The 496,718-nt window shown below is 43.8% G+C and overlaps 2 protein-coding genes and 1 long non-coding RNA gene across 5 annotated transcripts; 1 reads left to right on the top strand and 2 right to left on the bottom strand.

Moving 5' to 3' along the window:
* Positions 1-29,239: 29,239 nt before the first annotated feature.
* Positions 29,240-30,866, bottom strand: LOC135182245 (uncharacterized). The gene is made up of 2 exons (XR_010305122.1): positions 30,751-30,866; positions 29,240-30,078 (listed from the first exon to the last, which is right to left on the bottom strand). It is a non-coding gene; the product is annotated as an uncharacterized LOC135182245 (long non-coding RNA).
* Positions 30,867-102,814: 71,948 nt separating this feature from the next.
* TAFA1 (TAFA chemokine like family member 1) lies at positions 102,815-401,792 on the bottom strand. Of its 3 annotated transcripts, none has more exons than XM_064157050.1 (5): positions 401,404-401,792; positions 399,262-399,382; positions 188,678-188,818; positions 110,235-110,359; positions 102,815-103,822 (listed from the first exon to the last, which is right to left on the bottom strand). In XM_064157050.1, the coding sequence occupies exons 2-5, from the start codon at positions 399,377-399,379 to the stop codon at positions 103,805-103,807; spliced, it is 402 nt and encodes a 133-aa protein (XP_064013120.1). In that variant the 5' UTR covers positions 399,380-399,382; positions 401,404-401,792; the 3' UTR covers positions 102,815-103,804. The 3 variants fall into 3 exon arrangements, with proteins under 3 accessions (XP_064013120.1, XP_064013123.1, XP_064013124.1); XM_064157053.1 differs by lacking the exon at positions 401,404-401,792 and adding an exon at positions 341,446-341,572 and having other exon boundaries at positions 399,262-399,340; XM_064157054.1 differs by lacking the exons at positions 399,262-399,382; positions 401,404-401,792 and adding exons at positions 341,446-341,572; positions 354,429-354,504.
* Positions 142,158-142,457, top strand: LOC135182449 (MICOS complex subunit MIC10-like). Its single transcript, XM_064156573.1, has one exon. It carries the CDS (start codon positions 142,158-142,160, stop codon positions 142,455-142,457), a length of 300 nt encoding a protein of 99 aa, XP_064012643.1.
* Positions 401,793-496,718: the final 94,926 nt, after the last annotated feature.

The following is a 496,718-nucleotide window of genomic DNA, read 5'->3' as shown; positions in this document are numbered from 1 at the left end:
GGGTCTACCAAATTTATAAGAGTCTCTGGGAACCTGCATTTGAACCCAAGACAATTTATTTGGCGTCTCAACGTGGGGCTAGGTAGAAAGAATTCTTTCAGAGAAGATTTGGAAGTTAAAAAATGGATATTCTGAAAGTCTTAATCATTAACGCATTTGCATGGCTGTTGTGGGGCTGGCTGTTAAAGTTTATAAGTTACCATGTCTTCTGGATTGTCATTGATATGCTCTGGGAATATTCTAAGCATTTGCCTGCCCGAGTCTATGCCTATTTCCTGAATTCTGTTAGTAATATCACGGTGTTTAGAAATGTTTCTGGAACATGGAATCAATCTGAGTATATGCATTGGAGCACAGAAGCTCCAGATATTTTGGGGGAGAAATGGTACTGGATAGCTGTTATTTCACTGTGTGTAAATTTGGGTTTGGGGATTAATAAGATAGCGGTGAACTGGGACACGTGGAAATATCGAGTGGGCGCCGCCATTAGGGTGCTTAGGGGGAGGGGTGGTCCTCACTGCCCCAGCTGCAGCTGCGGGGGTTGGGCGACAGGTCAGACCGCCCCTAGCGCGGCTCCGCCCCGAACTCCGCCTCCGGTCCCGCCCAGGGCAGCCCCCCGGACCCTGCCCCCTCAGCCCAGCCCCATCCATCTTGCCCCCATCACCACGCGGCCAGCCAGATCAAATCAAAACCCTCCCGCAGATACCGATCCAGGGCAAGGGACCTCTTCGGGAACCAGCACCCCCCAGCAACAGCAACCAGCTGGAAATGGACCTGATAATGGAGTGATCCTTATCAGCTCCACGCCCAGAAAGGAAATCAGGCACATAAGGCAGGAGTATGCAAGGGCAAACGGACAGTCCCTTTTAGCCTGGCTTTTGAAATGCTGGGATGCAGGAGCAGAAACCGTGGACCTAGATCACAGGGAGGCAAAGCAGCTGGGATCCTTGTCGAGGGATGGAGGTGTGGATAAGGAGCTGGGAAGGCTCGATGGTACCCACTCACTTTGGGCCAGGCTTCTGATAGCTGTGAGGTACAGGTACCCGACTAAGGATGACATGATTTTCCATCCCCTTAGATGGACAGATATGGAACAGGGGATCTCATACCTGAGGCAAATGGCGGTTCAAGAGATAATTTATGGAGCCGACCAGAGGCCCTCGGACCCTGATGATGTCCGCATGAAGCCAGCCCTCTTAAAGAAACTGACTCAGAGTGCCCCTTCTACATATGCCCCCACATTGGGAGCACTGCTGCTGGGCAGAGACCCCAACAACCTTCCCACAATCAGGGAGTTTGTGAATGACCTGAGACAGTTTGAAGACAGTTTGTCGAGGAAAACCTTAATTGCCACTGTAGAGACCCTCACCCAAGAAATGAATGAGCTAAAAGCCTCTTTCTCTGAAATGCAGAAGGCAGAGGATGACTGCTCTTCACCTTCAGAATGGGTGCAAGTCTCAGCTGTAAGGAACACACGCCGCCGTGCTCCTCCTCCTCCCCGCAGGAGACCAGCCCAGAGCAGACAGGGTACACACAGGGGGTCACTCTGGAGAACACTGTGTGACCATGGGGAAAACATGGACAGATGGCATGGCCAGCCCACCTCAGCTCTATCGGCCAGGGTAAGGGAACTGCAGGGAACAAACACGGGGAATAACTCCTCCAGAAGAGGGGTTGCCCCAGTGTCCCGCAGGCAGCCCTCTCGCTCAAGGGGTGGTGAAGCCAGTAACTCAGGTCCATGTGCCTCATGCAGTCACACTGCTCAGAATTAGAGGTGCCCTGTCTCCAGCCAGGCGGAGGCCAGGGATAACAGAGTATATTGGGACGTGTTTGTGAAATGGCCTGGCACTTCTGAAGCCGAGAAGTACAGAGCGTTGGTAGACACCGGTGCCCAATGCACTCTGATCCCCTCCAGCCACAGGGGGACAGAAACTGTTACAATTGCAGGAGTCACAGGGGGGTCTCAGGAGTTGACTGTGCTGCAGGCTGAGATAAGCCTCACCGGGAATGTGTGGGAGAAGCACTCCATAGTAACTGGCCCTGATGCACCTTGCATCCTGGGGATCGACTTTCTCCGGGAAGGGTACTTTAAAGATCCGAAGGGGAACAAGTGGGCTTTTGGCATAGCAGCTGTAGAGACTGCAGACAAAGAGCAGCTGTCTATCATGCCTGGCTTGTCAGATGACCCTTCCGTGGTTGGTACCCACAAGGTGGAAGATGTCAAGTTACCCATTGCTTCTCGTGTAGTTCATCGCAGGCAATACCGCACCAACAGAGACTCCCTGCTACCCATACAGCAGCTGATTCGCCGCCTGGAGCAGCAGCTTGTCATCAGCAAGAGCCACTCGCCCTTCAACAGCCCGATATGGCCAGTGCGAAAGGAGACGGGGGAGTGGAGACTCACGGTGGATTTCCGAGGCCTGAATGAAGTGACTCCTCCAATCAGCGCAGCCGTGCCTGATATGTTGGAGCTGCAGTATGAACTGGAAACGAAGAAGGCCAAATGGTATGCCACAATTGACATTGCTAATGCTTTCTTCTCCATCCCCATTGCAGAAGAATGTAGGCCGCAGTTTGCCTTCACCTGGAGAGGAGTCCAGTACCACTGGAACAGACTGCCTCAAGGGTGGAAGCACAGCCCTACAATCTGCCATAGCATCATCCAGACTGCACTGGAGAAGGGTGGAGCTCCTGAACATCTGCAGTACATCGATGACATCATTGTATGGGGTGAGACAGCAGAGGAGGTCTTCGAGAAGGGTGAGAAGATCATTAATATCCTGTTGGATGCTGGTTTTGCCATTAAGAGAAGCAAAGTGAAAGGGCCTGCCAGAGAGATCCAGTTCCTGGGAGTTCGCTGGCAGGATGGCCGACGCCACATCCCTATGGATGTGGTGAATAAAGTGGCCACTATGGTGGAACCCACTAACCGGAAGGAGACACAATCCTTCCTGGGGTTTGTGGGCTTTTGGAAGATGCACATTCCCGGGTACAGTCAAATTGTGAAACCCCTCTTTGACGTTACAAGAAAGAGGAATAACTTTGAGTGGGGACCTGAGCAGCAGGTGGCATTTGACCAGATCAAACGAGAGGTGGTCCATGCCATGGCCTTGGGACCAGTTCGAACCGGCCCAGAGATTAAGAACATTCTCTATACAGCAGCCGGTGAGAATGGTCCTAGCTGGAGCCTATGGCAGAAAGCTCCTGATGAGACAAGAGGCCGCCCACTCGGGTTCTGGAGCAAGGCGTACAAAGGCTCAGAGACCAAGTATACCCCCACAGAGAAAGAAATCCTAGCTGCCTATGAGGGAGTTAGAGCTGCCTCTGAGGTGATTGGGACGGAGTCACCACTCCTTTTAGCTCCAAGGCTTCCAGTCCTGACTTGGATGTTTAAAGGGAAGGGTTCGACTCCGCACCATGCCACAGATGCCACTTGGAGTAAGTGGATGGCTCTGATAACTCAGAGGGCTAGGATGGGGACTCTCGAACGTCCAGGCATTGTGGAGGTCATCACCAACTGGCCAGAGGGCACTGACTTTGGAAAACCAGCAGAAGAGAAGGCAGTGACCCGTGCCGAGGAAGCCCCTCCATACAGTGACCTCCCTGAGGAGGAAAAGGCATATGCTCTCTTCACAGATGGATCCTGCCGCCTGGTAGGCAGCAAGCGGAGATGGAAGGCTGCCGTCTGGAACCCTACACGCAGGGTTGCAGAGGCAAGAGATGGAGAAGGCGAATCCAGCCAGTATGCTGAGGTGAAAGCCATCCAGCTGGCCCTGGACATTGCAGAACGAGAGCAGTGGCCAATGCTATACATCTACACCGACTCATGGATGGTAGCAAATGCCTTATGGGGGTGGCTGAAGGAGTGGAAGAGAAATGATTGGCAGAGAAAAGGGAAGCCTATTTGGGCTGCTGATCTCTGGCAAGACATTTCTGCACGCCTGGACAACCGACCAGTTAAAATCCGACACATCAGTGCTCACATCCCAAAGAGCAGAGCCACTGAAGAGCAGCAGCATAACCACCAAGCTGACCAGGCTGCCCACATCTGCCAGATTGACCTGGACTGGAAGCACAAAGGTGAACTGTTCTTAGCTCAGTGGGCACATGACTCTTCTGGTCATCAAGGAAGAGATGCCACATACCAATGGGCCCGAGACAGATCCGTGGACATATCCATGGAGGCCATAACTCAGGTTATCCATGAATGTGACATCTGTGCCACCATAAAGCAAGCTAAGCGCATGAAGCCTTTGTGGTACGGGGGACGGTGGTCAAAGTACAAGTATGGGGAGGCCTGGCAGATTGATTACATCACTCTGCCTCGGTCTTGTAGTGGCAAGCAGTATGTGTTAACCATGGTGGAGGGAAGCACGGGGTGGCTGGAAACCTACCCAGTACCTCATGCTACTGCCCGTAACACCATTCTGGGTCTGCAGAGCCACATCCTGTGGAGACACGGTACCCCAGAGAGGATTGAGTCAGACAATGGGACCCATTTCAAGAACCACCTTGTAAGCAACTGGGCAAAAGAGCATGGGATAGAATGGGTTTATCACATCCCATACTACCCACAAGCTGCAGGAAAGATTGAGCGACACAATGGTCTGCTGAAAACCACCCTGAAGGCTATGGGAGGTGGAACTCTCAGAAACTGGGAGAAGCACCTTGCAGAAGCCACTTGGCTGGTGAACAGCAGGGGATCAGTTAACAGAGCTGGTCCTGCTCAGTCTGCCCTACTGCCCACAGTTGAGGGAGATGGAGTTCCTGTGGTCTGTGAAAGGAATCTACTGGGAAAGACTGTGTGGGTTGCTCCTGCCTCTGGTGGGGGAAAACCCATCAAAGGGGTGGTATCTGCAGAGGGTCCTGGTCATACCTACTGGGTGATGATGGAAACTGGTGTTATCGAGTGTGTCCCTCAGAGAAACCTCTCTTTAGCTGAAAAGGTTTTGAAATCTCAGAGTTGATTCCATGTGTTCCAGATACTTTCAGGTTATCTTGTATTATAGTTGTATAATAGTTGTATCATAGTTGTGCAATACTTGTACCATAGTTGTGCAATACTTGTATTATAGTTCATAAGGGGTTACAAGTTGTTTTTGTAGTTATACTCTCACCACTACATGGCGTCCAACAGAACCTACATGACAGCAGCAGCTATCCAGAGTCCTACAGCATCGCATCACACCACGGCGTCCAACCAGAACCCTGCATCTGATTCGTCACTGATGCCCTGCAGTGAGAGACTGTTCCTGATTTCCCTCCAGAGGATGTCTACAGCCATCTCATCTACACCTGTTCCCCTGATGCCAGACATGAAGAGACTGTTCCTGATGTTTTCTTCGCAGAGGGAAAAGACTCTTTTCCTGAGTACCAACAAGAACTGTTCCTGATTCACTGACTTTTCTTCCGTTCCTGCCCTGCTCACATCTCAGCAACCTGCACCGGACCAGAGGAACACATCACCTTGGGATACAGCCGGGGACCAAGAAGGACTTCACGAACTCTTAACCCATGGACACTTTTCCCATCTTTGGAGAAGAAGACTGTTCTTAGGAAGGTGGAAGTGGTCTAACCAAGGGGTGGAATGTATAGGGTTAACACTCCTGGGGGAGTGACCCTGAACCTGACCCTAGGGGTCTTGGCCCCTCCTCAGGGGTGGGCCACACTCCAGGTGATGGTTAGCCCACTCCCCCCACTTCCTGTGGTATAAAAGACAGGAGTTCTCCTGTCTCTTCTTCTTTTCGCCCTCTTTCTCCCTACCTGCGTTCACGAACACACACACACACTGATACTGCATACCAGCCACGAGGCAGAGACACCATCACACTACTCGGGTTGTATCCATCCCTGTTTTGTATTTTGCTGTTTTCCCTTCCTTATCCTTTGTAAACTCCCCTACCTCCAATCCCTTTTTCTAAGTTATTGTTAAACTTTTCCTTTTTAACTTCCAAATCGAGTGAGATTGATTTATTGGGGTGTCCCTACCTTTTATCTCTCTCCCTGTCTTTTGGGGAAAGGAGGGGGAGGAGGGGAGGGCACTCTATAAACTCTATAAATTCTATAAATTGTCATTGGGTCTACCAAATTTATAAGAGTCTCTGGGAACCTGCATTTGAACCCAAGACAAAGACGACAAGAACCATCTGTGAACAAAGCATAGTTCTTTTCCTGATCAGAGAGATCACCATAGGGAGGAGCTTCCTCAGCACGGGTTATTTTCTCCTCCGGAGGTTTGGAACAGTTTGTGCCTTCCGGCCAGTTGGTGATCACCTCCACCAGACCAGGTCGATCAAGATTACCCATTCGTGCTCATTGGGTTATCAAAGCCATCCATTTAGACCAGGTTGCATCTGTGGCATGATGCGGTGATGAACCTTTGCCCTTGAACATCCAGTTAAGAACTGGCAGTCTAGGAGCTAAAAGCAATTGTGACTCAGTTCCAATCACTTCAGAAGCTGCTTTCACTCCCTCATAGGCTGCTAGAATCTCTTTCTCAGTTGCAGTGTAATTTGTCTCTGAACCTCTGTAGCTACGTCCCCAGAAACCAAGTGGACGACCACGTGTCTCATTTGGAGCTCTCTGCCAAAGACTCCAAGATGGACCATTGTCACTGGCAGCCGTGTACAGAATGTTTTTAATGTCCGGACCAGATCTCACAGGACCCAAGCCCACTGCATGGACTACTTCTCGCTTGATCTGATCAAAGGCTGCTTGTTGTTCAGGTCCCCACTCGAAATTGTTTCTCTTACGAGTCACATCATGCAGAGGTTTGACAATCTGACTGAAACCAGGAATGTGTAGTCTCCAAAATCCCACCACACCAAGAAAAGAAAGTGTGTCCTTCTTACTGGTGGGAACTGCCATGGTAGAGACTTTGTTAATCACATCCTGAGGAATGTAACGGCGACCATCCTGCCACCGCACTCCCAGAAACTGAATTTCTTTGGCAGGTCCTTTGACCTTGTCTCTCTTAATGGCAAAACCTGCTTGCAACAGAATGTCAATGATTTTGTTACCTTTCTCAAAGACTTCCTCAGCAGTTTGGCCCCACACAATGATGTCGTCGATGTACAGGATGTGCTCTGGAGCTTTACCTTTCTCCAGTGCATTGTGGATGACTGAGTGACAGATGGTTGAGCTGTGTTTCCACCCCTGAGGCAAACGATTGAACTGGTACTGGATTCCTCTCCAGGTGAATGCAAACTGAGGCCTGCACTCCTTTGCTATGGGAATAGAGAAGAAAGCATTAGCAATGTCTATTGTTGCATACCATTTAGCCTCCTTCGATTCCAGCTCGTACTGGAGTTCCAGCATGTCTGGCACAGCTGCACTCATGGGTGGCGTCACCTCGTTGAGGGCACGAAAGTCAACTGTCAGTCTCCAGTCGCCCGTAGGTTTGCGCACAGGCCAGATGGGACTGTTGAAAGGTGAATGAGCTTTCTCGATGACAGCCTGACTCTCCAATTGACGAATCAGCTGATGAATGGGCAACAAAAAGTCACGGTTAGTTCTGTACTGCCTATGATGAACAGTTTGAGTTGCAATTGGCACTTCCAGGTCCTCTATGTCATGATGTCCCACAACTGCAGATTCATCAGAAAGTTCAGGTCTAATGGACAATTTCAATTTATCATCCTCGATCTCTACAGATGCTATTCCAAAAGCCCATTTATGACCCTTAGGATCTTTGAAACAGCCTTGTCTCAAAAAATCAATTCCCAGAATGCAAGGCGCATCAGGACCAGTTACAATAGTATGTGTCTTCCACTCTTTACCAGTTAAACTGATCTCAGCCTGTACCTTAGTTAACTCTTGAGATCCACCAGTGATTCCAAAGATAGAAATGGACTCTGTCCCTTTACAATTTGATGGCAATAAAGTACACTGAGCACCTGTGTCAACTAAAGCCCTGTATTTCCGAACTCTTGAACTGCCAGGCCACCTAATGAATACATTCCAATAGATTCGGTTCTCTCCACTATCCCTTTCCTCCTCCTGGCTGGAGGCAGGGCACCCCTAATGCTGAACATGGCATGTGGGGTGTACACAGTGATTGGTGGTGTTGTGAGAGGAATTGCAACTGTTGGAACAATTGCAATTGCTCTCGGGAGCTGAAGAAGTGACAGCTACTTTCCTGGCATTATTGCCTCTGTTTCTGCCACTCTGCAGATTCCTGACCCTCTTTGAAAGAGCTGAAGTAGGTTTACCATCCCATTTGTTCATGTTCTCCCCGTATGTGTCACGCAGAAGTATCCACAGTGACGCACGTGATTGCTGCTGTCTAGGTGGAATTTGTCTCCTCCTGGGCTGGAATTGCCTTGCAGGAGGTGGGCATCTGTTCCTGATGGCAGAAACATGCACCCATTCAGATGATGCAGGAACGGTATCCTTTACCAGATTGGTAATGTTTTTGAGATCCTCCTTCAGTTCTTTCATGGTATCTTTAATTTCTGTGGTCATAGTTTGTATGGCAGAGACTAGGCCAGAGTGTGACAAGCTGTCCTCTATCTGCCTGAGCTGATCAGTGAACTCACCAACAGTGAAAGATCTTCCATTATCACTCCTTGCTAGGAATTTACTGGCCAAGATGTTAGCATAGGATGAAGGAGCAAGCTTAATCAGCTTCTTCATGAGACCTGTTCCCAAAGGAATATCGTCAGGCTCATGAGTGCCATGATCTCCATAAAGCACTTCCTTCACAGCAAACTCCTTCAGAAGCTTAATTTCCTGCTCAACGGTGTTCCACTTCTTGGCAGCCCATGGCAAATCATCTCGGGAAGGATATCTCATAGCCACAGCCAACAGAAGGCGTGTCCACAAGCTAACCCTACCAAGAGGACTTGCCAGGTGTTTGTCTACTCCACTCTCCTTAGTGAGTGGTCCCAGCTGCTTGGCAGACTTGTCTCCTACCTGCAGAGCATTAGCACCAATGCCACGGCATCTCACTAGCCAGCTTAAGATTGGCTCACCTGATTCCCTTGTGTATTCCTTCCTAACTTCCCTGACCTCTCTGAGTGGATCCTTGGAGCCTTGGATGTCATCTTCCTCCTCCTCCTCCTGTTGTTCTGGTGGTGCCTGGCCTAACACAATCTTCCTCATAGCATTCCTAAACTCAGTGGAACCATCCTCTCTCTTGGCAGCTAACCTCACAGCACTCCTCTCACTTGAGTATTGTTGTCTCAGCACATCTACAAGGTCTCGCAGACTAACTGCCTCCTCTTCCTCCTCTTGCTGCTGATCACCAGAGGTCCCATCTCTTACATCCTCCTGCGAACCACTCTTTGTCTTAGCTTTTGCCTTAGCAGGTGCCAGAAGGGCCTGAGCAGCAACAGACTTGGATGTGTCTGCTGGAGGATTTGAATCCTTAGGAGTCTGACTTGGAGGGTTTGAATCCTTAGGGATCTGACCTGGAGCTTGTGAGTTCAAATCTGCCTTGCTTCTAACAGGAGGATTTTGGTTCTGGTCTGCTGGCTGGGGGTTCGAATTGGCTGAGCTGGTGTCATTAGGATTTGGACTGACTGGGCTAGCATTACCAGCATTAGCAGTGTTATTATTTGCCTGTCCTCCTGGGATGCCTGCCAAACTCTGTGGATTGTTGTCATTTTTGCTAGGAACATTCTGATTTTGGGTACCTGCCTGTCCTCCTAGGGCTCCTGCTAAACTCTGCCCGTTATTGTTTTTGTTTTTGTTATCATTGTTTATGTTAGTGGCAGGAACATTGGCTGTGTTCCCAGCACTTGGAGAAGGAGGGGCAGAGGCTGGCAAGGGGGAAGCCGATAACTGTGTTCCCTTGTTTTGCTGTGAAAGAGACTGCTTCTGAGACACAGAATTTTTCCTAGTTCTTACAGAAACTGGTTTTGAATTTTTCACCAATAATGCCAAAATTAATATGAATATTAAAATCATGAGGCAAATATTAAAAACTGTGAGAAGAAAAACAGTTTTACACGAGCATGTGCCTATACAAACAGTTGGAATTCCTGTCTTAGGCTGAATAACTCTCATTAGAGCCATATTTAAAGCAGAATTTCCATTGAGTGTCACATTATTGACCAGAGCTCCTGTAATATCCTTGGTAATATTCTCAGAGATATTAAAACCAGCATAACCAAGAATCAAATCACCCCAGCTCCAGAACATATCTGAAACCTTAGCTTTAGCCTTATTATAAGCCAGATCAATGAAATAAGCAACAATTTGACCTTTTAACCAACTAAATGCCAAGAAAACAAAACCAGACCAGAGCAATGCACCAACCAAATACAATAGCTGCTTGATTAGCTTCATCTTAATTCCCAGAGCTAATTTCCAGTCTCTCAAAAATATCTAGCCCCACGTTGGGAAAGCCAATAAAAATGTGATGGTTTGGGGGTTACCCCGCCCCCCCACACTTTTGAATTTGTCCCAGCTAACTCAGACGGCCTCTGGGTATATAGATGAAGCAATTTATTTACAGCTAGCAGAATTTACAAGCAGCTATTTACAATATATACAGTTATATACAGAAATATACAAAGGGTAAACAATACAAAAGCACAACTCCCCTCCCAGAAACCTGAGTCCCCAGGAGGGGCTCTCAAACCACCCCAACACCTCCCCCCGGCCCTCTCAACCTTACCCCAGTTCTCAGGAAGAAAAGAGGTGCAGCCAAGAGGTTAGGGAGCAAGGTTAGTAGGAGCAGGGTTAATGAGATGTGACCAGGTCTAAGGCAAAAGCAAGAGTGAGAGACAAAATGGAGAAAAAGGTCTTTCTTCTTCCCAGAATTCTCAGCGTGACTGTGAGAGAAGTAGACACAATTGTTTTTCATTTCACTGCCCGTTATCTAGTTCTTCTACCAAAACATTCCAGCTTGCTTCAAACTAGCACAAATGGATATATCGATATTTTAACTTTCATTTTAAAAGGGTCTATCAGTAAATGTTTTTGCAGAAAACTCCTCAAAATGTGGGTTGGGTATAGCTGTGAATGACACTGCTGTGTCTCTCCTCCTTTGTACCCTTGCATTTTCCTCTATTGACTCACAAACCAGGTTTTATTCCTCACCACAGGAGACTGTCTTCTGTGAAGGTCATGAAGACCTTCACAAAGTTCTTCATCCTGCCTTCCTTTCCTGAGAAGAAGTGCTGCAGAATGTAGACCTGTGAATCAGGAGACAAGTGACTGACTGCTGAGGCACAAGTCACCTGAATACAATGGCTGTGGACTCCAGTGCAGCAAGTTGAATTCAGCCAGTTGACTGCTCGTGGGTCTACTCACTCCTCCTTTCCCATGGTTTTGATTCCCAAGCTTCGCCTCTCCACTCCTTCCACTGAGAACTTCATATGTCAGCAAAGACAGAAGAGAGAGGAGCAGAAGTATTTGGAAGAAAAATGGTAAAAGAGGAATCTGCAGAAAGTGAAATCAGAAAGCTATAGATGTTTTTTCCTTCTGGCTGAGGAAAAAGGCTTGACAATGTCAAAGCCAGCTGCCCACCAAATCAAAGCAAGGCTCTGATGCTGAGCAACACTGTGCCAAGTTCAACCCCTTTTGGACATCTTCACTTTGGGAAAAGGTCCCAATGATCACAAACTAGGAAGGCTGTCTGGGCTGTGTGTGGAGGGTCTGCTTTGTTGTATTGCTATGATTTCATGAATGAAATCTTGGTTTATTCATTGAAGCATCTCTCTGGAGTTCTGGAGTCACAGTGTGTACCAGGAGAATGGTTTTCAACATGCTCTAAAGGCCTCATAAGCACCTTTGAAGATATTTCAGTTAATGATTCTGATGAGGATATTTCAGTCTGTCAGATAGCATGAGACTTTGCACCTCCTTTAGAGAGGTGTACATTTGTAGACCTATGGTTTAGTGGGCTGATGGCAATTGTAGAGATGCTACAATCTGCTGAATTGCTGCAGGTGCAATGATGGGTTAGACCCTATAGGCCTATTCCAAGCCATTAGTGTTCACCATGCCAAGAATGTTTCACCTGAGTTGTGTCCCCGGGTCATTGATCTGGTGTTCTATAGGTGTGGAGAATTATGTTCTGTCAGAAAAAACACTGGAACAAGAAGGAACATCTTCTGTACACTCGAACAATACTTTTTCTTTAACTTCAAGAGAGACTCAGTTCAAGGATTACTTTGGAGATTCCAGAGCTTGTTTTTTAAACAGGAATGGTGTTACTGACCCTGTCATAAATATTCTTCCTATTCAGTAAGTACCTATACAAATGGATAAGTAACCCCTGAAATTGTGAACAGAATTCTTTCCTTTCATAGCATTTTCTATCTGTACAGTACTGCCTGGCGTAGGATTTGTTATATCCTCAAATCTAGGAAAAATCAATATGTGATGAATAATTTTCTCTGTCAAGTCCATGAATGTCCTGATGTGCAGGGTGTATCACCTCTGGAAGGAGGGGAAGGCTTCTCCTGACGTGTTTAAGGAGGTAGCCAGATTATGCAGGAGAAAAATTAGAGAGGCTAAGGCCCAGCTAGAACTTAGGCTGCCACCTCTGTGAAAGATAACAAAAAGCACTTTTATAAATGTATCAATGCTAAAAGGAAGGGCAAGAAGAGCCTCCACTGCTTACTGGACCAGGAGGGGAACACTATAACTGATGATGTAGAAAAGGCTGAGGTCCTGAATGCCTTCTTCACCTCAGTTTTCAACAGTAAGAAAGGAGGAGGAGAAGAATGGCCTCTTGAACTGGGGGATGGGGTCAGGGAGCAGTGTGTTCCCCTGGAAATTCATGAAGAATTAGTTCAGGACCTGCTGAGCCATCTGGACATCCACAAGTCCATGGGACCAGATGGGATCCATCCCAGGGTGCTGAGAGAGCTGGCAGCTGAGCTGGCCAAGCTGCTCTCCATCATTTTCCAGCAGTTCTGGCTCACCAGAGAGGTCCCAGGAGACTGGAAACTGCCAACGTGGTCCCCATCCACAAGAAGGTTGGGATGGAGGAACCTGGGAACTACAGACCTGTCAGCCTGACCTCAGTGCCAGGGAAACTGATGGAGCAGGTTATCTTGGGGGTGATAAGAGCGCACCTGAGGGATGGCAAAGGGCTCAGGTCCAGCCAGCATGGGTTTAGGAAGGGCAGATCCTGCCTCTCCAACCTGATCTCCTTCTATGATCAGGTGACCCACTTGGTGGGTGTGGGGAGGCCTGTGGATGTGCTCTATCTGGACTTCAGCAAGGCCTTTGACACTGTCCCCCACAGCAAACTGCTGGCTAAGCTGTCAGCCCATGGCTTGGATGGCAACACTCTGTGCTGGGTTAGGAACTGGCTGGAGGGCCGGACCCAGAGAGTGGTGGTGAATGGTGCCACATCCAGCTGGCAGCTGTCACTAGTGGTGTCCCTCAGGGATCAGTGCTGGGCCCCATCCTCTTTAACATCTTCATAGATGATCTGGGTGAGGGCCTGGAGTCAGTCATCAGCAAGTTTGCAGATGACACCAAGCTGGGGGCAGATGTGACTGGGTTGGAAGGCAGAAGGGCTCTGCAGCGGGACCTTGACCACCTGGACAGATGGGCAGAGTCCAAGGGGATGGCATTCAATAGCTCCAAGTGCAGGGTGCTGCACTTTGGCTACAACAACCCCATGCAGAGATACAGGCTGGGGTCGGAGTGGCTGGAGAGCAGCCAGACAGAGAGGGATCTGGGGGTGCTGATTGATACCCACCTGAACATGAGCCAGCAGTGTGCCCAGGTGGCCAAGAGAGCCAGTGGCATCCTGGCCTGCATCAGGAATGGTGTGGCCAGCAGGAGCAGGGAGGTCATTCTGCCCCTGTACTCTGCACTGGTTAGACCACACCTTGAGTATTGTGTTCAGTTCTGGGCTCCCCAGTTTAAAAGGGACGTTGAGATGCTTGAGCGTGTCCAGAGAAGGGCGACGAGGCTGGTGAGAGGCCTTGAGCACAGCCCTACGAGGAGAGGCTGAGGGAGCTGGGATTGGTTAGCCTGGAGAAGAGGAGGCTCAGGGGTGACCTTATTGCTGTCTACAACTACCTGAAGGGTGGTTGTGGCCAGGAGGAGGTTGTCTCTTCTCTCAGGTGGCCAGCACCAGAACAAGAGGACACAGCCTCAGGCTGCGCCAGGGGAGATTTAGGCTGGAGGTGAGGAGAAAGTTCTTCCCTGAGAGAGTCATTGGACACTGGAATGGGCTGCCCGGGGAGGTGGTGGAGTCGCCGTCCCTGGGGCACTTCAAGGCAAGGTTGGACGTGGCACTTGGTGCCATGGTCTAGCCTTGAGCTCTGTGGTAAAGGGTTGGACTTGATGATCTGTGAGGTCTCTTCCAACCCTAATGATACTGTGATACTGTGTGATACTGTGATGGGGATCAGCTTTCTGTTGATTTCAGGGAATGGCCAAGCAGAGGACTAAAAGGGAGAGTCACCTGCTTGAGAGAAATGCTGGATTTGGTTTCACTTCAGGTTGTGATTTAATGGCCACGGTGGTGTTAGATCAATTGTTGGACTTGATGATCTTAGGGGTCTTTTTCAACTCTGTGATTCTATGGTTCTGCTGTTAAACAAAGTCTTGCAATGGAGGTTGCAGTTGAGACCCAGGTGCAGGCTATTACATACAAAGGATGTCAAGATGGTCTTTTAAATGCAGTGGATGTCACAGTGTGCCTCAATAGAAATTCTGCATCAATGTTGGAGCCCAAAGGTTGTCAGTCAATGTCTGAAGGCAGTTGCACCCCCCTGCTCTATGGCTTATGAAAGCAAGGGCTAAGACACTGATCCTGTTCCCACCCTGCCCATGAGGTGCAGGTTCAAGGGAGGAGGCAGACCTTAATGTTAGCCCAGTGTGGATTCCTGCAGCCTGCCAGACTACAGCTCTCAGTCTGTTGTGCATTAAGTAGACACTATAGGGTGTGAGAAGCTTTACCAACTTGTTTGTCAAATCCTGACTGTGTGCACCTACCGTGAGGTATTATGGGATACACAGTGGCTGTATGGTGAAAGCTACATCTATACTCATGCAATCCATGATGTAGATCTGAAATTTCCTCACTTCTGTTTCACTTTCCCTTCACTCTCTTGTGTCCAAGCTGTGTATAAACAGTTATTAAAAAGGCAGTGGAGAGATTAAAGCTGCCTGCACTGCTGTTGCATGGACAGAATGAAATGAGAGCCCTTTTTAGCCTTTTAAAATTGCACATTTTGTTCTTCAAGATCATTTACAGTATTGTGCACAAGGGGAAGAGCATCATAACAGCATTTGGTTCTTCTAGACAGGTGCTGCAGCATGGTCTCCTGTAAAAGATGAGCTTAAGGGTTGCCAACTGCTCCACAGCTGCAACCAGATGCCATGAACAGCCGAGCCCTCCTGATAGCGCACAGGAAGCTGTTAGCTCATGGATGTGGCTCTCAGTTATTGGCCACCGCAGAGATCACATCCAGTTACTGTGGAAATGCATAAACTAATTTCCTTTCATGAAGATGGAAATGTTTTTATGTCCTAATGCTGCAGCATGCTTGGCACAGCATAACTTGCATTCTCACTTTTGCCCTGTTTATAGCTCCCTGCTGGGACTGGTATGGATGAGTGGTAAATACATGCTGAAGGCAGGCAGACTGGTGTAGAATCGTGAGCCCAGTATCAGAAGGAAGACAGAGGTGGAGATTTCTCATTGGCAAAGTGATCAGCTGCTGGCTTCTGTCAGTTTCCATCAGTGGTTTAGCCAGTTGGACACTGCAAATGAACAAGAATTATCCCATATTCACCAGTCCTTCAGATATTTCCATGGCAGGGAAGTACTGACTGCACAACATTGTGCTACCATCTGGTTGCAGTAAGGGGGAGACAGGCAATGCCAGATGAGCAGCAGTAAATCTAAATAATCCTCCTTCATGTTTCTAAATTAATTTAATATTCAGTGCTAGATGGAACTTATGTAAACTGAAGGCAAAGTGTAACTTTTAAACACTTTTATTACATATTATGAACAACAATCCTTTTACTTTCCTTCCTTTACTATATATGTTAAATTTGCAAAGCTGTTCTTTTAAGACTTCTTACTGAAATTAATATATTTAGCTTCACAGGCCAACATGAGCTTTTCTTTTGCTGTTTGGTTCCTTCAGCCCAAAGAGAGTGTTGTCTGTGGTCCTGCAGATGTCTCTGCAAATCTTAATAAATCCTCAAACTTCAGTTAATGTCTTATGTATATTAGTCACTCATGAATTTAATCACAATTATGAGAGCCTACCATGGGTCATAGTTGCAAAAAACATTTCCCTTAAAAATAATTACCCTCAGCTGCAGTATAACGTGTTAATAGAATTGCTTTAAGGCGGGAGAACAGCCCTATTAACACTTGTCACTGCTCTGTGTATTTTCAGAATGTCTCTCTCTTCTATGGTGTACCATTAGAATGGAAATGTCTCGAATGCAGCAAACAGTCTGATGCACCCTGGTTGCTTTGGACAGTGAACTGATGAGTGATTTATTCAAAAAGAGACATCTAACTCCCCAAAGATGGTCGTTTCCTAGACATAGTTGGACTGATGCAAGATCCAGCTCTGCAGCCCTGAGGTTGAGAATACCCAGGTGAAGTGGCCTATTTCACTGCTCTTTACTGGCTGCTGCTTGGTGTTTGCAAGAGCTGCTGAAGCAGGCTGTGTAACTGCACATGACAACAATGGTCTGCTGTGAGCTTTTCTTGGTTAAAATAATCTCAAAACCAGAAAATGGAACAGAACTGTGAGCAGGGCACTTCTCAAAAGTGTAGGAGAGTGTGCAGGTGCTCTGTCTGCACCAGTAGTCCTGAACCTGCCTACCCAATATGGAGCTGCCTCAGCTGGTTACAGTGAAAGTGTCCATCCCATACCTGACCAGATGGCGAAGGCTTATGCTGGTGAGCTTTCAGTTCAGCTCCTTCAGATGAAGAAGGTTACTGACCCCTGTATTCCATGTGCTATGAAAGATGTAAGCAATGAGCAGTACAAAGGAGAGAACTGGCAAATTATTTGGCTGGGTGATGGTTACACTCAGAAACAGCATTTATTTTCCATGGCATCTGCAATCCTCCTTCAGAAAGCACTCTGTTCATTGCATTAAATCTGAAGCCATTGTAGAAAATACTTGATTATAGCTCAGTATATATTTGCATTGCTCTGCTTTTGCAATTAACTTGTTGGCATAAATGTCATTATCTGATGACATTTGGGACCAAAAAACCAAACGTTGTCTGGGGCAAAGGAATTCTGCCCATCTTTGAAACAGCCATTAAGACAAACACTTATCTAGTCTTGTGCAAACAGCTGATCACTTTTTTGCCAATTTAAATCAGCTGGCATCAGTGCAATGCTTCAGCCTCCATCCCAGCTCCAAAGGTTGATAAGTAATAAAAGTTCAGGTCAAACCTGACCTGATGCAGGCCTCCCAGAGCCCAGAAAAAGCTCACAATGTTTCAGCCACAGCAGGTGCATTCTGTAATCCTTTATTAAAAACTCCTGCCACACACACTCCCCATGTGTGATGGGGTCTTATGTAGATTAAACCTGACACACTATAAAGTTACTGCAACCTTTTCCTTACTCTTAATTAAAGGAAAGAAAAAAAAAAAAAGAAAAAAACCAACAATGAAGTACTTCTAAAGAGAAATGCAAGGCAGGTAGACAGAAATTATTGTGTCATGTTTTGGCAATCACTAGGCCTGAAGTTCATAAGATGGTGAAGGTGCTTGACCTACTCTTCTTCCTTTGTGTGTGCTTAAATTAAATTGTAGGCTTTCTGTGAAAAAGTAACCCACGTTGTTTAATTAAAAGCCTCTCTTCTGTTCTACCTGGACTTCTAATTTCAGTGCTATGTGTAGGCACAAGGTGCTTCATCTTCTCAGGGTATAATTAGACGTAGTAATGCAGCTGTCCTGTTTACAGTGTAAATCTCCCTAATGATAAATGGAGTAGACTTCTGGAGAAAACCTGCTGGTACTTCAGACAGGGACAGTGGACGATCTTTGCAAATAGCTGGTGGGTAGAAAGTAAATCATTTTCTGCTAATGAGCGTCTGATTGCTGGGTGCTTTATACTGTGGGAGATTAGAGAACTGGACTCTGCTTTGTATTAGTCCTGCCTGCAGAACTGGAGCACAACCAGGGAGTAACTGGTTTGTTTATGGGCAAAACATCCTGAGAGTCTCTTTGAGACTTCTTGCTCTGCTGGGAGTTTTTAGTGACAGAAAGGCTTTAGGAAGGGCTAGACAGGAGTAATGTGGAGAGCAGGTTCAGCTCTCTGTGTTACAAAAGCATGCAGTGACTTCAATCAGATGCAAGGCACTGCTCAAGTGCTCTACGGCCAAACACCAGCAGACCTTTGTGTCTCAAGAAGCCCACAGCATCAGGACATGGAGTAGATCAAGGCTGGGAATGAGGACACACTTTTACCCTCATTCACAGGAGTGGGTCTGGTTCCTGAGGAGAGCAGAGCATATCAAATGCAGTCACTTCTGCTGAGACAGAACAAGGGCTCAAGGAGGAGGAGATCATTTTAGCTGTCAGATTTCAGAGACCAGAGGCTGCTCAGTGGGGAAGAGATGAGAAACATATGGTGTGGTGGGAGGGGGTGACAATGGCACTGAAGAGTGAAAAAAATAATGAGGAGCAACCTCTTGATAGAGTGCTGACTTTAGGAAGTGTGGTGGCGGGCAGGAACTGGTGAGCATGCCTGTGTGTGCAAAGCGGAAGCAAAGCATTTAAGCATGGTGAGTCTTGGGAGACAAATTTGTGCCATCATATTAGCTTATGTCATGCATGTGCTTCTCATGGCATATGTCAGCCTGGAAGTTGCAACACAAACTAGAGGAGCAGTTTGAAAAGTGGACAGGCTCTGACCATATATTGCTCTCCAGAGGAATAAAACTGGGGCCTCTGCTGATTACTCTCTGGCTCTAATTTTGATTCAGAAGAGAACAGGAGCCATTTGTCTGCCAATGTACTGTAAATGTACAGTCTTGGAAGGAGGGACAGGCCACAGGAGGAGATGTGCCACCAGCCCTATGGCTTGAGAGGCTGACCTGGGCCACAGAAGTGGCTCCACGAGAAGTGAACAACGAGGAAACAACTGGTGAGGAGCAACTTCAGTGGGACTGATTCCCTTTTCCCCATGCTCCTTCAGCTCCATTGGATCTGCTGGTTTGTGTTACCCTTGTTTTGCTGCTACAGCATGTTGTCATCATCACTGCTGCAGCCATCCTGCAAAATAATTTTATCTGCAATTTGCTGCTGATCTTAGGTGTGTCTAGCTCACCAAGGAGACAGCTTGTGGGACACTGGCACGTTCCTTGGCCACAGTCAGGAACCTCGAGGTACCCAAGAATCTGCTAAAGAAATTGCGCCAAGTGGTTTACAGTTTCTTGTAGAGTTGCAGTGCCAGATACAGCTTAAGGGGATTTTCTTTCTAATCTATGAGAAATTCAAGATATGAAAATTATTGTTGTGTCAAATTGAAGCAGAAACACAAAATCTGAACAATTTTCATTTATCAGATGGTGGAATTTTAGAGGAGGGAACTGGTTCTGTTTTGGGCTCCTCACTACAAGAAGGGCATTGAGGTGTTGGAGCATGGGCAACAGAACTGATGAAGGGCCTGGAGGATAGGGCTGGTGAGAAGCAGCTGAGCCAACCAGGGCTGTTTAGGCTGGAGGAAATGCAGTTCAGGGGAGACCTTATTGTTCCCTACAGCTTTCTGAAAGGAGGTTGTAATGAGGTGGGCATTAGTCTCTTCTCCCTAGTATCAAGTGATAGAACAAATGGAAATAGCCTCAAATTGTGCCAGAGGAGATGTTAGGAAAAATCTCTTTACTGCAGGAGTGATCAGTTATTGGAAGCGATTGTCCAGAGAGGTGTTGAATTCACCACCCCTGAAGGTGCATGTAGACATGGCACTCTGGGATATGTCTTAACAGCCATGGCCATGTTGGGTCAGTGGCTGGACTTGGTGATCTTAGAGGTCTTTTTTCAACCAAAACAATTCTATGATTCTGGGGGGGGGGAGGGGGGGAGACATTTTTGTAAATGGCAATTACTGCAGTTTTAATTCAGGCCTTTTTTAATTTTAAAGAAGTATTTGCTGATAATTATAACTTCAAAGGAAGAAAATGGTTTTATATGAAAAGCAGTCTGTGTCAAGTAAAAAAGCATATTAAAAGGTCGTTTAGATGAGATTTCTTTTTCCTAAGTAGCAAGATTTTAACCATTCTTTAACTACAAAATGTTTTGATTTAGGCAAAAAAACATTTTCAGACATGTTTCCTCCAAAAATTCCCATCCTGTTGTCCTCATAATCGAACAGCACTTGTCAGTGGCTTTTAGCCAAGGTGTTCTTTTATATGTGATTCTGCTAGAATTATGTTTAAATGAGAAAGCATTTTTTGTAATGAGAATAATCTCAAGAGGGATAAAAATGGTTATAGAACTGTAAATTAAGTGCTTTGCAAAAAAAAGAAAGTTGCTCTGCAAGTAAACCTGTGCTCCACACTTCCAGGTCTGAGATGGTAATAAATTGAACACAGAGTATTACACAGACGGTGTCAGATATGAAATATATTAATCATGTCAGAGAGTGTACTAACTCTCTCAGATTTATTATCAGGTGCACTTAAGTGATGTCCTTCTCATTAATCTTGATTTACAAACAGTAGCCCTCAGAACAAGGGGTCAGAAAGAGAAGAGAATCATAGATGTGTCCCTTGGATAACTCATCTCCCCCAGCTGCCTTCTACCTCTCAATGACATCCTTCCATCTTAAATTACTGAAAAGTCTTTAATCTTGTCTGTGTTTTTAACAACAGATGCAATGGACATAAGTGGGAACAGCAAGATAAGTGCATCTACTGCTAGCAGGACTTGGTGCTGGAAAAGTTCAGTGAGAGATATTCTGGGAAGGGGAAGAAAACAGATTGAGGCTAGTGAAATCAGTGAAAAAATGCAATTCCTGAAGAAACTGCATTGGGAAGTCAGCTTAATACACAGATCATGTCCAGCTGCAAAAGACTGTTTGTAATTCCTAAAACTATGGATATCTGGGAAACCAAACATTTTTCCATCACAGAGTGACAGAATCCCAGTATAAGTAGGGGTTGGAAAGGACCTCTGAAGGCTGTCTAGTCAAACCACCCAGCTATTGCAGGTATGTCTACGTGGGGCTGCACAAGGAGTGGGTGCAAGGGAGTTTTAAAGGAGAATGAAGGTCCATAACCCCTCTGGGCAGTCTGTTCCAGTTCTCCCTCTGTAATAAGAATGCACAAAATAGTTCACACGAGGAAGGTGCAAAACCTTGAGTCGTGAGAGAGCAGGTGTATACCAAATTGAAATGCTTCTTAACTTCCTGCCTGGTACAGTGAGTCGGCAGAAGAAAACCTGCTGGGGGTGAATTGAGTCACGGACTAAATCTCATTCCTTCTTCCTGCTCCCACTCAACTATGTTTTTTTTTAACTGTTGGAGCATCTGGAAATTGTAGGCAAGGGCAGTGGCAGTGTTAAGTGTCTAATGGATTTTGCAGAGTCTTTTCCAGTTCTTTACAGAGGGAACAGAAACTTACCAATTGATATAACAAGAAAGTTGGAAAGGGTTTTGGAACAGAACAGTGTCTGAGTTGTGCATTCAAGTTAAGCAAATCCACCTTACAAAAAATAGTGCCTGAAGTGTACTGGAACCTTAACTTGCCTCCACTAGAAAAATATTCCAAAGCTATGGATAAAAGGGACATGTTTTCTTCACAACTCTCCTGGATGCTTTGTTCTGAGCTTTAAGACCTCTCAGAGGAGCACAGTTGCCATGGGGGTTCCTGGTTGAAAATTCAGACTTTGATGTGTTGGGTCTTGAGACACTAATTGCTTTGAAAAATAGGACTGGGGCCTTAAGCTGGCATCAGATGCTGGCTGGGAGCTATGGAAAATATTTGAGCACAAACCAGATATGCCCTTGGCATATCTGCCATAGAAAAGCAGTTGTTCCCCATTCCCAAGCAGCTGGAGTTGTGGTGCATTTCCCACACTGAGCTTCACAACATGTTGAGTTATTATAATCCAGCCCAGAGGTGACAAATGCATGGAATACTGATGCCGCCTAACCAGCCAGAGTTTGCAAGGTGTCAGACCCAAGGCACAGCTTTGACAAATGTGGGCAACATGCTTTTCCACAGAGGGAAGATTATGTTTCCAAGAGCTGTTTAAATTCTTCTTGTCCTGCATTTTGGCTGTGCTGGGATTCACTTGCTTCAGCCTTTCTTGGATTCAGTTCAAGCCATCTGCTCCTCTCCAACAGCTCTTCTCCTGGAGGTGTTCTGGCCTGTCATTAGTGTCAATGGTTGTATCTGCAGGGAACAAGGACACTGATTGTCATCTGCAGACTGTTGGTAACCAAGCCTGCAGCACCTCTCCATCTTTCCCAATCATCTTGCATAATTACTGGAGAGAAGGAAGAATTATGTAGATGCCTGTGGGCTGCTCAAAGAAGGAAGAACAGAACCTAGCTCCACTCTTTGTAGCAAAGTCTGCAGGCTGGTTCAGGAAAGTAAGGATGGTGGTGACCACAAGAACATCTTTGGGTGTCAGCAGAGCTGTCTGTGTAGTTTGATGGCTGTACCCCTCTGTGTGATTTACAGGGTTTTGACAAAGGTGGTGCTGCTGGCAGGTAGCAGCAAGGTGGTGAAGAGAAAAACATTTGTAAGAATGTTCAAGGGCAAGAATTAGCTTTTGAAAAGTTGAAGAAACTATTTACTGTTGAAGGAAGCACTGTAATGACAATATTTATTTTTAATTTTACTTTTTTTTTAAAGCTGTTGTTATTTCTATTTATTGTAGAGCATTATTATTGCTCACTGATTTTCATCAAGCAAGGAAAGTCATCAATCTCTTTCACATATAATGACTCTAATTTTTATTTTAGTTTTTGCTGAACTTGTAATGATCTGGCATATGTGATGGGCTGAACTTATCTGGAGCAGAGAAACAAAAACATCAGTTTACTCATAGGTGAAAGCTTCTTTTCCAGAAAGAGCCATATGCACATAATTAATAAGCTGACACTTCTCCACGACTGGAAAAGTTTTGTTTTGCTGGCTTCCAGAATCATAGAGTGACCTTCTTGGTAAGTGTAAGGGAAATAGATGTCATGAGGCTACCTAAACAGTAACAGATAATGTGCAACAAATTTCAATCTGGGTGGCTTACTCACCTAGGACAAGTTGAGGCGTCTTTGTAAGGCGAACAGGTTTAATTTGTTCCCAGCCATGCTGGTGTACAGTTTAACCTCTGATCTCAGTTCACACTTTTTGGTAATTATTCCAGTGGTGTACTGCATTTGTAGTGCTTCCAGAATACAAGATTCTGCTTTTGTGTTGAAAATATGATGCAGAAAATGTCTGCCTCATGAGGAAGTTCAGATACTAACCACACAGTTTTCAAGATAGGAATGAGCTTATGCATTTTCCTGTAGCTGAATGCCTCTAAATGAAGTTTCCATGTGATGGTAGCAGTTGATCTATAATTTCTTCGAGAGAGTCAGAAGGTTTTCTATTTGGAGGAGACTATGCTGTTGATCATCTTGTTTTCCAACCTGTTGTCTGGCTTTTTTTTCTTAATATTATTTTAATTTTTAATTCTGTGTATTCAGTGAAAGAATGCTTACTGCCTCTGACACTGAAGAGCAGCCAAACTCTCCTCTCCACTTGTCTGGCACATACCAAAGTATATCCTGGAATGTGAATTAAGAGTTTCTGATGAAAAGGAACAGAGGTGAGAACACTATCTTTTCAGGACTCAAAAGGATCATTCAATCAGATCTCAGTGATGCAATCACAACTGAATACAACAACCAAACTGAAATCCTGTCTAGTCTGACTGGTTTTATTGGCATCTGATCTTGCAGTCAGTTGCCAGAGCATTAAGCTTCCCCTCCCCTTCTTTTTGTTTAATGATGTTGCAGAATGAGCAATTGGTGTCAGAAATATGTCAACATACGCCACATTTGGAAGACTTTTCTTTTTCCTGAGGATTTAGAAGGTTTAGGGCAATGGTTTTCCAGAAACTTTATTCTGATGGTTTCCAGTTCCTGAGTTAGAGGGGATGTCTTTATTCTGCTCTACCAGACTCTATACAAGGAGATTTGCATTTGCTCTTTAACTTGGTGTAACTGGCGTAATAAACTGCAGCATACTTTGAAGACCTGGATGTTCTTGTAAGGTGACATTTCTAAGTGTCCTAAGACCTTCCTCTGCTGTCACTGAGGCCAGAGCTGTGTTTGAGAAGGAGATGGCCATATGTGATTAGGAAAAAAAAGGGTCAGTGAAGCTCCATCTCATGCTAAACTAGCCAGTGTTGTTAGTAACAACAGCCTCGATGCTTAGATCTACCAGCACTTCTCCACACGTTGCATGAGTGACACTCACAGTGAGATCCAATAGCAGGTTTTCAAGTGACAAATGTACTGTTTTTTAAAATATGCAAAGCAGAAATTAGCACATGTAATGAAAAGCTGAATGATTTTTATCCCCACAACCCACTGCTCAGAATGTTTCTTTGTTTTGTCAAATTGGAAAAGGCATCAAATTAGTTTATTCATTATTTCTACCCACAGGATACTTCCCAACTTCATCTATGTTGCGCATTGTATAATTTAGAATCTTTTCAGACTGGGAAGTGCAGACAAATTCTCTCAGTTTGTTTTGATAGTGTTTTGTGTATTTTAAACACTGGCTTAATGATACCACCAACCCTCAAAACACTCCCCCCTGCCTCCCCTCCCCCAGTAATAATGATTATTAATTTGGTTCACTCCATGGAGCTAGAACTTATATAAAAACCTGTGTAAGGATAAAAACCTGTGTGAATAATTAAAAACCTAACCAAACCAAATATTTCTAAACACAATTGCAGCAGAATTCACTTCTGGAGATTCTCAGAACAGCTTAAACATAGAATCATAGAACCAACCACATTGGAAGACACCTCCAGGATCATCCACTCCAACCTAGAACCCAGCCCTGTCCAATCAACCAGACCATGGTGCTAAGTGCCTCAGCCAGGTTTTGCTTGAACACCTCCAGGGACAGTGACTCCACCACCTCCCTGGGCAGCCCATTCCAATGCCAATCACTCTCTTTGCCAACAACTTCCTCCTAACATCCAGCTTAGACCTCCCTCAGCACTACTTGAGACTGTGTCCCCTTGTTCTGTTGCTGGTTGCCTGGCAGAAGAACCCAACCCCACCTGGCTACAGCCTCCCTACCTCTACAGGTAGTTGTAGACAGCAATGAGCTCTGCCCTGAGCCTCCTCTTCTGCAGGCTGCACACCCCCAGCTCCCTCAGCCTCTCCTCACAGGGCTGTGCTCCATGCTTCTCATCAGCATTGGTTCCCTTCTCTGGACACTTTCCAGTATCTCAATATCTCACAACATCTTTCCTGAATAGTGTAAGCACATGTGGCACTCACTTGAGACTGGGGGAATAGATTTGTTGTGGAGGGCCTGTAGGCCTGAAAATAGGCTTATTTATGCCTTGCCCTGCATGGACATGTTTTTCTGCCAGGACCCCTGCTTGTAAACAGGTTGTGTAAGCCCCCACACACCCAGCTCATATCTGCCTGGTGTAGACCCATGTGATCCCCATATTTGGGAAAGTCCAGGCAAGTGTCTTTTGCCTATTATGGTAAGGTTTGGCTGACTGCCAACCTGATTGGTCATTCTAGTGGCCAAAGGGGTCATTAATCTCGTCCCACATTCAATAAATAGGGGTGCACAGGTAAACAATGTGCTGAGACGCTCAGATCCTCATGCTCTGACCCACTTACAGCGCGGACTCCCCTGCCTGTGTACCTTAGTTGCAGAGCTCACTTAAGCCTGCCTATATATATATGTGGAGCCTATAGTCTCCTAGCCAGCTGTGCACATCTGCATGCCACTGTGTTATCAGGACCAGATCCTGTATTGCCTTTACCTATGGAGCTCAGTGTGGTGGAGGGTTGCACAGGCCCCAAATGACCGTGTTTACAAATCTATTCATGCCCGGACATGTTGTCCCCCCGAAAGGTGTTGCCCTGCCCAAACTTGGGGAAAACAAACCAAGGGGGACAAAGGAGCACAATAACACTGGTGCCTTCAAGTCTGGCCTGGCCTGCATGAAGGTTGAAGTAAACACGTTGTGTAAGCTCATGCGCCTACGGTGGGGATCCACCTGACCCCTCTCCATATTTGGGGGTACCGGACCCCTGGATTTCACCTTATTTGGTATGTTTTGGCCTGCTGCCAGACCCTTATTGGACAGAATTGTGGCCAAGGACCATCAATCTCGGGGTCATACCTCATAAAAGGGACAATTCAGTGTTCCTGCCACTTCTCTCTACCCTCCTCCACCCACTGCTTCCAGCTGCTTTTGGGACCACCGCCGCGGCATGATTCCAGCCCATGGCACCTCACACCAGCCCAGGGAAACTGACCAAGGTGCTCCTGGCCAGCTGGTGCTCCTGGCCAGCCTGCCCTTCTGTCAAGGTCCGGAGGAGCAGAGATTAACAGTATCTCTGTCCAGCGGAGCTAGACCAGTTCTTATGGATTCCGTGTTGTGAAATTAAGGTGCAAACGAGACCATATATCACCATGAAACTGTTTATTAAAGGATAAGGTTGGGCAAAACGGAGGGAGAGAGGGGAGAAGGGGGAGGGAGAAAGATAAAGAGATCGATGGAGAAGAAAAGAAGGAGCAGGGAAGGGGAAAAGGCTGTGATCATATTACCCTCAGCCGCCGATGAAGGGGAGAGAGAGAGACGGGTGCGTGGCCCAGGGATGATCTTCTGCGGAGTTTGTCAGAGGTTCTTCAGGCGGTGGGCAGTTCTGGTGGTCTGGTGATGGTCTGCCCTCGGTGGTCCGGTGGAGATGTCACTGGTGGTCCGATGGAGGTGCCACTCTTGGTCCGGTGGGAATGGTGGTCCGCTGGGAATGCCACTGGTGGGGATACCACCCTTGGTCTGGTGGGGATGCCACTGGTGGTGCGGTGGGAATACCACTGGTGGGGATACCACCCTTGGTCTGGTGGGGATGCCACACTTTGGCAGGCCTTTCTCCTGCCTTTTTATACAGTTTTCTGCTCAGTGTCCAGCTGCAGCCCCCCCAGGGCATCTTCCTGTGCATTCTCACACATTCGCAGGGGTCCGGCGTCGCCGGGGGGAGGGCCTCCGCCCTCTCTCGGCTACACCTGTCCACACCCTGCATACACAGCCCTTGGGGGCAGCTGAGATAAGGTGGAGGCTTCCTGGGCAGTCCAGCCAGGGTGAAGTCTAGGAGTTTCAAAGGTATTGTCTGTTGATTTGCATCTCTGAGCTTTTGGGCCAAGCACCGAGTCTGAGTCTGAGTCCCAGAAGTAACAAGATTAAGGAGGGACAATGCAATCTTTATCTTTGTTGATTAACAAGAGAGAGGATCAGACTCTCACACCTTCCCAGCTTGACCGTGCCCGTGGAAGCCCTCAGACAGCGTGCCCCAATAATCCCTGAGCTGACCTATTCAGACCCATGAGGGTTAACAACGTGGCTTTGCCGCACATATTTGGGATCACCAAAACTGACTCCAGCCAGTAACTGAGCAAACTCGATTTAAACCAGCATAGACTTTCAGTAATTTTACCAGTGGCACTTTCATGCCAGAGACTCTCTACCTAAATCTTTCCAAACCTCTGCTAAATTCCCAATTCTGCTGTATATAAACATTCTGTAATATAATTTCACAACCGCATACAAAGTACTTGTGTGGGGTAGCTGTAAATAAGTTTGGGGAAGGGGGGAATTCCTTGTGTATATAATATTAAATTATTTAAATCCTTTTAAATTCGGCCTCATATTTCATTCCCCCAAGACCTAGACAAACCCCTTCACAACACTCAGACTCCCAGCAGCCATGCACACTTTGCATGCCCGCTGCCTATCATTGCCTGGTAAGCACCGATGCTGCTGAGTTAACCAGGAAGCAGACTCTGAATTGTCTGCATGTGATCGGCCTGTCTGGCCAGCATTACACTGTGCTGAGACAGCACAACATTCTACTCCTGCACCTGAGATCCTGCTTGCTAAGAATCCCTGGACAGAGCATCCAGAAGAAGCCAGCAGCATAAAGGCAGAGATTGCATCCTCGCCAGGAGAATCAGGTCAGAGACCATCATTTCCCCAGAAACTGGGAAGATTCATCCTTTCCCCAGAAGCTGGGAGGATTCCAGATTCCAGCCTCAAAGTCCATGGGCAAAGTTCCCCTGAAGTCTGGACACTAGGTATAGGCTGTGACATGGCCCAGAGGGTGATTGTTAATAATTAATCAGAACTGTAATTGTTTTGATGCCTCTGTAGCAATCCATGTTCTCTGCCATAGAGCAGAAAAGTGTTTCCAGCTCACTCTGCTGGGCAAATAGTGTATAGACCCCAAACGATATTTGCCATGAGGAAAAAAATCCTCTCTCTGTTTATAGTTTGAATGTTTGCTAGTTATTAATAAGTTACTGTAGATATTTTATCCTAGAATGTTTTCATAACTGTGTAAGAATAATTTTAATCTTAATATACAGTGGTTGGGGGTGGTGAGAGTTCAGAATATTGAGTTTAATAAATATATATATTTTTATGTAATATCATCTCGCCCCAATTAATTTCTCCCCTCTGCCAAAATCGGCGTAGGCGGCAGAATACCCCTCTGTGACAAGGTTTGGTCATGTTTTCCAGTCCCCTGTGGATCTGTTTTCTATAATTCTCTAATTCATTGTCTTAAATTTATTTCCAAATAAGGAAGGGTTAATTTTATAAGAAAAACATAGTAACACTACAGCTTACTTGGTCAGAGAAGCATGATGACCATGTAAAGAGAATTCTGCTAGTGCCAGAGGTTTTCCATGGGTTTCGACTAGAGCTGAGAGAGGCTCAGTATGGACAAGGCTGAATGTGACACCAAAATGGAACTGGAGTTATGGGTGTAGTTATCTGACTGTAGCTTTTGCCTCTCAAGGTCATGCCACATGAAGTGCATATATACAGTGATGTTAGAGAAGAATAAGCTATAAAACCAAAGAAAGTACAGTGGACTGAGGAGATGTCAGGTGCATTATTACTCTGACAGGGTCATGAGACCGAAACACAGATACAGCCTAACAGCAGCAGATAAAATAATTGCTGCTTGTTAATGAGAGCTCCCAAACTGCAGAACTGCTAATACTCCAAGGAGACCACCCCTTGCTGTTCCTTCTTGCTACCTTCCAAGGCTAAGAATAGGTTAAGATACTCCTAAGTGGTGGCTAACCCAACAACTGCCTATGCTCTGTATCCTTGTGAAGCAGCATGATTTTCACTGCCTAACCCCCCGCTATAAGTGAGCACACTTTATGAAATGTTGGAAAGGCTGAGGATAGCAGCCCATAGGATGGCTGACTTGGTGAGCTGTAGCCACTAGTACTGGGAAATCCTCTGCTCCTTTGGACAGAAAATGGTCTGAGGAGAGGAAAATGTGAGGTATCTCTTTAGTTTTCTCTTGTTATCAGTAGGGAAAAGGAGTGAGAATTTTGAATGCTCACCAGCATCCTTTGGACCTGAAGGTGGGTGGGAAGAAGCCAAGTGAGTGTGTGCCAAATGAAGATGGTGGATGATGAGCAGTTTCCTGCACATTTTGCTCCTCCTGTCATTGGAAGAAGTGGCTGTGTTTGCCAGATGAAAAATGTTACACTGAGAGATGGCTTTATTTTTTTCAGTAGAAACGACTACTCAGGCATAGGTTTTACCTGCAGTGAAAGCAGTGTACCTGACTGACTGATTTGATGGAGTGAACTTTACAAAAGCATATTAAACTATTTTCTATTCACTTAAAGAAAGGATAATTAGCTGAGTCTCAAATACTACTTTAGCAGATACTGCTGTAGATCCTGTTGCCTGAGGGCTGCAGTCACAAGCCAGGATGTTCTCTCTGCAGTAGATAGGGCTTTGGGCACAGTGTGCTCAGAACTGCAGTTTTCCTTGATTCCTTCTTCAGAAGTTGTTTCTAGTGCAGAAATTCCCAGGGTACTCTGGACTTGGAGAAAAGGTGCCATGTCCAAAAGGAGCTCACAGAGGAAAGGACAGCTTTCCTGAAATCCAGGAACACAAGATTTGCCTTCACCGAGTTTGAAGCAAAAAGTAAGCTTTCCTTTGTGTCTCATGGCAGAACCCAATCTTTTGTTTGTAGAGGGCTGTCTCTGCTCTACATATGGAATTCCTCTTTATTGCAACAGGCCGTGTGGCTAGCAAATGGCTAACAGAAAATGTAACTGGCATAGCAAACACAGTCCTCTACCACAGATGTGAATGGTGGGCTACAGCTGAAATTCCTGGTGGACCTTTGAATCAGAAAAATGTACTGACTGGTCTTGTTTGTTTTGATCCATGCTCTAATGGAAAACTTCCATTTCTGTCCCTTGCCTTACTCCTACTCTCTTTGAGGGATTATCTGCATTTTGTCATGGGACTGATCTCCAAAGGCTGTTGCTGAAGTGTTATGAAAGGGCTAGTTGAAATCTGATTCAAAAGTTATTAAATAATTTATTAATAGATACAAAGATAATTCCCCCCAACTTATTTCCAGCTACCCACACAAGTTCTTGGATGCAGTTAGCAGCACTATTTTACAGGATGGCTCTGTGCAATGGAGTTTTGAAAGGGTTTAGAAACGTCTTTGATAGAGAGTCTGGCGGCTGCATTCACCGCTTGTGAGGTTAACCAAATTCCATCAGCAACTTGAATAAAGAGTTCAGAATACTCACTAGACCTCAGTCTTAATGTCTGTGGCCCAAAACGTACACAGGAAAATATTCAGTAGAAGTCCTGTGGTGAATTCCACACAGACTGCAAGGTGGAATCGGCTGCTGGCTGAGGTGGCAGGCGAACGGCAGGTGAGCGAGGAACGAACGAGCAGGCAAGCTCCTTATCCACCTGTTCACCCCCTTTTATAGGGTAATGGCCAAGGCTAATGGTCTCATTGGCCACACAATCACCCAATCACCTCTGGCAATCACTCAAATAGACCCCCAAAAGGCAGAACCCACAGGCTGTTCTCCTCCAAAAATGGGAGGCGCATTCGCCTTGCACGCGACAGGGGCATGGGCCTTACGAAACCTCTCTTATGCGACTGGACTAAACCAGGCTGGGTTGTCTGGGTTTCTTTTGTCCTGTTTTCCTGCCTCTGGCTGATGTCCAGACAGGCAGGTAAACGTGTCTGACAAGACAGGACATGCTCCAGCCCATTTTGTGACCTTTGGGACTTTCCACCACATGAAGTAAGTTTTGTATTTGTGCCTGGGGTCTGAATGATGCCCCCCTTTTCTTATGAGATGTGAAGGCTTCACAAAATGTTAACTTAGTTTGAAACAGGGAATACTTTCTGTCCAAAAACCTGGAATCTACTTTTATAGTAGTTAAATCCAGGCATTTATGTCTTAATGAGATGAAAACTGTCCCCTCTAGGTATAGGTGTGATAGAGTTTCTCATGGAACTTGTAATTTTACATCATTGATGGAAAACAAAGAAATAAATTGCATTGAAACCATGCTGATGAAAGTAGGTTTTGCTGCAGAAATTGGGCTACAGCTGATGGAAATGAGAGAGATGTGGGTTGGAGCAATCAGTATGAGCTATATAGCAGTTACAGGGTTTTTTTCTTGATTATTTGTACCCTTGAGCTTCCAGAAGGAGTAAGGAGGCAGCTGCTATTTAGTGCTATCTCCCATGTGTGAACCCCAGCCCTCATTGTCCCAGCTCTTCGGTGACTAAAAGACAAAAAATCTACAGATCTCTTCTGTAGAAGCACCCACACCCTCCTGTGCTACACCTCGCCTGCCTATTTTCAAGACTGCACTTTTTTGGGTGGACAGACCCCTGAAGAAGAATGAGAACCATGGCTGGAGGTAGACTGTAGCATTTTCCATTCTTTTTCTCTCATTGCAGTGACAAGGATTGTATTAGAACCTGAGCAGCTCATAAATTCTGAGTTATAGCTGTAGGCAGTTTATGAAGGGGAAATTGGGACTGAGTAGGGTTTTGAATTTGCATATACACCACACCCACTGCTGTTTAATTTGCATTTGATTTGCATACATCATGCTTAAACCATACCCATGCAGTACTGTTAAGCAGTGAGGATTGTATCAGTTTGCCTATGATTTGTATCATTTTTGCTTTAAGTGTAATTTTATGGGATAGTTTGGAAAGGATGCAGTGTGAACTTAAATTTAATTTGGTGAAAATGATCAAATAACGTTTATCAGCCATAAATATCCCCTTCTCTTTGAAAATAAGTGTTGTTCTCATAGGGATGCTAGATTACAGCACTGGAGGCTGAAGTCAGCTGTTTATCTGTTGAAAAATCATGAGACAATACAATTGCAAACATCCTCACTTGTGACAATTGTAATGGCATGAGCCCTGAACCCAGTGGGAATTCAGGACACCTATGGTATGTGACACCTCCTCCCTTAGGGACTGTAATTTTGAACAGTGGTTTAAAGTAGGTTTCTTCCTTGCTTGCTTTACAGTAATGGTCTTTCCAGGGTGAATGTAGGAGCAGAATGATGGTGTCTGTCCATCCCAGAATGGTAAATTATTGTAATGTAATTATTAGTTCACTGTGGTTAATGTCCCATGTAGGAAGAGAGACATCAAAATTATTTCAACATGCTTTTCACATTGGTTTTGCATTATTTTGAGTATTTGTTGTTGCTGTTCATTTTCTTTTTCTATTTTTCTTTAAATGTCAAGTTGTCATGAATTCCAGTGTAGGAAGCAGAGCAACCTGCTACTGTTTGTTTTGTGTCTGTCCCAACACCTCACCCTCTTTCACATTCTATTTTCATCTTTGCACCATCCTGTTTAATTTTTTTAAATCCCTTTTACTTTTGTAACTGTTCTTCAGCTCAAAGACCAGTTCTGCATAGGCATCTCCAGCTTTGAGATGCAGAGAGCACCAAAGTAGAGAGGCGCTTTGCTCCTGTTGCATTTCCCTTGGTTGGGAAGACTTGGAAATCACACTCAGGAAAAGCTTTCTTCCTCAGGGATCTGGGCCCATGTGCTTCTCTCCATTTCTAGCCACTTAAACATCTTTTGGCTCTAAGTACATCTTTGGCTGTACATTAGAACACTTGGGGTACCATGCAATGCTACCTCCTCCCGCTCTGCATGCACTCAGAAATCTCACCCTCTCCCCACCCTCTCTCTAATGAAAGAGAGAAAAGGCATTTCTTCCCTGACAGCTGAGTAATAAATCTGCTCTGAGATAGAGAATATTTCTATATAGCAAACCAGACATCTTTATGTGTCCCTTCGATGACACTGCCCTGCAACTGTGCAGTGCTCTCAGCTCCTGCTGGCAGAAAACACCAGCCCCTGCCCATCACTGCATGCTGTGCTGCCTGCAGGCTGCCCGCAAGGTTGAAGTGTGCCTGGAATGATCTCTCAGCTAGCAAATAACAACATGTCACACTGGAAATCTGAGCTTAAATTTGTTTGAGTGAGTAAGAAATGCTCTTGGTTTCTCTCTAAGCTCCCTATACCAACAATAACTCAGTTCTGAATGTGCAGCCTGTTATTACCCTAAGCCTTTGGCACAAGGATGTGAAACCTTCTCTTAACCTGGCTGAGCCTTTGCCAGCATGATGGACATCAAGGTCTGCAGCAGTGTACTTGGGAGCATACCTGTAATTGGTCACTTTCTTCGATGTCTAAGTGCTTCAACAGGACTTAAGGATGAGAATGGGGGATGTCTCACTTGACCTCTCATTTAGTCTCGAATACCAGACATTTGTCCAGATGTTACCTGGAGAGGGGACTGGAGATGTGCTGTTACACAGGTTGCAGACATTGTAATTAGAAAAATGGGCCAGGTGTGGGTTTGTGTACTTGAAATCCAGGTGTATTTCTTGGAACTTCATATACTTTATGTTGCTTTACAACAATCACAAGGAATTTCTTCCTAAGTCCTGAGTGTTACTTTTCCCTGCTGCCCTCTGATTCTTCTGAGAGTCTTCCAGTTCTACTGCTTTATTACTGTGCTCTTGTGTGGCATCAAAACCAGTGTACTTGATACTTCTCAGTTGGCCTCCAGCTCCTCTTTGCATATTACAGAAGGGTGTGAGTCTTCTCTCAACTTACCTTTCATTGATGGAGAAATAGGTGTGTTTGTGTAAGCTCAAAAAACCCCAACCTTTTAAATCTATGTTCTAATGATCTGAGTTTGCAATTGAACAGCTTTTCACAGTATCACAGTATCACCAAGGTTGGAAGAGACCTCACAGATCATCAAGTCCAACCCTTTACCACAGTGCCCAAGGCTAGACCATGGCACCAAGTGCCACATCCAACCTTGCCTTGAACTGCCCCAGGGATGACGACTCCACCACCACCCCAGGCAGCCCATTCCAGTGCCCAATGACTCTCTCAGTGAAGAATTTTCTCCTCACCTCCAGCCGAAATTTCCCCTGGCGCAGCCTGAGGCTGTGTCCTCTTGTTCTGGTGCTGGCCACCTGAGAGAAGAGAGCAACCTCCTCCTGGCCACAACCACCCCTCAGGTAGTTGTAGACAGTAATAAGGTCACCCCTGAGCCTCCTCTTCTCCAGGCTAAACAACCCCAGCTCCCTCAGCCTCACCTCGTAGGGCTTGTGCTCGAGGCCTCTCACCAGCCTCGTCGCCCTTCTCTGGACACGCTCAAGCATCTCAATGTCCTTCCTAAACTGGGGGGCCCAGAACTGAACGCAGTACTCGAGGTGTGGTCTGACCAGTGCAGAGTACAGGGGCAGAATGACCTCCCTGCTCCTGCTGACCACACCATTCCTGATGCAGGCCAGGATGCCACTGGCTCTCTTGGCCACCTGGGCACACTGCTGGCTCATGTTCAGGCAGGTATCAATCAGTACCCCCAGATCCCTCTCTGTCTGGCTGCTCTCCAGCCACTCCGACCCCAGCCTGTATCTCTGCATGGGGAACATGAATCATCACATGTTCAGAGAAATAGAAGTGTGGGTTTGCCTGACAGACACCTAAGTAGGATATCTGCATAAAACCTTAGTGACTTAAGAGCCCTAGAGAACCTTTGAAGATCTGAGTCCTTGGAAACAGTTCTGTAACACACTAACAACAGTAGCACAGCACTGAATGCATTGCTCTGTGTTTCTCTACCCTATGGCTAATGATGGCACAGTTTTGCTATGAGAGGACTGAAACAAGAGGATGGGCTATTTCTTCCTCTCTCATAGCCCTGGTCTGTCAGTCCTTGTCATTTGCTGGCTATGGCATTTTCAAACTTGCTCAGGTGTTGCTACATCCTTAAAATGCCCTTCTATACTGGTAAATGTCCTTGGTGTCATCAGCTGTTATCTAGTGCCCTGGTGTGCTCATGAGCCCAGAGTGATGGAGTTCAGATCCTTTCTGCCTCAATCTGTCTTTTCACATGGCTGAGGCTGCAGCTGCATATGCATGGGAGCATGCGGGAGGCTCGGAGAGCAATCTGAAAGCAAGCCAGTCACTTGATGTTTGCAAAGCAACACGAATATGCCATAAACATATACCCTGCCAAAGTTTGAATAAGATGGAGCAAGACACCAGGTCAAGCTGGAGATGTGCATAGCAGAAGAGAAAGTGGGAAAGAAATCTATAAATATTCAATGAAGGAAGTGGGAAAACACATTCTGATTACAACTCTGCCTCTAATGTATGCAAATGTAATAGTTTCCTCCCCTACTAAGGAGTCATGTATTACATACATTACATGATGTACTACTGTGTAGCAACATAGTTTATGACTCCTAGGAGGAGAAAATCATAACTCTCAGCCATTAACAAAAATAATAGTGCTTTTACCCAGGGGAGCTTTCCTTAGAAAGCCTGCACAGATTCTAGCTAACCTAATTTAAGCAATGTCATGAGTTGGAACAGATTGCTATCATGTCTGTCATGCTTGTCATAACATGGCACTTGAGTAGAAGATATCCCTCCCCAGGAGGAATTTCTGTGAAGGAACTGTGTTATTTAAAGGAGTTTAAGATTCCTTTTAAGTTTCGGAGCTTGCTTACTTGAAAATTGTTCTGGTAAAACAACCGTTAGCCAGGTTTCACTTACAGAGAAACGAGATTCCATGTAGGTGATTATAGACTGCTGTTCCTCAGAGTTATAATTAACCAGGGGCTGCAAAGAAGCAGCTGCTGCAGAGGAGCAGAACACACATCATGTGCTTTGCATCTGCACCTGTTTTCTTGGGGACAATTTTATCTGCAGCCTATGGACGGATACCTACATTTACACAAAGAGATGTTCTGCCATGACAACCACCTGACACTGCCACACCTTCTATTTTCTGCAAGCAGATAATTAACTTCCAGCTTTCAGTGCATCAACAAGGCAGAAAGCCTGAAGAAGGAAAGGAGAGACTGTTCTCACTCCCAAAAAGTACATGGCGTCAAACGGCATCTTAATGAGTGTGTTTGTTTAAATCCTTGGATGGTGAGAGGCTCAGGCCAGTGGCTGCAGCCGTGGTGACTCTCAGGAGCTGCAGAAGTCCTCCTCAGCCACCACCGCAGGAACACGGGAGCTGCTCCCATCGCCAGGAGTTCCTCTATGCCATTTGTTCCTTTGTTCCCGGAGCGCCTGGCGCGGTGACAGGGAGGGCGGGCGGCAGGGAGGCCTGTCATAAATAACAGGCACAAACTGGCGTTCATGCAAGTTAAGGCTTTAATAAAGTTGCAGGAATCAAGCAATGTACAGGCCTGGGTGCGAGGAGAGACTCTTATCTACCCCAACGCACACCCTTTGCCTTCAGCTTTCTCTTTTTATACTCTATTCTATTACATATTTACTAAGTTCTAAGAAAAGGTTGGGTTTTCTTTATCAGTTCTTAGGAATGTGAGATGTCTCTTCCACACAGGCCTCCTTTTATCCGGTGGTCCCTCTGGTAATGTTTGATGAAGTAAGGGGTCTTGCTTAAGTGTCTTCCTCATGAACTTCAAAGTCCTGGTTCTTCTATTTGCTCATACAGGAAAGGTGGCAGCCGGAGGAATGCATTTCCATTTAAATATGCAAAAGACTATCTCTTCCACATGCCTCCCTCCTTTGTCAATCTAATTACTCTTATCTTTAAGCTTATTGAGATGGTGGTGCAAGCAGGAATGCAGTTACATTCAACCCCCCCTTCCTCCTTGTCTGTGACCTCTTGCCACGAATTGATCGGATCAAACATATGATTCTATATATTTATCACAATCCCCCATTTGCTTTTTTGATCAGATTGATTCGTGTTTTAGCTTCAAATCGGGCAATTATTTGCTCTAGAGAGTTTAACTCTCCATCTTTCCTCCTTTCTTTTATCACCTGAACAATCATTATAGGTTGGGGTTTGGTTCTCTCTTCTGGGTTATGGGGTACAAGAGTCACTTGCATTCCTTGCACAACCTTCGTGATCAGTCTTACAAACCATGGAATGAGACAAGGTACAATTAATATCACAATCAGCACTCCCCCTCCCACTAAAGCCAATTTAGTCTAATTATTCTATTAAGCATATACATTGGGGTTCCATATCCCCAAGATCCATCTTCTGCCCACGTTGCAGGGTCATAATAGGCAATGATCTTTTCAGGAGGCCACTCGTTGTCTTTCCAATTTCCTATTTGGAGATCCCTCCTGGCCCTTCTTGGCTCGTCAGTCTCAGTGTACAGCTGTTTGTCTAATCTTACTCCCTTGAAGACAGGCAACAGGAAGAAGCTGGGTCTCATTGTTCCCAATCCGATAATATCCAACCAGGGCTGGCCACCCATTTATGATTTTGCTACCATTTTACCATGTAACCCCCTTCACATTCCAAATTCCCTATAAAATGACCATTACCCAGTCTCTGCCAGCAACTTCTTCCAATTATATTGGTTTGTAGGACCCACTGGTGCTTTCTGTTACCTCTCTCCACTTTCCAGGATGTTTGCTTCCATTGATTTCCAGGGCCATTGATCTCCTTGATTGGTACCTCCACGGACATAACAATTGGTTACATTCAAGGATTTTGCAATATTCTCAGATAAATTAACAAACAATATTTTTAGCAACTGTTGGAATTTCATACTTAACTCCTGATTCTATTTCATGATAAAATGAATGAAATACCAAATGTTGTGATTTTCTCTACGATACTGGCAGCACTGGCCAGGATCCTCTGGGCAAATGTATTTTTCTTGCACACTATAATAACATCTCCACCCCATATTCCCACAATTTGAAGCTCCGTTGTTGTCAATAGCCTGGCAAGCAGCAAAAGTGACCCAAAGGGGTTGGCTGCGGTCAGTAGCCATTTGGCTTCTTTTTAACAACTTTACTTTCTCATCATTTGCACTTACTTCTACCCACCAAGGATAGGAGCTCCTTCCTTTGGATCATAACAAGTGATTTTTAACGTCTCATTACCCCTGGTTTTTATAACAGGGATCTAACTTTCATCCTTCGTACTCATAAATTGTATGGTACACCAGTGTTTGAGACACAATTTTGCCCCTCCGAGTCGCAGCGATGCAGTCACTGCAATTCTGGGCTTGTTCCAGGGCAGGAGGCTTAACCCAAATATGCACAGCAGAGGTCCGGTCAGGGCCATGTCACTCGGCGGTCACAGCCCAGAGGGGTTGCAGCCCTCGGCAGACCTTCTTCAGCCGCAGCACTGGTTCCCACTCCGGTCTTGCCCTCTTTTTGTTTCCTTGGGTGCCTCTCACTGCCCTTTTTGCTTTCCTTGAAATATGTGTCACAAGTTAAATTAAAACACACAAACAAAACAAAAAACTAACTAACAGGCAAAACAACAACAACAACAAAAAAAAAAAACTCTTCCCCACTACACAGTCCCTCCTGTTTGTAACAATTTCAACACCTTCCGTCAGTTTGAGTATTGGTTATGAAGTCTCAATTAGTGCCCCCCCCCCCCCCCCCCCCCCAGGAGTGATAAGTGTTTAGAAATTCCAGCAGTGCTTAGCCTTAGTGTCACTTTGTTTCTCCTGGGTCCGAAGTCACTTGTCCCTCCTGCACAGGTGCTTTTACTCGTGAGGCTGTGTCCGTCTTTTCTCTGCTGTTCTGAGCGCCGTTCCTGTGGTGAGCAGCACAAGAAAAGGACCTTCCCACAGAGTTAACCAAGTTTGTTCTTTCCAAGTCTTTATCAGTAAAGTATCCGTGCAGGACACCCCCCATCCAACGAGAGACTCCCTGAGTTTCCCTAGGTGAAGCTCTTAATAGAGTTGACTTAATTACTTTGAATGGGCCTGTAAGTGCCTTTGATCGTTTCAGCTTAAGTCAAGCTAAGTACAAACCCGAATCCACCTCCCAAACCCGGTACAATTTCACTATTGACTGGTGAGCTCACAGATCTCTATGCTTTACCCCCCCACACTCACCACAGAGGGGTGAAGCCTCAGTTCCTATGAGGCACACCTGTCCTCTTATCGAGGGTGGGCTCAGGCCAGCGCTTCACAACCATTTCTAACTGCCTTGTGAATAACCCGGCAATCACTTCTTTTGGGATCCCTTTCTTTTGGCCTGCCCATCACCAATACTGTCTAGTATTCAGATGCTCCCTTCCCCCAGTCGAGTGTCGCCTGGGGATTCGAAGCATCTGGCTCCAGGGGTCTGGACTCGAAGGTGGGCGATTAATTTTCACCTGCCTCAAGCCTCTAGGCTCAGGCTTATGAACTTCCTCAGGCACCCCATACTGCCTGGCATAATCTAATAGCTCTCTGGCCACCTCCTCCCACGTCCCTTGTCTGCAATCAGGCTGCCTCCTCCCGGGTGTTAAGTTCTCCCTCAGAGCAGCTTGTACTCGGGAGGTAAGTGGGGTGTCAGCTATCTCCTTTTGAAGCTGGATGCCCTTCATCTTAAGGGAGTCAGGAAGCCCCTGACCAAAGGAGTCATTCGCTTTGGGTCCACCAAGAGAGAAAGTGGTGATTCAAAATGATGTTCCAGTTCTCGATCATAGACCATTTGCAAACAAGCTGCCTTCTGCACATTTTCCATTGTCTGATTCATGCCTCCCCTCAGAACTAGAGGCTCTCCTCTCTCTTTTGAATCAAAGCCCCCAGCCCAGAAAGTTGCTCGCTGAGTAAGGCTCCAGGGACCACTCCTATTGCCCGCAGTTAGGAACACATTAGCACCCCAATAGCCTGTGGCTTCAGCCTCTGTCAACCTAATTTGATCACCTCCAGTTTTAGAAACACGCCATACATATCCCACCTCAGACTCCCCAGCAGAACGTGTAAACTCTTTACGCTGTTTGGCCAGCTCAGTGGAAGAAAAGGGTATCTCTTTGGTTGTGATGGCAGGGGTGCCATCCTCATCCTCATACAGCACCTCGGTTTTAATGAGAGGACGCATGTGAGCCGCAGCTTCCTCTGCTGCTGCCAGCTCTGCCTGAGGGTATATGGAGGCAGGCTCTGCCTGCCGTTCTTCCTTCTTCAAAAACCAATTTTGCCACTTCTGCTCTGTTTTTAATCTATCCTTAAGATCTGCCACTTCGTCCTTTAAAGTTACAATATGCCCTTGCAGGGAATCTACCAGATCCTGCAAGGAGGAAATGATTTTATTCTCTCGTTCGTTTTGGCTTTGCTTTTCATCTCTCGAAGCGGCGAAACACGCACCCAAAACTGCACAGATGAAAGCTTTGCCCTTTCCCGACTTGGCCGTGCCTCCTTCTGCAGGGCCACAATCTGCTCCTCACACTCTGACAGTTACTCAGTTCTCACGGGCCCAGCCCAGCCCTTCCACAGACGGGCGAGCTCCGTGAGCTTCCAACAGACACAAAAACCTCTCCACCGTGGCCATTGCCTTTAACGTAAAAGCTTCACGGGGAGGTCACAACAACACAAAAGACCTTATACCTCAAAATCTTCCCTACAAAAACCGCTCAAGGAAAGCTCCCCCACAAACACTGTTCTCTAGGAAACACGCAATAAATTCCTCCAGGGAGATCCCACCAAGATCTAGCTTCTTGAAGAGGACAGTAATACTTTTCCCCATGAGGACACATTTTACAACAAAGAAACTTCTCAGTTTTGGTTTTCCTAATTAATTTTGAGATAAAATGTGTCCCTTGATCTGAATCAGTATGTTCCACTTCCCCATATCTTGGTATTGTATTTTCCAATAATACCTTTACCACAATATGTGCAGTTGCTCTGCTCACTGGGCAAGCTTCCACCCATTAGGTTAGGTGACCTACTATAACTAATAAGTATTTTACCCTTTTGCAATATCCTTCTACCCATTGTCTACAATATCCAAGGAGTCCCAATAACTGCCTGACTTCTTCTTATTTTCTGGAGTCTTAAACCCCAAGATCCCAGATGTTCTTTCAGGGTCTTGTTTCTTTCCCCTTTGCTCAACCAATACACTAAATACTTTACTTCTTATTCCACGAATTGTAACTTCTGTTTTTGACACCTTAAGTCCTTTTGCTCAAAAAAAATAAAAATAAAAAATAGAGTCTGTACGGTGGCTTCCCGGACTGCTTCTTCAGTTTTTTTCTGCTATACTGTAACAATTTTATCTCTTCTGGAAACACCAGCTGTTCTAATACCTTCTCCAATGTTTGACCAAATAAGTTGGGGAATTCTGTAAATCCCTGGGGTAATGCCGTCCACCTTAACTGTTTTCTCCTCCCTATCTATGGATCTTCTCATTCAAATGCAAAGGGATCCTTTGATCCCTTCTTTAGTGAACAAACCCAGAAGGTTAATCCCTGTCCCACTGAAATTCTGGAGGGAGATAGTTCCTTTGTAGGTTATGCTCTGCCTCCAGTAATAATAACAAATCATTTAGACAAATTTTATCTTCTGCTTCCATTTCTACTTCCTTTAAAACAGATACTTTAAATGGTTCTCCTTTAGCTCCTATGTCCACTAAAAAACTCCTCTTCCTCCTTATGGAACCTATTAATAATTTTATCAAGGGCTCAGTAGATGATGGGGTCCCCAAAAGATACAGCCCCTGACTCCCCTAGTCTTCCTTGAATAAGTTCTCATCCTGTGTCCTTTTGCAGCGATATTGCTGGATATGTCCCTTCTTATTGCAACAATGACACACAGGAGGTTCTTTCTCTTGAATTCTGATTTTCCAGAGGCCCCTTGGGCCCCATCCTTTTTAATTCTTTAGTTGTAGTTTGTACTGTCCAACCCTCCCTCACTGCTGTTACAAGGATCTTTAGCTCTTGCTCTCTGTTTTTCTGCGCCCCTGTGGACAGATACTTTCTGGGCTTCTCTAAGGAATTCCTCTGATCCCTCTCCGGCCGTTTTGCCACTGGATTCAGATCTATTAAACTCTTTTTCAGCCTTTCCATCTAGTCTCTCAGCCACCCCTCAGGGATCATCCAGTAACGTTCTGCCCCCTGAACCCTTAGTGGGTACAGGCCAGCCCCAACATTCTCCCTTGTTGTGGCCGTTTGAGCTGATCCTCTAGCTCAGACATAGGGGAGAGATGAACATTCCAGGGATAGGCCACATAAATGGCAACAATAGATAAAATAATATAATTTCATTGGAGCATCAAGAACTTAATGTCTAGAAGCACAGTTTGTTCTCCCCCTTCACCCGCTGGCTTCTGCTGCTGCAGCTTCGCCTATCTTCCCCGGCTGCTGTTTTGGCTACTGCTGCTTCTGCTGCTTCGCCGCCGTTTGACCCCTCCCCATCTCCCTTAAGGTTATTGTATTGTTTTCTTTTTTTTCCCTTCCTTCCTTCTCTAGTTATTATTTCTCTTTACATTGTTATACTTATATTATAAGAAAATACAATTTCATCTTTCCCTGACTTTCAAGAAGTAGGGGGGTTTGTGTTGTGAATTTCTTCCCGGGGGAGGGATCAGCCCAAACCCGGGACACTTGTAACATTAGACGGCACTGGGACTGGAGCCGCCGGAAAAAAAGGAACTCGACGACAGAGAGAGACAAGCGGCAGCGGCGGGGCCGGGGTGGGGCTGGAGCGGCGGCAGCAGCAGCAAGGGAGAGGCTGGAACGGGCAGTGAGTTCCAGCCGAAGGGCTCCCGTTCCTCCCTCGTCTTCCGAGCCTACAGCTCTGTAACTTTTCTTTCTGCTTATAGTTCCCAGAGCTCAGCATATTTACCCTCCTCCGGGCTAAACGTTTTCCTGTTTCTCACACATTCTACCAGGGCTTGACAAACCCAGTCCTCTAAAAACTCTAACATAGGCCACTGAACATGTGGCCGTGTTGGCTCCTTTGGCCATATTCTCATACAATAATGGACTAATTTCATTTTTGGTTTTGCTTTTCTGGGGCCCCTATCATTCCAATATTTAATCATTAATCTGGTAATTTTGTTTTGCTCCCTCTGGTAGGGTCTTGGGTCCTCAACTTGACCCATCTTTCATGACTGCCTAAAGAGTGTCTTGCAGGGGGCTAAACGACCCTCCTTTAACCCACCCAGGAACTATAGGAAGCGCTTTGAATCCTTTACTGGCCAAATCCCTCGCGGGAGTTTGGAACCGCGGCTTATCGGACCTCCGCACTCGCTTCGGAGTCAGACTCCGTCTCAAACACACTCTTTCACACCAGGCAGTCGAATCCCACCCAACCGAACGGTTTCCGCAATACTCACGACTCTGTCGTCTTCGCTCGGGTCTGTGCGCACAGAATTAAGGGTCTATAAAAGCGGCTGCAGCCTCATCAGGGAGCTCAAAAAAATGTATTGGTTGATTCCGGCAGAGTTCAGGATATCACCAGCCCCGTATGGGTCTCCCCAGGGAGCCACCAAAAAAAGGTGGAGCGCCCCTCCCTAGGTGAACCCCCAGAGTCTGGTGATATCCCGGACGAGCCCCCAATTTGTCATAATTAACAGGCACAAACTGGCGTTCATGCAAGTTAAGGCTTTAATAAAGTTGCAGGAATCAAGCAATGTACAGGCCTGGGTGCGAGGAGAGACTCTTATCTACCCCAACGCACACCCTTTGCCTTCAGCTTTCTCTTTTTATACTCTATTCTATTACATATTTACTAAGTTCTAAGAAAAGGTTGGGTTTTCTTTATCAGTTCTTAGGAATGTGAGATGTCTCTTCCACACAGGCCTCCTTTTATCCGGTGGTCCCTCTGGTAATGTTTGATGAAGTAAGGGGTCTTGCTTAAGTGTCTTCCTCATGAACTTCAAAGTCCTGGTTCTTCTATTTGCTCATACAGGAAAGGTGGCAGCCGGAGGAATGCATTTCCATTTAAATATGCAAAAGACTATCTCTTCCACATGCCTCCCTCCTTTGTCAATCTAATTACTCTTATCTTTAAGCTTATTGAGATGGTGGTGCAAGCAGGAATGCAGTTACATTCAACCCCCCCTTCCTCCTTGTCTGTGACCTCTTGCCACGAATTGATCGGATCAAACATATGATTCTATATATTTATCACAGGCCGATGGCGGAGCCTAGTTAGGAGCACGTTGTGGGCTGTCCTGCTCGTTGTGGCTGCTCGGGAACTGCCTGTTTGCGGGAGCTCTGGCGGCTTGTCACAGCACGTCAGGACCTGCTCGTCTCCGGATAGCAGAGTTTATGCACAACGCAATGAACAGCGGTGGGGAGGATCTTGAAGCTTACATTGAGCTGATTCCAGACTCTGTGAAGTTACACTGATGCCTTGCTGTCAGCCGCTCAGAACAGTTAATCATCTTCTTAGGTTAACTTTTCTTACTCCCCTTGTTTTTAGTTGTTTCTTTGTACAAGAGCTTTTGGATTTACATCTCAGTTCAAAATGAGTTTTGGTGGATTTTTTTGGTGTCCCCGCCCCCAGATCCTTTAGGAGATGTTAGGGAATTCTTGGGGGAAAAATACAATGGGAGGAACAATGAGAAAGGTGTTTGAGGGAGTGGAAGTACAGGGAGTACAAAATGTCTTCCTTTCTTCTCTCTCGTGCTCCTGCCTGTTGGCAGACTTGTGTGACCAGACCAGGCAGCGTCCTTCGGAAACTTTGGTGTCGAACTCTGAAAACGTGTTCAAAGCAAAGTCTGCCCTGTCCGGTGGCTATACATAAGGATGCTCGATCCTCACTGCAGTCGATGGGGAGGATTTTAGGATAGGCAGTAGGCTTTGGCTCAGCTGCTAAAAGCATTATCATCACTCTCTGGCTGATCCTCTTGATACCAGTTCTCTCATCAAACCCTCTGACAGAAAAAGAGAGAAAATCCAGTCCCTGCTGCTTAAAACAGCAGCTAACCACAGAGTTTTGACAGATCTAAACCACTGCTACAGAAAAACGAGAGTCACGTAAACACCACTGCTCAAAACTTTCCCCCTCTTCAGAGCATCCTGTGCACTCCAAATTTCCCAACATGCATTTTTTTCGTGACCAAAAGCAGTTGTAAAAGCAGAAGGGAGTCATCTGGCATCTTGCCTGGCCCGTGACAGGGTGCTGGGAAGCAGTGCAGTGAGCGTGGGGCTCTTCCTTAGAAACTTTGGGAGGTCTGGTGAGGGACACTGAAAAATGAGGCATGGGAGGCAGGTACTGGGTTTATCAGCTGGAGTCTATGATGGGAGAAAGGAAGACAGAGGTGATGAGCCATAGCTAGAGGAGGATCAGGTAAGTTGAGTTCATAGTCTGAAAGGAAGAGATATTTAATGAATATTTAAGACAGAAAAAATGCCATGAATAATCAGAGTTGGTCTTATTTCTAGTCCTGGCATTTCAGTACTAAGGGAAACTGTAGGAGAGAGAACACAAATCTTGACATTTGTTCCTATTTTCACTGCAGAGTCTCAGTTCACAGGTTCCATCGCTAGCAATGAAGAGCCAACAGTCAGGAGGTAAGTGCAGGGGCTCAAACCCCAGCTACAAATTTTAAATAGCTTCTAACTTAAACAAGAAGATAGAACTAAACAAATCCCTCTTGATTCAATCAAATACCTCCTTCCAGCCAGCAAGAGTAACAGGCTTTGGATGTTAGATGGTTGGCCTGAGGGGATTAATAACTTGCTTTATATTATCATCTGAGTTATAAAACCTGTCTGATCTCTGTGAACATGACACAAGTGTGTCCAGCAAATGTGGAGGCTGGATTTTCACACTGCAACGGGGCAGTGAACAGGGCTGAAGAGGCAGGATGGGAGGGAAGCTATGAGAGCTCTCTGCTGGGTAAGGAGACAGGGAAAGAGTTGCAAAGGTGATTCCTGCTGCAGACCTGAGCTGCAGAGGCATAGCTGCAGAAGCCAAACATATAATATTGTTGCGAAGGGGAAATTAATTAATGCGAGGTTATATTTTTTCCAAAATTAATATTGTTTATTGATTTTGATATTCAGAACTCTGCCTGGCCCCGACCACTGATTTTAATAATATTCAGGTTCTTGCATGGTCATGAAAACATTTTACAGATAATAACCAGATCAAGTAATAATCAGCAAAATATATAAACATTAATTGAACTGGAAAAGTCAAATGGCGCTTGCAGTCAATACACTGCTTGCCCACTGGATGGACTCAAGGAGCTCTTTCTGCTTATGGAAGAAGGCAATGGAGAATTACAAAGAGGCTTTTAAGTATTTACTCACAAAATTACTATTACCCAACTTGCGGGACTACCCACAAACCCAGACAGTGCCCAAATGCTTTCTGGGCTGCAAGTGCACACTGCTGGCTCCTGTTGAGATTCTCGTCCAGCAGCACCCCCAAGTCCCTCTCCTCAGGGCTGCTCTCCAGCCACTCACTGCCCAGCCTGGATTTGTGCTTAGGATTGCCTTGACCCAGATTCAGGACCTTGCACTTGGTCTTGTTGAACCTCATGAGGTTGGCTTGTGCCCACCTCTGCAGCCTGGCCAGGTCCCTCTGGATGGATCCCTGCCCTCCAGCCTGGCTGCTGCACCACACAGCTTGGTGTCATCAGAAAACTTACTGAGGGTGCACTCAATGCCTCCATCCAAGGCACCCACAAAGCTGTTGAACAAGAACTGGTCCCAGGACTGATCCCTGAGGGACTCCTCTTGTCACTGGCCTCCACTTGGCCAGGGACCCATTAACAGCCACTCTCTGGGTGAGGCCATCAAGCCAGTTTTTTAACCATCCAGTGGTGCACCCATCAAACCCATGTGGCACCAGCTTGGAGGCCAGGATGTGGCGCGGGACAGTGCCAAAGGCCTTGCTCAGGTCCGGGTCAGTGCCATCAGCTGCTCGCTCCTCATCTATTCATGTTGTGACCTGTTCAAAGAAGGCCACCAGGTTTGTCAGGCAGGATTTGCCCTTGGTGTAGCCATGCTGATTGTAGCCAATCACCTCTTCACTGTTCTTCTGTCTCAGTAGTGCCTCCAGGAGGATCTGCTCCATGATCTTACTGGGCACAGGGGTGAGACTGACTGGCCTGGAGCTCCCTGGCTCTTTTGAAAATGGGAGTTCTGTTTCCCTTTTTCCAGTCAGTGAGGACCGCACCAGACTGCCAGGACTTTTGGAACAGAATAGAGAGAGGTTTAGCAACCTCATCTGCCAGTTTCCTCAGCACCTGTGGGTGTATCCCATCAGGTCCCATGGACTTGAACACTTTCAGGTTCTTCAGGTGATCATGAACCTGATCTTCACTTATGAGGGGCAGTTCTCCTTCTAGCCCCTGCCATTATCTTCCATGGCTCCAGGAGTGTGGCTGGAGGCCTTTGCAGTGAAGACTGAGGTAAAGAAGTTGTGGAGAACCTCAGCCTTTTCCATGGCACTTGTGACCAGCTCACCTGTTTCCTTTCTGAGGAGGCCCACACCTTCCCTAGGCTTCTTTTTACCATTTTATCTTCTTTTCCATGGTTGCTTCTCACATGGAGCAGAAAAACATGCCTGGGCAAGCCAGGATGTGTATTAAGCCTATTTTGGGCCTATCAGGCCTACCATGACAGTTATACCTTTAGGACAAATTGCCTTGTGGCCACTGGGAAATGCTTTATTGTAGCCCAAATTAAGCCTTGGTAGATCCAAGGTAAATTTACCATGGGTAGGAGTCAATCACTCACAGTTGTCCCTTCACATGTCACCAGATTGCCGTATCCTGATGAGTTAACAGATTTCATATGCTTATAGCCCTGCTTGATGAAGCACAGGGGACAGTTCTCCACTCAGCTGGTTTGGTTTGAGACTCCAGAATGGGCAGTAGTACAGCAAGGTAGAATAGGAAGCTGGGGAAAGGAGAGAACTGTGGGAGAGAACTTCATCTCAGAGGGAAGAGATTGTATTCTGCCCCTCTCTCAGGCTCACACCACAAGGCTCAATTTCCATGATTCCTCCCATGAGAAATTCTGCATAGTGTTTTAATTACTGATAGAAAAAGGCATTTAAAGAAGCTTGAGGCTCCTTACTCCTTACCCATGTTTTACTCATCCACTACATGCAGATCACCCTTTTGTTCTTAGTTTATATTTGCAGTTTCTGATTTTTTTTCCCTTTTAATTTGAAACCCAGAAACGTAGAGCAAAATGGTAAATTATTGTGCTAAATAAGCTGTTGTGGAGGGGGATTCCCAGTACCTAAGCCTATTTGGTGGAGCGGAGAATTTAATTAATGCAAGAGAATATTTATTAAAAAAAAAATATATTTATTAAACTCCAATATTTTCAACTCTTGCCACCCCCAACCACTGAACTTTAATACTAAATTGTTCTTTACACAATTATGAAGACATTATGGGAATATACATATACAGAAACTTATTAATAACTAGCAAACATTTCAAACTATATACAGAGAGAGAGTTTTCCCCATGGCTTAATGCGCCTGGGGTCTTATACTATTTGCCTAACAAAGCTGAGCTGAAAAGCTGCTCTCTGCTTTATGGTAGAGGTAATAGAAATTACAGAGGCATCTACTCACAATTCAGATTAATCAATAGTCACCCTCTGGGGCTGTGTCGGCCTGTGCCTAGTGTCCAATTCTTCAGGGTCTCTGCCTGTGGACTTCTAGGCTGGAATCCTCCGGTTTCAGGGGAAATGGCAGTCTCTGGCCTTATGCTGCTGGATCCTGCTGGCTGCTCTCTCCAGGGGTATGCAGGCAGGATCTCCAGGTGCAGAGGCAGGATACTGTGTGGTCTGAGCACGGGTCCAATGCTGACTAAAGGCAGGCATAAAGCTGTGTGGAAGTACGCACGCAGGCAGGCAAGCATGTGGCGGAGCCGCAAGTAATGTGGGGAAGGGGCCTAGCACGTGAGCCTAGGCCGAGAGTTAATGGTTTCATTGGCCACTTGAACGACCAGTCAGGTTGGCAGTCAGCCAAACCTTACCATACTAGGTAAAATCCACAGGCCTGGGCTCCAAATATGGGAATCATGTGGGCCCAGCACCAGGCAGGCACGAGCTGGGCATGTGGGGACTTACACAATCAGGTGTCCTGGGCAACTGACTTTATGGCCCTGGTCTGTTGTGCCCCTTTGTGCTTGTTTACCCCTGGTGCAGGCAGAAAGACTTGTCCAGGCAGAGCAGGCATAAATAAGCCTGCTTTTGGGCCTACAGGCCCTCCACAACATAAGCGCATCTGGGTTTTCAGCTGATTTTTGCTTTAACTTTTCTCTGTATGACATTGGCACCCAGTCGTAGATGTTAAATCTCATGTGATTCCTAGGCCAAAGCCATGGTGCTGGTGTGGCTTTACATGACATTTTGGAAGGTGAGTTTGGTCATCACTGAGTGTCAACAACAGGGCTTGATATGCTAAGCCCAAACTGCACCCATACCAAAAGTTGTGCTTCTAGGTACTGACTAAACCACGGAGGTGAGCAACAACCCTTAGCATGGAAACCAGGTTTCTGGTTGATTTTTTTATCCTCCAATCTCAAATCAATGAGAGACAGAAATATATATATAAATACTTTCTCCTGCATCAAAATATGTGGATTTTTGCTTACCAAAGTGTTTTTCCCACTCACAGCAGCAAGCTGCTCTCTGCTTTGAAAGTCCTTCCCCTTCCCCTTCCCCTTTCCCTTCCCCTCCCTTCCCTTCTTGTGTTTTCTTCTGTTTTTTTCCCTTTCCTTCCTTTCCCTTCCCCTTCTTTTCATTTTTTCTCTCTTTGTCTCTTTACTTCCCCCCTCCCCCCTTCCAGCTTGAACAATATAATTTTCTCTCTGTCCAATAGAATGAGTGATTAACTTGCCAGTCTTTAAATTGGCCTCCTTGGGAATGTGCCCAGAGATGGTGATGTCCGCATTAGAGAAGAGACACAATTCTTGCCTTGTAAAAAAAAAGAAGAAAAGACAAGTGGTGGTTAATGGAATAAAAACTGTTCCAAAGACATTGTAACAAAATCCTGCAGACAGAAGGCTTTTGGACTGTGCCTTTCCTTAGGGTCCCTGCTATGAGTTGTTCAGAGACTTTCAAGCAAGATTAAACTCCTTAGGAGATTGAAATATGTATTTATATGTGTGTCTGGTGGAGGGCCCATAGGCCTGAAAATAGGCTTATGTATGCCTTGCCCTGCCTGGACACGTTTTTCTGCCTGTAAACACGTAATGAGCACAAAGGGGCACAACAGACTTGGTGCCATAAAGTCTGGCCTGCCCATGGCCCCTGATTGTGTAAGGTAGTTGTGTAAGCCCCCACACACGCAGCTCATGCTTGCCTAGTGTAAGGCCCGTGTGATTCCCCTATTTGGAAGGTCCAGGCCTGTGGCTTTTGCCTATTATGGTAAGGTTTGTCTGACTGTATCACAGTATCACAGTATCATCAGGGTTGGAAGAGACCTCACAGATCATCATGTCCAACCCTTTACCACACAGCTCAAGGCTAGACCATGGCACCAAGTGCCATGTCCAATCCTGCCTTGAACAGCCCCAGGGACGGCGACTCCACCACCTCCCCGGGCAGCCCATTCCAGTGTCCAATGACTCTCTCAGTGAAGAACTTTCTCCTCACCTCCAGCCTAAATCTCCCCTGGCACAGCCTGAGGCTGTGTCCTCTTGTTCTGGTGCTGGCCACCTGAGAGAAGAGAGCAACCTCCTCCTGGCCACAACCACCCCTCAGGTAGTTGTAGACAGTAATAAGGTCACCCCTGAGCCTCCTCTTCTCCAGGCTAACCAATCCCAGCTCCCTCAGCCTCTCCTCGTAGGGCTTCTGCTCTAGGCCTCTCCCCAGCCTTGTTGCCCTTCTCTGGACACGCTCAAGCATCTCAGTGTCCCTCCTAAACTGGGAGGCCCAGAACTGAACACAGTACTCAAGGTGTGGTCTAACCAGTGCGGAGTACAGGGGCAGAATGATCTCCCTGCCCCTGCTGGCCACACCATTCCTGATGCAGGCCAGGATGCCACTGGCTCTCTTGGCCACCTGGGCACACTGCTGGCTCATGTTCAGGCGGGTATCAATCAGCACCCCCAGATCCCTCTCTGTCTGTCTGCTCTCCAGCCACTCCGACCCCAGCCTGTATCTCTGCATGGGGTTGCTGTGGCCAAAGTGCAGCACCCTGCACTTGGAGCTATTGAATGCCATCCCCTTGGACTCTGCCCATCTGTCCAGGTGGTCAAAGTCCCGCTGCAGAGCCCTTCTGCCTTCCAACCCAGTCACATCTGCCCCCAGCTTGGTGTCATCTGCAAACTTGCTGCTGACTGACTCCATGCCCTCATCCAGATCATCTATGAAGATGTTAAAGAGGATGGGGCCCAGCACTGATCCCTGAGGGACACCACTAGTGACAGCTGCCAGCTGGATGTGGCACCATTCACCACCACTCTCTGGGCTTGTCCCTCCAGCCAGTTCCTAACCCAGCACAGAGTGTTGCCATCCAAGCCATGGGCTGACAGCTTAGCCAGCAGTTTGCTGTGGGGGACAGTGTCAAAGGCCTTGCTGAAGTCCAGATAGAGCACATCCACAGGCCTGAGGTCAGGCTGACAGGTCTGTAGTTCCCAGGTTCCTCCATCCCACCCTTCTTGTGGATGGGGACCACGTTGGCAGTTTCCAGTCTCCTGGGACCTCTCCGGTGAGCCAGGTCTGCTGGAAAATGATGGAGAGTGGCTTGGCCAGCTCAGCTGCCAGCTCTCTCAGCACCCTGGGATGGATCCCATCTGGTCCCATGGACTTGTGGGTGTCCAGGTGGCTCAGCAGGTCCTGAACTAATTCTTCATGAATTTCCAGGGGAGCACACCACTCCCCGACCCCATCCCCCCGTTCAAGAGGCCACATACTCCTCCTGCACCTGAGGTCCTGCCTACGAATCCCTGGACAGAGCATCCAGGAGAAGCCAGGAGACAAGGGCAGAGATTGCATCCTTCACCAGGAGAGCAAGGTCAGAGACCATCCTTTTCCCTAAAGCCAGGAAGATTCTCCTTTCCCTTAAAGCCAGGAAGATTCCAGCCTCAAAGTCCATGGGCAAAGAGTCCCCTGAAGATTTGGACACTTGTAATAGGCTGTGACGTAGCCCTGGAGGGTGACTGATAATTAATAAGAATTGTGAGTAAATGCTTTAGTGCCTCTGTGATTTCTATTGTCTACTGCCATAGAGCAGAAAGAGCTTCCAACCCACCTTTGCTGGGCAAGCAGCATATGGACCTCAAGCAGCATTAAGCCGTGGGGAAAGTCCTCTCTCTGTTTAATAGTTTGAATGTGCGCTAGTTATTAACAAGTTACTGTTTGATATATTCCTAGAATGTCTTTCATAATTGTGTAGATCCATAGTAATATTAAAATGCAGTGGTTGGGGGTGGTGAGAGTACAGAATATTGAAGTTGTTAAATATATATTTTTATAGAATATCATCTCACACCAATTAATTTCTCCCCTCCGCCACAGCTGGGGTGGGCAGCAGAATACCCCTCTGTGACAGTGTGCATGTAGATATATAAAACAACCTGTAAAATACCTATAAGAAACTCTCCATTGACTTAAAAGACATTTAAATCTACAGTAGAAATGCAACTGTATATCTGTAGCTGATTTGAGGATTCAGGGAATCTCTGAGCAACTTACTAAGTCTGTTTGAGATTTCAGCATGATTCCAGGTAGCTCTACTAAATTACAGTCCCTGCTCTGATTGCAGTCCCAGCCTGCCTGTGATTTTTATTTCTGTCTTGGACTGAAAGTCCCATACATAGTGATGTAGTATTAATAATGGATCATGCTGCTCCTGGAGCAAGACCTGTTTACTGCCTTTAGGAATCAGGGGTTTGTAAGTGACTGGTCACCTTGAGAAGAGGGAGTTAAAGGGTCATGTAGTGTGGCTTGTCACTTGCCCAAGCAAGCTGGAAGCAACCTAGAGTCTTGAAAACCATTTCTAAGATCAGGGAAGTGAGAAGTTATTATCGTGGTGGAGGGAAGAGGTAGCAGATTCAATAGTGATATTGTGATTTCATGGTTCAACATACGGAAGGTATCTGCATTGCTTCCTGCCAGCGTGTAGCTTTTGAAACATTCACAGATAAATTCATGTGTATAATGCTACTTAGACAAAAAGTGAGGATGGTTTCTGGAAAAAAGAATGTGCTTTCTGTTAGTTATCTGCTTACCTGGAGAGATAAGCAGGGATACTGGCTATTCTTCTCTGAAATCTCTTTGAGCCTTTGATTGTCAGATGACAGAGGAATTTCCCACAGTTATAGTTCATTGTTATAAATGCACCTGACATAAGTACTGCAAGGAAACAGCTCAGTGAACAACAGGTGCAGTTTCAGTGTTTGCAATTCAGTGAATAGAGGTATAGGGACATCTATGAATAATAGGAAATAGGACACTTAGCTCATATTGTTCAAACCTATGTGGCTTCTGTCAATGTCATCCTTGGGCAGAAGAAGCTCATTCTATTCAAGACATCCAAGAGCTGTGTCTTCTTACTATGTGTGCTATATATGTGTTTTGGTGAGAAGGATTAGATCACAGGCTGTGAAAGGGAAACAATAGTGATGTCTACTTCACTCATAGGCTTGCTGAGATGTATATTGTATATTGTGCTAAGCTGTAAGTATAAGCTTCATTCAATTTCCAGAGCCGGCTGAGTCTAGTCTGAGTGACTTCCAAAGTGTGGGGGAGCAGAGAACACCCAAACCACCACGCTATACCTTGCTGGAAATGAAATGAAGCTTATGAAGGTGAAGAATCCTATATGTGTCTGACCCTCATCAGATTAGCTGAAATACATAATGCATTTTCAAGCTGGAGAGAGGGTAATGAAGAAAAAAGATGCATTAACTCATAGTTTGAGTCTGCTCTAAAATACACAGTGCAAGGAAGAAGGAATAAAGTAGGTCAGCGGTACTTGATGGAACATGTGGGCAGATCTGTGGATGTAGTGTCTATCCCTGAGACAGGAATATTTAATATTCACTTTTTTGAGTGCAGGGTGGACATTGTTAATGGGGAGGCAAGATTATGATGATGCAATGGAAGGAGAGAGGTTAATTGTACATAGTGCCTCCTGAAGCAATTATCTCCTTAGCTGTATAATAGTGATTGTAAGAGTAGGAATAAGGCTCTTCCCAGAGAAGAAGAAAGACTCTGAGTCTCACAGACACCATCTTTGATGCAGCTGGTGTTGGCCACTGAATGCAACTTTGAGGATCAGAGCTGAAACAGGTAACAGAAACAAAGACTGACTCCAGCCAAAAACAAGTGCAAACTGTACATCTACAGTATCAGTAGCTCTAACTTCATGGTGTAACACTGGGTCAACACTTAGACATTCAAGGAACATTGATGTGTGATGGAGCAGGCAGCAGGAATTTGAGTGGAATAGTCACAGCCAGTTGAGACATTTAAAAGAAATGTTTATCTTCATTAATTTTCCCCAAGTGCCTTTAAAGCTTAGAGCTCTTTAGCTGTGTAGCAGCATGGTGGTGATAACAGGTGATTTAAAAGTGTATGAAGACCTATGGCCAGTTCTGTGCTGGCACAAGTCTGCGATAGGTAGCAGCACCTCACAGGGTCCCGTTGCTGGGCTGAGGCAGATACCCGTGTGAGAGCAGCAGCTCAGAAGTGAATCCTGATTTTGCCCATGACTGAGCCTGCATGAGACTGAAGCTGCACGTGTGTTTCTCCTGCAAACCATCATTTTTCCCACTGGTGAACACATTCATAAGAGCTCTCCAATATTAATAGTTTTGCTTGGAAGTCTATAAAGTGAGCTCCACAGGAGGAAAATCTTGTAAATCAGCACAAGGAATGACTAGACACAGGGCTGCAGTCATTGCATATGCAGTACAGTCTGAGCCATTGCTGCACTGCTATACTGCTTGGCAAGAAGAAGATTCCCTTGTCTGTCTTTCTGAGCTTACTTTTAAACAGATGTGATAAAACAGAGCAGGCTCCTGAGCCGTTTGTAATCTCCTTGTATTAGATACAAAGGTATTGCTGAATCCTGTTATGCAACTGCAGGTGAAGTAAAACAAAGCAAACTGGAACAGAACAGAAGCCAAAAGAAATTTCTTCACCTGATGTTTCTGCTTATATTGAGCAGAAGTGTGAGACTGGGCTGATTTCTGGGGGTGACTCTTATCCCTGAATGACTAATGCATGTGCTAACCATTTCCATATAACCACCCAAACCACTGCAGCAGGTCTTGTTTTCTGCAGGGAATTTTTCCATTCTACCAAACTCTTAGTTTTTTTTCCTATTAGCTGTTCTATGCTTTTCAACCTGAGTTGTATCAAAATCAGCATTTAGCACTGTATATGTGTTGGTTTGGATCTTACCCGCCCCCCCCCACTTTTAGAAATGCCCCAGCTAACTCAGACGGGCTCTGGGAATATAAATGAAGCTATTTACTTACAGCTAGCACAATATACAAGCAGCTATTTACAGTATATACAGTTATAGACAGAAATATACAAAGTAAAAGTAATACAGAAGCACAACTCCCCTCCCAGAAACCTGAGTCCCCCAGGAGGGGCTCTCAACCACCCCTGCACCTCCCCCTACCCCTCTCAACCTTACCCCAGTTCTCAGGAAGAAAAGAGGTGCAGCCAAGAGGTTAAGAAGCAAGGTTAGTGGCAGCGAGGTTAAGGAGAAGCAGCTTCGTGAAAGCCCAGCCCGAGAGTGAAAACAAAATGGCGAAAGTTATCTAATGTTTACTTCTTGTTCCCATAGCTCTCAGCGAGACTGTGAGGGAAGTAGACACAACCATTGTTTTCCTTTTCCAGCCAATTATCTAGTACTTTTCACCAAAACATTCTAGCCTGCTTCAAACTAGCACAGTATATTTACTTTGGTCTGCATGCAATTTGCAAGTTATATACTGTATTTTTATATAGTTAATTTGTTCATCTCGGTGTATAATGAATCCATGGACTTTCTGGTTTTGAGCTGAAAATATGTTCAGTGGGTTATATTTTGCAGTGAAGGAGCTGTTATATGAAAACACTTTTGTATCATCAATTATGTACTAGCTTAATACAAAATGATATTGATACATGAATCAATGAAGGAAGTTGTATAATCAGATTCTCATGAGAATGTGAAGCTGATGTTTATTGAAGTTGTCAGGTCCACGTTAAGAAAGAATACTGTATTTTATTCATTTACTTGATAAGCAGCTCAGCTGCCCTGAACAGAACAGTTTCACTGCATATTCAGAAGGAACTCTCACATGTGTTTATCATATTTTTCAGAGTTCAAAAGTTTGATAAGCAACATAGATATAAACCTTTACTACTAGTTTATGGTCCACAATATTGCTTCCTTTGAGCAAAGAGAAATATAGTGGCTTTGGATAGGACTTAGACTGCAGTCACTCCTGTGTAAGCTGGGCTGGCACAGTGCTGCAGGCTGGTCAACCTGGGTGGGATCTCACTCCACAGCCTCTCACTCTCTTGTGCTTCTGCATGGTGTGATCCAAGCAGTGCTATTTTTGGCAGGTTGCTCTTCAGCTTACGTCACTTGGATCCCAAAGTGTAAAATGTCCCATCAACTATGCATGTCCAGAGTATTTTTCAGAGCATGTTGCAGACACAAACCCTGAAACTTCTAAGGGTAAAATCCATACAAAGGCAACCTGGAGGCAAGAGTGTCCTCAAAAGTGTGTGACATGTCTGGATTGAGGAATAGAATAAGAATTTGCCTGGAAGGTCCTGCAATGATTATCTAATCCAATGGCCAAAAACCCCAGTATATGAAGCAGCACACCCATTGAGCAAGGGATGAGCCTGGCCCTGGGGAACCACCTGACTGATCATGGTGTCTCCCCTACCAGGTAAAAATTGAATGTTGGAGAGAAGTACAGGTCAAATAATTTTTAATACTGGAATAAAATAAAGCTTAATTCTGTACATTATAGTAAGAAGCTGATGCCTCTATTACACCAAGACACAGGCTTTCCTGTGAAAGGCTTGACAGGCATTAGAGTCTGAGCTTCACTAAGGATCATCAGTAGTCAACAGCTTACTCTTCCAGTGGTGCCTGCAGTTTCCATTCATTCCAGTTTTACCAGCATTATGACCCAGGATTAACTTGTCTTGAGATGAAAGGGAACCATTGTGTGCTGCTTTTGTTCTCTTTTGAGTCAAATCCAACATGTTTTTAGTACTACTTTTGGTGACTGCTTGTTGTTATTTTTAACTAATCTTTAGATGTTCTGGTGATTTACAAGCTGACACAACCGCCCTTTCCTGGGTCCTTGTCTGCAGCTGACAACCATCTCTGTCACCTTCATCACTGCAAAGTGCTACAGGCATCTGAATGCAAAAAAAACCCCAGGGATATTTTAGAAGGAAACCCTGAACTGCTGGAGGAGCTATGAAAAGCAATCCTGTAAGGAAGCAGCACGAGATGTGGCACAGAGAGCAAGAAAGCAAAGCTTTGAAAAGCACAACACTGGAAGAATTAAAAGGAGCTTCAGGTAAGCAGCATGTTGCAAAGGTTTTGTACAACAGATCTGACCAGGAAGAGTCATTTACTGAACAGCAGTGGGATAATACAAAGAAAAGTTTAGACAATACCTTGAAAAGGGTAAGAGAAAAGACTGAAGAATGTACGATGAAAGAGAGAGGGAGAGAAGTGTATCTGTATGTGAAAGAAAGAAGAATGGCAACCAACGTTAAAAACTGCACCTAGTTTGTTGAGAAAAGTAATGGTCTATACAGGAAAACATAAGCAAGGTGGTGGAAGCATGGAAGAGCTGATGAATGAGCCCGAAAGAGTCAGAAGAAATCTCTCCCCTCCTTTACTAAGCATTTGGTGAAAGGGGTCCTGTAGAGGGCTCCTGGGGTACAAGTCTACAGTTTGTTTGCTTAATATGACACAGAAGTAAAATCAAAATTCCATTAAAAGTAGAAGTCCTGCTCCTTCTAGGAACTTTAGATGCAGTTGCTGTGGAACAGTTGAAATGTAAGTCGCTCCAAAGTTGTTCTGCAGTTATGTTATATTAGACTCTTATTTCTTTATTTCAACACTGAGTTCTGTGTTACTCTTTTGTCACTTCTGTGCTGGGGGAGCAGGCAGGTTAGCCCTTGTGCTAAACTTTTACAGATACAAGGCAAGAAAGATGGTTCCAAAATGATTCCTTTCCTTTCCATGCCTTGACAACTTCCGGCTCCTCAAATGGAGGACCACCACAAGTCTGTGATGAGTATAATCACAGTATCACACACTGTATCACAGTATTATCAGGGTTGGAAGAGACCTCACAGATCATCAAGTCCAACCCTATACCACACAGCTCAAGGCTAGACCATGGCACCAAGTGCCACGTCCAATCCTGCCTTGAACAGCCCCAGGAACAGCGACTCCACCACCTCCCCGGGCAGCCCATTCCAGTGTCCAGTGACTCTCTCAGGGAAGAACTTTCTCCTCACCTCCAGCCTAAATCTCCCCTGGCGCAGCCTGAGGCTGTGTCCTCTTGTTCTGGTGCTGGCCACCTGAGAGAAGAGAGCAACCTCCTCCTGGCCACAACCACCCCTCAGGTAGTTGTAGACAGTAATAAGGTCACCCCTGAGCCTCCTCCTCTCCAGGCTAACCAATCCCAGCTCCCTCAGCCTCTCCTCGTAGGGCTGTGCTCAAGGTCTCTCACCCTTCTCTGGACACGCTCAAGCATCTCAATGTCTAACTGAACACAGTACTCAAGGTGTGGTCTAACCAGTGCAGAGTACAGGGGCAGAATGACCTCCCTGCTCCTGCTGACCACACCATTCCTGATGCAGGCCAGGATGCCACTGGCTCTCTTGGCCACCTGGGCACACTGCTGGCTCATGTTCAGGCGGGTATCAATCAGCACCCCCAGATCCCTCTCTGTCTGTCTGCTCTCCAGCCACTCTGACCCCAGCCTGTATCTCTGCATGGGGTTGTTGTAGCCAAAGTGCAGCACCCTGCACTTGGAGCTATTGAACGCCATCCCCTTGGACTCTGCCCATCTGTCCAGGCGGTCAAGGTCCCGCTGCAGAGCCCTTCTGCCCTCCAACCCAGCCACATCTTCCCCCAGCTTAGTGGTTTGTGAGAATAAGTTTTACTGCTCCCCTGGTGACCCAGAGGGTTATCTGTTGGCAGTTGTGGACTCTGGAGTATGTCCAGCACGATTGCTCAGCTGCCCAACCCCATTTCCCAGTCATGCTGAAGCTGCAGGTAGGGTCCTGGCAGTGTCACCAGAGCAAATGTTCCTGCAGACAGCATCCTTCACACAGCCCTTGAAGCAGGCAGGAGGAGTGGCCGAGTCAGTTAGAAGTCTCAGTTCTTGGTGCACATTTATGTCCAGTTTCTTGTCCCCAGCATGCCATGATGTGATGGATAGGAATCCAAACCACAGGAAAATCTGAGACAGAAGAGCACTTCTCTCATAAATGAAAATGCATTGTCACTGGGCTTGGTTCAAAGACCGTTAGAGTTTCCAAGTGATTCCAATGGGAATGAGAACAACCCTTTTCCTGAAGAAGTACAGGCATATATTACACCTTAATTGGGATCAACCTCCACAAGGATTTTTCCTCTGAGAAAAGGGAGCTTTTTGCAGATATAATTGTTTTGGAGGGGATAATTATTCCAGGGATGCTTCCTGGGGTGAATGAGGACTCTTCTCTTTTTTTGTTTTAACTGCAAGTCAAAGAGCTGTAGCAAGGACCAGTGGCACTACCTGCCAAGCAACAGCCAGGAGTCTGTTTCAATATATATACAGAGCAGTAAGAATAATTTTTGTACACTTTGGCTGAATCTTTCGCTATTATTCTGTTCCCTGCAGCACAACACAGTTTGCAGCAATTGATTGACTTAGCTGGATGGTGAGATAAAAAAAAAAATACAAATAAGACTGGTTGGAAGTTGTTCTTCTGCTGTGATTAGATGCAAAGCAGCCACAGCTAGAGCCATGTTTTGCCTGGAGTCAGATAAACAGACCACAGATTGGGTGATTTTTGCATGTTAATTTTTACTCAGTTTTGGGAGGGCTAGAAATCATCACCCTGAAAAGCCCTTCAAGTGATGAAGTGTGTCAGTGTGATCATCAGTGAGAGCTACAGAATAATCACTTTTTCCTCCTGTTCAAGAAGATGTTGCTTTGAGATGATGTGCAGGAGGGAGAGGCTCTGTAAGATAGGAAAGAAAAAGGGACATCAGTCTAGGATGGGACAGAAAGGATGAGGCAAAACATAGCAGAGAGGAAGACAGAACCCTGCAAAGAGAGCTATCATCTGCAAATTGCTCAGTGGTCAAGTCCTGCTTGACGTTTCAAGCAGTGTATGTGAAATCCAAAAGTTTCCTCCCCTTCTCTTCATGGGAAAACTGCCAGGAAGAGATTGCCTGAATAAGGAATAGGTCAAGGCTCATCATTGGAGAATAAATCTTATGAGGAGCAATTGAAGCATCTGGGGCTGTTTACTTTGAAAAAGAGGAGGATGAGGGAAGACCTCATTGCTCTCTACAGCCACCTTAAAGATGGTTGTGGAGAGGTTGGTGCTGGTCTCTGCTTACAGGTATTCAGTGATAGAACAAGAGGGAATGGCCTCAACCTGTGACTGGGTAGGCTTAGACTGGATTTTAGGAAATTTTTTTTCTCAGCAACACTGGTCAGACACTGGAATGAGCTGCCCAGGGAGGTGGTGGAGTCACCAACCCTGGATATGTGTGAGAGTCATTTGGATGTGTGTGATGGTTTGGGTGTTCCCTGCCCCCCCACACTTTAGAAATCACCCAGACTAGACTCAGCTGGCTCTGGAAATATGAATGAAGCTATTTATTTACAGCTGGCACAATATACAAGCAGATATTTACAGTATATACAGTTATATACAGAAACAGACAAGGAAAAAGGTAATACAGAAACACAACTGCTCTCCCAGAAACCTGAGTCCCCAGGAGGGACTCTCAACCACCCCTGCACCTTCCCCCTGCCCCTCTCAATCTTACCCCAGTCCTAAAGAAGAATAGAGGTTCAGCCAAAAGGTTAAGAAGCAAAGGTGAGGGTGTGTTAGAGAGATGCAGCTCAATCAGCAGCCCAAGCGAGAGAGACAATGGCAAGTTATCTGATGTTTTCATTTCTTCTTGCCAAACTCCTCAGTGAGACTTCTGAGGGAAGTAGACATCACCATTGTTTTCCTTTCACAGCCTATGATCTAGTTCTTGTCACCAAAACATTCTAGCTTGCTTCAAACTAACACAATGTGGTGCTTGGGGATATGGTTTAGGGTGAACCTTGTAGAGTAGGGATATTGGCTGGACTTGGTGATCCTGAGGGGCTTTGCCAACCTGAATGTTTCTGTGAGTTCTGTGATTTATTAGCATCATCCTGCCCTCCTGGAAGAATTATTACAAGATGTGGAGAATGTGAAAGACACTTGATGTGAGAAAGCTTAAAAACATTTTGTAACTAATTTACAGCGAAGTTTTCTGACACAAATTCCTTCTTTTCCACCCTAGTTTCCCTATTTGTCTTATCAGATTTTGGCAGAGATACTTTCATCAAAGAGGAAGGTGCTGTTGAGAAACTGTGGTTTCAGCACTGTAGTAAAGCTGTCTTACTCCAATGTATTTTAAAGGTTATTTTGGTTGCCTCAAGAAATGCTGATTTATGACTTGAATGTGTCATGAGTTGTTTTGTTGTTGGTGGTGGTCTGTTTTTGTTTGTTTGGTTTGTTTATTCCCCCAATTAACAGGATACCATCTAGATGTCATAGAACACCAATTTTCTATTTTTTCACTTCCACCCCCTGATATGTCAGTCTGAAACATTTCCTTTCATTCAACAAGTAAGTTAATACTTTTCATTAATAAAGAAATTTTTGCTTCCAGGCTACAAAAATTTTCCTTCAGGGTTGACAATATTGTCTGTTGTTGTCCCTGCCAAAGGCTAAACTCATGGGCAGGTTGGTTGGTGTGTTTGTATCATGTCTACTACCCCCTTGTGCAAATCCATAAGCTTCATCTTGAAACCTAGGGAAATTCAGTTGCATTACTTGCTAATACAGCAACTGCAAGAGTAGTGGTGTCAAAGGTTAGGTTTCTGCAGATGTGAATAGCTCTCTTTATCAGAGCATTATTAGATACAGTGTCAGACAATGAGACTGACTTGAATACCATGCAATTCATTAAGCAAAATAATTTTCATCTGAAGGTGTTCAGACCTGTCACATTTCTTCTAATGAAACCCTGAAATTTTTAGATGAAAGTGCTCAGCAAAAATAGAATTTCAATAATGAATCTGATAATGTAGTCAAGCAGATATCAATTAAAATTGTCATTGTAAGGGACAGTTATTATTGAATTTTCATAAGATGTTCAATTTTCCATCAAATAGCCCTGGGGGGCAGGGGGGAAAGTGTGATTTTTTTAAAAACTCCTGATTTTGGAAAGTTTAGACAACAGCTGCATATAGAACCCAAATCATTATTTAAAAACCCCCACAAACCTGCTTTCAAGATCTTTATAACCTTAGGGACATCACCAAAGTTACATGACATTTCTGTCTCTATTTTAATTTTCTGAAAGGGTAAAGAGTTGATTAAACTGCTAATTTAGTGTTTTGATGTCTATTTCGTCTTTAGGTACATGTGGTTTCCAGAAAAAAAAACATTCCTTGAAAGACAATCTGAAGCCCAGGTGAGTTCTTTAAGGAATAGAGAACTCCAGGTGAGGGTGAACAGTGCTCTGGGTAACCTGATCTAGTTGAGGCTGTCCCTGCTGACTGCATACAGTGTTGGACTGTATGAGACCCCTTCCAACCCAGACTATTCTGTGACTCTGTGACCAGCTTTTGTGGCCTCCAGCCTGGTGGACTTGCTGGGTGAGTTATGGGGAAATACAGTGTGAGTGTTGAAGGATGTCCCAGTATAGCCGAGATGAAAACCATCCGTGTGTGTGGTGAGAGCCGCATGCCCACCGTGCGGCATGGAGAAATGTAAGCAGCCAGACCTGCCAGCTTCTGTGGGAGACACGAACCTTCACCATCCACGAGGCACGGAGGACAGCTACTGCACCAACTTACAGGATCTTGTTCCTGAAACTTTTTCTTTAAAAAAAATAAATTAGCTTTTTAGGATGTCTTCCATCCCATTTGGAGGTGGCAAAGAGGAGAAAAAGCTTGCTATTTTCCCAAGGTCAGGAATTCTGAATTGATGTAACAGCATTTCACTGAACATCATCAAAGTTACAACATCCAACTGCTGCACTGTGGGCACGTTTAGTACAAATCCATCAGAATCATCCAGCTTCGAGCAGGTCTCTGCTCTTGTGACAGGCAAATTTGCTGTTAAAATGTTACCATTAGGGCTTGGTGCTTCACTGCTAGGTGATAACACCAAGTGAGGAGAAAGAGGTGGAGACTAAGCAGCAAAGGATGATGTTTGCCTCAGATGTGACATCTGGAAAACAGTGAGTGTGAAGGAAGATTAGCTGTGCAAACTCAGTTAGTATGCTCCATCCTACCACCAGATATATGTATGAACATTCTTCCTGGACCCTTCGAGTTATGTAATGGAAGTTGCCCATTTCCATGCTTGAAATAGACACATTATCCTTTGCTTTCCTATATGGAGTTGAAGCTGTTTGCAATAGGAATTGTTTGTAGTTATTACAATAGCAACCCACTGATCAACTAAGGTACCTTTTGGTTTACTCTTAATGCACATTGCTTCAATGAATAGCTTTGTAAGGTGAGAATAAACAAAAGTCCTAGCATTAAACAAGTAACTGCATTCAAAAGCATTTGGTTTATCAGGCTTCTGCTGCTTCTGTTACGTGCAGGTTTTGTTGTAGGCAAGTGTAGCAATGTAAACCATGGAACATGCAAGCCTTAATGATGGCTCTGGCTCAGCATTCACAGTATTTACAACAGCAAAAAGTGCCATTTCACAAGCAAAATATGGCCTCAGGAAATGTATGGTTTATGTTCCTGCCAATTCCTATTGCAGTTTCCCAGGGAGGTGTTAAACCCATTATCAGTCATCATGGACAAAATCAGCACTTCCACCTTTCAATGCCCTTTGATTGAATGTGCACAGTGAATGATAGGCTTGAAATAAAAAATGGGTACTTTGTACTTCTGTCCACAGATGCATGGAGCCCTTTGGGATGGAAGGCTTGGCCTAAACTCCACATATTCTTAATCGTGCAGGATTGCTCCATAAAGCTGTTTTTCGTTTGCGTCTTTGAAAGACTCATTTAATTGCAGCTTCTGCTCTATAGTGCATATAACGAAAGACAGATTAACATGTTGAAAATAGCTTTCTAACTTTCCCAACCATTTTGTGACAGAAATAAATCAAGGGTATGTTTTAATAATTCCAATTAAAATAGCTACATGTGGAGTGGTGTCTTTCAGTATTTACTGTTATATGGGTTTCATCATTTGGCCACTTTATAATTGCATTGGTTGGAAAATTTGGTGCAGGGTGCATCATCTTATGCTTGCTTTCATAGAAATAGGCCTCCACACAGCAGGCTGTGGTCTGTTCTCTTCTGCCAGAGAGATACCATTGCTACATTTTGCCTCTAAGTCCTCTTCAGCCTGGGGCATTGTGGTAGTTTTGCCCTGGCTAGGGGTCAAATGCCCACCAAAGCTGCTCTATCACTCCCCTCTCTTAGACAGGGGAGAGGGTAAAATACAACAAAATCCATTAATAAGATACAAGCAATTTAAGAATGATTAACAAGCAAAGCAATAGAACATGTGGAAGCAGAAGCACAAGGAGAGATGTCAATCTCCACTGCCCATCAGCAGGTGATGTTTGGTCTCAGGGAGCAGAGCTCTCTGTGCTTGGTGGTTAGTTTCAGAGAATGGAGGGCATGGATGAATCTTTCCAAATTTCCTTCTTTCACTTCATTCTTATATCTGAGCAGATGTCATATGGCATGGAATATCCCTTTGACCAGTCTGGATCAGCTGGTTTGTCTGAGTCCTCTCAGCATCTTGGGGCAGGGAGATGTTGGGGAAAATCCAGCCTGGGTGCTCAGCTTAGCAGTAGCCACAACTCTGGTGAGTTATCAACGCTCAGCTACAGCACTGCAAAGCACAGCATTAGAAAGATATTTTGAGGAGAATTAATCTCAGCTCAGCCCAGTTCAAACCTGCTACATATGCAGCATGTGTAGCTTTGAGACAGCTAAATAAGATTTGGGACAGAAGTTGGGTAGTTGCTGGCACTATGGTCTGGCAGGGACACAAGCCCATGGAGCTCAAGTGTGGGAATTGCAGCAGTCTTCAACTACAGTGAGCAATGAGTGACAATGTCAAAGTGCTTTTCTGAGAGAAATCAAAGTCCAGTGGAAGTGCTGGTTGACAACACCACTGCGTTGTTCTTTGAGGCAGGTAAGAAACATCCTGTTACCACTTGACACGTAGACACATTGCAATGCACCTACACTTGTACTAGCATCAGAGAATTAAGCCCTAAGGCGCAAAGGCCAGATCTGTACTTGAAAAGGCTCCTTTGTGTTGCTGTGCTGGCAAACCCTCCTAGAAGGAATGAGATGTGTGCAGTGCCACACAGAGGAGGGAGAGAATTTTGATCAGGGATGCCCAGCTTTTTGTGCCCGAACTTGTGTGGATGATAGAGAGGGTTCACAGAAAGGTGCTCTGGTCACTGAGGAGGCTTGCTGTACAGACAAAAAATTCTGAGTAGCTTAACACAGGCAAATGAGAAAAATGAGCTCCTACTGGCCTTGGCAAATGGGCTGAGACCTCGCTGCCATTCATGGAGATGCGCTGAAGGACCTTCTCAATAACAGCCTATGGCACAACCCTATCTGCTTTGATGAGATGCTTGTTCATTGCCATTTATATTCTCCCAGGAATGTGAATCTTCTGGGTCTGTTGCTGGATTGAAGCTTTCCCAGTTTTTATCTCCTCTTTGTTTTATCATGTCTCCATTCCAAATGGTTGTGGTTCCATACTTTCCTCTAGATGAGATTCAAACTCATTCTGCTGACTAAGAAAGAGCATCTTTTCGGACATTGGTCTGCCTAACCATGTACTCATGCCTATTTTCTCACCTTGCACAGCTGGAGTACCAGACACTCCAGTGGAGTAGAAGTTGTCTGGAAGCACAGGTTTCTGGAGGAAAAGGAGGTGACTAAGAATGTTTCCTTCTGAGTATCTCTGCAAGTTCTTTTCTGCTTTTCAGAACCAGAATTCAATGGAAACAAAGGAGGAACCAAACTGGAGGCAAACAAGTCAGACTGTATGTCTGCTCATTTTATGCTCAGCTCAGGAGCTTTTGGTTTTGTGCCTGCAGAGTCACCATATTTTTTAAAATGGCAATTTCTGGGACCAATCTAAAAGTCTAATTGTTGCTGTTACTGATCTGCTTTAAAAGCCATGATTAAACCCAGAGAGAACAGTCACAATTTCTGCCAGCTGTGAGAAGCTTTGCTGCTGCCTTGTCCCCATTGCAGGGTCTTTTATCACAAGCCCACTGTGTGGGCATAGCTGCAGTTCCTTTCTAACAACAAGTAATCATGAGAAACATGTAATGGCAGGCTTTGACCAAGCCTTTCTTTCGTTATTTTGTACAATGCTAGGAGTGAGGGTTTCTGGTACTTCTTTTTCTGAAAAGAAGCTTTAGATGGCAGGTTCCATTCATGAGTCTCAAGTGACATCACACCTGGCTTTTATAAGGAGTGCACCAGAGGCAGAGGAGAGCCCAGGAAGTGCTCTGGAAAACCCTCCAGCTCTCCACTCTCCTGAGGCTCCTCCCAGAGACTTCAGAAGGAATGAAACCACTGTGAGCAAATGTGGTTAATAACATCCAGGCTTGAGCAGATAACAGCAAAAGGAAATTCAGACTAGATCTGCTCCCTGTCCAGTACTTGTCTTAGACAGCCAATGACGCAAGAAAATGCTTTCAAACCCCAGCCAACCAATCTCCCAGAAGCCCAGGCTCTCCATTAGAAAGTTCTTCCCTAACAACACCCTTCTATGGGTAAAGGATTCTTCTAGGAACAACATGTTGCAGTGACACTGCCTAGTTCAATCATACTCTTCCTGGGATTTGATCTAAAATCCATCAAGGTCAGTCAGAACCTCCCACTGACTTTATAATGGCTTAAGCTCTGTTTGGTTGCAGCTACTAATCCAATTTCCGCAGCCAGACCTACTGTCTGTGAAGTCCCAGTGCTGATACATAAAATCCAGCTTGCTGCCAGCAGTTGCATCGTTACAATTCCTGCTGGTCCCAGATCTCTCTGAAGCAAATAGGTTCACATATCTGCAGACACGAAAACTTGGACAGAAGTCTCACAAGGTAAGCTAATCTGGGCCTTGTCTGTTGTGAGTGGAAAACCTCCAAGAATAGCCAGCGATATCTGTAAAATTGACCATAATCATTCCTCTGCTCGCTGCTGGTGCAGGGACTAAGGGCAGATTCCTCTGCATTGAGTGCTGTCGTCTCTAGGAAAACACATGAAAATAAGTCAGTAGCAGCCATTGAACACTTTTTCCAAAACAAGTCATTATAAATTTCCTCAGTTTTTTGAACAGAGAGACCTGGAAAGAAAAGGCAAGGCTGAGTTTGAATTGAATCTAGCCAGGGAGGTCAAAGGGAACAGTAAAAAATTCTACAGGTATATTAATGGTAAAAAGAAGCCTAGGGAAGGTGTGGGCCTCCTCAGAAAGGAAACAGGTGAGCTGGTCACAAGTGCCATGGAAAAGGCTGAGGTTCTCCACAACTTCTTTACCTCAGTCTTCACTGCAAAGGCCTCCAGCCACACTCCTGGAGCCATGGAAGATAATGGCAGGGGCTAGAAGGAGAACTGCCCCTCATAAGTGAAGATCAGGTTCATGATCACCTGAAGAACCTGAAAGTGTTCAAGTCCATGGGACCTGATGGGATACACCCACAGGTGCTGAGGAAACTGGCAGATGAGGTTGCTAAACCTCTCTCTATTCTGTTCCAAAAGTCCTGGCAGTCTGGTGCGGTCCTCACTGACTGGAAAAAGGGAAACAGAACTCCCATTTTCAAAAGAGCCAGGGAGCTCCAGGCCAGTCAGTCTCACCCCTGTGCCCAGTAAGATCATGGAGCAGATCCTCCTGGAGGCACTACTGAGACAGAAGAACAGTGAAGAGGTGATTGGCTACAATCAGCATGGCTACACCAAGGGCAAATCCTGCCTGACAAACCTGGTGGCCTTCTTTGAACAGGTCACAACATGAATAGATGAGGAGCGAGCAGCTGATGGCACTGACCCGGACCTGAGCAAGGCCTTTGGCACTGTCCCGCGCCACATCCTGGCCTCCAAGCTGGTGCCACATGGGTTTGATGGGTGCACCACTGGATGGTTAAAAAACTGGCTTGATGGCCTCACCCAGAGAGTGGCTGTTAATGGGTCCCTGGCCAAGTGGAGGCCAGTGACAAGAGGAGTCCCTCAGGGATCAGTCCTGGGACCAGTTCTTGTTCAACAGCTTTGTGGGTGCCTTGGATGGAGGCATTGAGTGCACCCTCAGTAAGTTTTCTGATGACACCAAGCTGTGTGGTGCAGCAGCCAGGCTGGAGGGCAGGGATCCATCCAGAGGGACCTGGCCAGGCTGCAGAGGTGGGCACAAGCCAACCTCATGAGGTTCAACAAGACCAAGTGCAAGGTCCTGCAGCTGGGTCAAGGCAATCCTAAGCACAAATCCAGGCTGGGCAGTGAGTGGCTGGAGAGCAGCCCTGAGGAGAGGGACTTGGGGGTGCTGCTGGACGAGAATCTCAACAGGAGCCAGCAGTGTGCACTTGCAGCCCAGAGGGCCAACCAGAGCTTGGGCTGCATCAGAAGTATTGTGGCCAGCAGGTTGAGAGAGGTGATTCTCCCTCTCTACTCCGCTTTGTTGAGACCCCACCTGGAGTACTGTGCCCATTTCTGGAGCCCCCATTACAAGAGGGATGTGGAGATGCTGGAGCATGTCCAGAGAAGGGCCACTTGGTTGATCAGAGGGCTGGAGCAGCTCTGCTATGAGGACAGAGTTGGGGCTGTTCAGTCTGGAGAAGAGGAGGCTCCCAGGTGACCTTATTGTGGCCTTTCCTTATCTGAAGGGGACCTACAAAAAACCTGGGGAAGGACTTTTCAGGATATCAGGGAGTGACAGGTCTGGGGGGAATGGAGTGAAGACGGAGATGGGTAGGTTCAGGCTGGACATGAGGAGGAAGTTGTTGAGCATGAGAGTGGTGAGAGGCTGGAATGGGTTGCCCAGGTAGATGGTTGAGGCCCCTTCCCTGGAGGTGTTTAAGGCCATGTTGGATGAGGCTCTGGCCATGCTGATCTAGGGTAGAGTGTCCCTGGGCATGGCAGGGGGTTGGAACTAGATGATTTCTGTGGTCCCTTCCAACCCTGACTGGTGCTATGATTCTATGAAAAGGTGTTTCAGGAGTCGATGCTGTAGCACGTAACCGCCTAGCAGGGATACTGCATCAACCACATGGGTTATGCAGCCTTTTCTCAAGGCCTTACAAGATTGTACTCACATGTGATGGAGACCAAGGCTGAATGGCATTTTGATGAGATTCTCAAATTAATTCCCACTTTTTGACATAAGTTTACTTTCTGCTCTGACTGAATGCATTTGAAATTTCCTGTCCCTTTTTCCCTCATGAACCACCCAGATGAATGCCCAACTCTATGGCTCAATAGATAGTGCTTTCAAACTTAAAATTTCCTTCCTGCAGGCATTCAGTCTGTGAGTGTGGTCCTTTCAGTGTTCATGGAGAATGAAAACAGGTGGAGTTTCAGCAGAACTGCAAGGAAATTTATTTACAGATCCAAGCTAAACCTGAGGAATTACTTGATTCAGCTACAATGTCCAGCTAGATGTGAGATGGAGTAGAGCACTTTTAATGTCTTGCTTTCCAGACCAGCTATGCAGAACCACAGTGATGGAGTTTCCTATAGGTATCACTTAGCATACTTTAAGGATCCTTGGAAATGAAAAGGTCTTTACAACAAGAAATCAATGTCAAAGAAGGGTATTGCTTCCATAGCAAAATGGCCATTGAGCTGTGCAAGGTTAAATTATTGTTGAGGTTACTTGCATTTCAAGACCTCCTAAGTTTCTTTTATTTTCCAAGAAACGAGAGCTGAAACAACTGCTCTATGTCCTGTAAATCCAGAAGTGGCAGGTGTGTCCAGCGAGTAGTTTATCAACTCCTGTTCATCTGGAAGTTCTTAAAACATGCCAGATGCAATGATCATCAGCACTGACTTCCTACCAAAGAGATCAACAGAGGTTTCGGTCTCTGATCCAGATGCCAGGTGAGTTGACCAAGAAACATCCATCAGGACGCAGACAGACCTCAGGTGCAAAAAAGAGGCAATAACCAATTACAGAGATCTTCTGGAGTAATTTAAGCCACGCTCATGTACTTGCTCAGAAATACCTGATCAAACCAGGGATGTGATTTCTCATGATGGCCTGTCCGGTTTGTGTCAGGAAGATGCTGCCTTGCCATGTCTGGTTAAATGTTTTTAACTCCACAGTGCTAACAGAGAACTATTTTAGCAAGAGTGTTTTGCCAACCTTTTTCAGGGTGGGAGCATAATACTGATCCCTGAACAGTGCCAGGCAGGATTCCATCCATGTATGGCACAGAAAGGAGATTTTTCTCTGGTGCTACTGGGCTGTGCAGAAGACAATAGGTGGTTCTCAAGAGTAGTTGTACTGTGTGCTACAGAGCCAGGAAGCACAGTGGGACAAGCTAATAACGTAGTCTGAAACCACATTTTCCTGTTCTCTATTGTGCTGTTAAAATGTGATAATTAAAATCCACACATTACTGATTTAAAAAAAGACAGTAATTAAAGCCCAGACACAAAGGGGAGTTAATTCTCCAAAACCACTTTGTGCAGAGGTATTTGAGGTTTCAGCAAAGTAACTCTTTCTGTTTCCTTATCAAAACTCCTGCTCTACAGTGAATCTTTTGAGCTCTCTGGAAAGTGATCTAATTATATGTAACAATATTATGTTCTTTGGTGCTTTGAGTAGAGGTGTGGGTAATATTATGATTAGTCCAAAGCAAATAGCTATGTAGTTCCATCTGACATTTCATGTTGATGAAAATGCAAACATTTTACTAAAAGCAATGTATAAGTGAAATTATTCATTTTCTAGGTAATACAACAAAAGAGGGAAGGCACCATTGTTCTACCAAGGAGAAACATGCTTTGCCAGATGCTGTTCTGCAAGTATATTGAATTAAAACATTGTGTTTGTTTTCTCATGTACTCCAGCAGAAAGCCAGTGAAATCTCACTTCCTATTTCCTGAAATCTTCCCATATACCTTCCAAAATAAATTAGTACCTCAACAGTAAGACATTCTGATCATTTGAAGGCTTATAACCACACCTGAAAAAGAAAGATTAAATGTGAAAGAAGGCTATAAAGTCTGAAAATGTGCATTTAAATCTTCTAGTTCAATCTCATGCAGACAGATTTTTTTTTTAAACTAAAGCCCCAACTAGAAGCCAGTGAAGCTGGAAATGTATTGACTGCTTTGTTTCTGGTATCATTAGTCATGTCTTGTTGAATGCTGACATTAGATGACACAATGCCCATCATCAACATCTCTACAGAAGTGAAAATGCAACCAAAATTTGCTAGTTTTGTTGAATCCAGTTCATTTTCATAGCAATCCTGTTGCCAGATGTTCTTAGACCAGGCAGGTTAACCCAATGCAAGTGTAACCCACATTCACATAAGCGCAACTGCACAGACAGGCTTGCTGGTACTTTGAGTTACAAACCAACATCTTTTTGTAGTTAGGATAAAAGATGTGTCAGAGAACTAGGCTAGGAGTGCCCAAAGGATTGTCAGTACAGGGGGCTCTCAGCAATGCCATTTTTGCCCCGTGGGACAGCATGGAGGGGAAAACTTATTGAGGGCATCCTCTGGAGCCCTTGCTGGTCCACAGCTCTGGAGGCGCCGCAGTCCCAAAACAGAGGCCCTGGGCTGCTCATCTTGGATGCGCTCTTCCTGAGCCTACCCTGCTACCACAGCCCTTTCTTCATCTGCAATCCTGTCCTGCAGTCCTGGCAGGCTGACTGACTCCACTTGCATCTTGGCGGTGTTTGCACAAAGCCCAGGCTGTGAAACTACATTTGGATGGAAACTACATTTGGATGGAAACAAGCCTGTCTGCTATTTGACTAGGTGACTGACACATTATATCACCCCCCAAGAAAGCAAATTTTTTTTCTGTCAAAATGTCTGTAATAAAATCCATTCTCACTCTTTCATTGGTGCAGAAGCAGAAGGTGCTATGATTTTAATCAGTGTTGGATTTTGTGCTCCCACTAGTATCGGAAATCCAAGAACATACAAAGCTGTACTCTGGAGAAAATTGAAGCTATTCTTTTTTAAGGTCACAGTAAATGTAATAATGCCAGCAGCACATAGAGCTCTTCATTAGGCTGTGTAACTTTCCAACACATCAGTCACACAGTGGAGGGCGTTCACTTACTTTCTTTAACAAGGTGATTGTGGGTTTTGTTGGTAACTTAGTCTAGATTTAACTGCTGTTGGGAATTTGGTGATGCAGAGCACAGAGGCAATGGTGGGGTAGAGCCAAACAGGTACTCAGAGAGCCATGCGTGCTCCTGTTTCTGCCTTCCATCATGACTCTGAGCTGGAGTGTTTACAATAACTGAATAGGTGGAATCTGCACTTGAAAATGTCTTCTCACCTTCATGCAGGTCATTTCCATGCTGAGCCTCAGCTGCACCCTAGGAGTCCCTGAAACTTTGGAAAGAACATTTTGGTGCGTTGTAAACTCTCCTGTGATACTGAGGTTAAGTAGGTATCTGACACCACTGTAAATCTGGAGTTGATAAAGCAGGCTGGATCCAGTTAGTGAGCCTAAATTGCTACTTACTTGGTATCTATGACAAAAAAATTTAAAAAAGATTTGCAAATGCCAGGCTGCAGCTGACACTGGTTCTGAAGCACAGAGCTGAGGCCACAGGTGTAACTCCTCACAGCTGTCTTACACTCAGTGGGTCATCTGTGGGATGGTTAAAACTTCTAGAGACAGTTAGCAGAGTGGGTCAGGCAGCCCATTAGCTGATGGTGAGGATGAGTATTGGGGATTGTTTCTTGAAGCTCTTCCTCCTTCTGAGTTGTTCCATCGTTAGTTGTCTCTTTTGGCCCCAAATAGCCTTTCTCGTGGGAGTTGTCTCAGAGCTTGTGTTCCCACCTCCTAGCCAAGAACAGAGGACACTCTCACAGCCACAATCCACCTGGGACTTTCCAGTACAGCTTTGCCCACCTTCCAGGTGCCTTTGTATGTAGCACCTTACACTAGGCATTTTATCGGTATCCAGAAATTTGGGCTCAGGGGGTTATTTTGTGTTTCTTTGACCTTATTTTCTGAGTACGAGTAGCTAGCTCCTGGGAGCTCAATGCAGACAGCTGCACTGACAGCTCTGGGCTTTGGCATGATGGTGGTGCTCGCTGAGGCTCTTATCCTTACCCCAACCTTCAATTAAGAAAAGAGTGAGCAAAGACTTGGCTCACACCCCTCATGAGACCTCACAGGCAGAGAGTTGTGCACAATCACAAGGTGAAAAAAAGAGCAGACCCCCTGCTCAAGGTTTGACTTTTTCCCCCCAGCCCTTCCTTGAGAAGTAAGGAAGATGTAAAGGTGCTCCACAAGCAGCAGGAGAGAAGACCTAGCTGCTTCCCAGTGTAGGAAATATATATTAATACATCAAGCTTCAACTGCGTCTGGTTGTGCAAAACCACACACAGGGAACAACAGAGGAGCTGGGAAAACCATCATGTGTCAACATCTCTGCGATCCTCTGGCAGCACACAGGCACATTCCTGCTTGCAGTGCAGGGCACTCAGAGAAGCAGCCATGGGGCTGGGGAGAAAGAAGAAAGGAGGCCAACACCCTGAAGCTGCATGCCACGGCAGCAAAAGCCACCACGCTGTTGCAAGCTGAGTAGCATCCCTTCCTGCTGCAATAAACACGGAGAGCAGATAGGAGCAACATAAGCGGGAATGGTTGGAGGAACGTGGTGGGAGGTGGTGCCACACTGAGGAGAGATGTGTCCCATCAGTCTGTATGGTTAACTAGCTAAAGCATTGCAACTGTGCTGGGCAGTCTCCCTGAGAAGCGGCACTAAGGCAGGGAGCTTTCTGACCTTTCTATAAACATTCACAAGCTGTTCTCACCTATTACCAAATGTGTGAAGTCTCAGTAGATGTGTTAAACTGAAGCAGCGCCCAGTGTGAATGCACTCAGGATACGGTGTGGTCTGGTCACACTGCAAGTGAGACAAGTTATTGCAGGCTGACAGCTGCTGGTTCTATGACTGTTCTCTATCAGAGGCAAAAATGCCATTTGATTTTGTTTTGCCCCCACTGGCCAGGTGAAATTTATTGGTCAGCTAAAAACACACACAAATTTTTACACTGTTAGTGCTCACTGAGCGTGCTCACACAGAGATTTTAATACATCCTCACTGGCCTATTTCTCCTCACCTTTATTGTTTTAGGAGAATTTCTGCTAGTGGATGTGGTGTGTGGCTCTCATGCATGGACCATGCCATCCCCCCCAGCCTTCTGTGAGCTGCAGCCCAGTGTACAGCCCATGCTCCAGGGATACCTTTCCCCAGCCTCTCAGCTGTGAGAGGGAGCAGCACAAGGCAGATGGGAGGTGTTTGCACAATCAGCAGAGGGAAAGAGGAGAGTGAAAAAAAAATGTTAATGTTAAGAAGAAGCCTAGTGATGTGATGGAGGAAATCTCTGGGCAAAGCTAGAAATAATCAGTACTGTTCCTAATCTGCAAGACCTCTTCTCTTTCAGAGGTGCCTTGTGGTGCTTGTGCATTTTCCAGACAAGTTTCTGTGGAAAAGCTGGCCCTGCCTGTCTGTCTGTCACTCTACACTGCTTCTTACTCTGAATCAGTGCTGGGCCTCAGCTGTGGCACAGCATCGTGAAACCTTTGAACACTCAAAACTTTTGTCTGATGTTTATTAGAGAGTAAACTAGGTGGGGAGTTCAACCTGCGTTGAAAGCATCAGAGCTGACACAGAGGGGGAGAAAGCAGGAATTGCCTGCAGAAGGAAGCTTGCCTTGATGTGAGAGCTCTGGGTAGACTTTCCTGAAGAGGACTCAGGAGTGACTGACCAACAGCTTGGCACTCTTTGATGGCACTGGCGGATTTTTAAGTTGCTGCTTCACTGTCATGGGATTTGTTTCACACACCTTGATGTCAGCGCTGCAGACTTTCAGTTCTACAGATGCTGACGAGGCTGACAGGCTTTCTTATTTAAAGAGGAAAATTAGTTCAGTGCTGTTCCACTCCCCCTTCCCCCCTTTCAATTTTATTAATAAGAAAAGTAATGAAGAAGAGGGAGCAGAAGTTGGGGCTGGGGCTGCAAGGGCCTGAGCAGCATTAGTTGATCAGAGATGTTGGCACAGAAAGGATCAGCCACTGCACTCCTACAGCTGAGTACATTCCTCCACAAACCAGTGGAAGACAAAAATGTTTCAGCAAAACTGAGCTCAAAAAGGAGGAACCAGAAACCTACAGACCGGTCAGCCTGACCTCAGTGCCAGGCAAGGTCATGGAACAGGTCATCTTGAGTGCCACCACAAAGCACCTACAGGATGGCCAAGGGATCAGGCCCAGCCAGCATGGGTTTAGGAAGGGCAGGTCCTGTCTCACCAACCTGATCTCCTTTTGTGATCAGGTTCTCTGCCTGGTGAATGTGGGGCAGGCTGTGGATGTAGTCTACCTGGACTGCAGCAAAGCCTTTGACACTGTCTGCCACAACAAGCTCCTGGCCAAGCTGGCAGCTTGTGGCTTGGACAGATTCACTCTGATATGGGTCAAGAACTGGCTGGATGGCAGAGCCCTGAGAGTGGTAGTGAATGGTGCCACATCCAGCTGGCAGCTGGCACCAGTGGTGTGCCCCAGGGATCAGTGCTGGGCCCAGTCCTGTTCAATATCTTTATTGATGATCTGGACGAGGGCATTGAGTCCAGCATCAGTAAGTTTGCAGATGACACCAAGCTGGGAGCAGGTGTTGATCTGTTGGAAGGTAGGAGAGCCCTGCAGAGGGACCTGGCCAGGCTGGGTGGGTGGGCAGAGGCCAATGGGATGAGATTGAACAAGGCCAAGTGCAGGGTTCTGCACTTTGGTCACAACAACCCCAAGCAGCACTACAGGCTGGGGCCAGAGTGGCTGAGAGCAGCCAGGAAGAAAGGGATCTGGGGGTACTGGTAGATAGTAGCCGGACATGAGTCAGCAGTGTGCCCAGGTGGCCAAGAGAGCCAATGGCATCCTGGCCTGGCTCGGGAGCAGTGTGGCCATCAGGACAATGGAGGTTCTTCTGCCCCTGTGCTCAGCATTGCTCAGGCCACACCTTGAGTGCTGTGTCCAGTTCTGGGCTCCTCCATTCAAGAGAGATTGTGAGGTGTTGGAATGTATCCAGAGAAGGGCGATGAAGCTGGTGAGGAGCCTGGAACACACACTCTATGAGGAGAGACTGAGGGAGCTGAGGTTGTTTAGCCTGCAGAGGAGGAGGCTCAGGGGTGACCTCATTGCTGTCTACAACTACCTGAAGGGAGGCTGTAGCCAGGTGGAGTTGGGCTCTTCTGCCAGACAAGCAGCAATAGAACAGTCTCAAGTTGTGCTAGGAGAGGTCTAAGCTCTCCTAAGAGAGGATGTTAGGAGGAAGTTGTTGGCAGAGAGAGTGATTGGCATTGGAATGGGCTGCCCAGGGAGGTGGTGGAGTCGCCGTCCCTGGAGGTGTTCAAGAAAAGCCTGGCTGGGGCACTTAGTGCCATGGTCTGGTTGATTGAACAGGGCTGGGTGATAGGTTGGACTGGGTGAGCTTGGAGGTCTCTTCCAACCTGGTTGATTCTATGATTCTATGATTATGATTCTACTGAGCTGAACCTGCTGGAGAACAAAGGGTAGGAAACAGTGAGGTGGGCGGATGACAAAATGGTTAGTGTGCTTCAAAGTTCATGGCCAGTGCTTCCAAATAGCACAGGAATGTGCTCAGTGCCAGTGGGCTTTTTATGCTGGCCCAGCCCACAGGGAAGCAGCTCCTGCTGCTTGAGGAGCACATCTATGGGAAAAGCTTTCTGCAGAAGTATAGGCTACAGCTCTGCCTGGGACAGCAGGAGATGCTCCTTCATGCTGAAGACTCATGTTGTGTAGATCCACTCTGCAGAGCTGTTTAACACAATATCACTTGTGGGCAGGTGGCTGGACTGGAGGACTGCTCGGGCATGGCAGCTACTGTCCTACAAGTGTGACAGGCACCCACGGGCAGATGGGCAAGGACAGGGAAGAGCACTTTTCTGAATGCCTCTGCTGAGTGGATGCAGGGCGCAGCGCAACGCAGACATCTGCTTGAAGTGAAAGTCTGCAGCTGCTAGTACATTAGTCTTGATGACCTTGGAAGCTTCAGTTCAGCTAAATTGTGTATGTGAAGCATGGCTTTGTGGTGGAAAGATTCTTTTTTTGGGAGATTATGTCTCTGGATGCTAGAAGGTACTTGTCTCTTAAGTTTGGCCGCACAGTCATCATGATCCACTCACTGCCAGAAGATATTTTTTAGCAGCAACATTCAGATCCCACTTAAACCACTTTGCTGTCCTGGTGCCCTCAATTCCAGAAGTTTAGGTTTATTTTCTCAGTATTTCTCTCTCCACATTGAGAATTTCATTTGGGACTAGCAGTTAATCAATGTTTCTTTTTTTAAAGTTCTTTTGCAACAAAGGTTCCATCAGGAAATGTGGAGATAATCAGCTTGAAAAAAACCCTGAGAAACCTGTTTGCACCTCTCCAAATAGGTGCAGCATCCCTGAAAATTGTATGGGGTGCCTCTGAGATAGCCTCCAGATTATTTATGGTGTTATAATTCAATTAAGTGGTGGCAGGGGATCAGTGAGGGTGGCTGTGAGATCCCCCTGTACCAGATATTTTTGGAACCTACGGAGGAAGAAGTGTGAGTATTTAGGTTTGAGTAATTACAAGGATTAGAATTTATTAGAGAATTTATACTGCAGTCTGTGGATATTTGTCTAGCAGAGCCCCTTCATTTGGAGGCATAGCAATGAAAGCACTCATTACACAGGTAGTTACTGTTCTGCCTATAAAGAATCAGTAAATGATCTATGGAAAAACAAAGCAGATATGTTTGGACAGTATTTTATGGTCATCCCTAAATTATGGTGATAGATGCTCTAAAGTGTGAGTTTGCCTTATAGGCAGCAGCCTTTCAGGTCAGTAAAACACAAAAAGGTTATGGGTTAAAGATTCCTTCCTGCAACAGACTGACAGTAGGTTTCCCTGGAGTTATTTAAGGGAAATGGGGGAAAGTGTATAACTGAGGGAATAACATGTGCCTTAATGTAAGGGGCTGGAATGCTAGCAGAGCTCTTTCTTAGGGAAAGAGCATTAGCCCTTGGCATCAGAACTGTCCTGCTGGAGGCACATCTGAAACACGAGTGAGCAGTGTGTTTTGTTTATTTGGTTCATCTACAAGAGCAAGGCAGTAAACCACTTCCATTATTAGTATTTTTCACATGGGCCATGTTTTAGATACCGCTTTCAGAGTCTTTCAAACTTCCACCTGAATGCTAAACCAACTTGGAGTAATACTGAGCATTCCTCATTAGATTAAACTCTGAGATGTCAATAATCACAGATTTCTAACTGGTTTGTCAGACCTCTGCCTGCAGTGTCTTATAAGCAATCAAAAAACTACAGTTCATTAAAAGGTTAGTGTGTAATCCTCACCTCTACAGATTCCAAGTGAATAGAAATCATTTCCATCTGTTAATCCACTTGGTGAGGTGAGAGGGCTAGCAAGGATGGCACTTCTGCGCTTGCTGCGATGGGATTTCTGTGTGTGGCTGCAGAGGACATTGGTACTGACCTTGCCACATACTGAACTCAACCACAACCTGTCAAACTCTCAAATCATTTGGTCAGTCCCACAAAAGAACAGTTGTGTGTTTTTATCTACATTCTGTGCAAACAGCTGAGCAGAGCCCTCCTTCCAGTGTTGCTCAGTGAGCCCTGCAGGGACTCAGCTCAGCAACCAAAGTTATGCTGCTTCTCTGACAAGTTGACTCTGCATCCTTTTGCCTTTCCTGCAGAAGATACTGACAACATCTGTTTCCTAATTAAATTCAAGGGTATTAGTCTGATAAACTGTAGAATGCAATCCTGGAGGCGGGGGGACATCCTTCCAGGATTTTGCAGCAGTGGTATCTGTTACTGTCTCTGTGAGAAACCCACATTTCTAAGCCCTGCCAGCCATAAGTAGTGAGCAGCAAATCTAATTTATCTCTTGGAAGGCTGTGAGCAGACATGCTCCAGAATGGAAAGGGGTGCTGGGCAGTGGAGTTCCTGCACTGAGACACAGTTAATTTGCATTCAGTTCCTGCCTTTATCACAAGTGTCCTACCAGGGAAGCCAGGGCAGGATTCAGAACCAGGATGCAACTCCCAAGAATGAAAGTGCAGAATGATTTAGGACACTTTGCTCCACTGCAGTGCTCATTTAGGTACTAGATAGCTGTAAAGCTCTGTTTTCTGTGTCAGGTTGCAGGAAGGGGTGTGAGAAACCACCTGCTCACTCTCCTGCTGGGACACTTGGGAATGAAGACTGTCTTGGGTTCAAATGCAGGTTCCCAGAGACTCTTATAAATTTGGTAGACCCAATGACAATTTATAGAATTTATAGAGTGCCCTCCCCTCTTCCCCCTCCTTTCCCCAAAAGACAGGGAAAGAGATAAAGGTAGGGACACCCAAATAAATCAATCTCACTCGATTTGGAAGTAAAAAAGGAAAAGTTTAACAATAACTTAGAAAAGGGTATTGGAGGTAGGGGAGTTTACAAAGGATAAGGAAGGGAAAAACAGCAAAATACAAACAGGGATGGATACAACCCGAGTGTGTGATGGTGTCTCTGCCTCGTGGCTGCCACGTGGTGTGCTGGTATGCAGTATCAATGTGTGTGATCATGAACGCAGGAAAAAAAGAGAAAGAGACAGGGAGGTCCTGTCTCTTTTATACCACAGGAAGTGGGGGGGGAGTGGGCTAACCATCACCTGGAGTGTGGCCCACCCCTGGGGAGGGGCCAAGACCCCTAGGGTCAGGTTCAGGGTCACTCCCCCAGGAGTGTTAACCCTATACAAAGACAGAAAATCTGTGGTGTCAGGAAGAAGAAATAGGCAAGGTGGAGACTGACTCTACTGCCTAGGGAGGAAGGGAACTCCATATCCCTTTCTCAGCTCTAGGGAACTTTATTTTTTTCCTGAAAATATACAGGGAAATTTCAAGCCTTCCTTTAAAGTCACCTCAGCTTACAAAGTCAGCATCTTGCATGGTTACACTTTTTCTCTTGCATACCTCACTGCATCATGGGTCATGTCCAGCAGGAAGCTGGAGGCCAACAGCAGCATCTCAGGAAACCAGCCATACACTTACCCTGTCATAGCAGGGAGCCTCAGGGCAAGCTTCTGCAAGGAGCCCTAACCATGCTGTAGCTACAGCATAAGGTAGGTCCATTCCCTGTTCCTCAGACTAAGCAGATAAGTGCCAGCAGCTGACCTCAAACCAGCGTGCTCCTGAGATGTGCAAAGTATGGGCACCTCCAAAAGATGGTGGTGCCAGCTGAGCACTCAGGTTGAACATCAGCTTCTGTTCATATGGGCTAGACACCTCTCAGAGAAGGAAGAGCCCTGAGTCTATGATTTGGACTCTGAAAATGATCCTTAATTTTACTGGAAGCCATCATATCACCCCATAGTCATTCCTGGAAACCAAACTTGATAGCCAATGTCAGAACTGAATGGCAATTTATAAAGAGGTGTTGTAAGAGAGTAAAGATCACTAAAATAGAAAGTTGTGTCATATTAGTGGTCTAATAGAGCAGCTTTATTAGAAACTTTCTGTGAACTAGCTGTTCTCTGGACAATCAAATCATCCCTCTGCCTACTCACACTGCCTTTGTCAGGCTGGAATACTTCAGCACACAAGTAAATAAATACAATGAAAAATAACCCTGACAGCCTCATTTGTCTCTCTTGTTGCCAGTGAGCTATGTTTCTGAGGATGTCCTGAGATGAATGGCTGCAAGAGGACCCTGGTCCTGTTACGGAAAGCACAGGCTATCCTTTTAACCAAGGTGATAGGTTTATCTGAAGGCCAAGTGTCCCTCAAGTATTAATTCCTATCTGTTTTTTTTTTTAAGAACAGTAAGAGTTGTTTCTGGCTGCTTCATAGCATCTCTATGATAAAGCAAATATATCCAGAGTTAGGCTTATCTAGCACCATTATAGAATCAGAGAATTGTTTTGATTGGAAAAAGCCTCTAAAATCATCAAGTCCAACATCAACCTAAGACACCATGGACATGAAGCCATGTCCTGAAGTGCCCTGTCCATGTGTTTTTTGAACACCTCCAGGGACAGCAACTCCATCACCTCCCTGGGCAGCCTGTTGCAATGTCTGACCACTCTTTCAGTAAAGAAATTTTCCCTATTATCCAATCTAAGCCTCCCTTGGCACAGTTTCAGGCCATATAGACAAGGGTGGTCTGCAGACCAGCACATTAGATCTATTGTGCTTTTGAGACCTTTGTTTACCTCTCTGCATGTTGCAACAGCTCCATATCTGCTCTAAAGTTGGGCAAAGCAAAATAAGACTCAGGTCCAGGGAGGCAGCATCTACTGTTTTTACTGCTCTGCATTAAAAAGGGAATGGGCTCAGACAAGAACTATGAAAAACCTATCTTTGTTTTGTCATAAGCAGGAACAAAACAAGACAAAACCAACAAAGCAAACCACAAACAAACAAACCCCCTACCCCAAACAAAAAAACCTCCAACAAATCAAACCCCAGCATATCTGGGGTTTTCAGTGGTGAAAGCTTCTGTATGAACAGAAGAAACTAGAAGAACACCAATATCCTGCTATAAACTGAAATATTTTAGTTGCTTAATACTTACAGTGGCAGAGATTTTATATCTCAGTTCTGTTTCAAACACAGACCAAGACACTCCTGTTCCTTATTTCCTCCCTCCAAGTATCTCTGGTCACTATTAATCATCAGGCAATTACATTCTTTCAGATAAATCACTGCAAGTTTCTCTTCTGTAAACAGACAAACAGCTTTTCTTTGTAGAGATTGATTTGGCTGCCCTGCAATTTCCTGTTTAATTAAACAGGATCAGTCTGACAAATGCAGGTTTTTAAGCACCTGGTTTCTAGCTTTATTTCCTTGTCCTAGGAATATATAAAGGATAAATTTATTTTTCTTGTCATAGAGAGGGTGGCTAGGTTAATAGCAGTCACTTTGCCCTTGGGCATTGATTAATATCAGCTGATTAATTATCAGGCAGATAATCTCATATAAGGAAACTGCTAGAGTGATCCCCACCATCCTTTGTAGCCCTCAGCTGATTCAAAATGAATGTCAGATCTTACTGAGCCAGAAGATGTTTGTCCAGATATAGGACAACTTTGCTTTCATTTCTCCTCAGCTGCACTGAGCCCTGCTCAAAGGGCTGGAAACTCCACATCACTGATCTGCATGTTGGGTAGGTAAAAGAAATAAAAGCTCCAGGGTTGTATCTTCTTCAAGAAGGTAGAGTCTTTTGTGATGGGGTAGGAGCTGAGAAATCTCTCGGCACAGAGCTGTGAATGATTTTGGGCTGGTGGCTTAAAACAAATATGGGCCCAGACAGTGCAGCAAATCTGGAGTCTGGGCTGGGAGCCCTCAGTTTGGAGAGAAGACTTGAGGGGCATATGGCCATGGGCTACCAAATAATGACAGTATGAGATGTAGCCAGTGTGGAGCTGATCATCCTGTTGTTCAAAACTGGGGCCAGAGGCAGCTGGTGGAAGAGCAGGAGACTGACTTTCGGAGGAAGTTCCTTTGCACAGAGTGCAGCAAGGTGCTGACACATGTTGCTATGCAAGCTGTGGCAATGGATTGCAATGGCAGAGCCAGAAAGGGATCAGCCAAAATGTCGAGCGCCATGTGGCTGATGGGGACAGCGGTGGGCGAAGAGCCTGGGGCAGCTGGATGGATGGTGCAGCAGAACTGCTGGGTGTTACTGGCTGGAGGAGCTGCACGCTGGGTGGTGGCTCAGGGGCACCATCTGGGCAGCTGGAAAGTGTGTGCCATGAGGGCAGTGCTGATCTTGTGGTGCCCACTGCTGTGATAAAGAGGAGGTGTGCCCTTCTGCATTGATAGTTGTCTTATCTCAGTCATCAGGATGAAGTTAAGTGGCCTGGGAAAACAGTAGCCTGACACGTATTTATTGGTTTTTAGATGAATGTTCCACAACAATGAAGCAGTCAGATTCAGTCCTGCCACTCCTTTTCCTCACCCCTCTGTTTAAATGATTTCTTGAAAGGAAAAGTCCAAAGGATGGGTTACCCTCTTTCGACCTCTTTCTTTATATCCACCTGGGAATATCACTGATCACCCAACGAACAATTGGGTGATCCTTCTCATACACTTAGTACTATTATGCATCAATAAAACAAAGGTGTCACAGTCCTGCTGCTTGTTCCTGAAATGGTAACAAGGGCAGGGATTTTCTGGAAGATGTTTTCTTAAATGTTCCCTTTGGGGATTTAAAATGATCCTACTTAGCTGCTGTGACCTGAGATAATCCTACCTTATGTTGAAAGCTGTTTGTCTTTTGTCACTAGCTCTGTTCTAGAGCTAACAGCTCAAAATGTCCTACCAGTGTGGATTAATCCTGTTTGACATTTTGGCTTTAAGGTGTATCACAGCAATTCATGACCTACATGGAACAAAGGGTGTTTTTTGCAGAAAATGGTGACAGAACTTCTTGCAGAGATGCAGGCTGCACTCTGCTAGATGCATTTTGCCCATTTATTGAGGCAAAGGCAAAGGCCAAAACATGCCTGAATGTTCTGGAAATACTTGGCCTTGTGTGCAATGGGAGTAACAGCAGCATGATGGGTAACAATGCTGACTGGCACATCTATGGCATCACTGCCTTCCAGACGCAGCTCAGCTCTGCTCTGCAGAATGCTATAGTTCTACTGGCTTAGAATCATAAAATCATAGAATCAACCGGATTGGAAGAGACGTCCCAGCTCATCCAGTCCAACCTAGCACCCAGCCCAGGCCAATCGACCAGACCTTGCCGCTAAATGCCCCAGCCAGGCTTTTCTTGAACACCTCCACAGGGACAGCAACTCCACCACCTCCCTGGGCAGCCCATTCCAATGCCAATCACTCTCTCTGCCAACAACTTCCTCCTAACATCCAGCCTAGACCTCCCCTGGTGCAACTTGAGACTGTGTCCCCATGTTCTGTCGCTGGTTGCCTGGAAGCAGAGCCCAACCCCACCTGGCTACAGCCTCCCTTCAGGTAGTTGTAGACAGCAATGAGGTCACCCCTGAGCCTCCTCCTCTGCAGGCTGCACACCCCCAGCTTCCTCAGCTCACAAGGCTGTGCTCCAGGCCCCTCATCAGCTTCGTTGCCCTTCTCTGGACATCTTCCAGCACCTCAAAATCTCTCTTGAATGGAGGAGCCCAGAACTGGACACAGCACTCAAGGTGTGATCTGAGCAATGCTGAGCACAGGGGCAGAAGAACCTCCCTTGTCCTGATGGCCACACTGCTCCCGAGCCAGGCCAGGATGCCATTGGCTCTCTTGGCCACCTGGGCACACTGCTGACTCATGTCCGGCTACTATCTACCAGTACCCCCAGATCCCTTTCTTCCTGGCTGCTCTCAGCCACTCTGGCCCCAGCCTGTAGTGCTGCTTGGGGTTGTTGTGGCCAAAGTGCAGAACCCTGCACTTGGCCTTGTTCAATCTCATCCCACTGGCCTCTGCCCACCCACCCAGCCCGGCCAGGTCCCTCTGCAGGGCTCTCCTACCTTCCAACAGATCAACACCTGCTCCTAGCTTGGTGTCATCTGCAAACTTACTGATGCTGGACTCAATGCCCTCGTCCAGATCATCAATAAAGATATTGAACAGGACTGGGCCCAGCACTGATCCCTGGGGCACACCACTGGTGCCAGCTGCCAGCTGGATGTGGCACCATTCACTACCACTCTCAGGGCTCTGCCATCCAGCCAGTTCTTGACCCATATCAGAGTGAATCTGTCCAAGCCACAAGCTGCCAGCTTGGCCAGGAGCTTGTTGTGGCAGACAGTGTCAAAGGCTTTGCTGCAGTCCAGGTAGACTACATCCACAGCCTGCCCCACATTCACCAGGCAGAGAACCTGATCATAAAAGGAGATCAGGTTGGTGAGACAGGACCTGCCCTTCCTAAACCCATGCTGGCTGGGCCTGATCCCTTGGCCATCCTGTAGGTGCTTTGTGGTGGCACTCAAGATGACCTGTTCCATGACCTTGCCTGGCACTGAGGTCAGGCTGACCGGTCTGTAGTTTTCTGGCTCCTCCTTTCAACCCTTCTTGTGGTTGGCATCACATTTGCAGCTTCCAGTCTTCAGGAACCTCTCCAGTGAGCCAGGACTGCTGGTAAATGATGGAGGGAGGCTTGGCCAGCTCAGCTGCCAGCTCTCTCAGCACCCTAGGATGGATCCCATCCGGTCCCATGGACTTGCGAGGATCCAAGTGGCTCAGAAGGTCTCTTCTTCCTCATGGATTACAGGGGGACTACACTGGTCCCTGACTCCACCTGCCACTTCAGGAGTCCAGTTGTCCTGGAGATAACCTGTCCCACTATTGAAGATTGAGGCAAAGAAGGTGTTAAGCAGTTCTGCCTTTTCCTCATCCTTTGTCACTACATTCCCCTCTCTATCTAATAAGGACTGGAGGTTGTCCTGGGCCCTTCTTTTGCCATTCATATATTTATTGAAACATTTTTTATTCTCCTTACCAGCAGTGGCAGCCTAAGCTCTAAATGGGCTTTTGCCTCTCTAATTTTTTTCCTACAAGACCTAGCAACATCCTTGAACTATTCCTGAGAATCCTCCCCTCTTTTCCAAAGGCAATAAACTCTCTTTTTTATCTTTAATTCTTTCAGAAGCTCCTTGCCCATCCAGCCTGGCTGCCTCCCTTGTCAGGTCATCTTCTGGCACATCGGCACAGCCTGTTCTTGTGCCTTCCGGAGTTCTTTCTTGAAGCAGGTCCAACCTGCCTGGACCCCTTTGTTTTTAAGGGCTGTTTCCCAAGGAACTTTCTGAGTGAGTTCCTTAAGCCAAAATCCACCCTTTGGAAGTCCTTGTAGAGCTTTCTCTTCACTTCCAACAAGGACCTCAGGTCTTCCAACATGCAAGTGCTCTCTAATCTGTGTTGGATTATGCCAGAAGAAGGCCAGCACATCAGGGAGACAGATTACTTTTGTCAGGAGGGTGGTGATAACCTCCAGGTATGGTAACTCCTTTTTCTGGCACAGGGACAGGGAGGATGTGTGACCACAGAGGAACTCTTCCCAAGGACCACACCTCTCTGCGTGAGGGTGGAGGTGCAGAGGTGTGGCAGGAGCTGTCAGGCTGCGCAGGTTTTCGGCAGGCTGTGTAGAGCTGGCCTGAGCACCACGGCAGCTTGGGCTGCAAGCGAGCCATACCCATGTCTGAGCTTTTCTGTGCTGCTTACCCTGCTGAAACAGCTTCTGTCTCAGCCTGAGTGGTTCATGGCTCTTGGGTGGTTGCTGTTACAAAAGGTTTACATTCCATGGCCTCCTGCACAACTGGCTCTTCTTACATTTTCTTAGCTAAGGTGGATCCCAGGCAGTGGTTCGGTCTCAGGCAGCTTCAGGTTGAGGTTTCAGTATTATCCCACATTTCTTTAAAGCAAAGCAAAGTTTTTTATAAAAGAGGGGGTGGAATTGGAAAAGAAATATTTTCATACAAGATATGTCAGTTCTATATGATATTTGGCAGATACAATGGGAAGGTCAAAACATGATGTCCTGAGCACCTTTGGAAAAAAAAATACAAAATAATGAGTGGCCACCAGGGTGCTTTGTGACCAAATGCATGAAAATCCACTGACTTGAAACTAAGATGCACAATATCTGACCTTGGCACAAATGGCAATGTTTTCCCAGCTCCTTTCTGGCCTGTGCCTCTTCAGATTTAATTTTCAAGGTATTTCTCTATGCAGAGGAAAAGTGTTACAACTTTATCTGTCCGTGGAGTCCCAGCAGTCTCAGCTTACCAGATGTTCCTTGCTCATTTGAGCAGTGCATTGAGCTTTGCTTAGTACAATAATTCTGAAATGCAAAGAGTATGGGGACACATACTGAAGAGTTAGAGGTTGTGGCTGTGAGGGTAAAATGTTCCAAGGAAAGATTTATTGCTGTGTGTCCAGCTGCATTACCATAACTGTGGGTATTAATTGTTGTGCAAACACTGACAAAGTCGCTCTGAGTATAAATTATGTTTTGATTTTTTTCATTAAGGCCAGAAACCTGATCAATAACCTCCTATCGTGGAGGGCATGTGGGCCCGAAAATGGGCTTGTTTGTGCCTGCTCTGCCTGGACATGTCTCTCTGCCTGCACCAGGGGTAAACAAGCACAAAGGGGCACAACAGACCAAGGCCATAAAGTCAGTTGCCCAGGACACCTGGTGGTGTAAGTCCCCACATGCCCAGCTCATGTCTCCCTGGTGTAAGCCCACGTGATCCCCATATTTGGGATAGTCCAGGCAAGTGCCTTTTGCCTAGTATGGTAAGGTTTGGCTGGCTGCCAACCTGATTGGTCATTCTAGTGGCCAATGAGACCATTAATTCTCGGCCCACATTTAATAAATAGGGGTGCACAGGCTCATGTGCAGCCTGCCCCACATTACTTGCCATGTTGCTTGCTTGCCTGCCTGTGTACTTCCTTGCAGCTTTATGCCTGCCTTTATATGATTGCCTGGTGTGCTCCATTGCCGCGGGTTGCCAGCAGCAGACCCACTTGTCTGCAGTCGATCGGCCTGAGGAGCCAGCACTAGACCCATGCTCAGACTGCACGGCATCCTGCCTCTGCACCTGGAGATCCTGCCTACGGATTCCCTGGACAGAGCATCCAGAAGGAGCCAGCAGCAAGGTCAGAGACACTTATTTCCCCTGAAACTGGAGGGTTCCAGCCTCAAAGTCCACAGGCAGAGACCCTGAAGAATTGGACACTTGCAATAGGCTGTGACACAGCCCCGAAGGGTGATTTCTTCTTAATCCAAATTGTGAGTAAATACTTGAAATGCCTCTGCAATTTCTATTACTTCTGCCATAAAGCAGGGAGCAGCTTTCAGTTCACCTTTGCTGGGCAAATATTGTAAGACCCCAAGCGACATTAAGCCACGGGGAAAATTCTCTGTTAATAGTTTGAATGTTTGTTAGTTATTAATAAGTTTCTGTAGATATATATTCCCATAATGTCTTCATAACCGTGTAAGAATGACTATTAATATTAAAGTTCAGTGGTTGGGGGTAGCGAGAGTTGGAATATTGGAAGTTAATAAATATACATATTTTTATAAACATCCTCTCGCATTAATTAATTTCTCCCCTCCACCACAATTGGCGTAGGTGTCAGAGTCCCCCTCCGCGACACCTTCACTTAAAAACAGGGCCTTGCTGCAGGCAAAGTCTTTGCTTTTGACTCAGAGCCTGGTGATTACCAGATGGTTTTGCTGCAGCAGTGATTGTAACTGGCTCTGTGGTAAGAAAGTTTGTCACCCATTGCACCAACTCACATCAGGGCTGGTGGGAGTCACTGCCCACACTGCTGCATTGCCTCTGTGCAGAGATTCTGCCAGGCTTAGAATTATTTAGGTTGAAAGAAAACATTTAAATCATTAAGTCCAACCACTGATCCAGCACTGCCACTTTTTGCCACTTTCTGCTAGGGGACAAGGTTTTCCTTGCTGTAGGAGTGAGAGGGAAGAACAGTTTTTGCAGACATGCCTTCCTGCCCCTAAAAGCAGGTAACAACTGCCCTGGTTTTCCAGGGACTGACTCCTTCGTCAGCACTCTGCATTTCACCCTGTCTTCAGCCCTTGCTTCCTGCAGCAGCCCAGCCCAGCCAGACATCAACCTTGAGACAGCTAAATGCAGCACTTTCTCCAGGAGCGAGATGCTGTGCAGTGAGGCAGAGATTTAGGGAGTTGTGCTGACTTTAGACTGAGGAGCAACCACTGTTGAGGGCTCACACATCCCTTTTCCTCAGCTTCAGAGAGGCTTAAGGAACCACAGCCCCTTTGCAGCATGACAGTGGAGGGAGAATATTCAGTTACCCTGCAGAGACCTTGCCTTAGAAGCTTCACTGTTAACTTACACTCCAAGTTCTATAAATCAAATGGAGAGTTTTATCTCTAGGGCAATAGCTTATAGTGTGATGGGATGCTCTAAGGCACGTGAGGAGGTTGAGGGACACCAGTAATGGCTGCCAAAGGCTGACTTTAACAAGCTGACTGATGCTTGCGTTACACCAAGGTGCATGCCATGCACCAAGCAGACATGACCACATCCTATCTTACTTCAGAGCAGACCATATGGGCACAGCCTAGAGTCTGGCTGTGCTAGTTTGAAGCAGAGTAGAATGTTTTGGTGAGAGAAACTAGATCAAAGGCTGTGAAAGGAAAACAACGGTGATGTCTACTCCCCTCAGAGTCTTGCTGAAGAAGAAAGGAAACATTAGATAACACTCTCACCATCTTTCTCACTCTGCTTGGGGCTTCTGACTGAGCTGCAACTCCCTAACCTCACCTTCCATTCACCTTTGCTTCTTAACCTCTTGGCTGAACCTCCATTCTTCCTTAGGACTGGGGTAAGGTTGAGAGGGGCAAGGGAAAGGTGCAGGGGTGGTTGAGAGCCCCTCCTGGGGACTCAGGTTTCTGGGAGGGGAGTTGTGTTTCTGTATTACCTTTTACCTTGTCTATTTCTGTCTATAACTGTATATACTGTAAATAGCTGCTTGTATATTGTGCTAGCTGTAAATAAATAGCTTCATTTATATTCCCAGAGCCGACTGAGACTAGTCTGGGTGAATTCTAAAGTGTGGGAGGGTGGGGAACACCCAAACCATCACAGAGGCAATAGAGGGAAAGAGGATTTCCAAAGGTAAAAACATTGACAACCTCTGGCCAGCCTTCTGAAAAAGAACAAACTTAGTGGCGGAAAAAAACCCTTACCCAGCTCATAGACAAGCAAATCACCATTTTCACATGCTGAAAGGCAAATCCAAGGTTCATATTTTCTAAGGAAGCTGAAATCTAAGAATCCACAGTTTTCTCCTCAAGGAACATTGGCTACCTTAATTGGGATTCAGGTTTCTTAAATTTTAAAACATTCACTTCCCATCCAACGGCTGGCTGAAACAGTTAAAAAAAAATGCCCAATCTTACTTGAGTTTGCAGTAAATTATTTTTGCTATATATTTACAGCAAGACCATTTTTTTTCTTCTTGATTTTTCTTTTGTATAGTTAATTTGAATGGGGTGGTTTCTGTGTCAGCTTTAATCTTACAGACACATCTTGTGTCCAAATTACAAACCCTAGAAAAAAATGGCCTGTAATGAATTCTTAACCACAACTTCATGGCAGAACAAATACACTTCTCTACTATGCAAACTGTTAAATGTTTTCTTATCATACTAAAAGTGTGAATTAAATTATAATATGATGAAAAAGTAGCAGTTTGCAGTAATTCCAAATGTGGCAAATCTTCAGTAGTGCATAAAATTATTCAGTGAACTGTGGAAAACATCAGAGCAATTCTATCCTTAAAGCTTTTCTTCCAACAACCAAAAAGTGCCAAAAACAAGCAAGCATAGCTAAGCATTTCATCTTGGAAGCAGCTTATTGAATTAATAAGACAAGTCAATTAATGTAATGCTCTGTTGCTTCAGGATAAAACATGAAAAGGAAAAATGTGGGTCTGTTTACTGTGGTGAGATCAAGCAACCATGAAGTCAGTAAAGCTAAAGTTACGCATTTCTCTAAATCCTAAGGAAATGATCAGCATAGCCATGGTACACGCTGCCTTTATATCTAAGTCTTCTGTGAGATGTGGATTTTCTGCTGTCCAAACACTGGGCTTAATATCAATTTGCTCCTGTTATGAGTCTGCTCTGCCTCTGTACTCTATACACTTGAAATTAAATAGCTGGGATCACTCACACTACTGGATGCTGAGTTCTCTTTGATAGGCTCACCTGCATCTCAGGATGTCAAGGGTCAGCTGGAACACTACACAAGTGGCAAATGCTCTCTATTGGTCCCACTCCCTTTCCAAAGGTGAAGAGAAGGGGAATAAGGGAGGGAGTCTTATGGGTTGGAATAGAAAACTAGAACTACTTTAATGAAGCTAATAACAATAAAATGGAATATATGCAAATATATATGAACTGATATTGAACCCAACCACCTGATGTAATTATGTCACCATCACCACTGATGCTGTGGGCAAGCACTGCAGAAGTCCCAGATTGGACTCAGCAGCAGATGGGAACCAGATTCGGGAACTCAACTCAGGAACCGATGGGTTGGGATTGAAGTCAGAAGAATGGATAAATTCCTCCTCAGGCACCAGCCATTGAAGAAGAGAGCTTGACCCTTGTGATCCCTCATAAGGTATGGAATGGAATACTTTGTTGGTCAGATTAAGGTCACCTCTCTTGTCTGCAAGTGTAACCTCTTAATGCACCTCAACATGATGTACAAAACTGAGCAATGAGTATGGTCTCCATAGGAGCAAGTATAAGCAAAAGCCTTTCTGCACGCCAGTCCTTGGTGGTAAGAAGACTGCCTGCAGACATATGTCCTAATTATAGAAAGTGCCATCACTGAGAAAAGGCTGAGCTGAAATGTCAAGTCTGTGAAGAAAATCAGACATGAGGCATCTTAGGGATGGCTGGTGAGGAATGCTGCCACTGAGCAGTGCACAGGTACTCTTCTACACTCAGTTTACCCTGTACCTTGTGGAGCAGAGAAGAAAATTGAGAGCCGCAGGTAGAAGCTGCACATATTTCAACAGAGCAGCCTGTGTTTAAATCATGGCAAGGTTCTGATAAATTGAAAGTTAAGGTAGGTAATCTTTGCTTTCAGGTCAGCTCTTCAATTTTCATTTACCTTAATGCTAGGCTTGCATGCGCTCAGAAATCTTGGTTCTAGGTGTCTGTGAAAAAGTGTTTGAGAAAGATGGAGTCAATTAGTGATGAAAAACTGGTTTTTCTTTGTAACAGAGCATATCATCCCAGAGATTCTCTTTATGCAAACTTTGATTTGAAAGAATGATAGTAATCCCGATCAAGAACTTTATCAGTTGTGAACTCTCATTTTTCAGTTCTTCTACCCAAAACACTGCCTTTGATTGCAAGGGACTGATGCGGAGGGGGTTCTCTGTACCTACGCCTATTTGGTGAAGGTGAGAAATTAATTTGAAGCAATAGAAATTTTATATTAAAATATTATTTATTAAATTTAATATTTTGAACTCTTGCCACCCCCAACCACTGTATATTAATATTTAGTTCAATCCAATATTATGAAAATGATTTAGGACAGAATATGTACAGGGAATCGGTTATTTAACTAGCAAACATTCAAACTATAAACAGAGAGAGGAGTTTTCCCTTTGGCTTGATTCCGCTTGGGATCTTTGTGCTATTTGCCCAGCAGGGTGGGCTGAAACTCTTTCTGCTCTACGGCAGAGATAACTTACATTACAGAGGTATTAAAGCTTTACTCACAAGTGTTTATCAGTTATTAATCACCCTCCGGGGCTGTGTCACAGCCTATGCCCAACGTCCAGACTTCAGGGGGTCTCTGCCCATGGACTTGGATGCTGGATTCTTCCCAGCTTGAAGGGAGATGGTAAATCTTCCCAGTCTCTGGGGTCTTAGGTCTTCTAACCTTTGTTTTCCTGGCGAGGGACGATCTCTGCCTTTGATGATGCTGTCTTCGTCTGGATGCTGTGTCCAGGGATATCAGCTGGCAAGACTTCAGAAGCAGGAGGATGTCCGTGCAGTCCCTGGCACGGGTTCTTCACGGGTTCAGGCCGTGTGTGTGTGGGTGAAGACAATCTCAGTGGCAATGGCTTTTACCAGGCAATAAGCAGCGGGCATGCAAAGTGTGCTCGGCTGCTGGGAGTCTGAGCTCCGTAGGTCAAGCAACGCAGGATCAGGTCCTGATAGCAATACAGCTTGCAGATGTGCATAGCTGGATGAGGAGGCTATAGGCTCCTTTTATATAAATGGGCAGGCTTAAATGAGCTCTGCATCTCAGGTATGCAGGCAGGTAAGCTGCAAATAGATCAAAGAATGAGGTCTGAGACTCAGAGAGCTGCAAGTGAGGGCCAGAGCTAGGTCTGAGCCTTGCAGGGTCTGTGCCATGCAGATGAGTCAGAGAGGGCTGAGCTGTGCTGCAGGCAGGGTCAGAAAGCTGAGCACGTGTCTAGCTGTGCGCCCCTCTTTATGGACTGTGGGCCGAGATTAATGGGCCCTTTGGCCACTAGAGTGACCAATCAAGTTGGCAGTAAGCCAAACCTTACCATAATAGGCAGAAGGCTCTTGCCTGGACTCTCCCAAATATGGGGATCACATGGATTTGGCCCAGGGAGACACGAGTTGGGTGTGTGTGGCTTACACAACCTGTTTACAACCAGGGGTCCTGGCAGAAAAACATGTCCAGGCATGTAGAGGCATAAACAAGCCTCTTTTTGGGCCTACAGGCCCTCCATGACAGGGACTAATTAGATCAGTTCAAATACGGGATGCTGTGGGTTAATGAGGGCTACAGAAAGCAACAGGCTGCTGGTAGAGACAAATGCCTTACTTATTCAAGCATAAGATGACTATCACATCTCACAGAAATTCGTGGAGAGCAATTCTCCCATAGCTATTCTGGTCAAATCCTGTTGGAAGCACAAGGACAGTGGCGTTCCCACACTGGGAAACTGAAGATTGCACAATCCTGACAAGTTCTACATTCATTTTGTGTAGTGTGGTTATCTTTAGAGGCTGCTTTTTAAGTGTCAAGGCTTCAGATGGAATAGCTACAGGAGATAGTCAAAGATGCAGTTTCTGTAGTGTCCAGTGTCCTGGAAGGCTCATAGACCTATTAGATGTCCTGGCTTGCCCCTCCCCTCTGCTGAAGGGGGAAACAAGTCTTGGAGGAAAACAATGGTTTGGGTCATCATGTCCCTTACCAAAGTGATAAACAGGTACCCACAGGTGTTTAGGTACTGTTGGTGTCTTGCCCAAATAAGGGTGAGCAAGTGCTGGTCTCACCACTATGGTCAGTTTGGCAAATGCCATTCTGGCTGGTGAATCTCTGTGGCTAAAGAGCCATTGGACTCAGGCAAACAACACCAATTGAGCCACGTCACAAGCAGTTGTGCTGCTTCTGCCTTGCTGCCTCTGCCTCACAGAGCTGCCCTGCCTCACTGCTCTTCTCCTCTGCCTTGTGCTTCAGACCAGCTTAGCTCTGATATTTTGGGCTTGAACTACCTGGAAGCTTAGGTGCCTCAAGCTTCCCAGGAGAAGGCATTTAAGTGCCTCACAACGTGGTGAGAAGTGCCATCGATGTGGTGCTCTCTGCACATCTGCGTGAGAACCTGCCTGAACCTCTGCAAACCTCCATGCCAAGAGGAACTGGGATTAGGTTAGAGAGTTTATGCCTCTTTCCCAACACCCTGGAAAGATCTAGAAGCCTCCAGCTGAGTAGTTCCAACACTGCCACAAAGGAGCGAGAGACTATCTTGAAATTCCTACTCCACCACAGTGAGTAGCACAGATTTTCCCTGGGGCTCCAGGCTGCCTATTTGTAAGTCAGGTAAAGCCATTTTGTGGCTAAACTTTTCCAATTTTTCTGATTCTCCTAAATTAATGAATTGCTTATAAGTATCCTTGTGAAGACTTTCCCAACCTAATTAGAATCCAGAGGTAACTAATTTGTATATAGTTGTGGGTGAGGCTTTCTGGAAATAAAATTAACTACATATTTTCTAATTGCTGCCTCATTAATTGCCACAATCCAGGTAGATGTGTGCAGTATTAAGGATGCACCACATGGACCAGAAATCTGTGATGACTGTGTGCTAATATTTTTTTTAATCTCAGGCTACTTTTCCTTATTTTTGCCCCCAGATCTTGAACAATACTGACTGTAAGAAGTTCTGTCATCCTTACTCTCCTTTGCAGCTTTATCATCTGATGGAGAAATGGATGTGTCGTGATCTCATCATAAGTATTTGTTGCAGGTTGCTGCTACATGAAAAGTCAAGATATTGTTGAGAAAGCCACCATGGCAAATTTGAGACCTTTTGGGGGCTGTCTAAATCCAAGGTCTTATAAATCATATGTAACAAGAAGTTCCAAAAAACACAGTACATATAGTTACTGGGGGGGAAAAAAGACATTTTGAACTCAACAGTGAGGCCACAAAGCAGCATTATGAACTGGCAAACACTGCAGGTCAAATCCATTTATGAGGGAAATCAACATCTGTTGACAGAAAGGCAGAAAACACAGGCTGACCTTTAGTATTCAGTCCTCCTGGGTGACTTCAGCAACTTCAGTGTGGAAAACCTTCCCAGGCAGGAGGTATATCTATGCATGCAGGTAACTTTCCCAGGTTGCTACTGTCCCTGTTTTTCACAGAACACCACTGGGCACTGGTGAACTTCGCCTGTACCCTCAGCTGGTCAGTGACCAGAGGATAATATATGTATGCCTGGACTATCAAGTCAGAGTTCACAGTTTCAATTTCTGCTGCCCAGGGATGGTGCTGACTGTACCAAGGTGCTGCTGGAAAGAACACTGCAAGGTAGAAGTCACAGATTGTGTGGACACAACATCTGTAGGAGAAAATGCTAATATTCGGCTTGCCATTTTGAAGTCTCCACACAATTATCTTCAAAACAGAGAATTAGAAATGGATTACAGAAACTAAACCTGTAAAGAAAGCAACATCACTTAACATTGAAAAGAAAATGAGATATATGTAAAATGGTGTTTCAGTTATGGGAGAAGGTTGGAATACTGTTTACAATGTCATGGTTAAGGAATTGGTGTGATCAGCTTTGCTAAATAAGACTGACGGAGTCTTACTATCTGTCTTGTTTGGTATGTCAAATAAAAGAATAGGCTTTTGTGTAGGCAAATATAATTTTCTCTGCCTAGGACAAAGACAGAGTGGAGACGGGCTGGAAAGAAGATAGACGATAATAATATTTAGAAATTAGGCACTGAGAGAGTAGATAAGCTCAGAGAGAGCATGATATTCTTCTTAGAATCACAGCTCGGGATAGATGGGCAGAAAAGGCCACTATAGGCTTGCAACAGTTTTAGGGCTCTGGTGCCAGAATTCCTCCCTGTCCTCCCCTTTCTGCACCTTCCCTCTCTTCTCCAGCAACTAGGGAAACTGTGATTTTCCACATTTTTTCCCATCTAGTCATCATGCTGTTTGAAGTTCTTGAAGATGGAGGTCAGAAGAAAATCAAGCCAGATGAATGAAGCATTCAGCGGAGCTGCCTCTTGAAGTTACTTATCCAGGCTGTGATAATTCAATGTCACACTAGCATTTGATACTTGGCTTACATGGTTTTGGGAACCTGGTGGCCAGCAGGATGGACAAAACCAGCTGAATTGCTTGAGAAAAACTCTGTAGTCTGAACATTCTTCTTAGCAGCTTTGAACATACATGTCACCAACCTTTAGCAAGAGAATGCAACTACAACAAGATTGTCTGTCTTTCTTGGTAGCACAGTTTTATTTGGACTGGCATACTGTGTTGCAAAGTTCGAAGTGCCATTATCACACGTACCAGCAGTCAAATTGAAACTAGATTTAGGTTAGTGTAGGTGGTATTAGTGGGTATTAGTATACCTGCTGTAAGTAGGTACAACCTGCTTATAGTGGATCTCATGTAACTGCCTTGGTAGCTAAATGCTGGTGCTAAATGCTAAACTTGCCACAGGCAGAATGAAAGAAAAGCAGGAGAATGCCTAGAGGTAGCACTGAAAGGCAGTGATGCCTTTTTGGTGGGTCTCTTTCTCTACTTACATTCAATATCAAGACTTACATAGGTCTCAAGGTGACCTATCAGTTATTCCAGAAGCAAAGATAATGGAAGGCTTGACTAAAGGCTGGAAATCAAGAGCCAAGTGCTCCTAAGATTTTTAACTGGTCTTCAGCATCAGTTGTGTGCTCAGGTTCTTCACATTGCAGAATGCTTTGATGCTTGATGTTCTCTTTCAGATATTTTCAGGGAAGATTTGGAAGCAGAGGAAGGACAGAAAGACCATTGGCTTCAGCCTGCTATGCTTCCTGGCTGTTGAACTGCTTACATAAGTGCCTGTGAAATACAAGCAGGCCTTTAGGGAATTGATGCTAGATATGTAGAAACCCCAGAGTACTTTACATGAAGTACCGCACAGACTCTGCAAGGCTAGAGAGCAGAATGGCTCAGAAAGGAATCATGAGGGAAGGAGCATGAGCTAACACAGAGCCCAGAATAAACCCCCTAACCTCTCTGTGCTTGGATCTTATATTGGTGCATTTCACAGCAACTTGGGCTGCTCTTCAGGATCTGTTTCAAGTCCATAAAAAGTCTGACCAAATCAATAGTGATAAACGTTCCTCTTATGGAGGCATAAGCTCTCAGCAGTCAGTGCGCAGAGTTCTTGGTTCTGGTCAAGGTATGCAAGACTGTAGACAAGCAACAAAGAGGACAGGTTCAGTGAGGGTGAGGAGCTGACAATCAACTCTTCTGCTGCAAATCAAGTGCCACCAGCACCTGCTTTGTACACTAGGGCACACTTGAGATGGACCCTGCAGCCCTCAGCTGGGAACTGCTGATGTGGGCAGTAAAACACAAGGACCTGCTGGCACAGCAGCTGCAGTGAGGTCAAGGTCTCACATTCCAAAATATGCAGCAAAAAGGAAAAGAAAGATCACATAAATCATTGCTGTTGAGGGGAGCAGCTCTCAGAATTGGGTCTTGACAGCACAGCTGCTTTTAGCTAGTCTGTGGGGCAGTAGTGCTGATAAAAGACTAATGGAGATAGATGAAAATAATTGAATGGTGTGAAAGAGAGGGACGAAGATGCAATGAAAATGAAATAAGAAATGAAGAGGGATGGCAGGTGGGGGGGAGAAATTGCATCTTTTTCTGAGCAATGTTTTAGGTTATAGGTAGTTTGCTTCAAATCTAGGTGGGCCTCTAGCCCCCATTTCTAACTGAGCCAAGGACAGATGTCTGACAGAGAAAGCAGACAAAGAACAACAGGAAGCAGGTCAGTACCCTGATCCTCAGACCAGTATTGTTTCTGGTCATACTAGTTTGATCATATTGCCACATGGAGGGAAAACAAAAACAATCTGACAATGAAACTTGGATGAGAAAGTGTCATACCCAGGCCTGTCATGTGGGAAAGACCTTCTGAGCTGCACTCAAGAATTGAGAGGCATTTGCCAAGCGACAGCAAAGATCTGCCGAGTGTGCCCACAGAGGAGTATTTACCAAAATACAGTGTTTTTTTTCCCCATGACTGGTTACCCTGGGAAGTAACCTGGCAGTGGTGGTCACATTTTTCACCCAAGAAGAGGATGGGCTGGTTCAGGCACTGTCAAGTGTGAGGGAATGTGTGCTTTCTCTGTTCAAAATGAGTTTTTATGTGAAAATCATTCTATCAGATGGGCATCTCTGACAAACTGCAAACCCCAAAAAGACTGTTGGCTGCACCTGTTTCTCATCTCATCTGGGTTGAGCACAACCTTTTCTGTGACTTCACATATCTGCTCTGATCTGAACGACTCAAAGCACTCTCTGCTAAGAAGTCATGAAACCAAACTAGGTCAAAGCATTGTCGCTGTGCTGCTGTGGGAGCAGAAGATGCTGGAGCAGATCTAGTGGTGTTCTCCCACGCATCAGTGCTTGAGAATCCCAGATGAAAGCAGATGAGTAAGCTCTGAACAGTTGGTACTTGCAGACGATTGACCACACCTGACTGCAGGCACCCTAATTCTTCTCTCTGTGACCCAAGTGAGAAACAAGGATCTGCTGCCAGTGAAATTTCACTGACGTGCACTACAGATGAACCACCTGCAACGACCACTTCAAATCCAGGAGTTCTCAGTTCCACTGCTGTCTCTGATGCCATTTTTAAAACCTAATTTTAGCCAAATCTCAGATTCTCTCCCGCAAAGCAGGGAGTTTAGTATCTTTCTGTTGGAGCAGCATAGTTTGTAAAGTATAAATACTTGTGAAGTGCTTTGACTGTGTGAGCATTCCAGAGAAGAAACAGCAAATATATGTCAGACCTGTGATCTGAATTCAAACCAGTGAACTAGAAGAAGTGTTGACAGCCTTAAACTATCTGCCCTGTACACACATCTCCTTCTGTCTACCTGAAATATTACTTGTGGAATGTGTTTCTGTTTTTCTCTGATACAATTCAGAATATCAAATAAAGAAGCATGACCTATTTCTTTGCCAGGCAAGCGATAAATCCTGCTTATTGGGATGTGACTGAGGTATGGGCAAAAGAGGAGGTTGCTTTAGGCCACAATATTTGTCCTGCCACTGAAGGGGAAACAAAGACTGAGACCTGCAGATTAAATGGATGTGTCTTACAAGCCAAGGTGTGCTTATCTCCTCCACAACTCTCTGATTTGTAGTTAGATTTGGACCATATGGTGAAAGAGAGACATGGCAAATAAGGGGAGTTAGGAATATACCTAATCATTTCACAGTAGGAAAGTGTGAATGCAGCACATCACTGGAAGTGTCTGCATACTTTGCTGAAAGGCATGATAAACTGTAGCACTTTCAGTAGATTCTCATGGCCCTCTCTCTGTGTGATGCCAAATTTGGTGCACATCTTGCTGCTCCTAAGGGTTGCTCACAGAACTGGACTTCCTGCATCTTTTTTCTTTAAACACAGCATGCAGCATATTCAAGGCAGTATCAAGTCGTACCACACTGAGCTCTTTATTACCAGAGAACTTTGGACAGAAGCACATAATGTAGAATTTCTGAATCAATAGGCAGATGGTAGCTAATCCCCCCACCCCCCAACCCCACCCTCAGTATTTTTTCCAACTTGTACAGTTTAGATTTACACAACTTGGTTTCACATATCTGAAGAAGAAACACTGACATAAATCTAAGTTTGTCTTTGATGCATTTACAAATACTTTTCTTTTCATTTCCCTGCCATGTGTCTGGATAGACTCCTGCCAAAAAGTTGGAGCTTTAACTTTCCCTTCTGTGTATGTAAAGACTTCTTGACATTGTGCAGAGAATGTGAATCTCACTTTCTCATGAGGACGTGGGACCCATTTACTGCACCACTGACACACTCTGGGTTTCCATTGACCAAGGTAAGCCATTCTGACATCGTCCTGCTCCACACTGTGACTCTGCACATCACTGGAACACATGAGCACTGTGACTCCAGGCTAGGGGAATGTTTTTATTATTGTTTTCAATTTGGTTCATTGAAACATTGAAGTTTAGCTGCATCTGGCTCTTACTTTGACTTTGTGTTTTATTAGTCACTATTTTTGCAAAGGCCTTAATTATCCTCTAAAAACATTTTAATTAAAACAGCAATTTCTCAGCACCACACTTTGTGAGCAGATTTTGCAGCAGCTTCAAAGAGATGCAGATATACACTGAATTCGAGGTGGTGATATTTTGAAGCTGCCTACTGGCAAAGAAAAAAATTCATAAACACCTCTAAGAAACCTTGCTGAGGCACTGACGACATTTCCTTCTTACATTTTAGTGAGTCTAATACTTCCCAATCCCAACAGGCATATTTCATAGCCACAGGCATAAGCATGTTACCTACTCACAGTCCAAGCCATGCCAGCTACACTGCTATGGGGTAAATACCTCTCAATGCTGATACCTTGGGCTTTGACAAAGGGTGCAAGAGGCTGTGGGTTGGTTTGAATCCTATGGCATCAGTAGACTGGGAACAAAGAAACAGAACTATATTTCCTGCTCAACTTTCCACAGCCCTCCAATGTGATTTTGAGTGGGGGTTTAGCTTTGTGTGCCTCACTTCCTACTGATAACAGAATGATACCATATCCTGGGTTTTAACCAGCTTATCTCTTGATGGCAGAATCTATTTCCTTTCATAACTCTCAGGTATCCTAGGTTTCCTAAGTGCTGTTTGAATAAAATTAAGAAATGTTAAGGATTTATTTTGGAGGAGTTTCTCCTCACTTGTGGCTGAGCCTGGAACTGGCCAGATGGTCTCATTTTGGGACCACACTTACCTGTGGGTAACCAGGCTGGCAGCGGTTGTCTCTCAATTGAGATAACAGGTCTATGGACACATGGCCATGGCAGAGCACATCTAAAACGTAGTCTACAGATACATTTTGTGGCTTAGACTGGTGGCTATGACCAGAGAATACATGGCCTATCCAGCTATGCCACCGGTGAGGCTGGTCTCCACAACTAGTGGTGAGACTCATGCTTCTATTTAGTCCTTCTGTGTGTAGAAGAAAACCAAATTTCTTCCTTGGACACTTTCCTCTTTAATATGTTTTTGAAGGCAAAGAATAGTAGCACTTGAAAAGAACATACTCATTTCCACTGTGAGCATCAGGCAAGGACCTGCACAGAAAGCTGGCATGGAGCATGACGTGACACATCATGTAGCTGCTTTAATATCCACTGTAATCACAGTGGCAAATTTCGCCTCTTGAAGTATCAAAGATTGAAGAGGTCACCCTGAAGGAGAAAGAAGGTTAGTGGGAGATTTTTGACCAATTCTAAGTTGGGAAAGTGCAGTATTGGATTAAAAGTGATTAGCATGGCCAAGGGGATCCTGCAAGAGACAGGTAAGCAGGCTGAAAGGAAATTGGAAATGTTAAAGAAATGAAGCTGGACTGGATGGAACAAATGTCACAGTTCCGTGTTCTTTGACTTGATAGCATTAGGCGTACTTAAGGGTAGGTTGCGCAGACTTGTGCGTGACAGCAAGATACTTTTCCACATGAATAAACCCCCTGGAGTTATTGGGACTGCTCACAAAAGTGCCTGAGAATGTGAACTAGACTTGCACGTTCCAACCCTCAGATCTGATCTTTCTTCAGCAATGCAAAAGCAAGCTGTATGGGGAACAGCAATAGCTTAACTGCAAAAGTGAATTCAAACCACTCACAGTGAGTAGGTCAATGTCTCTGTGGACACATCCTTGCTGAGGAGCATCTCAGCAAGAAAGAGAATAAATTAAACTGAAAGGAACTCATTCCTTGAAATGAGAGCAGTACTCAGACACAGTTTGCTTACCACAAACTGTTTTGCATTTGTTGTGCCATGGATTTACTTACATGTTTGCTTGTGGCAAATGTTCTCAATGAGGATTAGCCTGGCCTGCAAGAAGGGAAGCTTATTTTTTTTTCTCCTGTGAGTGGAGTGGGGTTAGAACACGCAGCCAAGGAGTCCCTTTGCATGTGTGGGTATGCCTGGGCATTCAAGGTGTCCACAGAGGCATTCAGTCAAGCCAAAATGCTTGCTCACCAACTATGAACTGACCCATAAACCCCAAATAACTCATACATGAAAGGCCTCATGCAAGTTGGTCTAGAAAGACATAGCTTTGTTGCTGTTTCAAAGAATTAGTGAGCCAACAACGCAAAGCTTTGGAGCTGGTTACTGGGAGGTTATTGCAGTCTCTACGAGCTATACAAAGTCTGAAGACATTGTATGTACAGTACATATTTAATAAGAAAGGAGTTCACAGTCTACCAAACTGCCAAATAAACTTTCAATACATACTGTACTTCACTCAGTAGCTGTCCATCTCTTCTTCATGGAATATCTATCAGCTCTAAAAATATTTTCTTGGAAGAGGATAAAATTATCATTGTTACATATCAATCAAGTATGGTTAATGAAGCAAAGCCAGCATGCTAGTATTGCACAAGGGGAAAAGCCTCCAGAACACAAAGTGGAACAACGAATGCCCTTGAAATTCTGCCGAAGGGAACAGGAAGATCCAGGTGCCACATTGGTAGGATTTGTGTAGCTCTTAGGCATCCTTGTACTGCAGCAGGTTTGCTTTGCCTCTTCACTGTCATGTATTCACTCAGAAACAGGTAGGGATCTTCCAGACCATTACCAAAAGAAAAAAAAACCCAACAAAAAAACCCAACAAAATTACAGCAGCTTCAGCAAAGTGTGGTACTAGTCAGTTCCTTGAAGAGGGAGGCTTTTATTTCAAAATATCATATATTAATATATATATATATTTCTATATATATACTTTAACTGGTATAAAGTAAATGGTAGATCCAAACTTATATTGTTGTTTGTACTTTTCAATCCTGGAAACTTTATCAAAGGAACCATTTTCTTTGTTTTTTTTATTTTCAGCTGTCAAAAATCAGGGGCATTATTTCCACCAAATACTTTCCTTCACACAGTAAAGCCACTGTTGTTCTCTGGTAAACAGTCAAAGTGCAAATAAGAAATCCATTTGGCTTGTAAATGCTGAGATGGTTTTAAACTTTCAATACTTTGTCCTCATAAATCAGCAAGGCTTTCACTGTCTCCACGCAGACATTGCTCTATTAGGTCCTCGGGTGGATCTGCAGATAGAAAGTGGGAAAGAATCTGTTAAATTAAATGTTACAAGAGAAACCCAGGATTCGTGGCGCTTTGCCCTGCTCATGATATAGCTGAGCTTAAATTCCAATATTCTGAGGGGGTTCTTTTCTCTTGGGGCTGTGGGGATTTTAGGATGTGTGAGAGGCAGACCCTGAGTGAGATCCTGCCTGTGCCTTGAGGGCATCCTGTATGTGCGTTGATCCCCTGGACAGAAGATGACAGGACAGCTTTGGTCATGGGGCCATTCTAACCCGAGCCTTCCATCTTAGTCTTCTCAGAGTAATGCTACAAACTTCTGCTAGAGAAGGAGGTGCAGAAGGATCTATCTTTCAGGTTCATTTGCACCTCCACCAACTCACTCAAATATGGGCAGGATAAGGTATATAACAGATGGGAATGGAATGTCTAAACAACTTCACCTGCTCACCCAAGGTGAGATAACATGGCCAGCAACAGACTGCAAAGCACACCACCACCACTGACCTTAGCGAGCACACTAATGGCTTGAAGAGGAAACAACAGCATCCAGAGGTTTTGCAAGGGCACCGAAATATGAATGACTGACCAGAAGCAGAAATAGCTCTCTTGGGGAGAGACTTTTGTTTCCTTCCCATACTGATACACACCAACTGGCACAAGTGGCTTAGCTCTTTGCTAGATGACTAGGTTAGCAACAAAACTCAAACTGACATGAATACAAGCAGGCCTGGGTATTAAATCAGGGCTACAATTACTAGCTAAACGTGAGGTGATATAATGAAATGCACCACTAAGTCTTGTAGCCAGATATGTTTACTATCATGTGCTCTACTGCTTTGAACTGATCTCTTAATTACAGAGACTGTTATGCAACAACAGAGAGGTTTCTTCAGTGCTCTAAAGAAAAGCTTAATCTAGAAATCATATGACATATTAAGTTAGTTGGACAGCTTGAAAAAAGAAAACAGAACTCTAGGTTCATTGACCATTTGCTTCCTTCCTTTAGTTCCCTTTTTCTGCTCTCCTTGCTTGCCACTGACAAGTAACTCTGCCAGGGTTTCACTCTTGGGGATGAGTACATTCCTTTCTCATTTGGCCACTGGCACAAGAATTTGTGTGGTTGGTGTAGGAGCAGGGAATGACAAGAGATCACAATGCTGTGGGCATCTCGGGTGCTATTTGCTGTAGCATGAAAGGAGAATTGGCTGCTAAGAATTGTGATGCTCAGGTCCTTTGGGGCACTATGAAATGGCCTGCACTTCTCTGATGGCAAAAGTCACACTAAACCCAGAATCACTCTGGAAACTCAGGAGTGTGTAGGCTGTAATGGAGGGTGCAGGCTGTGAAGCTGGAGGGAAGCTCTGAGTTGGGCTGCTCTGTCAGTCTCCAAGTGCTCAACACTTTAGTTTCCATCGTCCAGAGTACCAAAACCAAACTGTATTTAGAGGGGTAGCACATGAATGCCAGCTGTTATTAGTGCTGGTTACATAAAAAGGGTATTTTGATGTGCAGTATGCATGTGAGCTTGTGCAGAAAGCCCTGGAGAAGAGCACTCTGCTCCTCGAGGGTCCTGCCAAGTGGTGCACAGACAGTTATGTGTAGATACCAATTGAATGTCAAGAGCTTGTGAGTGACGCTCTTGCTCAGATGGGAAGTGACAGAAGATGCAATGCATGAAGAGCAATGCTTTTCTGTTTTGCAGCAGCTCTAGTTCTTACAGGCATTTATGTGCTCATCTGGATACCATCTCCCAGCATCCAGACTGAGACCCTACTCTTGCATTTCCCCTGGTGCTGGTTGCTTTGCTGAAATGTAGTGATGTGATCTCCATCCAGGTCCCACTACAGCTCTGAGAGCCCTGCATTGTAAAGAAAAGCATTGAACCTTATGTTCTAAAAAGAAATAGGTTTTTAAAATGGAATGAGCAAGGGTTAAAAAACATGTTGAAACTGCTCCAAAAAATGAATTACAAATTATTTCCTTCCAGTGTTTGTCACCTGCTCTGACCATCAATAGAAAACAAATTGATTTACAGAGATCACGAGCTTTCTATCTTTGGTTCTAACAACTTAATTAGTGAGCTATGCTAAAGCACTAAATGCAGGAATAAATCTGAGGAAAGGAAGGAATGGAGGATAAGCTGGAAAAACCTTCACTGGAACTGTTGTCCATGCTCTTCTAGCAGTAATCAGTACTCATCACAGCTGAGAACCAAGCGCTGAATTGGTACAGTAGACTGTAAGATATGTTATGTACATACATTTATCCATATAGAGATATGAACATACACACATAGAATCATAGAATCATAGAATCAACCAGGTTGGAAGAGACCTCCAAGATCAGCCAGTCCAACCTAGCACCCAGACCTGTCCAGTCAACCAGACCATGGCACTAAGTGCCTCATCCAGTCTTTTCTTGAAGACCTCCAGGGACGGTGCCTCCACCACCTCTCTGGGCAGCCCATTCCAATGCCAATCACTCTCTCTGTGAAGAACTTTCTCCTAACATCCAGCCTAGACCTCCCCTGGCACAACTTGAGACTGTGTCCCCTTGTTCACATGCTCATATGTGATTTACTCTGGGTCCCAAAGAATGTACTGATTGGTATTTTAAATCATAAATGTGAATGTTTTCCTTGTCAGGACAGCAGCTGCTCAATGTAAATCTATTTAGTCTAAGGAAAAGCCTTCATTAAAATAGCTTAGAGTCTACAACCCATAGTGACTTGCTTCAGTTTTTGGGCTAATCACCACAGATATATCTAAGATGTTGACTGATTTGTCTTGTTGCTTCTGCCTTCGTAACTTCCTTAACTACATAAATTAAACACATAGGGCTCAGTCTTGCAGCCTGGATTCGGGTCAGTACAGATTATAGTGTAATCTCTTTCTGTGATGCCATCTGAAATGACAAAACTGTCGTGGAGGGCCTGTAGGCCCGATAATAGTCTTATTTATGCCTTGCCCTTCATGGACATGTTTTTCTGCCAGGACCCCTGCTTGTAAACAGGTTGTGTAAGCCCCCACACACCCAGCTCATATTTGCCTGGTGTAGGCCAATGTGATCCCCATTTTTGGGAAAGTCCAGGCAAGTGTTTTTTGCCTATTATGGTAAGGTTTGGCTGACTGCCAACCTGATTGGTCATTCTAGTGGCCAAAGGGGTCATTAATCTTGTCCCACATTCAATAAATAGGGGTGCACAGGTAAACAACCTGCTCAGACCCCTGCTCGGATGCCATTGCTCACACTTGGAGCCTCACTTGCAGCTCAGACCCTGCATAGCTCAGATGCTCAGTCCCTCATGCTCTGACTCACTTGCAGCTCCCTGCCTATGTACCTTAGTTGCAGAGCTCACTTAAGCCTGCCTATATATATATGTGGAGCCTACAGTCTCCTAGTCAGCTGTGCACATCTGCACGCCACTGTGTTATCAGGACCAGATCCTATATTGCCTTTACCTCAGACTCCCAGCAGCCATGCACACTTTGCATGCCCACTGCCTATCATTGCCTGGTAAGCACCGTTGCTGCTGAGTTAACCAGGAAGCAGACTCTGAATTGTCTGCATGTGATCGGCCTGTCTGGCCAGCATTACACTGTGCCGAGACAGCACGACATCCTACTCCTGCACCTGAGATCCTGCTTGCTAAGGATCCCTGGACAGAGCATCCAGAAGAAGCCAGCAGCACCAAGGCAGAGACTGCATCCTCACCAGGAGAACCAAGTCAGAGACCATCATTTCCCCAGAAACAGGGAAGATTCATCCTTTCCCCAGAAGCTGGGAGGATTCCAGCCTCAAAGTCCACGGGCAAAGCTCCTCTGAAGTCTGGACACTAGGTATAGGCTGTGACATAGCCTCAGAGGGTGATTATTGATTAGTAAGAATTGTGAGCCTCTGTAATATCTGTTGTCTCTGCCATAGAGCAGAATCAGTTTCAGCTTGCTCTGCTGGGCAATTAGTGTATAGACCCCAAATGGTTTTTGCTGCGGGAGAAAACTCCTCTCTCTGTTTATAGTTTGAATGTTTGCTAGTTATTAATAAGTCACTGTACATATTTTATCCTAGAATGTTTTCATAACCATGTAAGAATCCTTTTAATATTAATATACAGTGGTTGGGGGTGACGAGAGTTCAGAATATTGAGTTTAATAAATATGTATTTTTATATAATATTATCTCACGCCAATTAATTTCTCCCCTCCGTCAAAATCAGCGTAGGTGGCAGAATACCCCTCTGTGACAGGAACAAAGAAAACAAATCCCTGTTTCAGGATCTGATTGCTTCTATTATCTCAAATTCATGTTGCTATGCTTGCCACAGCAGCTCGGATTCAAGCAAAGTTTCAGGGATTTTGAAGTACAATTTCTGCTTGGAAAATGCAAGAGGCAGTTGTTAAGCACATCATGTCATCTTGCCTTCATCAATTGGATTCTGTAATGATATTTTCAAGCAACAAAGCAAAATTCTACTGGAAGCAGCACCATAAGGTACTCCCCATACAAGCTAATTAAAATAACTCCTGTGGGTAAATGAAGAAATTATATGTTTTTGAGTTATGAGCACTCACTCTGTAAGTATTTAATTTAAATGAAATACAATAATGCATACTGAATAGATTGGACCCTATATCTGCATATTAATGAAGCTGCTAAACTTCTAGCAATCACTTCTAGATGCAGGATATAGCCTGAAACCAGTTCATACGATGAGAGGTTGGAGGAGTTAAGAGCAGGAAAATTTTGCAGGAAAAAAAAGAAGAAAAGGCTACTCCTAAATTACATAACTTGCAGACAGACTGCAGAAGAACTGCTGTAATGTAACAAGAGTCTAACATGATTCTTCATGGTGCTTATCACCCTTTTAATGTAATTTCCCTACATTTAAGTGCTCCAATTCAGTGAGAAAAGTGTTGCCTCACTGATAAGGACATGTCAGAAGTTTGATTGTTTTTTCTTTTAGATGCACTGCAAGGCACATACATTAGGGCACAATCTTCCAGTGGTGTTTCAGTATGGAGAGATCAGTTGAGAACACAGTGGTCTGCAGCAATGATTGGAGGAAGAAAGTTAGTCACTGCTCCATCCACACTTTCTCCTTTGCTCTGGGAGATGACAAAGAGATAATAAGCATCCTGTTTTCAGGGGCCATTTTCTGCCTTCTGCAAAGGAAACCTCCTGAATTAGTAGGTATCCTGGTAATTTACTATGGTGGCGAGATTAGCCATGCCAGAAGGCAGCATTCAAGGAACTAAGGTTGCAATACAGATCATCCACCCTGGGGTGTGTCATATGGAGGGCAAGAAAACGTTCAGATGCCATGGGGTTCAGCTCGAGTAATACATTCTCCTTCAACAAAAGGCCTAAAAGACATGAAAAATTGCTAGAGTTAGGATTGCAGAAAAAAAAGAAGTCAGGAAATCAAAACACTAAATTTCAGAGTTGTGTCATTACACAGGTGGGTATAAGGATGTAGAAAAACAAGGAAAACAAGACTGAATTTTTTTTTTTTTTGCATTTATCAAGTTTCAAAAGTTATTTTCCACTTCACTGAAAAAGAACCCCAAAATATATTCATTTATAAAAAACAAGTTGATTTGACAAGCACGTAATTTTCTTGGGGAAAATATTCAATTGTGGTATGAGAATAATTGAACTAAAATTTTTGAATGCAGACATAGGGGACAGTTTTAAGAAAACAGTTGTGAAGCAACCTTTGGACAAAGCAAAATAAAAGCTAGAATCTGTTTTTGAAACCCACTTTCCCCTCCTTTTTCTCCAAAGGTAACCTCATGGCAGAAGATTAGCCAGCTCATTCTCTCCCTCTGGAGTCATACCTTTGCATTTTCTTAGCAAAGTATTGTGAAAGCTGTTATGACCTCTTGGCCTGTGCCACCTGAATCTTCAGCATCTCATATGTCACTTCAGCATCTCATATGTCACTAATGGGTGCATGGGGCTAGAGTTACTGTAAAGACTTGAAATGCAGGTAGTGAGTTGTGTCCTCAGCACTGTTTCATGCTGCAAAGCATGTATACAGCTGTTAACACTAGCCTGGAATGGCCAAGGAATGGATAGAGGATCCAGCAGATCCCTTCGATTTCAGCCACAAGAAAGGCACTCACTGATGTACAGTAGCTTTTTTTTCCCTGAGGTAATAATGACTCCTCAAAGTGATCTGGTGATTCAGGAACTTCAGCCTGCTGGTTATGAAACCTGGACCCAGGTGACCAGCCTGAGTCCCTATACATTTTCACTAACTGATGGCCAGCAGTGTTTGGTGCCTGAGGAGTTACGCAGTGATCTTGACAACTTTTACAGCAGGCATGACAATCGAAGAGATGTGGAAGAGCAATCATTAGTGACTCACTCTCCTATTAAGACCTTCTGGATACAGACAAAAAGGTGACTTACTCTGGTGGTCTTGATTTTATTGCCAGTTGCACACATCCACCCAGAATTATCAGGCAATGTCTTACATTCCTCTCCTTCTAGGCAGGGCTCCATCTCACACCACCACTTTCCAATCACTATTGAAGCTAAAAGAGAAAACACAATGTTCACAACCGTGTTATAGTCAAGAATCTAATTAAATAATAGCTCAAGGGTCTAATGCTGCATTTAAGAGGCAGAATGTCCCTTCTAAACCCTTCAACTGAAATTTGGTTGCAAAGATTTCACATTTAATTACTTGGTTTGCATCTTGTATTCTCTAAGACAGTACCCTGCTTGCCAGAGCTTCCTTGTACACGAGATCCAGTCTACTGTCCTGCTGTGACTGTGGGGAATGAGGTGGCAGCAGCAGTGCTGCTTCAGACCAGAGGACTATCCACCCTAACAGCCTCTCTTCATGAGCCATCCTGATCTTTATGGACATACTTAAGAACAAGGCAACTCGTTTTCCTCAAAATATTCTCCAGCTCTTTAGGGCTTGTGGCTCAGGCTCTAGACTTCAGCATAAGCAGCATCTTCTTTGCTTTCAGTATCTAGAGTTGCTTTTTTTTCCTTCTACAAATCTGTGTATTTTAAAGAACTTTTAAACCCAGTGTAGACTTTTAGCTTTCACTGTATCCCATGGCAGGGAGCACCACAACTAGAAATGGAAGGCAAGGTGACAGGGAACAGCAGCAGAAGTTCAGCCTGTAGAAGATGATTATGAATTTTATGGAACCCCTACTATTTCTAGCAATACCTTTTAATCCCCAGATATTTAATACTGTAAATAGTGACTGTCTGGACCCTGTTGTTTGAATTTAATGGGCAAAAATGTTTACAGCCTTAACTGCACCTTAACGAAGCTTCTTGTCTGGGAATTGGTATCTGTCTATAACCTTAACTGTGTCTTAATGACATTTTTTGTCTGGGGATTTTTATAAACTTTAGCTGACCTTGCCTACTGTGACTGGCTGGTGACTGAGTGGCTCTGCCTTGTGGTTTCTTTTCCCTGGCAAGAATTAATTTCATAATTACATTCATGAAACCTAACTGCCAAAGGTTCTCACACTCTCAAATGGAGGTGCTTAACCCATTCATATGACCCTACATAGCTGTTTTGAGCCCACAAAATGCCTTTGAAGCAGCAGACTACCTTGTGTCATGCCATTCAGCTCTGGAAGATGTGCCACTGTACAGGCTTTGATTTAATGTCATTACAGTTTATAATTAAAAGTCTTGGCTTATTTTTTTCTCTAGTTGCAACCTGTTTATGCTCCCCTAATCCTGGGAAAACACCCAAAGATATATCTACAGCTGCCACTAATGTCCATTCCTTTAAATCACAGGTAGAAAGATAAAGCCATGAGTCCCTTTTCCCTAATCTCTAAAATAAGATCAACCCACAAAGAAAAATAATGCATCAAACCCACAGATTCTCCTGGACTAAAAAATGTGCACCAAAATTCCATTTCATCATGTGAGATGAAGTTTCTTGTGGCACAGAGAGCAGGAAACTGTAGAAGACAGAGACTCAGCAAGGGACAAAAGAGAGACTCTGATGTTTTCAGTAATGCTTGAATTGCATTCTGGTTGAGTTAGGAGTGTGGGAGCTAGGTGACCAAGGCTTCAAAGTTATGTATCATCAGCTTTACCTACATAGAATTATACCCATCACAGTATCTCACCCAAGCAGCTGACTTTATTGCTCCAACTCTAATTCACTAGGAATGGTTCCCCTTTTGACTAGCTCTGAAAGGCAACCCACCTTTTCACATGACTGTTGCCATTTAGCATTTTGTTTTCCACCATGCTTCACAAAAAATGAACCACTGCCAACAGTCAACCCTGTCACTTTGAATTCTTGTGGTAGACTCACATAATTGCTTCTTCTCCTTAATGCTCCCCTGACTTTCTGATCTAGCTTTCTTTGCTGCAAACTAACAAATGCCACACTCACAGATGCAAGTCCACAGGTGTGTAAAACTATGAATGAATATTGACAAATGGGAGATTTAGGCACACATGCTTGCACCCAACCCAAGCCAAATACCATGTTCTTTAGGTAAGAATGTATCAGTGAAAAACAATTTGGACGGGCAATTGAATACAAAGTGCATCATGTGTCCAGAAAGGAATCTGTTTTTCTATGTAATACTGGTAGTACTCTTGGAAACAGAAATGGTCAATATGGAGTGCAAACTCCTATAAAGAAGGTCAAGTATACATCCATTACATTTAATCTTTACTTAATTTAAAGTGCAGTTAAGTTTTCCTCCAGAAAGGTGAGGTCTTTGTCCATTACATAAGCTGGCCAAACATGCCCCTGCCACTTGTTGAAGTATATGGTTGATCTGAGCAGCACCTGGCCAAGATCTTTGGTAGGACATGCTGCAGTGCATCCAAATACAGCCCACTTCAGCACAAAATAAACCAGAATGAGGTGGCTAGTTAACTCTGTGTGATGGTTTGGGAGTTACCCAAGCCCCACTCTTATGAAATCACCCAGACTAGACTCACCTGTCTGGAAGTTAAGGAATGAAGCTTTATACTCACAGCTTAGCACAATATAGAAGCAGATATTCACATTTTATTACAACCACCCTTCCACCTTCTTTCCACCCCCCACTCTTGTCCCAAAGTCTGCCTTACATGCAAGGTGAGTTTGGAGGATCGGCAACAGGGGGTCAGAAGCAGAATTAGTTGGGTTACACAGCAGAAACCCAGGGAGAAAAACAGAGACACCAATTCCCACAGATAGACACTCTCCGGCTTATCTATGTTTGTGTTCTTGCCTTTGTACATCTCAGCAAGCCTATGAGTGAAGCAGACATCACCACTGTTTCCTTTTCACAGCCTATCGTCTATTTTTTCTCATTAAAATATTCCAATTAGCCTCAAATTAGCACACTCTGATGGAAATCTACTGCAACTCAGCAGTCCAGGTTAGTAACTCTAAACCAGGCCTTCACATGACATGGGAATATACCAATGGACTTGTTGAATAGTTGTCCTGACAGAGATATGGTTTTGACCTGCTGAGTTTATTTGAAACACAGGGAGAAAAACTTTGGCTTTGAAATCGCCTTTGGTAGGGAACAAGAGCTGAGTAAGTGGAAGCAAGTGAGGTGAAGTTAGAATAGAATAGAAATAGAATAAGAATAGAATAGAAATCAAACAGAATACAAACAGAACAGCTGGGTTTAGAAAGGCCTTGTGGTCATCATCTAGCTCTTTTCCTATTTCTTCTCACAGCTTGTATCCCATTTTTATCATGTCATGTCTAATTTCTCCATATGTACAACACACAAACCCTCCTTTATGCCCAAGATTGCAAGGCAGTTTAATGATGCTATTCACACAACATTTTCTGCTTCTAACAGTGGAGAAAGGAGATACTTCTTGCTATGCATGGGAAGGCACGTGATGACTGAATCTGCACTCTAACAACAGATTGTGTGGTGGGCAAACTGAAAACGTGTCTCCTGCTAAGTCCTGGCCTTCACAGCAACCATCGGAGCAGAGCATCCTCACCAAGTGTGACAAGAAACCTGCGAAATGGAATCAAAAGTGATGATCATAATTATTGGATCACCAGTAGCAGTGCTGTAGCATTAAATAACCCTGAAGAAGGATCCTGTGCTGCTGGGTACTAAACCCCACACCACCAAACGCCCTTGCCAGTGGAGTTTGCGATGTAAAACAGAGATGTGAGATGAGTACAGACTGAGAGGTGGCACAGAGAAGCAGTGCTATACATAGCGATTAAAATGATCTAACTGCTTATTGATGCTGTTAAATAGAGCCCAAGTATGCAGATATTGACCTTGAAAAATAATCAAATGTAAAGTCAGTGCTGCACCTGAATGTCAGCTGGTTCATGTAACAGTGTACAGGTTTTAGTGCCTATTTGTATGTTCATTAGTGATCACCCTGCAGTTACAATCATGAGGTAGACCGCCAGTAAGTACCCTCACCTCTGCCTACTCAGAAAAGGCAGGCTGGAGACCAGGTTCTTTTTATAAACAGGGAAACTATGCACAACTGCAGATGAAAAGCTGCTATTTGTCTCTAATACCCAAGTGGGCAAAATCCTCCCTAAGTCTGAAGCCCTACGAAGCTTGCTATGGTCTTGTCCTCAACATCATGCTGTGGCAGGGGTGTCCAGAACCCAAAGAAAACCATTTCCTTTGAATCCTGTGTTTTATAGGCTTTCTCTGCTGTTAAGAGCCTTTTAATCTTTAGGATCAACTGTCATTCTTGGGCGCTGCATATCCTTTGAGGTCTACTTGATTTCAGAGTTTTACACCTCTAGCCCTGTTTAAAGAAGCAGGGGAAAAAAAAACAACCTTTAAAATAAATCAGTTTGCTGTGTTTGAGACTAGGGATATCTGTATGGGGAGGGGGTGAAATAGCTTCCCCAGGCAATACAATGCAGCTTCTCTGCTTACGTTATGCCATTCTGGAATGTGCTGAAGCAGAAAGAGAATTGTTAAGGTTAAGATGCCTTTCCTCAGGATGGTTTGCACTCAAGAGCTCCCACATCCTGAGGAACCTGAGCTTCTTGGTGACCCAAACTGCTAATTTTGGATGAGAAGTACAGGATCTGATTAGTCACCAGGCATTCCAAGCTGTGAGTCCTCACATCATGCATGCAATCTTTCAGAGTGGTTTTCATTGTGTTCTTCTCACTGTCTGGAAAACACATGAAGCATGAAGATTTTCATGCAAGGTTGACTTGACTGTGACAGAGACCCTCAGCCACGGGAAAAGAAAAACATTAGGATATAAAAGAGCCTTGAGTAGTCCTGCTTTGATTGTGTTTTAGCTTGTATTGTGGAAGGCCAACATAGGCCTAATACATGTCCTGGCTTGCCCAGGCATGATCCTATGAACCCCTTCCCTCTGCTGAAAGGGGGGAGCAGGCTGAGGGGAGAAGACAAAAGGCTTTGAGACACTCAGTCTGAGGATCCAAGACTCGCCCAGATAAGGGAAAGCAAGCCCTGGCTTCACCTAACATAGGCAGTTTTGGCAAGGTGACATTCTGATTGGTGAATCTTTACGGACAAAGGAGCCATTACACTCGGACAAAGAATAAACAGTGATAAGCTGTAAACAACAGGCTCTCTCTGCTCTGCCTCATGGCTCTCTGCCCTGTCACATGGTGCTTTTGCCACACTGTGCTCTGCCTTGTGCTCCAGTCCAGCTTTGCTGTGTTACAAGCTTGGATGTGCGAGTTTTGTCCACCTGCAAACTTCGCTGTGCCTCAAGTTTATAAGGAGAAGGCATTGCGTGCCTCCATGCTGTAGGCAAGAATGGGCCACCAGCAAGACATTGTGTCTGCCTGCACAAAGTCTGGCCTGGAAGGAGTCAAGATGAGGCCAGAGACTGTGCTACGCACCTCCAGCTTCCTGCTGGAACCCAGGGGAGAACTCCCAAGCTTCCAACGGCTTTCAAACCACTGACAGCAACCCCTCCACGTGCTCTGGGTACTCTCCACTAGTGTAATGCGGCACCGGCAGTCCGGGGACACAACCTGATGAGAACATATTCTGAAAGCCTCTGTAGTTACTCTATTGCCTTAGCAGAAAGGAGCCTCTTGGGTCCCCCAGAGGGCAAGCAGCACATAGACTGCAAAATTCTCTTTCCAACTGTTTCAACGGTTTGCATTTCTATTTTTTCCTTAATTGTTCTAAATGGCCTGTTTTCCCTGTATGTCAATACTCAACTGTGTGTTGGAAACTTGTAAATACATTTTCTAGAGAGATTTAATATTAATAAACATTTTCCTAGTTATTATTATTCTTCACCTGGATATCAAAATTAATAACAGTATTAATTTATTGTTATATAAATCATAACAGTTTGGTTTGGCTTTTTTTTCTTCCTGTTGTTTCCCAGCTCCTGCTATTATAAATTAATGACTGCTTATATCCAAGTTCCTTTCAAGAAAATGCATCTTTTATATTAATATTAAATTCTAAGCATACAACTAATGGAGCTGGGGAAAAAAGCAACTTCTCCATAAAACTCTTAATTTTTTTCCAGTCCAGTTCATACTCTTTAATCTTTGCTTGCAAAACTACAGAAAAATGGTAATCAAAATATTTAACTTTTGATGTATTTAGTCTGCATGGATTAACAGACTAAAAAAGCATCTGGTCGAAATGGCATTTGCTGATCATGTGCACCAACCAAAGAAATAAACTACAGACATCTGAGGGTCAGACTGAACACAGGGAAAGAGCAAGAGAATAATTTATATTTGCTAGTGTTTACATAATTCCATTGCATTTTACAATACATTCTTTGCCCAAACATAATGTCCAAAGCCCTAGGTGGCTGCAAGGAACATCTGGCTCAGCCTGAAATCAGGCTCAGAACCTTTTCAGGTTGCATAAGGGTAGTCATCACTCTGTGGCTTGTTCCTGTGCATCATCTGGAGCACAAGAAGAGAGCTGGCTAGGGATGCTTCCCTATTGATTTCAGCAAGAAAGTAATTATGGGACAAAGTAATTATGGGACAGTAAAAAATGTGCTGAGCACCTTCAAATATCCACACCTAAACTTAGATGAAATTGACTTGGAAATGCTACCTGTTCCACCTGCCTCTGAATCTGGCATAATCCATAATCCATTTGATGAAATCTTCCTTCTTTGTCAAAACTCCCCAGCTTGTTATGCTTCATATTTCTCAGTCTCCAAGTTCTTGCATTCGACTGAATCTACTCAGTTGCTCGAAGTAGCGACTAAATGCCCTCTTATAGGTGATTAATAGGACAGGGGCAGAAGATAGTTTGGGAGGAAATGTGCAACTGCAGCCCTGAGACTGAGTTGTAGTGAGCACTTTACTGCCCTCTACAACTGGAGGTTGTAGTGAGGTGAGTTCTGGTCTCTTCTCCCTAGTATCAAGTGACAGAACGAGAAGAAATTGCCTCAGACTGTGCCAGGGGAGATTTAGAAGGGATGTTAGGAAAAGTTTCTTTACCAAAAGAGTGGTCTGGGTATTGGAACAGGCTGCCCAGGGAGGTGGTGGAATTACTGCCCCTGGAGGTGTTTGAGAGAAATGCAGACATGGCACTTTGGGGGATGGTTTAATGGCCTTGGTGTTAGATTGACAGTTGGACTTGATCTTAGAGATCTTTTCTCACCAAAACAATTCTATGATTCTATGATCATTCTCCTTTAACCTTTATAGAATTGTATCTAGGAAATTGCTTTGTCAATGTGCAAGCAATATATGACAATAAGTATGAAAGACATTTAATGATGCAATGATATGACAATACTCAGATTAATATAAAACTTTAATTCATCTTTATGGAAGACCCTGAAATATGAAAACAGAGCAAAGTATCATCATGCATTTTTCAACAGTTTCAAGAGATCTTGTTATGTATTAGAATGGTCCAGGATTGCTTCTGCATTGGCAGTCACAAAGCTACAGCAGCTATGTCTTTCTTTTTGGCATGTGATAAAATGCACATATTTTGTTTATATAGAAATAGAATACAAAGGAATAGAGATATTAGATTGTGCTTCCTCCTGATCATCAGGATTGTGCTACTCCAAGGAATAAGAAACAGAGCTCTTTCAGAACCAGTATGACACTTGTAGGAAGGGAAAGTTTTTACTGTAACCATAAAGTATTCCATTTTTATCTAGTTTTCACCAGAGAAGATTGATATAAATAAAATTTAAATAGAGAACACATTTCACAGATGCCAGCACTGAAAAAGACTTTGTCAGTTTAATGAAAAGATATCAATTTTCTCCACTTTATTCAATAAATTGTTAGTCATTTTCTAAATGGATTAGATTAAAGGAAAGTTCAAACTCCCCATGGGAGTCTCTTGCACTGATGGAGACTTTTGGAAGTGGCAACAGCACAGAGGTAGGTACAATTTCTCAGGTAATTTTGTTGTGGTGTTTGGTTTTTTTTTTAAGACCCTGATATAAACTAGAATATGGAAATCTGTAACCCTGCTGTCTCATATTGCTTACGAAAGAAAATCTCAAGATCACTGAATTTGATGTATAGCTTCTCTTAGGTTATTGGCACGTCACAGGGTGTGGAATGAATTACAGCGGTTAGAACAGACGTTCCAGGAGGATGAGAAAATGCAAGTGAAAGGCAATGTCATACAAAGGGTTCTGTATTTCATAAACTGACTGAGATATCACTTGCTCTGGGAGTTGTAAAGCAGTGGCTGGAGAAGTAAAAAAATACAAACCTGAAACAAAAGATTTCAGGATGAATGATACTGTCTGGGAGAAATACAGGATGCTTGCTACAGGGAGTCCATCAAAATATCTGCTTTAATTCAATCTTACTCAATTTTAGAAGCATCAATCTAATGCTCACACAGTGTAATACTTTGCAGGCTTTGGTAATAGATGTCTCGCAACCCTGGGAAAACTGACATTTCTCCAGTTTAAGACACAAGTGCAGTGCAATCAGTCTGGCAAGTGATGTCTCATATCTTTTAACTGCCTCAGATCCAATCTTCCTGGGTTAATTTAACATTTAAAAAAAATTAAACATTAAAAAAAATCTTCATAATATTTTTTTTCCTTTTGAGCTTCCTGATCCTTGCAACATTCTTCAGGTTTTTGAAACATTTTCTATTAATTCACTAGCAAAAACTTCAGAAAGAATTGAAGAGTTTATCTCTTTTTCTATTCAGAATTTTGGAATTTTCATTGCAATGTATTTAGCAGCCAGATGCTTTAAACAGCGTAACAAGTGTCTGAACAGCCCTGTGTGCTGCACTAAAAAGCACCAATGAAAGGGCAGATTAGACACCAGGAATTCATTAACAATTTCCATTGAAGATCTGCACAATCTAGCAAAAAGGATGCTAATTCAACAGCAATGAGGAGACTGCCCAGCGACCAACCACTTACACTGCCATTTTCTAACAGCTGGCTCACAGTTAGGTAAACCAGAAAACCCTCACACAAGCCATGTTGTAGGCTTCTCTCCTAACAGCATGATTGCCTAATGGCTTAAGAATAAGGAGTTCCCAGGGCTTGGTTAGCCCCAGCTCTGCCACAGACTTCTGTAGGACTACAGGTAAATCAATCTCTTGCTGCACTGATTGTCCATTTGTAATTTTATTCACTTAGAGGATGAGCTATTTTTGACTTACTCCTTGTATGTTGCCCTCTGTCTTCACTGACCTGTTGGGCATCAACACTCTATTCCAGCTGTTTGGAACTGACCTTTTTTTCTCTATTTGTACAACTAGAAGAATGGTGGCTTGGACTCAGCCTGGGTTACCCAAGAACTGTGATTATAAACAATAACATTATTTATATATATGGTCTAGTGGATATGGTGTTAGATCATAGGATGGACTTGATGATCTCAGAGGTCTGTTCCAGCCTCAGTAATTCTGTAATTAAAATTAAACAACGCCTGTGTGCTGGCAGAAGGATTTTAAGCATGTGCCTAACTTTCAGCTGAGCAGAAATGGTTTGTTAAAGAGCAGAATTCATACAAACCTGCTTGGATCTTGCAAAGGACTTTCTAATTCTCAATGCTGTTCAGCCTGGGAAGGTCGAATGCTGCAGCTTTTTAATTTTCCCATGCCCCTCCCCTTTGCACCTTTAGAAACAAATGTTGCTTGGGCATATGGCTGAGGGGCATTCATAACCGAAGCAGGACCATGATTTCTCATGGGTGGCACATTTATGGTGAGTGTATGTGCAACTTCACTTCCAGGAGCGCATTAATGACAGCACCCCAGTCCTCTGAGTACTTATAAAGAATGTACAGATGTCCACAGGTAAAAAACTGTTTTCTTAGCTACCTACACAGATAAAATCATCCACAGATTTTAAGGAGAACTGTATCATTTTATTAATTATCTTCCAAATCAGGTAGATCTCTGAGATGTCAGCTGCAGTAAATACAGCCCAATGAAAAGCAATCAGAGCTTTTCTTGAGCCTTACAGTTCAACTTAGGAAATCTTTTCAAAGCCTCAGATTTTAAGGTAACAAAAAAATGAAGCCACCAGAAGCTTCCAGGTTTGAAGGCCAATGGGTTGTAGCAGTCCTTCCTAAGGAGGTCAGCAGGTCCCAGTTCAGCCAAACTGTGGTCAGGTTCTAAATCCCTGTTCTCTTTCACTAACACCGCACGCAAAAGGTATCACTGGCTTCTTCAATTATCCTGCATTCCACTGAGCTCCGACATGAACAGCACTTGACGTTTCTTCTCTGACAGTTACGGATCATGGTTGATGTGACAGCTGAATCTGCACTGCATGATCTATCCGGCAACATGATTTCTACAGTGAAAGGCAGAGAAAGCCTGCACAAAACAGCCTTTTGCAAGTATCTGTAGCAGACAGAAAGGACGTGAAGTGATAAAATAAATCATGTATGGTGAAGTTGTCTCCCCAGAAGTGCAGAGTGTATTCTATGACATTGCAGAGTGCTAAGACACAGCTTTAATTTTTTTAATTGGAAATTTCTGAATTCATGCACAGCAGCAAACATTTAAAGCAAGCACCAAGCTGCCTGCCTTTATTTATAGTTTTAAGTGGGTGAGTTTATTGGAGTTTGACACAACCCTGCTGCAAATTCTGTGGGTCACTTCAGGGCAACCTGCTGATGCTAATGAGTGCTAATGAGACTAAAGAAAACATGCAATGCTTACATACGGGGAGCTGAAAATAATGCAGGTGACTGAGGTGGCTCCTCACAATTACAGGGAAAACTGATATTAGGGAGACACACTGTTGCTATTTATTACTGCAGTTTGGAACTGAATCTATCCCTTAGCATTGAACAGAGCTGAGTGCATGCTGATAAAAGATCTGTGCGGTGTAGTATCTGCATCCTGTTTGAACTGCTTCTCATGATAGCTTAATCTTCCTGTTATATACTTCATGAAATGCCAACGAACTGCAGCACAATTACACGTTTTTGGAAAGTATGCTTATAAATACTCACATATGTGCTCCAGACCGGGGTTGAGGGCTGCTGTGCCATCACAGAAGAAAAATGTCTCCATGCAATGTTAATTTTTCATTAATAATAATTCATTAATAAAGTACATGAATGAGTTGGAATGCAGAAAGAGACAGGTTATGAGGTAATGACAAGGGAGGTACACAGAGGTTTGTATGTGGTCTCAAAATGCTATTCCTTTGGTGGCTGCAGGGACCCTAAGTTGTGTATGTACATACATAACACTGCTGAGGCAGAAGAATAACAAAGAGGTGATTGGGTGCAACTAACACAACTTCACCATGGGCAAATCCTGCCTGAAAAACCTGGAGGCCTTCTATGAAAAGGTCACAACATTAGTAGACAACAGACAAGCAACTAACATTATCTACCTGGACCTGAGCAAAGCCTTCAACACTGTCCCACATAACATCCTGAGCTTAAAACTGGTAAAACATGGGTTCAATGAGTGGGCAATTCAGTGGATAAAGACCTGGCTTGAATTCTTGGTCCAAAGAGTGGCTGTCAGTGGGTCCATGTCCAAGTGGAGGCCTGAGGTAAGTGGTGTCCTTCAAGGATCAGCACTGGGACCAGTCCTGTTCAGCATCTCCATTGTTGACATGGACAGTGGCATCAAGTGCACTCTCAGCAAGTTTGCTGATGACACCAAGATCTGTGGTGTGGTTGACAGCTGGAGGGAAGGATCCATCCAGCAGAGCTAGACTCAGGCCAACGTCATGAGGCTCAACAAGACCAAGTGCAAGGTCCTGCACCTGGGTCGAGGCAATCCCAAGCACCAATATAGGTTGGGCAGTGCCGGGCTTGAAAGCAGCCCTGGGGAGACGGACATGGGAGTACTGGTGGAGGAGAAACTCAACATGAGCCACCAGTGTGCGCCTGCAGTCCAGAGAGCAACCAGAGCCTGGGCTGTAGCAAGAGAAGTGTGGCCAGCAGGGCAAAGGAGGTGATTCTCCTCCTTTACTCCACTCCTGCCTGGAGTAGTGCATCCAGTTCTGGAACCTCTGTGGCGGGAAAGATCTGGAGGCACTGAAGCGTGTCCAGAGAAGGGCCATGAGGATGATCAGAGAGACAGAGCTGCTCTGCTATGAGGACAGGCTGAGAGACTTGGGGCTATTCAGTCTGCGGAAGAGAAGGCTCTTCGGAGACCTGATAGTGGCCTTCCAGTATCTGAAAGGGACTACAAGAAAGCTGCTGAGGGACTTTTGAGGATGTCAGGTAGTGATAGGACTGTGGGGAATGGAGCAAAACTAGAAGTGGAGATGTAGGAATAAGGGAATGGCCTGTTAGCAGGGAACAGCTGCCTAAGACGAAACAAAACACAGTATAGACCTTGGGCATGTAATGTGTGGGTCAGACAGACCTCAGAAGAGTAAGATAAGTAAGATCCTGTGGTCAGGACTGCTCAGATAGTTGCATAGCAACTTATATCAAGGAGCAGAGAAGAAAGTAGAAACAGCGTCTTCGGCCTGAGCAGAGTACCAGCCAATCATATAGTAGTTACTAACTTTTACTGTAATTCTATCCAATCAGTGAGTAACATGCTAGCCCTTCTGATACAATATATACCTGCCTATTTTTCTAATAAAGTGGATTTTTGGCTTGCATCAAGCCGTTGCCCCGTCCCTTCATTGCGGCAAATGGTGACTCCCGATGTGATATCGGTGCTTATCGTCCGGGATATGAGGACGACCGGCCGCAAGCCTCTGGGAACTGAAAGCTGCTGAAAGGAAGCAGATCGCGGGCCCGCACTTCATCACCTCCTCGAGATTGGTAGGTGAGCTCAGAGGAACTTAAACATGGGGAATCAAACCTCATATGAAGAAAGGGACGTTTATAAGCTCATGAAAGATTTTGTATATGAACATAAGAAAGATGTATCTGCTTATGAGCTGGAATTACTTATGAGATGGGTCAAGGATAAATTCCCTGACACTACAGAAATTACGGTTTTTGAGTCGGAACTATGGGACAATGTAGGGGTCTGTTTATGGGATCTTTCTACAAATGGTGATTTAGAAGCACAGCGCTTGCTTGCACCGTGGCAAAAGGTGTTTGAGGCTGTTAAAGAACAGGAGGGGAAGTCGGGGAGAGCATTTAATCCCTTAGACTTAAAGAAGAAGGGAATGCAGACGAATGCTCCGATTCAACCCTCTGCCCCTCCCTTGCCTTTTGATGCTAACGACTTGCCTACTCTATCGGCGCCTAAGCCGCGAGTGCGATTTAAGCCTGCTGTGGGAACTTCGCAATCAACATCATTTAGCGAAGATCATTTTGAGTTAGATCCCTTTGATCCCGAAAAGGAACCAGACCCGTATCTACCGGATGGTCATGATCCCCGTGTGGTGTGGGCAGCAATTAAACAACGAGCTTTAGACGAAGGGGATGCCGACATGGCAGGGCGTATTACGATTCCGCCCCGACCTGCCACAGTACCAGCCCGCATCGTCGCAGCGCCGGTGATCTATCCAGGACGTGGCGGCAACCCCCAGTGGGAAGCTCTCAGCTTTTCGGTTACCAAAGAGCTGCGCCGTGTTGCCGCTGATAATGGACTGGGTTCACATTATTTCGCGGGACTGTTTGAGTCTGTTTGTGAAAGTTACGTTTTAACACCTTATGATCTGAAGACAATAGCCAAATTGCTTTTAAATTCTTCTCAATATATGCTTTGGGAGTCGGGATGGCGTCAGAGTTTAGAAACTGTTTTACAAAGGTTTGCAGCGGGGAATAATCCAGCCCTGCAAGCCTTAACTATGGATCATTTGATGGGCATGGGGCCGTTAGCCGATCCCGTTGCCCAGGCGAGAGATTGTCCGAGAGAAGCTCTGGATGCTACTAAGGAGGCTGCTAAGCGAGCGCTCCTTAAGATTCCAGATACCCGTAAACCCCAAAAGGCTTTTACGACTATCATGCAAGGACCAAAGGAGTCGTTTATGGACTTCGTAGCAAGATTGCAGGAAGCTCTTGGAAAGCAGGTTGAAAACGAGGAAGCTAGAGAGATTTTACTTCAACAATTAGCAATTGAAAATGCCAATGTGGACTGTAAGAAGTTGCTGAAATCGTTACCGAATCCAAAACCCTCCCTGGTTGAGATGATGGAAGCTTGTAATCGCTTCGGGACGTCCGATTTTAAATGCGAGACTATGGCGGCTGCTTTTGCCGCTGTGAACACAGTGGGGAGGGCGACTGTTTGTTTTGGCTGCGGGAAGCCAGGTCACATTAGGAAGAACTGTTACGCTCAAAAGGGGCAAGTGAATAAGCCTGTATCAATATGCCCCCGGTGCCAGAAAGGTCGCCATTATGCAACTCAGTGCCACTCTAGATACGATAAACAAGGGAAGCCGCTTCAGGGAAACTGGCGGAAGAGCGCGGATCGGCGCCGCGCTCCGACACAAATGATGCAGCCGGCATACCAGATCTCCGAACGCCAGTCTGCGGCTTGCAACGAGCCACAACAGGCAGTGCAGGATTGGACTTGGAAACCAAATACGCAGTGACTTTACTCGATTCTTCATTTCACTTATTAGACACGAATTTTCAGGGACCTTTGCCAAAAAATACAACAGCTTTGATTTTGGGAAGATCGTCAACTACCCTGACTGGTCTGTTTGTATTACCAGGAGTTATTGATAGTGATGCAAAGGAAGTGAAAATTATGGTTTGGACACCACTTCCTCCCTGTACGATTGCAAAAAATAGCTGTATAGCTCAGTTGCTTTTACTTCCTAGGGATCCATTTAATCCTCAAACAGTGAAGAAACGTGAAGGAGCTTTCGGTTCAACGGGACTTCCAGAGGTCTATTGGACTCAGTCGGTGTCTAATGAAAGACCTATACAAAAATGCATAATGAAAAAAGCAGAGCAGCAGGTTGTTTTAAATGGCATTATTGATACTGGTGCTGATGTTACTGTTATTTCTTTGGCCAAATGGCCCCCGGTATGGCCACTGGCAAAAATCTTACAGCCACTGGCAGGAATAGGGGGTGTGGGGAAAAGTCAGCAGAGTGTGGAATTTATACAGATTGTTGGGCCTGAGGGAAGGATTGCAACTGTTAAACCTTTTGTGTTGCCGGTACCTATGGTCCTGTGGGGGAGAGATGTCCTGTCGCAATGGGGTCTTACACTGGAAACACATTTTTAGAGAGGGCTGCTGATGGGCGCGATACCCCAAAATTATCTTGGAAAATACAAATTCCTATATGGGTAGATCAGTGGCCCCTCCCTGAGGAAAAACTTTGCGCCTTGGAACAGTTAGTACAGGAGCAGCTAGAGCAAGGGCACATAGTACCTTCTTTTAGTCCCTGGAATACTCCTGTTTTTGTGATTCAAAAAAGGTCTGGCAAATGGCGTTTGCTTCACGATTTAAGAAAAATTAATGATGCTATGGAATCCATGGGAGCATTGCAACCAGGGCTCCCCTCTCCCACAATGATTCCTAAAAATTGGGCTTTAACTGTCATAGATTTGAAAGATTGCTTTTTTAGCATTCCTCTTCACCCTGAAGATGCTCCTCGGTTTGCCTTTTCCATCCCAAGTGTTAATATGCGAGCACCTCTAAAGCGTTATCAATGGACTGTATTACCACAGGGAATGAAAAATAGCCCCACAATTTGTCAATGGTATGTGGCTAAAGCATTGTCTCCAGTACGTGAGCAATTTCCTCAGGTGTTGCTGTATCACTACATGGATGATTTGCTTATTGCTGCCAAAGATCCATTTGACATGGAACGGGCGGTACAGGAGGTTTGTACAGCCATTGAAAAAGCCTGTCTTTGTATCTCTAAAGAAAAGATACAGAGATTTGAGCCTTGGCAATACCTGGGATGGAAAATAAGAGCTCAAACAATAACACCTCAGAAGGTTCAGCTGCAAACTCAAGTGAGCAATTTGCATGACTAGGTTCTATAAATTGGCTACGGCCTCTTCTGGGTATTTCTAATTCTGATTTGGCCCCACTATTTGAACTCCTAAAAGGTGACATTAATTTGTCTGCCCCCTGTTCTTTGACTCCAGAAGCAAAGAAAGCCATTCAAAAAATTTGTGAAGCCATACAATCACGACAGGCTCATCGTTGGGACCCTGACCTGCCACTGTTTCTGATAATTTTGTGGGATGATGTTAAACCTTTGGGTCTCATCTTTCAATGGGATTTGAGCCTGAAAGATCCATTGCTACTTCTTGAGTGGGTCTTTTTACCCCATCAGCCTTCAAAAACTATTTATTCCCAGCCAGAAATGTTTGCTCATATTATCATGAAAGCTAGGAATAGGGTAGTTACCCTAACGGGCAAACAATTTTCAGTCATTTACACCCCGCTTACAGATGCTTATTTTATCTGGCTGATGCAGAATTCCTTACCATTTCAAGTGGCAGTCCAGGGGTATGTGGGTCAGTTTTCAAATCACCCACCACCCCACAAATTGTTTCATTTATCTTTTGCTCTGGCAGAGGAACCTAAGAGAAGCTTTCAACCACTGGATGCGATTACCTTTTTTACAGATGGGTCAGGAACATCACAAAAGTCAGCAATAGTTTGGTGGGATGTTAATATGCAAGGTTGGAATTCAGAAGTTTCTTTATGTCCAGGTTCCCCTCAAATAGTGGAACTAGCAGCAGTAACACGTGTGTTTCAATTACATCATGATAAGCCTTTCAATTTAGTCACTGATTCTGCCTATGTGGCAGGGATTGTTATACGTGCTGAAGCTGCTGCACTTAAAGATGTTTCCAATCCTCACCTTTTTGATTTGCTGCAGAAATTGATTTTTCTTTTAAATAACAGACAACATTCATTTTTCATTATGCATATTAGATCTCATACTGACCTCCCAGGATTTCTTGCAGAAGGGAATCGTCAAGCAGATTTACTAACTTTACCAGTTTTGACTTTACCTGATCGAATGGCTCAGGCCAAGCTCAGTCATATGTTTTTCCATCAAAATGCAAAAGGCTTAAGAAGGCAATTTGAATTGTCTGCTCAACAAGCAGCAGATATCATTGCATCCTGTCCAGATTGCCAACGTACCATTGTACCTACAGGTAGCGAAGGTGTTAACCCTCGTGGATTAAACAGCTTAGAAATCTGGCAATCAGATGTGACCCATGTTCCAGAATTTGGATTGTTTAAATATGTACATTCTTCTATTGATACCTTTTCTGGAGCATTATATGCCTCCTGTCACAAAGGAGGAAAAGCAAAGGATGCAAAAAAGCATTTTCTTAGAGCCTTTGCTATGTTAGGAGTGCCTCGAGTTATTAAAACTGATAATGGCCCTGCCTATATTTCTCAATTCTTGCAAAGCTTTTTTTCAGAATGGGGAATTCGGCATGTCACTGGGATTCCACACTCCCCTACAGGGCAATCTATCATTGAGAGAGCACATCAGACTTTGAAATCTCTTTTGCAGAAACAAAAAGGGGGAGGAGGGATTTCAGTGACACCTGAAGAAAGATTACAAAAGGCTCTCTATGTTTACAACTTTTTGAATTGCACAAGGACAGATGATATGCCACCAATAGTGCGGCATTTTGCAAATAATCACCTTTTTGAGCTTCAGGAAAAGCCACCAGTTTTAATTCGTGATTTAGAATCAGGTAAAGTCAAAGGTCCTTATCCTTTGATAACATGGGGAAAAGGATATGCTTGTGTTTCCACAGAGTCAGGTCCTAGATGGATACCAGCAAAATATGTTCGTCCTTACAAGGGATCGATTCAAGAAGATCAGACGGACAAGGACAAAGTAACAGCTTTGACTCTAGGATGAAAGTTGCAGTTATTGTGATCTTGGGAATATGGGAGGTTGGATTAGTTGTTAGTTTACTTTAGTTAAAGTCACTGAATTAGAATTGCTTTGTTTAGTTATGGTCACTTTTTAGAATTTCTTTTTGTAAAATCTTTTGTGGGATGGGGACTAATTGGATTTATTTGTAGTGTGTAAAAATGCTTTGTTATGTATTGCTTATAATATTCTTGCTACTTATATTGCTATTATGTATTTTGCTGTGTATTCAACGAATGATTGGTTGTGCTACTGTTAGGTTCTCCTTTGTATAACAAAAAGGGGGAGATGTAGGAATAAGGGAATGGCCTGTTAGCAGGGAACAGCTGCCTAAGACGAAACAAAACACAGTATAGACCTTGGGCATGTAATGTGTGGGTCAGACAGACCTCAGAAGAGTAAGATAAGTAAGATCCTGTGGTCAGGACTGCTCAGATAGTTGCATAGCAACTTATATCAAGGAGCAGAGAAGAAAGTAGAAACAGCGTCTTCGGCCTGAGCAGAGTACCAGCCAATCATATAGTAGTTACTAACTTTTACTGTAATTCTATCCAATCAGTGAGTAACATGCTAGCCCTTCTGATACAATATATACCTGCCTATTTTTCTAATAAAGTGGATTTTTGGCTTGCATCAAGCCGTTGCCCCGTCCCTTCATTGCGGCATGGAGAGACTCATATTGGATGTTAGGAAGATGTTCCTCACCATGAGAGTGGTGAGAGACTGGAACAGGTTGCCCAGAGAGGTGGTGGAGATCTCCCTGGAGGCTTTTAAGGCCAGGCTGGATGAGGCTCTGGACAATGTGATCTAGTGTGAGGTGTCCCTGCTCATGGCAGGGGATTTGGAACTAGATGATTCTTGAGATACCTTCCAGTCCTAACAATTCTATGTTTTTTATATACATATATTTTTATTTTACATATATATCCATATGTGGTGAGTGGCTGTGGTCCTGATGCTGTTGTGGACATGTCTGCTTAACAACCAGCATTGCTGGGAAACGACTGTGTTTAACCAAATCTATAATCACTATGACTCTGTCCCTCAACGATGGAAATCAGCACCCAAGAGAAACAATTATGTCATGGGTTTGCATTAGAAGTCAATGAACTGTGTCTGATCCAACAGTTACTGATGAAACAGGAGAATCCTTCTTAGTTTTTGCAGGCTTTGGACCAAATCTGGTGTCTCTAAAAGTTGCTGTTTGCTCAGATGTGAATCCTCTGTGCAGCGTGGTGCTGGGATTAGCAAGGTGGAAGGGGAAAGCTGAAAGGTGGAAGGGAAAAGCTGCAAGATGGGCTCTGAAGGGTGAAAGTTTATTGAGAGGTTTTGACTGAATGAGGTGCCAAAACCATAGCTTAGGAGCAAAGCACTCCACGAAAGAACTGAAAATGAATAAATGATATAACTGTAATGCATTTATAAGTCATAACAAAGCCTGCATAAGATACTGGATAGTTATCGGTTCTGAAATTAAATTCTGGTGTACTGCTTGGGTAGAAATTTTGTTGTATTTGTCTCTGGTTTCCAGTCCACAGAGAAGATTCCTGTAAATAAATGACTGAATAAGAAAACTCTTCACTTGAACCTACAGAAATCAATAGCACATAAAGTGATTGTGTTGGTAATCAATGAAACCCACCTTTTTAAAGCTTTGTGTGTGTGTTTTCAGGGGGAAAAAAGTTTTTTTTTACTTGTCTGTTTTTCAAAGTGCAAGCTATTTCTCTGTGAAGAGCACTACGTTCTCTGTGCTTTAAAGACCTAAGGCTGATCTCTAACCTTAGAAAATGCTGAAATACATGGCTGGGGTTGCAGGGTCTCTCTGTAATAGTGTGGTCTGTCAGGTACCTAAAGAAAGGGTGGAGGACAGGAATAGAGGCAAAAGAACCCAAAGCACAACATTCAGATTTCAGTGTGAACAGCAAATGGGTGATCTTCCTCCTAAAATCTAGATATAAAGAAATTTTTGGAAAGAGACTGCTCGGAGGTGTAGAGTACATAAAGCCATTTCCTGTTCTTCCCCTAAAAAGGGCAGAAAGAGGATAATAATCAGAGCTGCAAAGTTCCTGAATCGAAACATCCCTTAATTTTGGCCTTGTTACAAGAGTCTGAATATCACCTGCATGAGGACTAGTATGAACTCCACATGATCCAATGTGAATCCAACTGGAGACCTTTACTGTAAGTTTTGCCTCTGTTTATATAGTCTTGAGTACAGAGCACATGCTTTCACATTTGCATAACCTAGGTGAGTACAGCCCAGGCGTACATCATGGCTTGTTTTTCCTCTGGGCCAGATGTCCCACTATCTTTTCCTTCCCCATAGGAGGCACCCTGAAGCTGTGGGAATGAAGGTCAAATGCTTGTGCATTATTATTCTCTCTTACATTCCACTCCCACAATCCCACCTTTTCATTTTACAATGAAGGCAGCATTTATCATCTATTGCATGGCCCTTGCAAAAAGATAACAAACATGGCACTTTAAACATTGCTATAGAGAAGACCAACAAAACACTTGTTTCCATCTCTACCAATGAGTGCATCCATCCCTTGAGCTGACAACAAAGGTCGATGGTAGCTCTATTTTGCACCGTTGCCTGTCTCACCAAATAGCATTGCTGAAAGCTTGTGAAATAGCATCTGCTTGTTGCACTAACTTGATTCATTAAGCATGGTTAAAGATTGTGCAAAAGTAACTCCCAGCATAGTATCAGGATAATGCAGCTATCACCCCATGCATGCACACTTCCCCTTGTTCATTTATGGTCATAGCCATGCTTGATGTAAATAAGGTTAACAACATCCATATCCCAGGGTACATTTCAATTTCTTACCACAGTGTCTACATAGCCATCTGAGCAAGACTTCTGCTCACTGCCAAAAGCAGACCGGACACAATGAGACAATGAGATGGCATCCATTGAAGACCTGTAGGCAACACAAACAAGCGCATTCCTTCCCTACACTAACAGATCCATTGGCCTTTTCTAGGGTGAATCTCTTTGCACAATGTATCTGGAGAATTGCCCCTTTTTTATTTTTAAAAGTCAAGAGTGTTAAATTAGCATAAGCAGATGTTAAGTATTACCTATGCTGCAATATTGCAGGGAATGCTCTTGTAAAATGATTGTATACTGTGTGCTATGTAGGCAGGTCTGTTACCTGTTTTAATTTCTTCCTGTACTTCCCATGATTGCAAACTAATTAAACATACAACTGCATAGGCATGACAGTACCTTTTAATAACTGTAGTGGCCATCTTTTTGAAGTGTGACTTCTTTTTATGTATCTGCTATAGAAAGCTAGTACCTAATCAAGCATGCTGCAAGTGAAATCTCAGTGTGTGTGTGAAAACTGAATCTGGTAATCTTTGCTATATTAACTTTGTCAGGGTATTGTAATAACAACTGTTCCATTCTTTTAAATCTTGACATGATCCCTATCCTAAGGCACAACCATTGATATAAAGAAAAAAACCCAAACATCCTATAATATCCCTGTTCTAAACTCTTGACCTGAGCTATAGTAATGCTAGAAATCTATTAACTAAAAGATGATGTTAAAGTTAAACCATTGAATTGATACTGAGAAAAAAACCCCAAAAGCTGTTACATTACATAGAGCTCTTTGGAAATGCCATGGCATACAGAAACAAAGAAAAATCAAAGCCTTTAAGTCAGTCAACCTAAAAGAGAATTGCTAACCTATAACCTTACAAACAACTTATCCTATTAAAATTACTCCAAACTTATTCCCATTATAAGATTCCATTAGAATTATTAAACACTTATATTCTATTACAATTACTAACTACTCAACATGGTTTATTCTAATTACTTAAGTCTTACTATAATTACCCATTATTTATTACTCCCATGGTTCCTATACCACCATTAATATCACCCATTACCATTGCTACCTCCAGTACCATGCATTCCCCTTTGCATTCCCCATACTTTCCCTCATAAATCTTATACATTTCAAAACCATCTTATCCATTAACTTTTAAGCTCTAAGATCAGGATTAGCAGGAGTTTCGCTCACAAAATACTAAAACATTCTTTACCACTAGAATAAAAATTCAACACTGCCACTTTAAAAGGGAAGGCAGCTCCTGGAGAAAGTAAACTGCAAGAAAAGGGGAGGGAGGAAACCCAACCATGCCGGGCTGTGCCAGGGAGGCCAGCAGCCAGCCAGGGCAGAGTGGTGTGGGAGGGGGTGGAAACAGACAGCTACAGTCACTCAATTTTTCAAAACTTTTGAGTCTTTCACTAGGCAGGTGAGAGTGAGTTGTATATTGATCAAACATGGGTCAACATCCTTGGGTAGCTCAGGGGTAGGATATACCTCCACTGGGGCCAGAGGGGCTGAATTGTCAGAGGGGCATGATTGCTCAGTGTCATCATCTTCAGGAAGGGTATATTGAGTAGGGTCCAGGGTAAAGACTTTGTGTTGGAAATGCTTCAGTTTTGTTCTCAGCTTTATCAGAGTTCATGGCTGCAAATGTGCCTTTGGCTATGGTTTTCTCAGCTTTCATAATTTGTAAAATACTAAAAATCAATTACCAGGTGGTCGTGAGACCCTTTGTGTCCTTTTTGCCATGGCTTATTGAGTCCCGTAAGACTTTCCCTATTTGTTCCCAGGTATCAATCTCAAAAGCACTCGCTGGGTCATCAAGGAACCCATGGTCTCAGCACCATAATAGCAATCTTTGGAAGGTGTTATCCTCATACTTCACCCCTTTCTTGAAAGGATATGTGAGAGTTGTTTCAATATCATGCCTTCCTCTTTAATTATGCTCTGCCCCATCTTGCCCCTGGCTGCTCACCGCTATGGGTGTCCATTGCAATGATTCAGATTCTGTCTTCTTCCCACAGTGCTGCACACTGTGTTCCTGCCACAGTCCCACTGCACCATCTCCAGCCAGGGCTCCTTCGCCAACAGCAGTTATCCCCTTGCTGCAAGTTCTCCTTCAGGATTGCATTGCGTGTCACCACTTGTGTGAGGACTAGTACAGACCCCACACAATTCAATGTGAATCCATCTGGAGACCTTTATTTCTGGTTCTGCCTCTTTATATCATCTCGAGCACAGAGTGCATGCTTATACATTAGCATAATCTAGGTGAGTAGAGCCCAGCCTTTTGCATACATCATGTTTTTTTTTCCCCTCAGCCAGATATCCCACTATCTTTCCCCCCTCTGTGGGAGGCATCCTGAAGTTGTGGGAATGAAGGTCAAATGCTTATACATTGCTTGTTATTATTCTCTCTTACATTGCATTCCCACAATCAACTCTGGTGTAAGACTCTTGACAGGCTATGTGGCATTGGTAGATTCTGCAACACATTGAGATGCCTGATGAAATACAGAAGTGAACCATCAATTCAGTGACCCAGGTTTTCAATTTTATAGAAGTCCTGCTTGATCAGACAAGGATGGAGTTGGGTGTTGTGTTGGGTCTTAAAGAGCTGACAGAATGAAGCTCTCAAATGAATTGGAGAGAAAACAGAATTATATTTGGAAAGACAGATACAGAAATAAATTACAAAGCAGATACAAAATCCATAGCGATCCCCTTGAATTTTCCCCCAACCCAAAACTAAGTTTATGTAATGCCCAGTGCTTCAATCCTCCCCCCTCAATGCCTCTGCCATCCATAGGCCTAAACACAAGCCTCTGGAGGTCCCAAAACAGGCCTACTCCTTACCTTCAGATGCTTGTATTTATGTTTGTCCTGATAAAAGTAGTAGCTCCTGCCAGACACAGGGCTGGAGGGGGAGGAAAGGAGAGTGAGCTGGCCCTGCTGTGAGCTTACAAAGAGTTAGCAGAAAATGGAAAAATAATTTTCTAGTCCCCCAAGGATTTTTAACCCTATAGTTCCCAACCTAGGACAGGTGTGAGCAGCTGTTTGCTGGTGGTGTCATAGTGGCTCTAGAGAGACTTTCTTGTTCCCCCCCAGTCTCAGCAGCACAAAGCATCTGCTGCTGTGGTCATATTTATGTCCCAAACACCTACCATCTCATGTCTTTTTCCTCTCCAGCAGCAGTAAAGCTGCCTAACTGGTCCAAGGCTGCTGATTAACACACTTCTTGGGTGGCTGAAGTTCCTCTGTGTCTGACCTAATGTCTCATAATCCATTCTTGGTATACTCTCTTGTCCTGGAGTCCTGGATACACCAAAATTCCTCTCCCTCTGTGGTTTGAAAGGGAGAAGCGCAAAAACCTGTTCCCTTCCCCTGCCCTGCAGGCTTGAAGCAGGGGATGCAGATGGTCCTTCTGGTATGAGGGGTGACCTATGCAGATGCCCACACTGGAATCGGGCTGATGATTGGCTGTGGTCTTCGCACCTAGGCAGTGTAAATCGACTCTTCCCACCCTGGGGTTCCCGTCTGGGATTTCTCCCCTGCCTGGATAGTTCCTGCAGAAAGAGTCCCCTGGCACTGTGAAGGACAAGCTCCTGAGGGACTGGACGTAGGACAGCTCCCCACCATAAGCACCCTTCTGTGCAAGCTTAATAGGCCTAAGGAGCCTCGGATGTCCTTTGAAAGACAGAGAGCTGACACACATCTGGGCCGCCCTTTCAGCCAGCCTGGCTCAGCTGTGAGCAGTATAACTTTCTGCTCAGCCTGACTGATAACTGGGAAAGCTGTGTTTGCAGCTTAGCCTTTCCATTTCCTGACTTCTGAAATAGCATCCTTTGTAAGATGTTCTCAATTAACTGAGTCTGCTAATTAAACTAATTTCTGTACATAGTTTTAGGGGTGGGGTTTCAGGAAAATAAATTAATTTTGTTTAATACATGTATTCCTGACTTGGCCACGTTAATTCCCTGCCTCCACAACATCTCTTTCCCTCAAAATGCTCTGTCTGTTGTGTTCAGCAGGTTAATAAAAGACATGCAAATCTGTTACCCAGCAGAGACATACACAGAAGAACAGCAACCTTCAGTAGCTGGCCTGTGGCTGGTGAGCGAAGTGATGTGGGTCAAAGCCCTGATGAGTATAACCCATGAGTGCTATTTAAAGTACCATCATCAACAAACTCACATTGCAAACAAGGGTCAAGTACCCTGTGCTCTCATTGCAGTGATGATTCAATTTGAAGTGATAAGCTCAGGAAGACTTTGTTGTCCTAATGAGGGTACTATGAACTTGCATAGTGTGCCACTTTACACAGTGGTACCAAAAGGTAGGGCTTGCAAATTTCTTCAGGAAGTAGTTCAGTTAACTTGCAGTTACCTCTGCTGTGAAAAGACATATGGTCCAAAATTGTCTTCCAAGAACTAGGGATTGCTGTGGTATAAATAATGCACTTACAGAGTACTTAAATCTCCAGTCCAGCTCTGCAAATTTCTCTTGGAAGGCCACAGTCTAAGATCTGTGTAGAGGAAACTGCTTTCAAAGGGTGAGTCAAATGAACCAACTGCCACTCCACAAGGTAATTACTGATTTATTACAAGTGTTGTAGTCATTCAAATCTCTTTGTTCTGTGATGTAAGACAAGTCTAATTTTGTTGTAAAGATTAAAGGAACATTTGTAATGAAATCCCTAGCTACTATTGCAAATTACATCATGCATAATCTTGACACGATAGATTTGGAGATACTTTAGTGCAACAATGTCAGCACAATCAGAACAAGGACTGTGAGACTGAAGAAAAACTGATGAATTGAGCACCTGATACTTTGTGTCTCATTTCACAGCTTAATTACTGCTTCAATATGCATGGAGTAAGAGAAGTAACTCAATTATAAAAGCTTATCAGCAAGACTTAAATCCAGTGAAATTTGTGAGTGGATATTAAACTGACCTTAACCAACAAGCTTCTCATTAAAATTATGTTTTCCTTCAGTGCTCATAATGCTTATTTACTCTGAAACATTTTACAAACCTGAGAACTCTGTATATGGGCACTTGAAATTTCATGACCATGTTGGTATTGGCTCAGCTCATGCCTTCTGTGCCTTTTCTGAATTTAGCTCAGAGCTGTATTATTTTAAGGGATGAAAATGCATTACCATGTACTGTGTTTCCCCCTCACCCCCACTTCCTACCTTGGAAGAGTCCTTGGATTGCACTTCTAGGTCAGTTGTTGCTACAAATAGTTCATATGATCACTGTACTCAAGTTGTTCATAATAGTGAATAACCATAAATTTGTACAAGGATCATTATTTCCTAAGTAACACACAAGATGTGCTCTTGAAGCAATAAGCAGATGGAAGGAGCTGTGAGTCTTAGAGTCTGCTCCAGGAATCTTGTGCATACTCTGGTCAGGTGATTCTTACCTAGGAAGCTACAAGCTCTGTTCTTATCACTGCAAATGGGAGTTTATTTGCACAAACATCTGTCCTTGTTGTACTTGATCTCATTAATGCTCATACAAAACAAATGTAAATGGAGCTTAAGCGTATCCAGCACACATTCTTCTACAAATGTGAGCATGAATTAGTGTAAAACGCTCTGCAGAACATGTTCAGATCTGCCATTTGCAAAATACACGCAAGCAGGAGCCCTCCACAGATGAATAAGATAAACAAAGACCCTGAGAACTGCTATAGTTAGTAGCAAAGTGAACAGGAAGGTGGTTCGAGTGAAATTTTATAACACTCCTTGTTCACCGTTTTAAAGTACTCTGAAGTAGCACAATGCTGCTCTTTTCTTCCTCAAATAGTCACCTCTACAGACACTTGAAACTTGGAAGTAGATCAAACAGAAAAGATAATTGGCAGGTGAATCCTCTGATTCTAGGCAGTCACAGTCCTCAGCCTAGGAAGACTTCAGATCTTCTGCTTTAGCAGTCATCACCAATGGAAGAAAAGATGGATGAAGAAAAGAAGCAGATGAGTGGACAAGCTTTGAGAAAGCTTGGGAAAAGGTGGAGCTCATCTGTGAGGTGTGTCTATCTTTCCGAGTGCTTTAGTTTTAATAACCATCACAAGCTCACAGCAGCAGCACTTCCTGGCCTGTCTTCCATGATGACATACTGACTTTACCATGTGGTGAAGTCACATCCACATGTCCAGATCAAGTGGCTTCTAGAACACAGAACAATTAAGGAAGAAGCACATGGTGAAGGGGATCATTATTATTGGACATCTCATTTTATTTAATCAGCTTAATTTTCCATTACCCAAATTCTGAAGACGTTTTTCTTTCCTGCATTCATAATATGCAATGTCCTTGGCAACCAGGCATGACCATGTACACAGAGACTAGGACTCAAGTGATAGGAATGTCTACAAAGTGAGCCTACACCTTATCAGCCAACACTGCAAAACTAAGAATTCTGAAGTTGAAATTTTCTCTCATCTGGAAGTTCCTCCAGAGAAGTGTTTGGCCTCCTGATGCTGTCATTTTTTAGTTAATTTCAGTTTTAGCCTGTGCTCTCACACAAAAAATCCCCTTTCACTGTCCACGGTGATCCGCCATGGACTTGTGGGATTGGTATTGTTTCCAGCACCACTAAAGAGTATCTGACTTATCATTCAATCAATCAATTAATCAATCTGTGTGAGTGATTAGTTTCACTTGCTTCACGTTTCTCCTCAATAGTTCTCTCTCTTCTGCTGCTCATCAATTCAGTCCCCACAACTCTGATCACAAAGCCAAGGCTGGAAGCTGATGGCTCCTGCCATAAGACATTGACCATGGGTAATTAGATGGCGCCATACTTGAGTGTGTGTCACATTTAGCAAAACACTCAAAGATAGCAACAGTGCTAATTCACTTTAAACTTTAGCTGCTGATTTTTACTTTTTCTGCTCCCTCAATGTGATGATCTTACCCTGGACCTTGTGATGACAGCAGCAGAAATGGTTTTGTCAGACAAGTCAGTCTTTACAATTTTGTAATTTAACTTTCAGTGGAGGTAGAATCTGGTAATTTATTGAGTGCCTTCTGCATGGGCTTCCTCAAATATTTATAAATTCATTTTAATAATTAATACAGGAGTTTTAATAAACTGTTTATATTCACAAGAAGAATGTAATTTCCAGGAAGGAGTGTTCAGGGGCTAGGAAACATGGATAGACCATATGAATTGGAAATAATGGCCTGCATTTAAAGGCTGTCTTCTTGGGGTGGAAAAGTCCTTCTACTGCACACAGTAATTTAGGAGGGAAAAGAAACTGATCTTATATTAGCTTGGGGATTGTCAAGATCAAGGTTTAGCCAAAGAAACAAAATACACTATCATAAATATGTCAGTGTGAGTCTCCTCTTTCCTTTCTCCAGAAAGCAAACCCAGCTTTTCATTCATTGGAACACACTTGCATTTATCATTGTAGCAGGCGACTATTTAATAAAGCATAAGCTATCTGAACCAGCCAGTGAACGTCCTAACACGGTTAATAACAATAAAATCCTGTTAACAAAAGCCATCACTTCACAGGACTGCAGCAAGCTAGGGCTTTCCTAGGCAGCAGTACCCTCCCCACTCTGCCTTGAAAGCCAAGCTGAGCACAGATCTCTGGTAGGACACTCAAAGATGTCAGATTCAGGCTGCCACAGGTCAAAGGGCACTCTATCTCTCTCTATGTTCATCTCTATCAGATGAGGTGGGGTACTTATCTTCTGAGCTAAATGAGCACATACCTTGGCACAGCAGAGCTGAAAGGGCTGCAAGGCAAAACATCCCTGCTAGTGCTGGACAGGTTTCCTCTCACCCTTAGAAACCAGTCTGGAGCTGACACTTCTGTGCAACACCCATATAGCAGTGAAAACCTACAGTTTCTTGCCATCCTCCAGTTAATAAGCAATTGCTCTTGCCAACAAAAGGCACGTCTCTCTACATGCATGTGGGAAAGGTTGCCTTTCCCCCCCAGCATCATTTATCCTCTCCAAGGTTAATGTTAAACTTTTCATGTACAACCTAAGCACAAGCAGGTGCCTGTGTCTCTTTCCAGAACAGAAGCTACTGCAGGTCCATGAGCTCTTTCCTGAGTACTGGGTCTCCCTTATCTTGAGTACCAGTCCTTGGAGATACCAACTGCTTCCACTGCTCCAGGCAGTGTGAACTTAAAGTCACATCACATAGCCAAACATTTCATGCAAAAGTATCGGGTGGAAAGATGAGACATTTCACACACCTCTCCCCCCTTCTATTGCTTCCTGTCTATTTAAGCACCCATCCCCCTCCACCTCATTTAAAGGTGATCACAGATATTTTAAATGCCAAAAAAATCCATGTTTTTCTTATCACTTCTGCTATCTTAAAACTCAGGGGACCTATGCAAAGACTTCCTCCGTGCATAAATCACTATCAACCTCCAGCTTCAGCCCTGGAGAGAGCTTTAGTAACTGAACCAAGGTGGATAGCAGGGAAGGAGAGGAAAGTATGCAAATTTCACTGGACAGACGGTAATTACTAATTCATAGCAGTGCAGAACACAGTATTTCACGCTTATCCAATGTAATTCAGTCACAGCAGTGTTCATTTTACTATGCATTTTAATAGAATAATTACCTTTATAAAAAAGGAAGAAACTATCGTTTGAGGGTCAGATCCTCATGTGGGGAAGATATGCTGATTTATGCTACCTTGATGAATTTTGTAATCCTCCTTTCCCTTCCTTTGAAAAGGAATTCAGTAATTGACTAGTTGCAGGACTTACAGAGATAATCTATGCTAAATGAAGCAAAATAAGAAGAAATAGTGAGTCAAAGAAATGCAAACACTTCATGGTAAGTCTTACATACCTGCAGGTGAATGCTTATGTATGTGTGTGCACCTGACAGACACACGCAGGCACACACACATACCTGAGTACTAAACAGCTAGTTCCCAGGTCATTCCCAGTGATGTCTGGCAACAGAAAACAGTTCCCATAGAGACACACTGCTGAATCTGTAACGTGTCCACATTCAGCTCTGCGAAATGGCAAGGAGTTTGGGATTCCAGTAACATCTTTCTCGAGTATTAGCAGGAAGAAGGGCTTAGAATATGAGCTGTATAAATGGCCTACCAAATAAGGAACAGCCAACTAAACTATTATCTTGAGAGCCTAGGGAGATAAGCAAACCACTTACAAATTTTGCTCTTGGTCACCAGAAACTCTTGATGGAAACACTTGAACAGCTTAGGCCTTACCCCTTGCTACTTGCTGCCCTCATATGCATTCTGCCTTTTTTTCTTATTGCTTCTGCTGACTTGCAGAAAGACGCCCACAAGACACCAAGTGTTGTTAAGAAGGTATGTTTATTGACAGTACAGGCTACAGGGGAGATCACTCCACCAAATCCTGCATGCCTGCACCTCTTCAGGTAGATTCCTTACACTACAAAACCATACATGTTCAGTACACGGGTAGGGGCAGTACAATTAGTTCTAAGAATAGGTGGAGTTATTACAATTAGTTCTTGGAACTCATTTCCATAATGTCCTGCCTTTTTACACATGCTCATAGCTACCTGGTGGTCATCTTTCGGAGTCTTTTTGATGAAGGCTTAATGTCTTCTTCAACTTGTTCTTTTTACCTCTTGACCCATTTTGCTTATCTGGCACCAGCTATGAGTCACATTTTTGGCCAAAGTTACTGCTGTTCTCATCTTTGAATACAGTATTCTTGTTTCCATGAGAGTTTCTGAGCCTCTTCATGCTTAAATCACCTTGCTTTGTTTATAGCTGATTTATGATGCGTTATACAGTTAATGGTTACTTATGTTGTTGAATTCTATATTTTCTATCCCACTTTTCCCATATCACTGAGATTTTCCCTTCTTTGTCCTTTTTCTTGGTTTTCTTGCCCAGGTTCCCAGGAGCAGCTCATGCAGATCTGCCTGTTGCCTAAGACAGTATGGCAGAGAGGGAGTAAAAGGATGCCAGAATCTACCAGGCAGCTTCTACATCTGCCTCTGGTCCATCATGAGCCATAAGCACACCCGGTTCTGGAGAACAGAATCACCTTTAACCAGCTTCAACTGCTGTAATTCAGATACTTCAAGGTCCTGCATCATATTAGAATTAATTGCTTTAAGAATCACTACTGAGATTAATTGGATTTATGGCTGCATCCAGAAGTATATGCCCTCTTGTTGTGATTAAAATAATCCATTGCTTGAAACAGAAGTTAAAATACATGTCAATTTTGTCAGTCATCAGCACTGCCACTGGATCTTTTTACATCAAAATAAAGGAAAGAATTTCAAGATAATAGTTTCCTTTCTCTATGCTAAGGTTTCATATTCAACTATTTTATTTCACGGTTCTGTTCAAATTCAAACCACCACAGCACTATATGCAAAGAGAAATCAATCCCAAGGGGGGAAAAAAGAACTACCAAATATAGATTAAAAAGCTGCCTCTCCAAAGATTATGAAATATGAGAAGCCTGGCTCTGCATGTGAGATTAATGACAGCTATGTGTGTGATGAATAGTTCAGCTCCAATCAAGGGAAAGTTTTACCCAACATATCTGCCATTCCAAATGTTGAAACCCTACTATCATCCAGCCATACAGCAGGTGCACACAGCTTCGCTGTTCTCCTGGACTGCACAATGCAGTGAACCACAAAGAGAAGTAATATGCATGCTTACAACCAACCCACATCACTTTAGAACAAAACAAAAAAAGAAGGTAATTTCTCTCTCTGGATACCTTTTTTTTTTTTTTTTTCATTATTTTTATACAAGGCAATAGCTTGGCTTTGCTCACTCCTTATTGAGAAACACAGATCTGGCACTGATGACAAAGACCTGTCTCACAGAGTGGCTTATGAATGGAGCTATTCTTGTAGCTGAAAATGTAAGGGGTTTATTTGAAGAACGGACAAAACAAATATTCAGTCACTGCATTCAGGGGATCAATTCATGGCCAGAGAGTATTCAAGACTTCAGTTCTGCACTGGGAGATCATGGGGAGCCCTTTCTAGCTCTGCTTCGCAGGGAGCACCAGTCCTGGTTAAGAAAATGCAGAATGCTTTCTGCAAAGAAGTGTCTCTAGTGAATCATCAAATCATCCAGGTTGGAAGAGACCCTCAAGCTCATCTAGTCCAACCTAGCACCCAGCCCTGGCCAATCAACCAGACCATGGCACTAAGTGCCCCATCCAAGCTTTTCTTGAACACCTCCAGGGGTGGCGACTCCAACACCTCCCTGGGCAGCCCATTCCAATGCCAATCACTCTCTCTGAAGTGGCAGACAGCCAAGATGGCATCGGAGGGTGAGCTGGGCAGGAAGTGGGACCGGCGTCTGGCGGGCTCTGCCATCAAGCTGGGTGATGAATTTGGATTAGGAATTGTTTTCTTGGTCATCTTCTTCAAAAGAAAGACATGGCCTATTGCTTTTGGGTCAGGGATGGGGTTAGCAATGGCTTATTCCAATTGCCAACATGACTTCCAGTCTCCATATCTTCTCCAAGGGAAATTTGTAAAAGTGTCTGAAGTGTCTCAAGATTTTGCATTTATATGTAAATTAATTAGCCAAATGGTGTCAGCATTTGTTCATTAAAAGGCAGGCAGAAATAGTCAAACTAGGACAGCTTTTGACTCCCAAAAGCTTATGTATTATAGGAGTGGCTCATTGTTGTAGCAGGTCTGAATAGGCCAGAATAGGCCTGAACACGTCCTGGCTTGCCCAGACGTGCTCTTCTGCTCTCCCTCTCTCTGTTTTGGGGACAAACAACCACAGGAAAGAGGACAAAGAACCGGGAGCCATTGAGTCTAAAAAACCTGGCTTTCCCAGACTTATTTGGCTCCTGTTTACCTCCTGTGGTAAACAAGGTACAGACACTTGGCTTGTGCCTGCCTCGTGTAAGGCCTATGTTTGTCCCAAATTTGGGTAAAGCAAGCCTACGACTTCACCTAATAAGATCAGGCTTGGCTAACTGCCATTCTGACTGGGAGGCTTGAACTGCCATTCAGGCTGGGAGGTGATATGCTGGAGAGCAGCCCTATGGAGAGGGACCCAGGAGTCCTGGTGGACAAGTTAACAACAGGACAGCAATGTGCCCTTGTGGCCAAGAAGACCAATGGGATCTTGGGGTGTATTAGGAAGAGTGTGTCCAGCAGATCAAGGGAGGTTCTCCTCCTCCTCTACTCTGCCCTGGTGAGACCTCATCTTGAATACAGCCTTCAGTTTTGAGCTCCCCAGTTTAAGAGGAGCAGGGATCTGCTGGAGAGGGTCCAAGGGAGGGCTACGAGGATGATTAGGGGACTGGAGCACTGCCTGATGAGGAGAGGCTGAGGGACCTGGGGCTTTTTAGTCTGGAGAAGAGAAGACTGAGAGGGCATTTAATAAATGTTTATAAACATCTGAGGACTGCCAGGACAGGAGGGAGAAGGCTCTGCTCAGTCGCTCCCTGGGATAGGACAAGGAGCAATGGCTGTAAGCTGCAGCACAGGAAGTTCCACCTCAACACAAGGGGGAACTTTGTCACTGTAAGGGTACCAGAGCACTGGAACAGGCTCCCTAGAGAGGTTGTGGAGTCTCCTTCTCTGGAGACTTCCAAGGCCTGTTCCTTTGTGATCTGTGCTAGATTGTGTGGTCTTGCTCTGGCAGGGGGGTGGACTCGATGATCTCCTTGGGTCCCTTCCAATCCCTAATATCCTGTGATCCTTATCCTGTGATTGGCTAATTTATGCCCAATGGCCCATTAATGTCGGGCTGTAATGATAAAAAGAGATGAGCAGGGAACACAACGTGCTCCACTGTTGTATTCATGCTTGCTGTTGTTGCCGCCATTGCTCTCTGCTTCTGGCAGAGTTCTGCCTCACTGCCTTATGCATCCTGAACTGTCTGGAAACTGCCAGCTTTGAGTTTACCAGAACAGGCTATAAATGCTTCCACGTGCTCAGCCTGCATAGCCAGCATGATATCTGTGCTGAGACCGCACATCGCAAGAGTTCCTGCCTACACCTGAAAGTCTCCTGCCAAGACAGGAAGCTCTGGAGGTACACAGGTCATGTAGAGAAATCAGGACCAGGTCAGAGATCATTTGCCTCTTTTCCCCAGCAGCCTGTGAAGCCTGGGAAGAATCAGAAGGCTCAGTGGCTAAGAAGACACTGACAGAACTCCCTGAAAGCATTTGGGTACTGTCTGAAGCTGTAGCTAGCCCTGTGAGTTGGGAGATTAATATTTTTGCATAAATACTTAAAGCCTCTTGCAATTCACCATTGCATTCTGCCCCAATGCAGAAAGGAGCTCCTTGAGTCCATCTACTGGACAAGCAGTATAATTACCTGCAAGTGGTGTGTTAACTGCATAAACCTTCTCTTCCATTTTAACTGAGTTCAATTAATGTTACGCATCTGCTATTTATTTCTTAAACATTCTAGATCCTATGTTATTATTTGTATGATATTTCCATTACTGTTGCAGCAGAACCTGATTATATTACAAAATAGTGGTCAGGGGTGGTGAGAGTTTTGAATAACAAATTTAATAAACAATATTAATTTTGAAGATATCATCTCACAATTAATTACCTCTCCATTACACTCATGCTGCAGCAAAAGCACGATAGCAGTTTCCTGTCTTTTAGCACCTCCATGGCAAGGATCTCAAGGTATTTTCCATGTTCTGTGTTAACAAAATAAACCCTTGCCAAGGTGGAAAGGAAATAATGCTCCTGCCCCTGTATCACTATGGGTTTAAAAGCTGCTTTGAACAACGTGGGCAGAAACGGTAAAAATATCCACTATCCTTCTGTGGAAATGCTGGGTTCTATTTGTGTCCCCCTTGTGGCAGAGGCAGGCTAGTGGCAAGTTCCCTTTCACTTTCTATAGGCAATGGAATAAAAAAGCATTCATGAATTCTTTAGGAACAGCCATAACATTTTATATAGCTATAAAAAGATTGTTTTGGTGTTAGAAAAAAAAAAAACCTGACCCAAGAGAGAAGCCTCAATGTCCACGTGGATATTCATTATTACTGTCTGGAAGGAAAATCTTCAGAAGCTATCCAGTTTATGTAAATCAATGTTTTTAAAGTCATTGTATTTGCTACAACTTTCAAGTGGAATGAGTCTGAGAAAATGAATTGCACAGCTGATAGTGCTTTTTGGTTTAGACTGTAATTTTTAATTTAGAAAACCACTGAGTGTAAGCAATTTAGGTGCCCAAATTTGGAATGTGGATGACTCACTTGGAAGCCCTCAGTCTTTGAAAGTGAAGTCCTAAATACTACTTTGCACTAAAAGAAGAGGAGCAGGCTGCATTTGCAACTTCTTCATAGCAGTCCAATGTGTCCTGTGTTCTTCAGCAGTCTGCAACACCTCTCCAAATCATCATTCAGGATAACTAACAGCATCTCTCAATATATACCTGAGGAAACCATACAGATGGGAGGAAAAAAAAATAACCTAGACAACCAGATATCTGTGAAATGGATTTCATATGGACACACCTGCGTATTTCTGTGCTGTCTTTTCTCTTTTTCAGGGCACTGAAAGAAGAGGGCAGTAAGAACACAACTTAGCACCTCCTCTTCCCATGCAGAGCTGCCTGGTTATATCACAGTGAAGCCAGATCCCAGCAGCATTTCATAGATTCATGGAATGGTTTAGGCTGGAAGTGACCTTAAAGATCATATAGTTCAAACCTCACCCTCATATGGGTAGAGACACCTTCCACTAGACCTGGCTGCTCAAGTCCTCACCCAAACTGGTAGTGAGATCTTACTGAACTCTGGTGAAGGGGGAGGAGGTCACATCCTCTCCACAGAGGATGGAACTATCTATTTAATACCCTGAGTGCCTGCCCATGACCAATCTTGGTTTTGTTTTGCAAGTGCAGAGTAACAAATGGGACCATCAGAAAGGACTGCAGATGCAAGTCCAGTCATTTTTAGGAAAGCTAGATTTGTAAGAGGTCAGGCATACTGTATGCAAGAGTGAGTCTAACTGTACTGGAGTAAGATTGAAGACTTGACATTTAAATTGCAAGGCTGAAAATTGTCTGCATTTTTACATGCATGCTGTTAAGACTGTGTGGGTAGAGGAAGAACAAGAATTGAGAAGTGAGGCAAAAAGATAAATTGTGATTTATAGTGATGTTGAGAGTACCATTATAAATGCACTTGCCCATCACCCAGGACAAAGATCTGGAAATCTAATTTTGCTGAAACTGTTGGAAGATGTGTGCAGATAAGTTGTGGGGTTTCACATCTGTATTTCCAGTGGTGAAAATACTTTTCACTTGCACAGTCTACATTTTTTTCTGCAGCCATAATTTCTTAGTTCTGCCTGCCATAGAATGAATGGCCATGCTTCCCCCAGCAGCTGAAGCTTCCCTTTAGCCGATATAGGCCATCTTGTACCCGCCAGTATCAATGTTTTGAGAAACTTCACTAAGGTGTCATTCAAACATTTAGATGGAATGTCATGACAGAGTTGAAAACAGTTAATGCACAGAGTTAACACATCCAGTTTGAACAGTTACGCAAAGAGAATACCTGCAAGTCTCAGAAGTATCTTGCATAAAGCTCAAGTTTTTAGGGATTTCTTTCATTTGTTTTGGTGTTTGTTACTGTTGCATGGTGGGTGGTTTTGGTCATAACTAGAATTAATGCCTGATATATTTTCTTCTATGCTGACATACACAAAATAAGCTTGCTTTCTGATGTGCCTTATGTGACTTTCTCAGGAAACCCAGCTGCAAGCAGTGGATGGCTTTCCAGAGATGAAAATGGTGCAAACACATTTCTGGATTTAGAGATCATGAGAAAAATATCCCAGCTCCAATTCTGATCCCTCCACAAACACAGCAGAGTATAGAGAGGTCAGCAACAATTGCAATCCCAAGCCTAACAATGCCGTGAATCATCTGTTACCAGAGATGGACTCCTGCCAAGGCTTTAAGCTATGAAACATGAAGAACTGTAAGAAAACAAAAACCCACCACCCTGATTCAACCAGAAGGTGATGGCTGCAAGTATGCTTCACAACATGCATAACAAATAAGGGTAGAATTGAATATCAAATCCACCAACACTTCACAAAACAGGACTTCTTTCTAACCAGAAATGCAGTCTGTTACCTTGACGATTTTAATTGTGCCTCTTTCTATATTCTTTGTTCTAGTGGTGACTAGATCTCATTGAGAATTAGTTTGTTCCATTTAATCCTAATTCATGTGCGTGTCTCTGAGACCTTGTCTGCCTTTCCTGCTGCACATATCTATAACACAGTAATCTATAGTTCACAAGGTTCTTATGATGTTGCCAGCTAGAGAAGAAGCTTCAACTGAACAAAACTGTTATCAACCTGTCTTACCTACAGCTCACTCCAAAACATCTGAGGATCATTGCAACTGTCTATTTCATGTAGAAATTTGGACCTAGGCTTCTGCATGGTGAAGGAACTTACTTCCCTTTCAAAAGTCTCAGGAGCATCCAGGGCAGGCCCAAAAGAGGTTCGAGAGGGGATCAGACACAGCTTTAAAATACCTTAGATCATTCTTTTTGCTGCTTTTCCAGAGAATCATGTCAGATGCTTAAAACATCTCTTCCAGAGGCTTCTCACAAGGCAACTTAAAGGTGAAACTTTACTCCAATGCACAGCACATCTTTGCTTAGAGAGCAGACTATTTGTAGCTCTCTTCTTCGTTGGGGTTGAATCATTCCTGTAGAGTTTTTCTTGGTAGCAAGTGGCAGCAAAAAGCTATTGTGTGAATTAGTTTTCATTTGTACCACTTGGTTTTGAAAGAAGAAACACAGATACATGTTAGTCTAGAAACATACACAAGAGATGTCACAGACAGATTAATCTGGCACCTTGGAGACAGCATAATTCATTTGGATGAAAAGGGGACTCTCTTCAGGAGCACAGAGAAAAAAAATCTCCTTTTATCCTTTTCTTGGCAGAAGTGCGAAACACAAGAGGAAGCTCTTCTCTGGAAATGGGAAATGATATTGTAATTGTGGACACCACCACCCTGGCCAGAGATACCCGATTAGCTCTATGCCCAATTCCACTGATGAGAGGCTTCTGTGGGCACCTGGGCTTCATGATTCAGTTCCCTAAAAATAGCATAGGAACAAAGCCAACTCCTCTACCTGCTCATTGTATGAGGACTAGTGACGCTGTAGGCATTGGTGGAATCATAGAATGGTTTAGGTTGGAAGGAACCTCAAAGATCATCTAGTTCCAACCTCCCATCATAGGCAGGGACACATCTCACTAGAATAGGCTGCTCAAGGCCTTATCCAACCTGGCCTTGAACACCTCCAGAGAGGGAGCATCCACAGCTTTCCTGGGCAACCTGTGCCAGTGTCTCACCACTCTCACTGCAAAGAACTTCTTCCTAAGATCCAGTTTAAATCTCCCTTCTGCCAGTTTAAACCCATTACTTGTCCTGTCATTACAAGACCTTGTCAATAGTCCCTCCCCAGCCCTCCTGTAGCCTCCTTCAGATACTGGAAGGCCACTCCAAAGTCTCATTGAAGCCTTCTCTTCTCCAGACTGCAGAGTCCAAACTCTTGTAGCCTGTCCTTACATGAGGGCTCCAGAACTACACACAGGACTCCAGGTGGGGTCTGAGGAGAGCAGAGTCAAGGAGCAGAATCCCCTCCCTTGCCCTGCTGCCCACACTGCTCTTGCTGCAGCCCAGCACACGGTTGCTGTCTGGGCTGCACTCACACAGCAGGCTCTTGTTGAGCTTTTCATCACCCAGACCCCCAGGCCCTGTTCCTCAGAGCTGCTCTCAGCCATTCCCCATCCTGCCTGGAGTTGAGCTTGGGATTGTGCTGACCTAGGTGCAGGACCTTACACTTGGTCTTGTTGAACAACATGAGGTTGGCTTGGGCACACCTATGCAGTCTGTCCAGGTCTCTGGATGGATTCCTGCACTCTAGCAAGTTGACTGTGCCACACAGCTTGGTGCCATCTGCAATTCCTCTGTCCATGTCACTTGCAAATGACCAGCACAGGAGAACTTCAGCCTCATCTGTCAGCCTTGCACAGTTCACACTAATCTGTAGCACAGACCAAAACACCTTTCTTCCACAAGGCTCAGTGATGGTGTCTCGGTTCTAATTTAAATTCCCAGAGACTCAAATATATTTGATAGAACCAATAACAATTTATAGAGTGCCCTTCTGTCATGGAGGGTTATTCATAGGCCCAAAAAATAGCCTTATTCATGCCTTGCCCTGCCTGGACATGTTTTTCTTCCCATAACCAGAAGTAAACACATAATGAACACAAAGGGGCACAATAGGCCTGGTGCCATAAAGTCTGGCTTGCCCAGGCTATAGGTTGTGTGAGCCCCCATGCACCCAGCGCATGCTTGCCTAGTGTAAGGCCCATGTGATTCCCATATTTGGAAGGTCCAAGCTTGTGGCTTTTGCCTATTATGGCAAGGTTGGCTCATTGCCAACCTGATTGGTCATTCTGGTGGCCAATGGGCCATTAATCTCAGCCCACATCCAATAAATAGAGATACACAGGTAAAAAATGTGCTTGCTCACTTGAGTTCATTATTATGCTTAAGCCTGCCTGAATCTACGGAGCTCAGTCTCCCATGCAGCCCTGCACCCTATTGCATGTCCGCTGCTTCATCACTGCCTGGTAAGCTCCACTGCTGCTGTGTTACCAGGAAGCAGATTCCACTTGTCTGCACACGATCAGCCTGCATGGCCAGCGTTACATCGTACTCTTTCTGCCCCTGAGGTCCTGCCTAAGAATCCCTGGACAACATGTCCAGAGGAAGGCAGGAGACAAGGGCAGAGATTGCATCCTTCACCAGGAGAACAAGGTCAGAGACTGTCATTTCCCCAGAAGCTGGGAAGATTCTCCTTTCCCCTGAAGCCGGGAGGATTCCAGCCTCAAAGTCCACAGGCAAAGACTCCCCTAAAGTTTGGACACTAGTATAGGCTGTGACATAGCCCCAGAGGGTGATTGATAATTGATAAGAATTTGTAAGTAAATGCTTTAATGCCTCTGTAATTTCTATTGCCTCCTGCCTTAGAGCAGAAAGAGCTTCAGCCCAGCTGCTGGGCAAGCAGCATATAGACCCCAAGTGGTATTTGCCGTGGGGAAACTCCTTTCTCTGTTTAATTGTTTGAATGTATGTTAGTTATTAATAAGTCACTGTTTGATATACTCCTAGAATGTCTTCCGTAACTGTGTATATCCATATTAATATTAAAATACAGTGGTTGGGGGTGGTGAGAGTACAGAACATTGAAGTTAATAAATTATATATTTTTACAGAATATCACCTCACATCAATTAATTTCCCCCCCTCTGCCACAACTGGCATAGGCTGCAGAATACCCCTCTGCGACACCTTCCCTCTTCCTCCTTCTTTCCCAAAAGAAGGAATTAGATGTAGAGATAGAAAAAGTAAAGCACACACAAATAAATATTCTCACTCTGATTTGGAAGTTAAAAGAAGAAAAAGTTTAACAATAAATTAAAAAGGTATCTGAGGTAGGGAAGTTACCAAGGTATAGGGAAGGGAGAATAAGATACAAAATGTGTAAACACAACCGGATTGTTGAAGGTAATGGGTTTGTCCAGCTCGTGGTATAACAAGGAGAACCAGGAACAGGATAGTGACGCTGGTAAGCAGGGAGGCAGGGAGCGCAGAGAGCAAGAGAACAGGAAGTCCTCCCTGCTTTTATAGACCTTTAGACAGAAAGGGGGAGTGAGCTAACCATGAATCACCTGGTGGTGTTCAGACCCACCCCTGGGGAGGGGTCAAGACCACCTAGGGTCAGGTTCAAGGTCACTCCCCCTGGAGGCTTAACCTTGTACAGATGGTCACAGGATGTCACTGTACACAATGAAGCTACAGCACTTGTCAGACTGCCCCCCAGCCTTCCCTTGGAATATATATTATTGTAAGCACACTTAATTCCTTGTAGCTGTCAAGAGGCTTTACTTTTTACTTTTTCCCCGTGATGAATTCCCTGTTAAACAAAATAATGTGACAAGGCATAATTGTCAAAGAGGTAAATTCATACTCAGCTTTTTTGAGAGTTTAGAAGGTTTTGAATTTGCATGGACAGCAAGCAATGTTTTTTCAAACACACTGGACTTGAATAAAATAAAATGTGCTCATACTAAAATGCCTATTGTTCACACTTTGTCACAACCCCCAGGTCCCTTTCTGCCAGCAGATTCCCAGCCACACTGCCCCAGGCCTGCATTGTTGCTTGGGGTTGTTGTGGCCCAAGTACAGGATCTGGCACTCGGCCTTATTGAAGCTCATGCCATTAACATTGGCCAGGGATCTGATCTATACAAATCCCTCTGTAGAGCCTTCCTGTGCTCATGATGATCAACACTGACACATAACTTGGTGCCATCTGTGAACTCACTGCTGGACATCGATAAAGACGCTAAACAGAAGTGGTCCCAGCACTGAAGCCTGGGGGACACCACTTGTGACTGGCTGCCAGCTGCATTTATCTGCACTGACCATCACTCTTTGGGCCCTGAGATTTCAAATCAAGGCTCACCACGTGTTGATTCTGTTCTGGAATGAGTAACTTGCCACTCCCTGAAGATACTGGTTTTCAGAGGGAGCGTAAGTTGGTTCTCTTAGAAAATAAGAAGGTCTGTCCATTTGTTGAATCATAATGCACCACTTCACAAAACATCAAGTAGACTCTTCTCTAAGTGCTGTTCCTGCTGTGAGATGTGCAAGAGAGGCTATACTCATTGCTCATGAAGAACCTGAATCAACACTCCTGGAAAACTCCCATTAGCTTGAATGTGAGTTGCCTTATGCCAATATAAAGTTATAAATATGGAACAGCGCCACTGGCACAGAACTGACACTGTTGTAAGATATGAGGTATGATTACCTTAGCCTGCTTTATCTGTGTGCTGCTTCAGTAATGCAGCTTCCAATGCCCACCGAAGTTTACAATAGTCCCCCAATTTGCATCAGATGCCTATCTTCCGTTCAATGGCTTTTTAATGTCCCTGTGACTTCATGAGGCAGGGACACTGGGCATAGAGCTTTGGCAGGGGGCCGCCTGAAATATGGTGTGTCCTTTGCAGCATTTTATCAGCATAAGGCTAGGTAATAGAAAGAGTCTTCAAAGAGGTGCAAAAAATAATAATAGCACTGAGATATTGATTTATATGGAACCAGTTTTAGATTGCAGCAGGATAAGCAATACTTACATTTAGTAGCAGGAAAAAAGTATCTAAAATATTACTATAGAGGGAAATGTGAGACACAAGGAGTAACAAGCAGGCTGGGAAGCAGAATGAGGTGTATCAGCAGCATGGGGAGCCCTAGAAGAGAGTACAACACATCAGCCTGACAATAGACCTTGGTGAAGGCGATTGATTATGTTAGTGGTCTGCAGGCAGGGAAAATAAGAGAGATGAACAACTTGCCCAAACAAGCTTGTAGAAGAATCAAGAGCAAAAGTCAAGATCAAGGCTATGCTCTTCATTTCCACTGGCTGTAACATTGAAGCTCCTTGGAAAAGGAAATGATATTAAAAGTTACTGGCCTGAGAATATACCTCTGAAGACACTCTGTGTGTGCAAGGCTGGAGATAGGAGTACAGGCGGGAGAGATCCTGAAGGGAAGTCTGCAACACCAGCATAAGCAGAAAGAGCAAAGTGGCAGGTAAATCAAAACAGATTGTGTCACTAAATCATGTTTCTTTTTGGAAGGGATGGAGATTAATCAAGACAAAACTAAGAGTGAGTATTTGATAAAATGCTTAAGTGGCCACACTTGAACTGCAAATCATTTGCATCAACTAGAGGATGAAACAGTAGTTTTCCATTATACTGCAGGAAATAGCAGCTCACTAAATAACTTCTAACTTTCCTCTGGCACCTATTGATTACATCCAATAGAAATTAAGAGTAGAAGGCAATTATGTTCAAAATTTAATGGTGTTCTGCTCCTGTTAATTTACTGCTTGACCTGATCGATACTTTACACTGGATAACAATCTATTCCAGCAAGGTTTGGTTTCTCCAGTGTCCTTTCCACTAAAATTATAATAACGGCAAACAACTAAATTTTAAGCAAATAATACATTAAAAAAAATAGCACACAAAATAATTAAAATTGGATTATTCACTGTAGTGGTGAAAACAACAGCTTAAAATGAAATTGACTTCTACCACACAGAGCTCGAGCTTTGTCAAAATATCAGAAAAGCTACAACCTCAGCCTCACAGAACCCTCTGGAAATCAAATCTCAAGCAAGCACATACACAAAAAACCCCACCCTTACTCTAGAGGGGAAAACTAAAGAATTAAAACTAAAGACCTAATGGTAACAAAAGAAATAATATTGTGCTGTAGTCTATCTGCTTTATACACTATAGTTCAGGGTTTAGGTGAGAAAGTACAGTATGGATTGTATGTAAAAGAAACTACCAAAACTTAGGAGTTCTGAGCTGATGTGTATTAGGGTGTAGGTTTTTATGGACATCCCTCCAAAACCTTGTCAGCACACTTAAATAATAAAGCCAATTTCATAAAGAAAACAGGAACTAGGTGGTGGCATTTGTCACCTCTTTTAATTCTCAAAGGGGCACATGAGGAGGTGCACAGAGGAAGGGTGCAGGGTAGGTTAAGGCTCCACCTATCAATATACCTTTGCAGTGGCGGCTTGTTCCCACAGCACCACACAACATACTGAGTGGTCTTGGAGACCAGAGGGATGCTCCTGCAGCCCTTGAAGAGGACAATCCAGGTATAGAAGGTCACCAGCAGTTCAGTATGTGTCAAGCAATGGAGCATTTCTCCAGAGAGATATCTCCTTCTGGGAGCAGAATCAGCACGTGCCTCTCTTTCCCCATGTATGCCAAAGTGCATATGTGTGCCTATGCCACTGGCCCCATTTCATTTCTTTTTTTTTTTGGTCCAAAATTCAACATGTCAAAACAAAATATGATGAGGTTTTCTGAAAATACCCTCTTCACTGATGAGCTGCATCCCTACCAGTGTTCACTCTGCAGCCAGCATGCCATTAATCACCATGAAACATTTTCATTTATTTTGACACCAAAGAGAAATTGGATGGAAGAGCGCTTTAGGATGGGAATGGAAAGCAGGCTGTAGGAATAACTCCTTTTACCTTAGGGTTTGTCCAGACAGAGTGTAGAACGGGACCCTGTGGGTCTTCCTCCCCTCTGCCATCCATGCTATTTGTTTCTATCTCATTCTTCATAGGTATAACAGTGATCTGTGTATCTTCAATCTTTTTAGTTACTACAGAGAATTTCAGGTTTCAAGGCAAGAAACAAAATCCCAGATGTTTGAGGTTATTTACTGTATCCAGTATTTCAGCAAGACTGCTCACTCTCTGCAGTGTAACCTCTCCTCACTCCTGTCTTGCCTAAAGTTCAATTTTTCATTTTTGTTTGCTAGATAAAACTTGGGTTCCTGCCCTCACTGGATGCCTGCCTTGTTTTGCAGCATAAATTAGAAGATTGCATTTATTTGTTAGACTTTGGAGTGCAAGTACAGCCCTCTTGGTTGCTGCAAAACTCCTGGCAAGAATCTCTTGACATCCATGTTGCTGTTTTCTTAGTGAAAAAACCACAAACAGAAATAATTCTGCAGCAACTGCAGGCACCTGTCATTTTTAGCTGAAAATGTAGTAGGGAGCCGCAGCATCTCAATTCTCTGGCATACCCTAATATGCCATGCAATGAGCACATACAATGGTAAATACGACCAAAATACAGTGTACAAGCAGGACACTACACTAATGTAGCTGATACTGTACTCTACAGGAGGCTATATTTAGCAAGACCTAGCATTTCAGAAAAAGCCAGCACGATCCACAGCCTGAGCAGGGAGCTACTGCAGTAAGCCCTGCCCATAATGCTGCTCAAAACCTGTAGACTCAGCAGAGGCAAGAACGGCTCTGGCCTGTCCTTTTGCTTCTTCAGAGATCTGTTAGCACTGCTAATGTTCCTGGAATAATCCTTCAGGTCTATCTACAACTATTAGACAGTCATATTTAGGAAGAGAAGGTGAAAATAAACACAAGTAACAAAAAGCCCCAAACAAAACAAAGCAGCAACAACAACAAAACCCAAACAAGACAAGAGGAACTGGCCTCAAGTTGTGCCAGAGGAAGTTTAGACTGCATATTAGAAAAACTTTCTTTAGTGAAAGAGTGGTCAGGCATTGGAACAAGCTGCTGGAGGTGGGTGTTAAAAAAAATGTGCAGACATTGCACATTTGGACATAGTGGTTATGGCGGTGTTGGGTTGACAGTTGGACTTGATGATCTTGGAGGTCTTTTCCAACCTTAATGTGACTGCAATAAAAATGCAGCAGAATTCAGAGAAATGCAATTAGTACTTCCTAATGGCATAGGTATCTACCAAAGTACTAGATCAGGTGCTTTCAGTGGTGGAGAAGATGCAGTGTAGGAGGCCATTAAGATCCAGGTGATGGTTACAGGATTTCTAATAATGATGCACTGTTGAAACTGAAAGGGCAGGTTTATCGCTTTGCATTTTCAGTAGCAACCAGCAATAGAGCCCTATGCATTAGATTTGCTTCTACTACCTAAAGCAGAACCTAGCAAATGCTTCACAGTTAGCAGCCTATTTGGTTTAGGAATATATTTTGTGTCCATGAACAATCTGCTGTCTGTGTGTGTTGATAACACTTTGGCTATTTTAAAACTATTTGGTGAAAGAATTTAGAAAGAGGACAGTTTGCTCTCCAGCTACTCTGGCAATATTTCAGGCATGCACTGCTGAGAGTTTATTAGCTGGGTTGAAATTCTTCAGTCTAAACCACAGCTGAGTTATTCCTGTAACACTACTTCCTCACAGGTCACCATCTGTATGAATTAGACTTGAGACCTGAAGGTTGTCTAAAAATACAAATTTCCATTGCTTTAATAGTAATCCAATAATAAATTATTCTAATCCTCTTTTCTTTTCAAATGCCACAGTTATTTTCTTTACAAATGTAGACAGGAAAGGGGAAAAGCCAACCCTAATTAAAGAAGGTTAGATTAGCAGGGCAGAAGTTCCTTACAGAGGGTAATATATAAAAGCATTCACAGGCAGGTCTGTTTCTATAATATGCTGCATTTAACAGACTGCAATTTTTTTTTTGCATTTTTGGCCCAGACTTCCCTATTGCATCATATTCAAAGTCAGAGTAGTTTTTTCACACCTTCTACTGACTTTTATGGAACTGGCTTTCTTGCCTCTGCAAACTAGGGAAAAACCCCATCACACTTAGGTCAGGCTGCTCCTGGTACAACTAGGAAAGCAACCTCACAATTTATCTTCTAACTCCCCAGGAACAGCCAAAACAGCCTGAAGGTTATAAACTGCCCACAGCTGCTTCCCGCCAGAAGCCTCCAAGGACATGGTCCCATCAAACTAGAGCTGGAGTCTCTCATGCAAGGTTCATGCCTAATCAGAGCTACTGATTTTGGCAATCAGCACAGAGCAGTGGGAGGCTGCCAACACTAACTTCCTAAAGGTTAATACTTACAACTACATTTTGGCTGATATTTTCAAAGCTGCCTAGAGGGAATGGATGCCCAGTCCCCATTAATTTTAATAGGGACCACATAGGCACAGTCCTTGTGAGGTTTTGCCTATTTCAGCCTATTACTGTTGGTGCCATGAGGTTTGCTGTTGTGGGAGGCTGATTACCTGCTGGAAGCACTGAAGCTAATGCAGCTCCTAGATTTTGGCTTGAAAATTGAATATGCAAAAGGCATGAAGAGTGTGGCCATGCTTACCATAATGAGTTTAAAATGAAAGTGGCTCACATGGAAAGGTCTAACCCAAAGCTTGTTATAAATGACTATTCGTGATGGTTTCAGAAATATCTTGATTCAATACAGCACTCAAGTTTCACTAATGGCTTTTGCAGAAGAGTTGCTGCTGCATTCATGGAATGAGAGGAGTGTATGGGGTTGGAAGGCATTTCTGGAAGAAATTCTCTAGAATTCATCTTTGTCCCTGTCAAAGCAAAAGTTTCTAACCTGGTTTGTCAATTTACTCCTTTTATTAGGAAACTGTATCAGCTTTCAAAAGGTTTTCAGTGTGCAATGGAGGGGTAATTAATTGATTGGGAGATGGTATTTTCAAAATTAATATTGTTTACTAATTTTGGTATTTAGGAGTCTTGCCCCCCAACCACTAGTTTTAATAACAATCAGGTTCTTCTGCAATGGTCATGGAACATTATACAGAGGATAGCATAGGATGTAGACCATTCAGGGAATAGCTAGCTAAAATATAAACGTTAATTGAACTGGAAGAAAAGATTCTTGTGGCTGGTGAGAGGCCTCGAGCACAAGCCCTATGAGGAGAGGCTGAGGGAGCTGGGATTAGTTAGCCTGGAGAAGAGGAGGCTCAGGGGAGACCTTATTGCTGTCTACAACTACCTGAGGGGTGGTTGTGGCCAGGAGGAGGTTGCTCTCTTCTCTCAGGTGGCCAACACCAGAACGAGAGGACACAGCCTCAGGCTGCACCAGGGGAAATTCAGGCTCGAGGTGAGGAGAAAGTTCTTCCCTGAGAGAGTCATTGGACACTGGAATGGGCTGCCTGGGGAGGTGGTGGAGTCGCCGTCCCTGGGGCTGTTCAAGGCAGGACTGGACGTGGCACTTGGTGCCATGGTCTAGCCTTGAGCTCTGTGGTAAAGGGTTGGACTTGATGATCTGTGAGGTCTCTTCCAACCCTGATGATACTATGATACTGTGATAATACACTGCTTGCAGTTAATTATACTGCTTGTCCACTAGATGGACTCAAGGATCTCCTTTCTGCATTGGGGCAGAATGCAATGGTGAATTGCAAGAGGCTTTAAGTATTTATGCAAAAATATTAATCTCCCAACTCACAGGGCTAGCTACAGCTTCAGACAGTACCCAAATGCTTTCAGGGAGTTCTGTCAGTGTCTTCTTAGCCACTGAGCCTTCTGATTCTTCCCAGGCTTCACAGGCTGCTGGGGAAAAGAGGCAGATGATCTCTGACCTGGTCCTGATTTCTCTACATGACCTGTGTACCTCCAGGGCCTCCCGTCTTGGCAGGAGACTTTCAGGTGTAGGCAGGAACTCTTGCGATGTGCGGTCTCAGCACAGATATCATGCTGGCAAAATATGCCTAACGCATAGAAGCATTTAGAGCCTGTTCTGGTAAACTCACAGTTTCTGGTAAACTGGCAGTTTCCAGACAGTTCAGGATGCATAAGGCAGTGAGGCAGAACTCTGCCAGAAGCAGAGAGCAATGGTGGCAGGCAGTGGCAGCAGCAAGGAAGCATGAATACAATGGCAGAGCAGAGCATGTTTTGTTACCTGCCCATGTGGAAGCATTTCTTGCTGAGAGAGGACATAATTTGATAAACGTGAGCAACCCATGCTGAGGAGACTGTGTCCTTGGAGCTCATCTTGGAGGCAGGCACTAAGGTGATGAAACAGCCCCCATGTCCAGTTGCAAGGGGGTAGGATCTGCTGACCGCAGGAAGCTGGCCCCATAAATGTTTGCTTTAAGCCTTAACCTGTCTGTGCCTTCCACTGTACCAATCTTAATTAAGCCAGCTGAATACACCTCTTCTAAGTTTGGCATAAAAGATGCTGTATCACCTCAATAAAGGGAGGACGATTTTAACCACACTGCTACCTGTCGTTACTCTGGCCGTGGACTTTCACCGACAAATGGCACTCGAACAAGCTGGACCGTCTCAGCGATAGCCACAGTAACGATCCCAGATCTTTGTGGAACACGAAGACGGGGACGGGTGACGCGGGAGCAGAGGGCATTGCAAGGCGAGCAGCACGTAAGAGCTAGCATCTGAGATCCGGACTCAGACTTCTTCAAGGTAGGACTGGTCGCAAATGGGATTAAAAGTGGCAGTCCAGTGGCTAGCACTGTACACTTTCTACGAGAGAAATCCCTGCTAGTCAGAAAAAATTCTCTGAGGTGATTTTGCTGGATGAAGGAGCGATTTTTTGATCTTTGAAGTGTATGTGGCCTTTTGAAGTGGCCACCCAGGAGACATACACCAGAGCTCTGAAGAGACTGTAAAACTTGCCCTTCAGTGACGATTACTCTTCGACGCCCTCATGTCTATGGTGGGTGGATGCAATTGCTGACGCAATTAGCATTTACAACTTTTGCTCCCCATGGGAACAGTGAGACATCCACTACTCAAGTCTCCTTATCAACTTCGCAACTTTGAAACAAAGTATAGAAGTGTGATAAATTTATAGAATCATGTGTTTGATCCGATCAATTCGTGGCAAGAGGTCACAGACAAGGAGGAAGGGGGGGGGGGGGGGTTTGAATGTAACTGCATTCCTGCTTGCACCACCATCTCAATAAGCTTAAAGATAAGAGTAATTAGATTGACAAAGGAGGGAGGCATGTGGAAGAGATAGTATTTTGCATATTTAAATGGAAATGCATTCCTCCGGCTGCCACCTTTCCTGTATGAGCAAATAGAAGAACCAGGACTTTGAAGTTCATGAGGAAGACACTTAAGCAAGACCCCTTACTTCATCAAAGATTACCAGAGGGACCACCGGATGAAAGGAGACCTGTGTGGAAGAGACATCTCACATTCCTAAGAACTGATAAAGAAAACCCAACCTTTTCTTAGAACTTAGTAAATATGTAATAGAATAGAGTATAAAAAGAGAAAGCTGAAGGCAAAGGGTGTGCGTTGGGGTAGATCAGAGTCTCCCCTCGCACCCAGGCCTGTACATTGCTTGATTCCTGCAACTTTATTAAAGCCTTAACTTGCATGAACACCAGTTTGTGCCTGTTATTTATGACAGAAGCAGAGGAAAAGACAAAGAAGAAGCAATCAAAACCAACAATTCCTCCATAGATCCCCTTCAAGATCAGGTGACAAGGAACAGGACACCATTCCCAGCTCCAAGGGAAGCAGTCCCGGATCCACCCTTACCATCCCCCACACTTCGTAGCTTACCCCCCAGAAGACAAACCCCTCGAGTCGAGAGATGCACAGCTGATAGATCTTCCTGACAGACTCCAGAAGTTAGCAGGCTGAGTATAATGCTGGTTAGCAGCTCAGGCCGGGGGCTAGGGGACCTGTGAAATGCTCATGGGAGTCAGGGGGAAGGGCAGTGGGTTGCGCCAAGTGCATTTGCATATGTAAGCTTTCACACAGGCCTTTTTCAAGCAAAGGTGTTGCCAATTACCATGACAATGTCACACAGAACCTTGCTAAATTGCTCAGCTCCTGCTCGGCAGAATGCAGCTGAAAAACTATCCAATTTTTCCCCATCGCTGGAAGATTTAAATACAGCAGAATGGAAAGGTTCTCGCAAAAGTGAAAATGACTGATCAAGTTTCCTTACAAAGGGGCTAACATCTGCTGGATTCCTGGTGCGGATGGGTCGAGCTGTGGAACTACTGCAGCACAGGACACCACCACCCATCCACCTCCCTCTTCGTCTCGGATCGCATCGTAAAGTTGAAAAGGACTTGAGGGCTTTGAAGCGACGGGAGATCGGGGCTGGTTCTCGGTTTCGGGTTTCATAACCCCCCGCCCCCAGCGCTTGGAATAACCAGGCACTAGGATGCGTCGTGTCCCCGTCCCCGTCCCCGTCCCGTCCCGTCCCCCCCCCCCGTCCCCCCCCACCCCCGGTTTGGAGCGGCCTGGCGCTGGGAATGAGCCCCCCTCCCCCTCTTGTAGTTTATCTCCTTGTAGTCTCTGCAGTTTATCTCCCCCGGAGAAGCAGAGCTTGGTTCTTAAAGAGGACAGTCCTGCATTTTTGATAGCCTTTGACTATAATAGATTTTAGAGTTTAAGAGTTTACTGGACAAGATATTAAATAGTTATGAATTGTAGTAGCATATTATAATTGTAATAGAATATTAAGTTTTGGAATAATTTTAGCAGGATAATCATGATAAGGCTTAGGTAAATAAAATAGAATATGTTAAGTAACTGATAGCTGAACATGGAATATTATGGTAAGAAGTTGTTTTGTGGCGGTGTAGGTTAATGATTCACTCTTTTATGATGATGGACTCCAAGGTCTTTTCTTTTTTTGGATACCACGGTAAAAGCTTCTTGGATTTTTTTTTTCTCAGTAATGATTCAGATAATAGATTTTTTAGTTGATAGATAACATATTTCAGGCAAGAGTTTATAACAGGAATATCATTGGATATAGGATACTTAGGATATAGGGGTATTATCGGAAATTTCTTCATAGGTTTTTTTCTCTAAGGATAAGGATCATGTCTTGGGACACATTTGTCAGTGGCAAAAACAAAAAGGGGGAGGTAGCACTGCCATGCAGACCGTGCAACCTGCCACTGCCACAGACAAATGATAAAACAAGTTAGTGGAACAGATGCACTGCTTCTAGAATGGGTGTTTCCCTTGGTGCAACCAAAAACTAGTGTCCAACAAAGGATGGTAGCAATAGCAGAGTCAATCAGAAAAGGATGCCAAAGAATTGTAGACATCAGTGGAGAACTCATCAATAAGCTAAACATTTAACTTCTGTGGGATCCTCAGGAGTTAGAGCTATTAGGGTCTCAAGGTATAGACAATACTACTAAAAAATGGACCCAAACCTGTTTTGTTTTTGAGAACTTGAAACAGAGAGCCAGTCCACATCAAGTCCAGGATTGGTCATCATGGATCAATGTAACTGCAGGTTGATGCTCAGTGCTGAGGTCACAACATCCAACAAGACAGAGGCCTCTGAAAGCATTTGGGCACTGTTGCGACTGTGGCTAAGCCCCATGAGTCGGGTAATAATAATTTGTGATTAAATGCTTAAATGCCTCCTGTAGTTCTCCATTGCCTACTGCCACGAGCAGAAAGACTTTGAGCCCATCTACTGGGCAAGCGGCATGTTGACTGCAAGTGGCATTTGACTGCAGGAATCTTCTCTTCCAATTAATGTTTCTATATTTTGCTGGTTATTACTAGATCTAGATATTATCCATAGAATGTTTCCATGACCATGTGAGAACCAAAATATGATTAAAAATTAGTGGTCAGGGGTGGCAAGAATTATGAATATAAAAATTAATAAACAATATTAATTTTGGAAAAACATCATCTCACATAATTAATCTTCCCCTCCATGACAAGGACAAAGAATAGCCAATCAGGTAGCCAAGCCTGACCGTATTAGGTGAATCCATAGGCTTGCCTTACCCAAATCTGCAAAAACACAGGCCTTGCACGAGGCAGGCACAAGCCAAGTGTACCTTGTTTACCACAGAACGCAAACAGGAGCCAAACATGTCTGGGCAAGCCAGAGTCCTTTGTCCTCTTTCCCCCACAGTTGCTTCTCCCCAAAACAGAAGGAGGGAGAGCGAAAGAACATGTCTGGGCAAGACATGTATAAGTCTATTTTGACCTATTCAGGCCTACCACGACACAGTGACAGTAAATGCTAACAGTAAGACACAGACCTATGGTATGTAATGAAATTTTATTTTTTGGAATTTCATACCCTCCCCCATTCATTTTGTTTTCCAAACCTGAATGAACACAATATGTTTAGACCACATCCACTGCAATCACAGCTCACTCTTGATCATCGTTTCCATCCTGCCATGTGCTAATGAGCAAATTCAGATGGGAAATCTGCAAACTCAGACTGAGATGTTCTGCTATGATCCCTGTTTGTGGGCATCATGGGCCATTTGGAGAATGCAGATCAGGTACAAAGCTGTAATTTACTTGATTTGTGCTTCCACTGCTAAAAGTGATTTATCAGCATGTTGTTGCAAGTAAATGGATTTAAAAAAAAAAGATGTATCAATACTGGCCAACCAAACAACAAAAGTATTACTGTATCAAATAAAGTTAAATGACACTTTCCCCTCTATCTGATTTTATTCTCCTTTCCTTTATTAACAAATTCACAACATTGACCAAGCATTTTTGTTTTCAAAAATTGCATTTCCAAAACTATCACACAACCGTCCCAGACATCACCTTTTCAGTTGCTATGAAATGCAGCAGCCTGAGAATTGATGTGATTTGTGTTATGAGATTATACTCTTTTAGCCAGATTGAGTCAGTTCTTGCTATATTAAAGACCAAGCCTGTATGCAGTTTGTTGTGTCGCTAATACATGAATGAATTCTTATGAACTTGCTTAGTAGCACTTTTTTGGACTGGTATCAGTCTGTGGACCATCCATTGCTCACCAGTATGCTGCACTGTTATTTTATCAAACAAAACTCTTTGGTTGCCCTTTGTAGGTATGGCAAAAACCACCAGAAGTCTTCAAAACTAGGCGGCATCACTACTAGGCAGCTGTTGCCAACCCCAGGTCTGTTCTGATTTCCAGACTATATGTAATGATAGAGTGTTCAGATAAAAAACCTCTGCTGATCTGACAGCAGATTCATACTCCTTCATTCTCTGCCATGCTAATTTACAGCTCTCTCTCTTGGCTGCCCATTCTCCCAAGCAGCCAAAGCCTTTCTTTACATCTGGACCCAGAAGTTAATTCACCTTTTTTGAAGCTGAGCAGCCAGAACTGCACATCCATCCCAAGAAAGCATTTGTCACTGTAGTAGAGAGAAACACTACACATCTCCAGCTCTGCCACAGATTTCTCACCTGGATTCCCCGCCTGACATTCACATGAACCAAATTCACAGTATCCCAGTACCACCAAGGTTGGAAGAGACCTCACAGATCACCAAGTCCAGCCCTTTACCACAGAGCTCAAGGCTAGACCATGGCACCAAGTGCAACTTCCAGTCCTGCCTTGAACAGCTCCAGGGACGGCGACTCCACCACCTCCCCGGGCAGCCCATTCCAGTGTCCAATGACTCTCTCAGTGAAGAACTTTCTCCTCACCTCCAGCCTAAATCTCCCCTGGCGCTGCCTGAGGCTGTGTCCTCTCGTTCTGGTGCTGGCCACCTGAGAGAAGAGAGCAACCTCCTCCTGGCCACAACCACCCCTCAGGTAGTTGTAGACAGCAATAAGGTCTCCCCTGAGCCTCCTCTTCTCCAGGCTAACTAATCCCAGCTCCCTCAGCCTCTCCTCGTAGGGCTGTGCTCAAGGCCTCTCTCCAGCCTCGTCGCCCTTCTCTGGACACGCTCAAGCATCTCAATGTCCCCCCTAAACTGGGGGGCCCAGAACTGAACACAATACTCAAGGTGTGGTCCAACCAGTGCAGAGCACAGGGGCAGAATGACCTCCCTGCTCCTGCTGGCCACACCATTGCTGATGCAGGCCAGGATGCCACTGGCTCTCTTGGCCACCTGGGCACACTGCTGGCTCATGTTCAGGCGGGTATCAATCAGCACCCCCAGATCCCTCTCTGTCTGGCTGCTCTCAGCCACTCTGACCCCAGCCTGTATCTCTGCATGGGGTTGCTGTGGCCAAAGTGCAGCACCCTGCACTTGGAGCTATTGGAGCCATCCCCTTGGACTCTGCCCATCTGTCCAGGCAGTCAAGGTCCCGCTGCAGAGCCCTTCTGCCCTCCAACCCAGTCACATCTGCCCCCAGCTTAGTGTCATCTGCAAACTTGCTGCTGACTGACTCCATGCCCTCATCCAGATCATCTATGAAGATGTTAAAGAGGATGGGGCCCAGCACTGATCCCTGAGGGACACCACTAGTGACAGCTGCCAGCTGGATGTGGCACCATTCACCAGCACTCTCTGGGCTCGGCCCTCCAGCCAGTTCCTAACCCAGCACAGAGTGTTGCCATCCAAGCCATGGGCTGACAGCTTAGCCAGCAGTTTGCTGTGGGGGACAGTGTCAAAGGCCTTGCTGAAGTCCAGATAGACCACATCCACAGGCCTCCCCACATCCACCAAGCGGCTCACCTGATCATAGAAGGAGATCAGGTTGGAGAGGCAGGATCTGCCCTTCCTAAACCCATGCTGGCTGGACCTGAGCCCTTGGCCATCCCTCAGGTGCACTCTTATCACCCCCAAGATAACCTGTTCCATCAGTTTCCCTGGCACTGAGGTCAGGCTGACAGGTCTGTAGTTCCCAGGTTCCTCCATCCCACCCTTCTTGTGGATGGGGACCACATTGGCAGTTTCCAGTCTCCTGGGACCTCTCCGGTGAGCCAGGACTGCTGGAAAATGATGGAGAGTGGCTTGGCCAGCTCAGCTGCCGGCTCTCTCAGCACCCTGGGATGGATCCCATCTGGTCCCATGGACTTGTGGGTGTCCAGATGGCTCAGCAGGTCCTGAACTAATTCCTCATGAATTTCCAGGGCAACACACCGCTCCCTGACCCCATCCCTCAGTTCAAGAGGCCACTTGCCCTGATCTCCTCCCTCCTTACTGTTGAAAACTGAGGCGAAGAATGCATTCAGGACCTCAGCCTTTTCCTCAGCATCAGTTATAGTATTCCCCTCCTGGTCCAGTAAGCAGTGGAGGCTCTTCTTGCCCTTCTTTTTAGCATTGATACATTTATAAAAGTGCTTTTTATTATCCTTCACAGAGGTGGCAGCCTAAGTTCTAGCTGGGCCTTAGCCTCTCTCATTTTTCTCCTGCATAATCTGGCTACCTCCTTAAACATGTCAGGAGAAGCCTTCCCCTCTTTCTAGAGGTGATACACCCTCTTTTTCTCCCCCAATTCCTTCAGGAGCTGTTTGCTCATCCAGGCTGGTCGCCTTCCCCACCGGCTCATCTTTCGGCACATGGGAACTGCCAGCTCCTGTGCCTTCAAGAGCTCCTGTTTAAAGTAGGTCCAACCATCCTGGACCCCTTTGTTCTCAAGGAATGCTGCCCAGGGGACTTTGGAAATAAGTTTCTTAAGCAAATTGAAGTTTGCCCTCCGAAAGTCCAAGGTGTGGGTTCTGTTATAGTTCCTTCCTATCTCCCTGCATATTGAAAACTCCACTATCTCATGATCACTACACCCCAGGCAGCCTCCCACTGCCACATCTCCCACCAGCCCTTCTCTGTTGGAGAGCAGCAGTAGTAGGCTCACTTAACAGCTGGGTCATGAAGCTGTCCTCCATGCACTCTAGAAATCTCCTGGACTGCCTCCTCTCTGCTGAATTAAGTTCCCAGGAGATATCTGGCAGGTTAAAGTCACTCACAAGGACAAGATCTGATGATCTTGAGACAGCCTCCAGCTGTTTGTAAAATACCTCATCTGTTTCCTCATCCTGGTTGGGTGGTCTGTAACAGACTCCAACCAGGATGTCAGATTTGTTAGTCCTCCCTCTGATTTTAACCCACAAGCTCTCAACCCCTTCGTCCCTCACCTCAAGCTCAGTGGCAAGGAGTGACTCCCTAATATACAGGGCCACCCCTCCTCCTCTTCTCCCTTGCCTATCTCTCCTGAAGAGGCTGTATCCCCCCAGTATAGCACTCCAATCGTGCCTGTCATCCCACCAAGTGTCTGAAATGGCAACTATATCATAGTCACCCTGGTGGACCAGGACTTGCAGTTCCTCCTGCTTGTTACCCAAGCTGCGTGCATTGGTGTAGATGCACTTCAGCTGGGCTCTGGGTTCCCCAATTGTCCCTAGTTTCCTTCCCACTCTCTCCTTCTCAGAGAGAGTAATTGCCTCACCCACCCCCTTCAGACCTAGTTTAAAGCCTGCCTAATGAGCCCTGCCAACTCCAGTGCCAGGACTCTCCTGTCCCTCCTAGACAACTGCACCCCATCAGGATCAAGCAGGTCTGGCGCAGTAAAAGTTCCCCCGTGGTCAAAGAACCCAAAGTGCCGCCGCTGGCACCATCCCTTGAGCCAGCTGTTGATGGCATGGGTTCTGCTGTTCCTCTCTGTGAACTCCCTTGCCACAGGGGGAACTGAGCAGAACACCACCTGTGCTCCTGCCCCATCTATCAATTTCCCCAGGGCCTTAAATTCCTTTTTAATTGCCCTGGTGCCCTTCTTCTCAATCTCATCCCTGCCAGCCTGTATTACCAGCAAGGGGTAATAATCAGAGGGCTGGATTAGGTTAGGGATTCTCCTGGTGATGTCCCTAACCCGGGCACCAGGAAGGGAGCAGACCTCCCTGTGAGACAGGTTGAGATGACAAATGGGTTCCTCTGTCCCCCTCAAGACAGAGTCCCCAACAACTATGATCCTTCTCTTTTTCTTGGTTTTTGTGGAGCTGGTCACCACAGTTGGTGGGGACTGCTCCACCCTAGGCATCATCCCAGATGGCTTCTCCTCAGCCCTCTCATCCTCCCTGCCCTCTGCATGCAGGGCTTCATACCTGTTGTGCAAGGGCAGAGGAAGAGGAGGAGAGGGCCGGGGTGGATTTCCCTTACTACCCCTGACAGGGATCTGTATCCATCCCTCCCTGTTTCCAGGGGCAGTTCCCTTAGCAGGGGGGATCTGCAGTGCCTGCTCCCACAGATCCAGCTCCCTTTTGTTCTCCCTTACTGACCTGGGCCTGGATACGTCATCCTTCAGCTCAGCCACTTCATCTTTCAGTTCTGCCGCCAAGGTGAGGAGAAAGTTCACCTGCTCACACCTGGCGCAATTGTTCTCCCCTTCTCCCTCTATGGCAAGTGACAGGCTCCAGCACTCCCTGCAGCCAGTAGCCTGGACTCCTGTGTGTTGTTGAGCCAAATCTGTCTGGGTGCACATGCTTTTTCTGCCCTTCATCGTGCGAGTGACAAAACAAAACAAAACAAAACCAAAAACACAACACAACACAACACAACACAACACAACACAACACAACACAACACAACACAACACAACACAACACAACACAACACAACACAACACAACACAACACAACACAACACAACACAACACAACACAACACAACACCCCTAGCTGCGGGCAGGCTCTCAGCCGGAATGGCGTCGCGCGCACCGCCCCGGTGGCTTTTCGAACCTCCCGCAGCAGACGTCACGAGCCCGCGTCACAGCCCCGCTCAATCCCGCGAGATAACCCTGCCCACGCCCCTGCCCGCCTGGAGGTCCTCCCGACCCGCGAAATAGCAAAGACAGAGCAGAAAGAGTTTGAGCAAAGAGGTGTCCGCTGCGCTCTCGATCGGCTCTGCAGCCACAATACATGGACAAACAAGAGAAATGAAGAGCACGGATGCAGTAATGAGGCCAGATCTTTGCCACGGAGCTGGATCCCAGAGGAAACTGGGAAAACTATTTGGATTTTCTCCTTTGCTGCTTCGTTCCTGAGCTCCGTGGTTCAAAGCAGTGATCACTCTTTCCCTCTTCCCTGCTCAGAGCCATAGAAACCTATGTCCCTAGATAATGATCTCTCTAATGTGATACATGTACTCATTACAATAATGGGCTTTGGGTTGTTTTGGTTTTGGTTTTGGTTTTTAATAGGGATTACAAGTGCTCCAGTTTTAAAATGTGTTCATCCAGTTAGCAATTTTCAAGAGGAGGAAAGGAAATTTCCAAAGGAAATAGAGTTCATCTGGTATTTGCATAACTACATTATACTGCATTTGGTAGAGGGGTCTGAAGAACAACGGGAGGGCATTTTGTGATAATAAAACCAATATAGAGATATGTTTGCTGCTCTCATTTGAGCTAATGGGAGATTTGCCATTGTCTTCAGTGAGGACAGTGTCATTTGCTTCTCAGTTTTGCTCCTGAGGGATGGTTTGTGCTGATGTTTCACCTTGCTTCTTGGAGATCCTGGGTGCATTAGTGTCACGGTTTTTAAAGAGCCAACAGAATGAGACTCTTCTAAATGAAGTGTATTTGAAAGGAAAGATATAGAAAAGAATTACAGAGCAAATACAAGCTACAAAGCAACTCCCTTCAATTTTCCCCCAGCCCAAAACTAAACCACAATCCCCAGTGCTCCAATCCTACCCCCCTCCAGTGCCTCTGCCACCCATAGGTCCAAGCAAAACCTCTGGAGGCCCCAAACAGGCCCACTCCTTACAGATTTACCCTGGTAAGTGGCTCCCACCAGCAGGCAGGAGGGAGAGGAAAGGAGAGCAAGTTGGCCTCGCCATTAGCTTATAAAGAGGTAGCAGAACTATGGGATTGAATAACAATTTTGCACTTTCCTGTGTCCACCCCTGGACTCCTCTAGTCCCTCAAGGATTTTTAACCCTGTAGTTCCAAACCTAGGACAATTAGGAAGGTAAAGAAAAAAAATGCATTGATCATGCACATGCATCTTAAAAACTCTGCTGTATGCTTGCTGCCTGAGACCTGTAATCAAAAGGAAAAGACTACGCAAGAGTACATACTAAAAGCAATCCGTCTGCCTGCAGAATAGGCTTTATGCACTAATGACAGAAGACAGAATGCTCAAATTGGAGACCACAGCTCCTTTCCCCACTGCTATCTTCTGCATGGTATTTTCAAAAGGGAGAGGCAGCACTTTTTGAATATTATCGAATATTGCCATACTACATCAACACTTGTGCTTGCTTGACTTTGATCTGAATGATATAAGGAAACACTGAACTCTCAGAGAGGAATAATGCTTTCTTTAGGTTACTGGGTGAGTAAACTGCTTTCTGACACCTAGGTATAGAGACCTGTTGCAGGCTATGTACATTCTTCTCAGCACAAAGTAAGATTTGAAAGAAATCCCTCACTTGCAATGTCCTTGATTCCTAAACACAAAACAATTTTGCAACGTTAATGCATGAAAATCAGCCCAAACAGACCATGGGCTGACAGACTGCTAAGGAGTTTGGGTCCTGCAGTGACCTGACTGCACTCTGAAAGGAAGAACTGGAAACATGTCTGTGATCAATTTCACAGATAATCAATTCTCTGAAGTCAATTCAACACTTGTTGATTTGTCTGCCTCTAGTTGCCAGGTTAATTTATGTAGTTCAACACAAACAGACAATCCTGGTACTACATTAGTAGCTCTTAGTGCATCAGTGAAAGGGTTAACAATGTCTATTCTTCTTACAAAGACCTGGCCATTGTCTCTTTAACATTTCAGTGTGCAATAAGGACAGGTTCTTATCTCTAAATTTAAAGAGAACACACTATGTAGCAGCATCTTTCATTCTTGTGTAGTCATCAACTTCTTTTGTGTTCAAATCCTAATCCTACGAACCACATTCAAGCCTTCTGAACTTGCCTCATGTTTATAGATAGAAGGCAGCTTTGAAGGAAAAGAAATGAAGGCAATACTCTGATTACATATTTTCTGTACTGTATTAGAGTCACCTGGAGACAAGCAGCATTTCACAGTGCTGGTGCACCAAAAATGCACTAAGTGGAAAAGATATATGACATGAGTTCATTCAGAACTAGCCATTAGTATGGTGTTTCCCGGCAGGGATAGATTCTCACGGGAATTACTGCAAAGATTTGATGTAAGGGGAGACAGTGCTGATGCTAACCTGATCTTAATGTTTCTCTAAGCTCCTCTTGGCCACCAGCTGAAAGCTGGTCCTGTATGTTCCCTGCAGACTGTGAGCAAGGACTAATAGCCAGACACTTTTCTGTCCATTTTCTTAAACTCCACAAACCATGTCCTCATTTGGCACAAACTAGCAGGTCCCTCTGGATCTCAAGAGCCAGTTTACACTATCTGAAACATCTGTCTCCATGTGTCAAATTGCTTTCTAAATGCAATGTGAACACTGCACTTGGACTACACGTGTGTGCTTCGTCATGCAAGGCACAGGTAAAGCCCGCGTTTAAGGCGTAGTGTAAAGCCTAAAGCTTTTATTCCTGACACTCCACATATGTATTAGCTGCCAACATCACTTCACACACACGTTGTAAACAGTAGCAAAGCTCTTTCTCTTGCTGCCCTGTGACACAGGGCACACAAACAGCAGACTCTACATCTTGCAGGTGGATATGAATGCATGAAGTGTCTTACACACAGGTCCCTTCCTTGACAGGCAGATCTTACTCTTCTGGTCTTTTTCGTTGTTACCCCCCCCCAAGCAAAGCCTTTTGGCTCTGATGCACCCCTGCTTACCCCATCTTTTTCCACCTACTTCCTGATATTTGGAAATACCTCTCTCAGCATTGCTGGATGCTGGCTTCTTCTGAAAGGAGGCTCCCTTAGCATTCCTGAAGCTTTTTTTTGTCCCTACAAGAAAGTTGGGAAGAGTCTTTTTGCAAGAGCTTGTAGTTATTGGGTAAGAGGTAATGGATTTAATATTTAAGACTGGATGTTAGAAAGAAATTCTTTATGGTGAGAGTGGTGAGACACTGTAACAGGTTGCCCAGGGAGGCTGTGGATGTTCATTCCCTGGTGGTGTTCAAGGCCTGGTGTGGCAACACCTCAAGCAACCTGATCTTGTGGAAGAGGTCCCTGCCCACGGCAGGGAAGTTGGAACTAGATGATTTTTAAGGTCCCTTCCAATCCAAACCAATCTACTATTTGTAGATTTGCAGATAGGTCATGGGGAGCTGCTGTCCTTCCAAGGTACTCTGGGCTCACTAAGGTAGATCTGCATGTGCAAAAGCTGCAAAACCCCCTTCTCTTGGGTGCTATCTGTGATTGCCAGGCAGCATGCCCAATCCCTGTGTTACCTCAATTTATAGGCCTCACCTGCATGGTCCTGCCTGTGGCTGCATTCCTGCAAGGGAATTTTCTTCAGACTCTCTCTTCCGAACCAGTTTATGCTTCTTTTTACCTGTAGTGCCTGGCACATCAGCATGCCTGGCAGCCCTCTGTGCCTGGGCTCCCTGCCTCCAACACCCCTTACCGGGATCTTTTCAGTGCTGTGATTAACACTTAATGCTGCCTATAAGAGGGGAAAACTCCTACTGTTTCTCCATTTAGCCTCTAGCAGGCTTATTGCAAGTATTTTAAAGAAAGGTTACTTTCCTCCATACAGAGGTGAAGTAATTATATGTTCCTCTGTGTGTTTGCCCTGCTATGCAGCTGTGCCATTCTCTAATTTCACCATAAAGCTGCTGTTTGTGCACCTTGGTCAGCTACAAGGGCTCTGCTTCCTCTGTGTCGGCACCGAAACCTGTTAGCTGGAGCCTGGAAAAATGACCACCCCTCACAAAGATGGAGATAATGCCATGACTTATCCCTTTTCCCCCCCCTCTTAAATAGAAAATGTTTTTTTTCCTGTGAAAATTGGGACATAATTGATATTTCTGAACTTCATCAGGGTGGTTTAGTCAGCTGTCCTGTGATCTAGATATTAAAAAGGGTGGTAGCTTAGCTACTCAAGGAAGCACAATGTCAATTGGAAAATAAAGAAATATAAGACATAGGTAGGGAGATGAATTACAGCTGAGATGAAGATGTGCTCACATAAACTTACAGTGAGGCGATTTCATTAGCTGCACCATCTTCTCACCAGACAGACATGATCATCTGTCTGCCTCTCCCTAGTGCCTGGCGGTGGTTCGTGTGCAGCACAAACGACACAGCCTGCGCCCAGCAATGGAGAAGCACCTGACTTGGCAGCCATTGCTGTTGACTTTGGCCTGGCCTGGCTGGAAACCTGACCCTTGAATATCCTCCCTCTTGGTACCCTGATACTGGAAACAAACATATGTGTCTGAAAAGCACTAGGTGTTTTGATGTCCCACCCATGGCAGGTACACAGATAGAAATATACATCTGTATACACCCACACATATATCATAGAATCATAAATTGGTTGGGGTCAGAAGGGGCCTTTCAAGGTCATCTAGTCCAACTCCCCTCCATTAAGCAGGGACATCTCACAGCCCTGCCCAATCTGACATGAAATGTTTCCAGGAGTGTGGCATCTACCACCTCTCTGGGCAGCCTCAGCCACCCTCTCACCTCCCTCACTGTAAAAAAATTCTTCCTTATATTTAGTCAAAACATGTTTGTAATTCCTTCCAAGTCAATGCATTCCATGATTCTATGATTCTATATTCTCCTTCAGAGAAATGTAAGCCCTCTCTGCTCTCTCTGGGTTACTCATGGATGGTCTGGGTTCAGAAAATGACAGTGTGCTCTGACACAAAAGCTTATCTACCATCAGCAGGGTCAGGCGAATACCCCTGCTCTGCTACATTCAGCCTCTGCCCAGCAGCTTAGAAGGCAAACCGGTAATGAGAGCTCCTCAGAAAATAGACAAATTATTCTGCACTGTCACTGGCAGCTTCACTTTAGCTACCCCTGAAGTCATCACCTCTCAGGATCTGGCTGCAGTTTGAGGGTGGCTGCAAGGGCGTTTCATAAAGATGTGTTTCTGGACAAAAGCTAAGTCTTACAAGATTACAGCATAGTTATGCTTCTCTCTCTTTCGCTCCATTTTTAAACAGTGCACGTGATATGCCATGAAGTTTTTTTGAGCTTACAAAATAGGTGTCAGTGGGGAACAGATATATTTTTTCCTCCTTGCAAGTGAACTAATCTGAATTCACCAAAAAAAAAAAAAAAAAAAAAAAGTGAGTGTCCTGTTCAGTTCCAGTGGTGCTGCAGAAGGACAGAGCTATAGATTTTCCTGGGAGTGTGGAATAATTCACCAGGCTTGCTCGTTATTCATATAGACAGTGCATTAATAACATGAGACCCTGAGATCTCTTCTTATCTAGGCCGAAGCACAGCTAGAGGGATGAGAAGCTGACTCCTTAGATTTCAAAAAGCATTTTATTCACCCTTTCTCCAAGAAATAGAATTGATTGAAAGTATTTTCAGAGTGGGGAAAAAGGTGATACCACCTAGGGTACACATTAGATAAATAGAAAACTATTGGCTCTGTGACTGTGAACAGTTTTCAATTGATGTAAGTGCTGATAGATTCAGGATTATATCTAACAAAGCATTTAGTAAGGACCTGACCCAAAGTCAATAGGAGTCTTTCATTTGACTCTGCAGGGCTTGAATCTTGCACTGGCTCCAGGGACAGCCAGGAAGTTTCTGTATTTCCCCTGCCCATCTCTTGGCTGGTGTGAGCTGAGGTAGCACAGGTGCTGTGGAAGGACTTATGGGCAGAGCATCTACCCGAAGGCCCATGAGGGGATAAGTTACACCTCTCCACTGCAAGAACACAGTGCTCTTGAATTATGAATGATGACTCTGCTGTAGGTCTCTTATCAAAAATAATTTTAAAAGAAATAAGTGAGCTCATGTCAACAGCATGGCTGTTCTTACTGCATGCCCCAGAAATGGCACACCAGCTATACCTTCACATTTGCAGGTCCTGGATGAGAGAAATGAGAACAAATGCCAACTAAGAGAACATTCTGATGAATGCTGTCATCTGCTCACGGAAATATACGCATATGCAATATCAACCTTCCAGTTGTATGATTGAAGAGTTGTGAAGTGCTAGCCCAAAGAGGCACTAAAAACCACAGTGGTCCCAATGGTCACTAAGACTTTTGTTTAATTTGTTAATGTTGTCCTGACAAAGTCTGATGTAAATTCACAGGGCCACATGGTGGCTAGTGATGGATAATCCTCAAATAGAAATCTGAAGTATGTACAAGTACATTAATATTTTATATATTACAGAAAGATTTGAAACTTGACATGATCCAAAGCCTATCTGGGAGAAAGGGAAACATTGGATTAATTTAGTTTTATTGTTCTGTATCAGTGAGTTATTTCCCCTTGTCACTGATGCATGACTAGTATAAAACAGGACAACAGCAGACCATGGAGAGGTAAAACACTAGACCTGCCACGTGAAATCTATTGTTTGAGACAACATGAGATCACATCTCTTAAAGAGATCTTTCATACAGTAATAGAGGGACAAATAATGCATAGCATTTTAGTAGCATCTTCCTTTTTCCTGACTGGTTTTTGTGGGAATGCAAAGTGAAGAAGGATAATAACAGGCAGATGCTGACCTTGGTTCCCACCAGCTGCTGGCTACCTTGTCTCAGAAAAGATTGATAATGGACACCTCATTAATGAGAAAAACAAGGTGTGGTTTATGCTGATGGAGTGGGTTGTCCTTGACTAATTATGCTACTGTGTAGGTGTGTGCCTTGTGGCCCTGAGGGTATTTGTTGAGAGCCGAATGATCAGTAAAGGTCTCTGGCATAATTCACATCGGATCTTCTGGAGTCCATGTGGCATTACCTTTGATCACACTGATCTGTGAGGGCCTTGATCACATTTCCCGTGGGCAAGCAAGAAAGCATCTAATTCTGCAACAGGTTTTGACCAGTGTTAACACCATCTCATTTCCCAAAAGCACTGGCAACGTGCACAACCTGCATGAAGTTCCTTTGTGACTGATTTCCACAGCCAGTGCAGGTGTTTTTTCTGTTGTTCCGTACTCTGTGGTCCAACACATTTCACAGATAATTGTGCAATAAACATTGAAGTTGCCTCTGAGAGAGTGTAAAAAAGACTGGAAGAAGACTGAAGAAAAGGGAACAAAAAATGTAAGCATTAAACTATCTGTGTCTGAGAGCATCAATGGCTGCAGCACAGTAAAACAGTATAGATAAACAAACTATGTGTTATTCAAGGGCTTCAAAGAACACATGAACATAACCACCACTGACTTACAGAATGGGTCGACACCAATGGGAATTATAAGGCACAAACCACATTATTCACATATGAATATGTATGTATGAAAGTGACAGTATTAAAATTACAAATATCTTGTATTCCTATTACATTTTTACAGCAATTACATGGAATATTAGAACTGAGGGAACCTTACCAGAGCTTTTCTGTTACTATTTACTCAGTAACCCCATGGGCTTACTTGTCCTCTGTTCCCACCTCCTTCACACTGGCTATTTGTGACCAGTCCTGTTAACCGATATCCTAGAAGGAATAATTTGCAGCTGTTGCAAAGTGTGTATCCTTACAAGGAAAGGAAACTTCCAAGCAGGAGAATTTTCACATGCTTTCACCTAAAGTGCAGAAGAGGTGGGGACATAAGAGTCCAAGTGAACATTCATGTTGTTTATATGAAGTACTAAAATGAATTCCTGGAAAAAACAAATCCATACAACAAACTAAAACATAGAATAAGATAAATGAAGTGGTCACAAAACTGTTTTGCTGATGGAAGCAATCAAAGATAATTGCAAGTCATGTACAAAACCATAAAGAACCAGAAACCCCCAAACATAATGCAATTCAGTGCGGTCACCTGCTCTTCCTCTCTAGCTCACACAGCCAACATTATTAAAGCCTCAGAGGAAAATCTTAGCCTATTCAGAAAGGTGACATCAATTTTGCATGAAGAGTAGGTCAATGAAGAATGAGAGGTGGACATTACAGTCCTGACCCTAATATGACAGTTGATATAACCTTTACATTTGATACTGTCACAGCAAAATTATTTTGAAGTTATGGTGTCGTGATCTGGTACAACCACCTAACCTGGAGCAGTCTGCTTTTAGAGAGGCAGTGTGAATGCAAATCCCTCAATAATAGCTAAATATTTTGAGAATATGCTGAGTATGTCTCAAAAAGGTTAAATAGCAAATTTAAAGTCATTGAAAAGCCGTATTTTGTCAGCAGGGTTTCACTGTGCTCAATGCATTTTACACCGAGAAGGAAGATAGAGCATGAAAAGAAAGCTCTGATGAAGTTACAAATAAGATTAAGAATACCTCCACATTAAGTATGAATAGCAGAAGAAATCTTGGTCCCATTTAACAAAGAGATTACTGGGAGTGGTAAAAAGAAGTCTCAAAAAGATAAATACTTATTTTTTAAAAACACAAATCTAGGAGGGGTTTTCTTCTTTATTTTAGTGGATTCCTTGCAGCTTTATGTGGAATAGAAGAAAATTAAGAAAGAATAACTAAAATTTTGAAGTGACTGACTAATCTCTATTCACAGATCTACTGAAGGATGTGGGTTTGACACCTGAAAGGACAATTGTCTACTGACCCTTACCAGGAAGATGCAAGAGGCATTTCTGTAAAGAAGAGGGGGACATTACTGGGAATACCTTTCTTAGATAACAATACCAGAAGAAATATCAGTTAACAGTAAAACTTTAGTCCACAGGAGAAATTCTTCTAGCTCTGTGACAGCTATCAAGGGTACAAATGCCAGCTCTTTTGCTGGGGCTTTCAGCAAGCCGGCTCTAGTGGAAGGTGCTGCTGTCCGTGGTAGGAGTGTTGGAACTCGATAGTCTTTACTGTTCCTTCCAACCCAAACCATTCTGTGATTGTGCTGGCACCTGAGTGCTTCCCAGACCCTATTGCAGAAAGAAAATGCGTGGGCGTCTGAAATAAGAAAGACAAGCTGTTTATAAGGACAATGGAGAGGGAAGGTGGCTAAGGAACTTCTGCAGAAACAGCCTGCACATAACAAGAAAACCACCCTTCAGAAGGGGGAAAAAAAAAAGATAAAGAAAAAAAAAGACTTTTAAGTAGAGGCAGTCATGAAAATAAATGTTCCAACACAAGAGGCAAAGAAACAGAAACTAGTATCTCTATTTCATAACAAGATTTGGGGGTTGTTTTGCTCTTACTGTTGCTACTACAAAATTCATTTGGAAACTGAGGCAGGTTTTAGGGCAGTGTCTACTAAATGAGTGGCAAGGAATAATTTATAACATCTGAGGCTGCCACAGCCTATCCTGACTATACTATTTTTATGATGAGGCTCCAAAGAAAGTTTGCCAGACTTGGCAGGAAGTGATGCTTGGGAATACATGGCAACTTCCCATCCTTCCTAGTACAAACAACACATTCTCAGCCTGAATTTTGGCTCATTCAAGATCACAACTGAATATGTGAGTCCTATGTACCCCTGGTGAGATCTCGCAACAAGAAGACAAAAGCACTGTCTCTCATCTCTGAAACTTCTTACAAAGTTTAATCTGACTCCTACAGATTATCATATTCTCTCTCAAACAGTGAAAAAAAAATGCCCAACCTATGCAGCCCAGTTGTGTCCTGGAGTGGTGGCTGGCAAGAATGGAAGGCAATAAAACTTCTCCTGTGTACACAAACCCAAACTATCAAAGCATCAGCTTTCATGAAGTGCTCTCTGATGAAACTAGACTACGAAACACCAGAATCTTGTTTCTGAGCCCATAAACTCACAGTATGGCCAATGGTATGAACAGGAAAAGGCTGAAATTCATCATGTTTAACACACAACTAAACAGCCATTGCATGGAGACATCTGAAGGCAATAATCAGCCACAGATTCCCAGGAGTCAAACTGCTAACATGGTATCTGCCAGTCATTGTCACCTCTCAAAGGTGATTAGACTGCATGTTGCTGTATACTGCTCTATCTGAACACGTGTGGATATTTAATCGATGGACACAAGTAAGCTTTCACAGTATCACAGTATCACAGTATCACAGTATCACAGTATCACAGTATCAACAAGGTTGGAAGAGACCTCGTAGTTTGAAATTGTATCAAATGCTTAAATCTTAAGCTTTTCAAAATAGCTAGGAAAGAAGGCAGAAAGTTGCAGATGACCTTTTAAAAGGTCCACATGTACAAGAGAAATAGCAAATCCCAAATCTTTCTGTGAGTTGAAGTACTGATGTAAATGGAACTCCCGTGGGAAGTTTTGGGAGTTTGCCTCAGCAAGAATGGAAACACTAAATAGGTCAAAGTTTTGACTTAAAACAGGTCAGTGTGCTAGTTTGAAGCAAGCTAGAATGTTTTGGTAAAAGAACTAGATAACGGGCAGTGAAATGAAAAACAATTGTGTCTACTTCTCTCACAGTCACGCTGAGAACTCTGGGAAGAAGAAGAAAACATTCTCCATTTTGTCTCTCACTCTTGCTTTTGCCTTAGACCTGGTCACATCTCATTAACCCTGCTCCTACTAACCTTGCTCCCTAACCTCTTGGCTGCACCTCTTTTCTTCCTGAGAACTGGGGTAAGGTTGAGAGGGCCGGGGGGAGGTGTTGGGGTGGTTTAAAAGCCCCTCCTGGGGACTTAGGTTTCTGGGAGGGGAGTTGTGCTTTTGTATTGTTTATCCTTTGTATATTTCTGTATATAATTGTATATAAGTGTATATATTGTAAATAGCTGCTTGTAAATTCTGCTAGCTGTAAATAAATTGCTTCATCTATATTCCCAGGGTCCGTCTGAGTTAGCTGGGGCAAATTCAAAAGTGTGGGGGGGCGGGGTAACCCCCAAACCATCACATTTTTAATTGGCGCCCAACGTGGGGCTAGATATTTTGGAGTGAGTGGAAATTAGCTCTGGGAATTAAGATGAAGCTAATCAAGCAGCTATTCTATTTGGTTGGTGCATTGCTCTGGTCTGGTTTTGTTTTCTTGGCATTTAGTTGGTTAAAAGGTCAAATTGTTGCTTATTTCATTGATCTGGCTTATAATAAGGCTAAAGCTAAGGTTTCAGATATGTTCTGGAGCTGGGGTGATTTTATTCTTGGTTATGCTGGTTTTAATATCTCTGAGAATATTACCAAGGACATTACAGGAGCTCTGGTTAATAATGTGACAAGCAATGGAAATTCTGCTTTAAATATGGCTCTAATGAGAGTTATTCAGCCTAAGACAGGAATCCCAACTGTTTGCATAGGCACATGCTCGTGTAAAACTGTTTTTCTTCTCACAGTTTTTAATATTTGCCTCATGATTTTGATATTCATATTAATTTTGGCATTATTGGTGAAAAATTCAAAACCAGCTTCTGTAAGAGCTAGGAAAAATTCTGTGTCTCAGAAGCAGTCTCTTTCACAGCAAAACAAGGGAACACAGTTATCAGCTTCCCCCTTGCCAGCCTCTGCCCCTCCTTCTCCAAGTGCTGGGAGCACAGCCAGTGTTCCTGCCACTAACGTAAACAATGATAGCAAAACCAAAAACAACAATCCACAGAGTTCAGCAGGAGCCCTAGGAGCACAGGCAGGTACCCAAAATCAGAATGTTCCTAGCAAAAATGAAAACAAGTCAGGGTTGGCAGGCATCCCAAGAGGACAGGCAAACAACACTACTAGTGCTAGTAACACTAGCCCAGTCAGTCCAAATCCTAATAACACCAGCTCAGCCAATTCAAACCCCCAGCCAGCAGACCAGAACCAAAATCCTCCTGTTAAAAGCAAGGCAGATTTGAACTCACAAGCTCCAGGTCAGACCCCTAAGGATACAAAAGCTCCAGGTCAGACTCCTAAAGATTCAAATCCTCCAGCAGACACATCCAAGTCTGTTGCTGCTCAGGCCCTTCTGGCACCTGCTAAGGCAAAAGCTAAGACAAAGAGTGGTTCGCAGGAGGATGTAAGAGAGGGGACCTCTGGTGATCAGCAAGAAGAGGAGGCAGTTAGTCTGCGAGACCTTGTAGATGTGCTGAGACAACAATACTCAAGTGAGAGGAGCACTGGGAGGTTAGCTGCCAGGAGAGAGGATGGTTCCAATGAGTTTAGGAATGCTATGAGGAAGATTGTGTTAGGCCCAGCACCACCAGAACAACAGGAAGAAGAGGAGGAAGATGACATCCAAGGCTCCAAGGATCCACTCAGAGAGGTCAGGGAAGTTAGGAAGGAATACACAAGGGAATCAGGCGAGCCAATCCTAAGCTGGCTAGTGAGATGCCGTGGCATTGGTGCTAATGCCCTGCAGGTAGGAGACAAGTCTGCCAAGCAGCTGGGACCACTCACTAAGGAGAGTGGAGTGGACAAACACCTAGCAAGTCCTCTTGGTAGGGTTAGCTTGTGGACACGCCTTCTATTGGCTGTGGCTATGAGATATCCTTCCCGAGATGATTTGCCATGGGCTGCCAAGAAGTGGAACACCATTGAGCAGGGAATTAAGCTTCTGAAGGAGTTTGCTGTGAAGGAAGTGCTTTATGGAGATCATGGCACTCATGAGCCTGACGATATTCCTTTGGGAACAGGTCTCATGAAGAAGCTGATTAAGCTTGCTCCTTCATCCTATGCTAACATCTTGGCCAGCAAATTCCTAGCAAGGAGTGATAATGGAAGATCTTTCACTGTTGGTGAATTCACTGATCAGCTCAGGCAGATAGAGGATAGCTTGTCACATTCTGGTATAATCTGTGCCATTAAGACTATGACTACAGAGATGAAGGATAGTATTGAGAATGGTATTAGAAATGGCATGAAAGAACTGAAGGAGGATCTCAAAAACATTACCAATCTGGTAAAGGATACCATTCCTGCATCATCTGAATGGGTGCATGTTTCTGCAGTGAGGAACAGACGCCCACCTCCTGCAAGGCAATTCCAGCCCAGGAGGAGACAAATTCCACCTAGACAGCAGCAATCACGTGCGTCACTGTGGATACTTCTGCGTGACACATATGGTGAGAACATGAACAAATGGGATGGTAAACCTACTTCAGCTCTTTCAAAGAGGGTCAGGGATCTGCAGAGTGGCAGAAACAGAGGCAATAATGCCAGAAAAGTAGCTGTCACTTCTTCAGCTCCCGAGAGCAACTGCAATTGTTCCAACAGTTGCAGTTCCTCTCGCAACAACACCAATCACTGTGTACACCCTACATGCCATGTTCAGCATTAGGGGTGCCCTGCCTCCAGCCAGGAGGAGGAAAGGGATAGTGGAGAGAACCGAATCTATTGGAATGTATTCATTAGGTGGCCTGGCAGTTCAAGAGTTCGGAAATACAGGGCTTTAGTTGACACAGGTGCTCAGTGTACTTTATTGCCATCAAATTGCAAAGGGACAGAGTCCATTTCTATCTTTGGAATCACTGGTGGATCTCAAGAGTTAACTAAGATACAGGCTGAGATCAGTTTAACTGGTAAAGAGTGGAAGACACATACTATTGTAACTGGTCCTGATGCGCCTTGCATTTTGGGAATTGACTTTTTGAGACAAGGTTGTTTCAAAGATCCTAAGGGTCATAAATGGGCTTTTGGTATAGCATCTGTAGAGATTGAGGATGATAAATTGAAATTGTCCATTAGACCTGAACTTTCTGATGAATCTGCAGTTGTGGGACATCATGACATAGAGGACCTGGAAGTGCCAATTGCTACTCAAACTGTTCATCATAGGCAGTACAGAACTAACCGTGACTCTTTGTTGCCCATTCATCAGCTGATTCGTCAACTGGAGAGTCAGGCTGTCATCGAGAAAGCTCATTCACCTTTCAACAGTCCCATCTGGCCTGTGCGCAAACCTACGGGCGACTGGAGACTGACAGTTGACTTTCGTGCCCTCAACGAGGTGACGCCACCCATGAGTGCAGCTGTGCCGGACATGCTGGAACTCCAGTACGAGCTGGAATCAAAGGAGGCTAAATGGTATGCAACCATAGACATTGCTAATGCTTTCTTCTCTATTCCCATAGCAAAGGAGTGTAGGCCTCAGTTTGCATTCACCTGGAGAGGAATCCAGTATCAGTTCAATCGTTTGCCTCAGGGGTGGAAACACAGCTCAACCATCTGTCACTCAGTCATCCACAATGCACTGGAGAAAGGTAAAGCTCCAGAGCACATCCAGTACATCGACGACATCATTGTGTGGGGCCAAACTGCTGAGGAAGTCTTCGAGAAAGGTAACAAAATCATTGACATTCTGCTGCAAGCAGGTTTTGCCATTAAGAGAGACAAGGTCAAAGGACCTGCCAGAGAAATTCAGTTTCTGGGAGTGCGGTGGCAGGATGGTCGCCGTTACATTCCTCAGGATGTGATCAACAAAGTCTCTACCATGGCTGTTCCCACCAGTAAGAAGGACACACTTTCTTTTCTTGGTGTGGTGGGATTTTGGAGACTACACATTCCTGGTTTCAGTCAGATTGTCAAACCTCTGCATGATGTGACTCGTAAGAGAAACAATTTCGAGTGGGGACCTGAACAACAAGCAGCCTTTGATCAAATCAAACGAGAAGTAGTCCATGCAGTGGGTTTGGGACCTGTGAGATCTGGTCCGGACATTAAAAACATTCTGTACACGGCTGCCAGTGACAATGGTCCAACTTGGAGTCTTTGGCAGAGAGCTCCAAAGGAGACACGTGGTCGTCCACTTGGTTTCTGGGGACGTTGTTACAGAGGTTCAGAGACAAATTACACTGCAACTGAGAAAGAGATTCTAGCAGCCTATGAGGGAGTGAAAGCAGCTTCTGAAGTGATTGGAACTGAGTCACAATTGCTTTTAGCTCCTAGACTGCCAGTTCTTAACTGGATGTTCAAAGGCAAAGGTTCATCACCACATCATGCCACAGATGCAACCTGGTCTAAATGGATGGCTTTGATAACCCAACGAGCACGAATGGGTAATCTTGACCGACCTGGTCTGGTGGAGGTGATCATCAACTGGCCGGAAGGCACAGACTGTTCCAAACCTCCAGAGGAGAAAATAACTCGTGCTGAGGAAGCTCCTCCCTATGGTGATCTCTCTGATCAGGAAAAGAACTATGCTTTGTTCACAGATGGTTCCTGTCGTCTTGTTGGGAACAAGCGAAGATGGAAGTCAGCAGTTTGAAGTCCAACCAGGAGAGTTACCGAAACGAAAGATGGTGAAGGAGAATCCAGTCAGTTCGCTGAGGTAAAAGCTGTTCAACTTGCTCTTGATGTAGCTGAACGTGAGAATTGGCCTATCCTTTACCTCTACACCGACTCGTGGATGGTAGCCAATGCTCTATGGGGTTGGCTAAAGGACTGGAAGAAGAATGGTTGGCAGAGGAAAGGAAAGCCTATTTGGTGTGCTGATCTATGGCAGGACATCGATGCACGGCTGGAGAGAACTCCAGTGAAGGTGCGGCACGTAGATGCACACATGCCTAAGAGCAGAGCTACTGAGGAACATCAACATAACCAGAAGGCAGATCAAGCTGCTAAGATTGCTCAAGTTGATACCAACTCTGAACTTGACATTGACCTTGATTGGAAACACCGAGGTGAGTTGTTCTTAGCTCGGTGGGCCCATGACTCGTCTGGACATCAAGGCAGAGATGGAACATACCGATGGGCTCGTGATAGGTCAATTGACTTGTCCATGGACGCTATCACCCAAGTCATCTATGACTGTGACATTTGTGCTGCTATTAAGCAGGCTAAGCGAATCAAGCCCTTATGGTATGGTGATAGATGGTCAAAGTACAAGTATGGTGAAGCCTGGCAGATTGACTACATCACTTTACCTCGATCTCGTTCTGGCAAGCAGTATGTGCTGACAATGGTAGAAGCCAGCACTGGATGGTTGGAAACTTATCCAGTTCCACATGCTACTGCACGTAACACCATTGTTGGTTTGGAGAGACAGATCTTGTGGAGACATGGAACTCCAGAGAGAATCGAGTCAGACAATGGTACTCATTTCAAGAACAATCTTGTGAAAAACTGGGCCAAAGAGCATGGTATTGAATGGATCTATCACATACCCTACTATGCACCAGCTTCAGGGAAGATTGAGCGCTACAATGGTTTGCTGAAAACCACCCTCAAAGCCATGGGGGGTGGAACTCTGAAAAACTGGGACAAACATTTAGCAGAAGCTACCTGGTTGGTAAATAGTAGAGGTTCAGTAAACAGAGCAGGACCCGCACAATCAGATTTGGTCCAAACAGTAGACGGTGATAAAGTTCCTGTTGTACGTGAGAAGAATCTGTTAGGGAAAACTGTTTGGGTATTTTCTCCTTCGGGCGAAGGGAAACCTGTCCGAGGGGTGGTTTCTGCTGAAGGTCCTGGTCATACATACTGGGTAATGCAGGAGAATGGTGAAATCCAGTGTATTCCACAAAGAAATCTAACTTTAGCTGAGAGAGTTTAAATTCAAGCTGTTAGGAGTTTTCTGTTCTAGGTAACATCGGCGCCCAACACTGAGAAAAATCTACGATAGAATCTACAGCATGTGAGCACGAACCCAACATCACCTGGGAGTCCCTGTTCTGAGCTTTTGAATCACCTATATCTGATTGAAGTGTGAACTGAACTTGTATATATTGTTTTAGTGTAAATATTGGTTTAGATTAAATTGGATAATTCTCAGCGATACTCTGAGTGAAGTAGACAAGGGGTGGATTGTGCTAGTTTGAAGCAAGCTAGAATGTTTTGGTAAAAGAACTAGATAACGGGCAGTGAAATGAAAAACAATTGTGTCTACTTCTCTCACAGTCACGCTGAGAACTCTGGGAAGAAGAAGAAAACATTCTCCATTTTGTCTCTCACTCTTGCTTTTGCCTTAGACCTGGTCACATCTCATTAACCCTGCTCCTACTAACCTTGCTCCCTAACCTCTTGGCTGCACCTCTTTTCTTCCTGAGAACTGGGGTAAGGTTGAGAGGGCCGGGGGGAGGTGTTGGGGTGGTTTAAAAGCCCCTCCTGGGGACTTAGGTTTCTGGGAGGGGAGTTGTGCTTTTGTATTGTTTATCCTTTGTATATTTCTGTATATAATTGTATATAAGTGTATATATTGTAAATAGCTGCTTGTAAATTCTGCTAGCTGTAAATAAATTGCTTCATCTATATTCCCAGGGTCCGTCTGAGTTAGCTGGGGCAAATTCAAAAGTGTGGGGGGGCGGGGTAACCCCCAAACCATCACAGTCAGTATGCCAAAAGTCACAAAGCAAAGTCTGGGATAAAACAAAGGCCAAAGAAAATGCCCCTTCTATTAGTTTTCATGAGCAGCATATTGAGCTTCTGAACTGTTCACCAGCCATCTACAAAAGAAGCTATGGGCTGACTACCACAACCAAACTTGAAAGGGGAAGACCTTCCTTTGTAGTTCACATCTGCTGGCTTTGAAGTCCCTGTGAGTCTTACCAGTGACTTCAATGGGACTGGGCTTTGCACTTTTATATTAGTCATTGTTTTATCCTCACTCCTTTCAAAATTCCAGACAATAAAATTTCTTTTTATTGTAATCCTGACAGACCAATTAGGCTCCAGTCCACATCTGCACTTGATCTTTTTTCTTAACACAGCATTCTTTGAGCTTCTCTTCTTTGAGCACACTTATGAGATCTGAATTAATGGTGTCTTTCTGTTCTACCCTGTGCCTCTGTTTTTCATGGCCTGCTGAAGAACATGAAACTCTTCAAGGCTTGTAGAGATCATCTCTGGTTAAGACCAGCTGCAGGTTGCACCTATGGTTTTATGAGTGTGCGTAATAGAAAAATAGAAGCTTCTTTTTATCAGAGTAATTACACAATAGCAGAATGGATGTGGATCAAAGTATAGTCTTTCACAGCTGTATTCATAGTGTGGCTTTAGTCATGAGTTCAGAAGCTGAATTTCATTCCCAGTGTAACAAGCTATGAAATACTGCCTCATAATTTAAAATTGTGAAAGTTAAAACATTTTCTATCTTTACATTACAAAACAGATATGTACACACCACAAAGATCTGTTGAGAAAACATGGGGTCCTCATCCTTTCAAGGCACTTCCAGTCTCTCATCTTTTTTGCTGTTGAATGCACAAAATGAGGAAGAGTACCCAGAAGAAACTGTTTTTCCCCGTGTTTTGCTTACAGAGCTCTGCAGTCACTCACTTAGAGGACAGCTGAATGCCAGACAAATTGTCTTGGGTTCAAATGCAAGTTCCCAGAGACTCTTATAAATTTGGTAGACCCAATGACAATTTATAGAATTTATAGAGTTTATAGAGTGCCCTCCCCTCCTCCCCCTCCTTTCCCCAAAAGACAGGGAGAGAAATAAAGGTAGGGACACCCCCAATAAATCAATCTCACTCGATTTGGAAGTTAAAAAGGAAAAGTTTAACAATAACTTAGAAAAAGGGATTGGAGGTAGGGGAGTTTACAAAGGATAAGGAAGGGAAAACAGCAAAATACAAAACAGGGATGGATACAACCCGAGTGTGTGATGGTGTCTCTGCCTCGTGGCTGGTATGCAGTATCAGTGTGTGTGTGCGATCATGAACGCAGGTAAAAGGAGAAAAAAGAGCAAGAGAGTGAGGAGCAGGAAGTGCTCCTCTTTTATACCGCAGGAAGTGGGGGGAGTGGGCTAACCATCACCTGGAGTGTGGCCCACCCCTGAGGAGGGGCCAAGACCCCTAGGGTCAGGTTCAGGGTCACTCCCCCAGGAGTGTTAACCCTATACATTAGACAGACCCATGGGGAGAAACATTGAGTGCTTCCAAACCCTGCAGCTATGCCACCAGCCCTGGAAGTCCATCCATGGGAAATATAAGGAGAGCCCAGGGCAGAGCCCCACTTGTCTGTAGCAGAAATGAGCCCTGGCTCTTCTAATTGCCTTTGAGCTATGGGGTGGTATAACCAATGGCACCAGGCATTTACCAGAAAGAAGAGCAAAGAATTTTTATGAGGTACTATGTTTCACAAAGCTGCTGCACAGAGGGATTCTGCAACACAGAGCAGATTGTTTGGGAAAGGTAACTAATGGGATTAGTATCACTTACTACTCATCTTCTTATGCGATTCATGTTTTGCTAAGCACTTCCAAGCTGCAGCTCTCTCCCTGGCTGCAGCAGAGGCAGTGGAGCCCCAGAGAGGAATATACTCTGTGGAGTCAGACCTGATATGAAACCCAGACACAAATAATTTGGTGGTTTTCCTTCAGCACACAAAATCCCCCTGACAAGAAAAAGCATCAGTGATCTCCAAAGACAAAGACTTTCTCCTAGTGTTCTGTAATGTTTGTCACAGGACAAGACCACAGGATTCATGTTGTTATCATTATTTTGCCACCAACTGCCTAAATGACTAAATAAATCAAAATGAGTGGCTGCTGTCCTTTGACTCATTTATGAATCAAAACTGATGTGGCACTGAGGGGGGACTCTGTAAGATGATGCAAGAGATAATTTTACCCAGTTCACAGAATCACAGAATGTCAGGGGCTGGAAGGGACCTTGAAAGCTCATCTGGTCCAGCTCCCCTGCCAGAGCAGGATGACACAGGAATGCATCAAGGCGGGGTTTGAATATCTCCAGAGAAGGAGGCTCCACAACACCGCTGGGCAGCTTGCTCCAGTGTTGTGTCACACTCACAATGAAAGCCTCAGCTTCCACCATTGCCCCTTGTCCTGTCATTGGGCATCACCAAGCAGAGTTTGGCACTCACTCTTTATATCTTTATAAACGTGAATGAGGTCATCCCTCAGGCTCCTCCTCTCCAAGAAGCACAAGCCCCAGCTCCTCAGCCTCTCCTCCTAAGGAAGACACTCCACTCCCTTAAGATTTTTTCTGGCTCTATGCTGGACTCTCTCAAGCAGTTCCCTGAGGTCCTTCTTAAACTGAGAGGCTTATATCTGGACATAATATTCTCTCGACCTACTAACCAAAGCCCTTCTAATACAGCCCAGAATGGAATTTGCCTTCTTGGCTACAAGAGCACATGGCTGGCTCATGATCAACCTCTCATCCACTAGGACTGGGTCCCTTTCTCCTTCACTACTCTCCAAACTATACTGATCCCTGCAGCTGTTCTTTCTCAGGTGCAAGACTCTACACTTGCCCTTGTTAAATTTCACTCAATTTCTCCTTGCCCAACCCTCCAGCCTAAGCCTGGCTGAATGGCAGCACAACCCTCCGATGTGGCAGCAACTCCACTCAATTTGGTGTCACCAGCAAACCTGCTGACAGAGCATTCTGTGTCTTCATCTAGGTCATTGATGAATACATTGAATGGTACTGGTATGAGTACTGACCTCTGAAGGACACCAGTAAGTAGAGGCCTCCAACTAGACTCTGTCCCACCAACCACAACTGACTTCTTTCTTTCAACCAGTTCACAATGCACCTCACTATTTGATCATCCAGCAAGGACTGTGTGAGCTGGAAGAATGCTGTTGGCTTGATCCTGCCACAGAACCTGTTAAACTCATCTGTGTGCTTGTACTGAGTGCTACACTTTTATCTTTTTTAGTAAATTTTGACATGACCCATGTGCCCAGAACCGTGCACTGAAGTAGCAGGCAAGGTGGTGGAAATGTATGCTTATGCCTATAGATTTTTCTGGTTCGTAAAATAGAGAACACAACAAGGCTCTTATGCATAGTCTATAGACTTACAGCCATTTACTGAATGGTACACAAACAGAGACACAGATGCACTGGAGCTACTTGCCATCAACACAGGAGGGTCTGTTTCTCGTAGTCCCAGCCACTTTCCCAGGTAGACAGGAGCATTTTACTGTTTGTGATCTTTCCTCAATTCGATTCTTATTACAGCATCTGTGTGCTGCTATAACTTCACACGTTCCTCCTTCTGGCAAAAAAAAAAAAAAAAAAAAAAAAAAAAAAAAAAAAAAGAAAAGAAAAGAAAAAGAAAAAAGAAAAAAGGAGAAAGAGAGAAAAAAGAAGAAAAAAAGAGAATATTGACACTCTGATTAGGAAGAGCAGCAGTGGCTAATCAAAGCACCCAGGCGTGCTCCTGCCTGTGTGTCCACATGGCTTCTATACAGGTGGGATCACAAGGGGATTCCTCCCATTATGCATGCTCCTGACTAAGCCAGGGGCTGTGTTGTGATTCAGGACAAACTGTCCTACCACAGAGATTAAAGTCCTCCAGGGACCAGAAAGTCTTAGGGGGACAGACAGGATATTGCAAGTCATTATTCTGTCTTTCCTTTCCTGTATCTCCCTGTACCAGAGGAGTTCATAGCCAACTCTCTGCACCTGGCACATGTGCTGTTACCTCTCTGGTTTGTGGGATAGGTTGCAGCTCTGGCAAGCTAATTTCTTGCTGTGTCACTGGGCCTGTGGTGGGGAACTCAGGCCTGGCGTACGCAGCCTGGGGGGGCATTGAGGCTTGGTAGGCCTGGGTTGTGGGGGGGACGTTTTGGAAGCATTTGGCTTGCTAGGCCCAGGTGGAGAGCTGGGCCGAGGCAGACCGACTCGTGTGTGTATTTCCTTTATGCTAGTATATCTCTTTTGGTTACTGCTGTAAATAGGTTTCCATTTAGCAGCCAGTTCTGGGCAAATGTTTTCACTGGCCCCTTTGGAGTAAGCTCCTTCCTGCCCGTCCGCTCTGGGCATCTGGTGGCTCGAACCCGCCACGCTGCGGTGCTGCAGTGTTACTAGGAAATGCAGGTGCGTGTCCCTCTCCGGCAGACAGAGCTTGCAAGTCTTATAGTAGAAGCTTCTCTGACGTCAGCAGAATTTTTTGCTTAAAAATGATAGTATCAAGGCCTGGGACTGAAGAAATGAAGAAGTGCAGGTAACATGCTATGGTAAATGGGCAACTACTGCTGGCTGATTTTATGGTTGTAATATTGGAGAACTCTTTCCTCACATACAATCTTGTACCAGGAGAGGGACTAAGGGGATCCAGCCAGAACTAAGCTTTTTCTCCAAGTATTTGATTTTATGTCAGTACTTTGCCCTTAGCAGATGACGATCAGACTCTGCAAATTATAGGATGGTCGAACAGCACTGCCCTTTGCCACCCCGGTCACTAAATTGGCAGTTTTAAGGGCAGGAAATATTCCCACAGTGCACAGGCTAACCAGGCTCCATTTGTCTCCTCCCTGAACATTTGCAATAGTTTGATTAGGTGGAGAACACAAAGGAGTGACAGGTAGATGGTGGCTTAAGGTTTATGAATATGTGATGTTTGCGACGTATGCTATGAGCACAAGTGACACGTCAAGTGTATCGCTCCTATTTGCCCTAGCGGTGCACTGCAAGGAGATGAGACTCCACAGTGGGCCCAAATAATTTCTCAGTTCCTCAGTTCGGATTGTACTTAGCTCATAATCACCAAGTATTTAATAGTGCCAGTCCATTCCCCACAGATATTTGGCTACTTTATGAAATTATGGCACAGGTTTGGCAGGGTTTGTTCAAACTTACCACAAAACATTGTGAGCAGACTACTGAGGAGCAGGATTCACATGAAGCATCACTGCTTTATGCCGCCATGAAACTCTAACTGTACATTGCTTTTATTGCAGCATAAAAATGTTAGTCCTGCCTCTGGCTTTCACTCTTTTTGCAACAACTTTGAGAGCTTTTTCCACTCTACAGTAACCCTGCAGCCAGGTAGGAGGAAAACCAGCATAAAGATGCAGATCCACGCCTGGATTTTGAATGAGGTCTGGATGCCCAGGGCCATCTCCCTGCTCAGAAGTGTCCTATTACCCTACTGATTCTACAAATCTGACATTTCTGCAGTGAAGCACTGGGCTATGTGGGTAGGGAAGGTTTTTCCTTGGCTATATGTTGTTAAGATCTTGTGGTGGTCTGCCATAAGGTGTATCCACAGTATTAAGTCGTAACAAGTACCAGTGGACAGGACTCCACAAAGTGTGGAAATACTTTATCATATTAAATTTTCAAACTGCTGACCTTCCACAGTGAGTGGGTGGATGAAAGTCCATTAGAGTAAACAAGCTCAGGTTGTATGGTCATGAGGTTAACAAAGATGACCTTGCAAGCATGAGACAAGACTAACTCTGGAGTCAAAACTTATCTGGAGAGAAATGCTGCTCCATGTATTAGTTATTAGGTGCATTTGGCTTGCTGACACAAGCTTTTTGAAAGCCAATAGGTGCCACAGAAGAGAGATCCCAACAATTCAGAAAGCCATCATCTGAGAAACGGTCCTTCAAGTGTCTCTTAGGATTAACGGGAATTGTGACAATCGGCTCAGTCTCAAATGCTTATATTCCTTTATGAAGTAATTCTTGAGATAAACTCCCTGTTCCCCCATTCAAATCATATTGAAAGCAATGAAAAATTCTCATTGGTTTAATTCATCTTATGGTCATGCCCTAAGAGAAGAAAGATTCATGATTTTATTGATTACAGCCTCAACAATAAAGATAATGTATGCAGTAATAAGGATTTCTAATTTTAGACTACATAGGCTCAGTGGTAAACGTCTGCAAATATGCCAAAAGTTTAATTTTCTCTATTAATTTGCTGTTTGAATACTAATAACCACATAAGCTAACCTTACTTATTTGGCTGTCTACTCACAATAATGGGGTATGGTGGACAAGCTTTATAACACCTTTAAGTGGTATGCGGAAGCTCAAGTTGTTGCAGCAATAAAGAATTGAACTCCAAGTGTATAGTTATTTAGGAATGAAACTATAGTTCACTGTAATGGAACTATAAAAGCAATGAAAAAAAAAACCATTCACTTTTTCACCACTAGATAGTAAAGTGCATGAATTGGAATGTTTATCTGCATGGAGTACAAGTGTAATGCAAATAAAGACCCTTCCCAGTGATGACACAGAAGCAAAAACTCATCTTACATGGAGAAAGTTCTGTATGGAGCATTCCCTGTTTTCCTGGAAAATTTGTTATGTGGGATCAGATTTTTCTACTGAACCATGTTTAGCTTATGAATGACTACTGCATAGCACCACACGCAATGTGTGATTTCTGCTATACATTTTATGAACCTCTGCATATACACACTAGATTTTTTTCAAAAGCCATATAAAAAGTGGGAATCGATAGAACTACTCAGACAAATACAAATGGAAACAGAGTAGGAAAAAAGCCCTCATTGAAAACACACATTCTTGACTTTGTTATTCATAGAAATATACCACAAAGGTACTGGGGGGTTGGAGAGGTTCAGATGAAAGTTTATATCAGCTATATAAATTAGGAAACAAGCTAGAATGGGGAGAGGAACATGAATCAGTCTTCAGTTTCCACTGGAAAAATGTTGACATGATCAGAGGTATAAGTGAAAGGCCTTTTTATTCTGTGATTTGTATTTTTTATTTACAACTTTCTTGTTTTTTTAAAGGAGTTGAGGAAAGCAGAATGAGAAGAACTGCTATAATAGTAATATTTGAGGATCTCTGGATTCTGAGCCAGTGATTTTTTTTCTCAGTGGTTCTTGCAGATTACAGGAAAGCAAGACATGATGTTACAGTGCTGGGAGTCCTGAAAAACTGTGACTTACTGAATGGATAGGCTGTGACTGCAGTGCAGGTTTGAATCCTTCTCACAAAGAACACAAATGTCTTTTTTTCAAAGTTTATGGTTATTGAGCTAAGGTAGCTTCTGGATTTGTTTCCACAATAACAGCCTCATCCATCTCACTTGAGTCAATAGGGGATTTGCCATTGATCTTAAAAGGAGAAGAAAGGGCCCTGAAATCCTTTAAGCAAGCATCTCCTGAACGTTTTGTTGACAGATACGCTTCACGAAGGGGCTGCATTATCTGTCTGGCAAGAAAATACTTTATGTGTTTTACCAATTCCCTCATGCCTCAAGAATTAAAAAAAAAAAAAAAAAAAAAAAAGAAAAGGAACTTCAAAATCAGGAATAACTTTGCTCTCTCTTCAAGAAACTTCAGAGATGAATGAAAATGTGCTCATATGACTTCTACCCTCTCCATACAGCAGGCCTTGATAGCATGAACCTTTCTGAGCACTCCGTTCACAGGATGCCCTCAGTTTTGCATGATGGGAATGTGATGCCTGTCAGAGGAAACGTGACAGAACTGCCAGGAAGGATTTTGTGCTGTTGAAGGTGGCAACTATCTGTGGCATTACAACTCTGCTCATAGTTCCTAGCTTTCTGGAAGTCTTTTTTTTTCCCGCATAGGCTTAAAATACCAAACTGTAGAAATTATATGGGGACAGCCAATTGTTACCTCTGAGAATGGTTTAATTCTAACTGTAGAACACTAAACTCATGGACTTGTGTTCTTTTTTGTCACTGTTCTGACGTCGTTTTGAGTTTGTGCACTGCAGAGTAAAATATTTTATCCTAAGTACGAGACCACTGTGGGTGGCTGTGATTTAAAAAATCTAATCACCTATGGGGTCTGAGCGCACGCCTTGCAGAAACCAGAAAGCCATCTTCTAGACATCTCTGGTTTTATATCCCTAGCTGAGAGGTAATAATAAAAGCATATTTTGCACTTCAAAATTACAACTTGCCTCTGTATTCTAGCCAAGCCTGAACATATCAGTAAACAAACATAAAAAAGGCAAACAGCAGTACTGATTTGTGTCATACATTGTAGAAGTCATTAACTATGACTCAGGTAGCAAAACTTATAGGTTCTCTCTTTGACAGTGATGACAATTTAATAGTATTTGACTCTGCTGAGTTACATGGAGCATCCTGCAGCAAAGAGAGAGGCTGTTTATCAAAATGATAAACATGTTTTCATTTCCTCCTTGGCTGCATGTATGTGATCAGAAGCCTAAGGCCATCAAGAATTCACTTATCCTGGCCACCAGGCAGACATTAAGCTATTCAGGACCATCTGTGCTTGAAATGAGTTGCACTTAATGGACCTTCCTAGGGCAGGTCAGTCATAATGAATGCATGTGTGCAAGCATGCATGAGCAAAGCACTGCCTTGGTGAGACTCCTTGGGTTGTTTGGCAGAGGCACAAATAATGGATACGTAAGATATTGCCTTTCTTTTTGGGGTGACTTCAGAATTCAGATCCTTTGTTGCATTTGTTTCTATCTCATTGCCAATGCTGCACACAACCTAATCCATCTGAAGGTTGTTGGAAGAACTTCTTCATGTTGCTTGCAGAAAAAATAGTGACACTTAAACAATTTCATAGGCATTTCTAGTCAGCTTCTGCCCTCTGATAAACCATAAGTAATCCACCGTTTGAATGTGAGCAAAAGAAATCATATGGACTAACTCTTTCAACACTTCCAGACAGTTCATTAGGACTATTACTGATTTAGAGAGCTCTATTCATTTATACAGCTTTAGCTAGACAATGTATGTTCCAGTGTTAGCAACCTGTCTGGGGCCATACATGGATATGTTGCTCTGATAAACACTACAGTGTATGCAGATGATGCTAGATCAGAGAAAACTATAAACAGAGAAAGCTCTTTAGGCTCCAAGCAAATGTTTAACAGTATGAGAGTACAAATTCTTCAGACACTTGAAGACTTTCTAAAAGAATACTTACAGAAACATTTGCACCTTTGACACCTCCTGTGTTTATATCAACATCCTAGAGGAAGAGAAGGCAACCTTGTGCTAGCCAGCTTTAAATTTGCTACGAAGGATTCAGATCTGGGGGCTGGAATTTGAAGAGTTTGCAGTTTGAATAAGCTTTGGAAACTTCCCAGGTGTAATTAATACATTCATAAGCTTTAATCAAAATGTTTATGCCAGCTAATGTGCCAGAACGACAGACTGCATGGTGCTCAGGGGAAAATACTGTGCTTTACTTTTCTTTAAGAAATAATAAGTCACTACTATGTTACTTACAAAATAAGGCTTTTGCTTCTGATGGGAATATGTAACAGATGGAAAAACAAAGTCCCATGCTACTGCACGGGCCACTTCATAAGAGAACAAATAAAAAAGTCCTCACAGCCACAGTACAATTACACTCCCAGTTTTGTTTTACATATAATCCATTGACATTCCTTTTCTGCTCCAGAAAGAGAAGGATTGAGGCCACAGGATGTATTCCTACACACAGAGAGTGACAATGGCTGCAGAGCAGCCACATAGGGCTTTGGATTGTTATTCATTTTTGTAGGGTCAAGGCCAACTAAGTGTAGGAAGTCAGAATTTGACCCATGAAACTGAAGTAACACAAAGGTACCATAAAAAAAAAAATGGACCTGGGTACAGAAAGTTAGCATTAAGCCATACATAATTATTTCCCATTATGATAATTGATACATTATTCATTATACACATATATATGCACACACACCTCTGTGTGTGTATATATATATATGCACATATATATATATATATATACATAGTAGCTGTGGGAAGTTGTCTTACACCACACATGCTCTGCAAGCCTCCTAGCTTTTTTCTTCCCCTGTGTCCAGTGGATCAGAATAGACAGCAGTGGTCTGTTTCCTGAATATACACTTACATTTTCACTAATATTCAGTATTTTAATTGTTCATTATGTGACATCTGTATTATTTTCCATTTGGGAAAACTCCATGCAACAGCAGCAACATAAGTGATTTCTACTGCGGGTCATTAAACTTTGGGTTGGGATATTCTTTCCTCAGAGTGAATGCTATTTGCTCACAAAAGATCAAAACGAATAGTTCCATAAGGAATGTCACTACAGAAATTTGGTTTCCCATGGATTTGTACCTTGTGGTTCATTTCAAACTCCTATTAAGCTTCTTCAGAAATCTAGCTCACTTAAAAGAGTACTCGTGTAGGTCACAGATCAGCCAAGAGCCTACAGGACTCTTTCATGCTGGGTGGTGCAACACTCCTGTTCTGTTCAGGTCTTGAGTCCTGTATCACTAATACAATGACTATTTCATGTCAGACCAATAATGTTCTTGTCTCGGTTTGTGTTGGGCTATGGCACACATGGCCAGAATCTGGAGAGCTGCTGGACAAAGAGGATCAGCTACAGCTGGAAATTAAGTTCATACTAAATCAGATTTGAATTCACAAGCTAAGAGGGGCAATGTGCACACATGTATCTCTGGTTATTGCTGGTGTTATAAGCTAATGTTCTAAGAGCAGTTTGGACAAGAAAAGGACATTCTTATAAAATCCAACCTCATAAAATCCAACTTTTCTACAAAAATCCATAACAGAAGAATTTCTAGAGGAAAAAGGTATCTTTAAAATATTTTGTTCAGCACGATGTTAATATTTCATTTAAATGCTAAGTCTTTTTTCCCTCCATCTGTATTTTATTTCCCATGCAGTGTAGCAGGGGAAGCAGAGTTATGCAAAGCTCTAATTAGCACATGCATTTAGAGCCTTGTACAATTTTGTACTAGTGCTTCCTTCCATCAGCCACAGGAGGCTTTTTATCAGAGAGATTTACAGATTCTTACACCCAGGACAGACCCTGATCCTCAAGAACTGGTCTACTGGCAGAAATTAAAAATAAGTAATTTTGTAAGGAGAAATGGTATGGATTCTACTCTTGAATTCAAGAAGTGCCATGGTCTGGCACTTAGTGCCATGGTCTAGTTGACTGGCTAGGGCTGGGTGCTAGGTTGGACTGGATGATCTTGGAGGTCTCTTCCAACCTGGTTGATTCTATGATTCTAAGAGCATCCAGGGTACACCAGTGAATAAGACGTGGGTGGATCTAGGGCAGGCTTATGGATCTCCACATCAAACCAACATAGACACTAGAGAATAGGTCTTTCTACTAAAGAGCCTTGCAAATTGATCTCCTGAGGAATCTGGACAGGACCTTATTCTTATGCATATTTAAAAGAAAAAAAAACTCCCTAAAAGACGAATCAAAGGGAAAATGGTATCCAGAGAAACAGGGCAGTCCTCAAGCAGCTACTGCCTCTGGCACACTGTGTCTCAAATGGTGATGCAATAACCACCATCAGATGAAGATTCCAGAGGACAACAGGGCAGGAGTGGCTGCAGAGGAGTGCTGGTGAGGCATATGCATCTGCTTGTTAGAGAGGCAGAGTCATGAGCATTTTTAATTATAATTTTGCAAGCATGTTTGCACTATACACACAGATAGAAGTGACAGAGGCCACAAGCAAATCCTACATGTCATATGCTGTCCCTGACAGCAAAGCGAGAGCAATCGGGCAGAGCTGCCTGCAGAAGACCATATGCATCCCCCATGTGTTTGATTGGGTTTTGTCACAAGAAGTATTGGAAGTGAAATGTAGTAGGTACTGTTAGCATTCTTGTATTGATGAAATCCAAAAAAGCAGACATGCAACCCATGGGGCAGCCAAGAATCCAATGTTCTCTTACTGGAGATCTTTAGTCTTCTAATGAATTTTTTTTACTTCAAAGGGAGATCAACTTACAGCAACTTTGAGAAGTGAAGGTTAGAAATGAAGGTTAGAAATGAGAAGTTTTGGTGGGATTTACTGCTCTGGAATGCCATTAAGATATATACATGAAGAGGCAAGACTGAAGTTCCATATCAAGAAGATTAATAGACATAATGAGTCTAAATTTCACTGACTTTCAATGAGATATGGCACTCCTAAAGCTCTTCATGACTTGTAAATGGGATTTCTTGGTCTAAATGGTGTAGGCCTAGTAAGTCTGAGAAGAAAATCTGGAAGTATCTTTTTAAAAAATCTTGCCCTTAGTCACTTGGGTAGTTTGGAAAATTTAGTATTTAATATGTCAGGGAGGATTTAAAAAAAGCAGTTTAAGCAAAACAGTTGTAATATGCCTGCATTCCAGCAGTGCTCCTCCTGTAACTTAAACTACAGGCAGCAATACAAACCCAGAGATTAAAAAGACCTACTCTGATGTTCTGATCTTTGCTTTGCAGCTGCAGAATTCTTCCTCAGAACAAATTTCCTAGGTATCAAAGCCACGAAGAAATGAACATTGATGTTGCTGAACAAAATAGAACACTTCCAACATTGACAACTGCAGTTCCTTGCCAGAGCACACTGAAAATCCAGAGTGGAATTAGGCCTGCAAATACCCTAACAATAAAATGTGTGTGAGCCATGGAATATTGCTCTTGGGGCCTCAAAACGTTGTTCTTCTAAATGCTGCCAGCTAAAGGCATTCAAAGAATGGATTTAGGTTAAATGAGTCTCAGAAAAAACAAGATGAAAAGACAGATAGGGTAACGCTTTTCAGGGGGAATAATTAGACTGCTAAGAACCACACGAGTTAGGCACAGCTGCTGCTGAGAAATGAATATGTGAGTGTGCACGAGAAGTCACTGCAGAGAGAGGATTGAGGAATTATTCTGTCAACCCTGCAAGAACTGTTTGGCCCTGTTGGAGTCTTGCTCTTGCCCAACAGGCTTTCCTTGAGCACCTTGGGACTTCCAGGTCTCTGAAACTGCCTAATTCTTTTATTCAATGCCTTCAGTTTCGGCCTGCACTCCACTTTGGGAAACTATATGACTTTTTCCCATCATCTCCAAAGGGGATACAAAATTCCTTACTACACTCATAACATATCTTTATTGTTTCATATTAGGATTTCTGTTAAATGTTCATAAATAAATCTACTGACGAAAAAGAACATCAGCAATGACCAACTTTGAAATAGAGGCTGTGGTAAAGGGTTGGACTTGATGATCTGTGAGGTCTCTTCCAACCCTGATGATACTGTGAGTCAAGAGAAGGTGATGCAGGGATCTTAACTCTTGTGGAAAAGCAGAACAGTGCCTTTGAGATGATTGCTGCAGATAAATTCATCCCCTGATAATTTTATCCACTAAGGTGATTAGCCTATGCAGAGTTTACTGAGCAGAGTAGTTTATGGTAATACTCTTGCATGATTTGTAAATGTGTGAGGTGGTTTTTATGAAGCAGTTAGATAAAGGATGGTGAAAGTAATGTGACCCATAAAGAATGTACAGTGATGGAGAGCTGGGATTGCAGAGATACTGCAGACAGACTGATACAGAGAATTATAACCAGAGTAGAATCTGCATTAATCTCCCAAAGAATGGCAATAAATAGAATAGTGAGGAGGAGTGGGACTAAAAGAATTCGACCAGTGTGTGAACCTGATGTGTTAGAGTGGGAGTAAAGCGAAGATATTTGGAATAGAATCTCTTACATTTGAGTTGTCTTGCTATAGTGGCAGCAACACTGTTATCAGTGGGGTTCACCATGTGTTACAAAGTCCACAGAAAGGGAAACTAAGGGTAATAAGGTACAGCCTATGTAAGGAAAAGATCAATGTACAGGTGCTGTCTGCAGTGGTAAATTCTATACTCTGCTGCAGCTGGGTATAGTCAAGCAACCATTTCTCAGTCATTTTTCATTGGACAAGCATGCATGTTATCCCATCCCATATACTACTCGAGTCATTCACACCATGACCACCAGCAGCTGGTCCTGCATCTGAGTAGAAAACGATACTTTTGCCAGGAACTGACTGCAGAATAGCAGAGAAAGACAGAGGATGGAACTGAAGGAACAGAGGCAGTCAGCTGGTTTCGCTTGGAAAGTGCTTTACACTGCATACATTATCCACAGCAGATGAACCTGATAGTCTCCAGCCTAAGGAATTTAAAGCACACTCATTACTGAACCTTATTTAGCTTCAAGCACAGTCAAACACTTCAGTAAATGTTACAGACTGGATATGTGAATAGCAATATTTTAATTTTCAGGCTGCTATGCTGTGGTTATAAATTAACCAGTCAAAAAAATTCTCTCAAAGGAACCCATTTAATCCAGACTGAGGCATGATTAAGCCATTTTGCTACTGGTCAGGACCAAACTACATCTGAGGAAAAGAAAGAGAAGCAGAGGGTAAGGAATTCAGACCTTGCTGTTCTTTTTATAGCAGCCTCTTCTATGGGAAGCCTCAACAGAAGAGTGATAGTCTCCTGCTCACTAAAATTGTAAGGATGAGGGCAGTGGCAAGATTCATTTCATGACAACTTTTGGTTCCTCCTCTTACCTTTGTTTTGTTTCTGTGACATCCATCTGAAAGAAAACAAGTCTGACTGATTTTCTATTTTTCCATGCCATTTTAAACACTCCCCAAACCTCCTCTCCCTTGTGCTTCCTCACAGGCACTCTCCTGAGTTGCCTTTTCTTGCATGACTCCCCATGTTTTGGTGCCTTTCTCCTCCCTGTTTGTGTTGATGAGCAGTATTTTATTTCCTGTCACCTCGATTTGCTCTGTCTTTTCACTCCAGCTCTCAGTATACAGTTGTAACTGATTTATTCTGCTTCCTCTCTCTCTTTTTCGCCTGGGTGTTTTTTTGTTTGGTGTGGGTTTTGTTTTGTTTTGGTTTGTTTTTTTTACTGCATTGGATGTTTCTCTCTTCGCCTTTTCTTTCTCCTCTCTCTTGAAGCTCCTGGTGAACAACACAATGCAGTACTACCTCCTAATAATTGATCATCTGGCTGCTGTTCAGATTTGTAGTGCTTCTCTGAATACATGTGCAATTCAGTTCACTCTGTTCCCTTATACCGTGAATAAAAAGGGGTACATGGTACATAGTTGAGTGGAAATACACGAAGTCTAGAGGGCAAATAATTTCCTGCTTTGAAAGCAATGCATGATACATTACAGCACTGGCTTGAAAGTCATATTCATTTATTTTTTGTTAGTTAAACAGTAGCAGTGTGCAGGGAGCTCTGCAGGTAGCAGAACCAATGAGATCGGACAGGAAATGCATGAAATGCATGTATTTTTCTTTCTCCTGTTTACCTGTAGTAACAGTCAGTATTTGTCCAAATACTATCCCTGAGAACTTGGAATCAGCTTTTTTTAATTAAAACATTTTTGTTTTGTTTTGTTTTAACTAAAACATTTCTGGTGGATAATATTTACACTTCATGGGCAAACATCAATAAAGTTAAATTCAAGATAAAATCTCTGTCTTGAGGGGATTATCATTCCTGTAACTCAAGCACTTTTAGTTAATGGTTTCCAGTTTCTTTTCTATATAGTACTACAACCAAGAAACTTTAAGCTGTACTCACATCCCATCAAAAAAGGGGAAAGTACCTAGGAGGTTGAAGTGCTGATAGAGAAGGGAGTAGGAAATTATGTGAGCTTTATCTCTTGTGATCACAAAAGAGCCATTTTACATTAGAAGAAGAAAAAATAACAAATTCAACTTTCAGGCTAAAACAAACCAATTGATATATTTCAAGGCAACCATGTAAAAAGGAAAATGAGATATGCAGATGTCTTTATGCAGGTACTGCAAAGACAGTAAGGAAATGCTGCTGCTAATCTGCTATGCTGCAGATGCTGTGCTAATTGCAGAACTGCACACAAGCGGTTTTCCTTCACTTAGTTCTTTTTAGACTTGTCCTGATGCGTGTCCAGCTCTGCTCACTTTCAAGAGACTTAGAAAAACATTGTTCAATTCAATCCAAAACCTCAGGTTTAACGTCCATCCCATTGGCTTCACCTCCACCTGGTGCGTGCAGCTCCAGATGTGTCCCACCAGAGAAACCAGCCTAACACTCTAAACCCTCAGCTTAGTTACCTAAGTTTAGAATTCTGAACGTTTTGGATAATGTTGAATATAAGCTGGGGTCTCATTACAAGTTGCAAAATGAGAAATGCCTGCAAACTAGAAACAGGGCACTTGCGACAAGTCTTTCTAACAGAGTACTGGAAATTAGAAGCAGAAGAGGTCATCTTACCCAGACCTCTCCCACTATCAAAATCTTTCCCTCTGCATGCTCATGAGCATCTTGCTCAATTTACTGTCACATTATTTAAGCAACTGGACTTCTGCTGGTGCAACAGGGGATCCTTTGAAGATACCATTCTAGCATTTAATGTGATCGACCATTGGGCTGAGCAGAAAAAAAAAGAAAGTTCTGTGTTTGCTTTTTCTCAGTTTTCCTCATTAACCTTAATTGCAATGCTATGACCAATTGAACACAACTGTTCCCTAGTCTATGTTTACAGATGTCAGATACATTTCAGATGGTCATCACATCCCCTATCATCATTATCACCCCTTAGACAAGCTGTACATTTGCTGCTTCTCTTCATCTTTCTTCATAAGCCTGCCTCTGTCACCTTAATTATGTTTACAGCTCTTCTCTGTATCACTGACATCACTGCTACTGAAGTTCTTAAAATCCCACTACATAACAGTAGCTTTATTATTATTAACAGTGAGAAAAAATCTGTTCTCATATGTTGATGATATCATAATTTCCTTCTAAGAGAGGAAATCTGCCCTGTGTTCCCATCCCAGCATTTGTCTCATTTGCTGGTACTTTTAACCAGGACAATCAATTCAAGCTAATCAAGTTTCAAGAATATGTGCGCATCAGTGTACGAACTACCAGACAAACAGGCAGTTATCTACTACTGCTTAGGCACATAGGCACAATGGGTCTAGACATGGAAGGAAAATCAAGAAACAGAAGCAGAGACAGATGCTATGTAATAGAAAATCTAGCCAAGAGTCTGCGAGTGGCAGAGAAATGCCATACCTAATTGAAGTGGTGCTTTCCAGCAGTGTTCCCACCAAGGAAAGAGACTATCACCTGCTGCTATTTCAGAAAATGCCATCACTTGCCTATTTTATTTTTTTTCAGTCCCACTGTAGCAGCTAGCAATTTTCCAACATTAATCCTTGAATACTTCTTTTCCCCAGTTGTATTAGTTCACATTCTTCTAATTCTACCCACATTATTTCCTGGGCGTTTGAATTTTTCTGATCCTTTTTATTATGAGTTTTGGACTTCAGTGACATCTGTCATGGCACATATTTCAATGTCACTGGTAAATGGGCAGACACCTCATTTTCTATGAGCCACAACCTGGATAGAGCAGTCCCCACGTATTTTAAGACTTGAAAGTGTGAAGGGATATTTTGTTTTTTTTTTTTTTGCTTGGCAGAAAATGAAACTGGCACTTACAGTAACTCTGTGGTCTGAAACAGAGTAAAGAGAGCAGAGTTTAGCCTAACTAGCTAACATAAGCAGTGCTGCAAGTATGTATGTTTCCCTCTTCTTTCAACCGTGAATCTTGATGGGGTTCTAAGCAACCTGATTTAGATGGGGATGACCCTGCTTACTGCAGGGGGTGTTGGACTAGATGACCTCTAAAGGTCCCTTCCAACACAAAACATTCTATGACTCTATGGATCTTCCTCTTATGTCTATGATACTGCACAAAGAGGCAACTTAAGCCTGAAGCCAGGGAAGCTACCAGCTTTCTACTGAACCAATACAAGTGCAGTATCAGAAATACCTGTAAGGCAGCTGGGCTGACAAACAAGTGTTGTCTCTGTAAGACAGTTCTCTTATTGATCTGCACTAACATCTTGCAGAAGTGAACAATCTCATTGCCATGTCAAAGGCTAACCAGCTGTGAACAAGTAATGCAGCCAGAAAATCCATGTTGCTACAATAACAGCTTCAGGACGTGGGTCTTATTTCAATCACCACAAAAAGAAATGTACAGAAAACTTCTTTAAAATGTCCTTTTCCCCTTTGTTAAGTTAGTGTGTCTAGAAAGATACTTTTGCTTCCACAAATTTCACCTAAATAAATTACAATCACTTACTCTACCAAGAGGGTGAGTTCATTTATTCCATCTCCTCCTTTGATATCGCAGTCACCTTCTCACAGTCTCCTGAATCACAGCCCTTCTCCTATTTAGGAAGCATAATTCTCTCTGTGGGAAAAATCACTTCTCCAATATCTGAATATATATGTTAATACTTTCAGGATCATGTGCTTCTCTTCACACCAATAAACAATACTCAGCCAAAATGAGATCAGATTTTCAGACTTAAAGACCATTCTGAGGGATTGATATGCAAGCACAGGATCATTCTGAGAGGCAGGCTAGTGAATTAATGGCACTGGAACAGAAATTTAATGGCAGGACTTTCTCAGACCAGTAGATGGTCTTGTGAGAAATTTTCAAGCTCAGTGAGCTAGCACCGGGTCCTAAATAATTCTTGTGTCAGAATACACTCTGGCTGCTGGGCACAAATTTTGAGTGAGTGATTTAATAATGTGACTGCTCCCTCAAAAAACTTGAACCAGAATCTTCCTTATATTAAGGTCATGAATTATTATTGTTATTATTATCATTATTATTATCTGCCTTTGAGTGTCTACTGAGCACTGTCCAGTCTAGCTTTAATTGTCACATGTGTAGGTATATTATTTTTAAAAAATCTGAAGCTCTGGCTAGATCTGAAAGCCTTAACCTTTTATGCAATCATGGAATCATAGAATGGTTTACGTTGGAAAGGACCTTAAGATCATCTAGTTCCAACCCCTCTGCTATAGGCAGGTACACCTTCCACTAGACCAGGTTGCTAAAGGCCCTGTCTAACCTGTCTTTGAACACTTTCAGTCTTTGATCCTCTAAAACATCCACGGACAACCTGTTCCAGTGTCTCGGCACCCTCACTGTAAATAATTCCTTTCTAGTATCCAGTCTAAATCTCTCCTCTTCCTGCCTAAAGCCACTGCCCTTCATCCTATCACTACAGGCCCTTCTAAAAAGTCCCTCTCCATCTTTCTTTAGTCCCCTTCAGTTCTCCTGCTCACTTGTTTAGCTCAGGACATAGCCTCCCAAAGTAGCACCAATGTGGGGTCCTCCTGACAGTGACGTGCAAGGGGTGAAGATGAACTCATGGTTCAGGGAAGACTGGTGAGAGCATTTGAGGGCAGATGTGTCCCTGGCACAGCTGAATACTAAGATATTTGGCATAACTATCCACCACCAAAGTGCAAATTTCTATGCCTTCCAGTTTACATCTAAGTTTACATGGTGTCAGTGCAGACAGCATGGAACAGAAAGCACACTGGCTTGCAGCGCAGTGGGACACAGTTTCCTCAGACTTCTCTATCTCCTTCCCTGCTTTGTCCATGCATGTTCTCATGCAGCAATCAAAAGCCTATCATCCCCAGTCAATGCAGGGAAGGTGCCTTCCTGGACTATTCAATCTGTACATAAATATTCCACTGCTTGTTGTTTTGCAAACAGATCAAATCTCCTGGGCATTTGTGGTCTCCTCCCCACTGTCATAACTTTGTTGACTTGTTTCAGCTGAAAATTTGCACAACCTTGATTCCATTTCCTTTTAAACTAGGTTGGATAGAGAAAGTACTGTAGAGACTGATAACAGAAAAAAACTACTGCAGGGAGCGACAATAGAAAATAGAAAATACAGCAGTCAGTAATTCAGCAAACTCACGGTTCTCTCCTCTTTGGCTCTTCCAACCCAAAACCTCAAACCCAATCAATTGGCACTTTGTGATGTGCATTTGCATACTTGTTTACTTTTCAAAGTAATTAGCTTTTAAAGTATTACCAGGGAGCTAAGCAAATGTACCATACAGTTCCAAAAACAATACAAGAGAAACTGTTTGCATTTGAATGAATTTGCTTTGCTGGTACCATGCATGTCTCAGCTGAGTGAACACTTAATGTTGAACATTAATTATACAAACAAAAGAAATGGCACAAAGCTGTTGTCTGTGTTAGTTTTCTTCCAAGATTAATCCTTGTTTGTGTTAGATGTTTTGTGTCCTAAATAAATTACCAACCGTGCCTGCTTCAAAAGGGATGACTTTTAGGATGACTGAAAATATGCATTCTAACAATGAGCTCCTAGCTGCTGATGCCCCCTCCCTGACTCTCACTCAGCAAGGATTTTTTTTTTATCATGCTGTGACTTTCATCAGGTGGTCATTGGTGTGATGGGCTGATGACAGCTCTGCTCCGTTCTGGCCAGTTATCTAACACGCAGGCTTTCCAGCCAACTGCTCTCAGTTCTGCAGCTTTGTTTTGGATCCTTTGTGGGGAGAGAGAAAGCACTTGGGCATCAGAACAAAGAACAAACTGAAAGCACAAAACTGCAAAGAAAGTTCTTGAAGAAATACAAGTATTGATAAAGTGAACATTTAAATCAAACTCCTGGTTCATTTGAAAAAACCCAACAAACATCCTCCCACTCCTCCAAAATCCACCACCATCACCACCAAAAAACTCAACCAACCAACCAACAAACCCAGAGCAACATAAAAACCCACAAGAACAAAGCCCAAGAAAAGCCAAGCAAGAGCGTGAGAGAAAAGCCATTTTGGCACAATACGATGCCAGTGATCTCTGCAGAAGATGCAAGATTGTTAAGAACAAAATCTTAAAGTTTCTAACCAAAGTGACTTTCTGCAAAAGACTGGTGTTGTGAATTCTGAATAGGAGGTTTGGTTTGAAGCTTTGTGTCATTAGAGTACTCATACATCAGGGAGAAGAAAAGACTTTTCACTGTGACTTCCACTACCAAATCTAGGAGCTGTGATGGACTATGTAGTTGCAGGTTCAGACACACAATGGAGACCTTCTCACACAGGACACTTAAAGTTTGACATGAATTCACAAAATGGTTTGACAAGGAAACAGGAGAAAACTCTTTTAAGGGTGACTAAATGCAGGCTCTGAGTCACAAGCTACCAAAAAATGGGATAGTCTAGGGGGAAACTTTCCCTACTTGCCTACCATTCCTGCACTCTGCTTTAGCAAATGCTATGACTGCTACTGCATTTCTTGCCTAACCCACTATTGTTGTTTTTATATTCCCAGAGACAGTCTCAATGTCCCAGAGGTCATTCTCCTAGTCATTTGAAAACAGAAATTCACTGGAAAGTATCATCAAGTTATTTAGGACACATATTCATATAACATAAATCACATATTGGGAATTTCATATCCCTTTGCAGGGCTTGCATTTCACTATTTTTGCTCTTATCCAGAGCAAATATCCTTTATGCTTCCATATATTCTATTCTTTTTCTACTCAAACCACATCACTTTTGACATGCTCCCTAAAAACAAGACCTGTGCTCTGAAATGCCATCAGAAGTACATGCTCAAACTTCTTTGATTTCATTCATCATCTGACAGCCTGCTTTGTGGAGCCTTGTCCAGAGTCACTGTTACAGGACAGAACAAAAAACCATCTTCCAGTTCTTTGATCTCTGCTGCTAGCCAAAACTTTGTGCTTAGGCTTCAAGCTAAGGATGAATCTTCCAAGAACCTGAGAAATCCTCAGAGCATCCGGGTTCTCTGCTAAATGGCCCTTAAACATATACAAACTTAGACCATAAATCCTGCCAAACTAGATCAGAACAATTGTCCATTATCTCTTCTGTACTTGTTCTGCCAGATGAAACATAAAGGAACACTAAAGGAGTCCATAAATGGGACAATTTCAATATATTCTGGTTACAGATAGAGAGCATTTTTAATCCTGGACAAACTCATGATGTCCAAGTGATTCAGCAAAATATCCCTACTCTGTTATGTGCCTTGTACTACTGGTCCTGTTTGTAGAAGTGCTTGTACTGCTGATACTACTGTGGCACTGGCACATCACACACATTACACACTGTCTGTTCCCTACACCAGTTTTGTAAATACCTTTAATATCTTCACACATTCATTAAAAGAGCCACAAATACTCTGTGTTCCATGTCATGTCTCATCATGAATTCTTCTCTTCTGTGTGTGATCACTAATGTGTCAGTATTGGTTCTTATAAAACTATTGCCCTGTCTCTCAAACTTGTTATGTGGCTCCTCTTTTAGTTTTCACTGATGTTTTGGATTTGATGATAGAGGGGGCAGGGGGTGGGAAGTTATCAGTAGATACATCTTAAAGGCTCATAGTGACTTTTAAGAATTCAGTATTCAGTCCTGTGCTGTCCATTCCATTTTTATCCCAGTGTGCTGCAGCAAGAATCTCAGTAGTCACCAGTCCGAGCACACCTATCACGCTTTGACAGTGTTTTTCCCAATAACCAATGTTTCCATAATAAAGAACCCTCTGAAATTTCACCAGATAGGTGACACTTCCCTCAGCACTTCAAGAGCAATGGGTGGCCCCAGGTGACTCACTCCTGGGACTACTCTAGCTCTGCTTTCTAGCAGTTCTTGGCCTGTTTCTCTATTTTTTTTCCTATCCTCTTGGGCTTGAATTCCTGTTATACAACAACTATTCTGCTGTCTCCACCAGCTCCTAGAAACAGTTTGCCACACATTCCCCTGGGTGCTCTTGTCTTTCTGCAGTTTACATCCTGACAACATCACCTTCCCTAGTTCCTCACTTACATGATCCTTCCCAGATCCATTATTCATTTCCAGAGCCCAAGGCTGCTAACGAGATCACACACTGGATCACGCTAACGGCAGTGCACAGAGAGCAGATGTTACGCTCAGGAGGTGAATCAGGTCTTTGAATTGAGTAGTTGGGATTTAATTAGAGCCCAGTACTGCAAGGGACATTCGTGAGGACTAGCTTTAGCCCACAGATGATCATTTAGCTGGCACTTTATATGCTCATCTTCCTCCACTGAATGTAAAGGTAGAATAACGTCCCAAAGTCAAAACTAGCTTTTGCAATTTTCCTTCTGTGCACATACATTTCGTTTTATTTATCCTGCTTTTATCAACACTGAAAATCATTTGTCCTTACACTACCCATTGACCTAGTTTGCTTAGTCTCTGTGAAATTCTTTGTCATGTTCCTCATCACCCAAGACTGTCAGTTCTATCAGTCTAAGTCAACTCTCTCCATTGTGCTTCATAAAACTTCAGAGTTAATTATGTCATGGCTTTCCAGCCTTGCCAGATCATTGATCAAACCATTAGTAAATCTAATTCATGGCTAACATCACACTTGGTGCTAGCTAACATTAAAAAGTAGATATAATCATGATAAATATTTCTGGAAATGCTTGGAAGTCATCATCAGAAGTACTTCTGAAGATAATTCCATTATTTAGCCATGCTCCCCTACGTGTACACACACTGGTCTCTGAGCATTACTTCACTTGCTCTTGGCTGCCCAAATACAGGATCTTAATTTTAAGATTGGTCTGTGTGCAGTATGAAATAATTTTATATTACAGCAGGGACCACAAACTGCCCGCAGCTTTTAGCAGTAGTTGTGCACATCAGACTGCAAAATCTCTGACTGTGCATGCATGGGCTGGGCAATTGTGCACATCAGCATCCATCCAGGTCTGCACCCCTCAGTGCCAAGCATGCCTGAGTGTGGTCTGTGTGCAGACATAAAGAGTCTCCCATGCTATACTCACAGGGCCTATTACCGAAAATCTGTGCTCATTAGGGCTGAGTAGTACATTTCTCTACATTTTTTCAGAGCATTAATATATGTTCTGTAATGTATTTTTAGCTCAGTTAATTAAATAGATGCACAAACATGTTCACATATCTATAATTCCACTAGGCTACTCTTACAGATTTGCTAAGCAGTATCAAACACTGTGTACTGCATATTTTGTGTTTTACTATCGCTGCCATGAGCTTCACAAACTTAACTGCTAGAGTGACAGTATTTCAGGCAGTTGTGAGTTGAGGTCATTGCCCTGTATTGCAGTGGAGGGCAGATATTTGATACTGGGGGTGTCTGTGTGTGTAATTGTCAGAATGTTAGTCATGGAAAGCCGAATATGATCCTGCCTGCAAGGTATATTGTCTGTCACTAAGGGATACACCAAGGTCTTTCTGCTTGAGTCTCATTACCCATCATCACAGAGCAATTGGAGAAAAGGCAAAACAGTATCACCCTTGTATATGTTTTCCATGACTCCTTTTCCCAAACATGGAAACAGGTTAATCCCCTAACTCTTGGCCTCTTTCACAAACTAGCTCCTGCCCACTTTGTTTTTACCTTTGGTTCCGGCAGGTCACATTCACCTCAGTTTAACTGGACAGCAACACTGACAAATACCTGTAGCACTCAACTCAGCTTCAGCTGCTCAGTCTCAAGGTGTCACATATGGAATGAGGAGGTATTTCTGCATTCCTATATCTGCTGTTATCTAAGCAATTATTAGATGCCTAAACATATTTAACAGCTAAAACACAACGGAAAAGCTGCCTCTTTGATAATACAGTAGAATCGATAGCAATCATTAACTACTCAGATGGTAATGACATACAGAATAAGTGGAATGAAGAGAGGAAAATACCCTGAACTTCAGTTTCTGTAGCATGAGGAATCTGAGGAATATAGACATTTCCACCTTTAGCTTGGCTCTCATTCGCTTTGGACTTTCCCAGCCATTCCAAGAACATACAGCAAAATCCACAAAAGTACCTTTCTAAGATGCTTCTCAGGAATTAATGTAGCTAAAAAGAAAGCTACCTCATTGAGATAGCTCATAGTGGTGAAGTTGGCAGGAGATTTGGTTCCTGTATGCCACACAAAATCTCAAGGTGAAGTCCTGGTCTCACTGAAGAAACTCACAAATCTGGGCAAGACTTCACTGTATCAGCTTAATTATTTAAACTGAAAATTGCCTTATTAATGGAATGAATGCAGATTGCATTCCTCTACTTTCAATTTGTCTGTGCAGCGTTTTTCCAGCCTCCAGTGAAGAATTCCAGTTGCTAAGTGCAAGTGGAATTTGAAATTTCATTTTGTGGAATTGTTCCCTTCTCCTCTGTTATGGACTGTAAACAGGTCAGTTATAAGACATCACCAAAAAGTCTCTGAAGTTTATTTGCCACTCTCCCACAAATCAGGCCTTTCCTTACTTAATTATAACACTGAGAAGTGTCTTTCCGTATCTCTTAACCTCCAAGATGGGATGGATTTATTACTTCCTATTTTCCACCAAAGTCTAGAGTGTATCTGGTGCCTACTCGAAGTATAAGCAAGTGTTAAATGAGCAAATCAATTTTATATTGTCACTAACAGATAGCTCCTCCCACAACTTGTGGATCCCTTTTATGTGATGAATTTCTTCTCTCTATCAATAGAATGTCACAGAAGAAACACAGAAAGAGCAGCACAGCTGATTTATGAACACCAACCAATTTGATTTCAAAAGTATCACCCAATCCTACAGAAATGGTTATGGAAGTAAATACATTATCGTTTTCATTGAAGCATGACAAAACTTTTTTCTCTCTCTTTCATTATGTTGTCAGCATATTAATGTGTAGCACAGTGGTTTAGTTTTTTTTTTTTTGTTTAACATAAACCAATAAGATTTCCACATAAATCACTTTCTACACAACTTTTTATCTTAGCACATTCACCAAACTGTGACTTTAAATGTTTGCATATAGCATATTTATAGTGACTAGCCAGAACGACATCAGCTTTATGCCAGTGTATCACAAAGCAAATCTACTGAGTAACTCAGGAAGCAAATTTTGCCCTTTTTCTTCCACCTGCAGACACTTTTGGCTCTGAATACTTAACAGGTGACAAGACAAGTTGGCATCTTTTTACTGAGGTTTTCAATTAACCATGACATTAATAGCACTGAAATCCAATGAGTCATGTCCCTTACATCTGGATAAAGTGAAAATCAGGACCTAACCAGACAGCAATCAGTTTAGTCCCTGATGAGGTACATAATCCCCAAAAAGGCATTTTAGGTGTGCAGGCGACCACTTAATATATTTTGATGTTTGCTTTCCAGTTCTCCAGCTTTCCTATGTAACAAGTTAAACATTACAGGCAATTACATACAAAACACAGTCAAAGAGTGTCCTAACTGTGTCTATATAGCATCCAAACTCCTCACCACTTCCTTCAACAGCCCTTACCAAACTACTCAAAAGTATGGGTGAGAATGATATAGACTATTAATTGGACAGACAATACAGACTTGTAATATGTCCAAGTGCAGGGTCCTGCACTTTGGCCACAGCAACCCCATGCAGAGATACAGGCTGGGGTCGGAGTGGCTGGAGAGCAGCCAGACAGAGAGGGATCTGGGGGTGCTGATTGATACCCACCTGAACATGAGCCAGCAGTGTGCCCAGGTGGCCAAGAGAGCCAGTGGCATCCTGGCCTGCATCAGGAATGGTGTGGCCAGCAGGAGCAGGGAGGTCATTCTGCCCCTGGACTCTGCACTGGTCAGGACACACCTTGAGTATTGTGTTCAGTTCTGGGCCCCCCAGTTTAGGAGGGACATTGAGATGCTTGAGCGTGTCCAGAGAAGGGCGACGAGGCTGGGGAGAGGCCTTGAGCACAGCCCTACGAGGAGAGGCTGAAGGAGCTGGGATTGTTTAGCCTGGAGAAGAGGAGGCTCAGGGCAGACCTTATTGCTGTCTACAACTACCTGAGGGGTGGTTGTGGCCAGGAGGAGGTTGCTCTCTTCTCTCAGGTGGCCAGCACCAGAACAAGAGGACACAGCCTCAAGCTACGCCAGGGGAGATTTAGGCTGGAGGTGAGGAGAAAGTTCTTCACTGAGAGAGTCATTGGACACTGGAATGGGCTGCCTGGGGAGGTGGTGGAGTCGCCGTCCCTGGGGCTGTTCAAGGCAGGACTGGACGTGGCACTTGGTGCCATGGTCTAGCCTTGAGCTCTGTGGTAAAGGGTTGGACTTGATGATCTGTGAGGTCTCTTCCACCCTTGGTGATACTGTGATATAACAGAAAATTGAAATATCTCCAAGCAGAAGATGTTCTCCTAAGATGATTCATAGGAATCATGTACAAAGTGTTGAAACCACTTCATCCTGCAAGGTGTACTTGCATATTTGAACAAGACTATACTATCATAATTCCCAAAGCTTTTTGAGTACTACATCATGAACGACCAGGAAGCTTTCTCATCATCCTTAACTTCAAATTTGCATTAGAAATGATGTTGCACAATCATCCAGTTTTGGCACTGCAGAATCATACTCATCCCTACATGAAAAACTCCATCCCATATCTAATGGCTGCAGTTTATGGAAGAGAATTTTCTGGCAATACACATCCCACACTAACCCAGAGCTAGCTGCTTTATGAACAACTATATCACCTCTACCTACTGATCTACTATAGCCATCATAGTGCCAAGCAGCTCCCTGTTACATGCTTTACTTTACTGTATTTTCTTAAAGGAGCTGGCTGGAGACAGTTTTCTATCTGGCTGAGTTAATAAAGTACCAATGCCTTGATTTATTTGAGAAAGGTTATTGCCACAGCAGGAGTGACTAAAAGTTACTTGGTAGCTTCCTTTATTTTGGAAAGAAAACAAAGCTTCAGAAAGGACTTGATTCTTGGATTCTTGCACTTAGTTTGTGTGGCTGAGATTTTCCATCTTTTCCTACAAGACTTGGGCAGTAAAGAAAATTATCAAGAAGTTAATTCTTTTTTGGGTGTCTTCACTATTTTTTTTCCAGATCAAGTAAATGAATATTAGAGCTCATTTAGAATCTGTCCAAAACCAGTTTTCATTACAATAAGGTAATAATTACGTCTTAACCAAGAGAAACAAGAACCTTAAACATGGCTTCTGTAGGGCTTGCCCCACTTACTACTTCAAGTTCAGGTAAAGTAACAAGCAATAGAGCAAGAGGAAATGGCCTCAAGCTGTGCCCAGGGAGGTTTAAGTTGGATATTAGAAAAAATGTCTTCAACAGAAGGGTTTTCAAGTCTTGAGACAGGCTGTCCAGGGAAGTGATGGAGTCAGTGTCATGAAAGTATTCAAAAGATACACAGACGTTGTGCTGAGGGACAAAGTTTAGTGATAATTTGGTATTACTTGATTAATGGTTAGCCTTGATGATCTGAAAGATATCTTCCAGCCAAAATGGTTCTGTGAAAGAGCTCTGTCTCATTATAGGTAACTGACGCCCTGCATCATTTAGAAAGCTTTTGATAAACCTCAAACCTTCAATGCAAGACCTCCTCTTGTCTGGACTGTTCAGCTCTCAGTATTTCCCAGCATGGGCAAACTGCTTCACTACTGAGCAGTTCCTCAGCCCCACAGACTCCCTTATGAGCAGCTTTTGAAACAGCCTAGGAGGACAAGAAGTGTTACCTCCTCCCAAAATATAAGATGTTCAGTGGCAGCATACACACAACTAATGCAATCTCACCCCCAGGAATGGCGTAAGATTATCCTGTAATTTCACTATTTAGATACTTTAGACTCGTCAAAATGATTTGCATGGTGCCAGTCACTCTCAAGCTTATTTGCCAAATAAAGTCAGAATGAGCCCTTTTGTTTGTGAGTTATTTTTTACAGAGAGAGCACAATGTTTAGTCATCATTTTTGCCATTGCAGGTGGCAATTCCATTTTCTTAGTGACTGTGCCTCTTACTATTTATCTGTTGCTTTCTTGCTGTTCCTCTAATTCCTTTTTAATGTACCCACTATCCTGGAATTGTTCCTGAATACTGATGTCTTCTAGAGTCTTTGTCCCTTGAAATGCCAGATAATGCAGCAAGTAGTGGCTATAAATGTAAAATAAAATACTTAACTACAGAACCATTTGAGAAATACCAACTCTGCTAAAGCTGAGAAAACCCATTCCAAGTCTCCAAATAGCAATGACTATTATGACTTTCATGCACAAGTGGGGTGCATTATGTTTGTCCAAAAGACCAAGCAATAGTAGATAATAAAAGGGTCATCAAATTAATGCTAAATTATGTTATCTATTTTCACCAACAAAATCAGAGACTGAGTGTAACTTCACTCCTACAATCTCTTTAGAAAAAAAAAAAAGGATAATGAGAGAAAAGTTATGTATTGACTTTGAGCAGGGCATATTCTGCACTTAGGTGGAGATTATAATGCCATTTAGGGATGTATTTGCACATACATGTGTATAAATACATATCCATCTTTAAACATATACTTATAAAGGTTCAGGTAGCTAAGAACCTCAGATTCAATTGTATTTCCCTCAGAAGTCCCTGACTATGCTGAAAGATACATGCAGTTAGCAGATAACTCGAGGTACATTGTAACAACTGCTCTGCCTTTACCTCCTCTTATTATCAGAAAACAAGAGAAAATTGAGTGATGTCTTCTACTTTCCATCTGAAAACACCACGGGCACTATTGAGTGTTTCAAACCATCTTTGCTTGAATAGCTTTCTTAATGTCATCTGGCACAGTCTGACATTTACTAGCTATTTGCAAGTTACGTAAAAAAGTGAATTTACAGATCATTTTCTACAACAAAATATCACAATCCTGGCTCATAAAATCAGTATTAGTTTCACATACAACCAAATAGTGGAAATTATAATCGATCATGCAAATTAACTTTATCAAGATCTTGAAATGGATCCATAACTATTGGGGATCATTGCAGCTGTTACTTCCTTGATATGTCTGCTCCATATAGCATCAGTCATCGAACGTGTGGTCCATGACACCAGACCATGAACTAGATGCAGCATCTCCATCAAATGATTCCCTTTTCTAACACAATTTGATGTTTCTCTTCTTTATTAGTGTCTTTAGGTCTTTGTTTCAGGATGTCAACAAATATAAAACATTGGCAGCTTATTTGTTCGTCGTGTATTATCTAAATGACATTAGCAACATTGTCGAGCATCTGCTGCCTGGAAAGTAGCATTCTGTGCAATAGATCATGCAAAGCTGTTGCCTGCAAGGAGATCTTTGAGCTCAGGTGTCAACATTTGTATTATAACCTCTCAAATCACCATAAAATGAATCCCTCTTTCTGTGCCGTAACAAAGGGAATAGGCGTTGTGTGTGCATGTGCAATTGTTTAGCATCTAGCCTGGATTACTCTCACTTTCCTGGTTCAGACTGCTACAGAAAGGTCAGACTAAGCACACGCATTAAAGCTCTCATTCTCTGACACAGGTTGTAATCTCTTTTCCCCATCTGTTTCACTGTCCTGAGTCACATATTCCTCATTCTTGGTCTTCAATTCTCACATTTCTCTCTTTGATCAAAGCCCAAATGTGTCATCTACAAATTAGTTATAACAATTACATGCAGCAAATAATATTTTTCAAATTTATAAATTTGAATATATTATAAATAAATAAATTTATTGGAGACAGAAAGCAACAAATTTTAGTTATGCAGGGACTTTTTGCCTGCTCCAATGTTTCAATTTAATCTTGGATCTTGCTGCCCCATGTCTATACCATCATACAATTATCACTCACCTGAATTCTCATTTATTCTAGTCCTCAGCCTTTCACTCCTGCAAACACTCATTTGCTCAAGTGCCTTTTGTAGATGCAGTACAGCTTTGTACAGCTGTGGTAAGCAACCTTCCCCACCATCTCATTTTAAGTTTAGAAATGATCAATAGTAGAGAAACTGAATCCATCCCCTGCCTGCATGTCTGTGGATAATGCACAGACACAGACCACTCCTAGCCTTACAACCCTCACTATACATAATTGCAAGGCATATTCCCTTGTATTACAATAAATATAGAAAGCAATCCATATCCATGTTCTTATACCAGGCAGGATGGGTAAAATCCTGCAGCTGTACTAAGGAGATAAAGTCAGTGGGATTTCTACTCAGTAAGGATAGAAAAAAGACAACAGGAATTTGTCTGATACTGTCAGGAGATCGTTTCTGTATGTGACAGTTTGGGTGTTCCCCGCCCCCCCCCCCCCCCCCCCACTTTAGAAATTACCCAAACTAGGCTCAGCTGGCTCTGGGAATATAAACGAAGCTATTTATTTACAGCTAGCACAATAGACAAGCAGCTATTTACAGTTATAGACAGAAATAGACAAGATAAAAGTAATACAGAAACACAACTCCCCTCCCAGAAACCTGAGTCCCCAGGAGGGACTCTCAACCACCCCTGCACCTTCCCCCTGCCCCTCTCAACCTTACCCCAGTCCTAAAGAAGAATAGAGGTTCAGCCAGAGGTTAAGAAGCAAAGTGGGTTAGGCCAAATGGAAGGTGAGGTTAGGGAGTAAGATGTTGCTCAGTCAGCAGCCCAAGCGAGAGTGAGAGAAAATGGTGTGTTATCTGATGTTTTCATTTCTTGTTCAGCAAGACTGTGAGGGAAGTAGACATCACCATTGTTTTCCTTTCACAGCCTATGTTCTAGTTCTTCTCACCAACACATTCTAGCTAGCTTCAAACTAGCACACTGTACTACAAGCAAGGTGCATTGTACTACTCACCATTTTCAAACACAGAATATTTTATAGTTGGCCATGTTACACTGCATGCTGTATAGAAGTTGCTGCATGCTGTATAGAAGTTGTTATTTAGCAGCTCTTGCCCTCTCAGATGGGAACAACTGGACTCAGATGACAAGAAAATCTTTGAGATGTTAATAAGGAGACCAAGAATTTGAAGGTATCTTGGGGAAAAAATACTTTGATGCCTTCTAACCACACTGGCAAATGGTTACTTTTATTCTTTTTTCCAGAGAGAGTCCCAGAAATATGTGAACTACTTAGGAGTAAGCTGTTACTTATCATAGTCTTTGCATACATTAGAAGAGTAAAATCAGAGTGGTGCCAAAGACAGTCTGTGAACACACCTATGGACAGGTGTCCAGATGCACATACACAGAGGCATACTACTACTTAAACTCTTCACTTAGCTGGAAAATTCACCCTTCAGGTATGAATCATAGAATCAACGAGCTTGGAAGAGACCTCCAAGCTCACCCAGTCCAACCTATCACCCAGCCCTGTCCAATCAACCAGACCATGGCACTAAGTGCCTCATTCAGTCTTTTCTTGAACACATCCAGGGATGGCGACTCCACCACCTCCCTGAGTAGCTCATTCCAACGCCAATCACTCTCTCTGCCAACAACTTCCCCCTAACATCCAGCTTAGACCTCCCCTGACACAACTTGAGGCTGTGTCCCCTTGTTCTATTGCTGGTTGCCTGGGAGAAGAGCCCAACCCCACCTGGCTACAGCCTCCCTTCAGGTAGTTGTAGACAGCAATGAGGTCTGCCCTGAGCTTCCTCTGCTGCAGGCTGCACACTCCCAGCTCCCTCAGCCTCTCCTCATAGGCTTTGTCCTCCAGGCCCCTCACCAGCTTCATCACGCTTCTCTGGACACCTTCCAGCACCTCAACATCTCTGTTGAATTGAGGAGCCCAGAACTGGACACAGCACTCAAGGTGTGGCCTGACCAGTGTTGAGTACAGGGGCAGAATAACCTCCTTTTTGCTACTGGCCACACTGCTCCTGACCCAGCCCAGGATGCCATTGGCTCTCTTGGCCACCTGGGCACACTGCTGGCTCATCTTCAGCTACTATCTATCAGTACCCCCACGTCCCTCTCTGCCTGGCTGCACTCAGCCACTCTGTCCCCAGCCTATAGTGCTGCTTGGGATTGTTGTGGCCAAAGTGCAGAACCCTTCACTTGGCCTTGTTCAATCTCATCCCATTGGCCTCTGCCCACTCATCCAGCCTGGCCAGGTCCCTCTGCAGGGCTCTCCTACCTTCCAACAGCCCCACACCTGCTCCTAGCTTGGTGTCATCTGCAAACTTACTGCAAACTTATTGATGCTGGACTCAATCCCCTCGTCCAGATCATCATTAAAGATATTGAACAGGACTGGGCCCAGCACTGTTCCCTGAGGAACACCACTAGTGCCAGCTGCCAACTGGATGTGGCACCATTCACTACCACTCTCTGGGCTCAGCCTTCCAGACAGTTCTTGACCCATATTAGAGTGAATCTGTCCAAGCCACGAGCTGCCAGCTTTGCCAGGAGCTGCTCATGGCAGATGGTGTCAAAGGCTTTGCTGCAGTCCAGGTAGACTACATCCACAGCCTGCCCCACATTCACCAGGCAGAGAACCTGATCATAAAAGGAGATCAGGTTGGTGAGGCAGGACCTGCCCTTCCTAAACCCATGCTGGCTGGGCCTGATCCCTTGGCCATCCTGTAGGTGCTGTGTGATGGCACCCAAGATGACCTGTTCCATGACCTTGCCTGGCACTGAGGTCAGGCTCACAGGTCTGTAGGTTTCTCGCTCCTCCTTTTGACCCTTCTTGTGGATGGCATCACATTGGCAGCTTCCAGTCTTCAGGAACCTCTCCAGTGAGCCAGGACTGCTGGTAAATGATGGAGGGAGGCTTGGCCAGCTCAGCTGCCAGCTCTCTCAGCACCCTAGGATGGATCCCATATGGTCTCATGGACTCAACAGGTCCCTTACTTCTTCCTCATGGATTAGAGGGGGACTACATTGGTCCCTGACTCCATCTTCAGGAGTCCAGCTGTCCTGGAGACAACCTGTCCCACTTCTGAGACAAAGAAGGTGTTAACCACCTCTGCCTTTTCCTCATCCTTTGTCACTACATTCCCCTCTCTATCTAATAAGGACTGGAGGTTGTCCCTGCCCCTTCTCTTGCCATTAATATATTTAGAGAAACATTTTTATTCTCCTTACCAGCAGTGGCAGCCTAAGCTCTAAATGGGCTTTTGCCTCTCTCATTTTTTCCTACAAGACCTAGCAACATCCTTGAACTCTCCCTGGGACACCTCCCCTCTTTTCCAAAGATGATACACTCTCTTTTTTATCTTTAATTCCTTCAGCAGCTCCCTGCCCATCCAGTCTGGCTGCCTCCCTTGTCAGCTCCTCTGCCGGTGCAATGGCACAGCTGCTCCTGTGCCTTTAGGAGTTCTTTCTTGAAGCAGCTCCAACCTGCCTGGGCCCTTGTTTCTAAGGGCTCTTTCCCAAGAGAAATAAGACCAAGTCTGCCCTTCGAAGTCCAGCGTGGCGGTTCTGTTGATGCCCCTCCTGGTTTCACTCTATAATTTCATGGTCACTAGACCCCGGGCAGCCTCCAACCACCACATCCCCCACCAGTCCCTCTTTATTTGTGAGCAGCAGGTCAAGCAGGGCTGCACCCCTGGTAGGCTCATGTAACAGCTGAGATAATAAATTGTCCTCCACACACTCTAGAAACCTTCTAGACTGCCTCTTCTCTGCAGTATTGAAGTCCCTCACAGGGGGACAGGTTAAAGTCACCCACGAGAACAAGGACAGGTGATCTTGAGGCAGCCTCCAGTTGCTTAAAGAGTAATAAATCAACCTCTTCTTCCTGGTTGGGTGGTCTGTAACAGACTTCTACCAGGATGTCAGCCCTTTTGGCCTTCCCCTTAACTTGATCATCCTTAATCTTTACCTCCATGACATCCAGAGCATCCTTAATGTACAGAGCCATTCCTCCACCCCTTCTCCCCTGCCTGTCTGTCGTGAAGAGTCCGTAGCCATTGACTGGAGCACTCCAATCGTGCGAGTTGTCCCACCACGTTTCTGTGATGGCAACAACATTGTAGTTTTCCTCTTGCACCAAGGCGTCCAGCTGCTCTTGTTTGTTACCCGTACTGTGTGCATTAGTGTACACACACTTCAGCTGGGCTGCTGCTCTTACCTGTCTCTGGCCTACCACCCTCAGCCTCCTTCAGTTTGTCCCTAGTGCTGCCATCTTTAACCCCCTCTCCCTTACATTCTAGTTTAAAGCCCTCTCAACAAGCCCAGCCAGCTCATGTGCCAGGGTCCTTCTCCCTCTCTGAGTCAGTTGTACCCCATCTGTTGCTTGCAGACCTGTGGCCATATAAAGTTCCCCAAGATCAAAGAATCCAAAATGTGGTTGGTGGCACCAGCCCCTGAGTCACTTGTTAATAAAGTGTGATTTCCTATTCCTCTCAGCTTTCCAACCTGTGACTAAGGGCATAGATGAAAAGACTACCTGTGCCCCTGCTCCTTCAACTGCTTTTCCCAGTGCCTTGAAGTCCCTTTTGATAGCTTTTAGCTCTCTGCTATCAACCTCATCATTCCCTGCCTGTATAACTAACAAGGGATAGCAATCTGCAGGCTGCACTACAGTAGGCAGCCTCCTGGTAACATCCCTAGCCCGTGCTCCAGCGAGGCAGCAGAGCTCCCTGTGGAAGGGATCTGGTTGGTATATGGGGCCCTCTGTTCCCTTCAGAAGGGAATCACCAATAACAATCACCCTCCTGTTTTTCTTTTGGGTACTCATTCTGATGAGACAGGGCAACTGATTTACTTCAGTCACCCCCCCAGCCGGTGATGCTTCTGACTCCTCCAAAACCACCTCACCCTCAACCTCTAGTGCCCTATATCTGTTGTGCAAGGGCAGCTGAGGAGGTGAGGGGAGCTGGAAGGGTTTTCCCTTGCCTCTTCTGGCAGGCACCTGTGTCCACTCTCCCGTGTTTCTTGGTTCACCTCCTTCTGGTAAGGTGGTCTGCAGAGCATGGTGCCATATGTCCAACTCTCTTTCACATTACCTTTTAGTCCTAAACCTTTCCACTTTGCCCTTCAGTTCAGCCACTAGGTTAAGCAGACTATTAATCTGCTCACACCTAATGCAGCCATTGCCTCTGCCACCCTCGACTTCAAGTGCCAGGCTACAACACTCCTCACAGCCAGTTGCCTGGATGCCTGCATGCCTACGGGTGGGCTCTGTTTAGGTGCCCACAGTTTTACAAGTATTGTAAAGCTTTGCCCGAGTTTGCACCATCACCCCTGAAAGTTGGACACATCAGGTTTCAGATGAATATTTTATGTCACATCTTAAAGGCTCTCCACCACAAGAATAAAACAACTGTTATAAATTCTCGGCAGATTACAAGGTATCTCTAGAAGACAGTCAGGAGGAGAGATGTGGCCTCTGTGGTGCGCAACTTAGTGAGCACTGAAGAAGTCGATTTTGCTTTTTGAAGGATATTTGCCTCCAGCATATTACCAATAATGGAAATAATATCAGATAGTATAAAACTGAAGCTTTTATTCTCTACAGAACTAAGAAATGATGAGAGAAGTACTCTGGGAATTTTACCCTTTAGATTAAATATTTGAGTCATGAATGTCTGAGACAATCAGTTTCAGTTCTGAAATTACCTTGCTATCTCAAGCATAGGAAGAATAAAAGACACTTTCTGTATTACAATTAAGACATGGAAAATCTCATTTTTAACAAGATTTTATGCTTAACACAAGAGAAGACACAAGGAAGAGTGCTGCTTAGCCTTGGTGTCAGCTTTTCTGCCACCACCCAAACTTTATCCAGTGTGTTCAGGGAAGGCTTTGGTCTCACTCCTGTCCACTGCAGCCAATTCAATGAAGAACCACACCATTACAGAATCATACAGGAACATGCAGGTGGGGAAAGCCCCTCAGCATCACCAAGTCCAACCTACAACCCTACTCTACAAGATTCACCTTCAACCATGTCCCTAAGCATCACATCCAAACCACCCTTAAATGCATCCAGGGTTGGTGACTCCAGCACCTCCCTGGGCAGCTCATTCCTGTCCCTGACCACTCTCTCCATGAAAAACTTCTTCCTCATGTCCAATCTAAACCTCCCCAGCCTCAGCTTGAGGCCATTCCATCTTCTTCTGTTTCCAATTACCTGTGAGAAGGTAGCACAGAAGCAGCAGCCTTTCCACAGTGTCCCTTCACGTAGCTGTAGACAGCAATGAGGTCTCCCCTCAGCCTTCTCTATTTCAGACTAACCATCCCCAGCTCCCTCACTTGCTCCTCATCAGATTCATTCATGGCACTTAGTGCCATGGTGTCATGGAAGATAGTTTGGGAGGATTAGGGGAAAATACGCGAAGGCTCACTTGTAAATTTCAAGTGATTTATTGCTCAAACACGGAGATCCCCCTCCTGAACTAAATTCCCCACGTGAATTCCTTTGGTCTGAGGTTGTAGAATAACACTTCAGAAAATAGCAAATGAAAGAGAGTCTGTGATTTCTTTAGAGTTCCTTTGAGTCTTTAAAGTTACTCAGTCTTTAGGTAGAAGAGCCTTTTCTTTGATTTACTCACTGTTCCACAGTTCAATTCAGCAAAGTTCGATGTTTTGGGCAGTGTCCCTTTGTTTGTCAGCATCAGGCCTAAGCGGGTTTCGTGCCTCTGCGGCCCCTTCGTCAGGCAGGGTCGATCAGGAACGAAGCAGGAAGCAAGCAGGCATAGAGCCGAGAGCAGAGAGCGAGAGCGAGAGCGAGAGCTCCCGATCCATGCCGGCACACCATTTTTATAATGTTTTCAGAGGTGTATCCCACCAGTCCAGGCTATTTTACGTTATTCTTACAGATTGGCACAAAGTTATAATCAAGCCATACAATTGGAGAATTTCTACCAAAACAATTTCTCAGACCACCCCAAGCTCGGCCCACACCAGGTGTCGAGCGGGCATGAGAACTGCCGTTCCCCCTAACCAAAACAGTGGCCATTGTTTACCCTTTATCTCGGCTAGGGAGAGACTTTCTCATGGGACTGAAGGATTGTTTTGGTTTTGCGATGCTCCTGGCATTAATGTGAGACACTATAACTTTCACAACAGGGAGGCCTGCTAAGGGCTTCTGCTACTCTCCATGACACATGGTCTAGTTGATTGGATAGGGCGGGGTGATAGGTTGGACTGGATGATCTTGGAGGTCTCTTCCAACCTGGTTGATTCTATGATTCTATGATTCTCCAGGCCCTTCCCCACCTTCGTTGCCCTCCTCTGGGCCTGCTCCAGCATCTCCACATCTCTCTTGTATTGCAGTGCCCCATACTGAACACAACACTGGAGGTGTGGCCTCACCAAAGTGAGTCCAAGGGGACAATCACCTCCCTGCCTCTTCATTTTTCATCCAAGCCAGCATGCCACTAGTCTTCTTGGCCACCTGAGCACACTGCTGGCTCATTTTCGGCTGTCTGTCTATTACAGATCCCAGATCCCTTTCTGCCAGGCAGCTCTCCAGCCACACTGCCCCAAACCTGTAGTGTTGCTTGGGGTTGTTGTGACTCAAGTGCAGGAACTGGCATGAAATTAGTTTGGAAAGCCCTTTGAAAGAGCTGGTCCTTTGCAGCATGGCTTTGGTTCATTGTTCCTTTAAACAGACACCACATCTGCTTGCTATGGCAAACATTACCATTTCCAGGGTCAGCCACTGCAGCATCCACATAGCAGGGAGGCAGTTTCAACCCCTGGGGCCTGTCACTGAGGTGAGGTATCCCCCAGACGCAATTATAGTGGTACAATGTAATATGATGCAAAAATATGCTTGGGAAATATATAGTACCTAGTTATTCATGGACAAAATAGCTTAAAAGCCTATGAGCTTTCAAACTCTCCAAACACCTAAAATTGTACTGAATTTTTTTTCTATCAGATTTAATGCAAATTAGTTTATCAGTAGTTTTTACAGGCATAGGTCCAAGGCTTACATATTTCACCTTTTTTTTCCCCCTTAAGGTTCTCCATAACTCTCTTCTTAGCTGAGATGGGCTGGAAAAGACCCACCTGGGATCCAAAGATTTCCTTGTTCTTTTGCCCATCAAGTTGGGCACCAGTGTCCTGGGCAGCTCTGGGAGACAGTAGGCACACCTGAAGAACCACGGTGAAGCTCTAGAAGTGTTTAGCAGCTCTCAGGTCATAGCATCAGCAATAAGCAGAACAGCTTTGATAAAGGGTATTTTTTTTCCTTTGTCTTTGGAAGTTCAACATAATTAGAGAGCAAAATGTTTCTGTTTTCATATTTTTGTAGTATTTAGTAGATAGAGAAGCTCCAGATGCCCTAAACAGTTTACCAAAGAAAATGAGACAAATAAACACAGACCTCATACATCCATTCTTCATCCCAGCAATGTTACTGCTCTAAGTTATAATTTCCTCCACCTTGCAAATTTGATCTATAAAGCTTTTTTTTTTTACTTTCTGAATGGTTTCCATTATCCTAAACATGAAGAGATGATCATGGCAAAGGGATTACAAATGTTTGCAGACCTAATACTACTTATTCTCAGGGACACTTTACCAAGTAGAGAAAACAGTGCGAGATTCGTGTGTGTGTCCACATGTGTATCCAGAGGAGTGCATCGTATGCTTTTGTTTCACTATGACAAACACATTATATGCTGGTTCTAAAGAAGAGACATAATCCCTATGCATGTATTTAAAAAAATAATAAGAAATGGTATTTGGAGTAAAACTGGAATAGGACAGAGGGGATTTGCCAGATTGAGAGGGGAGAAATAAGTTCATTTCTCCAACTCATTGACTTCTGCCTCAGTAAATATGCTTATTCAACAGTTTACAAGGCTCAGCACTGAAACAGCTGGATGAAATTGTGTGGCCTACATTATAGAAGAGAATGGAATGTGTAATTCTAGTGACACTTTCTGACCTTAAAAATCTTTGATTCCATGGAATAACTGCAAAAGAGAAGTTTCCCACACCTTTGAAATGCTGAGTCTGTGAACCTTGAAAGACTTAACTCCATGTATTCCCTTTTTTACTTTATTTCCTTTTTTGCATTATTCAGATGTTGGAGATGTTCATATACATAGGAGATAAAGCCTGGGATCTCATGTAATCATATCTCCACCCAGATATTTGGGTTGATATATAATTTAAAAAAACAAAATCAAACTATCATAAATTGCTCTCACTAAAATAGGGAAGCAGAGGACATTTAGTATGAAAAAGTGAAAGGTACAGCAATTTTGGGCAGTCATTGAGAAATTTTTTTTTTCCATAGTCACTCCTGAAATGTTGGTGCCAAAGGGAGACAGTTTCATGCCTTAGCTCCAAGTACATGGAGTGAGTTTCTCTTGGCCTAAAACAGGCCCACACAGATACACCAGCAGCCTTCAGAACCACAAATGGATGAAACTGTCTTCTGAGGTGGAATGCAGAGTATACATGGAGCTACCCAAGCAGTCTTCTGTGGGCTCACAGGGGAAAACTCTGCTGAGGGAGAAGCTACAGAAAAATGAGCAAGAACATGATCTGTGTAAATCATTATTCTGCAAAAGAACCACCTGCCTCACACCACAAGCATGGATGGGTTTGGCAAGGAAAGAGGAAAGGTTACCAAATAAGAAGAGCAGAGAATTGCAGTCAAAGAAACAATAAAACACGAATCACCTGGGGATGGATGGACAATCCTGTGCTGAGGCTGAAGGTGTGGAGATTTCTCCAACGACTGCGTAAGGGGAAAGAAATTCCAGTCATATAATTAAACAAACTCCAAGAAAGAGAACCTTAACTGTAGTGGAACTTGAACAGAGACGAATACAGCTTGAAAGAAAACTTCTAGGAGTAACTAAGTGCTCATTAGAAGCATGATTAATGACCATTAGTAGGGAGGACAAAGACCTCTTTTCTACTACCAGTCAATGGGAACTATGTAAATAGAATAAACTGTAAACTTGATTTATATAAAGACCTCAAATCCTCAATAAACAAGTAAATAAACTGAACCAATGCTAGTGCAGAGAGTAGATATAAAGTAATATTTCTGACTTTAAGATTAGCTTTTTTTTTTTTTTTTAAGAGAAAGAAAGCTGCAATTCATAGTTTCAGCATGTGGTTAAATTACTCTTCAGAACTGAGGTAAGGGCTAAGTTGAATTTTGGGTAATCAGTTCTGTACTGAGGAAGTAGCTGCAAAATTTGATCAAGATCTGTGCTGCCAGAACATCCAGACATCTCTGGAGTTCTGCCAACTTGCTAATAACAACTAATTACCAAGAATGATGCTAATGGTGAGCATATAAGCAGAAGTTCAAAAAATTTGTATGAAGATCATTGTGGCTTCTAGATCAGGACAAGTACTGGCGAAGTGAGGAGAAAACAGCCCCCCAGCATTCTTCAGCTTTTTCCTCATTCCTTCTGATTTTACATTCCATATACATCTATTATTTATGGATTTACTTGCATAAATTTGAGTGAAAGCTCTTGGTACCTTACAGGACTGTCCCCTGCTATCCTATGTTTTCTTGGCTCTTATAAAGGTGATGTATGTCAGAGGCAATTGTTCAGTTGAAGACCACGTTGTTTTTCTGGATCAACTTCACCCTATTTACCCCCACTTATGTGCTAGTGCAGATGCAGCTAAAAGAAACTGGAGGCAGAAATAGCAGTGCATTTGATTTGCTTAATATCTAATTACATTTCTACACTGGATGAAAAATAGAAAATCATTATTGCTTTTTTTTTCCCCAAAAAATATTTTACTTCCCCATTTTAAGACCAGATCTTCTCAAAGGCATGCCACAGGGTAAAAAGTAACAACAATAATAATTTTTAAAGTGCCTTGCCTAAGTACAAGCTGTGCATGTAAACTAGAGATGATTAAAAGATAAAAATTTGAGCTTCATAATGTTGTTGAAAGGTTTGGATGTTCTTACCTATCCGGGCACCAAACACCAACGAGGCCTATGATAGTAGGAAGTGCTGTGTTTAGCAGGCAAATGGAGTAAAGGATATATGCATAATATATGAAGTCAGTGGAAATTCTACATCTCCTTTTGCATGTGAACAGCTCAGCTGAAATCTTCAGTACACACGTAGTAAAATCAAATAAAATCCTGAGCAATGCCTGTTAGATCTACCTCCCACCTACCAGATGAAGAGAGGCTCTGTGGCCAGACAGTGTATAAGCCAGACCCATGACAAATCTGTGTCAAGCCCAGCAACACCATCACCTCTCCACACACAGAGCTCTGTAGCTGTGATAAAGAGATCCACTTCTCTGTGAAAAGCTATCAAGTTTGGAAGCAAAGATCAAACAGTCCAAAGAGAAGCTTCATAAAAACATGTCTGGCATGTTAGCAGCTCTTGATTTATCTAAATGGGGAAAGAACTGTACAATTAAGAGACACGGCTACGTTAACACGTATCGATGTTTGAGTCTGACAGATGCATGATAGCTGTTTGGATAGCTATTTGTCTGGGTAGAGAAAATTGTAGCTCAGTGTTGAGCCAATTATTCACAAAGACACCAGGGGACTCACGTTAACAACTATTTAGCTTCCAAGTTTTCAAGTGAAAGGGAAAGATGAATTTCAACTGTTTGTCTACAAATATTCAGCAATTACACAGATACGAAGACATTCACTAACACTCAGTAGTCATGACAACCTGCTTTTGCTTTATTTGCAATGGAAATTCAGCGAGTTACTTGACTGGAACAAAGTATGTCATTTTTTATTCTTTATTGATTTAGCAACAAGATTTTAAACTTCCATCTGATGTTGTGAACATGTCATTAGCAATATTATATCCCAGCTGTACTGTTGCTTACTATTCTATTTTCAATTCTCTTCCTACTTATATAAGCCATTTACATTTTCACTCACTGCCTCAGATTTACTTCAGATTTCATGGAAATGAACTAATGAACTAGGCCTTTCCCCATGCCAGTCCTTTATTTCTCTTCGTTTTCCTCATCCCTATACAATAGATTGCATTAAACCTTCAGATGTAAAGAAGATAGCAACTCTGTGCTCTTCATTTGAAATTATGTCCTTGATTTTAGCTACAAAATAAATGCAGCTAAGTTCAAGAGCATTTATATTGCTTTTAATTTCAGTCACAGAAACAATGTGGACACAGCTTCTCAGTGCATCAGGAGATATCAGTCAAGGCAGGAGTACACGGGTATCACATCAGCCAGACGAGAAAGATGAGTAATGCATCAGCTACCATGATCTCACATGCTAGCCCACTCCAGAATCTGTTTTAACTGATGCTTCAACTCTGTGCTAGTACACAACACAGGTGTTTCATTCTAACCTTTCATGTACCCATTTTATACCCTAACATTTCCTCCTCACAGAAACATTTCAGTTGGAAAAGACTTAAGATCATTGTATCTGATCTAACTCCACCAAATCTGGTGCTAAACCATGTCCCTCAGCACCACATCTCCGGATATGTTCAGCACCTCCAGGGCTGGAGATTCAACCATTTCCCTGGGGGGGCCTATTTCAGTGTTTGAGAACACTTCGAGCAAAGATATTTCCTCTAATATGCAATTTAAACCTTCCCTGGTGCAACTTGAGGCCATTTCTTCTCATCATATCTACTTGTCACTAGGGAGAAGAGACTGACCTTCACCTTGCTACAATCTCCATTCAGGTAGCTCCTTTCCTCCAGATGAAACAACCTCAGTTCCCTCAGCTGCTCCTCACAGGACCTATTCTCCAGATCCTTCTGGAGGGCAGTTTTGTTGCCCTTCTCTGGACCTGTTCCAGCACCTCAATGTCTGTCTTGCAGTGAGGACCAAAAACTGAATGCAGTGCTCATGGTGTGGCCTCACCACTTGGGGCATAGGCGAGTACAAGGGAATTGGAACTTAAAAGGTGCCTGGGCTACCACCTCCTGCTTGTCCTCTCTCCACTATGCACTGCTAGTGTCCTGAATGTTTTGCAGTCTCAGTGGACAAAACTAAAATCATAACATTTAAGAACAGTCAGAGCAGAGGGACCCTTTGCCTTTGCTCCTCTTATGTTCCCTGAAACTACCAAGCTACAAAGGTAGGCACAGGCCAACAGTGACTTTTCTGCAGTAAGAAGAGTTGAAACAGACAGAAGTAGTTGCATAAACTTACAAGGCAATAAGCCAGATAGTTGTGCTAAGATAATTTCCAGGCAATGTTCCATTCCCAGAGGAGGTTTCTATTGACCAGCATTTATTTTTGCTTGCAATCAGCTACAGACTTCAAAGAACCCCACCACTCTCTAACAGAGCATCATTATAAAGAGTACCAGAACTAGAAAGAACCTTTTGATTACAGTATACATCCACTCATTATTTTATTTCCTCTATCTACCTTCACTTTGCTTTTCACTGTTTCCTTTTTCTATGGCTTGGAATCAGTGACAGCTCTGCCAGAGCCAGACAAGTGTTTGTGGGTATTTATAGCAGCATGATGATGCAGGAGCTGCTGCACATTAGAGAGCATCAGTCCTGCCCTATCCTGCTGAAGTCAGTGGTGCCCTGAGCAGGACAGGACATTCACCAGCAGGTACTACTGTGGATGCAGGTTTAGAGAACTGGGCTTTCAGCTGGCTGTCTGCTAACACTTTGGATGACTGTCTTCTGCCACACTTGGAGCAGCTCAAGATGCTAATGGCAAAGACAGGACAAATACACCTATGTTATGTTTGCATCCACTGGCCCCTTTCTACTGTTGTGTTCTATTTCAAGAATGACATTTTCTATATGGAACAAATGTCTGTTTGGCTTTAACCACCACTAAAAGCAGATCTTCATGAATGCAGGTTACTATAGTTACACTGGCATTGTGGGTAATTCTTTCACTAGAGTTGCTGCACGTTTGTATATGAACAGCTGAGCTGCATTTTTTTTCCACCTTAATCTAAGAAGCCACAGTAAATGCTTTGATTTAAAATTTGCTGATCAAGGCTTCAACATCAAAAATGTGAAATCAGTGTGAAATCAGCATAATTCACAACACTATTATTTTAAAACTTAAGGAAAAACGTGCTTCAGAAAGCTGAAAAAGTGTTAGAATGTTATACGAGAGCGGGTCCATAATCCATTGTGATTAAATGTGTGCTTAACCATGTACAAATTCAGAGTTTAAGGCCAGAGGATAGGCTTCTGTCAAGCAGACCATGGATAGAAAGGCTTCTTGTATGCTTATGCTTCTGTGATACACCCCAGATCTATTAAACCTGAAATCTTCCTGCTCAAATCCAACTGTTCATGGGTGGGGTTTTTTTAGTATGTGACCACTCATCTCAATAAAATGCTTTCTATTATAAAATGGTTAAAACAGTCTATAGCAAATTAATATTTTATTATTAGTTTCCAAGAGAAATGAAAGACCTAACACAGTTCATCAGCTGCTTCTTTTGATATGAGTCCTAGTTCACTATGCAGATTTACTACCAGAAGTTACTTCAGTAAGAATTTAGGGTGATCTGAGCATTTGATAAGAAGAAAATTCCCAAGTAACATTCTGTATGTTTGGTAAATGTCATAGGAGCATCTCTGCTTAATCTGACCTGCATCTTAACCACAAAGCAGTGGTGGGACAGCTTTATCTGCTTTTAGGAAACAGTGTACAGAAGAAGAGCATGACAACTTAAGAAGACAATAAAGAGCATTGTTACTCCCAGATGGTGTCTCAGGGAGACACACAGGGGAAAAGCAAGGAGACAGAGGGAAAACCACAGCCTGGAAAGAGGGTAGCTCCAAGATGAGCTGGAACAAAAGGGTGGATTTACTGAGCTTGAGTGCTACTATCTCAAGGACTCCTAACAAATCACAGTGAAAGAAAAGAAATACCAGAGTCACTTACTACAGTGATGTTTCCCTGGCCATTTTCAGCCAACAGTGAAAGGTGGTGAGCAGTTGCTTATGAAGGCAGACCAAGCCTAGTCTATCACCAGCACATCCATATCTAAGTAACATGACCCAAATTTCATAGTCTTCCCCTTCAAAAAAATAGCATAAAGTGCAATAAAGAGAATGAAAGGTGAAACCATCTTTCCCCTGGGGACAAGCTGAGTCTTTCACGAAGCAGACAGACCTGCTTAACACCCAGTCCAGCCAGCTGCATAGTCTCTGTATTAAAAGCAAGGTGAGACAAGAAGGGTTCTAATACCTTTTGTAGTATTAACTATGAATGAACATACTGACTCCCACCAAAGTGACATTCACTGAAGCGGGGTACACAGCTCCTTGTCCTTAGCTCTTCCTCTTGTGTTATTTAACAATTCAAGCATTGTGGGTTTGTGCCTGAGACTCCAGAAAAGCAGTAATTGATATTAAAGGATAGAGTTAAATGGAAAATAATTTCAACCTGAAACTTCATCCCCATGCAATCCAGAAGAGCTCCTGCCCACCTGCTCTAAGGCTCCAGCTGAAGGAGTGGCTCTGCTAATGTCAAGATCTAGAAACAGTTTAGGACACTTTTTGAACACGGTAACTGTCAGAATAGGAGAAGCTAGGCTGTGGCAGCCTGGGGGGCCCTAGGTTCCCTTGGGAAAACTGCAGAGACAAAGTCCCAGCCCAGGGGCCGGCCCTGGGCCTGCCAGGCTACGGTGGCATCGTTACTCTGCTCTGCTCGCTGGAATCACAGCTTGTGAGGCAGTGCCGGGCTGGTGCCGCTCTTCCCCTCTCCTCCCCGCGCTTCTCTCCGGGCAGTGTGTCCCTTCTCACCTCATGGTGTGTGTGGGAGATGGCTCCTGGCCGGCAGGGAATGGTGAGCTGTGGCCTGCAGCCTGCTGAGGCCTTCTAGGCCTAAGCTGGGGAGGGCAGTTCTGGCCTACCCTCAGCACTGCTAAGGGTGGAAGTGAGGGAGGATTCTAGGGTGGGTTTGGTCTGACAGCTTAGCTTGTGGATGTACTTATTCTACCTGACTGCCTCCTGTAAACAGAATCTCCCTTTGCCTTCCAGTCAGTGTGCAGCACCTTCCTCCTCACTCTTCAGAGGGAGCAAGAGTGGTTTCTGTCCTCCAGGCCCCTGTAGCTGACCCCACACTGGGACACTATGCTCTGTGTGTTCAATGCTCGTTTAAGCTCGAGTGTTCTCAGGGCTTTTATCCAAGTCAGCCACTCAAGACCTGAAGAGAAACCTGCGTCAGTTCTGACAGAGCCACCAGACTCTGCAGGCCAAGCCTGAAAAGGGCATTTTCAAAACACAAGGCATGGGACACAAAAGCAGAGAAGAATTTTGGAGGATTTCATTCTTCCAGCAATAGCTGTTCCCACTAATTCTATTTCTTGTGTCTTACATATTGTAATTCACATCTAAAAATGATTTCTTCTCATTTAGCTCTCTCACTCCCATTCTGTCTTCAGCATCTAATGTCTCTGATATTATTCATGCCAGCTAGGATTGGTTATTTAAAAGAACACATTTTTAATATATGCATTGGTGTTGTTTCAGCAACAGCATAGTCTCTGCTTGGTCAGATTAGTGTATCTCTTGTTTAATTACAACTTGAAAGGTTAGAAAGTTTTATCATGCACACACGTTCTCTGGGAGTTATCTGACTCTAAAATATAATTATTCATCCTCTGTCATGCTTTTATTATACCCACTGCTCTCTGGAGCCATTCCTTTATTTCTTCTTCATTCATATTCTTCTGACCTTCCTCTTCACTCTGTTACCACAGACCTCAGGTGAATTTTAGCCAACTGCTCAGAAATGAGTGGATATTGTTAAACCCAATTGTCAACCACATTATCAACTCACAAACATGAGATCTCTGCATCTGTTCAGCATTTTCCATATAGAGCAGTCCAACTATTAACATGGATGGCATCTGTCAATGTTGACTAAAATTAAATTTTGGAGCTACTGTAAATAATAACACAGTCATATAAAGATTATTTCTCTGGAGCATAAGCTACCAGTAAACATGATTTGCATATTGTGCTTACAGCTGTTTCAACATGAACTGTTTGCTGTGGTTCATTAAAATGATTTGATTTGTCAGATTTCAGGATAGTTGCAAGTCTACATATATCAGCCTGGATGAATGTGGTGACAATTCAGGTTTTCAGACCTATGCACATGTGTACTAGATTAGTGAGTGGAAATGAACAATAAAGCTTAAAAAGAGATCATTAATCACATGCTTCTGATGGACTCCCTCTGAGACACATTTCCTAAGAAACAAAGAGTACAAATAGCAAAGCAATGTCCCCTGTGAAAAGAAAACCTCTTTTATAGACCTACATCTCACTTCCATTCAACACATTGCAATCTTTTTTATTGACTTAGTGGAAGTTACACTGGGATTTGGGCATGAAACTTAAATATTTCCATATAATCCTCTTGATCTAGATAACAACATCCATACATCTAGGAAGTGTTTTATTCCAACTTACAGTAAATTCACACAAATTATTTTTCTTTTCTCATGACTATTTTCCTCCCCCCATAACACCACAAGCCTCTAGATTCTCCGCTCTTTTCCTCCCTATACACATCACCACAGTGGAGCAGCAAAATGCTGACAGAAATTTGATTTCAGCTACGAAGCTGTCTCATCTTAAATAGAAAAATGGTAAGATGGCATAAAGATTGAGTTAAAAAGAATCCTGTGCTGTGAAAGCAAGTGAGTGCACAGGTAAAGCTCACCAAAGAGCCACAGCACTCATCTGTATGATCAATGTATTTTAGAGTTCATTTATGCTAGAGAAGAGTATCAGAAAGAGTGTTGTTCACACTGGAGTTTTGGGTCTAATCCACCTTTAAGCCAGACCCTGTGGGTGTGAGATTGAGCCTCATGATGCTGGCTATAAAGTCAGTGCTGGACCCCATGTGCTCCCCTGCATCACATCTCCCAGTAGATTCAGTTCCAGGTTGTATGGGACATTTAAAAGGCAAAAAGTAACTAAGACAACAGCAGCTGACCTCTTTTTGGTTATCTGTCCTTTCTTTGCTATCTTTTCTTGCTCTCAGCCATCATAAGAAGAGAACCTTAGGAGGCAGCCTTGGTGTGTGCTGCTTTTTCTCCATTTGCGGTGTTGTCATGATCTGGCATTCTGAGCCAACCCTGGGCAGCAGGGGAGGTCATACTAAGATTCAAAATATTGATATGTTTGGTTTGTTAGCGAAAAGTAAAACACTCCATAATGGATGGCAGCAGAGGGAAAATGGGAAGAAAGAGGAGAGAGAAATGGAGAGAAGGAGGGAGAGGAATAGAGTTAAGATGTAAAAAGAAAAGAAAGATATCATCACCCTTGATTCCCATGGGATATCACAGGCATAGTCCCCAGCTCTTTGCAGTATTGTACATTTCAGAGGGAATTCATAGAATCATAGAATCAAGCAGGTTGGAAGAGACCTCCAAGCTCAGCCAGTCCAACCTAGCACCCAGCTGTAGCCAGTCAACCAGACCATGGCACTAAGTGCCTCAACCAGGCTTGGCTTCGACACCTCCAGGGACGGCAACTCCACCCCCTCTCTGGGCAGCCCATTCCAATGCCAATCACTCTCTCTGCCAACAACTTCCTCCTAACATCCAGCTTAGACCTCCCCTGGCACAACTTGAGATTGTGTCCTCTTGTTCTATTGCTGGTTGCCTGGGAGAAGAGCCCAACTCCACCTGGCTATAACCCCCCTTCAGGGAGGTAGTTGTAGACAGCAGTGAGATCACTCCTGAGCCTCCTCTTCTGCAGGCTAAACAACTTCAGCTCCCTCAGCCTCTCCTCACAGGGCTGTGCTCCAGCCCCCTCCCCAGCCTTGCTGCCCTTCTCTGGACACCTTCCAGCACCTCAACATCCTTCTTAAACTGAGGGGTCCAGAACTGGACACAGCACTCAAGGTGTGGCCTGACCAGTGTTGAGTACAGGGGTAGAATAACCTCCTTTTTGCTACTGGCCACACTGTTCCTGAGCCAGCCCAGGATGCCATTGACTCTCTTGGCCACCTGGGCACACTGCTGACTCATGTTCAGCTACTCTCTACCAGCACCCCCACGTCCCTCTCTGCCTGGCTGCTCTCAGCCACTCTGGCCCCAGCCTGTAGTGCCGCTTGGGGTTGTTGTGGCCAAAGTGTAGAACCCTGCACTTGGCCTTGTTCAGTCTCACCCCATTGGCCTCTGCCTTCCCATCCAGCCTGTCAAGGTCCCTCTGCAGGGCTCTCCTACCCTCCAACAGCTCCACAGCTGCTCCTAGCTTGGTGTCACCTGCAAACTTACTGATGCTGCACTCAATCCCCTGGTCCAGATCAGCAATAAAGATACAGAACAGGAATGGGCCCAGCACTGTTCCCTGAGGCACACCACTAGTGCCAGCTGCCAACTGGATGTGGCACCATTCACCACCCCTCTCTGGGCCTGGCTCTCCAGCCAGTTCTTGACCCATATCAGAGTGAATCGTGCCAGGAGCTTGTTGTGGCAGATGGTGTCCTGCCTCCAAAACTTTCTCTTCTCATTTTCAAGCCATCTGTCCAGCCAGCAGCTCTCCTCCAGAGCTACTAAGGCCACCACCCTTTCCATTCAATAGCAGGTATTGTCATACCTTGAGACAATAGACTCACTAAGGTCTATCAGCCTTGCCCTGCTACATGCATCCTTTTGAGACAACAGAGGATTGGGTGATCACAAGTGTGCAAGCTGCAGAGCATAGCAGAACACAGACACTGCCTGGTTCCCTGCTCCGCTGCAGATAAATTAATTGATGTGACACCCACTTGAACAGCTGCGTCCTGAGCAAAAGCATTCTGGTTTAAGCATCCTGTTTTTGTGTTCTCTCCCTGTGTAACTTCTTGCTCTCCACAGTTTTGAAACATTTTCCAACATTATTGAGAGAGCTAAGGAAGCCAAAGAGAGATAAGGATGTCAGAGTGCAGCACTAAACTTTTACAGTATCTGGACACTATTGGAAATGTTAATGCAGCTTTTAGAGGTGTATTTTCCAACCAGAAATCAACTTTGCTGAAAAAAAAAATGACTCTGACTGCAGGGGTTCTGCAATAACCCTGACTAGCCAGTGCTAACCTGTGAGCTTGGATGGTCAGCCATCATTCAACCCCTATGTCTGCAGTCCCAAGGCAACAGATATGTTTCCATTGCTGTGAGAACATTACAGGATTTTCAATCCCACACTTCCACAGTAGTCTAAGCTTAAAGAAAAATAATCATGAATGCAAGTCCAAAGAAAGTGCTCTACAACACAGTGTGACACAGGAAAAATACACATGCAAAATATTTCAACAGCAGAAATTGTCTTGATAGTCACTGTTGCGGAGGGTATTCTGCCGCCTGCGCCAATGATGGTGGAGGGGAGAAATTAATTGGTGTGCGATGATATTCTATAAAAATATATCATTTATTAAACTCAATATTCTGAACTCTCGCCACCCCCAGCCATTGAATTTTAACAGTAATATTTGGATCTTACACGGTTATGAAAGACATTCTAGGAAAAATATCAAACCATAACTTATTAATAACTAGCAAACATTCAAACTATAAACAGAGAGAGATATTTCCCCATGGCAAATACCACTTGGGGTCAATATGCTATTTGCCCAGTAGATGGGCCCACGCTTTCCCTCTATGGCAGGAGGCAGTAGAGAATTACAGAGGCATTAAAGCTTTCACTCACAAATTCTGATTATCAGTCACCCTCTGTTGTGGAGGGGGTTCCTCTATGCCTCCCTTATTAGGGGGAGGTGAGAAATTAATTTGAGGTGGTACTAATTTTTTATAAAATTATTTATTAAAATTAATATTTACAAATTTGTGCCATTCCCAACCACTGAATAGTTCTTTTGTGCATGGTTATGAAAACAGTTAGGATATGATATATTTACAGGGATTGGATCATTAATTATCAAATTATCAACTACAGACAGAGAGAAATTTCCCTTAGGCTTAATGCCTGCTTAGGAGCTATATTGTCTGCCCAGCAGGGGCTGAAACTGTGTCTACTCTAAGACAGAGGTGACTTATGTTACAAAAGGAATTAAAGCTTGCTTAAATGTGTTGCCCTTAAGTATTAATTATTAATCACCCTCCCGAGATTGCGTCACAGCACGCGCCCAGTGTGTCCAGGTCTTTGTGAACCTGGAATCTTCCCAGCTGGCAGGAGAATGATAAGTGTTCCCAGTCTCTGGGGTAAACAGGATTTCTCTGACCTTCTCTCCTGGTGTGAAGTGGTCTCTGCCTCGATGCTGCTGGTCTTCTGGATGCTGCGTGTCCAGGGATGGTCAGCTGGCAGGATTTCCAGGTACAGGAGGAGGATTTGTCGGTGCAGCTTCTAGCACAGTCTTCTCACAGCTAGCAGGCTGTGTTTGTGGGTTTGCAGACAATCTGGAAGGTCTGCTGACCTGATTCTTCAGGCCAGAGCAGCAGGCATGCAATATGTGCCAGGCTGCTGGGAGATTGATCTCCGTGGATAATTAGAAATAGCTCTAGGCTTAGGCAGGGGGCTCTTGGCTCCCTATATATGTATCAAGTGCAGGCATGAATGTGCTCTGCTTCTCAAAGGGTACGCAGACAGCTTAACTGCACCTTGAGATCAATGCAAGAGGGCTGAGCCTCAGTGAGTATGCAAGTGAGGGCCCGATCCTGTGTCTAGGCCTTGCAAGCAGGTCAGGGCAGCAGGCTGCTGTTATATGGATCAGAGAGTTGAGCTTAAACAGCTAAGTCTGAACCTCTGAACACGTGGTGCACCTTTGCACCCCTCTTTATAGACTCTGGGCCGAGATTTGTGGCTCTTTTGGCCATCTAAAGTGACCAATCAGGCTGGCAGTAAGGCAAACCTTACCTTATTAGGCAGGAGCTGTTTGCCTGGACCCTCTCAAATATGGGGATCACCTGGGCGGACCCCAGGGATACACGGACTGGGCATGTGTGTGTTACACAACCTGTTTACTACCATGGGTCCTGGCAGAAAAACATGTCCAGGCATGTAGAGGCATAGAGAAGCCTCTGTTTGGGGCTGCAGCCCCTCCACCACACCCTCCGGGGCTACATCACAGCCTATTACAAGTGTCCAAACTTCAGGGGAGTCTGCCCGTGGACTTTGAGACTGGAATCCTCCCAGCTTCAGGGGAAAGGAGAATCTTCCTGGCTTCTGGGGAAAGGACAGTCTCTGACCTTCTTCTCCTGGCAACAGATGCAGCCTCTGTCCTTATATCCTGGCTTCTTCTGGACGGTCTGTCCAGGGATTCTTAGGCAGGACCTCAGGTGCAGGAGTACAACGCCATGCAGTGTCAGCACAGTCTCACGCTGGCCACAGAGGCCGGTTGCATGCAGACAAGTGGAGTCTGCTCCTGGTAACTCCGCGGCAGTGGCGCGCAGCAGGCAATGATAAGTCAGTGGGCGCGCAATAGGGTGCACGGCTGCATGGGAGACTGAGCTCCATAGGTAATAGCAGGCAATACAGGATCTAGTCCTGGTAACTCACTGCAGCGGTGTGCAGGTGTGCAGAGCTGGCTGGGAGCCCATGAGAGATTCTGTCTTTGTGAAGCAGATGCACTGCAGGTGGACACGCAGGCAGGCATAAGCAAAAAGCAGTGCGGGTGAGTCCAAGTGAGCAAGCAGGGCAGCGCGTTGTTTACCTGCGTATCTCCACTTATTAAACGTGGGCCGAGACTAATGGCTCCTTGGCCACTAGAATGACCAATCAGGTTGGCAGTCAGCCAAAGCTTACCATAACAGGGAAAAGCCACAGGCCTGGACCTTCCAAATATGGGAATCACACGGGCCTTACACTAGGCAGGCATGAGCTGGGTGTGTGGTGCTTACACAACTACCTTACACAATCAGGGGCTGTGGGCAGGCCAGACTTTATGGCATCAGGTCTGTTGTGCCCCCTTTGTGCTCGTTTTATGCAGTCACCTGTGGTTTGGGCAGAAAAACATGTCCAGGCAGGACAAGGCATATGTAAGCCTATTTTGGGCCTATGGGCCCTCCACTACAGTCACAGACAGATAGATTTGCTTCTAGGAAAGCCTGTGCACCCTCGACAAGTCTGCTAAGGAACTGTAACACCTCAAACACACTGGAACAGGGAGAAAGAGAGAGAAGAAATAGGTTCTTCAGTTTCCCAGCCAGCTCTGAGATTGAGAAGGAAATTGTTTTGGGTCAAAAAGTGCATATGATTTTTCAACAACAAAACCTCTTTATTTAGTATAAGCACAATGTGAAATGCTTCATTTAACCTCAAATAAAGTATTTTACTGTGTTTTGGGTTTAACTCCTGAACAAAGGAGATGGTTTCCTTTTTTAGTATGTAGAGCTTTTTATTGTGAACTAAAAAATGCTGATCTGAAGCAAAAAAAGTTAAGCAGCTGGATCATTAAATTGCTGAAATGAAACACTTTGGCATTTCCCATGAAATAGTTTTGAATTCTCTCTTGTTCCTATATTTTTTATCAGGAGCTATTTATAAGATTTGACCTAAATTCCCTTATCCCCAGCTGCCTCCTATTTTCAACTAATTTATCAGTTGTCCAGCAAAGTAGTGCCCAATCTAAAGGTATCATCAGTTCAGTCATCTAAACACAGCAGTGAAAAAACTCTTAACACCTGAGAAGGGGCCCTCAGAACAAACAAACTGTGTCTTCAAAACGCAGTTTCTCTTTCCTGATGATGTATTCCTTACCCTGCATCAGCCTGCAGTGACAGTTTTTGTGCTGTGTGCATATGCTGAAGCCCAAGTGTTGGTTATGAAATCACGTCAGTGCTCCTGGTCTGCCGTCCCCCAGGCCCTGACACTGGCAACTGGAGCTGTGCATCCTCCTTTCCAACATACACAGTTAATTCCCATGAATTTCTGTGCATTGGGTGAGGACTTGGGTGGGAACAACCATACCTCTATGGCCAAAAATGATCAGAAAGCGACAACAACTCTGCCGTAAGGACAGGCTGATAGAGTTGGGGTTGTCCACTGCAGAGAAGCGAAAGCTGTAGAGAGATCTTACTGCAGCCTTTCAGTACTTAGGGAGGCCTGTAAGAAATGTGGAGGACAGACTTTTTAGCAGGGCCTGTTGTGACAAGACAATGATCAATGTTTTTAAAACTAAAAGAGGGGAGATTTAGATGAGATATAAGCAAGTTTCTACAATGAGACTGGTGGAACAGAGAAGTGGGAAATGCCCTATCCCTGGAAACATTCCAGGTCAGATAGGACGGAGCTCTGAGCAACCTGCTCTAGTTGTCTCTGCTGACAAACATGGTGGGTGGACTAGGTGACCTTTAATGGTCCCTTCCAATCCCAACTATGCTATGATTCTAAGATATGTTAACTGAACCAGATATTCCACATGCAATTTGGATTTTGCTCAAAAGCTGTGTTAAAGGCTGCGTTATAGTTACCAAGGTATGCTCACTCACCCTTTTTATTATTTTCTATCCCTACTATCTTTCCATACTCATGTTGTGTTTTTGAATTGAAGCAATTTATTGGAGCCAAGATGCTCCAATTCATTGGAGCTAAGCCAGATGCTGACACCAAATAGCACTCCAGAAGTCACCACAAAGACTACTTGTGGGTAAGTGTTAAACTGGCAGAAAGACGTTCTTCTATTTTAGCAAGCAGAGAAGCTTTGATCTAGTTCAAATAATAGAACCACATTTTCTTCCAGAAGGAAAAGACAGACCTCACTGAAGTCAAAATCAGAAGTCCCATTTACTTAAAAGGGCTAAAAAGTTAAAAATCTAAAACTTTTCTCATTTAAAGGAGAATCATAAGAGCCAGGTATTTTGAAAGTATCTATTTATATACTCACATTAGCAATATTCTATGAAATAACAAAATCCCCAACCAAACAGCCCAAAACACCTCCAAAACCAAAAGAGAAAAAAGAAAATGAGGAAAAGAATGAACACTTGAAAATTCATACAGACATTTACACTGTCAAGCTAATTGCAGCAAGTAGGCAGAATAAGGAGCTGAATGCTACCCTACTGCAGGACAACATGCATAGTACCTTGATAGAGCTCTAAATGCTGCAAACAGACAGCAACAAATATTAGATATCTAAAGTCTATTACAAATCAGCCTGGTAACAGCACATGAGCAGGCTTGCAACGACCTCAGCACTGTCACACACATGCTTATCTGCTAAATTGCTTTGCTGTAACCTCACCTCATGTCCTTGACCACACTTTTAAAGGCATTTGTCTCTTGCTTTCCAAAGCGCTGATGGTCCTGCTTTGGGGGTTCTGAATATCAGAAAGATTTGGGATCTTTCAAAAGAATTAGCTATTCCTTCTTTTTCCTTTGTAGATGTAGCAGTTCATTCCTCCTTACTACTGGTACACATTGCTAAACCAGCTTTGGAATATGATATTCATTTATCACATGAACAGCCACAGCTTTAATTAGCCAAGAGGTGTTTGGCAAATGAAATAATTTTACATATGGCAGTGACTGAAATGGGACAGTTTAAAGGATGTTGTAAGAACACATCATTTGGAAAAGAAAAAAACCTCCAATTTTTCAAAAAAGGAAAAACTTAAAAACCAGCAGAAAACCTCAACATAAAACAGTCTTCTGTGTGCAGGGACTTGAGCACAGCTATACAGCTGATGCTCATTTTTCAACAGCTATAGGACAGATGTTGATTTTTCTAATGCACACTGAATATTCCTGTATGAAATCAATAGGCCATCCCAGCAGGTTAACTGGGGGACCTAAGATTGCATCTTCCCTCATGGGTTTGATGTGTACCACATCATGGTGGATCCTTGAATGCTTCCTTGAATGCTCTTGTTTCAACTAGAAGGAAAATGAGCAAACAAGTAGGGCCCCACCACATGCCAGACCCAGATTAGTAAAGAAGACAGGAGAAAACCACAATGGAGTCTCCTTACATCAGGCTGGTGCTCATGGTGAGCAACTTGCTCTAGAGTCCCTGCTCTTCAGTAAATGGGGAAAATGCTCACACTGCCTATCTGAAGCTACTGAATATTACCGGTGGGAGAAATATGCTTTCCTAAATCTTCCTTAAGGAATACATTTCAAACATGCTTGGAAACCCCTGCAGAAAATCCACTATTCAATGCATAGTATGACTGTGCTCAGACTTTCTGAGCCCTTCCTCTCTTTTCTGAGTGTCTTTCACAGTCTCTCTGAAGTTTTTTTGGGATGGAAGTAATTATCTGCAGTATTTGTCTCCATTTAGGCTCCCCCCTTCCCCACCTTTCTCTTTGCATATTCAATTCCCTTCTGTTTATACAGCAAATTTTCTGAAGCAGACTTTGTCTACACTGTCTCAAACCAGGGTGTCCCATCAATGCTTGGTCTGCTGGTACAACAATAACAGACTTGATAATTACTATTGGTCCATGCTATTAGAGTTACATTAGTAACATGGATGTGCACAAACATCAAGCTGCTGGGAGGAGTATCTATAAATATCTTAGCAGATGTCACCTAAACATGTATAAATCTGTTAACAAAATGATGAAAATACTCAAAAAAAGCCAACACCAAAAACAAGAGATGGCATTTGTTGGTACAGCACAAAATGGAGGTATCATGGTGCTAGATACTTGCCACACCTGTCCTTGCTTTACATCAGGGGTCATACTCCACTACCTTCTGCTCCCAGCTCCAAGTAAAATCTGATTAGGGACTAATCTGATTCCACATAATGAGAATACTATTTAGGATGCATGCTTTAAATGTGGCTTTTAGTACACAGTTTGTTAGGTTAATGAATTTAACAACTGAAATGATTTGTACAATCCATGGATGATTTGTCATGGAAAGCATTTGTAAAAGGTGCAAAACTGGCTAAAAATGACATTTCAAGCAAAACAAGCAAACAATTATGGCTGATGTCACAACTTGCATTTGTCCTTCACTGCCACATAGGCAGTTAATATTTTTTCAGATAGTCTTAAAAGCATAGTTAGAAGCATGAATTAAGAAGAATTTCTTGGACAGATAAAACGTAAGAAGAATATTTTAACTTTCTGAGCAGATTTAGTAAAGGACTTTGGTGCTGCACTTACCTAGTGGTGCTCCCAAATGAATACAGGAGTTGCTATGCTTGGAGCAGAAAGCACCTGTGTCAGCACTCCTGTCCACTTAGCCACTAACAGATGCGAGTCAGATGCATGACTTATGTCTCACTCGCCAAATGCTCTACTCTCAGCTCATTTCTGTAGTAAGATCCACTCAGGACCCTCTCTGAACACAGGTATTCACAGCCTTTCTTTCAAAACATGGTCTCTGATGAATCTTTCAGATTTAGGATGTAGTTGATGGTGCTGGAGCTTTTTTTTTTTTTTTTTTAAACAATGCTGTAGCTAACAGAAAAGCAGAGGCACAGAGGCCCTCAGCACCCACCCCTGCTGAGCACCCTCGTCATTAAATGACAGGTAGAGCAATCTCATGCTGCTAGATAACAAAACCGCTGATAACTACCTCTGGAAAGACAGAAGCCCTGGATCCTGGAGCCTGTTCCCAGAAGTATTGGTACACTTTATCCAGTCACTTGAGGCATGCTGTTAAAATGAAACATTTGGGTATCCCCAGAAGTCGGTTGCTGGATGAGCTTTCAGAGTTACGGTTTCAGATATAGGAACCTGAATTTTACTCAAGCCTTACAGCAATGCTCAAATCCTGTATTGGATTTGTCTTCCTCATTCTTTCTCCAGGACCCAAGGGCCAATTGCTTGTCAGAATCACTGAAGCAGAGTGGTGGGAGGGCAAAGAAACTCTAATAGCACTACAAATCAATAATGACTTTTTTTACATTACCAGTTTGTTGCAGCACAAAGCTCTGCAATCAGATGCTGCACATATTGCTGTTCTTTTTTAAATCTGGAGGTATGGGGACTCTGCTGGGAGATTTCATGCCAAACCTGCTCTTCTAGGGGAAAGAATGTTGTATTTCCCAGGGCACGGACAGATTCTTCTCAAAAGCAGCAGCAACAAGCTTGTTTGAACACTGTCCTTAGAAAAGTCATCTACCATGGTTGCACTGCACCGCAGGGCTCACTCTGCTGTGTTTTCTTAGAGCTCTGCTGTAAAGATCCTCTTACTGTTGGCATGTCACACATTCCCATGATCCCCATGGTAGCTCCAGGGAATGTGAAATTCACGTTGCTTTTCCTCACTGAGTTGAAACAAAAAACCTACAGGGAAAAGTAGCAGTTCCTCTAGATGGAAAGGATGACAAGCTCAAAAAACACTTGGAAAAGGAATAGCCTCTTGGTGAAGAGATGCCAATCAGTGCCTGGAAGGAGCTGCAAAAGGCAATGAGGCACTCTTCCTCTCCAGTTCTGACACTGTACCACTCATGACAAGCTGTATGCCACCCATGGCAACCTGTCTGTTGAAATCCATTTGCCTGTATGGTAGTTTAAAAACAATTCATAATTACACAGTATGTCAGTTCAGCCATTCTGAGTTTCTGTGCTACAGCGAGTTCAAGTCAGCCCTACTCTGCAAGGTGAAGAGAAGCACCCTCCTGAGGGCTCTGTGGACTTCTTGGCCTCACATGGAAACACAGATAGGTAACTTCAAAGGGCTTTCAGTTCTATACCACAAAATCCACAGAAGCTCAAAATGCTGCTGTTCTGAACCATTGTTGTGCCATCCCATTTAAGGCAGAAGTATTAGCTCTGCCTTTGCTCTCCCGCTGAAGCAATATCTCTCTGTGAAGTACATAGGGTATATCACAGGATCGCCTTAGGGCAGAGGCTAGCAGCTACATTGTCTAACTGATGAGCACCTGAGAAAAATTGTACAAGAGAAAAAGAAGGAGCAGCAATGACTTTAGTGAAATATCAGTCATTTGATCAGTCTTATTCCAGGTTGACGTGAACATAAAAACATTAAGATCTGTACTGCAACTTACTGAGCTGCGAGTAGCAGTCACGATCTGGGGTGGATCATGCTCTTCTCACTGACAGTCCAGGATCTGAGACTTCTGAGCAACCAACTCCAACTCAAACACCTAACAATCTGATACACACTTTGTAAAAGTACATTTGTTACAGGATACATCTTAGAATCATAGAATGGTCTAGGTTGGAAGGGACCTCAATGATCATTCAGTTCTAACCCCCTGCTGTAGGCAGGGACACCTCCCACTAGAGCAGGTTGCTCAGGGCCTTATCCAACCTGGCCTTAAACACCTCCAGGGAGGGAGCAGCCACCATCTTCCTGGGCAACCTGTGCCAGTGTCTCACCTCACTGTAAAGAACTTCCTCCTAACATCTAATCTAAATCTCCCCTCTGCCAGTTTAAACGCATTACCCCTTGTCCTGTCATTACAAGACCTTGTCAATAGTCCCTCCCCAGCCCTCCTGTAGACCCCTTCAGATACTGGAAGGCCACTATAAGGTGTCCTCAAATCCTCTTCTCCAGACTGAAAAGCCCCAACTCTTGTAGCCTGTCCTCACAGCAGAAGTGCTCCAGCCCTTTGATCATCATCTTAATGGACACAAATTTATTCAGCTGATTTTTGCCAACTGAGGGTCTTGGAACAACAACAGATGGCAAGGCTAGAGGAACATAAGGAGAAAGAAACAGCTGGAATAAGTTCTGCTATTGTCTTGAAGTGCCTCAATTGAGTTTAATGGTGCTGGTCTACAACACACAGTGCAATACCAGTCACAGAATCACAGAAGCAACCAGGTTGGAAAAGACCTTTGAGATCATCAAGTCCAACCTATCACCTAACATCTTCTAATTAACTAAACCAAGGCACTAAGTGTCCTGTCCAGCCTCCTTTTAAACACTTCCAGGGATGGTGACTCCACCACCTCCCTGGGCAGCCCATTCCAATGCCAATCTCTTGCTGTGAAGAACTTCTTCCTAACGTCCAACCTGAACCTGCCCTAGCACAGCTTGAGACTGTGTCCCCTGGTTGCCTGGCAGAAGAGACCAACCCTACCTGGCTACAACCTCCTTTCAGGCAGTTGTAGACAGCAATGAACCCCCCCTCCACCCTGCCCCGAGTCTCCTCTTCTCCAGGCTGCACAGCCCCAGCTCCCTCAGCCTCTCCTCACAGGGCTGTGCTCCAACCCCCTCCCCAGCCTTGCTGCCCTTCTCTGGACACCTTCCAGCACCTCAAAATCCTTCTTAAACTGAGGGGTCCAGAACTGGACACAGCACTCAAGGTGTGGCCTAATCAGTTCTGACCACAGGAGCAGAAGGACTGCCCTGGTCCTGCTGGCCACACTGTTCCTGATGCAGGCCAGGATGCCACTGGCCTTCTTGGCCACCTGGCCACACTGCCAACTCAGGCTTAGCTGCCAACCTGCTCCCCCAGCTCCCTCTCTGCCTGGGTGCTCTCAGCCACTCGGGGTTGTTGTGGCCAAAGTGTAGAACCCTGCACTTAGCCTTGTTCAATCTCATCCCATTAGTCTCTGCCCTCCCATCCAGCCTGTCAAGGTCCCTCTGCAGGGCTCTCCTACCCTCCAACAGCTCCACAGCTGCTCCTAGCTTGGTGTCACCTGCAAACTTACTGATGCTGCACTCAATCCCCTGGTCCAGATCAGCAATAAAGACATTGAACAGGACTGTGGCCAGCACTGTTCCCTGAGGCACACCACTAGTGCCAGCTGCCAACTGGATGTGGCACCATTCACCACCACTCTCTGGGCCTAGCCCTCCAGCCAGTTCTTGACCCATTTCAGAGTGAATCTGTCCAAGCCATAAGCTGCCAGCTTGGCCAGGAGCTGCTCATGGCAGATGGTGTCGAAGGCTTTGCTGCAGTCCAGGTAGACTACATCCACAGCCTGCTCCACATTCACCAGGTGCTGGCTGGGTCTGATTCCTTGGCCATCCTGCAGGTGCTCTTTGATTGCACTCAGGATGATCTGTTCAATTATCTTGCATGGCACTGAGGTCAGGCTGACAGGTTTGTAATTTCCTGTGTCCTACTTCTGACCCCTCTCATGGGTCCTAAAGTGGGAGAGCAAGCAAGCAGATGACAGGGAGAGAAACGGATATGCATCTCCCTTTCCCAGGTTATGTTACAGAAACCACAGTATTAATTCTTCTTTAAAGAGACATAAAGCTTCTTTCCTTTCAGATACCTCCTTATATTGATCTGATGTTACTATGATGTTGTGCAGTCCCGCACTTATAGAAATAAGCTGTCGAGGCTATACTAATATTTTCATTTGGAAGAATTTATCTGTTTGACTTAGCTTTGGGTGTGTGCATTCTGCTGAAAAAGCACACAGAGGGATCTTCAACACAAAATAATCATTGCAGTGAGCACAACTCTGTAAACAAGCCCTGGTGAGTGTTGGATGCTGACCAATGCATGAGCATTCCTAACCAGTCTGTACTTTGTGTGGATATTAAAGCCAATCTGTAGCTCATATCTTCTCCAAGGTTTGCTTAACACTGATCTTCTGATCTCAGCTACTCATAATAACCAGAAGCAATTTACTGAAGGTAACACTGATAACAAATACTGTTCTTGTCCTTAGATCCTGTATTACCACAATAACACAACTGTATTAGCAAGGATGATTTCAAGTCCCAGCACAATGAAATAAACATTAATAAATGTTAGACTACAGTGAAAGATTCCACAGAACATAACCACCATGATTATAGGCTATAAAAAGTAGCATTACAAAAAGGCTCCTGTAATACAAAGGCGAAGAGGAACAACAAATAGATTTTTGTCTAGAGGTCCCTTTTACACGATTACAGCACATTTCAGCAGTCTATACAGTCAAGAGTGTTGTACCCAGCAAAGCAGAGAGAATTGGGGTTTAGGTTAAACCACTGTATCTCCTTGCTTTTTTCCCTCCATCTCTACTCTGATGAGAATTCTTTTGGTGGGATGTGACCAACTTGTCAGCCCACAAAGGTAAGACAACATACCTTTCATAGAAGGAGTTTCATTCACAGTGGCATGTAGAGGGAGAGGGAATTTGCAAAGGTTCAAAGCAAAAGTTCACGGAAGTTCAAGGTAGTTGCTAGGTCTTGTAGAGGAAAAATTAGAGAGGCAAAAGCCCACTTGGAGCTCAGGCCGGCCACGGCTGTCAAGGAAAATAAAAAGTGTTTCTTTAAATATATGAATGGCAAGAGAAGGGCCAAGGACAAGCTCCAGTCCTTATTAGAGAGGGGAATGTAGTGACAAAGGATGAGGAAAAGGCAGAGGTGCTTAACACCTTCTTTGCCTCAATCTTCAATAGTGGGACAGGTTGTCTCCAGGACAGCTGGACTTCTGAAGTGGTGGATGGAGTCAGGGACCAGTACAGTCCCCCTGTAATCCATGTGGAAGAAGTAAGGGACCTGCTGCGTCATTTGGATCCTCACAAGTCCATGGGACCGGATAGAATCCACCCTAGGGTGCTGAGAGAGCTGGCAGCTGAGCTGACCAAGCCACTCTCCATCATTTATCAGCAGTCCTGGCTCACTGGAGAGGTTCCTGAAGACTGGAAGCTGGCCAATGTGATACCCATTCACAAGAAGGGTCGTAAGGAGGAGCCAGAAAACTACAGACCTGTGAGCCTGACCTCAGTGCCAGGCAAGGTCATGGAACAGGTCATCTTGGGTGCCATCACACACAAGGGATCAGGCCCAGCCAGCATGGGTTTAGGAAGGGCAGGTCCTGCCTCACCAACCTGATCTCCTTTATGATCAAGTTCTCTGTCTGGTGAATGTGGGGCAGGCTGTGGATGGAGTCTACCTGGACTGCAGCAAAGCCTTTGACACTGTCTGCCACAAGAAGCTCCTGGCCAAGCTGGCAGCTCATGGTTTGGACAGATTCACTCTGTGCTGGATCAAGAACTGGCTGGATGGCAGAGCCCAGAGAGTGGTGGTGAATGGTGCCACATCCAGTTGGCAGCTGGCACTAGTGGTGTTCCCCAAGGATCAGTGCTGGGCCCAGTCCTGTTCAATATCTTTATTGATGACCTGGACAAAGGGATTGAGTCCAGCATCAGTAAGTTTGCAGATGACACCAAGCTGGGAGCAGGTGTTGATCTGTTGGAAGGTAGGAGAGCCCTGCAGAGGGACCTGGCCAGGCTGGGTGGGTGGGCAGAGGCCAATGGGATGAGATTTAACAAGGCCAAGTGAAGGGTTCTGCACTTTGGCCACAACAACCCCAAGCAGTGCTATAAGGCTGGGGACTGAGTGGCTGGAGAGCAGTCAGGAGGAAAGGGACCTGGGGGTACTGATAGATAGTAAGCTGAAGATGAGCCAGCAGTGTGCCCAGGTGGCCAAGAGAGCCAATGGCATCCTGGCCTGCATCAGGAACAGTGTGGCCAGTAGGACAAGGGAGGTTATTCTTTCCCTGTACTCAGCACTGGTCAAACCACACCTTTAGTACTGTGTCCAGTTCTGGGCCCCTCAATTCAAGAAGGATGTTGAGGTGCTGGAACATGTCCAGAGAAGGGCAACAAAGCTGGTGAGGGGCCTGGAGCACAAATCCTATGAGGAGAGGTTGAGGGAGCTGGGCCTGTTTAGCCTGGAGAAGAGGAGGCTCAGGGCAGACCTCATTACTGTCTACAACTACCTGAAGGGGTATTGCAGCCAGGTGGGGTTGGGCTCTTCTCCCAGGCAACCAGCAATAGAACAAGGGGACACAATCTCAAGTTGTGTCAGGGTAGGTATAGGCTGGATGTTAGGAAGAAGTTCTTCACAGAGAGAGTGATTGGCATTGGAATGGGCTGCCCAGGGAGGTGGTGGAGGCACCGTCCCTGGGGGTCTTCAAGAAAAGACTGGATGAGGCACTTAGTGCCATGGTCTGTTTGATTGGATTGGGCTGGGTGATAGGTTGGATTGGATGATCTTGGAGGTCTCTTCCAACCTGGTTGATTCTATGATTCAAACACAGTAGTAGTGGAAAATCCACATGGATATAAGCTTTCTGACAGAGCAGATGAAAATATTCCTTCCATTAGGAGATGTGGAGATTCTGTTAATGGATGTTCTGTTACCAGAGCAGTGGACTGCCTCCATGCACACATCCAACACAATGTGCTGTGTATAACCCATGCATCTATGTTCATTGCCATTTGGGGATAGCATACATGCAAGTCTGTTACTTGAGTCATCATTCACTCTTCCTCTCTGCAGCGTCATTTACAGCAGGACTAATTTGGGTTACTTTGCTGTTCAGCACAAGGAATGTTTACCAAAACCTCAGAGACTGCCAGCTCTTCCACTGCTGCTAGATTTGTGCTGCTATTTTCTCTCTTTCCAGTGGAAAAGCAAGTGCACAAAGGCATTCCTTACTAGCAGTGCAGCTTATTAAAAATATTTTAATGACAGGTGCTACATGCAGCAGCCACAATGCTACTCACTTCTGCTGTCTCATCAGTCATTGTTTTTATCAGTTACATTTCCCCCTTGCTACTACAGTGTCAAGTCATGGTCATCTTTGGCCTGAATTAAAAGCATGACCTACAAATTCCTTTTAAGAAAATAAAGTTTTACCTAATGATTCCCTTGAGTAGCTCATATGCTACTCACCATATTCTTGTTCTGGGCAGCCTGCAATTTTCTGCTACAGGGAAGCTGTTCTTAGCTAGATCAATAATAGTCTGCTCTGCCATTTGGAGAAACCAAAGCACGAAAAAAAAAAAAAAAACAGTTCTGGAAAACATTTTGAGTCCTTTCTTTGTGCTTTAGAGAACTCCAAACTCTCTGTGTACTGTAAGAGCATACATCGGTTGTGCCATTCACTGACTGAATGCAAGCAGTTTGGATTCTGTGGTGAAAGTTAAAAAACATGCATGGAAAAGATATGGCATTGCTGAAGGGAGAAGATTCATGTAAACAACTGAGTCTGTTTTCTGTTTCATGAAAGGCAGAGGAGGAGGAGGAGTAGTTTTTCAAGTCGGAAACAACCTAAGGTATCGCCTAGGACATGCGAGTTCATTCAAACTCATCAACATGCTCTGGCTGCAGCCTTGATGGGAATGAGGTACAGAATGATGCTCTCAGAAGCACTTGCCACCTAAACAATGTGGATAATCTTAGTCATTGTCATCATCAAAACACCACATTGGATTTACATGCATTGAATGCAACATCTCCATTCAGTTCGTGCTCGGCACTGAAAAAAAAAGGGAAAAGCAGAAATGAAACCAGCATTTACTATCTTTGCCTATAGCATAGCACATTCTCTGAGGGTTATTTACACAGCACGAGGAATGTCCCCCCAAAACACAGCCTCATTAGTGGTCTCCCACCTCCTCTGGCTGCAATTTAAGGAAAGACTTCAATCATGACACGATTACAATGTGCCAAAGAACACAAAGCCAGGAGTTGTTCAGAAACCCACAGCACATTCATTAGTAGCCCTAGGAGAGATATGCATTCCTCCAGCAGCTTTTCAGGCAGACCTGTGTATTGATCTCTGCAAGCTGCTTCCTTCAGAGAGGCTGCACAGCAATTCCAGTCTCACCTTCCAGATGTCCTCATCTCTTCTGGAAATAATTACACTCCTAAGAGCAGCACATGCCACTTTTACTCTCTTCTACCTTCAGACCCCTCCAGAATTCACTTTTTGTGTCTGTGCTGAAAATCTAGCAGCTTCCTTAGCACCTTCCCACTCTTCCCTCCAAACTGGCAAGCTACCAGAACCTTTTTTGCCTTGGTTACAACCACCAACAAGAAAAGCAGAGAGACAGAAGTGAGTATTGGGCAGAGGGCCACTTTTCATAGGGTTTGTGTTAGCTGAGCTTGGCAGTGCCATTATACACACCTTGGTGTGGGAAGCAAGCTGCTAAGGAGTCAACAGTATAACCTTGCTGGGCTTGTGGACTTGAAATGGGGAGCCACACTGCAGGCAGGACTTTGTTCCCTCCACTGCTGCTCAGGTGATAGGCCTGCTCTGTAACCCTTAGTTCAGGATGAATTATTTATTTCTCAGCCTGGCCACAGGCACTAGGACATGGCAGAGTGAGAATTCCTCACGTACACAGAAGCACTTGAGCCTCAGCTTTGCTTCGGATCACTTTACATGGTTTATCAATCATGTTTGATATGATTAATAACAAAATCAGAGGTAAAAGTTTCCTGGTGAAAGTGATAAAAAAGTATCAATGCAAGAAGCCTTTGCAGTAATTCTGATTTTTCCTAATTCAGTTCATAGGTGGCAAATTAATACTTAAGCACATTGGAGGGGAGCATGTGCCCTTTATTTAAACAGCAATATAGATATCAATTAAAGGACAAATTAGTTATACCTTCTGACTTATGTGCAAAGAAGAGAATTGCCACAGTACTAGAGAGTTTTAAAGTAGTGGGTAGTCTGGTAATTAGAGAGCTGTCAGAGCTTGTTATGTTATCTTGTAGCAGTTGGTGTTCAAAATACTTCTTGCCACTCATGATCTGAGTGGGATGCTGTTAATATGCAGCAACGGTCTACAAGAGTTCAAAGGGTAGAATTTAATTACGATACTGTAAATTCTTAATTTTCAATTACTACAGCACTAGGGAACTGCCCTTGAGAAAGGGCAGATAAAAGACATTCTGGCATTTACAAATGTATGAATAAATAAGAAGGCAAAGAGACATAATATTCTCTGAATTGTCACACTTGCAAATTCTGCTGTTACTTTTTTTCAAATTATTATTGCTGTCCTAGATTGTGAAATGGTTTTCCCATGTCAATAGCTACAATGCACCATTTGCAAATATTATCTCACTCCAGGCAGCAGTTTCAAGACCATCAAAAACCCTAGCTGATCTGCAGTGTATCCTAAGCCCATGCACAGCTGACGGTCACAAGAGTTATGTACAGAAATCCACCTATTTTAGGAATCCCCTTATTTGGAATCAAATGCCCATCCCCATGAAAGTCTCCTTTGCTGTCAAATTCACAAGACCACCAAGAACACCAGATGCAGCAGTACTAACTTACCTGGCTTCACTACCAGCTGAACACCACTTGAAGGCTGTGGACCACACCAGAAATGATGGATCAAAGCAATCTCCTTCCTTGCTGATACATCATTACTAACTGCAGTTGGCTGCATATACCCAACCCTAGCATACAAGGGAACTTTTGCATGCAAGACTGTATACTCACTAGAAGAGGTACCAGAGGATTGTTGTAGAATCAGAGAATTATAGAATGAATTTAATTGGAAAGGACTTATAGATGTCATCTAGCCCAACCATCCCACAGTAAGCAGGGACAACCCCAGCTGAACCAGGTTGTCCAGAGCCCCATCAAGCCTGATCTTGAATATACCAAGAGATGGGGTCTTTGCCACCTCCCTGGGCAAACCTGTTCCAGGTTCCCACCACCCTCACTCTGAAGAACTTCTTCCTAACGTCCAACCTAAACCTGTTCCTCTCTAGCTTAAATCCATTGTCCTTTGTCCCTGTGCTACATGCCTCTGTAAACAACATCTCCCCCCAGCTTTCTTGTACAGTATGTTCCTGAAGTCATTGTTAATAAGGAAAGCAGAAAAGGAAGAATGATTGCCTATGCAAAGTAATTATCTTAAAAAGGCAAGGAACTTTTGCCCTTCAGTTCTGCTCAGGAGATAGAGCACTGAATACTGGACCCGTGTAGCTTCTCTCACAGGACAGCATCATCTTTGTGCTACCCTTAACAGCAGAGCCTGTTTCATATCACCTACAAATGTACCAAGCGCATTTTGTCAACAAAGTGCCAACACAAATGTTCACTTCAGGGCAGCAGCTTCATTCAGAAATCATATGAAGCCCTCCCCGGTGCCTGCGGGGAGGCAAGAAGCAATGCTGCTTGTTCTCATCCTCACGCAGAGCTGTGCTGTGAAGTGTGTGCTCATCACCTTTGCCTGGAGCGAGAAGGCTTCTAGCCTCTCTAATCCTAAGAATCATCACAGACGGTACCGAAACAATCCTTAGCAGAAGCATAACAAGCAAATCTCCTGACATGAGAGAGGAATAGGAAACACTCCATGACCCTGAGACATTGCTTTTATAGTTCAGGAGCACCAGTGGCTTGCACACTAAGACTTACAGTGAAGTTACTGCTGCTTAACAAGTTACACTAGGCTGGCAGAGGTGTACGAACCATCGAGGTGCATGTGCTTTGCCTGCAGCAAGGGTTAGCTAATGCTGCTCCTCTTACACTTCAGCGAAGCAGCTTGTAGAAGTTGTGATACCTTGTGTCCCCCGCGAAGACCATAGACAGTGCCTGGGGTTCAGCTTACAGAGCGTGTTGTCCCTACAGTTTACTAATACACAAGGAAATCTTCAGCAGATGCATCAGCCACTACATTAATGTGTCAGTAGGAACCGCCCATCCCCTGCAGAACACCACCTTCTAGGTGTGCTGCAGGTCTGCACTCCTGTTGTTTGTGCGATTCTGAGTAACACAGCTACTAGCTTAACAGCTCCCAGCAGAACTGAAGAAGGGAGGCTGTAGCCAGGTGGGGTTGGTCTCTTCTCCCAGGAAACCAGCAAGAGAACAACAGAACAGTCTCAATCTGTGCTGGGAGAGGTATAGGCTGGATATTAGGAGGAAGTTCTTCACAGAGAGAGTGGTTTGTCATTGGAATGGGCTGCCCAGGGAGGCGGTGGAGTTATCGTCCCTGGAGATGCTTAGGAAAAGCCCGGATGAGGCACTTAGTGCCATGGTCTGTTTGATTGGATTGGGCTGGGTGATAGGTTGGATTGGATGAGCTTGGAGGTCTCTTCCAACCTGGTTGATTCTAAGACCAAAATGAGGGAAAGCTCTCTCTTCCTCTCTGAAGCTGCAGTGATTTTATTTTATGATGGTTTTTATGCCAAGTTTCACAAATAACCCCTTTCTGAAATCATGTTTGTGGGTGTTTCCCACTGAACCTACAAAATTAAAGCAAATACTCCAAGACCAAATATGTAAAGAAATCTTTGGTTTGAGCTAAATAGGCAGAAGTGAATCCCATGACCAGGCTGTCATCGGTGGGGGAAGGGATAACTGGAAGTTTGTGTAGCCCAAGACTCCACCATAGGAAAGTCTGCTAATAAAGTTTTTTCTCTGATATATTTTAAAGACATTTGTAATTTGTATAAAGATGCCAGGTGGTGCCTTTGAAGTTATTTAGCATGAAAGTCCCATAAAAAGCTCCTTAGGTTTTGACAGTATGGCACAATAGCTCTCACAGTATGCAGTTAGCCAACTCCGGAGCAGCAGTGTGGGGAACAAAAGCACACTACTTACTGCTCAGTGTCAAAGCCAGAAAAAGTCATTTCGCCACTTACAGTGATTTACAGCATGGTAAGGCACTCCCAGATGCAGGTGCCTTATCTGAGAAGGGACAGGAAGCACAAAAGGTCAGAAACACCATCACAAGCACCTCATATAAAGCAGTTTCATCATGTCTGCACAGATATACAAAGGAAATCCCAACTGAAGCATGGCCTTCAAGTGACACACTATCCTCATTTGCACAGTTATTCAGCCCTGGAGATCATCTCAGCTTGTTAACAAGGCATCCACATGTGAGATAGCAACACCAAGAAAAACAACCTGTTTTCAAGATGTAGGTGTGCAGAAATAATTTATTGGGGTCATTACTTTCCAATTCTGAGCTTCAGGTAGTCTCTTACTTTGTGTTTTTGTAGAATGAGAACTGAAAGAGAAGCAAAACATCTATCTTCAGGTCCCACCGTATAAGGCCTCACTGCAAGTCAGTAGAGTCCGTGGATGTGTCCAAGGGCAGATCTTGTTTGTGCTTAGCAATTTGAGGAGGTAGGAAGAGCAAAGACAAGAAAATCAGAAACAAAACTTATTTTGTGTTCATGATGGTTGCTCTCCTGTGCCTTGGGTCTCTCAGTACCACAGCTTTAACTTTGACTTGGACCAGCTTTGAAAATGCACACAGTAAAAAGAATTCATAATTGTGCTGACACCCAGAATGCAGACAAATCTGCTCTTCATTATGTGCTCTGTTATCAGTCAAGACTGGTAGCAACAGCACCAACAAAACCCACGCCCTTTCCCCCCCAGCTACAGCTTTAACAGCTGGGTGTGGTGCAAGACCTGCATGCCCTAGCACTGAGGGCCAGGACATCCTGCAATATTTTGCAGTGGCAAACCTGCAGACATGTTGAAAACTGTATTGGCAGATGGGGAAGACTGGCATTATAGCACTGGCAAGGGTATCCAGGCTGTACAAAGCAAGGCCCTGGCAATGCCACACGTGCACAAACCTGTTTCCTAATCAGCCTGTCACCCAAAGGCATGGCATTGTTCTGATTGGTTCTGACTCCAACTGCATTTTTCTGTAAACTCTCATGGTCAGTGTTTTCTAGACTGACTCTGGCAAACAACACAAGGGTTTCAAGATGGTCTTTCAACAATCTGGTGTTAGATTATTTAGTAGACTCCCTCCCCCACTAATCCAGACAAGTATCATACACAGGCTGAGGAGAAACCTAAGTTATTGATAAACAGATGAGGCATGACCACCCATTAGTTCATCTTGGTTAACAGGCAGGGCTCAAGAAAGTGCAGCATTTGCTTCATCTTGCTATGGAATGATCTACCACTACATCATAAAATATAAAAATCATAGTACAAACTGTATAGCTGCAAGAACCTAACTCTGCTCTGTGACCCTGGGGGACGCAAAGATTGAATCTGCTCCCAGATTAGAACAGATGAAGTGATTTGTGTCATGTACAAGTGTCTAACTGGTGCCTGTATCACAGGCTGAGCAGTGACAAACTCACCTATTTACAGGGCCCTGAGCTAGGCAGATCCATGCAGCACTCTGCCCAACTGCAGACTGAAATGGTTCAAAGCACGGTTGTTGGTCTGTTTCAGGATCTTTCCACTGAAGGACAGCAATCTGGATAGAATTGTGCACAGCTCTCCTGTGTAAATAATCCTCCAAGTATGAGCAAGCAAAGCACATGAGCATGCAAGTAAGACATGTGCACTGAACTGGTGTCAGATCAAAGAGAGCTTTCCACGACTGCTTTTTCAATGTGTGTGCACTTGTGCTGATTCAGCCACTAAGAAAATGGGGAGTAATAACTGCAAGTGAATGTATTCAAGGAACAAATAAGGGGGTTTAATTTCCAATTTCAGTCTTGCACCCCTACTTCACTGTAGAGGTATCAGCAGAGGAGCTAAATGCATCCTACTGTAAATAGACCAAAATGAAAATGGTCCTCTGTGATGGAACAGCTCATCACCTAGGCCAACTCCTCTATTGACTTGCCGTACTCCTGAAGCTATGTGGAATGTAAGGGCTGCAAATCAGTGAAGGACAGCATCCTTTGAGTCTACATCTCCTCAGCCATTTGGAAGTCACTTTAATACATTGCTTCAGCTGTAATGTACACGAAGTGACTGTCAGGTGGAGCTGTTACAATCAATGTCATTGAAAGAGAGAGCTGTGTATTGATCATGTTAAAGAGTGATAAACAACTACAACTATCAGCCCAGGATCACTGCATAGCACACAATGACACATTCCTATGTCTTTAAGGTCACATTTTTTGTAGTTGACTATATCTTCGTTCAAATTATTAAGCTTCATAAAATCTGGTTTTCTACTCTTTCTAGACTATAAAAGCACCAGGATCTAGAGGACAAACATCTTTTAAACCAAGAAAGTGAAGCTACACTCAGACAGGTGGCTGTGAAAAAAGAAAAGAAAAACCAAAACAAACCAAAAACTAAATCAAAAAGCCTTGCCAAGTTGTGAATTTTCTCCTTCTCAGTAACTCTGATCATCTCTGAGCTGGATGCCGCGTTGTTTTGCTCTTTAACCAATAGCCACATAGGCTTGACACCCCTGAACCCAATCCTGGGGCAACCCTGGTGACAGAGACACAGAAACACAGCTCCAGGGACTCGGGACACTACAGCCAGAACTGAAGGTGTGCGCAACACACGTTTTTGTTTTCCTAAGTGAAACAAATACCATTCCACATACCTATAGGAAACGCAGCCGTTAAAAAGTGCTTTGTTTTCTCAGACACATCTTTCCTGGCAGTCTACACCCCATAGCATTTAAGAAGCCCCACGTCTTACCAAAAGGCTGGTGAAATCCACTTTAGCACAGAGACTGAAGAATCAGCGTTGATTTGTGCCACTGTGGGCTTACATACTAGCATACAGGGAAAGGAGAGAAAGGAATTTTCTCCTGCTGTTTCCTGCGAGCTGCATGCTACTTCTGCATCTCGCACTATAAATGATAGCTTTGTCCATCTGGCTAGAAAATGTAAAAGAACAGTCCATCAGTATCTTCACTGGTTAACACCATTGCTGGGCAGATCGCTGCTCCTTATTCCCTGTGCTGATATCTAGCTGCATATGCTGGAGGTATCTTCCAGAAGTTCCAGTTAGGATATACATTTTCTATCACATCCTTTGAGCTAGAACAACTAGGGGGAAAAAAGCTTTCTTCAGTTGGTGCAGAACAGCCAGATCATCTTTTGCTGCTGCTTTTTGGGTTGGGACTTCATTGTTGTTGTTACCATTTGTTTTTGTTCTGTTTGTTTGGTTTTAAAACAAAATTATCACCTACGTGAACCCAGTGAAGGGGCTGGCAGAACACTCAAGGTGATAAATCTACAAATAAAAATGGGTGCCACTGACTCTGCAAACAGCTCTCCTCTACCAGCAGTTTAAATTCTGTTCCTAACTTAGGCTTATCCGCAAGGCTGTGCTGTAAAACAGCCAAGTCTGCAGGCTCTTCTCCTTTTGTGAGCCGAGCACAGGCAGGCTGGAACCCTGATGCTTCTAACGTTTTGCTTCATGAATGAAGTCATCTACCAGCACATTCTGAGTTTTCCTTCCGACCACGTCTCTGATCAGACCATGAGCAGAATCAAGAGAACTCTGCCCTGTGATGGCTGCCTGCTATTTCAGAATCTACTCTGTAGGGCACAAAAGCTTCTCTGCAAGCATTTGCCTGGGAAGTTTTGAAGCAGATGCTTCTCCTCCAGTAGTTCTTCACATTGGAGCTGTGGCTGCCAGGGTAGAGCCGAGAGGGGGAGACTGGGCTTTTTAAAGTGCAAGATCCCTTTCTTCCATAGCAATAACTGAATAGAGAAATAGGCATTAGGCCTCTTAGGCTCCAGCATTTAAAAGTAGCCACGCAGCAGGAATACTTGCCCATCAGGAGGTCAGCACTGTGTAGGAGCCTAGTCCACAAATCTTATTAAATAACCTGTGGGATGCATGCCAAAAGCCTGTGCACCTCTTTAAATAGACAGTCATGAACATTTATTTACCATTTTCATTTTCTCTGTCAATCAGCATTGGAGGAGGCAAAAAAAAAAAAGTAATGATTGGTCTACACAATGCCTATGTACAGGAAAACTGAACTACTAGAGCATTGTCTCCAGCACCTTTCCACACAGCTTTTGAGAAGATCTCTTAGCTAATCTAATTACACAGTGTTAAGGATCTATCCACATAAGAAACAAATACAAAGGTTGACAAGAACAGCAAAAATCCAAAATCTCTCTGTACTGCAGCACAGAAGCAAACAGAACAGAAGGCACTAACCCAAACAAAAATGATTCCTGGAATGTTTTGGAAGCAGACTGATTTTCATAAACTCATTGAAACAATTTCCAATTTGGCATAAAATAGAAGAGTCAATATTAATACTACAAAGGAGAGTCTCCATCCTCATGGCTGACTGATGCCCTGATTTTCAGAGCTTTAAAAATAAAACTCCACACCATCCTCCCTTGCCCCCATTTTAAAGTATTGCTTTCCAAAGCAATCAAGAATACCTCCTGGAAGAGCCAAATCAAACTGTATCTTGTCCTTGAGGATATTAGCTGAGAAACGATTTTTGCCTTACACCATAAGGCATACATTGATCTGATGACAGCTTCTGAATCTTCAGACAGAGTTGAACTTTGGCCTTTTTTTTCATAATGCCAGCATGCCCATCTCTGCAAAAAGCCTCAGAGGAACAATTTTTTTGGCCAAACACAGAAAAATAAATCTATGAATAATTCTTTTGCTATTTCATTTCACAGTTCCCACTTCTCCTGCAAGTTTGTGGGCTTGCTCCCAATTTGTTTTTTCCCTGCCATTCTATAAAGCAACACATTATTTTTTAAAAAAAGGAGATTAAAAGTAATGAAGCTTATTAGGTTCTGCAAGTTGATGGAGGTTTATTTTTTAAGGGAAACGAAATATCTGTTTTCCTCTTTTCGTCTGTTTTCTTATCCTAAGACAGTCACCAGCATTTGCCTCATGCTTCAGTGTGGGCACATGGCCTGATTCAAAACTTCCTGCAGAAGTGAAGAAAAGGACAGGGTGCTGTCTCATAAAAGCTTATTTTAACTTTCAAGTCAGCAAAGTGTGGGATACTTCAAAAAAGAACAAAACCCAAAACATTTAAGGATTGAACAAGAAAATGTTATGTCCTCTATCCACCAGAAAGTCTGCTCTAAGCAGCCTACTTGACACTTCCATAGCATTTATGTCCTGCAAGTTATGAACTTCTCTATAGCTGCACCCTTACAGCTCCCAGCAGCTTCTACTGGCTGAGGTTTTAGTGTCTAATGAAATCTAATAAGGTCTTAAAAATAATAATTTGCTAGTGGGAAATCAATTTGGTGCCAGCAAGAAAGTCAAGGTAAAATGACTCTTAAATACATAGATAATTCCCAAGGAATAGTGCTTAACCTCTTCATCAAAGGCTGCTGAAGTCAGTTACAATATTTGACTTTGGCTGAGGTCTGTAGCTTAGCATGCAGTGAAGGCTCAAAGAAAATGGTAAAGGTGGCTGTAAAACTGGTTTTGATTCGATTTTCCATCACCTTTGTAGTTAGGTACTATGCTAAGAACCTAAAAACACAGCCCACAAGGAGGTGTTTCCTCAGTCATGCACCTGTCAGGCAGATTCTACAGGAGTGACATCCAGAAGGTGTATCTGGAATCCATACAGCATTGAGCAATTTAAGTGAAAGAGTATCTATGGCACAATTTCTCTTAAATACATCTCACATCTGTCAAACATGCACTGCAATCAATACTTTTATGACTGTAGCTGCAAGCTGCTGGAGAAACACAGCAGCTATCTTTTAAACTGCTATCAGCCAGATATAATGGAATAGCAGAGTGAATGTCAGCTCAGCCAAGCGTGACAGCTCTGCGTAATGACCAAGTGTCAGCTGCTTTGAAAGTTTACATCTCTTTTAATTACCATGATTACCCAACTGACTGCTTTGCTGCTCCTATACCTCCTGAGGGCTACAAACTGTAAGACTTACATCAGCAAAGTTTTCTACTGAATTGTAAGGATCAGATGGTGATCCCTATCAAACTCCTGTCCCCTGCTAAGCTGCACATTGCAGAAGACCGTAGTGCTGCTTGGGATGGGGAGCTCTATCCTATTTTTGTTCCTTTCCTCAATACAAGAGCTTTCCTAGGCAGTGTTAGCTGTGGAAACTTCACAGATCAAGGAGTTTTCTTACTTCAAGGCCTCTTCAGCATCCCACCAAGTTCAGGGTGGTTGAAAGCCTGCTTGTTTTATTTCTAATTACAGCTTCCCTCTTTTGTCTCCAGGCTACTACAGCTCTTCAAACTAAATCCTGTGGGTTACATATTAGGCAGAAGAACTACTTTCTTCTCCTGTAAGCAAGGACAGGCTGGAAATATGAATCTAATTTTTAATGAGTTCTGTGTTCAGCTAAAACTGTTCTCACTTTGTCACCACACAACTATCAAATGTGCAAATTCTGTTGATCTGGTCAGTCCTATGCTACCTGTCTAAAACCACTGGAGACCACTGAGATTCACTGAGTGTTGTTTCCAGAAAGGAATACGGGAAACCTCAGACTGGCACATGCTGAATTAGACCTTCTCTTGGTGACAGAAATTTGCAGCAAGGCTCAGCCCAGGAGAGACATTCCTTCAGCACCTCTCCCATCCATAAATCTACTCTTGGTTTCCCAGCCCTCAACCTCCACTTCCATGGTTTGTGTTCCAACTGTACTCCTCTTAATATGTTTTTAAAGCAAGTATTATAAGAACTACGAGGAGATGCTTTTGTAATGAGGGTAATTACCATTGCATTTTAATATACTGCAATACAGAGCCATGGCTCAGTAGCTTTACGTTAGAGCAAGTGTTAAAATAGAGAGCTTTAGATCTGTCATGAAATACATTTGTAACTAACCTCTGCTGCTGCATGCCAGGGTATTCTCATACTAAACGCTAATGAGGTGTGCTCTGGCCTTCCTGCCACAAGTGGATGAGGCTCTTCTAATGAGTCTACAGCCATGTGAAAAAAATAAAAAGGAAATAACTAACCTCTTTTTTATATAGAGTGCCACCTAATAACTCTAATTGTGAAAGAAGATTGTCTCCAAGAGACCATCAAATCATAGTGCAGCAAAGGGCAGGAGAATTCAGAGAAAAAATAAGACTAGCCATAGACATAGGCAACTCTCAGCACCATAACAGTGTGGTAAATCCCATTACTTTCAATATATCTGACACAGTATACAGAGATAGAAAGTAGCAGAGAAATACCACACACAGGCTTACAGGTTCATTATTTTCCTTAGCATACAGTACTTGTTGTACAGCTTTGTTAAGGATGCTGAAGGAGCTCTTACTCATTTTGGAAGTGCCCAAGGAGCCTCCCATAGGAGATATGAAGCTGCTGAAAACAACCCTCAGGTACTACCAGCAGCTGCTCCAAATCCTCTGAGCTTAACCAAGCCCCCAAAACCCTTCTCCTGCCTGTCAAGGACCGAACAAAGCAGCTGAACCTTGTTAGCAAATTGGCCAGGCAAAATTGGGATACACCAGTTGCCCTAACCCCCCCTACTCCAGACAATTAAGAGGACTTACAAGGCAAGGCTGCTGGTCACTAACAGATTGTCAGCCTTGGCTCAGGAGGTATGAGTCAAGGTAGCTGGGATGGTTACCAAGGCTGGGTGAGTAAACAAGGTTGTGTGATGCTCTTTAGGTCTCAGCTACGAGCAGGCAGGCAAGCAAGGCGTGCTTGAGCAGGAAATGCAGGATGTCAATCAGAGACCGCAAGGAAACTCAAGCTTGAGAAGGGCTCTTCTCTGGTATGCCTGGGCCCCGTGTAGGACGTGCTGCTTCTACTGTGCTGACTTGACCCCAAAATCCTGCCATTGGACAGTAGAAATATTAGACAGGTCATGGTGCCTCCTGACCAGGTCTGTGCTTTTGCTGAGAAGCAGTTTTTCCACATAAATAAGTGCAGAAAATATGAGATGGAAGCCTCCTTGAGTGAGATGAAACTGTAACACAAAGCCTGTGAAAAACCTAAACTGGAAGCAGTTTAGCTGCTGGCATCAGAGTTGGCAGAGGCAGCTAATGGAGCAAGGGAAGGAAAAGAGCACAAAGCATAAACTGTAAGGCCTCAGGTCAGTTGGAGGAGAATGGGTAAGAAATCTCCTTTATTCTCACTCTCACCTTTTGTGATTTCCCCTGCAGAAAAAAAGAGCTTTCCAAGTGAAGAAGCCATCAATACAAGCCAACTTTTATGTTGGCTACAAAATGAGTCTGTTAACCCTTCCACCACGAATCACCATCAAGTACTTGATGCACAACGCAGCATCTCTCCTGAATGAGAAGCTCCTTTCTTTAGGAGCATTGCAGAATTGTTCATTGAAGCACGAACCTGGCAGCTTTCATCATTTCCCACAGGACCCCCAACTTCACCCCAATCAACTGCTTTCCAAGACAGCCTTCCCATTTCTCCACCTCTCAAGGCATCTAGAGCTAGGCAGTGAGGAAGGCATGGGTACTCCTGACTTGTAAAGAAAGGGGCTATACAGCTGGGAAATGGTAAGCATTATTGATGCACTAGAGGCTCACGTGGTAGCTGTTCAGTAACACGCTCATCTCGCCATCCAACTAACTCCCAGTATCTCCCCAGAGAAGCTGAGATTACTGCACCAGCCATTTCCAGGGAAATGTTGCTTTTCTATTGTGATTCACAACTTCCAGCACTGCCTTATTACAAAAAAACCTGGCCCTGACTTTCACAATCTTCTGAAAGTGACAACATTTTTAGACATGATACCCTTCTCCAACAGAGAGTGCAGTTACAGGAGCCTTCTAACGGCTTTTGCAAAGCATTAGCTTTGCAACTTGGAAGAAACCAAACCAAACCCCACCCAAATACCAAAAAGCTGCATTTTTTAAGATTTTTTTTTTTCATTAAACATTTGTATTTTAGACCTGGTTATCATCCTTGGATATCGATGCTAAAGAACTGGGCACTGTGGCACTGAAAGCATCTTCCCCATGTGATTTATTTTACTGTCAATACTCTTCATTTACTTTATTGAAGAATGAGTTAAAACTAAAAGAGAAGGAGAAAAAGAACATTTAGATGTATGCTTCTCCCCAAGCACAGCTGTAAGGTGTCTCTGTCAAGGAAAGCCTGTTAGAATAAACTCCATCAGAAACCTAGATGTTTCTGCTTCAACATGCTGAGGAATTCTACCAAGAGGTGCATGGGGGCCCTATCCAAAAGGTGACTTCTGGAGAGCAGAAAGAGATGTTTGTTTGGAAGTCTCTCTGCCAGCAAAGTTGCTCTTTGTGCAGACAAAAAGGGAAGCTCTCCAGCAGACCCACCACCACTGACACAGTTCCCCCGTGGCCTCCCTGCACCTTTCTGAAGTGTTCCTGCTATGATTTTACTCTGTTAAACTAGATCAAAGTTTTGAATCTTCTCACAAGTCATAAAAACATCAACACATTGACAATAAAAGCATAAAATAGCACAGGCTCTCTTGGAAATGGTAGGTATCAAACTCAAGGAGTTATTTTTCCTTACAACCATAAAAGTTTCTTCTTAAGTAGCCTGGGAGTATAATCTACAAAAAAAATCTGATTCAATTCCCTTTAACTTCAGGTCTGTCCTTGACTCTTCCAGCAGGAAGATTTTCTTTAGTAATTTTACAGTTTCAAATCACCAGCTCTGCTTTCAGGGCTGCTCAGTACAACCTGTCTTTTGGCAAGAATCCTTCACAGGTGAGTTTGAGTGTCTCCAGAGTCAGCAAACGAGCTACAAAAGGGCACCCTACCAGGAACTTGATTTCCCTTAAGCAAGAACAAGAGATTCTCTCTTTTTTTTCTTCAAGTTAGTATGATATTTGCAGGTATCAGCTGTATTTAGAACTGCTTTGTGGATAATTTTTATAAGCATTAATGCAACAAATGCACCTGTCCAAAGACTGGTATCTATCCTAAAGAAACTGTCTGCTCAATTTTCATACCACTTGTGATTACTTCATTGTAAGCATGGAAATCTGTGGGAGTCACATAAAGGCTGTTAAGGACTAACAGACATCACCAAGTGCAGATCAATGTAAGAGTGAAGCAGGATCATACTAAAAGTGCCACAATTTCATCTCACTCATCTCAATCACTATTAGAGCACATCTGGTTGGAGCACAAGACTAGATTGGGTGACACTAAGCTGTCACAATGTGTAATGGATATAAAAGCCCATTTTCCCAGTTCTCAGCTAGCTGAGATTCTCTGAGGTCACAAAGCAACTGGGGACAACTTGAAACCACTCCTTCAGATGCTGTAATTGAAATCAAGGCAGGAGCAGATGGGGTTTGTGAGTCTGAGACCTGTAATCGGGCCTCTGGTACCCTTCTTCTGCACTGAGCAGATCTTGAACCTGGTCCAACATACACTGTGCTTGGAAGGGTGCTCCAAATAGCTTAATTAGGGAGATGCATCACAAAAGCTGCTCTCATACAAAATGAATCATTTACTAGCATAAAGTATAGAAACAACCCAACTGGTTTCTATATTTCCATGTCCAACAGACTCTGTAGAGATAAGAAGTAGCCTTATAGCTATTTAGAAAGTATTGTAACAATGGAAATCATTCAAAAAGAGCCCAAGACACCAAAAATGTGGCAATTAGAAGTGTGTAATATCATATTCATGCTTTCATGTATCAGACGCTCCCAAACGGCTCTTGCCGCATGCCTGCATTCATTACAATGTGTAAAACTGTGAGTGATAGTCATGGTCTTAAGTTAAATTATCCCACATCAAAAATCAGTTTCTGCTCTTCCACCTCAATCTTGTCACACTGCCTGGCTCCAAAGTTGGTTACTTCCCTTAATATAATCCCTATCTTTAATACTTCTTTCCCTTCCCCCTCCCTCCACTTAAAAAATGCTTTGTACTGCAAAATGTCGTAGCAAAGGATTTTAGGAAGAAGAGGAAAACCTCACTGCAGTAATCTCTCCTCATCTCTGAGATCCAGTTTAGAAACACCAGGTGTCACAATCTCCCAACTAGCATTTTCCTCTCATATGTTTTAAATGTTCCCTCCCCAAAGGTGACCCTTCTGAGATGTCACATCCATGGCATGAGCACACCACTATCAAACTGGACTGCTCTGAGTCGACACATTAATTAGTGGGGAGGTGATGGATGAGCACAGTGGGATATGGTGCCAAAGTCTGTGTTCAGAGAGTGACCCAGACCCTTTCTCACTTCAAATGATGCAAACAGACAGCACTAGGATTCCCCTCAGACACTCTGGGAATGCCAACTGGCAGAAAGAGAGCTCATCTAGGCTAATTGCTGAAAGAGTAGGACAAGTAAATGAGTCACAGCAATGGAAATCCCAGCAATGGAAATCCCAGCAAATGATTATTGTTCTTTCACCACATCAAAACCTGGTATTTCCTTGGGGGAAAATCAAAAACATTTCCCTCCCTTTAACATTAATAGAAATAATGTCAGAAACACCACACAGCTTTGGGAAATGTGACTGAGTTTGAGAGATGTAGCCTTTCTGGAAAGCTGTTCAAACGTGCTAAATAAGCTTTATTCACTGGAATGCTTTGCACTTGATTTTTTTTTTCCCTGTGTGTGCAAGTTGCTTAGAGATGAGAGAAGCTCTTACAGCAACTTTTAGGTTCATTTCAGTCCTCCAGTGCCTCTTCAAAGTTTAGAGCAATGGTTATGCATTCAAGTGCTGCATGACTGAGAAGTGTTCATCAGCTGCAAAATCAAAATGTTCCCATATAGACATATGGACATTAAATGGAAATGAAGACCAAGTGAAAATTCCCAACATGCACAATAAATATTAGGAGGGTGTACTACTCTAAATGAACTGGAGAGTTAAACAGGATTATCACCATGGAGAAAAATGTTTGCTCTTACTATTCCAAGAAAGAATAGGTAGAATTTGAAGGCAGTGGGTGGGCTGAGGTCCTTCCCATTGAATATAGTGACAGACTTCAAGGGGAGCAAAGTCAGACTAACATAATAATTGCTTTGAAAAGCAGTGGGTTTCCTGCCTCGAGAGGTCAAAGATCGAAGCTCTGAAGACTTACTTTTCTGCAGCAACCCTTCGAAGTGCAAGTGCAGAACTATACTCGCCCCTGCACATGTAAGGAATCTGCATCACTAAAAGCAGGACACTGTGCCTATGACAAAATCAAGTGAGACTGACCAATGTGCAAACATCTGCTCCCAGTTTAGTGGTGGACATGGCAGTTCTGGGTTACCAGTTGGACTCAGTGATCTTAGAGATATTTTCCAACCAAAATTGCTTCATGATTCTCCTGGATAAAAGAGGAGCAGTGCTGATTTAGAGACAACTTCACAGTTAGAAGCGTAGAATAGAATCACAGAATTGTTTTGGTTGGAAAAGGCCCCTAACATCAAGTTATGATTATCAAACCATGTCCTGAAGTGCCATGTCTACACGGTTTTTGAACACTTCCAGGGAGGGTGACTCCTTTTTAAATGCCTGACTACCTTTTCAGTAAAGTGCTTTGCTCAGGCACTCAAAAGGCTCATGAGAGATCAGGCTCAGCTTAGGCTCAGTGCACTCAGACCTGGTGTCCATAGTTTGGTGTTGAAGTTTCTCATCCATAGTGTATTTGAGTGTGCTACAAGGGCTTGCTGACCTCTATTAAAGAAAGATAGCAACTTTTCTTCAAGGGCCCTTACAGCTGCAGAAGAAGAATAAGCTAAGAATCTAATAGTCATCATAGAATTACACAGATCAGATAAAGAGATTCTGTTGTCTATCAGGCTGATGAACTGGTCCTCTGTATATGACAAATTGCTACCCAGATGAAAATGCAAAGTGTTCTATAGAACAGTATTGAGCCATTAAACCCTGCAGCATGAGCAGGTCTGCAATGCACTTGACGCGCAATATCAAAGGTATTTCAGGTCTCGCTCCATGGCAACTCAAGTCATTATTATTTGCTATTGATCCATTACATTCTTGGGATTGGAATTGTAGAAGTTTCTGGGAAGTCTCTGAGGTGTAGGTTTGGGTCAAAGAGAGCATGATTTCATTAGATAATTATCAAGCAATAACATAAATGACCATAAAAGGGATGAGGTGGGGACAAAGGTTGGAAGCCATTGAACAGTTGGAGTCTGAGAACAGACAGCTCAGTAGCAGCTGGCTGTCCCTGACTCCCTGGAAAATTAACCACTGCAGATAAATCCATAAAAAGACAACACCTCAATCTGTTTCCCACTGAATTTGGTGGCAAAATTCCCATGTCTTGTTCCTATCCTCCCTCCAATGTGTGCCATGAGGCCCAGATGCATTCACAGCAGTTCTGTTGTAACCATAGAGTAAGTGTGCTGGCACCAGCTGATTTGCCAAGTGGTGCCTGTGGGGAAAATCCACAGGATCCATGTCCCACCACCACATACTCTTTTCTCCTTTCCTCTGCACCATGCAGATTGAGACCCAGGTGTCTGAACTTCTGCAATGTCAAACTTCAAAGTCCTGTGGTTCAAATAGGCATGAGTATGAGCAGGTCACCTCAAGGAATCTGCTGCTATCCCTCCAGGCACAAAATCTGACTTATCATAGCTAACCAATGAAGATGGAGTAGTGACTATACAAAGAACCTTGCCATCAGCCTCCTGAAACTTTGTTACAGCTTGAACAAAATTACTCATCTAAGCTGCTGTTGTTTTCAGTGAGCATTTTTAAAAACAAGAATCTCTCACAAACTATACAAGTGCTCAGGTCAGTAAGGGAGAACAAAAGGGAGCTGGATCTGTGGGAGCAGGCACTGCAGATCCCCCCTGCTAAGGGAACTGCCCCTGGAAACAGGGAGGGATGGATACAGATCCCTGTCAGGGGTAGTAAGGGAAATCCACCCCGGCCCTCTCCTCCTCTTCCTCTGCCCTTGCACAACAGGTATGAAGCCCTGCATGCAGAGGGCAGGGAGGATGAGAGGGCTGAGGAGAAGCCATCTGGGATGATGCCTAGGGTGGAGCAGTCCCCACCAACTGTGGTGACCAGCTCCACAAAAACCAAGAAAAAGAGAAGGGTCATAGTTGTTGGGGACTCTGTCTTGAGGGGGACAGAGGAACCCATTTGTCATCCCAACCTGTCTCACAGGGAGGTCTGCTCCCTTCCTGGTGCCCGGGTTAGGGACATCATCAGGAGACTCCCAAACCTAATCCAGCCCTCTGATTATTACCCCTTGCTGGTAATACAGGCTGGCAGGGATGAGATTGAGAAGAAGGGCACCAGGGCAATTAAAAAGGAATTTAAGGCCCTGGGGAAATTGATAGATGGGGCAGGAGCACAGGTGGTGTTCTGCTCAGTTCCCCCTGTGGCAAGGGAGTTCACAGAGAGGAACAGCAGAACCCATGCCATCAACAGCTGGCTCAAGGGATGGTGCCAGCGGCGGCACTTTGGGTTCTTTGACCACGGAGGAACTTTTACTGAGCCAGACCTGCTTGATCCTGATGGGGTGCAGTTGTCTAGGAGGGGCAGGAGAGTCCTGGCACTGGAGTTGGCAGGGCTCATTAGGAGGGCTTTAAACTAGGTCTGAAGGGGGTGGGTGAGGCAATTACTCTCTGTGAGAAGGAGAGAGTGGGAAGGAAACTAGGGACAATTGGGGAACCCAGAGCCCAGCTGAAGTGCATCTACACCAATGCACGCAGCTTGGGTAACAAGCAGGAGGACCTGCAAGTCCTGGTCCACCAGGGTGACTATGATATAGTTGCCATTTCAGACACTTGGTGGGATGACAGGCACGACTGGAGTGCTATACTGGGGGGATATAACCTCTTCAGGAGAGATAGGCAAGGGAGAAGAGGAGGAGGGGTGGCTCTGTATATTAGGGAGTCACTCCTTGCCACTGAGCTTGAGGTGAGGGACGAAGGGGTTGAGAGCTTGTGGGTTAAAATCAGAGGGAGGACTAACAAATCTGACATCCTGGTTGGAGTCTGTTACAGACCACCCAACCAGGATGAGGAAACAGATGAGGTATTTGACAAACAGCTGGAGGCTGTCTCAAGATCTTCAGATCTTGTCCTTGTGGGTGACTTTAACCTGCCAGATATCTGCTGGGAACTTAATTCAGCAGAGAGGAGGCAGTCCAGGAGGTTTCTAGAGTGCATGGAGGACAGCTTCATGTCCCAGCTGTTAAGTGAGCCTACTAGGGGTCAAGCTCAGCTTGACCTGCTGCTCTCCAGCAGAGAAGGGCTGGTAGGAGATGTGGCAGTGGGAGGCTGCCTGGGGTGTAGTGATCATGAGATAGTGGAGTTTTCAATATGCAGGGAGGTAGGGAGGCACTACAACAAAACCTACACCTTGGACTTTCGGAGGGCAAACTTCAGTTTGCTTAAGAAACTTATTTCCAAAGTCCCCTGGGCAGCAGTCCTTGGGAACAAAGGGGTCCAGGATGGTTGGACCTACTTTAAACAGGAGCTCTTGAAGGCACAGGAGCTGGCAGTTCCCATGTGCCGAAAGATGAGCCGGTGGGGAAGGCGACCAGCCTGGATGAGCAAACAGCTCCTGAAGGAAGTGGGGGGAAAAAAGAGGGTGTATCACCTCTGGAAGGAGGGGAAGGCTTCTCCTGACATGTTTAAGGAGGTAGCCAGATTATGCAGGAGAAAAATGAGAGAGGCTAAGGCCCAGCTAGAACTTAGGCTGCCACCTCTGTGAAGGATAATAAAAGCACTGTTATAAATGTATCAGTGCTAAAAAGAAGGGCAAGAAGAGCCTCCACTGCTTACTGGACCAGGAGGGGAACACTATAACTGATGATGTAGAAAAGGCTGAGGTCCTGAATGCCTTCTTCACCTCAATTTTCAACAGTAAGGAGGGAGGAGTTCAGGGCAAGTGGCCTCTTGAACTGGGGGATGGGGTCAGGGAGCAGTGTGTTCCCCTGGAAATTCATGAGGAATTAGTTCAGGACCTGCTGAGCCATCTGGACACCCACAAGTCCATGGGACCAGATGGGATCCATCCCAGGGTGCTGAGAGAGCTGGCAGCTGAGCTGGCCAAGCTGCTCTCCATCATTTTCCAGCAGTCCTGGTTCACCAGAGAGGTCCCAGGAGACTGGAAACTGCCAACGTGGTCCCCATCCACAAGAAGAGTGGGATGGAGGAACCTGGGAACTACAGACCTGTCAGCCTGACCTCAGTGCCAGGGAAACTGATGGAGCAGGTTAGCTTGGAGGTGATAAGAGCGCACCTGAGGGATGGCAAAGAGCTCAGGTCCAGCAGCATGGGTTTAGGAAGGGCAGATCCTGCCTCTCCAACCTGATCTCCTTCTATGATCAGGTGACTGCTTGGTGGATGTGGGGAGGCCTGTGGATGTGGTCTATCTGGACTTCAGCAAGGCCTTTGACACTGTCCCCCACAGCAAACTGCTGGCTAAGCTGTCAGCCCATGGCTTGGATGGCAACACTTTGTGCTGGGTTAGGAACTGGCTGGAGGGCTGGACCCAGAGAGTGGTGGTGAATGGTGCCACATCCAGCTGGCAGCTGTCACTAGTGGTGTCCCTCAGGGATCAGTGCTGGGCCCCATCCTCTTTAACATCTTCATAGATGATCTGGATGAGGGCATGGAGTCAGTCGTCAGCAAGTGTGCAGATGACACCAAGCTGGGGGCAGATGTGGCTGGGTTGGAGGGCAGAAGGGCTCTGCAGCAGGACCTTGACCGCCTGCACAGATGGGCAGAGTCCAAGGGGATGGCTTCAATAGCTCCAAGTGCAGGGTGCTGCACTTTGGCCAAAACAACCCCATGCAGAGATACAGGCTGGGGTCGGAGTGGCTGAGAGCAGCCAGACAGAGAGGGATCTGGGGGTGCTGATTGATACCCGCCTGAACATGAGCCAGCAGTGTGCCCAGGTGGCCAAGAGAGCCAGTGGCATCCTGGCCTGCATCAGGAATGGTGTGGTCAGCAGGGGCAGGGAGGTCATTCTGCCCCTAGACTCTGCACTGGTTAGACCACACCTTGAGTGCTGTGTTCAGTTCTGGGCCCCCCAGTTTAGGAGGGACATTGAGATGCTTGAGCGTGTCCAGAGAAGGGCGACGAGGCTGGGGAGAGGCCTTGAGCACAGCCCTACGAGGAGAGGCTGAGGGAGCTGGGATTGGTTAGCCTGGAGAAGAGGAGGCTCAGGGGTGACCTTATTGCTGTCTACAACTACCTGAGGGGTGGTTGTGGCCAGGAGGAGGTTGCTCTCTTCTCTCAGGTGGCCAGCACCAGAACAAGAGGACACAGCCTCAGCCTGTGCCAGGGGAGATTTAGGCTGGAGGTGAGGAGAAAGTTCTTCTCTGAGAGAGTCATTGGACACTGGAATGGGCTGCCCGGGGAGGTGGTGGAGTCGCCGTCCCTGGAGCTGTTCAAGGCAGGATTGGACGTGGCACTTGGTGCCATGGTCTGGCCTTGAGCTCTGTGGTAAAGGGTTGGACTTGATGATCTGTGAGGTCTCTTCCAACCCTGGTGATACTGTGAAGTGCATTCCATGATTTCAGAGCAAGCACATGAGCAAGCACTAGGCATAGCCCTTACATATGTGCCCTGGTTTAGAAACATTTTCTGAACAATTGTGTTGATAAGATCATGTTGGAGAAACACTGACAGAAACTTAACCCAAGTGGAACATAGAATAGCCAGAGGAAATTCATTTACAAGTGTGATGGCAGGAGCATTCCCAAGAGGCAGGGAGCAACTGCACTAACTCTAGTTGTAATAGCTCTCTCTGTGTTTGTGGCATCACCATTACTCTCGGAAGAAAGATTCTGCTATCTCCAGCAGAACAGGAGATGCATAAGTGGCTGACGACAAAGCCTAGTTAGGTATCTTCCTACACTGCTAAAAGGATGTCTTGCATTTGCAGCACAACTGTGTGTTCACACAACAAAGCTGATGCAAGTAGCAAGCTTGTTTTATGAAAAAGAACATTTAGCATCACGTGGGTATGCAATTATGGACTGCCAGCAGCCGGTATAACTCCTGTGAAGACATTTCTGTGGTGTAGACTTCACATTTACTCTGCCAGCTTGTTGTTTTTCAAGAGTGATGGCTACAAAGATAGCATCTGACATGGGCACCTGTGGAAAATGTCTCTGGAGAAAAGCTGGGTATGGGATGACACAGTTGGTAGGGCTATGCTGGAAGTTTTCACTTCTTTCCTTGATCTCTCTGTAACTTCTCTTCCTCCCGACCCCATTACATGAAAAAACACTGCAGTCAGGAGTGAGAAGGCTTTCTGGATGTGCCATCATGTAAGAAAGGGAGCTGCTCAAGAGTAGCATATGGGAGGCATATCTTGCATAGATGCTTTTTCTGAAGGAAAAGCATTATTAAGCAGGCCAATGCCATTTTCCTGGTTTTGTATCAGTGTACAAGGCTTAAGTAAGTTAGGAAACACTCTCATTATCTACCTATCAGACAAAATTCTGATTTCAGTAGAGACAATTTCCCCTTGTATGTGTAGCAGTAATATCCAGCACCTGCTTGACTCACTAGCCCAGGGTTTTCCGTTGTGTGCGCAGCAGATCATGAACATTCCATGAATGACTGCAATCAAATCCAAATATATACATTCAATAGACCAACCTTCCCAAGACTGATTCTGAAGAATCTGTACAAAACAATACATGCTTGTACACAAAAAATAAAGAAAGGGGGGGGGGAAAGGGAGCTTTTTCATTTGGGTTTTACATTACTGAATTCTCCAGACTGGTTCCTTTGATTTTAATCTAAGAGGCTGAATTTGCAGGTTGACAAAAGATGAATGAATATTCTTCAGCTGCCCCACTAACATTTTTCTAATCTACTGCTTCTCCTTTTGGCAAAGCTGATAAGATTTCTGTATAGTTTTTATCTCCTGTTGTAAAACCAAATTTGTTTTGAATGACAAATAATTCATCGGAGAACTCATTTTTTACCTTTCCCTCTTTTCAGTGGTTTCAGGGCATTGTTCTAGCCAAAGTATCAAATTCACTCTTCTATTTATTCTCCCATGCAGTTTTGTGTTTTGCTTTGGCAAGCTTCCAGCTGAATTAATTTGACATTCACTGATCAATCAAACTGTCTCATTACTACCTTCTGCCTGCCTTGTCATCATGGCCCACTGTTGACAAGAGTAAGAAATGAACATCCCCAAGGTCACCTTCAGAAAATCTTTTATTTAATTGTAGGAGACCTACTGCTAAGCCCCAAGGTTATCTGCAGTTTTCCTGTGTGCTTCTCCTTTCCTTTTAAGGTGTGCAGCGAATTATTTGACATAGGCTCATGCAGTTCACAGATGGAGTGACTCCAGCAGAGTTATTTGAGCAGTGGCCTTAGCAATTATCCTGAGTGTTCACACAAGGAGGATTGTTTTATTTCAAACCCAGAAGACTGATAGGCAGAGTGGATCACTCAGAGGAAAGCAGTCAGAAAGGGTGTGGGGGCAGGGGACACAGCTCACAGCGTGGTGGTGCTTGTACACAATACAGAAGCACTCCCAAGGAAGCCACTCCTCTTGATGCGAAGTGAACTCTTCCAAGGACTGGTGTTCCTGAATGCCAACCCCTAGGGTGAAGCTGGCCCAAAAGACAGCAGCTTGCCTCACCAGAGCAGGTTTGCTGCCAAAGAATTTCCAATTCTTTGTGTTACACTGCCTGCATTGACACACCTGTGCCTATTGCTGTGAAATTCTTGTGGCACCAAAGCCTGTAGGGCACCTAGGAGATGCCTCTCTTTTGTCTGGGCTCTTTACATTTTCCACAGGGAGACACACTTTGTAGACATCTGCCAGGTTCGGTCGCAAAGAGATTCTGGTACCCATTTTATGTGAATGATTAGTGCACTAGCACACGTTACTGAAGAGGAACTGAAGCTCTTCATATTCTCCTGAGACAAATACAGAACACTTTTGATTATTTTTAGATACATATATTTATGGATTCTGGCTTAGGAACATCCTAACATTTATTGCCACCTAGGAACACATATGACACTAATCCTTATATACCATCAGGCTTCCAAGGCAGCACAATTATGCCAGAATATGAATCTGATATTTCAGACTGATTCTGTCTGAAAAATGTGCAATATTCCTCAGGCTTATTGTATGACTTGGGCTGCTGGGGTGAGGGGGAAGCAATTACAATTTGAGAGGCAGGACTCATCTATACTGCCTCTTACGCTGAATAGTTTCCCTTACTTTTCTCCTGTCTTTACAGTTTCTTAACAAGAAACATCTAACAATTGTGTATGATGTCTTTCCCATTAATAAAGCTACAGTCTGTGTTAGGCATACACACTGGTTGGATTTCTGCCTGTGTACACACAGCAGCAAACACATCGCAGCACTGCTGATGGGGAGATTATTAATCAACGATGACACAATCCTGAGCATAATATGGAAACCCCATCACTACCACACACCCAGTGAGGATATTTTTGTATAAGAGAGAAGATCTACAAGGAATGGGGTGGCTGTTTCAAGTCAAAGTGGTAAGACACCTTGAGACCAATTTACTAGGTACTTAGAAACCAAAGAGTATCATTATCTTTAAGAGGAAAGCTCACTTTGCAGTAAAACACAAGCCATCAAACTGGAGATGGGAGAGTTAAAGGAGTTATTAAAAGGATAGCAAGTACTTTGGCAGGAAGCCTTCTGCTGTACCTCCTGAGCAAAGGGGAATTAAGGTGCAGCCATTCCACTCCCAGAGGAGACGGAGCTGACTTACAAAGAATCTGCAGAAACATATGGTTAGGTCTACACAAGGTGTATCTGAAGCAGAATTAATAATTCACAAAACAATGAGATTAGCAGAATCAAAGCTGAAAGAATAGGAAAAAATAGGCCACAAAAAGAGTAATTTTCTTAAGATTTAGAATGCTGCTAAATACATAATTAATTAAGTGTTGCATAAATGAATTGAGGTCTCTTGATACATGCAGGTGGAATTTTTTTTCCCTTGACATTCATGCTAATGCCCATTGCAACATACTTTCTGTGCTCCTACATCTGTGCTCCTACATCTAAAAAGGAAGGGTTTGAAAAACATACTTGGGTAAAAAAGATATTACTTGTGATGAGCATATGCTTAGTGTTACACCTGAGCACACAATCAAATGCAGCCTGCTCTCTCTGCCCCTGCTTGCAAATGTCTAACAACTTCACAGGAACTATGCCAAGATAAGCTGCTGAATTCCTCATGCTGCAGCAGGTCCATAGGCTACATCTCTAAAAACCACTACTGGTGCCACAGCCTAAGCAAGTGCCTACTAGGTCCTTTCCACCACATACCATAGCACAGACCACTACTCTAACTACTGTGTGCCACTGCCAGACAACCGGGGCACTTCTGATAAACAGAAGTAATGTGCTGGAGAGGAAAAAAACCTAAATTTCTGGGGTCTGTTTTTATAACCTTTAAATGTCTTGTTAAGCACAGTTTACGGTACATGCAAAGTTGTAAGCTGGTAGCTTTTCTGCACACAGATTCCTCAGCGACAACTGATCAGGTTGTTGCCAGAACAGAAAAAGTTTGTGAGCACATCAGTCCCCACAGGACCTGGAAATTAACTTATGATTTTTTTTCTAAAAATCAAAGAAAAGGGGTCATGAAACACTTTAAATAGGCTTATACATAAAAGAAAACTGGGCCTGAGCATCTTTACCAAGTGCTGCATTATTTCCATGGTACCATGCTGAAAAGATGCTACACCTCTGAGAAGCACTGACTCAGGTCATTTTTAAACTGCTAGCTTGGTTGGGTTTGGTTGTCCTATCTCCTGTTTTTGAGCACTGGGACAGGCAATTATGCAGGTGTGATAGAGAAAGGAGAGAGAGAGAGAGAGAGAGAGCGAAGGATATTACTTTCATATATGACCCAGGATGTTGCTCTAACTCAACATACAACTCTGCAGAAAAGTGCAGACCCTGGAAAGACATCCCATTTCCAAATAAGAACTCATGCTCTTACACAGCTCCTAGGAAATTACTGATTTCTTCCAGAAGCTTTAATTGACACTGCAAAGTGCTGCTAATAACACCATGAGATACTTCTATGCAACATTACAATCTGCAGCCTCCACTTCCATGGTTTTTGTTGTGTATTCTCAGAGCTGCTGCAGCTCCAGCCAGGTGGTACTGTGTGGTCTGCCAAAGGCTTCTCAAAGCCCTGTTTGCCCTCAGAGAAGAAAAGTCTCTCCAGCCCTGGGTTACATGGCTACAAACCTCTGTCTCTCAGCCCTGCATCCTGAGCACTAAGCTCAAGCTCATTAATTCAAGCGGAAGTGCAAGAATACAACCATGTTTCCGCTGGCTGCCAAGAGAGATATTTGTTGACATCAAGGGAACGCTTGAAATTTGTTTCCTACAGTTAAAGCTATAATAAACTGAGAATCCGTCTCTTTTCCTTCTTATTTACAGTACAGAGTTGTAAGACAGATGGTAAGAACCCATGTAGTATTAAGAAAAGGGTAGCTTTAATTGCCATTTCTGTCAAAGGAATTACTGTCTGAAAAGAGGCTCGTATTTTCACCTGCAGAAGGGAGGTGAGATTAGATCTCTGATGGAGGTTTAGGACTGTGACTGCCGCAGGTATATATGTAATCTTTGGGTTTATTTACAGCTAGCTGTGCAGCATTAGTTTATCAATTACCTCTCAAAAAGTGGTTTACCTATCTGGAGAAAAAAAAGCATGGTTTTTATTGTCTCTGGTGATCGGTTCTCACAGTTACTGTTCTCAGTTGCAATAAAACAGTTCCAGTGACAGAAGTTTCAATATGTTCTGCAGAAGTTTTACGGCTGTCAGTGTAGAGTCAGCACACATCTTCCCTCCATCCTTCATATTGTGTCATATTTCTTTTAGATTGCACCTATATTCATAATGATAAGAGATGTTTACTGTTTTTTCCCCAGGAGATTAATCTGTATATCTTTAAAAATGTGTATGTTTATAAATGAAACAAGCCAGAAGTGGTCAAGACCACTGAATTTGTCTTTCTGAAATTGAAGACAATCTGTCATCCAAGCACCAGATCCCCAGAAATACACAAAATGCCCTTTAGACATACAATAGGATGCAAAAGCAATCCCAGACTGCTTCTTGCACTGGAATCTCTTCAGGATTCAGAAATCTCTCAGCAGCAATGGATTGTACACAAACCTCATACACTGCCTAAACATTTCTGCCATGTTATTCTAGGGGGAACAAATCTGATTCTGATATGTGAAGGAGTGAGCATGGCGATGGTGGGTTGAGGGTTGGGCTTGATGATCTTACGATTCTATATTGCCTTCTTCCATTTGCTCCCTAAAGTGCCAACATGCCACAGTCTTAACATCATTCATTTGAACCACACCTCCTGAAGGACACATTTTCTCAACTATCTATTGGAATGAAAAGATGTTCCAGGGAATTCTCTCATTTGCCTTGCTTGGTGATGGCCCCACAAAATGAAGGCTCACCCTTTCTGCTGTGTTGACAGCCAGTTGCATTTTCATTATATTTGCCTGTGGAGCTACAGAGAAACAGCTGGGGTGGGACTATTCTGAATGAGAACAAGAATATTAGGATTCAACGCACTAATGCTACAGGAGCAACTGCTTATCATAAAGAGTGAACAGGATCTTGTTCTTATCAGGGCCTGTGAGAAGACCAAATGGAGCCAAATTTTGCTCTGAAAGTTTTCTGGAGAAAGAGTAAGCTTATGCCTTTCCCTAGTTCATCTGTTCCATCTTACTTCAGTTTTGCAGGAAGTAACAACATCTTTCCATACCCAAGTGTCAATAAAATTCCAGAAAGTGAGACCATTTCAGTAACTTTTGAAGTGATGTGCTTTCCACCTGAAAAATTATTTCTCACCACTTTCTCTATATTCTCCTCCTGTCACATACTGTTCAAGTGTTGGTAAGTTAACTCCTTGATATGACAAAGGTGGTAAGTCTGTGATTTACACTAAAATGTCCTGTCATCAGTCTCCAAGTGGATTTCACCATGGGACTATTGAGGTGCATAGTGTTTGGCGTGAATTGCTCTGCCAGTTCCAAGATCTGTTTGCCACATTTTGCCTGTATTACCATGATGGTCAGGGATCAGTGCTGGGTCCAGTCCTGTTCAATATCTTTACTGATGATCTGGACCAGGGGATTGAGTCCAGCATCAGTAAGTTTGCAGACGACACCAAGCTAGGAGCAACTGTGGAGCTGTTGGAGGGTAAGAGAGCCCTGCAGAGGGACCTGGCCAGGCTGGAAGGGTGGGCAGAGGCCAATGGGATGAGATTGAACAAGGCCAAGTGCAGGGTTCTATACTTTGGCCACAACAGCTCCAAGCAGTGCTACAGGCTGGGGCCAGAGTGGCTGAGAGCACCCAGGCAGAGAGGGACCTTGGGGTGCTGGCAGAGAGTAGCTGAACATAAGCCAGAAGTGTGCCCAGGTGGCCAAGAGAGACAACAGCATCCTGGCCTGCATCAGGAGCAGTGTGGCCAGCAGGACAAGGGAGGTTCTTCTGCCCCTGTGCTCAGCACTGCTCAGGCCACACCTTGAGTGCTGTGTCCAGTTCTGGGCTCCTCAATTCATGAGAGATGTTGAGGTGCTGGAAAGTGTTGAGAGAAGGGCAGCAAGGCTGGGGAGGGGCCTGGAGCACAGCCCTGTGAGGAGAGGCTGAGGGAGCTGGGGGTGTGCAGCCTGCAGAAGAGGAGGCTCAGGGCAGAGCTCATTGCTGTCTACAACTACCTGAAGGGAGGCTGTAGCCAGGTGGGGTTGGGCTCTTCTGCCAGGCAACCAGCAACAGAAGAAGGGGACACAGCCTCAAGTTGTGCCAGGGCGGGTCTAGGCTGGCTGTTAGGAGGAAGTTGTTGTCAGAGAGAGTGATTGGCATTGGAATGGGCTGCCCAGGGGGGAGGTGGAGTCGCCATCCCTGGAGGTGTTCAAGAAAAGCCTGGTTGAGGCACTTAGTGCCATGGTCTGGTTGACTGGATAGGGCTGTGTGCTAGGTTGGAATGGATGATCTTGGAGGTCTCTTCCAACCTGGCTGATTCTATGATTCTATGGTAAGTTAAGTTACCACAGTCTATGAAACAACTTCTCATCCATTTCTTCTGGATGGAAGGAGCTATGTAGAATAAATTGCAGTTGCTGAAACACAAACACCCACCTGAAATGACTATGGGAAAAAAAAAGAACATAAAAAGCAAATGGTTGTAGACATATTCCTCTTCCACTTCAGTATGGCAAAACAGAGTATTCTCTTTGGATCAGATAATTTCATCTTGCTAATTTTCAGGTTTCACAATCACCAATTACAAGTAAAATGCCAAAATAACAGGAAGACAAAGCATCACAAGGGTATAATTTGTCTGTCAATAAGCTGTGTATAATCATAACTAAATCTAAAGTGCAGCTCAGACATCCTATGTCAGAAATCAAGGTAAGATGCCTTTCAAATAAGCATATCCTCACACTGTGAGCAACCTGCTTCAGATTAATTTTAGAACATGTTAGCTGCACATCAGAAGAAAGAGATGGAGCCAATATGTGTATGGTAATACAGTCTTCCATATGCCATTTCAAGGGGCATAAAAGCGTGTCAAACTCTTCGATCTTTTCTGGCTGGCCTACAAGGAAACAGCATTAGTAAGTGGCATAAAATCATTCTGTTTTGAGCAGTAACCTGACCCCTTGTTTTCAATTATGTCAGAACCCAGAACTGAAAGGGACAATGGGAAAAGATGGCACCCAAGAGACACATGTATCACACATTTTTTCTCTCAATCAAGTAGTCTTTGTGCTGAGGCGGACCGAACTCAGAAACACGGCTCATAGCAGAATTGCTGTCATGAATCTCTCCTCAGTGTTTGAGGTACCAGCTACACTTCATGCAAGAATTAAGAGTTTTTCACTGACGTGGTGTGTGTGATACTTTGTTCTTTGGAGCATCCAAAATGCCTTAGAATTAAACAGAAAAAAAATCCTTTGACCTTGCAAATGGATTCATGTTGTGCTCTAAGGTATTCTGAGGTGGCACTGCTGACCATATACATCCGCAATATCTCGTAGTCTTGCATAGACGCAAAGGCAGCTGGAGCTGTACATGTGTATTGAGATCTTGGGCAGCCTAGATCGGCTTGACATTAAGTAACAGCCATGGGGTTTAACTTAACTGACATTGCCAGTTTAATGAGGAAAGTCAGAATTAGTCTTACTTGGTAAGTTGGGGAGGAAAGTTAAAGATATTTGATTTCTAATTTGGGACAACAGAAGGGACAGGCTGAAAAGAAGCACCCAAATAACTGTAAAAGCCACTTGTGGTACAAAGATTGCAGTGATGCTGACAGGACCCACAGTGCTGAGCTTCCCACAAGGCAGCAAACACTGTTAACAGGATCACAGGTCAAAAAGACTCTTTCCTTGGTGTCTGTGGGCTTTCCCTTGGGTGCCTCCCTGGCTGGCACCCAAACATGTACCAGGACACCTGGGATGGCCACTCCCATCTCAAAGCACAACCCACAACTAGATAGTCCAATCTCAAAATCAACACTTAGAATGTGGCTGCAGATGGGGTGAGAACTGAAGGGTTATGAACATGAAGAAGATATTTTTTGTATGATATTTGAAAATAGATGGAGAATTCTTGCAAACAGAGACATGTAGACAGGTACTTCCAGATGGTCTGGGCTGCAAAGAGGAGGAAATTCAAACACCAGCAGCTGTGGTTTAGGTGGGAATAGAGGTGAGGATAATAAAATAAAGGGACAGGTCCATGACAGAGCCATGTAAACCTTAATCTGCTGGAATATTTCATGGGTAACTACTTGACATTCAGTCCTTTGGGCTGTAATGTCTGACCAGTTGCCCTGAGCATTACACTGAATGGAGATAAAACGAGATGACATTTGTGCAGTGACATGCCTGATGATGAGTAGGTGGGAATTTATCACTAATTTATCCTTTAATTATTTAAAAAGAGATATATATGTATATAATATACAGATACATACATACATAAAAAAATTGCACCTGGTCTGTGGGAGCATTGCAGATTTGGAAATATCATTTAGTGATATTTAACAAACCAGTGAGGGCTGGACAAAAATAAACAGCAGCAGCATGAAAGCAAGCAAGCACATTAAACGACATCTTTTGAAATTAATTGGAGTTAACATCCTCAAAATAGCAAAACCTGCCATACCTTGGCACACAGACTGATGTTTTATAAGTTATGTCTCATGCAAGGAAGGAAACTTTGGTTCATCATTTAAGAATTCTAAATGACTTAGCATGATTTGAGGTTTTATTAAAGACATATGGATAACACATACATGCAAGCATATATTTGGGATGCTATAACTATATATAAAAATCTTAAATATACACATTTAAAATTGTATGTGTGCATATATTTGGGCATTAATGGATTAACTTAACTTTCAAGCCTGTTCCCTAGCTGCCACAACAAAGGACTCCTGTTACATGTTCAAAGCTGGGCTTCTCATCATAGGCTTTTCTCCTTGCAGTCTTGCAAAAAGTCAGAAAAGCAATTTCAAAGCCCTGAGACTAGGATTTCAGTCTTTGGCTGGAAAGAAAAAGGGCAGCTCTGTACTCACTACAGTGTACAAAGTCATAGTCTGGCCAATGCGCTTATGGCCTTTAGAAACTAGCTGAAATTCAGAGATCTCTAAAGTGCTTACTGAATGGAATAGGGCTTTGGGATCAGCAGGATTGCTGCTACCGTGTTGGTGATGCAAAATCAGCTAATGACAAATAACATATACAACATGCATGCTGCAGTATTAATTCTAGACATCCTGATTAAATTAACTGAATAATGCAAGTAAATAAATGCTGAGTTAAGGCAAGCATCCTCAGTGAACTTCCCAGGAGGATGAAGTGAAAGAGACAACAGCCATAGCAATTTCAATCAAGACTAAGTCAGACAGCAAGAAATGAAGGGCTCAAACTAAAAGGTAGCCTCTGTTAGCATGCATCTTGCAAGTGTCCTCATCAGAGCCAAATGGCAATCACTGGCCGCATGAAACGATCACTTCTCTATTCCCTGTACAATTTCCATGATCAGTCTAGAAATTCAGGAAATTAGATTCAGTTCCTTGGTTAGAAAAACTTCCATTTCAGCAGAAACTGGGCTGGAAAGCAGGTTAAACTTGCCCTGTGCTGGTTTTTACTCCAGAAGTACTACATTCTTGTCATTATGCTAATGGAGTCCACTTAGGTTGTGTGAATGCTCCTCTATCTCTTTCCTCAAACACGTGTAACAAAGAAGCAGAGTTCAGAAGTGATTGATTGACAGCTGTCAAGTAGCACACAGGTCCATTCAGCTACCAGGAATTGCTGCTCTTTATCTGAGTCTCATAAAAACTTATGGCAAAAGCTGAGGTTTCTGAAAGGGTCTGCTGATGCAAGAGACCAGCAAAAAATGATTCCTGTCGTTTCACTTGCTTTTCCCTAGCTGCCACACACCAGTTAGCGCTAGCAAGGCAGTGCTGTTCCCATTTGAAATGTATGCAAAGACAACCCAACACCAGTGTAAAGCGTTGGCTGAATTTCCACAGTCAGACCTTCATGCTAAGTAATCATTATCTGATTTTTATGCACAACACTAACTATGCTGTGCAATACTCCCTTGGCTCTTTCTTGATTAATAAGTTTGGACAAAGCATTTCATAGCAATGAGTAATTTCCCACAAAGTATCACATTTTTCCTCTTTGCAAATTACCCACGAGCAGATTAGCATTGAAGCAAGTATATTTGTTGTGCACAGTTATTTACCACATAATTCCCATAAATAATTAGTGTTCTTCACTTTATTCGTAAGTGACCAGCCACGAGCTTACCACTTCAGAAGCTGGAGTGGGTTACGCTTAGCAGATGCTCAGTGGACCCGAGATAATCTTCATGTCAAGGTTATGTGAATTCCTCTTGTTGTCTTTTGCAAATTAATGCTTTTCTTCTGCTGGAGACCTAACACAGTGCAACGCACTTTACCACTTCCAGAAACACACTTTCTCTCTTTCTGGGGACTAGAGAGAATTACAGCGTTCAGTCAGAGTCCTCATCCGTGCTCTCAGCCAAGTCCATCAGTAAATCACTTGCATATTTAGGTTCCTAAAACATTTAAAGACTTGATCCTTAGAGTAGGTCTGCACCATAGATAATATCAAATGCACTGACCCCCAAGTAGAGGCTAACCAGCAGGATTGGCTCAGTAGCTGCTGACATGGCTGTGCTGCCCCTGGGATGGATCTGGCTCACCATGCAGCACTGGGGAATGCAGGAAGATGTCCACTCCCTGCCTGTCTCCATAAGGCAGAGAAGGGACAAGATATTTTCCTGTACAAGGCAGCCATCAGGCTGGAGTGTATTAGTGGGGAGCTGAGTATAGAAATAAAGGTATCAGAAATTCCACTACTTGTTGGTTTAGTTGACTGTAAACTAACTGACACACAGATATAAATCTGTAAACCAAAGCACGACTTTGTTACAAACCAGACTGTTTCTGTATCCCTTGTTTATGTCCCCCAATTAACACCTTTAACACCTGAAAACATTCATCTAAATTTAATCTTCTTTTTTTTTTTTTTTTTTGGTGGTTTTTGGTTTGGTTGTTTGCTGTTTTTTAATAGATCAGGATCTCAACTAACCAAAGCAAACAGAACACCACCACGGTCAGTGCAGAAATGCTGATTTACTCCAGTTCAGCTTCTTCTTAATGACTTGGAGCTGTCGAACATGACACTCCCACACTCTCTACTTGTCAAAAGCTCTGATCTAGGAAACATTTTGAGGACAGAAAGCAGAGGGAGGACTCCCAGCCATGTTGGGGATCTGACAAAACCAGTAGAAGTGTTGGGCAGCTGGGAAGACTATGCTTAAAATATTTAACATTCGTTAGTTGTGTTCCAGGCTTTCTAAGAAATGAAGAGAGTAAAGTTATTTTAAGCAGAAGTATTCTAATGATGCCACGTCAAGGCGGTGCCACAGTCTCAGACATAAATGCTAAATTAACCAGAAGAAAAACATGGCATCCTGATTTTTTTCACCCTCCAAATAACAAGCTTGCTTGTCACTTCAGCTTTTTTCAGACCTGTCTTTGCTGCTGCATCATAAAAGCAGTGAACAAAATAAACATGCTAAAAGACCTTTTTTTTGGTCATTTCCTCCTAATAAAAGCTTCCATTGCAACTTAATCACAGGAAGTCATCCAAACTTCCTCTGTTCTGTGCTCTTGAGAAAGGCGCCAAGGTCACTAGGTGCCAGAAGAGACATGCACAAAATGCCTACAGAGGTTGCTCTCCCAGGGAATTGGATGCCCAGCTTAATTACTGGTCTTAAAAATTGTTATCTCTATCTTAAGATGCTTTTACACCTTTGAAAATTTGTCCTTAAACTACTGAAAATGAGATGCAGAGGAACAGTGTACTGTGGCACTTTATCTGGGATCTCGACACCAAAGAATGGGCACCTGTTATTGAATAATTAAGGGGAAAAAGAAATTATTCAGGAGAGTTGAGTTTCCCTTCCCAAGGGAAGCTGTTATATCCCAATTCTGAGCTTGCAGTCAAACAAGCTGCTGTCCTGCTGAGTTACAGGCACCCCAAGCTTTATGAGAGCAACTACTGCAACTGCTCCACCTCCCTCTTGGCACCCATCTCCCTCTAGGCACTCATCTCAATGTTTGCAGAGGCTACTGCTTCCAGAAGGGCAGCTCAGGGAATTGTTGTAACCAAGAAAGGGAGTTTCAGAATTCAAGGATTCTGTGATTCTTTCCAGATATGCTCTTTCTCTTGAACCATCCTCTTGATGAATCTTTCTATCCTCCAGAGAGCCTGGAGGTACTTGCAAGTCTGCCCTGTGATGACCCATCCCCGGTTGGACAGCCTACAAACAACCCCTGCATGAGACAGTATCTGACACTCATTCCAGCTGCAGCCTTTCTGCTTTATTGTGTGTTTAGTCTCTAAAAAGGCAATTCAGCTGATGAGCAGATAAGCCTGGGTATGGACATCAGCCAACCTGAGGTGACAGAAGCCACACAGACTCCTGTACGATGGGTGCTGTGGGAGAGTCCAAAGTCATGCCTCACCACAGCTCACCTTGCCCTCACCTGAACCAGGGAAGGTCTTGTTCTAGCAGCAGTAGAAAGCACTTTGCACACTCTTCTCCACTGGCGAAGGCAAACAAGAAGGTCCTAGAGCAGGTCTCAAAACAGAAAGTTTTTCCTTCCTCACCTAAAGGCTTGATGACTTGTGATGATATCTAATTAATTGTTTAAGGTTAGATGAGGTCGGGTCCTCGAACCTGAGCAATTAAACTGTTTGCTCCCCTGCTAAAACAAGCCCCATGTGTGAGGCGAGCTGCCAAGTTTGGTACTTGTGAAATTTGACTCGGGCAAGGAGCTGCCATGCTCCTACCCCTCCTGCGTGTGCTGCTGAGAGCTGGCTCAGACCGCAGGGATGCACCATGGGTTCAGCCATGGCACATCAGCAGAAAAAAGAAGTCCTGCTAACTTTTGTTTTAAGGATGGCTCTTCCTGTCCCTGTCATGAACTTGAATATCTGGTATTTTAATTTTAAAGCCCAGCTCTTGAAATGGAGTGAATAGATACAATATCTTGCCTTTGACAAGAGAGCCTTTGTGGGTTCAAAGATGAGCTTGAAATTCAGAGCTGATTAAAGCCTGAAGGGTGAAAGCCAAGGATGGAAGTAAAAGTTACCTGACACAGACTTCTTTTTAAAGATCACACACATTTAATCCTATTGCCTGGGTTTTGACTTACATAATGTAGCAGTGCACAAGCAGAACATGTAGTTCATGGAGGGACAAAGGTAACCCGAGTGGGGTGATGCAGAGGGAGCGGGGACTCTGCAGGAGGAACTGTATGATGGAAGTGCCTGCTGAGGCAAGTTGCCCCCCAGCCCCTTAGACATTAATCACTACCTGGCCTCTTATAAATACATAAACAGGCAGATCACTTCTGCTGTAAACAGCATAGAGCTACCAGCTGTGAGGATGGTGCATATCAGTTTAAAAGTTAATAACTTTTTATTGTGAGCATTTTTTGCAAAACCTGTTCATACTCTTCAGGAAGATGAGCTGGAGAAGATTCTAAATACTGCTATAAACAGAAGATGAGGATGCAGCTCACGATCACTGTATGGTGGCAGCACAACAAAGCCCACTGCTTTGAGATCTGGAATTTCTGGCATTCCCAGGGATCAGTATTTTGCACTTCTTAATTAATCCAAGCTTCTTGGAAAATCATCCAGAAAGTTTTTTGTTGTTGTTTTATCTTTGTCTTTTTTTAAAACTGAAAGCTGTGATCACCCCCACCTCCCAGGGCACTGGAGAATTCCTGAGTAATCCTCTAAGCAGCCACAAAGTTTGTACTCAGAGGACTTCATTCCTATTATTGCACTGTGTTTCAATAAACCCCAGTTGCTGGCAGTAAAACATTTCTGTGATCCAGTAACCTCCGCAGTGCCAAGCATTTTAACCAACTGACCATCAGAAAAACACCCCCAGCTCCCCAAAAACCCAGCCTAAATAAACAAAACCCAACAGCAACAAAATCGACCACAACCAACTACATGGTGATTCAGAAAATTATTTTGACCAGCTTGCAATGAGGACATGCAAAGCTTCAGTAAACTTGAAGTCCACCGTGGAAGCCTACTTCTTTGGGCAAAACCAAGACATAAGAAAATGCTTTCAGGAACAGTTATTTCCTGGTTTTAGTATTTCCTGTTTTAAGGGCCTCCTCCAGCTTCAATCTGGAACCACTCTTCTCTGACAGCAGTTCAGTCTTATTCCAGATCAACAATCTGCATTGGGTGGCACACAGGCAGAAAGAGCCTACCAAAGACATGGGGCTCTTCTTCATGTTCTGTGAGGGCAGTTTTAGATGGAGAAGAAAGGAAATTTGTTTGTTTCTCCATTTGACAATGGAAGGAATTTGGTCATCAGGAAGCTTTTTATGAAGTAAAATCAGCTTTTGACTCCCTGAAGACCACAACTAAAGTTAACACACTGTCTCTGCAATGCAGCATTTCCAGAGGCATGTCTCCTTCCTAATCTGACTCCCACTCCCAAGCTGTTGATACATAAGGTCCAACACGGGGACACAATGCGGTCCTGGACAGGTCTCTGTGTAAATGCTGCTGGTGAACTGCTTCCATTGCTTGCTCAGGAAGTTCACAATGGATATGCAGTAACTGTGACTGCAAAATCCTTCTGGTCTTCCCTCCTCTAGGTAAGACAATTATAACAACTTTAAGTAAAGACAAAGAAATCCCTGCTGAACAGTCATTAAATGAAGTCATATATACAGTGTATTCAAGCCCACCCAAGGTTTTACCTTTTGAGCCCTGTATACCCAAGGAGAAATGTAGGGGGGAGTTTGAATGCTTTTCACCCTATGCACCTCTTGGGTCTAGCGGAGCAAGAACTAATGTCCCTAATTCCTTCTTCACTCATCCTCTATACAACAGGAGACAAGCCTTAATGCAGGGAAACACTTGAGAGGCTGTTCAATTTATTGAGGTACATGCTTGTAATCCTAAGTGAATAGCTGAGCAGAACTAGACTTAAGAATGTATTTAAGTATGGGACCAGAATGAATAGGAATGCAGCTGTAGCAAAATGTTCTGAAAACAAGGTGAAATCTATGCTAGCAAAACAGTAAACCCCAGTTGTCAAGCTGTCATCTATACAGATGGTTTTCCTCAGCCAGAAATTTGCTTTATTCTGACACATAAAAAATTAAACCACCTCGCTAAAGAATCCCCTGGTTTTGAAGACAAGCTGCTCTGGAGAAGAATATAAATGTGTTGGCTGCTTCGCTGACAGCCTATGCACCAGATTTATTTCTTTAAGATACAATGTCTGAGGCCATATTTCCCTAGTGATAAAAATCCCCTTAGTAATACTGACAAAATCCTAAAGGGCTAAAAAGCAATGAAGTGGATTTCTAATGGTAAGTTATAAATCCTTTTAGAGAATATCTTGGTTTAAAATAATTCAGGAGGGAAAAAAAAGTGGGGAAAAAAAAGAAAAGGGATCTCAGGAATGAGGTATTTCTGCTTAAAAATCCTTTGGCAAGATCAAGGACACATAGGAGGGCTGCCACTTCCTAAGGCCACAAGAAGACACTGGGCAGTAGCTTTCAGGCCAGTGAGGCACCAGGTACCTGAGGTCAGGGTAAGGAAAGGAGAGACCATTTGTTCAGTGCTGTCTGTAATCCCATCTTCCAGAAGATATATTGAGTTCTCCCCATTAGGTCAATAAAAAGATAAGTCAAGGTCATGAGCAAAAGTGACGTGTGCAGCTGCAGTAAATGGGGTCTCCAGGGCAAAGAGTGATGTTAGAACGGAAGCAAATAGCAGAGTGCAGTGCACTAGGCTCACTTCTGCTGTAACATGAGCAAAGATTCCTTAAACTCATTTCTCTTGTACCACAGATGACTTCCCCTTACTGCCCTATGAAGTGTTTGAGAACTGATTTTCAGTACTTGTCATAGATGGCCCATAGCCCAAAAATAGGCTTATTTATGCCTTGCCCTGCCTGGACATGTTTTCTGCCTGCACCAGAGGTAAACACATAACAAGCACAAAGAGGCACAATAGACCTGGTGCCATAAAGTCTGGCCTGCCCAGGACCCCTGATTGTGTAAGGTGATTGTGTAAGCCCCCCCCACACCCAGCTCATGCCTGCCTAGTGTAAGGCACATGTGGTTTCCATATTTGGAAGGTCCAGGCCTATGGCTTTTGCCTATTATGGTAAGGTTGGCTGACTGCCAACCTGATTGGTCATTCTATTGGCCAAAGGGGTGATCTTATTACTGTCTACAACTACCTGAAGGGGCATTGTAGCCAGGTGAGGGGTGGCCTCTTCTCCCAGGCAACCAGCATTAAAACAAGGGGACACAGTCTCAAGTTGTGCCAGGGTAGGTATAGGCTGGATATTAGGGAGGTGGTGGAGGCACCGTCCCTGGAGGTCTTCAAGAAAAGACTGGACAAGGCACTTAGTGCCATGGTCTGGTTGACTGGATAGGGCGGGGTGATAGGTTGGACTGGATGATCTTGGAGGTCTCTTCCAACCTGGTTGATTCTATGATTCTATGATTAATCTCGGCCCACATTTGATAAATGGGTAAACACACACAGGTAAACAAAGTGCTCAGACTCCCCTGATCACTCACTTGCTCAGGCTCCCTTGCTCTCTCACTCACGCATTATTAGGCTTAGACTCACCAGCACTGTGTCTTGTTTATGCCTGCCTGTGTGTCCAGCCACAGTGCATCTCCCTTTACGGAGCTTAGTCTCCCAGCCAGCCGTGCACACCTGCGCACCACTGCGGTGAGTTTTCAGGACCAGATCCTGTATTGCCTGCCTTTACCTACGGAGCTCAGTCTCCTGTGCAGCTGTGCACCCTATTGCATGCCTGCTGCCTTATCATTGCCTGGTGCGTGCCACTGCCACTGAGTTAACCAGGAGCAGACTCCGTGTATCTGCCCACGATAGGTCTATGTAGCCTGCATGAGACTGTGCTGACACTGCACAGCATCGTACACCTTCTGCACCTGAGGTCCTGCCTAAAGAATCCCTGGACAGAGAGTCCAGGAGACACCAGGAGACAAGAGCAGAGGCTGCACCTGTTGCAAGGAGAAGAAGGTCAGAGACTGTCCTTTCCCCAGAACCCAGGAAGATTCTCCTTTCCCCTGAAGCCGGGAGGATTCCAGCCTCAAAGTCCATGGGCAAAGAGCCCCCTGAAGTTTGGACACTTGTAATAGGCTGTGATGTAACCCTGGAGGGTGACTGATAATAAGAATTTGTAAGTAAATGCTTTAATGCCTCTGTAATTTCTGTTGCCTCCTGCCATAGAGCAGAAAGAGCTTCAGCCCACCTGCTGGGCAAGTAACGTATAGACCCCAAGCGGTATTTGCCATGGGGAAACTCCTCTGCCTGTTTATAGTTTGAATTGTTTGCTAGTTATTAATAAGTTATGGTTTGATATTATTCCTAGAATGTCTTTCATAGCCATGTATATCTTTTTAATATTAAATTCAGTGGCTGGGGGTGGTGAGAGTTCAGAATATTGAAGTTAACAAATGATATATTTTTATAGAATATCAGCTCGCACTAATTAATTTCTCCCCTCCGCCACAACTGGCGTAGGCAGCAGAATAACCCTCTGTGACAGTATTTTTTTTTTCCCATACAGCTATTTGTGTCACATATCTATGATTTATCATTTTAATGATAGCTTTAGAACACTTGTACTTTTTACCTATAATTTGGAACTGAATGAACGCACATCTTCGCACCCAATGGCTGCATGCAGGTAGTGAGACTCTCACTTGTGCAATGCAGGAGTTTCTGCTGAAAAATAGAAAACAGCTTGAAATAACTTCAGCAAGCCTCAAATACTACAAGTACATAGTTTATTCTACAAACTAAATGGCCCAAGAGCATATCTATATATTAATCCTTTGCTAGATTTATGATAGAACTGAAATTGGTGTGGAAACAGTTCATTGAAACGGGAGGTGGGGGGAATTCATTGGGGTCTTCACACCTTGTGTCACCAAAGACAGAACAAGAACCACAATTAATAATGCATTACATTCAATTATTAATTAATCAAAGTGGCTACATTCTTTACTCACCTGGGTTTTAACAGGGATGAAATCAATTGGATTCCACAGGAATCAATAAACACACTACATTCAAATGAATAATTATAAAGCTTCTGGAGGTTCTTATATCTGTCCAGAGTAGAAGTGCAACACTTGCTAAATTCTTCAGGCTGGAAAGAAATGTTTACCCTCTTTACCAGCAATGATAGCAATGTCTTTACATAGTGAGTAATTAGAAAAGAGAGCCTGGTACTGAAACACACACTTGACAAGCAGCTGGAAGAGGTGGGGAAGTCTCTTAGGAACAGGCTTAGAAAAACAATGTTGAAAAACTGGAGAAATGGACAGAAATCAGGAAAATTAAGCTCACTCAACACACATGAGAAGTAGTGTGGCAGACAAATCAGACGTGCCAGCACAAACTGGGACACAGCTGGCTCCAGGGGTACAGTGCAATGCAAACTGAAAATGAGAGGAGGTCTTGTGGACATCTGCGCAAGAGCAGGACCTGAGCAGACACTGCCAGCCAGCATGTCCAAAGCAGCATCAGCTGCTCCATGCAACGAGGCCTGAAGGATGCTCACCTGGGTGGCCTGTAGAGCAGGGCAGCCCCCATTCTCCTCATGTTGCCTTCTGATCTCACTTAAATGCAGAAGTTTTCCTTGTGTACTGATAGACCAAGCCCCCGATTCGATTTAGCCTGAAATATTTTATTCAGCAGATTTGATTTTAACTTCTCAGCAAGGAGTTTTGGGATGGCTCCAACCTCCATGTGTGTGAATAAGTTTTGTCCCTGAAAAATACTGGCCCTATCCAAAATCTAATCTTAATTTAAAACACTCACTGTGCATAGCCATGGAGCCCTTTCAAGGTGGAAAACCAAAGGAAAGATATGTTACAGTCAGCAACTGTATGGGAAAGCGGTGGGTAAGAGGAGACCTCTGAGTGACCTTGCTATGGGGTGCAGCCTGAGAGAAGTCAAATCAAATGAGTAAAAGGCCAGTGGAAGAGCTCCGTGGGCCACTTGGCCAGTATCTAAATGGCACGGTCACTCTCTCCTCTGCAGAGTCACAGGTGGAGAAAGATATGTAAAGAAGGGATTTTCATCTAAACACAAAGTGCCATTTATCCCTTTATAATTGCAGCAGCTCCTCACCAGGACGTTCCTCACGGGGCAATATATGGCACAACGTTTTCTTTAGAAATGACTCTCAGTCACACCTTTGCTAATTCAAAATGAGAATGTAATGGTATGGGAAACTAATACTGTTTCTCTGCTCTGCCACATAAAACTTATTCCATATTCATGTAATAGCTTATTACTGATATGATAAAATAATATGGATACTGAAAAGCCATTTGTTTCAGAAGGCTTGTGAACATTAAACCTTACAATAACTACACTGACTACTAAAACACACAGCAATGCCTATACAGATCTCGTATGGGGCACTGCAATCAGTTGCTGAATAGACTGCACATTAAAAGAAAATAATGTCTGGCAAAATAACAATGTAAAATGCTTTGTGATGAAGTGCAAAGGCTTCCTAACTGCTCACGGGTAACAGGCAACACAGAAAACTAATTAATCAAGTAAGCCACCTACTTCAAAAGTGATTCAGGACTCATATATCTTAGAACATAACTTAGGCAGGTAAAATTACTTATGTGTGTCAACCTCTTACAGCCCAGGTGGGGAAGCTCCTCCTGCAAGAAGCCCTATCCAGGAGTAGTCCCTCTGCCCAGGAGAAAAGGATGGCTTCAAGGGACTGGAAAGAACAGCTTATGAGGCATCTTTCTCCATTTGGCTCTGGATAAGGCTAGGCTTTGGATCTGAGCATGTATGGTCCAGACACAGCCTTTCTGCTAAGCTTTGGTTGCCCATTGCCTACAGAAAAAAACTTAAGAGATCACTAATATGTGAGGATAACTTCAGAACCATTGCATTTGATCACACACCAGAAAGGGGAAAATGGCAGTACTAGAATAGTTTTAATTCTGGAAGCCAAAACCTGGTTCACAGAGAATTGATGATGGTCTCCTTACCTCTGAAGGAACTGTTGAGGTGAGGTTACAAGGCTATTGAGACCATACTTAGAACATATGTGTCTGGGTTATACATATTTATAACCCAGACACATATTTATAACCCAGTCAGACCCAGTACACTCATCCAACTATTATATGTAATCAAGTAAGGGATTACTTCAAGCTGCACTTGAAACCTGACCTTAAAGCATGCAGTTTATTAGTCAGAATTTTACTAGAGCATCTGTATGTAAAGCACAGCTTCTTGCAGCGACAAGAAAATCTACTATTCAGAGGTGTTTCTGTTGGAAGGTGTGGGGGACTTGTAGTTGTTAGTTAATAAAGACGCTGGGGAAAATCATTCATAAATACACAGACTATTTAAAATCATCACAAAATGAGGAGTCTGAGACATTTTAGCAAATCTCCAAACTATGTTTTAAGCTCTTAAGTTATGAAACAAATTGCTCCACATTGAGTCACTACTGAGAGGAAACTACCTTTAATGCTAGCAAAAAGAGATGAGCATTGCAGAAATTCCTCACATCTAAAAGAACACCTTACTTAAATAATTACCTTCTGTAAAGCACTCTTACTCTTAGTCACTATTTACTACTTCTATTCTGAGCCGTATTAAGCTGAAGAGGATTTCATTATACCATTTGCCAAAGCATCTTTAATAGGCCAATTTCAGCATCCATCTACTGTATCTTGCTAAATGGTTTTTTATTTGCTAAATAGTACAGCTTAGATGAAACACACTTCAACAGGAGATGTGGTTGTACTACTACAGATCTCACAGGAACAGCCAGGAGACTTTCTCTGAAATCACTGTCTACCAGAGGAGTGATTCTGCAATCACTGAACACAATTCTGAATCCTCAGCACTGGGAAAACTTCAACTAAATTGCTTGGCATTAGAACTGAAATTTGGCATTAAAACAGTTTGGTGGTTTATTGAGAAAAAAAAGTAGTCCTTTGCTGTTTTAATTTGTAAACTCCACACACAGACTAAAAGGTCAAATAAATAATTCATGGGTTTTACTGGCCATTGTTTCAGCTATGGTATTTGCACTAATACTTTGTATGGGAGCGAGACATTCAAATAAAACAGATTTACCTTGCACTGTAAATAAAACGAAGAGCACAGCTAGTCTTGCCAGTAGTGTTACCTGCTTTCATTCCCAAAAGGCCTCTCCATCTCTTCTCCTGTAAGGCTGAATTTCCAAAATCACGTACTTTCTAGTGTCCTTGTAGGAAACTGGTTGAGTCCAACTCATACTAGAACAGCTTTCAGTTTTGCATATCTGTAGCTAAGTGCTGCAATGGTACAGGTAAAAGCCCAGACTTCAGCCTTGTTTTTTATAGTATTTCTTCAAAGTTGTCTCCTGGCTTAGCCTGGACTAGATAGACCTGCTACAGGCTGTGGTGGAGGGGCAGCAGCCCCAAAACTGAGGCTTCACCATGCCTCTACATGCCCGGACATGTTCTTCTGCCAGGACCCACGGGGCAGCAAACAAATTGTGTAACACACACACGCCCAGCCCGTGTGCCCCTGGGGTCCGGGAAGGTAATCCCCTACTGGGAGGGTCCAGGCATGTCTCTACTGCTTACTGGGGCAAGATTTGGCTTACGGCCAACCTGATTGGTCATTTTAGATGTCCAACGAGCCACGAATCTCCACCCCAGAGCCTTTAAGGAGGGGTGCACAGCAGCACCACGTGGTCAGTCCTATTCAGTCCGATCAGATGGTCCAGACTGTTTACCAGTTCAGAAGCTTAGAGCATTTTAGACTCAGCTCTGATCCACAGCAGCATCCTGCTGCCCTGACCCGCTTGCATTGGCCTAGACACAGGATCAGGCCTTGCTCACTTGCAAGCACTACAGAGGCTCAGACCTCATGCATTGATCTCAAGGCGCAGTCAAGCTATCTGCGAATCCTTTGAGAAGCAGAGCACATTCATGCCTGCACCATACATATATGGGGAGCCAAGAACCCCCTGCCTAAGCCTAGAGCTATCTTGATTTGTCTACGGAGTTAAATCTCCCTGCAGCATGGCATAAATACTACTTGCCAGCTATTCTGTAGTTCTGGTAAGACCCAGAGCCAGCAGACCCCTTTCCAGATGGTCTGCAAACCTGCAAACGCAGCCTGTTAGCTGCCAGACCGTGTCAGAGGCCACACGGACAAATCCTTCTCCTGCACCTGGAATTCCTGCCGGCTGATCATCCCCTGGACACGGCATCCAGGAGAAGCAACAGCTCCGAGGCAGAGGTCACCCCAGGAGAAAAGGTTAGAGAAACTCTATTTACCCCAGAGACTGGGAAGACTGGGAAAACCTTTATCATCCCTGCAAGCCGGGACAGACTCCAGCTTCAAGACCCCAATACTGGGCACATGCTGAGACAGATTCCTGGGAGGGTGATTAATGATTAATACTTAAGAACAGCACACCTAAGGAAGCTTCAATTCTTTTGTAATATAAGTTTTCTCTATCTGAGGAGCACACATAGTTTCAGCCCTCCTTGGGCAAACACTAGAGCTGTTAAGAGGCATTAAGCCTAAGAATCTTTCTCTCTGTCAATAATTGTTGATAATTTGATATTTCCACTTAATAACCAATCCCTGTAAATATATCCCAAAGCTATTTTCATAAACTTGCAAACAAACTTGAATTTCATAGTGGTTGGGGGGGGGGGTACAAATTTGTAAATATTACTTTTAATAAATAATTTTATAAAAAATCAAAACTGCCTCAAATTAATTTCTTACCTCCCCCTAACAGGGGACGAATAGAGAAATCCCCTCCTCGACACAGGCAGACTCCAAAGCTATGGGAATTGAGCTTTAAATGGCACTGTGTCGATTTTGTAGTGGTTTTGGTTCCCCTGTCTACCTTCCTTTTCTTTTGTTACTATCTGATACTTTCACACAACTAAATCCAGGAGTTCAGGAACTTTTCATTCACTATTAAGTGAAGAAAAGAGAAATATCACTTCAGCTGACACCACAGGAGTGCTGCTATCAGTATCTCCACTGCCAATGAGCCAACATGCCTTCAATTTCAACAGTAACTTTCAGGCTCCAAGTAAAGATAATTTGGCCAACCTGGTTCCTTACAGTTTAATTCCTTTATTTGTCAATACCCTTATGTCCAAATATCTCTCTCTCTACCTGCAGAAGTCTTTTCACAGGACCAAAGCAAGAAAGGGGATGGTGCATGGGCTGCTGACTGCTGCTGCTTTACTTTGAATATTTGAATCTAGACCTTGTAGGCAAAGTGCTATGCCCTAATCATCACTGTGTAACACCAAAAATTCCAACAACCCACTTGTAAGCATGGAGTAGAGTTTCAGGTGAAAACACATAGATTTTCCCTGAAAACTGGAGTAAAACCTAAAAATCAATCTCCATTTGCATGGCCTACCATTTTCTTGAATCACAAGCTGAGTAAAGGTGAAAAACACCAACAGCAGAGGACATTTGCTGCTGAAGCCAAGAATGACATACTGCTGCCACAGCTTCTCATGGCTAGCACCTGAGATGATATGATAAGCATAGATCAAGAGTAAATATCCACAGTGTCTCTCACACAGCTCAAGCCTTTCCACCCCTTGGAGGGGAAAACAAGGCATCACCCAAAGGTACCTTTAAAGAGGACTGAGACACAATCAATGAGAGAAACAGCTGGAGGGGCAGAGACACAATGAAACCCTGCACCAGAGAAGTCCTTTAGCCCGTGTGTGGCAGTCGAGATGGAAGTTCTGCAGGTTTGTGGCTCATGAGGAAGGAAAGGTGGCTGCTCTTTAATAATCACCTGCCCTGGATTAATCACTAGAAAGCCAGCTCAGATGAATGCCACTCAGTGTTACAGCACCTTGAGTTTTATTAGGTCTGTACAACTGCCTCACAGGGTGAGTCTGGCAGCAGCTAATGTCAGTCCTGGATAAAGCCAGCCAAAGCAGCAGGGGATCTAGAAAGCAGATACCTCCAATTAACTTCTCAGTGGACTTTGGGTTTCTGGTCCTTACTGTTTTTTCTCTTCCTCATTAACTAACTCCCTCAGGTAGTTAAAAGGAATAGGCACTGTGTGCCCAGTCTTAAGAAGTCAGGAAAACTTATTTTTTCTTTATTTCCTTTTCTCTCTCCTGCTGTTTCAGTGCATCATAGCATGTTTTGTAGCTGTTGGCCAAGGGCTGACAGTTGCTTTTCCTGAAGCAGACTGATTTACTGACTTCTGATACTGCATTAAGTTATTAGCTGCAGCTATATCTTTGTACTCTTTCATTCTGTGTACATTTTCTCTTTAGTTGAAGTTCTTGGAGGTCACTGCACATTGTTGTGATCTGTGCAGACAGAAACAGTCTTCCTCTATTTTGGTGCAGTTTGGGACTACGACTCCTTTCTTATTTTCAGTGAATTAACATTTTCTTAAAGGACAGAACTACGAAATGGAAGCTAAGCTGCCAATGAGTGCAGGTTTTGTCAGTAATCTTTGTAAAAATTATGTATCCTCTTTATCACTCAACCCAGCCAAGCACTTAAGCACATGCTTATCTTTAATAGCTCCACTGAAATCAATGACACAACTCACACGGCAGCAAGATACTGATCAGGGCTTTACTCTGATGGATGCTTTATGTCACACAATTAAAAATAATTCCTACTTGGACCTCAAGCAGCATTTGTTCAAGCCTGCTGTTCACTGGTTTCTTCTGTGAATCTCTTCTGATTAGAGCAGCACAAGCACCACAATCTCCATAGGAAATACTTGGGAGACACATATTTTCTACGTATCTAGGCAGCGTTTTTCTTTCCAACTGGATGTGAGTGCTCCTTTTCTACTCAAATGCTCTGCTGACATGCGTCTGCAATGTACTCTAGCAGGTCTCAAGTGCCAGTGCCATGAAGTACACCTGCTGTGGCCATTTTGCTGTGGTTGGAACATGTTCTTCTGATTGCTACCTAGAATCCTTCCATGAATTCACCTTACTGAACTGATCTGCTGGATTTTTAACTGCGCCCAGCTGTTCTTCCAACAGCATCCTCTCAGGAGCATTTGCTATTCTCTTTATTTAGCTCTGGATTCCACCTCTTTATCCCATGCACTGTCTTCCATTGTATGCCGTTTTTCAGGAGATAAGCTGTAAAAAAAACGCAGCTAGGTTTTTGGTGTAGATACAAAGAAAAAGGTCTCTGATTACAAAGGTTGTGCTGAAGATTGCCCATTTTCCACAATAATTTCTGCTGTCTCCATTAGGAAATTCTTGCACCTCCAAAGTACAATGAAAGAACATTTGGCTGTTTTGAAAGCAAGGTCTAAATAAGCAGCCTCAAGTTCCATGAGAGGAGGTTTAGATTGGATATCAGAAGAAATTTCTTCTGTGAAGGGATTGTCAAACAGTGGAACAGACTCCCCAGGGAGGTGATTGAATCACCATCCCCAAAGATGTTTAGAAGAAACATAGGTGTGGTGATAAAGGATACTGTTTAGCACCAGACTTGGTAGAGTTAGATAACGTAGGCTTTGTGATCTTTTCCAACCAAAACAATTCTATGGTTCTATCATAAGCAAGAGAGCAGAGCAAGATAGGCTCTACACTTGGGAACAAGAACCAGGTCAAGCCCAGACTGTGTCAGTCCTTCACCACAGCTGCATGATGGATGAATCTGAAGTGACTACTTTTAACTCTGTGTTGTTCTAATTCTGGATAGTTGTGCAGAATGCCATTCTGACAAAGGCATGGCTGGAATTCCCAGGCACACTGAAAACTGTAAACCAGAAGAATATTTAGAAAATTACAGCAATAAAATCCATGTGCAAAGGCTGACTCCATAATAAGACTTTTTCATGTTGTTTTGCTGCTGACTGGGACAACCTGCCAAAACTCCTTGGGCACCAAAGAGGAGGTCTGTTGTCTGTGGAGAGGAGATGAAAATCCTGATCCTATCCTTTGGTAGCGCTGAGAGCAGGAGCTCAGTTTGCACATGGTGCAAATTCAGTTAGTCTTTTATGACACTGTAATATGCAACTCAAAAGAAGTCATCGACTTGATCTAATCCAAGCTTCTCTACAGAAAACTGAAATAAGCTTGAATTCTTGGATTAGTCAATGTTTGCAGCCACTTGAATTACATCTCATATATACATAAAGCGAGCATATGAATCTCAGCAGTTAAGTACTCCACTGTCAATTTCCATTCCTTTTTCCTTAAGAAAAGGGTAAAACATATTTAAACTCATCACTCTGAGAAGTAGTAGCTGACTGTGATCAGATACAGTCAACTGAAAGAAAAGAAATAGCCATATTTGCATCCATAATCTTTTTTATCTTGACACTGAAGGCTAATTGTGGTATCAGTAAATGCAGAATGAAATATGCCTGAAGGTATTATATTTGCAAAATTACTTAACAGCAGCTACTACTTGCTGTTTTGACTAAGATATATTCTTGCTTTCTGGTAGCACATTTCTGGAGGAGATAATTTTGAGTAGTCCTTGTCAAATAAAGTTAGATTTAATGCAGCCACAATGCTAGCAATAAAGAGACAGCATTGGCATTTTCTTCTCTATAATTAGATGCTGCCACTGATAGCCAGAGTGCAGACACTGCTGTCCTGAACGGTGATTGTTGCTGGAATGCTCTTTGCCTTGCCTGAAAACTGCATTGTCCCTGCAGGAATGGAGGAGCAGCCATGCACAAGTGCAGTACTTCTGATTGAACTGTCATAAATCTATCAGAATGTGATAGAACTCCACCAGATGAGCCCCACCTGAACACACCACAAATACATCCCTCGCAGACGCTGGTTATTTGTATGATATTTCACATGTTCAGGACAATACTGACGTGTTATGCTCTAGGAAAGTGGGTTTGAACAGCCTAAAAATTAATAGGGGCTGAGATTTGCTTCCATACACCACACAAGCCTGGGTTTGTTCTCTTCATGTAATCATTTATCTGGGAGTGAGAAACAGACACATCATTACAGGAGTGCTGTGACAGTCTAATCAGGAGCAGGGTCCCACTGTGCTACGGGCTGTAAGAAAGTGGCAAAAGGAAGGTTTCCTGCCTTGCAGTGCTCACTGCTGGATTTCCTCTTGGAAGATGAAAATTGTCAGACAAAGTTTATATGCAGCGAGAGCAGACACTTGCCGTGTCCACCATCCCACAGCATATGGCCACAGCAAACACAGTGAGCAGCAGAGGTCTGCCTTCGCACAGCCCAGGCTCCTGGGAGGCAAGGACACTTCCCAAAAGGTGAAGACTACTTGGTCATTGCTGTGTTCAAAGAGTGTCCCCCACTGGTCACTTGTCTCATATGGGGCTGATCTTAAAAACTGAAGATACATAACTCTTCCTTGAGGAAAAGCACTGGGCAAACATGTCCTACGCGTGGCTCCCTTGAGACGACTTGTAGTCTTACACTCGCTTTACACCTAGCCTACGTAAATGAACTGAACAACAGAGATGGAAACAAAGGCAGGCAGAGAATATAAAATGCAGCCTCGTACCCCAAAAGCTGGAGAGCTGGAACTGATTAGTTCTTACTGAGGAAAGGGTATTGATGCTTAATACCATTTTGAGGCTGCTGAACTGGGTTACTGGAATTAAAGCAGGATACCTGACGGTACAGACAGCAGTCCATAACCAGGTTTCCTTCCCCAGCAACTGAAAGTGCACAAGAAAATTACCAGTTTCAGCTTAGAAATTAAGGTGCACTTTTGCTGACCTGAATTAATGTATTTATTAAATAATTTTAAATGAGCTGCAATTTCTAATACCAGGAACAATCAGCTCATTTCTTAAGAGGAACTACAGATACCTGTCTCTGCAGTGATGTTTATAGTGGCCCTACCAGTTGTCATGCTTTGAGCTGATATTGTTTTGCTTTTGCAAATGACAACACATACTTGTTAGGCAGCATTTATGGAATCATGGAATGGTTTGGGTTGGAAGGACACTCCAAAGCTCATCCAGTCCAACCCCTCTGCACTCAGCAGGGACATCCTCCATGAGAGTAGGTTGCTGCCCAGCCTCACCTTGAATATCTCCAGGGATGGGGTCATAATCACCTCCTTGTGCAACGTATTGCAGTGTTCAAGCACCCTCATGGTACAGAACTTGTTGCTAACATCTAATCTAAAACTACTCTGCTCTCATTTCAAACCACTGTCCTCATCCTGCCCCTGCAGGACTTAGCGAACAGTCCACTTCAGGTACTGGAAGGTTACACTAACAGCTCCCTGGGGCCTTCTCTTCCCCAGGCTGAACATCCCCAGCTTCCTCAGTCTGTCTTCATAACAGAGGTTCTCCAGCCCCCTGAAAACCTTTGTGGCCCTGCTCTGGACCTGCTTCATCAGGTCCATGTCATTCCTGTGCTGGGTTTTCTCCTGAAAAAAAAAAAAAAAAGTCTCAAAAGTAGAAAATAAAAAAGAAAAATTATCCAAGAAATGAAAAAGTGAATAGTTCCTGCACAGAAGATTGCCTTTCTGGGGTGAAGTCCATATAGGCTTTTGGGGGAGAAAAGAGATATTCCAATTTTATAATGTGAATTATAGAATTCCAGCCCTTCAGTTCTAAATCATAGAGTCAACAAGCTTGGAAGAGACCTCCAAGATCATCCATTCCAACCTAGCACCCAGCCCAGGCCAATCAACCAGACCTTGCCGCTAAATGCCCCAGCCAGGCTTTTCTTGAACAACTCCACAGGGACAGCAACTCCACCACCTCCCTGGACAGCCCATTCCAATGCCAATCACTCTCTCTGACAACAACTTCCTCCTAACATCCAGCCTAGACCTGCCCTGGCATAGCTTGAGGCTGTGTCCTCTTCTTCTGGTGCTGGGTGCCTGGCAGAAGAGACCAACCCCACCTGGCTATAACCCCCCTTCAGGTAGTTGTAGGCAGCAATGAGGTCCCCCCTGAGCCTCCTCTTCTGCAGGCTGCACACCCCCAGCTCCCTCAGCCTCTCCTCACAGGGCTGTGCTCCAGGCCCCTCCTCAGCCTTGCTGCCCTTCTCTCAACACCTTCCAGCACCTCAACATCTCTCTGCAATGGAGGAGCCCAGAACTGGACACAGCACTCAAGGGGTGGCCTGAGCAGTGCTGAGCACAGGGGCAGAAGAACCTCCCTTGTCCTGCTGCCCACACTGCTCCTGATGCAGGCCAGGATGCTGTTGTCTCTCTTGGCCACCTGGGCACACTGCTGCCTCATCTTCAGCTACTCTCTACCAGCACCCCAAGGTCCCTCTCTGCCTGGCAGCTCTCAGCCACTCTGGCCCCAGCCTGTAGCACTGCTTGGGGTTGTTGTGGCCAAAGTGCAGAACCCTGCACTTGGCCTTGTTCAGTCTCATCCCATTGGCCTCTGCCCACCCATGCAGCCTGTCCAGGTCCCTCTGCAGGGATCTCTTACCCTCCAACAGCTCCACTCCTGTTCCTAGCTTGGTGTCATCTGCAAACTTACTGATGCTGCACTCAATCCCCTGGTCCAGATCACCAATAAAGACCTTGAACAGGATTCTCATCTAATACTTTCTAAATTAAATATTTTGAATGTGAATGTTTTGATTTATTTTTTAAAAAATTGTCTGTTTGAAATAAAGATTTGGCTTAGACACTCTAAAAAGTAACAGACTACTTAAAAAAAATAAAGAAGGTTGAAATCCTTGGAAATTATAACCTCCCTATTGTTAGTATTCAAAGAAAATGTTTTAGGTAATCCAGATTCATACTTTTTTTGTTGTTGTTAAGAAAAAATATTTTGCTCCTGAATGATTGAAATACAAAAAACCTCCAACAAACAGCTAAAACCTAAACAAAATACCAACCTCAAGCTAGAAAACAGACCTACCAATTATTTACACATCTCTGTGAAGAGCTGTTGGCAATCTCTGTACTATGACTTTTATTGCCAGAATATCCAGCTTCTGGTTTAAACAAGAGGCCAAAGTGGTTATACTAACGACAGCTGCTAAAGGCTTTGCAAAATGAACCTCACGCAGAACACCAAACTTGGGAAAACAGAAATACAAACACTGGGATCTTATGTTCCCATATATTATCCTGGTACGTATGTCCCATATATTTTGATCCTGCAATGCTCTGCTAACTTTACTAGCATCTTTCACACCTTTTTGCTAAGGGCTAGTGTGTGAGCAGGCTTTTGGACACAAGAAACATCAGCACCATCAATTTCTGCTCAGCGCCTGCAATCCTTCAAAGAGTAACTGAAAAATAATGCAGCCTAATAACAACTTTGAATAAAACAGTTTCATTACAGAACTACTGAAAGTCTTTGTTCGCTCTCAAATGACACATGAAAACTAATATATGTCAAATTAACACCACAAAATTTGGGAGTGAAGGAGTTTTTCCAGTTTGCCTTGCCCTGCTTGCAGGGTAGGAACACAGTTCCTCTTCTCGCATCACAGGCAAAGAAAAACAGATTATAGCAATGCTAGTTCTCACACAGCACTGGGCATTCCTTGCAGCACAATTAAACCAGAAGTCATAATACTTACAAATGTGTTTAAAATACTACTCATAACTGGAATCTGACTCTATCAGTATGCACCAAGTTCATACCTCATGTAGACAAAGCAGAAAACCATAGCAAGGCACAAAGTGGTAGAGTGCACAATCGTGCGCAGCTTCTAGCTCGTTACACCCTTACGTTGTGACATTGCTCTGCAGCATCAGGGCATAATTAGGCACTCGAGGTGCTGTACTACCACATAATGAAGTTCAATTAAGATTCATTAACTTCTGACCTCCTTCACATGTTTGATGGACTGAGCATCTCAGGGAAAAAATTAAAAGGTGAATTTGAATGAGCTCAGTTCAAGGGATGACATTTTGAGGAGTTAAAGATACCTCAGATGATAATTTGCATCTGATGCACCAAGGCACGTTGACATATTGATTGATAAATGGAAGCATTATATGAGATTTAGAGTGATTTATGCTGAAACACTTGCTTTCTCTATGTGTACCATTATGTTTTGTTAACAATAAATTTTACATTGCAAATAAATATGCACTAGATGTGTGACTTATTTGGCTTTATTTGTGTATGAATAAACACAAAAATGAGATGGAAATATTACACCTAGACTAGGGACAGTTGTGACCTCAAAGTAAAATTAATGCTGAAATCCAAGTATGGAAGTCTGTACAAACCAAGAATCATGCTGGGAGGTGTATCTTACACTATGCTTATGGAGAAATACATAAAAAAGAAGACAAAAAGGATATTTCAGAGTTATCAGGCACATAGGAGAAAGGAATAAGCAGAAGGACCAACATGCAGCTGATATATATCAGTGCTTAGATACAGTTCAAATCTTTATTGCTCTTTTGAGATTAATAAAGACATGGCTCTGTATTATGTGCACCTACACATGCAGAATTACCCCGCCTGGCCTTGAACACTTCCAGGGAGGGAGCAGCCACAACCTCCCTGGGCAACCTGTGCAACCCTCACTGAAAAGAACTTCTTCCTAACATCCATCCCCTCCCTTGCCCTGCTAGCCACAGCAAGCTTTCCTGGAAGACCAAGTACCCTGTTCTGTGGCCATGGCCCTATGCATGCAAGCACACATGCCCCTGGGAAACGGTCGGGGTCCGGAGGCTGGCGAGAGGCGAGATCGGGGCACTGATGACTCGACTCAGCAGCTGCTATGCATCAGTACAGCTTTATTAGGGTAGTGCAGTGTCTTATCTAGTGCTCAGAGGAGGTGTATCCAGCCAGCCTGGGGCTGGCAGAAGTGGACAGTACCGATTTGCCCCAAGCCAAGTGCAGGGTGCAGATAGGTTACCCTTATCAAAACAGCCCATGGTTCCACCCCAGGGGGCTGGCAGGGTCAGCCCCCTGGAGCTGTGCCCGCCCCAGGGGCCGGCAGATTCCAGCCCCCAGCAGGTGTGCGTGGGTTGCTCACAGTGCCTTCCAGCTCAAGGACTTTCTCCCATCACAAGGTCTCATGTTTACAGCTCATGCCCCGCTGCGGGAGAAATTCTCCCACAGGAAACATCACTGCTAATGTGTATGTAGGTAGCGACGAGCTCTGTGCACATGCACTACACCTAGCACTTTCATACACAACTGACTTTCCAGACATGCAAAGTAAACCCAAATGTTTCATTAAGTCCAGGACTTGCTTTACAGGCTGAAAAATAAATATACTGTGCATACATCCTACTGTCAACATTTAAAGGGTTAGTTTGATTTACTGCACAACTGCACTGCCCCTGACCTCAATGCATGGCAGTAAGACATGCAGGAATTTTGGCCATAAAGACACCTACACAGCTGTGAAAACATGTAGTACACAAACCAAATTGTGCTGGGGGGGGGGGGGGGGGGGGGAAATAGGATTGCAAAGGAAAACAAACAGCAAACACTTCCCGTTTGATTTCTCATATAGATAGAGTGGATAGGAGAATTTGGAAATCGGTAATACCAGCAGTTTCCAGTAAGCAGAGAGGTTCTGTGGCTTCTTGCAAGAAGCCTTGCAATGAGCAGCTCTATCACACACTGCTTAGCTGGCTCAGGCATAGCCTAATGCTAATAATTTTCTTCTGAGGTAGGTAAGGACTCAGGATTTATGGAATAAAGAAAGGCAGTGCAAGAGCAGAATTGTTGTGCAATTACTGCAGCATGTCAGGCTCACTATACTGAGTGCAGAGCTTGGGCTCTAATGCAGGCTGTCAAAATAGAGTGGATATTATCACAGTGCCAAACAGCTGGGAAGATACTGTAGTGCCCTGAAATTCAGCTGACCTCCTCTGGGATAACAAAACCCTGACGCTGTAGGAAAGCCCTATTTTGTTGACAAAAATAACCACCTTTAAGGGGATAGAAGAGAGAGAGATCCTTACCCAGTGCAAAGCTGAGCAGCACTTTCATGTCACTGAGTTTCCTAAGGCTCCGGCCACCCCCTCAGCACGGCCTTCATCATTACTCCCCCGTGCAAATTACAGTTACAGAAGGCAGCAGAAACAGCATGTACCTTTTAGCATCAAAGATCTTGATAGTTACTGAACATTGTACAAAAGCCATTTCTTCACTGCAGCCAGGACTAAATGGCAACAAGGGAGAGGATGAAGCAGGGACAGCACCAATTAAAAGCAAACGGGATTAAAAGTATTTCCAAATGCCGTAAAAGTAGCAGGAAGACCACTTAATACTTAGCTGGTATTAGCCCCTGTGCATGAAAGGCAAGTCGAGACATATAAATGGTAGCACTCAGTACTCCTTTGTCACTTGAAGCATTCAGTGGTGATGTGACTTTGTGGTGGAAAGGGAATCACACAGCATTTAGCAGATAACAATTACCCCACATATAAGCAAGCACAGGAACATTTATCTCACACACACACAAACAAGCCTGCAGGCACACATAATGTACTCCACAAACCTGTTTTGTTTTCACTTCATCATTTTTGAATACATCAGGAGAGTTCTGGGAATGTATGATGTTGCTATGCCAAATTCTGCAGAAATACAAGTTCTTTTGGTACTAACAGGAGCCTTTTTACCATTTTCATTCTCATTTTCTACTACAGCACTGCCAAACACCATTTAGCTTTGCTCAGAAAGTTGAAGCTTTTGTAGGCAAAGCCCCAGAATCACTTTTTCTCCCCCTTTATTCCTGTGAGCAGCCACATAAATCCCAGATGTTCTCTATTCTTCATGAAGTAAATATTGAAATTGTGCTAAGAAATATTCAGCTAGAGCTGACAAAGATGCAAGTCTAAGATCCAAACTGTACTAAACTTGAAACAATTCTATCAGCACTTACCCACTCTGACAGTGCTGCATATCAACTGTCTGTGATCACTGTAGAATGCCATAGATCTTCCTAATCACCTTTCCACCCGGTGACAAATAAGAGCACATTAAAGCTAAGGTCAAATGAAAGTGTCAAACACTTTCAATACATCAGGAAAGTTACCCTCACTCAAAACTACAAAGCTCAATATCTGGCAAGGTTGAGTGATACAAAGCCTTTCAGGTAGGAGGTCTGCCAGAGCAGCAGCATCCCCATAGTCAGGTGCAAAATTCCTGCAGGTTTGTTGAAAGGTGAAGAAAATGATTTGCTCTACTGAAGCACTGTCCGAGTGCAGCTGTCAACACATCAGCCTGGGTCATGACACAAGAGCTATTTGTTGCCACTACCATAGAGAACTGGTCTGACAAACGGACACTCAAAGCCAAGCTGCAGCCCCATGGGTGTGATTGAAAGCTTTCACACAAGTAGCATCAGTTAGTGCACCCTTGTCAGAAACCAACTTGGAGGGCTCCAACAAAGCTCCCCAGTCTCATGGCTGGGCCACCATGCAAATACAGCAGGAAGGTAGATGCCAGGGCTTGGAGGCATTCAGGATGAAGAAACTGTAGATGTTCCTCACCTTCATCTACTCATTCCCATCCTTGCCTCACCTGAGTGCCAAGGGACATCCCTAATTCCAGGGTAAAGCTTTGAAAGGCAGTAGTAGGGCAGACTTTTGATTGCAATTCACTGTGGAGCATAAGGAATTTAAGTACTCACATGCCTGTGATCTGGAGTTAGGTGACCAACCTAAGAGCAAGGTTTTAGAAACTTTTCTCAAGACAAGAAGACAGAGAGAAAGAGTGAGAGAGACAAAGAGAGAAAAAGAGACCAGAAAGAGAGAAGGAGAGGGAGAAAGAAAGGAGGGAAGGGAGATGGAGGAAGAGGAGGAAGGAAGGGAAGAAGGATGGTAAGAAGGAAGGAAGGAACCCAAGCCACAAAAAAAAGCTCTCAATTTAATTGCATGCCTAAACATCTTAACCACATGACAGAACCTCTTCAACTTGCAGGGAACAGGGTGGATGTAGAAAACACAACTTTTACCAGGTACAGCAAGCATGAGCAGGCACAGAGGTATCTGAATGAAAGTGCAAACCTGAACTTCGTGCTAGGCAGTGCGAGCAGTCAGTAATTATTTATAGCTACAGGCCAGTGCCTTCTGAGCACAGGAGAAGCACTAAGCAAGATACCTTTCACTATGAAAGAAGCTCTGGGAATATTTCAGGGGGTTATGGGAAGAATATCTGTTGAGGGGTCAGGACTGAGGGCAGGAGGCTGCCCAGTACAGCATGAATTATATTATTTCATTCTGCAACCCCAGAATGTTCTATTTTGTCTGTCACAGAGGCTTTCAGCCAGTTAAGTGCAGCCTCTATCTAAGTGAATGTGTATCATTACACAAGAGAGCAACGGCTTTTCCTTTCCCCAAATGAGCCCCTTAAACTTGCTGAATCTACAACATAGATTCTAAATGCTCACAAGCACAATAAAACTTTAGCCAAAAGCAAGGGAAGGGCAGCCCCAAACCTGAGAAACAACTTTGAGAGCTTAGGTTGAGGTCTTTGCTGTGTCCTCCACCACCTCTCCTTCATCCTTCTCATGCTGTCATCCCTTCGAGGCCTTTTCAAAGTGGTTACAGATTTTTAGATCACCATGAGAGGCAAACTTCTTCCTGCAAACCTCACAACAGTCTGAACTGACATCTTGACTGATGAATTTGTGGTGCTAATTTGTTTCAGGAGTACCCTTTTCCATAAAGATTGCCCTCAAAGATGCTAGATAGGGACAAAGATTATTTTCTTTCTAATCAGAATCTAATCTTAATATTTCAAATACTTCATTGGCCAAATTTTGAAACATCTTCCCATGGGAGTGTGTGTGTGTTGTATAGCATCAGCTAAGAGAAACTCCACCTGCTTCAAGTGTCCCTGCATCCAAAATGTGGAATATTCATTGCACAGAAAATCAGTTTTCTTCCCCACCACATGAGGTTCAGCAACAAATTTATTGCCTGGGTCTAAGGGCTGTACCTATGACATGATGTTCAGCTGCTCTAGCTTTCCAGCACTTCACTTGCTATGGTCCAAGTGGTCACAGAACCCTGTTACATGCTGCGCATGGCTCCCCTGTGGGATTGGCCACCTCCCACAACTGCATCCACAAAGATGCAGCTCTGTAGAGGAGAGCACATCAAAATTATTTTTATCTAGGAGTTGCATTTCGAGCTTTGACCTGTTTCTAATGTTTGTGGGGTGTTCTGCACCTGAGAACAAGTCACTTGTGACACATTGCTGGGTCTGACAGGACAGGCAAGCTCCAACGCCAGGCTGCCACACCTTGTGGACACTTGCCACGGCGCCTGGTGTGCTGAAAGACACATCCAAATGAACAGCTGCAAAGGGCCAGAAAGAAGTTCTGCCCCTAGGCTGCTCGGGAATTGGGTTTGCCGGTCCCACATGGCTTGCTCTGACTGTAAGCAGGACTCTCCTCATGTCTCTGTTGGGTGGTCCCATCAGCATGCTGCAGTGCAGAGAGCAAGGAAAAGCCACATTCCCACATGCTAGTGCAGGTTTTGTCAATGAATTATCCCTTTCCCCAAATGCAAAGAAGGCCAAAAGTAGCCTGTTGTGTTCCAGGGTAATAAAAATGTTTGGTTTGGACTTTGGTACTTCAGTGCTCATTTCCCAATTATATAAGGCTCAGTTGTTCATACAAGAATTCCTTGTTGAGTAATTGGCAAAAACATATACACAGCTAAGTAGCACACTGTGTCCTCCTTTGATGAAATTCCATCCTAATTAGAAATACTCGTTTGCTCTTTTAATTGCATACCTTTGCATATTTACAGCAATTAATATGTTGTAAAAGTGGAATGGACTAAGTCGGTCTAATATTTGCATTTCTGCAAAGTCCACCAAGGCATCACTTCCACATTAGGCTTTAATTATGTGAGGAATGCAAAGCATCTGATGCCTCACTGGAACCCAGAACTATATTCATTGGACTCCTCTACCTGGTCACTGACCAAAGCAATGTTTCCCATGTACAAATTGGCTAAAAGTCTATCTTCCAAGGTATTAATGCTACAATTGCACACATTTTTCTGACTGGGTATTATGCCCTCAAAACACTGACACAATCTTAACTACAGGAGTATGAACAGTACCATTACCATGAACTGCTTCCTGGTTTATGTCAATTATGCAAGCAATAAACCACATTCAGTGAAAGTCATACCTTTTAGCAGTGCCTGAGTCTCCTGTCTCCTCTATATTTTCAGCAAGTTAGGGAGCTGTTTCTTTTTGCTACCTGAAAATATTCTGCCACAATAAATATTCTAACAGTAAAATGATAAAGAGTTTATTTCTGAAACTTGCTTATTAAACAGGCTGAATTCTCAGCTGAGTCTGGTCTCCTCTCTTGGTTTCATTGAGATTATACCAGTTCACACCAACTGGGATCTAGCTCTCCTTGTAACGTTACAGGATCTGATCATATTTGATCTGGAAATTCAGGAGGGTCTTTTCTCCCTGAAGAATTCATTAACCACCATACGGAGGCAAGTCAACACACATTATGTGTTCAGCACACACATGCATGTGCAGCTGTGACACATACACTCTATTTTACATGGATTTGTGCAGCAAATCCAACAGGAACAACAAGTTTTTACATTTAACAAGCTCAACACAAGAAAGAATTTATTGTTTTATATCTCTCTATACACTTACTGCTTCCCAAAATCTTACTAAATCCACTCATGGCACACTCATGAGATGGTAAGCTCCAAATTACTCAGTCCTCATTTCAGAAAACAAAACGGCTGCTGACACCCTGCCTCAAACATCTGGCTTTCCACCTTACTCTGGATTAGGACCTTATCTGGTGGCATTGCACATGGCTTTACCAGTGCCAGGAGAGCTCATCTGCCAGAGTTGAACGGAAAGCCCTCTCCTTGCTTTTATTCTTTCCAACTCAGAAAGAGTAGTTCTTGGTAGAACAGGTCCAGCTCATGGGAATTTTGGATGCTGTTAACAGGCTTAGGAAAATAAAAGGCATGGCAGAAGAGTACAAATATGGTAGTACTGGCAGCAAGTTACTGAAATAGTGTTTCATGTAGACTGCAAACCTGCAGTGGTGGGGGGAAAGGGGATATGAGCACAAGGAAACCTAATTGTTCATAGCTTTTCTTAGAATTTTGGACAGGAAGATTATGGTGGAGCAATCTCCGCTATAGGGCTGCATAAAGCATTGGCCAAGCTAAAACCAGAGCTGCAGTACAAGACGAGCTGGGCCACATAGGTAGGGCTGTGATGGCTGGGTATGGTTGAGAGGTGACAGCTCCATCATGTAGCAGAGTCAAATGCATCAATACTTCATTAACACATGTTGCCATTAGGTTACTGGCTTCAGAGACTGCATTTAAGTCCATTTTCTATTTATGTTTATTCTATGGCAGAAAGAAAGTTCCAATTTCCTAAGCCTTAAATCAAAATCACTGTTCTCTAAAGCTATTTCTCACCCACTTCTCTAAGTTTCACACAGCCATAACCATTTTAGCCATATTGACATCTTTAGTACTTCAGTAGAGAGCAGGATTGGATTAGCAAATGCTTCAGCTGTTGAATTCTGCAGTTAACTTTCCAACTAGGCCTAGGTGGGGCAGGAGCAAATCTTGCACCATTCCCTCTACCTAGAGAGTGTCAACCCCAGCTCTGTCTTTTCAGATGCCTTTACAGCACCATACCGATGAAGTCTGTAGTCATATTTGCAGGCAAATCATTAATTCAGAACTAAACCTGACATTTGTAAAAACACATAGAGCTGGTGAAGGAAAGAGCTGCCTCATTCTTCATAAGTAAAAATTCCAGATTTGAATGTCTCAAGATTAAAACAGAAGTTGGTTTGGTGATTGGTCTGTTGTTTCTCCTTTTTTCTTTCGCAGCAGAAGAGAGAAAGTCTCTCTTTCAGGAAGAATTGAAACACAAAAAATATTTACAGTTTCAAACGGAACAAGCAAATTACGTTTGCACTGCAACTTTGTTCTTTACCAGCTTCAGGTTTTTCCAGAGAAAAGGAGGAGGAGAAGGCTACAGAAAGACAAAAGAGAAATTTACCCCAATGGTGAGCTGGGAGTACAAAGAAAATCTGATCAAAATCTTGTTAGTAAAAAACAAAACGACTTTGTGTGTCTGCAGCAGGGGAGAAATCCAATGCAAGAGAAGAAATTTCAAGTACAGTAGAAAATTATTTGGGATGTCCACCAGGAGATGGAACAATTTCCTTGAGCTCCTGGGAGATGGAGATCTGAACAATGGGCCATATCATGTGTTGAAATCGGACAGACATTTACCAAGATACCTTCAGGTATAGGTAGGGTATGGAAGTATAAGGCCCATCCAGACCCAAAATTTAATTTCTAATCATGCCTTACAGGAAAGCACATATCAAGTATTTGTTTCTCTTGTTGTCCTGTAAATTACTAAATGCTTCTTTTTAACAATGACACAAAATGGATTTATGCTGTCAGATCCCAGCATTGTTAAGTGAGTCCATTAAGACCAAAAGTGAATAGCCAGAAGGGCAAGGCCAAAAATGGTCTTAGTGGCCTCTGAAGAATAGCCTAGCACAAGCTTGAATATTTTATGTGTTTCAGAAGAAATCTAGTTGGTTTCTGCAAGCCCACACTCACAGCCACACACATGTAGTGGGGCAAACACCTCCTTAGACAACCTACACCTGTACAGATCTGGAGAGGTGGTGTGGGGGATTCAGGAGGAAAGCACACATCATAGGGGAAATTTGGCCATTTGAATACATTTGCCACCTCCCACAGGAAAATGGTTAATTTCCCACTGACAGTTCTCTGATCTTTTGCAAAGCTCACCTTGTGAGCATTTCTGTAGGCAGATGCTCTCTGCCTCACATGCCTAACACCAGGGACCACAGATAGCAGAGGTGTGCAAATGATGGTGCTACATCTCCTGTGGATGGGAGAGCTCTCCTTTCACAGGAGATGTAAGAACTCAGTCACGATAAGGACAGGTAAGAAAGTGCAGTAAATGCCCCTCTTTAGGGTTATGCAGTGCATGCATGACAATGCAATAATGGACCAAATTTTGCAAATTTGGTGGAAGCAGCTCCTTCATAATGTGAAATTTCCTACTGACAAAGCATTTGTAGCATAACTGGGAAATCCTCTTACATACAGAATGACAAGGCTATGATTGACTGTCTGCACAGGAATGAGCTGTAATGGGATTTGGCACCTCTGAGCGAGGAGGACACAGGAGGGCCAGCAATTGTTTGCATTTCTGGAGGGGTTATCCAACTTCAGAAGTGTTCAGCAGCACACTTCAATCAACAGCAGGAAAGTACAGCTATCTCCACTCCGAAGAAGTTTAATCTATGGCTACAATCCAAAAAGACTAAGTGTCCTCTGAATTCAAAGGCAGCCAATCTTCATAGACTTGAGAAGAGATTATCTAGAGATTATGTTGGTAATTAACTGAGGAAATGGAAAGTTGGTCTAAACCCCATGGATCTGTCTCAAAGTGACATTGCTCATTTCTTTCCGTTAAGGATGTGCATTGGAGGCTGTGAACACACTGAAAGTGGAGCAGAGTGCAGCACATGGAAAGCATCCAGGGGAGTCTGGAAACAGGTGTCTTCCCTAGCTACCCCTCTTCACATTGTACTGGACAAGTGGGTGGTTGGCTGGACACTGGGTTGTAAAATTAAAATGAAACCCATCAATTACCAACTAATATCCAACAATCACCTTATCACCATTAACATGTGTTACTGTCATTGATAGCATTTGTTCTAACTAGTCTTTATTACACCATTAGCTTCCTGCAATTACTCCCAATTAGACAGAGACTGAGCACCAGCTTTTATGTCCAGTAAAGTCCCTGTCACACTCCAGATGAGCTGAAGGACCCCTCTGCTACAACCTTGTTAAACAGATAAACTTGACTTTATATTACCCTAGAGAGCTTCTCCAAACACTTCTTTCTTATTACATTTTACTTTTTCCTCTCATTCACATGGCAGCATTCCGCAGTGCTCCTAAATCTTCCATTATTTCCTGTTTCTCTTTCTCATTTGGTAACACCATAGAGCGTAACAAAAGAGCACTGCATAGTTACAGACATGCTCCAGCCCTGCCATTTAGCATTCAGATGGTGCAACTGAAAGAGGGACAATGCACCAGGTAAGCAGGATGGGAGGTGGATGAGAGCAGAGACAGTTGTCTGGACAGTGTATGTCCCTCTTGTTTCTTTTGCTGTGGTCCTTGCCAAAAACATTATGCCATTTCTGGCAGACAGAGGAAAGGTGTCTGCTTTCCACAGATCTGCTCTAATCACTGCATCCTGCTCTATGGACAGTTCTCAGGCTTGCGGTCATCACTGCTTAGCAGAGTGAAGAACTGCTCGAGACAGCTACAGCAGGGCAGCACAGCCCCATGCACCAGGCAAATCTCCCATCACAAACTGAGTGTGTAAAACAGACATGAATGCTGACATCCCACAATTCATCTTCACATAGCCCCAAACCATTGCCAAATCACCCAGCGCCCCCACCATGAGCTTAGCCTCTTAACCCAGGATATTCACAGCTGTCTGGGAAGTTTTGGAATCACTGTTCCATTTTAAATGATCCTTTCACTTCTTCACAGGTAAATTATTGTTATTTGAATTAGGGAACACACTCTGTGCCAAATTTCCTACAGGCTTCTTTTCAGATTAGCTATCTGCAGGCTAAGTACATGAAAAGATACCCTGATGAAGGGAAAAGTATAAAATCAAAGAATACTGGTGAAGGGCCGCTTAAGTTTCACAAACACAGGGCTCCACAGATCAGATGCACATTCTGGATTAAGGTGTAAAAAGGCAGTTGTAGCAATTAGTTGAACAGCTATAATATGTAACCATAAATACCAAGCTTTGCAGAAGTGTTTGTAGCAATTAGTCAGAGATCTGTGATATGTAACCTTGAAAAGTCCAGGTTTGCATTCTTTTTGACTTAAGAAAGCAGGACAGAGATAAGAGATTAGCTGAAACATCTCAACTACAAAGTAATAAAGCAGTTAAGGGAAGCCAGCTTTGAAATTGGACCAAAGATGAAAAGTACACTGTGAGGAAGACTGCTGGCCTTCATCCCAGACAACCACCAGAAGACCACCAAGAGGCTGGAACCACAGCAGAGAATGGGAGGACACCTATGTTAATGAGCTCCAAGATCTGATTTTAATAATTACACCTGTTCTAAAAAATAATTATAACAACCTTATCTTCTATCATGAATATCTCTGCTTTTGTAACCTAAATTGTGGCTTCTGCCAGTGTAGGGTGTGCAGCTTTGGTGAAGAGATCCCCTCCTGGCACTCAGAGCCATAAAAACATACCTACTTCATAATTGTCTACAAGCTGTGGGGTTCTTTTTGCAGGTCAACCCAGAAAAACCTCCCACATCACATCGGTACTTATCAATCTCTTAGCATATTGCATACATAAATTGGCTATCTCAAGTGAAAACACTGTGATGAATGGCTAAATAACATCTCAGCAAGCCATATGCATGATAATGCATTCCTGGACATGTTGTCCAGTCTTTAGATGGTGATAGTCTTTAGATGGTGTCCAGTCTTTAGGTGGTGATAGCTACATAACAAAAGAGAGCTCCTAACCTGAAGCATCCTTCATTCTTTAACAAAAAGGTGGTGTTTTTCCTTTAGTTGCTCCTTAACAACAAAACATTCAGGGTTTTTACCGCCTACTGCAGAGCGTTAATTTTTAACGGGCAAAGCTAAGCACTGCTTGATTTCTTTAGCGCAGGAAGCAGCCAACCAATGTGCATCACCTATAACTCCAGAACAGCAGTTTCAGCAAGGAGTCTTTACAGCTCAGAGCATCCTTGAGGGCTAAAGATGTCAAGCAGTTTAAATGCCAATGAAATCAGGACACCAGGCTCAGCTATGTTAGCAAAAGGGACAGGAAATTTGAGACCTCTAACTGAGAACAAAAAAAAAACAGTGCACTGCACTGAGAAATAAGGACCCACTTAAGCCAACTGTGAAGCACCTCCCCGGTGAAATGAGGAGAGGAATAAGGAACACTAACAACAAAGTGTATAGCACAGTTTGTGAGGAAAAGTGAGTGAAAAATGGGCCTGAGGCAATGTAAGAGAGTCCATCTCTCCCTCTGCCCTAGGGCAGAATTAGCTGCACCTGGGATGGTAGTGCCACACACCTAGTGTGTCCAGACTGAGGTCTGATGATGGAGACCCCACAATGACCCTAACCAACTTGTTCCAAGACTTAACAATTAGGAAGTTTCATCGGTAATTTTCCAGCCTATGCTAACTTGCTGTGCTCACAGCCAATCTGAGAGAACTAACATAATACAGGGCTTCCCACCCCCAAAACTAAAGCTCATGTGCTAAACTTGTTAGTTCACACTGCTTTCAGGGAAGCCCAAGCTTGGGCATGCTCCCTGTCTATAAGGGCCCTTCCTTGATGGCATATGGGTCCTTCTAAGGAGGAACATCTGGCTCCAGCCCTTGCAGGTACGCTGCAGAGGCACCTGCATCTCAGCAGCTCTGAAACTGGACAACAACCCTCAGAATGTAGCAGATCATATTGTGCTAGTTTGAAGCAGGCTAGAATGTTTTGGTGAGAAGAACCAGATTACAGGCTGTGGGAAGAAAGCAATGGTGATGTCTGCTTCACTCATAGGCTTGCTGAGATGTATAAAAACACAAGTCAAAACATAGTACTCTCAGCACCACTCTCGCTGGGGCTGCTGGCTGAGCTGCATCTCTCTAACCTCACCCTCCATTTTTTACCTAACCCACTTTGCTTCCTAACCCCCCGGCTGAACCTCAATTCTTCCTTGGGACTGGGGTACGGTTGAGAGGGGCAGGGGGAAGGTGAAGGGGTGGTTGAGAGCCCCTCCTGGGGACTCAGGTTTCTGGGAGGGGAGTTGTGTTTCTGTATTACCTTTTACCTTGTCTTTTTCTGTCTATAACTGTATATACTGTAAATATCTGCTTGTACATTGTGCCAGCTGTAAATATAAGCTTCATTCATATTTCCAGAGCTGGCTGAGTCTAGTCTGGGTGATGCAAAGCCTTGGTTTTTTTTTTAGGAGTATTTTTTAGCATTTTTTTCAACTTTCCAATGTGCTGTGCAGCAGGATTGAAAGTTAATATCCATTTAAGTAATTGCCAGAATAGAGATATTTCTGCTTTTGTATCTGTAAAAATATCTTCTAAAATGAAAACATGGATGTCGAGTTCCAAGACTGAATGAATTTTCATAGCAAAAGTATAAATCCCTGAAAATGTAGGATAAAATGGAGGCTGTTCAATAGGCCTTAACTGAAACACTGCTATCAGATACCCCTTTAATAATTTTCATATAAATATATCTTCCCTAAAATTATCCTATCTGGGATTAGGGTACTGCAGGTGGTCAGTACTTAAAGGTGGAATGTTCTATATACACCTGAGACTGCAGAAGATGAAGCAGTAGTAAAGAGGCTCATCTGCAGGTAGAAATGTGATGAAACAAAAGCAGGAATAGCAAATTGTCTCCTAGGTCCCTTCTATACCACTGAAGTTGCTGTGACTTTAGCCCTTACTTGGGTAGCAAACCTTTTCCTGTCATAAACCGAGTGCTGGATTCTCTTAGACAAGAGGACTGTGCTGCTGCAGCCTTGTTGAAGAGCACTGCTGATGGTGCTTTAGTCCTACCATGGAGAATCTAATCAAATTGATATTACAGTGAAAGAAGGGTAACTAACACTGGTATTAAGCAGGCAAGCTTTGAGTAAGACTCTGGGAGGAGAAGCAGAGTTTATCCTTGCCATGTGAAGTTTAATCTCTTTTAAATGATACTCTTGTCTAGAGGAAATGGTTAGTGTCAACTGGGATGTGCCAATCCGAACCCATGAGAGATATCTTTTGTAATATCACATGCTGACTTCAGGGGTGTGTATGGTTTTGGTTCAGCTGGGCATGTGTAAGAACACCCTTTTATACACGCCAGTCCTTCAGCATCCCCACTATGCTTGAGCCACCTTCAGATCAGTCCTCCCCAGCTGTACAGAGAAGATATTGCTTTTTGAGAATTAAAAAACTCTACCTTTTTTGGCCTGTTCCCATCTGCAGCTTCAGGCCACGAGCAAAGGAACACATATAGTGACAGCAGTGCAATATGCAAGACACAACAACATCAGCTGAGGCTCCTTAATGGAAATGGCAACTGCCATTGATTTCCTGAACACAGAGGTTATGCCCTTCACCTCTGTGACAAATCAGTTAGTAAAGACTTGGGACTCGAGGGAAACCCTTCAATATACAAACATGAACTTGTGGTTGACTATTAACACAACAACTTCTTGTACAGTGAAGTATGGGAAAATGCAGGATTCATCTGCAGGTGCCAAACACATTCATAGTAAAAAAACAAATCACTAATATAAATGGAATTAAATTCAACAGGCAAAAGAAACAGCAGGCACATAAGAATACCAAGAAACTGTGGTTGGCCATTGAATTACCATTAAATTTATAGTAAGAATAAAAAAAAACCCCAACCCCAAAACCAAAAACAAACCAAAGCAAATCAAACAAACAAAAATCCACACAAAACCAACAAACCAACAGATTACTTTTTAGTTATAATACAAGGCATACAGTGATAAAGAAAAAACTGTTATTTATCTTCTGATAGCAATAAACTGCACTTAGTGCAATTAGAATTAGTATAAGAACTCAGTTTGAAAAGGACAAACATCTTTATCATGGCTCTCATGATAGAAGAGACAAATGATGTTTTTTCCAAAAGATACAATGAGTTTAAGAAGCTCCTCACTACTTGGTAATATATTTTATGTTTTGAATGCAAGGAATATCCCATTTAGTAGCAGAACAACTTGCTGCTGAAGCATAGTTCCCCCTGCCCAATCTTCTTACAAGTGTTACCAAGGGTGGGGAAGACAAACACCACAAGAGAAGTTTGAGGCCTCTCTTATCTCCCTACTAGCAGTAAAAGCAGCATAAATAAAACCCCTGACTGGCCTGGTTGTACCAGCAGGAAGATCAGACAGCTTAGATGAATAACACCAAAACCAGAATAACTTATTTTGTCCTTGAAACAAAAGCAACTTCCTCACACCCCTTAAGTTAATAACACTTTATTTTGTCCCCAGCTGTTAAGTTTATAGAAATTAAAAGTCATGACTATTTGTCTTTTGCCAGCATGAATTTAAAAGTGCCTTTAAAAAATCTCATTATCATTGTAGGCTTGTGTTTTTTCAACGCAGATTCAATACAAAGCAGATTACATCCTGCCTGCACTAGTAAAGTGCACATAAATTTTTCACAAACCAATTTATCTTAAAATTTTGTCTTTCCTCATTTTGATTCTGGACACAGTGCACACCAGAAAGGCATTTTAAGTATTTTTTAGACAACACAATTCTAGAGATGATGATGCATTAGTGTTTCTGAGGTCTTTATAGCATTATTTCCAGACCATCAGAAGACACCTTTCAGGAAGTGCAATGATCTCATAGGAAGCAATTATATTACCATGAAATTTTAGTCTAACGTTCAGCCTGAATTTTAAAGATTAGAACTACAGGATTCATTCACAGGTAACTGAAGAGGAGGGTGAAAATAACATCCTTGGGTCAGGAAAGTTGGAAACACCCCACTAACCATCTGCAAGGGGGTCGCACAGGTCCTGTACATCATCATTTTGGAAGTTAGCAGTCCTGCCACAACAGAATTTTGGGTCCACCACCAGTTGCCCACTCCAACACCAGCGACAGCCATCAGTATTGCTACTCCACCAACTACGACGCAGCTTCAGAGATGCAGGCCATCCTTTCTGAGACACTAGTTGGTGAGGGTGACTCACCAAGAGTCTTTAAGATCAACAGGAATTGACGCTAGACTTCCAACTCTGATGGCAAGTATTTGGAGAGCAAGCCCTTCCTCTGCAGAGACATTACTCAACAGCGTTTGGGGATGGTCAGGAGACACCGGCTGACCAAACACTGTCAGTGAAAAACTGTACTATACTTGGAGCTGGCAGAGACATTTGTAGTTAGTTTTGTTTGAAGGGCTGTGATAGCTGAAGTACAAATTTTATTCTACTAGAGAGCTCCTAAAAAAAATAAAAAATTCCAGACAAGGACCCTTGTGGAGCAGGAAAGCTACCAGTGTCACTTTTCATGGGGCGTTTCTCTCTCTCTGGCACTGACAACAGCTTTTTCATAAGCACCACAGTCATTTTACAGAGAGAACAAGACATGAGTATCTGTCGTGACATGAGTGCTCAAAGAACAGAATAAAAGGTAACTTAGACGAGTCTGAGTCACCTACTGTTAAAACATATCAAAATCTTGAATCTTTCCTGTTCTTTCATTTCCTTTCCCCCCTACCTAAGGAAGATTTTAGAGTACACTTTCAATGTAGCTAATGGGTGTTCACTAGCAATACACTTGCAAGAAACAGCACTGTTACCCCTTTGCACGAGGCACATGCACCCAGTAAAGAAGGAATGTCTTGGCTATTTGGGAAGAGTCTAAATGTGTCATCTTATTGCTGCACATTTGCTGGTCTGGTAGAAGAAGTGGCTACAATCATGAGTATGTCATTATCTTAAGACTCTCAGAAAAAGATTATGTCAAGAAACCACCTTAATGAGAAAGCTGCATGCAGAGGAAACAGCTCTTCAGCCTCAGCAGACTTCTGCTGCAGTATTACAACCATAGGTTTTGTGCACATGCTGGAGCATTCACTCCTACACATGGGGGTAACAGAATAACCCGGAACACTCAGAACAAAGCTGTTAACCAGACTTTCCTGTTTTGGACAAAAAACTTAGATGTCCAGAAAGTACAAACAAACCCCCTCCAAACAGCAACAGAAACTAAACCAATTAAAAGAAAAAGTAAACCTACCCTACGGAATAACAAATATAATTCCCTGTATTCCCCAGTAACAGTTTCCTGAAAAAAAGATCAGAACTCCATCTAAGCATGGCTGAAATTGCTGCCCTGGGGAAAACAGACTTGCACATTCCCATCCTGCCAGCAGACAAGAAGTGACAGTAACATTGTGGTTCTTCAGGAAAGCCTTCAGGGATACAGAATCACAGAACCTTAGAGGCTGGAAGAGATCTCCGGAGACAATCCAGTCCAAGCCCCTGCCAAGGCAGGACCATCCAGGGTAGTCTGCACCGGAATGCCTCCAGGTGGCTTTGAAAGTCTCCAGAGAGGGAGACTCCACAATCTCTCTGGACAGCCTGCTCCAGGGCTCTGTCCCACTCACTGTAAAGAATTTTCTCCTTATATTGAGGGGAAACCTTCTGTGTTCTAGTTTGCTGCTGTTGCTCCTTGTCTTATTGCTGCTAACCACCAAAAAGAGATTGGCTCCAGCCACCCCTCAGATATTTATAGACATTGACCAGATCTCCTCTCAGCCTTCTCTACTCCAGACTAAACAGCTCCAGGGCTCCCAGTCCCCACAGGGGAGATGCTCAAGTCCCCCACTCATCCTCGTGGTTCTCTACTGCACTATTTCCAGCAGGTCCCTGTCTCTCCTGAACTGGGGACCCCAAAACTGGATGCAGTATTCCAGGTGTGGTCTCAATAGGGCAGAGCAGACGGGAGGAAAAACCTCCCCAGCTGTGCTGGATGCACTTTTCCTGATGCACCCCAGGATGCTCTTGGCTCTCTTGGCCACAAGGGCACATTGCTGGCCCATGCAGAAGCAGAGAAAACTTCCAATCTTCTTTTCCACATTAATTTGTATTAAGATTATTTTTTTTAATAGGCATTTTCAGATTTAAGAAGAAAGATATTTTCCTTTGGAAAGGCATTTGCCAGAAAACTCCTACTATCTCGATTATTTCAGATTCCTCCTTTATCTTTGGTAGTGCTGCCTTAGCGCTTGGGACATCTCTGCATGCACCCTTTACTACGCTTACATTCTGGTGCCTTAGCATGCATTCTTCAGAAGACAAACAGTTGAAAAGAGTAGATGCAAATCTCAACTTTAGAAGGAACCAAAAGGTAAATCAGTTCCTTATCCCTTCCTCTCCAACGAGATGCAATTAGCTGCCTCCAGCAATGTTTTGGTGAGCGCCAACAATTCTGCACTGCTGCACGCTAAAGCGAGAGTGAACATCCCACGACGGACCCTGGGAGGCCACCTGACTCACAGACACATCTCTGAATCACAGTCACCTACTTCCCGTGGGAGGGAAAGGGTAGTGATTTGCCACTGGCCTAGAACAGGACTAAGCTCTTACCTCTTCGCACCCAGGTGCTGGCTCAGCTATTTTGACCCCATGAGTGGGAGGACTGAGCCAAAGTGTTACCCAGTCCTTAAAGCTGTACGCCATCTCCTGGTCTACCCAGTCTAAGCAAGCTGCAGAATGGAGGAAAGTTTATAAGCCCTCCTCCTACCTTCTCTAGACAGATGATGCCAAACCCCAATTAAACTACAAACTGTGCCACGCTTATTTTGAAAGTAAAGCTGTGCTTAGTGCATAGCCATTGTGTGTTTCATACCCCACGCTCTGCTCTGAGCCCCTTGCAGAAACCATCAGATGTCAAAAGGTATGTCTCATAGCAGCCTGAAATTGCCACTACTGTTGAAAGATATAAAAACATTCAATTTTTATAACCCTTGACCTTCTGTCCATGGTAAAAAATAATCCTAGATCTGCTCTTCTTCAAGACAAATCAAGTTCAAGATAACTACCCTTGATATGTATTGCAGGAAACCAAACACTGAATCACCTCGTGCTAGTTTGCAGCAGGCTAGAATGTTTTGGTGAGAAAAACTAGATCATAGGCTGTAAAAAAAAAACAACAAAACAACGGTGATGTCTCCTTCCCTCAGAGTCTTGCTGAAGAAGAATGTAAACATTAGATAACACTCTCGCCACTTTGTCTGCACTCTCTGGCTGGGCTTTGACTGAGCTGCATCTCCCTAACCTCACCTGCCACTCACCTTTGCTTCTTAACCTCTTGGCTGAACCTCTTTTCTTCCTGAGAACTGGGGTAAGGTTGAGAGGGGCAGGGGGAGGTGCAGGGGTGGTTGAGAGCCCCTCCTGGGGACTCAGGTTTCTGGGAGGGGAGTTGTGCTTCTGTATTACCTTTACCTTGTCTATTTCTGTCTATAACTGTATATACTGTAAATATCTGCTTGTATATTGTGCTAGCTGTAAATAAATAGCTTCATTTATATTCCCAGAGCCCGGATGAGTCTAGTCTGGGTACCTTCTTAAGTGTGGGGGGGTGGGGTACATCCAAACCACCACACACCTGCATTGTGTAATGAGCAATTCTGTGGTCTGGATAAGCCTGCATCACTGCAGCATTTGAGTGGAGTGCAGTAATAAAAGACTTGAGACATAACTGTTCAGTGTAGCAAGTACCAATTATACAAGCAAGCATTAAGGTTATAAACTAAAGTTCATTAGTTCTGTGTGCTTAGAAACCAACAGCAAAAAGCAAATGACAATGCTATGTATCATGAGCATAAATACAAGTGTTTTGAATAGTAGCATACTCCAGAAATAGGTACCTTTTTGTGAGCAAAGAAAACTCAATTTCTACTTGGCACAAAAGAATCAATCAGATATGACACTTACTGGCCATCTGAGAGCTGGATACACCTCTCCTCTCACCTAACACTTCAGACTGTGTACAAATCAATGATCATAGCAAATGCAATCATACAAGTTTGTGAGTTTGTCATAAAGCCATTAATTTCTGAAGTTTGTTGCTGCCCAAGGAACTTTCTTGTAGAACACAGATAGGTGCTGTCATACCCTGTGTCTGTGGCTTGACAGAAGGGAAAGGAGCAGAAAATCAATAGGTTGGCAAGCTCAAAACTAATTGAGCCATTCCCCAACACTGCATGACCTGCAGCAAGACAAGGAACAATTTAATGGCTGAGATATTTTACCTCTAATCTAGGCACCCACGTGGCTTGGAATAGCATCCCATTTAAAGAAAATGTTGAGTGATGTCTATGGGCAGAGATAAGGGCTACATCTTCTCCCCTCACGTGGGGAAGTGCATACCATGTCAGTAGTGCAAAAAACTCTAAAAGCCAGTAAAAGCCAAGTACTGGAGGAGTGGAGTGCTTCCTTACCAGGAGAGATTGAGAGAGCTCTCTAGCTTGGAGAAGAGGAGCCTGAGGGGTAAGCTCATGTTTATAAGGATGTGCAGGGTGAGTGCCAGGAGGCAGGAGCCAGGCTCTGCTGGGTGATGCCCAATGAGGGAACAAGGGGCAATGGGTGGAAGTTGAGGCATAGGAAGTTTTATGGAAAGATGAGGAAAAATTATTTATTGTGAGGACCACAGAACCCTGGAACAAGCTGGTCAGGGGAGTTGTGGAGTCTCCTTCTCTGGAAATATTCCAGACCTACCTGGATATGTTCCTGTGTGATCTGGTATAGGTGATCTTGCTCTGGCAATGGGGTTGGACTACATGAGTTTTCGCGGTCACTTCCAACGCCTGACATTCTGTGATTCTGTGAGACTTGATCTGAGTCCAAGGAACAAAGTAATTCTAACTGGAATTGCCTTAAGTGCAAGGCCTGGTAGCTGAATCCACCTGTGGGCTTTAGGCACCCCATTATCCTTACAAATCCCATTATCATACAGAAAGAGGAATTTAAAATGACTCAACTGACATATTAATTCAGTGGAACTATGCTTCATCTATTCTATACTTCCTGGGAAAGAACAGCTTGAATAGAGTGATTTAAAAATGTTGCCTACTGTTACCACTGTTCTGCATCTCAGCTGTTCTTTAATACTTCATTTCAATACAGTCAGTAGAACAGAATTATAAAACAGTCAGGTTGCCATATGAACTCATACTTCCAAGTGAAAGTACTGCCCTAGTGAACAGCACCATCCCTACTCTGACATACCATGAATTCCCATCAACCTTTCATCATCTCCTCAACAATGGCAGCTTCCTTGCATTTTTTCTTTACTTTGTTTTCTTCAGTCATCTCCAATGTTCTTAGTGAGCATTACAAAGAGACAGAAGAGACATGCTATTAACTTTTTCATCAGTTTTTAGACTAGCATAAGAAGAACATGAGTGCTTTGATTGTTCCCATGCAAATGTTTCTGCTGTTGGACACTTCCACTTACACAGATGTAAGGATAGACATAATGGCGTTATTCATTCCAGCAGCTCCTCTATGTTTTAGGTTATTTACCACGTTAACCCTTAATTTCTTCTACTTGAAGACACCTGTTCCCATATCTGCCTTTTCTATCTGAGGAGCCTGTGTCCTCTCATGCAAGTCTTGCCACTCAGTTTCCTTCTTCTTGCTTGACATTTTTCTAGCTGAAAACTCTTTGTAAAGCCCCTGCAGAAGTGGGGATGTAATGCTTGTACTTAACACGCTAGGTAGGCTGAAGAATATGTAGCTTGCTACTACAATAACCATCACTGTGCAGTTAAATGGTGTCAAACAGTACATCCCCAGAGAGATGGGATTAGTCCATTTTGTGACAAATACTGAAACTACAAAAGCCTCTATCATAGAATTTCATGCTAAGGCCAGAAAACATTTTGTAGCATAATGTCCTCATGCTCACTCAGATCACAGAAACACTGAATTAACACCCTTCCCCCCAGCCTGCAACAAAAAATTTACACAGCCTTGAAAATGTCACGATGCATGGGAAGGATTTGCTCTATTTTTGCCCCAAGGCCTACATTACAGGGCAGAGGACCAACTCCTTGCAAGGTAGAAAGTGTCTTCTAATAGCTAGAGTTTGGAAAATTTTCCTGGCAAAAACTGTTTCACTGAACATGGAATATATAACAAGTTAATGTTGCTTCTAGAAAAGATCCTTGACCAACCAACTGGCTCTGAGGAAAAGAGGTTTTTGTCAAGAAGTACAATACCTTTGATTCAGGATGGGAACTACAACATTCATAAAGTATGGTAAGAAACTCTACATATTTCTCAGACTTCATTGTTTCATTCTGTTTCACTTGCTACACCATTTAACTTCAGCAGTGTGGATTCTGTCATACGTGTACCAGGGTGTTTGACTGGGGATAGTCCTTTGAGATAAGGTAGAGGGAAAATAGAAAACAAGCAGTTGAAGCAGAGGATATCTGACTGTTGTAATTCACCAGAGACAAGAGGTAGCTAACACAGAGCAGGAAGAGGCAGAGACCAGCCCTGAGAGTACAGCAGTGTGTCTCTTGTGCTAATGGAAAGGATTGAGCTTCTCCTAAGCAGCTTGTAGATAATGGGCTCATCACTCTTCTCCCTGCACTCCCCTACAGACAACAGCCACAGAACAACGTTCCCAGGGATGCAGACAGTAACTGAAACTCTCTGTGTCACCTTCTTTTCCATCTTTATCTTGTGCAGCAATTCTCTACAGAGACCTGCTGAAGCCACAGGCCTCTGCCACGATGCCATTGTTTTCCCTGTAATATTAGACAAAATGAAACATGCCAAAAGCAGGGGAAAGAGGAGCTCTGGGGTGTGACATGTGGGATGTGGTTGTCAGTGCTCTACCTGTGCATTCTGAACCACACACTAACCTGAGGACTGGTGTGGGTTTTGGTTTAGTCCAAATGATAGAAGTATCTAGAATAGGAAGAAGAGGAGCAGGCTGTGCATACTGAACGTGTTTGTGCAAAGCACAATGCCTGTTTTTAAAATGTCTCCCAAGAGGAGCAAAGAGCTCCTCTGAGATTGGACTGGAGGGCGAAAGGGAAGTTATTGCATTCAGGCAGATCAGAACAACGTCCGTCACCACTCAAGCATGGAAATACAGAGTAAGGGCTTCAGCAGCTCACTTATCTAATGATTCATCTTTGCCAGAATACCTGTTGAAAAAATCAATTCTACTGTTTTCCTCCAGTCTTGGGCATTGCATGGAAAAGCAATTATTTAAATTAATTATTTAGCAAGTACTTTGAGGATGTTAAAATACAGCAGTCAGCTATGCTATTTCATAATCATTTGATAATTTTTCTTTAATATCAGCATCCCAGATAGACAGATAGGTGATTAAAACCAAACAGTTGTAAGAACTGTCAATGTAAATAGTAGACAATGAAATACAGCTTTTCGGTTCATTAATATCTGTCTTAGGTGACTGCAGGTGCATCATAATGAATCACATGACTAGGAAACTACAATTAAATGCAGATGCATATGTTTACAAATCTATGGAACCAAATTACAGGTATCAGTAGTGCCCATAACTCATCCATAATTGATAATTTTCATATTACTGGAATAAGGAATCAAGTCATGCAGATGATTACTGCATTTGCGTTTGAGTGCTGGAGCCCTGGGTTCATTTCCTATGCAGGACCACAAATGAAACAAATTACATACTTTCAGGTTAAAGCAGACCTGAAAGAGAAAGCACCCCTGAATGACAGCCAAAACCCCAAATCACTCAGGTTCTATTTAACTGTCAATAAAAGTTCATGAATGGCCATTGGTTGATAGAACTTAAACATATTGTTAATAGAGGATTCTTCTTTACAGGATAATCATGGTGTCTCTGATGCAGAACTGGGTTTTGACCTGAGTTATCTAGCAGGTGGATTTTCTGGCTTCAAGGACATGGCGATGACATAACAGAGAGCCAAAGACTTTTTACTTCCTTCTGCCTCCCCTTTTACATGCAGCTTAGTGATGATCTCTTTTTTTAGGGCCTTTCCTATTGCAGTAATTCCTGTCTACATTTAATTTTAATTTCACCCACCTCATTGGAACCTCACACAGCATCCATTCCTCAGACTTTGACTGGAGAAGCTCTTGAGAAGCCAGCTCTACCTGCCCTGCAGTGAGCAAGAGTTCAGCTAGACAATGCCCAGAGGCATTCTGTAGGCTGGATGATGGCTTCCAATCGACAAGAGCCTATCATTTGATTCCTTGCTTCTGTTGCAATATATTATCAGGGTCGTACAGAATCACAGAACCTTATAGGTTGGAAGGGACCTCCAGAGATCATCCAGTCCAACCTGTGTAGTCTGCGCAGGAATGCCTCCAGGTGGCTTTGAAAGACTCCAGAGAAAGAGACCTCACAACTTCTCTGGGCAGCCTGCTCCAGGTTTCTGTCGCCCTCACTGTAAACAAGTTTTTCCTCAGGCTGAGGTGAAACCTTCTGTGTTCTAGTTTGCTGCTTTTGCTCCTAGTCTTATTGCTGCTGATCACCCAAAAGAGCTTGGCCCCAGCCACTTGACACCCACCCCTCAGATATTTGTATACATTGATCAGATCTCCTCTCAGCCTTCTCTTCTCCAGACTAAACAGCCCCAGGTCTGTCAGCGTCTCTCCATAGAGGAGATGCTCAAGTCCTCCAGTCATCCTTGGCGTTCTCCACTGAACTTTCTCCAGCAGGTCCCTGTCTCTCCTGAACTGGAGAGCCCAAAACTGGACACAGTATTCCAGATATGGTCTCACCAGGGCAGAGTAGAGGGGGAGAAGAATCTCCCCAGCCCTGCTGGCCACACTTTTCCTGATGCACCCCAGGATAGCCTTGGGTCTCTTGGCCACAAGGGCACATTACTGGCCCGTGCAGAACTTGCTGCCCACCAGCACTCCAAGGTCTTTCTCCACAAAGCTGCTTTTCAGCAGGGCAGCCCCATCCTGTACTGGTTATTCCTCCCCAGTTGCAGGACCCTGCACTTGTTCTTATTGAGCTTAATGTGGTTAGTGCAGATGCCCATGCTGGAATCAGGCTGGTGATTTGCTGTGGTCTTCACACCTAGGCAGTGGTAAATCGACTCTTTGTCTAGAAAAGGGATAAATATTGGGGTACTTCCTGCTTTGAGGTTCCCACCTTAGAGTTCTCCCCTGCCTGGACAGTTCCTGCAGAAAGAGTCTCCTGGCGCTGGGAAGGACTGGACCGTCCCTGCTTAGGACAGCTCCCCACCATAAGCACCCTTTTGTGCAAGCTTAACAGGCCTAAGGAGCCTCGGATGTCCTTTGAAAGACAGAGAGCTGACACACATCTGGGACGCCCTTTCTCTCAGCCAGCCTGGCTCAGCTGTGAGCAGTATAACTTTCTGCTCAGCCTGACTGATAACTGGGAAAGCTGTGTTTGCAGCTTAGCCTTTCTATTTCCTGACTTCTGAAATAGTCAAATTTATCTTTGGTATCTTTGTAAGATCTGCTAATTAATCTAAATCAATTCATGTATATAGTTCTGGGGGTGGGTTTCAGGAAAATAAAGTAATTCTATTTTTATATATATTCCTGACCCAGGCACGTTAATTCTCTGCCTCCACAAGAGCTGCACACCTCTAATGGCTGGAGACCCAAACGCAGACACCATGGAACATCTGCTAAGGCAGGATTTTGGATGGTGACATTAAGAAAGTGCTCAAGTGCACAAGGTCTTCATGGAAGGATTCTCTACAAGCATGGACCAGGAAGCCTGATTTGACTTTGTCTCATGGCTGTGTGTTTCTAGAGCTCCAAGGCATTGCACATTTCACATGTGGCAGGACAGAGAGCTAGCAAGCAACAAGGTAAATTACACTGAAGGCTGAACACCCTCCCCCTTCCCTATAAACAAGAAAAAACCATAAATCCATACATCTGCTGTGTCTCAGCTCAGCTTAATCCTACCATCCATATATGTATGGCAAATCCTCCTGACAAATGCATGATCAAGAAAAGAGCCCAGTTAAAGGGACATGACTGATCCTGAAGTAAAACCAATTGCAATTTCTTTTGTTTTTCTTACTAATACCCATCCATTTTAGGCAGTACTTTTGATACGTAAAAATAATTAAATGAAGTGTTCTTTGCTGCTGATTTCCTTTTGCTTTAAAACAGATGATGGCTAGACCACAATTGTAAAACAAAAAAAATAATTTCTGGGAATCAAAACTGAGAAAATAATTTCCAACATTCTTCATTGGCACACTGGCTGATCTTATCTTTTTATGTTACTAAGCAGTTAAATCACTCCCGAGTATTTCAGCACCAAGTCCCAATGGATTCTGTGAAGAAACAGATACCTAAAATAGACTAGAAGATGGTAACAGGATTTGAGCCTTCCAGGTCTGTCTTTCAGTGTTATTCAGAGATTGTTTTTCAAGGTGTTGGGTCAAGGGTAAGGTTGTTTCCTACTCCACACAGTGTTCCCTGAAATATTAGTACAGGGGTGCTCCAGGCAGGGGCTGTGGGGCACTGGTAGTGCCCCATGGAGGACAGTGGGATGCCTGCACAATTTTGTGCACACACTTTTCTTCTTGGGCGCAGTGTTGGGCCATACTCAGTTGCCAACCTGCTGCTTACCCATGCTCCTGACAGCATGCACCTGGGCCGGCGCTGCAGCAGTCTAGATGGTAGGCCAGCTGAGAAAATCAGAGCAGGACCTCTGTGTTAGCACACCTAGGAGTGAGGCTCGGCAATGTCCTCTTACACTCTCTACACTGACACTGGGAATGCAATCTGGAAGAATAAAACTTGAGTGGAGGTTTTGCTTGAAGGCAATATGACAACTGCAGATGCCATACATGCAGTAAACACTACAATCAACAGAGCTAGTCTGGTTGCATTACTCTTGTCATGGAGGGCCTATGGGCTTATAGTCTTATACATGCCTTGTCTTGCCTGGACATTTTTTTCTGCCCACACCAGAGGTAAACACATTAAAGTGACACAATACACCTGGTGCCATAACGTAACGTCTGGCCTGCCCAGGGCCCCTGGTTGTGTGACGTGGTTGCATAAGCCCATACGCCTAGCTTATGGCCCACCGGGTGCAAGGCAAATGCTACCCCCATATCTGGGAGGTCCAGGCCTGTGGCTCTTGCCTAGTATGGTTAAGTTTTGGCTAACTGCCAAGCTGATTGGTCATTTTGGTGTCCAAAGGGCCATTAATCTCAGCCCACATTTGACAAATAGAGGTACACAGGTAAACAAAGTGCTTTTTGCATGCCTGTCTGCCTGCCTGCTTGCCTGCCGGTCTGCTCACCTGCAGTGCTCGGGCTCCCAGCCAGCCATGCACACTTGCACGCCACTGCAGTGAGTTATCAGGACTAGATCCTGTATTGCCTACCTTTATCCGCGGAGCTCAGTCTCCCATGCACCCTATTGCACACCCACTGCCTTATCCACTGCCACGAAGTTACCAGGAGCAGACTCTGGATTGTCTGCAGGCGATCAGCCTGTGTGGTCAGCGTGACATCGTGCTGACACTGCACAATATCCTGCCTCTGCACCTGAAGGTCCTGCCTAAGAATCCCTGGACAGAGTGTCCAGAAGAAGCCAGAAGAACAAGTCAGAGACTGTCTGCAATTTCCCCAGAAGCTGAGAAGATTTTCCTTTCCCCTGAAGCCAGGAGGATTCCAGCCTCAAAGTCCATGGGCAGAGTTCCTGAAGATTGGACACTTGTATAGGCTGTGACGTAGCCCCAGAGGGTGATTGATAATTACTAAGAATTTGTGAGTAAATGCTTTAATACCTCTGTAATTTCTATTGCCTCCTGCCTTAGAGCAGAAAGAGCTTGGGCCCATCTACTGGGCAAACAGCATAATTTTCCAATGGGCATACTGACCGTGGGGAAATTCTTCTCTCTGTTTATCATTTGAATGTGTGCTAGTTATTAACAAGTTACTGTTTGAAATTATTCCTGTAATGTCTTCCATAACCATGTAGAACAAATATTACTATTAAAATTCAGTGGCTGGGGGTGGCGAGAGCTCAGAATATTGAAGTTAATAAACTATATATTTTTATAGAATATCATCTGGCACAAATTAAGTTCTCACCTCTGCCACCATTGGGGTAGGTGGCAGAATACCCTCCATGACAACTCTAAGTCTTCATAATGCTCTGAGGGAGGAAAGAATGGAGGAAGGATAAAGAAAAGAATGAAAAAGAGACAAATTGAGAAAAGAGGTAAAAACACCTGAGGTGCCAACAAGCTACTGCATGTAAGCTACATCTTCCAACTGGGGACTTAACTGAGTACCCATTTATCCTTCAGGAAATACCTGACTTCACGAAAAAGAGCCATTCATTTTATGACTCTTTCAGTATTTATCTTACCAACTGGAAAATTTCAGCTGGCTGCACTGTGCAAAGGAAGAGTACCCAGAAAACCACTGCTATGATTTCCCTCTGCAAAATTATTGTGGGTGAGATGCAGAAAGCCTAAATTTCCAAAGACAAAGATAAAAACCCAATTTCCTGAGATCATCTATTTGACAGTCTCATTGCTGGATGTAAAGTATGTTATCAGTAGGATTTGATTTCAAAAGAGCGGAAGGACAATTTTGCAAATTTGTACTGACAAGTAGGTGTTTGTTTCCACTTGGATTTTGTAAAATGCCATAGCTTTATTTTTGGTTGGTTTATGGCTGCTGTTACTAAAAGAAGTCATGGCCACATCTCTGCAGAACCCAATGGATGATCTCTACTGTTTTGATGGTGGGGAACTTGAGATCATGAAATGCCAACTCCCATAAAGGTGCTGGGGTCCTTTATCTCTGCCATTGCCTGTTAGGATCTGAAATGAGGATTGAGTGGATAACACCACGGGCTGAGGAACCTGTAATTCTCATCACAAAATACCTGGAAAGCTTTCACACTGCTAAATCCTACTGTGCTTATTTGTTATCTGACTACGACCCACTGAGTCTGAACCTAAGTATGTTGCAATGTTATTAGTAAGAACTGTTTCTCAGTTATGAGACAAAAGAATATTTTTCCAATTAATACACTTCAACTGGACAGCCACATATGTGAAGACATAAGGTCTTGGCTCAGTAAAGCTCTCTGCAATGTTTTTTCCACAACACCTATCTGTACCTACACTGCTGTGTGATGCCAGATGCCATCAACACACACTCACGGTGGAAAAAGTGTCTCTGGTGTGCCCCAGCTTTCCTTGTGTGGTGTAGTGGGTTTGGTCCTAGGTGCTCAAATAGTATTCGTGGTCACCACTGTCACTTGCTAGCAACAATGTTCATCAATTTATCTCATCCTCTGGGAAATCCCAAAACACCAATGAAGAATATTCTGAAGATCAGGAGAAGTCAAAATTGACAACTGGGCAGGAAGAAATTCACTGTGGCAAAATGTCACCATCGTTAAGACAATGTAACTGAGGAACAGTGGTGTTTCCTGCAGAGCCATGCCTCCAGAAGAGATACAGGCCACATGAGAACTTGGTACGTAACACATAGCCTTCTTCTGAGGTTAGACTTAGTGTCCCCCTTGACTTCCTCAGACTAGTTGGGTTTGCTAGTGGCCCATTGTGAACAAGAAGAGTCCAGATCCCTCTGTGTGGGGACACAGAGGAAGGAGCTTCACACAGACCTTGCCCCAGGAGATCCACACCAGCATTCCAAGACTTAGTGAGGACATGATTGAAAGCTATTATGAGCCTTTATCCACACAATCCTCCCACTCCTCTACCCCCCAAAGAAAGACAGAATTGCAATATGTCCCAGCCTTAGCAGGAGCTACTTATATCCTGTAGTAGGAGGCTTTACCAGCTTCGCTCAGCCTCTAAGTGATATAACACAAATCTGTCACCACAGATGGTCTAGCTGATAGCATCTGTGGCTGAAGTGCCGAGAAAGGAAGCCATGCTTCTTACCACTGTGTATAAAAAGAAAACTCTTCTGCAGTAATACTTCACTGCTGACAGCATACCATCTTGGTTAAAAAAAGAAACACTCATGTATCCTAATATTCTGCCTTCCTAAATAATCAAATCAATCTCTGCATTAGCAGCCTGTCTAGTCAATATTTCCGCTATAAAGCCAACTTATATTCCATTTCTGTGTCCAGGATAATGCTTAATGGGAGAATAATCAACACATTACAGAGTCCTGATTTTCTACATGTTACAAAGATGCCTCTGTCTTTATTAACTGAAAAGGAGGCAGCTTGCAGGATATTTTCTCAGCTCTGATTTCACAGCACAACTCCCTCCTGCTATTACGTTGTAAAGGGTTAACTTGCACACACATACACATGGAAGTCTCCTCGTGGATTTTTCCTCCATGCCTATAATCACAGCCCTGTAATTAACCCACATCCATGGCTACATTGTCTGACTGTTAATTATTTCTCTGAGATTTATTTCAATATATCAACAGGATGGGGTACCTACCTCAGCATGCTCAAATAGTCAGGTTTTAGGGAAGAAGTCAGCCTCTAAAGTCATCAAAGCACTATTTTTTTTTCATTTGCACTAAATGTGAAATGCCTCCTTACCGGCTCTTGGTTGGTAAAAGCTTTTTGGGAAGTACAGATGTTTCAGTGTAGAAGTCCATTATCTCTCATCCTTTCAAAGATATAAGCAAAGGCCTTTTCCCTCAGAAAAGATTGCACAAGCATAAGTTCAATGTGACCAGAAACTCCAGTCCAGCAGGTAAGCTTTTATTACTATTTATTATATATATACATTTATATTTCAAAAGTATGAGTCTGCAAGATAAAGGTCATGACCCCCTTTGCATTCTACCAGACACTTGAAAATTAGGATCAGTTTTAACTGTTCAATAAATGACAGAATTTCACTTCTGTGCTGCCTAAAGCTGGACTTCAGATACAAATTAAACAAAGCTTGTGTAGAAAGCAGACTTCAAAGTTGCATTGTGATGGAGATTAAACACATTACGGCTTAAGATTTTTCTCAAGGTATATCTACTCACGCCATCCATAGCCAAAAATGCAGTTCGACAGGAGCACGCATTAGGTTTAGCACAGTTAAGAGGCATATTTCAATTCAGACATTACTAACATATACAGAGCCTTGTTTTCACTCTAAAAGACTCACACCTGTAAGTTAGCCTCCTGATGCGCTAGTTTTTTCCCATCTATTCTGGTGCCCTGGTGCCACAAATTTGTAATAAGAGCTGGGATGCTTTGATTTGAGGAGAAACCAAATACCCAGTTTGCTAGGTGTTAATTGTGACAGCAAAATGACATGGTATGGGACAAAACCAGTTTCAGCTACCTTGTTTATGATAGCTTGCTAGCTGAACAACTGACAGAGACGCACTTGCCATGTTCTCCTAAACACCTCCTTTCCAGTAGCTGTATGTTTCAGTACGAAGAGCTTCCAGAGGATAGAAAGGAAAAATAACCCATAGAAATCTATAGAATAGGTAGTGTATATTACAATTGGAGGGACCTTTCATCCATTGGCCTCCAACCATGGAAATTATGCCCTGTTCTCCTCCTCCCTTGTGCCCTGGCTGTTGATTTGACACAACTATTTCTTCAACATTTGGAGAGCCATCTTGGGTTCAGCTGAAATCAGGAAGTAAAACTGCTGTAATATAGTGAGGCACAAGTTCTAGTTCGGGTGGAAAAGGATTTGACTTGAAGGATTTATGCCAAGGAAGTTTCTGGAAGGTCTCTAAAGATAATCTTTCATATGCAATAATGCCACAAGATGACTGAGAGGAACGTTAGATTGCAAAGTCAAGTACTTTGAAAGCAGGATCCAACCTGCTGTAAGGTCTAATCCTACAACATTAACCCTATGTATGAGCTGTACATAGCTCCATTCCCCCTGCTCCTCAGGGCCCTGCCCAAACCAGTGTGCAGTTCAGTCCGTGATGTGGACCATGCAGCATTTGGTTTTCCCTTCAGCATTCAATGCTGATTCAATTCCCTCTCCTTTACTCTTTGCGCAAAATCCAAATCCAGTGATGAATGAAACAATAAACTTGCTGAATTCCCCACCACAGAACACTTAATTCACTATCCTACTTACACAAGCAAAGAGATGGGCGTCCTGAGGAAAATCCAAGCACTGAAGGAGCCTTGCCGCAGGGAGAGGCAAGCTCAGGAGACTCATGGAGAAGATGTCGCTTTGTCTGAAATCTGCACAGGATGGACAAATGGGATAAATGGATGTTTTAAGACCTAGCTGTAATAAACCCCAGCAGTATCAATCATTGTACTGCTGCTGCAAAATGGTTTTGCCATGCTGTTGTGATTTGAGGGGTTCCAGGTTATCCCAGACTCCCTTCAAAAGCTACAGAGCCCAAGATCGGTGCCAGGGGATGAAGTGGTTGCCTCTGGATATTGCAATTTTGTTATTCAATCCCATGTCCTGCAAACACTTTAAAAGTAAGCAGCAAGGTCAGTTTGTGCTCGTCTCTCCTTGCCTTTCCAGCTGGATAAGGATGGATCTTTATCTGGGTAACCTGGTAACTATGTAAGCAAGACCACGGGCTGCAGTGAGTCTGGCATGCATGGGCCTAATAGGAGACAGTGGGGGACAGCAGAAAATGAGCACTGGGGTTTGGTAGATTTGGTTTGCTTGGGGCAAGGTTTTGAGGGGATTCTCATGTATCCTTGTGTCTGTATTAGGTGTTAAGGATTCATGTGTGCCCTGTCTTTTCCTGTGCATTTTGAAATGCAACCTCCCTGTATTCAGCAAGAGCCTTATTATTTTACTGCCCTTTTGCCTTAGAAAAAGAGTAAAGTAAGATAATCTCAGTCTGTCATGCTCCTGCACACAAACCTATGACACCTGCAAGGACAGGGATCCTGGCTGAAATACATTGCACTCTGGGAAAAAGCACTCCCTGGATTGCCGCAAGGATCCTGTCCCAGCTTTGTCTGGCACTCCAAGAGACACCAATGAACACTTCCCTTTGGTTTGTGGAATCACATTAAGCCATTAACTGAAGAGCTGAGGTTTGGGTTTGGATGTCTTTTTACTATCCTTACTCAAAGTTTAATAATAAGGCTAATAGGGTGGAGAACACTCATTTTTTGTTTCTTGGGCAGAAGTCTGGTACAACGGCCGATGAAGGGCACCACTTCAGACCCGTATTTACCCACTAAACATACATATGAGATCACTAATTGGGGAGCACTTGGAGAATCTGGATGCTTCTCTTAAGCAGAATGGACTAAATTCCTGTGATAAATCCAAAGCATTGTTTATTTATGATTTCCCCTGAAGAGTGATATCTATCATTTTCAGCAGGAAGCCAGGGCTATTTGTTTTGCAGTGATAACTCCTTGGAATTAATTACTCTGGTATTAGACTAAGTGACAAAACAGGTGGTGCAGAACTGAGGGTAACAAGAAATTTTGTCTCACAGCTCTTTAGAGTTGAATTATTCTCCCAACCTGACTGACAGTATACCATTTAATCACTATTACAGCCAGCACATATGGAGGGGAATGTCTAGAGTTTCCACTGCTAGTTATGTTTATTTCATTTTTAATTGCTGACTTCATTTTTCAATGCCAACAGAAAACAATTAGATTGGTGTTGTAACTGTTCAAGCCAAACATGTATAATGAAAATTTAATAAATGTACCCTGTTTAAGATTCAGCTAGGGTTTCTTCCATCTGATGGCACCAGATCAAACATGACAGCTGCTCTTCAGTGCCTGATATCCAGTCCACCTGAGGTACCACTTCTACATCTAGTGAGTCTGGGTGTTGTTTAGGTGATAGCCAAGAACTGTCATTATTTAACACTAATTGTTAAGCTGTTTCCCATGATATCAGAGTTAAGATGGCATCTGCAAAATGTCTGTCAACATTTTTGATGGAAAAATACCAGTTGAGCTTTATCAACCACCCTGTACTCCTTGGCTTGTCAGAGAACAGCAAAAGGCAACACCCAGCAAACGTAGGGATGCTGCCTGATTGAGTCCTCTTTTTGATGAGCCTTCTCTTTGACACTGAGAGTTGCAAAGAAACAAAGAAAAACTGAGCAGCACCTGCTGACATACCTGAGTGCTGTGGCTCAGGGCAGAGTGATAAATCAGGTTCAATGAGAAAGCTAGTTTATTATGTTCTCATTCTCCAGCAAACTCTTCCCACCTTCTGCCACGGTTTGTTGCCATCTTACTTCTGCAGATAAAACTCTTTATTGGGTCATAATGTAGACTGGGTCTTTAAAAGTAATGTGTGTTGCAGGGAGGATAAAAGCAACACATAAACAGGGGAATGAGCAGCTACAGAAGGCAAAACTCAGGGCCAGTATCTGTCACTGAATTTGCTAAAAAACACCCAAACCCAAAGAGATAAAAATCATCAGCACTGGATGACCTCCACAAGAAAGAGCAGTGATTTCACAAGTAGACATGTTCTGCAAAAACTTCCAGAGGCAACCTTAAAAACGGCGCAACAGCTCTCTCATGGGATGCAGTCCTGCTGGAACCAGTTAGGTAGTATCTTTTGTATGCCACATTATGTGGGGTTTCAGGTGAAAAAAAAACATAACATGGCCTCATATGTCAGTTGAAAAAAGCCACGCTTAAAAACCTGCCCATCAAAACTGTCAGTCAGCAGTCTCTGGGACAGGTAAGCTTGCACGCCAGAGTTTCCATATTCATGCCATTCGGCAGGAGGGACAGGGACCCATTTTATCCTATTAGCCTTCAAAATGTGGCACCAAACATGAGATACTACACTGAGCACACCATATATAACCCCACAGGTGAATCAAGGAAAAGGACTTTCCAAAAGTATGGATTACTTCCAAAGATAGTGACCTCCAAACAACAGAAAATGACAAAGAGAAAATGATTTCTTACAAAACTTCTGCTCTTGGGATTTTGCTATGGTTGCCACACAGAAATGAAAATACAAAATTAACTCTACAATAATGGGATGTTTGCCCTGGCTATTGTGATGTTGACAAAAACTGTGTTGTCCAGTCTCTGGAAAAAAAAAACCAGAAATGTCCTTTTGTAGAAGTAGGACTGCACACAGAGGCATCACCAATGATCCATGAGAAGAGTCCAATATGGAAGAGAATATCCAGCCATGGAGGATTTTGCTCCCTTTACTTTTTAGTAAAAAGGTGCAAACCAAAGCAAGCAGCTAAGAGGCCCTGACCTTCAGCTGAGCCATTTGGCAAAAATGCAATTCTGAGGACAAGAGAGATGTGACAATTAATTGCCAGATTGAAAGCAGGACGAAGCTGGGGTCAGGGTGGGGGGGGAGGGTGGAAAAAAGGAAGGAAAAAGAAAGTCATTGTTAAGAAACTGTCAGGGTAGATGTGAGATGATGATCAAGTCAGCATCCTAACATCATAGAGGCTCAGGAAGGGGACATGGAAAGATGAGGTAGTGAATTTTTTTTACCTGTATTATGCTTTTGCGCTTTTTCCCCTCCTAGGACAAAGAAAAGGTGGGGATGTGAGTGGAAGAAAGGATGTCTTTGGCCGAATTCTGTATGCTTCTGCCTCTGCCTGATTCTTTTCCTGTCTTTTCAGGGTGAAAAAATTTTAAAACATACATTCTAATAAGTCCTTCTTTTAAAATAGGTGAAGATGCAAGACTTATTTGAAGCAGTTGCCATGGAGAAGCTGTTCAACTGAAGCATAATTACTAGGGCAAAATCACATACAATATGGGGACTGATCCTTCAGCTTTTACCCATGCAAAACTCCCACTGAAGTCAACTTGTTATCACACATTTTTAGCAAACCAGGAAAAGAACTCAGACTTTGCCCCTACTAAAGGAAAAAAATAATTGGTTTGTGTAACAGCAGAGAGGCTTTTTTTAGCAAAAGTCTTTTTATAAAGGTGACTTTTCAAACTGTTTTGTAGCACAGGTGGGATGTTTTCATTCATAAGATCAAAGAAGCTAATTAATAAGCAGTAATTTTTAAGTGCACAGTATGCTCTTTCCTATAAGATCAGAAATATTGCAGTGTGTACTTAAAACAAGGTACTTTTTTTATTTAATAAAAAATAATAATTGCAAATCCAAAGGGAAACATTTTAAGGCAGATTCCAGCTGGCTACTGATGCTGACTTGCAGAAAGAAGCAACATTTCTTTGTACTGAACACACATAACTCCAAAGTGGAGTTCTGTCTCTTTAAATAACAGTGGCAACACAATGATTCCTAATGCTTTTAACTGCATCTTGCACAGAAATTCCAGCAAATTCATTCTCCCCTCACCTGCTTTGCCTCCTCTACTCTTTAATTCATGCAGCCTCAAAGCAAAGCTTTGATTCTGGGAGCATTCTCCTCCCAGCTCTGAAGGCAACATTCACAGAGCATCCTGCTTTTACATATCTCAAAAGAATCCCATGCCATCCCACAATAGAGTACAAAGCCACCATGCTGAAAGCACACATTGCTCCATCCCTTTTTGGAATCTGTAGTACCAAAGGAGTCATGTCCCTGCTAGACACCTCCTTCTACCCTACTGCAGAATAGTAGGAAAACAGCACAGCCCAGAGACAAAGTAACCCCATCAGGCCATGCAACAGCCTTCCTAATTTTACCAAGGTGCTGAGACTTAAATCCACGTGGTTGTGGGTATGCCAGGTGGCAGGATGTCCCTTTGTGGCTGGCCTACTGGGGCCTGGCATAGCCTGAGCTCCAGCACTTTGGTAAAGGGTGAATGGACCTGATAAGGTTTGCTCATTTTTACCCAAAGCACATCAGAGTGGAAACACAACAAAGAAAAAGCAAGTAACCCTCATCCTGGGAAGCACGGGGTGTTCCTGCTGGTTCACTTAGAGCTGTGTAATTATGCTGGTGTAATTACACCAGTGAATTTCCCCACGTGGAAAAGCCCTTAAGACCATTGACTCCAGTTAACTGCCAACTACCAAGCTCTCAGTTGTTGGTTCCCAAAGCAGGAATTACCATCTATGAAAGTTCTCCAGAAAACAAGAGACATCCTATGGTCTCAAAACCATTCAGACGGATCTCTCTGCTGTGTTTTCTTCCATTAGACTGCACAACAATTGGACTGTGGTATAAACCCTAAGACACCCATTGAGCACATTTCTCTTCTCCAGTATCCATTTCAGAGGACAACAAAGGCATTACAAACTGGGATCAGGCTTAAATGATCCCCATGGTACTCACCCTGCAATCTTAAAAGGAACGTGGGGTTCCCAGCAGTGGTATGAACTCCAACACTGGCAACTATAGGTCTGTTAGGAAGCCAAGCCTGACCCAGCAGACACATCACCCAGGATCCTCAGCTTCTTTCCTGAAGAATTATGAAATGATTTGGGTTTGAGTTGGGCAGATGCTTTCCCACAATCTTAAGCAATTTAATGTGATGAATATCGCACTGAGGGAAACCTTAAACAAACAAAAGCCACAACCCAATCATAAGAAGATGATTTTTTTCTTGAATTACCCCAATTGAAGCACCAATTATTACCTCATACAGCAGCAAAGAGAGAGAACAATTAGAAAATGTAATTAATTAAGCTGAAGGCAATAATACTTCTTTAAGAAACCCTCAGTGCAGTTAGATTAGTGGACCAACTCAAAGAAGCAGTAAATAGTGCTGAAGAAGACATCAAGCCCATTCATAGGACTCTGGGAGTGAATAGCTGGCTGAGGTGATCTATCCCTCTGCAAATGAGCAAATGTCCTCTTCTCCTCTCAGCCAGAGGTACAGACAAAGCAATAGCTGTTCTCTGCAGCTGAGTGCTGGGAGAAACAACCATCACAGGCTGGAACAAGGCAAGGCAGAGCTGAGGGTGGGGGGTACAAATGTATGTTGTATCATTAGGAATGCAGACATTGCATTTCACTGACAGCAATAAGGATCAGGTAAATTAAAGTGATTTATGTGATTGCAAAGTGTTAAAGGCCTGGCTGCTCTCAGAGGCAAGTCCTCAGCAGTAACCAGAAATTCAGTAAGACATGATTAGCACTGCAGTGAGCCGTTGAGGTCAGAGAACATCAGCAGCAGGATGGTATCAACGCTGAAAATTAATAGGTAATAAGAGATTTTTAAAAATTAACAACAATCTTAATGAGCTACACTTGAAATATAGGAAATGAAAGCACAGTGAGGAGGAGCTAAAAGCATTATTCATGACTACTTTTATAAAATGTTGCAATGTTTTCCTAGACACTTAGGAAGTCATCCCAGCTCAAGCACACAAATGGAATCAGAAAAGATGGAGCAGGAGAGGTGCTGAGGAGGGTGACTCAGATGCTCTGCTGATTCCACACTCTTCCTAAAAGAAGGAAATTGTAAGGAAACAACCAGAAAATCCATCATGATATTTACAAATCCTGTCCACAAAGAGGGGGAAGGTCCAGATGGTGCAAGTTCCATTTAGAGACAGAAGAGAAAAATCATCGTGAGACCAAGGTTGACTTGGAAGGATGGTTGAGTTGGAAGGAAAGAGTCTCTTCAAATGGAAAACAAACCAATGGACAAAGCAGCAGGAAATGGAGGTTCTGCAAACTGAACTATGGCCCTCAGCACCTGTCCACAGGACTTCGTATTTGATTACTTAAGATCCACTGGGAATCAGACAACAGAACACTTTGGGTGGCTTCTTCAGCATTAAAAACAGGTTCTCTTCTGTGCAGCTTCCATCATGGTAGAGTGCAAGAGGAGTTTTGATGTAAAGGAAATAAGCTGCTATAAACAAATAGCTGTACATTCAGTTTGCCTAGTTTGGGTAAAGCAGTGTAAAACTGATTGTCATCCACTGTCCTGGAAAGAAACTAGAGTGATAGGGAAAGGATGAGAGAAGGAGGGTTGAGCAAAGGAGAATGATTACCACTGGGAGAGCAACCACAAGGGGAAAGGAAGAGTTAAACCAGGTGGAACACAAGGGTTTGCCTTTAAAAGGACAGGAAAGGATAGGAACACGGAAAAGAAACAAGTCTAGAAGAAGGGGAAGAGGGGGAAAAATAAAGAGAAAGGTACAAAAGAGGTGAAGGATGGATGAGAAAAGCAAAGAGGTAAGGACTAAGTCTGGAGCAGTACTTGGTGTCCTACTTGGGAGTGGTTTTGGAGGTATCACCAGAAAGAAGGTGCTTTGATCTACAGGGCAGTTTTGCATGACAGGTGTTGAGCAATGGCACAGATGGGCTCAAAAGATGCAGAAGACAGGTGAAGCAGCTCTCTGCAGATCTGGAGTAAAAGAGGCTGATGCATGAAATAGGCAGGGAATAGCAATCTAGGACTTAATTTTTTGGAACTGGCAGTATACAACTGCTGGCATAACTGAGAGTGCCAGAGACATGCTATTACAATACTAGCAAGATGGCATTTAGGAGAGCACTTTTCTGTTTATAATGTAGCTTTTCAATGAATAAACACAAGAGCAATAGAAAGAATACATGCAGCTAGTGTTGTGGAAATAAGATTATTGAGAAATAAGCATGCATAGAGACTGATAAGTTACAGACAATTAAAGATTTCCTGATTTGCATTCTCCCGTGATTTCCTGCTGACAAGTCTAAAACCAACAGACAAACAAACCTGAAACACTGCCAGCAAATCCCAACCACATTTCTCAGAGCTGGTATCTAGCTAACAGGGAGAAAAGCAAGTAAATAAAAAGAGAAGAGCAACTCATTCCTCAAATTACTTATTTCCCACTTACAAGAGTATCTACTCTGCCTCTGCTGCCCTTTAGCAGCTTCTTCACACCAATGTCACTACAAGTGACTACGGGAGAACAGGTCTTAGTTCATTTCTAGATCAGTTCTTTCCCACTCTCCCATGTAGAGAGATTGGTGTTGCCTTTTCTTGTACAAAGTTGGCTTCTCCTCCAGCTCCTCCTCCCTAGGAGCTATTTCTGAAATCTTGTATAAAGGAACTCTTCTGTCAAACAGCATTTGATGCTCCTGCATGTCAGCTGCTCCATTGGAGCTCAGAGCTGTCTCAGGTTAATTTGCAGATGGCCACTTGTGTTTTGGGAAGGCCAAGGTACCTAAGACTTGGCAGTAGGCTAGCCTCCTACTTGAGCATCATCTGTGCCAAAAGCCTTACTGATGGAATTGCTGTGTCCAGTGCACACAGCAGCATTTGGTTTTGTGCTTATGTCTCCTTAAGGAACTGTAATGCTCAGAAATAATTAACCTATGGCCCTTTGGACATTATTTGCAGCAGAAATGTGCTTCAGATGTCCACACAGGCCATACATGCATAATAGCTGAGAGCTGGCTCATTCTTGCATTCAATGGACATGCAAAAACTTTCCAGGACTGCTTCCACGGAAGAGCCCTTTCCACTCACAGTGGTGATGTCCACTTCACTCACAGGCCTGCTGAGATGTATGAAAGCAAGAACACAAAACATAGATAAGACAGAGCGGGACAGTGTGTGTGGTCCTCTCCTGCAGTGGGTGCCCTGGGCTGCTTCTGTGAAACGAATCCTGCTTTCTAACCTCTCTTGACAGTCCTCCAACCTCATCTTGCATGTAAGGCAAACTCTGGTAGAGAGGTAGAAAGAAGGTGGAAGGGTGGTTGGGAGCCCCTCCTGGGGTCTCTGATTTCTGGGAGGGGAGTTGTGTTTATGTATTACCTTTTACCTTGTGTATTTCTGTATAGAGCTGTAAATCTCTGCTTGGATATTGTGTAAAGCTGTGAATATAAAGCTTCATTCCTTAACTTCCAGCCTGATGAGTCTAGTCTGGGTGATTTCATAAGAGTGGTGGGGCAGTAACTCTCAAACCATCACACTGAAACAGCAGTCTTCTTCTGGGAATCTGGAAAAAGAAGGAGCTGTCTATCAACAACACTGAATGAATGCTTCTTCATGAAAGATCAGTGGCACACATATTTAAGTATTCCCATTTCCACTGTTATTACAGAGATCTGAGGTCTGGACTGGAGTGCAGAGAGACAAAAAGGCTGTAAAATGCTGACTTTAGTGTTCTGCCAGATAGTACAACAGGAAAAACAACAACTCAGATGTTACTCTTTGCCCTTTGTCTTTTCATTTTAGGACAATGAATTATTAAGAACTGGCACAAGCAAGCAATGTAGTGCTTAATAAGTACCTAAGAGAATTAGGATCCTAATAACTACAACTGAACTGCTCAACAGCCTCTAAAAAAATCAGAGAAAACATGGAAACATGCTGAAAGAAAAACTGAACTATGTGCTTGAAAACTCTTCTACCTTCCTTCCTTTAAAGTTGTGCTCAAAAGCTTGTTTCGTTAATTACTTGTACACTTGTGCTTGTAAAAGTCAAATGAGATCATGCCCTTGGCTTTCTGTCAAGCTTGGAATTTTGAGTGTTACAGTTGTTTAATAGTCAGTACAAAAAACTGTGTAGCAGATTTTGGTTTTATTGGTATCCTGAAGTGGGAGTTGGTTTTTCTGTTAGTTTTTCAGCAATCACATGAGGAACCACACAGCATCGTTGAGGCTGGAATGGACCAAGTGTAGAGTCTTGCACCTTGGAAAGAATGATCTCAGGTATCAGTATAGGTTGGGGACTGATCTGTTGCAAGGCAGAGAAGGAGAAAAGGATTTGGGGATCCTAGTTGATGGGAGGTTGACCATGAGCCAGCAATGTACACTCGTGGCCAAGAGGGGCAATGCCATTCTAGGGTGTATTAGAAGCACTGTAGTTAGTAGGTCGAGAGAGGTTCTCCTGCACCTCTACTTTGCCCTCATGAGGCCACATAGAACTGCTTGAGAGTGTCGAGTGCAGAGCCACAAAGATGATAAAGGGAATGGAACATTGCTCTTACAAGGAGAGCCTGAGGCAGCCGGGGCTGTGCTGGAGAAGATGAGACTGAGAGGTGACTTCATCAATGTTTATAAATAGGCAAAGGTGAGTGCCAGGAGGCTGGAGCCAGGCTCTGCTGGGTGATGCCTGATGACAGGACAAGGGGCAATGGGTGGAAGCTGAGGCACAGGAAGTTTCATTTAGCCATGAGAAGGAATTTTTTCACTGTGAAGGTGACAGAACACTGGAACAGGCTGCCCAGGGGGCTGTGGAGTCTCCCTCTCTGGAAATATTCAAACCCACCTGGACGCATTTCTGTGTGATCTGGTATCTGCTCTGGCAGGGAAGTTGGACTGGATAAGCTTTTGAGGTCACTTCCAGCTTCTGACATTCTGTGATGACCTCTGAGATCACCATGTCCAGGCTATGACCCAGCACCACCACATCAACCAGATTATGGCATTAACTGCCACATTCAAGCTTTCCTTAAACACCTCCAGGCATGACAAGTCCACCACATTCCTGGGCAGTCCATTCCAGTGTCTAATAACCCTTTCCATCAGGAAGTGCTTCCTAACATCCAACCTAACCCTTCCCTGGTACAGTTTCAGGCCATGCCCTCTTGTCTTGTCACACGTTGCCTGGGAGCAGAGCCTGACCCTCACCTTATTACAACTTCCCTTCAGGTAGTTGTAGAGTCTTGCCCCTGAGTCTCCTCTTCTCCAGGCTGAACAACCCCAGCTCCCTCAGCCTCTCCTTATAAGACTTTCCCTCCAGTCCCTTTACTAGTCTCATCGCTCTCCTCAGGATCCACTCCAAGCACTTCAATATTTCTTGAAGAGAGGGGCCCAGAGCTGCACACAGTCCTGTCCCTCACTTATCTTCCTGTTTAGGTATCAGAATGGTATAACAGAGGCCAGTAGCAGGGCTGTAGCAGTGGGAACTACAGCCAAGGACATGTAGCACTCCAGTCGTTTATCACGCTCTGCACTTCTAAGATTGCATTCAGATGTCCAAGCGCAGCAGACAGTGCCTTCTTTCAAAGGCTTTATCAAAGAGTTATCAGTATTTCACCCAGACAATTACCATTTTTCTTAAACCCCCTTCCCCACCCCTGGGGCATTTAGATTATTCATCCAAGGTGTTGTAAAGTTAGAGACTTAATCCTGAAGACTCTTTCAAAACACAATTGTGTAGCTTGTAGCACTGTAAATAAAAGTAAGCATATATAGAGTCAACTTAATACACGCTCTCCATGTCAGTCTAATGCTCTGAACATGCACAAATGTGCCTATTCTGGGTAAAAGAAGGGGTTTACACCTTTTTCTTCTTTTTTTTTTTTCTTTTGCTAAAAAGAATATATTGGCGTTCACAGCTCTGTCAGTTTATTTCAGTAATATGCTGGCGCCAATTTATCAAGATCTGATTGAATCATGCTACACTGGAAATTAAGAATTCTTAAGTTTTCAGTAGATACAGCAAGAGCCAGCTCCTCAATCCATGAAAAAATGCCCAAGGCCACTTAAAACTAGAGGCTGTGCATGAAAATGTTAGTGTGACATGATTGAACTAATGAAAGACACAAACGCACATGGCATCCTCCTGGTTCAGGAAAATACAACCTGATTCATTCCTTACTAAATAAGTAATCATGACACCAAAGGCAAATGAAACCAGAGGAGGGCTTGCAGAGCCCTGTTACTCTGCAGGTTCACAGTTTTTGTTCTAGGGAATTTAGAGGAGCGGGACCAGAACGACAGTCATCTCCTGGGCTCCAGATGCCTAAGGAGGCAAGGGCTGCAGTGCCAGGCACAGGAGCGCAGTATGTTTGGAAGCGTTTTAAATGGCTCTAAGAGCAAATACATGACAAAATGCATGAGCTGATGCAAACAGAAGACTGTGAGAGAGTGGCCTCTAACGTGGTTTCTGGTCCTCACCCCATACAGCAGTGCTTTTGAAAAAGTTTGGGCAGAGGTGTGATAATGTTCATTTCTGTCTGGAAGGAGAAAACAACAGTAAGAAGGTTCAAGAACTTCCCAAAGGACCTGGTGAGATTCAAAGTTAGAGTTTCTAGCACTTATTTCTGTGGGGTTTGATGCTAAAAGGCAAGGAGTTGCCTGGCTTTTTGTGTGCCTACACACATCTCCCAAAATTAAGGAGAAAGCAGTGTAAAACTTTCAGCCCAAGGAAGAGGATTCACTGGCATCTTAATGAGAAAACATGTACTGTGTTTTCAAAAGAAAAAGAAGATGAAACAAACTCTGAGAAGTGAAGGCCATCACACAGTAGTGAAGTAGCAGAAAGGCTGAAGTCAAATGTTCCAAAGACCCAAGCAGTAAGTGATGCTTAAATGAAAGATACAACTAGACTCTCACAACTATCAAAAGCTGCTTATTAAATTAAATAAACAAAAGCTGATTAATAAGACACTTGATGTTAAATGGCTAGCCTCCTGCTAGCTCTGCAACAATAAATGGGAAATCATCATGCCTGAGCATGTCTATATAAGGACTCTTAATCCATTCCTGCAGTGAGGCAAACTGAACAAAGAATTACTGACATGAAAGAATGATACAGCACACACTAATGGAAAATTTGAAGCACTGCTGCAACTAACATGAGGTCTATTCAATTCTCAGTGAGGAAATAACAGAATTTGTTAGAAGTTTTCCTTTGTGGCCAAGATGAAGTAAAATTCAAGAATCCTATTGTCTAGAGAAAAGTTCCACAGTGGTTATAAGACTGAACATTCCAAGGCTACAAGTGCCTGTGCACACAAATGTTATCCCCCTCAATGGTGCAGATGACTGATTCCAGACTGGTCCTGCCTAGTCGAGCCTACATGTGGTGCAAAGGTCCTGAACAGAAAGATTTAATTGGAGAAATCCTATCCTGTACAGAAAACTCAAACAATCCCTTTAGCTTCCATTGCAAGCAGAACAGGTCAGTCCTCTGATTTCTACAGCAGTACCCCCTGAAAAGTCCTTGGATGCCCTCAATCATATCCAACCACCCACACTAGGGTGTGAAGCTGTGGCACCCAGTACCCACCAAACTCATTAGACACAAAGTGAAATACTCATATCAGCATAATACTGTAACTACTTTCTCCAAATAACCAAGATAAGCCAGCCTTTTGCTTGTTGCATAGTTAAATGAAATTCTCAAGACCTTTAGCTCCAAAATAGCTGTTTTAGGGCTTGTCTTCACAGGAAAATTACTGAGAAGCAAATTATAAATGTACCCTGCCCTAGCTACTGTGTAACAACTCCGTGAGGACATGCAGGGCACAGAAAGCATAGGGCAGAATATTAAACTCTGAGTGAGTATACTACAAAAACAAAGAGAAAATCAACTGGTATGAGAGTTCCCTGAGAGATCAGCAGCAGTGGGTAGAAGGAGCACGGAGATTTTGCAAAGCAAACCACTTCTGTTAACGTTAAATAATGAGGTAGTGGTTGATAAACAGCTAAGTTATTAGAATGAAAGGTTATTTAAATAGCCAGGTAGTTGTTTGTTGATGATTTCTGAACAAAGGAAAAAGTAAAAGGCAAAGTCCAAGTGTTATTTTTTGCCTGTCAAAAGCAGTGCTCTGCAATTCAATTAACACTTGTCATGACCAAGTTTAAAAGGGGGGATGTGTGTTCTAAAGGTTGATTTCATGTAAGCCATTATTCAACTAGCTAATAAGAGGAAAAACCCAACCAAACAACAGAAGAACAGCATGATCTGATTTCTAAGAAAGAGCAACTGTACTCCAGGAGTTTTTTTGACAAACTTCCTATCTCAGTTACAACTTGGGAGTGCTTTGCCTGCACTCTAACGCAGCACAGGATAGAAGGAGGATGCTTCTGAAACCTTGCACCTTTGCACTGAAGAAAACCTAACCCAAAACATCGTATAGTTAAAACCACTGAGCTGAGGACCTGCACAGGAATAGGTCACAAACATATGACTCCATTCCTCAGTGGGATGGTGCCAAGACTTCCACACTGAATTAACCAGGCAATTAAGAACTGTATGCAGAGAGAAAATGTACCTCACAGCCTATGTATGTTAAAAATGCAGGTCTGATGAGAAGAGACAAGAATTGTTACCCATTCTTCACATGCACAGAACAGAGGAAATTCCAGGAAGATCTCTTTCCTTGGGATGAACATAGCAAAATACTCCTGTCCTGAGACTGAAGCTGTCTGTATAAATACCAATAGCACCATGAACTGGACTGAGCACTGTATGAGTCTCGACATGCAGCCTAGATACTCTTTACACCATGCTTCAGCTCTGAATCCAGTGATCAGGAAATATGTCTACTTGATTATAACTGTGTACCCTGGAGTATGTTACTGTTTGTAAAACACTGCTCTTTTCATTTTTTCCCAAGAATACAACACCAAAAGAGGTATCCTTCCACCACTAAAAGAAGTTCACATCCAATTAAAAACTGGTCCTCCAAGGGAGTTTCACATATGGCCTTGGACTTGACTTGATATCCCTGGCACTGGATGAAAAGGATGAAGAACAACTCATTCTCATTCTGCATGAGTCACATCCTCTCAGCATCCATGCACTCAGGCATTCCTCTAAAGAGGAAAAAGCCCTATGTTAATTTCCAGGCACATGATCCTCCTCTGGGGTTTTTTTGCTCTGTTTAAGATTAATCTTTTAGAGTTATAATGAACATTACATCATCAGACCAGCTTTAATATGTTAAAAAAAGGCTAATTATATGCTATTCAGTGGTGGCAGCAAAAATACAAAAATCAAAGCTGTTTTCTTTATCTTAGTTTTCCTTTGAATCCTCAGAGCTCAGGGAAAGCACAGAGTTGACAGCCTTGGGCTATGAAGAAATGCAGACTGAAACTAGCCCCCATGCAGACTACAGGCTTGTGCACAACTTGCTCAGGATTAAGACACTATTGCAAGTTTACTTTTCAACTTCTAGAAGCATAAAGGAGATGTGGAGACAAGACAGCCCAGCTTTTCTGCCAGGAGGAGCAGCTCAGCCCGTCCTGCAATGCTCTTCTCGGGAGTGCCTGTAAAACACGGAGCAGCGGTAGCCAACCTTGGAAAGGTTCACAGACACCACTTGCTCGAAAGGTGTGAGGCAGAGGGCTGTGGCCTCCACTGTCTGCGAAACAAACATGGGCAATGCAAGGCCTGGGATCTGCCCAGCGTGAGAAGTCATCTCACATCTTCAAGATCTGGTTCTAGCTGAGCCACTGCAAAGACCAGGACTGGAAGAGCTCTTGCAAACCAAGAGGCTTCGTCATGCAGACTGGAAAGGGAATGCATGTGATTCTTAAGGGTTCATGTCAACTCATTAGAGGCTAATTCCCATCATTTTTCATAATTTCCTGAGCTCCAAAGAAACTCAACACTCTGCCAGCGTCCTGGGGGTTTTATTTTGAGTGCTAAGGAATCAAACTGGGCAGACTGTGGGAGTTCAGCACTGTGAGGGAAACTCCTCTCTTCTCAACACCAACGTCTTCTAAACCAGAGCCAAAGGCAGAGTACTGAGCTGTGCCATCTACCAAATATCACTGTTTCCCTGAGTTATCAGTTTTGTCCTCAGGTCAGTCACTATAGATTCTGAGACATTCCTCTTTCTGATGTAATGGTGATCATCTTGGCTGGATTTTGGAAATGCTTCTCCACCCAGCCATACAGAATTCACCTTTTCAAAGTATTCTCTGTACTTCCTAAAGATCCACATAAATGTACAATACAGTTCACACACTACACAAACTGGGATCTCCTTCTAAGAAATAGCTAGATGAAGCAGATAACACAGATTCATCACACATCAAAATATATGCAGAAGTTCATACTTCAGCAGCATTTTTTTCCCCAAATTTGATACAATGGCAAAAGAAAGAGATGTAGGAAGAATAAAGAGAGCAACACAAAAAGTAAATCTTTCTTGGATAAGGAACACAAACACAGGCTCTTTTGGCAGAGATCTCTCTAAATTTAGTTCAGGTTTGGTTTGTATATTGTTTTCGTAACTGCCCTACAACTCCCTATCCTAAAACAGTCAGCAAAAGTTACTTTTTAAAGAGAGATTTAGATGAATTAAAAGAGTTGCTGGGGAAACAGAGGTATCCTGCAGCTCAACAGCAAGTACTTGCAGGCAAAGACAGGCTAGCGTAGATCAGCAGCTTTTGCTGTGCCATAAAATAAAGAGCACAGACAAACCTCCTCAGAGCTGAACTAAGCTACCCCCACAAAAAATGACTCCAGCCTCCCAGGGGAACAAGACATAACTGCACCAAGCGCCTTAAGTGCCTGTTGGTGTAAAAGGATGACAAACCAGCCCTGCATAAATCCTGATCACCTGCTCGCTTCTCATTTACCGGGTGATTTACTGTCGCAAATGGCAGTGTGACTACCTGATCTCTCCATGACCATGAGTGTTTAAAACCCCTATGCCAGGACGAGGCCAGCTTTATCACCCATGTCAGGCATCCAGGCTAATTCAGGTGCATCCCACATCCTCCCCAAAGCACTCATTTGCTTCCTTTCACCATATGAATGCTTTATGCTCCACAAAGTAATTATTCTGCTGTGTATCTGCCTCTCCTTAGTCCTTTAAAATACTCAGAAATGCAGAGAGGACAAACAAAGTCATTTCAAGGTTCCGACAAATTAAAATGACTTGTACTGGGTTCCCATGTCTGCAGTCAGTTGTTTCCAGGCAGGAATAGTCTGGGAAATCTCCCAAATCCAAATCCCAAAAATGCAACTTCTGAGCTGAAATGCATCCCATGTGCTTGGCCTGTGTTATAGCACCAATATTAAATTGAGTGCCCTTCCTTATATCTCTGTAATCCTGTCTGCCCCAGGCCTGCTTGTTTGGAGTAATTGGACTGCAAGAAACATCTTCTGACAGAATTACAGGAAAGGAGGTGTCTGACTTTGTGCAGCATAAACTTATTTTGTGACCATCTTCACAGAATCACAGAATGTCAGGGGTTGGAAGGGACCACCAAAGCTCATCCAGTCCAACTCCCCTGCCAGAGCAGGATCATCTATAACAGATCACTCAGGAACACATCCAGGTGGGTTTTGAACATCTCCAGAGAGGGAGACTCCACAAGGCCCCTGGGCAGCCTGTTACAGTTCTCTGTCACACTCACCAGGAAAGTAGTTCTCCTGTTCAGCAGAGGTGATCCAAAACATATCCCAAGAATAGAACTGCTGAAGAACATGTTGCCTTTTCCATTTCAACTTGGCTCAAAACCCACTCCTATTAGTGAAACAAAAGTTCCACAGTTTTGTAAAGCAATTTTTTAACAATTAAATATATCAAAAGACTACAAACAACAGATTTTGCTGCTTCTTAGACAGATTGAAGATGCGGTATTGTTACTGCACGTAGTTTGGTGCTGGCTTTGTGCAGCGTGAAAAGGTAGAGGTGAAATTATGCTGCCAGTTGCAAAGAAAAAGAACTTAGCTAAACCTCACCATTTGACTGACTAAAAGCAAATTGGTGGGAGGTTAAGATGCCAGCTTTCTTCCAGCAAGACAAGAACTCAGAAAAGGCAGGTTTCCCAGCCAAAGACTTCAAACATCGAGCTCAGGAGCTGACATATTTCTAAACAGTGCTGTCAGGAGGAGGTTTTTTAATGCAAGTGCACACAATTTGTATTATTCTCGGAGAGCTGAGTGATTAATTGTGCAGGAGTGAAATTCATTCACACTCTGGTCTTCCAAGGTGCCTTTCCACACCCAGGGCAGGGCACAGCTTTCACCTCAGCAGCACAGGGACACAGGTCAGCAACCACAATGCACAACCAGGAGCAGAGGGCAGAGTACTGAAATTTATGCCTTCCCCACATCAGCTAGACTAAAGCCAGAATGCACAGCTACCAGGACTGTATCTTTCCTGGAGTTAGTGACATATCTTCAGCAACATAGACAGCATTTCTTCACACAGATATTTTTAATCTGTCCTCAAGGAAAGATTCTTTTGAGAAAGGGAGTGTGTGTGGCTGATGCATGCTCTGTTTGCACTGTGTATCATGGAGGCAGTGAAAAAGTACATCGTGCTTCAAGAGCAGAGCCGTGGCAAGGCTGAGGAAGGAGGGAGAAGCTGGCTGCAGCCCCTTTTCGACAAAGCTTCATTATACTCATCAGGCAGAAAGCATCCGCAGTTTGGAAAGAACCCTCCCTCCACCTCAGGTCTCTGCCTGCCTTTGCTACAGGCTACCACAAAGGTACCTGTTCTTAACAGGTTGATGAAGCAGGATTGGCACTGAGGGCTACCAACACCATAGATGAAGAAGAGGAAAAGAGCAGCTAGAGCAGAGCATGCAGGGTAGAAATTTGTGAAAAGGTAGCACAAGTATCATTTGTGAAAGGCCACTGCTCACCCAGCAGTACTGAGATGAGTTCATCTTACCAGTGCACAGAGGTGGTGCTGCTGGATACGGTTTAGCACCAGATTCTACCAGACTGGTAGAGTTAGATGACGGCTGGACTCAAAAGTCTTTTGCAACCAAAACAAATCTCTGATTCTCCCTATCTGGAGTGGGCTTAGGACACAGACACCATGCCTGCTTTTAACCAAAAGGATCAGCAAGGAAAAAAAACACAACAAAATCAACCACCAGTCCATTGCACACCAGTGCAATTTTCACTGTCATTGCGTAACCTATTGAAGTGAACTGGGGACACATCAGGCACCAAAGAGAAAACCACTGCAATGCACTGGGCACACTCACAGCACTCTTGTCAGTGCAGCCTCCATGCTTGTTGTCACTGTGGTGCAGAAAAATCACCAATAGAAACCAAGATGAACTATCAAGTTTATTTTCCAATTCCTGATGTCTTCTTTGGGTCAAATCTGATTTCTTTGCAGCCAAAGGCTTCTTAACCAATGATTTCTGCTGGGCCACTCTCTTTGCAGAAATACACTGCATGGGCTGGCTACTAAGCCCCCAAAAAAAACGAGCACCTCAAAATACTACTTTTTTTTTTTCTGAGAATGACTTGCACCACCAAGCATGAATGCATTTGAAGTTTAGTTTAATTTCAAGCTGCAGCAGAAATCAAGAGATAGCCTCAGCTATTTAGCTTTCAGTACAGAGCACTGATTTTATTTGCTATATTGCTCCTCTACCCCTCCTCAGACTAAATTTTTTTTAAAAGAAAAAACATCTTGTGTACTACATTCTAAAGGTACAGATACTCTCACCCCTGAGTTACAACAGGGACGTATTTGCAGGTGCCCGTGCCATGCCTTTTCTTTTCAGGACACAAGATTCAGGTGTTTTGTTTCTACTTTTTAAACTATCAATACTGGCGTCCCTTGAAGCCCTCCCTTTGACTATATAGTAGGGATATCGCAGGTGTAATAGTTTGTAGCAATTTCGTTTCATTTCAGGTTTTATGTCCTTGCCTCCAGGGTGCGACACTTTATTTTCCCTTCTCTGTGTGTTGGCTTGATTTATTTCAGTTTTCTGCTATGATTTCACTAGCCCTTTCTCAGCCACATCCTGTCCCCCTTTCCCAGTGTTGTCATACCTCATGCCCACCTAAAGGCCATACCTGTCTGGGCAGTATAAGTGGACCTGAGCTCCTCCACTGTGGCCTACCTGGAAGCCAGTCAAGAGGTAATGGTATCTACTGAAATACAGGAACTATGAAACTAAAGACAACTTAGTCTTAACACCTGAGCTGGCAGGTCTTTGCAAGTACACACAGGTAACACACACAGAGCTTTGCCTTCTCACAGAAGGAGAGCACCTCAAAACATTCAGACATTTACTTTTACAACATTTCACAACAGTAGGAGAGGAAGGCAGTCCTAGTAGTAAAGGAGGAACCCAGGAGGACATGCTGGTAGTGATCCCTCATTGTTTAGCAATCAGGGGAAGGATTGAAACAGGTAAAAACAGATGAGACATACCTGCAACTCACCCATCACCAGGCTAGGTATGTTCTGTCTTTTGGCCGAAACACACAAAAGGAAACAAAGTCTTGAATCTGATCAGCACTCAGCAAAATATGTGCAAATTGAGGCTGTCCAACCCGAAGGAAGTTTGCAGAGTCGTAGGATGAATACGCACTTAGAGCATATTTTACTTTCTGCCACTACTCACATTCGTTCATCACTCATTTTTGTTGCCACCAAACATTTTCAATGTGCAGAACAACCCAAAATGTTGAAAGGAACATAGAGTGAATCAAATGTTCCAGGAGTAATGTACTTTATATTCTGCACAGCAGTGCCAATTACAGCCAGTTCATCCCATGTTTGCTCAGAAATTTCCAAAGTGTTTAGTTTTGACAAGAGACATTTCAAAGAGAAATTGTGTTTCATTAAGCCGTACCCTTTAAGCACGGGAATCACAGCAACTTAAAAGAAACATCATTTCTACTCGGAGCACTGGACTGGAAATCACATCTAGCTCCAAACCCAAAGCAAGAAGGAACTATGTAAGGACACCTCACTTACTAGCTTTAAAGTAACTTTTCCCTCTTGCATTATTTCTGTTTTAGCATGACTTAAGAAATGTTGCTGTTACCTAAACTCATGTTCTACACCGACACAATCTGCAAATGCATGTCCTCGACTTGCTTAGAATTAGCAGCTACCTTCATTAACCCATCTATCTGAAGTCTTCTGAATGGCAGCACTCTGCCATTGCAATGATACTTTGAGCCCCATCATTTGAAATAACAATACACACCACATCATACCCAGCATTCACTATTAAAAATTCAGCTTTTCCTCCAACAGTTAGAGCTATCTGAGACACCAACTGTGCATGTGCCCGAACTAGCAAGTAACTGTGGTGAGAACTCAGAACTGCAAACAAATCCTGAAATGTTAATGGTAACCACTGTAGCTGTGCAATGTTGTGTTGTGGTATAAATATTTAATTGGCACTTGCTGGAGATGTCTCTGTGGCAGATAATAAACTCCTAAAGAAAATTATGAAGGTCATCCCAAAGAAATGTCTACAAACTCCTTAGAATACCTTAATCCATACTGCTACAAGCAATAGAGTTGGACATGAGAAAAAAACAAGTAACTAGTGTTTAAAGTTAACTGTGGTAATTTTCTCTTTCGTTTCATCTGAGCACTTGATCTAATTTAGCACTAGGGGTGCACTGACATCCACCTGGAAGGCTCTAGAAAATCATTTTGTACTAAGCTTCCCATATACCAGTGGTTTCTTTTAGGATAGGTAATACATGACTCCTTGAGGCCTGATGGAACAACTTATTGTGGGAAAGAGGGAGCCCATTTCCATCTGTAAACCCAGCAGGACAGCTCAACCCTCTGATGGATCCAAGACTGATTCCAGAAGCAACTGATCTCACACTCCTGTTCGCTCTGATTCCACCTGCTGTCCCACACTGACAGAAATACCAGAGAGCACATCCAGTGCAGTTTAATTATAGCAACTAGGCAAAAGAGGCTAAGACTGTCCCCAGCACTAATGCACAACAAATAAGTTTGTGAACAGACTCTAGAGAAGGTGACCAAAATCTGCATTTTAATACCGTTCATTAACTGGGCTGGCAAATTATGCAGGAGTATTACTTCAAATATACCACTGACACCCATGGAAACATTTCTGCATCATCTGAAGAGGTAGCCCTACCTATTAAAATTGCATATACACAAATTTTGGATACTCAAGCATCAAGTTATCAATGTATTACTGTAATTGAGCCAAAGATTGGAATCACCAACTGAAAAAATGAAAACAAATCTTTAAGCCAGTGCTTAGGCAAGCTCCAGCAATCTTTGTGGTTTCATTCTGACTTCAGACAACTGTGGTTCTGCACCTGTCAGGCACAAAAGGGATAGCTGCTACATTTCTAGCCTGCAAAAGTACAAAGGCACTAAACGACCACCATCTGAAAGCATGCAAAGGCTTTCATGAGATTTTTAATTCCAGACAGTAGACATTAAAAACTGATAATATTAATAATTTATAATTATTAGAAGTGTCTTCATCCCCGAATGAGGAGAGCTGACAGTTCTATCAAATGACAACAAGCTTGTCTTGCAAGGCTCCAAAGGAAAACAAAACCTCCTCAGGATTTGCAGGGAATTATTCACAGTATCACACATAGAAACAAACAAAAAAAAAAAATCAAAACCCTTCCAAAGACACAGAAATTTAACTCAAAACACTAGCACAAAATTGAACTGCTTTAGGCAGGGCCTGGAAAGACTGAGAAAGGAGCCACAACTCAAGGGCCAGTCTTGAAACAGCGAAATATTTACTAATAAGGAGACACAATCAGGGAGATTTTTGGCAGCATCTTTATGTATCTTTAGTATCTACATGAGTTTTATTCCCTTCATGTGGGTCTTTACACCTAAAATTAACCCTAATACACTTGAGTCACCTCTATAGCTAGTCCTATAAAGCACTGAGTATGTGAGATGCACAGCACTTTCAGCTCCCTGGGCAAAACAATGGTAATCATCCCTTCCCACAAAATACTTTGCATCTTGACAAGTGTGGTTCTTCACCAGTTAACTGATAACACCACTGTGAGAAACTCAGCTAGAAGTCAGCAGGATGGTCCTTTTGACCTGCTCTCCCCTGTGGAGTAGATCTAAGAATATATAATACACCAGTCAAGATGTGCTTTACTGTTCTCACAAAACATGCTGCCAAGCATTCAGCTCTCTCCTGATACAGCAAATCCAGACAAAAGCACAATCCCTCTGGAAATGGACAGAATTCAGAATTTCCTTCAGCCTCAAACTAAAGGGTCAGCTTCTTTGAACAAAATGGGGCTGTTTTCATGGGTTCAGTTTGCATCTTGTGATCTATGCTCTGTGTCGTTCCGATTCAAGTCTTGTACCACAACAGGCATCCAACAGTAACTAAGCGGTGCCATTTGCACAACACATAAATACTTCATACAGCTCTTAAAGCCACAAGTGTCACATTGGAAAATGTCTGTAAGCATCAGAGAATTCCATCCTTAAGGCTGTAAACATAGCCTTGGGACTTAGGGGGTATCTTGTCAAGGAGACCCTTCTCATTCTGCAGGTTACTGGCAAAATTAATGACAACCCTGCCAGCAGGATAGTGTTGAGTCCCATCAAACCTTAACCTCTGGGGTTCTGATCAAAGCTGCTGTTTCCAAAGACAACTGTGGTGTCTGTTCTACCAACATGCCTCCACTGTATGCTCCTCGCATTCTGGGGGTGATAGAGTTTGTGGAGTAAGTGCTCTTCTTCCTTTTTGTTTGGAATTGACCTCACAGTTGAAAACGTGGGAATATCAGTCACACATTTGAATATTCCTAAGGACCTGAAATGAAAGCTGCCACTGTCACCACCGGTTCTTCAAAGGACAAAATTAAGATCCACAATTCAAAACCTCATAGTATAGGTGGAAATCAGGCTGAAAGATCAGTGTAAATTGAGTAGAACAGACTGGTTTGGATACAGACAAATGTCAGAAAAGCCCATCCAGTATTTGCTTACAAATAGGTTTAATACGGTCGGCATGCATTGGCCATGACAGCAGCACACCCTAAAAAGCTGCATACCTTGCAGAAAGCTTCAAGAAGGGCTACAGAAAGGAGCTGAAAGCCAACCAGATTAATCTTTTGTGTTGGATAACCTGAGATTAAGGGTCTCTGGAAACAAGCTAAAAACTCATAAGTATTTGTCCCTATCACAGCAACTTCCTCTGGCTTCTGAGACAAAAGTTGACAATCAGTTGGCAACTGACAACCAGAGTTGAGTCTGGGTGGTTGTTACAAGAGAATAAATGAGAAGTTGGAAAACTGGGATAATACCTTTTTCTTATTATTCCCTTTCCTGTAAGCATTACATTGCCTTCCTAGGACTTGAGCAAACAGCTGAAGCACCCTGCCCTCAGCTCGAGCTCATATGCCACTTTTCCCTTCCCAGAAAAGGAAACTTGAGAACTTTTCAAAATGACACATCAGCACAGCACCAGCGATGTGGGTTGGTGCTGCCACTCCCACAGCAGTAATTAGGGGCTTTTGCGGGGGGGCATGGGAACCTCTGACTCTAATGCCATCCTGTCCCCTATTCCTCAGCACCTACAGCCCTACACTGGGGACATTCAAGGGGACAAACAGCCTTTTAAAACCAACGTTAAGCTTGCAGGGTGCCCATAGGTCTATTTTTGAAGGACACGGTGAACAGCTCCACACTGGCTGTTTTTCTTGGGACAGTGATTTGTCAAGGCATGTCCATGTCCTCCTCAAACATCTCTGCAAATTGAAGAGTCCCAAACCAGAGCCTCCATTTGATGCTGGGTCTGGAGGCATACTCATTACCCAAACAGTCTCATCATCTGCAACCAATTATTGTCAGTCTCAAAAATATGCACATTAATAATTCATCTCATCTATTTAGGTTGACATCTACCACCCACTTCTCTAGTACATAAAGACTTGATTGTGTCTTGGATTTCAGATCATCATGAAAGGGCTTCAGGAAAGAACAGCTCTGCCTTCCTTCTCACCCACAATAGCAGCTGATTGAGAAAGAGCTAGCAAGAATAAAAAGTGTGTTTAGCACCAATCTTCTGGCATTTCTGGTAAGGACCGGAGCATGGTGAAGGGCCTTCTTCCCCTTCCTTCTTCCCCTTACGATGTATTGCTTCTTTGTAGGGTCTCAGATCTAAGTATTGGTCTTTGCCAAAATGAAAAAATAAATGATTTTTTTGTTTAATGTATTTTTTACAAATTCTGTTGACTTTGATACAAACTTTGACAAAGATCTTGTGGAAGAGAATGCTTTCCAATTAGGTGTGTTTGAAAATTATACTTAAGGGGCTTTAAGTGGGGTTGAGAAATAATACATTTTACAATTTGTACAATTCTTGTTCTTACATTTTCAAGCAATGCTAGTGGCATCCTGCACAACTGCACTATTGACATGCCCTAATGCAGGATCTTTGTACAAGCACCAGACCTACCCTTCACTGCATCTCAGAGCAGAAGCTTTGCTCCTGATAAAGGATACTGTCATTTGATCAGTGCAAGGCAGTCACGATTTTCAAAACAACATGAAAGAAGATACAACATGAAAGATGAGTTGAAGTATTGAACCACTACTCACTTGTAGAAAAGTGTGGCAGAATAAACAGAATACAAACAAAAAAAGCCCAAACCAAAAAACCACCCCCAAACATAACCCCCAACCAAACAAAAGAAAACCAAAAATCAAATCTGAAAACCAAAAGCACTTTCAAGTAATAAAAAGAGAAAATCCCACATTTTCACTAACCCAAGGACACATTGAATGTTGGAAGGGAGTGACTGGATACTGACAAGCGCCCACAGAGGGGAAGAGACAAAAGGCATGAGCCTGAGGCATTTCACCCAACTGAGCTGCTCCTTCCCAGGACATGTCTTAAAGCACAGTCAACACTGTTGTTGCTAAAACACAGATCGAAGTTACCCTTGCCCCCTCTTGACTACTCGCAACAGTCTGGCAACCGACCGTAGCTGCCTAATGTAGAAGGAACGAGAAACTAACAACGGAGCCTATTGCACAGGCACTGGCAGCTCCGAGGAGAGCAGTGCAGCTCAGAAGGAAATGCTGCCCAACGCACCACTTGCGGGCATTGCCGAGAGGATGGTGGGAGGTCATCAGACTGGAACCTGTTACAAATGCTGCAAATGGAACACCACCAAATACACTGTAGAAGAGAAGGAGGGGTGGGGGGGAGGGGGCAGAAGGAAAAAGGGAGCAAGAACATTTCACTTGATGGTGAGGTAAAAGGAACCATTTATCTAGTGCTTGCAGTGCAACCTGCACTTTGCTTGAAGGAAGGGAAGGGATCCTGAACTGGAAAATAAAACTGAGTGCTCATTTTGCTTCTCTCTCCTCTAGCTAGAAACTGTAGAAAATGGAGGAAAATTGTAAGGAGGGAAAGTAAATTTTAAAAGATGCTACTTGCTCTGTAGGAAATGCTACATCAACAATTATTGGGCTGTTAAAAAACAGAAACTACCCCAGTGATGAAAAAATTAGGTGAAGCTCTGCATGTTGTATTCATTTTGACAAATAGAAGTACTCAAGTCTGGCAATACTAAGGGAATAAAGATAGAGCCAGGATAAATGTGTTTCCTGCCCATGCACCTCCTTCCTACCCTGATGCAGCAGGATAGAAGGCAGAAATACTCCCTATGCTCCAGGGAAGATACAGTGATGTCTGCTCCTTCTCTTCTGGCAAGGAGCAGGGAAACAAGTAAAGTCATCTAGCATGTCCAGATATTTTAGTGAGAGGAATTAGATGCTAGTCTGTGAAAAGGAAACACTAGTGATGGCTACTGCACTCATAGGCTTGCTGAGATGTATAAAATCAAGAACACAAACATAGATAACAGAGTTGCTCTCTGGCTTTGTTTGCTTCCCTTCCCTCCCTAACCTGCTGTCTGTGTAACTAATCCCTCTGCTTCCTAACCCCCCGGCTGATTCTCCAAACTCACCTTGAACGTAAGGCAAACTCTGGGTTAAGGTAAAGGGGTGGATAGGAGGTGGAAGGGTGGTTGGGAGCCCCTCCTGGGGACTCTGGTTTCTGAGAGGAGTGGTGTGTTTCTGGATTTCCTTCTTAACTTGTATATTTCTGAATATATTGTAAATATCTGCTTGTATCTTGTGCAAAGCTTTAAATATAAAGCTTCATTCTAATTTCCATCTCGGCTGAGTTTAGTCTGGGTGATCTCATAAGAGTGGGTGGGTAACACCCAAACCATCACATACACTTACAGGGTTCAGGCCCTGCCTGGGACAATTTTATTCCACATCTCGTAGTCCAGCCAGGATTTGTGGCTTAAAATATTTTTTGAGATCTTTGGCTGGTCTGTGAACAGCATATTGTTTAAAAACATGAAAATCTGGCTGCTAGCAGAGAACCAATAAACCAGCCTCTTAGGATTTATGCTGTAGTAAAATGCCCCATTTTTTTTTTTTTAAATGGCCCAGACAAAACCCCAAACCCCATCCCTTACCAAAGAGACACTTAGGAGAGGAAATTGTTTCCGTCTTGCCAGAGCAGGATATGAACCCGACTTCCCTGTTATCGTAAGGAAGATGTTCTGGTTAGAAGGTTACCTAATGCATTTAGTATATTCTCTGAGATATTAAGGTGCATCTAAAATTCCTGTTTGCAGCCCACAATACTACAAGATTGCTTTCTTCCACGTGGCCCTGAACTGCATTGTAAATTATGGTCATCCCTTCTCTCTGCTACCAAAATTAATTATCTGATAAATAGAGTTAATACACATGGCTGCTCTGCAACAAGCTGTGTGATGGAATTTGTGTTCGGGGCACTGCAGATGGCCTTGCCAAGATGCAGATGCTATAAACATTTTGATTAAATGGCTGGATAACTCACTGCAAAGTAATCCCTTCATTTGGAGATGAAGGGCTCTTTGATATCTGTGCTAGGTCTACAGACAGAGAACCTCACACCTCCAAACCAAGCAGCAAATGGACACTTCAGTTCTAAACATAAACACCAGTTTCAGTGGCCGAGGTATTGCCTTCCAGCGTCAGAGTGGCTAAACACCTCAGAACAGTGGATGTGTGGATCAGTGTACAACCACTTCCACCTGGCAGTGTCCTGGCATGCAAGTTGCTGCTTCCATGAGCTTCAGGTGCTTTAGATGGGAAAAGACACAGAGAAGAGTCAGTCTAACATCAAAGTGAACAAAGGATGGTTTTTCCCTGTTAAAGTGGTATGTGAAGAAAAAGCAACATCAATCAGTAAGAGAGGCAATAACCTCAAATAAAGTGTCTGAACCATCACTAATTTCTTCAGCATCTCAAACTATGCCAACTAATTAATGCTGAAAACACCCTGTGGTGGAACTTCCCATTTCAAGAAGCAAAAAGGTTAAATGACTTAGAGAGTTCAATAGTAAAGGCAGACCAAATTGAAGTAGCACAGCCTCCACTCTCAGCCAGAAAAGCCTATCCAGCTCCACAAAAAAGACCCTTTTCCCCTCTCTCTCAGTTTAGTCTTTACTGTGCCTGTGATGATCTGTGTAAACAGAGATACTCAGAGCAAAGCAAAAGTCTGAAGAAAACAAAGCAACCTTGTGATTGCCAGTTCATGCAGCCAGACCCCAAGCTACAAATCCACAGCTTGTTTCCTCACCACGGTCAGGCAATTGAGCTGTGCCTTGTCTCCAAAATATCTCAAATGTTTCCCCATTTAAACGCTGCTTCTATTCTGCTCTTTCCCTGTGCAATTACCTTCACCTTTTACAACCTCAAGTAATTTTCTGCAAAGCTGAAAACAAAAAAGCATGCTCAAAGTGGCAAGTCCAAGCAGAAGAGTAAGCAGAAAAGTCATCCGAGCACTAAGCACGAGGCGCACACTGGAGTCCAGGCACACAGCAGCATCACCTGATGACATCTGACACTTGACAGTCAGACAGATCCCTTATCTGCCAGGGGGAAATGAACACTGCCCTCAATAACTGGAGGTGTCTCTTTCAGTAGATGACAGTGGCATTTTAGCTGTTAGTTATGGTAAATGTAGCAGTGCTTAATTGCACCTAGGCAGCCAAACTGGAACAGCAGCTCCTTCCTACACTAACTCCATGACTGCTTATTTGCAAATAGTTTTGGCTTCAAACAACTGGAAAGAGGTAAAATCTTTTCTGTATCAGTTTGGGCTGTGGATTTATGTGCAGATCTAGTGGAGCCAGGAGATCACAAAACACATACAAAAGAGTGCTGATAGCTATATAAAAGAAATACATTTGTGTCAACATGCTCAATCCCCAACCTCTGGAATAAAAATCTGACTGTTTAATTCTAAACAATCATATAAGATAAGGGTTAATTATTCATGATTCTTTTCAGTCAGTAGGCCAAGTTACCATCAAATGTTCAATGGAAAGAAGATGAAGGATACAAGTGTGAGAGAGCTCTACTTTTGGAAGGTGCAGGACCACTGGAGACATAACATCATTTTTACTGCACAACAGTCAGAAGCTTGACTGGCATTCCTGCCACTGCCAGATCCATGGGTGATGTGCGATACCTCTTGCATCTTAAATCTATGACCTTTGGTTACAGATCAAAGATACTCAGGGTATCTCCTCTTGAATTCAAAGGACACTACTTGACAAAAGCGAGCTATTGGCTTTCAGCATCAGTCCACGGCATGAATCAGGCTGCTTGAGTTGCACAATACAACACAAGCCTGGATAAATGTAGATTTATCTAAAATATAGCCTCCAAATAGGGAATTGTACAGGCCTTTGGAACATCAGCAGCATCAACAGGCTTCTGCATCCAGGGCAGCCGGGAGCACCACACATCCCAGCTGCATCCTGCTGCAAGTGCCGCTTCTTCCTGAGAGATACTAAAATGTCCTTACATCTGCAGACCATGAAGGTCCAGAGACTGTGGCAAAGACAACCTCGTGACTTCAAGGAAACAAATTCAAGAGGATTTTCCTAAACAAAGTAGAAAATCTGTAGTTTTAAACTAAGCAAAAAGATTCTCTGAAATCAAGAATACACTTTATAAGTTGAAGAAAACATACAACAGGATGACACATTTTGAATTCAAAACAAGTCTTACCCTAGAAATCTTCTATTTTTTCCTATGAAGTTAATGGGAAAATATTATGCACATCAAGGTTCCAGGAGCACCAAAAGGCAACTTAGAGCTGACGTGATTGACATGAAATGTCAGGTTATTTTCTTCTCCAGCTGCATGGTAGAAAACAAATGCCATGACACCACCTGCATAATATGGCCACACATAACATGTCACAGTGAATCAGAAGCCTTAAAGGAAGCCTTTTCTTCAGAGTCAGATGTGTTTGAGTACCTCTAACATAGAACAGAAGAATGTAAATACACGAAGTGCTAGATTTCTGAAGTGCTTTTCATTGGACTAGGGAGAATGAAGCAAAGCTGGAGATAGGTAGGTTCAAGCTGGACATGAGAAGGAAGTACTTCACCATGCGAGTGGTGAGACCCTGGAATGGGTTGCCCAGGGAAGTGGTTGAGGCCCCATCCCTGAAGGTGTTTAAGGCCAGGCTGGATGGGGCTCTGGCCATCCTGATCTAGGCTAGGGTGCCCCTGCCCATGGCAGCGGGGTTGGAACTAGATGATCCTTGTGGTCCCTTCCCACCCTGACTGATGCTATGATTCTATGATTCAGTTCTCTTAGCATCGTAGGCATCAATGCCAGAACATAATAAAAATAACTAGAACAAAGGAAGAGCAGTTAAACAAGAAAGAGAGCTTCAAAGGGATGATATTCTTCAGACTCAGTTGTAAAATACATCACTGTTGGCAGATCAATATTACCAACCTTTATCTGCGCTTCCACCTCTGGACAAAAGAAACTCTTTTAATGGTTAGCCCTACAAGAAATTCAAAGATATGACTCCACTAACCCTCAGATCATTACAATATTAAAGCAATAATAGTTACTTACACAATGGGATACATTCAGTATTCACTAAAGCCTCTCCCAAGAAGGCAGTGGGAGAAGGACTGCCCAAGGAGCTGCAACACTTCAGTATTAGATAGTCAAAATTATATGTTCCTTAGTGTCACCATTCAGACACAAGCCTAGTTGTCCTCCTTTTGTCTGACACTCCCCCCCCCAAGTCTTCCACTGTATTTTTCACTTGGTGGGAGAGAAAACAGACTCCTCAGCTTGAACAGTCACAATTCCTCATCATCAGTTCTGGGAAATTCACTCAATTTGAAGAAGCTGGGCATGTTGAACTGTTAAGAGAGATATTCATAACCTCAGACCTGGCAACATACAGACCCAAATATCTTTACCTCTCTTGGTCGAATTAAAAATGTTATGGGCAATTTAGTGGATAAGCATCAAATTCCACACTGACAGCCAGGAAGCTCCAAGCTCACAGGCGGGAGCAGAGCTGTGTGGCAGTCGATGAGGCAGATTTTCCAGACACATTTCCGCACTGCGCCCGCGTCTGAGCCCAGTGCCAAGCGGCCACGTGCAACCCAGATGCGTTCTGAGCTCTTTCCAGGAGAAGCACACACCGCTGGAGTACAAAAGCAAGCACAGAATGGCACAGTTCAACCGCTGCTTGAGAAACAGCAGGGCTTTGTCCCTGAGCAGCGTGTCGGCTGTGGCCCTCTCCTTTCAGTAAGCTCACAAGGAAATACCATGTGTCAAGCAGGATTTATTGCAGGCTCTCTGAATAATGATTAAGTTCCTTCTCGGCTTAATTTCACTTTAAAACAAAGCAAATGTTAGTCTAGTATGTGCATGTTTTATGCTCTTTCCTTAGAGAGCAGATCCAGTATTTTGCAAGCAGTTGAGATTTCTTCTGAAACCAATAGGCATTTTGACTGATTAATCACTAAGGATTTATTGCTTAGTGAGTAAATGATGATACATAATCTAGAAGAAACAGAGCAAGCGATGTCTGTAGAGATGTGTCTGATGACCAAACAATGAAGATGTGTTCCTGCAAAGGCTTACCTACTGCTTTAAGTGGTATCATCTGCATAAGAATACAAGCAGAACAATTAGTGGTTTCATCTGATTATTTTTAAATTCAATTACCCTTAACTGCCTTCAAATTACTATTTCTGCCCAAGGAGACACAGCTTTGTTCAAATTTTGGGTATGCAGAAATAGAAATGCCTGAAAAAAAACCACGGCAAGATGGGCCAGTACTTAGTCACTTTGAATTCAAGGAAGTAGCTCTCTAAATTTTTCTGTTGCACTTACCACTTATCCTAATTACAATCTTGATTCAAATCTTCCATTTCTTGGTTAGAGGAGTAAGCAGTTTATTATTATTTAGGTGTTGATTACCCTTAGCCTATAGACATTTACTGAAATCCTAAAGCTCCCTGCTTGTGAATCTGGAGAAATTGTTTTTTTCTGGAGAGCAAGGTTTAGCCACACTTCAGCACCCATTTAAGGTGACAGCCTCTGAGTGCTAAGACCTCCATATCCTGCAAAGAGGCAACACATTTCCCCAGGAAAGGCAAGGACAAGGACCCAGGTCCTGCTGAGAGTGCTGGACAGCTCGCTCCATTGCACAAGGATGTTTTGCAGCATTAGAAAGGGGGAAATATGAAACAGAGTGAATGCAGCAACAGCAGCTAAGGACCCACGCTCTGCATGCCACTTAACCGTGCTCTCTGCTGACACTGGCCTGCTTGGAGCTAACCTGCAGTACTGCTCCTAAGGCTGCGTTACACAGAATGGATATTACCCTTCAGTACTACCTCATTACAAACAAACAAGAGCAGACAAACAGCACATGGGGTTTGCACTTGCTTCTTGTTTCAAGCTGTGTCAAGCTGACTGGTTGAACTTCAAAGAGGTATTGCAGAATCATAGAATCATTCAGGTTTGAAAAGACTTTCAAAATCGTTGAGTCTAATAATTCAATAACTCAACTCTATCAAGTCCACTACTAAGCCATACCCCGAAGTATCACATCTACACAGTTTTAAAACACATCCAGGGATGGTGACTCGAGCATGTCCTTGTGCAGCCTGTTTCAATGCCTGACAACCCTTCCTGTGAAAAAAATGTCCTGATGTTCAGCCTAAACCTTCCCTGGTGCAACCTGAGGCCATTCTCGTTCTATCAGTAGTTACTTGGGAGAAGAGACCAACACCCACCTCATCACAACCTCCCTTCGGGTAGTTGTAGAGAGTGATAAGGTCTCTCCCCTTCTCCAGGTTAAACAGCCTCGGCTCCCTCAGCCACTCTTCCTTGTTTTCCTAGGCCCTTCACCAGTTTAGTTGCTGTTCTCCAGACACACTCTAGCACCTCAATGTCTTTCCTGTAGTGAGTGTCCAAAGCTGAATGCAATACTCAGGTGTGGCCTCGCCAATGCAGAGTACAGACAGCCGATCACCTCTCTCATCCAAACTACCCCAAACCCCAATTAGCCCAGCTGATCATGTCAGGATATGTATTCACTCATTTTTAAGGAGACTTGAGAAAGAATTCAAACACCTGCAGTCATCCTTATGACAGCAATTTTTCTAATAACAAATAACTTTAATGACAAAAATTATACAATAATCTTAAATGTAAGAGAACACTTTTCATGTATAACACTATAAGGAAAGGAAATGTTCTCTGCAACATTAATGGGCTTTTTGGACAAGTTATGTTTCAATGAAATACTAATTCTTGACCATTTGTCATGTGTTAATTAGCAGAATAAGCTGTAGGAAGTCTAGATTACCATGCAAATGTTAATTAGGTCATAACTTATGTTAAGCATTTCTAAGTATAGGAGCACCAGAATCTCATTTAGCAGTGGCTGAACTTTAGAAGAAAAAGAACTGCATTTGCAACACCTATTTTCCCATTTAAGTTTCATAGTTATTGTATTTTAACAAAGAATCTGTATTTAATTTCCCAGAGTCTCTTCTCCCCTTCCCACTCAGAGTCATGCCTCAGCCAAAAGTTTGTCTCTGGCCAGGTATGATGAGAGCAGAAGGTGAGGTTTCTTTCCAATGCAAGGCATGCCATAGGAGGCCTGGGAAAGAGTTAGAGGCTTTAATTTGGAGCCAAAATACACAGCCCTGCACAGACAAAGATGTGCTGGAGCTCACCCTGTGTACAGTCAACAGCAGCAGCAGCACTCCTAGTCCCCTCTTGTTTCAAAAGAGGTAGCTCACTATTGCACAGCCCTGGGGAGAGGCAGAAGGAAGCTGGGAACCAGGGGAATCCTCAGCATTTGTCCTACTGCTCCCTTCAGGAATAGGGGTATGGGAAAAATTACAGGACATTGGTTTCCAAATCTGTGAGGCAGGAGTGCTCTTCAACCTCAAGCTCCTCTTCAGAAGGCTTTGCAGTTTTTTCCTCCTCTTTACAGACAGAATTCCTGGCAGTGTTATTCTGTTAAGTGATGAAGCAGCAGGCCTTGCATCTAGCGCAAGGCACATGTGGCAATACAGGCAGCGCTCCAACCTGTTGCCTCTTACTGGCTGGTTACCTGAAAACACCCATAGACCATAGTCAGTTTGAGGCAGCAGAGAAGCTGGCTCTGCTTAAGTATTTTATGTGGAGCAACTACTGAAATAAACAGCTGCAGTGACACACTGTAGTGGGATGAAGAGAAATTTATTTTGCAATTTCCACACTCCTACCACTTTTACACTTCCCCACATAAATGTGCCCAAGCTGCTTCCACTCTGTTGGTATTACCAAAGAAAAACAGCATTGCAGCTCTGAAGGGAATAACAGCTTTAATCCCCCTGCAACTCTCCAAAGGACAACATTAATTGTTATTTCCATTTGTTAAATGTATTTCAATTGATTACTTTTTCAGAGTTGTTTCTGCACTTTCTTCAAAGGTGGGGGGAAGATTTAATTAGACAAGAGTTAACCGAAGAGATGCAATTTCAAGTCATAACAGTCAGATGCACCTTCTCTAAGAAAGTAAACAATGCTAGGGTGGATAAAATAAACATAGTTCAGCCACAATCTCAGTTTGAGAGATGGAAAACTTAGAAAAGAACAGTAGAGAAGGTATATAATTAAATCACTCTCCACCTTGAAAAGACAAAGTGGGAAAAACAGGACAAACACCAGCAAGAAGACCAAAGGGATTCAAGGGCACTAAGCAAAGCTAACTATTCTAGTTCCAGCAGGAACAAATGAAAGGGAGGAACACAGGACAGCATAAAAGACAACAGATGACATGGAAAGACCACAGAGTTATCTCTCATTCTTCATAATGCAAAGCCAGGAAAAAGCATTAAAAGACATCTTGAATGTTGTCAAGGCCTGGCTCAGGCTGCCCAGGGCAGTGGTGGAGTCCTCATCCGTGGAAGGGCTCCAAAACCGGAGTCCCTTTGTTGACCTGTAGCTTCTCCTTCACTTCACATCAATTGGGCCCCTCAATTCAAGAAGGATGTTGAGGTGCTGGAGCATGTCCAGAGAAGGGCAACAAAGCTGGTGAGGGGCCTGGAGCACAAATCCTATGAGGAGAGGTTGAGGGAGCTGGGCCTGTTTAGCCTGGAGAAGAGGAGGCTCAGGGGTGATCTTATTACTGTCTACAACTACCTGAAAGGGGCATTGGAGCCAGGGGTGGGGTGGCCTCTTCTCCCAGGCAACCAGCAATAGAACAAGGGGACACAGTCTCAAGTTGTGCCAGGGTAGGTATAGGCTGGATGTTAGGAAGAAGTTCTTCACAGAGAGAGTGATTGGCATTGGAATGGGCTGCCCAGGGAGGTGGTGGAGGCACCGTCCCTGGGGGTCTTCAAGAAAAGCCTGGTTGAGGCACTTAGTGCCATGGTCTGGTTGATTGGTTAGGGCTGGGTGATAGGTTGGACTGGATGATCTTGGAGGTCTCTTCCAACATGGTTGATTCTATGATTCTATGATTCTATGATCACATACTAAGTTGGTTTAGATGAGTAATTTTTTAAGTGGTCTAACTACTATATGGCTGTGCTAGTTTGAAGCTAGCTAGAATGTTTTGGTGAGAAGAACTAGATTACAGGCTGTGAAAGAGAAACAATGGTGATGTCTACTGCACTCATAGGCTTGCTGAGATGTATAAGAACAAGAGTATAAACACAGATAGGGGAGTTGTTCTCTGTCTAGGCTCTGGGCTGCATTTCTCTCTAACCTCACCTTCTGTCTCTCTGATTAATCCACTTGCTTCCTAACCCCCCTGGCCGACCCTCCATTCTTCCTTAGGCACAAGGCAATGTCTGGGGTAAGATAGAGAGGGGTGGGAGAAGGTGGAAGGGCAGTTGAGAGCCCCTCCTGGGGACTCAGGTTTCTGGGAGGGGAGTTGTGTTTCTGCATTACCTTTTACCTTGTCTATTTCTGTCTATAACTGTATACACTGTAAATATCTGCTTGTATATTGTGCTAAGCTGTACATATAAAAGCTTCACTCAATTTCCAGAGCTGGCTGAGTCTAGTCTGGGTGATTTCCAAAGTGTGGGGGGAGGGAGGGGCAGGTAACATCCAAACCATCACAATGGCACACTTACTAACATTTCATTCCATTAAAAGTATAAACTTTTAGGCACAGTAATTACTTAGTTCTAGGTCATTACACAAGCTTGAACTGTGCTACCAAGAAGTTCAGGAAAGCTAGAGAGGTGAAAGCAGGACCCCATGACAAAGGAAATAGTTTATTGTGTGGCCTCTGAATCCAACACAAGGCCATAGCACTGGCTGTCAGCAAGGTCTGAAACCCAGAACCTGCCTGCTCCACATCAGACCTAAGTCACTCGGTTTATTTAAGCAGCCCTTAGTGAGTAAGAAACACCTTGTGAGCATGCTCACAAAGTGTATGAACCAGTAGCTGAGTTACTGAAATAGTGAGCACCCACAGACAGTTAAAAACATTAGCTTCTCCCATTTGGAGAGTTGTGTGTAGTATTACTAATGGTATCATGTCTACTCCTCAACTCATAAACAATTTAGGTTGGAAAGGACCTTGAAGATCTTCCAGTTCTGCCCCCCTTGCCATGGGCAGGGACACCTCCCACTAGAACAGGTCCCTCAAGGCCTCATCCAGCTTGGCCTTGAACACCTCCAGAGAGGGAGCAGCCACAACCTCCCTGGGCAACCTGTGCCAGTGTCTCACCACCCTCACTGCAAAGAATTTTTCCCTAACATCCAGTCTAAATCTGTCCTTCTTGAGCTTCAATCCACTGCCCCTTGTCCTACCACTACAAGCCCTGGCTTGTCAAAAGTCCCTTTCCAGCTTTCTTGTAGCCCCCCGCTTCAGGTACTGGAAGGTCTTGCTGAAGCCTTCCTTTCTCCAGGCTGAATAACCCCAACTCCCACAGCCTGTCCCCCCAGCCCTCTGCTCAACTTCATGGCTCTCCTCTGGACCTGCTCCAGCAGCTCCACATCCCTCTTATGCTAGAGGCACCAGAATTGGATGCAGTATTTGAGGTGAGGTCTCACAAGAACACTCTCCCTCACCCTGCTGGTCACACTGCTTTTGATGCAGCCCAGCACACTGTTTGCCTCTTGAGTTTTCCTTCAGCTACACTCCAAGTCCTTCTCCTTGAGCCTGCCCTCGAGGTAGGCTTTGCCCTACCTGTAGTTGTGCTTGGACACTTACTTCCTTTTCAGAAGGAGGCAGTTATTGATACCTAGCAACTCAGGGTGATGTGCTGCACCGTCTTGCCCGCTTTTTTGAGCACCACATTGAAATCACTATGTATACCATGGCAGTGTGGATCTCACAACACCTCAAGCTAAAATAGCTTTTTTTCCACACAGCCTATACAATTTTCAGGGCAGAGATACAATCAATATAAACAAAGGAGTCTGAGGAGCCCAAGATAAACAGGAATAGTTCTTTGTGGAATTGATGTCGCTGTGCATCCATTAGCCCCGCTCAGTAATTAGGAAATTAAAAGTGTCTGATTGCTCCCCTCTACTGAAGGTCACCCCTGAGGCCCTAATGCTGGGTTTAGATGCTAATCAAGTCATTCGCTGACTGCTGCCAGGTCACAGGCTACAAATGCCAGCAGAAACCCTGTTCTAAGTCTCTGAGTTATTCCAAACAAAGGCATACACTTCTCCACAGAGGATATTTCCAAGAGTACCTAAGCCTCAGGTTTATCACTGCAGTCTGTAAAGCAATAGCCTGGCTATACACATATACGTCACTTTAATGACATCTTCCTTCTTTCAGAGCAGCACAGTTTGCTTCAGATTAATAAACCAGGGGTTCTCTATACTATGCATATGCACATGCATAAATGATTCAATCAATATTATCTTTTTGAGATTGTTGCAGGTAGTTGCTGGTTTATTAACGAAGACTGAGAAACATCCAGTGCAAACACTTGTGTAATTAAAAGAATCTTTCATAAACATTAAAACACTGAGGTTTGGTCTTATGAGCACCTAAACTAATAGTTTCAAACTAGTATACCCTAAAGAAGCAAGTGCAGACAGCAGATTTGCAAGCAACATAGACATGGAGCTGCAGCAACACAGAAGCTTGCCCACCTAGGAAAGAAGGGTACCAAATGAACACAGCAACCAGTTCAAGCTAATATGCCCTGGTTTAGCTATGTGGGCTCTAGAGCTAGTACAGACTCCCACTAGGATATCTATTTTCCTTTACAATATGTGGATATGCCCCAAAATCTTCTTTTTATGAGTGGGATATTCAGAGGACTAAGACCCATTGAAATGAAATGCTTATGCAGCCAGCTCTTTCAAACTAGGTGCCTGCAACCCCTGGCTGAAAATCTCAGTAAGTACAACCCCCCTTTTGTGCCCCTAAACCAGGAGGTGTCTTTGTAGATCAAACGTGGTTGCCAGAGTTTAAGAACAATTTATCTTAAGAGCAGATCTTTGAAGGCAGACTATCTAAAGAAAGTCTTTCATTCTGCTTTTATAGAGACACTATGTTATAGAGTATCAGACCAATTGCTACATCTAATCCAGCATCCCAGCTGATGCTGAAGTGGATTGGTGCTTTGAAAGAGTACATGAAGTAGAAGTACTATGTGAATGAATAACATGAAAACCTGCACAAGGCAAGAGCCACATGAAAGCATGTACAACAATAAACAGGAAATGAGTCTGCTAGGAATAGACCTGAAAGGCTATTACAAAATTACAAAACAAATAGTTCACAATTGATGCAACAGCAAAGGGGATACCAGGACAGAGGGGAAATGAGGCATGGGCTAAGGACAGTCTTTGCTTCACTCTTTCAGATAGACACAAGTACTGTATAGCTAATCTTACAAAGAACAGACAAATGAAGGTGGAAATAATGAAGGCATGAGATAAGAGCCTTAACAAGACTTCTGGCTGCACATATAAACTTGAATGGTAGCATCTTAGATGGCCTACGCAGCATGACTCAGAGGTGGTCAGGATGACACAAGCTGAGCAGCTAGAGATGACACTCATGTTATGGGTGGGATGCAATTATTCATGTAGACAACACTAAAACCAGATTTGGTACAACAATGAATCCTGCTGTAGCTATTGATAAGAGAATACTTCTGTTCCAGCACCATATATATATAAAAGCCAGATGTCATGGACAACAGAAGCGTAGATAGAGATTTTAGTGCAGGAATGACTAGGATTAGTATTATGTCTCTAGTGCAAAGAGGCAAATAGCAAGATTATACTGTTAAAAGGAAGACTATAAGGTAAAAATAGAACATCTATCTGAATATCTACATATGCTTTCAATAATCACCTAAGTCTCTAACCTGATGTTTGAATCTCAGCCTACTGTTGACCTGTGATTAGAATAGCACATTGCAAAGTGGTTTTGTAACTTTGACCTCCTCTTCCTCACTTATTTTTTTTCTACTTTTGAATACTCAAACACTTTTGTCACCTGCAGACCTAGTCATATACCACTCACTCCCATGGACCTGGACAAAAGTTGGAATGATGAATTTTCTACCTCAGTGCACGAAATTGATTTTGCACTGGTTAAGACCAAGTGCCTTGAATTCTCCGATGGACCACTGTTATGGCAGTGTTATGGTACAAGGTAGGATTTTCCAAATTTAAAATAGTTTATTAATTTTGACATTCAGGACTCTCACTACCAGCCACAATTTTTAATAGTAGTTTCTTTGCAACGGCCATGAAAACATTATGCAGATGAGAACAGAGGGTCTAGAGCATTTGAGAAATAAGTAGCAATAATGCAGCACCAAACCCTCAGAACTGGAAAGAGGTTCTTGCAGATGATTATCCTGCTTCCCACTGGAGGGGCTTGAGAAACTCCTTTCTGCTTAAGGCAGGAGGCACTTGGATTCACTCAGAATTTACAGAGTTTTGCTAAGAGGCTTTTGAATGTTTACTCACAAAATATAGTATCTCCAGATTCCCTGGGCTAACTACAGTTCCCAGACAGTACCCAAACACTTGCAGGGAGTTCTGTTGGTATTTTCATAGCTGCTAAGGCTTGTCAATCTTCTCAGGCTCTAACAGGGTGCTGGGAGAGAGGCAGGCAATCTCTGACCTGATCCTGGTTCCTCTTTGACTATATGTGTCCCTTTCAGGGTTCCCAGTCCTGGCAGAAGACTCGTAGCTGTGCAGTGTTGCACAATGTTGTGCTGGCTAAGTGTGAAGGCGCTTAATGCCAATCTTCTGGTAAATTGAGACAAGGCAGTTTCCAGGTATACAAACCCAAAGTATTAGGGCTTGTTATTATGTAGCAGAGCATAGCAGGATGCAACAGCAGCATGGCAGAAGCACAATAAGGTATAGTACATTGTGTTTACCTGCTCGTCTCTTTTTACTCAATGTAGCCCAAGAGTAATGGCCACATATTAGCCAGTCAGAATGGCACTTTGCCAAAACTGACCATATTAGGTGAAACTAGGGCTTGCTTACCCTTATTTGGGCAAAACACAAACAAGTGTATAAACACATGAGGTACCCTCTTTGCAAGTTTAGAAGGAGAGAAGGAGACTCAGAGGCACCAGACCTTGTGTTTTCTTTTCTCACAGTTGCTTCCCCCAACAGCAGAAGGAGGGGGAACAGAAAACATGTCTGGACAAGTCAGACCATGTTTAGACCTATTTTGGCCTTTCACAACAATCACTTAGCTCATCTGAAATCCCTTCTGGTACAAATTGTTGAAATTCATTTTGTAAGAGGTTCAAAAGGTGTCTTTATATAAGCCTAGAACAGAGTCACCCACTGCCCCAAGTGTTTTGGGCACTGCTTATAAAATGCCACTGCATCAGTGTGGGCTTACTTTGTGCCTATGTTCTGCTGGAGTAACACTGCAATGAAAACTCAGCTGAGCACCAGATGCCTGTTCTGGAAAGATTTCCTCCTTCTCTGTGAGAGTAACAACTTCTTCCACCACTTTTTTCTTGCCAGATTTGGAGTCTGAATTCCAATGTTTGTACCACCTCATCATTCAATGAGCTTTCAGAAGCACTGCCACTCTCATAGTTTAGTTTGCTCTCCTGTATACTTTCCTGCAGCTGATCAGAGGTGACCAAATGTGTCTTGTTCCGCATGGCCACGCTATGATAGCCTAGATGTAAAGAGCACCCACCAGATATCCACCATGATATCTGGTGTATTTTCACACTGAAGATAAAGGCTCTAAGCCCTACAACTGAAACAGAACCAAAAATCCCAGAAACACTGAAAATTCTACACTTTAAATACTGACATGAGTGGGTTTGAACAACCTTTGAACAATTTTTTTGGCTTTTTAAACTTTTCATATTTTACTACAGAAATCTGAGGTAAACTGAAATAACAGGGTACTTAAGGAGGAGGTATTTGAATTTTCCCTAAATAGTTTCAGCTACAGATTTTTCCTCAAATGAGAGCCTAACAAGAACAAACATAATCACAAGTGAGTCTTAAACTGATTTAGAAAGACATAGTTTTATTAGCAGATGATTTGTTACAGCAGAATGCATGTTAGATCTACCAGTAAAGCAAATTAATGGAACCAAAAATGCTTTAAGAAGAAGCAATATGAGTTATCAGGTTTTAGGAATCAAAAAAAGATTAATACAAAGAAATTCATGACATTTACCCATAAATAACCATCAAGAAAACTCTTCTCTCTTCACAAAATGAACAATTCATGAGAGTCTCAGAAATTGTTATTAAGATTAATTTAGTTGATTGTACATTGTAAGATGTACATAAAATAGTTTCAGACTTTAGGGGAAACAGGCAGCTACATGCACCAATTACCAAATTTTAAAAGACCTGTAGAGAAGTAGTTAGAGGAACCAAGCAATAAAGGGATTCCAGCAAAAGAAGGTAGTAGCTCTGCAGACAGGAGCCAAGTAATGCTTTAAAAGAGGATGTGGGGCAGCAAGAGAGGAGCAAACCCTCTCCTCTGCGAAGCCCTGATCATCAACTCCATGAGTAGCAGGGATCAGCTCAGGTTTCTTGGATTAAACACAATGACTGCAGCTAACTGGGACTTCTTTTTGAGGCACTCTTTTTGTCATCCAATCGCACACATTCTGCACAGCTGGAACTTTCTGAGAAGGAGACTCGCTTGTCAGGAGTCTTGATGAGAAGTTGTTGCTCAGGAACAAGGCAGTTTTTGCTCAAAGGCACAGACAGAATAGAGAACCCTCATCAGAGAATCTGGACCATGGGCAGCAACAGAAAACTCTTAACCCCCATAATTCAGGTCAGAACGTAACTGTGCATTCCATGTGCTCAACTTCACTGCTCCACCACCACCCAACCTAGAGGCACTTCAAGAATCTTTACTTCATTCCTTTCTCCATCAAAAGCTCTGACAGACTTGTTTCATCTTGCTCTGAAGTAGGTATTTTTAATGAATTGTTTACCAGCCAAGTCCAATTGCAAAGCATATCTCTTGCAACTCGAAAAATCTCTCAGAACTGCAACATAGATGGGAAATGTCTGCAAGCCAAAAGTTGCGAGGGTGAGCGAATGAAAGTTCTTTTTAAAAGGGCTCCTGATGCAAGTGAATCTGTAATTCTTCCTTTATCATGTGTTTCCTTGTTCATGATGAAATTGCTTAGCGGCCTACCACTCAAAACCAGTTTTACTTTCCTATTGAAATGGCCAAAGACCTTTCTGGGCTGCAATTATGACCTGGTGTCATAATGACACAAAACCATAATATTACACTTGTAACAAAAGCAAATCTAAGGGATTGCAGGGTTTTAATATTTCAATAAGGTTAAAGCAGGAGTGTTAAATTATTTAAAGTTCTGGAATAAGATATAAGCACTAGAGCAGTATTGCATCCATACTCCTGTATCTTTTCATGTGTAGAGGTGATATCTATGTGATAAATTGCAGGAGTGTGAGGTAAATTAATTTACTATGCACTTTGATCACAATACCCTCTCCTGGCCTACTAATCCATTTCCCAGGAGACTTGCTCTAACATCCCAAATCACAGAACACTTTCATTGCTGCCATTAAGAAGGATGTTTCATAGCCTACTTCTTTTTTTCTCATTACAGGCATGGAAGTTTCCTCCTTGGAAAAATAATAAATATAAATTAAGTTATAGAAAAGCATTTTGATGAAACCTTTGCATCCTTCACTCCTCCATATTACATGAGAGACTTAAAAAGAGAGAAACTTTCTTCAAATACTGACAGCTGGGCAAGAAGCTGCAATATCTACGTTTTTCTGGTGGCAGGGGACAAATGAGTAAAGAAGAGATGTACAGCCCTCCGACGATGAGGATTTCATATTGCCAATAAAGAAACAATACATCTACAGATAATGCCTGAACAGCTCTAACAGTTCAACCTCCCCTACAAATGTGCTCACGCTGACATTTTAAGCCCACAGACTATTACGTGATAAAAGTGCTAGTTAATGGCTCTCTCTCTGCCAGAAGAAGTGTGATGAAACCAAAAGGCTTGGTGAGCTTATTGTAAAGAAACCCTGCTACTGCTTCCCTCGCTAGTGACTACCAGACCTTTATACTCCCATTTCAGAAAGCAGCTGTAGTACAGGGCAACCTTGGAGCTGCTAGAGCAGCGAGTAGCAGTCCCTTCCCAAAGAAGTCATAATCATCCCCTTGCTGTGGGTTTCTGAGCATGACACAGAAGTGCTGCCAGGTTGGAGGCTCGCAGAGGGCAAGACACTTGCCTCTCTGCCTGCCAGGCTGGTAAATGTCTGTAAAACCAAATTATAATCCATCACAAAGCTGAGCAAAGGCTATAAACTCTTAGGTGTTATTGAGCAGAAGATCACCAAGTGGACTGATTTTATGGATTTGAAGCTTCTGAATCTTACCACACACACAGAAGTGTGTCATGCCTGAAGGACCCATGAAAGAAACCCAATGAATGTGGAGGATGCGAAGCAGGAAATGAGTTGGCTTACAGTCCAGGTATGGATGTGTATACATATCAGCACTACCCTCTGAGTTACCATGGCTTTGTTTACAGCACAAATTGTGCTTACTCAAGTATTACATATTGGCAAAAACAGTCATGGCTACCTTAATGACTCTTTGGGCCTTTTCTGCACTTGAGTGGATATTTATGCTTTTTGTTAGAGGAATTGTAATTCAAAATGTAATTTAAAAAATCTTTCTAGAGAAAGCAGGATAATTGATATTGTTCCCAGGTTTCATATATTTATCCTTTATGATTTTAAGTACTCCATTTAGAAAAACACAATCCTTGTAACCACTGAGGTCTGTGACTGTGGCCATCAGAGTGCAGAAGGTAAACACTGAAAAATACTTTATTAAAAAATACTAGAAGGAACTGTTCTCTTTCTTTGGGAAAGTGGTAGGCAGATAAATCATCTTTTTAAAACTCAGGGAATTTAATATTTCCTATCCATGGAATGATATTGTCCCAAGTTTCCACAGGTCACAACTAAACTAAGAATGACAGGAGCCCTGTGCCTGAGATGGCACCTTTTCTTTCCCCACATCTGCCAGGCCTTTGCCCTGGGGCGACAGGAGAAATGGACAATGTGTCCTTATCAGAACCACAGCTCACCAGCACCACTTTAAGCCTGACAGGGCTGTGCCCTCAGGACAGGCAAAGCTAGCCATGAAACACAGAACTTGAGTGTGCTGAGCTTCCTGCACTGCAGTGACATTGCTGCTGCTGCCCTGACCAGGGCAGCTATTGACACATCTCTTCCTTCCACAGCTGCAAACAGATGTCTTTACTGCTATTAGAGCAGCAGAAATTCCCGGGGGAAGGAAGTGGGGAAAATAGTCTGTAGAAGGCAGGAACATTAATTTCCCCTGGGCAACACAATACAGGGATTTTCGGCTGCCCCTTACAATGCTATTCCCACTGGTACTTTGGCCTGTGACAAGCCATGGTCCTCAGGGAAGCATCTCATTCCAGCCAGGCACTTGTGCAATGAGGAAAGATGCTCTCAAGCAATACCAAAACTCAAAACATTTCAGTCTTCATCGAGACCCAGCAGAATACAGGCAACACCAGAGCCTTACAACTGTTCAAGTAATTGACTGTCAGGCCTGATAAGCTGATGAGGGTGACCAAGACCTTGCTGCTTTGAACACTTCCACTACGGGCTACTTTGAGAAGATGAGAAATAAGGGAAGAGCAAAGGATAATGTTCTGTGAAGAAAGTGAGTGCAGAACCCAGCTTTGTGCACTGAAAACAGATCTCTGCACTGCAAGAGGAGGTAAAGTACAGAGGGTTGTATGTGAATATGCCTACACTACTGAGAACAAAACACTTGGATAAATCTGGCCTTATGCACATCCTCACAGTCTCATTTTGGGAGATGATACATTACCACCTTCCTCCATCCTCCTCAAGGAATATGAAAGGAAATAAACTAATAACAGCCATAAATAAGGAGGCTTTGCAATGGAACAAAATTAAGCCTCTGTTTTTTATGGTATGTTTCTAAAATTTACCATTAGAGGAGAGGGAGGCAGTCCAGACAAAAGAAGGGCTGCCCAGAACTATGTGAATTATTTATCAACAAATAGTCACATTACAGATGTTGAAGGGTTCAGAGCACCAGAGCAAGAGGGAAATTTTTTATCCTTTTCCTGTTACATCCTCCTGTTATAAGAGGTGAATTTTTGTTCTTTTGACATTAGAACCTGGTAGAGAAGTGAGAAAGGAGACAGGCAGACAGTGATATAATCCAGCATAAAAACCTCAAAGGTTTCTGTTAAAAACAAATAAAAACTTAGCAGCTTTGCCTCATGGCTTAGTGTGCTGAAAACGTAAAGCAGGTTTTTTTATGGGATGGCAGCATTAACTTCCACAGATGCAATTCACAGAACTGCACCCCAAGTACTTTTCAGTCACAGTATCCGGTAGCTGCCTCCATAATTTATGGGTACCATCCTATGTAAATCACAGGAAAAGATGACAGATCTCAGGGGCTGTTTGCTGTTTAATCTCCGTTTGTCATGATTCAAAAAGAACGATGTGAAAATGCACAGAAAGTCATCCATAATGGCAAAAAAAAGGATTCTGAGTTGTTTTCTAGGAAACATAAATAATCAGCTCCTTGTCAGCTATGAAATGAATCTACATTTTCTATTCCCCGCGAAGGGCCGTCCAAACCCATCCTAAGCATTTTACACCCCAGTCTATTTCTGCTGACAGAAAGTTGGGGCTCTGCAAGATTTGACAGCTACAGATTGTTTACATAAAGAGACATCAGACAGAACTTGGCTGGTGCTTCTGCAAAAGTCGTAGGGCTTTGGAAAGGGGTTTCTTCTTCCTGCTGCTACAAAACAATTCTTGATTTTTGTACTGTGCTGCTGCCAGGCTACCCTGTGAGCTCCCTGTGTGCTGAATGAGTGGCTTACTGGTGGCATCAGACTTCTCCCCAGGAAAGGGAACATTCAGAACAACTCAGCGGCCCAGCAAAGGTCTGCAATTCAAGTCCTAATCTGAACTGGCTTCCAGGGAAATGCCTAAACCACACCACCACTGATCACACTGTTGATAATGTCTCAACATCTGTTTTAACAAATACCTGCATCCTACTAAAAATGGTATGTTCCTGACAGAAGGTTCTTTTTGATTTTGACAAGCCAATATTTTTCACTAAAGGTCTCCTCTGGCACATAATCCCTAACTCATTTACTCTAAGTATTCAAAATCCAACATGGCCACTTACGAATCCCACTGCAACCCCTTCCACCCTCCCAAGAACCTGTCATGGAAAAGGCAGAGGTAGATACAGTTCAAAGAACTGCTGGATTCAGTGGTGAATATTAGAGCTCCCAGACAGAGCTTCGCTGCTGAGAGCTGATCCCCTTTTCTCCAGAAGAGGAGGACAGCAGTGCCTTGCAAAGCGGAGCTGAGCTTGCTCAAAACTGACAAAAGCAGAGGCTGTCTCTTGCTACAGAAACACACTGCTAATACTATGCCTCAGTCTGAACACCTAGAAGCATCTTTCAAAGTGATATTCCAATCTGTGTTTCTTCAAGGACAGCAAACTGGTACAGATGTTAAGTGAGGAAGAGTACTGGTCTGACACGGATAACTGTCACCCTCATGAGTGAAACTCATGCACTGGCAAAGCTCTTGGGATGACTGCAGAGTCAGCAAAACACCTTGATAGCACCACAGACAAACACCGGTTTGTCAAAGCTTTGCCCCCCTGTGGGCTTCTGCTTCTGTCTGAATGAATGAACGATGGCTGCCAGCAGAGCTTTGCTATGTCTGGAGTACAGCCTTGGCCTCCAAAATGCAAGCAGAGAGATAAACTGAAGCCTTGTGTCCAAATACAGCAGGAGAATGTCAGAAAACCTATGCCCACTGCACCACACAGAGTTAGTTGGCAGTGGTTCAGCCTTCTGAAAGAGAAGCAAACCCATCCAAAGTGTGCCCTTCGCAGAGGTTAAACTTTGTAACCAGACGTTTGTAAAACACCATTATCCAAACCTTTTTCGTAGGCATGCAGTTCTCTCTGACTAGTGTCCGAAAGCCACCTGAGACCCCTCACCAGCTCAGAGCAGCGCCGTGTGCTCATCTTTAGGGGCAGTTCAGCACTGCCTTTTTCAGCTCTACATTTTGTCACAGGGGCAGGATGCATCTCAAAGCCCATTCAACCTTATGTGGAACACTACATTAGCCACAGAGACCATGAGCAATAGGCCAGCTATTTTTTTGCCCTCTCCTGGCAAATGAGGGAGAAAAATCCTGATATCCCATCTCTGCTCTTCTGATTACCTAATTTTTTATGGAAGACTCAAGAGGTATTGAAAGTTCTCTCCCCACCAGCAATACCTTAACATTACAGCTCTGCTGGTAGTATAAAGATGAAGCATTAGCCCCTACAGCAGAACATAGCTTCTGATTAGAGATTTAAATCTATTTAAGGAAAGCAGTACCTTCTCTAGACTTGTTTTTATTAATTTAATTTGGTCTTTTCCTTGCTCTTCTTTCAGTGTTTAGAGATATGACAAATTGTTACAGGGTTTTCTTGGGGTTTTTCCTTCTCCAGTTAGTAAGAAAAACAATCAAATTGTTCTAAACTAATTTCAAAAGGTAAATACTGCACCAAACCAGCACCTGGTATCTTCCTTTGGCTGTCAAATAAAAAATTCAATTATTTACAGTGCTTTAGTCACACAACAAAAGAAACACTGCTTTGCAAAATGTAGCCTTGCCCTGCGTTCCTTCAGCCTACAATAAACACTTGTCACAAGAGAAGATTTACCACAACTCCGAAAGTGCATAAAACCTTCCAACCACAAGAGGTTAAGATGAGCAAATTTTACATTAATTCAGCAACACAGATGGAATGAAGTCATAGTTTCATTCAAGGCAGACAAGAACCTCTAGATACCCTCCACAAGCCAGGCAGTGGACCCCAGCTAGAGACTGGGTGCCTTGGTGTACTCTGACCAAAAAAAGGACCTTGTAGAAGAGCACAACTGCCCAGTCAAACCAGGTGGCCCCAGTATAAACTGGGACACAGGATTACTGCTGTGCCTGTGAAACAGCATGCCCAGAAATTTGACAACACTGGTAAATATATAACCTCAGAACTTCTGTGTTGCTAAAGAGATGAGTAATGGAGACCTTTCCCCAGCCTGGAGATTTTAGAGGTTCCAGCAAATGAGGAGCAAAATGTCTGCAGCTGACTTGGAACTGAACAGTAGCAGCCAAAAAATGGTCACTAATGGGAAAAGACATACAGGACCCTAACAGCATCCTAGCCCTACCAAGTCCTCCCTGCACCTTTGGCTGGGTCAAACAAAACATCATTCAGAGATGATTTTCCATCTAGGAGCCCTCAGAGAACAGTCCTCTTTTGGGACTCATCTGCTAGGTCTTTCCCCAAGGCAATCTCTGCCTTTAGAAGCAACCAAGAGATTAAGCTTTTCTCAATTTTAACAAATGAAATAGCCCCATTTTTCTTCCCCTATTAAAAATAATTGACATGATTCATCTTGACACAAGTTTTTCTGCTGCTGTAGCTGGACTGCAAGTATATTGCGATAACAGCAAGATGTACAAGTCAGACACGTCCCAGAAAGAACACTCTTTGAGTTGTGCATAATCAGTGTTACACTGTCTGTGGAACCTTCTCTGGTGGGAGGCACAGCCTTCAAGGGAGAAAAACACTTTAAGTGGAAGACTTTTCGTCCAGACAAAGCCAACCTTCTCTTCTCTATAGGAAACCATCAAGTGAGACAACTCACACTGCCTATGTGTGCTGAGTCTCTGGCACAGCTGAGAGTGTGGTCACGGGAAAAATTTGCTACAACAGTACAAGTTGTTTGTCAACTGAGTAACAGTAAGTGAACATGAAGGCTCTTTACACCTCACAGCTGAGGCACTCTGATAGATTATAGCTTAACCACCATGAAAGCTTAAGCCAGTATGAAGCTGGCTTACAGTGAAGCACTTGATTTCACAAAGAGAGAGCCAAGAGCCTCCATGATTCATCACCCAGCTCACAGCAACACTTGCACTTGCACACCAAGTCGTGCCAATGATGGAGCACTAAGGGTGAGATATCTCCTCTGGGTGGCAGCTGGGAGGAGAGTGTCTGGCAGCCACCAGTCTCATTTAAAGACGATACACAAGGAACAGAAGTCTCCCTTATTTGCCTCTCAGCTGTCCCAGATATGCCCATGATAGAGATCCATTTCTTCAGAGGATCCACTCCATTTTTGGATGTTGTGTACTAACTGCACAGAGAGAACTACTGTCCCTTGCTTGGGCATAAAGGAAAAGAAAAGAATCAGAGAGAAAGGCAGGTGTGGGTTGGGCACCCTGGAAAACTACAGCAAATGTTCTCAGATCCGTATGGAATAATCTCTCCTGGCAAAGGCATATTTGAATTCTGCCCATATTATTGTCTGGTTCCAGTGTGAAATCTGGGCCTAAATGCACTTGTTTAAAATCAGACAGGACAGTTTACAGTAGGACATCTGAACCTTTGGGTACTAACTCATACAAAGCATACATATGATACAGTGGAAATTATCTTGCTACAGTTAGATTTCAAAGCATGTTTGTGGTTTAAATTCTGTATGAATTTGACCTAACAGGCTTTACAGATAGTCAGGACTAAGGGAAGGGCAACTGACATCATCTACCTGGACCTGAGTCAGGCATTGGGCTGTGTCCCACATGGCATCCTGGTCACCAAACTGGAAACACACAGACTGGATGGGTGGAGCACTGCTGGATGAGGAATTGGCTGGATGGTGGCACACAGAGAGTGGTGATCAAGGGCACAATGCCCACCTGGAGCCCAGTGCCAAGTGGCTCCCTCAGGGGTCAGTGCTGCACCAGTGCTGTGTAACAGCTTTGTCAGTGACATGGACAGAGGAATCAGTGCACCCTCAGCAAGTGTGCAGATGGCACCAGGCTGTGTGGCACAGTCGACTTGCCAGAGAGCAGGGATCCATCCAGAGGGACCTGGGCAGGCTGCAGAGGTGTGCCCAGGCCAACCTCATGACATTCAACAAGGCCAAGTGTAAGGTCCTGCACCTGAGTGGGTGCAATCCCAAGCACAGCTCCAGGCTGGATGGGGAATGGCTGAGAGCAGCCCTGAGGAACAGGCCCTGGGGGTCTGGGCTGATGAAAAGCTCAACAGGAGCCTGCAGTGGGAGTGCAGCCCAGACACAACCCTGTGCTGGGCAGCAGCAAGAGCAGTGTGGGCACAGGGCAAGGGAGGAGATTCTGCCCCTTGGCTCTGCTCTCCTCAGACCCCACCTGGGGTCCTGGGTGCAGTTCTGGAGCCCCCAGCACAAGAAGGACATGGAAATGTTGGAGCCAGTGCAGAGGAGGCCACCAAGATGCTGAGAGGGCTGCAGCAGCTCTGCTCTGAGGACAGGCTGAGAGAGTTGGGGCTGTGCAGCCTGGAGAAGAGAAGGCTTTGAGGAGACCTTATAGTGGCCTTCCAGTGTCTGAAGGGGGCTACAGGAAAGCTGGGGAGGGACTATTGACAAGGTCTTTTAATGACAGGATGAGTGATGGGTCTAAACTGGCAGAGGGGAGATTCAAACTGGATATTAGGAAGAAGTTCTTTGCAGTGAGGGTGGTGAGACACTGGCACAGGCTGCCCAGGTTGTAGATGCTCCCTCTCTGGAGGTGTTCAAGGCCAGGATGATTGAGGCCTTGAGCAGCCTGTTCTGGTGAGATGTGTCCCTGCCTATGATGGGAGGTTGGAACTGGATGATCTTTGAGGTTCCTTCCAACCTAAACCATTCTATGATTCTATAACCTCTTCTCACCTGTTAAAGAGCACAGCCCCTCAAATGCAAGAGCAGTACACTAAGGACTTCGGAATAACTGTGATACTGCTTTGTACTTTGCTCCCATGTCTAGGTGACATCTTTTCCTTTGAAAGACTGGAAAACAGCAAAAAAAAAGAGTGAATAATTCAGTTTACCTAAGAGCAGGGTTTAGACAGCCTGAATCTCAGAGGAGCACAACTGATACAAAAGAACCACTTAATACCACACTGCCCATTCAGACACAATCTGAAAGGTTAAGGAGCTGCTTTACTAGGGCAAACCAACTGATCCACAGTAAAAGAATAAATCATTTCTCCTTTAATTTACACCTACTCTTAACACCAGCAGTTGTTCTGGAAAAAAAGAATGTTCACTGTGAGAGTGGTGAGGCACTGGAACAGGTCACCCACAGACGTTTTGGATGTTCCTTCCCTAGAAGCATTCAAGGTCAGGCTGGCCAGGCCTCTGAGCAACCTGATCTAGTGGAAGGTGTCCCTTCCAAGGCCAGAGTGGTTGGAACTGGGTGATCTCTGAGGTCCCTTCCAACCCAATCATTCAATCTTCAGAACTGCTCAGTCAAGAGTTTACTTCCCAGTCTGCACCACACATGCTTATGTCTGTGGTGACATCATGACCTCCACAAAAGTTGTCTTGACTACACTACAGAGCCAAAACAGGGAAGCTTTGTTGGATATAAAGGATGAAGGTCCAATTCCAATACAAACATGCAAAAATCGAAGTATAAGGGCAGGGGGGGCGGGAATCAAAATAAAACCCAACACCCAACTACAGAGCACTATGCTGTATTACCTTGTGTTCAGTCTGCTGCAGAAACAGGCACAAGGCACCTTGTGAGTTTTTTTTCTGATCATCAATTTTTCTTACGGGTAAACGTTTGTATTTTCTCCATTTTTTGTCAGAAAGCACTTATAACGTGGTGCCACTGTCAGAAAGGGGACAAGTTTGGGTATTTCAATCCTTTTGATCAAATAGCTTCCTTTTCATTCTTTACAAGCAGCAATGTTGGAAGCAATTCTCCAAGTCATGTCAATGGTGCTCTAACTGGAATGAAATCAAGTGGGACTTTGTTGCACCACATGAAGGTGCATTGACTAAAAGTGGTGTAAAGAGCCTATTCCAAAAATGAGAGCTTACACAAGGAAAGATTTTAGAAGAAATAAAGGGAAATGACTTAAAGGAAGGGAGATAGATTCAGAAATAGAACAAGCAAGAGGGAAAAAGAAGAAAAACAGAGAAGACAACAGGCATTCTGGCTACACCGTGGTCCTCTGTGGCCTGGTGCTCTCCTAAGAGTGGTTTGTGGTGGATTCAAGTGCAACACAAATGTCCACAGGACGCTCCTTGGCCACAGCCTGCTCCCAGGCAGGGCACCTCAAAATCCCCTTCCCGGAGTGATGTTTCAGCTCTCTCCTGACATTCTCCTTCGAGTGCAAAACTCATCAGAGCCCACATTTACCTTTTGGGACTCAAGAGAGTCCAATCAGACTCAGAACTGGAGTAGCAATCACAAGCAGGAGATAACTGCTGTCAACTTAATTCAGTGTTATCAACAGTAGATCAGCATCACACAATTACCAATGCAAAACATTTCCAGCCAAGACACTGAGGAAGCTACATTCCACCCTAGCCCCACTTCAGTACTCTGATGCTTCTGACCTCTGTGACAAACTGGGACATGCACACCAGAGCATCACTACTACAGGTCTTCCCCACTTTTGCCTAGCTACGAGTCCCTTCCCTCTCCTTGGTTCTAGGTGTAGCTGGGTTTTGATAGGCAGAGGGAAGGTCCTGCTATTGTGTAGGTTTTCGGTGGACACTTCTCCACTCAGCAGGGGTCACTGTGATTGCCCTAATGTCCTAAGATGTTGGTATCAGAAACTAAAGCTAGGGAGGAGACGGAAGATTGTCACCTTGCTCTTGGGCATGGAGTAATCTCATTTAGGGGCTGCTATCACTGGTACATTTGCTCGTTAGTTTTCTCTTCCAAACTTAGCATTCAGACACTGACTAGCTTTTGTCTATTGCTGTCAGCAAGGCATTTGCATGCACTAAGCCATGACGAATGGTTTCATTTGATGCACATCTGATTTCCTTGCCTGCCAACCAGAAAGAGATAATAGAAACACCATGAGAGACTAAATTAGAACTTAAGGAGTCGTCTATTTGTTGGAGAAACTCAAAACAAGGTTAAGACAAACACCACCGAGGCAGCTGAACTAATGGAGAAAGCACTGAGGTTTCAGCCATAGAAAGACAATTTCTAATTACCAGTGTGTGTGTGTGTGTGAGAAGCCAAAGACTGCACTCTGCATTTTAAAGCCTTACAAAAATCTGATATTACTACAGAAATAATTATACTACAGATGTGGGAGCTGGCTTAGACACAATCATTCTGTCAGATCGTGCCCTGGCACACTGAAACCAATTACAAACTCAAGCCCCTCTTATCTTCAAACTCCCGAATTTTTGTTCTAATGCACAACAGTGATTTCTGGCTGACTGACCACCCATATTTGAAAGCACCTCATGCACATCACCAAGAGCAGCAACTTCATGAGTAAATGATATTCACAGTAAACATATCTAGTGGAGCCCTGACAGCTTATACACTTGAGCAACACTTTCAGATAATGGAAATATCTTTTAATAAAAGAGGCTGACTGGGGAAAGACAGTTTCTGGAAACACTAGACCTCCTTTCAGTTCAGTGCTACTGCAAGCCAAAACAAGAGTTTATACCTGCTAGGGGATGCACAAGACCTTCCTTGTGTTTGCAGTGACACTGCATTTTGAGTCCTTGAGGTCTTTTGGGAGAGAGACAGCCACTGGTATACCTGAATCACAGCAAAATGCAGGTTGGAAAAGCACGTCAGGATCACCAAGGCCAAACCAGAACCCTACTCTACAAGATTCACCTTAAACCATATCCCCAAGCACCACATCCAAATGACCCTTAAACACCACCTCCCTGGGCAGCTCATTCCAGTCCTAATGTCCAGTCTAAACCTCCCCAGCCTCAGCTCGTGGTCACTTCCCCCTTGTTTTGTCTCCAATTACCTGCAAGAAGAGCCCAGCAGCCTCTCCACAATGTCCCTTTGGGTAGCTGTAGACAGCAATGAGGTCTGCCCTCAGCCTCCTCTCATTCACACTAACCATCCCCAGCTCCCTCAGTCACTCCTCATCAGATTTATTCTCCAGGCCCTTCACCAGAACATATGCTTCCAGGCAGGATTTATTCATTTATCAGGATGCTGACTTGTTTCAAGTGGTTGCTCAAATAACAGAATCCTTGTGCATGTAATTTTTCCCTGAAATATGAAATACCAAGACAGAAATGAGGGATGCACAAAGATATCAAACTATGTTTTTTAACATTTCAGTATCAACTTACAAAGTAAAAAAAAATACCCAGCCCAAAGCAATATTAAGTCCTCAAAATTCTCCACTCAGTTCTGATTTTACATTAAAACACAAAGCAGGCTGGTGTTCAAAGCTTCTGAACTGTAGAATTAGTTGAAGTGCACAAGATACACACATGGTATCACAGAACACCATCGCTATATACTCTATTAATATTGTTAACAAAAAGACACCTCAAGTTGTGCTGGGGGAAGTCCAGGCTGGGTGTTAGGAGGAAGTTCTCCACAGAGTGATTGGCATTGGAATGGGCTGCCCAGGGAGGTGGTGGAGGCACTGTCCCTGGAGGTGTTCAAGAAAAGCCTGGATGGGGCACTCAGCGCCATGGTCTAGTTGATTGGACAGGGCTAAGAGATAGGCAGATAGACTTGGAGGTCTCTTCAACCTGCTTGATTCTATGCATCAGGTCATATGTCAGTGTGTTTCACCATGCCTCCCTGATCCAGAGCACCTTTAGCCAAATCTGGAATAAAACTTTCCCCTGAAGTGCATTGCTCTGAACACTAGCTCACTGCTAGTTGCAGTGTTAATTGATCTCACTTGTGCTCAGGTTCAGGTTTTATTTAAATTCAGAGAGATTTAGAACGTGACCATTTATTTCTTAACAGGCTGGTATAGTGTAATACATAGCACAGAGGTTTTCCCATCCTTGGATCTATTCAAAGTGATGACTGTGTTATTGATGATTCCTGGGCAGTGTGTGGGGAACATGGTACTGAACAATAGTTCCCTTCATTTATTCACATTCTTCATAAAAATAAACACATCAATCAATGAAACCAATCTTCCAAATAAACCATCCTTGCCTGCTCCCAAACACTTAAAGACAATTAACTCTCATTTGTTTTGGCAACTAATTAGTGCCACGATCAAGTATAAATAGGCTCTGCAAGGAAAGATTATACTAAATAAATCCTTAACAATAGAGTACAATTACACCAAAGCTTTGCTTGCCTGAACTGTTTAACAGCATTTTTGAAGAGCATTAATAAGGACAATAGGGGGAAAAAAGATAATAAAGTTTCATCAGTGTGTACAGTTAAGATCCTGAGCCTCCTGCTTGCACTCAGGCTCACCTACAGAGCCTGTTGGCTGCTGTGCTATTTACAGCACAACTCAGAAGCTATGACTCGGCACAGGACTTGGACGTTACAGCACCAAGTTTCCCACTTTCGCTGAAGTGACATGTGTGTTCACAGGAGGTTCAGCACCAACGTCTCTGCCAAGATAAGTTTCACTTTTGTGCAAGTGAAATCTAGCCATAGAAGTCACTTTTGACCATTGGTTTTGGTCAATTCACAATGAAGGCTGTGGATTCAGATTTGTCATCTGCACCAAACAGAATTAATCTGATAGGAGCTTGGCTCACGCATGAGAATGGATAAAGTGCATGTTTTCAAGCCACCTCTCCTAATAATCAGGATCACCACTTAAACTGCCTTTTAAAAAATGTCTCACTCATTTAGTGAGAGGTAAGGTGCACCACACACACAAACAAAACTTCACCGCTTGTAGGAGATACATTTATGCACACCCAAAAGGCACCCAGCACACTTGAGTCTCAGTGGGAGCTGCCAGTGTACAGCAGGCTGTTCCCAGACCACTTGCAGCGCAGGGACAAGGCAGCACAATGACAGCACCCTGGTAGAAAGAAATCCAACCATCTCAGGTAACAGATTGTCCAGGTATTGCACTTTACTCAGAGTCTCAAAGAATAATTTTCACATCATCCAGAAACTATTAAGGTCCCTCATTCTCATCACTGGTTCCTACACAAAGCTGTTCTCTCCAAGTGAAATACAGTTTGCAATAGAACACTACAACAGAATTATTGATCCTGCACCTGCTGTCACTCAAGTGCCCTTTCAGGAAGGGCAAGACTGGTTCATTTACCCCCTGTGAAGGAAAAGGAGGAAATTGTTGTTCTAAAGGAACACATAAAGAAAGAGATGTCACATAACAATCTTCTAAATAGAGCCTAGAAATGAGTCACAGATACATACACAGGGCTTTGTAACTTCATCTGAATTTACACCCCCAATTCCCCATTGTGCATTACTGACTGATTCTCATAGAGCCCAACTGTGCTGCAGTCCTTGTGGTCCCTGCCTACAGCATAATGAAAAGAAACAGTGAAAAGAAAACATGCAAAAGGAAGCACAAATATTACAGGCAGGCTAGGATCAAACCATGACACTGGAAGAAAACACAGCTATCTTGTGAGAAAATCTGCATATTGCCTTTTAAAATATAAACAAGCCTTGGACTAAAGACAGGATTGTGATGCTATCAGCAGAATTACTTCAGCACAGAACAGCAGTTTGCCTTCTGGGTTCATAGTTGTAGGTGCCATTTTTTTCTTGGACTTCACCACCACAGTATGAATTCTCAGAGTCTTTAATACTAGGACAGCAAGCTGCAAGTAGTGCAGTGCTCTGAAAGGTCCCCTCATGACTCACCAAAGCCCCAGGGCTGTGGTTGGAGATGTAGGCTCAGCACACAGGTGTAGGAAGATGCCTGCCAGGGCCACTGCAGCAAGAGGCACTTTTTTGGTCCCCATTTCCCCAGAGCATCTTCTGCCACACAGAGGGACATATGTTCTACTGCCTGCATGGCCTCCTGCAGAGGACTGAGGAAAGAGCTGAAGGGGCACAAGACAGGGAGAGGAAGGACAGAGCAGGGCAACTGAACCAGAGCACAATGCTCCCAGAGAAGACACATACAGAGGCACATCCTTTCTCCAGACAGACCACTGTTTGCACCTTGCCACTGCTCTTTGGGACAAGGTGTGCCACAGGAACACAACCATGCTTCCAGCAGCTCCTGTGGAACAATGCTGGGCACAGCAGTCTGCTCAGTGCCCCACTGCACACCTTGGCCATGCTGCTCTTCACAGTCCACCGAGCTGCAACACCTGCTCCCCCTCAGGTCGCTTTGTCTCCCTGGATCAGAAGTAACAAGGCATCACATTCCACAGCATTACTGCTGACAGCTTTCCCCCACCTGCAACTGAGCTGCAAGCCTCCCAGCTACACACCATGCTCCTGTGAAGAAGAGAGCTGTTCTCTTGCCTTTGCCCCTCCATCAAGTACTTGACAGTGCCCACCTACACCCTTTCCCCTTTACCTGAGAGGCAGAAGCCCAAAAAGTAAGACCTTACAGCCCCCTTCCCCACCCCCCCCAGAAAAAAGTATACCTAACTCTCTGGCTACAAACCATTTGTCAGAAAAAAACACTAATCAGGGTACAATACACCTGACAAAGTCTGCTGCTGTACACGAGCACTGTAGGCAATTAATTGCTGTCATACTGTTAGCAATCCTAAAGTGTTGACTTCTTTATATTCAGCCTTTGTCTACACAAAATACTTCTATCTGTCCACATCCATCCAACTGTTTTGCACAGGACCAGCAACACAGTAGGTACCTCCAAGCTGCATTTCTTAGCAGCTAGTAGTTTTATGTTTTGAATAGACTGTGAAAGCCAAAATGTGTAACAGAAAGGTACCACAAGATGACTTCCAAGGAATGGCTGGAATACCTCATTATGAACAGTTTTCTCTTACTGTATCCTGGCTTATTCGTACATGGTGCTTCCTTTGCACTTACTGGTGCAAATTAAAGCTGAAGCAGACCTTAGAGCTCATAAATGTGTTCATGTCAATTAACACAGCAAGAAACACCAATTGTCAGCTTCCACGCCCATACCCTCCTCTAATAGATACTGGCTAAGGTGCTGGCTGGCAGGTTGGCCACCGTATACTGACAGCAACAGTTGGCATTCACACTACACAATTAATGGAATGGAGGTTTTGCTACTCATAGAACTTTGAGCTGCCTAGTCATACATTTGCTTCTATCAATACAAAACTCAAGAATCCTATTAAATTCATTTTCCAAATGCTGATTGTTCTACAAAGCAAAGACATATTATTTACACCTTCCTAAGGAAGTGGATTCAGACCAACACCTCTCCCAGTCTGTTTGAACCAAAAAGTCACATATATGGAGCATATGAAAATAGCAGACCTTTTGAAATGTGAAAATGTGCAGTTTCCCCCAAGGCTATAAAAATCAGTGGGAAGGCCAAGATCAGAACTAAGAACATTTTTGCTCACAACCACAGACTCAAGATTCTGCAAAACGTTGTCTACTGAGAAGCATGCTTAGAGCAATCCTTCAGTTGCTATTGCTTGTTAGCTTATGCAGAACTGCTTTGAGACCGATTTTCCTCGTTGTAATATAAGTTGCTGAGATGATTTTTAATAGGCACATCATTAACTACTGTCACAACAACAGGTACTTCATGTTTTGTAGACATATGATTCCAGCCCTGTTTCAGTCAGCGATTTCTTCCTCTGAATGGGCTTATTTTTAATTAACATATTTGCAAATGTCAGCATTGCTACAGTAGGTACATGTTTCTGCTTGTGCCTGCCTCACATCTTTACACCGTATGCAAGACTAAGACAGCAGCCTTAATGTGTCCCTAATCATCTCGCACAGACGAATCCAGTGTGCTTTCCTGTATCTTTAAGCAACATGTGGCTGGTTCTGTCCATGGTGATTCATCACCAGTTGATGATCTCTGCTAGAAACATGTCTCTATTTACAGAGCAAAGCTAAGGATTGCTTGATTGAAGGGGAGGTGGTTGTTTCATTTTTTAAACCTGAATCCTTTACTTTGTCATATCGTGTTGTCTTACCAAATGCCAGCTCTACTTCCTACCTCTGGGCAGGGTCAGTCCTGTCAATGAGATGATCAATGGACTATCACAGGCACTCAGCTGGCTCTGCAAATCACAACCTGTCCACTCTAATTCTCAGGCCAATTCAATAGCTCTACAACTGTGCATATCTTAGAGCCTAAACCAGCCAATGTGGAATTCACAGTATCAACAAGGTTGGAAAAGACCTCACAGACCATCAAGTCCAACCTGTTACCACAATTCTCAAGGCTAGACCATGGCACCAAGTGCCACGTCCAGTCCTGCCTTGAACAGCTCCAGGCACGGCGACTCCACCACCTCCCCGGGCAGCCCATTCCAGTGTCCAATGACTCTCTCAGTGAAGAACTTTCTCCTCACCTCAAGCCTAAATTTCCCCTGGCGTAGCTTGAGGCTGTGCAGTCTGGGATGTTGTGGGGTATTTTCTGTGTTTGGGTTGTTTTTTTTTTTTTTTTTTTTTTTTCATTGTTTGGGGTTTTTGGTTTGAGTTTGGGTTTTGTGTTTTGTTGTTTGGTTGTTTGTGGGTTGTTTTTTTTTTGGGGGGGGGGAAGATGTAGCATTGTTTTGGTTTGGTTTATTTGGTCAACTCTTATATTCTCTTTTCTGACTCAAAAGAATTTGTTTGCTCCCCTGCAGTGCTTGGGCTGGGCGAGGATGGGAAGAATCACTCTAGTCTGGTCCAGCTCTTCAGACTCTTCTCATTACCACTGTTTCTTATTAAATCATACAGAAATTGTGTGCTTGGGAAAAAAAAATAAAGGAGATTTGTTTCCATATAAAGTTATTTCCTGTGAATGCTTTCATACACCCTCTGCTAACATAATTTTCATGAAAATGAAATACAGTCAGAAAAATCCTGCAGAAAGCCACGTGTATTACCCAAGGGGAATGGTACTGCAATAGCGTTCAGCTAACTTACTCCAAAGGTCTCTGGATCCCAGAAAAGAAACCTGAACATCTGCCCTGCTCACCTCACCTACGAGTCAAAAGGAACAGCCACCAAGATTGAAGCACACTTAACAGCAGCATTTCAACTTTTCATTATCTCAGTGAGACAAGAAATCATGAACAGGTACAAATAATACAGCATCATCCATTCAAGCAATATTTGCTATGCCGTTATTACGTGTGCCCACCTGCCAGCATCACAGAGAAAGTAAAGCTGCAGTCAGTCACAAATACCGTCACATAATGTGGTTTGTTGCGTTCATTTGCAGCTTTGTACCTTCTGCTAAGTCACCTAACTGACTACAGAAGTACTGAGTTATAAAACTGAAACATTACACTGCACTGAAAAGGAGCTTTGAACTTTCGCGATTGTACACAGCGTGTAGGAAACTCTTTAAGGCTATTCAGACACCTGCTTAAGAAAGTTCCAGTAAAAGAAGAGAACAAGCTGAGGAATCTCTGACAACCCAACCTTTCCTTATTTCACCCTTGGTTTGCAGCATTTCAAAACTGGATTACCCTCAGTGGTACAGATAAGTATATCGACTGCACTAATCCACAGAGTTCATTTCAAGTTTATTATGTTAAGTGCACTCCAGGAGGATTTGATCTTTCACCTGCACCTTCATATGCTCAGGGAGGCTCTTCTATTCATGAAGTGTGAGAAGCAGAAGCTGGGAGGCAATCTACCTTTTTAATTATCTTGTAACAAAGTAGCCCCACAATGGAGCTGAGCAGCTCAAAATCTCTTCTTCTAGTGCAACTCATTATCTATGGAAGATCACGAACTGAGGGAAAAGGTATGCCAAGTCTGCTATCGATTACAGTTATATTTGCCATGATTCAGTAAGCTGAAATTTCACATACCAAATATTAAATTACTGAAATTATGCACTGGCTCATCAGCAGCCATTTTTTATTCACTTTTATTTGGTTGAACATGTTAATCTTACTTACACAGTGGCTAACTAAAAGTAAATGGCACATTCCTAATATTATAAATATGAAAAATAGGGTGTGCTCAGGGACTGCAGATGAATACATTAAAATCACTCCATTTGCTAGTTAACATATTTCCTTCCCTTTTATGTACAACCTTTCACATTCAGTTGGCAGACTGCAAACTCATGGCCTTACAAAAAACACTGTCTTGATTTTCTGTTGTGACAGCAGAAATTGTCCAAAATCCCTAACAGTTTCCCTAAAGGATGCTCACCAACCGGTACTTCCCAGGTGCAGCACAATCCAAATCTGAGGTGAACATCATGTCAAATTCCACTCATCTGTCAAAGCAGTGCATTATTTCTTGAGCGACTGAAATTGGCTGCCTGGGATCAGAACACCATCAATCTTATTCCTGTAGGGTGCAGAGGAACTGCCTGAGGAAGGCTCGCAAGAGGGAAAGCTTGGCTGTTTCTAAGTAGGTGACGAGGCAGCTGTAAAACCTTCACTCTATCTGTACCACATCTCTGAATGAAAGATTTTGTCATTTTTCACATTTCCCCAACACTTGGTATGCATTCAGTGTCTTGCTGCTCTTGCTTCATAAAAAAGGTGATTTTTCAAGCTTAGGCAAACGTTGCAGTGCTCCGAATCTGCCCAGCTCTCATTTTTTCTCATAATGTCACTTGTTTCAACCGATTTTATGAAACAAGATTACGCTTTCCTTTTACCTGGCTGTTCAGCTGGGCCAGTTTTGCCCATTCCCTTTGCTGGGGATAGACACAAATAACCAGCACCATTACTTACAGTTCCATTGCAATCAATATTTTGCTCATTGCTCTGCAAGGCCCAAACAAGAACCCTGCCCCTCAAACACTCTCAAACTTCCAGTGCCAGCTAGCAAAGCTAACACCATTAGTTAAGCTTGTACTCTAACACAGCTACCTAGAGCTGCTCTGTCAACAACTTAGGTCTGTTCCTCTACACGGGCCCCATTTTATTACAAGCAAGCAAGACAATGCCAATACCTATGACTTTTTAAACAATAAAAGTTGGGAAAACCAAGTGGTTAAGATTGCTAAAGACCTGAGGTTCACGATTGTCCATTTTTGAAGCTATGCCATTAGATCAAAACCCATTAAAGTATTAGTTGCTCCCCTGTTAAATGATTCAGCACTGCAAGTTAACATTTTACATCTTTCATTTCCAAACCTCTTAAAACCTCTCCCACTTTTCCTTGGATTCAAATTTGTTAAGTGACATTCCTGGCCCACCTCATTTTAACCAGATGATAATACTGTGCTAGAATATGCCAGCTCCTCAATTTTTAAACGTGCCACATTCTCTTCAAAGTTCAATTAACAGCTGAAAAGTTATGCGATCCATTATCTATTAATAAAAGCACAATAAAACAACTAATGTGCAGTCTCTGTGGATCACAACAGTCCAAGTGAGCTGCACTCTCCACTGCTGACCTGGGACTTTTTAGGCATTTGATGTCGTCATCAGTCTCAAACTCTACTATGGGCTGCACTTTTGTAACCCCATCAATTTTCAGGGGTAAACTTAAAAAACTTAGAAAAATTGTCTCTCGTTTGTGCCAAGACAAACTCCCAATCTCTACTTAACACTAATAACTATGAATGAGATTTAGTGTCAGTACTTCAAGTAATCCCAGGCTGGGTCAGATAGCTGCAAAGTTACCCAGACATGTGCTGTCATAATGCCTTCTAAGCTATATGCCCACTCTAAAACTGTACAAATGGGGAGAAGGGGACACAGAAACAAGGACAGAGGAACTGAATGGGATTCCTGTGTTGGGAAGTTGTTAGGTGATGTTAAGGGATTAATATTGCAAATCAACACATGTTAGACCAACCAATCAAAAAAAACCCTACATCGTGCAATATAAAAGGCAACTCATAAAAGTTAAATGATTAGGAGTATTTTATGATTATTCAATCATTTATCAAGACAGACATGAGCACAGAGTCTGCAATCTTACAGCGTCCCACAGCTGATCTCAGTCCTACCTGGTCTGTGCAGGTGATGCTGCTGGAAAGTGTGATGGAGGGACCCCTGACAGAGCAGCATTGCACAGGCACTTATCCACAAATACAGGACCCAGGACATTGCAGAGGCCACTGCCATTCTCTAAACAAAATATCAGACAGACATTATTATCATCCATTGCCTCACAGCACACAGAACAGTCAGCTTCCATTAAAACATTATTTTCTACATTTTTCCCCACTCCTTTCACTAAATATCTTTTGTCTTTGGGTTATTATTTCCCCCTGCAGGTTGCAATTGTCATACAACAAAGGTCACATCAGAAAAGGACAGCTGAGGTAACAAGATGTCAACAGAGGTGCCTGGATAACTTCAATAATTCAGTTGTATAAATGAAACTGTAATGCTCTAAGGACTAAACACCAAACCCAATGTAAAGGCTGGAAAATATCCTCAGAGTAGTCCACAGCTGAATTTACACGAGAGTCAGACAAAAACTCAAACAATTTTAACAGCCAAACCACACAGCAAGCTAACAAAGCCCATCACGTCCGAACACCATCAGAACTACTTTAGATACCTGACATGCATTTCAAAAATACTCCAGCCCTGAGACTGGAAGGCAAATCCTGACCCAAAAGGTAACAGTACATTGGTTTTGACTTCTGCAAGCATAAATATTTCATCGTAAATCTGCCTGCTAAACTAAGCAATTGTTTCTCAGAATTCTCTTCTAATCCCCAGATGAAATCAGCTTCCTTCTGTTCGACCTGTGCATGTTAGAGGACTGGAGGATAGCCAGACTGAATTTCAGATGTACTCGACAGAAGACTGGATCTTTTCACAGAGCAGACTGACAAACATTTTAAGAGCTTGCTATTTCAAAGGGGAGGAGCAATTTCTTTGTCTCCCAGAGCTGGCACACTTGGACAGCCAGTACGGACGACAGACTTTGCTGGCTTGGATTCACTATTTTGGTAACTGGCTGAATTTCCCTCTGACTTTCTAACTTCAACATCTCGCCCTCAACGCCTGCTAGGAGCGGGAGGCTTGCAAGGCTCAGCTACGCTACACATCCTCCAGTTCCCCTAACAACACCTTCTGCTGCATTTCATACTGCCAAATTAATCAAACTTCAGGCACTCTCCTTATTCAGCCAATGACACGATGCTGCTTTCTATCTAATAACCCAATCAGCTGACCATCATTTTCACTGGGCAAGGGAGACTTCGAAAGATTAAATCTCTCCCATACAAAAATTACATCTTTATCAAAAAATTAGAAACCTGAAAGTCTGCATCTGGTGTATCAGGGGGATTTCTGCAGCAGGAAAACTCACAATATTAAAACAGCAAAACACAGCAGCAGTTACATATACCCATAAATTTTTGCCCCTTATTTTAAAGCAACACAGTTCCTGGGAAGCTTTTAAATTGTAAATGGTTGAAAAGGACCACATAAATTGATAAGTGTAATTAGAAAACAATACCAAGCCTTTATTTTGGTCAGTATGAGGATCTTCCTTTCCCTCTACTGAATGTTTGATGCACTGCTCAACGTATAGTTTCATTTCTGACTGCTTACTTTGCAGTATACACTGTACTTTTTCTCCTCTCCTTTTAGACCTATTTATCTTGCAAAATAGATTCAATCCCTTCAGACCAGGGAGCTCCCAGTAGGCTTCCTGTGTCTTCAGGAATTAATGTCACTTTTGGTGCTCGCCTGCTCTTTTATAGGAAAAGGTAGGAGGGCACAGGGACTCTCACACAGGACTATTTCAGGTATTCAGGTTATTTAACCTGAACTTTAAAAATCCTAGTCAAACCAGCAAAGCAAAGCCAAAGTTCTGCAGCCTGCCAAACGCTCCTGTGTTCTTTCCTCCAGCATCATATTCCTAACCACATGGGCAGCAGCCTGACTTAACCCACTCAGGCTCTCTCCAACTGCACTATTACAAACTACCCTTGCTCAGATCCCAGCATTTCTTACTGAAACCTCTCTTCACGCACTTGCTTGCCAGCAAACCGTTCTCACATACACACTTTTACACACAGATCAGCTCATCATTAGCAGAGAAACCCAACAGGGAGGATTCCTCCAGTTATTAGCTGTTGAGTTCCAGATCTGGTTTCTGAATCGTAAATCCTAAAGAAGCTCCTTACCTGAGTAATCCAACCAAGAGCAGAGCACTCTATTAGTGTTCATTGGAAAGAACTAACACTTTTTAAAATCCATCTGTATCACAATAAGGGATTTTTAATAGTTTCCCAATAATCTTCTTTATCAGGATTAAATGAAGAAGAAAAAGAAGAAGAAAATCTCTTTTCGTTACGAATCCTGTTTCCAGAGTAAAGAAGACATCTGAGCTCTCGGACTCTGCCGTCAGAAAAGTGGCCAAGGCTTGAGGGGTGGAAACCTTCTCATTTTCACCTTTAAATCATCTCCTCGCATCACCTTCTGCCTGATGAGACCTTCGCAGTGATCCTGAGAGAACCTGCAGCTTCCAGGATACTTAAGGACGAGGAGCAGCTTCTGTCTGACAAGGGCGCAGGCTGAGCGGGGCGCAGGCTGAGCGGGGCGCAGGCTGAGCGGGGCGCGGGCAGCGCAGCGCTGTGCGTACACCGCCGCATGCAAGTGCCGGAGCCTATTTCAAGCCGTCCCCGCTCGGGAGGTACCACACGCCTTAAAGCGACACAGCCCCGGCCAGCCGCCCCGCTACTCGCCGGGGCTTAGCCACTGGAGCTGCATTTGAATACAGCCTTCGCTCTGACTTGGCACAGGGCTGCGAGGAGCAGGTACGGGTGGGCAAGCGCCCGTGGAGAGGGCAAGGGTTGAGTGCTCAGTGAGGGTCTGAAAGAGGCGTGAATGCTGCTGGCGCAGCCGGCGTTGCCCAGGCGTGGCTCTAGCACTTACAAGAGGCAAGTGAGACTAAAAGGCATCTCTTGTATTCCACTGGAGAGTGACACATGCTTGTGAACAGCGAGGGGTGGTGCAGGAAAATGTAGCAGAAAAAAAGCAGAAGAGACAGGGAAAAGCAAGAAATTCGCACACACTCCCGTGGGCTTTCCAACACCTTGCCACAACTCTGAGTGACATCTTTCCTTCCAACTCCATTTCCGATGCCTCTCAGCAGACGATGGGGAAAGAGGTCTGATTTATTCCTCCTAAATGCTAACGCTCAGATACACCAGATTATTTACCACGGTTATTTATTTACTGTTCACATCCTAAGTGGCCATTTACAGGGACAGAGTGGTTTCCTCTCCCTCTTGCACCACATGTAATTATTTTTTAAAGAGCCATTGTGTGGACCTGCTACATAACATTCACTTAGCATTATGGCTTATGCATCTCTCTAAAAAAAGAAAAAAGGAAAAAAGAAACAGAACAGGAGGCTTGGAGAGAAAACAGAAACTTCCATTTTAAGAGCCATGGGGGTGTGCTGTAATACAATGTGGGTTTTTTCCCCCCTCTGGTAACCTGTGGTAGAAGCATGTATTACCTTCATTCCTTACCACCTCCAGACACTGAACAATAGTAACGGTAATAAGCACTCTTACTCCTGAGTACCTCCTTCTCAGCACCCAAGGACGCACATCTCAGTGGAGAGCCTGACCAAGAGGTACAATGGGTTTACTTGACAGACTAGAGACTCCTTTAGTGCTGCTGTATTTTATTGGGCAATGCATACTATGAGATTGGCCCTGCAAACCGACAGGAGCATTATGCTGATCACTGCCACAGTGCTCAGAGTAGCTCTTTATTACAGCTTTGACACAATGAAGTAATCGAGGGGAGGTGATGGTGAGGAATGACAAACTGACAGAGGAAAAGCACTGGACAGTGAACCTTCCCCACACTGCAGCATGGTTCGCATCAGGTTCCTGAGGAGTGCTGGGGAGGAAACAGTGGCTCAGGACAGTTCTCCTGGTGACCTGAAATGTTTTCAAGTGGCCAACATTTTATTTTCAGCTGCTGGGTATGAAAACGCATGGCACGGGTGCTGTTGGGGATGTCATGTTCTGTTTAATAAAGGCTTTCTTGTTTTCCCCAAGATTGTCTTTAGACCCTGAAAGAAGGCCAAGAACTGGGGCAGTTACTGCAACTTTCTAGCCTCAGAAGAATCTGTGAGTGTCCAAGAGAAATGAAGACGCAACCAAGGCACACCAAGTACCACAAAGTACCGATGTGCCAGGAACCATGACCTGGGATCAGGTGCAACCCATGGCAGAAGGTGGCCAAAGCCACAGGGATTCTCAAGAGTTTCCATAGGATTATGAAGATCTTTCTGCAGCACCTGAGGGGGCAGGGCATGAGAATTTATTTTAAAATAGACCTGCCTAACAAGATATGTCCCCTTTAGGTCTCATGGGAAAAACGTGAGGGAAAGGGTGTGGAGTGGGGAGGTGTGAGGAAGGAAAGTGAAAGATCTTGTGGACAGCAAGAGGAATCGGACAAATTGTGACCACACACCTTGGTGGAGTAGGCAGGGACAGATTTATGCAAGATAGAGATTTATGTAAGGTACAGCAGAACTGTCACTCTGCCAAGCACTGCTAGCTCCAAGCTCCATGAGGCTAATGCCACTGTAACCCCTGACAGATGCTGCTATTGCTCAGGACAAGCTCTGCAGGAACATGGGACATGTTGCTTCTGCAGGGTAGGGAGGAGATCAGCGAGACAAAAAAGAATATTAAACAGTCTTTGCCTGTAGTCTCTTCCTTGCCCTGGCTTCCAGCATCAGATGGGAACAGAGGAGTCCTTGGCAAGTCTTGCAACTCTTGTCTTTGCTGCCAATTTTAACTTTCAGCGGACCAACAAGATGTGAAACAGCTCCTCTTACCCTGCTTTGAGCTATGTGCAGTGTCATCTTCACCTGATGCTTTGGGGCTTTACTTTAGCCTCTTCACTCAGGAGTCACTGGCATTGACAGGAAGGGAGTGGTGCCTTACATGGACCTGTGGGCCCATGTGCCAAGTGTTGGGTCTCTAATATTGACATGTTAGAAAAAGAGATTAGGAAAGAAAAACAATATGGTCACTAGTGAACAGTTTGCACATTTTAAAATCCTTTCTCATGAAAAGGGAAAGCTGAAAGAGTAGTTTGTCTCTAGAAAGAAGGGAGATGAGACAAAAGGTTTTGTCAACCACCCTGTGCAACAGCAGCTCCAACTAGCACTGGGGCAAGATGGATGCAAGCACTGCAGAGGGCTAGAAGAGCCTTTGTGTTACATGATCTATGCCTGGCTGCTGGGAGATGGAGTGCCCAAAGGAAGTCTTTCCACCTCCACTCTAATACCTGGCAGCAAACAAAAGGACAGAGAACAGGACCTGACCTGTCAAAGTCAGGAGAGCATGGAAAACTAACTGTCCAGGGCTCCAATTGAATGACTCCATGGGGTTGCTGGCAGGGTTGCCAAAAGCAGACCTTTACCCTGGAGTGATATTTCCAAGGTAAAGGTTGGTTGCAAGGGCTCAAGCAGCCATCAAATTGTGTTTGAGGCAGGCTGCCTTACACACAAGGACTGTATTTGCAAGGAGAATAGCCTTTTCCTCCTGATTCCACTATTCATCTAGAGATACCAAGGGAATGACAAAAATAGGCAAATAAAAATAAATGCTCTTCACTGCCTGACCCTCTATTTATCACAATTTTCTGTGCACACAGGAAAGGAGAGCATATGCAACTCGGGCAGGCTCATGCAGGCAGTAGAGTGGCACTTGCACCCAAGTAAGGGCCTCTGGCCTCTGCTTCTCCCTCCTCCCCCCACACAGACACCTTTACCCCGTGTAGAGATTTAACACACAAATCCCAGGCATGTATTTTGCAGGGTCTGCAGGAGGCTCATCACTTTTGAAATGCAAAGCTCCTTAGTTCTAGTGCTTCTGGGACAATGAGACTCTGCTTCTCACCCTTGTGCTCTCCATCCCTCTCAGCTACTCCCACCCACCCTACAAAAAGCTCTGACCCCAAAACGAGTCTTAGTTGGGTTGCTGCCTGGGCAGCAGGCAGTGGACATTGCAGCCCCTATATACCTATGTGTTCCTACTGAGGGTGAGCCAAGTTTAGACTAACAGCAAGTTTTACCTTTACTCCATTGAAACCCAAATCACTGTCTTCTGACTGTCTCGTTGTATGTCTGCAGCATTTATGGAAGCTGTTTGAAAATCTGACAGAGCATAAGTTGTGTTTGCCCACCCAGCCTCCCCACACATCTTGTCTGCCATTGAGAACCAGCCCACATCCAAACCAGCAGCTCAGCGTGTGAAAAATTGATCTGCCTCCATGTGATAGCCTCAACAACAACCACAAGGCCCAGAGAAAAGCCAGCTAAGCAGCAGGGGTCATCTAGGGCCCTAAGCCTCTCTGGGTGCTTCTAGCTCCTGCTTTCTTTCCCTGGTGGAACAGAGAGCACGACGAATAAACCAAGATTTTTCTAGAACAGAGAGAGTGCAAGACCTCCCAGGGGTGAGATACTGGAACAGGTTGCCCAGGGAGGTTCCCCCTCCTTGGGGGTGTTCAAGGCCAGGTTGGATGAGGCCTTGAGCAGCCTGGGCTAGTGGAATGTTGGAGGCTAGCTGTTACACCCCAAAGTGGCATTCCTCCTGAGGGAGTGGAAAGTCCCTAAAGGGAGGCATTGGATACAGTAATACGTTATTCCATCTCCTCCTGTACCACTGCTGTGCAAGGGGCAGCCCTTGCGGTCAGCTGTCTCTCAGCTCCAGCTGTTTTGGCTCATGTAGAACATATTTCATTATTTTTTTCCTTTTCTCTTCATACCTTTTGTGCTCTGCTTACTTTTGTAAATATTGTTTCTGTGTAACTTCCACTTCTGTGAAAGGGTAAATTCTACATCCTGTCCTGAACCTGCTCGAAGTAGGATGTGGGAGATGCTCCTGCCATGGCAGGGGAGCTAGAACTAGGTGATCTTTAAGGTCCCTTCCAACCCAAGCCACTCTATGAATCTACACAATTCCCAGAACTCAGCTGTGGTTACAGCTTTGCCCAGATGGAGCTGAACCCATTCCCTGTCTTTGCTATGTCTCCTACAAGAGCCTTCTATCTTACCTTGCCAGGCTTTCTTCTCCTGCAGCTTTTTCAATGGCAAGGAGGTTTTCTGATCATGAAAAACACAGCTAGAAAGCTGCACGAATTTTCATGAAGCAAAACCATCAGTGAAAGTTCTGATGATTGGTCTGGCTGCATCCACAGCCTCTGCTAGCCCAACACAGAGGCTGAACACGCCAAAAGCTTAAAGAAGCAGACCCTTACAATACATGCAGGGAAACCATTTCCCCTGAGGGTTCAGGGGCTGAGTCAGGCAGTTACTGTCTCATCTCAATTTTTCCCTTTCCAGCATAGGTGCTGCTATGTAGGTATGGGGGACAGCCAAGACAGAGCAACACCACGGAACAGTACAACATACTCAGTGAAAAAGCTCCACTTCCCGCACTTTAGCATCCAGAAACCTGCTGGCTCCTTCCTAGCCTCTTATCTCATGCTGCCATATCACTGCAATACCCTCTCCGTGTTACCTCAGCCACACCAACCTTGCTTGGCAGAAGCAGCGGTTTTATCAGCCAGCTCCCCCTTCCGAATATACAGGGAAGATCTAACCAGAGCGGTGGTATAGACAAAGCAATTATAGGAACAAAAGAAGCCCAAACAACCAAAACCGAAAACACAAGCCACAGGAAAGCTTGTACTGGAAAAGAATGAAGAACTGCATAACAAGTCCGTGTACTGACAGAAGCAGGGAGAGGCAAGAGCCTCTCCTCTAGAGGAAAGACTTTCCACAGTTATTTTTCCCAGTCTGCCTTAAAGCCTCTGCCGTTCCTTGTCAAAGGGATGTCTAGGCTTCACAACTGCTGTGTTTGGGAGGCAATGATTCTTCCTCCTTACATTTTTTTCCATGTTTAAGAGAGGAGAGAGAGGAAAAAAAAAAAAAAAAAGAGAACACATCTATATTTGTCAAGGAAGTTTGCCTCAAAAAGTTTGTGTCCTAGTTATTTTTAAAGTATGTAGGACAATGTGCAAAAAAAACCCTCAACTCTTATCTATAGCTTGCTATTGGCCAACAGAATCAGTGCTTGATAAGGCTTAACAAGACAAATTATCTGCGTGGAACATTATCATCATGCACCAAAAGGTCAGTAGCACTCGGTGTGTTCAGAACGTGCCCATAAAAAGATGGCTGTGCTTGGGACATCATGGCAGGTAAAACAACCTTCAGAGAGTGGAGACAAGCTGTTTGTTTCATTTCAGTTTGGAGACTGAAAAAGCAAAGAAATCAAAGTCAAAACAGCCTGCGAGTAATGTTGGTCGTGGTGTTCTGGTCAAAGAGTGGTACTCTTATCCTTCACCAGCAATCTGCTAGCTGGAGAGGTCACCTTGATCTAGAGATCCAGAACCTCCATCTCCTCATTGATTCCCAACTTCTGCACAGCACAAACTCAAGGGCCCTCAGCCTAATTTAACCCATTACATGAAATATTACTGGTATATTCCTAGTTTCAGGACAAACTGTTACTGTTCTCAGTCAGCACTTGCTTTCCCTGACCAGCTAAATCTGCATTACATTCAAGACTCATCTTCAGCAGACAAATCATGGTTCAGAGTGCATGAACTGAAAATTAATATAGCTATAGTCAGAGAGAACACCTGGCATTCGATTTGGGCAGTTTCAATATGTTGACTGCCAGCCCTCCCGCATAGGTGTAGTGCTTATTGTCACTGCCCAAGAGTCAGCTTTTCACGAAAGTGCAAGTGTTTGCAGTATGCACAACACAAATCAAATCATTCCAACAGAAGCAAAGCAATCCAGACACTCTGGAGAGCAAATCCACTGAGCTGAGCTCAGACATGCTCACTGGGCTGTCTTCACTTCTAGGCTTGCTGTATTCCTACCATTCAGTTAAGCTTCTGAAACAATAGGCTTCCATTATGCCCAGTAATAAAAAAAATGGGAGGCATTAACAGCAGCTAAAGAAAATGCTTTCTGTCAAAGTTCACATCTTTCAGACATCAACATAGAAATGAGGCTATCTACGAAAGAAATTTCCCTCTATAGTGCTGCAGCAGGTCAGCCCCAGCCTGCTATCCCATCTCCTGCCCAGCTGCACAGCAGATTCCCCCTCAGCCCAGCCAGCCTCCTTTCCCTGACATAGGGAAAACAGTAGGAAAAACAGCCAGTAGCCAAGCAAAAAGACTACTACACAGACCAAAGCTCAAAAACCCTTTCCTTGGCCACCTCCAACATCTCCCACCACTGTAAGGAGAAAAAGCTATTGCTAAGACACCATGAAAGCCCAAACCCCAAAGCATGCACATTCAAAAGCCAACCTCAAAATTCTAGCTCCCAAGTACCAGCCTTCGAAAAAGACAATATCTAAGCTTACAGTCAGGTTTAGCTCTTGTTTCTGTCTCCCCCTGACTCAAAAGCTTCTTTCCATAAAATCTTGGCTATTTGCTCCCCTACTGGAGCAAACATGACAACCTAGCACAGGGATGAATGAGCCGGTGTGAAGGCTCAAAAATATCACAGTAGTAAAGCAATTCTCAGTTAGAGTAAATCTCAGGGACAAGCCATTACCAGATTGATTTGGGAAATACATCAGCACGGTTGTGCTGTGTGTGTTAGGCAGCACTGCACGGAACTCTGCTAGGAGCTTGATGGCTCTCCTGGCTGTGGAACGTCTGCAGGCACTCAGGTGTGCCTGGGTGCTCCAGAACACATCAAGTGCATATCCTGACACAACCCAGCACCTGCTCACAGAAACATCTCTTATTTTGGAGAGAAAGCTTTGGCTAGTACCTTTGCAAAAGGAAAATGCAAGGAGCTAGTTCAGCTCTGTAGTGTTGCATTTCTGGTCTTTGTAACTCCAGGTGCTACCCTGAATATAGCACTTTGAAGTCTACGAACTCTGCATCAGCCCCAGCTGCAGAGAAAGTCCCAGCTCTTACTTTATACCAGGGGACTGACCAATAGCTTATTTGCAAACCTGTGTATTCACTTCCACTTCATCATAAAGAAAGCCAGTGGTGAAAAAAACATTAACAAACTGAGAGGTTTCTTTGCTACTTGCCCCCTGTAGTGTGAACTCCTATAATGGATTCACTATATGATCTTAAATTATACTTCAGTCTATTACTGCTAAAATGCCCTGGATTCTGCAAGGGCATGGTGCGGCTTCCATTTGACTATTTCAGTGTGCTTGGAGATCCTTGGATTGGAGGTCCTACATAAGGAAACTTGGCTATGGGCAGTGCTATAACCTAGAGTCTATAGGAAAATCTCTGAAAAGATCAAGCAGACAGACAAGCAGAATTTCTGACTTCAGAAAAAAAAACTCCTAACCAACCTGAAAAAAATAGAAAGCACAAAAAACACTCTCAAAGAGGTGAAAATTAAGGAAAGTTCTCCCACTGGAACAAGAAGGGGAAAAAGATATGTGATATACAGCAGCTGATGTTTCCCTGATGCCATCACCTCAATAAACACAGTATGGTAAGATTCAATTCCTTGTCACATCTATGAACTTTGTCATTATTTAACAGAAACAGTAAGCAGTATCTTCCCACCTCATCTACTGTTGCAGGGCTGGGCAGAGAGCTGCAGCCAGAGTTCTCTGCAGCCAGTGCTGGAAATGGTTAGTTTCTGAGTAGGGAATTAGTGCATGAAATGAGCATGGGAAAAAATCATATACTGTTCTGCCTTTGCTTCAAAACAGGTTGGTTGATTGACAGAAAATCCTATATAATAATTCCTTCCAGGCAGATGGCAAGATCACGATTTGCTCTTCAGTTGCAATTTTCTGCTGCCTCTCTCAAGCAACCTAGCTACATGGCCTACCAACACGAAGGGTCTGGGCTGTTTCCTCTGTGTTTTACAGTGCTCACATCAAGACATATGGATTAATATTGTGACTAGTTCTCACATTCCACTTTGTAAAACTTTGCCTTGGGTTTGCCTCCAACATCCCACAGCTGATGGCATATAGATAATAGCTTCAGAAAGTCACACAAAAGCAACTCGTAAATCCCTCCACCACCCCTGACAGACAATACTCTTTTGAACGTTTGCGTAGGTGTTGAAAATCTTGCCATACATCTCCAGCTCTCTCAGCACATATTGTTTTTAGGCTGCCATCTGCTAATGCACAGTTCCACCCTAAGAGAGATGCAGGAGTGCTCCATTCTCCAGTCTGTTCTGTTTTCAGATTTACTCTTTTATTTGTTCCAATTCCCAGCACTCTGATTCTGTCACTCTTAGCCCTGGCTGCAGTTGCAAAGTTCAAGGGGCCACTTCACACCACTGCTAATTTTCGGTGATAATGAAGATTTATGGGGCGTGTAGCCAGGCGTTTGCTTTAATGAGCCAAAGCCGCGCTTCGCGCAGTGCTGTCCCTGCAAGCAGATTCGTTTGTCTCCTTGTCATCTGGTATGCACGCAGAGCAATGCTGGGCTGATCAGGAACTTTTGAAGCACTCCATTCCAGTGCATGTGTATTACAAGCACATATATTAAGTTGATGGCAGGGGAAGAAGACAACTCCCAGAGAAATAACATGGGTAACATCTTGAACAAAGCAAGCGATGCACATAACAGTGCAGAATGTTGGGATCTGATTAGCATAGCAAATAAGAAATGATGAACATTATACTTGACTGATTATGTTCTTCACTGAAATTGTCAGCAGTGTTCTTTTTGTAGTGCTGATTTTGCCTTGCTACCAAGCACAGTAGCACAGTTTGTCAGATGACATTTAATTCTATTTATTTGGTTAGAAAACAAATTTTTTTTTAATGGATAATTTGGGTGAAGTTTGCTATGTGGGGTCCATCACTAAAATACTTTGGAAACTACAAATTTAACTCTAGGAACCCAGGTACGTAGTGACATGCCAGTAGAAATGTATCTGCTTTGATCCCTTTATAATGTTCTTCTTCTCCCACACATCCCTTTTCTACTCCACCTTCTCAGGTTTTCAGACTTTGTTGTCATTTGCTCTTGACTGAAATTCTAGACTCCTTTGGTGCTGTAGGCTCTGTACATCAAATTGTTCACGTCACACCCTGACTTCTGTGCACCAAGCAGAGAAGTCAGCATTAGTGAGCATACACAACAGCACAGAAACCCTTTCCATATTGCTTGCAAGGCATGAAAGTGAATAAAAGAGGACCAAGGAAAGAAATAGTGACTGGAAAATGAGAATAAAAAGGGGTGAGTATTTAAAGGAGGCACAACTACTAGTTTTGATTTTATTCCAACATGTACAGCAATCTTCTCGCTCATTCCCTGAACTGCACAGAAATGGCTTGGCAAATCTAAGTTATATGTTTTTCCAGATTCAGCAACCTAGGTAAGACAGGACAATATTTTCCATTGGGAAACAAAATCATTTTACATCTAAGCAAGAGCAGTAGGTTTTGTTTCTTTTATCCATGCTCCGGCAAAAGTCTGCAACTGCCTTTTTACAAGCTTTTAGTATGACTGATGAATTCTCAGGCAATGAAGTATGATAACTTTCAGAGAGCCCAAAAGCAACTAATAGATTTCCAGGAAAATGCTGGAAATTGGTTTGATGTTTCATACATAAATACGTTTATTCAACCAGGAATGAAAGTCTACCACAAACAGAAGGCTTGGCTCTACTTATGACATGAGATCCTTCTTTTGACACTTTACATGGGTCTTTAATGGACACAGAGTCATATGCTGGCCTTCTGAATCTCACCTGATACAGTCATCAGAGCTGAATTTTAAATAAGAATCATTTTGCAGGCAGCATAATATCCGCTTGGCTCCTCCTTCCATTTCCCCACAGGGGGCTGAAAAATGTTAAACTGTTCTCTTCACAATTAAATTCATGAAACACTTAAATTCTATGGCAGCCAGACACCAAGGAACAGGAAAATCATTTCATCTCATAATGTTTTAGAGCCCCTAGGCAAATGTAAACAGTGTATGCTGTGATAGAGGAAGGATTTATTGCTGCTGCTGAACAGAGAATCTGCTGATTTATTTTTAATTCCAGGAGATTTTTGATGGTAATTTATTTATGACAGAATTTCAGTGGAGTTATTATTTAGGAAGTTTGAACACACCAGACCCATTTGTGTGAAAATATAATTTAAACAACAACAACAGAAAAGATACAGACCCAAATAAATCTGTATTGAACTAACTGTGGCCAGTAACAGTGAATCATTATTGCACTCACTCTCCTGCCAGAGTAAAAAAAAGGGGGGTTGAGCTCTCTCGCATATCGCAGCTTCTGGAGCCCAGGAAGCATTTAATAAGTAGGCTGCCACTGGAGGTGCAGCTGAAGCAATCCTAAGCTTAGGCAGAGAAGTGTCTAAGTCACTTTTATATTCTTTGCAAATATTTTACCCAAGATTAGTTTCATTGATTTTGCTGAGAAAAACATCACTATATTCTGCACCCAAGTGCTGGTTTTGCCATTCATTTATATATGACTCAGAATAACAAAGGTTTTGAGTACCACTTTGAGTCGGTACATCTCTGTTAGTGTATCAACTTCATGTAAGCATTACTGAAAATACGACTTTATGTCATGCCACTTATTTCTACAGTAAGTGCTTAACTCTACTGGAGCTTCAGCTCTGCTCAGCAGCCTTGGGAACTGTTTGGAAAACTAAGGGAGGGTAAATTCAGTTTCATAGCAGAGGCTGAGCTATGAGCCTTCATTGCCAGTTACCGGTGACTGCGTGCTTGTGGAAACAGCCACAGACACACTAGAAGGTTCTGTGGGTATCCAAGCTCCAGCCATGGTCTGTCATCCTATGTCCTCCTGTCTTTCTGTCCTCTACAACCCGATGACTCCTATTGCAATCTGCGGGTTAGTGCCTTGAACAGAAGCTACGTCCTTTGTATCTACATCAGCAGGCTGAGCTGTGACCACAGCCTGTGGTCGTGCCACAGCACAGCTGAAGAAAAGGAGCCATAATCTGACCATCATTTGACAATTCCTCACCTATGTCTTCACTAAAAGGTGTTTACATATTGTTCAAGTCATTCAAAATCCCTTTTTGTTCTCTTCTCACGCTCCATGAGCAGGTAGCCCTACCATTTAGAGAGACCAATAGCAAACAGGAGACTTGCTTAAACTAGTGCAGTCTCTGAATTCATCCTCAAAGATGCCACGGAAGCCATTTCAGAATATCTGTCTGTGATGGTTTGGATCTTACCCGCCCCCCCACACTTTTGTAATTGCCCCAGCTAACTCAGAAGTGACTCTGGGAATATAAATGAAGCTATTTATTTTACAGCTAGCACAATATACAAGCAGCTATTTACAATATATACAGTTATATACAGAAATATACAAGGATAAGTAAAACAGAAGCACAACTCCCCTCCCAGAAACCTGAGTCCCCAGGAGGGGTTCTCAAACCACCTCAGCACCTTCCCTTACCCCTCTCAACCTTATCCCAATCCTGAGAAAAGAATAGAGGTGCAGCCAAGAGGTTAAGAAGGAAGGTTAGTGGCAGTGAGGCTAAGGAGATGTGGCTAGGTCTGAAGGCAAAAGCAGAATGAAAGACAAAATGGAGAATGTTATCTAATGTTGACTTCTTCTCCCAGAATTCTCAGCGAGACTGATGAGGGAAGGAGACACAACCATTGTTTTCCTTTTCACAGCCTATTATTTAGTTCTTTTCACCAAAACATTCTAGCTTGCTTCAAACTAGCACACTGTCCAGCTGGCATTCCCCTGAGACTGCTTCAGCTCTTTGCTCTGGCTAACTTGAAGCAAGAACTTGAACCATATCTCAGATAACTGCTGTAGAGAATCAATTTTCAATTTCCTGCTGAACTTCTGATATGTATTTAAATAGTTAGTAGGTCTGGCATCTGGAACGGAACCAACAATAAAATCAAATGGTCAAACTACTCACCTGATAAGAGGAAAATCTGAAATAAATCAAGCAAAGAGGAAACTCAGATATGGGCCTGAAGGGTAAACTTTCTCCACACCAGTGTGAATTGGTGCCATGATCCTACAGCCTTTTTGAGCAAAAAAGACCCAGTTGTTCAGTGGCAATTTTCTCTAACTGAAAATCTTTCTGTAGAATTCATAGATTGTTTTAGAGAAGTCTCATCTTTTTAGTGCAGGAGGAAAGAACAGATGAAGTTCATGGTAAGGTTGAAAGCAGAGAAAGTGTTGATAGTGACCTGATTAGAAATGAGGCTCAGTTAAAGAAGGAGAACCTCTGCTCTCACAAGAGAGAGACTGGAGGAGTGCTGATCTTCCTGAAGTTAATGAGAGTTCATGGCCAGGATTTTAACCTGATCACAGACTTTACACCTCACTGCATGTTGTTATCAGGACACAAGTCTCAGATCAGCAGGCCACAGGTTTGCCTGCTTGCCTTTGTTCTTCTCAACCTTCAATGTTAATAACAGATTAATAAGTAAATGTGATGGCCCCTAGGGAAAACTCATGTTTCAAACAATGCTGGTGGAAGGATGCATGTGAAAAGAATTAGAGCAGCAGTTCTGTCTGAGGTGTTATTTGAATTAAATTTTAACTTGTAGGTTGGTGTTTTCTGGTAATGTAAACAAGTTATCAAGTGGGAAACAATGCTTGGTGGCTTGGGCTCCAGACAGAGATGCAAATGCATCTTACTGCAGTGAAAAGACAAAATGCTAATTATGCTTATGGAAAATCACAGTTGTGAGGATGTATTTAACTAGCATGCCTAAGCTAGGAAGGATGCTAGCAAAATAATTGTGGCATCTATAAACTGCCCTGCAATTTTGCAAGGTGTTGCCGCTTTAAGGGCATCAGAACAATAAAATGCTCCCCTACCCTTTACCAGCTGTTGTAGGGCTGTTTCTAGGAGCTACTGATGGGAAGAATGGACAAATCCTTTTCTCTGTAATGCTCTATATGTAGGAATTTGTACACACTTCTTGAAGTCGGAGCTATTGTGAACTGAAGAGGGAAAGCCGTGCAAACAGTATTAAACCTACAACTCAAGAGGCTTTTTTCCCAGCCAACCTGCTCCTACAGTTTGTCCAGACAGCTGACATGCTGAGAGCCTTCTCCAATTTGCAACAAGTCATCAGTGTCTCACAAACAGAAATCAAAGAGAAATGACAACAAGCATCAAATGTAAGCTCATCTTGATGGCCACTGTTGAGGAGGGAAGTAGCAAACAAAATAATAGGTACATTGGTGACAGCTTTAGAATTTTTTTGTTTTCAGAGGTGTGAGAGCAGAGTTTGAAAAATTAATTGGGTTCCAATTTTATCCTTGCTCTGTGAAAAGGCATAAGAAACTATGGGCAAAACTGCCAACAGTAGTAATAGTAATGCTAATAGTAAACGTGACAGGAGCTGCCTGAAAAAAATACTAATTCGCAAAATCAGAGCTTTTCAGAACTCCTACCTGAGGGACCTTTGGAGGCTGTTTCTTGCAGAATGACAGAAGATCCTTTTTAGCAGGATTTAGACGCATCCTACTGTGTGGCACCTCACAAGGTTTCATTGCAAAGCTCCGTACTTCTGTGGAGCTGAGGGAAAGGAGTGGCAGCATCCAAGAGAGTAACATGCTGCTCATGCTCTAATGCCTTCCCCTCCATCACCATGCACCCTGTCCACTGCTCTCCTTGCATGGTGCCAGAAGGTACCATTCCAGCAGGAGGAAGAGAGTGGATCTGCATGACAAAAGTGAGATAAGAGAAAGGAGGCCCACCAGTCCTTCAGCTTGGAGTAGCTTAGCCCTCACTACATCATCCCTCAATTTCAAATTATGTTCTGCATTTTTTGAGCAGAAGAGGTTTGGGGAGCTGGACTCTAACTCTGCAGTCATGGACATCAATAGTAAAGCTCTCATTTAGAAGAAGTTGATCTACAGCAGTGCTCTGCAAAATCCCACCCTGCTGCTGCAGTATTTTCACCTGCCTTGAAAACAGTAAAAATAACTTGCGAGCACCCCTGGTCAGGAAGGGGTGACAGCACTGGCATGCAAGAGCCATCTGACGGATGTCAGCGTGGCCAGGCTCAGTCATCTCTACTTTTGGAGGCAGTTGTAGCCTGAGTTTCTCTGAACAGTTGTGTGCAGTAGCATGATCTGTTGAGAGGGCTTGATGCTTGCCATCCACCTTCATCTGTAAATGGGTATCAAAATGTGGCCCAGTGGGGAAGACCTTTTTGTGTATTGGTTGCACCTGTCTGATATCTGTGGTACTTGAGGGACTGATGCATTCAGAAAAGAAATCTAATTCAAAGTCATTTGGCTCTAAGGATAACTTAACCCTCCTGGTATTGCTGAGCAATTATGTATATTTGAAAGAGAGGAAAGCAAATACCCAGAGGCCTCATGTTTGCCACGATGCCATTTCTAGAAGTTACTCTCTGGCAGAAGGGTGCTGATAAGACGGGAGATAATCCCACCTGATAGTGCTATCAGCACCTGAGGAGCACTAACTGATTGACTTCCTATTTACCAGGCGCAGCAAGCACTCTGGCCGTGTTTACCCAGTGATTAACCAAGGCAGCCAGTGGAATTGCTTTCTTTTAACTGGAGTGTCAGCTTGAGCAGACAGTGACACTAGCCAGGGTGAAGAGAGGTTCTGGGCTGAAAAGGGCATTACATTGCAACTTCTAAAATCTCCAACACTGCTGCTTCCATGGCAGGCCATTGGGTGAAGCTGGCTCCCTTCTTCACACACAGAACAACCTGAACAAAAACAAATCCCCCATTTCTGTATTTTATTATATCTACTCTCCTGCTCTGCATGTCCACCAAAGTCTTAACCAGCAGTTCTTAAAAGTTCCTTTACTGAAAGTCACCAGCCCTGCAGGTGTTCATCAAATCTGTAGATATGGCATTGCAGGACATAGTCTAATGGCCATGGTGGTGTTTGGTCAACAGTTCATAGAATCATAGAATCAACCAGGTTGGAAGAGACCTCCAAGCTCAGCCAGTCCAACCTAGCACCCAGCCCTGGCCAATCAACCAGACCATGGCACTAAGTGCCCCAGCCAGGCTTTGCTTCAATACCTCCAGGGACAGCAACTCCACCACCTCCCTGGGCAGCCCATACCAATGCCAATCACTCTCTCTGTGAAGAACTTCCTCCTAACATCCAGCCTGTACCTACCCCGGCACAACTTGAGACTGTGTCCCCTTGTTCTGGTGCTGGTTGTCTGGGAGAAGAGCCCAACCCCACCTGGCTACAGCCTCCCTTCAAGTAGTTATAGACAGCAATGAGGCCATCCCTGAGCCTCCTCTTCTGCAGGCTGCACACCCCCAGCTCCCTCAGCCTCTCCTCACAGAGCTGTGCTCCAGGCCCCTCACCAGCTTTGTTGCCCTTCTCTGGACACATTCCAGCATCTCAACATCTCTCTTGAGTTGAGGAGCCCAGAACCAGACCTTAAAAGTCATCTAGTCCAACCCCCATTACCCTACTTTGATGGGATTGGTAATACATTAAACTAATTTCCCCAGGTCAAGTCTGTTACACCCTTGGTAGTGGTGAGTGAGGAGCCCAGAACTGGACACAGTACTCAAGGTGTGGCCTGACAACTGCTGAGCACAGGGCCAGAATAACCTCCCTTGCCCTGCTGGCCACACTGCTCCTGATGCAGGCCAGGATGCCATTGACTCTCCTGCCCACCAGTGCACACTTCTGGCTCATCTTCAGCTACTCTCTACCAGCACCCTCAGGTCCCTCTCTGCCTGGCTGCTCTACAGCCACTCTGTCCCCAGCCTGTAGTGCTGCTTGGGGTTGTTGTGGCCAAAGTGTAGAACCCTGCACTTAGCCTTGTTAATTCTCATCCCATTGGCCTCTGCCCACCCATCCAGCCTGTCCAGGTCCCTCTGCAGGGCTCTCCTACCCTCCAACAGCTCCACACCTGTTCCTAGCTTGGTGTCACCTGCAAACTTACTGATGCTGGACTCAATCCCCTGGTCCAGATCATCAATAAAGATATTGAACAGGACTGTGCCCAGCACTGTTCCCTGAGGAACACCACTAGTGCCAGCTGCCAACTGGATGTGGCACCATTCACCACCACTCTCTGGGCCCAGCCCTCCAGCCAGTTCTTGACCCATATCAGAGTGAATCTGTCCAAGCCATGAGCTGCCAGCTTGGTCAGGAGCTGCTCATGGCAGATGGTGTCGAAGGCTTTGCTGCAGCCCAGGTAGACTACATCCACAGCCTGCCCCACATTCACCAGGCAGAGAACCTGATCATAAAAGAAAAATTGATGACCTTAGAGGTCTTTTCCAACTGAAACAATTATGATTCTTTAAGACATATTTATTAACATTTTTTTCACATCTGGCAGTTTATCCCAGTTATCATTAATAGCTATTATGACCTTGTTGTTACAAGCAATCTACATCGACTCATGGCCTCACTTGTATTCATCTAATTGTTCATTTAATGCTGAAGTTCAGAATGCTTCTTTTACAGGCAAGCTTGCGTAAGTAAAAGAGCAGGGATCTGTCCAATGTGCTCTTCGAAATGTGGCAGAGTGCATTATTTAGCTGCTCTTATTGAGATGTGGAATAAATAATATGTTCCTTTAATCCTCAGATGAGAGCCATTGTCGCTCCCATGGAAGCTACACCCTATGAACGTTTTAGGTGCAAGCAAATTCCAACTGAAAGAAGTCATGTTTTCTCAGCATTGAGAAGGTTTAGCAGATTCACGTGGACACTAATGAGCATTGCTAGGCTTCTGCAGGGTCGTGGAAAATTAGACTGGCTTTTTAAGCCATTGTGACAGATTTTCTCATTGTTAGGTGCTAAACTAAGTCTATTAATACAGCTTACGCCTGCTCACAGCAGTATGAGGTTCAATGGCTTGGCTCTCTTTACATAGTTTTTGTTGGTTTGCTTTGTTTTGCTTCTTTGGTAGCCACTTTTTTTTACCAACTTTAAGGGTTAGGCAGGATTTAGTTTCTAGTTGTATCTTACTGGTTTCTTCTAGAAATTCATTTTGTATCTAGTCTGGAAAAACAACCAACAAACGAAAAAGTAAATGATCATGCAACACCAAATGCTTATTTACTTCCTTTCCCAATCAGTTCCTGATGGAATGGTGCATCCATTCCACTGCTGCAGAAGCATCTATTATAAGAAAAATATATGTTTCTTAAAGATACAAAGCTGAGTTCTGGCCTGATGAAGGGTCACTGGAGTTAGCAGTTATCAGAGTGTAAACAGGATCACAACTTGGAAGTCTGTGTGTAGAGTTGGCATACACAATACATCTCTCATTCATAATATAGATTATCCTGTGGTTCAACACACTATTAAGAATCTGCCAATATCCACAACTTGCCTCAAGGTGAGTTGAGCTCTGGAGGACATGTTTCACCCAGTGCAGCTTCTTGACATTAGAGGGCTCCATAATCCACAGAGTATGGCAAAAACAAGTCTCATTTTGAAGTCACCAGATATGACACTGGGAAGAGAATTATAGACTTCTCTTGGATCTGTGGCTTTATGGTGCTGTAAATTCTGCTTCTGAGGCTCCAGGATTCAGCCAAAAGCATTGTGGATGAAAAAGTAAAGAGCTAGTCTGATATGAGATGACTCTACTCATTAGTATCTGTTTAGAGAGTTTGAGTGGGGCTTGATTTTACCAAGAGTAGATCACCTATCCTGGATCACTCCTGTATTCTGTTGGATCTGATGTAATACTGCTATCATCTGTCTTTATGGGACTCAGAAAAACCTGGCATACGATGTCCATCCGGGAACACTGTTAATGAAACACAATCACAGGGAGAGCCTATGCCTGATGCAGATTAAGTCTGCACCGCAACTTGGCTGTAACAATTGCAGAGACACAGCTGCATGCCATGCTTGTCACCCATCACCATCAGAGCTCTAGAAGGAGCTGGCAGCCCAGCAACATGACACCAGTTAATGGAGCAAGAACATGAGATCAGAAAGCCTTGGAATAGTGCATGTTCAGAAGGGAAAAGCTTCTGAGACAACAGAGAAAAAGCCCTGAAGTCAGGGCAGTGGACTTGCAAAATGCTATCTGGAAAAAGATAGGGTGAAGTATGTTCTCCAGTATTTCACCTTACATCCAGAGAGAGCCATGGATTCACACTAGAACCTGAGTTAAATATTTCTGGGTTATCTTTTGGCATAGCTGACAAACTAGCATGCCAGTTCTATCTCTATGCACAGATTACATATGATCTGGACCTGCCAAGCTTAGTGCCTCTACACAGCACAGATACACCAAGAAGATTGAGGCACCACTCACATGGCATGCAGTCTGGTAAGGTACAACAGGCAGCAATCACTGCTCCCTATCTTCCAGAATCCATCGTTGTTTTATTCTGTTATCTTGTCCTATCACACTGAGGAAGAAACTTCGGTGACCATCACAGAATGCCACAGGCTGAGAGGCCCATGGGAAGCCTCTATCTCTGCACAGAGCTAAGCACAGCTATAAAGAATCACTTGAAGAATATTTGCATCATGAAGGGCAGAGTTTTTCCTTGACATAGATAATCATCACAATTATCACAGTATCATCAGGGTTGGAAGAGACCTCACAAATCACCAAGTCCAACCCTTTACCACAGAGCTCAAGGCCAGACCATGGCACCAAGTGCCACATCTAATCCTGCCTTGAACAGCTCCAGGGACGGCGACTCCACCACCTCCCCGGGCAGCCCATTCCAGTGTCCAATGACTCTCTCAGTGAAGAACTTTCTCCTCACCTCAAGCCTAAATTTCCCCTGGTGTAGCTTGAGGCTGTGTCCTCTTGTTCTGGTGCTGGCCACCTGAGAGAAGAGAGCAACCTCCTCCTGGCCACAACCACCCCTCAGGTAGTTGTAGACAGCAATAAGGTCACCCCTGAGCCTCCTCTTCTCCAGGCTAACCAATCCCAGCTCCCTCAGCCTCTCCTCGTAGGGCTGTGCTCAAGGCCTCTCCCCAGCCTCGTCACCCTTCTCTGGACACGCTCAAGCATCTCAATGTCCCTCCTAAACTGGGGGGCCCAGAACTGAACACAGCACTCAAGGTGTGGTCTAACCAGTGCAGAGTCCAGGGGCAGAATGACCTCCCTGCTCCTGCTGGCCACACCATTCCTGATGCAGGCCAGGATGCCACTGGCTCTCTTGGCCACCTGGGCACACTGCTGGCTCATGTTCAGGTGGGTATCAATCAGCACCCCCAGATCCCTCTCTGTCTGGCTGCTCTCCAGCCACTCTGACCCCAGCCTGTATCTCTGCATGGGGTTGTTGTAGCCAAAGTGCAGCACCCTGCACTTGGAGCTATTGAATGCCATCCCCTTGGACTCTGCCCATCTGTCCAGGTGGTCAAGGTCCTGCTGCAGAGCCCTTCTGCCCTCCAACCCAGCCACATCTACCCCCAGCTTGGTGTCATCTGCAAACTTGCTGATGACTGACTCCATGCCCTCATCCAGATCATCTATGAAGATGTTAAAGAGGATGGGGCCCAGCACTGATCCCTGAGGGACACCACTAGTGACAGCTGCCAGCTGGATGTGGCACCATTCACCACCACTCTCTGGGTCCAGCCCTCCAGCCAGTTCCTAACCCAGCACAGAGTGTTGCCATCCAAGCCATGGGCTGACAGCTTAGCCAGCAGTTTGCTGTGGGGGACAGTGTCAAAGGCCTTGCTGAAGTCCAGACAGACCACATCCACAGGCCTCCCCACATCCACCAAGCAGTCACCTGATCATAGAAGGAGATCAGGTTGGAGAGGCAGGATCTGCCCTTCCTAAACCCATGCTGGCTGGACCTGAGCCCTTTGCCATCCCTCAGGTGTGCTCTTATCACCCCCAAGCTAACCTGCTCCATCAGTTTCCCTGGCACTGAGGTCAGGCTGACAGGTCTGTAGTTCCCAGGTTCCTCCATCCGACCCTTCTTGTGGATGGGGACCACGTTGGCAGTTTCCAGTCTCCTGGGACCTCTCTGGTGAGCCAGGACTGCTGGAAAATGATGGAGAGCGGCTTGGCCAGCTCAGCTGCCAGCTCTCTCAGCACCCTGGGATGGATCCCATCTGGTCCCATGGACTTGTGGGTGTCCAGATGACTCAGCAGGTCCTGAACTAATTCCTCATGAATTTCCAGGGGAACACACTGCTCCCCGACCCCATCCCCCAGTTCAAGAGGCAACTTGCCCTGATCTCCTCCCTCCTTACTGTTGAAAACTGAGGCGAAGAAGGCATTCAGGACCTCAGCCTTTTCTTCATCATCAGTTATAGTGTTCCCCTAACAGTTATAGTGTACCCCTAACCAGGTAGCCAGTGTGGAACAAGAACAAACATTTGAATCCTATTATCTCATGTTTAGGGCTCAATCTATTGAGGAGAAATATTTCTCAAATGTTTTTGGAGGCCAAAGTTCAGAAAGAATTTTTCTATATAACGTCATAGCCTTTAGAGAGTGCAACCTGTCTTTGCTGCATTTCAGAGACACTAATCCTGAAGAGATCTTCCTAAGAAACATATATGCTGATGTGTAACTAACCCTATCCCATGGAAGATAAAACAGCTTTTCCAGGAGGTACTTGTACAGTTCTAAGGCTGTGAAAGTGAACTAACCCTTTATTGAGGCAGTAATTTATAGAGGTGCTTCATTCAAGCCCTGTGCCCATGGGCACACTCTGCCCCATCAACCCTTCCTTCCCACACCATCTCTATCCTAAGTGTCTACTGCAGGGGCAAGCAGTTTGATTGAGTTCTCCGAGGCTAGAGCAGAAATTACTTCCTTGGAGAGAATTAGAGCTCTCTCCTTTTCCTGTTCTCAGACTCGGTTTTCTAGAATCAGTGATTGCTACACAGGTGTTGCATTCACGCCAAATACTGAAAGAGGGTTTGGGTTTGTTGGCAGGGAGGTCCAGATTCCTGCAAACAGTATGATTTCCTAAAAGACAATCAAGCTCAGCTGCTTAAAGAAAATCTCATGCTGTGAATTTTTGGCCTTCTCCTGCTCTGTGGCTCGTGTGTTTCTCAAACACTGTGTGCATAAGTTGCTCACATATTTCTGGAACATGTCTGAACAAATACTCGTTTTACTAATCGACAAGCAAGGCAGTAAAATGAAGGAGAAAACTACTCCTCAGAGTGTGGTCTCCAATAAGAGTGGAAAATCTCAGTATCTTTTTCAAAGTTATAGAACTGGACACTCAAACTTCAGCACATGCAAATTGTGTATTCCCAAGACAGCAGGAAAATTCCCACCGTGAAAGGCAGCGTCTGCTCCTGAAGCAAATGTGTGAAATTTACACCAGCTGAAGATCCAGTACTTGGTGGTGAATTTACTGAGCTTGAACCAAATCCCACTGCAACCAGTGCGGGTGAAAAGAAAGGGAAAATGAAGACAGCTTCTTCATTTCAGTGCCTCACAGGCCAGAGTTGTTTGTGGAGGCCTTTGGGCCATGTGACATGGCTATCAGCAGCTTTCAAACCATGGTCATCGGATTGATGCAAGGAGACTGACTCCTTCCTGGGTGACTGAACAATCCTGTAAGTAATAAAAGTAGCATACATTTGGTCACAGAACCACAGAAATATTCTGGCTGGAAAAGATCCTCAGGATCACCAAGTCCAAATGATATCCCTACTTAACAAGCTGCACCCTAAACTATATCCCCAAGCACCACATCCAAATGACTTTAAAACACATGCAGGGTTGGGGACTCTACCACCTCCCTGGGCAGCCCATTCCAATGCCTGACCACTCTTGCTGAGAAAAAGTGTTTCCTAATATCCAGTCTAAACCTACCAAACCACAGCTTGAGGCCATTCCCTCTTCTTCTATCACTAATTACCTGTGAGAAGAGACCAGCGTCAGACTCTCCACAATGTCCCTTCTGGTAGCTGTAGGCAGCAATGAGGTCTCCCCTCAGCCTCCTCTTTTCCAAATTCAACAGCCTCAGCTCCTTCAGTCATAAGATTTATTCTCCAGGCTCTTCCCCAGCTTCCTTGCCCTACATCGCTATGATGAGAGTCTCAGCCAAGGTCAGAGAAGCCATGCATAGGGACTAGCCAGCAACCAGAGCAAAGAAGAGAAAAGGGAGGTAAATAGCAGTTTCTGCAGTAAATTATATACTAATTAACCATTCCATGGAATGATAGAGACCTATCTATTATTATCACAAAAGCTTGCAGATTTATATAGCTGAAATTACGTACTCTGAAAAATTTGGGGGTGAGAGGGAGTAGATTGTCCCTTTCACATCTGCGTCCACAGTGTGTTGAGCCTGGTGCCCAAATCACAGATCAATAACCTTCTGGTAAGATGATTCCTCATTGAGCTTCATTCTAAGACAGATTTGTGTAGCATGGAGAAGCAGCTGCAGGAGGAAAGCAAATAAAACCTCAGTGTTTCCTTCTGACAGTTGAATTTTTTTGCTGAATTTCTAATTTTGTGTATGTGGTTGATGGGTCACTGATTTAAATAAATTAAAGACATAAATCACACAAAAACTGTAGGTAAGGGAGTATTTTTTCACTTTGTATTTATAAAGTGCCTTTATTTTGCAGTGGTTTATGGCCTCAGCTGTTCCTGAACTAAGATAGTTTCTTCCTTGGGATTTCTCTCTGCCTGGTTCCCAGAATTGTAATCTACCCATTTCAATAGATGCTACCTAGGATCTGGCTGACTTTCCTGCCCTAATTCCACCATACAGGAATACACCCCAAAGAAAGAATGCTCTCTCCCTCACGACCTAGATGCCCAAGGGGCTGCAGACAGGAGTCCGATCTAGGCAGCCAGTCTTACCGAGGACTTTACGAGAGTGCAGCCTGTACTGAAACCAAACGGGTGCAGCAGTTGGGGAAGCCAGGGCAGTATGTCAGAAACCTGGGATAAATGCAATCACTGGTAAGGTTTTCATGGACTGTCTGTGGCTGGAAAACTGTCTTTACTCAGTGCTCTCCAGGAAGCCAGTGAAGTACCTGAGATTCAAGGAGCTAGTGATGGGTGTTGAGCCTTTGTGCAGCTCTGAGCTTGCGGAAGCTTTGAGATCTGTTGCACAGCCATAGCCCATTTGCGCTGGTCCTATAAGGAGGGGATTCTGCTCTTTTACTCTGCTCTCATCAGACCCCACCTGCAGTCCTGGGTGCAGTTCTGGAGCCCCCAACACAAGAAGGACATGGAACTGTTTGACCCACTCCAGAGGAGACCGCCAAGATGATCAGAGGGCTGCAGCAGCTCTGCTATGAGGACAGGCTGAGAGAGTTGGGGCTCTGCAGCCTGGAAAAGAGAACGCTTCAAGGAGATATTGGAGTTGCCTTCCGGTATCTGAAGGGCGCTACAGGAGGGCTGGGAAGGGACAAGGTCTTGTAATGACAGGATGAGGAGGAATGGGTTTAAACTGGCAGAGAGGATATTTAAACTGGATGTTAGGAAGAAGTTCTTTGCAGTAAGGGTCATGAGACACAGGCACAGGTTGCCCAGGGAGCTTGTGGATACTCCCTCCCTGGAGGTGTTCAAGGCCAGGTTGGATGAGACCTTGAGCAACCTGTTCTAGAGGTGTGCCTGCCTATGGTGGTGGGTTGGAATTGGATGAACTTTGAGGTCCCTTCCAACTAAGCCATTCTAAGCATTCAGTTCTGGGCCCCCCAGTTTAGGAAGGACACTGAGATGCTTGAGCGTGTCCAGAGAAGGGCGACGAGGCTGGTGAGAGGCCTCGAGCACAAGCCCTACGAGGAGAGGCTTAGGGAGCTGGGGTTGTTTAGCCTGGAGAAGAGGAGGCTCAGGGGTGACCTTATTGCTGTCTACAACTACCTGAAGGGTGGTTGTGGCCAGGAGGAGGTTGCTCTCTTCTCTCAGGTGGCCAGCTCCAGAACAAGAGGACACAGCCTCAGGCTGCGCCAGGGGAAATTTCGGCTCGAGGTGAGGAGAAAGTTCTTCACTGAGAGAGTCATTAGGCACTGGAATGGGCTGCCTGGGGAGGTGGTGGAGTCGTCGTCCCTGGGGCAGTTCAAGGCAAGGTTGGATGTGGCACTTGGTGCCATGGTCTAGCCTTGGGCACTGTGGTAAAGGGTTGGACTTGATGATCTGTGAGGTCTCTTCCAACCTTGGTGATACTGTGATACTGTGATACTGTGATATAATTCTGTGATTCTATTATATATCACCCAACTGAGGAGCAGCAGACTGGATGAAAAAGGCACAGAATTAAACATCCCAAAGATGCAGATGTGACTAACATCCTCTCGCTTGCCATGCAGCCCAGTGAAGAAAGCAAACTGTCAATGACACATCTGCTCACTCTTCTCCATTTATAAAATTTGAAACAGAATTTTGACAGCAATTAAACAGAAGGAGCAGTTGTGTGTTTGTATTAAAACACCATTTGGATAAGCAATAATCAGAGATTGGTGCAAAGGAACATCTGTGATAATATCCTGCTATTTTTGTCTGAGTCATGTCACACTGAGAAAGGCAAAGAGAGGAGGAAAAAAAATTAAACTATCACACAAATTTAGCTTTGTTAAAGACATTCCTTTTCATTTTCCATTTCAGTTCCCATAGCATGAAGACATCTTCCTTTTCTATGGAATCAAATCATCATTCTGGTGTTGATTTGACTATGAATCACGCTCCTAAAAGGTTTTTTGTTGATTAATTTTCAATCTCAGATTAATAAATTCTTGCTCACACAATAATAGTAGCATTAAGATCCAAGCCTCTGTGAGCCCTTAATCTGAATCTCCCTTGTTAGTACTACAGTGGTTTGTTTTCCCTACAAGAAAAATAATTAACTATAGCAGAAAACAAGGCTGAGATGAAAAGAACAACAGGAAGGGCAGAGATTTTTACAGCTAAAGCATGTTAGTCTTTTGTTAGTTAACAAAAGCCACTTTGGTTATTAGCACCCACTATGGAAAGACTGAGGAAATTTATTCTACCTACAGGAAAAGCACTTCCACTGTTTTATAGAAGCATGTGTACTTGTGAGTTTGTGTGTGTGCTTAAAAGCATTTGTAGGATTTTCAGCTCATCATAGTTATGTCAGGCAAGAAAGTGATAAAAGATGTTGATTTTATTAATAATTTACCTAGAAGCAGTATTTATAGCCTGCTCAGCATCTGGTAAATTGAAGGTCCAGAGTGGTAAACAACTCATTAGAAACACTAAGCTCCAGAATTGTTTAAAGTGTACAGAAAACTGTTCACAACTGCATGCAAATCCCTTTGAAGGAATATATGGACAGTCCTATGCACATCTTCTCCTCCTGAAAGAACATCCATGTGATCCATTTCCCTTGCATCTCTCGGGGCCTGCTGCCTGCTCCATTATTCCTGGTACTGATGGGTATTTGCCACCACAAGTGACGGTCCCCAGGGGCCAATGGGAAGCTGACCAGTGTGTGATCCAAGCTGCTTTCGTGCTTGACCCCTACAGTTCATGTTGGATGTTTCTTTAAAAGACTCAGTGCTTTATGATTGATCTGAGACAGCATCTATTTATCATCCCCAATTGAGGTTAATAAGGAGGGAGTAGTGGGTCTGCACTTTTGATCTTAGTTCAGCACTTAAAAAAATACATTTCTTTTTTTGTGAAAATCTGACTGAGAGAAATACTCTTCAGCAGGAATTTGTATGATGAATTAAAGAGAACAGTCCTTAGACAGAGACCAAATATTCCTCTTAATCATATCTAATGTCTGTATCCCACTGCCAGTTTCGGAGGGATGCACATTATAATTTTTTGATCCGATCTTTCGGGTGGAGCTTTCCCACTGCTTCTCTGGGTGTTTTTGAGGTATTAAATCATTATCATTAGGGCTGGAAACGAGGGCCAGCATCAACCTCAGTCCTCAATTCCAACAGGGAAATTGTCCAGACCACTTGCTTTATTTTCTGTCTCCAGCAAAATTTCTTAGCTGGCAGTGATTTATGAAGACATCATTTCCCACGTGGCAGCATTCTGAAAAGATCAGCTATTGAAGCGACGTCAAAGTTACCCGAAGGATAAGCTGCAACAATGAATTCGAAGCCTAACACCGTAATGCTCACATTGATCAAACCTTTTACTACTGCTTACATTAAAGACCTCCTTGATTTTTGTGCATAGGTGATTACTATTAAAAGACTGCCTTTAAAAAACTTTTCTGTACATGTCAGATCAATAACCTGTCCAAGAAGCAAGAAGCTGTGGAAATGAGTTCCAGAAGGTACTGTGAAGATAAATTATGTGGAATAATTAAAAAACCCAACCACAACTGTGTGTAAGTGACAGGAAGAAGACAGTTTGGTGAATATCTTGTCAACATTTTAATGCATTTTTTTTTCCATTCTTAAAAGATACTGAAACATTCAAACCAAGCCTTTACATTTCTGTGGATTTGATTCCTTTCTTGACAACTCTGATCTCAAGGGAAGGACTTGTTTATGATTCTATACTGTCTGCAGAACTGTCTAGAGGAGACCAGAAGAGCCATCAACAAAGATGTGAAGGAATCACCAGTACATTTCACTTTCCTGGTGCAAAAGGAGCACAAAAGGAGTACCAGGAGCTCTAAAGGAATTGCAGCAGAAGGCACAGGCTAGAGAAGAACAGACCAAAATATGGAGAAAGAAGGCTGGAGACAGGTTCTTTAAATAGCCACCGGTTGGAGCCCATTCAGAAGCTGCCAGTGTAGTGAACAAGACCTGACCCTGATGTCCAAATCCACCTTCATAGTCCAATGTGACAACTCCTCTGTGGAAAATGGAACAAATGCACTTTCAAGTGCCAAATTAACCTCTCAGGTAGCAATGCCAACCTTCTACAATACTTGTCTTGTAGAAGAAATGCTTCTAGAAGTGCAGGTTGGGGGAGCTGTAATTGTGTTATTTTGCTACTTAGTGGCCTCGAACTCTTATCCCAGTTTACTTTCCTGAGACGGCAACTGATAACTTAAGCTAACATAGAATATGCCTTTTAGTCATTTATGGGAAGCCGAAAGTGATGAAATCACTGGGTCTGAGTTTCATAGGCCCAGCAGTTGTGTTCATTTAGAGGGCCCTGCTTACAACAGCTTTTCAAAAGCTGTGATCCACAGCCATTGCCATTGTAATAGGATACAAGAAATTATTCCAATTGATTCCTATCTCCAGCTTCTGTACTGAGGAGTAAAATCCAGGGCTAAAGATGTGTAGGGTGAAAAATGTGCATGGTCATTCATAGCTCCAATTATTTTTATCTTGCAAATGAATTTATTATAGAGCAATGGAAAAGGCAGTAATTGGACATATTCTGCAGTTAAATAGGCACACTTGTATCTAGTGTATATTTGTAAACCATATGTCTGTACAAGTGTGTCTGGTGAGTTAAAGTGGTTTATTAATCTCAGAGTTACTGTGATAGTAGAAATCCTCTCTACTGTTTAATAGAAATGACAAGTATATCAGACATTTGGAGATGAATGAAGCAGCACCAAGAACAGTTCTCTTGAAAAAACTCAATAAACATCTAGAGTTTTAAATCTAACCACTTTTCTTGGCAGAAAGCTTCCTTGTCATCTTTTGACATCTCACCTCAGATCTCTGCAGATTCATCACATGAGCTATATAGAGATTAATTTGGTTATTTCTGGGGGGGAAAAGAAGGGAGGGAGGAGAGAGAAGATTGGTAGGGAGCCTGCTAGGCAGTCTGACTGTTTTGGGAGGGATTTTGTGTTTCTGTATGACTTTTACTTTGTATATAACTGTAAATATCTGTATATTGTGTATATATATACTTGTCAATTGTGATAAGCTGCAAATGTAAAGTTTCCTTCACTTCCAGCCAACTGAGTTTAGTCTGGGTGAATTCCAAACCATGCTGGGGGGCAGGTAATTCCCAAACCACTACACTGGAGAATAATGGGCTTGGGTGTGACCTCATTGTTCTCTACAACTACCAGAAGGGACGTCATAGCCAGGTGGGGTCAGTATCTTGTCCCAAGCAAGCAGCAACAGAACAAGGGGACACAGTCTCAAGCTGTGCTGGGGAGGCTAGACTTTAGGAGGAAGTTCTTCCCAGAGAGAGTGATTTGCATTGGAATAGGGTGCTCAGGGAGGTGGTGAAGTTACTGTCCCTGGAAGTGTTCAAGAAAAGGTTGGATGAGGCACCATGGTGTAGTTGATTGGTGTCCTGGAGTCCTGTACCCCTAAATTCCTCTCCTGCCCGGACTTCGGGGGGAAAGGGGAAAAGCCACCTGGTTTCCCGCCCCCCTTGCCTGCCCTGCAGCCGTGAAGGGGGCGGGGACTGCCCCGTGAGTTCCCGCGCTGGAGCCAGGCTGGGATTGGCCGTGCGCTTTCGCGCCTAAGGTGTGGTAACTCTGCCCTTTGTCTAGCGAAGGTTATAAATATTGGGGGTCTTCCCGCCTTTGGGGTTCCTGCTTTGGATTTTGCCTGTGCCTGGACGTATGTCTCTGCCTGAGCTCGCTCACTCCCCTGTGCCTGGACTGCAGAGAGACCAAGGATTTGCTTTACTGTTAGGCACACCTTTGTCTGCCTAACGACCCTTAACGACCCTTAACGACTCCTGCAGCCGCTGGAGGAGGAAGACAGACCGCACGAGCCAGCCTGAGTGAGTTATTTGGCTTAGCTTAATTTAGTAAGAAACCGCTATTAATTAATAGCTGAGTCCTTTTCCAAATTCTGACTTCAAATATATAGTCAGATTATTAATGGTATCCTTGTAGATTAATTCTCATGCAACTCAACCTGTTTATCAAACGAAATTAATCTTTGTATATATAGTTGTGGGGGCGGGTTTTTGGAAAAATAAAAAATATCTATTTTTGATAAATTCTCGACTCGGCCACGTATTTCTGCCCTCTGCAACATTATGGCGCAGTGTACACAGGGTAGTTCAATCATAGAATTTCTACAAGAAAATGGATGCCTAATCACAGGACTTGATTTAATTTGGGCTCATCAAAATTGTAAAAATCCAGAGAAAATCCCGGGAAAATTAGCTGAGCGCTCAGACCCTGTGATTACAGAGTCTCCAATGGAACATTTCTCTGTTGTTCTGGGGTCAGTCATGACCCAGACTCTGGCTGAATTTGAAAATTATGAAAAAAGAATTCAGGCCTTGGAAAAGGATTTATTAGCAGAAAAAGCTAAGAGCCAAAGTATCTGGGAAAGCATGCTGGCGCAGACAAAGAGCCTGACCGCGGCACTGACTGCCCAGATGAAAGAAAGGCTTGTAACGCCTGCAGACACCACCTCTTCGGTCTCCGTGTCTGAATTTGAATGGAGTGATTTGCGGGAATCGGGGAGAAAGGCAGAGAATGCCCCGAGGGGCTCTTCGGGGGAGAGGAGTTCCCCGAAACCAGGCACAAAAGACTCTGCTAGAGACTCAGAGAATTCCTCTGCACATGCCTCTGCGCGGCAGAAAGCCTCAAAGCCACGCAGAAAGCGCCGGTCCCGACCGGACTCTCCCGTGGCTAGCGGCGAAGAGAGCTCCGGTGAGGAGGGCGCCATGGTGCACAAGCACGTGCTGCCTGTGATAAGAACTCAGTCCGTGAAGGGCAGAAAAGGCGCTGCAGGGATCACTGTTATCAAAAAGCAGTTCACAGACGCACAGCTCAGTGACTTACAAGTCAAATATGCGAGAGATCCTGGGGACTCAGTCGCTGACTATGTGTATCGAGTGTCCCGAGCCGGTGGGGACCGGGTCCTTCTAGACTCGCAGGAAGCGGCTGGAGACTGGGGGGACGATGTGTTCCTGACACGTGAACCCGAGGGGACACACAGCCTCACCGCTCGGATAGCTTACTGGGCAAGCAGCATCCGCCCAGCCTACCGGGGGGAGCCGACGGAACTAAGAGTCACCAGCTCCCCTGAGCTCATCACTGCTCTCCGCAGACTTGCCTGTGTCCAGGCTATCTATGATAAGGGACATTATGATTGCCCGTTTTATGCCCCTGTGGACCTGGAGAGACTGCACCCTATTATGAAGGGTTTGCCAGCAACTCTGCAAATCCAACTAATGAGGAATGTTGAGAAAATTGAACGTGTGCTTGGAAAAAATGCAGAGAACGATGATGCTAAAGAGCATGTAATGACTTGGGCTGAACTGTTAACTGACTTGAATGCCCACGGGCTGCAGTTTGGGTTTGGGTCTCCTGAAGGAAAAGGGGCTGGGGAGAGACAGTCTCATGCTTCTCCCCCAGAAAATCCCAGGACTCTGCGCAGGCAGGTCCGGCCAGTGCAGGACTGCCCCCCCAGGGAGACGGGTCTTGCAGGCTTCTCCCCGAGGGGAAGGGGCAGAGACCAACAGAGTGACTGGAGACCCAGAGAAAAGAACAGCTGGCATAGACAAGCCCTGACTTTAGGGGTACCAAAAACTGTTTTAAGGCAGCTGGCAGACTGGCAGCTGAAGGATCTAGTGCGGTGCCTTCAGAAATCGGCTGCAAAATCCAGAGGCAGCTGCGAGAAGCCCAGGGCCAGCGGCAGCGGCACACCCAGCGGTGGCTCCCGGAGCGGCTCGCCCAGAAGCGGCAGCCCCCCCGCTGGGAACTGCAGCTCGTCCCCAGACAGAAAGGTTAACCCTTTCTCGTCTCCCACATGGGAGGCGAAACACTGAATTAGTGTAATAGTGGCTCGGCAGCTTTTAATGGTCAGCAGTCACGGGGAGAGCTACAGAAGCCCCCAGAATAAAGACCTGCTGCCTAGGTGAGCCACGTGGTCACTGACCACCTGCCCCAGTACAAAAGGCCAACCTATAGGGGTAGTGCCAATGACACGGGGTAAACCCAGAGGCTTATATGCCTGGGAAGCCCTAGATGCAAATGGAAAAGGCCACCGGATCAGTACATGGTGGATCGTCCCCAACTATTAATTGCTAAGCCTGGCCTTTATAGGCCGAGGCAGATTTTGTCTCCTTACAGGTTAAGGTTGAGGCAGAGGACCAGTTCCTGACCACCTGACCAGCACCTGGGAAAGGGAGAACCAGCTACACGAGAGATGGAGTCATATCACCGGGGTGGCCAGTGGATGATGGCATCAGGACCCACGGACTGTGACCTCCAGCCATGGACTCAGAGCATCTAAGGCTCTGCCATGAACTTGGTTGCTCTACCAGGAACAGAGCAATCTTCAAATTGACTGTGTAGCTTTATTAATACTGTTTGGGCTATTGTTAAGCCTTGTTAAGTATTGTTAAATATTGTTGGGGCGAATTAATGTGTTACATATTGTTAATGTTGGAAAAGGCTAAGCCATATACATATATTAATAGGTTCCTAAATTGAAGGGGGATCACCTGTCACTCAAGTTCTAGACAAAGATGCTCATTACCACCGGGGTGGGATGTCCTGGAGTCCTGTACCCCTAAATTCCTCTCCTGCCCGGACTTCGGGGGGAAAGGGGAAAAGCCGCCTGGTTTCCCCCCCCCCCCTCGCCTGCCCTGCAGCCGTGAAGGGGGCGGGGACTGCCCCGTGAGTTCCCGCGCTGGAGCCAGGCTGGGATTGGCCGTGCGCTTTCACGCCTAAGGTGTGGTAACTCTGCCCTTTGTCTAGCGAAGGTTATAAATATTGGGGGTCTTCCCGCCTTTGGGGTTCCCGCTTTGGATTTTGCCTGTGCCTGGACGTATGTCTCTGCCTGAGCTCGCTCACTCCCCTGTGCCTGGACTGCAGAGAGACCAAGGATTTGCTTTACTGTTAGGCACACCTTTGTCTGCCTAACGACCCTTAACGACCCTTAACGACTCCTGCAGCCGCTGGAGGAGGAAGACAGACCGCACGAGCCAGCCTGAGTGAGTTATTTGGCTTAGCTTAATTTAGTAAGAAACCGCTATTAATTAATAGCTGAGTCCTTTTCCAAATTCTGACTTCAAATATATAGTCAGATTATTAATGGTATCCTTGTAGATTAATTCTCATGCAACTCAACCTGTTTATCAAACGAAATTAATCTTTGTATATATAGTTGTGGGGGCGGGTTTTTGGAAAAATAAAAAATATCTATTTTTGATAAATTCTCGACTCGGCCACGTATTTCTGCCCTCTGCAACAATTGGATAGGGCTGGGTGATAGGCTGGACTGGATGATCTTGGAGGTCTCTTCCAATCTGGTTGATTCCATATGAGATAGTAAATACAATCTTAAAATCTCCTTCCCTCCACCCATCCCTTCTCCCTGTGCTTAACTTCACCCTAAATTTTTTTTACCTCTTCCTTACTAGCAATAAAGGGAGGCAGAGAATGGAGGTTGCAGCCAATTCACCACACATTGCCTTGCCAACGCAGTACACCAGTAAGGACTGGCTCCATAACTTAAGATCCTACATTTCACAATACAGTTAGTTGGGATTACTCAGAAGAAATAAAGCTGAGTTGAAAGGTATTGTAGGCTTGTAGTAGGGGTGTATTATTTCCAGAAGATAAGGTGCACTATATCTGCTCCTAATATAGTCTTCCGTCAATGCCCAGTCTGCTCAAACAGTGAATGGAAGTGACTGATCTACGATTTGCATTCTCTTTTCAGTCCATCAACAGAACATTATTAAAAGCATCGAGCCAAAGCCCATTAGAATAGCACTCACGTATGGAACAATGCACAGGTCTGCTTGTTCCCATTTTAATGCACTGCTGTAGGACTATAAATATTCATCGTAATGTAACTGAAAATTATTGAAGTGAGAAAAAAGAGAAACAGGGAAGCCATTTGCTTCAATTCATAAACAGCATCTGTTGGGAAGTTATTCATAGATTGCTTCAGGGCCTGCTGAGCAGTAAGCCCATGGAAAAGGATGCCATTGCAAGCAAATTGGCCAAAACTGCAATGGAGATGCTATTAAACACGATTCAGTGACAGCCAGGGAGAATGATCAGGCACTGGGTTGTTTTATGTCTTCTTTTATCACTGGGACACAGAAGTAGCCTCCAGCCAAAGTCTCACACAGTTCAAATTAGAAGAGCAAACTTTTAAGTATATTAAGGCCTAACTAGTGGCAAGAAAAGGTTGCATGAAGTGACATTACAGTGGCTACAGTTGTTTATTTGTCCCTTACCTGAGGCACAAGTGAAATCCCCTTGTTGGCTATAACCTTTGCTACTGTATATGTTTAGTCAAAATGTTTATAAATGTCTTCTTGTGAAAAGGGGAAAATGAAGCCTAGGGGATAAGTAAAAAGCAATTAGTAAGTTAATAGATGTCTTTTAGCTTCATTACATTGTAAGATACATTTTGGCTGAAAAGTGACATGACACCAAGAGGAGTTTATCTGTGCAAGTCCACAGAAGGGAGTAAGCACAAGCATTTTCAAGTATATTTCATTGTTGAGAATAAAATACTTGCCACAGTTTGTTTGCTGATTTACAGAGTAGAGCCACGAGAAGGCAAAACTGTCCAGTACTTCTAAATTCAATACAAATGTTCTGGCCCAAATTTTTTTGCCACCTGTGGGATTTATCACAAAGCGAGGAATCTAATCTGAAGAGTTAATTTGCAGCCCCATTCATTCTCTCGTTTCAAAATATTTAGACTTTTGGTTAACTTCAGCAGTTCAGCTACTCCAACAAACTGGAAGTGCTGTCCCCTTCCTCACCAGGATGCCACACAGGCTCACAGCTCGCAGCCTGGTGTTTTTTCTCATGCATTTGCTCTCTTCTCTTCTGTTGTAACTGAGATGAAGAGCAAGAGATATGGTGCTACTGGAATGATCTTTATTTTCTTGTCTCTTCTTGTTGACTACTTTTAAATATCCCCATAAGTTGTTTTATGACAAATATCTGGAGAAAGACATGTTCTTCAGCTGCCCAATCTGCACAAGGTGGGAGACTGTTGAATTACTGGGAGGCTTTAAATCAAGAGTGTAAAAATGCCTGAATAGAAAGCAAACAAAGATATTTTCTCCTAAGCAAGCATTAATCATTTTTCATTTGGTATTTACTTCTTTTGGTTTAAGTACAAACTTGCCTATGACTCAAGTAAGTGAAGTCCTTTTGCATATAACAAACACTATTTTGTTTGCTTGCATCCTTGGAGGAATACTTGTGGGTAGCAAATGCATTTCCCAAATTAGGACTGTTTCATGCTATGGGAAAAAAGCTAATTTATTCACCAAATACCTTGGAATGTGATAACTAGTGGGCATCAGTTGCATCTATTCATTAAGCTGCTCCTCAGGAAAGTTAAGTTAGCTTTAAATTATTCATTTAAAGGTTGAGTTGCTCTCCAGTAACAGTGGGAGATGTGGTGAGTGGGATACATTTAAGGGGTAACAAATGCTCAAGCACAAATAAACCTCCACTCAACCTTCCAACGGAAAAAAACCCACAACAACATTTTAAGAAGTTCCATCCAAATTTCCTTTATGTTCCCTTTGGGCATCATATGCCCTTTTGAAACTGTTTGCTACAACAATTGAGATTTGCTGGCAATAAATCACATTTCTGAACACCTACAAGATATACTGCACAGCTTCAAGATAAAGAACTATACCACACGATCAGTGCCACATAATTAAACAATATACCCTGAAAATCACCGAAAGGTGTGTGTGACATCATCGAATCCCAGCAAGGCTAAAGCCATGCTTGACAAGCAAGCCCAGCTCTTAACTTCGTAGGTTAATTATTCATTGCCCTTTCATGTCTCCATACCCAAACTGTGTGATCCTGCTAATTCCATGGACACCCTGCTTTTAAACACATAAGGATGTGGTCTGGCAGCTCTGTCAGGTTTTCTGTGTCAGAGGGTGCCCTGGCCTAGGACTCAGTTTGGGATTCAGAAGTAGGATGCCAGAAAAGCCTTCAGCACAGTTCTGCAAAGCAGCATCCCTGTTACGCCGGGTAGGAAAATAAAGTCAAGTTCTTCAGATCTGGGGTCCGTATTCTTCACAGAATTGCATATTATGGTCTATTTGTGCATGTCCCCTTACACTTCTAGCACAAAACTGCAGAAGGCATGTGAACAAAAGCACTTCCACTCTCCATTCAGAACTTCCCTGTTTCCCCCATGAAGCTTTAGGGACAGTTTGACTGGAATTGGTACAAATGTAGGCAAAGTAAAAAGCATGACAAAAGAAAGCAAACATTCTTGTTTATGGGGGAAAATATTTTGCTCAAAAACTCTACTGCCTATATTAGAGCTGTTAGGAACAGCTCTAATTTGTGCTGAGACCACTTGTGGAGATTTCTATTCCTTTATTTATTCCTTTATTAAATAAAGGAGATGCCATAGCAACCCCTGTCACACACTCCTGTTCATCTGCATTATTCAATCTGTGCAAGTTCTGTTGTGGCCATTGTCTCACATTATGCTCTAGACTCTTCACATCAAAACCATTCATTGTAGTCCTGCATTTCAGGGCTCTGAATAGCTGGAGACAGAAAAAAATCTCTCTTAGGAGTGTGCTTGAGTCTGAGAAGACTCTCCTCAAATATTTTCCTTTTAACTCCCATTTTGTATCATCCCCATCTCAAATACCACCCAGTCCAAAGCCCATGCATTCATCTGAATTTATAGCATCAGGGAAACCAAACCCATGCACCAGTCAGCTTCAAACCAGTGTTGCTTTGGCACGTTTCCAGCAAAATCCTATGTTCCTCATATAAGGCTGGTCTTCTAAACACAAATGATTTTGTAAAAGCTGTGTTGCTCAGCCATTCACCAAAGTGCATCGAGTCCCTCCTGTGTTGCAGTTACACCCTAAAATGATGCAAACTGGATCATCTCAGCTTTCTTGTTAAAGCCACAAGTGATTAGTGGTGTGCCCAAAACTTTTCCTTCTGAATATCAGAAAGAACCTATACAACAGTGCACTGAATCACTTAATCACACATAGCCAGAGCATCACCCGTGGGTCCACAACTGGGTGAAAGCCTAAAACACAGGAGCAGTTTGGTACCTACATACACATGGACCACAGCCCTGAAGTGTCCCACCTATAAGCAGGACATATATTACATGTTTAGCTGCTCTGAGGCTGTTTTGCAACTTCCTGGTCTACCCTGTAAGTTTTCCAGAGTTCAGTTCTACATCCACCAGCCCTGCCTCTGCTCTGCACAGATGGGAACTTGCTCCTTGTGTATGCCAAGTCATTGCAGCTCTCCCATGGCCATGTTAGCCTGGCTTCAAGCTTGCTGTAGGAAAAGCAAATAAATTAGTTCAGACTTGAAAATGCATTAATGTAATCCCAGGGCTGAGAGTCAGAGATCTCTCCCACAGGCAGGAATAAGGGCACAGCAAACTCTCAAGCATACAGACCCTGGGAAGACACACAACTCAGTGCAGCACTGAGAAACTGCAAGATGCCTGGGAAATCAATCCTTTGAGTTGGTTACCTCCTCTAGGAATTAACGCTTTTTTTTTCCCTGTTAAAGCTTTGATGCAGAAGAGAAGAATTGATCACCCAAAATAGGAGACAAAGTTGGATCACCACTTTTGATGGCATGTGGCATGCCCATCTGTTAAGGATATGGCACATCACACATCTGTTTTCTGCCACCGGCCAGGGAGCAAAGATGCTCTGAGCTGCTATCAACACTATCAGCTCCCATCCTAAATAACAAGTGATGGCTTTCCCAGGAAGGGAGCATCACACAGTGAGTTCAAGTCAGCATCCTGAGCCATGCCACCATGAATTACACTTGTGCCATACGCAAACAAATTTGATGGGGTGTCAGCAAACTGCAACAAGAGCAGACTTTTTCCACGCAAATGTCCACTCCCTCTAGATGTAGGGAATAGGAGAAAAGAGAATTAAATAAAAAGAGAACAATTCTGTTGTAAAAGTTTTCTTCACATCAAACTTTCTTGACAAGCCTGTCCCAAACTCTTGTCACCAAACAAGCTGTAAGTAAAAGCAGTTGTGACATTGTCCATATTAGTTTGGTTTTATGGTCACATTCGGAATCTTAATGGATCTGAATCTTAAACCCCCAGATCCTGGTCTGCATTGTGAGGTGCCTCAGCAGGCAGCGTTATCCATAGTTTTACCGAAGACTCAAAAAAACCTGTAAGTTCCTTTCCTTAATATTCATTATCCTTCCAGGCAGGAGGCTCAAAAGGCACAGGACCAGGCAGTGATTAATTCTTTAGGAAAACCCACTGAGGCGACACCCACATTTAACTAATCTCATCAATTTTCTCCTTTGGAGGCAACTCTTTCTCCTGTGTGATGTCAGCTGAGGAAAACTATCTAGCCAGGAGCCTTCCTACTAAAACATATTTTCCAGGTTTGGAGGCTCTTTAGGATAATAACATTACTCATTAAATTCTATTTCTTGTCCAAACAACTATTTAGCTTGGAACAAAAGAGAGTTTCGTGTAGACTGTTCAATCTCCCAAAAAATGCCATCAATGTCTCTGGGGTAGTTCAGCAGGTGAACGCATGATCGTAAAATAAGGAACAGAGTGTGTTAGCAGGGACAGGCAAAGATCAGAACAAATTACATGGCCTCAGCATGTAACCCAGGAAACAAAAATACCTCCTTCGACTGGCATTTTTCAAAGTGATGTATGTCAATACTGCTGTTCCCTTGCAGGTTAACTAAATCTATCAGAACTGGGTATAGACTAAGGCTTGGCAGAATGCTCTCTTTTAACAGCTTTCTTCCTAGAGAAAGTTCAATTTCTATTATCAGAGGCCAGCAGTTAAAGAGAGCCACATATCTCTAGCCTGCTATTCTCTGCCTCTGTTTGATTTTTAGAAATTTGTGTCATACTTTAATAAGGGCTTTCAGCACTGAAAACATGCAGTCCCTTTTCTTAACCATTTAAAATCTGAAACCTCAGCAGAGGGAGCTTAAATCAAAAGTCTCTTGCCCTTATTCTCTCATTCTGTGGAGGTAAAAAACAATAGTAAAAAGAAGCTGTTAGTTAGTCAGAGAAAACAAGCTCCTTAGGTACCTTCAACAGAACCAGCACAAGGAGGGTTTAAACAACTGTTGATCCTGAAAGGTGAAAAATGGCATGAGTCTGAACAAAGAGAATTGGATTGCTTCTTCACCTCTGATTGCAAATGGAGCATCATACAGCTTCCCAACAGCGCCGCTGTACGTACAGCTGAAACAGAACACCCTATGCCTTTCTCTTCCTGTTATTATGCACATTCAAAGCTGAACATGCAGCACAAGTTAGTGACTGTACAGAAGATACAAGTGCAGGGTTTCCCAAAGCATACAGATGGATGAACATGGAAAATGCACGTGGAAATCTCTGTGTTGCAGAAAGATTATTCATGAAGTCTAACAGAATGTATGAGACCCTGTTCGTACAGCCCACCCGCGTACGTGGCGAGGGCCAGGGCACCGCGCACTAGTTCTGCATCCTCAGAGACCTTGTGAGAAAAAGGATATTTTGAACATTAAATAATAGTCACAATAGATTGCACTCGAGAGCACTCTACCTGTCTCAGATTTCCTCTTTAACTTAGATACAACTGCAGGATATGCAACTTTTCCAGGAAGGGATAAACAACCTCCCAGACTGCCTGGACTCCTTCCCGGCTTGATGTTGTGCCAATTCGCTGTCATCCTTCTGTCCGCTAAGAGCACTAACTGCAATCCACAGCTCCAGTGAGCTTTCTGTATGACTGAGGCAATTTCAAAAGGCAAACCAAAGTAGTAAGAGATTGCGAAGGACAGAGCAGTAGTATGCTTTACAGCCAAGAGCAGTTGCAGCTGCCCAGCTCTGCGGCACCCCTAAACTCTCTGTTGGCTGCAACACCCAGCAAGTAACTGGGTAAGGCTCCAGGCAAAAAGCCACCACAAAGCTTTTTGCTCACAAATCCAAGGCTTGTTAGTTAATGCTGCTTTTGGTGTGTCTCCACTCCATAACACTCACAGTAGCAACTGTAAAGTAGACTTACCCAGGGAGAAGCCAGCAGATGTGCTGAGTTGTGTTCACAGCTAGAAGTGCAATGTTTGATCAGCTGCCTGTAGATAATTGGTTCTGTAATTTAAAAAGTTTCTGTGGTTCCTTAACATGCACATGGAGCTGCAACTAGAGAAGTGCTCCTCTAAGCACCAACTGGTAGAGGAGATTGCCATTTGCTGGAACTTTATTTGTAATTCAAGGAAGAAGTGGAAGCAGAAGAGATTTGTAAGAATGCTCAGAGGACTCTCAGGCCAACCTAAGATTATTTCTGTAAACTTAAACTGAGAAAAAAAAGTAATAGATTGATCCCAAATGTTGTGCAAATTATCCAGTAAGCAGCGACAAGCATTGGCATGTTTTTGCTGGAAAATGATTTAGACCACAACAAACACTGGGCTTTGACAGTAGGGAGTATGTGTATGCAGTATTATTTGCTCAAGGGAATGGCAATAGGGCTTGCCTAGCTTTTGCAAGGCACAGTTTGTTTTAAGGGTTACTACTAGCCAGCTCTCTTCAGCTGCTAGGGGACTACAGCTACACTCTATTTTCCTAGGTAAACCAAACATTAATATCTCTTTTGGGTGGTGTGCAGTAGTAAAACAAGGAACAATGAGTACAAACTGGAACACAGAAGGTTTCACCTCATGAAGAGAAACTACAGTGAAGGTGACAGAGCCCTGGAACAGGCTGCCCAGAGAGGTTGTAAAGTCTCCTTCTCTGGAGACTTTCAAACCCACTTGGCTGCAGTCCTGTGCAAACTATCCCAAGTGATCCTGATTAGCAGCAGGGTTGGACTTGATGTCCTCTGGAGGTCCCTTCCAGCCTCAAACATTCTGTGGTCTGGAGGATGCCTTGCTCACAGCTTCCTTACAACACATCAGTGAGCATTTTCTGTATGGGAAAAAGAAGGGTATCCACTGCAAGTCAAATTGTGGTTCCAGCTGGAAAAGTACCTCTCAGAGTACACCTTTCCCTGTGCTCTGTGTCCCTTTCATACAACTGTTGCCTTCTCATACTGACTACTGTGACAAAAAATATTTTCATTTTTCTCTACTCCTGAGTATCAGATCAGAGATAAGACTAGAATGGAAGTTACCTCCTTTGCACCATCATCATATAAGCTAATTTAAAAGTTTTAGTCTGGTGCAGACACATTAAAGAAATGGAAGTTATTGAGGTGTTAACTTGGGCATAATTTGGTATAGAATCAGAGAATGGCATGGGTTGGAAGGGAACTCTGAATATCTTCTAGTCCAACGTTGCTGCTAAAGCAGGTTTGCCTACATCAAGTTGCACAGACTTGCATCCAGGAGGGTTCTGAAAGTCTCTAGAGAAGGAGACTCCAAAGCATCTCCGGGCAGTCTGTTCCAGTGCCACAGCACCCTCATAGGAAAGAAGATTTTATAGAGCCTCACCTTTGTTGTCAGCGCTCATGATAGAAAGTTTGCATTTGGACTTTCAGAGCACAGGCTGGAGTTTGGGAAAGGGAAAAGAACATATTTCTAATTATAAACTTAACAGGATTTTTAATGGATCCTTGAGTGACAGACACAAAATTTTATGAAGGTGGTATTTATGGCCATTCACTGGAGCAGAACAGCAATGATAAAAGCTTCCATTTCTGATACTATATTTTTCTAAGCCCTGCTGCACAAAAGCTTGAAAACGTTTGTATGAGATTTCTGGCATTTATCTACATCCCATTGAAGAAAGCACTGCTGGTTGTTTCTATCAGAGCTTTTAACTCAAAGTATGCGACTCTTTTGGAATACACAGAAACAACTGATTAAAGAGCTGCCCGGTGTAGTGTATCTGACACTTAATCAGCATTTACCCATTGTACTGGATCTCAACAGCAACAGGAAAATAAGGACTTCTGTTGCTTCCAATTCGTGCAAATCTATGCATGGCTTTGAGAAAAGGGTACTACTGAGTTTCTTCTGAACTGAACCCTTTCATGTCCAGCAGAAGCACTGGGATATGAATCTCCTATTTTTGTGCATTTATGTGGAAGAGAACTTTCAAAAATGTCCAATTATCAGCCCATTTATGCAAACAGGAATGCTGTTACTCAGGACAACAGCAAGAAAAAGTCACATAGCAGAGTTCTGATGAGACATGGCAAGCAAGGACTCCCAGGTCTTACACTCCCTCCCTCTCTTTAGTATCTGATTGTTGCCAAAAGTCTGACAAATCTCAGTGATGCAGAATAATGTTCAGGAAGGTTTGCTCAAATATAAAGGGAGCAGACTTGATCAATCATAATTACTGCTGTTCTTCCATTCATTAACCTGCAGTTGAAAGGATCCTAAGACCAAAGGAACCGTTACACCTCTTTGACGTCAGTACTGCAGAAAAGTCAGTAGGTTTTGAGCCAGTTGAAGGTATGAGCAGGAATATGGACACCAGTGGGACAGCAGAAGTATCCTTCAGTGCAGTGGATTAGGAACCTTCTCTCCCCACTCTCTCAGATAGACAAACATAAACAAAGCAGCAGCCAGCAGCAGCCAGCAAAAGCTTATGTTTATCTACCAAGATTAGAGGTGAGATATCTAGGCAGATTGGGGTTAATAGAAGTGATTAGATCAAGTGGCACAGATCAGGCAGAGAAAGCAACAGGGCAATGTCCCAGGACAAAGGGAAAGAATATTGTTTATGTTTTGACTTTTTCTCCCTCTCAGCAAACTAATGAATGATACAGACATCAGCATTGTCTTCTTTCCACAACCAATAATCTAATTTCTCTCATTAAAATATTCCAGTTAGCCTCCAACCAACACATTCAGTTTTGGAAAGAGTGGTGGCTGCAACTACATAAAGACTTTGAGTCTCTTGTGAAAATGTTTAGGAAAAGAAGGGGAGAAAATAAAGACTGGGAAGAAGTTCTTCTCAGGGAGATGATGCTTTGTGCAGCACATGATTGCTGCGTGCTGCTGGGTAGCTGATAGACACACTTCAGAAGCAGAGGGATTAAGCGTGCTGTGTTTTGCATTTCTTGATAGATTACCTAAAATAAGGACCTTGAGATTTAGATTTGAAATGCTTACTTAAAACCTTTTCTTTGTATATACAGTGTCCTGTGTGTATAGAACAAAAGAGACATTCCACCTCTATACCCCTGTTTAATTATCTAGAGTGTTCCCATTAACTCTGTAACGTTTTCTTGTAACTAAGACATGCAATGTCTTTGTTAGAGAAATATAATAAATGAACTTCTGCCTTCAAACAACCCTCATACAGTGCAGCTTTCTGCTGTAAGGGAGATGCACTGAAGTGGCTGCTGTCAGTGATGCTCCTGTGTCATCCTGTGCAGTGCCCATTACAGAGAAAAAGACCACAGAGCCAGCTTCCCTCTTTTTGCCTGAGGTGCTATTACAGTCTCTGAGGGGAAGGAGAGCCTGAAATAAACCAAGGGAAAATATTTCCTGAAAAAGCCACAATATTTCTTTTTCTGAATATTTAGGCAGAAGAATTAGAAATAGCAAATCCTTTTCTTACCAGCCTTCTTGAACTGCGTTCTGGCAACTTGCTATCTCCAGCATTGGCAGTAGGGTCTAGTCTGCAGCAACCAGCATGCAGGTAAATCTTCTTCTTTGCTTTGTACAATACTTATGAAAGTTTAATAAACATACCAGATGACAGAGTTTTTAAGGCCTTAACCCAGCTCCTAACTAATAGTAATTCTCTTACCTAATAGTCATGAGTGCTTAGAAAGTCTTGTTTGTAAAACATTAATGACATCCCAAGGCTACTGCAGCAGCCACCCTATATATTAGACAAATGTTTCAAGGAATGTAAGCACAGTCAGGCCCTCTTAAAACCAAATAGATCGACTTCATTTGAACTTAAACATATGCTTGGAGCTACGCATGCATTTAAGTGTTCTGCTGAGTGGCATTTTTCTTCAAAGAGCAGCCCTGTTAACTTCAATAAGACTCTTTATATGGTCGTGTTCGTTCAGTCTTAAGGTATACGTTTACAATCCATTCATCACAAGCCCAAGCCTATGAAGTACCGTTATAATGAACTTACTGAATGAAGTTCACCTTTACTCAGTTCTAAACCTGATAATATCTCTGTAAGGAATCTCAGGAACATAGGATTGCAAGACTTAAAGGACACTGAATACAGAATTTCAGAATCCATATCCAAATATTGCTTTTTATGTCTTTTTATTTGCCAGGATATTTAAAGGAGATCTTGATGCCATTTCAAACATAATTTTGCATTCCAACAAAGGTACTTTGGAGCAACATATTACTGTTGGCTGCTACTAAAACAATGGAAGGAACAGTCTAGAAATGCAGAAGCACTTCTCATCTTTTTTATAGCACACATAAGGCAAGTTATGCACAAAAGCCCTCTCTAAATGGAGATCTTGAGTAACCTGGTCAAGTTGGGAGGCATCTCTGCCCATGGCAGGGAGGTTGGATTAGATGATCTCTAAGGTGATGATTCTAAATTATGCCTTAAAATTAATTTTATCCATGTGAAATAGGCCCTACAATGCCATTTGGTTAAGCAAAGGCTTTCAGTGTTCTTGTGAGCAATAGCATCTCTTTTTTGCTAGTCTCTGCAGTAAGAACCTTTGAGAGGACGTTGCCATTGTCAGAAGGCCATTTTGGGAAGGGAAAGGCTGTTTCTGTGTGGGAGCAAGTAAACCTCAGCACAAGAGGCATCAGGGACTTCAGCATGTGATGAGCGTGAAAGAGCTGTGCACAGCGAGGCACAGGTAGCCTGCAGCATGCACAGAGACCAAGATGATAGGTGCAGACACGGAGTTACAGCAAGGGTTTATGAGCAACCAGAATGCAAGAGGCAGCACCTGCTGCAGCTCAGAAAGTCACTTAGCTGGCTTGCCTGGATTCAAAGACTCACAGAAGAGAGTAGAAGTGTGAGGGAAGAGTTTTCATTACTATTTTGCCTGGTGCAATCACCTGCACATTTATTTACGCACCGTGTTAAGGTATCTCCTGAAATGAAATGGCAAAAACTTGTGTACATCAGGCCCCAGCTCCAGCTTTCCTGGCGTGTGTGCTACCAAAGCCTAATGGGCGTGTACTAGAGCGGGGCAGAGAGGGGAAGGTGGACAGAAGTTCTCGTCTCTCAGGATGCTGTGCAGCCACTGGAGAAGGGGCAGGCTTCCCTGCAGAATAATTCAGAGTAGGTTTGAAATGTGACATGTTCACCATGCTGCTTATTCTGTTATGTAAACGAATGAAGGAAACAACAAGATAGGGCTAAGGAGAAACCCACCTTTCATCTTGGACTTTGGGATGAAAAAGTTACATCTCACCCTTTCCACTTTTTTTCCCCCTTGATTAGAAAAGGGAAGTCTTGGTTTTGCCTTTCAGTCAAAGAAATCCTTGTTCCCTTTATTTTTGTGACTGAGCCTTCGGTGGCTATTGCAAATAGCAGTGAGATTTGGAGCGGTAGCTGGTAGACTTGGAGGATAATAAATGACTCACAACATCTAAAGAGAGGGCAAGAGGGAGAGGAGACAAGTGAGACAAATGGGTGTGGGATGGGGACACAACCTCTAAGCAGTGCAGATGCTCCAGAAGGGAATATGTGTCCACAGCCTCACAGCCAGCTGTGGGGGGGGGGCATGAATATGTGTAGCAGGACTAATTGTGGATGTGGGCATCCGAGTCTCTCAAATTCTTTTATCACTCCTTTGCTAAACTCTGATCTCACTGCCATGGGGCTGTTTGTCATCTATAAACAGATTTACAGACCCAAACCCATCTGTATGTTGAAATGACATTGCTCATGAGTGACCTCAGACTTGCAGAGGGATCTGGGCACTAAATAGATTTGAAAATCTAGGTACTTACGTTCTAGAAAGTTCTGCTATTGAGTTGCAGGGTGCTAAGATACCATCTATGGCTTCACATCTGTAATGGAAACACTTGTTTCTGGAAAAAAAAACCACTGTTTTCTTGGCCTATATCTAAATAATAGCAACACCTGTTATATTTATTGTTTACAATGTTAATTGTTAAGTTGGTAAACCTTTTAGAATAATAAATTATTTGCTCATGAATTTAACCTCTAGTGAAATTCAAAGACTAAAGACATAATGGTTAAATACCCAGAGAATTGTCAGATTGTCATATACCTTTCTCCTACAAAAAGCAATATTCCTCCTCATCCTCTCAGGTTTTTGTAAGTTAAAGGTGAAATGGAGCAAAGAAAGGAAGTTGCTAAGTCAAAATATTACATGAAGTACCTAAGCACAGAAAAGAAAAAAGCATTTGCTGCAGAAAAGTCAGACTGTGGATCCAAAGCCTAATAATTTGCAAGCCTCTTTCTAACAGCAGACGCTGCAAAGCATTTTCATTGCACTGTAGGCAGCATTCCTTACTGGTCTCTGAAAAACGAGGCAAAGAAAAGAATACTTTGCTGTTGCATCTATCAGCAGTCCTTGCAATATTCATCTCGGTGACTTGGCACAGGGAGAGCGAAATGAATTAAAGTACTGCTGGAAAAGGAGGGGCAGGAATGTCTGAGTGGGGACTGCACTTTGCTAGAAGTGGTGAGCTGTTCATATTGCATTTTGGTTTTGTAGACTGAATAATTGGCAGAATGCTCAGAGCAGGTGGATGGTTATTTCTAGATGAGTCTATTCTGGTCTAGATCAAAACTAATAAATAAAGGAGAAAATGCACTCAGCCTCTGGGTCCTTAGATTGACTTGGGTTTTATTACTTATGTACTACTTGAAGCCTCAACTATTTGCTTAGTTTTGGTGTGTAATGAATGAAATGATTTGCTCTATTCATTTATGGCTGTAAGCCTGACAGAAATCATTACACCACATGTGCTATGAAGAAATCTTCTTATAATTTCACCCTGCTTCAGTGACAATATTCAGAATATTGCGTGGCATAATCACCTCTTATCATCACACACTGCACTTTGGAACTGTCAAAACAGAAGTGCCCCTTAAATTGAAACCAAGTTCTTCAACAACTCTTTTCAACGTTTGAGGCAAGCCTGATTTTGTCTCATTTTCTTCCTCAAGACCTGGCTCTGTTGCTATGAGCATTGCTCAGCTGAACAGCTCTACAATTAGACTTTGCAGAAAGGTGTGCAAAAGCAGCTGGGCAGGACTTAGCACTGTGTGCCTCTCAGAGAAGGAGTGAAAAATGTCACCAGTTGCATCCCAGACTGCTGACAAAGCAGGCAGTGGCTGGAGGAGGCAAACAGAAGCAATTCAGTAAATGATACACAGTCCCCCAAAGTGATGCATTTTGAATTTGAGAAGAAAGGGAAAAGCAATCAGGAAAGGGGTTTGCCATGGTTGCTAACACTACTCCAACTCATCATGAAAAAGGGAAAAGCATTGTTTTTTAATATATAGCAGTGAAAAAGTGTCATCCCAGTTTAGCCGTCAGAAGCAACCTGTTTACTAAAGAGCTTATCTAACTTGCTCTAGCTGCTCTTTAAAACTGATCATACTAGCCCCGTTGAAAGGACTGCTGAGCTTAGGTCCAGAGGTGCAGCCTTTCTTTCGTCAAGGCCTGCCTGAATGTACTCCTGTGATCTGCTTTAGGTGATCCTGCTCTGGCAGTGGGGTTGTGTTGGGTATAGTAATATTAAATGAAGTGATTGTATAGAATTGTCTGATTATGGTACAGCTTATGGAAATTGAAATACTGGAACATGAGCCATGGGCAGGCGAGAGTGCACTAGCTCAGTAAATGCTGAGTTGAGACAAAGTGGAAAGTTGGAATGACCTTAGAGAATGGTGTAACAAATATAAACAAATGTAAGGCTGGAGCCTGTGGTTTTCACCTGTCTCTGCTGACTTAAGGCTGCTTACCCAATGTATGTGTTGCTGAAAGAAGATGATGAATATCTACGCTAATTAGTGTCTTGAAAGTGGGCTTAAAACTAATGTAGACAGATAATATAAGGCCTTAAAAAGTGTCCTTAGATTTATCCTATATAAACCTATAAACCACCTTCAAAAGCACAGAAATTCTTGGGCAGAAGGAAGAGTGGCCAAGGAAGCTGATATTATGATGCTCTTGTCTGGTCTTAATTTTTTCTCTTTAAATGGTCATATAAATCTAGTGGCAAAAGCAGGCAGTTTGTCAATGAATGAGTAACCGTCAGAGCAGGAGAGCACCTCAGTACCCTTTGGCAACTGGTACACCTGTGAGGAGATTTTAAGAAGAAACTCCCAAATACATGTAGGCTGAAGCTATCAAAACAAACTAAGGGAAGCTGTAGCTTTTCAGTTCTGAATCAACAAATTAATGTTCCAACACAGCTTTTTCAAAGGTTAAACATTTCCCATTAAAAATGTCTCTGTATTGTCTCTGTTAACTCATGCATGCCCAAAAGTTGCTCTGATTTCCTAGCACACATTGCTGCTTCTCGCTCATCAAGATCCTCCAAAGGTACACAAGCCCAGCCAAAACAGCACCATGTTTTCATCTACATGCACGATCCAGAAATCATTCCTGTGCCTACCCTGAACTGTTTTCTTGTCATTTAAAGTATTATAAAACATAAAAAATGGCAAAAGAAAATAAAAACGCTTTGAACTTTGCTTTCCTATACTTGACACCTTACAGATCCCATAGGAGAAGACACTTTTCCCATTGCAGAAGGTCATGAAAAGCAAAGCAAAGCAAAGCAAATCCAGAAATAATCTTTATCACTAAATAAGACTGAATCATAAACATCTCTTTCAGGCTACAACTCTGCTTTATTCAAGTTGGAGTTCCAAGTAACCTAGCAAAAAAATATAAAATTCATCTTTATTTATTTATTTTAATCCTGGCTTTTAGGTTCAGAAGTTTAAGCTAGACAGCAGAGAATGAGCTCTTTTTAGTGCACATTTAAATGCTTTTTAAAATGTGTTTGGAGGCTGAGGGATTTGTCCAGAACTGAGTGTGAAATGTGCACATGGGAGAGTTAGAATTAAAAGTTTTTTAAGATACTCAGGTATCTAACTTTGGTATCACCAATGAAGTAAAATTTCTTGATTTTTTTTATCACTAACTAAAGAAGAAGGTTAAGCATCCAGATTTAGGGGCTCTAAGTAGTGTTTTCCTGAGACTGCCCAAAGTAGCTTCAGAGAGGTGATATGAACAACTTTTTGCTACATAAAAATAAGCAGCATTTTATAATGGAACTGGAGGAAATCTCAACACAAACTGACACAAACTGATTTGCACCTGAAGTTTTAAAGAAGTCTGACATCAGCAGGTTGGTCTTCAACAGCACAGGTATCAGTGCCATATTTCTCAGGAGTAAAGACACAGGCTTTACTTGCAAGCACTTCTAACAGCCACAGTTTTACCTCTGCTCACCCCAGTCTGTGTAGTCTGCCTGTGCGATAAATGGGTCAGCTAAACACCTGATGGATATATTCATGCAGATCCTTCCCACCTATACATCCAAACATGACCTCACACTGCGTTCTTCAAGGTAGAGTACAGCAGCTGACAGGCAAGGAGGCTGGGCACTGAATGCGTTACTCTTTAATGACTTGGCACTTCAGTAAAAGGGCAGCTATTTGAAAACAGCATCACCTTAAATTCCCTTTCTGCACCACAGAAAAAAGCTGTAAGTTCTTAGATTTTTTCATATAATTTTCTTAGTTTGAGCGATGCAGGTGTCTGAATAAAGAGTATGGCAATGCAAAGTAGTTGTTATCTTTATTGGTTAGCATATTTCTATTTTGTGTAAATATTTGGGTTTGATTGTATGCAGGTTTTTACACTAGAGGTGTCCTGGAGTCCTGGATACCCCAAAATTCCTCTCCCTCCATGGTTTGAATGGGAGAGGGAAGGTGTGAAAAACCTGTTTACCCCCCTCCCACCCCACAGGCATGAATGGGGGGAGCAAGGGGCCCTTACAGCACGAGGGGTGCCCGCGCAGTGTCCGCGCTGCAATCAGGCTGGCGATCGGTTGTGGTCTTCGTGCCTAGGCAGTGGTAAAGCGACTCTTTGTCTAGGAAAGGGATACATTTTGGGGTACTTGCCGCCCTAGAGTTCTCCCCCACCTGAATAGTTCCTGCAGAAAGAGGCCCCTGGCACTCTGAAGGACAAGCTCCCTGCTTTGGACAGCTTTGGACAGCTTCCTACCACAAGCACCCCCTTTGTGCAGCTTGGTAGGCTTAACGATGCCCGGATGTCCTTTGAGAGAGAGAGAGCTGACAAGCATCTGGACTGCCCTTTCTCTCAGCCAGCCTGGCTCACCTGTGAGTAAACTTCTGGCTCAACATGATTAGTAGTGAGGAATGCTGTGTTTAGGAGCTTCACCTTTTCCATCTCCTGACTTCTAAAACAGTCAAATTTATCTGCCAGGGTTTGAACAGGATTGAGCACAATTGAGCTGAACTGAACAGACTGAGAAAATAAGGAGATAAGCAGGATTGAGTAACTGAACTGGTAAGGAGGCACAGCTGCAGAGGGGTGCCTTTGGGAGGCTAGCAGAGAAGCTGAGGGAGTTCTGAGCTGTGCGAGGAGGGTAGGCTGGTCAGCCCTGGGAGCAAGCAATGTTGTGGCTAAGCTGCTGCAAAGGGGGATTAAGGGGGGTAGTTGGTCAGGTCCGCCTCTGTGCGTGTGGACAGCCCATTTCTGCCTACGTAAGCCTATCAAAAGTACAGGCCCCTGTACCAAACTCCACTCTACAGGTATCAGGCTTAGCTTCAATGAACGGACTGACCATTATGCATCACATTGGTATAAGCCCAGTGTCTCTCCCTCTCCCACATGGCCTAGAAGAGAGGCCAACTCAACATTTATCTATGGTATCCTTGTAAGATCTTCTCAATCAAACTGAACCTGCTAATTAAAACTAAATTAATTTCTGTGTATAGTTTTGGGGGCGGGTTTCAGGGAAAGGCAATCATTCCATTTTTATATATATTCCTGACTGGGCCACGTTAATTCCCTGCCTCCACAACAAGAAGATATTTTTCCAAAGCAAACAATTCCTACTACCAAAGGACTTGGCATCAGAGGTAAGGAGGAACTGACTTAACCAGCTAAATATTACAATAATGTGAGGTCAAAAGCAAGATGCTCACTGATTGAGGAGGGCCATGGAAATGATCAGGGGATTGGAGCACCTCTACTGCAAGGACAGACTGAGGGAGTTGGGAGTGTTCTGCCTGGAAAACAGAAGGCTTCAGAGAGAATAAATAGTAGCCTGCCAGTACCTGAAGGAGGCCTATATGAAGGCTGGAGAGAGACTGTTAACAAGGGCCTATGGTGACAGGACAAGGGAAATGGCTTCAAACTAGAGCAGAGCAGATCTAAATTGGATGTTAGGAACAAATTCTTTACTATGAAGGTGGTGGAGCACTGGAACAGGTTGCCCAGTGTGATGGTTTGGGTGTTCCCTACCCCCCCACACTTTAGAAATCACCCAGACTAGACTCAGCTGGCTCTGGAAACATGAATGAAGCTTATATTTACAGCTTATCTCAATATACAAGCAGATAGTTACACTATATACAGTTATAGACAGAATAAAATGTAATACAGAAACACAACTCCCCTCTCAGAAACTTGAGTCCCCAGGAGGTGCTCTCAACGCCTCTTCACCTTCCCCCTGCCCCTCTCAACCTTACCCAGTCCCAAGGAAGAATGGAGCTCGGAAGCAAAGTGGATTAGTCCAAAACGGAGGGTGAGGTTAGAGAGAGTAAGATGCAGCTCAGCCAGCAGCCCAAGTGAGAGTGCTTATCTATGCTTTTATTTCTTAGAATCATAGAATATAGAATCAACCAGGTTGGAAGAGACCTCCAAGATCATCCAGTCCAACCTATCACCCAGCCCTATCCACCCATCTAAACCGTGGCACCAAGTGCCTCATCCAGTCTTTTCTTGAACACCCCGAAGGATGGTGACTCCACCTCCCTGGGCAGCCCATTCCAATGCCAATCACTCTCTCCGTGAAGAACTTCCTCCTAACATCCAGCCTAGACCTCCCCTGGCACAACTTGAGACTCTGTCCCCTTGTTCTGGTACTGCTTGCCTGGCAGAAGAGCCCAACCCCACCTGGCTACAGCCTCCCTTCAGGTAGTTGTAGGAAGCAATGAGGTCTGCCCTGAGCCTCTTCTTCTGCAGGCTGCACACCCCCAGCTCCCTCAGCCTCTCCTCATAGGGTTTTGTGTTCCAGGCCCTTCACCAGCCTTGGTGCCTTTCTCTGGACACCTTCCAGCACCTCAACATCTCTCTTGAATTGAGGAGCCCAGAACTGGACACAGCACTCAAGGTGTGGCCTGACCAGTGCTGAGTACAGGGGCAGAAGAACCTCCCTTGTCCTGCTGGCCACACTGTTCCTGAGCCAGGCCAGGATGCCATTGGCTCTCTTGGCCACCTGGGCACACTGCTGGCTCATCTTCAGCTTACTATCTATCAGTACCCCCAGGTCCCTTTCCTCCTGACTGCTCTCAGCCACTCAGTCCTCAGCCTGTAGTGCTGCTTGGGGTTGTTGTGGCCAAAGTGCAGAACCCTGCACTTGGCCTTGTTCAATCTCATCCCACTGGCCTCTGCCCACCCATCCAGCCTGGCCAGGTCCCTCTGCAGGGCTCTCCTACCTTCCAACAGATCAACACCTGCTCCTAGCTTGGTGTCATCTGCAAACTTACTCAATCCCCTCGTCCAGATCATCAATAAAGATCTTGAACAGGACTGGACCCAGCACTGATCCCTGGGGCACACCACTAGTGACAGCTGCCAACTGGATGCGGCACCATTCACACAACTCTCTGGGCTCTGCCATCCAGCCAGTTCCTGACTCAACACAGAGTGAATCTGTCCAGCTTGGCTAGGAGCTTCTTGTGGCAGACAGTGTCAAAGGCTTTGCTGCAGTCCAGGTAGACTACATCCACAGCCTGCCCCACATTCACCAGGCAGGAACCTGATCATAAAAGGAGATCAGGTTGGTGAGACAGGACCTGCCCTTCCTAAACCCATGCTGGCTGGGCCTGATCCCTTGGCCATCCTGTAGGTGCTGTGTGTTGGCACTCCAAATGACCTGTTCCATGCCCTTGCCTGGCACTGAGGTCAGGCTCACAGGTCTGTAGTTTTCTGGCTCCTCCTTTCAACACTTCTTGCGGTTGGCATCACATTGGCAGCTTCCAGCTCAGCTGCCAGCTCTCTCAGCACCCTAGGATGGATTCCATCCAGTCCATGGACTTGTGAGGATCCAAGTGGCTCAACAGGTCCCTTACTTCTTCCTCATGGATTACAGGGGGACTACACTGGTCCCTGACTCCATCCACCACTTCAGGAGTCCAGCTGTCCTGGAGATAACCTGTCCCACTTCTGAAGATTGAGGCAAAGAAGGTGTTAAGCAGCTCTGCCTTTTCCTCAACCTTTGTCACTACATTCCCCTCTCTATCTAATAAGGACTGGAGGTTGTCCCTGCCCCTTCTTTTGCCATTCATATATTTACAGAAACATTTTTTATCCTCCTTACCAGCAGTGGCAGCCTAAGCTCTAAATGGGCTTTTGCCACTCTAATTTTTTTCCTACAGGTCCTAGCAACTACCTTGAACTCTCCCTGGGACACCTCCCCTCTTTTCCAAAGATGATATACTCTCTTTTTTATCTTTAATTCCTTCAGCAGCTCCCTGCCTATCCAGTCTGGCTGCCTCCCTCGTCGGCTCATCTTCCAGCTCAATGGCACTGCCTGCTCCTGTGCCTTCAGGAGTTCTTTCTTGAAGCAGCTCCAACCTTCCTGTACCCCTTTGTTTCTAAGGGCTCTTTCCCAAGGAACTTTCTGAGTTAGTTCCTTAAATAGGCTGACGTCTGCCCTTGGGGAGTACAGTGTGGAGGTTGATGCCTTGTTCCTATACATCGTGTTCCTATATATCTCAGCAAGCCTATGAGGGAAGCAGACATCGCCATTGTTTTCTTTCCACAGCCTGTAATCTAGTTCTTCTCACCAAAACACTCTAGCTAGTTTCAAACTAGCACACACAGAGAAGTGGTTGAGGCCCCATCCCTGGAAATATTTAAGGTGAGGCTTGACAGTGCTCTGGGAAATCTGATCTAGTTGAGGATGTCCCTGCTGACTTGGGGGAGGGGGGTTGGACTAGATGACCTTTGTCTCTTCCAGCCCAGCCCATTCTGTGGTTCTATGACTGCAAAATGGGCAAAGTATTGGAGAGTGCTACACCTACTGGTCCCAGCAGCTGAGAAGCCACCACTTTCATCTTGGTTAGACACTTTTTTCCTGCATGTCAAACAGAAAATTAGTATTTCATTTGTCAAGCTGATCCTCAGTGGGTAAATTTTCCTGACCTACAGGATTGACTTTGGAAAGCAGTTGTTCTTTTGGAAATGTGCTGTGTTTCATTTGGAAAGAATCTATAGCACAGCAAATTATGCCAATGGTGCATTAGGTGTTTGGCTTTCAGATTCTGATTATGCCACTGAAAACATGTGAAAAGACTGTTACTCAGAAAGGTCTTGGTAGGTGTTGTGCTAGAGGAGTTAACAGCAGTGTGGGGAAGAGGACATTCCCATGAATTGGCTTAATTATCGATTGAAGAGAATGCTTTTGTCCTAGCAAGACCAGTATTGTAGGATGTTGGCTCTAAATTAAATGTGTGTTCTTCCCTGTTCACTGTGGCTTTGCTTTAATTTCACAATTCAGTAGCCCAGGCATCACCTGAGTTCCTAAAGAATTGAATAATTGATCCATAATGAATGGATGCACCGAGCAGGAAAACAGCAGCAGGATACTAGTTAATGCAACAGTCAACTATGGGGAATGAGGCTGCGTGTCTGGTAAACTTCTGAAATAGTTTTATCCTCTTCTGTTACATCTACACAGCCACATGCTGAAAGACAGTTTTAAGAGCAAAAGTAATTTAGGAAAACGTTGTGCCAAATTACTTTCTATGAAGAATAACCTGTTCAATAAATGAACACAAAGTTGTGTACACATTGATCCAAATTCATCCCGTGGCCACAGCAAACGTAAGCTTCTCTTTATGCAGATGGAATAAGCTGAATGGGTGACACTTTCACATTGAAACACCTACAAAATATCTCCAAGTCTACATGAAAAACAAAATATCAGCATAGAAGCTTCTGCTCTGCCCTCATCTTTTCCCCAAAGTTTGATTTATACTGTTGAAAGAGCTGAGTCCTTGTTACCTGGCCTCTGGGCATGTTGTAATACTACCAGTAACGCTCCTTGCTTCCTGGACACATGGAGGAGATGACCTCCTTGCTTCCAGCCATTGTGGCAGGCAAGATCCATTCAAAGGCTTTCCATACTCTGAATTGTCCCTGTCACCATCTTTGTGCCAGCACTATGCACTCCCATGCATATGTGCTCCATGAGTATGGGCATGTACTCTGCAGATAGCTCAAGTTTAAAGGACTCAGGTTACCATAACCCCCAGCTCACAGATACCAGCAGATGGCATTTATAAGAACTGGAAGGTAATCCACTAAAGCAAGTTTACTTCTGTAAGCCTTTCAGAGCCATATGAAAATTATAGAGTACTCATCCATTGATCTGCTGAACGAGAGGAACAGCACAGCCTGCCTTGTCTGAGCTGAGTGTCTTTGGGTCTTGATGTGACTTCCAGCAAACAGAAACATGTGTAGCAATCTATGTAGGCAGTTAGGGGTTTGGTTGGGTTTACTGTGCCTGACTTTCTATACTGGCTACTGATCTAATAGCTTTCATTCAAACTGCAGCTGGTCTCATATCTTATTTCTTTGAGCATAATTAAAATGTTCCCCAGAAGAGGAACCTTAGAGACATGCATGAGGATATCCCCATCCTTCAAAGCTCTTGTGCAAGACTGCTATGTACTTTGGAAATGCTCCACCAGTCTGCAACTGAAGAGCTCAAATCAATTAAATTGAGGCATGCACGTTAGAGAGCAGACCAAAAAGCTGTCCTGTCCAGCCTGAAGTACTGTGAATCTCCAGAAGCCTCAAGCTGGCAGCAGTTTGCAGAGCTGCGTTCTAAAATAAAGCCTTGATTTCCCATCTACAGCAGATGGAACTAAATGACAGAATGTGGATAAATATAGAGGACTGAAAAATATAATATCCATCTGAAGGAAGTAAATCACCATTCTTACAACCATTCAAGGAGAAGTACCCACCAGAAGAGTGACCCACACTGGCAAGCTTCTCCTGAATTCCTGCTGTGTCCCCTCTGGAAAATGGAAGTTGTGCACTTGCCAAGCACCTGCATAAGGAATGCTCCTTGCACCTGGTCTGTGGCCACTAGTGTTAGGGTGACATATGTGAAAAGCAGAGAATTTCAGGCAGGTAGCATTTCTGCTCCTTGGCTGCTGCTAACATAGGGACTGTTCTGGATTGAGCTGGTGAGTTCCTAAGCTAGAACACCCGAGGGCCAGCATTAGCGGAACTGGCAGCGGTGTGGCTCCTAACTCATCTGCAGAGTCAGGGAACAAAAGCAGCTCCTCAACAGGTGAAGGCACTCTGCTTTTTCCTACTCTGAAAGTCTACATGGAATTTCATTTCCAGGCTTCTTGAAAACTGGTGGGTTATGGTAGGATTTTTTTGCTTCGTGCCGTTGGTGCATGCTAAAATTCCTCAGTAGACAACATCTAAATGCAGACTAACTTCAGAATTAATCTGCCTTATCTAGAAGAACGTGCCAGCAACTTGTCTGTTCAACTGAAGCGGGAGGATGCAAAGTAATTGACATAAACAAAAGTATCGCCTGTGTTACGGAGATGCATTCCTGTCAGGTGGGTGTACATGGTTTCAGTGTGGGGAGCCAGATGCTCTAGTCATTCTTTTAAAGGACCTAGAACATTATAATGATTAATCACATTTCTAAAGCAGTGATGTACACTACCATCTGTCTAATTAAATCTCATACTTCCAGACACACACCAGTCAGCTCACAGGGGTCAGGCATTAGTTCCCCCCTTTTCACATGAGGGAACAATGGGCTTACACTATTATACTTTTTATTTGGTCCTTCTGGTTTTAGGAGCCAACCACTAATAGAGATATGACTGAAAGCATGACAAGAGACAAAGTTATTTCAAAATGTAGAGATCTGACCTCAGGTATCACCTTCTTTATAATTACTCTTGTGTTTTTAAGCTCTCATTCCTTCCTATATCTGTGACAGCTGTAGGTGTCGTACTCTAAAATGAACTAAAAGAACAAACTCAACAGGTTATGAAGAAACTAAACTTTGCTAGAAACATTTGCACACATCTTCGCATGCTCCAGCTGACATGCCCAGAGGCTTCTGTTTCATTCAGTGTAAAGAAGGATTTTGACAGGGTTGTACCTGTCATCTGACCCTGTCCATTGCATGAGATTCATTACAGTAAATTTTGGATTGTCTTATAAATGCCTAAAGCCTTTCCCACCCATTTCCCTGTACTGATTAAGCTCTTGGTTAAAAATGCGTAAGGAAAGTAGCCTTAGGGAGCTTTGAAGATTATCACCTCCTACTTTCATTTTGTAGAGATACTAAACATTGCAATTTATGTAAACTACTGAGGCATGCTTTATGTTTCAGACTGAGCTTTAAACACCAGACCTCATACAGATTTGCACTTTATTAGCATTGTTACTGTGTTCTTTTTTAATTTGCTTTAATAGAGGAGTCAGTCAACTGACAAAATATTCCATGTTGCAGTGTCTCAGGAGCATTCCTGCTCTCCAAACTATACAAGGTGCTTGAATACCACCTGTCCCTTTCACAAGGAATATGCTAAGCCCATAGTTAGAAAGAATGGTCATTGATTCTTCTGCAAAACAAGGCAGATTGTTCTGAAGCATAAGCATTTCTTCACCTAAGGTCTGATCCTAGCACCAATGTCAGGTTTCTTACGCAGAGCAGCTCCTGAATCTGCTCTATGCACAAAGAGGAACTATTTCACTGCATACTTGCTATCAAAATACATCCATGTCTCACTCAGATAGCACTTTCTCAAATTTGCCTAGTTTCCTGAAGGAAAATTACTTCATTTGCTTGCATTTATGAACTTGTTGGCTGATTTATGTTAGAGTGAAATTAAGCAGATTTATTACCTAGGCTATTTTAGCCAAATCTTCAGTACTTGGCTATTTTGATAAACTTCATTGAATTTAACCCTTCAATTGAAACAGTTTATTGAAGGAGAATGACAATATATGATAGTTTCTAGTGAGATGCTTACTGGCTTATCTTAATGAGATGTGGGAGCCTATTTCTTTTCTTGTGCCTTTTCAATTTCTGCTTGGTCATGTCAGTATTTAGGAGAAAATATATAGCAAGTCTGATCCTTCTACACAACAATGGGCAGATCTAGAACATAAGGTAAGAAAACACTTCTGAGGAAGCGTCTTGGAATAACCTGAATGATAACCCTTTCACTGGCTGACATCATCGGGTAGTCCATACCTGCATCCTTGTAAGTCCCACAACATAAATGCTGGGAAATAGTCCTTTTGCACAGAGAAGCAAACTATTATGTAAATTTCCTGAAAATGATTTCTAGAAGTCACAGTAAGTGAGATGTTCAGCATCTAAAAATATCTGTGAGGCTCAGCACTCCCTCAGTCAGACCTTCAAGCCCTGCTCTGATGTCTACAGTGACTTTTGAACTTGCAGTAGCTGCACTAGTGCCATGCTGGCAGGAGAATGTTTTAAACATCACAGTGTGCAGGTTGAAACTCTATTTAGGGCAGACTAGGAAAGATCTTGGTAATACTTTGAAGCCAGAGGTTGTTGAGAGCTGCCCGAGATGCACAGAGATGACAGCACTCTTTGTCAATACGAGTATCACCATTTCCACAGCTTCATTCTTTTCTGTCATTTGAAATTTACCTTTGTGACCAACTCTGGAGCCTTGGCAAGGGAATGCATTCAGCTAATCCCCACCGTCAGAGCAGAGGATTCTTCATGGCACAGAAATCTCGCGAGTGCTTCGGACAGTGAACGAGTAGAAGAGTTTAGAAACTATTAGATTATACAGATTAATGAATCTGAATGACGGAAGATGATCCTGTCAAAGTGTAGCTGGGTTTCCGCCCCCCCGCCCCTGTAGGTTTCAGTCTGGTTTGATTGTTTCCAAAGGGGACATCCAGTCCTGCTGAATATTTCAACTGAAACAAGCAACTTGCATACAGATCCTGTAATCACTGCTTCTTGTCCAATCTGTTTGGCAAATACCTCTTTTCTTAAAGGTATCTCTGTAAATAATTCCCATTATAGATACTTTAGTAACAGAAGGAATTACTGCATAAAAAAGCTGTCTCTGATTCAAACCCATCAAGAAGTCACTAGGTAAAACTAGTACGTACACTGAAAACTGCACACGCCAGGGTGGAAAACTTTACACCTACTCTAATTCCACCTTTGACATGCAGTCTCACACAAAGAGAGAATAGAATCATTGCTCTTCCTGAAGCACCACAGGATCAAAGGTTGATGAGCACTACAGCTGATGTGCAGGGCCAGAATGAACACCACTTGGTCTGCTAAGGCAATACCTCTTCTGAATCAAAGTGGTTTATTAAGCAGGCTCAAAATAAACCAGGCAATTTTTAGCCCTAGCTTCAGAAACATTGCAGACTGAAGCTTTCAACTGCTCTGTAGCCTAGATCTCACCCCAAGCATCCACTTAGTCTTGATCTTCTCACATATGACTCACATATGAGTTGGGAATTCTGACTATAGACAATAAACAATATAGACATATATTAAATGAAATGGAATAGATTTATCATAATATGAACTTTTGGAACATTACTGGGCTTTAATCTGTGACACATCTGAGCTGGCACCGTATTCTGTTTCTTCTTGAGCAGATGGTGACATTACAGTCACCACAAACACTGAAGAAAAATGGCAAGAATAAATAAATACTTTTACACATAAAATTTAGAGTCTGTGTGATGAAAAACATTGTTGATGCAGTCTAACACTCCATTTTGAAGCCTGTCCATGTTGAAAATCAAAGCAAACTGCATGACTTCAAAGCCTTGCAATCCAGGTACGACAGAGGTATTGGAAACAGATCAAAGTGAAGTTCCCTAAAAAGTTATGCTATCAGAATTAAGTTTTCATCATGTCTTTTCCTAACATTTAGTGAATTTTTATAATCCTCCTATAAGTAGAGACTAAAGTGGTATCTGAATGAGATTTGAGCCAAATCATATTGTTGTCATGAAGTTTCTGCCAGAAAAGGCACTGGAGCAAGAAAACCTCTCCACAATCTCATGTAGATATACAGAGTTAAAATTCTTTAGAAGGAGACTGATTACAACTCATGACCTGAAAAAGATCTTGAGGATTACAAATTTGGAAGCTTGTCTACAGAGATGCTCAGGCCCCACAAAACATGACAGGTTGTTCTGGCTGACCAAGCCTTCAGCTTGTTGTCTGTCACAGGAATGGTGGATGTCATCACTGTGGAGATAACTGTCTGGCTTGTGAGGAACCATCAGACACAGGAGTTTTCTGTCCATTAGGTAACCTGAGATTGGTTCACTTAATGTGCTGACTTGGAAATTTTATAGCATTTGGAGTTTTTCAGAAGATAGTGTGGTGAATGTTATGGTGAACATAGAATCATAGAATCAGCCAGGTTGGAAGAGCCTTCCAAGCTCATCCAGCCCAACCTATCGCCCAGTCCTATCCAATCAACTACACCATGGCACTAGGTGCCCCAGCCAGGCTTTGCTTCAACACCTCCAGGGATGACAACTCCACCACCTCCCTGGGCAGCCCATTCCAATGCCAATCACTCTCTCTGGCAAGAACTTCCTCCTAACATCCAGCCTAGACCTCCTCTGGCACAGCTTGAGACTGTGTCCCCTTGTTCTGTTGCTGGTTGCCCGGGATAAGAGACCGACCCCCACCTGGCATGAAACACATCAGCCAGGATCAGCCAGAGAGATAGAAGGGCTAAGTTCACTTACAATCCAATTGTAATCTCCCAGATAACTATTTGTAGTGGAGGGCCTGTAGGCCCCAAAATAGGCTTATTTATGCCTTGCCCTGCCTGGACATGTTTTTCTGCCTGAACCAGGGGGAAACACATTAAATAGATAAAGGGAGCATTACAAACCTGGTGCCATAAAGTCTGGCCTGCTCAGGGCTCCTGATTGTGTAAAGATATTTGTGTAAGCACATGCGAACAGCTCATGCTTACTGGGTGCTAGGCCCATGCTATCTCTATATTTGGGAGGTCCAGGCCTGTGCCTTGTGCCTATTATGGTATGGTTGGCTAACTGCCAACCTGATTGGTCATTTTGGTGTCCAAAGGACCATTAATCTTGGCCCACATTTGCTAAATAGAGATACACAGGTAAACAACGTGCTCACTCGCTTGCTCGCTCACTTGCTCTCGTTATTGTGCTGAAGCCTGCCTGTATCTACAGAGCTCAGTCTCCCGTGCAGCCGTGCACCCTATTGCATGCCTGATGCCTTATCATTGCCTGGTGCATGCCACTGCCACGGAGTTACCAGGAAGCAGATTCCACTTGTCTGCACACGACCGGCCTGCATGGCCAGTGTTACATCGTACTCCTGCTGCACCTGAGGTCCTGCCTAAGAATCCCTGGACAGAGCAGCCAGGAGAAGCCAAGAGACAAGGGCAGAGATTGCATCCTTCGTCAGGAGAACAAGGTCAGAGACTGTCATTTCCCCACAAGCTGGGAAGATTCTCCTTCCCCCTGAAACTGGGAGGATTCCAGCCTCAAAGTCCACGGGCAGACTCCCCTGAAGAATTAGACACTTGTAATAGGCTGTGACGTAGCCCCAGAGGGTGATTGATAATTAATCAGAATTTGTGAGTAAATGTTTTAATGCTTCTGTAATTTCTATTGCCTCCTGCCTTAGAGCAGAAAGAGCTTCAGCCCAGCTGCTGGGCAAGCAACGTATAGACCCCAAGCAGTATTTGTGGTGGGGAAATTCCTCTCTCTGTTTATAGTTTGAATTGTTTGCTAGTTATTAATAAGTTGTGGTTTTATATTATTCCTAGAATGTCTTCATGACCATGTAGATCCATTTAATAACAAAATTCAGTGGCTGGGGGTGGCGAGAGTTCAGAATATTGAAGTTAATAATTTTATATATTTTTATAGAATATCATCTCACACCAATTAATTTCTCCCCCCCCCCCCCCCCCCCCCCCCCCCCCCCCCATCGGCGTAGGCTGCGGAATACCCCTCTGTGACACTACTGAAGGCCCTACTGTCTTTTTTGGACTTGGACATAAACCATCAACTACCTAGGTTGTCCCATCCAGTGAGAAAAAAACTCAGAAACTCAGTTTAGCAGCTACAGTTTATCTGACCTGTGAAGCTGAAAAGGGATTTGCTGTTGGGTTTCCCAATAGATAGCCCAATTTGATTTAGCTATCAGAGATGATATTGCTATCCCTTGGCTGGACAGGTGGACTTGGTTATCTGTCACAACGAGGATGCAGTCCATCGTGTGCCTGCAGCTATGTATTTTTACAGCTATTAGTTTTGAATGCTCTACTGTATAGGTCAAGGGAAACTATTCAATATAGAAAACTTGCTGTTATACAGAATAGCAATCCTGCTATCAAGGCCAAAACTCATGTAGGTAAAATAATTGCAATGCATTTCAGATCAAGAACCATTCAAAAACAACAGTGATCATTGTAATGGGAAGTATAAGGGCATAAATGAAATAAAAAGCCTCTGGGCTGAAAAGCACTAAGAGAAAAAATGAAATAAACCATTACAGCACTGGATTAAAATACACAGATGATGAGGTGATGGCCAGAAAAAGAAGGAAAAGTGCTGTGTGAGAAGAAGCCCCATTGATTACTGTTGGACAGCTAAAGCAATGCTTTCAACCCCAATAATGACTTAAAACAATTCCCAGTAGAGTTTTCTGCAGCTGGGATTATCTGACTCTTAACACAATTCCTGTTTCTCAGGTTCATTTCTGAGAGATGTTGTTCATAAACCTAAGGTGATTGGCAGTATTTTGGGGATTGCTTTAATGTAAAATTCAGTGCTAACATGATTACATACTGATCAGCTACTAGAGGAAAGTCTGAGCTCCCCCAACCAAAGTACTATGTGCTTATAGCTCAAGGCTCCAAGGGAGGTCGTAGTAGCTGCTGCACCTGAAGGGAATTAGATGCATTTACCACTTTGGAAATTTTCCAGGCTTTATCACTGGAGGCTGTTGGAAACAGTCCTAAGACCATCTGGAACTTATAACAGTATTTTTTCAAAGGTTTGTTGTAGTTCACAATCCTTGGGTAATTTCCAAAGAACCTGGGCAACTTTACAGTTATTATAAAGCAATGCAAAAGCCAGTGGCTGAAATTCATTTCTCTAAAATATCAGGAGTAAAAATCAAAGTCAAAGAAGTATGAACTTGGCATACAACAAAATTGAGAGGTCCACCTGCGTGCTGCTATGGCTCTATTTCACAGGAGCATCATTCTAGTACACCAAAGTGAGCATCATCCGTATTACAGCGGCTCAAGTCACACCGTCCCTGCTGCCTTAGCTGTCTTTCTACTGTGACTTTTGAGGGGTGTTTCACATTCTACTGGCAACAAACAATTGGAAAAAATCCTATTTAATAACACATTTTAAGAACTTGTATGCAATACCTGGAAATCAATAGAACTGCAGTGGCTCAGCAGCCCTCAGAATACACTGTAAAGCTATTATCACAAACAGTGGCATCTTCTTGCAGTTCCACTTGGCCAGATAGCAATCGTTCCTATTTCTGTTACAAAAATACACTATTTAACAGTGATCTTTAAGTCAGGGTTGATTAAGATGGACAGGAAAGCAGGATAATTTGGAATAACAACGTGGTAGCTCATCTGACAGAAAAACTACCCAGAAACCTCTGCTAAACACTGTTCTCCAAAGGAGAATAGGCTTAGGAGAGGAATGAAAAAACACAAATACCAGGCAGACTTTCGTACTATTAAATACTCTGGATAACTGCTAAGGGAAACTGCAGCCTATACTTCCAGACAGTTTTTCAAAGACTTTTGAGACTACATCCCTGGATTCCTGCAATCTGACACAATCTACTAGTGTCGTCTGACCTCCCTCTTGCTATCTACACATTCATTACTCAGCTGCAGAGTGATGATGCAAGATGCTCTATATAGTGATCCTCTTGGCTGCACTTGTAGGTAGAATCATAGAATCATGGAATCAATCAACCAGGGTAGAAGAGACTTCCAAGATCATCCAGTCCAACCTATCACCCATCCCTATCCAGTCAGCTAGACCATGGCATTAAGGTAAGGGTTGTCCAAGGGTTATTCAGACCAGCAGATATAGTTACTTACAAAGCACCAGGAAATTTATGTAGATATAAAATTAAAATGTCAGGAAATTCACCTAAGTTTGATTCATGCTCCCTACCTTAAATCTGTGGTTCTTATATTTCCCTAAGTGGGAAAAATGGTAATTTCTTTCTTATCCCATCTGAAGCATTTTACATGTGATTGAAGTCCTCCTCCAGAAGAAAATCTTAGATATTTCACTAGTACTGCCCTTTCCTTTCTTAAAAAGGTGAGCTTAGAACTGAAAGAAACACTGCCCTCTCCCCACAGTTAGGAAAGCAGGCTCTCTGATCCTTTGTAAGCTGCAGGAACTGCAGTCTGTTACCCACCTAGGAGAAGCAGATAAGGTCTGCGAAGTATGATTAATTTAGAGAGGTCTCCCCACTACAATATAAACTGCTATTCAGAAAGATAAGCATGAATCTTGATTTATTTTGATACAAGAATGACTGCAGCAGTGAGAGAAGTGGTAATTTGAGCTACTCTATCTGGATCAGTCTTCCCAAGTGGAAAGGTCATAACACTGCATCTCTTCAAACCATTCTGCAGCACTGTTTTGCATTACCAGAGGATTTTGACCATGGAAGTTCCTTTGTGCAGAGATCAGGAGGTGACATGCCTGCATCCCCATTGCCTGCACTCTGAATTCAGCTCACATGATGTCCACCCTTTCTGTATTCTGCCCCAACACCTCAACATGTCATAGTCTTGTCTCCCAATTTTCTTCACTGTCTCCCTGAGCTACAGTTGACAACTTTCTTATTCACCTTTGAGTGATGTGAAAGAGCACTGAATTCACCAGAAAGTGTATCTCTTTTTTTTTTTCCTGTACGATGTCTGGCTCAAATATCTGGCTTATGCATCTGCAGAAATTCTGCTGCAACAATTCCCCTTCCTGCTCTCTGTTATACCAAAGCCTCCAATTTCTGCTCTGTCTTATCTGCCACATCTCCACACTACACAAAACACTGAAGATGCTGCTGCTGTAGAACTTCACTTTACTTCTCAAAGGCATCTTTCTGTTAGATCTCTCATAGCTGTCAGAACTTATTGCTTTCTTGCCTGACATTTGCATGGGTCTTCTGTCAAATATTGCCTTCCACAGCAACTCAGCTGTCCAGATAAGTGAAATTCTCCTTTTTGTCATCACTTTTCCTGCAAACATTACTTTTCCATCTTTCTATATTCCTCCCACCTCCATCAGCTTTGATTTGGAACTATGTACACACAGACTGTATACACAAACACGAAGATGCTATAGAAAAAGCTGGAGAAATCTAGGTTCTTCTCAAAGCATGATCACTCAGAGTCAGGAAATGCAACGTCTGCTTCCCTAGTGCTGGTTTATGCACCATTGTTAATGTCACGACTGGGTGTGCTTCTTCTAAAAGATAAAAGGCTGAGTTTCTTGAATGTGGGATTGTCCCAGAAATGCCATCACTTAAGTTTCACAAGTGATACAAGACAGCAGCAAACTGGTGAACATGAAGGAAGTACGGCTGAGTGACATTTTAACACAACTTTAATGGAACACAGAGCATCTGGCTCTGTTCTGTAGCAAATGAATTAAAACACTTTGTGTAAAGCTGGATAATGGATATGGTGATTGTGTTATCAGTATAAATTGATGAACATCCCCACTTGTTTAGGGAATTTTACCTCCATAAGAAATCTAGGATACCCATTCTAGCCTTTGTCCAACTTGAACTCTGTGATAGCTTAGCTATTTAGGGTATCCATTGTCATAGGCAGTTTCACAAGAGTGAAGAACTTCAGAATCCAGGTCTTTGGCCCAGAGGGTCTCCATTTGCCTGGATGAAATAAGTTTGCTATGTCCAAATTTTATAAGCTATGCTCAAGGACAGATCATCAGAGTAACTTAACAGGAACAGCAAAATGTTCAGCCAAATATCAGGGCAAGTATTTCCCATTTATCACAAAAGGACTACACTCACAATTCTCACATACAAAATAGATCTGAGTCCATTTTGAGTTTTGGTATTAAATTCCCCTAAACCTGCTGATGAGTTCCTGAACTTTTCTGTGGAATCCAAACGATGAAAGGATGCCAAGTGTCATTCTTAGGAATGCCATCTGACTTCTGAAAAATCAGAGAGAATGGCAAGAGGTGCCTTCCATTGGTTCTCTGAGGAAGAAATGCCTACAGAAGTGTGAAACGAGGTAGTTTTGCTGCCTTTTAGACAATTGCTAACTGCTGTTCTCTCCTGCTCAAGTGACCATGAAAATAACTTTGGTGGAAGTTTAGAGCTTCTCTGTTAGAGCACCTGATGAGCTCTCCCTCTGTTGCTGGTTCTATTTTGTGCAAAGGTCTGGTTTCTAGTTCATATTTTTCATAACTGGAGGTCTAAGGAATTCACTGAGTGCTAAGTGTAAAATGGAAGTCCACATCTACCTCTTTGCTCTAGTGGCTGTGATGGTATGATTTTAGTGATGCTAAGGGCTTTCATTTATACTTTCATGCTTCTTATTTTCAGTCATTCATCTTCCTACTTCTGGTTTCTCTCCCCTTTCCAAATCATCATGCAGATGCCTTTGCAGCTTACATGTGCTCTCCTGCTAACTAACTGTTCCTCTATTCCTTTTGACAGCTCTATATTCCTACTCCTACAGATTTAACATTCATGGGTGTGACAAGCTTCCAAAATCCTTGGGGTTCAGAGTATTCATGCCTTAATCACCAAGGACAGGCCCTTTAAATGAAGAGAGTGATGTAGGAATTCACCACATGAATTATTCTAGGGTGGTTCATCAGTATTTACAAAGATGTTTAACAACAAAATCCACTGTTGTGGTCTTGTAAATGTCACAAAGCATAGTGTGTGCTCAAATCAATGTCAGACGTACTACTGGGATAATCTGGAAAAGCATTTGACTTCAGTAATTTCATAGAAACTACCTGTAGCCTGGTTCAGCTCCTGAACTGGGATGCTTTTTTTCAAGACCTTTGTTAAATCTGAAATGGTTTTGAATTTGCCTTTGTATCTGAGCCTGGAATATTTTATTGCTGCTGTGTCATTCCAATGGATTTTTCTGTAATGCTTTGGGATGGTCCTTGTATGGCTGATAAGAGAGAAATTCCTATGCATTTAGTGGCAGAAACCCCCCCTGACTTGCATGGAATGAGTTGGTCTCAGTTATCATGTCTTAATGTAATGACAACTCTCAAAAATAGAGGCTTCACGTTCCTTACTTAACACCTATGTCCTATTATAGCTAATAGCTAATATCACTTCAACAAGGTAAGCTTTTGAAGACCTTCTATTCATGGACTAGTGGTTACTAATTCTGTGTAGAATACCTAGAGGAGGCAGGCAGTAGTTGAGGTGGAAAGAGTAGTACGATAGGATAGAAGTGGGAGAAGAGAAAGGAAACGGTAGGCATGCTGTGATCTGTTTTCAAATTAGGGGGCCAAAAAGGAAAAAAGGGAGTTAGGAAATTCTGAGCCAGGTTTAGAATAAACCTAAGTGCTATGCCTTGCAAAGGGTGTGTAGGCTGTGAAACCTTTTGTCAAAAATAGGTGCTAGTGTAAGGTGGTTTGAGGGAACACAAGAAAGTTCGTGGAATCAAAATCTATTGAGGTTTACTAAAAAGCAGTACTCATATTGGGAACAGCTGGAATATGGCAAGAGTTTCAAGAGGAGAATTGTACACATGCCTCTTCTCCTACTCCTCCCCAGATATCAGGTTGTGATAACTATCAGGGATAAGATATATGCTTAGATGGAGCTTTAGCTTGACTCCTATCTTATTCACATGGCAAGAGGTAGGGGATACATCCCTACAGCACAGTGGTAAACGTGCTAAGTGGTGGAGCAGGAAAAAGGCACTGCTCTGCTTTCCTTCTTTTTAAAGAGGGTGCAGATAGGTAAGTCAGAGTGAGTACATGTGTGGCAGATGTGTGTAAGCAATGCCTGTCAGCAATCCACACACCTACCTCACTCAGCGGAACCCACAGTGAAGACTGAAGCAGGTGCTTCTGAAACAAGTGATATTTTAGAACCTGCTAAGCATTTCCACTAACAAATGGCAAGCTGTCTCAGTGAAACACATCTGTGGCTTGCTTCTGATCAAATTCCACCGTGCTCACAATAGAATGGCTGTCTGCTCGCAGCAGGAGAAATACTTTCTTGTAGCATGAATTCATGGATTCTTTGCACATATCTCTAGCATTGCATGCAAATACTAACAAAAGCAGAAGCAGGTAATTTTGCATAGTTCAAATCCAATAAAGAGAGGGAGTGAGGTTTGAAAGCAGCAAGAAAGAAACTAGAGACTGAAAAACCAAAAGGACAATTTTTGCAAACAGCGTAAGAAATGCAGCCTGAAAATACCCACAGAGCACAGAGCATAATAAACTATGTGCTATAAATACATAATAACATAAATACAAGCATATTTGATTTTCAGATACAAACCTTGAACTTCCTCTCCTCAGTCTATTGCAGTTTGTTTGTTTTGCATAATAAAATTCTTTTGGTTTGTCCCTTAGAACATGCTGTAGTGTCTGTATCAAAAGCAGCACACTGACATTAGCTCTGTGAAGACACATGGCTTATTTCAGCTGAGAGGTTGTTCTGAACTACAGGAACTAATTAGAGCATTCTCTCAAGCTCGTTCCTTTCTTCTCATTACTGGTAACCAAAGACAACTGCTGAGCCATGATTATTGCAGAGCTGTCTGCTAGTGCATGCATTATCTTTTCAGATAAAAACATCGGCAAATAGCACCAGAGTAAGAGGTAGGCAACGAATGGAACACAGCCAGTGGCAGAAAACCACCCACAAGCACCCAAAAGAGTCACCCTAAAGACACACAAACTGATCTCTTCCAGAAACAGCTTCAGAAAGAAAGGCTGTTAAGGAGAAGGAACAAAGAAGAAATTAAGTCTGTGCAGTGATGTGAGTGTTTATTCATGAAGGCATTAATAAAATGATCAGAGGGTTGGAACATCTCTCTCATGAAGAAGAGCTGAGACAGAGTTGTCTAGCCTGGAGAAGACTCCGGGGAAACCTTATTGTGGCCTTTCAATACTCAAAGGGGGCTTACAGGAAAGAAGGGGACAAGACTTTTAATAAAGCCTGTAGCAAAAGGACAAGATGCAATGGTTATAAACTGAGAAAAGTAGAACCAGACTAGACGTAAGGAAGAAAATTTCTATGATGCTTGTGGTGAAACACAGGAGCAGGTTGACAAGAAAGGTTGCAGAGGCACCACTCCTGAAAACATTCAAGGCCAGGTTGTTTGGGGCTCTGAGCAACCTGGTCAAGTTGCAGATGTCCCTGCTCACTACACAGCGATCAGCCTAAAGGATGTTTAAAGGTTGCTTCTAACCTAACAATTCTATAACTTCTCACCATGGTCTGCAGGTTGCTGAAACTGCAGGTTGTTGAAACTGCTGGGGTTTTCAGCCAGTGGCTTGAAGTTTGTCACTTCTTCTGGAATGCTGACCAGCTTCATATGAAGAGTTCTGTAACCTAAAAAAGCAGTGCTTTTTACCAATTACTTTTGCTTAGAGACATTCCTTCATACCACACTCTGTGAGTGACAAACTAGACCTCGAAGCAATGGCTTGCATCATCTGGAAGTCCTTCATTGGTGTGCAAATATAGAGCAATAATTATGTAAGTGAGGAAAAGGAAGGCATGAGCTGCTCAGCCAGTTTAAATGTGGCTATCCGTAGCATTTTCTCATCTGTAATGCTTTTCTACAGTGATGCACACTGTGGCTTCTTCTATTGTCTGGCTGCAGGAACTTCTTGAAATCTGAATTGAGTTGTCATAGCATCAAACTCTTCCTGGACTGAGTGTCCCATGGAGTCAGCTGATATGTCAGCACATGAGAACAGCAGAATAAGATTAATGTGAAGGAAGTGCAGAGAGCTATTCACAGTATTTGCACCAGTGTGCCCTAAGAAGAGTAAAGGTTGCTCTAGCTGTTCAAGCAGTCTTTCCTGACGGTAAGTTTCAGGCAGAGAGTGGATTGCTTTGCTGAAGAGTGTTAATAAGACATGCCAGATGTTAACAGAGTCAGTCAATATGACAAATTCTGTAGTCTGAAAAAAACCTGCCGGGGCAGAATTCAGCTTCAAAGTGCAATCCCATCACCTGCAACAGGCGCCAGTAATTATAGAATCCATCGTGCTGCACAAGAGCACTCAACAAAGAGCATTTTAACTTCCCTACACCCGCAAAATCCCCTTTGTTTCTGTTCCCAGAGCGCAGCTGGGTGTAGAAGGCATAAGTTTTCAAAAGTGACAGATTTAAATCCAAACCAAAATAACAACAACAGGGGAAAAAAGGAAAACATGAGACCAGGTTTATGAGGGAGAAAATCAGATGGCATTTTTACATGCAAATGATGAATATCTGTAGGAAAGGATTCAACATGATAAATGTGCTCTGTTCCTTTCTGCCATTAAATGAGCTCCTGTGATGCATTTGCTTATCTTAGCCTTACATTTCCATAGGAAATTGCAGAAGCTTTCCCATACAAACTTCCAGCAGATTTACAAGGGACACAGAGCACAAGGCCAGGACTGGTTGACCCATCAGGTGAAAATGACTGATGTGTCTTTTTCCTGCCAAGGAAGGCAGTCCCTTCAAAGACTCCTCAAAGGCTTTTTGGTAGGTTTTGTTTGTTTACTTTTACCATTTCATCAGCACTACCAGCATTTTTTATTGTTTAAGAAGAAGAGAAAGTATCACAGTTACAGGCTGAGTTCATGACTCAGCAGTAGTTTCCCATGGTACCACCAACCAAGAAACATTAGCTGAATCTCACTGTGTCTTTCAGGCCTAAGGAAGAATTTACATACCTCAAGAATCCCCCTCAAAGATTTTGGGTTATATCACCAGTAGCTATGCCAGCAGGAAGACCTATTTTCAGCTATATACACTATGCCTTCACCAGAGGTGTCAACAACACTACTCTAGCACAGAGACCTCTGCAGCTGCCCCTTGTGACCTGTCCTTGTTTAAATTCTCTTCTTTAAAAGCTTGCATAAAGAGGGAAAACTAAGTAGTTCCCTCACTTTCAGGGGAAGCTGCTTGCTGCCTGATATTTAACATTTGGAAGCTAACATCATCTTGCAATACTCAGTTTTCATTACAGACAATGCAGGGTTTGCCAGGTAAACCAGACACATTGATCCTTGCTTTCAGAAGGAGAAAACAAAGGAAAATGGAATGAATTCACCATCAATATTCTGCTTGAAAGGACTCTAAAACTTTAAGGCAGTGCTAGAAACAAAGGGCTAGATTTCTGATGGAGAAATGTTACAATTGCTGTGTGTCTGTGTGCCTCAATTTGAAGACATTTTTTCCCCACCACTGTAGTAGAGCTTCTTGATTAGGGAAAGGAAAAAAAAAAAAAAGAAAAGGAAAGGAAAGGAAAAAAAACAAATAATGACAGCCAATTTCCAGTGCTTTTAGGCCATTTCATATCAAGCAGTGTGATGAATGTAGCAATATCACTTTTGGCTATAGCACAAAAAATATTATTCTCTAAAGACACTGCAGCATAAAACAAAAATGCTTTTATTACCAGTAGCAATGATGTGACATGCCTGATAAATGCCACTTTAAGACTCCTTTGGGTCCCAGCATCCCTTCACACTTATTATCAAGTTACTAATAGATTCTGTAGGTTTGACTGGCCATCATTTAGGAGTGTCATTTACTCTAAAATGACAGAAAAGTAAAATGTTCTAAACCATTCAATTTTTCTCTTTTCCCTGAGTGACTAATGAGTAAGAATAATAACTTTTATTCATGTTGTCTAGGTGATGAAATGGCCATTGCAAAATGATGAATATCAAGCAAAGATGTTTTCATTTAACACAGGCAAGGGGGGGAAAACAACATAAGCCTTTAAGTCTTAAAATATGAAAGAGAACAGGCAACTATTTAAGTATTTACATCTCTTATGTGACAACTGAGTCGGATTTCCTTTGTTATTAGTTCTCTGGATGCAGAGAAACATTGATAACAGCAGAGATGTTAAAGATTAAATTCATATTGGCAAGATAGTACTGCCCAAGGCCCCATCTCCAGGATTAACACCCTTTTGTTTTAGGTATTGTAAAGCCATACCATGAAGGTGAATTCCCTCAGCAGAGTGTAGGATTTACATAAACCAGACAGGCAGATGCTTAGAGTAGAGGGAAATCACAGAAAAAGAAAGTAGTTCAGTTATACAGCAGATTCATGGCAGACCTCATGATGTCTTATATTTAGCTCAGAAGAGTCTCTGCCTTTGCAAATAATAACCATAAAAGATACCATTCTCTTAGGGCACTTAAAAACCAGCACACATTCTTGCCTGGATTGGAAGATCTTGACCTCACCATCACAAAGATGCAGTAAGTAATTCTGTGTTAACTAACTCAAGGTAAATGCTCACCTGACCCTCTGTTCATCAGGCTACTGAGAGCTGATCTCTTCTGGAAGGAATAAATTGGACAGGCCTCGGTGATAGCTTGGACTGGATGATCTTGGAGGTCTCTTCCAACCTGGCTGATTCTATGATTAAGTGGCAAAGTTTCCTTTCAAGGGAATAGGGTTTGTCTTTCTCTTTATGTGGGAAAAACATTAAAACTAGACAAACCCCCCCCCCCAAAAAAAAAAAACCACAACCAATAACAAATTTCACTTCAACCTAATTGTTTGTTGATCATGTAGAGGTTTCTTTCAGATCATTCTTTAAAAGATATCTTTTCCCAGGATAGCTTGGCCTGTTCATCCCAGTGAGTTTATTTGTCAATCGAAGGCACAAAGCCACATGTGATCAATACTGTGACTGCATAACCATGTTAGAAAGTAAACATATGCTAATGTGATCCAAAGTAAACGGTTACTGTAGGTTTGACATGGCAGCAAGACCGGCAACTTCAGTGGAGATGGTACTGGTTTGCATGAATTGTGTCCTAAGTCACTCTCATTGCCTTCAGTATTGATTTTCATCTGGATGAATCCAGTCATCCCAGATCCTTAGCTTTTCCCTTCTGCAGGAAGACTGCTGGAGTGCCCAGCCCTGCCAGGAGAGGAAGTGAGCTAGATCTAAGCAAGTGTCTTTAGCTGATCTTCTTGAGCTTTAGCTGATCTTCTTGAGCTGACAAAAGAACTTGAAGGGCAAAGGGCTTAGGGTGTAGGGCAGGGATCCTCAAACATTTTAAACAGAGGGACAGGTCACTGTCCCTCAGACACTGTCAGGGGCTGGACTATAGTTCAGCGGGGGCCAGACTATAGTTTGGTTCCAGTTGTTGGGGAGGGGAAATTAATTGATGCGAGATAATACTTTCCAAAATTAATATTGTTTATTAATGTTGCTATTCAGAACTCTGCCACCCCTGACTGCTAATTTCAATCACATTCTGGTTCTTACACAGTTATGGAAACATTCTATGGATAATATCTAGATCTATTAATGTCGTGGATGGGGATTCTGCTGCCTACGCCAGTTGTGGCGGAGGGGAGAAATTAATTGGTGTGAGATGATATTCTATAAAAATACATAATTTATTAACTTCAATATTCTGAACTCTCACCACCCCCAGCCACTGTATTTAATATTAAAAGGATCAACATGGTTATGAAAGGCATTCTAGGAATAATATCAAACCATAACTTATTAATAACTAGCAAACAATTCAAACTATAAACAGAGAGAGGAGTTTCCCCACCACAAATACTGCTTGGGGTCTATACGTTGCTTGCCCAGCAGCTGGGCTGAAGCTCTTTCTGCTCTAAGGCAGGAGGCAACAGAAATTACAGAGGCATTAAAGCATTTTCTTACAAATTCTGATTAATTATCAATCACCCTCCGGGGCTACGTCACAGCCTATTACATGTGTCCAAACTTCAGGGGAGTCTTTGCCCGTGGACTTTGAGGCTGGAATCCTCCCAGTTTCAGGGGGAAGGAGAATCTTCCCAGCTTGTGGGGAAATGACAGTCTCTGACCTTGTTCTCCTGACAAAGGATGCAATTTCTGCCCTTATCTTCTGACTTCTTCTGGCTGCTCTGTCCAGGGATTCTTAGGCAGGACCTCAGGTGCAGAAGGAGTACAATGCCGTGGCAGTGTCAGCACCGGTGTCACACTGGCCACTGAGGCCGCTTGCGTGCAGACCTGGTAACTCCGCGGCAGTGGCACACACCAGGCAATGATAAGGCATCAGGTGTGCAATAGGGTGCACGGCTGCACAAGAGACTGAGCTCCATAGATACAGGCAGGTAATACAGGCTCTAATCCTGATAACTCACCACAGTGATGTGCAGGTGTGCAGAGCTGGCTGGGAGCCCATGAGAGATTCTGTCTTTGTGAAGCAGATGCACTGCAGGTGGACACGCAGGCAGGCATAAGCAAAAGGCAGTGCGGGTGAGTCTAAGTGAGCAAGCAGGGCAGCGCGTTGTTTACCTGTGTGCCTCTATCAAATGTGGGCTGAGACTAATGGCCCCTTGGCCACTAGAATGACCAATCAGGTTGGCAGTCAGCCAAAGCAATACCATAACAGGGAAAAGCCACAGGCCTGGACCTTCCAAATATGGGAATCACACGAGCCTTACACTAGGCAGGCATGAGCTGGGTGTGTGGTGCTTACACAACTACCTTACACAATCATGAACATGAGCCAGAAGTGTGCCCAGGTGGCCAAGAGAGCCAGTGGCATCCTGGCCTGCATCAGGAATGGTGTGGTCAGCAGGAGCAGGGAGGTCATTCTGCCTCTGTACTCTGCACCTTGAGTACTGTGTTCAGTTCTGGGCCCTCCAGTTTAGGAGGGACATTGAGATGCTTGAGCGTGTCCAGAGAAGGGTGATGAGGCTGGGGAGAGGCCTTGAGCACAGCCCTACGAGGAGAGGCTGAGGGAGCTGGGATTGGTTAGCCTGGAGAAGAGGACGCTCAGGGGTGACCTTATTGCTGTCTACAACTACCTGAGGGGTGGTTGTGGCCAGGGGGAGGTTGCTCTCTTCTCTCAGATGGCCAGCACCAGAACAAGAGGACACAGCCTCAGGCTGCGCCAGGGGAAATTTAGGCTGGAGGTGAGGAGAAAGTTCTTCACTGAGAGAGTCATTGGACACTGGAATGGGCTGCCCGGGGAGGTGGTGGAGTCGCCGTGCCTGGAGCTGTTCAAGGCAGGATTGGACGTGGCACTTGGTGCCATGGTCTGGCCTTGAGCTCTGTGGTAAAGGGTTGGACTTGATGATCTGTGAGGTCTCTTCCAACCCTGATGATACTGTGATACTGTGATACTGAGATACTGTGATCAGGAGCTGTGGGCAGGCCAGACTTTATGGCACCAGGCCTATTATGCCCCCTTTATCCATTTAATGTGCTTACCTCTGGTTTGGGCAGAAAAACATGTCCAGGCAAGGCAAGGCACATGTAAGCCTATTTTTGGGGCCACAGGCCTTTCATTACAATTAATAACCAGCAAAATAGATAAACATTAATTGAACTGGAAAAGAAGGTTCCCACAGTCAAATTCTGCTTGCCCAGTAGCTAGGCTCAAGTTCTTTCTGTTCTATGGCAGAAGGCAATGGAGAATTACACATAGGCATTTAAGCATTTACTCACAGATTACTATTATTACTGCCCTCATGGGGGCTGGCTACAGTCCAGACAGTGGGACTCTGTCTTGTTGGATGTCGAGGCTTGAATCTTCCTGGCTCCTGGGGAAAGGATGCAGACAATCTCTGCCCTTGTCTCCTGGCTTCTTCTGGAGATGTGTGTAAGCAGGACCTGCAGGTGCAGAGGCAGATGTGGTGCAGTCTCAGCACAGTGTCAGCTGGCCACACAGGCCCATCGTGTGCAGACAACCAGGGTCTGCTCCTGGTAACTGGTGGCAGTGGAGTTTAGCAGGCAACAATAAGGCAGTGTGCAACAGCAGAGAAAACAGGCAAAGAGCAGGGAAGCAGAGCAGGGAAGCAAAAGCAGGGAAGCAAAAGCAGGTTGTTCACCTGCACGTCTCCAGTCTTCGTGAAGCAGATGCACTGCAGGTGGACACGCAGGCAGGCATAAGCAAAAAGCAGTGCGGGTGAGTCTAAGCAAGCAAGCGGGGGAGCACGTTGCTTACCTGTGTGCCTCTATCAAATGTGGGCTGAGATTAACTGCCCTTTGGACACAGCACAGCCATGCAGGATGGCAGTTAGCCAAACCTTACCATATTGGGCTAAGCCACAGGCTCACTTGTCCCTAATTTGGGAACAGCACAGGCCTTGCACTAGGCAGGCACAAGCCAAGTGTGTGCCTTACACCACAGGACCCTGGCAGGCCAGACTCAGTGGCTCCAGGTCCTTTTGTGTCCATTTCCCACTCTTGCCGCTCTGGTGGAACATACAAACATGCCTAGGCAAGGCACAACATGGATAAGCCTATTTTGGGCCTATCAGGCCTACCACAACACTGGCCCAGTCCCAGTGGGGGCTAGAGGGGGCTTCAGAGGCCCACGAGCGGATTAAGTGGCAGGAAGTGGCTGCTTGGTTTCCCCCCCAAGCCCCGGCAGGGGGGGTCCTGTAAATACTGGTGGGGCAATTGAGGAGCCTCAGGGGCCATATCTGGCCCATGGGCCATAGTTTGAGGACCCCTGGTGTAGGGAATGAGTGGGCACCACCCTAATTGACTCACCAGGCTGAGCGAACTAGAGACTGTTGGAGACGAAAGAATACACAACCTTAGTAAAGAAATCAACTCTGCCACTTCACTAAGACTGCCACAGCCTCTGATCCCCTCTGAAAGGCCTCTCTTTGCTATTGTGCTTCTTATTCAGTAGACAGCATTTGAAATGTTGCCTTGGATCAGCTACTGGTCATTTTTAATCACACAAGTTCTTTGACAAAGAAGATGAATAAATGGACTGCATGATCAGAAAGACCACAAAATGCTGCTCTGGCTGTAGTGCAGGCTGTGTAATGTAAACTCTCTCAAATAAACACTCCCAGATATTTTCCTACTCTCTGATTACTGCACTAGAAATGCTCAATAATGTTCAACAAATGTACAAAAACAGCATATGTCAATCCAGCATTTCCTTCAAATTGTTCTATTTTCGGTTCCTGGTTTGTTCAATTAACACTGCTATGACTGACTCACTCTCACTACATCTGATCTGCTCAGGAAGAACAGAAGGAGTCTTCATTAGCACTGTAAATCTATAGTTCAGCAGCTTTATAGCAGTGACACATCTGAAAGGAAGATCTGAGGTCTCATCCTCTAAGGTCCTTCTCAAAATTGTGGTAAAATCTGTCTTGTCCCTAGGACTGGTGTGAAGCCTAGGAAAAGTCTGTGAGTCTTTTCTTCCAGTCAGAAGAGAACAAAGGCAAAAGTCACTTTTGTGTCAGGTGTCACTGGTGACCACCATTGCATATTAACATTGGTAGGAGCAATAAAGTAATCTTTTTTTTTTTAATTCATAAGTTTCTGCTCTGGACTTCCCCCATGTGCTCTCTTCTTCCTTTGTGCACTGACATGCACGTGAGTATTTAACAGGAAAGAACAGCACATGCTTTTGACCTCAGCAAAAATATCAAAGTAAAGCTCAGCATGGAAAGCTTAGGCAGAAAGGGCTTTACTGTAGCTGAAAGAGCTGGTCCCAGAAAGGCAAACATGCTTATCATTTACCTCTTTCAACACCCACCCCCCCAACACACACACACCCCCCTCTTACTGGTGATTACAACTAGTGTTACCTGTTGATCATGCTAAGTGCCATCCAGCCCAGCTGTGGGCCCTGTGTAGCAAACTGTCGGATCAAACTTCACACACAGCACTCTGAAGTAAGGAAGTAGGTGGGAAGGACAGAGGATCAGTTGCAACACTCATGATTATTGAGCAAAGCTTTCTGTGTGAACACTGGCAGGTGAAAAGCTGATGGTGGTGACTCTTCAGCATGCTGGCGCAAAAGACCAGGTCAGAGCACGTGGGTGTTTGCTAGCTGTGTGAGCAGCTGAGAAGGCAGAAGTGTTGCCAGTTGTGTGCTCTGGAGGAACTGTGGAAGTCTCTTGCTTGCAAAACGGTAGGTGGTATTGAACTGCCACCGCTCAGCTGGAGCTGTGGCTTGTGAGCAAGGTCGCAGAGAATGTGTGAAGGCTAAGTGGTGAAGAATAAATAGGAAACAGGTCAGGGATGGAAAGAGGAGCCATCCAGTCAGAGCAGGCAGCCAAAGCCAAAACAATATTTGAAGGCATAACCATGTTCCTTCTAGAAACTGAAGACTTCAGGACCCAAATTTCAAAATGCAGTTAATTATGGTTTCTATATTAAAGAAAAGTTCTTGTGAGCTTGGCTGAATTGGAATCAAACAAAGTGGAAGCAGTGTAAGCAGACTTCAAATATGACTCAAGATAAACTCTGAGAAACGACAAGCAGCACATTCCCCCCAGCCTCCCTGGTGAACTGTGTGACTGAAACAATTTGTACAATTATTTTTTTCGTCCTAAAGACAAATTCATTTTACACAAGAAGCCTTGAAGACTCTGTTGCTATTAAATCATCATCAAGAACATCAATGAAAGGTCATTTTGTCAGTGTTCTCATTTCATACTGCTTAGACCCAAGTTTCCCTGTGCCCACCTGGATCTCTCGGCCTGAGGCTCTCTCTTCCCCTGTTGCTCAGGTGAAGGCAGCTGCTATGTGGATATACTTTGCAATGTAGTTTGAAACCATTCTCTAAGAAAAATTGGGTTCTGCAGGCTGCAATAGACAAATGCAAATAAAGCAAGTGGTTAGGGTTTAAACACAGTAAGTAAAACACACATCCCTAACACAGGGTAAAGAAACATTTCTGCACAGAGGCGGGAGGGTAAGACATTATGTTTAAAATAAAAGCTGACACTAACGAGCATTTCTAGGATGGATTTGTATTAAAATTACCCTGAAAAGAGTTCAGAAACAGGTGCATTGAAATGCTCATTTGAAATGGTTATGAACTTCCGTCGGAGGAGCAAGTTGTCTTAAAGGTTCCATTTTCTACCACAGAATTGTTTTCACTTCATGAAATATTTTGCATTATATTTTAATTAAAGTTGTAATTACAGAGCTAAATATAATTAGCTTCTTTCTTCAAAAGAAATTGAAACTGAACTTACTTTATTAAATTTTCAATTTGTTTCCTGCAGTGTTACATAGTTTATTCTAATTAATTGAATGAGATCTCATAAATATTTTATCAACATAGGGATGTGATTAACAGCTCGAGTTTTGTGTGGTTTCTTTTTTCTTTCTAGCTTCCCTCTTCTTCTCTGCATTGCCATTTCCCCAGTTTCCACATGCACTCTCCTGCCTTCAGTCACACCTTAAATACAAGAGCCCTGGCAGAGCTCCACCTCTCCCTCAGCAAAATGTTCTATTTCTGCACTCCTGGCCATAGGAAGCCATTTTTACCTGCTCTTTGGGAATGTTTGCTACCTAAGGAAACCTTCATATAACACAGACTGGAAGTTACACTCATTTCTTGTGTGATTTATGCCTTCCACACTGAACAGTTTCCTGCAGAATCTTCTCTGCTTTTAGTGCGTGTGTGCAGCGGTTTTGTTTGTTCTCAGAGCAAACAAAGCAAAAGGGAGTTAAAAGGACTGTAGCCCCTCATTAGCACACCCTACTCTGGGGATTGCAATATGGAGCAGAAGGAACATGTCGTGCAGCTCCCTAGTTCCCACTGAACTGCAAAGGGCTCCAGTTTTATGTGGTATTAGTGAGATTTAAACTTGTGGGTGCTGAATGGGGCCATTGTGGTTTGAGATTGTGCCTTGACCTTCTCAGTCTCCCATTTGCCATGTGGACATTCAGCACAGCTGAAACATCAGCAGAGAGCCTTCAGACCCCCTTTAGAAGATTAAGAGTTAGCACCAGGGGAAAACACAACAAAGGCTTCACAGGCTCACAAGCAAAAAAGCAAACTCTGCTTCAAAGCATGTCAAAGCAAATACAAAGGGACAGAGGACATGGAAGTGAAGTGTCCTGCCTGTACTTAACATGCTGCATCAGGGCAAACAGGAGAATTTGCTCTCCTAATCTCCTCTGCCTCTCTCACCACCACTACTGAGATGGGATGATCACCCTTCTTGTTAGAAATGCTGCTCTGCAGCTACAGCACTGAGTAGATAGACTTATTAGATTAATTTAATTAAGCACTGCTTTAATAATGTCAAATCTTTAGATCCGGCCTTCATCATGACCTTTTGCATGCACTAATACCAAAGGTATGGGGAAAACTGCACAACAAAGAAATCCGTACATGCTTTCTCTACTGACTCGCTGAGGCAGCCATCGTGTCACCTGTCCATCTTGTACTCTAGACAGCAACAGGCTGAGGCTCTTTTAAAAGCTAAAGGACAAGTTGTTTCTAAGGTCCCAGTGATACTAGCTGGAAGTGTACACATCTCTCCCAGGGAAAAAAATCCCGCTAATTGTTTTTCTCATTCATACCTTCCTTCACTGCTTCTTCTTTAATTCAGGGCAAATTGTAGAGGCAGAAAAGTGAATCTGATTTGCTTCTCACTCTACATGTGCAAAACTGGGTAGGCTCCATCTGCATGCACAGTAACACTTCTTTTGAATTGTGAAATAACTCAGTGGAAATCAAGCTGACAAGAATCTAGCACTGAAGATTCAGTGGTCCTGTTGCACTGCTAATGTTGTTTTCCAAAGTCTAAAAGCTTTTCCCAATCAATCCAAGTTTTGACTGACAGATGAAGTTTGACTGACAGACGGAGTTAAACGCTTACTAGTATTTCTTGTAGATGCTGGTGCTGTGACTGGTGATGTGAAACCTGAGAGCTGCTCTTGATTTATCTCTTAAGCTTTATTGTACTTGGGTCTTCATTCTCTTTTAATTTGCTTTACTTGTGTGAAATCAAGTAGACTGTTACTTGCACGGCTGCAAAGGCAATAACAGCAGTAAATGCAATTTCTTATGTGGAGAAGGTCCACATTTCTCAGCTCCTAATACACCAAGAAAGATGAAAAGGTCAGAAAACTTGTTCTGCTGTTAAAATGACAAGATTAAGGATATTTTCTGAAATTATTACGAGAGGCCTGGGTTTCACATGTAATATTTAGAGCACATCCAACATACTTCAGGCACTGCATTATTAATGTTGAATGAAGTATATCCTCCAAGCATCTATTTACAAGGCTGCAGTGTTAAAGCTCCGAGTGGGGATTCCTTCCCCTGGCTGTATATCCCACTGCAGCAAACGTCTTGTTCCTCCTCAGCCTCCCCTATTCCTAATTCAGACTTTCTGACTCTTCAATCTCTGGGTTCCCTCCTGGTCAGAGCTACAATTTACATGGGCAGTAGAGAGGGAATTGAGTGTACTATCAACAGCAGCAGCAGTCAGCTAAGCCTTAAAACTCTCTCGCCACTACACATCAACAAACAGCATCACAGTGCTATCATTTTATCTAGTAAAAGATGTTTTATCTCCTTCTCTTATTTTAGTTTGTTTTCATAGCCACAGACTTGTCTTTTACCTTGTACCATAACTTCAGATACTTTTCTTGATACCATATTCTTTACTGCCTGCTGCAGATTTTTTCTCAACATATGGAGAAAAGAGTCTTCACACTTTCCTTTCCATTCCACATCCTTGACATAAGGGGTGGTTTAAACAGTTTGCATATGTATGCACAATGGAAAGGGGAATCTGCGCTGACAGAGATGGATGCTTTAAGCATTTTGCTGAAAGAAATTTTATAGAACATTCTACTTCAGGGAAAAAAAAAAAAAAAAAGAGAAAAAAAGAAAGTTGTTTCAAGCTGATTTGAAACCCAAAGGGTATTACCTTACTGCTAAAGTTACCTCACAGTCACTGGCAACACCACGAGCATTCTCTTCTTGCATTTCATTCACTGGTGGGGGAAAAAAAGCAGCTGAGATTGCTGCGTGGGCACAGGACAGGAATGCATTCAGCTGCTCTATAGCAGAAGCTTGCAGGTATTTGAGCTCAACCAACCACTTTGCATTGCCACGGCAGGGGCAGACAGAAGTTCTATGGACTGACAGAGCCATAGTGAAAGAGAAAAACTGGTGCACACATTCAGAGAGCTGCCACCACACACCACATTGGTTCTGGCCCATTCTAAAAAGCTGCTGAGCTCTGAAGTGGAGAATACCTCCTGCCATACCACTCACTACCCATTTTGCCAGAAGAGTTTTATTTCATTCCTCTTTTCCTTTTTTTCCTCCCCCATCAGATGTCTTGATGGCAGATAATATCAGCTGAGTTATACTGAGTTGGCACTTTCTAATAACCAAGAGTCCTTAGAGCATCTGCAGGAGCTTAGAAGAAAGGTGTACTAAAACCAGCTCTGAATGTGTTAAGGTTGTGACCACTTCTGTAAGAGAGGATAAATGAAAAGATATTTTCATGCTGGAAGTTAGATTGATGTAATTTTTTTGTCTTAACTAAACCACAGCCTGGATTATTCAGTCTCTGGTTTTGTCAAAGCATTCACATGGCATATGTACCACTGTATCCTGATCAGCAGGTAGCATCTGTCTTCAGTTTTGTTCCATTTAATTTAATAAAAGTGGAGCTTGTGCAAAGACAGCTAATTGGGGAGCTGAGTACACAACCTGCCACCCCCCATGTGTCAGTACTGGAAATAACTCCACAAAGAAACCACATTTGGAGCTGAAACCCTAAGACAACTTTAACTCCTAATAGCATTGTCTATTTCATTAATTCTCAGTTACTTGGGATGCTTTTTATGATGCACACACGCCCCATACACAGCCTGCACAGAAGAAACTGGACCTGAAGACATTCTGAGTGAATGAATTTTGAAATACCAACACCTACCATAGTGCAGACTTTATGCTGACTTCAGAACTGGCACAGTTTGGCAGGAAGACTTGGGCAGAGTGTGATCCCCTCCCTTGCTATCATCTGGTGCTATCACACCCAGATGATTATCAGACCAAAAATTTAGTAAAAGGCTGCCCCATGGTCTGATAATGCACAAACATTATTTAATGCACACAACAATTCCTTTGCTAGGAATTCATTCATTCCATGGAACAAAAGAGACACATGACACTGGAACAGGGGCAGGGAAAGAGACGTAAAGTATTTGGTGGCTACAATGTCACCTCTCCTTAGCTTCCTGGAGAACGACAGAAGAACCTTATGGTTGTTTGGGAAACTCACTGCCCCAAGATATTTTACTTCAACATTCTTGGGGAAAATGTTAGCCACCCTCATCCTCTCTCCCTAGCAATGACAGACACCTGCAGGGCACCGTGTGACTAGGCAGGCTTCACCACAAAGAAATACCAGAACTTTATAGTATTCCTGAGAGAAGCCAAGTTAAAAAGCAAGCCCATATCTTGCTTTTCCCAAAAGCCCATGCACAGTAACATCCCTGCCACCTTCAGTGTGATGTTTATTGCACCCATTTGGGGGATACCAGTCCAGACAGACACTCTACCATGGATGTTTATCCTACCACACTCGGTATGTCAACACACCTGTGACTTTAAACTGCTGCCAGAACCAGCCACTGCCCTGTGCACCCATCCTAGCTGAGTACCACTCAGCCAGACAACCCCGAAGTTCTACCTTGGAGCTGTAATTCAGATCAGGTTACAATTTATTCTCTTTTGCCCATGTGGATTGATCTTAACAATTCTCTCTCCACAAAATACTAAAGAAACTCTCAATGTGACATATCTTTTTGCTTATGGTTTTAAATGGGATGAGTGTGGCAGTTTCAGATAGATGCTTTATTTTATTGTCACCTGGAGAATGCCACAGCACTCCTTCCCTTCCTGATTTGCATAGAACAATGTGGGTAAGTGGGATTATGAAGCTTTTGATTTAGAGGCAATATGACATAAAACGTCTTTAGAAGCTTTCAGAAGAATAAGATGTCACCTACTGGTTTTGGCCTCTCGCAATCACAGAGCTACAAGCTGTGGTTGAAGCCACTGCAAAAGGATATCCTTTTCTCTGCAGAGATTTGTTTCACTGAGGGCCAGCCCCCATGGCCTTCCATGCCTGGAATCATCATTGACATATCGTTGAAGATTCAGACCCCCAAAATAACCAGAACTACTCAGAAAGGGACATTCAATCTTTAGTGAATAACGTCCTTGACTCTTTACTGCCCAGTCATGCCCATGTAACTTTGTGTATAGACACTACTCAGAGACTACATCGATTTTAATTAAGAGCTTCCTGACAATTCAAAGCTGTAGATCTTTGGTCACTGTTACCACTGGAATCCCTGAGTGATCTGTTCTCAAAAGAAGCTACTTAGAGTTTTCTCACATAACTTAGATATTTGCTCCTGTTATTTTGTTGCTCAGTACTTTCCATAACTTTTAACGTATCTTGCTCATTGAATGCAATTAGAATTCTACAGGAGTCTCATAAATCAAGGCAATAAAACTGCAACTCTTAAGCTGTCGCAGAAGCTTAAATTCTTTCTATTTCTCCAATTAACAATGATCTATTTAGTGCTTATTTTCAAACAATAAATGCTTCAGTTCAAAAGTGCATTAAGCAAATAAGTCTTGTGCAAGGCTTTTTAGCATCACTCAAAGGAAATCCTAAGAACCCATGACATGCTATTTTTCAGTAGGAGGAAAACCAGACAATTTGGGGTAATTCAGATCAAACTGCTTTGTAGATCTTTGAACACCACAAATCTAATTTTGTAGTCATAAATTTCACTTTATAATGTACTTTCCAGAAGCCAAAATGAAAATGGTAAGAGTTTTGGATACATGTAGGTGTGAAAACAGTATCAAGGGAAACATGACTTTTTTGCTGATTTCTAGATGATATGCTCACATCTCAGAACTGGATTTTTCATTGCCTTACTTCCACCAAGCAGCAGAAAACATGAGATGAAAAGAAATGGGGCAGTGTAGCTCTGGAATCAAGTAAATTATGCACATTCATAAACACACATTATTATTTGGCAGTTAGTTGGAATTAGGCAGAGAGCAAAGCAGATGCTCGTCACATTGACCACTGTGGAAATGTAGTGTGACCAGCAGCCTTCAATACTGCATTACTTTCTAATGCCTGTTCTTTTGGATATATTCCTAAGCTGCCTGATGTAACGCTTTCTCTTGGCAAATGTCAGTTATGCAACCTGAAGCAGTTCACAAGAAGGGGTTACTTTCAATATATTTCCCTCCACACACTTCTGACTCACACAAAATACTGAAATTAGCAAACATCTTCTTTGCCAAGAAGTTTTATTTCCTGGTCTAATAGAGTGTCAGTATTTTCAGAAGTATTGCAGGCAGGATGACAAGCATGAGATGCTCATCCACTCTGGATTTTGCCATTCCAATTTCATTCTACTGTAAAATTATTATTTCTAAAATTTTGCAAACTGTTGCAGAGGTGGAAAGCCATTTCCCACCTAGGTGCAGTATCAGGTATTCCTACTTCCAGGCAGGTGTTCCTGCAGAGAGACTCGTGTCTGCATTTGCAGCACATTCTCACTTAGAACTGATTACAAATTGCTTGATCCTTGGAGCATGTTGGTTATTAAGCACTGGTTAGTCAGGTTCTTCTGGGCACTTTCTACCTGTATAGGTATAGCTCAGGGCCCAGGCATCAGGGAAGATGCTTTGAAGATAAATGCTATATCCTGCCCAGGACTTACTGGATAAGACTCTAATGGACTTGACCATAACTTTGATATGAAAAGTGGAAAGAATGAACAGAAAGTGCCTGTACAAATCTGAGGTAAAGTTTAAAACTACTTTAACATCCCTGACAAATCTGTGCATGTGTAGTATCTGCTAACAGTGAACAGCCCATGTGTGAGAGTCTAAATCATCTCTCCCTTGTTCAAACCAACAAAGATAAGGATTGCCTTTGTACCTCCCCAGGCTCAGCCCAGGTGCCCGGCCGAAGCTAAGGGATGTAAATCAACATAGACACAGTGCTGGTGTGGACTTTCTGGACTTCAGCCTGTCTTGAATGCCCATGCCTTACATCAGCTGCCCTGAAAAGGCTTGTCTGTATTTGGGGTATGGACAGGTAAGCAGCACAGGGAGGGGGTGGAGGCAAGTGTGTGAATAAATAAAATTAAAAAACAAGTAAAAAGACATGAGCAATGCCTGCCAAGATGTGCACCTCACCAGAAGAATTCGAGGAACAGCTTCTGCAGAACAACTCCAGAAGAAGTCCTGATGAACTCCACAGAAGAACATCCCTGGGCCGTTGCCTTGGTTCTAGTTTAAATTTCCAGAGACTGAAATAAATTTGATAGAACCAATAACAACTTTTATAGAGTGCCCTTCCCTCTTCCCCCTCCTTTCCCAAAAGAAAAAGATTAGATGGAGAGAGAGGGAGAAGTAAGCACACCCAAATAAATGAATCTCACTCGATTTGGAAGTTAACAAGAAAAGTTTAGCAATAACTTTAAAAGGGTATCTGAGGTAGGGAGTTTACAAAAGGTATAGGGAAGGAAAAGCAAATACAAAATGTATAAATACAACCCGAAGGTGATGGCCACGTGGTAAAACAAAGAGAAACCAGGAACAGGATGGTGATACTGGCATGCAGCGAGCAGGAAGTGCAGAGAGAGGCAGTCCCCCTGCTTTTATGGATCTTTGGACAGGAAGGGGGAGTGGGCTAACCATCACCTGGCAGTGTTCAGACCCACCCTGGGGAGTGGTCAAGACCACCTAGAGTCAGGTTCAGGGTTACTCCCCCTGGAGTGTTAACCCTATACAGCCATGCACACAGCTCTCTCTCCTCCTTCATCTTCGGCCGATGATAATGTTAGCCCTGCTCTTTTCCTTCCCTGCTTCTTCTCTTTTCCCCCATTGTTCCCTTTCTCTCTTCCCCCTTCTCTCCCTCTGTTTTGTTCAACTTTATCCTTTAATAAATAGTTCTGTCGTGATATCTGGTCTTGTTTGCACCATTGTTTCACAACATGGAAATCTGTAAGAACAGATCTTGCTCCTCAGGACAGAGATATTGTTAATCTCTGTTCTCAGTACCTTGACACCATGGTAGCTGCATTTCGGCTAAGAGGACTGGAGAAGGAACAAGAGACAAAACGTACCAATGAACATCGGTATCATGTTGCAACCCCTCGAGGTGCATTCTGTGAAAAGGAGAAACCCCCGGAGCTTCAGCTGACCATTAGCAACTCACCAAAAGGGGAAGACATTCAGATAGTAGCATTTTACTAAGATTAGACAGATGGAGTAAGTGATTGCAGTTACAGCTCATCTTTGTGAGGGCAAAACCACAGAACCACACCTGTCCTTTCTTCTGCCCACCTGTAACCTTTCCTGGTACTTTTCAATCTAAGGCAATAGAAATGGACTTTCCCCTACTAGGAGCAAAACAGGAAGAGGTTGCACTTCAATGAGCATATTTTTTGTTCAGTTTGTTCCTTTTGTGTAGGCTGGAGTCTTCTTTGGTGAGGACTGAGAGTGGCATCCCACTAGATATGCTCACCAAAATGTTTTGGGCATGGGACAGGAAGCAGAGAGTTGGAGGCTCCTGATAACAGATGTTAGAGCCTCCTCTAACCTATGCTCAGCAAATGGGTCTCACCCTCTCAGCCTCATACTGACTTTAGGGGAAGACTGAACATGACAGTAAAGAAGCACATGGCTTAGGAGTTTGCACAGGGGAAATCAGAGGAGTCAGTGTGGCTGAGTCCAAATGGAGCACACCAGCAGCATTATTCAAATATTAGTAACAGCTGCCAGAAATTTGAAGAGCCAGCCAAGCTGAAAAATGCCCTGTGCTTCTGCCCTTTTGTAACCATGTGGCCAACACATATTCTGCCTGTGCCAGGAGCAGTATTCTCTCTCTGCAAGGCACTACAGTTGGCACAAATGCCTACCTGGATCACTGCCAGTACCTGGCAAGCATACTGCAGAGGGCAGTTGCTCTCCAGTCCCTAACGTCGCCACATTCACTGAAACCCCTCTAAGGTTGCCAGAGCATGGCCTGGGGGAAGAGGGGAAGTGGCTTATTATATTCCCTCTTCTCTAGACTGAATAACACAAGGAACTGGAGAGTTCTGACCATTTGGATAGCACTCACAGCTGTAGATGGAAATACACAACCTAAGTGAAATGTTTCGGAGGGTGCAGTCCCTCATTCCTTACTTTATTTCCTATAATTCGTGGTGATAGCAAAGTTAGTTAAGCAGGGACTGCCAGCTCTGTGGATGGATGAGCCTACTGCTGCCACACCAAAAGCATCCACATACCTGCTCCTTTGAGTTCAGCCTACCCAAGCCACAGTCAAACCAGGTGTCAGGGAGCAGAAAGCACACACCTCATCCCCTGCAGGCTCCACAGCAGAGCTGCTGCTGGGCCTGTGCACTAAACCCTATTGCAAGTGGCCACAGTAGCCTCAACACTCCGGTTAGACAGTTTAAAGTGCCTTAGACATGGTAGTGTAGACATATTCTGAGATTACATGTCTGTTACTGCCAGAGGAGTAAGCACAGCACAGCAATATAGAACACTATCAGCCTAGTGTGCAAAGTCTATCTACCACCCACTGTCATTGTGTTGGTCTATTTTAGAATCATAGAATGGTCTAGGTTGGAAGGGACCTCAAAGATCATCCAGTTCCAATGCCCTGCCATAGGCAGGGACACCTCCCACTAGAACAGGTTGCTGAACACTTCATCCAACCTGGCCTTGAACATCTCCAGGGAGGAAGCAGCCACAACCTCCCTGGGCAACCCCTGCCAGTGTCTCACCACCCTCACTGGAAAGAACCTCTTCCTAACATCCAGTTTAAATCTCCTCTCTGCCAGTTTAAACCCATCACTCATCCTGTCATTCCAAGACCTTGTCAATAGTCCCTCCTCAGAACTCCTGTAGCCCCCATCAGATACTGGAAGGCTACTACAAGGTCTCCTGGAAGCCTTCTCTTCTCCAGGCTGAAGAGCCCCAACTCTCTCAGCTTGTCCTCAGGAGTGCAAACAGTTCTGAAGGAAATTATCAATTTCAGCTGCACCCTAAGTAACATCTGTTGTGGAGGCAGGGAATTAATGTGGCCGAGTCAGGAATATATAGAAAAATAGAGTTATATTATTTTCCTGAAAACCCACCCCAAAGCTATATACAGAAATTAATTAAGTTTTAATTAGCAGATTCAGTTACCACAGGTAATTTGGCCATTTTGGAAGTCAGAAGCTGGAAAAGGCTGAGCTATTAAACATAGCATCCCCCACTATTAATCATGCTGAGCCAAAAGGTTTACTCACAGGTGAGTCAGGCTGGCTGAAGGGAAGGGCAGTCCAGATGCCTGTCCCCTCTCTCTTTCAGAGGCCATCCAAGGATCGTTAAGGACCATCGAGCCTGCATAAAGGGTGCTAATGGTGGAAGCCACCCAATGCAGAGGCAGCTCTGTCCCTCAGGAGCTTGTCCTTCGGAGTGCCAGGGGACTCTTTCTCGTAGAATCTATCCAGGTGAGGGGGTGGGGAGAACTCCAAGGCGGGAACCCTAAGGCAGGAAGTCCCCCAATATTTATACCCTCCCTAGACAAAGAGCAGAGTTACCACTGCCTAGGTGCGAAGACCATGGCCAATCCCAGCCCAATCCCAGCGCAGGCACTGCACGGGTACCCCTCGTGCCAGAAGGGCCCTTTGCTCCCACCCTTCACGCCTTCAGGGCCGGGGTGGGGGAACAGGTCTTTTTGCACCTTTTCCTCTCCCATCCAAACCACGGAGGGAGAGGAATTTGGGGGCATACAGGACTCCAGGACAACATCTTACAGTCACAGATGAGGAGTCTTCTCAGAAAGTTTGTGAGTAAAGCATACCAGGCAAAAGGAGGGCAGAGGAAACTGTTGGACAGGGGCAATCAGCAGTGAAGGACAGAAAATGCCAGAGGCAGAAACAAATGTAGACCTTCTGAATCTTAGCCGTAAAATCACTCTTCCTATCAGTTCCTCATCTGTGTGCATTGTATCTTGGGTTAATGACTTTACATATTAGACTACAGCAGCAGACTCAGAACCTAAAGCTCCTGGGTGACCTTTTTTCACTCATATGTCACAACTTGATGTCCATATGCATTCATCACATGTACCACAGCTCCTCTGGAACGACTTGGGGTTTGTCTAAGAGAAAGCAGTAAGTAGGGAGCTTTTCCGCTTTAAAGTCTTCTGCTCCAATGAATAATGGCTGTCATCTGAAAGCTATTTATTGTGTTAACTATATTTTTCCAGAAGACTGTTTCATTTAGTCATTTGGAATGTAAGGACAATTGTGGGGAATAAATAGCCATGTAAGCCATAAGATGGAAAATCCACAGAGATTTCAGAACATATGAAAAGTATTTCTTAAAAAATCCTGGCTATGCAAAATAAAAGATTCAGATTAAATTCTCATAGCTGTAGGGCTCTTGCTTGCTATTCATGAGAGCTATGGAACTCGGTTCTACTTGACATCAGAAATGCAGATTCAGTGAATTCATTTAAGACAAAATTGAAATCCTATTTTTTTACACTGGCTCTCCCAGCCTTAAATGCTGCTCAGTTTTAAAGCTTCTAGGATGTGATGGTTTGGGTGTTACTCACCCCACACACACTTTAGAGATCATCCAGACTAGACTCAGCTGGCTCTGGAGATTGAATGAAGCTTTTGTATTTACACCTAGCGCAATATACAAGCAGATAGTTACAGTGTATGCAGTTATAGACAGAAATAGACAAGGTAAAAGGTAATGCAGAAACACAACTCCCCTCCCAGAAACCTGAGTCCCCAGAAGGGGCTCCCAACTGCCCTTCCCCCTTCTCCTACCCCTCTCTACCTTACCCCAGACATTGCCTTGTGTCCAAGGAAGAATGGAGGGTTGGCCAGGGGGGTTAGGAAGCAGGTGGATTAATCAGAGAGTCATTGGGTTAGAGACATGCAGCCCTGAGCCCAGACAGAGAACAACTGCCCTATCTATGTTTATACTCTTGTTTTTATACCTCTGAGCAAGCCTATGAGTGAAGCAGACATCACCACTGTTTCTCTTTCACAGCCTGTAATCTAATTCTTCTCACCAAAACATTCTAGCTAGCTTCAAACTAACACATAGGTATTATTTTATGTAAAGATATTTTAAATATTTTGTATTTTCTGCACTTCATACATTTAGTTCTATTGTATTCAGTTAATGTGTGTTAGAAAATAGAAAGGAAAATAGTTGAAAGATGATGAACTGAATAATGGGAAAGGTAAAGTGGTCATTTGTTAATGCAGAAGGATGAATACAACAGAAGTGGAAGAAGAATTCAAAATCATATTCTTAAATATGAAGAAATATTGAGTAGATGATAGCAACACAGGGGCTTCGACATCCTGTCTTTAGCTGCCATTCATAGCTGTGTGACTATGTGGACAAACTGCACAGCTCCAGCATGCCACCATTTCTAACTGCTCACACCATAGCACTTCCCAGTTTTTCTTCTTCCTTAAATGTGAAATCTCCATCTATTCTCTCTTTGCAACCAGTTCACACCATCTGCTTATGGATATGAGTAGTATGCCAACCAGGCACAATAAATGGGCTTGCTCTTGAGGCCTAGTAAGGTAGGGAGCATGTGTGTGTCCCCTTAGCTAGGAAGGCAGTAGGACAGAAGAGCAAGCGTCTTTGCTCAGTTGCCAAAAGGCTACAGCATCACTGACCTCTGCTGTATGGCTTTGTCACGGTGAACAAAAAACAACTTATGGTCAACAGAAAAAAACATTCAGCCTAGCAACCTCTTCTGAAGGGTCAGTAACTCTCCACATACCCATAGGCAACTGGTTCCCTCTTGCTTGGTTTGTTGTAACTGTACCTTTGTTGAATGACAAACTGCTGCTTTCAATGCTGTGATTGAGTACTGACTTCCAACACATGATCCTGGCAAGGTTTACTTTGTCATCTCTTGGGAATGGTCTGGGAGTGAATAAGGATAAAAAAAGGAGAAATCTACTTCTAATTTGACTCAGATGATCACACAGTTCAAATATTAAAAACGCTTTCAGTAAAAACTGTTACAAGAACTCAGGTGTTCTTGCTTACTTCAGGCGCTGCCATTCCTGCTTACATTCAGCCTCTTGCCCACTCAGGAGACACAGCTAAGTATTTCTGCACTCCTAAGGAACAAAAGATTTAGTTCATCTTCTGCCTTTAGATCAGTAACTAGAGTGGCTGCTGCTCTCCCAAGTCCATGATCACTCATTTGCTGTTTATCCCTCACTCCAGCTCCAGGTGCACTATCACACTGTAGAGCAAATCCAATTCAGAGCTGTCTTGGTAGGGCATAAATCCTGCCGGGCAGGTTTAACCCTGGACTTCCTCCTCCTGTTGTGCTGGGGTCTGGGAGTGAGTGGATTGAGCAAACAATAGGGGTTTCACCCCAGGAAAGCCTTGAGGGCTAGGGGCTTAGCACCTCATGTGGGGTATCTTGTGCTGCCCTCAACATGCCTGCACAGTTGAAGGCAGGAAGCTTTGAATTCATTGGCCAGAACAATGGTGCTAGTGACTATTGGCCAGTTGGATTTCAAGATCAGGTTTATGAAGGGGGATGATTTAGAACCCCATGCCTTTGCACACCAGCTTTTCTGCAGCTGCCTTTCTACGATTAGCCCTTCTGCACCGTGCCTTTGTCTGCACGGAGCATCTCCTGGTTTGCAGCTTGTTAACAGGCGGCCACGTGTTACAGCTCACACCGGTGGCTTAGCAGCAGCTCCCTCCTCCTCTGCTTGAAATATTTGTATTTTACCCCGGGACCAATGTGAGTTTAAAAGCGTCTTTCATACAGGAGACTTACTCAGGGGCCAAAGGTGTCGTGAGTATATGCTGGAGTGAATTTTCAGACTCCATAGGCATTAGTTAGAATTTTTCCTGTTCTCGTGTTATTGTTTTCCAAGTTCTGGTTGATTAAACTGTTTTATTCTATGCAAATGCTTCTTGTCAACAGAAAATCCAAAGAACCTCAGGGATTTTTTCTGATTTTTGAATATTAATAATAAAAATAATATTCATACAGAAACTAATATTAATCATTCATAACCGATTATTAATTTCTGATACAAGAGTGCTCCTCTGAGATGTGTATATTAGGAGCATGAAGCAAACAGCAAACAAAAGGGCTAGAAAACCTACCTGCCTGCCTAGCAAGGAGTTGTACTGTCAAAATGATTGTATCTTCTCACTGGTTGAATGAGCAGAACTCATTTTCTACAGAAAAAAAATATATTTTAACTAAATCTTTTTCAGCTTTCTGGAGAAATTTTCCTTATTAAAAATAATTTTGCCCCAATCTGACAGATGCAGGCTGAAACAAGAGTCATTTGTCCTACTTTCACTACTCTTCAACATAGGCAAAAGGACTAAGGAGGGCTTGTTTCCCAGGAAGCATCAATGTGTTACTGCCTGTTGTGGTGCAGAGAGAATGACCAGGGTCAGCCTCCTGCTATCCATTACGTTTCCATCACTACCTACTTACATCACATCTTTGCCATCAGTAGGTAAACAGACATGCATCATGCAGAGCATCCTGCTGGAGGCCCATTAGCCCACATTGCCCATTTCCCCTCCTCCTAATTTCAGGGGAAACTGTAGGAGAAAAAGAATTAGATGAGCTATATGTATTTCCTGTAATTAAAGAGTCTTGAGCTATAAATGGCACCTACACTGCTGTTCAATGCACAAGCAGGTCCAGGTGCACATCCTCATGTCAGATGTACATAAAAGCAGCATGCCACGTGGCATCAGATGGATCATTGTCCACTTGCTCAAAGAAGAAGTGATAACAGCTTCTGACAAGTTATTTACATTATAGTCCATCTCTTCTCTTTTGTTGAAACATTTTCTCTGTGTCTGCATTTGGCACACTCCACCAGCTCCCATCCATTACCTGTGAGACTGCAGGACTACTCAACAGGCTGGTTTGCAGCCAAGAAATAACAGTATTGGGACACTTGAGCTGCAAAAAAGTGCATGTTTTCCACATGAAGAACTTGGGATTTGTGGGAATGAAGTCTGAAAATGATGGTGGCATTAGTAATAATTATAATAAAAATCAAAAAGCAGAAGTCTTTGCTAGGATAAATAGACCTCGTGCCAGTTACTTGAAGTAACCTACTCTCACCGGGAATTTAGAAACCCAACATCTCTGATATCTATCATTGATTTTGGTACAGCGTCATCAAAGGAACACAGAACAGAAATTGAACAACTCCCTTTAAATGCATTAGCAGATCAGAATTATACCAGGACTATGAATGGAAGCACAGCACACAGGCAGCACAAAATGAAAGGCAGCTGCGTACAGTAAGAAGAGAGATCAAGGTGCAAAAATATCACTTCAACTGTTCTAAACATGGCTTAAATACTCTAAATGGCTTAAATATTCATCACTTGTTCTGAATTTTACAGTTCATTCATCTGTGGCTTCAGGGTCGCATGATAGCAGGCATGGATTGATCTGGGAATCCAGCTTTAGGTGCAGCTTTGTGTGAGACCACATAGACAGCATTTGCTCTGCTCTGCCTGGGGCCTCGAGCAGCCCCGGGCCGAGGACAGAAACGACTCTTGCTCCCTCTGAAGAGTGAGGAGGAAGGTGCTGCACACTGACTGGAAGGTAAAGGGAGATTCTGTTTACAGGAGGCATGCGGTGAGGCAGATCTCACGGAGAAGGGCTGAACTCACTATGCAAGGACACCGCACAATCCAATGTGGATCAAAAGCCAGTGACAACTTTATTTAGTAGACGCATGCTTATATGTGTTACAGATAATATATGCATACCTGTAAGAAGCTAAATGGCTGAATCTCTACATACCCCATTTGCATGGTGCACCTACTTGCTACGTGCAGCTGCAAGCAGCAAACTACTTCTTATCTTATTCAGAGTTAGCTGTATCCTGCTCTGCTTGAGTTGTCCGCCGACTCATCAAGGACAGCGCCTCCCTAGCTAGCTATATTAAATGCTGCCTTTGTTTATTCAATATGTCTTTGTTTCAGTGTGGCCTAGTACAGCCTTAATTTAGTTCCATATACTCATCCTGCTTGCCCACCTCTAAGTCATGTCCATTTTCCTTTAGCCATTCTGCAACAGAGGCAGTCAGGTAGAATAAGTACATCCACAAGCTAAGCCGTCAGACCAAACCCACCCTAGAATCCTCCCTCACTTCCACCCTTAGCAGTGCTGAGGGTAGGCCAGAACTGCCCTCCCCAGCTTAGGCCTAGAAGGCCTCAGCAGGCTGCAGGCCACAGCTCACCATTCCCTGCCGGCCAGGAGCCATCTCCCGCACACACCATGAGGTGAGAAGGGACACACTGCCCGGAGAGAAGCGCGGGGAGGAGAGGGGAAGAGCGGCACCAGCCCGGCACTGCCTCACAAGCTGTGATTCCAGCGAGCAGAGCAGAGTAACGATGCCACCGTAGCCTGGCAGGCCCAGGGC

The sequence above is a fragment of the Pogoniulus pusillus genome, chromosome 16, assembly GCF_015220805.1.
Source record: "Pogoniulus pusillus isolate bPogPus1 chromosome 16, bPogPus1.pri, whole genome shotgun sequence".
In the NCBI taxonomy this organism is placed as follows: domain Eukaryota; kingdom Metazoa; phylum Chordata; class Aves; order Piciformes; family Lybiidae; genus Pogoniulus; species Pogoniulus pusillus.
Note: the sequence above shows the minus strand (reverse complement) of the source record. Positions and strands in the feature narration are given on the sequence as shown.

Bases quoted from the DNA above. Each gene is read 5' to 3' on its own strand.
- LOC135182449 (XM_064156573.1), top strand. From the start codon at position 142,158: ATGGCATCGGAGGGTGAGCTGGGCAGGAAGTGGGACCGGCGTCTGGCG.
- TAFA1 (XM_064157050.1), bottom strand. From the start codon at position 399,379: ATGGCAGTGGCCTCTGCAATGTCCTGGGTCCTGTATTTGTGGATAAGT. The intron at 188,819-399,261 runs GTAGGACTGAGA...TTTTTTTGCCAG, and splicing joins GCATCACCTGCACAGACCAG to AAGGAGGAACGTGTGAAGTT. The intron at 110,360-188,677 runs GCAAGTAGCTCC...TTTCTCTTTTAG, and splicing joins CAGACCCTCCTGTGTTGATG to CTTCAATAGTGATTGGAAAG.